General features: G+C 38.3%; 1 protein-coding gene across 9 annotated transcripts; it reads right to left on the bottom strand.

The window, feature by feature from the left end:
* Positions 1-100331: 100331 nt before the first annotated feature.
* On the bottom strand, positions 100332-576248 carry ROBO2 (roundabout guidance receptor 2). Of its 9 annotated transcripts, none has more exons than XM_037377879.1 (30): positions 575462-576248; positions 524735-525061; positions 251692-251849; positions 249930-250050; positions 239810-239948; positions 223979-224106; positions 220640-220651; positions 207561-207685; positions 202812-202983; positions 196290-196495; positions 192112-192193; positions 191245-191410; positions 189405-189571; positions 185363-185484; positions 179341-179572; positions 173479-173603; positions 170555-170726; positions 164369-164551; positions 154425-154467; positions 152755-152882; positions 148201-148482; positions 147696-147821; positions 143117-143273; positions 136856-137116; positions 133359-133573; positions 123066-123248; positions 118167-118337; positions 112943-113203; positions 108247-108447; positions 100332-107212 (listed from the first exon to the last, which is right to left on the bottom strand). In XM_037377879.1, coding segments are annotated over exons 1-30 (4722 nt in total). In that variant the 5' UTR covers positions 575517-576248; the 3' UTR covers positions 100332-107210. The 9 variants fall into 9 exon arrangements, with proteins under 9 accessions (XP_037233776.1, XP_037233777.1, XP_037233780.1 ...); XM_037377880.1 differs by having other exon boundaries at positions 108346-108447; XM_037377883.1 differs by lacking the exon at positions 112943-113203.
* Between the last annotated feature and the right edge of the window lie 468 nt (positions 576249-576716).

Below are 576716 nucleotides of genomic sequence, written 5' to 3'. Positions count from 1 at the left end.
GGCAGCAACCTGCTTCACACCTTTTTTCATCAGCAGCTACCTGTTTTGTTTGCCCTTGTGCCAGCAGATGCCTATGCTTCCCCGCTGCATGCAGCATGGAGTTTATCTGCATGTGGGGGGGGTGAGTGCAGGGGGAGCTCTGCACCTATTCCTGCCTCCAAGAAGGTAGTGGCCTGGTGGAGCAACTTGTGGACCACTTTTGACCTATGGGTGCCCCTCACTAACAGGTAAGTGGGTGACACCACCAGTTTCAAACTGTGTCTTAGTTGTAGCATGCTGAGCAGGCTCCAGATGTGAGCCCAGCATTGACTCCCTAGGAACCACGAATGGTAGTGCTCGATTCTGTCTCTGAAAGGAGATCTAGGCTCATCAGATAGTTCAAGTGAGTCAAAGCATTCTGCATTGGTGCATGAAGATGATAAAATCTCATACACTGAGGGAGTTTAAAGCTTATAACCACCACCATCTATGCATTTGGATGGCTCTGGAAGAAAGGAGCAGACAGAATTAAGCACTTGGATAAACATACTGTGTGTAAGTCTCATTGTAACGGTTCAGCTTGGTTTATGGGACCAGATTACTTGGTATTAATACAAGAAAAAATAACAGACCTGAGAAAATCTGAAATATTTAAAAATAATAATAATAAAATCACATCCAAGGTTATTAATCTATGATAAACCTAATAATGTAAGTGCTTGCTTTCTGTTTTCGTTTTTCCAAAGCTGTCCCATTTTTATGCTCAAAGTCAGGAAGCCTCTGTTGCCTTTCTGTTTCTGGAACAGACATGGCCGATACTTTTCAGAGCATCCTTCATGGCAGGCTACAGGCAAGTCTGACAGGGCCTAACTTGTCACACAGAAGCTATTCTGCCTTTCCTATCCAAGTACAGTAAGTGTTAAATGAAGCAGACAACACCTTACAGCTACACAGGAAAATGAAAAGGCAATATATATGACTATGATCAAAATATCATTCACTTGTAATTAGAAAGCAAAAAGAGTCAACAGTACTTCTTAGGCTATGGTCTACAGATCAGGACCAGGCTGAGAAGGTAAAGGTTATATGTCTAAGACTTTTAGCTAAATAATAAAGACTACACAAAATAGGAACTTTTTTAACACAACAGAATATTCTCAAGGCTGAATTAAAATATAGTTCACCTTTCAGCCTTGTACAAAAGACACTGTTAAAATAAATGGTGCTAATTTAGCATGAGGGTAAAATGGCCTGATTGACAGCTGTGGGAAATTTTATTCAGAAAACAGTGCTAGAGAGGCAAATTTCCCTACGTTGTCATCACCAATTTGCCTTACCTAGAAAGAGCTATCGTAGGGGTAATTACTGCATCAAACCTACTTGTATTTTTTATCTTTTTTTGGTCACGTGGCTTCTGTCTCACTAGGTTTTTGATTGATACTGTTGGGCTTACTCCATGTAGTCCAGCAAGCAGATACCATACCGCATAGGTGACAATACTTTGAGGCGTGTGACAGATCCTGGACCAAATATCAGCATTTGTCACTCTGCAAGTGCATCTGGGCACTAGTGAGACGTGGAGCACAGCAGGCAGAGGATCGGCTGGCGTTGACAGATGTGCTCATGCCCATGTCTGTGCCCATGCCCATGTATGCTGGTTCTCAGACCAGCTCAGCCCTACTCCAGAGCTGTGCCGGGGTTGGTGTGGGCTCAGGGTACCCTGGAGCATCCCTTGCAGGTGAGGCACCAGGGCAAAGAACCTCGTTTGTGTACTCTGAGGTTGTGCCACTGTGTGAACCACAGCATGGTGAACTAGGGTGATCACTAAATTTGCTTCCAAAAAAGTGCACTCCTGTTTCAAGTTAGAAGGCCGACAGTAGCAGCTCCTCCAACCCACTTCAGTTACAGATTTTATTGGCTGAAAGTAATTCTATGTGCAAAAAAACCCAGAAGCCAATTTTTTTAAGAACTAGCCCAGAGGTAAACTTTAAGTATTTTGTTTGAATTTGTATTGACTGTAGCTGTCAAGGAGCGGCCCCTGTGGGGAGCGGCTGGGGCTGCCCTGTGCTGGGCACAGCCGGTTCCAACGGCCCCAGCGCAGGGCACAGCTGGGCCCCGCAGCCGCCATGGCCGTGCCATGGAGTAAATGTATATAAGAAGGGGCAGAAAGTGCCAGACTGAGACAGGACAAGGAGTGAAAAACAGTAACGGCAACGTCAGAGGAGGAGCAGAAGGTACTACCTGGCACCAGACCAGGCATCCACCACAGCCCGTGGCTATTCCCGAGGAGCTGCCACCATGGAGAGCCCACACAGGAGCAGGGAAGAGATGTGAGAAGGAGGGAGCAGCAGAGAGGAACTGCTGCGTGTTGCCTTGACCTTCACTGCTCAGGTGGTGGGGTCTGGGGAGAAGGGGTGAAGTCGACCCTGGGAACGGACACAAAGAGTTGTTTCAATGTTTATCTTTTTGTTTACCAGTACGTGCATCATGAGTTAAGTATTTATTTTAATTGGCAATAAAATAATTTAATTTTCCCCAGTTTGAATCTGTTTTCCCCACAAAGGAACTTGGTAAGCAATCTCCCTGTCCTTACCTCAGCGTGGGAGCTCTCTCTTTCTTCCCAGTTGCTCCCCTCATCCCACTGACAGAGTCGATTAAGAGAACAGCTGGGTGGGGTTTTGGCTATTATCCAAGGCTAACCCACCACAGTTTGGTTTGTTTTTTTTATACATGAAAATTATTTTTAAGTACCTATTTTTCTTTTTTGTTGCTGTTTTTGCTTTTGGGCATTTGTAAAAATTCAAGTAATTCCAGTTGCAAGAAGAGTACTCTTAGTTTGGGATATATTGCATTTGAATAAAAGTATTTCCCAAAAATTGAACCTGAAGGATAAAAGAGACGGTTCTTCAGAGACATCAAGTGAAATTAAGTCACTGAGAATGTTTCGCTAAGCTTTGGATGAGCCCCTTGGGGAAATATCTAAGCAGAGCCTGGGTTCCCTCCGTGTTGTCTACAGGTTAAAAGAAAATTTAGAATTGAAGTTAATACTCTTTGAACCTAAAATCAATACAAACTAGGAATAGCACAGCAGTGAAAAAGTGATTTTAATTCAAAACAGAAAGCAGAATGCATCCCTGGTCATTTTAGATTTAGAAAAAATAATTAACTTTGACACAACTACAAGTGAGCTGGCTCATTGCATGTCTTTCGAAGTCCAAGACAATCATCTTAGCTATCATGCTTAGTATAATTGGAGTAAATGAAGAAATAAATTTTAAAATGTCAGAATCACAATCGATATAATTGACCAGAAAGGGAGGGGAACAGCTTTGTTACTCCCTTATGCAACCAATGAAAGGCTCTATTTTCATGAGACTATCCCAGAGAGGTTTAAATTTAAAATTATAAAGAATATGTTCAGCAGGCTGCAGAAAATGAGATGGAATACCATTCAAATTCTAGAGTTCTCACTGCAGATAGAAGTTTTGATGATAAAATTTGAAAAAAAAATTGGGTTCTTGTCCCAGTGAGACATTAACTTTAAGGTAATTGAGATCAGTTAATCAGTGTTAAGGATGCTGAAAGTTAATAGTTTCTGATGGAGTACCATGGCTTACTTAGACTTCCCCACTACTTGAAAAAAGTGCTTTTTTAAGTTCTTTATCCTGAAGATTAATTTTATAAAAATTCATGCTAGGCTGAGGAATAGAAGTACAGGATGAAAATAAATGAAGAGCTTTGACAGTCATGTAATAAGTTTGAAGCTAGATTAGAAGAAAACTTTCAAAATTAAAATAAAACCCCATTTTTTTTCCTCAGCCCATCACTGAGCTTGTTTGGAGATCTTACTTGTTAACTTTTAAAAAAAATGATGGAAGTGTGATTTATATAGATCAGTTTTTGCTTTCATTTTGAATAGCTCACATTATTCACTTCTGTTTTAGGGACAATCCTTGTGCTCAAATTAAAATTACTGATGTTAACTCTTGAGCTGGACCCCATAATGTCGTTTTTGTTATCAAATGTATTGGTTTCTTTGACAAAATAAAAAAATCTATTTCTTTGACACTGAATGAGTCAAAAAACTCAAAATGAAAATCAAAAGTGGCCAGCAGCACAGAAACAAAAATTCTGTAATATGAACATCCTTTGGTTCTTTTCATATGAGCTCTTCACCAGTGTTTGGTGTCTTTCTACTTGCTGCTTCTGTTAGAAGGCAACATAAATTATTATAACCATGTTTCTTTGAAAGAAATCTCATTTTACAATAATGTACTCAAAAACAGTCTTTCTTGAACAAATCAGAAACCTCACAACAGTGGACTTGTTTTTTGGAGATTTTTTTTTTTATTTTTTTTTTTTTTTTTTAATAGAGGTAGGTTTTCACCAGCACAATATCCAGAAAGATCTGTTTTCCTGGGTTTATTTTGCAGGTGATCCTCTTGACTGTTTGCAGCTGTCTGCATTTGCCATGCTTCTGCTGTGTCTGTGCACACACAGATACCCATTGCCAAGAGAATTGCTTCTTACGTTTATAATGACTGAAGGGCAGCCCGTATGTCCACAAGCTCAATGAGATTTTATCTGTCAGACTAACAGAGAAAAGGGAGAACTGGAACAAAATTCAGTGCAGTTTAAAAATACACTGGGGTGGATGGACAGTGAATGCAGGCACGTGGTTACCCTGGGGAAGAGAGAAACCTGGTATTCTGTATATTGCTTTCTAGTGCATCCCAAAGGAAAACATGGGAAAGCCACACTTTGTCCATGGATTTCAGTGGGTATTTTGTCTCTGTGGAGAATATGAATGGGCACAAGCATAATTTTCCCAAAAAGCCTGGGCATTAATGAAATGAGGACAAAGTTTATGAACAAAGCCATTGAAATAGATATACTGATCAAAAGCCAAGGCATTTGAATCTTTTCTGTTGGTAATGGATATGGGGACAAACACTGAAGGCTTTATTCCATGCTTAACTGAACCAATGAAAGTCGAGAACTACTAGTACGGAAAGGAAGCAAAGCAAAAGCCTCTATAGAGGGATGTCACCTCCCACGAGTTTGCAGAGCTGTTAACCTTAGGTGCTCAGGTGTGCACAGATGCAAGAAGATGGGTTAGGTATAGAACAGCTTTGTGGGGAGCTTTACATGTTACCCTGACATTTCTTAGAGCTGAAAATCAAAAAACCTTAATTTGCTTTCCCCACACCCCCACCTCCCTGCCCCCTCTCATTAGGCCTCCACAGTTTTCTTCACGCCGAAAGATAACAGTGGAGAGGGGCCCATTACCCCCTTCCCTTTCTTTCCTCTCCCTTCCCTTTTTAAACCTTTCCAGAACTGTAAAATACTTTTAATTTCAACGTCATCTAGAACAGAATAAAATTCTTTGATCCCCAAGATCACTCTCGCTGTTTAATCCTTCTGCCCAAGCATGCAGCACTATCATAGACTTTCCTGAACTTCATACAAATTCAGAAACTCCTAAAAGACTAGGAAAAACTATAAAGGTATGGCTACAAAGAGCTAAAGCTCAAAATAAAATATCTGAAGTGGAGGTCTGTTAAATTAGTGGTCTTTCCCGAGTTATTAACCTGAGTCCAGGAAGAAAATTCATAAGGATTTGAAATACTGACTACAAAAGATGAATGCCTCAAATCTACACAGCTGCTGAAACTTTTCAAAGTATAATCCGCAGAGTAATTCAGTACACACCCAATGTCCCTAATGGTAGTGATGACATTTTAATCTTTGGCAAAATTCATGTAGTACACAGACAAACTCTTGTGGTATTTGACTGCCTGACAGCTATTAATCTAACATTTCACAATGTCAACTGAAATTGAATGAAGTAATGCTATAACTTTTTTTCCCCAGCAGAAGTTATAGAGACAGACCTTAAAAATAACAGCAAATGAAGCTTAATGTTTATATTGCAGAATCTTTACATACCGGCTGACATTCTGTAGAAAAGGTACCTTAACATCACTTCCCATCTGGTGAGTTTAGGTGGAGCCTCTTCATTGTAAGCCAGGAAGATCACTAAGGTGTGATTTCCTTCTTTAAATCTGTCCCCTTCACTGACCTTACCCCACAGCTGAACCTGCTAGAGGTTTCCATTCATGATCACTTACACTTTTTACCAGACTTTTTCCCACTGACTACAGGATATAAATCACTGTCTGCCTCCTGGTGCAGTCCAAGTATAATATCATGTGTGAACAGCGATGGTTAATGATGACCAGATGTCTGGTTCTCAAACTATGACATCTTTCTTAAGACAATGTTTGAATACCAACTGCCTCTAATATCATCCCTCTCTTTAACTTTGGGCTAGTCATTTGTTACAAAAAGAAAAAAAGGACCTCCCCCCCCCAAAAAAAAAAAAAAAACCAACCAAAAAAACCACAAAACCCACACCAAAAAACCAAACACAAAACACAAACCATGCATTAATTTTGTCTGTCCAGCTTAGGTTATCTAGAGTTTGAATTTTCAAAACTTAAGTCCTTGCAGAAGCTAAAGGGAAAAGTAAATCTTCAGTATGTTTTATAATCAGTTATAAATATTCAAAGTTGGTGGTGCACCATCTAGGGTTGTGGCATACGAAGGCACAGACCCCAAACGAGATCCTTCATTACATACATAAGTGCTGGTTATATACAACCACTTATCCATGCAAGTTCTGTGTTTATGCGCAGCAAATTACCTTTGCAGCCAGTCCACACTCCACCAAGCTGTTTACTCCCTCCATGCCCATCTCAGGAGGTCCCTTCTTCCCCCACCCATACTTAAGCTGTGGGAGGCTTTGGGCAGCCCCTCATTGCAGACAGGTGTGCACAGAATGGATTTGCAGGTGAGCTCAGAGAGCCAGATTTAGTGTTAGTTGTTTCCTCACTACATTTTCAGGCACTCACCCTGCAACCTGGCACCCAGACAGTGAACAAAGACTTTTCTCAGAAAGGGCCTTTACATTAGGTGTAAAAATGAATTGTTGAAGAGCAACACGGGAAGAAAGCCAGGTTATACACAAAGCATCTTCTGCTCAGGTGCCTAAACCTGATTCCAAGAAATAAGTGGCATCATTATGCATTCCATTTTATTAAGAAAGAGTAACCAAATCTAATACTGTCACTGGTAATAACTTTTGAGAACACTATTAACTGAAAACAATAGTTTGCCATTTATGCATAGTGAAGGACCACCAGTATTTCCTGCTGGTTTTGTTTTGATTTACACATATAAAATGTTTCTGTACCCCTTAATAAAAGTAATTATATCCTATTCAGGTATTTCTAATCATAGAACCAAAAGGTTGCCAGTTCAATTCCTGCTTAATGATTATATTAGATGCCATTTCGTAACTGGTCTGAGGTTTTTCTTTTGTTGTGAAATACTAATTTGAGTTTTCCTCAACATGTGTGTTGACAATATTATTTATAGTTAAATTAAAATTCCTAATAGTAGAAAGCCAGTGAGCATAGCAAAGCTTTCTGTTAATAGATACACAGCCTGCTAGAATGATGGTCTGCTATGTATGTTCATCATGCAATGGAAAAATGGCATCATTGGGAAGCTCTTTCCCAGAGAATCAATCAATTAATTAATTAATTAAGTACTATCAGATCATTGGTGAACACCTTTTATAGTGGCATGTGTAACAGGAACAGGCTATTATTAATATAATTTAAGTAAAAAGTAACTCTCACACTAAAACTAATTGTTTAAGAAGACTTAGTAAATAAAAGGTAATCCAGAAAGAATAAAAGTCCATTGAGAGTTACTCAGGTTTGGCTATTTTCCCCAACCACTGAGTTTCATTGAGAAGGACTTACGTATTTCTCTCCAGCCAGTGAAATCTAAAATAAAGAATGACAAATCAACAAGAATGCAAATGCTTACAAATAGATCATCCCATTTCCAGTCATAACAAGACTCAGAAAGCTGAGTTGTTGTCCTCTCAAGGGGCTGCAACATGGTGAGTATTTTTTACAAGGTGTTAAATGTCCTCTGTATTGAAAGCCAAAGGTTATAAAAGATGTTCATAACTGCAAGGAAGGGTACTTAGACCACCATTAGGAAAAAAGTTTTAGTTTGAAGGACAGGCAATTCCAGAATAACATCCATGGTTTCCTCTGCTGAAAGAAGCAATTTCTATTTGAAGAAAACCATAAATTTGTCATTCAGTTAAAGCAGTGTAGAAAGTACCAAAACCTATGATCAAACCGCTAAGAAGGGAGGTGGTCAGAATACGACCAACTCTGCCAGCTTCCAGTCTTGCACTTTTGTACCGCTTTTGATCCCACAAATATTACATATGCTTTGCAAATGACCATATCCTAACAGAAAGAGCATGACTTGCAGGTTACCATGGGCTTGAGGTCAGCCTGGCGGACAAGCTGTGCAACCAGCACTGGTGGCTGGGCTGACAGCGAACTCCTTGGCTTGGACATTCTGGTCAATAACAGGATAATAGATTTCTGTCCTGCCAGCGAGTTACTTTCAGATTATATGAACTTTCCATATGACTCTGATGTAATTTTTCTTCCATCTGATTTATGAGGTACTTCTGGATGAGACAAAGGTAAAACTGTGCTCTGTGGAGAAGGAATAAAGAACTGAATCATTGCTCACTATGACTTTTGCTATGCCGGTGGTTTTTCTTAAGCAGAAGGAGCTAACAGTAAGGTTATTCATACTGAGGTCCTATGCCTCCCATTTGAAATCTGTCTTGAAACAGGCCTTATAATAATAACTTACGGACAAAATAATCCCAATTTCATGGGAAACTGAACAATTGTAATCACTTAGGTTTTATAAAGAGCTTTTACTAATCAGCTGAGTGAAAAACATTTCAACAAATATTTGTATTTGTTGAAATATAAAGTATTTGTTGAAATAAAAGTATTTGCAAATGCATTTTCTCTTACAGATTAGGCAAATAATTTTTAGCTTATCAGCTATGTAGGAACTCTGCATAAAGCCACTGTTTTGTAAATGGCTCTATGCACAGAAATATACATGCAGCTGATCAGTTGTCACATGCACAAATTAATTTATTTGAACTACAGAACGGATGGAAAAAAGCTCTTAATTCTTATATCCTCACAGATGCTTCTTCTTTCACTATTTTTAAAGAGAAGTTGATATAGTTGTAAGAACTGTCTCCATGAAGCCAAATAAAAAGCTGCTCAGGAGTTCATCCAGTGTGGAGACTTCATGAACCCAAACACATTTAAAAAAGCACCAGTGGTTTTAAACATGTCAAGGAATTACTTGTTTTAGTTAATTTTTTACAGACTTTCTAAAAGATTTAGACTTGCTCTAGTGCCTGCTTTTTATTCCAGAGAAGAAATTTCCAACTAATTTCTTAATATAAAAACTATCTAGAAATTGCTTCATATCAGTTATGTTCCCCTTGTCTGTTAAGTGCAAACAAATACCCAGATCCGTTAGTCTCCTGTGATTTCAGTTGTGTTCTTTGAAATGATGTGCCAAAACTGTGAGTGACATATGCACCCTGTGGTAATTTGTCATTGATAGATTATTCTTTAATTTAAGTTTCAAGATGGATTTTCTTGTAGTCAGGAAACGCTGCCTTTACAATTTTTAGCTGGAGGCATAAGGTAACAGTGCAGATCTCTAAGTAGGTGTCATTTGTCATAAAGATAAATAAATATATATTTTTATATATTGCATTTATATAAACATTTGTAATATATTTATGTTATACACAGAGAGACATTTTAACCCCCAAATTTAAACACCTTTCTAGACTACAAATACTGATGTGAATCGATACACATTTCAGTAGACTTGTGTTGATGCATGTCTGTTCAACATACTGCTGTCTGATCCCATGGCTAGTAAAGTTAATAACAAAATCAATCAAGTGCCACAAAAGTAAGTGGAAAGACTGCTATGGCCAAATATGAAAATAGAATTAAGAACCACAAAACTGATTAACACTGCATAACCTTGAGACCACTTGAACTCCACAATGGCTGTAGTTTTTTATTTAGCGAGAGAAGCATGGAAGTATTTTTGGAGTATGACAGGGTCAAGCTCATCACAAAATGAGATGGCAGGCACACTTGCTTAAAAGGTGGATGCAGTAGGAGATGGAAGACCATTATTTACATCTACCTAGCATACAGAAATTCAAACTCAACTGTCTCAAAATACTGCACTTACCACCAGGTATCAGCTATTTATATTTTCATTCGTGTATTTTCCAATCCTGCTACTGTGCAGGAAAGGATTCAAGACAAAGCCGTTCAGAAAGCAAACAAGAACAAGATATCACAAGTCTGTAGCTGCCAGTTTACCTCACTGAAAGGCCACACTGTAAATACATGCAGGGCTCTGTGCACAAGCCATGAAGTCTTTGAGTGCCTCTCCTAAGCTTAGCAAGTTCTACGTTAAAGGTCTTTAGGATCAATGGGAGCAAAAATCCTATAATTTTGATGGGATTAAGAAGCCTTTTGCTAGTCCCAGTGACTTCTGATTGTTCATGGAATACTGAGACACCATCCCCCTTTACTGAACCTAGCACTTCTTAATTCCAGCTGTGAGCAGGTCTGTCTCAAAAATAACCTCTTGGCTGGGGCACTTTCTGTTGTTGCTGACATGTGTTGCAATAAAGCCTTAGTCAATGTAAGACATCCAAACTGTATATACAATATTTTGTTACTGGATATAGAATTTGAATATACGACACTACTGATCTGATTGATGTACCTTTTTTTCCCCTATAAAACTAATCTTCAGCGAATGATTTCTAAAAGCAAACAAACCAAGCCCTCAATAAAATACCCCTCCCAAGCAAATAAACAAACAAAAATAAAACAAAGAGAAGTGAGACAGAATTTTTCCAAATCAGAGGCTAGGTGACTTAAAAACCAAGAAGATGTTGACTCTTCCAAGTTCTGTAGTTGCCTAGCCATCCCAGCCAAGCACTTCTTAACAAAGGAACATTTTTCCAGTGAATTCATTTCCAAGTAGCAGCCAGCTTGCTTTCTAGTTTTTATTTTTTTCCTTGCCTGTCGCAAGGTGAGGAGTTGGGAGGGAAAGAGCTGACAGATTTTCTCTTCACAGACAGGTGTGATTTAGGGGTATTATTTCTGCTTTTAGGATACTGTGAATCACAGATTTAAAGTGCAAGGACTGCACAACATGTAATGAGCCAAATCCTTAATAAATATTTACACCACTAGTGCAAACCCAAATAAACTATAGGTCCGGAGTACTGTAACCTGTCATAAAAAAAATGCAAACTAGCCCCCACAGGACATGTCAGCTTCTCATACATCATGTGAAATCCAACACAAACATTCAGGAGCAGTAGCATGCTTTGCAGCATTTATTAAACTTGCTCCTTTATCCTCCCTCCTTATGATTCTTCTAATAATGTATTATGTGGCAAAAGATTATTGGGTTTGTGTTGGCTTTTTTAATGAAAAAGTCACAAAATATGTGCTGTGGAGACATGAGAAAATTACAGTTATTAGGAGAGGGTTTGGAACCTATACTGCAACACAGCATAATTATTGTGCAAGTTACCTTCCCTTACTGATTTCTGTCAAAATCCTAAATCATATCTTGTTTCTTTCCAACTTCCTTCTGCAATTTTATATTGCATAGAAAAGGTTCCATTTGTTTATGGTTAATAAATAACTAGAGGCTAATAAATAACTGTAGCATGCTTGTAGTTATTAATAAGTGATTATTAACAGCTTATTGATGTTTAGATTACATAATAATGAACTATTTATTAAAACATATATTCATCTTTCCTTGACCTTTAAATTAAAGTGTGATTAATAAATGATCCCCAAGAAATGACCTATTCCCATTTATGAGGTAGTCTTAACTCTCTAAGGTATTTATGATTTCTAGAATGCTGCAACCACACTCACTCTATTTTGAATATCAGAAATACATTAAACCCATATTCTTTTGTATTTACTGCCTGGCTTCCTCTGGCTGCTCACACTTCTGTTTTTCACCATCCTTTTCTGAACATTCATTGTGCTTCACTTCAGCCAAGGACCCTGCTTTAATTTATACTGGTCACCTCATCCAGAAGTCATTCCATTCTGGTGAGACAATATGTCTTTGCTGGAGACTAAAAAAAGGAAAAAGAAAAAAAAAAAAAGAGAAAAGAAAAGAAGAAAATTTAAAATGTGGTTTAGATTATTGGGCTGTTGCCAGAAGCACAAAATAGCTTGTAACCTGGTCTGATAGCAGTCTGAAAACAGTAGGCTTCAAGCATAATTTTAACATAAGAAATCTGCATGAACACAAATTTATATTCATAAAACATACAGGATTGTGCTCAAGATGTTTTAAATCTTTTGCTTTAACCAGTGAACAGCAATGCCTAAGTTATCCTTTTCTTCATGAAATGTATAATGGTGCTCTTTTAAGGCATGCTGCATTGTAATTACTGCTTTGCTACTGCAGTGTACTTCAGGGAATTGTAACTCACTGAACAAAGGTATCTTGCTTTTAGTTGCTGAACAGGCAATTAGCTTGCCCCAAAATGGCATGTTCATATCCCAGCAGCCCCATGAAACAAGAAAAGAAGTCTATACATCATATCCTGAGCTCTCTCCTGTTTCATAGAGTCTGAAGTTCCTTTCACACATACTGCTGAACTGCGTTTGTCAGTGAAAAATCAGAATAACAAAGCAACATTCCAGTTCCTCTTGTCACTTGTCATATCTTTTCCACCAAAGGAAATTTGCATGGATCAGCTGTAGCAGTTTGGGAATATTCAACATAGAGACTGTGTCCTCTTTCCTGGCTTTTGCAAGGAAGGTACTGGGGTTGTGCATACCTGGGGAGAATTTATCCTGAGTCCTGGCATTTTGATCCTGTAGGTCCCCCAACATTCACATTTTCTGTGAGCAGTGCTCTTGTAAGGTTTTCCTGCAAAACATCACTTCAGTTGAATGTTATCCCCATGAAAAAAAAAAAAAAAAAAAAAAAAAAAAAGAAGAACATTGTAGATTTTTCACCCATGAATAAAATTGAAACTTAGTAATTAAAAAAAAGGGTTTTTTTATGGCAAAGGAAATGGTTAAATTTAGGGGGGAAATGTTGCAAAAATAAAATATAGTCCAAACCAACCCAGCCACCCCCCACCCAAACCCAGGCATCAATCACCTTTCCTTGCTGTCTCCTAAGATTTCTTGACAGTGTGTCTTAGGAGGGAAAAGAGTCCTCCATGCCTGACTCCTACCTTTTAAAACTGACTTCTAAAACTAATGTTGGAAGCTGGCAGCATAGCCGCCTTCACCCTGTCTGCATTGCCTCAGGGAGCATCTACATGTTCTTTTTCCTTTTGCCTATAGTAAAACTTCCCCTCCTATCTTCCTTTTCACCTCATCCTTTTTTTCACTTTTTCACTAATGCAGGTTTTAGTTTTACAGTTACTAATCATCCTTCCTCGTTCTTTCAGATTGGTATCCAAGACACATAATGCAGTTGCAGCGAATGGGATCCTTCATCTTTGTTTAGGGTTTACAGTCCCATAGAATTCCTCATTTTCACATTCTTTATAGTGTTTAAATGACCTTGTTACTGAGTTGAGTGTTTTCAGAACTCTTACTATGGAAGGAACAGGATAGTCCTTTATTTAAGAGGCCCTAGGATTGCCCTGACTTGCCCACACTGTGGACAAAGATTCCCATAAATTAGAGTCAACTTTTGCTTAAATAAGTATTCATCTTGATATAAGAAATAATTTTTTTACAGTGAGAATGATCAATCACTGAAACAACCTCCCCAAGCATGTGCTGGAGTACCCATCACTGGAGGTTTTAAAGATGCAATTGGACAAGGTGCTAGATAATCTCTTGTAGGCTCCCTTTCCCGTGAAAGGCTGGACCAGAGGATCTTTCAAGGTCTCTTCCAACCTGGGCTGTTCTGTGATTCTATGATTTGCAGGTGTCTGTGAGGCTGCAAAGAGCGGGGAGTTAATGGTTTTGTTTTGCCGTTTGAAACATCTACAGCTGTGCACTAGGAGATGACATATATAACAGCTATTACACACATTGGCCAAACAGAATATTAAAGTACTCATTCTCACAGAATAGTCATCTTGACCACATTTATTTTTTTAAAACAAATTGTTTAGTCCCCTCAGCTAACCTTTTTTCTTTCAAAAGGATAACAGTTATTCCCCTTTTATTGTGCTAATGCCATTTAACTATTTCATTTTTATTTCTTCCTCCTTTTGGTATTTAATATTCTCTCTGGGAAATTCTTGCACACATGCTTGCATTTTAAGTCCAGTTTTATCCATTGTGCCTCATATTTACTCAATTAGTCTAAAACACACTACATCAGAATACCTGTTATTCTCACTCCCCACAAAGCCAGGTGTGTATCATACATCATTCCCCATCAGTGACACGCGCCTAACTAAAGCAGTTTCCAGAATTGCCCTACATATTCAAAATGGCATAATTACTCAAAACAAACCAAACCAAAATGAAGGTTTTGAACTCAGCTTCCTGAATTAACAGAAGAGAAGGAGCTATTTTCTATCAGTAATTCAAGGGAATTTTTCAGGGGAAAATTGTGGTTCTTTCTAACAAAAATAATTGTGTCACATTGGCAGAAATTGACCATGTGTGGCTATTTCAGTGTTGCCACAGATTTCTAGGAGGCTGACATGGTAGCAGACAATTGCAACTGCCATCGAGAAAGCAGCAACTCCTTTTAGACTCTCTGCAAAGTGCTGATGTGTCCACCGATTCAGTGAACAAACAACTTGCTTTCTGTACAGCTGAAGCAAGCTGTGCCAACAAGGCAGAATTTGAATTATTACATGCTGCTGTTACATCTATAGAAGCAGAAGAAGGGAGTGCATGATTATGGCCTAGAGCTTGTGGTTAGGAAGGGAGTAATAGTAGCTCTACAGCGTTAGTTGTTGATGGAAAACATCTGCTTCCTTTCCCATCCCCATGAAACAGGCACTTGGGAAATGTCCCCTGATGGTATCTCTCTGAACTGGGTCATTCCTCTCCTTGGAATTCTTATGCAACATTTGGACCCACTGGGAAATCATTAAAAAATCAGAATGGAAAGCAGATAAGAAATCTGGGAAGCCTGCATTTCTGCATCACGTCTGAAATGTGGCATATGGCCTCTAAGTGTATGAAAAGTGATGCCAGCCTCTGTTGCTATAGCGGGGAGCACAACAGTCCGTTATTCTTCCCCGGGGCAGGAGAGGGGGAAATGCAGATTCCTGCACTCCTTACATCAGAACCCACCACAGCCCGAGTTGATCCTATTCATCTTCAGTTGCTGCACACAAAGCTCAGAGGTTAACCAACCCCACAGAACGAGTGGGAGGTGAACACTACACATGTCGGGGGGGAAATATATTTCCTACTGATTATAAATATCCTTTTTTTCCCCCCAGGCACATGCCTTCTTTTCAGGCCTAAAGTTCATTCATGCTTCTCAAGGTAAACCACAGATGTATCACTATGCAAAAAATGTACGGAATGTGATGCAAAGGAATGATGGTTTTGCTTAGCCACCATGTTTTCAAACTTTGTTACCAGCACATTTAATCTACCGTACAAAAAAATGATTCAGGTTGTGAAATGACGATTGAAAGAGAATAAGGGTATTAGAAGAGAGGCAATTTTATATTTTGAATCCAAATTTAGCCAAAAGGGTGTCAGGATTGATTTCATGGTCTTGTGAAGCAGCACTCATGACGGAAGAAATGTGGGTCTTCCATTTAAAGAATGTCTGATTTCAGAAAGCTTCAATACAGGAATGGTTTCCCAGCCTGTCTTCTAATCCTTCAGAGTCTGAAGGGAGATATATTTGTATATATAAACTATATATGAACATGTACGTAGAGAGAGAGTATATATTCTTACAAATAGGAGCATTACTGAGTCTTACAGATAAGCATGCAGAAAGATAACAAGCCTTTCTTTTATGTTCCTTAATTATATACATACAGGAATCTTTTTTTTTATTGTGTGAGTTTATGTGTAATTAGTAGATAAGTGAGGTGAGGGAGATAAGAGTTTTATTTCAAGGTGCCTTTATTTTATGTGTGTAGAATGTATCAGTGTTAAAATACCTGTATATAACAGCATTTCATTCACATTGTGTGTATGTCAGATTGGTTACTGTTAATTGTGTTCAAGTCTCAAAGCAACCTGGTTTAAAACCTTTAAGGACTGTAGTAAAATAAGGCAGGAAAGCAAGTCTTAAAGTTCCCCCACATAATGGTGGACAATGTGATAAAGCATCTCTTCACAGCTAGAGCATCCAGCCATTATGCTTCATAAATCCAAATCTGTATTACTTACATTTATTTACAATATTTTGGGAGAAATCTGGCAGCCGACCAGAAATACAGTTTAAAAAGCAATAAATGTCAGAGAAAAAAAATCCCTTCTGTCATCAAGTGATAAAAGAAGGAGTTTGCTAAATATGTGGTGATGAATTAAAATATTACAACTAAGACAGAGCCTATACATAATCCTGGAAGAGAAATTCTGGAGATTAAGAGATACTGGAGTACAAGCTAGCTATTTTGTAAATAACAAAATAACACACTACAATGAGCCATCTGCTTGCTCTTAACATAGATAATTGGAAATTCTCATACTGCAAGTATTTATTTACTTTAAAAATATGTGATTTCTTTCATTTATCTTTAAGCTTTTAGGAATATTAATTAAAATGTCTAAGGAAGGTACAAAAGGGGAATGGGTTTGAAGTAGCAGATTCTGATTCTTATTCTGTTCCTTGGCCTGTGACAAATCAATTTAAAGATACTATTCTTCCCTGTTACACAGAACGTGATAGCAAAGCCAAGAAATTATTCTCCTAAATGCAGACTCATCTCTCTTGATTCAGGGGGACTATTCTTCACTACTATTGTTCACTAAAGTCTAAATCCACAGTGGTGTTTTCCTGGGCAAAACCCCACAAAAACTGACCAAGATCAAAGCTGGCTTTCCAAAATTTCCTAATGCCTATTCCTGATGTATTCGTAGTCCAAAAGCGACTAAGTGCAAAACTACACAGGCTGGTCTTGTCCCAGCATAATGAGGTTTGGTGATGTGTGGTAGTGAATGCTGGAGCTGCCTTTCAGACTCACTTTCAAATGGGCTGCCACATACTGTCATCTCCTCTTAAGGTATTCTGTGTACCTATAAACTTTGGCTTAAGTAATCACCCAAATTTTAAAGCATTTGTCAGTGAAGGCCTTCCAGGATCCATAAATATGGAATTTCTCTGCCTGTGTTGCCTACGGGGACCAATTCAGTAAAACAATTCCTGCCTTCAAGATCAGACACCATACCAAAACTAGTTGTCCATCAGCATAACAACAGAACATTTATCCATTATCTAGGGGATTTGGATTAAGTTTTCTCCATCCAGCTATTCAAACACCTTTCTATCATTTGAATACATTTTCTACTCTTCCAGTCTAGAAAATAGAGGGAAGAGAATAGGAAAAAGCAGGAACTGATGGGTCTTCCAGTTGGGCTGAAAAAAAATCAGTTTGGTTTCTGTTCCTCATTGCCACAGATTCTAATTAAGGTTGGGGGTCTCTACTTAAGGTTGTGGCACAAAAGTGTCAGCACACCATTACTAGTTATTCCAACCAGGGCACACCAAACTATCCTTGCCATGGACCTGCTGGGGCAAGCATCTCTCCTGCCTGTGTTGCAAGAGGCGATGAGGATCCAAGCAATCACTGCTGCTTTTCAGTTATGTTCTTGGTAACCTACATATTACCACCCCACTCAAGTACTTACCCCTCCCTGCTTGGAGTTTGTGAGTTATATTCTTTACTGTGATTACGTTGACTGCATCCATAGGAACAGATGGTCTCTCATCCTTGGATAGATGAAGCTGAGGTAACATGACTAAATGATAGCGGAGCTTCCCTGGCTTGCTACAAGCATAGTATACTAACCCACCATGTCAGCCTACAGAAAACCCAGATGACGTGCCTTGTCTTTGCAAGCTAAGGGGAAAAAAACCAGAAAAATGTGGATAATATACACTCAGTAGCTGGTCTCAGGACTTCTTTCTGAACATGCTGGCAACCTCAAGCAATATGGCTATCAGGTTTTACAACTCCTGTTTTCTGATGCGGACTGGTTCAGGAGATTGCACGTGTGGCAGTTCCCCTAGCTGAAATTGCTTTAGTGTGCATGAAATAATGGAATCTTCACAGGACACAATAAGAGATCATTAGGAAAGTGTAGTGTAATGGTGAAGAAGTAGCCAAGATTGATATTCCAACGTGTACTAAAACAGTAGCAAACACCTAAAGGAATGCTTTATGGCCACATAGGTTAGAGACACATTTGAAGATGGTAAAACACGTCGTCCCATAATTTCTGCATTCAGAATTAATGCTTTTATTGTTAGACTGACAGGGAAAAAAGCATTCCTTCCCTCTGTATTTTATCAGGAATGGCTGGATTTAGACATCGTAGATGGATGACAAAGCAGAGTCCTGATCCTGAGATGAAGCTCCAAAAGAAAAGGAGTAAGTATAGAACATAACCTTCTCTGCTGCGCTTCCCATTTGCAAACTTATTAGAATGTCTGAGGCCAGTCACATGCTTTGATGCCTGATTTGCCACATGCATGTTTCAGGACTGCACAGGCAGCCTGGGACCAGAAGTCACAGCTGTGAATTCCCCTATATTAACAAAACGACTCAATACTGAAGCTGAATTGCTGAACATTTCAGTGCCTAAGCTTTTGTGTGGCTTCAGCTCTGTGCCACATACAAGGCAAATGACAGAACTATGCAGGACAAAAAAAAAATAATATTATATCGCTATGCTGTTATAAGATGGCAAGTGTACAAATACTTACAGGTGTATGCCTAATATTGTTGCATCCTACAAATAAGAGGACTTACCGCCCAAAGTATCTACAAAATCATGAATATTTTCTGATTGTTTTCTTATGTAAACAGTTTCTGCTGCTGTCACAAGGATATTATTGGTGGAAAAAGGGGAAAAAGTCTGTGTGGTAATGAAGGGAGACCTGGCATTCCTAAGCTCTCACACTCCATTAAGATGAAGGCTACACTGAAAAAAATACGCTTCCCCCCCCCCCCAATATAATATAAATGCCCATAGCCAACAGGATCAAAAATCTGACAGCTTTTACACTGCCATTTCTGATACCATAGACAATGCTGCTTTGACAGGCATTGTCAAAGCCCTGTCCCACAGTAAGGGCAATAGGACAAGGAACTGGTACTTTGAATGCTCAGCCATGAAAAAGCCATTTCATTTCCCTGGAGGTATTGCAGAAAGTCATTAAAGAACATTGGTTACTTGAGCACAATGGAGGCCTGGATGATACTCCAAAAAGCAGACATGGGTTTGGAAAAATAACCTAGCTCACATAATTCCTGCAAGGTACCAGTCAGAGAGTTACTTGAAAAGTCAAAATGGAAAATTATGGCTTTTACCTTATGAAGTGATTTAACATCTCTAGTGTTGATGGGAATAGGACTAGGTGGACAGAAAAAACTACAAAAGTCAAGACTAAAATATACATGTAAATCTTTACATAAGAAAAGATTATGCAAAAATGTGGGTGTAAAAATATTACTGTTATAGAATTGTTTCCAGTGCCTAAATGCCAAAAGAATGTAGCTTTAAAAAAAAAAATAAAGAAAGAAGTAACATTCAAATAGTAGAAAAAGATCTTTGGATTTATGACTGTCAGTGTTTATTCTTCTTTTCTTTTAACAGATCATTAACTTATAATACAACACATTTCTGAGTCTACCTTGGTCTGCACAGATATGAAGCCCATGGGAATATATGAAAACAGTTCTTTCAAACTGTGGCAGGCAAGTGTCTTTTCTTTCTTAATTTCCTTAAATCTACCAAAAACCTGTGGCAGATGCCATTATTCCCCCTCTTTTCCAACAAGTGTAATAGAAAGTCCATCCACAAGTGAACATGAGGGAAATGGCTAGTGGTACCAAGTTCGGTGAGTTGCTACACCTTCAAATGAAAGCATCACGCAGTTGGATATCAAAGCACACTAAATATTAAACTAGCACCACTGAAAGACAATTATGCGTTGCTAGGGATGCCTTTAAAGAGAAAAACTCTTTTCTGATCCTTCTTTATTCACCTGTATAGCAAAAGTTTCTTCCATCAGGAAAAAATCTATCATTCTATCAAATTAACCATGTAATATTCAAATATAAAGAGTTTTGATGGGGTTGTCAAGAATCTTCAGGATCTATTCAAAAGAAAAAGAGAAAAACCACTACGTATCTGTAAAAGTACATAAATATATATATACATATGGATACTTGTGTATACTGAAGGCTTTACAGTTACAGAAGTGTAGCCGAGATGATAATTTTTTTTAACTCCATTTATTTGGTATGTTATGTGTACTTTCAATGCTGTCTTAACAGAGGAAGATTTGGGTTTGTTTGCTGCTTTAAATTGAAAAATCCATTTCTATTTTCCTCCTGGGAAAGATGGCTGGAAAGCATTAATCTTTGAGCAGAGACAAATTATAGGAGAAGTAATAAAAACAAACAAAATAGTAAATAGTATAGAGTGCACATCAAATGCTTCTTTTCACCTTTTCTTCTTAGATGGAGAGAAGGGACAGCTAGTGAAAATGAAATTGAATGGAAAATAGTGAAATTATTGGCATGATTAGAAGAGACGACTGGACCTTTTCTAGACAGCTTCTTCTTGCAGGATTTCTTGCCTCGTTCCCTGAAGCAATTGGTTCTAGACACTGTTCCATACAGGACATCAGGCTCTGGATGATCTACACCACTTGCTTTTCTGTTGGTCTGCTCTAAACAAGTTAATGCAAGGTTTGTTTCTATGAAATTACACATTCAAAGTTTTCTCCTAAATATATCTTACTATTTCCTCTGCTTCCCTAAGTAGACCTACATTCTTTGAGGCGACTCCTATGGCACAGTTAATGTAATACATTAGTCTCAATACATTTTGTCATCTCTTTGGCAGAACTTGAAAAAAATATTAAATTACTATAAGAAAGCTTTTGCTTTATGTGGTCTGAAGATCGATGGCAAATAAAAAAAGACATAGAATATGCCTGTGCTGGAGTTGTAATTTAATGTATTGCTAACATCTGCTTGCTTTGTATGACTAGGCACACTCGCACTTTTGTTTGTTCTTTATTACCAAAATTTTCAGTCCTTTATATGAACTATGTGTTGCTGTCACATCTAATACAGAAATCCTGCATAAAACTGCTCTCACACATGTAAGTTTAATGCTCCCAGCTTCAATTCCTTTCTCTAAAGGGCTATGAACCCACTTCTCTCACCTTCCAGGTGAAGGTTTGAATTAGTGTACTACAGGCTTATGTGAGAGCAGATGCTCTCATGCCCTCCTATTGTGATTGTTCCACTTTAATATTAAATATAATATTTTCATTCCATGTTAAGTAGACCAGAAGGAGAGGGTGAACAAACAGAAAGATGACCATATAAGTTAGCCATAAGGGTACTTACCTAGAAAAAAAACTACTTTTGGTTACTCTCTCTGCTACAATGCATACTTAGATTTAGAATGCTTACATTTTTCTTGGCATTTGAAGAAGAATCTAGGCTTCTTAGGCAAACATCTTTAAGATAATGGGAAGTAAGCTTGCAGGCCACCTTCTCTGGTGCACACCATATGGAACTGTTTCAACAGGATGGATGAAGACTGAAGAGTATCATAAAGATCAGAGCTTAAAGTATTAAGTGGAGGAATTAATTAAAAATATCTGCAAGACCACCAAGAAGAAGGGAGAGATTCAAACCTCTTAATAGTGGAAGTGTATGCTAATAGCTAATCCACAGAGGAAGTGACAGTAAGAAAAGGAGAGTTTTTTTCTCCTGTTTTGCACAAACACAGTCCAGAGGCATCTTCTAAGGATGAGTCTCATCTCAACAGGTGAGAAAAGTGAGGACTGCTTAGTGTCTCAGTTTCAGCAGACTTTAAAGTAAGCTAAGCATGGTCTTACAAGAGTCAGGTAGTTGCAACTCTCAGGGTCTTTATTAGTAGAAATCCAAAACACTTGGTGATGATTAGAGGTTAAGGATTGCAGCTGAGGTTATTTGACTATCTAAACTCTACATTAGGGATAGCTAATGAAAGGTCTGAGCATTTAAGATGAGCAAGGGCATGCTGACAAAGACATATCATGCCATACCTTTGTCCCTATGTTTCAAGCTGGGCCAGCACGATGCTCCGGACCCCTAGATGCAGCACTGTCCCAGGCTCCCAGACCCACTGCCCAGAGGATGTGTTCATGCTCTCAGCTGGTATCAGCTCAAGCTCCATCACAGTGGACACCAAAAGGCGTGGAGAGGTTTTATGGATCTAGGCTAAGTGACAAGAACATAGATATTTCATTCTGAAACCGCAGGTGGGATAAAAAGCAACTCTGGTCACCTCTGCCATCCCAAAAGCTTAAAAGCAGCTGGAAATCTGAATAGAAACTTGAACTATGAGTTCAGATCACAAGAAATGACTGCATAAAATGAAGAAACCTTATGCTGTTTTCCAGTTACCTATTTGCTTCTCCACAAAGAGCCTTGTATTATTTCAGTCAACTTGTGACTAAGCTCTCCAGCATCAACCAAATGCAGGCTGTTTCTTTGATTTGAGTCAGTTAATGTGGAGGTAAAGATTAAGTCAACCATCACCTTTTCAAAAGCTTCTTCACTAACCTCCTTAGACTGTCTACAGCCTTAACTTCTGTACAAAATGAGTGATCAGCATAGCAACAAATTCCTAAAGTAATGAAGAAGTAGCACCTTACATTTAATACAGGTCTAGACAATAGCAACAGTGTTAGTTTCTCAATTACAGCATAACAAACAGGGGCATACACAGGTTAATTAGTAATAAAGTTGAACTATTAAAGTGGATCTCAGTTAATTCATAGGTTTTCAAAGTGTTTTAGGCTAGATGGATTCTAGCCAAGGCTCCAAGCTTATGAAACAGTGAATCATGGTTAATAAGGGCAAATGCCCTAGAGATATGAATATTTGTTGCCCCAACATGCTGACCTTTCCCCAAAGAGTCAGAAATTTAATTATCTCCTTTGAAAAGCACAGTTATAGAAAAAGTCAAAATCTGATTTATACTCAGTTCTGCATTTTTCACAGATAAATAAGTAGGGAGAAAGAGAAACTAAACGAACGTTTCCAATAGACAAAACCAAAATTAGTATACGTGTGTGTGTATTTGGGGCGGCTGGAGAAGATCTCTTCTCCTGCTACTCATTTAAATTTTGCCAGCTCTTTCAGTTTTGGCTCACTGTAGCTCATAAGCCATATGAGCTTACACAACGCTTGCTTTACAGTGAAGTCAAAACTCAGAAAGCCACCTCATCTCTTTCTCACTCTTTGTTTCTCAGCACTGGTTGGCATTACTCTTTTCACTGGTAAGTAACTGGACAGAAGGGTCAGTGACATATCCCAAGTGACAGAGCCAAGCACGTAGCTGCCAGTCCTAGATTCAGCACATTGCCACACTGGCAGGTCTTGCAGGAGCTGTTGCTTTAAGTCTGAATGCAAATGGCAAACAATAAGTGATTGTGGTCAGGGATCAAAAAATTAATTTTTTTAAACTTTATTCAAAGGTATATTTTTCATCTGTTTATCTATGTGTGGAATTATCTGCATTAATTTTGTTTCTTATAGTAAGACTCCTCCAGCGGCTAAAATTATGACACTGTGTAAATGTGCTGATTAAGTCAGTAATTGTCCATGGTTAAAGAATCTGCATTAAAAACCTAATAAAAACCCCCTTCTTAATTATAAATGGAAAACAAGTTGAACGCAAATTAGCTGACACTTTCATCAAGTATACTTCTTTAAGAGGGATCTGAGCTCTGATCTGCTGTACTCACACAGGATCTCTTGGGAATGCATCTCCTGTAAGATCATATCTTAATTTGCTCGGGTAGTATTTTTAGCGATTTGATGTCTTCCTCCCCCCTTTCCCACCAATGAAACAAATCATATTGTGGTCATTAAGTAAACCCATTCATCCAGTTCCATTTGCTATAATTCTGCCTGCTACTGTGTAGCCTAGGGCTATTGATCAAGTATAGCGTTCCCATCCAAGAGTGTGTATGTGAGCATGTGTTTAATTAGAAACTTAATTTATCGTAATGACAGCATGGAAACTTTTAAACACAGGAATTTTTAGCCCCGTTTCCAGCTCTTAAAAACATAGATGCTTTCTTTGATTGCAGACATCTTATTTCATTTATTTAAAAATATTTCCATAATTAAAATTAATTATGAGAATTTTATATGAAAATTTTCATTTAGCTATTTTTCATAGATTTCCTCTAAGAGCTTATGAGTTTCCCAAAGGTAGGAACAAAAGTTATTTGAACCAGTGCAATGTCTCTGCAATCTTACAGAATCATAGGGTTTTTTTACTGGAATACTGAAATTACTGGAAGTCACCTTCAACCCCCTGCTCAGAGCAGGGTCACCTGCAAAAGGTTGCTCAGGACCGTGTCCAGTTGGCTTCTTATTATCTCCAATGATGGAGAGTCCACAGCCCCTATGGACAACCTGTGACAGAGCTTAACCACCCTCACAATAATAAAGTGTTTTCTTCGGGTTAAAAGGGATTTAACTGAGCACCACTGAGAAAAGTCTGACTGTCTTCTTTACTTCCCCAATCAGGTGTTTATATACATTGATAAATGTCAAAAGCCTTCCTGAAGTAAAGATAAACAACATCCACCGCTCCCCCTCGTTCACTGAGCCTATAATTTCATCATAAAAGGCTTTGAGGTCAGTCAGGCCTGATTTCCCCTTTATAAATCGTTGCTGACTACTCCAAATCACCTTCTTCTACTCCATGTTTGGAAATGATTTTGCAGAGACCAATGTGAGGCTGAGTGGCTTGTAGTTCCCTGGATCCTCCTTGAAGATGGAGGTGACATGTGACATTTGCTTTCTTCCAGTCCTCAGAAGCCTCCTTTGACCACCACAAGCTTTCACAAATAACGGAGAGAGGACTCACAGTGCCATGGGTCACTGTATCCTGACAGGTCCCAGGGACTTGTACATGTCCAGATGATTTAAATCTTTCCTCACCAGGTCCTCCTCCACCGAGGGTCAGTTTAGCTTGCTCAAGACTTCCCCTTGGGTCTCAGAGGCCTGGGACTCCCAAGGGCAAATCCTACCAGCAAAGGTGGAGGTGAAGAAAGCACTAAGTACCTCAGTGTTTTCTATGCCTCCTGTCAGCGGGTCCCCTGCTTCATTTTAGCAGCAGGTCTGCATTTTCCCTGGTCTTTCATTAGCTGTTGAAATGTCTGCAGACATCCTTTGTTTTGCCCTTCACATCCCTTGCCAGGTCCAGCTCCTGGTGGGCTTTGGCTTTCCTAACCTTGTCTCTCCACAGCTGGACAGTGTCTCTATATTCGTTGCAGGTTGCCTGCCCCTGCTTCTATGCCTTGTGCGCTTTTTTTTTATTTGAGTTTAATCAGGAGCTACTTGTTCACCCGTCCAGGACTCCTGCCACCTGCACAACCCATGAGGGGTCCAAAGGGATGGTGTGCCTAGCTGGTGTCATGATTTCAGAGCAGGAGCATGTTGCCATTTTCTACCTGAAGCACTGGAGGCTGTCACAATCATTTATTTTGGGCACTCCAAGCCATGTAACTATTGTTTTTCCCCACGGGAAACCACCTCCTAGAGACTGTGAAGCCCAACACTCAGCATGCCTCTTGCAGGGACCTCTCCTCTGAGAATACACGGCAGCAGGCTCCAGGGTTCTGATGGAGGTCACTGTCCCTCCCTCGCAGCCACGGCCTTGCTGGCCACAGGCTGAGCTGCAGGGAACAGCTGCTCTAGTGAGGGGTCCCCACCTCGCCTGCCTGCGTGGGAAGGAGATGGATCCAGGGCACGGCCTCGGGTCACTGCCTGCTGATCAGGTGCAGTGCAGATATGAGCTGAATGACAGTGAGCAAAAGCATCTGTGAAGCAAACAAATGCGATAAAAGATGCTGCAAGGGTGGCTTGAATAATTCTGTAACGAGCGCTGGTTTATCATTGGGGTACTAAAACCTTATAAAATTCACATTCACATAATGTGGAATTTTCCTCATTTCTTGGTCGTAACACAGCAATCCCAAGATGTATTGCACAGCTAAACCTTAAATTGCAAAAGACAAATTGAGTTGCCATAATTTTCATCTGGATTATCAGAATTAAACTGCATAATAAACGACCTTCCTTGCTCTCCTTCAGATAAGACCTTTCTCTGCCTCTGCCTCATTCACTTCAAATCATGCAGACATTACTTATTGGCTTTATTTCCTAGTTCTTTCCTCCTAAAACTACCATTTTTTTCCTGATAGTTGTGTACCGAGCATGACCATGCTAACTGCCAGAACAGAAACAACTCACTACTCTCTTAGAAGGCTTCAGCTGATGTGCTGCTTCTAAGGTTAAGGGAAAAACCACGGTAGGTATGCTTTGATCTGAGCATTATCGAGACGTATCTGTTAAGATGCTAGCACAACTATCCAATACAGTACACACTCCTCTAATTTATTATTCTATTTATTTATTTATTTATTTAATAATTTCCAATATAGACAGTATTGTTTTATCTAACACTTCATTTCCAGTAACCATAAGGTGCTGTCCAAGAAGTTGGCAAAGAAAAAAAGCACAGGTAACCTCAAGATTCATCCTCTTCCCAAGCAATACACCCCTGGCCACAGTAGCTAGAGAAGAGGGAGGAAGAGCTCGTGCTCCTGTCAGGAATATCCTTCAGCTTAATGGTTTTCCCTATATTGGAAATAATTAGGAATTGCACCGGTTCATCCACATCCTAAGCTTTGTCTCTGGACACTATCTTACACTGTGTGGTACTTCAAACAAGGAAAAAGAGAAGGCAGAAAGGAGATGGAGTTTTAAAAATTTTCTGCTGTGTGTCACTTTATGTCCAACATTAATAAACCAACTTAGATGTAGCCAAGAAATGAGAAGTACCTGTGTCCTCTACAATAATTTGACAACACCATCTATTGTCTCAGAACCCTGGAAAATCCACGTTACATAAGTGTTTAATTATCTTTTTTTTTTTTTTTTTTTGTCATCATAGGGCAAAAACCACTCATGCAAAACTTTGCCACCCAATGAAATGCGAAGATATCTTTCTTCAGACACAGAAAGACAGTTTTCTACTACTGAACAGTTTGTGACTGATATCCTGCCAGTAGTTTGATGTTCAATATTTCCCTAAATATATTGCAACTGCTGACTTGTTTGGTTTTTTTGGTTTTTTTTAAGAACATATTGGAAAATACATATACCTCTAATGTTTTTTCTCTTGTGCTTGTTACTGCCAACAACTGGATCAACTGCTCTTCCCTTTTTGGAGGAGAAAGCTATCTTTATCATATGAACCATTTTTTTGTGGTTTTCATCTCCATCTGTCTAAGAACCTCTGTTTAGTCGTGCATATTCCCTCACTGGGATAGACACAGCAGAGAGCCCAGGGTAGTTACACTTTTAAGAATCAGTCGTTCCATATGGTAGTTTGTGGTATTATAAGGAAGTGAAAAGCAATGTTGTAACAAAGGGGTTACCAGGAACAGGACTTTAGGTTCTTGAAAAGGAAAAGGTTAAATTTCTCTTGCGTTTGCTATTTTCTTACTCATTTTACTTATTTTTCTCGCCTCATCCTCCACTCACAGAGGGCAGCTCCATCACAGGGATATTTCCCCCTGAGTTGTCCCTCCAGGGCAGGCAACAGCCACTCATTTTTCCTATTTTATTCTTCAGATGCTCTTTTCTACATTTCCTCTGTTTCATCCAATGACATTGTATCTGTGCCAAAGTTTTCGACTCCATGCGTTTTTGGCTTCTCTGTTGTTACTTGCAATTAACTTAACAACTTATCACTCACCCACAGAGGCTTTAAATAATTTATATTTCATGTTTTACTTTGCAGTATATCCCCACAATCTTTTTGCAAATTATTCTTTTTTTTTGTCCTCAGAGTTCTTTGCTCATAAACACTGCCAATCTATTTTACTTCACACACTTCTGATTGTATTAAATTGGACCATTTACATGTTAATACACCTGTATTTGTATCCAAAATCCATCCCTAATGATCGTGGTACTTACCATATCCATTTTACTTAATAAAATTCAGTCTGAAGTTTTTCCTTGCTGAGTTGCCTGTAACACATACTGATATAAAAATGAGTTCTACATAAAGCTCAAGTTCTCCTTATTAATGACTGAATAAATTATACAAATTAAAATTCCCTAGATACCACTGCAGTCACTAATCTAATGCTCTCAGCTATCTCTGAGTGTGCTTCCCTACCCTGAACCACAGGTGGTAAACACTTTTTTTTCCCCCCTAAGCACTTCAATTTAAACTGCGTCCATATTTCCACATTCTCCTTCATTTTTAATAATTCTCATCACAAGTTCAAAAGAGTTATTAACTCTCAGTGCCACCTTCCCCTACTTCCCCTTACCAAATATTCTGATGCAGAGTGCCCTCAAGATTGCTAATCTAATCACAGACACCAAACACTATGTAGATAATAATTGACCCGGGTTTACCCAAAGTTTTGTAAATAATATTAAAAAAAAAAGAAAAAAGAAATTCTTATAACTGTCAACAGAAAGACTATTGAGACCTTGCGTTAACTTTATGTGCCAGTACGCTGTTATTTGCAGAGCCTAGGAGCCTCAGGAATCAACCTGCAGCCAACAGTATTAAGCACTTCAGAGGACATTTAACAAGCTCACCCAGCAACTCTGCAAGACTGCTGCAACAGCATTATTAACACTGTATTTCAAGATCTACTTTTTGTTTTCTGTGAAAAGCCATATATCTGCCTCACACCGTTCAACTGCCAGCCTAGATAAATGTTTAAATTAGAACTTTCATGAAAAAATGTGTTTACTCTGATTTCTATATAAAGGAAAAAGTATCCCCCCTATATCTATGAACTGATTTAAGATCAGCATTTAAAAGTTGTTGCTGTTTTAATAATAATATTAATTGTCAATAATTATCAATAACAGAATTACCAGCCTTGTCTTTCTCACAGAATATCATCAAACAGCCTTTTCAGAACCTACAGGGCAAAGATTTTGGGCTTCAGAAGGGGACTTTTCTTTCTTCTAGGATGCTATTTAAAAACCCCAGTTTGTGTAGCTAATTCATTGGTATATGCATAATAAAGGGAATATAAAACTGAATAAAAATATCAGCAAGCTGCAGCAGTGTTGGAGACTGATTTCCTTTAGTTTTGCATTCTGTCATCAAAATTATATTTGCTGCTTCCCCTCTGCCACATAGTGCATTGCCTCACAGCTTTTCCTTGTATCCTTGTCAGGATGGACCGGGTGAATGTGGTACAACCTGCTGCTGGGTACTTGTTCATATGTAGCTATGGAGGCACGGGCAAGTTATTCTGGCTTTTCATGAGCTAGAGTTACTGATTTGAGTATGTCTCCTTCAACAGTTGTCAGCTGTCATGAAACTTATACAATTGAAAAGATCTTGGAAAACCTCTGTCTTTCCATTCTGTTTAGTTAAAACTGATCCATGGATTCAAATGTTAATAGAAAACAGAAAGAGAGCAGACATGAGCGGCAGCATGCAAACACAAACTTCCTTTTTTAGGAGACCAGGTTAAAAAGTAGGAAAGTGATTATCCCTGTCCCATGGACACTGCATCGTGTGCCTCAGAGAGAACACCATGCCCATGAAGTCAACCTTTTACATTCCTTCTCTAAATGTATTAGTGTCAAAGGAAATCGTGGGTATGTTCTGATTACCTGCCTGCCAGTGAAAGTTTCCTTACTGCTTCCTGATATGCAATAGGCCAGAAATCTCTATTTTGTGGTACTAAAGGCTTAACTACATGACCAATACTCATGCACCTGACCAATGCTAATGCACTGTAAACTATGCATAATGAAAAATAATATAAAAATCCGGCCTTTCTTCTCCTCATTCACAGAAAATATGTTTCTTTCTGCCAAATACCAGAACAGTATTCTGGACCATGAACTTCAAAAAGAAACTAGATTTCTGCCTATCTGAGGATGACTTGAAACTTCAGGATGCACAAATAAAAAATGAGCACCTGGCAAAGAACACTTCTTAGGCTTATATCTGTACATGGTCTAGTTTGAAGTAACACAACCTGCCAGTTACACTACAGGACAATGCTAGAAGTACAGATGGCTATCCTGAAAATAATTATACAGATAAAAGCAAGTATAGAATAGCCCATAGTCTGTTATTGAGGTTGCTCCTGACCTCGACCTCGAGCTGTAATATAATATACTATAGTATACTATTTACAATCTATACATCAATGAAGTTTATCCAGTAGGTAAATGTGTCCAGCTATGCAACTCAGCAGCAGGCAATGAATCAAGAACACCAGATAAATTAATGTTAGAAAATGGTTTTTCTCATCTAATTTGCCAATCGTGTAGTATTCAGCAAGTCAGACGTTTGGACAGCTACAAAATAGTGTTTGCCTGAAAGTCAAGACTCCTTCTTCACACAGATTTCTCAGTCACCTCAACAGCTGCCCTTCCACACTATCCACTGAGCCACGTGAATGGTTTGCAGAGCAAGTGGTCTCATGGCATAGCTTGTTTGCCTTGATTTATCAGTGGGAGGCAGAAGAGCTGTGTAGCTTGCTTTAGGTGAATACGTTTCATATCAGTAAGACAGACATTTGAAAGCTGTTAAAGAAACCCAAGAAATTTGCCTCAGTCTAACATTGCACTGACTGGCATAAGAATGTGATTCTTCCTCTGAGCCTATCCTCTCATAAACTATTAAAGGGGAAAATGCACAGAGTAAAGATACCTTGCATTTCTTCCAGAACAATTTAAAAACATTTTTTTTTCCCTTTTTTTCTGTGGCAGAGTACATACTTGACAAAAAGCCTCTCAATTATAATTTCTTCCTTTCCCTCATACTGCTTCACCATTTCTTTCAAGGCTGTTTAGGAAGTTAGTAAATCTTTTTTTCTCTTTCTTTCTTTTTTTCTTAATGATAGTTAAGTCTAGAAATCTGATCAAAGTAATGGACCGGTACAAGAATACAAAAACACTTTCTGCACCCTATATTCATTATCAGTCCCTGGCTGCCACTAATTTTTTCTGTATCCTCACTTCTTTTTTAGAATTTGTTCTGATTTTTTTTCTTCTGGCTCTTCTTCTCCTCTTTCTACAGGCTTAAAATACACCAATGTTTTAAAATGATGAATCAAATCCCCTTTTATTCTCTTTTCCCCTCTAAAATTCATCCGACTGATGTACACTCATGACTTTATAATAATTTCTGAACTACATTTTCTTTATTCTGATCCATTTCAAAGCCAGAATGATCTTTTCTGAAGTGCTTTCTGCAGCCACAAGTCTTAAAATTTTTTTCTTCCTAAAATAAATGCTGAAATTTTATCACAGTCATAGGCCTTACACTCATTAGAACTTTAAGAGAAACAAAAGTGTTGCAAAACTCATGGTAAAATGGAGTGAGTAGCACAACTGTTTCCCCTCTCTGTCTTCAATGTGCTAAAAGGGACACAAGAAGGAAAAGGGAAACAACCACAACAGAAAAGCACAGCTTGAAGAAATGGGCCAAATAAATCTCATTCTCTTGTACTGATGTGTTAGAAGCATCCCTCCTGTGAAACAACTGTCTAACATGCAGATGGTCCTTGGCCGACAGCACATCTCCCTTCTAGAAGGCAATTGATTTGGATTAATATACTCATATATTTTGTGTTGGTGCTCAGAACAAATGTACACCCACATATTTATGTACTATCATTGTTTCACTGTGTGAAAAACATATTGTTTGAACTTGCTGGAACTACCAGTGTTAATAAATCATATAATGAAATACATTTGATACATCACTTCTGTCAGTAAGCCATGGGGGGAAAGGAAAAAAAAAAGTTCCTTCATGCGTATGTTTTAGGGACATTTTGTACTTGCCTCTCATTGTCTCACTTTTCCTGACTCCAGTCAGAAGCTCAGCAAATGAGGGCTGACTTGTTTAGCACCCTCCAAATGTGCTGAAATTAGTTTAGTCACAGCCCACACAGACTGCTATTTCTATTTACTGCAGTCCAAATCTGCTTTACAAGTGAGGATCACGGATCAAAGATCAGCCAGCAGGCAGCAGATATTTTATTTCCAAATCTTGCTTGTGGAAGAGGACAAAAAATTTGTCACTTAGCAGGCTTTACGTGAAATACATATAAGCATCATGCAAGTGGGTTTTACATGAAAAACATATAAGGGTCATAAAATGGGTTCAATCAAACAGCAAGATATATTAATCATAAAAGTTTGACAACAAATTTTGACAGCAGCGTGATTGTCCAGCTGTTACAAGCCTTTACTTTGTAGAACATTGTTTCAAGTCCACATTAACTGTTTGCTTTTAGATTATACTATTAAAAATACTATTTGCCTTAAACAGGCCATCCAAAATGCTTTTAAGACATGTTTATGGCATACCTGATGATATAATAAAGTTCTTCTAGTTCTTATAAATATTCTTAAAGGGGTGTTTTATGCAGGTTTTCCTTTTTCCACACCAGGTCACATACTGATATATGATGCCATTAGTAGGCCATCTTTAGCCCAGTTTCTTCACCAGATCCATATATTTTTAATGATTCTTTCCTTGTCAGAGTGAGTGAGATTTTACTGGTTGCTATACTGAAAGTGGCAGGTAGTTGATAAAATGCTCTATGGATCTCTCCTTCCATTCATCAATTTCTTGCAGGTGTACAGTTTTGTTTTTAAACACTATAATTCTATGTCAGATGAGATGTATATAGGCTTATGGGGCCTATTCAATAAACCACAAATTCTGCGGGTGGCTCTTGATATTACTATTGGGGTGCCTTTGCTCTTTTCAGCTCAGAACCCTGCTTTACTTTCTCCACATTCATCTAGAAGCTCATGGTCATAATTAGAAAAAAAAAGACAGAAGCAGAAAGGCAAGCTTTTTTTCTCTGCAAAAAAATGTGTATTCTTCTCTCCAATCCTACATATACACAGCGTGCAGCCCCTACTTGAGGTCGCAGCCATTGTGCCCCACTTGCTTTCTGTCTCTTTATCCTAATTGGGTCAGAGTAAATGTTATATTCCCCTGTGACTGCCAGGGAGGAAAGCATTTTTGAGGAAAGAAAAAAGGGAGACGGAAAGGGGAAATGCAGAAGGAGTAGAGACCAGATGGAGTTTTCCTGGATCCTAGGGAACCTGCCCGATTTGAGAACAGTCAGTTTAGCAACAACCTTAAAATTCTTAAAATAAGGTGCAAGCTCAACATCAAGTACTAGTTAAGATCTTCATGTAGTAGCCCCTATACTTATTCTTCTGTGTATCTCATTTTACAAAGATGTGATTAGCTGAAAGGTGCTATGGATTTTTATTTTGGAACAGCAAAAATTTACACACCCATTTAAATCTCAGCTCCCTGTCTTGACAGATGGCTTTATACATTTGCTCATCTCTTCTGTTTTCAGGCTCAAACATACGAATATGGCTCACAACTAATTGCATTAACAGGTTGGATCCATTTCTATACTGCCTAATATGCTTGTGAAACAAGCTGTCACAGAAGTACTATAGCTATGCTAATGCAGAGCTCTGCTAAGGTGGGTGTCTTTAAGCCAAATAGTTATTTTATTAGGGACTAACATGAAGACATCAGAAATGGAAAATTTGTCACTTATGCATGTGGTTTATTGTATTTGTTAATCGTCTTTGATTCAAAACTCTGTTCTTGTGTGAATTCATACAGCTATAGTTTGCACTTACTGGCTCTGTTTTTTCTCTGTTATATCACAGAGCAGTTAGTACCTAGACATTTTTCCACTGGCAGAGATTATCAATATAATCAAAGTAATCTCTCAACCTGCTTTTCCACAAATTAAACAAGGTGTGCTCTATATGTCTCTCTTGAAATGCATGGCATTTTTTACTCAGTGCTTAGCTTTCTTTTCTCTCCTTTTCTGTATCTTCACTACCTTTTTAATATCTTGTTCTTGTTGGACCAAAGCTGTGATAGATAGCGTCAAGCTAATATCCTTCAGCTCTGGAGATGAAAACTCAGTCCTTTCCCACGCTTGTAGTTCTTTCCGTGTGCAGCAGATACCACCTTAACCACTTCTTGCCACTGCATAGCTCCACTGGAAACCCTGCCTTTTCTGAACTGCTGGCCACTGGTTCTGAAATACTTGCACACTCCAAGCCAGTATTTAAGCACCATCAAGCACCTCTCAAAGTTCTTTTAATTGAAATAAAAATCTCTTTTTGTTTGTTCTAACCCTCTGATTTATCTTATGCAAACAACCTATGTCAGTAAAACACATTCATACAAGTAATGGACATTTAAAGCAGCAAGACAATTTTTTTAAAAAAGAGAATGGACCAGATGCTCTGTACAGACTGAGTGACTTATACATCCAGATATTTTTTTTAGTAATTTCACTGCTAAAATGTTTTGAGGTTAAAATCGAATTATATTGTGTAAAACATTAATTTAATGAAAATTTCGTGTAGGACCTGGATTTTACACTAGGCCAGACTCAGGAAACTTATCTTCCAGTACCAGACTACAGTGCCTCAGCTAGGGGTGCCTTTGTTCTGTTCATGGAGAAACAGACTGCTCAGAAATTCACTCCACCTAAAATCTCCTGTGGTTAAATTTATATCACTGAAAGCATCTACTCCACTGCAGAAGTCTTGGTCCCCATGTGTAGAGACAGACCCATGCCTACCCCACGATGGACCATGTCTCTCTCAGGTAAAAGGTCCATGCCCACAGTGAATAGGATTATTATTCCTTGTAGGGTTTAAGCAAAAAGCTTTGGGTGCAGCATGAGGATACAGAGGAGTAGGTAAGAATGCAGACTGCAGGAATTGCGTTGGAGGTGTGCGGAGAGCTGAGGGAGTCCAACCTGCTGTAGTTGCGTCCATATGGTACAGGGGTGGTTCTAGGACCATTTCCCAGAGTTGCATCATGGTTTCCTCTCAAAAGGAATTAGCCGATTTGCTGTGAAAGACAGCTCAGGAGTGAACTGCCTTATATCATATATAATAAGGAGACAGGAGTCACGACCAAATCAGGTTCCAAGTTATCTGATGGTGTAGATTTAAAGGATTAATATTCTAGCCATTCTAGGCAACATCTACTATGCTTAAAAAAAAATTAAAAATACCAAAAAAGTATTAAAGCGCAAATCTGAACACTGGTCCCCTGATCTCTGAAGGAGATTAAATTCTTGAGGAATTTAAACTTTCATGTCTCTTGCTTTCAAAGGGATTGGTCTCTGGTCCTTTTAAAATTTAGTAAGGTAGTTATATCTCATTTAGTCAGGGTGAATTCAAGCCTATGGATTTTATAGTGATAATAAAATTGCTTCAGTTTTACAGTGATATTTACTATAGACCATTAGTACATGAAAAACCTTCTGTTTGCTTCTGTTGTACAGATTTTTGCAGTGAAGTAGCAATTAATGAAAAATCAATAATCTTGTTCTCTTAAATTATTTGATAAAGCAAATTATTGCATTTACAGTCACAGTATACAACTATATTATTTGTAAACTTTCCCTGTGGAGGTAATGTTTCAGAAGAAAGTGAAACTTTATGTTACAAGCCCATCATTAGATCATCACATGGGTAAAAGTATAAATACAATTTTTCTTTGGCATAATGAGTTAAAAAGGTCATCTTATTGTCAGCAAAGACCAGTTTATTGCAACATGTGGGTAAACATATTTTAATCAATTTTTTTCAGTAAAGATCCTGCTTTCTCTTAGCTAAGTCCTGATATGTCAGATGTCATACTGGAACACACAAACAAAATATAACCTGTGCATTTTTTATTATCTCCGCTTTCTTCTTCCCTTGGAAAAATTAGATAACCACAACTGGGTATGACAGAAATGTGACATCTGCATAGACTGGTCTTGCCATTATCTTTCAATAATCAATTAAATTAGAATAGTATGTAGTTAAACATAACTAAATGATTTTTTTAGACAGACAACTAAGTTCCAATGAAAGCCATTGAGGTTCAGGGTCTTAAGAGCCTAACTCACTTCCGAAAAATTACCTTAAGTTCTTAAAAATCCTCTAGGTGCTTTTGGAAATTCCAGCCAAAATAAGTATTTTCATGTTCTAGAATGACTCTTCATAAACTGCAGCAGAAAAAGTAGCATATTTTTGTATGTGTGTATATATATATATTTCAAAATAGGAATAGTTAGCAAAATAAAGAAACAAGCTATAGCCATATCTGTTGCAATGCACATAAAATATGAAACATGTATATAATATAGTGAGATGCTTGGACTATTTGCTTAGTTGTTTAACACAGAGATACATTACACCCATTAAATACAGAAATTGTGTAATAATAATCCAGTAGGGAGAGCTAGAGCGTAATACTTTTGCCAAGCACTTAATGGCAAAAATTCAGACTGCATAATCAATTAGAGAAGACATTGCTATTACGATATGCATTTCTGAAGGACCTCTCCAAAATGCCTAAGCCCTCCTATTTACATTTTGGCTTGCATTGGCTGCCTCAAGGAAAGAAAGCAATTGTTTCTCCCTTCAGTATGAATCTGCTAACTTGCAAGCCACTTACTTTGCAGCTGCCTTCAGAGACGCACACCCATGCCCTTTCACAGCTGCTCGTCCACCCTGAGCTGAAATCATCCTGCAGCACAATCCAAAGACTATGACACTCTAGAGTCAATACGGTCTCCAGAACAGTGACATCAAGCTGTCAGCTAAGTCAGTACCCCTTGGTACGTAGCACTGGTCCCATTTTTCTAACTTTGAACTTTGCAATAAGATTTGAATGTGGTCCAATCGCTGTGCACCCACTCCTTGGATGCAGCTGTAAATCAGTCTTAATCGTAATGTTCCTATAGGGTTTCATGTCAGCAGAGAGTATAGATTGGCAACTTCCAATAAATAGAATGTTATCTGAAATTTGATGAAACCAAGATACATTGTATAAAAATATTCTAGTTCATTATGGCCCTTATTTGGGTGGATTTTATGTCTTTCTGCATTTTACACAGCTATAACAATTACAACTCTACACAAGATAGATAGATGGAAAGATAGATACCTGTAGAATGGACAAGACTGTACAGGCCAGGATTCTCCAACCCAGGGAAGTGCCTGCAGGGGCTTGACACCGGTATTCCCCTTTCTGTTTTCCTCCCTCTCCATATGATTAAAAATCGTATGTCTGTAATGTGTTAACGGATCTTCCAAATCTTTTCAGCTCTGTTTGTATAGCCATCTAATAAATACAGTTCAGTCATAGCTATAAGACTTGCTTCATGAAAAAAATACACTTCCCTCGAGCTCTTGCAAGTGCCAGTTGGAAGCAGTTATGGTGTGGAGCAGAAATTCACGTGCAGAACTGTGTTACGGAGCACTGAGGGGCAGAACACAAACACTACACAAAGGAAATCTCTAACAAACGCCTTGGCTCCAAGTGATTGCTGAGCAGCCCACGCTAATAACAGCAGGGAAATTACTGAGTAGAGAATGAAGCAATTAAAAGCTGTACTGGGTTTGGCACATTCCTGAGACACAGAGGGCAACAGAATAAATTTAATAATGCTGCACTCTACATTTGTCAACACTAAAAATATCCACTCACAAAATTTATTTCTGTCTAATATTACCCAGTTCTAAGGCACCCAGATATTATCAAATTTTTGTGGATAAAATTGTAGCATAGACATATGGGCAGTAATGAATATCACATAATAGTTATCCAGAAGGTAGAGTAATGTTTGTCTAGAAAGTGTGTTTATCTAGGGAGTTGTCCAGAAGGTGAAGACAGAATACAGTGGTCTACTAACACTTGGAAAAAATGATCAGTGTTCAGAGATTCAATCTTGCAACACTGAGTTGTGTTTGAAAAGTGTTGTAATGTGATAGAGTAAAAATATTGAAATCTGAAAACTAAGGTTCTAATTAAACATACCTTCTACCTGAGATGTTTTGACAGTAATAGAAACTGCACTGTCCATGGGTACCACCGGTATTTCTACCACATTATTGTCTTCCTAGAAAAAAAATAGCCAAATCCTCTGCCAATAGATAATAATATTAAAAAAATGTTGTACACACCAAATAAAAACACAATTTCAAATAACATTTGCATTAAAGACGCCATTTTTTCAGGCAGAAATATATGCAATGTGCAGTGACATACAGATGTATCTGATCACTATTACTCCTGATGGGAGGGTGGGAATTGTGTTCAAGTAACAAAGCACTTGCTGAACAGGAACAAGAAAGTGGATACCAGTTCATATTTTTCACTATAAAATTACAAAATAGAACCAGTATAACAGGCGCTGTCCCCGGCAACCTTTCGTTCAGGAGAAAATGGAAAAAAACCCACGTCTGCACCATTAGAAACTGATGTCAGAGTCATTTGGGGCTAAATAACAACACAAGAGATGAAACACTCGCTGTAATTTGTGATTCCAAGAGCTGCTATTACTTTGGGAAGGCTGTGCTATCGTGTGTGCGATGGGGAGAGATGGCAACTGCAGCTGTGCTGTCATAACAAGGTTAACCCCGCAGTCACGGGAAGTTGTCAATCTAAATGGAGACGTATTGTGGAGGACCAGGCTTGGCTTTCCCTGCCTCCCTGGGGAGGGGAACCGAGGGAGCCAAGTCACGCCGATGGCCCAAGGAGGTCCCAGCAAGACGATTGCCATCACAGGCTGAGCCAGGCTGCGGAGCTTGTGGCCATTTAGTTTGATAAAATTGCAACTAATGGATTTGTTCTTTCACAGCAGCAGCACTGCTGAACTTTTAGAGGATAGCAACAGATTAACAGAAGAGGATTAAGCTTGTTAATTGATATTACTGGTACATTTCACGGAAAATGAAGGTGTCAGGATCTGGGTGTTGAGCTGGCTCTGTACAGAGACGGCTGGGACTAAGTGCTCGTTCTATAGCACAGCAGCTCATGGGTGAGAAGTTCCTCAGCACTGTGTAAACCAGACTACTTGGGACTGAAGAGCACCTAAACAGCCGAGGCTCCTTGTTTCATGAGCGACTGTGGCTCTGATGGGGCTTGGCAGGCCCCCTTCTGCCTTCTGCCCCTTCCTCCACACCTCCGGTCCTGTTGGTAACATCCACATGCAAGTGAAGGTGATGAACATTCTCTCTCTCCCTGGTATTTGCCTCAGCACCTTTCATCAAAAATAAAAGCTGTACCTTTGCTGATGTTTATTTGAAAATTAGCAGCTTCAAGAGATCGCATAGGAAATCAGACCGGCTTTAACTTGCAATGAAAACTGGTTAACATTTATGCTGTTCTTCATTTTTATTATTTATTACAGTCCCTGCCTGAGTATATTGATTTTGTGCCAACCTCTGTTCTTGTTACAGTTTTTGTCACACAAATGAGGTTCCAGAAATGTAATGCCTATATTTTATGAAATACAGTCCTATGGCATTTCAGGATGACCTTTTCAGTATTCTGTATTCTGATGGGTTGGCTGTTTCTGAGGTAGGGGCCTATTTCCATCGACACCTTGTCCCCTCAACAGTTATGTTTTAAAAGTAATTTAAACAGAGGTTGATATATCAATTTCTTCTGTTTATATTGGCATACAGAGTTTATAATCTCTGGAAAATCGGTGAACTCTGGACAGCTCACTCTTCACCGTACGTGCCTCCATGCAGCCTCTATGTAGGAATGAAGTTTTAATTACAGTATTAATTTCAGTATTAGAATGTGTTAAACTGAAGGGATTGTTTTGCTTTTGTTTCCAAGCAATTCCAAATGTAGGTTTAAAATAGCACTATGACACACACTGACGAAACAACAGTTTACTCAAATCCGTAGCCTCGGCTATAGGACTTTGAAGAGGAGTCTGCTCCGAGGCCACAATAACAGACGTACACGTACAGAGCCATCATAGTATCACCATAGGGTGGCTGAACATATGCAAGATGCAGAGAAGAACCTAGCTAACTAGGTCCTACTGTGGCTGGGTAAGTCTTTACAGTGTCTGCAAGTCAGGCATCTTCTGCAAGCAGTATCACAATTGCAGAATATGAATACCATAAATAGCAATTTCTGATAATTCCTTATTAACTTTTCCAGCAGTAGCATAAGAAAACTATGCAGCAGAACTTTCTTTAAAAAGCACACCTGATTCTCTGATTTTTTCCCTTTATGCTCAGCATGGTAAGAGTCCCTTGCAGGCTTTGTGAAGGCATCTGTTCCAGTTAATCACCCCCTATCACACCGAGCACAGGAGCTGCTGACTCTTGATTTCTTTTGTGATAACTTTAGTATGTGGCATTTCCCCCAGTACAGATTAATTTATTTTTTAACCAAATATTTTAGAATATACAACAAAAGACTGTGAAATTCTGTATCCTCATAAAATAATCCAATAGGTAGGATATTTAACCAGAATTCAGGAAGCTGATAATTTTGTAGGTCCCTGCTATGGCTTTGAAATCCTCTGAGCCCCTGAGCCCATGCTCTGTGCCTCTGCTCCCCTGGCAGCACTTTCTATCCATCTATTTAGACCAGTGGTTCCCAGAAGCTCCCCAGAGGGAGCTGACAGCTATCCAGATCTCAACACCACAGTGCATGTGTAGTGACTATGACTCATCTGTGACAGATCATCCATTTTTTGCGTGCACTGTGGAGATAATCTGTATATGCACAGTGAATCCGGTACACCCAGAATATATCTGACTTGCTACACATGCTTTTGTCACCTGTGTAGCTTGTCCAGAAGTTCTGACACATCACAACCACATCAGATTCATAGTGCATGCACACTTTTTGCGTGCATTTCTTTCTGCCTAGAAAATACATCATCTGTGAGAGACTCAAGGATGTGCAATGGAAAAGCAATCCTGACAGATTTTTAACAGCTGAAGTCCATCCAGCAAGCCCCTGCTATGTGTACACAGGGTAGGCAACTTAGACATAGTATTTATTGTTGTAAAACATAGGGACCCCTGAACTTATCAAAAGAAATATTTTACCAGGGGGCAAGGGCAGGGGAGAACAAAGCACTGGATTTTTCCTAGCCTCCTTCAGAAGGAAAGCTGAGCCGTGCAAACTAATAAAGAGCAAGTGGGGAGCTGCGTCATCCACCAGCCGCCCTCTGTGCGGCAACATGCCATGCATGCCACCACTGCTTTGTTATGAACATCAGCATCCTGCTGCTCCTTCTGGGGAGCCTCTGCCTCACACTCAGGTAGCATCAAGGCAAGCAGGAACCTCCCCCAGGAATCTTCCAGGCACTGCAAAGCAGGCCAGCGTGAGCTGATCTACACTATCCTGCTGGAACTGGAAGTTTCTGCTGAACCTAAAATCATCCCACTGTACCTTCCTTCTACAGCACAGGGTGTTACAGAATAGCCTATTCAATATTCACAGAAAATTTACTTTGGATAACATATTTTGGCGATAAAGTAGCAGACAGAACACACAAACCAAGGGGGCATTTACACCACACACATTCTCATGCTGAACTGCAGTTCAGCCAGCAAAAAGGCCTTCCTGCCCTACCTGAGCTGCTTCTTGGAAGAATTAATTAAGTCAGAGGGAAAAAAAAAGCACTCTCCTCCAGCAAACAAGCAAACTTTTAAATAACATGTACTTTAGTCCCTGAGTATGTAGTTAGACCTCTGAGCAGTTAGTTATCTTCACACATTTCGAAGCTATTACTGTCAAAAATGCAAGAAAACACGAGCAAAAAATGAAAGCGTAAATGCGTGTGAGGCAAAACCTTTCCTGCAGAGGAAAGGAACTCAGAAAAGCCACTAGATCAAACAGTTTAAGAAAATAACATTTCCATTTTGGATTCATAAGGTTTTCCTTAGGAGGATTAAACATCATCTTCTTTAGAAAGAGTTCATCTTAAAGGCTGTCACTTGTCATCCACAATGCCCTGGAGGTTTAGCAGAGGTCTAGACAACATTGCAAGTCAGAATTTTATTCAACATTTCCAAGTCAGTCTCATAAAATTCAGGCAAACCTAAATGAACGTTTGGGAAAGACAGATTTGTTGAAAAACATTACTGAGCTGTATAAACAACTACAGCCAAACAGCAGGAGTAGGGTGTGGGATGAGGAAAGGCTATAATAAATGCAAGCAAGAAACTTCGTGAGTAACAATGCAGGGTTATCCTGTTAGCACTAACATGGGTACTAGCAATAGCAAACATTTTCAGAATGGGATACGTTGTAGCTATGGTAAAGCTGTGACACTTCTGATGTAAAAAACAATGCTTTCCTGTCCCAGCTGAGTACCTGGCTCTCGAGCTCTCTTCAGATCTGCCACTGCACGGAAAATAACAACCAGACAGCGCTGGACATCGTACCAGTCAAAACCAAACAGTAATTACTATCTGTAAACTGCACAACATGTGCTAACTACACGAGCCAATATGAATACTTACACTTTCCCTGGAAGGACATCATGGGCTTGCAAGCCTAGAAATGCATGGCCTGAGCTCAGCTGCTAACAGCGTAGGGTCCCAGGGACACCGGCCAACACAGCCGAGTCCTGGTGACCTCTTCAGCCGTTACCATCCAGAGGGTGAGAGGGGCCAGGCCAGGTTGAGCTCACCAAAGCTATGAGGTGGGCGTGAAACAAAAGGTAGCACACAGCCAAGATTCCCAAACCCTGGCATGCAGTGAATTGGCTGATGGCACATTGTCTGATTTGTTGTTCTTATGCCCGGCTGCCAAATCACATTAAAAAGAACTAAAACATTAAACATCTCCTAATATGAAGCTGCCTTGAAACAATGGCTGGAGTTGTCCCAGAGATGCTATATGAGTATGGGAATTGTTCCATGTGATCCTGATGCCTCCACAAAACAATTTCCCTTTTAAACTGTTCCAGTCAGCTGTGTGAAAGGCAAAATAAGCAGATGCTTAGGCCAGTAAAACTAATCTTGAGAAGTGTAATGGGTGCTGCCCTACCACCTAGAGCCAGGCAGGCAGTGGCAGCTGAAGGACAGAGAATCCATGCTTGCAGGGAGGCAAGCCATGGAAGCATCTGGATCGCTGCCTCCAGGGTTCCTCCTTAGTCCCACACCAGTGATAGCAGTGGCAAGGCTCCGTCTCTGAGACCCCATCTTTCCTACATATTCCTCCCTTCATCCCAGATCAGCTTTTCTGTACTCTTCTCCAGCAGCCCACTGCCTATCTTTGACCTGTAAGAAAAATCAGTTTCTGTTCATTCTTGAGAATTGTTTTTGAACTTTAAACTAGTGCTGAAGTTGTGCTCTATATATTGAAGACACTTGCTGGGTGGAAAGAGGCAAAGACATGTCCCTGGTACCATGTTCTTAATTTGTTCTGTTTGTATTTAAGCTAAAATAATCTAAGCTGGGATTCTTCCCTCCAGGCAGTTCTTTTTTGTTCCTGGGAATCAAGGATATTAAAATCAAACCTCAGCTTCCCATATTTAAAATGGGAAAATAAGTGCCTTCCTTGCTGGGGGAAGAAGTGAAATGGAGCCATTTGAAGATGGAAGCATTAAAGATTATGAGGCACCAGGAGCTATATCAGTGGGGTTCCTGTAAATAGCAGAGATCAAAAGAAAGATTTGCATGCTCTATACACACCTATACATTTTTGCAGAAAAAATGGCGTAAAAAAATTTATTGTTATATTCTCCCTGTCTAGACATTAAATACAACAGAGAAGTACAATTTGACAAGACATTTACCTAAACACTTCCTCATAAAAAGTCCCACTCACTCACTTCTTCTAGCTGAACATTATCAGAGGGTGCTTTCCTACTCTGTATGGCTTTAAATGTTGATTTTATAGCTTAGATTCTTCAGAAAAGGGATGCAAACAAAAAGTTTCAGTCAATATGTAAACGCTTCTGTTACAAAGGAGCCTTGTCAGAATTTCATGTAAGTAAAATACGCAATTTTGAAACAGTGGCAGATTTAAAATAGAAACATAGAATGTTTTACACACTTTAAAAGATTTAGAGATATAAAGTGTTCCTCTTTTTTTATTTTCTTTTTTTTTTCACTCATTGGCAATATTGCCCCTTTACCTGGCATCCTGTTGGCCTAGATTTCAGACAAAAGATGTGAAGACAGCATAGAGTTACTCACGCTGTAAAAATCTCTTTTTAGATGTGAATAAAAACCCCTTATTTTCCTGAATGCTTCAGGAACTTCCAGCTGAGACAATAGAAATCCATGCAAAAGGGTCCCTCAAGTTCCTCGGTCCTCCTCTGTGCTTATACCCACACCCGTGATCAGAAGTGGCATAATAACCTGTTTGTTGCTGCTGGTGACAACTTCTACGGTTCAGCCGTTCATGGTGGAAAGAGACATGCAGCAGAAATGCCATATCTTAAAAAATTTAAGATATTTATAGCATTACATAGAAAGAGAATAAATATTAAACAGGTTTGAAGGGCTATTGAGCCAGAAACTAATCACCCCAAATTGTGGTTTGGGTTTAAAATCATCTTTTAAAAACTGAAAATGTTGAGTTCTAGCATTGGGAGCATAAAACTTCACAATTTTAAAGCTTTTTAGAACAACCCGGGAGAGCTGTAAAGGTGCTAAAAAAAGAAAAACAAGGGCTTTGGAGTGTTTCACACAATAACCTGACTCCAGGAGCTGAGATTTTAAGGGGAAAATGAGCATCACAGGGCAACTCATGATAAAGAACACAAGAACACAGAGAACAGAAATCAAGTCCAGAAAGAGCAATAAATATAAACAAGTATTGGGTATGGAACCAGAACATTGAGGTGACAATGATTAAAAGTGAGCGTGAAAACAAAGTAAAGTTAAATATCTCTTGTTTCTTCCAATCCTTTTGTTCTCCCAAGCAAAGGGATTTCCAGAATAAAAAGACTAACTGTGATGAAATTCCCTCTGTTTTGAAAGAGATTATCCTATAGGGATCAGTGTTTTACTCTTCCTTATATTTTTAAAACTTTTTCCTTCTGTACATGGGTTTCAAATGAAGCACATTAGAATTGCTAACGACATGCCTTACTTAGCTAAGAATATGTCAGGTCAGCTCAGCAACAGAACGAGCCCAAGAACAGCAGAGCTGGAACAGAAATAGATGTAATTATTCCATTTTCAGTACAAAGTATATTTGCAAGATACTGCAAAGAAATGAATATTCAAAACAAACACATTTTCAGGAAAAAACCCACAACACTCTTATTAGGCAAAGAAAGGAAATAGAGAGCCATAATCTCTGTAAAACAACAAACAATTTCTGACATCAAGGAACAGGGTGAGGAAATGGAAATATCTACCTTTGACAGCTGAAAGGGAAATGTGATGACTAGTGAATCCAATGAATGACATAAACTGTGTTTTATGGCAGCTTACATCACCCAAACCCAGTCCAGAAGAGCAGTAAAAAAAAAAAAAGTTCAGTGGGGTGTGTGAAATGGCTTTAGGGATTTCTGTTTGGAACTTACACCCATGAATTCATGTTTCCAAAAATAAGTTCTAAATAATTCAGTTGAGAGTAAATATTTTTGGCTCAAAGTCTTCTGATATAAATGAACTGATGGCTTATAGTTTGATCTATCATTTGCAGATGTATAATAAACACACATTGATGGCCACTGTGTGAAAGTCTTGGTCGTTTTACATTAGAATCCCACATGCACTTGCCATCTCTCTGACCACAGGCACCACACTGCATCTAGACTAGCACTTACACAAAGGGTGCCTCTCCTGTCTCATTTTACTAGCTTTTCTTTCATTAATAAGTAACAGACATAACATTCATCACAAAAGTTGATGTGCTTAGTTTTGTTAAATAAAACAACACTCTATTGTTACATACAGCTTTGGAGCGGTAAGTGTTAAGGCGGCACAAGGTCTTATTCTGTGAGTCTGAATATACCTATAGCATTCATCGGCTGGAGCAAATATGTCTGTGTCTCTCTATGATCTATCAACCAGAGTGAATTTGAGGAAAGGTGTAATATATCACAGCTGGTAAAAAGGGATTTACCCACCTAAAGGTTCTAGTCTCACAGTGGAATTTAAAAAAAAAATTACACTGTACATGTAATTTTTACTCATACTCTAGGGAAAAAAGAAATGAATGTCAATTTCATGGTCCTGGTGCTTTGGTAAGCTGTAAGGACCCCCAGAGAACAACACATCCTTTGAGAAAGAAGAAAGTAAATGTTCAGGTAAATATGCTGGCACTTAGCAATTAGTGTTAACAAGATGCACAGGTGATCCCTTGCACCTTAAGCCAAAGCTTCAGTATGGAGGTGTGGTTGTCTTACTCATCCCACCAGGGCCCAGTTCCTCAGCTTCACCCCACAACAAAACAGACTTTAAGGATCAGAGGAGGTGATTTTTGGTCAAGCCTTTGCCAGGTGGATCTAGCTTAAATTAATTCTGATGGCAGGGCACCTCCTTGTAGTGACTCTCCCAAAAGGGGCAGCTGAAAGTTGATGATCTTACAATACGGTGCTGTGAGTGTATTTTGAAATTGATATTCCAAGTAAGTTTACCAAATGGAGAGCAAATTCATTCTACTTTGAAACACTAGAAAGGATATTTCATTGTTCTCTGATTCAATGGTGGCATTAAAACTTGTCAGTTAATTATCAAAGACATTATATGAGCATCTTTGTTTCGCTAACTATAAGGAAAAGGCTTGTTCAAATTTATTTTTACACACAATTTCCATGACAAGACTATGAAAAACAAGGCACTTCTGTCATTAAACTGCAGTTTTATTATTCCTTTGTTCAGCCATTTTGGATATGCCCTGAACATCAAGAGGCAATCTGAAGCATGACTTGGATATCAAGCCTGGTGTAACCTGCCTAGAAGTAAAAGTCTCCCTACCTTCATTCCCAAATCTTTTCGCTCTTTGTAGTTTAGCTCTTGGATCCTCATAAGCAAGTTAATGACTGGAAAACAATATAATTGGAAAAATGCCTTTAAGGCCTTGAAAAATTTGGAAGGCTAAAAAGTATTTTTTAGGTCTACCATTGGAGGGATGCAAGGTGGGAAGGGGGCTGTGAAGCCTGGGAAGGTAGCACGAGGTGATGCTGTAGCTTAAGCCCTTATCTCAGCCTGCAGAATTAAATCAGGTTATGGGTTTGGCAGAAGACAGGAATATATTTAAGTACTTGATCTGCTCATTAAGCTGTTTGGGGTCAGCCTCAGGTAAAATGCTACTTGTAGCCCTTCCATACCCTACAAAAGGTGGCCAGAAGTTTAAAGTGAAAGACCAGAGACATCAGAAGACTCCAGAAGGAAGAGATGCTCAGCAGTACCAAGGAGTGAAAATTAGGTCTAATCATCTCCTTTGTTTTCAGTCATCCTAGTTGGACAGGATACACTGCTGAGATTTTGGGCTCTGCTTTAGTTTATAAGTTAGATTTAAGACTTGATTTTAGGTGCCAAGATATGACTTAGTTTGAGGGCAAAGTTTCAGGTTGTAATAATTTGTAGTGTTTAAAATTAAAAACAGAAGCCTCACTTGGATCTTATTTTATCTGAATAGGAAGAGGAGCTTGCCTGTAACAGTAAGTTGGACTCAGCACCTATACAGCATTATTTTATGATTTACTGGACATTTATTTTAGTGAAGTCTGCATCTGCATTACATTAAATTTGAAAGGAAAGACACAAATGAAACTCAAATTCAGATCCAAGCAACAGTCGAATCAGCTATGGAGTTGCTAACTACATTTGTATTGATTAAATTTACATTCTGGAAATAATGAAACTACTTCTGCTGCATTTACCTTATCATGATCCTAAGAAAGTCAAAAATATTATGTGAAAGAAAACAGTAATGTAAGATAGCAGGTTGAGGGAGAGAGAAAACAAAACAAAACAACGCCAAAACATAACCTAAACACAAAAACCTCTCACTTTTTTCCTCTCCCGCCCCCCAAAGCTACGTAATTTACTCCCAGTCCATAAGGTCCTTAGTTCCAGTGATTGGGATGATGGATGGCTCTACTTCAGCTGCAGCAAGAGAAGATACAGCAATGTATCACTCTGCAGGAAAAAACAATAGAGCAAACGAAGCAGCAGGACAACGTGGAGGGCAGAAAAGCCAGGGGAATTCTCTGCTGGTGGAAAAATAGACAGTTCTTACTCTGGAGTTGTGTAAGGTGCATCATGTTAGTTTTGCACTCATTGTGGCCATGCTTATGTGAAACCTGATAAACAGGAGGTGCCCAACAGAAGGGGAAAGATCTTTTCGGTTTGAGTACTGGTGGTTTTACCAGAGTAGAGTCTACAGTAGATGTGCCAAAGCCTTATTTCTGATGACACACCTAATTGTAAACATTTGGAAAGGGAGTTGGGTCAGTTCACAGTTAATGTCTGTGAAAGCCTGGTGACTCGGCCCTTTACCTGTGAAAACTACTATTGCTTAAATCATTCTACAGCAATCAATTAAAACATTTGTTTTATTGTAAGTCACTGTTCAAACTGAAATCCAATAAATCAACAATCGCTCTGCTAAAACTACACAGTTCCTCTCACAAAACTCAGCAACAAATGTAGTAAAAAAGGGAATACTAGTTGAATATGACACTCTCTTCCACAAGAAGCCAAAGCACTGTTCCTTGGCAAAGACAAGTGATGGCCTGAGGAAATTCTTAAGGCTTAGGTGAAATGCTTAAAACTAACAAGACACACCCAAATTATGTTAACTGTGTATGCTTTCAGCACATAATGTAGTAATAGTTTATTAATTACAGCCTGTAATTTAGATGATTTAGACAGACACAAGGAGAGAAATACAACCACAAACAAATAAATTTACATCATTCACATCAAAAAAGTTCAAGGACACTTTCTAATGCCTACAAGAAACAGAAAATTTTCAAGCTCTTTGTTTTAGATTAGATGCTGCAATAGGGCAGGTTTTCCACATTTTACAGGAAAATGGGTTTATCAGCCAGAAAAAATCATATGAATCTCTAATGATTTGTCATTGTTAAGCATGTTAATACTGCTTACTAGTCAAACTTTCCCTCACTTTCCATTGTAAAACCTATGTGAGTAGCATGTAATTTGCTGAACTTTAAACAATGAAGTTGAGAAGGTTTTTTCCATTTTAGTTCAATTCTTTTAGAAAACACCTCTACCATTTCTACAAGACCAAGGAAATAAACAGGTTATCTTTTACTCACCTGTAAAACTCAGTGACTGTTCTTTGAACAGCAATGACGCCTGCATTTTTTTAGAGCAGTTTTATGAAATCTGGAAGGAGAGGCCACTAAATATTGGATCTCTCTTTTGCTTTTCTTCTACAATTCAACAACAATTTACACAAATCCAAAACTTCTGTAAATGCAAACGTGATTACAGTTAATAAAATATCTGGAAAGTCGAGCCTTGCAGAGCAGGCTGTCTAGTCTGAGAGCCTCACCTGGTCTCACAATGCATCTAAAGTCTTTCTGTAAACCCTTTGCAGGGGAGACAACGGGAATCTTGCATTCAGGGTGGAGAGGAACACCATGTCCAGGATGTGGATGTCCTGCCTGTGCATGCCTCCCAGTTCCTGTGTGTGCTAGGCAAAGAGCTGACCGGGATTAGCAGGACGTTTCTTCCTGGAGGTGGGGCCGATTGACAAAATGGTTGAGCCCTACTGTTGCAACTGAGTTAATGTTTTTCTTGCTTTAACATCTGAAATAACAGTAAGTTCTCTGAAAAGCCAGCTGTAAATATTAAGTTAAGCCCCAAAGTGAGTGTACCCTTTAAACCCCTATCTCTGTGACCCAGGTCCCAACATTCCTCAGTCACTGCACGGGGAAGATACATTCATTAACGTCTCTAAAGCACTGAAGTAGTAAAATGGTGATATGAGAAAATGATAGAATCATTTAGGTTGGAAAAGACCTTTGAGATCATCAAGTCCAACTGTTTACCCAGGACTGCCAAGCCTATCACTAAACCATGTCACCAAGCACCATACATAACAATGTGCATACATTGAACTACCTCCAGGGATGGCAACTCAACCACTTCCATGGGCAGCCTCTTCTAATGCTTGACCACCTTTTCAGTGAAGATTTTCCTAATATCCAATCTAAACCTCCTCTGGGGCAGTTTCAGGCTGTTTCGTCTTGTCCTGTCACTTGTTATTTGAGAGTAGAGACCAACCCCCTCCTGCCTACAGCCCCTGTCAGGCAGTTGTAGAGAGCAATAAGGTCCCCCCTGAGCCTCCTCCTCTCCAGGCTGAACCACCCCAATTTTGTCAGCAGCTCCTCATAAGACTTGTGTTCTGGACCCTTCACCAACTTCATTGCCCATCTCTGGACACACTCCAGCACCTCAATGTCCCTCTTGTAGTGAGGGACCCACAACTGAACACAGTATTCAAGATGCAGCCCCAACAGTGCCAAGCAGGGGGGGACAATCACTGCCCTAGTCCTGCTGGCCACACAGTTTCTGGTAGAGGCCACAATGCTCTTGGCCTTCTTGGCCCCCTGGGCACACTGCTAGCTCATGCCCAGCTGACCGTCAACCAGCACCCCCAGGTCCTTTTCCTCCAGGCAGCTCTCCAGCCACTCTGCCCCAGCCTGTAGCACTGGTGGGATTGGTGTGATCCAAGTGCAGGACCCGGCACTGAGCCTTGTTGAACCTCATACAATTGGCCTTGACCCATCAGTGCAGCCTGTCCAGATCCCTCTGCAAAGCCTCCTGCCCTCCAGCAGATCTACACTCTCACCCAACTTGGTGTCTGAGGATGCACTTGATCCCCTCGTCCAGATCATTATTAAAGATATTAAACAGAACTGGTCCAGCACTGAGCCCTGGGGAACACCACTTGTGACCGGCCACCAGCTGGATATCACTCCATTCACCACCACTCTTTGGATTAGCCAGCCAGCCAGCTTTTTACCCAGCACAGAGTACACCCATCCAAGCCATCAGCAGCCAGTTTCTCCAGGAGAATGCTGTGGGTAACTGTGTCAAAGGCTTTGCTAAGGTCCAGGCAGACAACATCCACAGCCTTTCCCTCATCCACTAGGCGGGTCATCTTGTCATAGAAGGAGACCAGGTTTGTCAAGCAGGACCTGCCTTTCATAAACCCATGCTGGCTGGGCCTGATCCCCCGATTGTCCTGCACATGCTGTGTGATGGTACTGAGGATGATCTGCTCCATAACTTTCCCTGGCACCGAGGTCAGGCTGACAGGCCTGTGGTTCCCTGGATCCTCCTTCCTGCCCTTCTTGTAGATGGGCATTACATTGGCTAACCTCTGATCTTCTGGGACCTCCCCAGCTAGCCAGGACTGTTGGTAAATTATTGGAGAGCAGTTTGGTGAGCTCCCTTGCCAGTTCCCTCTGTACCCTCGGGTGGATCCCATCCAGCACCATAGACCTGGGCATGTCCAAGTGGAGCAGCAGGTCACTGACTGTTTCCTCCTGGACTGTGGGGACTTCATTCTGCTCCTCATCCCTGTCTTCCAGCTCAGGGGGCTGAGTACCCAGGGGAAAACTGGTCTTTCTATTAGACTGAGGCAAAGAAAGCATTAAGTGCCTCAATCGTTTCCTCAGCCTTTGTGACAATGTTCCCCACTGCATCCAATAAAGGATGAAGATTATTCTTGGCCCTCTTTTTGTTTCTAATGTATTTGTAGAAACATTTTTTGTTATGCTTTATGGCAGTGGCCATCCTGAGCTCTAGCTGGGCTTTTGTCTTTCTAAACTTCACCATGCATAACTCTGTGACATCCTTACAGTCCTCCAGAGCTGCCTGCCCCTTCTTCCAAAGGTGGTAAATTCTTCGCATCCCTCCACCCCCCTTCCCGAGCTCCATCCAAAACTCTCAGCAAACCCATTTCTGAAAAGCCCATCAGGAATTTTGAACAGATTGCAGTTAAGTGAAGCCTATAACCTTGTATTGACCATAGAAGATGCAACAAAATATTACATCGGTAAAGGAGTACTATTAATTCTGTACACTGAATAAAGAAAGATTCCTATGGACATACTCTAGATGTTCTTGCAATTAAAGATTAGTGTATTACTAAATGCATAGCAGAGTGAACAAGACATAATCTTCATTTTTGTGTTTCCTGAATTCCAAATACCGGATTTTACAAGTTTAATAATATTCTTCTTTCTTATTCTTCTGTACGTGTTCAAGAGAAATGCTCATATTCAACATGAATATTCAGAATTACAGAGAAATTGATCTTCTGCAGAACTGAAATCTCTCTTCCAGTTGGAACCTACTCATCTCCCTTTTTTTTTTTTTTAACCCCCAAATCTGAATATTTGCTTTTGTTGAATTGGTATGAAATAGCACTTTTAAAATCTCATTATAAAACCTTTTATTATATGTCTCTTCTAGTGAATTGGCATGTTTCTTACAAAAAAGTAATGATCACGCCAGGTAAGTAATAAAATATATGTTATAAAAATATTAGTAAGGCTGTAAAATCAAGCGTTCAAAACAAAAATTTGAAGGATTTACCTTCAAATGATGCCTCATCCCCTCCCCCTACCGTTTATTTGCTGTACTCTAATTAGGAAAGCACTCTGAAAATTCATTCTCTGCAATGGATTGGACTCCCTGTAAGACTGCCTATCTTCCAGCAGAAACTATACCCATGTTTTGACTGCCATGTGCAATCCTGGTCATGCCATTTCAAAGTTTACATTTTAGTATGAGACAAGGTACAGGGAAGAGGCAGAAAGGATGATTATCATGCTTTCTTTTCTATGGGGAATTGAAACCAACTATAACTCCAAAGTTTAGAAATGAGGGAAATGTAAGAACATGCCTTATATAATAAAATTTAACGTGAACTAAAGTAAATAAAATACAATAATAAAATATAATCAAGTAATGGCTACAAAATCATGAATAGCATAGAGAAAGTAAAGAATAAAATGTTCACTGTTCATAATAGGAGACTGAGAGGGCACTCAGTAAAAGAAAGCAACTTGCACTGTAACTAAACAGCGGAACTCGTTGCAGTATTTTTTTACTCTGCTCAACGTATGAATGAGTAAGGAAGAGATGAGATAAAACCATGAAGGAAAGGTCTGTGGATATCTATGAACCATAGATATGTAATTGAAACTTCTGGTTCATCAGATCACAAACGACAGTTTACTTGCTGACTGATGATAGATTGCAGAATTTGGAGACTATATTGGAGAAAGATTACCCTACATCTGCCTGTTTCTTAAGCTCTTTCCAAAGCACTTGTAATTTGCCCCTGTCAGAGGCCAGGTACTGGGTTGGAGGTACCTTTGGTCTGCTCCTAACTGCTATGCTTATTATGTCATAATCCTGGAAAAAAGCTTTAATTTTAATATGCTATCGGCTGGGCTGGCTTCTGAATGAGACAAAGGATATATTCATTTGAAGGTTAAAAAAACATTTCTCCTAACTGAGAAAAAAATAACTGCTATATTCATGAACACATCGGGTTGGGGTGTTGGGGTTTTTTTTGCAATATGTAGTGTTTTCATTTCATACACAAAAGACTATAGATTTTTCTACCCTGCCAAAGATCTCACTTTCCATGTGATACTGAAAGGGTTAGCAACTACAGGGTTAAGGACTAAAACTTTTTGAACACAAGGCATGTATATTTTACTAGGTGATTGGAGAAGGTCATCTTGGCTCCAGCCTGTCTTCCTTTTATTTTCCAACTTATTTATGAGTTTTCATGAAACTGTTTTGATCAAATGTGTTGTGAAGCCAAGTGGGATCAGAGTCCTCTGAAGTGTCCTCAGAGTCAGAAGCCCTGACTCCTGCTCACATTGCTGTCAGGCACCTGCTGTACCTGCTGGCTGCATGCAGACACCTAGGTGGTAAAGCCCTTGGGAAGAAACTGGTTCTCACTCTCTTTTTTTCAGTAGGGTTTGGTTTTTTTTTAATTCCACCAAACAGTGAATGTAAGAGTTTAATTCAAAAAACTCCTAAAGAGCTTTGACATTGGGCAGTGCTCTACACGCGCTCGATCCCACATTAGGCTTAATGTGCTGTGAGAGGTCGCGTGCATCTGACATGACTCCAGAAGAAGAGAGGGGAAGAAAAGAGCTGATTGAAATCATTAGTGGGATTCTGAATCTAGCAGAAATGAAAGCCACACATTCCAACTGTTCTCTGCTGTCACCATGATTATTAATTTCATGATAACAATAAGGTTATAAGCAAATTTGTATCTCAGCTGGGGAAAAGATTGGAACAGGCTACAATTTTTTCTCTCTCAATAAACATTTCAAATACAACTGAGAGGAATTTTAATATTTAAAAAGAGAGGTCCAAAAGCTATTTACTTCTGAGCAGCTTATTCTAACACCACTTCAACTTATTTTTACTCTCATGCATATCTCGTAGGTAAATATATGCTCATGGTTAACACTAGAAATCTTTGCCATTTAATGACTATGGAATTAACTTAGGTCTTTAAACCATTTCCCCTTAAAGCTTCTCTCCTCTCCTCCACTCTGGCCTCCTTTTTCTTCTCCTTCCAGCATTGATAGGATAGACAGACAAGGTTCTTTACTGATATTCATTATTAAAATATAGGATTACCCCCGTTTTGGAAGACACATCACTACTTATTTGGCTGAAAACCATCACCAGGTGTCAGGCTATTCAACTCAAAAGAAACCTATTGTGGCTGAAGGTCACGCTGTTGTTTTACTATATGCCACCGTTGCTTAAGCTGTACCGCAGAAATCCTCCATTTTTCCAGCATGAGCAGGCAGTTTTATGAGCTGACAGAGGATAAGATGGTAACAAGCAGCGCTTCGAGAAGGGACCCGTTCCCTGGTCAGTGAAAGCATACTGGATGACTGATACCAGTGAGACTAAAAGCCTGATGCAAGCAAGAAGGAAGCTCAGAAGACCAGGGTGTGGAGACTTGTTAGGGCTAACAAAGCCACTCATTGTCTTGAGCCAACATATGTAGTGAAGTGGTGAAAAGAAATAAATATGTAACAACCACAAAATTATTAGTTCTAAATCTGTTGCTAATTTTCAACTGAACGGCTTTGTTTAACTAAGGAAATTATTTTATTTATTAAGGATAAAAGCACCTCCAGTAAAGCTCTCATTGAACTTACTAAGCATAATAAGAATAGTTTCTTTTATTTAGCTTCTTTCAAAAAAAATAACAAGTGAGGGAAGAGAAGAAATATTCCCGCTGCCTTTAGTAAGGCCAAGATTATATACAGAATAGTCCTTTAACCATCCTTAGATAATATGGTCACTGTTTCAAAATCCCATTCAATAGTTCAGAAAGAAATCTCTTTACAAGTACTAACTGAATGCTAGTAGTGGTTAAGGGTTACTAGAAGAGTATAACATCATTTTCAAACATATTTCTTCTTTGTATATCATACATATTTTCTCCAACATTTGGCTAGGCAGGTGGCCAGCAGGCACTGTCAAGATAATTTATGTCTCATGTTTATTTGAATAATTAAAACAACAACAACACTGGAACCCTGCAATTTTTGCACACCCCCAGCTTATACAACACTTTCCTGTTCCTTCTACTCTTGGACTCTTCTCCCACAGAAGAAATCTCATGCCTAAGGAGGAGGCTCCTTACGAATCACTAAGGGCCAAGGAAGCAGATCTTTGTAAAAGCAACAAATTTCTGTTCTTTTAACAAAAGAGAGAAGAAAATCCCTGTAGCAGCTTATGAACCTGCCTCCTGCCCTGTTTATCACGAGTGCTCACACTCACCTCGGCATTGCCTCCTTCTCCAGGGAGCTCAGCAGGCACCCAGCTTCACCCAGCTCTGCTATACACGTGCCGCCGGCAGCATTTGGAGACCCACTGCGACCGCACATGCAGCATGTGTAAACAGCTCCGATTCTCCTATTTCTGAAGGACATAAGGACTCAGCCCAAACCCTGTAATTCCAAATTTTAACCAAGGAAAGGAAAGCAATGAGATCTGAATCTCACTTCAACTCTCATCCTATCACAGCTTCTCTGTGGCTGCATTCACCCACATGTGATGCCTCTGATGTCTGTAAGATCCCACCTGAAAGAGAAGGGGCTAAACCATAGCAATTAAATTGTAGCAGCTGATTGTGATTCAGATTGATTCCTCTGACCAGTTAAATCCAAAGCATTCTATTTATTTTGGGCAAAATACTGTTGAGCTAAGCCACATAACATCGCTGACCATAGGACAGCCAGAGTAATTTACAACAGGCCTAGAGTCTTGACTTGCCTCTATGTATTTTCTTTGTCATTACCTTTCTTTTCTAGACAACCCCTATTTTCCCCACATTTCAGGAGATTTTTCTGAAATGCATGTGGTACATGGACATCTCCCTGCACTATAGCAATGCTGCTGGTCTTGAGACACAACACAGCTGCATTTTATGGGTGGTGGGTTGTTTTTTTTTTATATCTCTCCTGCACCTTTTAAAAAACTGTCAAGTGATTTTAAAAGATGAGAAAATAAAGTGATCTAACCTGAGGCTTTTTTTTTTTTTTTTTTTTAAATGTCTGTAAAATAATTAGCAGCCCCAACTCCTGCGCTCACAAGACAGGGGCAAAGACTGAAGCTATATAAATTGCCTCGCTGATGAGCGCATTAGGTAAAAGAGGTCTGTTTTCCTGCTAGGCAGAATTACTTTGTGCCAGTATGGGGCAACCAAACCATTACCGTATTAATCCTTAACACTGGTGGGTGGCATATTAATCCTGGTATTATTGTCTATGTTCTCAGCTGAGTAATGTCCAAGACTCTGAGTTGTAAGGTAGCAAGTTACTTTAGTTAATAAAAGATTTTAAATTATCACGTTCACAAAGTTTCTTCTGGTATGTCTTTTCCTCAGTATGCATATGTTACTATGAATCAATAGGTAGTAGTTAATGTGATACTTGTAACGTGCCAGCTTGTTCCCTTCCTCCCGCAGAAAATAAAGGATATCTAGAGTAGGGTAACAATTTATGGAGTATTACCAGCCACTCAATTTCAAGAGTCAGAATATTCTGCCTATGTTATCGGCTACTTCATCACATAACTGAATGTTTTCCTCTTATAAAAAGGCAATATTTTCAAACCATACATATATTTCTTTGCAAAAGTCCAGAGCAAAATCAGATGTCAGACATAAACAAATGAGATGCTAAAATATGGTAAGCATATCTGACAGTTCAAAATACATTATTTCTTTGTTGTCTGTCTTCGTGGACTTCTGAAAGAGAAAATAATATTACCTGCTTTATTGTAAATTGTGCTGTGAAACAGAAGGGTTTTGTTCTATAGCCCTAGTAATCTTCTTGTATTTCTACTACTAGAAACATTGTCTTTAGTCTGGGACATTTCTTGACTTGAATTCTACTTCTTTCAACATACCAATTCAGCAACAAAAAGCTTTTATTTTGGAGGCTTCTCTGTTTTCAGAATAGTGTGTGCCTTCATCCTGGAAACCCTGACATTATCTAAGTTTATAACTGAATATAACAGTCTTGATGCTAAACTGACCCTTGCTTCAAGAGTACATATTTATTAACTTCTTAGCTAGGTTTGTCTTCTGAAACAAAACAAAACAAACAACAACAAAAATAAAATAAAAAAAAACAAGGAAAGGAGGACTGAGAAGCACTCAGTTCAGACAACTGGAATGACATTTCTGTATGTATTTCTATTTTGGTATTCTGCCTATAGCTCTACAAAACCTATCCTTTTCAAAGCGCTGTTCATAATTAACTATTGCCACTGTTATTTTAAAACAATTACAAGCCCACTTATTCCCTTATAAAGCTGCTACAATTCAAAGTTATTGACATATATATGAATGTATGCATTCATATCTACTGATAAATATATATAAATTCCTGATGGGAAAATGCCTCCAGTTTCAGTAAAAATACACCTTAAGATGTGTAAAAGGAATTTACATACAATTACAAAAAAAAAAACAACAACCCACCTTAAAAATTAACATTTCAAGGAAATCAATGATTTTAAAACTGAGATGTTGCCACAGTAATCTTGTTGATTCAAATAAAGAATTTGTCACGTATTCAAGCAATCTGATAGTTTTGCTAGAAGCAGCATAGCCAGTCTTTGTCAGTCAGGATCCCATTTGGTTATTTCCTTTTATTAAGGCAACAATTACAAGGATTAGAGGCCAAGGCTCAGCTCACTCATTGGAGATGATAGGTATTCAGCCGGTTGGGTTCCCTGGCATTGCTTTAGGGCACGCAGACAGGTTCCCACAGGCCCTGAGCCACCGGCAGGCACCCAAGCAGGTACGTTTTGCTGATGCTGCAACTCCAGATGGGGCATACCACAGGTGATGCTCATTATGGAAGCTATATGGATATAAAGGAGAGCATGGGTTATTGCTGATGGTGCAGTGCCAAAGGTTAGTAAAAAGCTGGATTGTCTGCTGGACCAGGGTAGATAAGAACACAAAAGGGCACAGAAATGGATTTGAATACAACCACTTATCAGTGTGCCTTTTAAACTACATTATGCTGTGTATAATGGTGTGCTGTTAGCACTAACATGGGGAGTCTCCTTTTATGAGTGTACTAATTTATTAACATCAATTTGTGTCACCATTTTAGCAGCTCTGCTACTTGCCTGAGCCAAGGAGTAAGACACAACGTCAGCTAAATTCAGACTGAATCTGAGCGGCTCTAGTTCCTTTCAAACAACTACTGTAATCTGCTCGTGTATCTCTGTTGGCCACTGTATTGTTCTCTCCACAATAAAAGCAAAGAAGCACATATAAAACAAAGATGTTTATGATTTGGAATAAATTGTAGCTTTACTATTCTTTATTACTGGAAACCAGCCAATTACTATGCAAAAGAATAAAAAAGGATCATTTATATACCATACTGTTAAATTTTATATCAAGTGATATGATAAAATAGCCAACTGGGACAGTGGGTGGGGAATGGGAGGAATGCTAGATTTTATTTATGTCATGTTTATAGTTAGCTATGTTTATCCCTTTTTGTCAGTTAAAGGAACATTAAATAGAATTATCTTGGATTTATGGGAAGTAATAAAGCAGATTTTTTTTTCCATGAATGCTCAATTAGATTAAAGTATACAGTCACAAGTGCAAACTATGCACCTATTTATGATTTCTTTCCTGAGGCCATCTTCATGTTCCTCTCCTGAGACTGCAAGAATTTGGAAGACTTTGGACAAAACAGTGCATGTGTTTACTGTAACACATGTGTGAGCATAATGCAAGACTGGGAGGACTGAAATATGGAGTTGGGGGATTGTTAAAGAGAATAGAAAGGTACAAAAAATGTTAACACCTAAAAAACCCCACAACACCCAGTGGGGATTTTTGACAAGAACTAATGTAAATAGATATTGCTTCGAAAGGGCACTAGTGCTGCATGGTATTTGTGGAGGAAGACTCAAACAGTCTTTGTTTAACCTTTGTGCTGCTGTGATTCACTTGTGCCTAAAAGAATGAGAAGCCTAAAAATCCTTGGTAGAATGCACCCAGTGTCTGGCTGTGTATCACTCTGGCACAGAGTGACATTTTACTCAGACAGGGATCTGTCATCTAAAGCCAGGAGACAAATGTATATGTTTTTCTTGGCATGAAATATACTTTAAAATTCTTTTAAGACGTGAAGATACCATTTCAAACCATATCTAGGGTCCTTTTTTCTTATTTTATGTTTGTGTCCTTTTTTAAGAGAACACCCTTGTGAAACAAGGAAAAGGTAAGCAGGATTAAGTTTTACGTTTTTCAACAAGGTTACACCTGCAGTTCAAGGTTTGGAAATGTAGTCCTTGCTATTGTGTGTGCTCATATACAAGATACAGGAAAAAAAAACCAAGCAATTTGAATAAAATTATCTCAAAGCATTCTGTAAGGCTTACACCCAAATACTGGCTCAGTCTGTTGGATGCCGTTTTTGGATTAGCTGACAAAATCTCTAGCCAGTGCTGTCACGAAAAAAGCAAAGACCCAGATTCATTGACATCATTTTGTGCTGCCTCTCATGCCGCCTTCAACATCATTTTAGACTGGGCTTGTTGCATGAGGACTTCCCCACACAGCAGGTTCCTTAGGTAGTACAGTGATTCTTCTCAGGTCCAGCACAGAGATGCTGCCTAAAAGGAGTTATAGCTGGGAAACTGCCAGACCTCCCAGGACATAAGCAAGACAGGTAATTGATGGTGCCAAGGCTGGGAATTCTGAAAACCTGCTGTTTCTCCTCATTTCTCTTTAATCCACAGATGAACATCATTCATGCTAAACTAATAGCAAGGATTATGTTATTACAAGCCATACTTCCAAACAGACTCTTCTTACTAACTAACAAGCGCAGACTTTGAGGCTTCTGCTTCGGTTTTATCCAGCAAATTGTAAAGGCATGAACTTCTCTGCACTTTATTCCTGAACTTTCCATGCCTCTTTTGTCCTTCATGTGTATCTTACAGGTAGATGCAATCAAGTAGCTATTGTTCAAAATTTTATCATTCATATCCTAAATAACTGAAACAGTAGGACAAGTTTTAAAAACCATCTTGCTTCACTTTGGGGAAACTTCTCTGAAAATCCCCATTGCTGCAGATTTTCTTAGTTAATATTTATTACAGAGAGTGAAACCTGTTCTTTTATTATGGCCTAGGATGTAAGTCATTGCAAAAAAGTCATTACAGGTCGATTTTATTTACCTAGTAGAGAAAGGTAATATTTATCACGTACACAAGTGCTACACATTTGTATTATTGTTTAGCTATGAATTACTCACTGGCCTAACCCTATGTGCTTTGATTTTTTACCAGGGCAGAAATACCTTTGAAGCTTGTGAGGCAAGGAGAGTTTTGGTCTTCAAATATCCTTCAAAGCCGAGGAGACTGACAGAAGTCTGCATATGTACCAGCCAAGTACAAACTGCTCAGACACATCAGAAACCGCTCGGCATGTTACACAACAACTTGTTCCAACAGCTTTTGCAGCATCTTTCTCCAACTGGACATAAAACCTACGGAAAAATAAACAGAGACTCCCAGAGAAAATTAAAGCTATAACTGACTCATACCCACTTGTATCTGAAGTACCTACCTCTGCTCTGGGTGTTCTGGGAGCAAACAGCAGCAGGGCTGCCGGCACAGGCAGGTGCTTTAGTTCCGTCTCCCTCCCTGCCAGGATGCAGAGCAGTGCCGGTCAGGGGCAGAGAGGCTGATGCTGAAGCAGCCAGCTTTGTTACAGACCTTGTGCACGGTACAGTGCGTGCCTATTCAGTGTCTGCACGGTCCTTTGCTCTTCTCTGCTGCTCCTCAGTACCAGCAGGTATGATGCTGGGGGATGATACTGGGGGTTACACCAGTGTCTTTTAGGCATCTGTATCATTTGGCTGAGACAAACACCTCTATATCAACTGTAAAGAAAACAGAGGAAATACATTAGAAACCTAGTTTCCTAACACTGGAGATTCCTGTGAATTGTATAAAGAGTGTGCCTCAGGTGGCTTAATACTCTTTGTGCAAAATGCACCCCCTTTCCCAGAGCGGTAGTGCCTGCTGGCTTGCCAGGAGGTCTCAGTGGTTCTGCCATTGAAAGAAGAAAAACGTAGACTGTGGAAAAAAGGTGGGAAAGTTAGTCAGCCAGTGGCATAACGGCCAGTCAATAAACAAGCCCTCTCCTTCAGCAGTGATTAGACTGTCTGTTAGCAAAGACTTGCAGTAACAATGCATTTCCCAAAGAACAATAACCTGCAGTAAACTTACTTTTAGTAGCTCAGGCAGTTTAACTAGAAATCTAAGCCATCGGCAAATCCTCTTTTAAGTTTTAATTTAATTTAATCTTTTCCTCAGGGCATGGAGTATGCACAGGAAGAAATTGTTATTATATTTTTCACGAGAGAGAGAAAAAAAAAAGAAAACTTTTTGGTGAGACTGATGGGGACGTGGAGCAGTACAGAGGCGGGGGCTAGCAGGGAGCTCACTACTGCAGATGCCTTCAGGTGAACCCTTGAGAGAAAATGACTTTTCGGCTGATGACACCAGAGATTGTGGATGGATGAAGACAGATTATGAAAGCCAGATATCAAAAGAGAGATCACAGCAAGCTATTAAAATGTACATTTATATTGCTAAATATTTTTAGGGTTGCTGAATTGAGACAGCTAGCAAACAGCACATCATGAAGAACATTGATTGAAAAGCTCACTGGGTTGGGAAAGAATTTTTCATTTCATAAGTCATTTGCTGTAACCATTCCAAAAAGTCAGCAGATTTTTAAAATTAATGAGAGTCGTTCTGTGATGAAGTCTGGCTTGATGGCCACTTCCTTTCCTGGGTTTTCTCTGGAGAACTGAATCACATCTTTTTTGTACCGTTAGAATTCTTTCAGTCAGTAATGCTAATTCATTTGGCATGTTTACAGCATAAGAAATTATCTTATCCTGTTTATAAAATTCCGTACAGTTATAATGTTTTACAGAGATTCTAAGTCCAACTCCAAAGAGCTCTTTCTAAGGAGCTGATACTACATATTAAATAAACAGTAGAGCAGAAAGTTTGTCATTAGAAGAGGCTACAAACAGCAACAGCTATATTTTTTCCACTTGTGGAGATCTAGATGTCTACTGTTGTGGGGTTTTTTTTTTCTTATTAATAAAGTGTTATTTTTATTTATTTATTTATTTGCTGCTATCTATTTAAGTCTGCAAACAAAGGACAGGATTTCCTTGTCCATATTCCGTTTCTGGAGAGGAGAACAGGCACTGGACAAAAAAAAAAGTCAACATGTCTGTTACTCAAAATGGGCATTTTCATTGTTTTCCATTGGTCCTTTTCCAGTACCAGTTTCAATCTCACAGTAAGATACCTCAATCTATGTACAAGTCAAGCCAAAGGTACTTCAATAAAGACCTACCATGTCTTTGAACTAGTGCAGATATAAAACAAAATCTTCTTTTGTTGGTATACTGCCAAACATTAATTGATTTTAGCAAATTTTAGGAATCTAGACATGCTTTTTTATATACATAGGACGAACATTTGTTTCAAAGTGACACCTAACAGGACTTAATCTCAGCAGTGATTTATTCATTGCAGATAAGAAATGTTGCATAAGCATAGGCCTCCTGCTTGTTAAAAGTTTTTCTCGTAGTAAGATCCTGAAAACACTGCAGGACATAATATATGAAGGTGTGAAAGTCTAACAAATAATAATTAACACCTAATATTTGTCAGGTTGTTAGAAATCATATAGCTACTAATATTCTACTGAGAATAAGCAAGGGTTGTAAGATCCAACCTGCCATCTGCAACCTGAATTGTTGTCCTGCAAGAGCTATTTTCTCTCTGTTGTCTGCAAGAGAAGTCCAGATGACAACACAGTAGATAATGTAAGTCAGATGGAATAAATGTCGTCCCTATTCCCTTGTGCATCAGATGCAATCTCAGTTATGCTGCATTGTCACTGAAATTACTGTTGTCCATAGCCTCATAAGCGCTGAAAATTTCTTTTTCCTTGTGCTTAGTATTACATTACATTAACAATAATAATGTATATTCTGACATCCTGCTACTGTTGGTCTTGCCTTTTCCTTCTTAATGCACCAGGAAAAACAGTGTAGTGATTTGATCAACTAATTTGCATATGCATTTTGCTTTGCAAATTATCTCACTATTCCAGAGCTTTAACCAGTCTGGACCACAATCCTATAACAGTCACAGCAACTGTTGTGTTTTGTCAAATGGATGAGCTTTTTTCAGTTTCTATTTTTGCTTCTTTTACCAAAACAAATGTAATTATGAAGAAACTGAATTTCCATGACAATCATTCAGAGTTGTAGTTAAATTCCTAATGGTTTAATATAAGTTTTAATTTCTAAAATTTATTTTGAATGAAATTTACATGTAAACAGAAATAGAAGTCTTAAAATAAGACAATTTAATTCACAAATGTTCCATTCACAAAAAATAATTCTTTCCAATCCTCTTTGTCGACAGTTTCTTTCACATTTAGACACTGCACAATCAGGAACTGAAATCTAAAAGGTTTTCTTTAGACAGAAAACTTACACGAGGATATACCTAAAGGCAAATGACCTTGGCCAAAATCAGCAAGCCTTCTCTGTGTATTTCTATGTTTCTATTTACTTCCACCTCATACGGTTGTCTTCTTGAAGAACCAGAAAAGAATGAATGCTGAGGAGAACCAGCAAAATATGATTATAGAAATCCAAGGTGAGAAAGATGACAGAAGGAGGATGGGATGGGGTACGGCTATCAGAAGAAAGCTGGTAAGCACAGAAATATAGACAGAACTTGCAGACCTCAGCCAAACAGGATCCTTGGGAGCTGTGCACAGAAACCAGTTGTATATGGCCTTTTGTAGGTTTCCTGGCCGCTGTACTTTTCTGGTTCGTCTCATTGCAGTGTAGGTACTCTTCCTACCTTACTTCAGACTCCTCATTTATACTTTGTGTGCTGCCTGAGTGCCCAGGCTACTCTTATTACTTGGCAGTAAAAGAGATGGAGGACAGGCAATGCTGTAGGGAACAAAAACAACAGGGAAAAAAAAAAAAGAAAAAGAAAAAGAAAAGAGGAGGATCGGAAAGGAATGTAGAACTCGAGGGCTGAGATAAGAACCATTTAATAGGTAAAGCAAAAGCCGCGCATGCAAGCACAGCAGAACAAGCAAAGCAAGGGATTCATTCCCCACTTCCCACGGGCAGGCAGGTGTCCAGCCATCCCCAGGAGAGCAGGGATCCAACACGTGTAATGGCTACTTGGGAAGACAAATGCCACAAAGCTATATATCACCCCCCCTTCCTTCTTCTTCCCCCAGTTTATATACCCAGCATGATGTCCTATGGTATGGAATTTCCCTTTGGCCGGTTCAGGTCACTTGTCCTGGTTGTGTCCCCTCCCAATTCCCTGTGCCCCCCAGCCCTCTGGCTGGCATGGCCCGAGAACCAAGAAGTCCTTGATTTACTATAAACGTCACCCAGTAACAACTAAAACCATCAGTGTGCTATCAACATTGTTCTCACACCAAATCCAAAACACAGCACTGCACCAGCTGCTAAGAAGAAAATTAACTCTGTCCCAGCTGAAACCAGGACACTCACTTTCGGTTGTTGTACCTTCCACTGATGTTCCAACACTTTGTGACTTTTACAGCCATCCTTAAATTTAAGGGGGAAATTTCCCCCTCCCCAGTGCTCACACAAGTTCTGATTGCCACACATCCCACAACAAAATGGCTTGGGTGGGAACACATCATATTTCTGTAGGATTGCAAACACATGAGCTGTTCTGACCAAGATCTAGCTCCTCCTCATGTCAGGGGCCACCCACAGTTTCCTCTTCCTCGTCTATCACACACGGTACCCTGAGTGCATACAACCTTCTTCTGATGCTTTCACACCAGGTGCTCTGGGAGTGACTGCCGTCTCTTCAGGCAGTGGGAACACACTCACCACGAACACCACCTCATGCTGAAACGTGCAGCACAAGGTACATCCATGCCGGTGCCCTGGCATTCCTCAGTCTTTCTCCTCGCCACCCTGTGCCAGCCTCTCCTCCCAGGCCGGGTACCCCACCATCCCCTCCCAGGTGCAGGTCCCTGTGCCAGGCACCCTCCCCCTAGACCCCCCCATCCCCTCTCCTGGCTGTCTTTTATATGTAAAGCAGCTTTCCAGGCCGTGCCCTAAGTTACTGCTCTCATTCTTCCCCCCCTAACAGGCTGTCTCCACCCAGTCTCTCAGACAAAGTCTAATCCCTTACGCTTTGTCTGGGTATAGACTGTAAACTCTTCATATACCATGATGTTGCTGTCACGTATTTGCTCAGTTCTATATGTCATTGCTTTATAAAGGACCAAAATCATTGCTTTGCCTTCAGAACTATTAGTCTATTCAGGTACCAATTCAGACGCTATTTAAATGACAATTGGGTTCACAGAATATGGCTTCCAAGTATTTTAATTTGATTAGGAATCAATCCTTCCTAATTACTTTACAAATAATTCCTATTTTCCGGCTGGAAATAGAGATAAGGTTGTGTGTATATATATTTTGCTCTGAGACTGAAAAAAAAGGTTTAATAATTGTGCATCTGATAAATCAGACAAGAGAAGACAACTTTTAAAGAATTTAAAAGCAGATCTGATTCTGGTAATAATCCCTATATAAAAGCCCTAATCACATTAGCAGAAAATAATCTATAACAAGTAAAGTGAATCAAGGGCATGTCAGAGCAAGGGAGAAGTTTTATGATTTGGGGGATAGATAAGTGATTCACCCAGTGAGATGACTGGGTTTAAAAAATCAGAAAAAGCTCTAAATTCACAGCAGGTGTCAAAACCCAAAGATGATCTTTTTTACTACTTCATAATAAAGATATACACATGGTTAGTTTAAAGGTATTGGTGAGATAGTCAATAATATGCTAAAACCAGGAAACTGAAATAAATTTTACTTTAAAATCTTTATGTCTATACTATTTAAAGCCAGTCATTTGAAAAATTACAAGAAACGTGAAAGTATTATAATGCATGTTCAAGTTCTTTTATGCTAGACACTCTCAAATGTGATATTAAATAACTCTGTGAAGGAGCTATATAAAGAGTAACAGATACAAATGTATTATTACATTTTAACCACCTACAAAAGCTAAGCCAACTATTGCTGTTTTTTTCCAGGCCCGTGGTGGAAATTGTGGGAGCAGCCATGGTGTCACAGAGAACAGCTGTGGTGCATTGTAGCAGAAGAAGGAATGAGACAGGGCATGGCTGCAACCGTACGTATCACAGAAAAATGCTCTCTCTGGGTCCTACTGACTAAAAAAATGATTCTTTAAAGGAATAATAAGCTATCATCAATCTATATAAGACAGGTTTCTTTCGGGTTTTTTTCATTTTGAAATATAAACATAAAATCTTCTAGATGTGTGTAGGCACACGTAGAGAAACAAAAGCAACTTGTGCTCATTTCTTGCTTTTGATGAAAAAAATAATTGAAATTACTCCTGGAGTTACAGGAAAAAGGTTCCTGTGCATCACATACACCAACCTGCTATAGCCTGGAACAGAGATGATGCCCAGTGCTCGCCTGTCGCTGAGGTGGAGGTCCTTTTCCACAGCTGACAAAGCACACGAGTACATCACCTGCTTAGAAAGCGATGTCCCTGTTGCAAGTCTGCTCAAATGCAGCATAAATACAGTTCCAAAAGGAGTCCCAGGCTATGGGCATGACCAGACTGCAGCAACAGTAAGGAGGAATGGCACATGCTCCATGGCTGTTTCAACACCTTCTACTCTCTACAAATCACTGCATTGCCAGTCTCTTCTCTGGTCCCCCAAAGGCAGTCTAATACAGTCCCAGTGCTTCACTGGCTAATATGGGGACAGAATTAAGTAAGCCATGTTTGTGGAGAAGAGAGAAGCAAGATGCCATTCCTATATTTGCACTGTGAGATGATCAAGCAAGTGGAGAGAATGCCACCACAAAGCTGCTCTGAACTGCAGATCCCTTCCAAAGTCAAGCTTTTGAGACCTTTTATGCTTCTCCTTTGCTTCTGCTGGGACTAGAAATTGACTCAGAGTAACTTTTACTACGATTTAAATTAAATGCATCTATTTCAAATTCAATGTCAAATGGGGCAGCTAAAATAAGTAAAATCAGAATAAATAGAAGTTAACATTTGTACTGCCAATGCAAATACACATTTTCTTTTTAACAGTTCAACCATACAAGCTATTCAGCAAAACACTCACTTCCTAAACCTTGTTGAAATGAACAGTATTTAAGTACATATGCCTAAAGTTAGGTATTTGTTGGCTAATATTTACCTAGGTTCAGGTAAGTATTGGGTTTTGCCCAATAGCTCAGCACGTAACATACACATGACATGAAATGAAACTTTAGTTCTCTAATAATTAAGCATCTAGTCCAGGTTATTTCATTTTGTAAAGCTGTGGGATCTTTCCAGATGCATACAGCAGCCATTTTCAGAGGCAGTCAGAACGAGATCCAGGTGCACATCAATACCCCTCTGCATACTAGTTTTGACTGGAGGTTAGTTATGCCCCCCGCAGAGAGCAGAAGACAATTTCTGCAGTCAGTACAGCAAAACGACAAGGCCCACCTCACAGCCCAGCACACCCAGCATCTGCCTCTCCAATTAGATTTGGCTGGAGACACCTATCGTACCTGCGTGCCCCTGTCTCTCTCCATTGTGGACAGATAACAACTCCAATCACAATGGTTATGTACGATGCTTCTCATTCACCGTGTGGGAGAACAGGATTTTAGTGCTGGTTTAAGGAATAAAAGATTTAGAAATCTTCTTCTACAGTTCAGAAAAAAGCTTATTTTAAAACAGGAAGCTATGTGTCGAACTACATCAACTGTGTTGTTGCTGTTTAGATGAAGGGACGCAGGAGCCAAATTTAGACTGGGTTTGGTGGTTTTTTGCTGAACAAGTCCTGACACTGTACAAAAATTGAAGTTAAGACAGATAACCACATATATACACTTACATTTACAACATGTTTGTATTTCATATATAAAGATATATCCAGACAGATTTGGATTTCAGTTTTGCTATATGATATGTTTACAGGTTCGGCACTATTCAGTACAGCAACAAAAGCAAAAATTAGAGTTCATCAAGTCAGTCACTGAATGAAAGTGTGAGCATATAATTTCATTTCTTCTCTTTTCTCTGGCTGGTTTCAGTACACTGAGACAGTTTCACATGTTCTTTGGCCTCCTAAAATGGCTTCGATATAACCTGACACAGACAATTTCAATCTAACAATAAAGAAAATCAAAATCCATAATATGCAGAATCATTCAGAGCTGCTGGGATTTAAAAATCCCATGCCCTTTAAGGAACTTTCAAAATAAATGAAATGCTTTATTAATTCTAACAGCTTAATGTACAGAGCTAATAGAGGTGTAGTCCATTCATCGTAAAAATCTTTGTCTTCCCCTATAATACATTAATTTCTTTATACAGACAGATCGTGTGGCTATGTTTGTATGACACTTTTTTTCCCCACTCAGATCAATCCTAAGACCTCTGAACTAAAGAAAATCATCTTTCTAAATGGAATACTAATTTTAGCTAAGCTGCTTTTGAAGACTATGCTCTTTCAAAAAAAGCCAAAGCTCCGTACAAAAGGTAGGGAGAAGAGGAAGAGTGTAGCTGATGAAATGCAAATGAGGCTTTTCTCAGACAGCTGGCTGCTTTGGGATGACATGTGTGATGAATGGCTCTTAAAACATGAGCAGGCATCAAGCTCCAATTCAGTGTCAGACTGGCAAAAACAGCAGCATTACTGGATGCTTCCTTTAATTAATGCAACACTTCTGCATTAGTCCGGACACTGCCGATAAATGGGAAAGAACTGATATCAGTGGTAATATCAGAAATCTTTCAACCTTGAAGCTGGGATGCATTAGCCAAAAGCTGCGGTATCGTAAAAGGTTTAATTGTATTTGTAATGTACCAGTGCACCATGACAAAAATAGGAGATAGTGTAGGCAGGACAGAGTAAGCCAGTGATAAATGAGTGTGAGTGAGTGATTATAAAGCAAGAAGGAGTGTGAAAACAGACAATAGACAGTGAAGGGGAAGGGGGCAGGGAATGGGGGGTTATGATAGCAACAGCTACTCTAACGTGAGAAGTAGGTAATGAGAGAAACCTGGTTATAGTTTTGAGCAGGGCTACAAGCACAAAGCAGTTTAACATAAATCTCTCCTCCTAAATAGGTTTCATTGACAAAAGTGAGATTTACCACTGCGTCTACTCATAGCAGGACTTCATGGGGAAGGCTTTTCTACCCAGTTATCTACTACAAAGCCTTACAACTCACTAAATCAAAGACACAGCACAAGGTTTTCTATTAATTGCATACCAAAGTAATAGGATACACACAGTGGTCGTCCATTGTGCTTAAAATTATGTTTTCTGCCACAACATACCATAAAACTCCCATGCAATTTTTATGCTGTCACATAGGCACCAAGTATCAGTATGTGGTAGTAATAACAGCTTTCTTGAGATTATTTGAAAATAAAGACTAACCTTTCACTGGAAGTATAAGAGCCTATCACACAGAAAGGCTATAAAGAATTCAGGTACAAAGTATTCATGTTTTGTGATTGCCATCAGTTGCAAACATTTCTAAAGAGTCCCTCTTCTTAGCATGTAGGCTAAGGCACATAATTAAGATTAACAAGTTCTGGTGAGGTTCTTGAAAATGGACTGTGCTTAGTGTTTCTGAGAAAGGTGAAGTATTCCCATAATGTACTCAAAGTGATTTGCTGTTCCTTGATGACACCTTTATTCATGTGGTGGCCTTTTGAAACCATTCCAGTTGTTCTCTCCCTTTCTCATGCACACACAAAACGTATTTACTGTGCACTGAGTATTGACTGTGTGGTTTCATAACTGGGTTTTTTTTCTCTTTTTAATTAAACTTTGTTCTATGAAGCTCCCCCAAAAATAAATCTGTTGCTTTTTAAGATGAACACCAAGATGAATTATTGTCAATGCATATCTACATACTTGCAGAAAGAGCAGGGGAAGAGAGAGGTATTGGAGAAGGCTAAAACATTTTCAGACATCAAAGTCAGATTCTGGAAATACATACTACAATATACAGAGGATTTTATTGACCACAGCACAGGAAAAAAATGTTATTTTTTAGTATTTGTGTGTATGCTTTTCTTATTGTATTAGAACACAGGTGACAGACAGTTTATCAGTTAGGAAAGTACCTGCAGTTAAGAGCAGATATATCTACATATATGTATCTGCTTCCCTGAACTGAGGCTAAAGACATTAGAAAATCCTTTCAAACTTTTTTTCCAACTGTAGCATGCTTTCTTAAACATAAAAGACTCTAGAAAAAAAAAATCAAAATATGGATACTTAAGTGATTCTTCTACTGCTTTCCTGAATCGTTTTCCTTGTTAAAATATTTCTGCATTAAAATTATTATGCACATACATATTTTGATACTAATGCAAATGTCTGAATAGAAGGAAAGCTGGCCAGGGTTACGGCCTAAAAGGTTTGCCCAGAAGAGAAGGGGGATAAGAAGTTAACATTTTTGTTTCTTGCTTGATACATCAGTTGGGCTAAATCTCTTAGGTCCTTTTTTAAATTCTGTGTCTTGTGGGTAAAAGAACAACTACCATGGTTCCAAAATACCAATGTATCTTCAAAAACTAAATTGGAAACCAGCTTGATATTGATTAGTAAAGCAGTCGAACAGGGAATAGGATCAAAAGGGTTGGGACCAAATCATTTTTTTGCTAAGACATCTCCAAATAAATAAATAAAAAACCAAAAAAACCCCACAAACAAACAAACAAACCCCCCAAAAAACCACAAAGCAAAATGACCAAAATGAACCAAACAAAAAAACCCAAACCCACAGACTTCATAAATTAACAGATTTTACACAGATGCTCCTTAGTAGCTATATTTTCAGACTAATAACTTGACATAGAACTGACAACAGTGATGTTAATGTTTACCTCGTGCCTTTTTATTTCTAAGGCCCAGTAGCTATCCCAGCAAAGTGTCTTTATCACATCAGAAACTTTCCCAGTGAGGTAGGCAAGGCATCAGTCTACTTAGCTTCACAATTTTGCAGGAGAAAACTCCATTATAATAGATTGAATTAATTCCAGTGTTTCTGGAATTTTGACAGTAGTGATGAAACAGGGGAAATATAAAGACAGTCTTGACCAAGCTTGTCTCAAAGTTAGCAAGCAGTACTTACTGTAATGCACACCTATTCAGATGGTCTGTTTTCATTCTTAACTCCCCATGCTCCTGTAATTTAGTTTATCTCCTATATTATTTACAAAGTGCTTTACCACAGGGTAAAGAGGCTATGATCCAACCATTCTCTTCAGCCTACAGTCAGGAAGACCATTTACTGCTCCTTTCTCTCCCTCACTTGTCTAATATTTACCGTTCAGGACAAAGCATTCATTTCCACTAAATGAGAGATGCCATCAGATGCGAAAGCTTCATGCTCAACCAGGATCAGATAATGATATGCTTACTCATGCTTACTACATTAAGAAGTTTTAATAGGACTACGTGAGGATCAGGTGCTAATGGCTGGAACAGTATCAGATTGCAGTCCATAATCTGGCTCACTCCCTCTGCAGAGCAGCTATTCAGTGCTGATGACAGAATCCTATCCATCTCTGAAAATTCAGGAAGGCAAAATAGCATAGGAACAGAATTTTACAGGTCCCTGACTGTATGGCTGCACAGCCAGGGGAAAGCTATCAGGTAATTGTCATCGCACTCTGTGGTGGCTGGGGCACTGGCTGTGCAGATAGCTCCTAACAGTCCCCCATTGTGCTCCGCCCTCATGGGATTTCACTTGGACAGCATTTTCCACTAATGGATGCTGGTCATGAACAAAGAGCTATAAATCACTTTGGCCAAGGTAACCCAAAGACATGTGCCAAATTCTAGTGTCAAACTGTCTAACACGCATTTCCTAATAAATAGAAATGGTTTTTAGCGGAAAACAACCAGCAACATCGGTTAGGATGAAATCATCCAACCGCAAAGACAAACCCAGATGGCTCTGGATTTTCTGGTAGAGTCCAGAGCTCCAGTGATCTGCTGCAGTAAGCCCAGATCCAAGGAGCACGGAGGGATACATGCCGTTCTGCTAGAAAAGCCACAGGAGTGTGATCAAGTACAAAAAACTCTGATGAAAGTGAAACATCCTAAAGATGAAGTGTTTATAGCAAAGATTTTGATGTAACAATTCCATGCAGAAACCATATATATATATATATATATATAAAATATATGTTTTAAGTAATAAGTAACTTTTAGACTTTGCTTTCATCATTGACCAATGTCCCTAGTTCCCTGAGATCTCATTGTAAGATGTAAAGATGATCTTTATAACCCAGGTATACGACCTATAATACTCAATACTGGCAAGAGGCCACGAGTCCAACTTAAGTAAGTTTCTAAGAATGTAGAATCTGATAATTGTGAGCTGAAATAATTTTGGGGCAGAAGTTTTGAAGAAAAGCTTCAGAGATTATTATGAAAGCAGATGCTTGAAAACAGACATTTTCCTGTCTTCCTAAGAATTATAAGCCAGGCACCGAATCAAGGAGCTGGCCCTGTTTTCCTTGTACCACTGACTAACACAAGATAAAAAGCAAAAGCAATGTGGTAGTTTTTTAGTTCACAACAGTTTTGGGGTTTTGTGTATTTTATATTTCAGACACAATCGATTTTGGAATCATTGCAAATGGAGCCTGCATTTGGATAGCTGATGACACAGCAAGCTACACTTCAGCTGGAGCTTTGTTATGAACATTTTTCATGGAGTAATGGACACACTAGAAACCTTTTTAGCAAAAAGGAGGCAGAGGGAAGTATAACTGAATGCCTAAAACTCCTTTAGCAGGAATATAGTAATTGATAAATCCTCTGGAGCAGATGGTCTTCTAGCTGATTTAAGAGATATGAGGTCCCTGGGAGCAATTGCTCCTGAAACATCAACAACTAATTCCCATTCTTCACATGTTCCAAACTCTGTATTCTCTGGAATGCTGCTAATTGTTTTACTTTGGCTCTGTCCTCAAGAGAAACCTAAATAATTTTATTTCACAACCAGTTTATTCATAATCACTGGAACAACTGAATTTTGTATCAGAAACTACATTTTCTATGTTCTACTTATTGACCATTTTACATGCTTGGGTAATCACATCGAAATTATTTTGAAGGAAATCAGAGAAATACGCCACGGTTGAATCACTTGTGTAATGCACAGATGATTTCACGCTCCCAGAAGAAATTAGTCAGGGCAGATATGAGGTGTGTACTGCAGAAGGTGATGTGAGTCAGAGGACAGAAATGGAAACCAGAAAGCCTGGTGCTTGGCCTATGGCTACTCAATTCACTTCTTTATAGACATTTTTATTTAGATCGTAAGCTCTATTTTGGACAATGTCTATTTCCTGCCATGTGTTCACTCAATGCTTTCCACAGTGCTGTCCTTAAATCAGATCTCTGGATCCCATTGAAATACAAATAAAAAAGATCATAAAACACAACATCGGTGACAATGTTACCACAATTTATTGTAATTTTCCCTTTCTGCGTGGCTTGAAAATGTCCTATATTAAGATTTGGGCATAAAACCTCCCCACACTTTTGTGAGAGGACAGCATGAAAAAATCAACCCTTTTTACTACAGTTATAGTTTAATCAAACCCAAAAAACTATGGAAATCAACATTCAATTAGATGGGGGTTTTTTTGTTATTTTTTTTTTAGCCATTACCCTAGTCCCTCCTGAGCAAATAAGAGACACAAACCAACAGGCAATCAAATACGATATGGGTAGTTTACTTGGTTTAGTTAACAAAATACCTTTAGCCTTCTAAGAGAATTCTTATCATCAAGATTGCTGCTGTTGTTATTTTTCTTTTACAAACTTATTTTGACATGACATTACCTAACAGGCAGCACTTGCAAAAAAAATTAAAAAAAAATATAAATCATCTTTAACATGATAGTTTCACACCCTGCTTAGCATAAAACCCACTGCGTTATCATAATACTACTCCATCCATTTTAGGACTAATCCATCTGCATTGTACATCACTGCATTATATGCATCATTACACTGTAACTGTAAAGGTGTGATAAGACCTAAACATCTTCATAACAATTTCAAGTTTCTGGATATGTAAGATGTAAGTGTCAATAACACCACATATTCAGTTTAAATAAAAGCCTGGTTTAGGAAAACAACAAACATTGATTGTGCCTACTTTCCAGTTTTTCTTTTGTTTTTGCCTCAGGTCTTGGCTAAGTCCTTATTCCAGTCACAGTTAATTGGAACTAAGTGGAAAAAAATCAGCATTTTTCTGCATTTTTTTCTCCCAGGATTTTTGGAATCCCAAAATTTAAAGGTCAAAGAAATGCGAAAGCTCAGAAGAGAAAATCATTGCTCAGTTGAGATGATCTGCCAATGCACAACGACTTATCTAAGAACAGAATATTTAAAAATTTGTCAGCTTTTAGCAAATGCCTTATTCATTGCAAGACTGAATTACATGGGGTTTTTTATCAATTAAGAGAGAAGCAGTACTCCAAAGAGAAATTCCATTTCCTTTGATTCGTTATCCAAATAATTAAAAATTCAGAAAGTCTGGCCTCTGATTATTTTCTATGGCATATCTGACAGCTGGCTTAGACTGAGAAAATCCTGGGGATGAAGCTTACTCAGTCTTGAGGAAATCTCTAAAGGCTCCAAAACATTCAGCAGCCCTCAACTGTTCTCTCCTTTCCCTTTGCTCAGGGGTGAAGCTGCAGTGGTTGGAGTAGATGCACTGCTGGGGTACATCTACCTCAATTAACTCCTTAGCTGTTATTCTGACCATCTAGCAAGATGGATGAACGTTATACATCACCTCACCACCATCAGTTGTTCACCCCATTAGAGCAGAGCAGACGAATATAGACAAATGATTTATTCATCAAAAAAGAACAGGTTCAGCTGACCCGAAAAATACTCGCAAAACTGGGTCAAATCCATCAAAGGTTTCTACTGGATTTCTCAGACACACACACACAAATTGCCTGTAAAAACTATAAGGCCTGGGACTCACCTTTTGTAAGTACTGCGGTTGGGGCAATCACGGAGGAAATGGGAGCCTTCAAAGGTCATTTTTTTCATCTGCTTGGACCCATATCTGCTGATCCTGGCAGGCCCAAGCCACCATGTTTCATGGTCTCTCACAACAATCCCCTTGCTACAGCTGTCCTACATGGCGTGAGGTTTATTTGGGACAAGAGAAATGAAAATAACTCTCTCAGCAATGATGAGTGACCCCAGAGACAGACGTGCTGAAATGTCAGTGCCCCAAGACTGAAGTCAATGAACTGGTGTCTCCTACTTCTGAACTACCTCAGCTTCAGGCTGCAAAGCTTCCTACAGCTTTGTCAGAGCACCTACATACATGTCTTTACCACTGCTGGTTAGCATTAATTAAGGATTCCCTGTATAGGATCGAAATATTTGCTCTGAGTCAACAGAAAGGGTTTGATTGATCCAGAAAATGTTAAGGAAGAGAGCTGGAAGAGGAAAAGTTCACATCAGTGAGAAAAAAACCAACAATGTCTCTCTTCAAAATGTCCACATGGCAGGTCAGCGGGCAAAACAGTACATCATTAGTTCTCTCCTGTCCCTTACTGACTTGCTCTGGTGAAGGGCAGGTGCCCCCCTTGCACAACAACACCGAGAACACTTCCCATGCACCCTTATTCCCTTGAATGCCAGGTAGATTGGATTCTGATTCAAACTAATTTGTTCACTGGTAATGAGCTGTGATACCATCACCTAAATATAGAAATAAGTGTTCAGTGAAGATTTTAATAAATGCAGGAGTGGAAAAAAGTATCTCTTACCTAGCCATAGCCCTTGTGAAAAACTAGAGATCTAATAATGGAAGTTGTTTCTTCTAATGCTTCTAATGAGATCATATTAATAGCTTTCAATCAAATTAACTGCCTGATGCTGAATAGCCACTGACTCAGATCCCACGGTCATTTTTATTCTTTTTTATTCTTTTTCCAGTAGGACATCTGGTGCATTGACACTTTAAGGACTGCCTTCCTGAAATAAGGCTAGGCTAACAAATCCTATTTAGATTGCCATCACTAAAAAGCAGTAAATTCTCAAGCGTTTTTCACAGGACAAGGACGACTTCAGTTCTTTTGACAAAGTGTTAGAAGTCTACAAAATGCTGTCCTATAGGAAGATCATAACAGGTTCTGCCAGTCATTCCCAAAAGTATGGAAATTGTTCTCTGTGCTATAAAAATAACTGAAAATGTTCACTGTCTTTCTGTGCCTATGAACTTTTTTGCAAAATGTTTCTAAGCTCCACAGTATCATTTGGAAGTAGTCACAAGTTTGGGCAAGTCCGCCTGCATAGGCCATAAAAGACTGGAAGTGAGACATGAAAAATTATGCCGGTGGTGCTAGACTGTCAATGATGAATGACAAAAATAAAGATAAATGATTCATGGTTCATAGCTTGTCTTTTTTCTTCAGCTGAGTCCCAAGTCGTACGTTCATCTGAAATCTGCATATCACTAAAGGCCAGTATTTGAAGTATACGGTGTTCACAGCATTATGAACATGACAAAAAAATTACCAGGTATTTATGTGCTTTTCTGAGTAAGAATGGGCACAAGCATGCAACCTACTGTTCACAAATACTTTGTGAACTTGTATAAAACTTTAAACTGACTTGTCATTCTGCTTCTTGCAGTTCTACAACTTAATATCCAGACAAAACAGCTCATTTGTTTTCTTCATCCATCCAAAGAAGTCTGCCCTGTAATACCTTCTAACATTTTTTATTCACGCTTCCTCCCTTTCATTTTGATGTTGGTTAGGAACTTAACAAGAACCGTAAATCAAGTCATTTCTTACGTGTTTTTACTAGGAAGTTTTAAATCAAGATCAGTGTCTTATTATGATAGACAGTTGCAAAAGGAACTGTACGCCCAAAATGTCACTGATTTATGATACGTTTAAGAGAAATCAAGGAAAACAAAAGGAGTGCTGTAATAGCAATGTTAATTATGCAGTTGCCTCAGCCAGTCAGTTCCAATTTAGCCAGTTTGTTTTTCCCGCCTTGTTTTTCACCAGTTCCTATTCCCTCTCTCTCCAAATATTTCACCACATTTCCTTCTTGATCCCTGTTTTACAGAACAACAAACAAACAAACAAATAAACAAACAAAACCTCACCAAACACCTCTATAGTCTTCTGTAGAGATTTAAAAATTTAGGTAATTTCTAATTCCCTAATAAACCTGGGGAAACCATACTCAGGAGAATAATGGTTTCTTTAATCAAAATGAAAAGGTGGTAATAAAAAAGAAATATTATACACTGAATTCCAGAATGTATAAATTTGAAAAGCAATAGTATTCTTTTTTGCATAAACCCCTCATATTTATAATCTCAAGATTATATTCTTTATAATTTTTATAGCCTTAATTTTGTAAGTCAGATTCTGACAGAATCGAGCTGATTTTGAGAGGAGAAAATTCCTCAGCAAGACTTCTTCTGTAACTTTTAGCTCACAAGATGACTTTTCTCTGGCTGAGGAGACTATATTGGAACAAAACCAAGCTTTTCAGAGTCTTCAAGGCGTATTCACAAAGACACCTAGACAGTGGCAGCTCCGTTCTGTTCCTGCACTCCCTGTTTATCAACAGACCCTGTTGTGTAATATTGTACAAGTTTGTATTTCCATATATATAGGCCCTGATTCTGCAATCAGATCCATTTGGACAAAAGCTCTTTGTCTGTGGAGAATACTCATGATTTCGAAGTATGGCCATCTGTTCTGAGACTTTAAAACTAAGGCTGCATGACAATAACTGTTTTTTTCTGACAACAGAAACGCTGCACAATGCTTATTACTTATTGTACATTGCTATTGTAGAAGTTGCGGCTGAGTTGCATTTTTATTTTGTACAAGAAGTACAGGGTGAGAGACTTGACAAAAAATGTTGCAGGTAGTTGAAGAGTGCAAATGCTCTATACCTAGAAACTACTGATCGCATCTGGTCGTATTGTAGTTACTATGCAGCAGAAGCAGACATAGATGTCGACAGGTTTATGTTATTTCTAGTTCAAACAGTATTCATTACTGCCCTCCTCCCTTCCATATACATATCCATATGCCCTGTTTCTGAGTTTGTGTTTCTTTTTTCTTTTTTTTTTTTTTTTTTTTTGGACAGCTGCATGGTGAATTAACACACATCTAGTGTATGGACATCATGCAGCTCTACTGTTGCATAATCTCCTTCTCCCAGGTGGTATTAATAATCATTAGTGTGTTGTATTGAATAACAAAAGAAAATCCATAAAGAAAATCTGAGAAATTAAGTTTGGGGTTGATTTCCAAGTAAATCATAATCTATACTGAAAATGCTTCATCCAAAAATAATTGGTAATTATTTTTTTTTTAAATTAAGGGAGAAACTGAATGACCACGAACAATAAAAATATTCTCAAGCTTCATCACAAATGGTTAATTTCTGGTCAAGATGAAGGCCTTTATCAGTCAAGCTCTCTGAAGCTCCTGTTTGCATCTGTGTAGCACTAAAAGGAAAGAAGCAGCTTGCACTTTTAAGTGTATTTCTCATTACCCTCCCAAGAGTGTTTTAGCTTTATTTTGTAGCTGTGCTAAATAAGCAAGGGCTGCAAAAGAAATGTAACTTATTGCTTAAAGCAAAAATATGACCAATTTTGCTTCTGCAAGCAACTCCTTTTTTATAACTAACCAAAATAAGGATGTAGCTCATCATTTGTAGAATCTACCACTATGGTCAGAGATTCAGACTTACTGTAAGCAAAAGAATGAGGTTTTTTCCACATTACTTTCAACTGACTGAGCAGCAGAGTCTCTTGGTTCAGCCATGTAGAGAGAAATCATTTTGAAACATAGCGTGGGAGTTTTCACAAATAATGTAAGTCACAGAGGCAAAAGTAAGAAGAATTATTTTGTTTCATTTTTCAAGTGTTGCCATTCAGCAGAAAAGATCTGAGCAAATTATTACCAAAATGATGGGATAACTGATGAATTATTTTTTTCAGATTTCAAAACCTATGTTGGAGAAGCAGGCTCTGATTCACAAGGTTGTGTCAGTAGCTTCAGGTTTTATCATCTGATTTGTTACACTCTCATCAGCAAAGCGCTTTAGCATATGGCTGATTTGAAGGCTTTGTTCAACTCGGCTAGAATCAACAGAACATACCTCATGCGTAAGGATATTAGTGAGGGGAGATGGACTTAAGCATGCACTTAAATGGCCTTACTGAATCAGGGTGTAGACAATTTAATCTGCGCAGGCAGGCCTCAGTAAGCATGAAACCTCCCTGATGTCAATAAGGTTTTCTATGAGCAGACCACAAAATGAGAGCTCCATTTAGCAGGTGGACAAAAGCTTTCAGATTTATGCAGCTTTTAGCTAACAAAGGAAAAAACAACAAAGCACAACAGACATAAAAAAGTGTATCCTTTATGCAGTTATATATATATATATTTAAATACTGTATATAAATGCAAGGAGTGTTACATCTGCTGGCAGAGATGTGACTATTAAAGCCACCCACTAAAAGAACTTAAGCAAAGTTAGGTGATGAATTGCAAGCAGCTGCATCTTTACTGCACAGTCAGGATTTTATAATAAACCTCTAGGTAATGTTTCTTTGCCTAATATTCTTAATCAGCTAAAAAAAAAAAAAAAAAAAAAAAAGGTCTTCTTGGGAGAACCTCAAGAATATACACTAAAGACTAAGTCCTACAGGGAATTAAAGAAGATTTAGGCCTACTTTAGATCCTCTAAACCCATACCTAGCCCTAATAGCACTGCAAACCCATGCAACCCAAACTGTCCAACAGAAGAATCCCCTACGTGCCTTAATATGAGACGGCAGTCTGCCATCTTAACCAGTTGGCCTGATGGTCAGGACATGTACGCACGCTTAAACATAAATTCCGTAAACATAAAATCTGACAGACATCAGAGTAGCTCCAACAAAAGGTAATGGGCGTGTGAAGCCTCAGCCTAGGCTGGCTAGCCTGCAGAGTGCTAATTAGGGCACTCTCCTGGGAAGCCTGGGTTCAGATCCTCTCAGATAAAGGATGCTGAACAGTGTCCTGAGCCTCCTTATCAGCCAGTGCCTGTACAAAAAGCGCACCCATGCTTTTTGTCTTCCACAAAATAGTCTTAAACCCTTATTGGTTTTAAAAAGATGAGACTTTCACTATGGAAGGGATTTTTGAAGGGTATGAAGGAGAAGAAAAGGCTGTGTATTAATTATGTCCTATCCAAGAGCGGTATTTCCTATTAACTTCTGTAGGTGACTCACTCGCTGTCCTGCATTTTACAGCATCCAAAGCTTCTCATGAACAACTTATGAGGCCTATGCACTGTTTTCATATTCTGCAAGACTCTTCCATATTTAACTACCATAACACTCTAATCTTCTTTGTATAGCTGAATTTTTCCCAAAATATTTCTAAATTGTTCCTTTGGCCATATTTCAGGCAAACTGAATAAGTCCAGAGAGTCATCAAAGTATCACAGTCTTTCAGCCTGTTTAAATATTTTAAAATGTACATTACAAAATAACTGTTCAGGGCCATATTAGCACCTCAAATTATTGTATATATATAGAGAGCTTTTATTTTCTAAGTGGTATTTATGTGAAAAATTTAAGTGGCAGAGAGAAAATAAAAAGCAGATAGACTCAAAAAGTGAAACATATTAAGATATTGCACTGTCCCAGGCACTCTTTTGGCAGGTCTATTTGTACAGCTCCAGGATAGGCACAAATATTCTCTGTCCACACTGTGCAGTAGGTGTTGCTCCATCTTAAACCCTGCAGTCCTCGTTCCTGGGTAAGGATCACCAGATCCTGGTTGCATGTCAGAAAGAAACCTGAAAGTGCAGCTTCCCCCTTCATGTCTGGATTTGTTTCAGAATGAAAGATTTGTTTGTTCCAATAGCTACATTGCCCATTTATCAGAGTGCCAGGATAAAGGCACAGATCAGATCTGTTCTTCTGGACATACAGCACCACTGAGTATCCTTTCATCATTCAGTTACTAATTTCATCGAGGTTACATATCTATTTGGACATGTAGCTGTGCAGTCTCACCAAAACGGAGACTAGTTACAGAAAGACATTTTCTCCTGTAGCTATAGGGGAAAGTGTTGCTATGCAAGCAGCATCCAGAGTAGTCCATTTGTCTTCAAGGTACCTAAAACGCAATTAAGGGTACAATGGGAACAGGTAGTTAAGAAAGTGTTCCAGGAGGTTTCTACTTTATTACAATTGCTCTATATGTTGATGACAAAGTTTGCTTGCCTATGAATCCTAAATGCTATGACTATTCTTAAAATACTTGGAAAGGAACTGTTAGGTGGTTTTAAACTGGGCCTTGCTCACATGGTAAAGGATGCTGCTTTTGGGTTTGGACTTAAACTCTTTGGCTGGTAAAATAAAGAAGATAGGCAAGTATCACAGAAATAGATAGGAAAATTCATTACTGAGTTAATTGCTAAGTAGTCACAGAAACCTGACAGTATTTGAGCTCCTCTTTCTGAAAGTGACTCTGAAAAGAAAGTCTTTTAATCCATTTATCACTGTTTCAGACAGGTGCTGCATCCCACCACGCATCAGCAGAAGGGCTGGCTCTGCCCACCTCTCTGCAGTGCTCCTGGCCAGGACTTTCCAGCAAGCCTGGAGGGGTTCATGCCCTCACAGGCATGAGACATTCTATGGGTGTTCTGCCCCAGCTGCCACTAGGCAACTCCTGCCTATTTCTTAAATATGAACCTCCCATGAAAATATCTTTGGGTCCCAGGAAGGACACTGCCCTTTTAAACTACTTCTGCAGCCAAATCTCTCTTGCCCAGTGACTGAAATCACTGCACCCCTTCCAGAAGGGACAGCAAGCACCGCAGAAGCTTCACACGTGCCTAGCCTGGAGGGACACCTCCTCCAGGCAGCCAGGCAGGCCTGCTTTGCTGCTGTGATGCTGAAGAAGGTGCCCAAGGAAACGTACCAGACCGTCTAGCAACAGCGTGTACTTGGTCTGACAATCAGCAATAGGTTTTCTCAGGAGGAATATCCTTTCGGCAGATACTGAGGTCCAAGTTTAATACCAGAAATAACTCACTCAAACTTCTGTTTTCCTAGAGTTGTTTGTTGATGTGAATAACACCAATCCCATCTCCCTTCTGCTACACTACTGCATTTTACCCTTGTGTGAACGGAGCTAAATATCATGTCCCTGACGTGGTAGGCACACCAGTTGCTACCAGCTTCATGTTTCAGTCCCTCCTCTCGCATATAGAAGCACAAGAACTCCACAGTGCAGCTACTATGAAGGAACATATGATGTATGCTACACCGTGAGTGTGGCTGGACTCTTGCATAGCTATTCACTGCACATATTAATCAAGCTGCATAAGGGGAAACTCTAGTTGCCAGTAAGTCAACAAAAGTTAGATCAGATTAAAAGGCCAGAAGAAATAAATTGCATATTTTCAGACTTTTAGGATAGTTGCATATTCTATTTTTTTTCACTTTTGTGTCATTCCTTATTTCTGCAGTCAAAGTAGAGAAGAGTATTTTGTTGACTAAATGATTTCAAAGTCTGTGCTAATAGCCTAAGCTCTTCTTTCCTTCTCTTTCAGGTGGTTGCTTTGGTTTCATGTGGTGCAGTGTGCTGCTGTTGTATTTGTCTAACAGGGCAGCTTCAAATGCCTAATGCTTCCAGTGTGTTAGTCAATTCTTTCTTTGTTTCACTATAACCACAGATACATTGCCAGGGAAATGGAAATTCAAACAAGTCACAGATTTTCTGAAATATAGATGACATAAAAGCAACTTGCTAAAGTAAATCATACCCTGGCAACTTAATGTCTTGCAGTAATGAGAAAATTCAAAGTTATTTCTAGTGACAATTGATCATTCTACTACAGTCTTTATAAGAAACACTAGATAAAATGGAGAAGTGTGTCACGTCCATCAGTAGAGAAAATACCTCTGAAATCAAATATAGCAGAAGATAGCCTAAATAAATTGACTTAACCTTTCAATGGTATAAACCGAGGTCAGATTTGATCCTAGAATTAGGTTATTTATGATACTTGGGGCTTCTGAAAACTTTTAGCTTAAACCCCAAAACATCCAATCTATTCCTCTCCTTTGTTTGCAGACTTGTTCTGCTTGGATATGCCAACATGAAAGAAAAATGGTGTAGAAGGCAGCCACAAACAAAAGAAAAACTTCATACTCTGCAGCATTCTCACTGCTGAAGACAAAAGAAAGGTGCCATGGATAAAGAAAGGAATCAGCAGCTGAATTATTTGCTGCATATAATTTTCAGGCAGCGTATGCTTTCACCTGAAAGCTCTATGGTGTCTTTAACAGTGGTGCTAACTTCATTCTTTTAAATAAGATTTTCAGACTCTCACTGCTCTTTCCTGAAGTGCAGCAACTGAGGAAGAAGAGCAGCACAAAAGGAAGCAAAACTGAACTGCTTTGGGTTTCCACTAATTCCCGCTACTGAAGAGAAACGAATGTAGAGACATAATGCCTGTTTGATGTCAAACAAGCTACCCTCTCCCTTGCTGAATGAGGTTGCTTATGGTTGGATCAAGTTTGCATCTAACTCCGCTGTACTGGCTGGATGTCAGAGCACCAAAGCAAGCAGGAACAGATTTGATCATGGTAATAGAGTAAGTGCACATAGTGAATGTAAACAGATTGTTCCGGTCCACCCTTCAAGTCCATGTCATGTAACCTACATCACATGTAGAGAACATTATTTAATGTTTACATCACTTTAAGGATAGGATAGGACAGGACAGGATACAAAAGTAAGTAGACAAAGCAATGGGCAGATATTTAAAAAACCCTCTCATCTATAGCTAAATCCCACCCTGACTATTTTGTGGAAATCAATGAATATTGTACTTGGTGTTGCAGGACAGGAGGAAGAAGACAAAACCCTGTGGGTCAGACAGTGTCTCAGAAATAGGTCTCCGGTCAGGAGAAACTGCAAGGAGGAGTAACTCAGCAGCAACCACACCCCACGGAGAGAGCACCACTGCCAACCACTTGTACCACTTCTCCCAGCTACATCCCACTGTCACTGCACTTCTCTGGCTATTGCAAAAATTAGTTTCTACTCCTCCTAGCAGCTCTAGCTTTTGCATTCCCATTGCAGTGCTACAGCAGGGATAAAGACTAACAAAAGGTTTCACAGGGGATCAAATGCATAAATGACAGTTATTATTGTTATCATATTTTCGTATGGCAGTCACCAGTCAGGCTTTGGGGCCACTGTAGTATAATATGAATAGACGTAAAGGAAAAGTTGGCCAGGGGCCTTCTGTTGAAAATACAGTTTTGATTAAGACTATTTAATACTTAAAACTTATTTAGAGGCAGGAGAATTGAGTCTAAACCAGAAAGTCTTGCACATGCTCAAGTGAAGTTAAAAACAGAGTTCCCACTGCAAAACCAAAATCTCATGTGACATGTCACACCATGAGACAGCAGAGCAGGAAAACAGACATTTAAAATAATTTTGGGAAAATACATGTCTTTTCATGGAATAGATTATATAAAGAGCGAACCTGAAGACCTGTAATGATTTGTTTTATTTATAGGACTCTCAATGCGGAATCTTAGACCCCTTGATTCAGTAAATCATATCTATAAATTGAAAATCTTTCAGTGTTTTCCTGAATTTTGTTTACATTCACTACATATACGTGCTTTGTTCTTCATAATCTATAATCTCTCTTTTACTGAGATTACAGGAAAATGAAAATACAATCTTGTGCTTTGTGGCACTCACTCTGTTAAGTATAAAAATGTCTGTACTATAAGAAATGTATCTTCATTATGATTTCATCACGAGAGAAAGCATTATAGTGGGAAAGTCTTTCATCTAGAGCTGCCCTGAAACTGTGAAGTTTGTCTTACAATTTCAAACTGAAACCTAATTTCTGTACCTATTATGACTCACTAGATCAGACATCATTTCTAACATGTTATGATCTGGAAACAGTTCATGAGATGCAATAGTGGCAACCACGGACCACTCTTCGTGTGTGTGTGCGGTATGTACGTTGTGTGGTTTTGTGTGTAGTATTTGTGTGTAGATCTGTGCAGTTGTGTGTATTTGCTGAATCATGGCAAGCCTCCTCTTTACTGAGCCGTGGTGTGTGCGTCACTCTGCAGGGTGACGTACCACACCGGGCAGGGCGATTATGCTTTTAGAGCAAAAGAAGCCAGGCTGCTCCTGTGGGCCTCAGCATGCAGTGTAAACATTCAGCAGGGTCATTTGGTCATGCTTGGATGGTTAGCCCATGCTGAAGGCCATCCTGTTGTTTTCATCTCCGTTATAGCTGGCATGCCTGCCCTTCTGATTACAGACCTTACAGTAACTCTTCCATCTGGTAAGCCACGAAAATAGAATACGGTTTACCAAGCCCTTTCTCACTGGAGCAATTTGCACTCTTGCAGGTCTTCCCGCTGAAGCCGTCAGATCTACTCTCATGACTTAAGGTCACACTGAAAGACTGAGGCAACAGGAGTCTTAATATCTGGTGTTTTAGAAAGCACTCAGAACACTGCTTGATCACTGCTAAAATAATGTTTGCAAGGGAGCTGCATGTAGCAGGGAGTAACAAAACCAGCGAAGGAGATAAACACACAGAAGGGAAGACAAAAGTACGTGCCTCCTAAGGCACAATTAGCACTACACAAAGGCAGACAGCAGTGCCTTGAACTTGCGTCCTTGCTAATCAAATGCATTCTATGTGATACAATTGGCTGGCTGCAAATCAGAACACAGTAGATGGTCGCTGCCAAGGTTTGTTGTTTTAATGGAAAAACATTGTAAAGAGATTTCAAATGGTGGCACACTGTACCGTCTCCTCTTGCTTCGTGAACATCTTGCAAAAGATAGCAACACATTTCAGCTTTGAGTCAGAACACTGGGAGAAATGCCAGGCTAGCCCAAACCAAGTTGGTTACCTACATCACTTCCAGCAGATGTCCTAAGAGTGTAGGTGCTGGTAAGATGTATATAAAGAATGGAACATGGTTAGAATACACCTTCGGGAACAGGAAAATGGCCCGTTCCATACATATACATACAAAACTACATTAAAAGAATTGTTCAATGGGCATTACTAGGATTGCTAACCGTATCACTAAACTGACAGCTCTCCTCTTTAAATGGAGTTCGGTGTTCCCTTTGAACATCTCTAGTTTTGTCTGGTCTATCTGCTTTGCCTCCCCCCTCTCCACTGTGGCTTCCAAAACCTAGAGCTGATTCCAGCATTCACTACCCACCACAGCTTCTGTAAGTCTTTTCTTCTGGTGCTTGCCCTGCTCTCCGCCTTCCTCCTCCCACCGCTCTGACAACTCATGGACATCTCAGCCCCAGGTTTCTTTCTTCTGCCCCAGTTCTCCACTGGTTCTTTTGGAAAGTACAGCACTCTACCCCTTCAGAAATCTGTTTAGCTTGTTCACCCTGGCAGTAGCTGAGGCAGCCAGCACACCTCATCGTCCAAGGAAGAGCAAGTGGGTCAGGCTGGTCCTTCTGCCCCTGCCAGCCACTGTGACAGGCAGTATCTAACTAGGTACAGCCTTTGTGATGTTCTCTTGAGGGGCCTAAGAGAAGATCAGGTGTGTCTACTGTGGGCAGTATTTTCAAATTTTTTATAAGACATATGCAGACAAACCTCTCAAGGGGAAATCTGGATGTTTTTTGAGCAGGCTGAAAAAAGAAGCATTGATGACAAAAATGTCACCCTCAGTGTCAAATGGATGAGGGCCCTCACACTGTTGCAGGCATAGGTGGCCAGATTTCATTTTTTGTAGTGGAGAGCAACCCTTTTTTCTACGCCCTCTTCTTTTTGAAATAGCATAACAATTTTGCGATACTCCCCATCGTCTATATCACTTGCATTGTACTATGAACTCACAGCACATATTAATATCACCTGCACTACAGGATCAAGTGCCTTAGCTGGCAAAGCAGCTGTTGTTCTGGCCCATAACAAAGGCATACATAAACGGTTAAGAGTAACTGTGAGGACCCAGATACAGTTAAATTCACCTGTAATTATTCCTCACCTCCAAAAGACTGTGGCACTTCTTTTGAGGAGGCTGTGGCAAAGGGCTGTGGGGAAGCTCTGCAGTGGGAAAGATGCTCTCTTTTCCCACTGCCCTTACGGTGACTTTGGTACCTCCCAGGGGTAAGTAAGGCTGCTGCAGGTCTCCTGGTGAGGGAGTGGGACTGGCTCTGTAGATGGCTTCTTCTCAGTTATTTGACAGGTTGCCAAAATTACCCTAAGGAATCCAAGCAAAATAAGTTGCAATGAAGTACTATAAATGTATAATGGCATAGAGTTTTATCAGGTAAAGACAGGCCATTTTGTATAGCCAAGGGGCTTTCTTCCTCCCAGATTTCAAAGGTCTCCTGTGAACAAAAGCAGTAGCAAGCTGCTTAAAGAAAGGTTATACACATGTAAAATGTAAGCTTAGGAAACTTTGCTATAGGAGTCATTCCTGGCTGCCACTAAGATTCTAAATATACTATTCTTTGTGTGTGAATTTTACATATGTTTTAGTTAAAAGAAAGGTCACACTGTGAGTTTGCTGAATTTTTACATTTCTGGATGTAGTGGATTCCAGAGATGTAAATTCTTCTTTCAAAATACTGCCAACTATCACTTTTTTTTTTTTTTTTTTGCCTGAAGGATCAGCATCCATGGCTGTTTCCAGCTGATAGCTACAGATCACTGCTGTTCGAACATCACTTGATCTACTGAAATGGTACTAAGTGAACACAGTTGATGGTTTTGTGGAGTTCTACTTGTCTGCTCCGGTTGAAAGCTAGTTGTCTGCTTCACTGGAGATATAAGCTGAAACAGCTGATCAAAAATGAGATCTTATTTGAATAGTTAAACACTGTCTTCATCTGAGCATTAACTAATTTGCATGGCAAAATTCCAATTTACCATCTATCACTTAAATGACAGCTTGTGAAACAGTAGTTCAGCATTCTTCATTTGCGGTGTTAGGTTTCTATTCAAATCAGGAGAGGAAACATATGTGGAGTGTGTGTGTTGGGGGCAGGCACTGTAAAACACACAGAATGCATACTTAGCACCAAAAGCATTAGATATAAAATACAGACTATAAACACAGAAATTATTCTGTTCCATTAAAAAATCCCAACCACCACCAAAACCCAACTGTTTGAACTGAACAAAAACAATAAGCACTGTCTTAAAATCTTATCTGAATCCATAGGATCTGAGGAAAATCCAAATTCGCTTCCTTGAGTGTAATGGCTGCATCCCATGGAGTTGTTCCTTAGAAACTACAAATGTGCCACAGAGAAGAGATCTACCCATTTTCCTGGAATGCAAAAAGAATTTTGCTTGTTCCTTGGTTTGGGGTAGTTTAAGCACCAAGGAAGCTGCTCCTGGGTAAAACCCAGATTAAGAGCTAATCCATAATCTGTCATTATGCATTGGCCCATTGATGCTACCAGGTCTGTAGGGCCCAGACACTTGATGAGCTCTCCTATCTGAAAACGCTATCTTTGGGGAGTACGTGTATCCATTACAAAGTCAGCGAGTTTTAAATCTGTAAATTGATGGCTTAAAATAGGAGCAATTTCAGGAAGCGGGAGCACCAGTGGCTGAAGCACTGTTGCATTCAGGCTATTACGGCAGAGCTGCTGGACACCCCTTGGAGGGCTGCTCACAGCCAGGAGGTTAATGCAGCTTTCTGTCTGTCAACACAGGTTTAGAAAAAGACATATTTTGACTTCAGGGAGGTTTTAAATTGTTATTTTTGCTGTAGGGATAATCTAAATATATTGCTACTATGTTCCATTTCAAGGTTAAGCAATACAAACAAAACTCCCTCTGAAACATACCCTCATCACTGTTCCAAGCACTTCTGTTCCCTCCTACATCCCATGGCTCCCATGACGTACCTCAGTTTCACGCTAGAAAGACATTCATGGTATCTCACCGTTCTCATTTTATTTCAGACATTTTAAACTCAAGAAGAAACTTGCAGAAAATATTAAGGTTTCAGCACTGTGGGGATGCCATGGGAAGCCAAGCAGCTCTACAGGAGGCTGGTGCAGAGTGGCACAGACATAACTGCTCTGCATCACTTGATCCCAAGGACAGGGAATCACTGGTCTGCGATGCAGTTACCAGTGCCAATGGACCTAATCCAGATCCCTAGCACAAGCCACTTTGTACACCAAGGCAGCATATCCCCGCTTCTGTATGCAAGTCACAAGCAGAAGCCTCCCAAGAGCCTCTTTTTCCTTGTAGAAATAAATGCAGCCTTTCCCCAAACCAGATCCTAACCATTAAAGCCAGACCTCTTTGGTTACTCTTGTGGGTGATTCTTCAGCGCTAGCAGGTGCTCAGCATCCTGCGGGAGGTGGAAACAAAACCCCCTTTTTTTTTTTTTTTGGAAAAACCAAACAGTTTTGAAAACTTTGACTCGCATTTCCACATAAGAAACCAGACACGCCACTTCTGTATCCCAGCTCCTGCTCTGAGCAGAATGACAGATTTCCACCAATGTGCCCTGTGTGGCAGCCCATCATGTGCTGCTGTGGTTGGGGGGGTCCTTCCCCCAAGGACTCACTGCTGGCCTGAGCACAGCAACCCAGCAGTTCCTGCCCCCAGGGTGATGGTTTAGCCATGCAATGCTAAGCCAGCTTCTCCTGCCTTCCAGCCCTCAGAGACGATAAAGCAATCTCCTCCTGCTGCTGCTCCTAGCTCGGTCTGGCCCAATGGTCTAGCACGGCACGTTGCCCATGGCCACCAACAGTGTGTGTGCAGTGGGCTCCCTTGGGGCTTGTGGCCTGGGGTGGGCAATGGGAGCTACAGGGCCAGGTGGCTCCTTCCTCCGGTCTCCAGCTCCTGGAGGGAGTCTGGACTTGGTCTTTAAACTCTTAAATGTGTGTTTCTTTTAAACAACACCAGGTATAAATAGCAGAGGATGGGTGCAACCAATGTCTTTAATCACACAGGTTTTAAATGCCAGTGACACGTACTGGTGAAACTGGGCTGCCATATGGGAGCACTCCAGAAACTCGTTGCCATGTTCACACATGCTATGGTGTCACTGGTCTTTTAGAAGTGGGGATAAAATGGCCTTTTAGGCATTTTCATAACTAATTAAAGACATGATTTTACAAAACCCACCTCTGCACAAAAAACTAACTTAGAACTGGATGCAAATCACAATCCCAAGTTGAATTTTGTTGAACAACACAGGATGATCAACATTTACCTATTTTGTACGTAAAATACTGAATTTGGCATTGTATTTATTTTGATGTGTCAACCTTCCCCACCTCATCCACACCAGCAGATCATTATGAGGAACATGCAAGTATCTTGTGCCAGCACTACTGCAGTAGGAAAATTCTGCTGCGTGTGCGTGCGTGCTGGAATGTGTCTGCTTCCAGTAAGACATATATTAAAAAAATTAAAAACATGTGTGAGAAAAAAAATCAGTTCTTTAAGTCTGTGGTCACATTTTGGTCTTTTCATTCTTGCGAGACACATTTGGAAAGGAAATTAAAAAAGCAAAGCCACATACACACAGATGAGGGAAAAATTAGTTTAGATGTAAACATATGACCCTCAAAGAGCAGATGGAAAAAAACATACTATCCTTGCATTCGCCTCTGTAAATTTAACCATTACTTACAATTAAACAAGTAATCACAAAAATACACAAAAAGCATGCTATGTTGAGACGCTCTTAATGCATCAGGAAGACACTTGTGTTCTGTAGGCTGTTTGCTTACAAAGAGAAACTGCCGGCTCTTCGGGCTTTTCCCAGAGGAGATGGGCATTTTGCCAGTGTTTCATTTTCAAGTGCCATTGTTCACCTAGGGCTTTAGCAAAAAAGCTTTTGCTTATTTATTACTAATCCTAGCCTAAGTAATGATAATTTTTAATCCTTTTACATTTTAAAACAAATTTATCAGACAATGACACCAAACACAATGTCCCCCAAAGCTCTGGCATTTATTTTTTCATTTAATAGGTAATTCTATAATTCACACATCCATGAATTGCTTTATTGGTTAACGAAACCTGCTTCTATGAACATTCCTTTGATAAATTATAAGTCTTAGTCAGGTTGTGAGGACTCTTTTCAACATGCTTTTGTTAGTTATAGTCTTGAGAACACAGTAACAAGAGAGGAAGAGTGTTTATTGCATACTTTACCCATCTGTCTGTGGATCTTTGTAAAATGCTGGTGTATTCATATATTATTCAGACTTGGTATGTATTAGACAGAATGAATATTTTTTAATAAGTAATACAACCATTTTAATAATGTAGAGTAATGCCACATTTTCCAGCTTGAGACCCAGTATAATCCTTGTTCTCAACACCAATGTCATTGGTCTAATTGTCTGTGCATGGTCACAAAATGCTCAAAACCAAACAAGTATGGATGCCAGATGTCATTTTACACATTATAAAAACTCCTGATCCCTCCATTTTGATGATTAATGTTCTATTATCAGTAAGTGATGCTGTGAATATCAGCTGCCTACTTGTGTAACTTTGCTAGCCTTGCATACAAAGCTGCCAGTCTGTAATCTAGGCTATGAGACAAGTTACAAGCCATTTCACTAGTTTGGTGTCAATAGAAAACACTTGCCAAGCAATTTGGAATATACACGCATGAAGAGTTGTTTGGACTTCTCAGAAGGGTTAGAATGAGAGAATTGGTGTAACAACTAATACCAGCAACAAATTAATCTATTCTTCAACTTCAGCTAGTGCAACTCCCTAGAAAACAAACAGGAACAAAAATCCCTCTACCTACTTACATATAATATTTTGGCAGATTATTTAGACACTTCATAGAAATAGAGATTTCCTTGTGAAACCTCTAAATTCCTAGCTAGCGGTGTCAGAGAACAAGAGCACCCCAGAAACTGACAGTGCAATTTTGTGGTTCCAGTCTATACAGAAACCATAAGCTTATGCTTGAAGATGGAAAATGAGAACATGGCAAGTCTATACCAAAACGTATTTTGTTATCTTTGCACCAGGAAGTAGGCTTACTTTTCAGCATCACAAGCAATGAAAATCAAAAGGTGAAACTTTTCCATAACTCACAGAAATTGAGACAAAAAACCCCATGGAATTAAGAAAAGGTGTCACTGGGGGTAAAAAAAATAATCTGGCATATGGGACAAAGAGAAGGAGATCCAAAGTTTCCTTTTTTCCAAGCCCCTGACAGCCTCTCGGACCCCCAAAAGCCAGTATCTTCTTCCCCTCCTTGTTCCACAGGCTTACCTTGGCTGCCTCTCTGCGAGCAACATGAAGGAAGGGAGAAGTTGCTTTGAGGTATTTCCACCATATCCAGCTTTACAGATACAGGCAAAACACACCAGAGACATTGATGGGGACCTGCAGAAGCTGCTTTTTTCCAGGCAAACCACAGCAGGGTGTAGAATTTAAACAAAACAAACCCAAACCCTAGCATTTACTGTCTCAGTGTCACACAGAACACAGGGAAGTTTGCATTCACTTCCCCCCTCCCCAAGAGGGGCAATCAAGCAGTCAATGTATAGGAGCACACCCAACATCCTGTAGGTTGTCCCCGTAACACCTCCACTCCCTGCATGGCCCTGCTCATAGTCATGGTGCTCTCAGAGACCCAGCTGTCATGTGGTCACCAGCCGAAATAAAAGCAGTGCCCCAAAATGGGGATAATTGGCCTGCTGATTCCGTCAGGAGATGAGAACAACACTTGCAGCTGCACTTGAAATCACCTGGATTAAAAAATGATCCTAATCTTCTCTCCTTTACAGTTAAACCAGTAGACTAAACCATACTGGTAAGGTATATTGTCTTTGCAAAAATTCACTTCCTTTCAATTACATTTAATTTCCACTTCATCCTTCCCTTATATTTATTCCACAAACAAGCCACTCTGTTATTAATGATTCCGAGTTCCCCAAATCCATAAGCTTTATGGATTTTATGTCAAAGTGGACTCATAATACTTTAATGTGGAAAAAGAACACTATTTTACTGTACTCACTTCTTACACTACCCAGCCAATAACACTGTAAGCAGTTCAAAATCTTTCTGTAACAGCACCATGGAGATTACAAAAAAGAAAGAGGCATTGCCAGCTTCCTCTGCCCCCCACCTCTCCAAAGGGTTGATGCTTTCCTGCAAGAACTTCTTAAGGAGCTAGCACGTTAGTAGCAAATTGCTAATTCCTCTCTGATGGTTATACACCTACATACAGGTGTAGAAAATCCTTTAACATTTTGTAACAAGCAGAAATCAGGTAGATGATAAAACAGGGCTATCAATCACTTTAGCAGTCAAGTGAATTTGATTCTCTTCATTTTCCTGTAGACACCTAGTTTGCCATGTGCATGCTCAGAGATTTAGCTATTCACGTATTAGAATGACATATTTAAAGTAGTGAAGTTGGCATTAGCAATGCAGATGGAGGAACAAATGATCTTGGAAAATTAGACAGTGGAAAGGCTGGTATTGGAGAGTAGCAGGAGAGTTGGGAATCCTAGACAAAGCAAAGAAAAAGGGTATTAGAGAGGAGGCAGAATGGGGAAAGCAGAAAGACATAAGTTAGAAAAAGAAGGAAAAACTGTGACAGAAAAGACTGGAAGATGGAGTAAAGAATCTAAGGAAAAGCTAAAGTGAAAAGACTAAGATTAGCAGCTAATAGAAACATTAAAATGTTCAGATAGCAGCATTTCATTGACGCTGATTCATAAGGAATGTGTTATTATGTACAAAGTTGATGCCGTTTTTTCACAGAATAACTTACTGGGGCCATTGTCCCCCCACTTCTCCAGCTGTGCCAGTCACTTGCTGGTGGATTAAGATACCTAAATGCCTGCTCATACCAATCAGTTTAAGCTCTATTATACCCACACAGGCACATGCACAGCAAAGTGCTTCAGTGACTGCCTATGAGATAAGGAAATTTTGTAAAGGAAAGAGTAAGACTGAGGAGGGGGAGAGGAGGGATACGGGGGAAATCTCTGAGAAAAAAGGAGACATATTCAAGAGACATCAGTCTCAAAATTAGAAGCTCATTAATTTTCAGCTTATTTTCAGTCTCTGTGGAGATTTACCATATGTGACAGCTACTCAGCCTTGGAGTCCGATTAGAACCGTTTTCCCGCTACTAGTCTACATTACTACTAGAAAGCCTCATCATTTTCAGCAAAGTTTGATGAACTGGTTACCCTTTAACAGTGATGTTTTGTGCACTAAATTGCAATTGGCCTGCTATTTTTCTCATATCACTGCTGACAGATGAGCCCGATTATCATCCCAGATCCACCTTGCTCATGCTCATTTGGACAACAAAGATAGCAACTGAACTGAAAGAAAATTCCAGGGAAAAGTAATTGAAGACAGATTAAAAATTTCAATAGATTTTCCTGGAAATTTGCCCACAAAGCATATTGTTTACATATCCACCTCTATCCAGAAGTTTGAAAGCATATCCCAGGATGCCTGCTGTTAATGGTTTAGCCCTACCCTGGCCAGGATTCTCACAGAACTCCCAGATGCTCTAGGCCAAGACCAATTTGTCAATGCCAGGTAGTATGATGATTTACGACTACAGCCGTGTGAGGATGCCGGCTCTGTTCTGTCTCTCCCTAACTAGCTGTGTTGAACCGAAGCCATTCCAAATCACTAGCTGGCTACGCAGAGACACGTTCAGAGAGGGCTGAAGTTGTTTATGGAATTCCCAGGTACAACCAACATCAATGACTTTGTAGTTAAAGGACAATTTTGGAAGAGAAAATATGAAATTTTTAAAGCTGCATCACACTTCGGTGAATATAACACATCAACGAGGGAGCTAGGCTTGCCTAGGAGAAGTGAAAAAGCTTCTCAAAATTAAAATTTATTTGGTCAGGATTTTTCATGTCACACAAGGTACCAAAGGAAAGAACATCTGAACAGGACAAGATACACCTGTAAAAGAGGCAACAGCCATCTTAACGTGTACATAAAAGTGGGCAACTTATAAGTGATTCTGCTCGTTGCTCATGCAGGGTGAACATTCAGGCTCTGATTTCCTTTATCCAAAAAGCAAAGAAGTCATGTGCAAGCTGTAGGAGGGGCTGAGAGCATAAAATCATACCTTTAAGAAAAAAAAGAAGGAAAAAAACCAAACCCACCTGAGGCTGAAAATGTTAGGAATAATGAATCTAGTACTAAAATAGGGATACATTGCAAATGTTAAAAGGAAGGTCCAAGTAGTTTGTGTGAGCAGCACGGATAGATGTGCTCTGAGTAATACCACTTGTTTGGGACTGCTGTAGGTAAGATCGTGCTTAATGTATATGAAAGGATAAGGATCAGGTCCTGTCTGGCAGTGACTTAATGCCTGTATCAATCTGTTTCTCTGAAGGAAAGCTTAATTTGTTTTTCTGAATACAAAATTTCTTTTTGGAGAGCTGTGAAGATTGGCAAAAGTTCTATAAAAAGAAAAAGGAAATATAGCTTCTTTTAGCAGCATTGGCCAATTGTTTTTGTTGTTTTGTTTTGCTTCCCCCCGCCCCCAGTGCAGCCCTCCAGGAGTGCTTTATCAGCAGGGTTATGCTGATAGTTGGCTACACCTCAAGTTAGATGAACCTAAGTCTATTGCAATGTGGGCTAGAAAGCAAAAAAAAAAAAAAAAAAAAAAGAAGAGGGACGGGGACAAAAAATATGTTATTAGCATTTCTTCAATATCACAGAATCCACTAACAGGTCAAAGTTGTAATAATTGCATTTCAAAATAATAAAATCAATGCTGAAGAATGATGAAACAACAGCTACCACGGCTGCTTCAGGTGTTATGATACCATTATAGCACAATAGCCTTATTATTCACTGTAGTTCTTTCCTAGCATGTCTTGACCACCTGTGACAAGTATTTCTGAATCTGTGCACAGTCAAAACCTCAAATTAAACCTGACAAACACAGAAAGTGTTTTAAGCTAACTTGTCCTCCCTTTGCAGCTGCTCATTATAAAGCGACCTACTCTTTCCGTGTCCTACACGACTCACATCCCTGTAGATTGTGTTTATTGAAAGCTGATAGTTACAAGTGCTGACATTTGCCAGGTTTTATATACCAGGGAATAAAAATAAGAAGTATCTGACAAACAAAGACATTGTAAATAACATGAGAGACCCTTACTAAACCTGCACACTGTATGAATACAGAGAAAATTAAGTTACCTTACTTTCAGGCTCTTTGTGGTGCTCAGTTCCCATTGTATGAGTGCTATTAGAAGTGCAAGTACATAACTGCACATATAATGTCAAAGCCATCCACATTATAACAAGGTTTCATATGTTCCATAATGAAGACTTCATCAGAGAGTGAAAATTATTGGCTCCCCTGTTGATGACTTTTACAAAAATCTTAAAAGTAGAAGGTTTGCCAGCTGGATTAATCTTCCTGTGCACAGTCATTTATGAAGCTTTGAAATTTTAACCATTGGCAACAATGCTACAGTTGAAAAAACTCCAAGAATATCAGTTCAATGACAAACAATGGTCTGCTAAATAGAGACATGCTGTCCTGACAGCTCTGCTTCAGCTATATGGTATGATATGTGCCAGCAAAAGCAGAGAAGACATTTTGTAGCATCATAAAACTGCTTCCAAAAATGAGCACCCTGCAGCTATTAGAAACTGCGTGAGAATCACCAAATGTCAGCCTCATGCTCAACAACATTCAATTTAATAAATGGATTTAAGAAAGTGAACAGCATAAGATGCTTCAGAACACCCTTAAGACTACCATGATAATATTGAGTGTTTCAGAAAAAAAAGCAACTGTTCACTGAAAAAAAAACACCACCACCCCCCAAAAAAAAAAAAAAAAAAGATGGCGAATTTTGTGTCTCATTTTTGTTCCCTGGGACCAATTAAAAGTATTCTCTCATTATTATTGAGAGCACTAGGAACAGTATACAATTGATAATCAATTGACTGACACATCCTAGTATTGATGGTCAAAGGCTTGCACTGAGGACAGTCCCACATCATTCTGGCAGTTAACATCAGTTTTTTCCTGAAATTTTATTTTCTGAGGCAGGTACTTACATTTATCCAAATCTAAAAAGATGGACCGTGGGCACAAGGAGTATTTCCGTATGCCAGATCCACAATGTGCTACAGAACTGGGTGGGAAAAAAAGTATTCTTTTTTGTCCTGAAAACTGTTGTTGAAACACTGTATGTCTTCTTATTCTCCCCTCCGTTTCCTTTTCTTCTCCTTGCCCTCCATTCCTGTGGCTGCTCCACCTCTGAGCGTGACCAGTGAGGCGAGATGAGCCGAGGACGTCAGCGGGCCCAGACATCCCTCCACCAAACATCTCCTGGCTTATGCCAAACAGAGACCAAAGCAGAGGAAGCCTCAAGTACTCACTGAGTTTACTTAGCTTTTACTAACTTTTTTCTTTTTCCAGCACTGCTGCTACTGCTAGAAAGGCATGTAAGATTTACTTGTCCTACAAAAGTCCACATATTGGTCCAAGCAGGAGTTTCTGATCAGAGCAATTGAGTTTCAAAGAGAAGTTTCTTCACTCAGACAGCTTTACCAGGAGTATTACAAAATGCTGTAATTCTACAATCCAATTAATTAAAGTAGCTGCAGAGGTACTGAAAGCTTTTGCCTTCACCTAAAGTACAAGGGTACTCACTGGATCTCAGACGTCTAGTACTTCTATCGTTGGTTTCCAATGAAGTAATTGACATCAGTTTCTATGAAAATTAGGCCTCCTAAATCCCTCAATAACATCAGAAGTGTAACATGTGAGCAACCCAAAGCTGAAATGGGTACCTGTTCTCTTTCATGGGCCCGCATGAAAGCGTCAAGAATATGAAAATACGGGAAGGGTTGTTTTCTGAATATTCTTAGTCAGCAACAAGTGCTTGTGAAAACACTTGGGATCTGGCTAACTCCCAAAAGATCCCAAAGCTCATATGGACTATGATAGAAGGGGACTCAAAACCCCATGTTTGAAAACAGTTTTTTACACACACAAACATTCACGTACAGAAAATCAGAGTATGCTGGATGTCCTAGGGCTGTAAGGTACACAGAACAGAAAGGCAGTCCCTTTGATGGGCAAAAATCTGCTCCTACGCTACAGACATTACCCTGGAAACTAATAGTTCATCTTGATTAAAGAAAAAGCTAAAATTTTACTGCAGATTTCACCAGACCCAAGATTTACTCACTGGTTGTCACTCTTCAGAGTTACTATTTCAGACGTTTTAAGATACAATCCTGTGCTGCTATTATTAATATGTGCACATTGACGCAGAGAATCACTTATGGCACAGCAGACATGGGTTGTGACCCACAACCCAAATCCTTCTGCAACTGTGATCCTTCACCCTGGGTTTCTCAGGCTCTGCATACAGGGCTGAAACACTGAAATCAAGGCTCATCCATGGCTCTCCCTTAATTTACAAATGCTCTAAAGGCACCCAATGACCTAGTTTAAACTTAAACCTCATAGTCCACATAGATCAAACATAAAAGTGAACTTGTATAAATCTCTAAGTCTGACATGTCTAAGACAGCTTTCTGGGCAAAGAAGGACAAAAATAGAAAAGCCTCATTATATGCCTAACAACAAGGTAGAAAATATGTAGATGAAGTTTATGCCTGATGGGGAAAAAAGAAGAGAAGGCAGAAGGGGGTGGGTAGGCTAAAGCTGGTTGAATCCTGCGACACGAGTAAATAGAAAAGGTTTGTTTATCAGAATCTGCCGTTCACTGGGAGATTTGGGGGACTGGGGAGGAAACAGCAGGGTGAGATTTATTTTAAGCACAAACCGGATTGGGTGCCTGTCATTTTAAGATTGGGAGGGAGGGACACAGGTCTGCAGTAGCTCAGGAGAAGAAAGTGTTTCAGGCAAGTGGTGATTAATTGTGCTCTGCTATGCCACATCTCTTTCTATTAAACCTTAGATAGCCAAATCTGTTTCCTAATTGTTTCTGTGTTTCAGAGTCTTCCTTTTGTCTGGCATTGGAGTAGGCAATTTCTATGCCATCAATACCTCATTAAGGGGCCTGGGATGTGAAATGACTTGTTTTGTTTTTAATTTTGTTTTCCAGGCCTTTTGCTACATTTTATGACATGGCATTTTTTGTTTGCTTGTTGCGCTCCATTTATTCTCTGGCATTCCCTTTCCCCAGGTTATAGCTTTATTTGTTTCTTTGCCCGTTGGCACTTGAGGTGTATGTAAATTATTGTTATATGCTTCACCATCACCACCTATTGCTCTTCATTTCCTCTAATGACATTCTCATCTGAATGCTGGTTGCCTGCTCAGGTTGTACATGTGTAGAAAACAACTTCAACTCATCCGTGAGGTCTTCTTTTTTTTTTTTTTCCTCCCCCTCCCCCCCTTTCCCTATTGCAGTTTGCCTCAGACTTGCATTCCTGAGGCAAGGAATACAGCTGCGTACTTCCTGCCTAGGGCAAAATGCTGCTGCCACTAGTGCAAGTAGCAGCTTAGAGGAAAAAGGAAGGGCATTCACACAAATAGCTAATCAAAGGGGTTTTAATGACACTCATTAGGAAAGAAATTCATTAACAAGCCAGCACATGAACATTCCCTGAAGGGAGAGTGATGTTATTGGTCACATCAAAGTCCCCACCTGACTAACACCTTTATTGCTGTTCATAGTAAGGCCAAGTTAGCAGCAAAATCAGTCGCATTCAGTTCCTGCAAGGAAAAAGTCAGCAAACATGGTCATTGAAACTGGATCAATTCTGTTTTACCAGTAAGAATGGCTTTTCAGCTTTTCACAGGGATGTGTAGTTTAGCACCCACCACTGATGCTTTCGAATTTGTGCAATTTTACATTTCACAACTTTCATTCTCTCCCCTGCTCTTTCTCCTTTTATCTGGATACCTCTGTCCAAACTGGTACCCAAGGTAGTGCTGTAGTCCCACGAGACTGCAAACCTCAGATGGCTGGATGCCAGTCCCCCTTTTTGAAACAGAAGTCTGCAAGAGGCAACCTCATTACGAGGTGCAGTGGGGAGCCATGCTAAACTGTAGGCGGATCACTCACCCAGACAAGGCATCAACCCAGGCACACCAGGGCTTACACCCACTACTCGGGATAGACACAGCCTCTGAGCATCAGAGCCATTTCCAACTTGCAGGCATGTAACTGCCTTTTTCTTTTTCTTTCTTTTTTTTTTTTTTTTTATGCTCACACCATTACTTACCTACAAAAGGGACTCTGTATTTTTCTGCCAACTCATTCCTAGAGATTAGTATTGGTATCTTGGGATGCCCATTTGCTCTGTAAAAATTAGGTTTTTAAATAGACTCAACCAGAAATCTCACTTTTATTGCACTGCCCTGATACAGCAGAGCTCAGTTATTAGAACAAATTGGAGCAAGCCGCTTCCTGGTTGTTATACCCACATAATTACTACAGGCTGGTACCGAAAGCATGCTTCACTCTTATGCTTAGAGGCGACATCTCCATTCTGCAAGGACAGAGCAAGTTCTATTATGCATTTTACTGCCAAAGGAGGTCAATTAAGTTTAATTGGTTCTAATTAGCACTTGCTCAAGCTGTTATATTCTTTACCTGCATCCGAGTGGCTCTCCAAGTGCTGCACAATGGATTCCTGCTTTTGAACACAAAGGAGAATTACTAATGGCATCCTTGAAGGCAAAAGATGCACTGATCAGCATAAATGGGGAACAAATATCAGCACCAATAGTAGCAGGCCTTTGTAGAAAAGAAACAGAAACATTTCATCCCCACCTGGCTTTGATCAATTGAACTGAATGCAACTGTGCACCTTGTTGTTTAAAGTTATAACATGGGAAGTACACATGTAATTATTCTTTACCATAACTTCTTTACAGCTGAAAGATAAGTGCTGGAGAACAGTGCGGGGGGAGCATGGAGGGACAGTGTAGCAGCTCTGAAAAAATAAATTGATAATTTCAATGGTAGCTAACACAAAATACCAAGAAAAAGAAAAAAAAATCCTCAAACGTGCATCTGAAATGTTTTGTTTTCTATGATTGTGGCGGATTGTTATAAAAAGGTTTGTGTTTAAGTGACAAGTTTGCTTTTTTGGTGTTTTTTTGTTTGTTTGTTTTGGGTTTTTTTTTTTTTTTTTCCATTCTGCTGCAGAGAGGAACAACCTCACTTGCCTAAATGTCAGCACAAGCCGTTTCAGTCCTCAGGATGTGGTGAAAAGCTGTCATCGAATTCAGGATGGTCTATGAGAGACTGAATGAGGATCACATACCAGAAGAGATGCAGTGCTGAGATGCGCTCTAGGAACTTGTTTTCTGCTGGGGTCTTCCTGGATGTAGCTACACAAATAAAGGCAGGCTAGAGAGCAACCTAGTCCTCATGCCAATGCTAGAGCTCAGAGCTAGCTCTCCCCAGATCCCCAAGTCCACATTCACAGCACGTAGGCATGGCCCTACATCTCCTCTTGGTCCCATGAGATGTCTTGAAGTCATACCTGTTATTTTGGGTAGAGGAGCAGCTGGCAGGGCAACAAGTCAGTCTGAAACAGGAGCAGGGAATGGACTAGAAACAGCAGAGCAGATGTTAGGGACCACTGCTCTGCTGTGTCCCCTGGTCTCCTCTAAACTGATAGGGCATGTATTCAGCCACTCAATGCATGCAGACCATTACGTGCCCCCCAACACCACTGCACCTCTTCTTTTCTCGCACCCTGCCATGCCAGGCACCCCAAATCCAGGGGACAGTAGCAGCACTGAGTGCACAGACCACAGCAGGACAGCACCGAGACAAGGACTGGGGAGGGTGGTCCCAAAATGTGACCTCTGCCTGCCTAAGTGGTCCCAATGTGAACCACCACAATGCCTAACTCATCAGAGACCTTTCCTGCCATGAAAAACTCCATCCTCAGTGAAGCACCCTGCTTCTACACATGCGATGCCCGACAAGGTGCCTAGCAGAGGGATCCACTGAAACCTGCTAAGCCTGACACCGCGTGAGCTTCCCAGCTGGAGACTGCCAGGGTGCGAGCAGCCAGGGCTGGGGGCTTGTGCACCCTGAGCACACTCTACTCTCACCAACTTGGATTAACCACACATTTAAAATAAACTACCAGATTTAGCATCCTGAGGATCTAAGCCTTCTGTGGGCTTTGGATAATTTGTTTTGGTCTGGAAACCAAAGCAATGAAGCTTACATGCATTATCAACCGTTCAGAATTACATGTGAAACTGTAGTGGACTTGGCTGATTCTAAGCAGTGGATGTGTTCCTTGTTTTAGTATTACTCTTTGCCATCTTTCCTGCTATCTGAATGTACCTCCTAAATGAATTGTCTGTTGCCCACATGACTTTCAAAAATAATTTATTGTTAGCTAATGTGTTCCAGACAGGTGGAACACAAAATGTGTTAAAAAAATAAAAACAAAATTAAAAAAGCCTCCCCTCAGAAAAAAAATGTCCCCCCCAGTCCTTACAAAAGAAGGCCAGATTTTTCCTTCTAGTGCCCCTGCTAAATTTCCACATGGCCATTAATCATAAAAACCCCAAACTGCATAAATCGTAGAAAAGCCAAAGGAGCTGCCTCTATTTTTATTGGGTTTTTTAAGTTCCTGCCAGAATCTCCTCAAACCCAATTACCTTTCCTCTGCCAGTTGTGAGGACTCTTTCTCAGCCTTAGTACACACCTCTTCTCCTGGCTGGCAACGTACAGGCTGAGGCAAGCAGAAACCAGTATATCATTATTTCAAACAGTCATGTCTTCCTTTCACACTGGTGCATAGTTACATCACTATACTTAAAACGCTCCTTGTTCCTTTTCTTTTGTACTTTTCCCAAGGAATGGTGTTTCTGTTGTATTTCAGGTGACAATCGAAAGTTATTCAAAAGGTTTACTGACTTGAATAAGGACTTGAGAAATAATAATTAACAAAAAAGAAATGGCTTTTGTTTGCATCACTGAAATGGCTGCCCATACAGCAATACACCACTGAAGCACATGTAACAATTTATTATTCGGTCCTTCAGCCCTCCCATATTTAAGATTGAGCTGATATTCAAGGCAAAGATTGAGGAAAACTGACCTAGCATCTACCTATCCATTTTCAGGATATTCTGTACTGGGTCGGCAGTAGCTCCACCAGTACAAAACCCCAAGTCCAAGGGTTCAGACCCAGTGAACACAGGTTTTACATGTCCAGTACTTTATGGGCTTGAAGCAAAAGTCAGCTGTGCACTTGCAGTTGTTACTGCACCTTGAGATAGCATGTCTACCAATGGAGGATGCATCACTAGAATAGCTGTAGCAGTGTAATTGCATTGGTACAACTATTCCCAGTAGAGGCAGGACCTTAAACTGAAATCCCTATGGACAGGCAATGTTTACCACTGGCCTATGTATAAGAGAACTCTTAGCTTACTTAAAAAAACAGCGTACAAAATGTTTCTTGTTACCTGTAAGTGGACAGTGATGATTATAGCGCAGTCTATGTTATTATTGCCTGATTTTCCCAGTCTGGGTTTTCACATATTGACTCCTTACTCAAGGTCTTTTAACATAGATTTGAAATGTGAATATGTTTTATTTTTTCCCCAGTAAATATACAATACACACTTCAACAGTACTATTAACCAACTTTTTATGCCAATTAAACTTTGCTGCACTAACAATACCAATGAAACACATTAAGAGGTCATACTTTTTCGTGAACAAACTGTAGCCAATAAACAGGTTTTTTTTAAAAAAACAAATTAAAAAACAATTCTAAGTGCTGCCACAACATCCCTTTTCTTTAAACACATTATTCACAATAAATGTTTCCATTTTTTTTAAAAAAAAGAAGAATACTTCTCTTAAAATAGTAAATTAAATGGCATTTTAAAAAATATGTACTGTGGTTCATTGGAAGTACACTGTATAGAAAAGAGAGAGAGAAAAAAAAAAAGAAGAGACATCACCTGTAAGATAATGGAGACACTTTGCGATACACAACAACACCTTATGTAATATTGTAAGCAAATTATTAATGAACAAAAATGTACAGAAGCAGATGGACAAGTTAGTGGCTATCATGGTACTGCACAGCTTTAATACTGACACACATTTACTTTCCAGTGGAAGAGATAAAACACATATTTGAAAGTAATTGAGATGGCTTTATCAATGTCTAATGATACTGAATTTTGAATAGAATATAGTGAGTAAGGTGTTCCACCAAAGCTCAGCACAAGCTTTCAAATTCAAAAGGGAAAAAAAAAAAATCTACCAGTGACTGAGTTAAACACTTTCCAGAGAATTAAATTTGAATTGTACACTGAATAGTCTTCTCTTCATATGATAATACCAAAATCAGAAACATATGTATGTAAATATGATGTCTTCTTTATCTTGCTTGAACATTTTTGCACATTTTTAAGTAATGGATTTAACTATAATAGTTTAACAAGCAGGAAAACTACATATATTTATTGGTCACATATAGAAATAAATGCACACATTTTTTTCCTCAACTTTTTTGGTTTGCAACCTGCTAAATAACAGTCTTGACCTTAAGGAAGTTAACTAGCATGTTTTTAATATTCAATAGTGCTGAGTTATAGTTGATGGGTGTAGTGTTTTATCTTATCATGGAACAGGTTAATGAAATGAAAAGCAACACATATTTAGCATTGTAATTTACTTTTCTGAAATTCTGCCGTTACTAAAAGTGTTCTTAAAACTGGTGAGCTCCAAGGCAATATATAAAACAACATAGACTGGTTATATGAAAAGGGTATTCAAATGGAAATTTGTGTTCATGGTCAGACAGCTAACAGAAATAAGCTGTAGGATGCAATATTTAAATTAAGCATCAAATGAGTGGGCTATCCACATACAATATTCTAGGAAAAGTTTGACAATTTACTCACTGAAATTTGAGAGGTACAGAAGATTTGGACAAAGTCATGAAAATTAATGAAGAGACAGGATGCTGTCATTAATGTCCACTTACAGAGTCTGGTTTATTCAAAAAGTGTATAAACATGCGTTATTTCCTCATCATATAGGGTTTGAAGCCACTCACTAAAACACAGGTCAAAGATTTTCTTTGCTTATATCCAACTTCTCGGATGTATTCTATTGCGAGAAATGTACTGAATGCAAGCCGAAAATAATTTGACCATTGCTTTCCTTCCAAACACTAAACATTTCACTACAAATTTAGTGGTTCCAACTTCAGCTCTCGTAGACTTCAGGTAACAGAACACAAAGGTTTGTTTAGACTGCATCAAAACAATTAATGTCATGAATTTCAGTGGTGCAGCTTTATCCTCTATTGTACTGTACATGTATTGGAAAGATGAAATAAAATACTCTGACATTTCAATTTTTTGGAAGCAGCCTGAATAGTTCTTAATAATAAATTGCATCCTTAACTAGTTACTAGATATTCCTTGAGTTTATATTGTTTGTTTCTCCTGGGAAATCTCTGTCTTATATTTTGGGTTGGAGAAATTAATGGTAATAAATCTTCTAAAACCGCAATACAAAAACAGCTTTAGTGAAACACCTTAAGTTCTTTTGTTTGTAGCAAGGTTTGTTTTTCTTCCTCTTTACTTAATGGCATGGGATGGCTAAAAACAGATACTAAGGGCATCATTCTAGTGAAAGGGTCTAGGCCATCTCATGCTACCTTTAATTTTCATATTCACTCTTAATCTCACACTTCTGACCCCTTCTTAAATAGGAAGAGCAACTCTGTTGCTTGCTTTTAAAAGATTTAACTCTGTCTCTAATGTCTTTACTGACATCAGTTTTGCCTGTCACTTTCTCATTTCTACACCCCAATGGAAAACCACCTAACATACTCCTTTACATCCAGCATTATCCAAAGTAGCTTACAGTATGTAAACCTTCTTCACACATTCGGTCTCTTTTTTCTTCATGTCATGAGGAGTAGAGTTTTGTGCTTATCACCAAATAAAATTGCAGTGCAAACTTTAAACATAAAAGTTACACAATTAAAAGTTAATATATGGCACCACAGCCTATTAATTCACATATAGTACAACAGACCAGTAAAAACAGACATGAATATGAACATAGCTAAAAAGAAGGTGAGCTTGCATAGCAATGCAACAAAAGAAATTATATACAGAAGGAAATCCTTTTCATCCTGGAGGGTGATTATTTTTTTTTCTTTCTTTTTTATATACTCCTGACAAGGAATAGTTTAAGGTGGATGGTGTATTAAAGAGAAGAACACAAGTAAAGTATCTGTGGGACATGTGTGGCTGTGTGTCTTTACATTGCATTTACAGTTCTTTTAATAGTACATAAATAAAGAAAATGTTCATTGCACTGTTTAGTGTCATCACTTCCATGAGTTCAGACCTGATGGTCCATCAGAGCAGCTTGCAATGTGTCTTCTCAACTACTCTATAGAGAGAAACAGAGAGAAAGAGGTTGTAATAAGGAGAAAAAAACCCACAAAACAAAGCCTATGGCAATATCACTGCATCACAGGATGAATATTCAATAGGTCGGGAGAAAAGAGTTAATTGCTTCTAAGATGAAAAGCAACGGATGCTAAAATTCAGCACTTACCAACACCATATCTAAGACAGCACATTTCCGGGTTAGGGGATCACCATTAGCTCTCTTACAAGCTACTGGGCAATAAGTGTCAGGAGGTACTGAGGCTTTGACTGCAGCAAACAGGAGGCAGACGTGCCAACAGCTACGTCGCTTTTACTAGTAAACATAGCAGCATGCCTAAGTTGGTTGGGATGTTGGTGTACTACATCAAACAATAGTCAAACCTTTGGCATCTGGTACCACCATCACGTACACAGCATTGAGATGGTTTTATACAAGGTTTAACAGATATTGAGTGATAGTAGAAAACAGTTTGGAAACCAATTCCCCTGGCCTGGAAAGCTGAGGAAAGAGTTGGGGTATACAACTGAAAAACTGGGCTACACAGTCAAAAACAGGAGCTTCAACTAAGGTCAAAAAGAACAGAATACTACTCATCAACAACAGAAACTTAAGGAGAAGGCATCACAACCTTGCCACCATGCCCAACAAATTCAGCACCTTTTTTATTCACTCCTCTGAGAAAACTGCCACTGGCATTTCCAAGACAAGCACACTACACTTTGCCAAGAAAATTCTAAATCACTAGAATTTCTTTTCAATTTTCCCAGTGTTTCACTAGCATTACAGACTGGAAGATGTACTATGCAGATAATGTTGGTATGGCTTACGCAGATTTGAACTGGTCCAAATCAAAGAACAGAAGAACTACATTTGTTTGTCGCCACAGGCAAAATACCTCAGAAGGCAAAAAAGATCTGGGTAAAATTTATTCTGACTATCACACTCAACTTTCTCCTCTCTTCACAACAGATTTATAATTTATCTCTTTTTGTCTACTTGAGAGTTTGAACTGTAGCTAGAGATAAACTTACATAATTCACCAGTAAACTGTCCTTGACTGTTTGATCCCACATAGCCTACATCAAGAAGGTCACTGGCATTGCGTTGGTGACCTACTCTCAAGACTTCACCTTTTCTAGGTCCGGTCGATCCTTTAGAAGAAGCTGTTCCTGAAGAGCTGTGGCCGCCAGGGGATGGGAAGTTGGGTTTACTATATGGTACGAGTGCCTCTTCTAGAAAAGCAAAACAAAACAAAATAAATACCAAATATATTCCTATAAATACAAATAAACAAGCTAAACTTATACGGACATCATATTCATTCCTGCCCTCAGATATCTGTCTTTTGTCTTGCTTTATAGCAAGGCAATTTTACTAAGAAAATACACAAGTCAGTGTATTTTGAGTTTAATCTTGCTTTCATGTAAACTCATAAATTAGTTTGTATTAATTATAAAAAGTCTAGATTCATTATGAATAGATCATGAATCATAGATACTTTAATAAGAATAGATGCACACACAATTTGCAAAACAATGCAGCTATGATTAGATTTTTGCTTCAAGCCTACATGAATGTGCTTTTTCCCTTTCTGTAACTTAAATTATGGTAACGTTACCTCAATCAATTTAGATAAAGAACTACAATATCAGCTAATTTAATTAGCTTCCAGCTGCTCAGTAATTTCTAACAATGCAAAGTACTCTGAAGATTCTTTTAACTTGTGAATTACATTGGAAAATATATTATACATAGTATTAGTAGTTGTAATATTTGGGGTGAGTAAATCTTCCTGCAGCTTATTTCATATTCCATTATGAGCAAAAGGCTTGCTTTTTTCTCACTTGGCTTCTTCCTCTGTGAAGACCTGTATTAATGAACTGCTTGCGAGAGCAGGATTAATACCAATAAAGCATAGGACCGTATGTCTTCATATAGCATGAAGTAAAACAAGATATCACATTTGATTAGAGTTGCCAGGAGATACTGTTGTAATAATCCTGACCTAAGAAGCAAAACAGCACCACTGATTTAACACTGAAATAGACGCACTATTTTATTTCTTTGCTGTGTATGATCCATTTTTTGTTGTCTCAGAAGCTGAAGAAAGAGACCTTGCTAAATATATTTTGAGTGAAGAAAGAATATGAGTATATATGCTCAACCTCAAACAGAGGAATTGCCCCTTCTGGAATCGGTGGGATATCTCCTGCTTGAATCTTACATTTTTTTTTTCTTTTTTTAAGTGAATCTGGGCTGAAAGGTGTTTCTTTATTTCGCTTTTCTCATTGTCTTCACTCTTAAATAACCTGATATGGAGAAGCAGACTTTGACAGAGGGCAGGAACACAGAAGGAAAAGTAGGTGGGGACGGTTGGAAAGAAGGAAGAGATAAAAATGCTTTAATTCTCAATATTGAAGCCTTTGCAAAGGCTGCTGCAGAGGCACAATTAACTTAGGAAGATGCTAAATGAGAACAACTTTGTGGAAGAAACCCAGGATTTCATTCTTTGTGCCTGCTGCCACAAGTGAGTAGGACGGGAATTCCTCATGTGATCTGTTATGGAACAGAACCCGTTTGTAAGGTAAATCTGTTGCAGAAGGCGGTAGGCAGCTGACTTCTTTCTCTGCCAAAGTATCTCCCTCTGGCCCTGCCCAAGGGACCAGAATATTTGCGCTGCAGGACATAAGGGCATTATCAGTGTTTTGTGCTATGACCGTGTGTTGTCCTTGCTGAAATATAAAGAAATGCTTAAAAGACATGGTGAAACAGCATTTAACAGCCATAGCCTCCTAAATTATGTTACGTGTTCTTTATATATCAAGCCCTAACAACAGAATCAGATGCAAACCTGATTTCCAAAGGCTGGCTAAAATATGGAACAGCTTGCATTAAGGCAGCAATAAAGCAAGCAGCATAAATCAGTTTAGCAGAAAGCTGGATACATTTTTCAAGGATGGAAAGAAAAGTCACTAGCATTGCAAAAGAGTTTGAAGATGACATATATGGTCAATTGATTTGTTTTTCTTGTTTGTGGGCTCAGGATAAGGCCTCCTTCGGGTTCCATGAAATATTGAGAAAAAAAGACCATGAATAAATATAAAGTGCATTATCATTATAGAGCATATGGTGTATTAAATTATCTGTTGTGCCCTCAGAAATAAATACAATACATAAAATAAGCAATTGTGACATAAAATAAAGGCTAAGTTTTTCACAACATTCTAGCACATGAAAGGCAGTTTTCTCAAGTCCTTATAATGGGCTCACATACATTAAATACTCAAAAAAGCACCCCATGGCCCAGGCCTGCAAAGAATATGAGGAGGCTTTGCTGACACCTTTCTCTTTGAAATGCTGAGCCTTTAATTTGAAGATATAATTCTAGCCCCTCTGAAATCAGGATAAGTGTGTGTAATGATGTTTCTATACCCCATAAGATAACCGAACGGCTTTTCATATTTTCGAAACTATTGTAACTTGATCTAGAAATCATGCTTTTTAAAGAGGTAGCTGAGAATGTCATCTTTGATGCTCTGCAATTGTTGTTCCACAATTAAGCCATTGGCAGAAACTTGGTGATCGTGTTTATACTGAAAGCCACCAGTGGAAACAGAGTTCCAAGAATTAGGTATTTTTATTGTATTCAACTTCAAACCAAAGGTCTTGCTTTCAAAATTTCACTCACAGCTTGCTAATGTCTGAATGAAGCCATGTAAACTGCAAAATAGCTATTTTCTGGAAGCTGATAGCTAATAACTCCTTTTAGAAATCAATTGAAAACTGGGACAGGATAGATTTACAGATATCTTTGTCATTAATAAAGGAAAAGGGAAGAAGTTCAATTAATGTTATTAACCCCCCAAAATTTAGTAACACAAAAAAGCATCGCACGCAAGAGTAGCTTTTTTTCAATACGCCAGAGAAAAGAATAGCAAGAAAAGCAAGAAAGCTGTAATGCAAGAAGCTGTAGTGCAAGAAAACAGACAGATACGAAGATGTGGCCCACCCTGTGCACAAACTTTATGAATCCCTCCCAGATTACCCACCAGGGTAAAACCATAATATCTCCTAGAAGAACCTTTTGTCATGCATAAAGGATATGCAATTGCTCTGGTCATCCTGAATTTGACAAGAAAGAGATAGCTGCAGTCACTTCAGCCCTAAACTCAATGCTTACGTAGGGCACTGGAAGTGTGAAGAACGAGTTCTTTTTATTTAAGGGCAGATAAATGCAAGTCCTGCAGGACAGGAGTTTTACTACTGCATACCCTCTCTATCACTGGGTGACTGACAACTTCTATTTGTACACTTACGAAGCAGAGGAAAAGGAAGGGAATTCTTGCTAACCAGGTCAGAGAAGCATCCTTAATAATAATAATCTTGAAAGAAATGAGATGTATAAAATATATTCAGGCTACTTTCTGTGTGTTTGTACATCTTGCACATTGTAATTAAAATTGCCATTTCACCAAGTGGCATGAATTTCACACACTATTTTTAAACTGCAACTTGATATCATCATTTCACAACACGAACAACCACTCACTTGTTTATACAGCTGAAAGATTTGTGGGGGGTAACAGTACTGTTATTGTTATATTTCAAAATATGGATTGTATTTAAAATACTTACATGTTAAATATGGGTACCAATATTTCCTAGGAGGACTTTATTCAGTAAATCCTGCCCCCATGATAGGCTTGCCTGCATACTACTACTTTCTTTTTTTAGAGTGCCATTGGTATTAGTGCTAGATTAACAAGGAGCATTAATAGTAGAACAGAATCAAGAAAGAGATGGATAATATGAATATCTAAGTGTTACTGTGGGAGCTACATACATACTTGAAGAAACAGTGTAGCCCTACAAAAAGCTCCACGTACCAAGTAATTTTTTTTTTTTTTAAATCTTCTTAATTGTCTTCCTGTATCACTCCAATCAGCACTGGGATAACGTGATTAGTGGGTTAAAGAAAATACCCTAGTATAAGGGTAAAAGCTGAAGCAGTAGCTTTTACTTCAGGTCAGGCTGAGAGAAGGAATCTCTGAATATTGTAGAACTACAGCTCCAGCTCTGCATCGCCTCCTGCACACATTTTTACAGACTTGAAATTCATTTAGGAGATAAAGTCAGCACTCAGCAGTGAACAGGTCCTATACAGAGGTGAAAACCTGTGCTGTCATGTTGCTGGGCCTCAGAGCTGAATGTTACTTTGTCATAGCCTTGAATAAGAAGAAGACAGTGTTTTTAAATACGCTGGAAGGAACATCAGTAACTCAGAAGGATCAGCCCTGTTGCAGGCATGCAAAAACAACCACTGCCAATTTAGAAGCAAGTTGAAAGAACTAGAAAATATGTCCCTATATGTATAAATAATTAAATCAAACTGAAAATACTCTAAAATCCTGTTTCTCCTCCCCTGTCTGCCTGAAACTGTTCGTTTTTTTTCCACCGCTATGCTTGACAACAATATTAATTGCCAAAACACTGTAATGAATGCACCGAGTCAGGTGCTAATGAGATTTCATTGTTGCAGGAGGGAAAACAGTTCGATCACAAGCTCTCGTTTCACTTTGCCTTTTCTTATTTTCCAGCCTGAGCCTCACCAGTGCCGGCACAGAGGGGCGTGAGGTGATCCTAGACTCTTGCCAGGTACAGAAACCCCTAGCTGAGAAGCGTCAAGAAGCCGTCTGCATTGCCTCGGCTGGTGCAGCGCACACACACCTGATCCGAAGGCTTGTTTGTGTTGGGCTTTCCTGAAATCCTCTTGGCGATCTGTAGAGCTTATCCACTCCTGGGTTTGCCGCTGCCACTCTAGTGATGTCCTAGCTTGCCGGTCCAGGGAACTCTTTGTTTCATCTACGTTCGGTGCATGCTGCCTCTCAAGAGAGCTTCCTTTCCTCTCTGCTGAGCCTCCGCGCTGGCCGGGGACTATTTGCTGCCTTAAACCCTGACCAGGGGGCGGGTCGGGTGGTGGTGGAAGATCTAAAAAACGTGAATAAGATTTAGATGAACTAATTTTTTAATTGAAACAGAAGGTCTATTTGATGCTGAAAAGAAAAGTCCCTTGCACATGGCGTGAATCACTTCATTTGCTGATTTCAAAAGGAGGAAATTTGATGTTAATCAGAAATGTGTTTCTACCTTCGGCTAGTTTTTTATTCAGGTTATCGTGTTGCTAGCTCTTTCCAGCTGCCATAAAAATCAATAGACTCTGAGCCCTGACTTACATTTCAAAGCATGGGATTTATTTTCTGTGGGGTATACTACAGCTGGCTTGTTCAGTAAGGGCAAGCAATTAAGAAAGGCAATGAAAAACTGATCTGTGCTAGTTGACAGTTTCACCCCGTCATATTGGGCCTTGCTTCATCCTCCCCATTTTTTTGGCTTCACTTTTAGCTTGAGGTTTAAATTCAAATTCTAAATATTCAACTTATCAAAATGAATAAAATACCACAAAAAAGTTTGGGAAAAATTGTTCAGAAAACCTACTGTCATCGAAAAAGCATAAACACATCTGCGAAAAATGCATGTGTAAATGGAACCGCCAAACTATGGGTGAGCATTTTATTCAAATACTATTTGAAAGCTCAGCCAAGAGCTAGAGTCTTCGCAGACAAGAGGATGGCCACTCTTAAGTTTAGCAGTCTTGCAAATACAACCAACCAAAATACAATTTCAGCTGAATACTGAAAGATGCTTGCCTGGTCTCTAACAACTCCGTCCTTAACAAGCTTATCATGTCGATTACTAAGATGTTTGTAGAAGTCAAGATCAAGCTTCTAGTCACATTTGTGGAGACAAAAGTACATTTTGTTTATTAGCCCTTGACCCAAGGTATTTAGAAAATCTGGATAGCTATAATTCTAAATTTAAGATTTTAATGTAAACTATATGATGGACTTACAATAGTTCAGAAAAAAACTCAGATTATTAAAAAAAAACAACCACCAAACTTCAGGAAAGGGAAAAATCTTTACTATTTTAATGAAAACTTCCCCACATCGTATATGCACTTTATAGGTAGAACACCTGCTAGTATCTCTGGTTTTGGGCAATGCATAGCCCAAATAAACCTGTGCAGCCCAACCAACTTCACTAAACCTATGCTAGTTTACACTAAGTATGGGTCTGTCCTGCCTGTGTTTTGTATCTTACAGTGTTGTGAAGGTTTATCAAGGAACTGAACTTGGCTCAGTAACAGGCATGGAAAACCTCTGCTTTGCCTGCAGGGAAGTGTGATGTTTATAACTCTAGTGAAACTGAAATTCATTTTATAAATCAGTGAGGAGGCCTTTGGAGGGAATTTATTTTGAAGTCTGTAATTTGGCTTTATATATTGCTACACAGACTTTTTTTGTGTCCTTGCTGTTGGAGGTGATACTTACACCTCATATATAGGGCAGAAATGCTTCCAAAGTTGCTGCGATGTCATTCCAGTCAACATTACCTCTTACATATAAATGAGGATGTGTGGGTAATTTGTGTCTACAAGGGAAAGAAGTTACATCTGATGTTGCTGTTGTACCTTTGTTCACAGCTGAAGTGCCATACCCCAGATTAAGATATCTACCTTCTGGCTAGAACAGCCTTATAATAATCTGTCAGTGAGCCTGGTGCATGCTTTATGTTCAGCACTAATTTATTTGAGAAATTTTTAGTTATGAATATAGATGTGACCTTTCATGACAATGACTATACTTGAGTTACTGTAGGTGGAAGCGGGAGGGTATAGAGCTTGCCAGTGTTAAAATTGCTTTATAGTGTTGGCTTCCAAAATGGCATTTCTTATAATTGATTTTATTGCGATCATAACCAGTTAATGTACAGAACCACAACACTGGCATCTGCTTATGCAATCTGAAATAGAGATTACTGAAGCTGTGATTTATAAGCACTTGCTGGAGGTGCACTGAATCTAATAAACAGTCATAACATGACATCTGACAACACAATTTTGCAAGATAAAATATTTACCATTCAATATAAACAAAAAATTTAAGTAGTCGTGTAGAAAAAAAAAGTTTAAATTATTGCAGTATTAAACTTCTTAACATACAGTACCCTTCTTCAGCAATTGCCATCTAGTAGTTGTTATTAATAAGATACTGAGAAGGAAACAAAGTCTGTACTTAAATCATACTGTATGTTCTAGATTAGCTGCAACTCCTGGAACCACTGTAGACTTATGCTACTGATCTACTATTAACCTGATTCTTGCTCTTATCCATCTGCAAAATGGGTATAATGATTGCCTTATGCATAGTAGTGAAATGAAAAACCATGTTTGTAAAGTTCTTTGGGTGTTTTAGACCTGTGGATAAGCTGAAATGGATTAGGGCTCAGAATTGCTTGATCAATCCCAGGTTCTCCTACTTGCTTTTTCTAACCACAGCGTAAGCATAATGGTATTGCCTCTCTTCATAAAGTTCATTGCAATATTTCACACCAAACATCCAGCTACCATTTTTAATTTCTGTATACCAGAGATTCCTAAATTCAGTTAGTTTACATACACACAGGTGACAGCAGCAATCTTTACCTTCCTTTATTGACAAATGTTGTTTTGCAAATTTAGCTATGGCTCAGACTTGCTGTTACACTTTAATGACTCACATTCAGTAAGCGTTGAAGTGGAAGAACTGTACAATTTGTGTTTGTTTGTCCCTGTGGTAAGACAGGATGGGAAAGGATCCTCTATTACTCCAGGACACTGTAGATTTTTGGAACATATAGTAAGCCCTTAAATTAGGTTTATAAGAGACAAATGTTAAGCTAACAGTGTCCAAAAGCTGTTGCAGTTACTGCCTGTGTCTGAGAGGTGGACTGTTGAAGGAAATTGTATATCACTGGTATTCTGACTCAAATATATGAAACCCCAATAAGGCTGGTATTTTATAAAGAATAAATAAAAGACAATAGGATATTCCTCTTTTTAAATAAATCTTAAAATCCGATCTCTTTCACTAATTTGAAACATCACCAGATTTTTACAGTGGAGTCACTCCCTAAGGAGTCACAATTCCCTCTGTCTCATGACCTGAACTGGATTGATATTAATTTTCTGGTACCCATATTATTGTTAAACATTTATATAGCAATAGTACTCAAAAGCAGAAGGATTAAGGTCCCACCATACTAGTGCACTATAAACTCCCATGTACACAGAATTTGTGGCCCACGAGGCTCATAGTTCAGGGTGACAGTATATGTCATGCAAAAGGGTTAAATTAACGTATGCACAGAAAGAGTATTGCCAGCACCGCAAGTGATACCCACAATTTCCAGTTACTATTTGCAAAGACACATCTATTTAATGGATCTGTGTAGCAGGGAGGCCTCCAGAAGAGGAGGGCATTAATGTTTAAACCTACTCAGATCTGTACGAGTAGAGTCTAATGAGTGGAGTCTAAGCTAATTTTAGCTGTTTCCCCAAATAGGGTAGTGAGGATGAGCCATAGAGCGTGAGATGTAACAACAACCCCTTTGGTGAAGACTTTCACTTCTGGAATCTGTTCTCAACCTTTGTGGTGTGACAAACATGTCAGAGCATACTGCAAAATTGTATCTGTACACATGATAACATGACTGAGAGGAGGCTCTGGTGGTTTTAGTGGCCACTGACCACCTTGCAAGCTCTAAATATATCTTACATACGTACAAAGAGTAATAAATAGCACATTATAAATAAATCAAACTAAATATACTAGCAAATCTATTATGTTACCTGTCCAAAGAAGATAATGAAGGGAGTTGGACTTGATGATCCTTATGGGTCCATTCCAACTCAGGATATTCTACAATTCTCAAGTAATTTTTACTGGAATAAGGAGGATATTTATACTAAAATCTTAAGGTTGTTTGTTTTTTTTTTTTTTCATTTTTACACTTTACCCATATACTGGAAGATTTGTCAAGGTGTACTTAAGATGAGGAGATGACTCGCTAGCATCACACCCAGTCCCATGGCCCAGATAGTGTTAGAAGAGCCACTGAGAGAGGTGGGACAGTCTAGATCTCAGAATTGACCCGCATTGAACACTGAAAGAGAGTTCAGCATGGGGAAAGTGATCACATCTCCATCTGCATTTTATTATGGATATCCTTAGTGGTGTTTTTCCATGTAATTTCCACTATAATACTGTTTTTCCATTTGCCTGCTTCTCCCCTCTGATTATTTCAACACCTACAGGTGCCAGGGAGGAGATCAGAAGAAATGAGAGGGAGGTAGCCAGCCAGTCACCTTCCTACCCAGTCCTCCTCAAAAAGTAACAGGTAGCAATTGTGTGTTTTGCCAAACTCAAGAGGAGGCAGACAAAGATAATGGAAGACTGAGCTGATCTTAGGCGTCAGAAGAGCAGAACAGACATGCTTCAAATTTCCAGATGGGAAGCAGCGGCCAGAGAGAAGCAGAGATGTCAAAGAGGAAACAAAGTCACTGAGGTCAGTGGATGTCAGGAATGAAGCAGCACGGACAAGACGTGAGGCAGAATCATGAGAAAAGCGTGGCATGTGTTGCTGTAGCTGTTGGGTGGCTGTCAAAACCAGCACAAACCAAACAGAGCATTGTGAGACTGGCTCTACGCTTCTCCTTAGGAATCCATGCCACACTGCTACCGCTGGCAGCAGCCACTTTCATTAAACGTAAAATTACCCAGAGGCCATTTTTTTTTAATGTCAGCTCATGTGCAATGCAGTCATTTTTGGGTAAGATTTACACTGAGGTCTGAGGAAACCTGAGAGATACTAATACGTTTGGAGCTGAAACAAAGAAAGGGTCCTTGCAGGTTCACTTAGCTAAGCTCCACTGCTAGCATTGCAATACTGCTCACGTGGGGACCTGGGGACCTCACTTCACCAAACAAAGGATTCACCATAACGTGTGTTCTCCCACTCTGCACACCTGCTGGTTGCAGGTTACCACCAGGGAATTCACCACAACACTTACCATCTGTTATTCCCTCCCTACGATGAGGCAAGGAGGGTTGGTCCAACCGTCCTCCCTTGTGTTTTTTAGTGGGCCTCGGCCTCTGACTCTGATTGACAGCGGCACTGGTGTTGCTGTCAGTAGAAAAAGGACTGCTCGGCCGAGGTCTCTGAGAGGAAGGATACGCTTTGCCTAAAAAAAAGAAAGAGAAACCAGATGAAAAAATGTTATTGCCTTGAAATGGGCTGTTCTATCAATGTCTGTTCCAAAACATTAAATCTGGACTAATTCTCTGAGGCAAGCAAGTGTCCCCTTGAGGTACCCACTGATGACAACTGCTTTAAGACACGCCACAACAAGCGAAGTGGGAAACTTGGCATTCTTTTGCCTTTAACTTTTATAGTTAAAAACATTCCATCTGTTGTGATAAAACTACTGTATGCCATGTAACTCCTACCTGCTCTATGTGCTGAACAGATGTGTCATAACAACTCCTCAGCCTTGAGCAGGGAAGGAAAACAGTTCTGCAATCATATCAAATTTATCTCCTCCTGCCTTCCACCTTCATGTTTGCCAAGCCAGATTCTCATTTTAGGGGCTCCCATATGCACTTTATACCTGGAATAACTCCAGTGAGATAAACATAACTGATTTTGCAAGCTATGCAGCAGTATAGTTTTGTATACTTAAGGGCTCTTTTCTCAAGAAATAAAAATGGGGGTATATTTGAATGCTAAAGTTTTCCTGTTAATTTTCAGTATTTTTATATGTTAAAAAAGATGTATTCTGACTGAATTTATTCCTCAGATTATATACACACACACACACACACTAATCAAGCTACACAATTACTCTTAAAAAAATGTCTTTGATGCTGTTCTGTGGAGCAAATCATTAAGAGCATCATGCAGGAACTGCAGGAGCACAGTCCATTTACTACATTCACTTCCTCTTATTTTGATATTTTTATTCAGTTAGCTTAACTAGGCTTAGTGTTTAATAAAAATGGATGAAAATTAAAGATCATGTTTTACGTTCTTTTTTTTCACCTGTATGTCATTCTTGCCAAGTATCTCGGGGATGTTAACATTTTAATTCATTTAGAACTGGTACTTAAAATTCTTACATGTTTTAATCCTATCTGCAGTAGAAAATGCATTAGCCAGTCAAAACTCCTGCTCTTTCAGTGCTGCTGTTGGCCCAGGTGGCGTAAGTGGATGGAGAGTGGCAAAATGGCTGCTTTTTATTTTTCTCAACTGACACCAAGCTGGTAAGAAGTTTTTCATCATCTGGTTAACTTAGACCAGGGTCTGCCCTGCTGTGAGTTATGTTTTCAAGTAAAACTTTTCAAAAGATGTGCTTAATTCCAGGATGCTGTCACATACGGCCCGATCTAGATAAACCTAAACATGAGTAATATGCTACCCACTGTATTATTTGAAATAGTCTCGGTTCAAAGAAGGCAAAGTGAAAAAAGTAGCCATAATCTCTCTAACAGGGTGTTTCACATTAATATATACATTTTAGAATAATGTCTCGGTATTTGACTTCAGAGATTTGCTGACTGTCTCAGGCCTGATCTTCTACCTTCTGACATGACGCTTAGGGACATCATTTAGTGGTAGACTTGGTAGAGTTAGGTTAACAGTTGAACAGGGTGACCTTAAGGGTCTTTTCCAACTCAAATGACTCTGATTCTATGACTGATGTGCACCCTGAGGAGGACACCACTGTAAGGCAGGCTTGTCTCCCAGCTGCATGTCACTGCCAGCTATTGGAGGTTACTGCATTTGAGCCTCTCATGGGGACATTCCCTAACTCTCCTCTATCAGTATAAACCTAATTGAACTTAAACAGTATGAAAAGTATGCCTTTGCTAGCCTGGCTCATTTTAACTGAAATGGGTTACAGAACGTGCACCCAAGCAGTTAATTCTGGAGCTGGGAGAAAGCAGTAATAAGCATTTGGGGGAAGGCTGGAAACATTAACCTCTATAGCTGGCACAGCTGCAGCCAAGGACAAGTGATCAAGCTCTTTTTTCATAGATAAGGATGAGACAGGAGATGAACACAAAAAAAAAAAATTAATTAAAATTTCATTTAGAAATCAGAAAGAAGACCAATAATGCAAAGAAATTCAGATATGAGCCTGAAATTCCATCCTAGCTCACAGCACATTGCACGGATGTTTTGCAAAAACAAACACAGAACATGCAAGTGCAAACAGCGGGTGCTGGATGAAGATTCTTCACACTTAATTCTCTTGACTAAAGAAATGTGATTATTCATTCAGAATGTTGGTTTGAAAAAGAAATAGACGCCAAACATTCTCTTTTAGCCCTCCATGAAAATGAGGGAAAATAAATAGCACTGACCTAAATCAGACATGGGGCAAGCACAAAAGATGTGCAGGCTCCGAAAACACATTTTTCTATGCACCTAATAACCGATTACAGCATCTTGTATTTGTATGCAGCCCTTCCAGTAAGAGCTGCTGAGCAGTGTCAGACTCTGTAGTAGATTTAGTGTGAGTAAACGGAGACAAGGATGAATCCACTAATTCTTGATTTAATTTCCCAAGGGTGTTAAAAAGGAAAACTGTCTGAACTTCATGGCAAATCACACGATGGTTTCTCAAAACTAGAATCAAAGTGTCTGGCAGGGGAGATTCCTTGCATCTGGCTTTACCAGCGCCTCTTATGCCTGGTAATCAAACATACCCACATGAGGCTATCAAGTTGGACTTTATATCGATGAGAATATTGAACGGGTGAAAATAACTGTCCAGACTGCAAAGGAGTAAAGAGTCAGGACCTTCAAACTCCCTCCAGAGGAATGAACAGAAATAATACTGCTGTTTCTCCACTACAAGACACCATTTTGCAGGATGCGAGGTTTGCTGCGGTGTAGCAGGTCCATGATAGGCATGTGTGACTGATCCACGCTACCCTGGGAGGTACCATAGCGTAATGAAACTGCAGTAAGCAATGGGGAGTTATTTACATTAACTGAGGTTTTTGTGGGGAAAAGAGGGGAGGGCTGTTTGCTGACATGTTGGGTTTATTTTCTTTCCATTTTGCCTGCTGGATCAAATAAGAGAGTAAGAAGGTAATAATAAAAAAAATGTCTACCACAACTGTTGGATACTTTGTTGTACCCCAAACTCTAATAGTCTGAGGAATTACATGCAAGTACTCAGTTTAAAAGCATTCGTGACCTAATTAAGCTAGGAAAATGTAACTGACGAGAAGGCTCTCATTCTTTCCTTCTACTTTCAGTTTACGTAGCTACACTGAGATTAAAAGTGTTGATGTGTTTGTGTGTCCATTTACTTTTGTATTGTGTGTGTTTGTGGGAAACTGTACTTCTCAACGGCTGATCTGCTGACATTAAGTCTGGGTGAATCTTCGCATTAGCTTGTACTGAGGTCAAGAACGACACCAAAAAAAAGTTGGGAAGGATTTGCACTCTTCATTCAAGACTGCTTAGAAGATTCTTCAAGCAAAACAGCAGATTTTAAATTACATTTTGACCAAATGCACCCATAGCAGTGAAGGTCGACATCAGGTTTTGGTTTGTTTTGCTTTGTTTTTTTCAAATGATGAGACAGATTTACTTAGCCAACTTTCCACTAGTGTAAGAAGAAAGTGAGGGTTATAACTACTTTTAATGGTGAAATAACTGTCTTTTAAGGATGATTATGTCTGACCAAAATCAATGGCAAAAGTCCCAGTGATATGAAAAAAGCTGTATCAGTTCACCCTGTAGTTTTTTGGCAACACAGGACTTTGCCATTGATTCTTTTCTTCATTCCTAACATTCCTAAAATGCAGTGTTTGCCATGAAGTCATTGCATGCAGAAAGCCTGAGGTTTTCAGCCCTAACATGTGGAGACATCTCTCATAAATGCACACATTTTACTGAAGGATAGACTTCATACCAGACTAACAGTAAAAAACCTGAAATTATAGGAACATTATGGGACCTGTGGGCAGGAATCAGCTGAAATACTATAACAAAAATATGACCCAAGGTCATACTTTGCTATTAGATTTGTGGATTTAAATAATTAATTATTTTTGCTATTTTAATAAGACTAAGCAAATGCAAATACTTTTAGTTTCCCCCCAGAATATTTAAAAATAATTTTTGCTTGTATTTTTGCTAGAAATAAAACATACGGAGCTTTAAAAAGTATGTTTACTAACTTGTATTTACTTTTCTGTTATTTAATTATGTTTACTTTTCATTAATTCATTTTAGTAGATTGGCTGTTTTCAAAAGCAAATAGTCATTTTACCTTTGTTAGATTTAACTTGGCACATTCAGCTGGCATAATTAAAATTAAATTTTACCAAAATATATTAACTTATTGGATTAAACATTTTTGTAAATCAGCTATTAATAAGGACTTTAAACAGTTTGTATTATTAACAATAAAAGCACACCAATTCACCCCATGCTTAGAAAACCTTCACAGAAAAATACACTTTTGCAAGAAGAGATGCAACAGAAGAGCAGGGATGGAGATAATAGTTCAAACATGATGTTCATCACTGCAAATGTGAAAGATTGTGAGGAGATTTTGCAAAAAATGAAATCATCAAAGACTGCATGGCAGAATTAGTGATCTCTTCACCGAAATATTAAACATAGCATATATAAATAAATCTATAGCAGAGCCAGCACAGAAGGAAACTGCAGCAGATTGAAGGTGCAGATTAAAAGCTTGTGCTATTCACTACTTCAAATCACTAAAAATGGAATGTAATCAAGGTTTCATTAAAATATATTGATAAAAATATCTCCATCCACCTTATTCCATGCATGTTAGACAAGTGTGAGACGCAGGTTCACTGAAAAGAAGAGAACAGGCAGAGACACCCTTCATGCAGAAAGCATCAACTTTGAGTCTACAAACCTGTTCTTGTCAGGCTGGTTCCATCCAGCCTAAAACCAGCTTTATCTGCTGCTGCAACCAGTGCTTGTGCAAAACTGCCGCTGGTAAAGATCGAGTCATCTGAGGAGCTACCTACACTAGATCTATGACTAGAAAAGTTACGGTCCTCATCAGACGCAGAACCCCATCCATTTACCATTGAACCTAAAAACAAATGTAGGGGTCTAGTGAGTTGTGCACATTTGATATTTTTTGATCATCTAAAGCTTAAAGACCCACTTAATACGTCCTTTCTCAACAGGAACCCCAAAATTCATTTGACAGAGCTTGGTACAAATGAGCAGTGTTAATCTAAAGCTTAAAGACCAATTTAACATGTCCTTTCACAACAGGAAACCCAAAGTTTATCTGACAAGCCTTGGTAGAAAAGAGCACTATCACAGCTAAGTGGGATCTCATTCATAGCTTACTCCATGTTGCTTTGATCCTGTAAACAAAATTATACATATTTGCTACAAATGTGAAGGTTCCATAATAGGTTCTTTTGAAAGTTAATAGATTTTCCTTGGGGTTGAAGTGGACGTGGTATTTTTTTTTTTTATTTGACTTCTAAATCAGTATCTAGTATGATATTTGCATAATGAAGTCTTAATTTAGCACAGCACAAGTGTAAGTCTCAGTAGATATGGCTGAAATCAGACATGGGCTTCAAGAGCTATCCTGAACAAGATTGGCATTATGTAATTTTCTCAATCAAAACCTTAAAACACATGAGCAATTTAAACAGCTGGAAGAAAGGTGACCTAAAGTAGTTCATTCTAGTGGATTAAAGTTACTTTCTTAAAGGTTAGAAATAATTAACATTCAAGAGCTGAGCAAATACATACTGAAATTCAATACTGAGTCAGTCACTAAGCCAATGCTGGCCTCATGGTACCTTCTAGCTATAGATTACCACCACTACAGCAGAGGAAAGTGATAATAACATCATAAAAATGCAGTCAGAAAACCAGATGCCAGAAAGAGCACATGAAAGAAATATAGAAATCTTGACATAACTAAAATGTAAAGAGCAAATTAGTGATGGAAGGGTTCATTTTATTTGCTTTTCATTTATATTTTATTTTTTTCCAATGCATGAAGCATCAACCAGCTACCCAGCCTGGCAAGTACAATATATTTTCAAAAGCTATAGCTCAGTTCAGATTTTTTTCAAAGTACTGAAGTTCTGTTTCTTTTGTGGCTTCAAATGGAATTGAAGGTGTTCTGTACTCCTAAAAATCATGGGTAAATGTCACAGGGTAATTCTAAACTCTGCAGTGGAGCCAGAAGCAAAGGAAACTTAGCTGGCACCAAGCACCTAGTTTTGCTCCAGGAACTTAGTAGCCATGCTAATTAGTTATCAAGTCCAGCTGAGGTGGAGAACTACCAGACTGCTTTTGGGAGCTACCCTGCTGCATGTGTTTGAGTAGTGTTGTGTAGACATAGTGTATTGTTCTGAAATAGCACAGGCACCTATCTTGAAATACTTGAAATCTTCTTTTAAAAAACAGTGGCATGCATATGTTGAAAAAAAAGTCCAGCAAATGCATGAGAATCTGCAGAGAACTGGTTTTCAAAGACATGAAGACGTGGAGAAATACATCATGGCCCTGACATAACTATTCAGTTAGCACAGCTGAATTTATGTAAATGTACATACAATGTGTAGCAGTGTAAGTCAACTTCTTCAAAGCCTTTTTATAATCCATGTCCAAGAAAGTATTATTGTGTTAAAAATTGTTAACTAGTAAATCGATAATGGCCTGCATATAAGTCCATACTGATAGACTAATTACTAACAATGGTGTCAAATGTTAAATATATGCTGCAAAAAATAAGTCATGTGTACTATAAATGTATACTGGAATTTAGTCAGTAGCACACTGCACCACAAAGCCCAAGAACAATGGATTATTTTGTGATGCTGCAGTGACAAAACCTTTCAATGTCAGCAAACTGGCACACTATAATAACAAAAGTCCAAGCACTCCTAAGATACAAGAAAAGAAAATGAAGTGGTCTATGGAGGTCTGACAGGCAGAAAGTGTGTTAAGTGCAACAGAGAGTAACAGAGTTTGATTCTGCTTGCCAAGAGGACACATAAAATTGTTATTTTCCAAACAGACTCTCGACCTGATGCAGACAGATGTAAGGAAGCCTAGATAACAGCAAGGAAAGGCTAAAACTGAATTTCCTCTGAGAAGACAGTTTCTGAACTAACAATCAAAGTGCGATAGGACATCATAGAGAATGGAGAGTAAAAAGGCTTAGCAACAGTTATTGATGATGTATGAGAAGAGATACTACAGATAAAACACTTCATAAAGATGTAAGACAGTGAAATGATATAGCTGAGGACATTTTCAAACAATCACTTATCGACATATTCTGCAAAATATGTAAGCACAAGCTGAAACATAAAAATACAGCTAGACCCATGGATATCAAAGGACGATACTCAGGTGCTAAAAACTTAACTATGTATCTCGTTAGTTTCAGGGGCAGAGGGTTTTGTATGATACATTCTACTGTCTACATAGAGACATAGAAACATATCCTGTCCAGAACAGGTATGGCTTCCAGTACCAGACGCACAAGACTATGGATGTTTTAAAGGAACTTAGGTTTGAATTTCCATTTGTTCATATTGCTCTGTCCATTTGCTACCCAGTCACTCAGCTGTTACACAACATACAATACACGTGATTATTTTAACGGGACACTTTTAGGGTTTGTCTAGGAACAGCTGCAATTTTTCACCTATTCTTTGGTGGGCTGGACTGAAGTTCATCCAGTCCAAAAAAACCCACCATGTTTTAAGCATGAAATATAACCTACAAAAGCCTGTAATGCACTCTCCAGGATGTGTGTGCACATGTATCACTCTACACACCCATAGACATGCCAGGCTTTCCTAAAAATAGCTAAATTTTAATTATCAGTAGACTGCTGTTATCAGAATGCCAATTTTTCAGGCTAACCCTATAGGAGAGCCCTGCCTGTCTCTGAACCCCTCTGCATTCCCATGAACAGCAAGCACTAGCAAGGCTAGGAACCGTGCACTCTGCCCCTGGATTGCTTCCCTTTCCCCTCTCCTCCAGCAGCGGCGAGGAGGCACCGCCTGTCAGGCCTAAGGCGTAGCTCAGTTCTCGCAGGGACGTGAGCTTTACGGGGACATCCACACAGTTGACAACTAAAGCAAGCGATGACCCCACCTGCAGTACCGCATCCAGTTCTGGGGTGCTCAGCACAGGGCAGACATGGGCCTGTTGGAGTGGGCGCAGAGGAGGGCCATGAAAATGGTCAGAGGGATGGAACACTTCTGTGAAGAAGGGTTGGGACACTTGGGGTTGTTGAGGCTGGAGAAGGCTCCAGGGAGACCTAACTGCGGCCTTTCAATATATAAAGGGGCTTCTAAGAAAGATGGAGAAAGACTTTTTATCAAGGCCTGTAGAGACAGGACAAGGGGCAATGGTTTTAAACCGAAAGAGGATAGGTTTAGATTGGATACAAGGAAGAAATTTGAGGGTGATGGTGGTGAGGCACTGGAACAGGTTGCCCAGAGAAGTTGTGCATGCTCCATCATTGGAAATGTTCAAAGTGAGATTGGACAGGACTTTGAGCAACCTGGTCTCATGAAAAATGTCCCTGCCCACTGCAGGGGTGTTGGATTAGATGACCTTTAAAGGTCCTTTCCAACTCAAACCATTCTATGATTCAAGGATTCTATGATACTTCTGGTTGCTTGAAGCAGAGGCAAAACTTTTTTCTTACTGTTGAAGTCAGCAAGTGACCATGAGACACATACAGCACCCACCAGCGTATGTGACCAGATAACTAAAGGTGAAATCTCTACGTTATCTCTCCTGGTTCCTGAGGTATTCAGTTTTCCTGTCTAAACAATTTTTCCCCAGAAAAACTTGCAGCAGTAAAACCCTGGCTAGATTTGCTGCCCAGAGGTGCGGACACCGCCCAGAAGGCATGAGAGTGCTGGAGCCCAGCCCGGGCACCTCAGGCCACCACACAGCTGCGTTAATGCAGCACACATGGTGTCTGCTTGTTTAAAGGCATCCACTGGCCTCTTGCTTTCCAAATCAGATGCACATTTGTTTTTCTCTGAATAAAAGCAGAATAAGAGATACTGACATCCCTTTCAGATCAGCTGAGTATTTTGAAATGGAATGAAACAGGCTTTTAGTGTCTCCTTTACATGCAGCTCACTATGTGTTTTCCAAAAGCACATTTGAGTTTTCACGCTTTCTGGCAACTGTAAATTTTACTCTTGCTGACAGCAGCAGTAAATGCTTTATGCAGAACAAAATCAACTCTGTGAAAAGTTGAACTCTGTTTTCTTGCTCCATAAAATATCTCTTGGTGTTAACGCAAACAGAAAGCTTTTTTGCTCTCAGGGAAAGGTGAGGGGAATAGAGGTGCTAGCTTCTTGCAGACAGCATTCTACTGCTTTTAGTGGCATTTTGCAGGCAATAAAAATAATATTTTTCTTTGTGAAGTGTACTCTTGATTTACTTTAAAAAAAATCTAATGCATTTGTGAAGTAAAAGCTGCTCACAACAAACCTAACGCTTTTGAAAAATTCCATTAGATACTTTCCTGTACATACCAAACTCTATGTGCTTGCCTAAAGTTAACAAATTATGTCTCTGGGACTTGTATGTGTGTGCTTATGTGCTTTCCTTCACAAGGCCATTAAGTACATGCTAATATTAAACCCCTGCTCCTCTGCAGGTTTTTTGGTGGAAAAGGGCTAGGCTGCTTAGGTTTGTGAAGTATGGATTAAGTCCTTGGGGACTGATGCTACTTCAGCTGAAAACATAGAATCATATAGCAGTTTGGTTGGGACGGGATCTTAAAGATCATCCTGTCCAACCCCCCTGCAATGAGCAGGGCCATCTTCAATTAGATCAAGCTGCCTAGAGCCCCATCCAACCTGACCTTGAATTGCTCCAGGAATGGGGCACCTTCCACCTCTCTGGGCAACCTGTTCCAGTGTTTCACCACCCTCATTGTAAAAAATGTCTTCCTTATATCTAGTCTAAATCCACCTCCCTTTACTTTAAAACCATTACCCCTTGTTCTATCACAATAGGCCATGCTAAAAAGTTTGTCCCCATCTTTCTTGTAGGCCCCCTGAAAGTACTGAAAGGCTGCAATAAGGTCTCCCCAGAGCCTTCTCTTCTCCAGGCTGAACAACCCCAACTCTCTCAGCCTTTCCACATAGCAGAGGTGCTCCACCTCTCTGATCAATTTTGTGGCCCTCCTCTGGACCCACTCCAACAGGCCCCTGTCTTTCCTGTGGTGAGGGCTCCAGAGCTGGAATCAGTTACAGAATTCCTTTAGCCTTTGTGCAGGAGAAAGACATTATCCTCTTTTGGATATGTTTGACTACTGTCATAATTACAAGGAAAGAATGTCCACTGAATTTGGTGGAAGTGATGGAACAAAAGGGGAAATAGTCATTGCACCATTAAAATAAGAAAGAGTAATAGAAGGGGCTGAATGCAGAATATAAATATGCTCACACTTCAAAAATTAGATCTGGTCTTCTACTTTATGTTATGCTTTGCCATAAAAGCCCAAATATTTAAATGTATACACCTGAAATAACCCCTTCAGTTTTAAAATTTGTATTATGGGGCAGGAAACACTAAACAAAAGGAGGTAAAAGTCATATACATACATATATGGCGCTTCTCAGGTCCAACCATAATTAATGTCCTTCAGAAAAATTTAATGAAAAATGAATCTATGTCACTTAGCCAAATTTATTTGTTTGCATTTTCAATCTTTCTAGATTTTTTGGTTTCCATATTGCTGAAAGGCACAAAAAATTCTCAAATTTATTCAAGCTGTTAGAAAAGAAATGCACACAGAACACTAAGTAGTTGCTCAAATGTTGCTGAGCAGTAAAATACTATGATAAAGTGGCATCTTGCTGTGTCTCTATTACTTCTTCAGCACTAAAATTAATTTATGATCAGTCATCAATTCATTTACATGTCGTTTTATGCTAAATCTATCGTTGCTGATGAATGCATATCCCTAGATCCATTAAGCTAGAGTAAAGTCTGTGCTTTATAATATGACCCTGCTAATTGTTGCATTACCATTTTTATGAGATACAAAAAGTAGCAGTTTCCTATTTTCTGAGCACACATTTAATCCATGAAACACATTCTTCCTATTAAATGCAATCTGTCTAACTGCTTATAAAATAGAATTTTTTGCAATAGGTATCCCTAAGCAAATCAATATAAATACTGAACTCTGCCACAGTAAATTACGGCTTGTGAAAATGATTTTGTGTAATTTCCAAGAATTATTCCGTTTGTTCTCAGACACAATGAATGAACAACTTTTACCATACAGACAGTGATCAGTGATTCTTTTAATCAAGACCAAAACATGCCAAATAAGGAATTTTCTTCCTCGCTGGGCTATACAGCCTAGGGAGATGTTTATAATTTCAGATCTATATAATTCTACTGGGGAAAAAAACCCTGTTATCCATTTGCAGTAGTACTGTTTACAAGAATATCTCTTTGCTTATATCAGTTTGTATCAGTTAGGTAGAAAAGGGCTTGTTCCAATTTACATCCTAGTTAATGGGTGTATCTCTTCCCTCAGTCAAAATGCACCAGGATGGAAGATGTACCAACTCTCACTGCTAGCTTCACTGGTGGTGCTGGGGGAGGGGAAGGTAAGGAGAGAGCAAAAAAAAAAACCCAGACCATAATACTTTGATCTGACAAAGCCTAGTGTTGTTGCTAGTGATTTCAGTGAGAAGCAAATTAATTTCTTATATAGTCATCATATGCAATTAATTAAGTCTATTAAAGTAGAATAACATAACAGATTCTTTGTGACCATTCATGCCATAACTGCACAGCAATTCATTATACAGGCAAATATTGAACATAAGCAAAAAAAAAATCCCACCATATTTAAATGTGTGTCTGAAAGCAAAAATAACCCTAAATGTGAAATAAAAGTCACGTGAGAAGAATTTTTACAGTTGCTTTTCAGTTCTTACACCACCACCCCCCCCCAATCAGACTCAGTAACAAACCATGCTGCGAACAAATCAAAACTTTGGTTTTAATTTCATATTCTATCCCACAATCATTCAAATATAAAGCTCCCTCCTTGAGTTTTCTTTGCAATATCTGGAAAATGTTAAGAAATAGTTACTGTGCATTCCTCCTTTCTTTTCACTTTATTATACATGTCAACATTATGTCTCTGCCACCTGCAAAGAGAAAAGCTTAATAGCACAGATAAAATCCTTGTCTGAATCTTCAGTTAGCTGTAACTAAAAGTCGAGGGCCTGGAAGACAACCTGACTTTTAAAGGAGAAACACTGTAGTTTCACAGGAATTTAACGGTCTAAGCTCGGTTTGCACAGCACCAGTGTTTCCCCTCAGAGAATCCCGTATTTGGCATCAGATGAAAACCTTGGTCTCAGCTCAGCCAGAAAGGACAAAGTACCATTTCACTCCGAGAGTGGGTATCTTCAAGCCATCACTGAGGCACGCTAACAGCACAGGGTGAGGAAACTCGCCATGCTCACCGTACAGCAACTCTGAAGGAAGTCTGAACCCAGATTCCTCACAATTTAGATTTCTCACAAACACTGAATTCACAGGATGCACTTCAAAATGAACAGAAATATTGCTTTATCTGGGTTAGCTGTTCTCATTTGTCTCCATTTTTTAATAAAATGTTTAAAGAAGTGAAAGCATGGTATACAAATTCCTAGGGAAATGCTGGTTTAAGTCACCAAAAGCCCTATGAAAAGAAGTAGCCTGTATATTCAAAGTGCAAGAAAGGACAATTTAATTGTTCTACAGTATTCTAAAGACACTCGAATTAGAGAATGAGAAACATCTTAGAAACAATGAATGCAATTTGTTATACGCCCTCCTTAACACCAGTAAATGCAGCTTGGAAGAGTTAACAGAAACAGATACACAAAAATTAAAATTCTCTTTTGAAACAATTTGCACAAGCATAATAAGAAATTTCCTTTCACCTCTTGAAAAAAACAAACACAAAAGAAGTCCTCAGAAAATCGAGGTTTTACCCACATAGTAACTGAGGAAAACAGTAGTTTTGTTATTCAGATAGTTTGTCATTTCACAGACCAGTTAGACTAACATTCTGGATGTATTTTTGTAAGGCTCCACTGCTGTAATTGTTTTAAGTTAATCTAAGTGTTGGCTATACACAGTATAGGGTCAGTCTATCACTTTGCTTCCCTTCCAGCTGCACATTCCCTTCCTGCAGTGCCAGCAAACACCTTGCCATGCGGTGGACCAGAACAAGGAACAGATCCAACTAGTAATTAAACAAGACAAAGAAAAAGCAAAAGAAAACCCTAAATTTCCAGCTGGATGAGGACACATCAAGACAGTGGTGGTGATGAGTGGGAGTGCATTTGGATCACCTTAAGTACACTCCCAGTCTACCAGGTTCTGCCTAACTACTTCCAAGAAAATTTTAACACTAAAATAACTGAACATTTAATGCTCCAATACTTAAACAAGATTTAGAACTATTATAACAAACTTGAATGTTATGCATAAAAGGACAAATTGTAGTAAGCACAGAAGTCTGCAATTTGGAACGGAAATTCAGCTATTCCTTACTTTGCGCTAGGTACGGCAGTCCAAAATATTAGGTGAAGATGCAAATGTGAAAAATATTCATTTTCTGATTTACAGATATATCAACATTGGCATATTAATACATACCAAATGGAAAATATATAGCAACCTGATTCTTTCTTAATTTATTGCTGTATTACCAGTGCAAAACCCTTACTGCATTCCTAATGGAAAGGCTTCTGAGCCATTAGTGAGATATGTAAAAATATGCAGAATTATAGCCTGAAGGAGATTACACTAGAAATTCAAGCGAAGTGACTTAACATACTCATGCACTAATAAGTTAACCTTCTCAATTCAGGGATTTAAACTTTAACTCTACGGTCTTCAGTTGAATCTGGATTTCAAATCACAGCAGCAGAGATACAATTCTTAAATCTTAATTAGATTGGCAAGCAGTCTGGCCCTGGGGTGAAGGAAAACCTGGAAAGTGGGATTAAGCTACACACTATTTAATTCAACAAGGGAAAAGGAAGAAAATTATAGGTATTGATGTTCTACCACTGTCATATTCCTGCAGTGGTTTCAGAATAGCAATGTTTAAGTAAGGGTGGAAAATCCTTGGAATTTCAAAGGTCCAGAACAATGAGATGAAATTCAGAGGCACTATGGTAGTAAATTGTACTGAGCAAGTCTCCCTTAAGGTACAACCAACAATCAGCGTTCTTCAACTGAGGTCAAACACTGAAGAAGCACCTACTAGCTTTTATGAGCTACAGACACTATGTACATTTGGGTCTCCAGTACAGTTGTATGTTATGGATACAGTACGTTATACAGAGGCTCAACTTCAACCTAAAGGGACATATACTGATGCTTACAAAAAATACATTATGTCCATATAAAATCTGTATTTTTCAGAAAAATGTATTTCACTGCCTATGTTTTATCAACAGCAATTTTTTTCATTCTGATTCTGTGCATTAGTTTAGCGTGCCTTTCTAGGTCCCCTTCGATGATCCCTTGTTGTACCTTTCCAAGGCATGCAAAGTGTGAGGAGCAGTGAAGGAAAGAATGTCAGAATAATTAAGTATCTTCACTGAAAGGGAACAATTACTAAATTAAGCAATACAAAGTAGATTCAAAATACACATTTTCCTACATAAATGTTGTATTTACTCTACAAATAAATGCTGTACTGATATAACTACACTTATTCTGAAGTCTTTTAACTTCCCTGTGGTCATATGTGAAAGCATTTACCCAGCAAAATATCTAAAAGTGCTTTAAGATAACATTTTTATGCTGCTCCTGATTTATGAAATATATATTTCTAAGCCAAGGTCTTCCCCCTCCTTTTCATGTAACTGGCTTGCTTCTCCAGTAGAGTGAACTTCTCATGAAAGCTAGGATGTAATTGAGTTTTCTTTCAAGTCTTTAAAGCTTTTTAAAATTCATGAATTTTCTTATCATTTTGCACCAAAGCAAAGTATTTTCAAATCCTTCTTTAACTTTAGCGTTTAATATTAACACATTTTAAATGTTACAGAAATAGAGTGGAATAAATTTTCACTTAGAAAGTGTTTGACTGATGATGTATTTTACTGTTAGGAACAAGTCAGCGTTACTGTTAACTGTGTTTGGTTACCTGTCACAGAGCTGTCTAGATTGTCCATACTGGAGCCTGGAGTATGCTCTAGACCTCTTAGTGGCCTACTGATTTCTACAGTTTCTTCTTCAATATCATCCTCATCATCGTCATCATCTGGAACATCTGTTTCCAAATCTGAAATAAGGTTTCCAGATACATATCCTAGGGGCGGAACTGGAGCCTGAGGAGGTTGTGTATTGGTTTGGATGTGCCTACACAAACAAACAGGAAAACATCATCAGAATTGTTGAGACATGGTACCCCATGGTCAACAGAAGATAGGCCTTTCAATAAGTCCTGAAGTAGATTTACAAAACGTGTTTGTTAGGTTAAACTCCAGAAAAGCCAGTTTAGTTATTCACCATAGCTTCAAATACCAGAGTACCTGCACACTTTTCAATTTTAAATATACTTCTCCTTCTGTAAGATAAGGAAGGTCAAAATTGTCCTTGTACAGATTAGGAATGATGTACACAGAGGCTACATAAATCAGGTAGGAAGTCCATGGAAAACCACAATTCAGAATCCCAACCTAGTATATAGGTGTCTCACCCAATGTTCCACCTTGCAAATCACAAGTTGAGCCAAAATAAAATTTCATTTCTGCTTAAACAGACTCAGTGCCCTTAAGCAGAAGTCACCCTAAAGATGAGGAAATGGCCAATAGGACAGAAGAAATCTTCAAGTCCAATGAACCCATCAGTGAAGCCTTTTTATTTTGCTTTATTCCAAGTAGTTTAATTGATTTAATTGCAGCAGTATTAGGCCATGCATGTGTGAAATTACTGTATGCAGCGATCACAATTAAAAGAAGAAAAACAAAGATAAAAAAAAAAAAACACCCACAGGATAGCTAAATGGCCAAAGGCAAGCACGGAACTTGGAGTTTAATTTGTGTAGTCTCTGAGAGGATAGAGACAAAAGGAACAACCATCACCTTTTGATGCAGCATTCTCCACACCACTACAGGTACACAGCAAGCTGTGCCAGGAGACCCAGGCATGACTGGCCTTGGCATAAGAGCATGTACCATGCTTGAAATTGCTAACTTCAGCACGTGGGAATCCTTGGGTGGCTGTACAGGAGGTGCTGTGACCTGATTCAAATCGGCAGCACTCTGGACAGAAGCCAGGATTCTGCTGGTCTCTTGGTTGGACATCAGCATAATAGAAAAAATTATAACTGTCAGCTGTTTTTGTTTGGTTTCCTAGCTCTAACATATTTTCGATGACAACTTGGTGCTGTATTATTGCCTGAACTTGGTAAGTGCAGTAATTATTTTTATTCGAAGAGCTTTCTTTCTTTCCCCCCCCCCCCCCCCCCCCCCAATATCAATCTATTGGATCTGAGAATAATTGGATTTGAGAATGTCAAGGTAAATGTTATGTACCACTGGAATCTCTCTCCACCTTGGTGTAGGTTTTAACTTCTTCCTTATTCTGAAGCTTATTTGCAGAGCAAATGCTTCCTTTCTGATACACAACCTCCTCCTGATAAGCAGTTCTTGAATACTTTTCTGTCTGGACACCAGGTTCTCAGCTATGCAGTGTTCAAAATACTGCGCTAAAGGGCACTACCCTCAATAACCCTCAATAACCAGTGTGATTAGCTCCCAATCAAGCAAAATACTTAAGTATACGCTTAATGTTAAGCATGTGGTAGAAGAATTGAAGTCAATTTTTCATGTACTTGTAGTTAAGCATATATTTAAGCGATTTGCTGGATCAAGGCCATAATGATTATGTTCTTTTCCAGTAATATCTAATGTGCTCTTTCTTAAATTTCTAGTTGGCTGGTCTCTGTATCTCACTTCTGTTACTCCTACAGTAACCTATCTGACAGGTGTCATCTGGTTTTGTTTCCCCCCTCCACACTGGACAGGTAAACTTTGTGAAAAGAAAACTAAGTCTTCCTTCCCACTTAAGACAATGGAGGACTGACTGAACAGCATGATACATGTCCAGCCAAACAATATCAAAGTGTTAAATAACTCCATGTCACAACTACTACAAAAATCACTTGTATTTGCAGCCGTCAGGTTTTACCCCAATATCTGTCATAAGATCCTATTATGAAAAAAAAAAATGTTCTCCCCTCAATATTTTTTTCAGAGTTTCAGGCTCAATTACTGTGACCTTGCATAAGAGCGACATTAAAATCTGTACAGGCTTAAACACATTAAGACAGTTCCCATTTTTCATTACTCTGAAAACAGAGCCAGACCTTTCCTGTCAGCTTCAAGAGGCTCTGCTGTAGACTCCCACTCCCAGACTGGCACCCATGGTTTGCAGGGCATAGAAAGGGAAACAGCTGCAAAATGCAGCAGCGATTGACTGCACAGACAGGGTATGCATCTGTGTGCTGGCTCAAAATTCAGCTGCCTTCTACCATCCAGGTCTAGCTGCTGCCTGGGATTTGGGTCTGTCCCACAGGCAGGCCGGGGCCTGCGCTTGGCAGCGTGGGGCACTGCAGTGGGACGCAAGTACCCTGTTGATTGAGTGCAGATTGCAGACAAGCCTCCAGGCTTTGACGGTGTCCAGGGAAAACAGCTGGCTTTGATTTGGCACCGCCTGCCTACCTGCCTGATTTATTTATGGTAGCTCAAGCTGAATAACTTTGTGGCTTTATTTAAAAGCGAAGAAAGGCTGCTCCTCTGCTGGCAGCGTGCCATTCGGTAACTAGCTCTGCTCCTCTCCTCCGAGATTCACGGGCTTTGTCTGGATAGAAAAGTTGTAAAAGGACAACTGCCGCTTAGGGAACATCCAGAAAGCAACTGACCTTCACCGTATCCCCAGCCTGGTACAGTTGACAAGTTCTTTTTCAGTCCCTGAAGAGTTTACTTCTGTTTGTTTTGCAGGGGAAATGTTACTGTGGTATTTGCTTGCTCTTCCTTTAAACAGGCATAAAGCACTCTAAAGCACTAGATTCATTTTGTAAATACTAACAACTTCCTTCCTGCTATTTCTGGGTGTTTCCATATGAATCAGAAATTTTCATGGTATTTCAAACTACAGCCAGAGATGCAAATGCTTCATTCTCATGTGACACAGAGTATAATCTGCTACACTGCTATTTCAAGTGACTGGCATTATTTTTAAATGAGAATTTAGCACCTCAATATTTTTGAAAATCCTTACAAATTCATATATTCCACTATACTGAAAAGAGAGTACTCTGAACTGTTTAAAAGTTGTCAGTAGGTGGGTGTCAACTACTTAGTTGAATATATAGAAAACCTCCAGAGGAATATTATTTTTACATGTTTTTATCCAAATTTTAATGTATTACCAAGCATTATTGTTTAAAAAGCACCTAGTAATATTTAAGGCCTCCACACTATAGGTACAGTTTCGCTATTTCTTCTTCTATTTCACTGCTTTGGAAATATTACTGAAACATTATTGAACACAGTTGATATCTATGCCATAAAGGAATAAATTATTATCATTATGCTTTCATTTCCCAGACTGCAGGTGCCCCTTCCAAACATTTACCATGTCTGCTTTGCTATATCAAACTGGTAAGCCCTAGTTAATTCATCAAGGTGGGCTTGAAGCATTGGCTGCATCTCCTCTCGTGGAGAAGGCGTGAGGGTTGCAGTTGACTGTTGCCCAAAGGAGATCGCAGGTGACGAAGCTACTCCTCGGACAGGAGGCGTGGGAACGCGATCATCGTCTTCTTCAAGCTCATCCTCCATGCCCTGATGTAGGTAGGTCTGAACTGGCAAAGGCGGACACCAACCATCACTGTCATATCTAAAATAAAAATCAAGTAAACTTAGCATATATCAAATCTCATCTCTGCTGTGCAGTAGAGGGTGTGTGTACAGGATTTTTGCTACAGTTTGAATGCTTACACACAGCTTGAGCTTTAAAATTTATTGAAAATAGGGTCATAATTGCTTAAATTCTCCTTACTGAGCCTGTTTAATTTCTCTCACAACAGCTAAGCAACTTGAATACGATGTGCCACAACAAAAAATACTGATCCATTATCACATTTGTTAATGGTGATTAGATAATGTTACCCCACAACCATCAACAAAAACTTACTTCCTGGATCATTAACCTTGGAAAATGCATGAAGATTGACCTAGAGATGAAAATAGCAGCATTTTTAAAAGGCAGAGCGAGCTTTACATAGTTGCACTTATGCACTTCCTGACTCCCATCCTCCCCTTTATTTGTCCATAAATCTACTATTTTATTTTGCAGCTTAAACAAAAAGCTACACTTCCCATATAAATTCTGGTCTTTTCATACTGCACATAGGTATCTGCTATGATGTGTAATACATTCCTGTCGCAGCAGCACTGACCCTAAGCATATGCTATGTCACAGCACCAGCTGATAAGATACATTAGCACACACGCTGACAGCTCTGCCAGCACCCCACCTCCTAACTAGTCTTTACTGGGACTTACTTAGACTGCTAAATTTCTAAGCACTTTGAAAAACACCTGCCCAAAGTAAATTAAAATATTAACAACTACCAATATTCTTCAATAGCAAGTTCATCAATCTTCACATATAAGAGGTGTTCTGATAGCTTTCTGTGGTCCAATTTTTAGTTTCATACCAAAGGTGTAAGAGGTGATGCTACATCTAATTGCAGCTAGAAACAGAAGCTTTATATTCTATTACTACTTCTTAAGCAAGTTTTGCCAGCAATTCAGTCCTTTTCTGTCTATGTCTTCATCACAGGACCCTTCAATTGTGTTGTATTACAGTATCATCCCAGGACCCTGTCCTTTAGAGACACCAGCATCACTCAAGACACATAGGCCATAGTTTATGTAGTCATCCCTTTGCATTATCTCCCCAGAGTAACTCCCTAATATGAACACAACGTCAATTGTGCCAACTTTGCTGATGATCACACCACTCAAATCTCAATACTGTCTACTCTTCCCTTCTTCAAAACATCCAGTCAGTCTGCAGTCCCTTGAGTATCTGCACATATTTCTTAACTCCCACTGTATTCCAAAATACCTGAGGATAGATAGCTCTCTTCAAAAGTCAACCAGACAACCAAAAGCTCTCACAGCTCCTTCACTGTCAAACCATCTCACACTTTAAAAGCCATTCCCCAAGCATCATCTAAGTCACTGTATCTTCTTTCCACCTTCAAGAACTGCTGACAAGGTAAAATCTTTTTTTCTGCAATGCAGGCAGGCAATGCATTGCATTATACAGTTAATTTCTCAAACCAGTTTAAAAATATTCCTTTAAAGCTTCTGATTTGGAAGGAAGGAATTACCAATTTCCCAGCGAAAAATGAATCACTGCCAATTTTCTGAAGTGTGAAGCTGGGTTACAAAAAGGCTGGGAACACTGAAACAGAGCAATCACAAAACCTGTATTATGAACAGAACATTTACATTAAGCAAAATCCAAAATTTTCTAAAATTAACTAAGCTACTTTTTTCTTATTCAAAAGTCTGTAGTCTGTACTTGCAACTACAGATTCAGGATGACTAAAACAACCTGACTTAATCATCCAAAAGTCTGTGGAAGACATACCTTGTAATTAAGACTGATATCACTTTAAATCCATACCTAGATATAACCATATATAGATACACAATCGTACGTACATGTACAGAGGTGCAAATAAATGCAGCATCTTAACACTTGGCATTTAGGAGCTTTTGAATGATTTATCATTACCATTTTCATAACACAGAGAACGAAGAAAATGTTATATGATATATATTCAATTCCTTAGGAGACAGATTAAGCTATGTCTAGCTCTAATTTGTCTTTCCTTGCAATACTCACACATGACATTGCCACCCAAGGTTGAAGAGACCATCCTAACTCATGCAGCTAAAAACGTACAGTGCAACAGCTCTGTCACTTGTACTCTTTCAAACTCATGCTTTGGTCTAATGGCTGCTTCTTTAAAAGGGACAAGGCAGAAAGATACTCCCTAGTGACTTTTCAATAATGCATAAATGTGCTTTGGATGTACTCGCCTTTTGACCCTACTTGCTTCAAATCCCCAAACGTTCAGCTTGATAGTAAAAAGATTTCTTAGTAAAAAGATCCTGCACAAGTACCATATCTTTACCCAGATTTTGTTTGAAACGGAAAGGACCCTAAGCCTGAAGTTCAGGCCATTGAGATTCAAGATTTCAGGTACAAGATACAAGAACCATTGTCTTCATAATGTAAGGTGTCCAAAATAGCCACCTGTTCTAAACTGCATTAAAAAAAGAAAAAAAAAACCCCAACAACCAAACAAAAAACCCCACAAAAGCAAAAACCCTGCAAGAAAAAGCTAGCAAATCTAACAGGCTACATAGTAACTACACTTCATATAAAAGACACAGTTATTAAAACTTCTGGAAGGAGCATAGTGAATATTGGTCACATCCATGTTCTTTTTTAGTTTTCCAAGTAAATACAACTCGGTGAAAATGCAACCTTCCTCAAGTACTTCTTATTAACTTCTAAGCACCTTAACTTCACTAGGGACATCTGCTTATAATTTCATGATAATTAAGTCCCTAATAAGCTCTGGCTAACAAGCATGACTCTCTATGTTTCTAATAACTTTTATTCTATTCTCAGCACTTCTATTCTAAAGTATCTTTTGCTATGAAATAGCTTGATTCATTACATTGGTAGATTATTTTTCTTCAAAATAAAAAAAGGGGCACATTCTGCAATTGTGTTTCATTACACACATTGTTGCAACTAAGAAAGCTTCCCTCTCTAGGCCTTGCCAGAAAGGATTTTTTGATGTAAAAGGTATTATCTTCTTTACTTTTACTGAAGACAGAAAATTACTATCAAATATATTGACATCCAGCAGCTAATATTCCATTTTAAGGTATATTCACTAGTATGAAATAAAGAAAATCCATGACAATATGGAGACTGCCTTTACCAGGTTTACCTCAAGATCATGCATATTATCTGTGAAAAGAGCATAAGTAAACGGTAATGAATAAGTAATAAGCGTTTCCTTACTGTCAAATTTACTAGATAAAACCAAGCCAAAGCAGCTTCTCTAAAAGGGGTGGGAAAGGGAACACACTTAATTGGGAGCTACTACAGGAAAAGAGAAACTTCAAAGAGTCTGCAGTATGTACAAGAGAAAATTAAGGAAGACAACAAGGAACAAGCACAGAATTTGTAGAAGACCACAAAAAAGGGGAAAGTTTCACAGGTAATACTTTGCCAGAAAAAAAACAGTATAAACAGACTTTCTGCACAGGATATATAGGAATTTAAGACATCCTAAAAGCTAGCACATGATATAAAATGGCTGCTTGGATTAGCATGTTCACCTCTCCTTATATGTGTTGCAGTTCGTGGAAAAATGAAGGTGAATGAAAACCTCAGTTCTTCTGGGTAGAAAATGGTAGAGAGAACTAAGAGTGTATTTTTTTTCCTTCCTTACCTATGACTGAGTTAGGCGACTTTTTTTTTTCCACTTGCTGCTATTGTGGATTCTCTTTTACATTTTATAAGCCAATAGGATACTAGTGTTCATTTCCAGTAAGCAAAATAAGGTGTCAAAATCTTTGGGACACTCATGCCAATGAAACTCACACTTGAATTCAAGATTTATAGGAAGACATGCACAGAAAAATAAGTTTCTCTTTGGATGCCAGCTTCCTGTTTTATTGCTTTAGATGTTCACCTATAACACATTGTGAGAACTTTAATAAAATCTTCAGATTTTCTTACTGGAAGTTCATTTTTCAATTGTAATTAATAATATAATTACATCTGCACGTAATTAATTCTAAAATTAAAGCACCTTAAACTTGTTACACATAGTACACATCAAAGCAAATTAAAGAAAACTAAACCAGTTTAAAAAAAAGTTTGCTCTTTTTTTTTTTTTTTTTTTTTACCCAATATATCAATATTAAAGGCAACATAAGGAATGCAGCCTATGAAATCAATCCATTTTAGCATGTTGAAAACCACAGAAACAAGATCAGCCCCTGAGTACAGAACACGCATTAGCATCAGATATGTCCTCAGGAAGTATGGGCATTGCAGATTCACTGGCTTCAGCAAAGTTGGTTGCAAATTACTGTAGCTCAAGACTGATATTTAAGTCTAATCTTCAAATTTTTTGTGTGCTTGGTAAAATGCACATGAGAAGGTCTTGTTATAACCACTATTCATAAGATATTACAAAATACAGAGAAGGATAATTCAAAAGATAATCAGAGGAAAAACTGAAGTCTGAATTGTTGGGACCTGGAAGGCCGATGATTATATATCCTTAAATAACGTTACAGTGTCGTCTCAGTGATCAACATCATTCCTTCCAGCTAAATAACAGATACTTTATGAAACTAAGGAGTCAAGGTCCATGTCACAAGGGATTTTCTAGAAGGTGTTTTCATCTACCTTTTATGCTATGTCATTGTCCTGAAAGAAAATCCCAGTTGTTTGTCTTCTATAGCGTAATTATTTTAGTGAAATGGCTGCACATATGTTGTAAGGATATAAAATGATAAAGACAAATATTATATGGTGAAACAATCTTAAATTTATTTTAGCTTTTTATAACAAAATACAGAACAAAATGATTATATGGACTTTTTGCCTTGAGATTTAAACACTTACAATCAGTAAGGTTACTAATTTTCCCTTATACTTTCTTTGAAATTCTAACTCTAATACAGCCTGAATGGACCTTCATTGTAAGATGAACTCTGCTGACTTACTGTTAGTTATTACTCATTTTAAGAGTTGAAGGACTTGGTATAAACTCAAATATTAATATTTAATTATTGTAATTGTCATTCAAAAATTAGTGATGGTCAATTCATGCTTGCAAAAGAGAAAACACTTGAAGTATTTTTTATTCAGTAAAGCTATTACAATTATTTTTAAAACGTATGTTAAATCCTTAGGAAATATTGATTAATCCACGTATTTAAACAGGCAGAAATTTGCTCCTGACAGAACAATAGTTCTCAAAGGCTCTAACAGAGCTGATCACAGTAAACTGTTTTTCCATATACTCTAATTTTCCTCTAGAGTTTGATAACCTGGTATTTCATATAATTTAACTTCATAAAAAGCATTCCATAATTGTTCTCTGTGCAGGAAATGTCTCTTTCCTCTCATTTAGTGCTTTATGTGTGATTTTGTGTCCTTGAGATAAAAGTTAAAGCTATCAAAAAATAAGTGCAAGTTTCCAGAAACTCAAGAGTTGTTTAATTCATTTTAAAAAGGCCTAAAAATAGCATGCCTGCCTCAGTTGTGATTTTTTTTTCTAAAAGATGATGAGAAGATTATAATTTACTGGTTGATCTTGTAAAATTAATCCAATTGTGTGGGGGGTTTTTTGTTCTGCTGGCTCTAATATTTTTAAATATCAAAGCAGTGAAAAAATACAAGCAGCCAGATTATGTCATCCTTACACACTCTGAGTCCCATCATCTGCAAGCAGTCCCAACAGAATTCAATTAAGCTACATGTGAAGCAAGATTCTTCTCAGCATGAGTAAGCAGAGAAGCCCTACATGATCATGAAGCAAGGTCACTTTTATTTCCATCTTCAGTCACTATCAAGAGAAGCTATTTAAACGTTCCTCGTTCACAACCTTGAATAAGTCTATTGGATAAGGCACTCCTCTTTTTGTTTGTTATTAAAACAAAACAGAATATTGCCACTTAGCAATATATATACACACATACATACATATATATATTAAAAAAAAGCCTCATCTCTGCAAACTACAGATTTTCCTTATAAAGAAAAAGAAAAACAGATTACCCTGCTTCTTGCTGATCCACTCCATAGTGCTCCAGCTCTGTGCCTGGAAGCGGCTGCACAGGAGGGGGTGGGAGGGGAACACTGGCCCAGTTAGAACCATTATTTTTCTGGGGCTTGGCAGTATTTTTGGTTTTCTTCTTTTTCCCTCCTTTTCCACCTGCAAATCCAAGAAGAAAAATAAAACGTTAGAGATACAATACGGGAATAAAAGCTAGCTATTTACATTTCTTTGAAAGAATTCTGATTCCAGATGGCATGCCCAAAAAAAGGAGATGTATTTATATCTCAGCAGAATCAGCATCAACGTGATAATGTTGTTACAAGGTTATAAATAATAGTAGAATGGAAAGGAAAAATATTCTGAATAATATCTGAAAATTACTTCTTTTCAAAACTCCATACATTTGCACCACAGTAGTACACAACCAAGGAAAGACATGTTTTGTTGTATCAGAAATATATGTACTGATTTATTCATGTCTCCTTCTTGAATTCACTGTTAGATAAAAATATAATAGACCATAGCAAATTATTTTAACTGTCAGAATCCAACGTGCTTATAACACTGTTTTGCATAATCTCTTCCTGTGGAAAACACAGAGGTTAAGGACACAATCTAAAAAAATTGTCATTTGACTAAATATCTTTCAGCCAGAATGACAGGTGTAAGTTGTCAAAACAAAAAGAAACAGGGTTTTTCTGATAGGAATCTACTAATTTCCATTTAAAAAAAAACATCAGGAAGCCATCTGCAAGGTTTTAGGACTGCCTGTTTCACAGGATTCAAGTATCTTGTGCCACTACGGAGAAAAGTTTCTATTTCTGATGTACAACTCTAATGGAGGCAGCTAGTAGAATTGAAGCGAGCAATGCATTTTCCTTATGCCGCCTTCTCTTATCATGGTCATACCCACTTCTGCAGGTGAGACCCTTCCATTTGTGGGAAAGTGATCTTACAGAGAAAGCTCTCATCCCACTTGTTTCACTCCTTTTATTTTGCCCCGACTACTTTTTCTTGTCAGAAATTAAGAGAAAGAATGACACAAGATGTTGAATCCCTTGAGTGCTTGGAGACCCATCCATTTATTACCATATTGTTGTGGCTTTCAAACTCTAGATGGTTGGGTGGAAGAATGGTTTGTCTTATGCTTTTTCCGTGGGCACCCAGCTGGCAGTCACTCATCCCTTGCCTGTTGCAGGAAGCACAGTCTAATCCATTTTACCCGGTGACATCTCTTGCTGATTTATAAGAATCAGCCAAAAAAATCTATGTAAAAAGCTCTCAACAGCAATGAATCAAAAAAGCCACAACTGACTTGTCAGGCAGGGCAGCACAGTGTGCACAGGCAGGCACCATGCTCTTGCCATGGCTGTAGCTTTAGGCACAGAGACATGCAGAAGGAGGTGCAATTGTAGCAACAGAGACAAGCGTCATGGGACTTTTCATCTGAGAGACAGTGACTTTCTTCTGTTAGCTCCAAATGCCAGCTGGGCCAAACCAGGAAAGAATAGAAAGGGGGGAAAAAAAAAAAAAAAAAAGGTGATTCTGTGTTTCGGAAGTAGCCAAGACCTCTTTTCACCTCTTTGTTGTGGCTGCTAGAGACAAGCAACAAGTCTGGCAAGGTTTCTAATTAGCCTGGCTGGCAGCACATGGCAAACGAGACTTTGTTTCTGCTACTCAATTCCAGACCAGAGTTATTCCTTCCTTGTCTTGGAGTATTTATAGTAAGTCCAGTCAAGATCCTGCCATTCACTATGTGCGAACTGAGCTGATACTGCATCTATTAGGATGCAAGACAGGCTCTTCCCTCCTTTTGTAGCCTGGCAGAGAGGGAAGCTTTCTTGAAAAGGGAAAGAACATTTTGATCAACAGAAAAGAAGCCCCAGTGATGGTGACAATGGAGGAATAAATACATTAACCTTTTGGAGGCAAAAAAAAGGTTTCAAAGCACAGGTATCGTGGAAAGTGGAGCTAGAAATAGGACCACAGAACAGTAAAAAGTACATACATTAATTTTGATTTGTGGAACATGGGGGAATTTTTTGAAAGTCAGCAGGAGTAGGAACCAACAAAAGCTAAGGCAGGAGGATCTGCTTTGGGAAGAAAGCACATGCACAGAAGTGAGTGTGTGTGTGTGTGTGTGTGTGTATGTTGCAGGGGGATTTACACTAGGAATACCCAGAGAAGAGAAAAGCAGAGAACTTTGTCAGCTTAGAAATTAGTTGAGGTGGAGAGGAAGATTTTAGAAGTGTAGCATCTTGGTAATCTTAGGAGACTTGTAAAACGGAGTTGGATGTGTGGGGTGCTAGTATGGAGTCACTTGGATCTGGGAGGTTTTGGAGCAAAAGGGCAAAGATAATGGAGCTATTAGAAAGAGTAAAGCAGAGAGCTGAGGAACTGTTTAAATGAAGAAATAAAAGAAAGGAACTCCAAGGTCATTACTGGTAGAGAAAGCATCCTACACTGTATCGCTGGGCAAGAAATTTCTCTTCTGTCCCCATGGGCATGGTTACTCCACTGTCAGACTAGTGGAACAGATAGCTAATACATAATGTCTGACGTGTGTTTGAAAACTGTTGCACTGAAGCCTTGTTTCCCCATAGCAATGATACTTGATGTTTCAGTGTCTCCTCAAACTGAAATTCAATTATATTGTTTAAATCTCTAGATGAATCAGGTCCTGGAAAAAGAATTTGCTAGTTGGTCTGATGATCATAGCACTGACATAAGCTGGGATCTGTGCAAAGTATAGCCACAGAGTTTCCTTGCCTCACAAAGCAGTTGAGTTTTTTAGCTATTTTCCATTCCACAGTGGGATAGGTTTTCTCATGATATTCATTTGAGAGAGACAGAAAGTTAGTCTGAATAATAAGTAGTACTTAAAATACTAACCAAGGAAGTGTGAGAACAGGTCCCTGCTCACCCTGATGGGGAGGACGTAATCAAAGCTGGTCTCTGACTCCAGTGATGCTCTAATTATCAGACTACTTGAAGGTCTCCCCCAGTTTCTCATGTATTACAGACATAATTAGCATGTATTAAAGACATAATTAGTGGCCAAGGCAGAGCAAAATACTGACTCTGCAGTCCAAAAGTCTGACACTCATCTGATCATTGGGGCATCCAGGTGTGAGCTGCTTTGATCATAACAGGAGTGTCCTGGCCATAGAAAGACCGTCAACCTGAAGTTTCCGTACATCATAAGAAAATTTACTTCAGAGAAACACTACACAAAATAGGTTTCACTTGAAATATTGTTGAAATATTGTTGAAATATTGTTGAAAATTAAAAATTTGGCATTTTCCAACGAGACTTTGTATTTTCTGAGAAAATTCTTAGGCAGTTGTATCTGTCAACACATCTGAAGTGTGATACTGCCCTCTGATAACTGGCACACACGAACCGCAGCATATCAATTTCTGCATTTTCATGCAGCCAGAGGATCAAGCCGATTTCCCAAGCTACTTGCCAAAACATTTCACATACAAGGAACAAGAACCCTTCTTGAAGTATCGCATGAACTTAGCTCCCAGACACCTCTCTGTCAATGCCATAAGCCTATTTTTCAATCTCACTCAAACCAGCTAAGACTCCCCAGGAGAACACAAGGCTTGCAAACACAGTTGGTTATTTGAGTTATGGGCCAATGATTATAGGCTTCTAATCTCAAAATTCAATTTGAATAGGTGTTTAAAATGACAGAAAGAAGCCATTTCTTGGGTTGATCTGTTTCTGTTACAATTGTTCCAACTTACAGTGGAAATTCAAAAGGCTACAGATAAAGTATGAATTTGACATTTAAATCCTTTCAGCTCTCTCATATTTTAGTTAAGTGAACTAGCAGACTTCCATTTTAATTGCCAGCTTTTTAATTTTTGTTTAAAAAAAAAATGTTATACATAAGCAACAAGTAAGCAAAATTAAAGAAATCAAGAAAAAGGTGTATTTAAATATAATACACAACCACATGTATTACAGTTATTTTCATCCAGTGAAAATGTGTCATGTTTCCAACAGAACATGCAGCGCACACATAAACTTTACATTCTGTTTGTACGTAGACTTGGCACCAATGTTGAAACCCCAGTCATCCTGCAGGGCCCTACGTTTGTTTCTGAGCTGCTTCACGAAAAACAGCATTTAGAAAGAGCTCGTGGGAGTGGGGAATCTGTTAACGACTCAACAAAAATATTAATCTCCTCATGAAGTTCACTGCAGGGAGACCTATAAACCGAGGATTGATGCGGAAATACATTTGCTCGGTGAATTGTGCTGTCAGGCAGAGGTTGCGACAAGGCAAGGTTTGCAGTTGCACTGACAAGCACTGATTAGGAGGATTCTCTAATTACCTCCGAAGGTTTTGCACAAGGTTTTTTTTTTATTTATTTCTTTTTTTTCTCTCTCTTTTTTTTGTTTTTTGTTTAGCAGAGGCCAAGGTGACGCTGTTCACTAACATCCCAGTGGGCAGGCACCTACACACCGACCCGCAAAATGGACCTGGGAGTTTTTCCACCTCCTCAGCCAGCTGCTGACCAACACCCCTCCGTCCCTCACCCACCCACAGCGGTGGAACCAACCTGAGAGGCTGCCACTCCTTTCAGAGCTGTTGTGGGAGCTGGTGGTGCTGAAATCCTGTGACTGGTTGTGTGGCAATCTATTAGCCAGTCCCTCAGCCACGCGGTAGTCAGGGATGTAAAGCAAGGCTAAGGGTTAAAGGGCAAAGGTCACAGTGGCATCGTGTGATTAGTTGACAGCACAAGCACATGCAACGCATGCAGTTAGCAAGTCAGCGGCAGATGTGGTGGGGCAGCAAGTTTTAATTTATTAATTTATTTTTTAATGTATGCCTAGCCTAGCCTAAGGGAAGGCAGCGGGCTTGGTGAGTAGCACAGGACAAGGAGGATTAAAAGCACGGAACAGTATGTTTTGAGATTGTGTGAGGTTCAGCACACATGCAAGGTATGTAAGCATTAGTTACCGTAAATATGAACAGTGTCTCATGTACTAAAAGGATTTTTCTAATTCATGCATAGATGATATAGTACGAAGCCAAGGGCTCTGGAAAATAAGAGCCGTCATTACCATTGTTGCCTTTGCCTTGGTCTGGGAGAGAGTAACCAAATCCCATCAGGTCATTCTTTTGCTGAATTGAGCTTTTCCACTGAGGATCAGGTAGGTCGACGGCCAACTCATGGATGCTATTGGAATGCAGTATCTGGGTGGTGGCATATGGTGTAGCTTGCGTTATTTGGCTGGAACTGTTGTAACTAGTTTTTGTGGTGAAGTCAATGCTGCTGTAAATGGCTCCATCAGAAAGCATAGTAGCAGTTTTATCTCCTTGCCCTGGCACTGGTGGCAGCACATCTGTGGTGAACATAGGGGAATGAAACAAATCATTGATGCACAGGAAGCCTGAAAGTATCAAGATTTAAGATGAAAAATAAATGTGTCATTTTGCACGTTTGCATTTCAGCTGAGAGGTCCATGAGCCAATGAAGGGAAGATGATGTACAACCACGGCCAAGCTATCAGCATCTGTGACAGGCCTACCACTTGTCCTTCACGTCTCACTGCCTAAAACTATCTTTTTTTTTTTTTTTTTTTTTTGTATACCTTCAACTGTGAAAGTGAAGTTTGGAATATTTCTCTACTGAAGAATGTTTTCAATTGTTCACTCTATGTCAGAACCAATGAAACTGTCTGGGCTTCAGGGAAATGATGAAAGGAGTGAATCTACAAATTGCAGAGGAAACTTTCCTAGCAAATATGTAGCAAAACTCATAAATGGATGCCAAAGCTCTCAAAGTAATTTTTTTCAAGGGCATCACCTTGACTTCCTTGAAGTTTTATGCATTACCTTACCTAATTTCTTTTTGACATTAGCTAGTACATTTCTCCTTCTATACAAAAGAAAAACCTGACAAAACCAAGTTGTTCCTGATATGTAAAAGAAAATCTGTTATTCTGAAGGGATTAAAGTGATCAGTCTCTTAAGATGGCAAAACAGTGTCGATAATGGAGAACAACTTGTTCATATACTCCAGTACATTTGCCTGAAAAACAGTACAGCATATTTAACTAAATATCTGTTGACTTTTCTACATCTTTTGAATCCTATCACATACTACAATTTGTACCTTTAATCAGTTAGATTGGCAATCTCTCTCCTTACTAAACATTGTAGTGACCTTTGCTGGTGGAATACTAGATTTAGAAGCTGAGACTACTGAAGTGTAAAGAATCTAATGATGACTGGCATGATGTCCCAAGGAGAACTACAGCTCAGCAGATAACCCTCTTCCTGCTGTCTCAAAGGTCAATATATCAAATGGTACTATTTTTACAATTTATTTAGAATCTGAAAAGTTGAATCCATTTGGAATTTACTTGTTAGAAAAATGCATCATTTATATACCATTTGCTTTATATAGCCAGATGGCAGATATGGATTCCAACTGTTAGATGATGTTAGATGTACGTGAGATAATACATATTCCTCTGGTGAGGATGTTCAGATCCCGTTCTAGGTATCAGACATTTTTATGTACATTAAACCACAGAGAGAAAAGATGATTTGTGCACCTAGACAATGGTTTAAGCTCAGTTCCAGGCTCAGATGTCAGATGTGGGTTTTGTGGAACCTCGGGGAATACAGTTGTTCTCTCACTGTCTCAAGACTTTCCCAGCAAGGAGATATGATACCATAGCCTCCTCCCACTGTTTGTTTGCTCATTTGTTTGTTTGATCAGTTTGGCTTTTTTCCCCCTGGGATGAACATTAAGACCAGAGAACTATATTCTACTGCATTCATGTGTGTAAAAGTGAACATTTTAATATGGACCCTAATAACATCTGCAGTCTCAGGGTAACAACGTAATACTAACAATAAGTATGGCAATAACAAGTGCTCAGTAGACAGACTGCAGAAACTGATTAAATTTGGGTCTATCAGAGCATGATCTGTTTTTGCAGACAACAACAACAGGGAAATGGACACAATCAAGTATTTAAAATGCCTTAATTGTATTAACTTATATCTGCAGATAAATGGTAAGTGCAAAAAAATTACAATTAATGCAAACTACAGGTCATATTTCAAAATCAGGTTATTACTATCTTTCTGCACACATCCAATGCGCTTTCTAGGGGAAATACGCAATCACAAAAGCATCTATGTGCAAATACAGGATGAGATTTGAGAGCCAAGTGCAGTCCTATCTTTCCTGTGTTTCATCCACAATATGCAGATTTTTCCTTTCAACAGTTGGTTTCATCAAAGTATAATGGATTGGAGTTTAGTAAATAAATTCTGTTGTTAATATATAAAATGAAGTAAGTCCAGCTCAACCTGTCTGCATTGGATTTGCAGACTCATAGAAGTAAAAGCTAGCAAAATGTTCATCTCTCAAGTACTCAGACATGCATCTATTAGAGCACACTTCTGGTAACTGAAGAGGTATCATCGCTATACAGTCATTTTAAAATACAAACCCACATTTGCACTGGCCTGAAAGGGAAGTTGCATAGCTTCCCACTAGCCAAGAATTTTCAGTCATTCTTACTAATAAGCTGTGGTTCTCCAAACATTCTGGGAATTCTCAGTACAACCACAGACTACTTTTTTTACCTCAAAGAGCTATTAAAGTGCTATTTGACAAAGTGCCATAATCACCTAGTAAAAATCAAGTGCGATTTTCCCACCAAGTTGTTCTAGCAAAAAACCCACATTGTACATTTCAGACCAAAGATGAACACACATTTCCTACTGGATGCTTTCCCAAAAACTCTCCAAGATCTACATTGCTCTGTAACTCTTGAGATAAATGAAATGGTGCTGAAATACTTTCTTATGGAAGCTCTGCCTTGCTGCCTTGGGAGATGCAGTACCACTTTGTGGCCTTACAGGACTCACAACCTCACCTGTGCTTCCCACTCATAGCCTTGCTCCCAAATGCCCATCTAGGACACAATGTGGATTTCACTCTTAAAGACAATGTTAGACCTGCCTGCCTCAGCTTCTGAATTTCCAGAGTGATTGATTGCCACCTTACTGTTTTCAAAATTTTTACAAAGGTCTTATCACAGACCTTTTAACCAGTAAAAGAGGCTCAAGCTCTATCTATACAGTTAATTCATGTTAAAAGACATCTGACTTGTAATCCATCTTTAATGTAGAAGCATCCAAACTCAACTGCTGAAACAGAAAGGGATAAGTGGTCCCAAAACAGCCAGAAAAAAACGGTCAGCACAACTGTAAAGATCATGGGTGGAACCAAGCTGTTGAATTTCAAAATATAACTGTTGCATCTCTTGGACAAATTTGAACCTGTGCCTCATCCACATTGAAGCCAAAAGCTTTAAAACATGCTTCCAGTTTCAGTCATATAGAGCCAAATGCTAAAAGCAAATGGTAATTTTTCTGTATCATGTGAGCTTCTGAAAAGATGGAAAAGTACTGAAGGGTTTTGTTTTCAAGATATTAATGACAAAGCAGCTGGTATATATCCAGTTGCCTTCTAAATATTACCAAAAGTTTTGCTTATTTTATAATATTTTTGTAAAAAAAGACCTTTAGAATATTTTTATATGGAAAATAAATCTAGAGCGTTTTGTTATAATTTTAAGTCACAGTAGTAAAACTACAGGCAAGAAGTTCTGCATGGGAACATATAACCAGTGTACGGGGATGGTCTTCAGAAGCAGATTCTGCTATAGTTCACAACTGAATTCTTTCCACATTTATCAGTTTGATGGGTTTCTAGATGTTTTGCATTTTCATATATTTTTAATATATACAGTTGTCTTGATTTTTATTGGCTTATTTATGTTTTAAAAATATTTTTATACACATTTATATTAGGAAGTTTTGTTCTGAACACCACTATGCAGAACTGTTATAAAATCATAGAAACCAAGAAGTAACAGACAGATGTCAGTATTACTACGACTTCTAAAAATCCCAACCATGTATCTTGAAAGTCCCATTTGAGTAGAATGTTTGAAAGAAAATAACCCCTCTAGAGATTCATCACCATAATTATAAATCATTACCTCATATCCCCAAAGGGGCCCCCTCAACTCAAAATGGAAATAAAACCCTAAAAAACCTAAATAGTTTCCTTTTATGTATTCATTCTGCCAATAAGCACGAACGTTGCGAGGCCTTCTTCGTGGATTGTGGCTGAGACCAAGAGCAGTCCCTCAGCAGGAAGGGGATGGGCAAGATGACAGCAACAGTATTCTTCCGTCCTTCTCCTGCTGAAGGAACATCCTTCCTGCATGCCCCGAGGAGTCCTCTGCTCTTATGACATCCTCTATCCCTGGCTACATTGCCCTGCACAGCAGATTGCTCATCGTCATACAAAAGGGAATAAGCCTGAGCAACAAATACATTTCTCTCGAGATGATAAGCAGATCCTGTCTCACCACTGTGGGGTACGTTACAAACTAGACCTACGTTTTGAAGAAGTAAAAAGAGACAAAGCAAAATGAACATTTTAAAGTCAATTTTAAACCAAAACTTAAGTCAAACATATAAAGAACTATAATGATAAAAATATTACAGTGTTTATCATAGATGTTAACTAACAGAAGCCTATTATATTTTATACACTGACTGAATAAAACGAAACCTACCTCCACGACCAAAATTGCCAAGATCATTGGGTCCACTAGTGCTGTTGTTTACTGGCAGACTTGTGGCAGGCCAAGAGTCTGCAAGCCAAGGATAACTGGGGTCACTTGCATTCAACAGACCTGGTCGGCTGAAGCAGAATAAGAAAAAAAGATATGCACACAAATACATATATATTTACAAAATTAAAATATCTTAGAGAACTAGTGATTGACCCTGTATCGCTGTTCTCCTAACACCATAGGTAACAAATATTTAGGAGACTTCAATTTATTTCAAATTAAAATTGTGTAGCCTTTGATGATTTAAAGACCTTGAGCAGTTAATTAAGGTTATATACAAATCAACTTTGTCAGTAGAACTGGGACTAGGCATCCGTCGTGATTCTGCCAGAATCCAAATGAACTCCGTTGTCTGTGTGAAACAGGGGTTAGGCAGCACCATCATGGGATCCTACACCAGGGCTGCATGATAAATTACCACCTCAAGGGAGCCATCACTCAAACTGATTGCTCCATATCAGCCATTTCCAGGACTTTGGGCTACTATTTCTTCCTTGCCTTGCATCCTAAATGCACGCCTGTCATCTACAGGCTGGTAACTCTTTCTCTGAGCGCTCTTGGATGGTTTAGAGGCAAACAGGTCTGAGTAGGATTAATGGAAAGTCCACAGCTATCTTTATCTGCCACTGCTGCGTGGCTTTTACGTCCCTGTAACTCCCAGCTTTGAGTGCGGTATTAAACAGCGAGTATGTTGAAAGAAGGTACACTCAGGCCAGAAGGCACCGCGTCTCTCTCACCCCAGCATACACAGCCAGAAATTTAGCAAGGCAGGTGGGTTGTTTGTGTTTGTATTTAACAGGAAAAACAAATCATTTCCTAAAGACACCCTTTTCCCCCAAACGAAAACTAAAACCTATCCACCGTTCTGCGGCTTTTCTAGGTTATTAATGTACTCATGAAGTTGGAGCAACATCTCCAATCATTGTATGTTATAGACCCCCGCCTGGTACAATCCCTAAGAGAAACATCGGTTTCTATGGAAACGACAATAAGAAGACCCAGCCGCTTTCTTGCCACATCTACTCGCTCTCATTAGGCTTAATCTCTTTTTGCTAAAATATTGATTAAATGGGAGATTGGAAGTTATTACCAGGGCCTAATTACAATCTCCATATTGGCAAAGAGAAAATAGATGAGGATATATGGGCCCGTTATCAGCTTTTATCAATTTCAATTGAGTAGCCAAAGTTGTGGAATCCAGTCCTATCAATCTACAGCCTATTCATCATCCATGAATCATTTATTTTGTGATCGATTAAGTGTAATTGTTCACTCACAGCAATTTAGGGGGAGCCAATAAGGAGTCTTAAACAACAGCAACTTCATTTGCTAATGTCTAATTAATGCAATAAACATCCTGGTAACAAATGAACACATTCCTTGTGATATTTACTACTCATTTCTTCCAGGGCATCTGGGAGATATGAAACATCTGGGCTTGATTCCTCCAAAGTGCACAACAGATAGGTCATTAAACCTTGTGGTAAGCTACTTAACTCCTCCTAGTGTTGTCAGTCTTCCCAATGATCAGTTATCACCCAAGTGCATTTTTCAGATCCCTAATTTTAGAAATAAATATGATGGAAAGACCTTTATGCAAAGAAACATACCTTCCATTGCTCATTAGTCCTCCATCTCCTCTTTGGAAAGTGACTGTGTTTTGGTTGGAAAAACAAAACAAACAAACATACACACACACACATATATGCACACACATATAAGACAGGGAAAAATCCATTAGTAATAATTAAAAGTAAAATTCAAACTGCTCAGTGTCTGACATTGGAGGCCCCTTGGCATCATCACATAATAAAGTACAGAAATTATAAGAAAAGGATAAAACACATTAGGGTTACAATTTGTTGAGGATTTCACTGCATGTTACTGATTAACATCAATTTGCTCTGTAGCTTGCAAGGCAAACCGGCCGGCCGCCTGGGCAAAAGGCCTGAATTTAGCACAGCCTTCTTCATATGACTTTGCGTTGCAAGCCTGAGCCATGTGATGAAATTGTTTTCTTGGCATGCTTTTGCTTCAGCACATAATGACATTGCACCAGTGAGTTAATAACATCATGTCGTAATGCAGTAATATAATGTCACCACACAAATATGCCATTTCCCAGGACAAATACAAAGAGGTGGCAGCTCTATTAAAGCTGAAGGGGTGAAAAAAAAAGCATACAGCTGTACCATTTCCATTAGAAGTACAGTATAAGAACGAGCACCCACACATAAATGCATACACGCCAGTATCACTGGGAAGAAAAAGCGTTTCCAGTCTTGCCATGGGGGATGCCAAGGACATATTCAGAGGCACACAATTGTTTTTATGGCTCTGTTCATGGGTGTTTGACAAAAACCAGCCTGTTTCTTATCTATCTTAATAACAGGATTACATTTCAGGGCAATATAGGTAAACCCACATTACTGGTGAGATGCTAATAGACAACATTTGATGCTCCTTTTTTAAGCACTGGCAAATATTTTGAATCAAGGCCAACAGACTACTCTGGTTCTCAGTGGCAATATCTCATTATTTATTGCCAGGCATAGATAAGGCAGACTATTAAATTGTATCAATGTCCTGGACACCTGCATCCTCACAGGCCCCTGACAAGATGAAGGTTTGGATTTCAGGGAGAAATGGAAGAGTCTGTGGCCAGTTTAATTTAAAATAGTCCTTGTTTTGGAAATAGTATTTACCTTTGTAAGACAGATATTCCCATCGTTAAATTATAGCTCCCAGAGTATCTGCATGATTTTCCAAATATTGGTCCAAACTACACTAATTCAAGATTAGGCTTCCTATTATACACCATTCTAATGAGACAAAATTACTACAAGCAATAGAAATGCTGTGATCATTAAAAAAAAAAAAAAAAAAAAAAAAAGCAATGACGTAAACTCACTGGGAAAATACTTCTGACAACTTATAGTATCCTTGTCACTTTATTAACTCCTAGGTAATTTCACAGTCTGCATTCAGCAAAGGGGAAAAACTGGCCCCTCTGGAAGCCCTGCTGGAAGAGTGCTTGGGTAGGGTGATTAATTATCCTTCACTGCAGAACAGACTAATATCAATATCAGAAAATCACTGCAGTCATATGTCAAATCAAAATGGTTAATAGCTGAATTTTGAAAGCATGTGATCAAAACAATTAATGAAAAGAAAATAAAAATGCAAGTATGGGAAGTATTAAATAAAAGTCTGTTTTGAGAAACAAGACATTGTAAAACATTGCAGCTAATTAATTTCAGAGCTGAAGCTACTTTCATTCACATTGCTTCTAACAGGCTGTCAACTGACTGTATCACTCGTTACTTAAGAGTGAATAATCTGAAGTGCTGTGGATATCACGTGTGAATATGCAAAGAGGTGGGTACTGCCTGGCTGTGTTTCAAAGCTTGTTGGTCAAAAGTACATTAGATGCTATTTCCTTTCCCCTCCCCCCCTTCAAATTTAATACTCCATTTCTCCAACTTTCCACACGTGTCAAAGTGACAAGAAGTAAGGAAAATGGGAAACAAAGGCACATTCAGTAACAACCCTTATAAATAAAGTTTACAGATTTAAGGGAATTCCAGTAAAACATATTTTCTGAAAACTTCTTGGGATTAATGCTCTTGTTTAGACTATTGTAAAGTAATGTTGTCATCACTTGTACAGCACATACAGGTGTGTGAGATTTTAACTATGCATGTCATATGGGGAAAAAATCTATACCTGTGGTCTTCAAAATATTTATATCCCTTGTGTACCTTTATAAAACAAAGCTAAAATGGGGGAGCTAGTATGAGACTGCAGCAAGGTTTGCCAGGCACATTTTACTTGCTGTGCAGTGAGGTATGGAAGAAACTCCCAGGCATGCTGCGAGAAACATATCAAGACACGACATCAAACCCTCTTCACTAGAGCCATAATTGCTGCAGATTGGCTGTAGCATATACGCTTGTTGAGAAGAGACAGGTATCACAGCATTTACTTTTCTATCTGTGTATCCTGGTGGTAGCAACTGTTTCCTGATTTTTTTTCCCCATGTTAAATAATCTTACACCCTCCCAATACAAACATCGTTTTTAGAAGAAAGGTTCAGAACTTGTCTTGCAGTGATGTTGTTTTTCCTGGGGAAGACTATGCCTGGCTTATGTGATGTGTCCGCAACGGGGAAGGAATACAGGTTCTTTCATTCACCCTCCACCCTATATACCAGTGCACAGATGGTTATCATCTTCATGAGAAAACAAACAAGGAAGTATCTTAGTTACTGTTCTTGGTGGAAAAGGCTCTGGTGTAACAACTAAGCTTGCTAAAATTACTCTTGAAATGTGGACATGTCATCAGGATGTTACAGAAAAAAAAATCATATTCCTGATGGCACCCATAAATGGGCTACCTGAGGCTGGATAGAGAAGGTGCCTTTCTTTTAGCATCAATATTGTGAAAGGAAAGACAGCTAACAACAGAAGATATGGTCAGGCTGCCAACACAAGCACTATGTTTATCATTCCTGCCGTACGTTTTGTCAGCATTTTTGCCAGCAGTTTGATTTCTGCAATTACAAAACAAGTCTAAACGCCTGAATAGGAGCATACTTAATGCAATGCAGGCTTGTAGATGTCACTGTAAAAATAAAACACACAGACAGCTGGCTTTATTCATCCTGTCTCCACTTCAAAAAGAAGCAGAGCAATTTCAAGGGGTAACATAAGAGGAGGAAGGGAAGGATGTCCCTACCACTGACCCACCCATCTCCCTTGCTTTTTATCACTGAGGAAGCAAAAAAGCTCTTTCAGCACTCTTTGCATCTGATATATGTTCTTAAAAAGGCTGAAGACCTGCAGGGATGAGATTGGTTTTCAAAAGGAGATGAAAAAAATATTCTCTGCATAAAAAGCCTTTGAAGGAATCCCCACCAGCTTATACTTCAAGGACTATAAAAATGCAGAAATATAATCCAAAATGCATTTTAAATGCATAAATATTTAAGTAAATTACATTGTATATATTTGTATGAAAAACAGCATATGTTAAGGAGCTTTTCACATGCTTTTTGTTAAATATATAAGGAGGTACCCAAACCATTTACTAATATTGTCTGACAAGGTTAAACTTAATCTTCATGCCTGCTAGAACTGGAAAAATACGAATGTACAGTAAGTTGACATTCTGAGGCAAGAAAGCTTTAGAAAGCTTTCTTTATGACTATCTCTAGTAGGCCACATTTTCCTACTGCAAATGAAAACTTTAATGTTGCCAGTCAAGACTCATTCCTTTTCTGATAAGCTGTTCCTCAAATATGAATGCAGATTAATTCTCTTTTAATAAGCATTAACACAGAACAGATAATCAGAATATAAAAATTCCATCAAATCTTCTGTCTACCTTTGGATGATTCTGTCAAATAATTTATCCTCATTTAACAGTTTCAGGAGTTGCACATAAAATGTGTGGCATTCCATAATTCTCTATCTATTTTTCATTTGGTTTTGTTTACTCAGTTTCATGAAATCTTTAATCCCAAGGAGCACTAATCACTAAATAAGCTTACCTACTCATAAGTGAAAATACATATTTATTTTGATTGCATGACTGATGGTCTAGACACTTGAAAACACCTGAGTATTCAGGTGAGTGGGTACTGGCACAACAATGAGTTTGAGGGCACAGGAAAGATAAGCAGATAAATGAAATTTCTCTTATTTCTACAAATGGGTTCCATGCCTTTGCTGTATAAGTCCTTATATCAATATATGAAAAGAGAATTGTAACTTCCAGTCCAAAATAAACAAATTCCGTTCTGTCACTGTAATATGGGAATGAAATAATTTATCTGTTATATGAGAAGTGGTCAGATATTTCTTCTGTGTGATCTATCTTTTCTTATACCATGTAGAAACTTACAGTGTGTGTTTATATCCAGGCAATCTGAGTAGAGGGTAAGCATAAAAAAAAAATACCAAAACAATGCAGCAGTACTTTAGCTTTCACAGAAACTCACAGAAGTAAGACCAGTCCATCCTTTATTTCATAGAACAGATGACCGAAAAGGGGCAACATTTGTATTTAGTGCCTCTGTGCCAGATTTGCGTTTGCTGATAGTATGTCACGGTCTTGAAAAAGTATACTTCTTGTAGAGCTGCAGATGATGACACTACCACTTACCAGTAGTAATCTAACTAACATAGTTGAAAATCATATATTTCGTAGTACTGGTATTACTGCGAATCAGTGCCTGGGGAGTCATGATGGGGGAAAGGGAAATGGAGGAACAGGGGTGTACAGAATTGTGGCTCAGTAACTTCTGAAATCAGTTCAACTGATAGCAAGTAAAAAGATTTAGCTATGATTTTCAACGTCACTTTATTTGTGACCATCTGAGCAATTGATCAGTGCTTATGAAAATGTTCACAAAGACAGAAAGCTTAACGAATTTAACTCGATCAATTATTCTTCTCTGGTACAAATCTTTACCAATTGCGTGTCATTTGCTGTTTGCTCTTGTGCACAGAGTGCTACAGTAGTTTAGTCACACAGCAGAAATTATACCTCTTAGGTGCCTAATAAAAAAATACAAATAACAAATAGTTCCAGTGAATGACCCATAAGCTGAAAATTACCCAAAAAGAACATTTTTAGCAAGTAATTATATAACTGCAGAATCCAGACTTTTAGATTATTTTTAGTTTTTTAAGTTCTACACATATACAAGTACAACTGAAGAAAACCAAAACAAAACAAATTTAATCAGAAATAACTGAAAAAAATACGTTTTTGTTTTGTGTCTGAAATAGACTAAGTATATGAATGTTCCACTAATACATTCAATTCTCTTTCTACACAGTCAAATCTGCACATTCCGAAACTTTCTGAAGGAAGAATTTAAAGCAGGTATCTAAACAAAAAGTATGCACCTTCTAAAATCTGAGTATACTAGGAAAAATTCATCTTTAGTAAAACTTTATTGACAGCTGTATCTGATGGGATTCTGAAAGCTACATACCACTGTCTAAACATTTAGATCTGAAACGAAACTGTTTATGAATCACAACTTTAAAGGGAACAAACTCACATAACCGGAATGCTGCCGTGGATGGCTGTATGCTTTTTAGGAAAGACAGGCCACCAAGAAGAGGTGGTGGAGTTGTTCTTTATGCAAGGGAGCAACTGGAACGGATTGAGCTCTCCCTGGGGGTGGATGCAGAATGAGTTGAGAGCTTATGGGTAAAGATTAAGGGGCAGGCCAACATGGGGGACACTGTTGTGGGTGTCTGCTACAGGCCACCTGATCAGGGACAAGCCTTCTACAGACTTAAGGGCAAGTGTCAGGAGCATGGGGCCACGCTCTTGTCAGTGGCGCCCAGTGAAAGTACATGGGGCAATGGGTACAAGCTGCAACACAAGAAATTCCATCTGAATATGAGGAAAAATGTTTTTACTCTGAGGGTGACAAAGCCCTGGTACAGGCTGCCCAGGGAGGCTGTGGAGGGTCCTCTGGAGACATTCAGAACCTGCCTGGACGTGACTCTGTGCAACCTGCTGTAGGTGCCCCTGCTTCAGCAGGGGGTGGACTAGATGATCTCCAGAGGTCCCTTCCAACCCTGAATGTTCTGTGATTCTGTGAACATGCGGTTGTGAGTGTCACCAAACCTCCAAAAGCGTAGGTATGTTTGTCGAAGAGATGTTACCAATGGCAAACTCAAATATTAGAAAACTAACAATATTTCTTAGGGAACTCTGGGTATAAAGACAAAAAAGAACTTAAGAACCAAATTTTAAAAAAAACAAAACTAATTATGTATTTTTTGGATTTGACTACTGGATGCCTTAGGTTCTCAGTGCCTCCAGAAATTATTATAGGCCAGGAAACAGCAGTTATAGTTCTATAAAGTCCGTGAGGTGTCAAAACTATTTTTAAAAAAGTAAATTTTTGGCAGTGCCTCTGACATAGCCTAGTCGCCCAGCACATGTGGATCAACTGCACTGAATCATGCACAGTCACCGTGGCTCCAGCACAGCCCTGTGTCGTGCCAATGTATGCTACAAAGGCAATGGAAAAATTCACTACAGTTACAGACAGCTGACCGTGGCATAGGCATAGGAACCAAATGCAAAGACACACTACTTCATTTTGGAAAAAAAAAAAAAAAAAAAAAAAAAAAAAAGACCTGTTTTGCCTCAAAGAAAAGCAAGTAAAGCATTTAGGGTAGGATGTATTGTGCCACAACTGAGACAAACTGAACAAACCTGCCCAGAAGCCAGAAGAGCAATTTCTGAGCCCCCAGAGCTTCTTCATGAGGTGACTTCTCCCTCACAATGTCACAGGGCCCTGGGGCAGACACCACCTTCGTTCATCTGCTCTTTCCGGCTAAACTGAACACTCAAGCTGTGGCTGAAGACAAGCAAGAGTGAGAAAGCACCAAGCGGAGCCTGAGGACCAGTTCAGCAGTAGGAAGACTGGCTCTATCACATGGGTGGCCAAGGGGACACGAGAAGAGCGAGCTTTGGTTAGTGCAACTGAGGGGCCAAGCTACACACAGAAAACTTCTCTGCTGGAAAATGCTGAGATTTATCAGCCTTTTACACTGTAACACTGAGGTATAATTAATTTTGAGGGTTTGAATTTCGAGCTTAGTTATGAGAGCAGAAGCTAATTATTTGTATTAATTATTACTATTAATTGTATACTCTATTTTTTTCTGGCTATCCATATGTTAACTAAGCTGTTTGCAACCTGCTGTTTCAGCCACAGTTCATTTATTCTTTACATATTTTTAATCATCCTTACGATAATGGTCTACCGTATGCTATGTTTATTAAAGATACAAAAACTAGGATACCAGCTTTGAATTGTGTAGGCAGAAAAAAAGCAAATTTTTGAACTTCAAAAACACTATAAAGGCAATGCATGCATAGGTTAATCACTGAATTGCTTGAAGATCTGAACACCTCATGGTAAGGCCAATGTATATACAACTAACAGCTAAAGTGGAAGAAAGTTGCATTTCTCCAGTTATATCTTAAAAAATGTTTGAGATACTTTTTTTGAGCTTTAAAATCAGAATTCAGTTACATAGGGACTAATGCTTGTTTATGTTAAGTTAGTTCAAGCATCTTGCCCTGCAAATTAGTTTCGTAACTGCATTATTTTGAGGAGTTAGATGAGTAAGAAGTATGCAGAATTATAATGACAGAGACATTAATGGAGATACATTTTCTGTTCCCATGGAATCACTAGGAGAATGAATGCTACGTTTTTATCGTAGATAGGCAACAGAGGTATTTCTCCTTATATTTTAATTCTGCATATCTCACATGTTCACAAACACTTATATAGCTAATGTTTGCAATGATGTGTTGGTGAGGTAAGAGACAGACTAATGGACAGTACCTGCAGGGGTGAAGGTGAAGGACTGAACTGCAAAACAAGAAAGCAAACACATTGTGAGTTACACACCCTGATAATAAGCACCGATTGCAGGGCACGAGTTTCCTCTGGAATTTACTCAGTTGTGGTTGAATATCATAAACAGGACATTAACAGTTGAGCTTAAAGCACTAACCAGCCAGCAGCCAATGAGAAATGATGGTTGGAAAGGTGAGCAGTGAATTTTGACAGTCACATTTGAAGTTTTTCTGTGTGGACATGCTGTTCTCTGATTTGTAAACAGGATGAAATCTGAAGCATGATCTGCTATCAACTTTCCTTGCTGAAAGCATACACTATTTCATAATTCTGATGATGGCAATTGTGTGTCATGATGCAATGTTCACATCACACTTAGATGCAGCAAACATCACGAGAAGGAATGAGTTGCAGGAGACACACTGTTTATAATGACTATTATAATTATTTACAGCTACGCATTTTAAAGTATAAAAGACTTTGCTCTTAATCTCTCCCTGCCCCACCCCCAACATGCAAACTCACATACAGGACTAATAATTCTGCTTCTTAAAAAAAGAGTAAACTTAGCTTGTGTCCAAAATTTTATGTATAAGACTGTTTCCTAAGAGGAATAACAGGAAAACAGCTGTCTCTTAATATGACAAATCTTGGGATCTAGACTGATATTTCATATAAACACATGTGTAGGTGTGTGTGATATATATGAGTTTCTCAATTAACACCACCCCACCCCTCAAAGAGTAGAAAGCCATTGCTGTTAAGGGAAAGAAAAAACACTTCTACAAAAAGCTTAACCTATGAATGATACAGGCCACGTGGTGATGCAAGGTGAGGTTCCACAGAAACCTGTCAGTCCAAGAGCCACCGAAAGGGTCTCTCCTCCCTCTGCTTCCACTGCTCATCTGATTTCTTCTTGGGCTGCTCAGTTTCACTAAGCCAGTGAAAAACTAATCCAGGAAGGATTGAAAAACAGCATAGAATAGTTTCCTTCTGGTTTGGTGAGCCCAGTCAGGACACTGAGGAGTCTGATGATGGCTAATGCCAAGAGAAGGGGGCACAGGACTCTTTGGCTATGAGCAGGGAATGAACGTTGAACGAATTTGGTTTTGGCAAGTTATTAGAGATGCTCAGCCACCTAGGGAACCTGTGTCCTTGGGTTCACACGTGATAACTTGTAAATAGAAGAGTGCTAAGTGTAAGTTTAGGGTGATATAATGTTTACGTTCAATATGCTGCATCCACAACTGTGCAAATCTCACTCAAAAAAGAAATGTTTTCTCTTTTTAAATGTTAATAAGCTCTACAAGACAACCTGCCCCAATATTTGAAGAAAAGCTTTTCTATGTAAAATTAGGTTTCAGAGTGCCCCATTTTATGGTAATTCATCTGACTTCCTAAAAATCCATCAGAATCTTGAAGCACAGAATAATACACAGAACATACAGGTTGAGGGAGGAAGAAAATATTTTCATTTGGCAACTGTATTTATTTTTGCAAATGTAGTTTTAAAAACCTAATTTGTAACTGGAGCAACACATTTAGTGAAAGAGGGATCACACTGTGAGGGAATTCCAAGGTGTTCTACCACCAAGATGGAATATTTTATGGCTTCTGCCACAGGTAAAATTTGACCACGCTTCTCTAATACATCACACGCTTCTCCAGCTGTAGATACAGATTCACTAATTAAGCACCTCTGTTCATTTCCCATGCACATGGCTTCGAAGACATGGAAATGCATGGGAATGAAGAAAATGACCAAATACTCTTTCTAACCTTCCTTGTAAGGGTCTAGACTTAATTCACATTTGAGCACATAAATGGAACTGGACCACTAACAGAGTGCCTTCTGAGCAAGGAGCAAGAGGTTATGGTTAATCCTCTTTGCACTTTTTAATGCTAGATGTGCTGGAGATGTGAAAACAAAGACTGTCTTATGATAATGATGAAATGTGGTACTGAGCAATGCATTTAAAGCTTCTCATACACCAGCATTTTCACAGCATACATTTAAAACAAGCATACAAAATTCACCCAGGCCACCTTTGCTGTTAAGTTCAACATGGGTTTTAAGTAGGTTTAACAGGACCTGTTCTCTTCATGATAGAAACTGATGAGATAGTAACAAATAGTTCCTGCTCTTACCAGCGTAATTGCTGAGTCCCTTCCTCTTCTTTCTGCGCCAGTACAGCCAGATGCTGAAACCCATCAGAATTACCCAACACGCACCACCAATGCCAGCTATAAAGGCAGGCTGTTTGACCACATCAGTGATTTGCTCAGTTATGCTGTTATTATTTTCAGTGATGACAACTTCGTTACGACCTCCTGCAGAAAAGAAATTTGAGTGAATGTTATTACAGATTCTGTAATACAAACAGGAACCAAGTACTGCAAATGAAAATAAAAAAAACCCCAAAAAACCACAAATGGTAATACACCTCAAAAGAATTATCTACAGTAGGAAAGCTGTAATGAGTACCAATGCACACCTGAAAACAAATGCTTCTAGAAAGTAAATCCATAATCCATTGTGATTTTGCAAACATATATTTGAAAAGATATCTCTTTAGCACTCTCCCAAGTAATCTAACTGATGATAGTCCAGAGCTTTTTTTTTAAACAATACACGTTTGTTGGTTTGTTTTTATATAAGTATAGACAGAACACAGTGATGAGAAAATGGATCCCAGGAAACCAATTAAGAAATAAATAAGTCAAGCAATCAATAAATAGCTTTTTCCAAATGAGAATTCCACATACAAAATATACCACAAATCAAAAGACAGTTCTTTCTCTCATTGTTGTCAGCATGCCAAAAATTCTTACTTAACTCATTTGTCTTTGGAGCATGCTAGAATTTCCAAACTTAAAGTAAAAAATAAAAATTAAAATATGTATCTTTTCAGAAGTGGCAAAGATGCATTTTCCAGCTATTATTTCAAGGGGAAAACAATCCTCATTGCAACAGCTTTGACACAAAGCAGAAAATCATGTAATTAACTGTAAGTTCTAAACAATCACAGCAACAGATACTGCTTTTTTCACCTAGACTATGCATGAAAAATTCTTAACATCAACCTGTAAGCAATAATTATGAAGAGGAATACCAATTAAAGTGACATGAATCAAAAATTACTATATAGGATCTTAAATTGTATATATTACATTAGAAAATTGTAAATTTCAGTAGATGCTCCCATTGGATTTTCCCACTCTTTCTCTAAAAAGGAACTTTTCTAAAAGGAAAGCTTGATGGCTGGCTTGAAAATGAACATTCAAAAAAATGTGAATGGAAATTCAGGAAATGCTAAAGCATATAGCTCTAGGGCCAGCACTTTTCTACTTCAAACCTTCCCTTGTCAAAAATGGTTAGTTTTAAAATTAGAAAATGCCAAACTTTTTTTCTGCAAAAAAATATGAATAGTGATTATATGTACTTTTGATATAAACTGCCCACATCTGCAGTTTTGAAATTGGTGAAGGAATTATCCATCATTTCTGGTGAAAGCATTTATGTAGCTCAATCCTGGAAATGTTTATGCAGTGTTATCAGATGCCTGTATGCATGCTGAAGAGCTGCAAGAGTAGTGAGACTCTACTGAGACAAAAAAAGATGCAAACACTCTGATTCTCAATTAGGAGAGTCTATCGCACACATATAAAGGTAGTAGAATATGGCAATAAAACACTGAAATGGTCATTCAGAGGAAATTATTAAAAATATTGTAGCATTATGCCTTGCTGTGAAAACGCACACATTCTTCTTCTAGAATTCAGCAACAGCTAAATTTACCACTGGCTTCCTTCAACAGAGCAGCCCCGGTGTCAGCACACTGGCTTCAGCCTAAAGCAAACAAACAAGGTCGTTGGCCAAAGCAGATGTGAGAAGCCTGACACCTCCGGTTCTATTTGCACGGACACCTCTTTGCAGGAGACCGAGAGTTGACACCAGTTGAGTTGCGAGTTGCGAGCGAGGATCCCTCCCAGAGGGCCCACTGGGCTGAGCGTGCCCTGCCTGCCCCAGCCTGCCCCACCAGCGTGGGGACCAGTTCTGCCCCAGTTCTGCCCCAGTGCTGCCCAGTGCTGCCCCAGCCGAGACGCAGCTTCAGGCCCTCAGCTGGGCTCCGACCTGCACCGAGCTACTCAGGAAGAAATGCGATGCACTGCATCACATTGTTATCGCACTGTTAATGATCTTGGTGATTTTATTAAGCTTTCTCTCTTTCAGCACCATGTCAATATTTAGTAATGATGACTGTCTGCTTTTGCAAACAGACTTGTTGAGGCTGTGCTGGAGCTTGGCTTGCTTTCATTCGTTCTGTGCAAGAAACAAAACAGGCCTCCCGCAAACAAAATAGGTCCCACAGAAGGAAGCTGACAGACTACAACTGCTAATATATAAAAAGGCAGTACACCAGTACCGGTATCATGTACCAGTCTACACTGGCCATGCTGGTAAGCTTTACTAACGTCGGAGCCTGGCAGCTGCAGCCATCCTTTCCTGTACTTTTCTATTTTGTGTTGCCACTGCCAAAGCCCAATGGTTTCCAGCCCTGATGCAGTAAGTGAGAATAAAACTCAGTGAGCACCTGTGACAAGAAAAAGAAGGGAGGCAGCGGTGGCTCTTTCATTGGATTTTCCCCTTTTTTTCTGCCCACGGAACCAATCCCAGTGCTGAAAGAGGAAGTGCTGAGAGTAAAATTAATAGAAAAAGGCACTCTATGGCATGCTTTTCCAGGAACACAATTGATTTTCCAGTAGAAATCAGCATGGGAGTTGATGTTGCTCTAATTGCCATTAACTTTCAGTTAATTTCTGTGCCCTTTGGAGGAGAGGTAAAAGCAGCGGTGTGGTGAGCAAACAGGTAACATCACTGCTGCCATGGAGAAAAGTGGGCATGGAAGTGCTTCAGAGACACCAGCTTCGGGAGCGGACACTCCTGGGCTCAAGAAAAGATCAACTGCTTCCTGCTAAGCATCCAAAAAGTCTGAAGATTGTATTTTCTTCTCTGAGGTCAGAAACCAGTCTCCAGAGAACGGAGGACGTGAGAGCAAACTGCAGAGCACCTGGGGAGAGCTTTCAGTGGATTTTATGCTCTCCCTCTGTTCTAGGGGAAGGTGCAATCTATTTCCAAATTACCTTTTAAAGTTTGCAGCCTGGATGTTTGCCCTTACTCATCACTGCCCAACAATTACAACTGCAAAAGTAATAATTTCTTTAAATGTCAAAATAGCATATGCTTTTGAATTCGATGATTGAAAAAAAACTGGATACAGATGAATGTTAACTACTGACATTTAATAAAATTAATATAATCATTGGGGTCTGGGGAAACAAACAGCATTAGTTTTGTATTTCTTTATATAATATTTAAGCAGAAGTAATAAATATGTCATCCAAGGTACCAGTGTACTATTTCATATACTGCAGGTGTTTCTGTAACAATGCTGTCAGTTCAACTAATTAGAACATAGACAAGGGAAGCGTGCGACCTGTAACGGTCCATTGTTCCTGAAGACAAAAACATAATGAAATATAATGTCTTCCTCCCATTGGAGAGTAATGAAGAACAAAACTAATTTGTTGGACCAAAAATTAATTAGACACATCAGATTCGATTGTACCTATTACTGTGAAAGTTTGCAGCTGTTCCTCATATTATTATGCCAATGATGGAATGTAAGAGTGAACAGGCCAACTGATGAAGAGAAATAATAGCTATACCATTAACCAACATTGCTGTTATCTCCAATTTTATTTCTGGTTTTCCAGGTGAAATTTTTTAGCATATCAATAATGATCATAAAAATTTCATTCACAATTCTCTTTGAGTCTTCCATAATTTTTTTCAGTGTCCTGCCTGAAGTATGGGCACAGGATTCCTGTAACAGTGATACAATTTCTAACTGAAGAAATAATATACTTCCTCCTGCTCTACATTCTCCTGGTTTCACTTTCTGGATTGCCATGGGTCTGCTATCTAGAATTGGTGTGGGAAGTCAGCAGTTGATTATCCACCATGAAAATCAGTTATTTTCAGGAAAAAACCCCACCCTTCTTAACAGAAGAACACATCCTATATTTAGGAATAACAACTTTTATACTCTGGACTCTGTATTTCATGACAATGAAAGTCATACTGGTTAGCAACATGGCTTAACTCTTCTGCATCACTGATGTGCTCTCTCCACAATCCACAATTTCTGCAGTTGTTCATTCTGTTTGCAAGGTGTTAAATAGTATAGCTAAGCACCAGGCCATATAGGACTCCATTATAATAACATCACTCAATATTTTTTTCCCATTCATGACAATGTTTTGAGGTTTATTCATCAGTTCATTTTAATCCATGTAAGTACTTTTTTTAAATTTACCTAAAAATTGGTTTTCTTATGGTCTTGATTCTCAGTCAAACATCGAGTGGTACCAACTCAAATTTTCCTGAAATGGTATTAATTGAACACTGTTGCCTTTATGAAGAAAATTTATAGTCTGATAAATAACTGCCAGCAATTCATAAGCAATAGGAAAATGGGACCTAAAGAAAAGGGAGATTCAGACCATACAAGTAATAACCACATCCAGCTTTGGGCTTCCAAAAATGAAAACAGAAATGAGAACAGAAATGTAATCCAAACAGAAAAGACTCCTTCACTTTTCATGCAAAGGACTTAAATGTGCAAGGATGCCACCAGACAAACTTGTTGAAGCAGACATCCTGGGGTCATTTAAAGGAACAAATAAATATCACTGTAAGTCTAACAATGTAAAGCTAAGTCTCCAAATGCCAAATAACGTTTTTCTTTCTTTCCTACTTTATTTGCATCCTAACATCCTTCTCCTCCTTCCTGCAACAATACAGATCTTGCCACATTTAACTCTTGATTATACCAGTCACTTTTGTAAGACAAAAGTCAGGATGAAGGGCTGTACCTAGATGCAGAGCTGAGCAGTCTGGGAATCATCCAGAAAAGCACTTTGGCGCAAGTTTAACCCACAGCATGTTAAGTGACACAAGGCTACTCACGTGCTTAAAATGCAACACACTTAAGTGTTTTGCTGGAACAAGCCCAGTGGGTACACTGCCTAGCTAGATGGACTTCCTAGCAAAACAAGAAAAAGAAGTCCTGCTCAAAGCAAATACAAAGACAGACTAGTCTTACAACACCAGTTATTTATACAGAGGACCAAAATTCAGGCCTATTAGATGACAGCTTTCTTGCATCTTCAAAAATCAATTTTTTGCTTTTAGTTCTAGAAAACTTTTTTTCCCCCTCTTTGGTTTCTGTTGCTGCCTTTTTCAAAAACCAGTGCTACTTTCACCTCCACTCTTATATTTCTTTCTCCAGTGACAATATAGTCAAAGCTGACATGCCCCAATTTGTTTTGATGAATAGGGAACCTCAATATAATTAAATATTTAACCAATGTTTAGGAGATGGCCTTTTCTAAAGGTCTACACATAATAGAATGGTCTGTGTTTGGGTCATTGTGTTGACAACATTTTCTAGAAAGAAAACATTTAATAACATCAGAAGACCCACAAAAAAACAAAAGCCCATTTAAGCCATAACTAAATTAGGTCACACAGATGAATCAACAAAATTCCTGTATTACATACTCAAAAGAGCTGCTGCTCTGCACAGCTCATTTAAGTTTTGCTAAATATAGTTACTTCTCCTACTCTTACCCTTTCCATATTGTTCCAGGCTTTATAGTTTATACTTGAGAAGAATTTCAGAAGAAACATATTCTGTGTTTCCCTCAGGTCAGGAAATTAATTCAGCATGGAAACCACTACTAAGAAACAGTCATTTCAGAGACAGAGATGATAGTACTGCCTTTGCCCTCTATTTGGACTTAAGTCTTTGACAGATGAAGCTCGTTTGCTTGGGATACCTGAGAAACACTGACTTCTAATGTTCAGAAAACCAACTGTAAATAGTGCCTTAGGCACCAACGGTCTGAGTTAGGCAATATTACAGGAATCTGAACAGAAGGAAAAGGGAACTTGAGCTGTTAGTTCCATAAATCCATCAACCTCCACAAGTGGTAAATTATTTTTTTTTTTTTTAAATTAGTTTCACTAGCTAATCTGCATTTTCACAAATGTCTGTGGAACAGATTTCCCTCCATTGGCTGTGAGAAGTCTGCACAAAGAGAAGACCAGTCGTCAGCAGGCAGTGATATGTTAAAGGCTGACTAACGAGCTCTATTCAAACCCTGTCTTTTGCTCCATGGATTTTTATGCTTCCAGAAGTGATTTATGAAAGCATTTCTGCAAGTCAAAACAGGCAAAACAAAACAACAAAACAGACAATCACTTACCAATTATTATGGGTTGTGGCTCACTTTTTACTCCCACACCTGCACTGGTGCTTGCAGCAACTTCCACGCGGTACTGAATACCTGGATATAGGCCACCTATTACTACAGACCGAATGGCTGCATCTACTGTTTTGTTGATATGAAATCGAGTCTCATTACCTAGGCACCAGATCTGGGACAAAAGTTGATGTGTTAAAAAATATGAAATTCTTCATACACATAAACAATTGCACATAGATACGACATATCAAGGTATTGCATGACAATCACTTATTCTGGACCTCCTAACAAGGTTACTTTCCAGGAGTAGCTGGAATTGGGATGATTTAGCTCAGCAAGCTATCCCAGATCAGCACAGGACCAAGGCAGCTGCAAAAACTGCTTGCAAATACCTCTCTGGACCCTACCTCTCCACAAAGTGCAAACTCTCTGGTTACACTTCTTAGAAGCACAGAACAGAATCATCCAAGTGCTAAAGAGGTGTTACACATTAATTGAAATCTTGTTCAGTAATATGATTATCACAAAACCTTTCCTAAAAAAAACGACACTTTTTTTCCATTCTTAATTTCTCACAGAAGAGCAAAAGGACACCAAATAATATAAGCACCTCTTTAAAGTGCCAAAAAGAAACAATCTTCAAAATTATTTTCAACTTCCTTTTACTGCACAACAGGGATATGTGAAATTTCTGAAATGGAACAAGTACAAACTCACTCTTTACTGCTGCTTTTATGATTACTTACATTGTTCAGGAATCCAGATACTAGTTCCTGACTCATTTACTTTCTAATTAAACAGAAAAAACACTCTATAATATCAGTTGGCATTTTGTGATGAGAATGGTCTATAATTTCAGAGTGTTATATCTCTTGCTTGTACTCTCCCACAGGCTTTTCCCAAGAAGTTTCAAAACTAAGACCTTCAGTTAGTGTTATCTACATATACTGCTTCTGTATTATTAAAGAAAGCATTTACTACCATTCAGGAAAATCAATACGTAAAGATATCACATGTACACTACATAATCATAATAGTAGAATAAAGCACCGTTGGTGAAACCACTATCAGCAGCCAACTGACATGTCTAAGCAACAGCAATGTTCTCTTTACTCTTATTTTTGACCCTGCTCAATATTTTACCACACCTTATCTTTTTTTCTGTAAAACAATGAGAAAGACTGGGAAGACAAGAGAAACCCTTTTTCTCCTAAGCTTTAGTAGATCTTCTTTGCAGGCCAGAATCCATTAGGGTAAGAAACTATTGCATTCATTCTTTCACTCCTTGTCTGTCCTGGTCTTATGTTACAACAGCTATGAGATGCCCCTAATTAAAGTAATTTAATTCATAAACGAATTTACAGGCACTCTGATGCTTGAAGTAGAATCAACGGATCTACATTCAATTTGTTAGAAAATGTACTGTGAAACCTCAGCAGATATTTTATACTCAAGGAAGTATTAGACTTCACACTGCATTCACTGTAGCCAGCTCACTACTCAGCCAGCCACCTAATCTAACACAGAAGGGGTATAAATAGGTAGTGACTCCAGCTGTTTTTATAAACAGCCTAGAGGTCTGATCACTCACCTGGAACATGGCTTTTATCAGCCATCAGCCCACTTTATTTCTTATCTACATATTTTGTGGTTTAGGAGTGTGCTTTACTTATTTGCCTGTAAGCCCTTGATGGTTAATATTGACTTACACTGGAGTCAGTAGCAAGATTAATTAAGCCAAGAGATAATTATTAATTGATATGAAAATGAGATTAATAAAATATGGGATTAATAAATCTTGATACTGACTAAAAGCAAAACACAAGAAGTGCAATGCTAAGCATAAATATTTTGAGCATTTATGCATGCCTCTGACCAAGCGATAAGCTGGAAGAGGTTGAACCATTAGTTGATTTAAGAGTCAGGCACCTTCTCCCTTCTTGATTTGGTGTTCTCTCAAGATACAGCAAGGAAAAGAAAAGAAACTACGTCTTTGTGTGTGAAATAGGCTACATCCACCACTTCCACCTTTGGTGAGACTGTCAAGCAAGCTGCCGTGCTCTACTTCAATTAAACATTTCACGGTAGGTATGCAAGCCAGCCACTGCACAGTTATTTAACAAACAGGGTGTTCCATGGTCACAAGCCCGTGGCAACGGGGAACCTGGCCTGATCATTTCCTCCGTACTGCACTTTTTCCATGTCGTGAAAATAACTTGTGCAAAAGTGAGCTTAGAGGGCAATTATAGACAACAACAAAATTTAAGATGATATATAAAGCGTGGTTACTTTGAGTCACCATAGCAACAAAAAAGGAGAAAATACAATCGATGCAGGCGACTGTCATACAACTCTGGATACAGCAGTGGTGTTCAACCTGTTCCTTACAGCAAACAACCTAGCACTTTAAGTCGTGAATCTTGACAGAGATAGTACTCGGAAGAAGTCTTGTATTCTCCCACAGCCACAGTCCTTGACTTTGACCTTGAAGTGCTAGGATTAGCATTTTTGCGGGGGAAAGAAGAGGTATCTTTTCTGCCAAATTGAAGGCACTCTAAGACAGGGGCTTCACTGCCTGTCTTGAGAGTGCAGAAGCCCTCAACAAAAAAACCACACCCTTTTTCTCATTCCACAGCAGGGAAAGGCAAGAAAGAGAAGCACTGTAAAGTAGCTGGCAATTACAGCACTCTTCCAGATCTTGTTCATGTTATTTTTGCTTTTAATATGAGTAGTACTGCTTTAAAAAAACCCCAAACACAGCCCCCCTCCCCCCCCCATAAGCAGTCAGTGCTCTTTTTCCATATAATTATATGGGCAGCTATAAATGCGGTCAGAATCTAAATGCATAAACAGTGTTATTGTTCTGTAATTCAGGCAGGCTTTTCCCTCAAACACACAACCCTCCTATTAGACATCCTCTCTACCTTATACTCCTGGATGACTCCGTTTTGGTGATCTGGAGGGGGAGGATCCCAGGAGATGCTGATGCTTGTGCTGTTGTGGTTTCCAACTGTCAGGACAGTAACGGACTGAGGAGGAGCACTTGGAGCTACACCAATGAGAGGGAACAAACAGAAGCAAGATGTTAGTCCATTTGCTAGAGCACAGATTTTGCTGGAGCAGTGTGAGGGCAGGCAGACAGTGTACAAAGTTCACATTCCCTGCAGGCCCAGGTGTGCACATTTGGTTAGGCACTGACAATTTTGAAAAAGCTTTTCTCAAGAGAAGCACAGCACTGAATGACAATGTGGAGTTTGTGGCAATGGAGAATCAATACAAATCACTCCTCATATGTTCATATTTAGCATTTCTTAAGTTTGTATTGGAATTATTCTCACGTTTGCTTTTCTTTTCCATAATATGTTTGGATACCCATGGATATATCGACTAAGTCATAATGTCAGGCTGTTTCACCTGGCCTGAAAAGTGTTTTGATTCTTCTTTCCCCACATGGTCTAATAATAATGTGAGCAGCAGGCATTTAAGCATTTTGGTTTTTTCCTATTTGTTCTCCAGGAAGACATTAACTTTACAAGCTTAAATGTAAAACCTTGCAACTCCTAGGTAGAAAAGGGTTAAAGTGTTCAGGGCTTTACATCAAATGCCAGTGAACAGGGGAGGTGCTAAGTTAAGGTCTGAGATATACTTAATGTCCTCTTTTTCCTGAGGTAAATTGCTTTCTCTTCAGAAGAGTGCTGTGCAGTTCAACCATTCACAGCTGTTTGGCTGGCCACTGCGTATCAAGGCCAGATCTTTAAGCCAACTCCTTGCCAGCCCTGCTATGCAGGATAGAAGTGTGGGGAAGGAAAAAAATAAAATAAAATTGTAGCTGCTAGTGATCAGAGCTATGCTGGCAAAGCCCCTCTTGCAGCTACGCCAGCAGCAGGGTGCTTTCCTTGGCTCAGGACATGTTTGGGAACTGGCACAGCAGCTCCACTACAGGGAAGTCCCCTCTGTGAGCATCTGCTGCATCCCCACGCGGGGGCCCTCCCACCATAGCTATCGCTGCCAGGGCACAGCACTGTGGCCTAGGGCTGCCTCAGTCACTTAAAATTTCTTGCAGCAGCCCCCTCTCCGCTCCCTTACTCCTAGGCAAGTGTTGAAACTCTACCGCAGTGGCTAGCTAAGTCACCAAAGTAGAGTGTATTATATTAAAGTGCAGTCCCTGTGGGAAAAAAAGAAAAAAAATATTGATAACAAGCTGCACTGAACTGGTCCTAGGATCCATCTAGTTCATTTATCCCAGTCCATCTATCCAGTCTTCAACAAAGCTAAGAGAAAGAGGCTCGGAAAGTGTGAACTAATAAAGTGAGCACATAGTGATACCTCTCTGTGACAATTTTCCAAATCAGCCTGTTGCTTAGACACTTTCTGTTCCAGGGTGGTATCTTTGTGTTCAATAACTCATAACGGAATTTTTCTTCCACCTGTTGTCATCACCTTTGATGCAATCTTAAAACATTTAATGTGAAACATGGAAGATGATTTTGAAGACATAGAGTAGACCTTGTACCAGAACCCAAATATTTATCACTCACGTCTGCCCCAGCTTCAAATCTATACAGCCCTCTGGTTTTGGGCATCTCACGTCCTGTGTCATGGCTCTCTGACTCCTGTCCCCTGGTCTGGAGCATTCTGGTCCAGAAAGGACTCCACTGCTAAGCTCTATGGCCAAAGGACTTATCTCTAACAGATATTCCTGACTGCATAAACATCCTTGGACGATGTTTCTCTGCAAAGCGAAGAGTCACTGGCATCTTTGTATTAAAATCTGGCAGGTTTAAGACAACTAAACAGCCACAGCTATCAGGAGTAGTCAACTCCTGAGTCAATTCAGATTTCCCTTATTGTTCCCCGTGGCCTCTTTGAGACTGGCTATGTTCCCACTTCAGATGCTCCTCAGCACTTGACCTGGCACAGGCTCAAGGACCTGAGCTCAAATCCTTACCCCAATAACCCTGAGGAGTGGGAGTGGCCTGTTGCAGGATTCACACAACTTAAAACTACTTAAAACTAGGGTATCAGAGGTGGGAACAAGGGACTATACAAGGTTGCATCAGAAAAAAATATTTTAGAGGAAAAATGACACATGTATTACTGTCCTGTGAGGCTGCACAGTTTGCAACTACATTTTCAGTTCAGCTGCAAAGCAAACAGTACTTGGTAGAGTCCTTGTGACCTTGCAAGATGCAGAGAAACAGCACACGGGCAGGGAGAAATGCAGCTGTATTGTGGACAATTTGACTCTTAGCCAGCTCAAGTGAAGCACGGAAAGGTGGCCTTGGGCTACTCCTTGCAATTGTGCAAAGCATAAAATTGGGGAAGTTAATAGCTACATTGTGTATTTTATCGCAGCGAAACAATTTGCCACACAGCAAAAAAAAAAACCCCAAAACCAACAAACCAACAAAAAACCAATGCATTTTAAGAGTCTTCAAGTTATTCAATAACAACAAAACCATGAATAAAAGTATGTGTGTGATAATAATTAGAAAAATATTTTACATGAAAATAATAATCATAAAATGGCAAAGCTTAACACTGTATAACTAATTTTTGGTTTTACGTAGAATGGAACAACTTGCTAAAATTTATTTACTTTCATCCTCAAACACAAAGAGCATTCAGAAATACAATTTCTTACATACACATACCTGAAAACAGGGAAAGAGAGAGAGAGAAAGGAGAGTAAACGCTAAAGAAACATAAAATTAATACCATTCTCTAATATTTTAATAAAAGGCATACTGTGTTCATTTGTCTTTGCATTTAAACTGCATAAATATTCTAGTTAATATTCTACCAGTGTGTGTTGGGGCAGGGGTTTAGAGGATATATGGTAAGTCTGAAGTAAAATTAAAATTGCAGCTGATGAACGCAGCTGAAAGTATCATTTTAAGAGCTGCACTAAGGCAAGAAGCAATTGACAGATCAGGGCTGATAAAAACTTACGAGACTTCCATTACCGACCCGTATTTTTTGGTGACAAACAATATAAGGAACAAATATTACTCCACAAAAGATTTAAAACAGTGGATGTAATTGAAAAAAAGATCATCTATCTTTCGAGTAAGTGTGAAAGAAATAGTGAAAATTATAAAATAAACTATTTTATTTGGCTCCTTTTTGTATGTGTATACACACACATGTGTATAACAGTTCTGCCTCCTCTTTCTGATAGAATCACACTGTAACCTGGCACCATGATATAAATTAAGCCACTAGTCTGACACTGCTGCAGTTATTAAATAGACTACACTGAAAAATAACATTTTTTAAACCATTTTCTCATTTCCCTTGCTGCTGGCTTATGGAGAACACCTTGCCTGCTTCTTGACAGGTCAATTATTCCAATGCTCAGCTTCTTACAGATATGAAAGAACCCAAATCGCTGCTCATCTTTTCCAGACACAGCCAAACAGAATTCCATTTGTTACCTTCACAAGGCCAAAGAGGCAGGAGATGGATGGATACTGAACTGTGACAAATGTCTGATCTAGAGGAAAAGTCTAACTGCAGCGAAATTGATTTTTGGAGGTAGACCTCAGCAGTAACATTGCATGTAAAATTCGATCCAGCAGAAAGCTGCCACTGACTTTTGGTTGTAGTTTGCCTTTATCAGGGTTATTTGTTTTGAAGTCACGAAAAACTCTCAACGTGCATATCACTCTTCTGAATTATCTTCTAGAAATAGTATAGCTGACATTTTCTAAAAGTCAAGTCTAAAAAAGATAATTTTCAAATTGGAATCACGAGTGACAAGGCAAGTGGGATACCTTTAAACAGACTGCCATCTTTCCTCACTGGGTGAAAAGCAAACCACTGTCATTAGACGTTTAGTTGATGTTACTTTTGAAATATATGAACACCAATATAAGTACAAAGATAACGTGAGGAATTCAAGGGAATATTTCTAGAACTGCATCTACTGAGTGTCTTAATTTTCTCATGGAAGTACTTAACTATCAGCCAAGCAGTAGGAAGAATTATTTACAGGGGCTGATGTTTGCCTGCTGATACTACTACATGTTATAGGCTGATGGTTTTTTGAGAAATACTTGTAAACAGACTCTCTGAAGGTTATATTAACCTACAAAGCAGATCCTAGGCTGAGAGTTATACATATCTGTAGGAAAAATAAGGGTTTTTTTAAATCTTCACTATATGGAAAGTTATTCCACATGAATAAAGTGGCCTTTAAAGCAGGAAATTACCTGACAGGCTCTTCTGGGAGATGAGGTTTATAAAAGAAAATGTCATTCCTCAAGTATTTTATAGAAATAGACAGGAGGTACAAAACCTTCTCTTTTTCAGTGGTACTTAATTTACCTTTAGCAAGAGATAGTTAGATGAACTAAATAAACAACAAAAATCAATAAAAATTGGAGAAGGAAATCTGCTAGTGAGGGGATAAAATACTACGTTTTAACTCTAGAAATACAACTTCACCTGTAGAAAGATTTTTTTCAATTTTTTTTCTTTAAAGCTTTTTTTCAGACTGTTGCAAAGATATTTTTCACTGACTCATTTAAGCTTTACAGTCTGAACAAAGAAATGGGTACCATAAAGTCCCGAATTCTAAATCAGATTTGAACAATGCCTTCCTACATGCTCCTCTGAGTGCTGCAGGACACCACATTTCCTCATCTATAATGTACAAACGGCAAGCAAGTTTTCTTACTTACTTGTTGGGCAATAGTCATAACAAATCAAAGAGAAAAGTGAGTAATAAGTGAGTCTGTTCTAGAATTAATAAGTACTTGGCAATCAGCACTAAATTAAACCTCAGGAGACCACTGATAAATGATTAAGATGCCTCTTCAATAGGAAGGAAAGAGTGCACTCAATACCCATGGAAATCATATGAGCATTTTGAAACTTCACCAGTATTTCTCTCCCCTGCTTTGAAAGAAATCAATGAAACAAAGATAAACCCTTATTGTTATGATCATCCTTCTACTTTTACAGGAGAGATTCTCCAGACAAAGGTTGCATTAGATAGGTAGAAAGACACGTTTCTTGTACATTTCTAAGAGAAGATTAAAAATTACTTACATCTCACCTCACTCCCTTTACTTTTCAATAAAAAAGCAGTCCTGGAATGCATATGTTTTAGCAAAACTATATACTGCATTACATGCTATAGATAAAAATGCTTGTGCATTTCAGTGGTGTGAACTTTTTAGTTTGTCTGTGCAAGTTTCACAGAGGCTTGAAAGTTACTTAAGGAATCCTGCCAAGGACTAAACAGGGCAGTTTCATGAGCAGTGTGCTAACAGAAGCAATAAAGCGGCATGCCCTTGAGACTGGAATTCCTTCACACTACTTAAATATCTGCTCTTCGCTAGTCCCCATTTCCCAACCAAACCGTTCATCTACATCGGTACCCATTCAGAAAGATGTGCTTAATACCAAACATTCACCTTTAAAAGGTTTCATTTATTGGTTTTATTTTCAAAGCGCAGACCGAAGTCTTTTATTGCAGCATCACTGCTTATAAAAGAACCGCTGAGTGCATACTTTTTGGAACAGCCAAAGCCACCCGTACATTAGAAAAACATAACAGCCAGAAGAATATAGGACTAGCCCAGTGCTTTCTCATGGAATACTTACAGCACAAAACTGAATATGATATTGAATTCTAATGCCAACCTTATATCTACCAAACAGAAATCATGTAGAAGAAATAGAGCTGAACAGACACATAATAACCAAAATGGTCACTCTTGATTTCACCTCCAGTGCTTGGTATGGAAGCCTGCTGCTTTTCTGACCATTTCACTAACCTTCCTCTGTGGTACGAGCAGACTTTGATTCACTGTCCATTCCTTGGAATTCATTGAAATAAGGGCGAACCTTAATTTCATAAGTGACCCCCTTTTTCAAGCTGACAAGGACAGCACTGCGCTCAGTTGGGACTTTGACTTCCAAATTCTGCCACACAGCTGGAGAAGGTAGGCCAGATGTTTGGCGATACATTACTCGGTAGCCCTGAATAAACTGGGATTGGCGGTCAACCTAGAAATGACAGTAAATAACATGTCAATAAACATATTAAAGTAATGAAACTGTATAAAAAGAAAACAAAACATTTCCCTGGAATACTTTTGTCCTCATGAAAAAGAGAAAAATAACAGCTGTTTAAAATGAATGTAAAAATCAAACTACCTTCTTGTAAGTCACGGTTGATTAACTGTCTACAGGTAACATTTTTCTCACATTACTTGTTATAGAACATTTCAGGCTATTTTACTTTTTTAGCATGACAAATACCACCTTAAATCATAAAACAAGGCCCCACCCTGCAACAGATCATGAAAAGAGAACTTTGGCATAATGCTTACTGCATGTAAACTTATTAAGCACGTCTTGGCTACTGATGTGCTGAAATGCAAGAAGGAAAGAAAAACAATTTTTTTTCCAGAAGTCTTTGAAGATACCCTACATGCTTTCAGTTAGTCCATTACTTGGCTCACAGCTCATCTTTTCATAAGATGCTCAGAAAAGTAAAATAAACATAGGACAGATGCAGAGGAAACAACTTCCAAGGAGATGTGCTGTTTCTTGCATTCACAGTCTAAGCGGTCTCATTGCATCCTGGGGTCATGATGCTCTCAGGCCATCAGATGGAGATGGAATGTTGTTTTTGGTTTATATGTTGCTAGGCAAGCACAATTCAAGATTGGACCATACATAGAAGCTTAATGATTCTAACTTATCATAGCTATAAATAGGATTTTTATTTGAAGGAAAAACTTAAAATGTGTTTTATCTTGGAGAGTTTGCATACATTTTGTCTCTTTGGGAGAAAAAAGGCACAAAACAATGATTCAAGCTATTATGATGTTTGCACAAATTTTGCCTGAAAAACAATCAAAACAATTTGATGGATAAAACCAAACCAAACCCAGCTGCTTCCGTAGCCATCAAATAAAGAGCCAAGGAAAGAGCAGCACAAATAACAAGATTACTCAACTAGCTGTTTGGTAAATCTCAGTGTTATAACTAGGATTCAACAAGTAGAACTTCTTATCTGTTCTTGATAATTTGCTAGCTCAAAGATATTTCAGAATTAGAGATACATTTGTTTGATTTCTCTTAAAAATAAATGAATTTAAGGTTGAAAACAGAAACCAGGGTCTATTACGCTTCTCCTATAAACTTATTACAGTTTATTGAGGCATTCAGAGGGGACACAGATTCTTAGACATTAAAAGCAGGGCAAGCAAGAAGAAAGCTTTATTTATGAGAGCAAAGCAGAAATGTCTTTCATCAAAACTGTCACTGTTAAAAACCTTGCAACATATGTTACAACAACATTAAGCTTGCATTTTATAAACTTCTCTACATTCACTTTAAGTGAATTTATGCACTGAAAGAGGGATATAACTCACAATAATAGCTTGTTAATACCGAAAGAATCAAGCTGTGTTTTTAAGAAGAACATTAAGCAGCTGTTTCCAGATGAAGGGAGTCTGTAAATCAGAGTAAATTGTTTTTATCCATGTTTGACTTTGATTAACTAAATGTTTAACGGACATAAAGACTTTATGAACCTCATGTTTACTACAAAATTCAGCAAGAATAATGCTTTTGTGCACTTTGTAATACAGATTCCCAACCTAAATTACAATATAAGGCTATGATGTTTAATAATCACTGAGTTTGATTCCTGTCTAACTTCCAAGTTAGAAGCTATGCTGAAAGATGTCATAACTTTGGTAGAACTTTCCATTCTGTCTTTGCTGTAACTTTTAAGCTCTCCTGACTACTGCCTAGTGGAGAACATCTCAAAATTCAGAACTGACTACGCTGAACAGTAACACTGTGTTGCTACAAAACGGTATGGAAACTGTTTCCTCCATTTGTTATGTGGTAATTACGTGTCATGCCAACAGCAGGCCCCTAAAAATATGCTCGGCACTAAAGAACTGAATTCATCTGTGCTAAGTATCAAACAGCTCCGTAGGTCTAGTACACGTTCACACACAGGCAGAAACATGCACTGTGAATTGATTAAAGAATGTAATAATTTCTAGGTATTCTCCTCTCTCTCTTTTTTTTTTTTTTTTTTTTTTTTTTTTTTTTAAATGGTTGCCACTTCCTCATACAAAGTACTTAGCATTATTACAGAGATCGCAGGAACTCTCTGTGCTGAACACTGGGATCAGAGATTATTCATAGTCTTCCTGTGACACTTAACTACTCTTGATTTTGCACAAGCAGCAGTGACACCCGCTCAACAGAGCTGCAACAGTTGTTGATCTAAAGATACTCTTTCTCTCTCAAAAGACAGAGGGCAGAATATGCAGATGTTCCTTTAAAAGACAGAAGAGAGCAATTACTGGGTAGGTTGTGCTCAGCACTGACCTAATGTTTTAAGGCTACCTGTGAGCATAATTGGTCCTGCATGCTCCTTCTCACCCTCTCTTATGATGAATACATCATGCGGGAGGTATCTGCAACACTGATGACAGCTCTCCATTTCTGCAGAGCAGGAAACTCATTTTCCCTGCATGTTCAAATCTGCATATACCACAGTTGAACATAAGACAGGTTCAATGGCTATTAGATCATTCAGTTAGGCTATTAGGTTGTTAAAAAGTCGTCAAGAAACTCATCATGCAGCTTATGTTGCAAATATAAACTTCTTTCAGGCTAATCTGCGCCCTAAAGACATTTTGCAATATGCTTTTGTAGTATGTAGTTTTCTAGCCCAAAATATCATCAGCAATACTCTACTCCCACATCAATACCCACTGCAATTCTCCATCTGGGCAGAATACCTTGCACACTCTGCTGATCCCACTAGTACAGACTAACAGTAATCTCTGGAAATTCTAACAGCACTAGCATTTATCTATCATACAGGAACAAGACAAAGGGTGACAATACAGTGAAAGAATGTCTAAAGGACTTGGCTATTGAAACTTCCAGTGAAGTACTTGAAATCAATGTCAAATTAAAAGACAGAGGTAAATAAATTATCCTTCCACCTGGTATCCTCCTAGAAAGTGGCCAGGATTTCAAAGCAACAATTGTTTTGCCATATTGAAGAACTGATTTTTATTCCTGCTTGTGCCATGGGGCTCCTTTATAATGCTGGGAAACTTTTTATGTTTGACCACTAACGAAACTCTCAGTTTAATGCCCAGTGAGGCTAGAAGTGCTGAAAAATAGTTCAGGTCAGCTAAAAAAGTGCTTGGAATTTACCATATGATGTTGCAATACAAAATATTTTGATAAAAGTAAAAATTAATCAGGCCCAGGGTTTAAAATGAACTATTTGATAACAGTGGGTATATCTGATTCCATAAGTCTCATCAGCAATAAAATCTCTGCACTCAGCTTTTTGTTTGTAAAGTTAGGGTAATGACAGATTTTTTATTATTGTGATGTTTAATTCAGTATTATTTGTGAAGCATCCAAATGTTATGGCTGAGACCATGACAGATAAGCAAGCACAAGACAAACTAATAATTTTTTATTCAATGCAAGTTTTCAATGGTATAATAAGACCTGGCAGCACACAGTGAATACAGAAGATTAAAAGAAATCTCTAAGAAGAAGAGATCTTATATGTGACCAGATAATTACAGCTACACTTTAACACCTGTGCAAAAGAAGAGTAGGTTTAGGTGACAGTGGAAACTGAACTTTTGACATTCCTCTTCTTTTTTTTTTAACACTGACTTCGTAAGCCTGACCTTCCTTTAAAACAGACAAAATATGTGTGTGATTGTACACGTATTTTAAAATCACCACACAGTAGTGGAGAACTATTTCTGAAATTTTAAACTCAAATTTGAAACTAAAACAATCTAAGAAAGAAGGCAGACTGGTGTTAATTTGCTGGGAGTTAGGATGCCAGAAACTTGGTAATCAAGGACATTCATTGGCATTCACTCTTTGAATTGCAGAAAGTCAACAGAGTCTTAGAACTCTCATGGCACTTCTGTCCTTTTGTATGATAGTTATACTATCTAACCATTTTATATTAATAGTGTGGACTTTATTCTCTGGATAGAATGGCTTTTTTCCTAGAGACTATGGTTAATTAATTGGTTTTGTTCTGGTTGCTGGAAAGTTTCTAATTAGCTGTTTCAAAAGTCTTTTTTTGTGTGTCTTTCTTCCCTCGGGCAATTCTGTAATGTCCCTACAGAGGCCTGTATACTTGTCAGGTGGCATGGGGTCACTGCTTTGAGGGATCTTCCAAATAAACTGATGTGCATAGCATCCCTAACAATTTACCTTTACCTTACCATGCTCTGTTCACTCATTATCTGCTCTGTAGGGGCACCAAGAGACTCCTTCAGATAGATAAGATATGCGCACACCCATAGATAGGTATATATAAACACAGAAACATAAACAAATATATATATTTCCTTCCGATATAATGACATGGATTACATTGCATAAAACTGATTCTCTTTATACTGGGGCTTCCTTTTGCAGTATATGCTAAAGCAAGGGCAAGCCTATGAAACTGTATTTCTGAGAGCTGTCACACCCAAGAAAGGACTTGAAGGAGCATCACACAGGTGTGATCCAGGTTTATAATTACTGGCTGCTAACATCTGAAGTTTCTAAACTAACTGACCCATCTGCTTGGGCAAAAGGGTTTGCTGCAAAAGTTTGTCAGCCTCTCCTAGAGTTACGTAGCTGAAACAGACGGCAATTTTAGAAAGACAGTCATCTATGGCAAAATGCAATGACACATTTCCTAAATAATCTTCTAAGAAAGAGAAATTTATGGGTTCCCCTATTTATTCTAATCTGCCCCCCACCCATTGAAATCTGTCAGAACAAGGATGGTGCATAAGCCCCCGTAAATATGGCTGAGTTGTGCAAACCCAACAGTAATCCTTATAATACACAATTTATCACCACACTTATCTCCTGTTGTATAATCCCCTGTACACATTAACCTCTTAGCAATATTACATGTAGAAGAACCCCCCCTGAATATTGTGACTACCCCTTTAGCAGAATTCATCCTATATAATACAACTCTTTCAGTGATATGCAATGCAGTACTGTTTCTCTCACTCTTCCACCCATGGCTTTCCTTCCTCTGGGGCAGATGCTCTAAACTCTCTCCTCCTACTGTTACAAATCCTTTCCTTCAAGCCTCAGGAAGGGCAACATAGCATTTTGTAAGCCAAACACTATATCAGAAATTCCACCCAGTAGTTTGAGCCCTGAAATAGAAATGTTGTTAAGTACTGCCAAAAAGATTCTGGTCTTCTATAATGAAAGGATATCCACTGATTGTGGGTAAGGCTTATGCTAGAAAACCAGATGCTACAGAGTGGGTCAGGCATCAGGACCACATGCTTCTGACTTCACTACAAGTGCCCTGTAGGAAAGCTATTTTTGCATTTTAGAGTCACCAGATAATAGGGTACTGTCAGAGGTCCCTACGCTTTGGAGTGGGAAGTTCTTTTTTCATACAGAAATGTCATGTTGATATTTAACTTTGATTTTTTTTTTTTTACACGCACCATAATGAGTCCATAGATAAATTATCCTTTAGATTATGGTATTAACCATATTCATTTTTACGATATTTTTCTAGTCAGACAGCTAGCTTGCTCTGAGCTGAACACTGAAGACTTTGAACCTGCCTGACTTGAAAAAGAAAATAAACCAGACCATTTCATTACCACATTTATATGTCTGTATAATGTTTATCAGAGCACTCACATGGGGGTCAAGGCCGGAGCTTTTCAGGGTAGTAAAAAACTGCAGTGATAAATAGGCAAAAATAAAGTACTGTTAAAGTCATAATAACAGAAGCCTTACTGTCCAGGTGACTTGAACTGTCGTGGGTGTCAGCACAACAGGGTTATGTAGTCGTACAATGACATCTCCCAGTTCTTTCTGGACTTGCCTGTGATCCACACCTTGTGCTGGTGGGCTGATATCTGCCAGACCGGGCACACACATAAAAGCGTTATTTTAATGAGAAGAGTAATATAAGGCATCAATAAGAATTACTGAATAGCTTAACAACCTTGTTTAATACCCTTTATAGTACTGTTTCTAAAAGAATACAATATTAAAGTTTAAATATGAGCTCCAAAGCATATCAAGTAACGCAAACAAACCATTCACCTTTAGCTGCTTAGGAAATAATGAAATATAAAAATGTAAAAATGAGTAGTCAGACTCGATAGCAAAGTTTTCTCAGATCTGGTAAGTGATGAGACATATGCAATATTCACTAGTTCAAAAATACTCAGATAATAATAATGTTGCCCAAATGTCTGAAACCAAATTGTTAGTGTAATTGAAGAAAATGAACAGGTGGGTTGCTTTTTTTTCTTTTTTTCTTTTTCTTACAGCATCCATGACATTAAGTCATTATATGTTTCCAAACTTTCACTAAGCTTCCCCTCCCCACATACCATGCACACAAGAAATAAAACACTAAAAATAGCATTTTCTTCTGAAAAGCAGATTTTACCTTTACAAATATAGGTGTTAAAGTCTAGTGCAAATATGAAAAAAAGAGTTAATTTATGAAGCCAAACTGATTCTGATCTAATAAAAGACCAACAGACCACTCTACCATAAACATTTTCTCTTCAAGATTATGTTGAAGATTCCTTCAAATTGTGTTGGGAGATTACTCCTTGCAGTCAAACCTGAAGGAATCTGATCATTTAATATGCATCTATGGAAAACTATGACTCCATCTCCAGCAGCCCATGTGGATCTAGTAACCAGCCCTTAGGGACCACGTTTGGGTTATGCCATTGTGTGAAACTGAATGAAGCTCTATTACCTTTGCTAAACAAGAACTGCAAATACAAAACAGATGTCAGAAAAAGGAGAAGGAGATGTGCAATGTGTCTTTTTCATGGTAGTTCCTGGAAATGATAATCTTCTGTTCCATTGTGCCAAAAGGAGAATGCTGGACTACAGCTGTCACCTAGCTAATATATCACTATAGCACATCCCTTCCGTCCAACTTGGAAATGCAGTTACTTTCCAGGGGCCAGTAAAGTTTGGGTCACTTCAATGGATCCTTCAAAAAGATCTAAGAACGCCAGCCATTATTGGTCAACAGTTACAGATGCCCTGACTATGTCAGTTGTCTATGTGGATTGTGTAATACCTTGTCTAGAAAATTATGCCTATTCAAAGTGACCAAGAAACAGAGACACAAAATAAAAGAAATTGTACAAAAGGAACTCAGACTGGTTTACAGGATGATAATTTATGCTGCTATCCACAAAAAGTTATGAACCTTGGTACACAATACCTACAGCTACCAATGGTGACATTTTAAGTCAAGTTATCCTATGGTATACAACCAACAGAGTACCTGTGTTCACTCAGTAGAAAAGACATTTCTTCATAGTGTGTTTGTACGAACTGCATGTCATCGTTTTAATGGGACATATATCCAGAAGTAAGGGAATAATATAGGCTAATAAATGGCAAGAAATGAGTATCACAAAGTCCATGTGGAATGGTATTTCCTGGTATGTACACTTGGAAACATATGCATATGCGATGCTCACAGTATAGTGTCTTGTAATGTCATTTTCACATTACTGGGAGACATGGTGGAAAAGTAGCTGATCTATGTATAAGGATATTGTCAAGTACTGGAATGATAAAATCACTACTCAAGCAAAACTGGCTCAAGAAGCTATATTCTGATCACAATTAAGTGGTCTCAAAATTAAATTGCTTATATATTTTCTCTAACCTCTCTTTTAAAGCTTCCAGTGAACTTAGTGTTAGTCACTAGTAATTTACATCCCAGGGATAGGATTACATACAGTTTCTTTAAAGTGTTTTATAATATATGGTTTGTTCTGTTAATAATCCAAACAAGAAATCAACTCCTTTCTTAAAGTAATTACAGATTTCTCTGTCCTTATTTGATGTAAGGCACATAAGGTAAATCTTTTGAAAGTACCTGGTTGTCTACTTATAGTCCACTTGTGAAAATATGCATAAAATCCTACTACTTGTATTTGCTATACTTAATACCAGGAAATTAAATGTTTGGCTATTAAAGCCACCACAGACACCTGTTGCAAATTAGTATTATATACCAGTGTTTAGCCGCTTTTTCCTTCCTCCATGGCCACTGTGAATAGGCTTTCTACTGTGTGTCAGCTTCTGTAAGCCTGAATTGAATTCAGGCATAATTAGAAATCACATCAAGACATTATGTTAATTTTCAATTGATTTTATGATTTAATTCTATTAAACTGCAGGCTTGCAAAGAAGCTATAAATCCTGTACATGTCTCAGTGTGCTTGACTGCTAAACAGCTTCTGGAAATGGAAGCTGCAACACATGCTGCAGCTAATTAAAAGACATGTTTTTACTGCAATCAAATTGCTTGTCAGTATGTCAGATACAAAGTCTATACTTGACACTCAAATGCCAAACAAAGTTGTTTTTTTTTAACTAGGTCATAAGTTATGCAGACTAACAGGCTGGTGCAACGAACAGCTTGAGTCACCCTGTAATAATGGGAGAGTAAGAAAGAGAAGAAAACTTGTGATACTCTGGATAGTCAAGCCATGAAATCCCTGCCCAACTCACTCCAGTTTTTCAAAAAGCAGCTCTGTTTCTCCTTTTACAGCAATGATTATGATTTTGAGGGGATCATTATTAGGGACACATTTATTCAGGAATAGATTGGGAAGAGAGAGAGGCTGGATGTGACGGTTATGTGATAAGGAAATATCACCTTACTCTTGTTTCTCTCTTTCCATCTAGGACCAGCAAAGGACCCAAACCAATGACACATGTTAAAGGCTGACACAGTATGCACTCTCCATGCACATTTTTATAACTGCCATAGACAGAGGATCTCATTCTAAATTAACTGTGAGAGGAACTATTACTTCGAAAAATATATTATTTTTTTAAAAAAATTATTAATTCCTGTATTCCAACCTGTTTAACACAGAACTACAATCCTGAATGAAATATTCAAGCAATGGATTGTCAAAGGCAAAAAAAATCCATGCTGTGAAGAGAAATTTGTTTGTGGCAGTTATATGTGGTTTGAGCTTGATGTAATGTCAACAGAATCCAATAGTGAATTCAAGAGCAACGGAGGATCACAGTTATCAATTATATCACCACACTGCAAATGAGGGATTTCACTTCAGCCTTCCCTCTTGGTTTATGTACTGCATTAATAAAAAGAATTCAGAAATCTAGGTATATAAATAGAAGACCCATAGTTTTCTCAGAATAACTTTAAAATATTCTTAGCATGCAGATGCCTTAATTTACATTAATTTTCGGTCTAAATGTTGGACCAGATTAATCAATACACTACAGATATTTTGTGCAATTCTTTTGATTAAAACTAATGCTGAACACTGTCTGTCTGTCATAAGCACTTGTCATTATAGTATATCACTATTATAACAATGGAGTAGAAGTAAGGACACAGAAAAGATACCGATGAGAGCATGGTATTCAGAGCACTTTTCAGAAACTTTCTAAATATTTCTAAATTTAGAAATCTTTAGGATCTTTCTAAAAAGAAAATTATGCAGAAATGGGTAACTCACATTTACATACAATAGAACCCAGGCATCAAGGAGCGCACCAAGTGTAAGTGAACTGCAAACCTAAAGTTCTACAACATACAAAGGACTACAGAGCTAACGTATCTTTCCTAAGCTCCAGACTAATACAGCAAACATTGGACTATTTTTTATCTTTATAGGTTAAGCTGAATTCATGATTCCTTCAGTCAGAGTGTTAAAGCCAAATGGCCAGACTGACCTACTGGTCAACTCTCAGTTTCTTCTTTCTATTTTAGCTCAAGCATGTAAGCTTTAATAATTACTATTACCTTGTGTTCGGACAGGATCTGACATAGGGCTGGGATCACTCAGACCTTGTGAATTGATAGCTCTCACCATAAACAGGTAGATTGTATTGGGGCGCAGTCCCCTCACAGTGTAGAGAGTGGTCTTCACATGGTTAGCCACCGTTTGCCAGCTATTGCTCACAGATTGACTGCAGTGAGAAGAAGATTAAAGATTATAGACCAATGCAAGAGAAAAAGAAGTTAAAAACCCTCTTCTTGTAACCTTACGTCAAGTCTAAGTATAGGAAAAAGTAGTAAAAGCAAGGTAAAAATAAAAATATTTGTTTCAGTTAACTCATCAAGACAGGATAAAAAACCCAACACAGCTGTCAAAAGTATTTCTCCTTTCAACAGAAGTAAGCTTTTGTTATCTATATAAAATAAGTACCTGCAAAAGGAAAGTGTGGGAAGCTGTAAAATTGAATTATATATAGGCCAATCCTGAACATAAACCTCAGAAAAGAAAATCCTGTTAAAAAAATAATTTTCTATACTGCTAAGTAAATTATGTCAATAAATTGTCATTGGAAGGAAGTATTGTCCTTGAACTAAATTCCTACTCAAAGTTACCAAAAATCCCTCTGAAAACATGTAAATGACAGAAGGCATACGAATAGTTTTTCTGTCACTAAATTTTGCACTGGACATCATTATAATTACATTACAATCCACCATATGAAGAGATATTGAGTGATTGTTAAAACAGCTTTTAATGAAAATACCTGGCTTTTGTTACAGATATTGATGGTACGCCATTAAAGCTTATCTAGGGTGAACTATCGTAAAAGTTTAAAGAGAAAATTTTATTGTGCTTTGTTGTATAGCATTGATTTAAAAAATCTTTAAAAATATTAAAAGAAAAAAGAAAATGGAAAGCTATGAGTTTCGTGTTGTTTCAATTGTTTAATTCATGTAATGCCTAAAGCGTAAGTTTCAGACCAAAACCAACAATCTGCACATACAGTAATGTTCTTTGCATATTAACATAGCAGAATGAATCATTATCATTATAACTTCTTAAATTTGCATGCATATGATTTTGACAAATTCTTGCACGAATTTTAATTAAAAGATTAATTAAATTATTTGTCATTTGTTGAGCATCTTGATAAGAAAGATATTTAAGTATTTGTTCATTTTTAAGCCAAACTGATACACGGAAATGGTATGGCCCTTGCTGATTTGGAGCCCAGGAGTTCTTTTGTACCATGTATTAAATGCTGCTGTGCGAAAGGTAGCAGTTGGATTTCTCTTCAGCCTCAGGTTGCAGGTGAAATCTGAAATTATCAACACTAGCCTTTTCAGTTAAAAGTTCTAATCTATCTAAACCAGTAAAAAATAGAAATTCTAAGTGCTTTGACTTCTTAATAGGTGCTGCTTTAACAAAAACCAGGAAATGAACTGCAGAGAGGCTTCAGGATTACCCATTTATTTTCAGATTATTTGTACTATGATAGTCAAACTAATACTGGCCCAAAGGATTTAATCTGCAACATTCCCACAGGAGACTCTCACTGATCACCAATGCTAAGGGAAAAGTAACAAATAATGACTGCATTGTCCTGTTATATTCCTGTTGACCTGAAGAAATAGTTAGATGCTTCTCTAATTAATCACTTAGAAAAAAGTGATAAATTAAAAAAAAAAAAAAATCAATATTAAAAATAAGAAGCAATGCCTGCCACAGCAGCTGAGTCTTTTAATGAACTTCTAATGATACATGTAGAGTCCAAAAGAACACTGCAACACCAGGAGAACAGCTGGTACCAAGGTTTAAGCAAAATTAGAAAAGAAGGAGATTGAACTGGAATAATTCACATACCTAAAAGCCTCAATGATATATGCACTAGCTGGTAGGCTTCCAGGGGTCCCTGGTTGCCAGGACAGGGTGACACTGTTCTTGGTAACATCAGTGACCTGAGGTTTGGATGGTGGCCCAGGAAGGTCATTTATATCGTAATTTTTACTGACTGTTGCTCCACCAGATTCTGCGAGAGGCAAATACAAAACAATTACTTTTTGTAATTTTTTGATTGTATAAATTTGAGCAAAGTAGATTAAAAGGATAAAAGTGCCAAAAATCTGCAAAATCAGCATAACCAAAGTTCTTAATCTGTAAAGAATAAATTGGATTACCACATATTTTGGGATGAAGAGCTGTCATTCTTTAGGTACATACTGAAAGAAAAAAACTGAAAAACTCAAAAGATTATATAGAAATACATTTTAAAAAATAAAAAAGAAAAGAAAGAGCATCAGAAAACCCCAGCTTTGCTGGAATGTACATAAAATACTAAAAATTCAGTTACTAGAAGGTTGAGAAAATTCCTATATCCAGATCAACTGCAGTACTCAGAGAGCACGCTGGGCTTTGATAGGTCTCTGTGTAGGCATCACAGTTTTCTTGCCTAAACCAGTTACTGGATGAATCTGCAGTTTATTACTATTCCTGTTTAGCAGAGTTACGGCATACCGCTGTCACTGGAGACAAATACAGACTGTTGCAACATCAATGGGCATTTGAAGATAGTAGCAATGAAATACAAGGTGTGTGAAGGACCCTCCCACCTAAAATTTCTCCATCTCAATCCCAGAATTCCTAGAACAGATTATTTGACTCAGACTCCTCTAATATAGTCTACATTTTCATTTTGTGCCAACTGAAACAGAGTCCCTGGACATTTCTTACCTGTCACCTCTAGCACAGCACTCCAAGATGTCTCCCCACTGGAACTTGTAGCAACGCACGTGTAAGTCCCAGTATCAGACAGCTAGACATAAAAAAAAAAAACAAACAAAACCAAAAAACACAAAAAAAACAAAACAAAAAAAAACCAAACCCAAAGACCAGTTAAGAGCCATTTTAACAACCTTTTAGAATCAACTGACTGAGTTTACCCTAATTTTATTTTTCTAAATGTTTCTTGGTAAAAAGGACTTAGCCTACATTTTATGCCAGACTAGAGGGCACCAGATGTTTTCAATCAATCATTTAATGGTGGCTTACTTTTAGAGAAGTATAATAAGATTACCTGCTTCTAATACTATTCTAATTCTAATTTTCATATTGTTATTGGTACCAGTACAGCATATAAGTGCTACAGAATGGATGTTTTAGACAGTGCCAATCTTTGTATTGGTTACAACAAATGCAGGTGAAATCATTAACTTCTCAGAGGATAAAAGCTCACGATTCATTATCTCATGATGATCTAGAGATACAGTTCCTAGTGCCACGAAGGCTGTTACATCTTAGACCCTTATGGCAGATGAATTAATTTCATTACAGGCCACTACACATACAAATATTGTTGCTGAGACTTTAACGGTGGTTCTCTCCACACATAAATTCCTCCAAGCAATTTGCAAAGGACAAAATTAAATTGGATCCTACACCATGCTTACCTTTCTTCTGTTTCACATGGGATTTTATTTCAGGCTTGCAAGGCACTTTGGTAGCAAAAAAAATTACGCATTGGTATAAAACTACTGTGATTCACTTGTCAGTTCATATATTTCAAATTTATTTGGGGAAACCATTTTGAATTATATTGTCAATATTAATCTCACTGCTGTATAAACTGTTCTACTGGAAAATTTGCCAAGGGTTTTGGTATTCCTTCCTTAAATTTAAAGTACAGATTTCTGAGACAGGAACTAGTGAGGACTACAGAGGGTAACTTTACAAAGCACAAAGTATATTGAGGAGCCCTTCTACCACTATGTATAAAGCAAGGTAATCTGGAAATGGAAGGAGAAGAGGGAGAGTGCTGACTCGAGTGATAGAGGAGAAGAATTATATTCACCATCAGATGACTTGATGGAAATAGAACTGCATCCAAGAAGCTTTATTGGACTTTAAGGAATTGTAATGGGTTTTCTGCTAAATGCAGATCGGCACTATAGCATATGTGCTTGTACCTCACTCTTCAAGAAGAACATGAAGGCAAATAAGTGAGATGCTCTTTAGATTACTTGTTGATATATTATTTAATTGATTTTCAACTTTGTCATGTTTGAATTTTGTTGGTATTTTCTTCCGATACACTGGGACTGCAGTGTACCATTCTTAGGGGCTGGAAGCAACTGATTAAAACCCCTTCAATTGTCTGAATGACCATAATTTGCATTTCAGGGGATGGTTTTTTCCATGAAACACAAGCAATAATTAAACCTCTCTGACAGTGGCTCAGAGACTCAAAATATCAAGGTACTGCTAATGAAATGAGAAAGACTCCTGAAAGGAGACAGATTTTCCAGAGGACAGAGCTTTATAGCATTCTGAAATAGTGTTTTATTTTTTCTTCTTCTGAGCTTTTATAAAATATACAATTCTTCATTATGTGATAATGGAGAATATTTCTCAAGGCTATGGTTCTCAACTTCATTTGCGTACTACTGTGACAGATGGTGTATGGCTTACTCAATGAAGTATGTGGTATACACAACAGAGTAACTTGCAGAAGGCAAACTCAACATACAAAGCAAGCTGGAGATATGCTGCCTCTTGCAAGTTATGGTGAATTATCTAACTTCCAGACTGTGGAGGGATTAGATACAGACATAGCGTATTGATAATTCAATTATTTATACATTTTTTGTGGTATGAAAAAAGCAATAGGGGAGGTGAATGGAAAATCTTTGCTATTCAGTAAAGGAAACAGTTTTCTTCCTTAGTTAATGCAGGTGTCTAAATCTGGTGGGGTACAATTCTATGGAGCAGAAGGCAGTTTTCTGTCAGTGTTGACCTGTCTGAAAGGGTACTAAGTGATGTATGTGAGTTTTCAGTTGCCTTCCTCAGAGCAACTGGGAAGATTGGCTCCTCAGAAAAATCTCTAGGTTCATGTTTATAACTGTGGCCTGCCGTTCACTGTGACTGCTGCAGACTCCTGAATAATGTGATTTACACACACAAAGAGAATTACAGAGCAGAAGAGGGTGGTCTCAAAGGTTTAAAGAGTAATGGCTTCTCTTTCGCTGCATCTTGAGATCTTTAACGATTGTAACAGTGATTATTATTTGTGAAGGGAAGAAAAGGATGAGGACATGTGGGTGGTAAATATTATTTTGCTTTGAACTTTGGTTTGTAAGTGTACTTGGACATATTTCACGGCCATTTTTTACTTAGGCAGTTGCTAGTCTTTGCTCAGGTAGACTTGAGAGAAAAGTTAAACATTCCAGATTTAAATCCTTATTTGATTGATAAAAATTGCAAGGTACAGGAGAAATCTGGGTTTTATGGTTGTGGTTTTTATTCTTAAGTTTGAGTCAAACAGTGCACATTACTGTAATCAAGGGGTTTATAAAAAATGTCTTTCTAAGCCTTTAAGGAAAATTGGTTACTAGTGAATAAGCCACTTAAGGATCAATAAAAGCTTCATGTCTTTCAAAACCACACTCACTACTAATACTGTTTTCTTCTCCCCTTGCAAGCAATTTTTTTTCTTCCGTTTACAGACCTTGTGCCTCTAACAGCGAGATTAATGCGCTGACACGATTCAGAACCAATTTCATTGTTTGCATAGCTGCATGCAGACAGGTATCCCAGGAGCTTCTGCCTCATGGACACTCCACAGAAGCCCATCATCAATGCCTGAAAGTTTGTTTGAAATCACTAAGCTTCCACCTTTAATTGCTGCTTTCTAAAACTACTGGGGAATCTTGACTATTCAAGCGCACTCTTTAATCCAGCTCTACAGGAAAAATGCATTAACCTTCATGGCCTAAACCTGCCTTCAGCCCAGGGAGGAAGGATAAATTGTTTACTCAAGGAAAGCTAGCATAAATTTTTTAATAAATTCCATTTTGTTCTAAGGAAGTTAACTATTCATCTACGATCACTGATGAGATGGTATCAGGAAACAAAGCTGCTCTTTATGTATTGTCCTCGGTAGCTATGTTTATTGACTTCTTTTGGAAGGCAAAGCTCAGTGCAGAAAATTCTGCTAATGAAATTAGAAGGTTTCTGAAGTAGTCTTTAAGATCTTGACAAATAATTACATTTGCCTTACTATTTTTCCTTATACATGCTTGTCCACTCCACATACACACAAAAAATTATGCATTTTTATCTTTGACAGGGAAAAATTAAAAGGCCAAACAAAGATTGGTGATGCAATGTTTATCAACAAAATCTGACATTATGCTGTTTGGAATATTATAAGAGTTCATTGTACTTTTCAGATCTCACATGTCAAAATGTAAATATTATGAGAGGCATTTCGTTTTGAATAGCAATCCCTCTGCATATAACTGCATGTATGTTACAGTATTAGTTGTCTTCTGCCTGCAGCCTGATGGAACATCTATGGCAAGCGTAACAGTGGAATAAATCAGACAGCTTAAGACGGCCAAGACTCATTGATGAAGAAAGCACACAGCCAAACCCTGTTGAACTCCAGAATCAATTGCTAGCACAATAGCTCCTTGGAAAATTACGACCAGGTGTTGAAAATGAACTGCTCTGAATTCTAACAGAGACAACAGGCCAATGGCTTCATGGTAAGACTGACTGAAGAGATAAGGAAGGCCTGTCCTTTGACAGGTCTATCCATCCCCAACTTATGTTTTATTGCAACATACATAAGAGTTTAAATATCAATTCTCTTTTTAGGAAAGTCAAATAAAAATATCTGATGCTAATTTGGCTCTTCTCTACCCATTCCCCCCCCCTTCCCCCTTCTCTGCACAATCTCTTCTCAAAGAATGAAATAGGAGGTGACCTGGTGAGAATTTCACAGTAAAAGAGACAAGTTAATTTTGAAGACAACAGACATCAAGACAGCAAAGCTGCCTGAGGTGCACACCAACAGCTCCAAGATTAGCCGTGTACCACTTGTAGCACTTGTATTGTTAACTGCTACTCACCCGCAGAGTTTTAATCTGAAGTGTCCCCTGATCCTGTATGGATGTTCGAGGGTCTCTGCCCAGGAAGGTGAATCCTTCTTTTAACCAGCTGATGACAGGAAGGGGGTCACCGGTTGCCTTGCACTTCAGCAAAGCTGTCCCATCCACTGCCAGAGTCTGATTGACGGGCCCCTGGAGGATGATGGGTGGAGGCCTATCTGTCAAGACTAAACAGCAACACAGACATTGGCATCCACACTTCTCACCATCCTCTGCTGCAGCTAACCCTTTCTTTGTCATAGTACCAATTTTAAAAGTCTGGTTTAAGTTAGCCTTTAAAAGGCTAAAAACGTTATTTTTGGAAGACCCATAGATACAGGTTAACGATTAATTGGTATATTTGAAAAGCATTTTTGTAGGAATTTCATTTCACCACTGTGATATAACACTTAGATATAGAAACTTCTTTTAGCAAAGATCATCAGACACATATGATTAAGATAGGATGAAATTAAGACCTTGATCCAGAATAGAATTGAGGTACATCTCTTATTTTTTCTTATTTAGGAAAGCACGTTTAATGTCACGTTTAATCAAGATGTGCTTAATTACTTACCTGATTTGGGGCCTAAAAGAGAAAATCTTTTAAAGTTCAAAGTGAAGCACTGTAGCTATTCTAGCGCGGGTACCAACCACAGTCCCCATTCATGCTCAACTTAAAAGTTTTCATCAGTAAAAGCATCTAACAATGTTTTTTTTTCAGAATCTGAGTGATCTAAATAACTGTACCACTTCTTCCAGTGGAGAAAAGTTCAAATGCAATCAAGCTATTTAACAGCATACTTATCAAATAATTTCACCATCTTTTAAAGCCATGATCTGTCTTAATTATTCTCCCCTAATAACTTACATTTCCATGCTTGAAATACTTCTTAAAGGACCCAGTAACCAGTGAGCAAGTACATGGCTGCATATAAACCTCATTCCATGACCAACGGGATATCTTAAAGATTTGGTAAAATGCTCATGTTTGCTTTTCTTGAAATACCAACTTTTTATAAATAATTCTGCTGTTGAACCTATTCTGTGAGCCATCTGTTAAGCAGCAAAATATAACTCTTTGTTTCTAAAGAATGCATTTATACAAGTGAATGTGAAATACTTGCATATAAACACAGCTATGACTCCTGCATAAAATCAGTATAACAGAACTGAGAGTTCTTTTTTATATGCTTACCTGCCACGCTGCCGCTGTTTTAAATCTTTGAACAATGGAAGAATTACATGACTGGTATTAAATAGTGTAACAGGCAGGATCAGCTCCTAAACCAGTGTAAATTAGCCTGCCTCCACTGATGTCAATTGAATTTGAATCATTTATTCTAGCTGAGAATCTGTTTCATTATAGTCCATACACAACACCTGACTAACAATGCAGGGAAAATAAATTATTGCAAAGCAATATGGTCTCTGTTATATTTGAGCTGTTTAAGATGCAAACTTCTGGACCCTTCAACAGATCCAACATGCTTTCATTATGCTATCTAATAAATAAAAATACTAGGGAGGTGTAAATAATAAAATAATTGTTTCTGAAATTTTAATGTTGCAAATATACGACCTTCTCTTGTTAACAAGATACACAAAGGATAGACTCGTTAGTATTAGTAGCACCTTGGAGTGTGAGTTCATCACATTTATTGAAATTGAAACTGAAAATAGAAAGCAAATACAGATTATTTATTAACATCAGAATGTGAAAGCTGTTTTGGAAATTCTGAAATATCACCCACTGAACTCAGAGATTGGACAGAAACCACTATATTACATGAAAAGAGAAAATCGAATGCATTTTCACCTTGCTATGAAATTTTTTATCTTATTAAGGTTCTTTGTGACTACACAGTTCAGCCATTTGGTGAAATAAAAATTGATCTCAGCTCATACGTACTATCTGCATACCTGCAGCACAAGTATAGTCAAATGAAAACTTAGCTGTGCAAGTTTTCCTTTGGAGTCAATGTAAAACAGCAAATCTCAGTTTTCTAGGTAGCTAAAAATTAAGGAGAAATCATTACTTAAGTTGCTGACCCACTGCAGTTATTTGCTGCATCTAATTGCCTTTCATATGTGTAGCAATGTAGGTATTTTCAAAACCTACTGCATTACAGATATTGTTCTTTGGCATGTAATTAGTTTTTTTACAGCCCAAATGAGAGGCTCATAATCCTTTAAATAGCTCTGATCAATAGTGTAATTGAAAGTCTCCTGGCCAGAAGGAATCTTCATTTTCAAGGGTGTTATGGGTGAAAGACCACTACAGGTTTCCATGACACTGAGGCTAAAGGTTAAATGAACACTTAGGGTTTCCACTGATCTGTGAACGACTGTATTGTCTTCACAACTATGACTTGTAAATCTTCTCTAAAACGTGTATACCTACTACAGGGTTTCCTCATTACTAAGGATCCAAAATTCGGCTAGAAGTTTAAAAAGAGATATCATAAGCATTCTTGGAGGACAGAGAGATAATGAAAAATATCCATAAAAAGGTTGGGGGTTTTGTTATTTTATCTTACAACTTTTTATTTTTTAATCTAAATTTTACATTCTTTTCTCCTAGAAGGAAACATTCCACAGAAATATTTTGTGTGGCTAAAATATATTTGCATAGTAAAAGATAAATTGATTTAAAAATTAATTTAACTTAAAAAAAATGGGTTTTAAACTATTTACCAGGGACCATACATTCACATATTCTGGTAACTGAAAAATTATCAGATCCCTTTTGTGATAAAATGCAGCTTAAATTTTGAGCTGAGTACCAGAAAAGAACAAATTACTTTTGTTAATGAGCAGTTTATTCACTACAAATGCAATTTAGATCAACTGAAACGGTGTTTAAATTTTGGGTGGAATTTGGTCAACTTACAACAGGAAATTAAAATAAGAGAAAGATAACATGAAGCCTTTACTTTGGCACTTCCAAAATCAACGTTCCAGAAGATTTCTGATGAATTAATGGGGAAAATCTGACAGAAGTCACGAAAATCTTGTGATGAACACTAGTACGAGAGGGCAGGGTACTCTTCTGAGAGCTGGAAAAGCAGAGACCAATCCTTCCCCTGCCTTCTTTGTGAAAGCTTCACAGGAGGCTGTGACGTTGTTCTGAACATCCCCTGTTTGAAACTGCCACACTGGCTATAAAACTTGTAATACATATTTGGTAAGGGATAAGAATCATGGTGGCCAGATTTGCAGGTGAGTAAACTGTGATACTAACTTCTTTCAGGAGGATTTGAGAGAGACATACCCCAGAATATTCAATAAACCTATAGCAACAAAGCTACAGAGGAGTTTGGGAAAAATACCTCAAGTGCCTATTCCAAATCAGTGGAGAGGGAGATGCTGAGGTATGCTGCCAATTTGTTATCTCTCTTGTCTTTTTTTTTTTTTTTTAATATAATCTCTTCTAAATTATTCTTATAGGTCCAGCCTTTTGTTTTCATTCAAAAGCTCAGAAACACGGTATTTTAAATTAATTTAATATCCTAAACCAGTTCATTCTTATGTTGCCAGAAAAATCCATGGCAGGAGTTTAAGCTTGTTCCTCCATCCCAATACTCACCCTAAACAGCAACCGGTGGATAAACTGGGCAAAGTAAACTGATCCTACCATTGAACATGCAGTGGTCAAAATTTTTGTTCATAAATATTAATAATGACTAGATAAGGAGAAATTGAGATCTTCTCCATAACATTCTGTGCATGATGGATATATTTATGGAACAAATTACTAATTGTAAACTATTATTTTTATCTTGAGCACAGACACAGTTAGATGGAAGCACTTGGTTTATTTGCATTATCTGTCATTTTAAGACTGTGAGCTGCATATTCACTTTTGAGTTTGAAAGGATCACTAGGATTGTCTCAATTTAAAAAATTATTTTGCTTTTCCAGATGTGCATTAGAGTGGATTATATGATAGCCTTTCAAGAAAATACAAGATTTGAATTTCAAATATACTGAAGGCTCTCAGCACAGTCCATAATCAGCAAAATTATCACTCAACTCAGCACATTTCATCACAGCTAGTAATCTCTTCTCATGTGAACACTTGAGTTAAAAATATTTCCAGTAAAGACTTGTAAGTGCAAAAATGTAACAACTGAAACACTGCTATATATGGTATAATTAAGCACTTGTTTTTCTGTACATGACATATGTTTTCATTCTGTATTGGAACTTCAATTGGATCTAAATTACTCTGGATCAAACAAAAATGTGTTCAAAATGAAAAAGATGGCTCGCCACTATTATTAAATCATTAACCAAACAGAAAAATTCTGGGCTAGGAAGTAAAACTGAAATCACCAGCCAAAAACTAGAACACTAATGCTTAAGTCTATAGCTAGCATGCACAGTGTTTATCTTTTATTATATTTTTAAAACCATTAGATTACATTCCCCTACTGATAAAAAACATTAGCTTCCGTAACTTCTGCTCAGCATCAACCAAAACAGCTTATTCAGACATTTATGGTTAACTTCCTAACTGAAAGCAATTAAAAAAATATCTGTGATCTAATGAGACATTTATTTTTATAATCTCAGTTCCACGATGTTGTTTTGGCACTTTTCTTCTGACCTCACCTGCCCTTTGACTTAAGGATGTAATGTTATTTCTATAAAGCAACCTTGTATTATTTCATAATGATCATGCTGACAGTGGGTTCTGGAAAGCATTTGAAGAACACAGGCCTGGCATCCCTTGAGCAGCCGAGCCATCAGATAACGCTACCTCTAGCAACATGGAATGCGCACCACCTTTAATCAGAATTAATTGTAGACGAGTTTGGGTTTTAGCAGGGACACTTGACTTGTTAAATAAACTAACAAAAATTCCAAAGAGGTCGACTAGGATTTTTTATTTTTTTTACCCACACAAGAAAGAGTTAAAGATGGACCACAGGCCTTGTCTGTCAAAAGGAAGAAATTCTCATCACTGCTATCCTTGAAACTGATTTGATCCACTCAGCCCCTGTTGCAGTAAATCTGTACAGCATCAGCAGGTGCAACCATTAACAGCTCAATGTCCTCTTAGCCAATGTTTGTGTGGGCTATTTATTCCAGTCACAGTCATGGCACTGAATCAGGCAGCACTATGGACAGATATTAAAAAATACTGCCTTTCCATTAATTTTAAATGACCTTTTAATCTACATTTAAATTTGAACTGAATGAAAATGCATCATTTTGTCATAGACCATGAGAGAAAGGACTTAAAAATATTGCAGAGCGAAGGTTAGCCTTTAGTCTCCAGAAACTACTTTACAGAAAAGCAATGTGCTTGTAAAGATGCAAGGATAAGGTAGAAATTATCTCCCCTTGTCATAAAAATATAGACAGCTTTTGGAAAACAAAGAAAAGGCATCAAATTAATGCTCAAACCTCTATAACATGAGCCTGAACCTCTCTACCTGTCACTTGTGATGAATATGCTCTTGTGAAAAACTGGATTATTCAGAATTAGACATCTTTTCAAACTTTCATGGTGCAGGCAGGTCTCTAAGGGAACAGTAAAAGTAGACCTTTGCATATAACAACAGTTTTAATGGCAAAAATTCATCAAAGTCTGTCAGGAGATATTTAGTGTGTCAGTTAAGATAAGGAATAATGATGCTCGGGAATGCCACAATCTCCTAGTATAAGAGGAATTCTGTTGTTTTCTTCACTGACATTAAAGGATGTAAACTGCCTTCTATCCACAATGGGATGAAGAAGGATATCAACAGGATTCCTGACATATGAAAAAGATTCATGTTTGTAGGTAGAGTAAGGTAAACTTCAAGACAGGGTAAATTTCAACCCCAAAATCTTGAAATGGAAAACATAAAGATAGATCATGTAGTGCTCTTCCTTTCCTGAAAACTCTTCTCTACCTACATATTTCCATGGCTCTTTTAACACCAAACCATACTGAGAAATTCTTGGAACATAGCTGCGAGAGGTAGGTGCCTTATTCACAAGAGTGAGTAAAAGGCTACATGTTGTAGCTGTTCTAAACTAACAGTACTCCAGTAAGTTCAAGGCAACTGGTTTGATTCAATTAAGCTAAGGACACATCTCCTAATTAGCTGCCTATGGCAATACTGAGGACTGGTGGGAACTAAGACGCATTTTTCTGCACCCCAGTTCACTGCTTTAATCACAAACCTACACTTTCTTCACAATGTTTTTTTTTGCAGTCCTGTCTTAGCTCTAGTGAACCAAGCAGCATCCTTTCCCACCAAGCCTATTCTAAGCTGGCTTGTCCCTTGCTTGCATTGTTAAGGATCTCCAGAGAGCAAGCAAAAGGCAAACTAGACTTCGATGCCTTTTTGGTACTATAAAGAATTGCACAGAGACCCTTATTCATTGTGTTTTCTGTAGAAACTTGTCCACTTACTTGTATGAATTATGTGACCTCCTATGCCTTTATTTACACTGCTTTTAAAATACTTTTGACAGGAAAAGACAATAGGAATTTCTATAGCTCACCATCAGTAACCTCCAGCTGAGCCTTTGCTAAAATGCTTCCAGCAACCGTCAGTGCTTGACAAATGTAGTAGCCTGCATCGGACCGCTGAATGTTGGTAATAGTGAGGTCTCCGGTTGGTGACACTGAATATCTGCTGTTGGGTTGGAGAGGCTGGTTTGGGAAGAGTAGATTCTGCAAAGACAATTAATCTCACATCAATTCAAACCACAAAAGCACCGCTTTTCCCTCAGCTAGAGACACAACGATTTTTCCTAAAAAGCACTACAAACTAGAAGAAAAAGTAAGTATGGTTATGACTTTACGAACGCATCGAGCTAGCTTTCCGTGCCTTGGGCAACTTGCAGTTTAAATTAGAAACAGCCCTTCGACAGCACACAGTGGTGTGTTCTGGCTGGGGGTAGAGGCGATGAAAATTTTTCCAACAATCACACTTGAGTAATTTATATTTGTGACACATTCATCTTCATTCTGAATGCAATTGTAATAATGTACTTAGTTGCCTATCAAATCAGGAGGACACAATACTACAGTAAACATTAGGAAACTAGCAGAAAGAATTGAAACCTGGAGACTTGAGGGAGCACAGCACTATTGTTTGGCTGGGAATATGTTCTGGGCAAAAGCAAAAGTAAGAGTGCAGCACTGAAGGAAAGCTGGGAGGAAGATACAAACAGGTCATAAAGTAGGAGAAGCTGGCATAGCATGAGAGCTTAAAGGAGAGGGAAAAGGAAATGAAAACAGATATACGAAATGAGGAAAGCAGCACGGAGCCTTGAGGGTGAAAAGAAAGGGTATAAATCTGATGTGGAAATCATCAGAGAGAAAAAATAATTTCATGTAGGATAAGACATCAGTTAGCACAAAACAAGGAGATTAGCTTTTGCCTTCAGGCTGGATTGGAGAAAATAGAGATGTCAATAAGAATAACTGGAATGGATGTAGTAGTCATTGCATATGATGGAGAACTGAATCAATCAATAACACAGAAAAGGACCAAAAAGGTTTTAGTGGTGAGGGCTGTGTTTTCGAGGAAAAACTTATACCATCTTACACAGCTCTTGATCTGAATAAAAAAGGAGCAGGAAAAGGGAGGCAATGTGAACAGAAAGGTCAGGAGCATTGCCCAATGAGACAGAAAGGGGAACAGATTAAACAATAATTAAACAACAGTAATTCCAGGGAAATAGGATCTGGCTTTTATGTCAACTCAACTGTCCTCTACAAAAAAACCAGTTGTTTGCATCAGGAATATCCCAAAACACTGTTACCACGCTGTGATAAGCTTTCAGTCATTACTGCAGCTCTGTATAACTCTGGTGTTCTTTCTAATGAGAACTCCCTACTAACTTTTAGGCTTGTCTATATGGGCTGAAAATAAAATCTAAAAGTAGAGTAAGGTATTAAATGATTTTTTTGTAGATCTGTTTCTTTAGCAGTAGTCCTGAATGGTTTACAAAAAAATTATTTGGAACTGACAAGCAACAAACTTGGATTTTAAAAAATTCTGCTTTGAAGTGAAGCTCTCACCTTTCTCTGGTTTTGGCAACGCAAGGAGAGATATGCTTTAAATGAGATCTGACACTCCAAATATCCTTATAACTGTATTAACCTACTAGGCTACTTGTCACCCTAGGGTGAGTCTTTTCCCTTACCCCCTTTCGATGTCAATGTTCAAGAAACTTTTCACAACATATTTTTCCTCAAAAATCAATATGCACCCAGTAAACATGTCAGATCCAGTAAGAAAAGGAGTGTGAAAATTATGAAGCAATTTCAGGCTACAGGGCTAAGTGGGTCTCAAGAAATTATCCTGTTTTCTGAATTGCTTGAAAACTTGCAGAATAACCTCTGCCTGGCACAGATACCTACTGATTCAGGGTATTACAAAGACTCCACTAAATTTTATGAGAAAGAGAATGCTGATATGTCTGAGCTTGACTCCATTTATCAGTAATTATACAAAGTGTAAAAAGAAACACAACATACAATACAGTGCAAGGATAAAGCTCCTAATTCTTAAGAGGGAAAAGATCCAGCATTCTCTTTATCACTGCATTGGAAAGGGGAGGCTGCCCTTCTGATCTTCAGCATGGGCTTGTTTGTTCTGGAGAGGTACCACATCCCAGTGAATATTCCAAACATCAGGAGGAGTTCATCAGTCTCATTACTCCTCCCTTCAAAGACCAGATAAGTATGAATTATAACTTATCCTAAATTACCGTACAACCCCTTTTTAAATGTTTTTACAATTTCACTGGTTTAAATTAGCTGTCAGGTTGCTCATCTGGGTACAGTGGTGGCCTGCTGGGTTGCAAACAGGGGGACCAGAGTCATCCCTGATATCATACCACTTAATTTCTCCCAAGGAAGAATTCAATCCAGAGTCTAAAGGTTACACACACCCTACCCTGGTGCATTTCATTGGTGGGCGGCTGTTAGGCTCTGGGGAAAAGGCTACCGAGTACAAAGGACCAGCTGTTTATGCACAAGCTAGCACAAAAGATGACTCAGGAGGGAACAGGTCCTCTCCCTTCCAGCTGGTTGTGCTCAGAAACACAGGATTGGGAAATGGGTTCACAATGAAAAATGCCCTACAATTACTGGAGTGGGCTAACGTGACTACATAACCTTACTCTGAACACTAACAGTGGTGCTGCAAACCGTTTCTTGAGCAAAAGCAGAAGCAAGCCTTATAAAGCCAAGCAACAACTCATAGCCAGGCATGTAAAGGTGCAAAGTCACGTAATTTGGCCAAAATACCATGCAGTATGTATGTGGAAATTCACCTATTCCATGGCATCTCATGGCAAAACCTGGCAAGTTGTATACCAAGACAGCAACACTAACCTGTGCTACTTCACTGATGCTCAGTTAAGATTAACATGAGGGTGTAGTGAATCATGTTGAGCTATGTTTCCAGGTTTGATTATAAACCATGTAGGTATCAATTTTTATGTTGCATTTATTTGCCAAAAAAGACCATTCTAACCCTCAGGGATCTGGTTCTCAATATGGCAATTAATTTTCCAGGTTTGTAATTAAACAGCTTCAACATGGTACAATCAGTAGGTAATAACATTCAATTAAAGACACAAGATGCATTTTCACCTTAAAATGTTTTTACCCTTGAAGTGATACCAATGGAAGAGGATAAAATAGAGTATTAACACTTTTCAATTACGCTAAATGACTTTAATCCTGCAAATGATGTCCTACTTTAATTAGAAGCTCTTCTCTTTATTACAGCATGATGGATGTCCACTTTATTAGATTCAAGTGTGACACTATAAGCTCACTTTACATAAACATTACCATGTTATTAAAATGCTCTACAAGGAAGGGTTTTGAAATGTTTGCTAGCACATGAGTACTTCCTACTTTAATTTCAATATGCTATTCTACTTTCCCCGTGGAACAATTTTCACCTTAGTGAGACTCACAATACTGTGCTTTTCTAGGATGTGATCCATGGAGGCTAGATCTAAAGTTCTCCAAATAATTCACTGGAAGAAACAGACCAAAGATTAAGCTTACACTCATAAAGTAATAGTGCTGTGCCTTTGTAAACCACGAATGCAGCAGAGCAGAAAATGCTGTCAGCCTTGGTCCTGTTATTCTGGACCAGTTATCTGACCTCATGAGAAAGTGAAGCAGAAGCAGGTGGGGCAGAGCGAGAGATCGGCGGTTCACTTCTTATCTCACGTTTTAACTGAGCTGGTACATACAATGCGTCCAGATTAGACAAAAGGCACATCTGTGCTGCACAGCACAGTGTGGATATTTGATTTAACTGACAGATCACTGTATGGGAGAAAGTAGCACAGGTCTCTGAAAAGACTAATTTAGCCAATGGAGAAGAGTAGACAGTGCAGATACATAAACAGACGTAGACATGACAGGTTTCATCAGGGAGCTGCAGAAGGCACTGTCCTTGGGCATCCATTCACCCCTTTTAATCTTTTCTCAGGTGCAAAAGAGAATATGGCACACAGTTTACAGTGTTCAAATTTAAAATGCTAACGTGAACTGCATGTGGAAAGTGAGAAGGCCTGACTTCTGCTGTAACGTCATGCCAGTACAGCAACAGCAGCAAAAAAATGTTACAGCATGACATTCAGATATTAACCTATAGAATTTAGTATTGGCTGATGGCAACATTGATGCTACATCAGAAGTTTTGCTTTCAAAAAATGTCAGTAAGGATCAGGGAAATATTTGCAAAATGAGATTTGGAAACTTCCTGAGACAATTTTACTGAAGAAAGCATCTGCATGTTCAAAACCTGTATCTGTATGCACTATGAGAATATGCCGATGCAAATCAGCTTGCTAGATATATATCTGCTTGATCATGTCTAGACAGGTTGTGAACTGTAATTACTGACTCTGATTAGTTAAAAATTGAGTCATACCTTTTTTATCTACTATGTTTGTCTCATCCACCTGTTTGTTGGGGGCTTCAGAATGAAAAGTCTTTAAGATATATACTGTTGTTTTCTATACATTTATACAGTACCTAGCACAAGTTTCACCAGCTTAAATGGCCTCTGAGTTTTTCACCATTTTATATTAAAAAAAACCACAAACCAGCAACAAAAATGTCAATAGAGAATAGTGACAGTTTAAAAGACAAATTCCTGTGAAAGATTAAAAGAATTTGTGAAAGGTAATATAAATAATTCTCTTTAAAAATTAACAATATAACTATTTAGAAAGGCTTGAAAGACTTACAGGATGCTTACAACTTACCTGGCTTCCTTCTTTTTGCCAGAAAACAGCTGGCTGGGGATTTCCTTTAGTTTCACAAGGAAAAGTCACTGTTCGACCCTGGGCTACAATCTGGTCTCGTGGTCTCACCACAAACTGTGGGGGAGCTACAATGTAAGAAAAATCATGGTGTAAATTTAGGATATTTTTCAAGGGGGAGATGAGGAATATTGAAGGAAAAAGACAACATTATGGAGGTTTGTTTTATGCCAGAGGACATAACACCAGAAACATTAATTAGTAGAGACAGAACTAATAGATAAACAAAAACAACAACAGCAACAAAAAGAGCCGCAATATCGGTATGTGATATCCCCAGTTGTAAAAATAATAAAAAACAACAAAGGAAAGAAACATTACAATTATACATGCTAGAGTAAATTCTGATGACAATAAATGCTAAGGAGAAGCAGTCAGGTGTTTATGATGCCGGCTCTGGATGTATCCTACCTTTCTGGGCAGATAACAGCACTCTCACACCCTTTATGCTTCACAGAGCTTGTTGTGCTCTGTGTGTTGTGCTGGAGCTATCGTGCATTGCAAGGTGTGAATTAGGGTATACAGACTGCCTTTTTCAGTCTACCCCTCTAGACTTTTACAAATGATTGAGAAAGGAGAGGAAGGTCTGGATGGCAGAAGGACAGAATTTCAAGAGCTCCCGCACTTCTCTTTGGGGTAGTGTGGTCAAGAATGGAGTGGGAAGGAGAACTTGCTGTAAAAAGAATGGTTGGTAAAACAACACAAACTTGGGAGATCCAGATTTCAGCTTGTATAAAGACAAGAAAGAAGCAAGAGTTGAAGAGGTAGTGGGCAGCGGTGAGTGGTGAGTAAGAAGAAATAGGTATTCCAGGAGATCAGGAAGAGACAAGGAAAAGAAAAAAGAAGAAAGCTGAGTTAAACAAGAAAGAACCAGGACTGGCTATGTTTTCAAGTAGATGGCATTAACAGTGTTCAGACATAGGGGATCAGGATGCACAGTCAGATGGGAAAAAATTCTAAAAGAGAGGTGTAGTTTGACTTGTCTGGGGGTATTGATGGACAATAAGAGTCAATGCTTGGTGGGAACAAGAAGGGAGATTAAAGGTGTCGATGTGCAGAAGGAAAGTGGGGAAGAAGCAGTGCTGGAAGATTTCAGAGAAAAAACTCGACAACAGCAACTATGTTGAGCATGATGTTATAAAGCAAATGACTTTTCTATGCATGACATGCAAACCCTCCAGTCTTGGTTCAATATTGAAATTCACTGGAACTGGATTTATACTATTTGGCATATCTTACAAATGTAAGCAGTATCTCCAAATATTGTCATCAAAAGACTAGCTAACTTTTGGGGCAGGCTGAAGAAGGGGGAAATATAAAAATATACCCTGACATTCATTTTTTTCTATTCCACTATCGGTTTGGTGGTTGTGGAGAGGGATGGTTTAGGAGCACTAAGCTTTTAGGTAAACAGAATTTAAGTGTTTTAGAAAACCACATTTTCACCATTATAATTACAAACTATTTAATTAGGCATGAAGAGCAATCAAGACCCAACTTCCGATTACACCTGCTGACAGCAGAGACGCAAATCTGCTAACTGTACAGAAATGTATGCAGATCTGTTTGTTGTTTTTTTTTTTTTTAATGTCTTTCTTTTGCAAAAAGAGACAAGGAAAAGAGGCAAGAAGTAAGGCTGTAGCTCAGTCTGGATAATCTAAATGGCATGAACTGACCCTGCTGCTCTGTTCTCTCCGTGCCCCACACCAAGTCCTCTCCAGCATTTGTCACGCTAGGTGAACAGAAGATCTGTGGCCTTATAGTTGCTAGTTTCGCCTTTCAAAAGACTCCAGTTAAAAATGATGTATGGTTATGCAAGGATACCTTTTCTAGCTTTTCTCCACAGCCATAATTACTAGAAATTCACTATAAAAAGAAATAAATTAATTGGAGCTTTTATTTAAATATAATTTTTGATCTCACAACCAGCTGGTTTTATTGGTCACTATGTTAATCAAAGCACAAACCCAAGTCCTTCAGCCAGCCTATTTAATATCATAATTTTAAAGAACATGAAAAAAATCACTTTTGAAAAATAAAACCTTGCATGTGTTTTTTTAAATTTATTCAAAGACAGGGTTCTGTAATGAAGGAAACCCCCATTTTTTCCCAGTTTGTTATCAGATTCAGCTATAGCTTTGCTTATGGACAACCTCTGATAAAAATGACATTGTTTACAGCATTCAAACAATGCTTTCACCATATCATTTTATCTGTCAACTTCTTGTTGAATAATGGAAATTGAAAACTGAAAGTAACAGTTAATAATTGCAGGGGTAACTCTTGGTCAAGTGTAAGCACCAGAGCAGAGCAGTAAGGCTGCCATTATCCCCAGAGAATGCAACGTGACCCTGCTCAGGGACAGCAAAGCTTCTTTGACAAAATAAGCACTTGGGCTTTTCAAATTTCCTAAAAAGAGAGCTCATTATCTTCATTTATAGATGCTGTGTATAAAGATAGATAAATATTATCACTCCCATTTTGCAGAAAGGTTAACTGAGATCATGACTTGCTCAAAGCCCAGCTTCAGTGGAATGTTGGACAAAAGCTAATATAAGCCAATATTGCTTCTCTCCAAGCAGGTGAATTTTTTAAACATTCTGAAAAGATACAGTTAAAGGAATAACAGAAGGCTTAATATGCTTCGCTGTTAAAGTTATGTAGTTCTTTAATGCTTAATTCAAACTAAACATTAAGGTCATTAGAAGAATCCATTGAAAAAAGCTGTTATGATGCAGCAAACCGAGTGTTGTGCCTATCAGACTATTACCCTTTACTGTTTCAGATGTAACATTAACTGGATTGGAATAAACAGAGTGGAAAAACTCTTGCTTAATTGACATTTGAAAGTCAAAGACAATGGCTCTAAAAGGAAATATATTGCTTGGATTCCAGGGAACTAGGCAAAAATATGAAAAAAGAACAATTAAGGCCATAGGCCTAGTATACTTCTATAGAAACTTATTTTCTTTTTTCTTTTTCTTTTTTTTTTTTTTTTTTTTAATAAATTTAAATAGTACACAGTAAATTAGATTTGATTTCTGGCAAATTATGCTTTGATACTGCATTCAGCAAGCGCTGGCTTCAATCAATGTCACGCTAAAGCTCTGTTATGCTAATAGCCGCTTGTGAGGCTGAGCGGGATGATATGGAAATCAGATGGTTGAACATGAATAGAAAGCATAGGCCATGTACAAGGGGGCTTTAAGATGAGGGGATGGGGGGACCCTAAGGTTAATCACATCATGTTCAGAACTGGTTTTACAGCACAGAACAGTATTCTACTGCAAGAATTAAAATGGAGATAGAAAAGCATAAGCAGCAGTGAGCATTAGTTATGTTGTTCAAAAACAGAACGCATTCTGTTGCACTCTTTCTAGATGTTGTTTTATGCATGACTGAATGGATCCTCTATTCGATTAATAAATGTATATGAAGGTAGCCTCTGCTCAAGTGCTAAAGAGCTTTTGGTTTTTTTATTAAAAAAAAAAAAGCAGCAGCAGATACCGCAAATTATTTCAAAGGGATTTCTCAAATCTTCTCCAATCTTAATAATTAACAGACTCTCTAATCTGGCTGGATTGCATTCAGTTCTTTCCCTGTAGTGTCACTGAACATTAAAGGTTACGCTGAGTCACCAGGAGCTGATAAAGATGCTGATGTGGAGAAGCTTGACTGAGAAAGTGAGTTCATCCCCTCTAGGTGAACTCTGTCACCTGATAAGAAATGTGGCAGAAGACTCAGTAGGGGAAAATTACCACAGAAAAATGTGGATTTATAGCAAAAAGTAAACTGATCCCGTATCAAATACTAGCAACATTTTCTTCCAGTGACTCAGTTCTCTAAGCTGATCTTGTGAGTTGTGGTTCACATTGAATTCCATGATCCTAAGGGAATTTTATTATCTTGTTCACAGCACCTCCCCCAGCCCAGGGGCCCTGGGGTTCATACATTATATTGTTGTGATTTTAATTAAAAGTAGGTATTGTAGCAAGTTTTAGTTCAGTATTGCTACCACAAGCAGAAATGGAACTGTAAGCACAGCAACTAATATCAGTGGGATTTTTATTGGTGTTACTTGAGGTTTTTCTAAACATCTTCAATTACCTAAGGCAGCAACTATGAGACCAAACTCATTTTACATAATTAAAACAATTTTCAGATAATGAAAATTTTACTAATCTTTTAATTACATGCACTTAGATAAAATGTCCTCCTATACCATAGCATATGAGACTTTATTTAAAGCTCACTGAAGCTGGTAGAAATTCTGCTATTGGCTTATGTGGTCTTTGGATCAAAATAATATATTACAGGGAAAGAGTGACAGCAACAAATTTTAAAGGGCTTAAATTACAGATTTGACAACCTTTAATTACACCTAATTTCAGATGATAGTGAACTGCAAATGAAATTCATTGTGTAGATTACTTAGGCAAGCTAAAGTGATAAAGATTAGTGCTTCATTTTAAACTGGAATTGTTTATTATCCATGAACATATTTTTGTGACTTGTTCAAAGAGGGCAAGGGGAAAGATGCTGATTTGCAAATGTTCTTAGAAAACTCCGATAATGTTCACTGACAGGGGAAAAAGCTTTGAGGAACAAGTAGAAACACACTGGCTGGTAAAGCACCAAGATTCTGTAAGACTCTGTTCTGCTTCTAGCACAGAAGAAACAGTAAACCAAGCTAATATTCCCTCCTACAGTCTTTTTCAGCATTGTGCATTAGCAGTAATAAATTAATTTGATAATAATCCTTTGAACAATCAAAGTTACACCTGGTACAATACTCAGTAGCTTTGCCTGGAAGCAAGAGTCAGGGTGACTTCAAAGACTTGAAACCGGGTATCTCTATGCTCCTCTCAAACCCTTACTGCAGTGACAATATTTATGTGGCCATTTCAGCCCCACCTTTGTGTGCCACTGGTTAAATCAGCCTAGAAGTCCTGGTAGATACTGGACTTTTGGATGCTTTTGTGATACAAATGTAGAAAAAACCTGTAAGGCCCTACTTACATACCTTGCTGTAGCAACATTTGCCCTTTGCATGGCATGAGCTGCCAAAAAGTGCAGACATAAAAGTCTAGGCATTTTGAAAGATGTTTTACAAGGCTACTATTGCTGATGGAGCAGATAGAGGAAAACAGAAAATATGTCCAGCTCATACACTGGAAACCTGGGCTGAGTCAACAGTTCTTTCCTCAGAAGTTCAGATCTTCTTAATGGGGAGTGAAAGTGATGTGTGGTTCTTAGGACACAAAGTTATTAGTGCACTATTAACTATGACTAATGATAAATCAAGGGTGTAGCCTCTGACACAGGAGCCATTAGAGACGTCTGAGAGGATGACAGCTTAGGCCTATTATTAATTCAGATAATTCTTATCAGGAATAAACTAATGGAAGTTACAGATGGTCATTTTCTTTAAAGTGAAAAGACTTCTCAGTCTTACGGTATGGTCCAGTGATTAGGTGTATTCACAGACAGGGAAGGGAGTAACCTTTTAGCACATGAGCTACAACAGAGTTGCCTGGGAAATGAGTCTCCTTTTTGACTCTGCCATGAATATCAGGTTAGCACAGGATCCTGTAACTATTCCCTAATATGTACGAATGCAGTTGGACTTTGAAGCAAGTGCATAGATCTTATTTTGTGGACATTTTGTTTTTCCTTTAACAATGTTCTCTTCTTTGTTCATTTAGAGTGTTCTCTTCCTTCCATGATTTCTTCTTTACATGGAGGGTTCCGCCAATAAAAATGAGGGTAGGTTGTGGGGATCAGTGATTTATGAAGCCCTTCACTAGACCCATGATGTTATATGAAAATGACACAGGTGGAGGTGGCGAAGTAGGTACTTGGTTTGGATTCTTCTGAAAAGCAGCTTCCCATAGCCTAGGGGAATATCAGTAATCCATAGTTTGGATACCATCTTTAACATTGACACTGCTTCAAAATTCTTATACGTCCTGCACCAATAAATCGAATACACAAAATCAGAAGCACAGGAGGCAAGCAGGGAGAACTTTTAGCAGGGTGAATGAAAGGAAGCACTGGGGGAGAGAAGCCAGGCTACAATGGGGCTGAGATAGAGAGCAGGGGGAGGTGAGGTCTCAGCAGGTTTATTAGCAAGACCAGTTCTGCTGTAAATGTCCTTCAGGCTGCTCCCATATCATGGAAAGTGAGACATTCCTTTTGTTTTGTTTTGTTTTGTTTGCTGTTTTCAGATGAGCCATGTAAAAACACAACAGTGTGTAAAGATCACACTGCAACCATTTGAGAATGCTAAGTCTTCCTTCGTACCTAGACTAATTGTTCTAATCTTCAATTTAAATTCAGGTTCTGAATGTCACATATAACAACATTTTGTTCCTTCAGTTGTTCTGAAACACTGAAGCAGATAATCTCTGAAAGCATGGAAGCATAAGCATTTTTTTTCTTTCCTTGCAAGAGGTGAAAGAAATCTAAAGAATCAATAAATAAAAAACACTAACTGTCCTTTATATTTTGACACATAAAAATCTCTCTTTTATCCCTGGATGACCTAAAAGAAAGATGTGGTATAAATCTGCATGTGGAAAAAAGAGATGTGAGGTAAACAATAATGAAAAAGCAGGTTTGACTTATGTTAAAAGTTTGCAATTTCAATTAGCATAACTGCCAAATCTGCATTTATCATTTTTATAATAAAAGTTGAAGCACAAACAGAAGAAAAAAAATACTACCAATGATTTGATCTTCCTTCTTCCCTAGGACTAACGTCAATAAACAAAATCGTGAGAATAATTATAAAAGAATCCTACACAGCAGAAAAGAATGGCATCTCTCCCCCATCCCCATTTCCAGTGCTCTGAGTTCAGCAGCAGCACTCTTCCTGCCCCCCTCCTCCTGTTTGTTTTACAATGCATTTAAATATTAATTTTAAATATCTGGTCTGAATTTCATCTCAGCACTAGACTGTAGCCTGCTCTTGTTTAATCATACATCTCTATGTTATTGTATCTTGTTCATTCACCTGTTTTAAGCGGCTCCTGCACCTTACTGATGTTCTTGGAAAATCCCTTCCAGAAAGTCCTTCACGTAGTTTTGGTGCATCTAAGAATAGGTAGCACTGATTTTGTCTGCCCAATAACTTATATTACTCAGGACTTTCTCTAACCTAGACAAAGGTTGTTGGGTTTTTTTCTTTTCTTTTTCCTCAAGTGTCCGAGATTTAGGGTCTAAGTTTTGCTCAGGCCAGATAGAAAAGATGTGCTTTCCTGAATCCTTAACACTTTAGCTCACTTGCTAATATAAACTGTATCATTAGGGGACGGCTTATGCTACTATGCCATCTTTAAGTTTAGCAAACAAAACAAATCATGCCAACAAAAAGACATGTAACTTGCCATGATTCCTTTTGTCATGGGAGATAGCAGGAGGGTTTGCTGGTAATGTGTTTAAAAGAGAGAAGCATACCCCTGGCTGATACAGTAAGATTTCATCAAAATAATAAGTGTAATCTGGCTATCTCCTTCAAAAAAACCATGAATTCACATGCTGAAGAAAAGAGCTAAGGAGATGATGAGGAAAGAGCCTGGACAGGGTAATAGGCTACATCTACAGTGAGAAAGATGACAAGTTCTTGGTTTGTTTACCCTTGAGAATAAAAAAGGCTGAGAGAAGATAATGTGCTCAGTTTGAGCCACTGTTAAGTGAAGAGAGGAAAAGGAGTGAGAAAAAAAAAATATGCTGACTGACAATGCCAGCATTTAAGGAATGGGGCAGACAATAGTTTCGCTGTTAAATAATACTGAGATCATATCCAAACTGTAATGGGGGTAGCAGTAACTGTGCAAAGAAGGTGAAGGGAAAAGTAAATGGAATAATGTACTTATTTCCACGTTCCTCTTGAAGGAAATGTGATTTCTCCTTTTAGAAAAGGCCTTTCTCATACTGCAGTTTTCAAAGACTTATGGAGAGACTCAGAATCCACTCAAGTAAGAAAAAGTTCCCACTGATTTGAGCATGCTTCAGCAAAATTAAAAAAGTTTTATACATTGCATTTCTTAAAACTTTCCCAAGCTAGAGTTCAGCAATAATAAAAAAAAATATTAAAAAAAAAAGAGGCTTGATCACTTCCTGCACTTGCTATAGCTGGGTTTTCTCTAAGAGAAGCAGTGTGAGTACTGGCACGTACTGGGTGCCATAGTGGAATGAACCAGGATGTCACAGGATGACATACTAAAACTTCAAGTACATATACTGCCATCTTTCACACTTATCATTGAAAAAGAATCCCCTATCAGGTCTTCTGTGTTTCTGTTCTGATCACTATCTGGCATACCCAAGAAGATTTGAAGCAGCTGGAAAGGAAGCCCAGTTTTGTGGACCAGCACTTAAATGCTTGGTGGTTAATGTGCTCTGCGGCCACTTGCAGAGCCATTCTTGTTGGAAATGTTATATTCCTATGATATCTGAAGTCATAGTAGGATTCAAGCTTAAGTTCAGCTAGTGGACTTTCGCCAAAGTAGAAATGGTAAGGACCTGAGGATTTTTAGACTGGTCTTTAAAATACTAAGAAATGTCAGAGCAAGTCTGCTAAATTTTTTAATCTCTTAGTGGTGTAGAAAGAAATCTGAACTTCATTCAATGGCAAGTTTTTCTCTTTAATCTGAAGAAATTACCTATTTTTAAAAAAAAAGAATTTGCATTACTTGTTCACTCAAAGGAAGAAACAAATCCAAAAACCCTAACGTCCACTAGTGTCCTTACACTCGTCTGAAAAGTTCTGTAGGTGGTAGCAGCAAGCACAGACGACACACCATATTTTGATATAGATTTGAGATTTCTGCCACTGAAAGATGGCACCATAGAGCCAAGCATGACCTCATCTCTTCTGTCAAACACCAATTGCCATTACTGATATTTTATAAATCCTCAGTGTCTCAAGTGAAGGTGATATAGTCATGAATACACTAAAAATAAAAGCATTCACTCTATATAGATTTTCCTTGCAAGAGTCAGAGTGGAGAAAAATAAAGAGCTCTTTCTCACTTACCAATCTGAACCATCTGAACAGTATAATTTCTAGTCATAACACCTAATACAACTTTGTTTAAAATACAGCCCTTTCTATTTTATGTTTCATGCTGCACCACTGTTAATAGACCATTAAGTCATGCCAGGCTGATTTATGTCATGAAAACTTCCCAGAGCAGAGTGAAATGCATCATACAGTCACATTGCATTTAAATGTGAATAGATAATATTTAGTTAAGATGAAATTTTGAAAATTCGTGGCAGATGTCTTATCTGTTTCTCTCTTCTCTAACATGGTAGGGAAGTGAAGTTTTTGTAACTTGGTTGTTGTCCCTTTACTTCCTTAGTTAATTTCAGATACTTAATTTCTATACAGGTGGCAAAAGTATCTGTTATTTGCTGCATGTCACTTCTTTCTGGGAAGATGAGTCATAGCATATGACAATAAATTAAGTAAACTTGACTTACTGCAAGGCAACTGATGTGCAAAGAACTGTATTTTCACTTAAATTGAAACTGAGTACTCTGTCATCTGAATGACTTTTTGGATTATTAGTAAAAAAGTAACTGAAACATCAGACAAATCTTCATGGATCTTCTATTTCAACTTTACGTCCTCCATCTCAAAGCAGTACAGCAACTGCTTTTGAAGAGGGGCAGTGTTACTTTCAGTGGGACTATATGAAACTTTTGGGCTTCTCCCAGTTTTAATGCTTATTTTAGAAGCTATTCGCCTGCCCAACTGCCATAAGAAATACAGCAGAATGCAAAAGAGAGAAAATACTAACTTGCTCATCTGGAAAATCTAATGAGTGAAATAACGATAGAAATGGTCTAAATAGGTATAAACATCTTGTTTCCTAAACCCATCTATTGTAAATCCTGTCTGAAATCTTTTCAAAAGGTTATAAATAAGAGAACATCTATTTAGAAATGGGCAACACATTTATTCCTAGCAGCAAATCCAAACACGATGAGTAATCTGGCAAAGAGCTGTTAAATTCACCAGCTGCCATCCTCCTCGAGCGGAACGATACCTCATTTCGTCTATGTAGTATATAACATACGTTAATAACTGCTTGAACCATACATGGTCATTGGTAATCCCACTTTGGAATTTTCCACTCAAGCTGAAATTTAAAGAAAATTTTCACAACTAGCAGAATATAAATATTTGAAACAGGCAAAAACTGAATAGGGAATGAAAATGCGTCCATTTGCAAAAATAACTGAAATCCTTGAACATTAAAAATGCATTCCTCTATTCTTCAGTGAGAAGCCATTGAAAGAAAATGGTTTGGTCTTGTTTAAAACACAGTAAAGACAAAACATGCCTGCTTTGAATTGGAGTGACGAAAGGTAGAGGTATTTAGATAATTCTCAGATGTCACAAAAGAATATAAATTTTTAAAGTGTTTTCCTGAAGTTTAACATATACATAAATATATAAATATTCTTCTGTTAAAACGCCACCCTCCTAGAGAGCTGTGAGCTTAATAATATTAAGTAGCATTTGCTTTAGCTTCCTTTCTGTAAGGAGAGGTATTTTTGTTCTGCATTCCAGCTAAATTCCTGAACAAAAAAATGCTACAAGATTTGACTCACTATTCTTGTCAAATAACAATTTTAACAGAAGATCACTTGGACTTCTTGGAGAGGAACTGATTGTAGGGAATGAAGTTACTTTGTTTTGCCTTACCGGGCTTTAAATTTTCAAAGAACAGGAGAGGTAGCTGCCTGCTTTGCCTACTCTTGAATGAAACAGATATGAGCTGTAGAAATCCCTTTCATTTCAGGTCCTTAAGCAAAAAACAATAAATGTATACACTACCATAAGGACAGCATTGCCTTTTCTACGGGTACAGGATCAGATAAAAGTGATCTAAAGAAACTGATCTGCTTTACACAGCAATCACTACATATACACTTGTATGGGACTTCCGTATGTTAAATATCTTTGGGGTTGGGCAGATTTACTTAACAATCTTTTCACAATTCACAAAGATAATCACTAAAATAAATAATTTGATTATGCCCATATAATAATTATTTTAAGGTCAACCATTCTAATTTATGTTTCCTGAATAAATCATGTAAAGGAAGAATTTTCTTTGCACCAAATGTTCACTTGCAACAAAATAAAATACAGTAGGCAAGGAATACACCAATTCGACCACAGTGTGGTCACACAAGGGGATCATATACCTGGATTAAAAGTAACTTGAGACCAACAGCTTCTGTAGAAGCTTGGACATAGAATTATGGATGACTGAATGGCCTGAAAAGTCTTAAAACAGAATCAAGTGTTCTGAAATGAGACACCATCAGCACTGCTGAAACCTATAATTTTCCTGTGATTCTCCAGTCATGTATTTTATGTGGCTTTCACAGAACCTCAAACAGTCTCTACTTTGTGATTTTTTTCCCTTGCTTTTCTTATAAGAGTGAGCAAAGTGAGAAAAACATCTAGAAGCAAAATTCTTTTAATCTTGTAGCATTTTCTTAGTGAATGAAGAAGCAACCATAAACCTCCACTCTTTCTAACATGAGATTTACATTAGAAGCATACTAAATTCATCATGTATTTTCTAAGCAAAGGAAAAAATTTCTTACAAGTTTACTCCAGTTTACACTGTTACAACTCCTGGGAATTAATTTTGTGAGTACTAGCTTAATGCTAAAGTATTACAGTAGTGGCTGAGGTTGAAAGCTTGCTATCAAAATCCCAAATGGAGAACAGTGAATTTCATTCTGCACAGGGAATTCTCCAGGATAAGCCATGCCATGACTGTGGAGGTACTTGGCTTGGCTCTACACATGCTAGTTTAAGCAAGTTAATAGGCATGGGATCACCTTAGTTCTGGAAACAGATGTCTAACCTGGATTTTATCTTTAAATTATTCCAACCTTTCTTCCTCCAAACTCATAACAGTGAAAAGCTGAGACGTTTAAACTCACAGACTTTAGTCAAACACATACCTAAGAAAAGTTTTGACTAAATAAAGACCAAACCCCTCACCAATCTTCATAAACACCAGTACTTTTTCACACTAATCCAAAAAAAAAATCAGAGTAACTATATTATTATTCTAAAAGATACATCTAAACAGAAACTACCAAAATCAGAGGAGCAATGCAACTGGTTAAATTATTTAGAAAAACCATACAGGCACAGAGTAAACATCCGTGAAAGAAAATGAAATAATATGTTCAGGATACTTCTGAACACCAAAAGTGAATTTCAGCTGCTGACAGTTGCAAATTTTTCATTATGCTTTTTTTATATGCATTTTTATATGTTTGTTTATAAATTTTTAGAAGTAATTTCAAAGGCATAGGAAAAAAAATCAAATTTTCAGTGTGGGAATTAAAAATCCAGAGGTCACGTTCATCTGGACTTGTTACTCAAAACAGTCTGCATCCTATACAGTGCATTCCAAAACGCACTCCATGATGACCCAAGGGCAAAAATCCATGATGAAAACTTTCTTAAGAAGCACGGAAATCTACTCCATCCCCTCTTCAATTTCAGGACTACTTCATTTCAAAACTCTTTGAAAGGTACAAGAAAGACGGGACATGCAAAGCCTGTGCTTTTACTGCTATGCAACAAAAGCATAATGAGCTGATCATTTAGGGCCTGGTAGAAGCTCACCGAAGTCAATGCAATCCTTTCTGTTGATTTCAATGGCTTTTATACCGGGCCCTTAAATAGACTGTTAAAAACATCTGAATGAGTGATTTTGGCTCAGTATCATCACACCCACCCTGTTTTGCTGATTGGTGTTTGTTGGTGATTTGGCAAATGCATTTATACATGACACAGCAGAAAATACAAAGTTCAGAAATAGCACATTGTCAGTCAAAATCACTTGCCTGGTGTTAAACAGTTAAAACTATTAAGCACTGGCTGCTAATTTCAGCCAGTTAATGCTGTTGCAAATGAAAGATGAAGCATTGCATGAAGCCATGCTAAAATGGATAGAAGGATGGTTACTTACCAACAGGGCGAGCTGTTGACATTACAATGGTGTAGTGAGAACATAAAAAGAAATTAAAAAAAGAAAAGAATATCTGTCAGAATGCATGACGTGTAATGTTACCTTCCACTATGGATACTACCATGATTGCTAACCCCTCGAATGACAGCCTAAGTCAAATGTTTACGGTTATTGTTTAGTCATGTGCCACTATTATCACATTTACTTGAGCATAGCATCTGGACAAGCTGACTGGTACCATTCTCTGAAAAACATTTTTATTATCTTCACAAGCCATCATCAAGTATCATTGTTAATGCCTGACAAAAGAAAAATTGCATTGTATTAGCACAAACTTTTAGATCCCAAAGAACACATCAATTTAAGCCACAGACCACCAAATGTCATGCCAGTAGATGCAAGGTGTTTGCTTTCCAAGTCAAATACCAATTGAATTTTAAGCATGACCAGTCAATACAGCAGTATGGGCTACAGAAAGCCCAGGACAGTTTTTCTCATTCAATAACAGGCATGAAAGCTTACAGCACACTGGTTTTTTCCTCACTGACAGTGCTGATGAAAATATAACAAATAGGCTGAAATGGCCACAGGGATTTCAATCCAGAACCTCCCAAATCACTGCTTAGATAACTTCTACATCCTACAAAAAAATTGCTAGTAAATGATTGACAGGTTAACACTGTTTCAGGTTGATATCAAGACCAAAAGACTGCTGCAGCAACTGATTTCTTGATTATCGCAACAGTCCTTCATTATGCTTGTGCTGGCAAAGAGGGCTGACAGTCCTTCTGTTAATAAAATATAGACATCTCCTTTCAGAAGAGCTGAAAAGTTGGACATAAGATTGACTTCAGGTTGCATCTGTGTAGGCGAAACTTCCTTTATTTTATCAGCAGAAGTAGTTACACATTTCTGAGCAACAGCACTTTTTTTTTTTTCCTTTCTTTTTTTCTTTTTACGAAGTTAACCAGCTCTATATGTTCATGTGCAGGCTACGGTCACATGTAAGATATGCAGATTCAGAGGTAACACAGCATGCAAGGACCTTCTTCTATGGCTTTAATCTTAGTTTGGCATACCCACTTCATTTAACTATTTCAAGCCTGCTGCCCTTTCTCACCCACCATCTATTTGAAAACTTTCTGACTTGCAGTGTTATGGTCATATTCCATCTGCAGAGAGATGCCAAATAAGATTGAAATGCATCTTTCCAAGAAAAAGGATGAAAGCTGAGCCACAGAATTCAAATTCTGTTGCTTCTGACAGTGTAATGCAAACTTCCTCAGTACATCCTCCTCCCCTTCTTTGAGAAGCTGGAGCCATGAATGAGGGGGCTAAGGACTGTGCTGCTGTTGCCAGGTTTGCAGCTGTAACTACATGACACCTGCAAAGACCAAGGCATCCTCAAAGTAAATTTTGAAATGCTGTTTTGTTTTGGTTCTCTACATGACAAGTGGTAATAGTAAAACCAGTTTCAGACAAAACTGGCAAAAGTTTAAGAATTCCACATTAAGGCTTCCTTTAATTAGAAAGATTGTTGCTCATGGTCCCCTTAAATGTCAATGGGGGTTTGTCAGCTCCTTTGGATTCAGAAAATTCAGAGTAAAAACCTTCTCCATTGAATTTCTTGCCTTTTCTCAATTTCTCTCATGTCTTGAAAATTTAATATGCTCATAATATCATGGCTTCCTTTGTGTTGAATAAACACTATGTATTTGACTATAAGTGACAAACCCAGGGGAAAAAATACCCAAGATAATGAAAACCTGCTTTTACTGTAGAAAAATCAATTAAATTATATATTTCCTCTGGTTTTTTTCACCTTAATTTCATCAGGTTCAAGCTTCAGTGATTTCAAAAGATTTTTTGCTTGGTTCTAGCTATTGCTTATATCAGAAGTCTGGGTAGCAAATCCGAAAGACTTGCTCCCGTAATGTATACAGTGGACACAGTTCTAGGAATGTTTAAAGGCTATCAAATTGGCTCCCAGTTATTTGATAATGTGATTCTGCCTGTAACAAAGGAACAGAGTGAGCGCATTTCTGGGACTTCACTGTAGTGACTATTCTCATGTTAAAAAATAGAAGAGAAATCTCTTCCACAAGCATGTACCAGGTAAACCTATTTCTTCAGCTTAAAATGGGAAGACCTGCATTATCACTTTTTGTCTAAAGTGAACACTGAGGTAATATTTTAACGGATGTATTATCACAATACTCTCTTTTCTTTGTTATATACTAACATCTCCCCCCCACACACTACAAAGCCACTTGGTGCTTTTTTTTCCCTTTGAATTCAGCAAATTAAACTGAACTGTGTCCATGCATTAAATGGATGGAAATGGAAGCTGGCCTCTTGGGTCAGTTGACCCCAGTTCTAATAAAGCAATCCATTGAGACTTTGAACATTTGATTTAATGTGTATGAAAAGAGGAGAACAGATAAAGCTAAAAATGTTTTTATTAACCTTTCACAGCTCTACTGAAAACCGTCAGCATGCACCACTAAACTGTGAAATAGTGTCTGCATGATATCCATTGAGCCAAATTGCTGCTTATCTTTTGGAATGAAGTAATAACTATTATATTCTATTTACTCATATGGAAATATTAGCCTGCAAACTTTTTCTCTCCCCATAATCTTTAGTATGTCTATATCTACTGTCACAAAAGACATTTTGGCAACTCATTATTCTACCGCTCTTAAAACCTCCTTACCACATCAAACAGCAGCCCATAAACAGAGTGGATGCTAGAGACCAGGAGTATTTTAGGAGAGAATATGTTAGTCTTTGCCTCGTAATACTTACAAAATCTAATTAGGATTTTCTTTTTCCTTTGGCTAGGGTTTATCTTTCAGATAAAGAGTAATGGTAGAGAGTTTAATTATGGCAGAGCTAATCACATAATAATACTACCTGCATTATGTTTAGCATTAACAAACATAGTCACTTACTATACTCATACTTATTAAAGAAAGGAAGGTGAATAAACAGCTTAAACTGATGGCTCACATATTAAAGTCTGTGCCCATGGCTAAGTAGTGCTTGCTTATGTATACATATGCATTAGTTCTTCAATAAAAAAAAAAAAAAAGAATTACCAAAACATTGGAACAGCTCTTTAACTGCAGGGAGATCCTATCCTATTGATGTCAATTAAAATTTTGCCTGAGATATCAGCAGGACAGGGATTTCACTTCTGTGGTAAACCAGTGTAGCACCCGCAAGTGCAAAGGGTGTGTGAAACCCAAACAATGCCAGGTAAGGATGTGGCCCATTTTGTCAGAAAGCAATTTATCCATATAGGACACAGGCCCTCCCCTCCACGGGAACACTCACCTCGCACAGTGAGGGTAGCAGAAGCTTCCACTTTTCCAACTCGATTCTCAGCAATGCATGTGTAGGTTCCTTCATCTGTGCTCATGGCTTTCTTAATGCGCAAAGTGTAGTCATCTTTGATGTCATACCTGCATTACAGAAGAAGAATGAGAACTCTTTCTGTGGAGAATAGAAGTGAATGAAAACTCTCACTTGGAATGTGCCAGTCTGAATCTATCTTGGAGCCAACTCTGGAAGATAAATTATTATCTAGCATTAGATAATTCCACCAAGCATTAATCTTCATGACATTTTTATTGCACTCTGCATTAGTTAAAAACTTTACATAAAATTAGTATTGCTATGTTCACTCAGTATTAGGGCTTTATTAATAATATCATTCACTTTGTCCTTGATCTAGAGCAATAAGAGAAAATTAAGCTATCAGACATCAGTTATGAATACATGACAGCTCAGGTTTATCATGCCTTAACTATGGGAGCTACACATTTTACCTTTTGTTGATTTGGAAATTTCCCTTTATATATAGCTTTTCTCTACAGCAGCAACCCTTTAGGGAAGCTGTGAGCATGTTGGTAGGATCTGACATGACACAATTACAAACAATAAAAAATATATTTCAGCTCTGAAAAGTGACATTTATTGAAGAGACACGTTAAAGGAGATTTATCAATTTCACAGAAATACTACAAAATGATTCATTAACAGTGGACAATAACATTGCCTCTTCTTAAAATAAATTAGAAACTTTGATTACGCTTTGTTTGTTTCTTTGATTCTACAGTTGTGATAATTCTAAAACTATGGGGATGTATAAAACTTGAAATAATACAAAGTACTTCAGCATGCAGTGAACATGCATTCTCAAGGCATTTAGAGTGCTCACACTTAGAAAAATATTTTCAGTTTAATTGTTATTATCCTGCAGAAGTCATGCTTAACAAACTACTTTAGGCTCTGATCCAAAGCTCATTAAAGTCAACAGGAGGCTTTATTTTATATGTAATTTCTTTGGCTCCCAAATCAGGAAAACCCCAGTTTTCAGTGTGGATATTTTACACTTTTTAAAAATTATTTTCAGTACCATCTCTTCTAGATATAATAAGCTCATGATACCTTAAGTCACCTTGAATCTAAAGTTAGCTTCAGATTCTCATGTATCAAATAGTGAAACAGGAACATGAAATTAAAGGAAAGATCGAGACTTCAGGAGATGTCAATACTCTTTGTCACTGTATACACGCTCATGGTGTAACTTCAGAAGAACTAATTTACCTTCTCTTTTTTATACAGTAAAGACTTTGTAGACTTGTTCAGCAAACAGATGGAAATCATATGGAAGAGCACCCTTAAATGTTTTGATGAATAAGACTGTAATGCAATTAATTAAAGGAATGTTGTGAGGCTCTATAAGCATTTTAAAATGCTTTGGGAATCTGAAACATTCATTTCTGTGTACATAATATGTATTGCTAGTGGTTTCTTTCTGTAAAGAGCACACTGTACTAACAGACTTTAAAGCATCTTAACTCAAAGGATCCTCCATGTTGAAACATTTAAAGTTCTGCTGTGTCTAATTAAAGCTTACAACATTAATTAGAGCATTACTGGCAATTCCAAGAATAAAGAGAAATAAAGACGTCTTTTCACAGTCAGCACAACAAAGTACAGCTTCATTCTGACCAAACTGAGGTTAACTATTCTGTCAGAGATAAACATAAAAGCATATAATACCCTTTTTGTTAGGACTTACACTTAATGAGATATATATACAGTACCCCAAGTTTAACTAACAAATGAGAGATATGCCAAGGGGAAGAATAAGATGCCATGGAAAACTTCAGAAACTTTTTGGGACATTTTTTTTGCTAGCATAGTACCGTGAGGAGAGAGGAAAAATACTATGATTCTAGAGAACTTAACATGCAGGTCCTGGAGCAGTACAGACCTATTGTAACTATATTCAAGAGCCCTATGCAGCTGAGGAACATTTCTTCTCAACTGCTCACAAATTATGTCATTTTACATGCTGTGCTGCACTGGTCAATGGCAAATAGAAATCACTGCTTTCATAAGAGAGAAAAGGCAAAATGTCTCCCTTAAAAACTCAAGAATATGACAACAGTATCCCACAACGATGGAGCAGTTATTTGTCTTTGGTCACCACAGAGTTGCAGACGAGAGAAAATGCCTATTTTCTTGACATGAGGCCAGCTCTAGGGAACTAAAAATATAAAGCTGTATTCAGCTCCTGTAAGATGAGAAAACTAAGATCAGTTGTAATATATATATGAGTTGGATATCGGAATCACAGTTATAAAGCTGGACAACAATTAGCCATTTATTTCATTGCTTTTTCATATTTTTTTTTTAGGACAAAAAACGTCCCTGTGGTTTACTTACCACTGCCGAGACAAAACCAGACAGGCAGCAGGACTGCATGTGATTGAGTGTTTGCCTGAACTGGCATGCAGGCAGCCTGGGACAGGGCCCTTCAGTCCACCGTGGGCTGCAGCTGAGTCGCTCTTCTTCATCTCACCGATGCGCCCGTGCCGGCATGCCAACCAGCTGCCTTGGAGGCTTTATGTTTGCACCTGCCAATCATGCAAATTGTGCAAAGGCTGCAGGGTGAAGGAGCCAGCTGCATGGCATGCCAGGGCGCAGGGTAAGGGTACAGCCATCATCTCCCCCACTTGGGTCATGAAACGGAGGGTGGCGTAAACATGTCACTATGACGGTCCAGTTATCAATTACTTCACAGAGAGGTCCAGCTCTCCCAGTGTGCTTCTCCAACAAGGCCATACTGTTTTTTTGGACCACCCTGACAGTACGTGCCATCTAGCAATTAGTTTCATAAACAGATGGACCCATGGGACATCGTAACCACCTGCTGTCCTGAAGTATTGATACGCTGCCCCGCAGTCATCTGTTCCACCCACATTGTCCCCAGAAGTCACCATGGTTCAGTGAAGAGCTTTTACAAATGAAGCAGGCAGGAAGGAGAAAGGAAAAAAACCTGGCTTTTAGCCTGATCCACAGCAGCACAAGGAACTTGTGTCAGAAAGGGACCATGAAGTATCAAGGAGGGAAGCCTGAATATTCTTTCCGTTTGTCAAGGATCTACTTGAGCAGTCTTGAACAGCGTCTTGTCTCCTCTCCATCCCAAAGCATCATGTTCCTATAGCAAGATGTTACCACCTGAGTTTCTGGAGTTCACTCTCATCTGGGTTAGTGCTACCAAACACTTGGGAATTAGGATCAGGCCCTCTCCAGCTGCTAATACCAATTACAGAGAGAGGTTACCAGACTCCTGGATTGATGATGGAATGGTGGAAAACCAAAGCATATTGGTTAAGCTGGCCCGTAACATTGCCAGTGCACCGAGGCAATGCCTTCCATGTATGTGCAGTGTCAAGAAACACCTCCTGACATATTGCCCAAATATTGCTGACTCCTAGCCAATTAATGCCAACACTCAGCTAAAAACACAGGGCGTCAGACATCAGTTTCACATGTTTATGGGCATCTAATTGATTTTAAGTACTTCTCTCTGTTAAACATTTGGAGAAGCTTAACCTTTCGGTTCAGCTTAGGCTTCAGCCATCAGACTGAGCTGGGAGAGGTCTTCTAAACAGCTAGTCAGCCACTTTGGGCACCACATTACATAATTTCTGTTCTAGAAGTAATAGAGCAGGTCTGTCTTTAATTAACTGAGAAGCAAGGGGTGGGCAGCGGACTGGAAAGGAAGAAAGAAACCGAGAAACAACAAGCAGATGAGAAAACACTGCTGGTGAGGAAATTCTAATAGAAATTGGGTGATTTTGAGTGAAATCTGGCAGTCTCTGGCACATATGAATGCATTCATTGTTGCTAGTTTTGATTAATGACAGTTGTACAATAGTGTGCTGACAGTCACTGCCATACAGACACAGTTGGGTTGGGTTTTTTTTTGGTTGTTTTTTTTTTTTTTTTTTTTAATATGAAACACTGCTGAAAATGCAACCCAATCAGATTTGGCCCCTGAACAACATGTGCTATCATCACTGTACCGTGAATTGAGATTGATTGGTAACCAGCTGTGACAAAGTGGGAAAAAGAGCCTTGTCTTTTCCAAGAAAAGAAGAAAAATAAAAAACTGAATTGTGTCAAAACCATTACCATCTGCTCAACCAAATAAGAAATGAAACAAAACACTTTAACTGTTTTTAAGTATCACAAATTAATATACTGAGGTTGGATTCATGCATCGGCTTAAGCATCTAAGAGCAATCTTGAACTGAACTGGTTTTGTCACAGTTATCATTTTTTCACCCCCACATTCAAATATGTATCTGTCCATACTCAGCCACCCATTTTCATGGTTATCAAATTTAAAATAAAAAAGAGAAACCAAATGTACTGAATGTAGAGAGAGTTAGCAATATGCTTTTTTTGTGTTTTATATACATTTTACTGAGTGCTTCAAAGAATCCCTGTATGTCCAGATACTCAAAAATGTGCATGCAGCTATGCGTAAAAATATATGCACTTCTTTGTCTTTCACATGTACAGGTAGCAAAACTGTATCTGCAGCTGGAGTCATTATATTCCTAGATATCCAAGTAGGCCTATATGGTAATACAAGGATGCAGATGCTTCAGCAATGTATTTTAAAGTTGTGAGAATGCATTACTGAATTCAAATCAAAAAGTCATATTTCTTGCTAGAGGGAATTTGCAAACCAAATAGTCACATCTTAACTGTTGCAAACTGATGTCACTGGCCTCAAAACATTTACATATATTTATACCAGGCACCTATTTTCTTCTAAAACATTACCGCAAATAAAAAAGAAATAATATAATAGAATCTTGTACGTAGAATTTGTAGGCTTTCTCTTCTTTCGGAGATGGCACAAAAATTACTTTGCTCTATTTTCTTTTGCCCCTTTGCCAGGCTATTTTGCAAAACATGCACAAAGCTTCAAGATTACTCACAACATCAATGATTAGGGAGGCCAAATAGAGAGATGCTACTAGCCAAAACCGTAGTAAACAGGAGGTAGTTAAGGAGGCTTAAGCTTCTGTCTCCACTTCTCTTTTGTGGTGCTGGCACTTCAGCTCCCAGCACAGTGCCACAGCTTTTCACTGGCTCCCAGACTCTCTGTGCCAGATGGAGGGAGACACAGAGAAGCTGCAGCGAGACACGAGCATGAGCTCATTACCTGCCTCAGCCTAGTGCGATCCAGAAGCAGAATGGAGAGCTCACATGCACATCAGCAATGCAGCCACCCCTATCGCCAGCTCCCTGACAAGAAACGTTGCTTTTTTTCCCCACTTTCATCCCATACATTGATAAGTGGAAGAAGAAAGGAACACAAGATAAAACGGTCTCTGGTTTACTGTCCCTAGCAAAACCTGAATCAGCAACAGAGAGAGCATGAATGTGTATATTTGTGTGCACTGGTCTCAAATCACTCCGTTGTACCCCTGAAATCAAGGCTGCCTGTTGCTGGGTGGCTCTGACACTGCTCACAGCTATAATGAATTGAGCTGCCATGGAGCTATCCCCAGAGTGCTGACAGGACGGCTGCTGTGCACATCTACATGTCCAAATCCCCCCTTATTCTTTGGCTACACCACTCACACCAGAGAAAGGTATAAGGCAATGTGACATTACCCTGAATTTCTTTGTGAGGCATATATGTAGTGGTCATATAAAATGGTTCACTAACCTTATTCTGACAAATCAGGAAAAGAGCTAAGTGATACAGGTTACTATTCACTATTCTGGTTTTCTTAAAATATGCTGGCAGCAGGTTCTGCTTTAGTCCAAAATCTCTTATGGGTTGTGATCAGCAGATTGTTGGTAATTTCTTATAGCAGACACTCTCAATTGCAATAATATAAACCACAAAGCCACACGGCACTGTGCCTTTAAACCAAGGTGTTCAATAAAACGGCCTATATGTCATAAAAGATGTATACAACAGTTACAGTCATTGGGCCAACACTGTGAAACCCTACCTATGTCCAAGGAAATCGTGTGTTCCAACTTCTCTGGAAGTATTACACTACGCTGTACTACTCTTACTTGCAAACATGCATATGTGACTGCAAGTAACTAGTGCCTCACAAAATCAGTACCCACGCACTCAGAAGAGAACCAGGAAAGAAAAACGAGACTGCTTTCTTATTCTCTTTGAAATAATTTGGAAACAAACAGAAGTTAAGAACAAAACATATGCTTGGGAATATGTGACTTGGTAAACTCTATCTAAACTGATGCAGGCTTCATCTTTTACTTCCACATCTCTGCACAGAGAAGTACGCACAGGGAATTACCACATGATAATTACCCAAAATGGGTTCTGATTTGATTTTAGTTCCAGACAAAGCTCCACATTTCAAAAACTGGAATGTCAGTGGAAGTATGAGCTAAGAGACCATGTAATGACTTGGCATGAAGACCTATCCTCCTATCACCAGAAGTAGTCCTTTCCCTCACAGATGAGACACGTTTGTCAGGCACTTGGGGAGATTTGTATTATTAATGCCTATGTCATAAATTTATCCACCAGAAAAGCACTCTTGATTCTCAAGGTTATCTACTCAGCACATGCCACTGAAATTAATTTTAAGGAAAGGCAAAACACTGGTTTTGTCCATTTCTGATTTAAAAATTGAAATGATACTGCAAGGACTGGAACACGATAAGAAGATCTGAGCCCAGAATGGCATCTTGCACTCACTAAATATGGCTTGATGCATTTTCTTTAACATGAGCAAACAGATTATGAGCTGTTTGAAATAAACAGAATTTGTGTCAGCCTGTCTATTATTATTTGCCTTAAGCATGATGAATGATTATGGTAAACTTGTCAGAAAACTAACTGAAATATCTTCTGATCTATATTTCAAATCAGTCACCAACCTTGAAGTGGTAAATACAGATGAAATCACGTTAATGTTTTAATGAAAGTGCCTTCAACATTACAGATGAGCCAGAATTCATATTATTAAAAAGTACATTTTGTTACTGTTAAGTAATTTTCAACACAGGACTTACCAATAGGAACTGGAAAGTAGTTCTTAGGGTTAAAACTTTAACCTTGCAGTGTTTTCACTGACAGTTTTTGTTTGTTTGTTTTTAACTGAGATGACAACTTTTGAATTCCATGCAGGGATGGAATGTGTTAAAGCAAAAGAAATCCCTGCAGGCCAGCTATTCCAGCAGCATCAATGATGCTGTGACCAGAGATCTTGAATCTTACTCCCATTTGAACATAACTACCAGCTTCCCTCTCCCTATTCTCCTGAGGCGTTTACAGAAAAACTGCATAGTTAACTATCTTTACTTTTTCACTCTGTAATTTTAATAGGCAATAAACTGATAATAGTGAGCTTAAACTGTTTTATAGCCTCACTCTTTTCAAGAAAGCAAGCTACCTCAATATTCTGAAACTTATAAATACAATGCATAAACTATGCGATTACTAAGCTTCTACGTAGCATACTCTGCTTTTCTGATACTAAAGAAAGATTCAAGCACCAGAATGAGTATTTTGAGTGAAATTCTACAATAAGTTTTCTTGGGTCGTCTTCATGCAAGACAATTTCATTACTGTAGTCTTCTGTGAGTGGGAAATTCAGAGATATCCATGTTTGAGGCTGCTACTACTGGCATTAAATTTTGTTTCAGAACTCTGCTAGTGACTTCATTAATTCTCTGAAATGTAACAATTTTAGGATGTTAAATAAGAGAGAATAAAAAATCACACATTATCTTGTGACAGTCCTATCTCAAGTGCACTGCCAGTGATCGCTTCATAGATCACCAATGGTTCACATAGCATAAAGAGAAAACATGCAGGCAGGACTGCTACTTGACACAATTCCTTTATGGTTTCTGTCTGTGGAGTTGTAAAGCTATTTTCCCAACCTTGACCCTTATGTAAGCAACTGGAGGCTGTTTTCATGCATCTGCAAACAGACTGCCTGAAACAATAGCTCTTCTTCAGCTCTGTGGTGAGAACTGACACTTAACATGAAGCCAATTTAAATGTCAATGTTATTAACTGTTTCTCTGCTGATCAGTCTAGAAGAGCCACACAACTAACACTTCTGCTCACAGCATTTAATATTTCATACAAACTGAATGGCAGATAACTACTGGGTTAGACTATAGACCTCTGGGGTAACCATGGGATGATGCATTTACAGGACTTTATTCAATGCCATGCCTTGATGGATTTAAAATGTCAAAAAATACTCTAATTTACGCTTTCGCTTGGCCATGTATTCCTCATAAAACTGTAAGGAATATTTTTCCACTTACAAAACAGGAAGGGATTACTGACAGGCAAAATATCAACCATAGAAGAAGGATACCCAAGCTAAAGAACAATAGGAGTGGGTACTCCACCAGCACTGGGGTACACCATCCTGACGCTACATACACATGAAAATTAAGCACTCCCTACCTCCCTTTTACCCCCCATCATCTCTCTCTCTCTAAGTGGTATCTCTGGCTTTATACAGGAGAAGTTTCCTCAAATGATTCACCATAACTGCTGAAAAGATACTTACATTGCCCTTTGCTGAAATCTGCCTGTGGTGTTAGGTTATACGGACTCTCTGCAAGGCACACTGCAGTTTGCCCTGTGCCAGTCATGTGCTGCATTAAACCCAAGATAATGTCCCCAGCAAACTGCCTCCACTCCCTCCAGATGTACATAAGAATACAAATAGCGTATTAAACCTCTTTCTTTCACTGTCTCCTTTTGACAAGCTATTAAGAACGTCCAATCTTCTCCCCTATGCTCCTCATAAAGGGACTTAATCTATCCTTGATGCTTTAGCTTAGGAAACAAAAGATGGTCATGCAAATCATACTGGATCTAACTAGAAGTGATGAATAGTACATGCAATACAGCTAATATGAAAAACATCCTTTTCCCTGACCCTTTATTTAAAACCATTAATTGTTATTAATTGCAACAGAAATTTGCTGATGTAACCAAAGATTATATCCATTACACTACTAAAACACACTCTTTACTCTAATTAATTTTCAATACACATTAGACTGCATTTTGTTACAATCTGCACAGAGATTAACTCAACCAAAGCACACAGCGCCGTAGTGTTATTAACTCGTATTTCATTGAAAGGTCATTCTCCCCTTGGTTGTATCCAGAGGAGGCTGTAGTTAAATACCTCACTATCCCATCCACAGAATATAAATAGAATTATGTAGCACCATGTCTATTCTTAAAAATTACCGTCTCTCTGGCTTACAGGGCCTTACCCTGTGTTCATGGTTGTGTTGACCCTGGCTAGATGTCAGGTGAAAGAAACAACTCTGCAGACACCAAAGTCAGTGAATAAGGAGCGGGAGGAGGTACTTCAGGCACTGAGCGAGCAGAGATTGCCCTGCAGCCCATGGTGAATACCATGGTGAGGAAAACTGTCCCCTTCAGCCCATGGAGGCGCACAGTGGAGCAGATATTCACCTGCAGCCTGTGGAGGACCTCGGGGCAGATGGGAAGGGTCCATCCATCCCCAGGATGGATGCCTGAAGGAGGCTGTGACCCTGTGGGAAGCCCTCACTGAAGAAGTGTGAGAAGGACTGCAGCCTGTGGGAAGGGTTGAAGTTTGCAGAGGACTGTCTCCTGTGGGAACCCCACACTGGAGTAGGGGCAGAGTGTGAGGAGCCTCCCCATGGGGGGCAGGGGCGGCAGGGACAGCTGTGAGGGACTGACCCCAGCCCCGGCCCGGCCCGGCGCTGCTGGGGGGGCCGGAGGTAGAGACACCGGGAGTGGAGCTGAGCCGGGGAGAAGGGACGGGCGGGGGGAAGGGGGTTTCAGATGTAGGTTTTATTTCTCATTATCCTACTCTGATCTGATTGGTACTAAATTAAATTATTTTTCCCCCAAGCTGAGTCTGTTTTGCCTGTGATGGTAATTGCTGAGTGATCTCCCTGTCCTTATCTTGACCCATGAGCCTTTCGTTATATTTTATCTGAGTAGGGGGAGTGGTAGAGTGGCTTTGGTGGGCACGTAGCATCCAGCCAGGGTCAACCCACAACAATACAGATTGTGGTGAAATACAAATGCAGAACATTGCCTCTATCAGGCCCTTCATTTCTGGATCTCTTCTTAAAAAATCTAACTTTTCTGAGTTTATGGGGGTAAGGTTTGCTGTCAGTTGCATTTAAATCCATTTCAAAGATTTGCATCTGGCAGAAAGCAAGACATTTTTTAAATGTTATCATTTACCCTTAGCACTGAGCTCACAAGAAGCCATGGAGGAAAGCACAGAAATTATAGTACTTACTGAGAATGTACACCTATCAGAAACATGACAGTGTTTCTGCCCAGGCTATGCATATGCAACCACTTTTCAGGCACAAAGATGCCTGTTTTAAAAACATAACAAGTCTAACTTCTACACAGACTTTTGTTGTTAGAGCTAACACATATCTTAAAATAAGTTAAATCTATGACTTAAGAATGCATTTTCCCAAATAATTTTTAACAAATATTCCTAACCTTTAGTAAATAAGAAAGCTTACTCTGCTGTTTATGATTGTCACTGCTGTGTGTCACTGCTTTGCTTCATTTAATAACCTACAATCTCTTAACACTTAGCAATATTCTTTGTGTAAACTACACACCATTTTCGTTCTGAAGCAACACTCTTGGTTTTTCTGCCTGCACTCCCATTGCGTGGGTGGTGCATAAAACAAATACCTCTTCCTGCTGGTGCAGTTGCCACTTTTCATCTCTAGTACAATATTCATCTAATCAGACAGTGCCTGTAAATGCAACTTACAAGAGCAGGTTGTAATTTCATTAAAGATGTATTTACTGAGCTAAACCAGCTGTTCTGGGCTGGAATGCAAAAGAAGGCCCATGTGATTGCTACTCAGTCATTTTTAAGGCAACCGAAAAATACATTTGCTGAGCTAACCTCACTCTCCCAAAGAGCTGGCACTGGTAGCTTCTTCTATGTAAAAGGTTTAAACAGTTATTATAATGTGTCATAAATTTTAACTTGTAATTGAAAATCTCTTCACTGCCTAAAAAAAAAATACACCCCCCTCCTGTATTACTTGCTATGTAATTACAGGCTATGCAGCTGCTTTCTTCGGCTTCACTTGAAAATTTGAAGACATGAAACACTGTACAAACCTTATTCAAATTTTATTAAATTGCTAGTCATGGATATGCCACTCTTATACTGGAGGCTCCCAAATAATATAACTTTCTTGCTGTTACCAGGTCTAAAAAGCAGACGAATTAAAAGTTGATACAGGCCATATTGAGTTTCTCACCACACAGGAGATAATCAGCTCCTTAGCAGGAAATTATAATCTCTAATTTCTGCCAAGCAGACATCAAAGGGAAGGCTACCTGAACATGTGGCTGGAAAAAGACTTCGATGTATAAATACAATTTTTATTCAATTTTCAATAGGTCCTGATCATTATGTATGGTCACAATTGTCTGAGTTGCTTTAGTAAAACTTTTGTGCCATTTCCTTGTGTCACTTATAGTGAAATGAAACTCAACCACTGAAATAGTGAAACTAGGATTTCAGTCAAAGGCACAGGACTGGTGACCCCACAATATCCTGTTCACCTGCAGTAGTCTGATATGAGTCACACCTGATTAACTATTCCCTAGCCTTTTTATACTGTGGAAGCTATACCGTGATGCTAAATTTTTAGAGCAATTAAGATAAAGTGTACACCATGCACCTCCACCCTTGATTCACAATTCATTTCGGTCTTGGGTCACCGATTCAAAAATGACAACTTCTGGAAAACGCCTTTAAATACCCCAGAGTTCACATTGAACTTTGTTTCTCCCTGCTGGTGCAATATCAACCTTTTTAATAGCAAGTTATTAATTTGCTGGGATTGGTTTCAGCTTTAAAAAGAACTTTCAAGTCTAAAGAATTTAATTAGTTCATCCTTATAGCAACGTAACAGAACTATGAAAACAGTTAGCATACGTAAGTCACAACATTCTTTCTGCCTGGTCCTTATAGCTTTCTTAATACCTGCCCAGCCGTACCCAGGAGAGCTCCACGATGCATACCACCATCTTGTTATCTCAAGTCAGGTCTACAGGACACTGGACAAGTAACTTCCTTTGACTGCTAGTGAGAGCTATTTTTCCTAGGTATTTTGAAAACTTCCACTATAAGAACCACTTTAAAGTTTTAAAATAAAAATATAGACTATTATAGCTGGTTTAGATGATCAATTCAAAATAGCTAAAATTTGGAATAAAGCTTTACACCTTCAGAATAAACTTATGTCCCTCTGTTCTCAGTTTTGAAGCATGGTTATTCATGAAGTTCTGGGTAATTACATAGACAATTCAAGAAAATGGCCAAATTAAATTTCTTTTACTCATATTTTCAAACATAATGATTTCTTCAGAAGTTGCCTTTTTGTTCTCATTCAATGCAAATGCAACTGGAGATGCTTACAGTTCACCAGGGACCTTTATAATTAAAACTGTAACAGCCTGAAATTATTTTCCAATTATTACTGAACACACTAATCGGTGCAGCAATGCTGTTTATATTTGTCACCAGAAATTACTGGGATTACTTTTCTCTTTCCTCTCACATGTGTCGCTAAAAAAACTAAAAGGAAGTAAGATGGAAAAACAGATTTCTGAAAGACTATGGATCCAGTATCACTGATTCTGGGATTCACCAGGAGCAAATAACAGAAACACAATGGATACAAAAATCCAGTTTATCCCACTTTGCTATCACTGAACTAGACACTTTTGAAGGCTGAATTAACAATAGACACATTTAAAAATTTGCAGTAATTGGTGAAACAGGTACCTATTATAATTGTCTTGTAATCTAGGGATGAAGCCAAAAAAGAAATTATTGAAAGAACAAAAACAGGCAGATGTGCAAAGAACATGGTTAGCTGTAGAAACAGGAAATTGATATTGAAAGCTATAAGACAAATAGCTGCAGAGATCTGCTCAGAACAAGGATTTACACAGGTAGGAAGAATAACAAAGGGAATTCCTTGAGGGTTTCATATTTCATTGTAGATGTTAAAATGCTTAAAATACAGGAGCTCAGAACCTGAAATGTAATTTTGGTTTTACCTCAAAAAGGAAAGAAAAAAAAAATATCTCCCACTTCATCAAGGAGGAAAAACTTGGAAATTCTCTTCTTAATGTATAAGATTGTTATATTATTGTTTTCTTACCCATCCATTCATTAAGACTACACCTGGACAAATTTCTTTCCTTGCATTAAAAAAATCCAGAAAAAAAACCAACAGCTTTTTTTTCAGATGTTTAGGTGTTAGATATTTATATTCCTTGATTAAGCATCATGGTTTGAAATTTTCCTCTTTAGGACAGTAAAGACACTGTTTACATATCTTGCTATACAAATGTTACATTTTAGAAAAGAAAACATAGAGTCCCAATCATCAGAAGTGTTTGCTTTTGAAGTGTAGATGTTGGACTTGATTAGATGACCAGAGTCCATGTGGCTCAGGTGGTGGTAACCCGTTACATGGGCAGCGGAAGTCCTCTATTACCTGAGGTGGACTCCAGCATGAGATTCTGCAACCTTGCCCCTTCTTTACCCACCCCTCTGACGTTCTTGGAAGCAGACATAAATGAAGACATACCCCCATTTTCTGCTTAAAGATGTTAAAACACAGTTAATGAAATGTTAAACAGCAGTGTAAAAACACTGCAAAACATTGTGAGTAGTTTCTGAGCCTGAAGTTGATTATGATCAGAATGTATCTGATGAACCTTCTTTTCCTTAAAAGCCCAGTGAAAACTTTTCCTATGCTTTGTGTTACATTTCTTCTTCCTTAGAAATAAATCATGAATTTACAGAAAAAATTATCAAGCACATAGTACTGTGTTTCTCACAGTAAAATATGAAAGGAACATATTCTTTAAAAAAAACACCTAATAAAAGTGCAACCTAATCAAAGGCACTGTTGGTTCATCTTCTATTACTTCTGCTTACAGAATGTAGATGTGATTTAAAACAACAGAAGTAGCACAACAATAGGAATAAATCACAGAAGCACAATGTATTTACTGTGGACTACTCTACAATGCAAAATAGCAAGCAAAGAGAAAAATTCATCTCACCATCCAAAAGTCTGCTCTTCAAAATACTATTTTATGTATTACATGCATATAATATCTATCAATATAATTAGCAAAACAGCTATGTAATTTTAAAATTTGCTTTAAATTGCAAGGAAATTAATTTTAAAATATAAGTATTTCTATATATATATACACACATATGTATCTGTACTTATTATCTAGAAATATTTTTCTAGATTATGTATCATTACATTAGTATATGTCACTGAGAAATTGTAAGACATCTTACAGTGTTGTGGATGTGGGAACTAAAACAGGTATTCTCCAATTTGAGTTTTGGGATTTCTTTAAAGATTTAGAAATTGAGAAACAAAAGATAATAGCCTAAGACACAAACATGACTAAGTGCTATATGACTGAGGAATTTTGCCACTGGTTTCCATGAAATTGTATGGGACATTAAACACTATATTTAGCAAGTGGATGAAGACCGCCAGATAACAGTCTTACCACATTCTTCACCTTGTTGGATTGAAGATGTAAACCAGGCTGTGATAAAGAAAGCCGGCAGCGACGTCTAACTCGTTTCAGTTAGGCCGAGTTTAGTAGTGTGCTCACGGTGCACTTAATGCACGCTGACACAAACTAGCCACAAAACATCATTGCAGCTCTTCTTTTTTTAAGATCATGACTGGAAGAGCAGAAATAACATTGGTGGCCAGCCTACGTTAAGTCCAGTGTTTAAAGCATTTGTTTAAAGAACAGAACATTTAGATATATATATTATTTTTTTCCCCTTTCAACAAATTCCATTGGCAACATCCCAGGAATAACCAGCACTGATAGAAAAGAACAATCAACTGTGGTGGTGGGGGAAAAATGGAAAAAAAGTTCATGTCTCCTGCTGAATTTAAAAGCACTGTGCAAAAACGAATCAGGACTCACAGGGCCAGAAGGATTCGTTGGGTTGTGGAGACCTAGGTTCTAAGTCCTGTTCCTAGACTTATTTCTGTGTTAAGATCTTTTAATCTAATTATGATTCAGCATCGAAACTAGAAAAAGTTCCAGAAAGTGGGGACCAAACTCTGTTCTGTTTGTTAGCTGAAAGGAACCAAGCTAATTTAATGCCCTTGTATAGGACAGGCTCTCATCCCCTGCTCACTCTGGAATCTTCTACGTTTGATCTGGTCTAAACAAATCTCTCTTGAACACAAGGGGCCTGTTCCAGATTTCAACCTTGTTTTCCAGTTCTGCTAGTTTGATTTTTTTGTTTCCTCAGGAGAAAGGTTTCTCTCCGGGTTTTAACAGGCATGAGCCAAGGAGCCAGCAAAACCCACCACAGCGCTCTGCTTCTAATTCATCCTGCTACTGCAACGGAGCAGCTTGGCAACTCTCCAGCCATGCTTTCTCCTTTCTGGTATCAGCACATTATTATCAAGGCTACTATCACTCATACATCTTTACTTTCTTCAGCAAATTCAGTGAATACTCATGTGCTCACAGCACCTACGCATCATTCTTCGTCTTTCCATGGGAATCCATGACCTGGACAATTCAACCCACAGCTGGCCCTGGAATGGGTGTTGTGGTGCCAAAGACCAGCAATATGGGAAATAAACCTTGGCCACAATGTCAAATAACAAACTGTAAGTAGTAGGGAGGGATTCCAGCATAACTCAACGATTGAAATTTGAAAGTGTGGGGAACATGAATGTTGCTCTCACCTCCCTCTCGGTAAGTCTGCATCATCTTTCTTCCACCGGACTGTGGGTGTGGGATCCCCCTGCACCTGGCATCGGAAATCCACCGCCTCCTCCTCCAGCACCACTTGGTTGATCGGTCGCCTGAGAAACGTGGGCCGTTCTTGAAAGAGACATTAAAATTCCTTAGTGAGTCAGAGGGTTGAAATGAACACTTTTGACTTTTCAGCATCTTTTTGTTTACCGATTCATGGAATGATGAAAGGAGGCTGAGCTCCACAAATTCAGACAAGTGGAACTGATGGTGTACATAAAAAGCCCGGAAGACGACTGCCAGGCTGGAGAGGCAGGGGCAGTTGCATCCAGCCCTCATGCCAGAGCTGAGTGCCACCAGAAGGATGCCTGTGCCAGCACTGGCTGCCCAGCTGCCACGCGAGCGGAGAGAGAGGTCTCCAAGGCTGTGCAAACGTTTTGGCTCAGCACCGCTGCATACACAGAGTGTGATCTAAAAGATGCCGCCTGCTCTATATTGAGCTGCCAGTGGAAGTAGCCTGCCTCTGGCCATAATCAATACCTTGATGCTTCAGAAGAAAATGTAAACTCTGTTCTGCATCTCGGCCGTTGCGGACTATTGTACAAAGGTCAGAGCTTCCCTGATCCTCATTTCTAACTTCACCACAGAAAACTAAATTAAGGTCTGAATAATAAGTCCTGTTTACCCTTGTTATGTTAGCCTGCACAGCTACAAATATTATTAATCATCTTAATGTCGTACAGGCCTGCTTAAACTCCAGATGCAGAGCCACAATCTGATCTCAGTTATACTGGTACAAACTCAAAGTACCGGTAATTTCATTTGAAAGGATGTCATTGGGGTTAGTTTCCAAGTTGCCTTTGGACTGCATAAATTTTGTTGTCCTCTCCTAGTCATAACACACTTTTATTGTCATAAATTATTTATTCTAGAGTCAAACCATTTATAAGACCGGGTTTATATGAAGCAGTATTTCCACTTGAGACAGGAATTTAATATAAAGACATTTAAAACTGGTTACATACTACGTTTCACGTTTCATTCTCAGCAAGTTGAAGGGTATGATGTCATTAAAAAATTATTCAAAATTCACACAGATGTAAGCAATAACAGATTCTGCCTCAGGCAGTTTGTCTTCATAACTATAGAGTTGAGTTTATGGATTGGCTATCCATGTTTATTATATACAAATAATAATAATAATAAAAAAACCACTGAAAGAACATTAATAAAGTTGCAATATCAAGCATGCAGCACCTCAGTACCAGAACTAAGGCTGTCTGTGTGCCCTTTAATCACTCCCTATCTGTTTATGGCTTATGAGACTGGTTGCAATTATATGATCACATACTTTTTTACTTCCCCAAACATCTCCAGATTGTTGGTATTCATTTAATGAGCAGGTGTTTAATATTTTGCTTTAGTTGTACCATTTAGTGGGTGGCCTCCTGATATACTACTCAAACTTCTCTTCAAAGACAGAATTATTAATTTCCCCATAACCTCAATTACACCTTTACTAATGCTTCATAAACAATTGACTTATTTTCATAGCTCCTCTCTGAGATGTAATGGAGATTAAGAAAGTAAAGTAAAAAAAAAATCTGCTACATTTTTTGATGCTCAACCTGAGATACAAAACTGCCAATTTTTTTTTTTTTTGAGAACTAGCATCAATTTTGTGTGTTCAAAGCTCAGCTTCCATTGAATTGTTGTAGCTGATAAAATGTTCACCACTTCTACAAATCAGAATATTAAGTCCGAAAATAAGGAACACAAAACCACCTGTTAATAATTATGTAAATGAGTGATAGCATCACATAGGAATTCCATGATACTAGCAGGGGGACCTATTGGCAGGGGAAAACCTATTTTGTCAGCGGAAGAATAGACATGCTCAAGAATCTATACCATTTTTCCAGATGCTAGAGATAAAAATGTCTAAGGGGCAGACATTCTTCTCCCCATTTTTCCCAGGCCATTGCTTTTGTCCGATTCCTGGTCTTACCCAGGACCTGCAGGTTGCAGCAGTGTTGTGGCAAGTAAATTCAGTTCTAGTCTCTCTCCACAGCTTGAAATCTCAGTCTTTACTCCCCGTTTCAAATCTGTGTACAAGCCATATATAACATTCACTACAGCTCTTTGTCCTGAGTGTGCTTAATCAGATTTTTCCTTCCCTGTGCATGTAGCCTCCTGACCCTTCCCAATCCCCAGCTAGGTTTGATCCTACCCTCACCTGTGTGTCTTTGTCAGCTTGTGACAGTGCCTCAGCTCCCTCTGTGTTCCAGCCCCTGACTGTGCCAGCTCTTTCCAGCCGCCGACTGCTTCCTTAGCCAATTTGTCTCCTCCTAGCCCAGGATATTGCTTTACACAGCTGGAACCCAGCAAGTTCACAAGTCCGATCTTCCTTCCAACTATCCATGCCTCTCACTTCTTCATACCTCACAGCAAACTGACCCTTCTCCGCTGTGTGTTTGAACTACTCTTGAATTGGAGCTTCTTTTCTCTGAGGCACCCAGACACAGCCCATCCACGCTATTAACACAAGAAAAATTGGTTGAAGTAACCAATCATCATTCCAGGAGAGTGACAGCAGCAGGAGTGCATTGAAGTAGCAGGAAAATGCTGTTCAGACCTGCATTCTACCTGGTGTCTCTAGTGTACGAATTCATATATTTATTTCATTTTTTTTAGACAGGTGTATAATTGGCTAAATTTAATGAAAATTCTTTGGACAAGCAAAAAATTACATCTCCAGCATGGTGCAGCTATTTCACATCAAATTTTAAGTCCCTGTTATTCGGTATGAGGGACCTGCATTTCTTAGGACAAAAAGTTTCCTCCATTCCTCTCCTTCAAAACCTTTCCCGTTTCCCTCCACTTACCCCTTTCACATCGCAACTGATCAAAATTCAACATTCTTAGAGATGAATGAATTATTTTGGCAATTTAAAAAAAAAAACCAAACAACCAAACAGTTTTCCAATCAGTTATGGAAAAATTTGGATAAAGCCTTTTAGTTTGACAAAACAATTAAAACTGGACAAAGTAACAAAAACATAACTTGTTATGTTTACTGCTAAGCAATGCACTTGGTTTGTCTGTACTTACGTGGATCTAGAAGGAAATAACTTAATGAAACTTTCTGTAAGTTTGCAATATTATCTTATTCAAAACTTCTCTCCTAAGAAGAGCTCAGACTGACCCTGCTCTGAGCTCATGCACAATACGCTCTACATTTTGGTATTTGGTTTTCAACAGATGATCCTAAACCAAGAAATGTAGATCCAGATCAGCACCTGCATAGGCGGTTTAGAGACACTGGTTCATCCACCACTGAATTTAATAACTCTGCATGTGCCTGTATGTTGGCTTGGTCTGCATATAGAAATTGGTTTAGACCATGTTTATAAAAGCTGCCTGTAAATAGTTAAGAAATGAACTTATGCATATTTATTAAATTGCTACTTGTGGCTTTAAATGCTTCTATACAGGAGATAAGAAAATAAATTTCTATCACATTTTGAGGAGAACCCAGCTGACCAGACAGTAAATGGCCCAAAGGTCATTAGGTAAATCACTTTATTCCACATCAAGTCAATTTAGGAGTACACATACATGTTTGTTTAAGATCAGCTTCTCAAACTGTGTATTTTCCAAAACAGTTAAGAAGTTGCTAGAAAATAAATAGCTATGTAAATACAGATTCCACGTAGCAAGGATGTGCAAATAGCAGTAACTGCTATCTCCATTTTTCCATCATCCCTGCATTTTGCTCGGTGTGAATCAGGAAAGAACAAGTTCTGTCTCATGTTGTTTCCTATACTTGTATCACTCAGACAACCCCTTGAATATGTCCAATAGCTAATTATGCAGCTATAAAGTGATCAGAGTGAATGCCATTGCCAATGCAATTAACATTCTTTATGTGAGATTAACTGGATTTGAGTCACCTGCATAACTTGCTTACAATGTTAATCTCTCAGGAGACAGAGAGCTGCCTGCCCAAGCATGCTAAATAAAGAAGGTTTCGTCAGGCAGCCAGGTCAAATTTAGTTTCAGAGCTAAATTTGAGAAAGAATCTTTTCATTTTTTTCCTTTTGAAATGGTTTGCTCATAAATAAAGCCTTGTGGTATAATTAAACATTGTTACTCTGTCAACAGCATTCAGAACACAATATATTTGAGAAACAACAAGAAAGGGTAATAAATTAAAATCATAGACATATATAAAATTTTTAATATAGCTTTTTTATAAGCTTTCACTGAGTAAATAAAGTACCCACTTCCCAGGCTTTCTCTGATGAATATTAAAAATCTTTGAAGAGAACTATAAAATAGGTCATGGTTATATGTCATGTCAACCAGTCGTGCTATTAGTAGGGTGACCTTTATAACTTCAGAACAAACTTTGCTTGCAGTTATAAAAGGAGATTGTTAATGCAGTCTGAACACACACCTACAATCTGTTGCAGTGCTTGAGGTATGTGCTGCAAGAAAACCTGCAGGATTGATCCTAACCAGAAACATAGGAAAATCCTTTTCTTGCTTTGGGTGCTGACACAAGTTAACCCCAGAACTCAATTATTCCACTATTTAACAATTGGTCTAGAGTATCACAGTCTATTAGAGAGACTGAGATGACCTTGAGATGTATTATTGCCCTTTCTCTGTTCCTCAAAAAGTTGAGACAGCCATACATGGGACCTCAATCTAATTAAAATGATCCTAACTACCTTAATATATTTTCTCTGCTGAGGCAACTGCTAGAGTGAAGGATTTGATGGTCCCCATAATGCAGAGGCTCAATCTGATTTAAAACTGTTTTCTCTGTCTTTGCTGGAGAGAAGGCATATTTTTTTTTAATGTTTTCATGTTCTAGAAAGAAGTATTAAAGCACGAATTAAAAGGCTTTGGGGAGGGGTTTAATAGCAAAAAGTTTAAAAGCTTTTTTCATGTTAGCATTCTGATGTAAAGAAAAAAAAAAAGAAACATTAGGTGGTTGGAATTTTCACTTCAGAATGCTGTCAATAACACAGATATTTCATTAACTGCAACATGATCTGGATAAAGTAAAGCTCTCTGCCAAAAATGAAGATGTGGAAGAAGACAGGATATTAGGATCACACTAAATTTACCTATGCGGGCCACATAAATGAAAATACTACTGCGAAAGCAAATAGTTTGATTTTTAAAGACATTCTTCTACTGCCTCTTTTTAGGCATTTTTCCATTTTTCATTTGAGAAATAAGCACTTGTGTAGATATTGCAAACTTTTACACCCCAAGCAGTACCCCAGATGCAATAAGCTTGCACAGTCAAGGCACAGAGCACTGTTAAGAGGCACAGGCAAATAAAGTAGAATGATTTTTATCAGTTGCTAGTGGCTTTTTTTTCCTTTTATATACACCTACAATCATGTTAATTTCAGTTTTTACCGAGCATTACGTAAAGACTTGGGAGACCACATCAGACCCTTTTTCACAGCATTATCATTATCCTAACACAACTTGTCAGTATGTGTGGATAACAAATACTGCAAAGCCAAACTGGCTGTTTGACAACCGCAACAAGTACACCGCAAGCACCGAATACAAGGATTTGAAGAAAAACAAGAACAGCTTTGCTCTGAAGTTTATGATACACCCTGACAACTTCTCTGCCTTGAACTATGAATGTATACCCACTGTCTTGAACTGTGAATGTATACCTGGCTTTGGTAGATCTTCCATGTGGCTGGGAAAGATTCTGGGGCTAATTCCCAGGACACAATTGGGACAAGACTCTCTGCCAAAGCCTTCCATATAGTCAGAGCTCAGCAAAGTAAAATGAGGCACAACACCTTCATTATGGGATCTTCAGATTTTTTCCCTCTAACATCATGTCATCATAGCATACTTTTTCTGGAACTATGGTATCTCTTTCAGCCTGACAATGTCTAGAGAACATCAAACACAAATACTTCTTCAAGCATCAGACAAAAATACCTCTTCTTCCCACAGGACCTTATTAGCTGAAAAAAGGTTCAGGTACCAAAGCTAAAATCAAAGATTAATCCAAAACAATCTTTAATATGTCTGAATTGACATATCCTTTAAGACATTTTTGTACTCTTCTTAGTTATGCTTTATACTCTTTTGAGGCTTTTCTAAATATAACTTTTTCCACTGCTTGATGCCAGCCTCTTGAAGTTGATATACTAAGGCTTTCATTGATTTCACTGAGCTTCAGAATCAATATACAAGATATACCTTTGTACATTCTCTTCAAACATACCATTTTAAGTCCAAAGGAAAAAAAATAAAAGGAGTCTGAAATAGTTAAAACAACTTGAAAACTTATCAGAGAACAGTGCAGTTGTATGGCAAAATAGTAAAAGGTTAATTTCAAAACTAATTCTTACTTTATTTAATTACTGCTTCTGTATTATATATTTACAAACCAAGATTTCTTACAAATTGGAATGAAACTTTTTCTGGTTTGCATCTTTCTTTAATTCTGTTCATCCAAAGGCTATGAACCCAAACACAAGCAAAGCCTAATTTATACCACTTACACTTCTGATTTTGGCCTTTAGAATAGTCTGTCCATAATAATAAAGTACCGTGCTGCCTTTTTTTAAGAATGTTAGGATTGATGGATTAGTTATCAATTTCCTTTAAAAGCCAATTTAAGACTCTGTGAACCGACCTTGTCTTCTTGCTTTACTCCAAGATTACACCTTGGAGTTTCATAAAGGCAAAAACTAGCAGTAGTGCTTGGAAGAGAAGGCTAAAAAACTGTAATGCATCATTGCCACTACTCAAAACACGAGAATAATGCTGGGAAGCACTGCTTATACGACCTATTTGCTTTACAATATCTTACTGTGAAAGTTTGGCAATTTTCTGCTAGTAGAAGAATCATGACTTGGGAACAAAAGAAATGCAATCTGCACCGACACTAACAGTACACTGTTAGCAGTGCTTAAATGTTGAAAACTAGGTTTCTGATGCAGAGTTGAAAAAAAATAATTACTTGTTTTGTGAAAGTTCTACATGTATTATCCATAACTATCTCTCAGCAAAGGTTATTGAATAGGTGCCCAGCCAAGTGGATACATTCTGCACATGGAAAATGTTAATTTTCTCCTCTTCTTCCCAAGGTTCTTATTGCTTATTTTATTTTATTGTTTTTGAACTCAGGAAAGGTGTAATCTTTTAGGCTAGATTTCCATGCTATTCCTCTAGGGCCACAAGTTACCACCACATTGACTCAGTTTTTCCAGAGGCAATGCCTCAAGCCAAATTTACTGTACAGGGAGCCAGAGGTCTGTCATGAGTCAGTCACACACTGAAATTAACTTCAGGTATTACAAAAAAGAATTGCAAAGCCAAAAGTAACAAGTGGCTGATTCCTGGAAAGGTTTGAGAACTAGTATGAAACAGTTCCTTTTTCTATGGAGTAGCATGTTTACTAAGGCCCCCTTCATGCTATGGAAAAGGTTTGGGAGTTTGTTATTTGGAAAAGGAATAGAGACATTAATAATCAGATAATTAATACACAGTCTTCTCCAGAGTCAGCATCAGCTGTAGGCTTGCCAGCCACTTTATTAAATTCTCTAAGTCTCTTAGCTAAGATATCTTCATTTTAATTATAAAGTCCATTTTCAAATATGTTCAAAACAGTTCAAGTTGGGCCTATTAATAACATACACATATTTTGATATATTTAGCATATTTTCCTCAACATTTGCAGTACTCCCATGTTCCTCAAACCTGTGAGTCATATTAGAGGAAGGCTGTGGACTTATATGGTTTTGCCTGTGTTCAGTAAAGTCAACCTGAACATGCACAACCAATGTGATATTTCCCAGAGTTTCTGGACTTATTTGATTTACTGTGTATGCTTAGACTGATTGGACTGTCCAGGAGATCCATTGCTTCCTGGAAACATCATGGATAATGCTCTCCAGTGCATTGTGTGTTTGCGCCCTCCTGCACATGAGCTCCTGCTTGGAGTTCAGGAATGGAACACAACTAACTATTCTGCCGGTGAAAGGGTAAGCCAAGCCATCTCCTTTTGTATGGAGCAGAGACCTGGACACATCTGTACAGTGAGCCCAGTACACCAAACACAGAGCTTCAGGGCCAGGGGCAGCCAGGAGTGGGCACAGGATAGTTGAATCGTATTGTCAAACAGCAGACCATAACCTGAGCACCTGCTTCTGGCGTGTTATTCTTGTACCATGAAAAGGACAATAGGAAGGGAACATGTAGATAGAAGGGGAATTTTAGACAGCAAAATACCCAGATAGGAAATAATTTTAAATACATTTTTCTTTAGTTAGTCTAACACAATTACGAAGAATTAAAATATCTGATTTCGTCTATTGCTGATTTTGTTCAGTATTCACAACATTGACTTAGATTATATTTTATGAGTTGATTGTTATGATTAAATCCTGGAAAAAAAACCAGAATATTGTAATTGGCTATGTATTATTTTACATATCAAGACAAACCTAATACGTTTCATAGCTCTGCAGGATATGAAATTACATGCATATTTCAGTTTTTATTCCTACAGTTCAATGCTTTTTAACAAATTATTTTCTTAAGGATTTCTTAAGGCTTTGTAGTTTAGAACTGCAATCTGCTTGCTATCCACAGGGAGTATTATCAGGGATTATCAGTACTTAAACTGATGAAGAAGATATGTCATGTCTCTTTTACATCTGTATAAAGGCACAACTTCAACAGATTGGCTGCAAAGGACATAATTTAATAGAGATCCTTTCTGCCATTTTTTTGCAAGGTGTACTTGTTCTGTCTTTAAAGGTCATATGCTTCCATGAATCCGCAACAAACTAAGTGGAGTGGAAGTCTTCACAGTCTCGTAATGCTGGAAAGCAGCAAATCCTTAGTCACTCATGGATCTCGTCTAGCAGAAACTTTTCTATGCCTTTTGTAAATCCCATAATATGCTTTTTGTCAAGTGGACATACATGCAAATACAGATAGTAATATGTGTGACTGGGTTTTCCAGTGCATCATATTAGACAGAAAGTGAAAAAATTAGGAGCATTTGCTTCAGAAAGGGTGTGAGGATTTCTATGAAAAGTCTTACTGGAACTACAAGCAGTTTTGTTCGGAATTTTGGTACTGTATCAAGGACATCAAAGAGGTGTAGCAGGAGGGAACATTTAACACTCTCTTTTTATATGCATATATGTTTTTTCTTTAGCAGTGAGGGTTTTTTTCCTTATTGATTTTCTTTTGTTTGCTCAAGATGTCTCAACTAATCCCTACTAAACCATAGCTAAATGGTAATACAAATGTCATGGCTGCAGGATGTAGCACAGCAGGATTTTGCAGTTTTGCTTCTTATTCAGTTGTTAGTAGGATGGATCCAGCTCTAGGTTCAGTATTACTCTACTCTTGCTCTAGACCCTAACCATAGGGGAAATGTTCCTAACACTTCTTGTCTTGCCTACCAGGTCTGGAAGCTGTTTCACACAGGAAACATTCATTTTGACCCATTCAGCAGCATCAAGAACTTAAATGATGCCCTGGCTTACAGGATGAAAGACTGTTTCATGCCCTTTAAAAAGAAGTGAAAAAAAGTATCTCTATATATTTAAGAAGTTGATCTTGGGATTTTTTCCAATGACTTTTAACTGATGAATTGAGCTCTTTCGTGCTCTCCTACAAAGGTTTGATTTCACAACCCCACAGGAATAAGGAATTATCTAAATAGGCAAAGCTGGTCCAAATCTCTGTTAGGCAGTCATTGTCAACTGTATTAGAAGTAGCTTAATTACGTTTGGCAATTTGGTGAGGGAGAGCATTATATCTTGCATTACTGTCTATGATTGTATGCATACCACTAAGGACCTCCAATTAGACTGAAACTATGCACTTAGAAGGAAAATGTTGAGCCATCACAGCTCCATAATTATAAATTGCAGCCTTTGAAACCTGGTCGTCTTCAGAAACTGTGAACTGCATCTTAAGCAGTACTACGGTGTTTTGTTAACCTTGTTTTGTCTCATATTTTGACGAGTCACCCAGGTCAATTCAGTCTATTACATCTGTAGTGAAAAGCAAAAAAAGGTTGAGTTGCTTTACCAAAAACAGTCAGCTCTGCTGGATCGCTGTCTCGCTCCCCCACCATGTTTGTTCCAACACAAGTGTACATGCCCGCATCACTTTTTCTTGTGTTGGAGATCATCAGCTTCCCACCACGTATCTGTTTCAAAACAAAGAATAAATTTTTAACTTCAGATAAAAAACGATATCAGAAAAAGCTACCCTCTTCGGCAGCAAGTTCCACAACTAAGGCATTTAAAACTTTGTAAATATATGTATAGCTTCAAAATTATAATCCTATATATTTAAATATCTTTAAGCTGTTGTAGAAACACATTTTATCATACTTACCGATTTTAACTGTATTTAAGTTTTTTCTTTGGTTTTCATTAAACGCTTTACATTTCAGAGTTGACATTTCTTTCTGCCTCTTTGGCAACACAGAGCGCTTCTATTTCTTGCATGATGACATATAAAGCACTCTTAACATCTCTCTCAAGAAAAAGACAATTTAACTTAGTTTTATTTAGTTTATTTTATTTTACTGGTGTCTGAACAGTTTCCTTGTTTACTGATTAAGACAGATTTTCTCTTTTCCTTGATGCAAACAGGCTGAATCTAGCCCAAACTGAGAATTCACCTGACTCCCTTAAGACTTAACATTTTCTTGGCTACAAAGGGTGCTTATTAGTGTGTAAGAGCAGGGCAGTTGAGAGAAATAAAGTAACAAATTTGCAGCTCATGAAGTTACAGACAGTGTCAAAAGTTAGACAATAGCGTGCTTCAGACTAAGCTAGGAATATAGCCAAAGAAAATTGAGAGTCAGGGAATGATAACCAGTTCCCTGGCATTTTTCCTTCTACTCAAGCAGAACCTAGCAGAGACAGCCTGGCCCACAAATAGCAACTACTTATAGTTTAGCTTGAAATACTTCCTTAGGCATCCGAAGCCACAAACAAGCTTCCTGATAGTACTTCCATACTGAATGTCAGCACTGAATGAGTCACATATCGTTACATACAACATAAAACTTCATTGAAGGAATATTAATAGTGAAAAGCTAGGCATTTAAAAATTAGGAATTAAATACGTGTCTGCACCCATATTTATCCCATTTACTTGCAAATACTATGACATAGTTCTAATAACTTAGGTATTTCTGCTGAACCCTTTTTCCTTCAGTACAAGGAACAAACTGTCACAGAATTCAACCAGCATTACTCATTTACTCAAAATGTACTCCTACTCAGGAACAACCACTCTTTAGAACATAACTTCAGTCTTCATGTAGAACACACATCCCAATTACTACACTAAATACAACACTACAGTATCATCCTAAGCTGTTGGGTTTTTTTCACATGGAGTATTTGTGTACCTCATAGATATGACTGTATCTTAAAACACCTCTTTGATAAAAGGTCTGATATTCTCCCTTCACTGAACTGAGATCTCATTTCTGTGAACTGAGATCTAGAAAAGGTAAGGCCAAACCGGTCAAAGACATCCACTGAGTCCCCCTTCTAACAGACCACCTTACACAACCAAATCTACAGCTCTAATGGGACCTCTGTTACACTGGTTATACAAACCAAGCCTCAGGAAGTTCAAGTTGGAGACCCAAACCAGAAGGAATAATCAACCTCCCCCCTCATTTGGGAAAGGTCAGAAGGGCAAACTGCCAAGAGTAATGATGAGTCTCTGTGGGAAAGGCTATAAAGCTGTAAAGTTCTGCTGCACGCAGCTGTGGAGCTTCGATGCAGGCCCTATGTCTATAGGCAGCCATCTCGGTTGCACTCACACTGATCCGCTCTTCCTTGTCATCAATACGGACTTTATCTTTCTTCCAGTAGATGGTAGGCTCAGGGTGTCCACGAGGTGGCTGGCACTCCAATATGGCAGGCTCTCCAGCTGCCACCACAACATCTGTAGGGTTTTGGCGGAAGTCATCCCGTAGCACTATTGCAAAAAAATGAGGGAAAGAAGAAATAAATTACTAGAAGTGATCACATTGTAGGTGCGGGGGGAAAAATTACATGCAGATACATACAGTATTAAACAATCAAACAAAAATGTCTCAACCATTATTAGGTGATGACTTTGCCTCTTATATTTACTATGAAAGAACTCATAAAAGAAGTTGCCTAAGGCGTGACCTTTTGTTCAGTGGAGGCAGATTTCACATACATGTTTTTTTTCCCCTTGTTTTTTCTCAATAAGAACATGGCTCTGCATTTAAGTTAGAAAGACCTGTAGCACCCATTACACTTTTTAACCTTGACAAGGTTGCTTCCCATCCTTGCAAAAGTAACACTGCAGGTCTGATGTTGTGTTCATAACAAAAATCAACATGCTGAACATCTGGCTAGCCTGGATCTTCAACTTCAGCATAAGCTAGGTAAAGTGACACAACTGATACCGAATTGCAGTTGCAACTTGATTAAGGGTATTGTTATTATTACTGTTATTATTGTTATTACCAAGTATATGCCAAAGTGATCACCAGTTATGAAAGGTGTCAGAGAAATCAAACTGATTGTAGTGTGGTTCCAGCATGTTTATTTCTTCCTTTTATTTTTTTAGTTTTAATATTTCTGCAACTTTGACCAGTGCTGTCCCATGACATTGAAAGAGCATTTAAATCACCAAACTGAGAACTAAATTAGGCAACACAGGCCAGCTTCATATGTAAATCAAGCTTCTGTAAAGAAGGATTAAGTCCAACTAGCTGGCTTCAGTGTGTTAAAATGACATCCACTTCATCATTATTCTTCTATGTGTGTCCTAGTCTCTAGGTTAATTGACATTCTTATAAACATAAAATTGAAAATAGCTCTAGACGAGCTACTGAAATAGAATTTAGGGCATTTCCCCTCCTTGAATTTCAGCTACGTATGGCTTTCATTACAGCTTTAAAACAGTTCTCGCCCTTAATGGAACCAAGGCCCTCTGAGAAATTAGAAAACACTGTATCCTCATGAAGGGGCAAGTCAGGAAGAGTTCAGCAGAAATTGCTCAGTCTCATTTCATAAGCAGAGATAATTTACTGCTTTCAATGTTAATAAAATGTGCCCCGTTTTAACATTTGGAACTGAATATTTTTCTCTTCTGTAATAAGCCAGAAGAAAATATGATTAATACATACAAGAATTGGTTTCTGAATGGGCTGAGGTGAGTGGGCTGTATATATGTGGCACTCAGAATGACATATGAGGGAACTTTTGGTGTTCCCCAGTTTGGGATATACAGGTAGATCCCAGAGGAAGGAGGGAGTTAATTGGAAGTTAATTCCTTTTCTAACAAAAAAAAAAAAAAAAAGAAAAGAAAAAAAAAGACTGATTATTTAGGTCTTGCTCTTGAATAATAAAATAAAAGTGACAGGACACAGTTGGCAACAAAGCAGCCCTGGCAAGAACCCATAGCTTCTTAAGTGACACACCCAATTGACAACTCTTTTCTAAAAAATAACTTAACAAAAATCTCAGCCCCGAAGTATTTCTCATTAATACAAATCTCTCATACGCTTTTGATTCACAATAATCAAATTGACAGAAATGGAATTTTTAGATCTTCAAGATCAAATGGAAGAAATAAATTATGCAAAGCACAACATAGAAACAGTAAGCTGAAGATCATGGACTGCTGACTATTTGGCATTACAACATTTTGCAAAGCCAAGAAAGCTAATACCACAGCAATTTCAGGGAAAGACCAGAAAAAAAAGTCTTACAATATTACATATTTTGGGAAGCATCTTTATGTGTCTCTGTGATCGCTATGATACATAGGAAGAAAAAATACTTTCAGGCAATGTTATACCGTCTTTCATATAACTGGCAAATGGATAAATGTCAACTTTTTCCATTATTATTACACATAAAATAAATATTATTTTTTATTGTCTTGATCCTTTGTACAATTACAGATCTTCAGTGCAAATGCATTAGTGGAAAATCCCCAGAAAATCAGCAGATCCTACAACATAATGACTTTATACTCCTGACTCCTAACTCCTGACAGCAATATTAAGGAAAGCATTTTCCTTGAACGTTTCACAAGGCTATATGAAGCTGACAAATACAGTTTCTTGGGGTGATACGCAGTAAATTACATTAACTTTCTTTGAATCATCCCAGCAACTGTGTAAGGTTCAAATCAGCCTCAGAATATGAGGCTAAGAGGTGATTTGATTTTATCACATTCCTTTACCCAAGTCTTACTGCAAATCTGGCTTGAATGGAAGACAAAATTGATGCTACAGGGTTTACTTAATCTTGCTGTATACCTCAGCACATATGTGAATCTTGAATAGATATATCTAACCATTTCCATCTAAAGCATTCTGTTTTGGAGAAAAAAAAAACAAAAACCATGGTTGGAGAAAAATGAAATAGGGAGAAAAATAAAGCGTGGACAAAAAACCAAAGATAAGAGAAACATGTGTGGAATATAAATTAAAGAGAGAAAACAATCCAGAGAAGGGGAGAAGTAGCACTGTAAATTACGGAGAGAGAAACAAAAACCAAGTACAGGAAAGAAAAATTAGTAAGAATAAAAGCAAAGAGAAAAACAAGGTTAAGAGCAGAGACTGCATTCCTGTGATTCAGCACTTTTAATGCAATATACAACAATGACAAAGCAGAGATATTAATCTGATAGGTACAGCCACCCCAGCACATCCAAAACATCACCCCCAGAGAGAAGCGGGAAGAGGTAGGCGCGTGTGGAGGAGGACCAGGGCAGGAGCTGGCAAGCTCGTCTGTCCCACTCCATGGGCACAGAAAGCCACAGAAGAAAGGAATGTCACTGGAAGTTGAGTTCACACTTATTAGCACAGTAAATGGAAAAGTCGCAGCACAGCTTAGTGCATTCACCATATCTAATGGCACAATCATCTGTGAAAAGAGAAAAATGGTCGAGAGCTGCAGAATATTCCTCAGCCAATTATCCACAATTGCTGGGTACTTCCAAATAACTAACGGTGTGCCTGAGCAGATAGCTCTGTCCACACACTGGCAAGAGGCTTTTGTCCACTTGAGAAGCCAGCCTCTCAGGGCCCTCTTGGCATGGCACAAATACTAGCAAAATTTAAAATATTCATCGCAAGTGGTGAAACATCAGGCTCCTCTTCCTCATCCCATGTTCTTACTTTGCCTTAGCTGCTCCGCTCTGCCAGCCCAACAGCAGAGCAAACATCCTCATGTTTCGAGAGGCAAAGCCTCTGGAAGGGCAAAATCTTCCAGATGGTTAACCTTGCTGTCGATGTAGGTACCGGGGGACCAAGGATCTGAAAAGGACGGCTAAATCCTGCACACAGCCTACAACAGTGCTGCAGACAATTAAAGTTTGATCGGTCTCTTTGTCGCTCGAACAAGCTGATGCTGCTCAAACAAGATAGATGTCTGTGAGCTGCCACATCGGTCTTTAAGGCATGCAAAGTCCTGTACGGCCATTTACAGGTACCCGCGAGTGTAATCACGGAAAGCAAGCACATCCAGCCCCGGCAGCGCCGAGATAACCGCCGGCAGGCCTCGCACCTGCTGGAGCAGGGGAGGAAGCAGAAGAAAGGAGCCCTGCTACCAAGGCAACCGCTTCCCAGCACCTGCCAGCTTAGGCCCAAATCCAGGCCTCAGTCAGACTGGTGCTCATAAACTCAGGGAATTACATGGAAACCGAATTAATTTCCTCAACTGAGGCTCCAGCAATTTGTTTAAAGGAAGCAGAGATAAAGCCACGACGTTTACGGGGTAGGAGGGAAGGTGGTGGGGTTAAAATTATTCTAGGCTAGATATCCATGCCTTAATCCTTCTTTCCACTACAACAGCTTTCAAGCCCTTAGAAAGAAAACATTTTTATAGGATTTACATTACATGATGATTAAAAATACCATCTGTCTGCTTCCACTTTTTCAATCTGGTCCATGTCCCATGAGCCACAGCTATGGTCAGAGCAGCTAAGCTGGAAGGAAGAAGTGGATGCCCGTCAGGAGGCTTTGGGATAATTGCATTCTTCTCCCACCAGCGCTCAGCTCTCCACCTCCTCCCCCCAGCACACACGGTGAACATCTGAGATTACTGGGAACGGAAGGGAGGGAAAGACTATCTTTTTGCCTTTTTCAATGCATGATAATGTCTTAAAACACAGCTACATCTGTTGTGCTGACTAGAGGGTATAAAGGGATATTGAGTAAATATTAATGTGCTTCTGTAACTTGGGTCCTGGTAGTTTATGTTCCCCCTCCTATTTTGTATTGTGTTTATCTCAGGATAATATTATTATATAAAGATTTTATGCAGCCACATCGGTGGTAGGTTGGTGACCTGCCACGTGCAGGTAGGTCTCCCCTGGTCCAAAGCACTGCCCCACAGGCATTTTCCTAAATCCTCATCTCTCCACTACTGCTTTGGTGCTTCTCTCCTCTGATACATACTGATACACTCAATAAACATGAATTATTATGTCAAATAACTGCCCAGATGTCATGCAGTGGGCAGATTAAAGGATTATTATACTTTAGACAGCGTATGGTGCAGGGGGGTGTTTTAGAACTTGGCTAATGTGTATGATCTGCTGAAATGGTCCCTGAGCAAGCCAGCACTACCTGCTGAAACGGGGTCACTGAAAAATAACAAGGGGTCACAGACAAACTTCCTCATGAATAATAATGACAATACACTTTTTCTGAGGAGGATGCCACCCTACCCCTTTGTTTCAGCAACTGCCTCTTTCACATTCTGTAAGGAAATTTTTTATTAAACCACAACCTAGGCAATAGTTCTAGGCAAGGCTCCCAGGCAGTTTCTGAGCTCCCTTTGGCATGTTTATGCCTGGGAAAAGTTGCCATCTTGTTAAAAAGAAGATGATAAGGAACTACAACTTTTTTTACTCCCATTCTTTTTCCCATCCTTCACCTATCTCCTGATACAGATATTGCCTAGGAGAGATGAATGCTAGCTGATTTACCATGACTCAAAATGTTCTGATTTTACCTTAAAATAAGGCCCCAAACCCACAAGATGCATTTTCAGAGGCGTTAGGATATTTTCAAAGAGTCCAGCAGCTGCAACAATGTTTGATTAGTAGGGTCCCTAGAAATCAAAGTGAGGAAGTGAGCAGCAGGGAGATAACTGCATCAAGAAACAAAAGAAAGAGTATCTTCTTCTTGCAGATTCAGCAACTTTCTTTGGATTCATCCCTTTTTCTCACTCAGTATTTCATGTGTTTCTGAACTCAGTAAGCTACTCAGTACTTACAGTTAAAGGTAGCTTGCTCTTTATTATCAGGCCTCGGCAAAGACCAAAATGTGAAAAACCACTCCATTCTGACACACTTTCTAAAACTTCTAACAGCTCATGTATAAGGATATAGACATTTACAGAATTTGGACTTTGTGATGAGCATTAATGTCTAAACATGAAAGTGGAGACCCTTGCTTCTAAACAACAGAATCTATTAAACCAGGTGAACAAACAATTTCGGTCTTAGAAATCAGGTGCATGAATTGACACTGACAAGTAAGTAGATTCCCAAAAGAGTCAGTTGGAGACAGATGGATTTTTTTCACACCTCTAAATTTCAGTCTGAGGTGTACCCCAGCTAGCTGGCTCCACTAAGGTCAGGAAAGAAGATAGGCTTTCTCCTTCCTTATTTACAGCGCACACTGCAAGATCAGACCTTGAAAACTTTCTTCGACAGTTAACCCAATTAAGGGCACTGTTGACCTATTTTCCCTTTTACACAATTACACAGGTACAAAAGTGAAAGTTAGTGCACACATGAGCTTATGATTTGTTTCTGATTTTTTAAAGGCTGCTATTTGTGCTGAATTAAACATACACACTACAGCCTGAATACACTTACTGAAAAATTTTATAATGTCCTTCCTTTCTTGTGATTTATTGTGATCACTTGAATGCAATCTGACATCTCTGTAATTTTTTATGAAAGATTTTATTTCACTACTAGATAGCATGAAGATTAGAGATTTTTCTAATTTGGAACATAACATATTTATGTTTAAGCTTCCTGATTGAAAATAAAGTTCTATCACCTGTCTTCATTGCAATGAAGCCTCAATAGCCTTCTCTCTTTTTTAAACTCCCGCCTCCTTCCACCAACAAATTCTGAATGTTGCAGCTAACAGTCAGCAATCTCATTACCCATCTGCTGTAAATCTTCAAAAGCATCACTGTGTTTTGACAGTTGAGAAAGGCAAAGGGAAGCAATAAGCATAACCAAGTATTCTTTATGACTGCAAATATCCTTAGGACCACATTTAAGTAATTTCAGAAATCTAAAGCTATACAACTTAATATGTTGAAAAATTTTCTCTAGGATATAGAGCAGATTTCTTTTTTCTCATACTTTAAAACATAATCACTCTTGATGAATGCACTGCACAGATTGCTAATGCTAACAAGAGACACATTACCAAGAGTTTTATTTCATTGAAACTAAAAGCCCTATTGCTTGCTTAAAAGTTCAGAGACTTTCTAGAAGAACTGGTGTCACAATTGCATACAACAAACTTTGAAAAATATGCATGATCTGTTGTAAGTCATACAATTTAACAAGGATCAGACATTTAGCGGTTTACAAGGGCAGTTATTTAATGACCCTTTAAATTCAAGTCTGACGTTAGCTTTTACGTGGTCTTCACATTTAATGGACTACATATTCAGAAAATCATGGGCAAGTAATTTATTTTTTTTCCCAACTAATGTGAATATCAGATATGGAACCAAGGACGACTTCAAAAATCACCATATCACAACTGAACTACTGCACTTCCACTGTTGCTTGTATGTCAGCGTGTCTTCTTTGCAGCAAGAATATGGGACTAGTTTCACCAAAAGCACTAGAGAAGTCTTCAAATCACACTGACTATGTTTCTCTCCCAACAATGCAATACGGAGGACTGTGTTTGGTTAAAAAGGCAATAATACAGAATCCCTTGAAGGCTGCTATCAGAAAAAGGATAGACCAGGCTGGATAGACCTTTGCTCTCCTGCAGTACAGACACTCTTAGGTTTTAATAAGCAAAATTACACACACACCCCCACACACACCCCCCACAACAAACACCCAAACCAAACAAACAAAAGCCAAAAAAAACCCCCACCAAACCACCCCAAACTTAAAGGAATTAGAAATATATAACCAATTTTCAAAAGCAATGGCATCCAAAAAAACTCAAATGTTACCGTCAGAGATATATGAATGAAATTCAGGTGGGAGCTTTTTGAGTGCTTTGGAAGAGCACACAGAAACTCCAATGCACATGCAGAGTACAGCAGAGATTCCCCAGAAAGTACAGATTTAATTACTAAGTGCAGAAACCACAGTATAATAGCATGCAGGTTTACTGTTGTGAGTACAGAAGTAGCGCTACTAGGTACTTGCAGCACTGTGCTCAACCTAACGAATGCTACCTAGAGTCTGACACAGTGTTGAGCAATTGTATTTTTTCTGTTTTCAAACTAAAGCTGGTTCTCCAGCCACCACTTTAGCTGCTTCAGTCCCCTGGGCTTCCAGGTCAAGCCCAGCCAAAACACCTAAAATGTACATGTGCCCTCAGTAAAACAAAGGAGAAAGAACAGATGAGAATCATGAAAACGAATACAAATGAATGAATATTTCTTGTATGAGAAATATAGAATGTTATATGCTTCATTTAATCAATATAATACAGACTGCAATCTCTGAGCTCCACTGAAGTGTGAATAGCCTCTAATAAACTTCTTGTGTACACATGCACAACACATACACAACAGCTGGGATGCTTTCCCATCTTGGCAGGGGGTTACTGACACATTACTGCTATACTTTAGCCACATTAGGCAAAGCATCAAACAAAATAGGCTGTTGCCCAACATAGGAATTCTCTTCCTTCCACACCCCCCCCCGCCCTCTGTTCCTAACCCTGGTCTCTATCAAGCTTTATCTGTTAATTATAAGATAAAACTCATCTATTCAGGTTTTTGTGAGCAGGATCATTTTTTTTGTCAGGGCTTTTGTATTTCTGCCTTCAGAAGTCAGGATTGAAAACAAGATATTTCAGCAGGCATAGCAAGGCACATATTTCTTGATAAGCTTTCATAACTCTATTGCAAGGGGACTGCGCAGCCACACTTCATCAGACATGAAGCCTGAGATGCATCCACAGCTGGTATGCAGAACCAGTGGGAGCCGCCTGCTGCTTCTTGAATACCTCACTTCCCATCCTGCAAACTGTCCTCGTGTCAATAGGCCGTTTTGGGGTGCTTGCCAGATGCCATTTAAACAGGCCTGCTCTACCAGCTTGGCTGGTCTCATGTCCTCTGTCCCATGAACAGGCACATCATTGCACCCAGGCTCGGCAGCATCATATCCTCCTGGACCCTGACCTCAGTGTGCCTTCTTTAATCGTTAACCTTCTGAAGGGCTTAACTGTTTCCATTTTTAGAATTTGTCCCAATATTTTGAGATTGGAAATGCATAAAACATGTTTGCGTGACTGTCACTGAGACATGCCCAGTCATTTGAAGCTAGTGAAAAATAAATGCCACGTGAAAGAAGAACTGTGTATCTAGGTAGTGGGATGGCAGAAGGCTACAAGTCACCAGGTATGTGTACTCACCATTCCAGCTATATTTGGAACCCCTCTCCAAGAATTTAAATCAAAACCCCACCCCCTACAACTCTACAACTCCTCCACCACTTACGATTTCATATCATCTTAATTCAATATTATGTTAATACTCTACAATAAATCAAAAAAGCAAAGACAGTCCAAAGACATTGCTGTTTAAAACTCCAATTTTACCATCTCTGAGGACGGTAAGAAATTTTTTTTTCTTGCAGTGTTCAAGTGTTGGGTTCTTATGAAGTTTCATCATCGGACATTTCCTACATAAAAAGCTCCATTCAGATTTAACAGCTATTAACAATCTAACAAGTGCTAGATGACATTTTTTTCTGGATTATCTTGAACACTACAAATAATTTATCTGTCACTTATCATCACATTATTGTGCATAATTAATTTAAGTTTCCAGAGCTTTAAAGAACTAAAGGAACAACATGATATGTAGACCTTGTATTAAATCTTCAGGACAGAGTCATTTGTGTTCCGTCAACATGCTACCAGCTAGGAAAAAATCCACAAACAACTGAATAAAAGAGTAGTTTTCTATAGTCTAAATATGAGAAGAAAGCCACAGATTTGTGACTTTATGCAAAACAAAGATGAAACTAGTGTAATTTGCAGGAATTCTTTTGTAGTTTTGATCTGCTCAAATAGCATAAGGAATTACTTCCATGCAATATGAAATATAACTCTCACACTCATTTTCAAAAGAGAAGAATAATATAAGAATTCACATTGCTCTCATTATTATTCACTACATTGTGCAAGAGGAAAGAAAAAAATTAAAGAAGCAGGAGCAAAGACCAACCGTAACAGCCTGAAGCAACAATTTTGAAAGAGGAGCTTCAGCACCCAGAGGGAGACTCGAACCTGGAAGTCCAGCTCCACCCTCCAGTCACACTATGCTGTGCCTGAGACTCAAAATGACCTTCAGCTGAGTGGTTACACCAGCTCCCAGACATACTGTTGAAAATACACTAGCATAACATTTTGAATTGTGGTAAAGATGAAACAAACTATTTTTTCTAATACCACTTTCCCAAAGTGCTATTTCATGTACAACAAATTTTGCGTAATAGAAAAATGAACTGTACCATAAAACTAGAATAAAATAAATCCCCCACGTCACACATCCTTCTAAACCCTCGGTGCTGAATATTCCTCTGGCAGTTCAGTACAAGAGAAAACCAGGGTGAACTACGGATCTGCTGATGGCTTTAAAATAAGAGAAAACTGTCAAACAGAACAACTCAAATACTTGCTTATTCCAGACTATAGAGAAGAAACAATCTGAGACACGCCTGTAAAACAGCCTTTAACAGTGTGTTACTTAATAGCTGGAGCAGCCTTTTGGATGAAGGGGTCACGTTCCTTTTAAGTGTCTGAAAGACCTTTGTTATTCCCACAGTTAGAATATGAAATAATTTTTACAATCTTTCATCTTCCTTTTGTTTTTTGTATATAAACTACTAGTGTAAAAAAAAGAGTCCATTCCAGCTCAGGCATATTTAATAACTAAATATTGAAATAGATTTTATTTTAAACAGGAACCTCCTGGCACACGTAAGTAATTTGTTTCACTCCTTAGCACAGAGTTTAACTAACCACATAGTACCTGTATCTCTAGCTCCCACAAAAGATCTAATTCCTGTACATTTATATAGTTACTGTCATTCTTCAATTGCATTAGAAAACAAGGGGATGTACTGACAAGATAAAGTATTCAAGCACCATATGATAGACAAAGTATAATATTGAAACAGGCAGATTAGATTATTAGACTAGACAGGATTGGATGGAGGGAATTTTTAGCCTGCCACAGTATTCACCTGGGATAGATTTTAGGCCAAGTAGTACAAACATTTTCTTCCATTCCAATTAAGGGGGGTGGGGGGGTGGGGGAAGAAAGAAAAGAAAAAAAAATTATCCTGCTTGGAGGATTTTTAACCCATATCACTCTACTGACCCAGTTCACAGCGTGGATCCACAAGCAACTGAGAGAATGACAAGCTATTACAAGTGGAGGAAGTAAGTGGCCAGGAGAGAATAGTACTACTTAAACCAGATTTTCCACCAAGGAAAATGTATTGTTAAACTATGCATTATACTTCCCTATATTTAGAATAAGGAATATATAAAATACAATAGCTCATATAACCAGTGCATGCTGTGGGATTTCTCTGAGACCAGGAGAACTGGAAACATTCTGTAGTTTGCTTGTGCAGCTTCAATTAAGGCAAATTGAATTAAACTCTCCCTTGAGGAGGACCTCTGTAGCTCTGCTCCTCCTTTTCTGAACAATTCCAGATGTAGGTGAGGAACATGTTCAGTTTCTCTCTGAAGACTTCCACATGCCTGGCTGTGCTGCCACATTCATACAAAGAGGTGAGCTTCTGGGGGAGAAAGCATGGGGCACTAAACAATGCTCAGCCAACAGTTGGTTCATGTTTGATTTTTACAATTTTATTCTGTTCATTGGGGCTTTCTTTCTTACTTAGCAACAGATGGACCTGCTAGAAACAACTCAGAAGAGATGGAAAAACTTCTGCTGCTGAACAAATGGAAGTTTAGTACAATGTGGCTCATAATCACACATTCGGTAGCACTTTGCTTTCTCCCTGTCTTATCCAGAATTTATTACCTGCTTAATAGCTGCTCTTTGCACTTCCTTTGAACACCTATTCAATCCAAGGTGCTAACTGGAACTCCTTTTTAAATGCCACCAGTGCCCCTTGACTTCTGTTGTAGGAATCAGTAAGGAATGTAGGCATCATCCTTCCAGTGTAGTTCTGCAGGTTCACCTTAGCATTTTGAGGCTCAGCAATCAGAATAGCCACTCTTGGGGCACACCTTTGGGTCTGGCATATGCAGGAGTGATGGACCTCCAGCAGGTCTTACTGCTGACCACAGCTCATGATTTTCCTTTCTCAGATGTTTGCTAGAATGCTTTCCTCCACAACAGCAGGGTACAGGAGATCAACTCCATTTTACTGAAACTCATGAAAGCTTTCAACCCCCCTGAGGCTTCCCTCACCCCACTGAAAGGCTGTGATACGTATTGGTGGTTCTTTGTTTTTTGTGTTTTATTTGGTTGTTTTTTTTTTTAATAGCAGGTCACAGGGCTATACTATAAACAAGACAGCACTATACTAGTTTAGCGCAACTAATATTTTGTTAAGATTTCAAAATTTTCTTCTTGTTCTTTTCTAAGCAGATATCTTAGGCCACTGAGCTAAGATTTTTCAATACTTTTTCAAAAAATTAAACAGAAATGTCAGCACTGGCAGATGCCAAGCAGTAAATCCAGTGTGTAACTGAATTTGCTGAGCATGAGCAGTTTAATCCTGCATTGTGCAGGGCCTGAACATCAGCATCCATCCCAATGTACAGTGCAGCCAGCACAGAGCTGTTGTCTGGGAATTTACCTGGGATTTCTGGGCATCCAGGAGCCTGGGCTGCAGACATTCAACAGATCACTCTCAGTGGACGTAAGTAGAGCTGGCAGTTTGGATTCAAATCTCTACCAGTCCTTTTTAAAATAATAAATCCAATATATTTATTCATAACTCACCTTCAGGTCCTACTGGCGATGGTAAATCCATTAAACTTTGCTTTCACTGTTCATATGATGTTTATAAAAATTGTAGGTGGAATTACAACCAGTAATACAAAGCTTGGTATTTTTTCGCCTCAGATGTAATAACGAGCTGGATAAGAACAAAGTTGACCCAGGGATTTCAGTACAGAAACTTTCATTGGAAACACGAGCAGTAGTGTGCAAACCCATGTTTTTATGTCAATATAATAACGGCATTTCTACACTTATTACTAAGTATAGATCTACTGCTGGATTCTTGGTTGATGGCACATTCATAAAATGAATTATATTTCTTCTTAAACTATATAATTAACTCTTAATGAACCCTTCCCTTCTCCCAGTAAATTCAATTTTATCTAATCCTTGGGTTTATGGTAATGTTCAGCTCATTAAAATGTTACTTAAAACTCATTAAAATGCACACTGAGAGGTAACAGCTTCATTACAGTAATATGTTGTAAAAGAAAAAAGAATGCTTTATTATCATTTGTTTCCAAAACTGAATACATTTGCATAGTGATGAGGTTCACAGGATATTTTCAGTAGTACTCAATAATTAAGCAGTTCAGTAATTAAAAATGCATTTTCTAAAAATAATTTTATGTTCTTGCTTACTCCCTGTTGTTTTTTTCAATTGGGAGAAGTGTTCATGTTGATACAGTTTACAGAGTCAAGCAACAGTGATACCTGCATTGACATGAAAGATATAGCAGTCTAAGCCCTTGGCAAATTTCTGTTTCAAAATAATAAGTTCAAATTGCTACCAACATATTTTACAGGTCAGACTTTCTACCAAAGTCATAAATATCCCTCCAATCACTTTTTTAACACCAGGGACAACCAGGAGTTATGCAAGGGCCTTTCAAGTGCAAAGCCTTACTATAATTTTCATCATTTATTGTTACTATACACTAGCACATGATAGAATACCTGAGCAGAGGTCAGCTGGGACCTAGACATGGCTTTAGAGGACATCAGAGTAACTGTGAATCTGCCCTAACTCATGTCGCACGGCAGAAACCCTCAAGCTGGGGTACTGACTGTACAGCAGTGTTGTAGTTTTATTCCTGCCTTTCAGCTTTTCCTCTTGCCAGGGGCTGCCCTAGCTCTAGGGCAAAAGGACTCCCCTTGCACAGCCCTGCTAGCCGCGTGCCATCTTCTTGCGTTCCACCGACAGCACAAGGTTGACAGTACCAATAATAAAATTCTGGCCAAATACGTGCATCAGGAGTAGGATTTGTCTGCACCATAAAGGTGGATATTATTATGGTTAGGTATGTGATTAATAGAATTATACTTAACATCCAAGCCTGATCACATTTACTTTAACAACTTCTATTGGAATAAATTGCTGTGCTGGTTTAGAGAAATTAAATGCAAAAGTTAAAAGGTCCAGGCTTGTTTTCAATATCTCTCTCCTCTGAGTAGTAAGTGAAAATGTATTACCAAACAGTCAAAAGCTAGAGATGAAAGTTACATCTTCCCAGTAACCTCAGCACTAAGAGTGTGTAGTGTCCAGTATTTGCCATATGCCATTAGTGCGGAAGTTATTTTGCTAACTTTCATTTTAAGAGCCCAAGAATGGTTACTGGAAAAACTATCATACCTTGCCAGGGTGTGGAGCCTAAAATCTTAGATGGGAGAAACACATCTATGAAGCCTTGAGTCATTCAAGGAACTGTCTAATTTAATACCATTTAAGAGCCCTTGAAGTATTAATTTAATACCAATCACTGCTCTTTTCTATTGCTTTCAAATATTATTTCTACTTCTATAAAATATACTCTTTTTTTGACATACATGCATCAGAATGCACCCAGTATGGATTCTTCCAGCTTGCGAAAGTTGACTAGCATGCTGAAGAGACCAACTTAAAATATGGATGCAGCAGGTTAGACATGTCAATGTAAAGGGAACAGAGAAAAGTGGTCAGCACTCTTTCAACTTCTGTACTATTAGTAGAGAGTAACAGACTAGAACAAAATGTACTAACAGATTCAGCATTTTCAGCAGCTTTGCCTTCCCAAACAAGCGGAAAAAAAAATCACTTATATGTAATAGGATAGCATTCTTGTGGTACCAGGCTGGTACCAAATAAAATCAAGTTATCTGGTTTACCATTGTTTTCCTGGGTGAGTCTGGATGATTAACTGATCTCGGTTCCCATATGTAAACGGATGATCAGACTTTTTTTACTCACTTTTTTTATTATTTATATAAATCAGTCTCACAGATTTTTACAATCTCTTCTATGTACTTTGTGTAGTTACTCAGACAGTAGTTCAAATGACAATTCTATAACACGTATCTTAACAAAATTTATAAAAATAAATCCAAGACACTTACTTAGTGAGACATCAGTGTGGAGGCTGAAAATTGTTGTTTAATACAATAAGTCAGGTCATATTGTTGAATTTTCTTTTGATATTCCTTTAATAAACCAAACCCTTCTGATGGAGATGCACATTACTGTTTCAACTCTAATTTACATGCTATGTTTTCAGCTGTTTCAAAAGAAAGCAATGTGCCTTTTTAGCAAAGTAAACAATCTCTCATTTTATCTTTATTGCACACACTAGCAGATAAGTAATTTCTCTCAAACACTCAGCAAGATGGCTGGAAATAAATAATTCTGAAAATAAGTAACTGCCATAATAAGTATTAATGTTGAAAACCCTCTCCATTGTACTTCCATTTATTGACTAAGTAAAATTAAATGAGATAGCATAAATATGAAATAGAAGATAGATGGTATACTATCTTCTTATAAAAGATTATATATAAAATTATATATATAAAAGATGTATAAAAGATAAACTATCTTCTTATAAAAGATTACCTTTTATATTTACTAGTTCTGCCGTACATAAACACTGTGTAAATTGAACAATCAGCAACAAAGTCTGTAAAAAAAGTTTAACAATATACTAAAGTCTCAGTTTTCAATTGCTGTATATGGGAGGGATGGCCAGTGTATTAAATCAAAAGTTTAGCAGAAATATGTAAGTGTGACTAATATTATTGCCAGATTTGTGAAGTCATGGCTATGCATATCTAAACCTCAAAAGAGGAAGCTCTTCTATTGTGTTAATTTTATGACCACATAAGCAAACAAAATTGATACCGTTTTAATTCAGAACTGATATAATAACTTTAAAAAGAGAAACATGGAGAAACAGTGCTTTCTCGCTGCCCAAGTCATTCTGTTCACTGCATCCCCCTGCTGATATGAGGAGAGAGAAGCCACAGTGAGACGAGATACGCTCACCAGCAGGATAGGACTGGAGCTTTAATGCAAGTGATGTGCTGCTGTGATCTGAAAATGCCTGAAGAATTTAAACTAACCATTTCAGATTATTTTTTAACTTGTAGGAAAATAACTGCCAGATACAAGTGGTGTTTTGTACTCTCTTGTAGCATGATACGATGGTCATTTCAAAATGCATCAAATCTTTTCCCGTTAAAATACTGTATAATGCATTCTCACATAGTGCCTCCCTGCTGAGGTTATATTACATGTTGCTGTTTCCAAACGGATGATGGCTTTTAGCTTAATGAATTTATTTCTCAAAAGGACACCTGAATACCTTGTGGGTCATGTAAGGAAAAAGGAAGACCTGAATAGAGGTTTTAAGGTTTTGTTTTCATTCCTATTTCATGTCAAAACTAAAGACACTTGAGTGCTAGAACCTCCACGACAGGGAAGAACATTTGTCCAAAAATATTGGAAGTCCTTCCACTGCCTGCTTGGAATTAATCTTAACCATAACAATAGTTCCTAGAGTGGAAATATATATCCTGACTCAGTTTAAGACACAGGCTTTCAGTCTTTACTCAAAGCAAAATCTTGGAAGAGGCAAGCTGAACTGTATGCTCCTATAGCCCACTGGAAAATCTGTAAAATAATAATGAAAAAAAAAAAATCACATACAGCAGAAAGAAAAAAAACAAACCCAGATCAAAACAAAAACCAAAACAGCAGAAAGAATCACAAACTGGATCTCTTGCTACGAAAAACTGAATTATTTTTACATTTCTGTTTTCCTAATATTTCTGTTCAATAGCTGTAATATAGGGTTCACTGGTGAGCGACAATACTCGCCCTCAGATTTTATTTCAAAACACATGCAAAAATACGAGCTGTGTTTCAAATCACACCTTATATGAACCTTATTCTATATTTTACATTTCTTTTATGAAACCCTTATACTTACACCTTAGGAGTTAACTGCCGGTGGTATTTAGCATCACCACTGAAATCACACGCTCAAGGCCACACACCAGCTTCACTGGTGCACTCCCCAGCAATATACTCTTTCACAGCTGCCAGAAGCTTATACATGAACACAGGGACAATTACATCACATTCGACTTAATTCTTTAAATATCTTTATATTCCTGAATATTCATAAACTCTCAAGTTTCCCAAGCTGCACAGGACTAAAAATTTCTATAAAAGGGAGAGTGTCCTCAGCTCAGCCCAAATTATGGCAAGAGGGACTGTCCACGATCAGAGTATGTGCTGAGCAATTACTGCCCACGACTTCCTTCCACTTAGAAAACACTAATCTGATTTCTGTTGTCTTTACCATCTGTTCCGATTTCTTTTGTTGAGATTTATAGTTATTGCCTTTTTCAGACTTAGTAAAACGGCATATCTGTTGGAGATTTGTTCCAAAAACAGGGAAGGGAAGGAAAGAGAAAGGAATGAATGCCAAACAAAGGAGAAAGCTAGTCTGGGTAATTTTGCCGTTACTTATTTAAAATACTAAAAAATCACCTGTTCATGCTCCCCATCCTCCACCCCCTAATGAGAGTTGTTAGTAAAAAGAAGCAGTCCAGCCCACCCCCTGACGTCTTTAATTGACTTCATAGGGAGTGTTATCAAGAGCTACTCAAGCAGTGCTAATGGTGCCTGCAGATTGCTCACACATGGCATGGCTGGCATTCCTTGGACCTTAAAAGGCTAATAGGAGAGTGTAATCTCCACTCAGCATGGGAGCAAAGACCACGAGTGATCTGGAAAACGACAAGTAATTAGAAAGTATTCTTCCCCAGATAGAAGGGAGGTGAAGATAAAATGAAGATAACACTAGTACTCAACCATGGAGTCTCCAAACTTTGCTATTATGGGACTTCTAGCACAACAGAGTGATATTTCAAAGAGTGGAAAGGAGTAAGTCTTTCACCTAGAAATGTGGGCTTCTAATTTTTATCTGTCTCTGAATACTTCACAGATAGCTATATAAGGGGAGATATATAGAGAGGCAGTTTTTCATATATATATATATATATATATTACTCTCAGCATTTATCCAGTAACTTCAGTATGATACCTGAATATCATCATATTTTTGACCAACTTATTAGCGATGGTAAAATGAACTTTGGAAATCTAAAATATTTTCATATTTAAGACTCTGAAACACTTCACAAACTCTGAACAAGCCTCACTGATTCCCAGGAAGAAAAAGGAAATATGTAAGAGTTCCTTCACCCCTCCCTAACACAAAATGGTTCAAATTCTGTTTAAGGCACTCAGAAATAGCACTTGATAGTCTAGAATAAGAAATGCAATAATGCTAATATATGTTGCAATGGGAAATTTGATGGTTAGTGTTAAAAACTGCATAATTTGAAGCCTCATAGGGAAATAAAGATCAAGTTGGCAGAGACCCATGCAGTTGCCATGTGGGAGTGATGCAGCCCAAAGGTGCTGCAGCGTTATGCAACACAAAACCTGCCAGTAGCCCTGAGGAGTGCTAGTGCTACAAAGCAGCTGGGCGACATGTCCCTTCTCCTTTCCTGCTCTGGTAAATTCCACCCTCCCTACCATACTGTACCTATAGCAACAATGCATAAGTGGTGCAGGACGAGTGCTTGTGGTCTACACACAATGCAGGAGTGCTGATCAGAGGGATCAGCAGAGAAAAGAACTGTCTTTACATTAATTTTCACTAAGGAAAGTGACAGGCATATTTTCATCCCATAGGTATTTCTAAAATATGTTTAATAATGAAAGTATTTTTTAAAACACTTGAAAACTATTTTCAAAAAAGATTAGGAAAAACAGAAAGTCAGCTGTGATTTCAACTTGATTGCCCCACTATGAAGGTAGTAATTCATGAGTGTTAAAGACAGCATCAAAATAAAAAGACAGGACAGGTGCTGTCACAGTTACCTATATATTTATCTATACATTTAGGGGGAAAAAAAAGCAAAAGAAAAAAAGCAAAACTGTGTTAACTTTTAAGAAAAAGAAACTAAAGACATTGTGGGCATGATGTCTCCATTTAGCTGTAGAGTAGCTTATAGCATACAATTAAGATCAGAACAATGAAGCATTTATATAATACGCATTGATAAAGCTGGACCTCCCAGCATGGAAAATACTTCCTCTGCTTTATTTGAATAGTTGGACATTGTTAATGAAACGGGAAGGATGGGGGGAGAGTTGGTAGATATAACTTACTTGGTTTGACAAAAGCCTGTGATAAGATCCTTGACAAGAAACTATTAAGGAAAATAAATAACCATAGGGTAAGAGGTAAATTCTTGTTGTGGATTAAAAATTAGCTAAGTGATAGGAAACAAAGAGTAGTAATTAATGGCTGCTTCTCCAAGTAGAGAGAAGTTAAGAGTTGCGTACCTCAGGGATCTGAAACAGGACAGATGTTCAATACATATATTAATGAGTTCAAAGCTGAAATACACTGAAAGTAAAGGAAAATCAGTGAACAACACAAAACTGCTTTCCAAAGAAAAAATATGGCTGAGATATGCCACAAGGATCCATTCAAACTGGGATACTGATACTGAAACAGTAGACAACATTTAAATTCATATAAGGATGAAGGTATATACATTTGGGAGGATTATTAAAGGTCATCTCTGTCCTCCAAATAGTTCTGGAATAACAATCTAACTGGTGAGAAAGGGGTGAAAAAGTCAGGAAAGCTAAATGTAATGAGGTTCCAGAAATATGGCTATATGACTTGCAGTCAATTTAGGTTGTTTCTGAACTCCAAAATAGTATTTTAAAATTGACACCCAAACTTTCATTTGTTTTTTTTTTCTATTCAAATACTTGTGCATAAGCAGAACTTTTTAAAGAATTTTTTTCATTACATACAGTTCAACCAGAGCTGTGTTCACCCCTTCCCCTAGCAATGCCAAAAGTACGATACAATTATCAACATCCATTACAAGTACTTTTCAAATTTGATTCCAAAAACATCTACTTCTGCCTTCTGCCCTGAATTAAAATATAAAAAGAATAAAGCACAGCAAAAAGAATCTATCATATACCAGCTGCAATTACAAGGCACAGCTACAGAGTTGCATTAAGAACTAAGGGTAACACATCCTGATGTATTTGCCTAACCTCACCTAGCCTAACCTAGCTGGCCCAGTCAACTAGGCAGTCAAGATGAATGGCATACATTTTAGTGCTCTGTAGCAACTCTGGAGTATTTGCCAGGAATCCTGGGAGAGTTTACATCATGCTGCTACCATAGACTAAAGCTTTTGTCATAGAATCATAGAATCATTCTGGTTGGAAAAGACATTTAAGATCATCAAGTCCAACTGTTAACCCAGGACTGCCAAGTCCATCACTAAACCATGTCACCAAGCACCATACATACATGTTTTTTAAATACCTCCAGGGATGGTGATTCCACCACTTCCCTGGGCAGTTCCAATGTTTGACCACCTTTTCAGTGAATAATTTTTTCCTAATATCCAGTCTAAACCTCCCCTGGTGTAACAGCTTGAGGCCATTTCCTTTTTTTCCTGTCACTTTACATATCTGGGAGAAGAGACCAACACCCACCTGCCTACAGCCCCCTGTCAGGTAGGTGTAGAGAGCGATAAGATGGTCCCTCTGAGTCTCTTCCACACTAAGCCACCCCAGTTCCCTCAGCTGCTCCTTGTAAGACTCGTGCTCTGGACCCTTCCCCAGCTTCATTGCCCTTCTCTGGACACACTCCAGCACCTCAGGGTCTTTCCTGCAGTGAGGGACCCAAAACTGAGCACAGGATTCGAGATGCAGCCTCACCAGTGCTGAGTACAGGGGGACGGTCACTTTCCCAGTCCTGCTGGCCACGCTATTTCAGATACCAGCCAGGCTGCTGTTGGCCTCCTTGGCCCCCTGGGCACACTGCTGGCTCATGCCCAGCCGGCTGTCAACCAGCACCCCCAGGCCCTTTCCCACCAGGCAGCTTCCCAGCCACTCTGCCCCAGCCTGTAGCGCTGCGTGGGGTGGTTGTGACCCCAGTGCAGGACCCGGCACTGAGCCTTGATGAACCTCATACAACTGGCCTCAGCCCATCAGTGCAGCCTGTCCAGATCCCTCTGCAGAGCCTCCCGCCCTCCGGCAGATCGACACTCCCACCCAACTTGGTGTTGTCTGCAAACAGACTGAGGGTGCCCTCAATCCCCTTGTCCAGATTTTGGTAAAGGTATTAAACAGAACTGGCCCCAATACCAAGCCCAGGGAGCACCACTTGTGACCGGTCACCAGCTAGGTGTAACTCCATTTACTGCCAGTTGTTGGGCTCAGCCAGCCAGCCAGCTTTTACCCCAGCACAGAGTACATCCATCCAAGCCATGAGCAGCCAGTTTCTCCATACCCAAAGAGGGTATCTGGACTGAGGCTGATTGTTTAAAAATTAGTGTAGACAGTTAATGTAGTTACAGTACCTAACGCACACAACACATCCAGCTAACAATGTTAATAACTTGTTTGATTAACATTTCAATTGTATGGCTACTTGGAGTGATGACCAATGCTTAAACTGATCAGATTTTTATCTACCCTTCTCCCAAAATACGTTATTGTCTCCAAATTAAATAGCAAGTAATAAAAAAAAAAAGGTACTGCTATTCTTTAAACTATAATATATGAATAATTTCTTAACTACACCTCTTTACAGTCATATAAGTGATCTTGACAATACATCTACCCATTCAGTAATCTTAAAATAAGCATTTGAGAAAACTGAGAAGGGTGTAGAGCTAGGTTGGGTGCACTGATCAGATATGGTAATGCAAGATGGAAAGAAAACTGCTTGCCTAAAGGGCCTAAAGATGTTATCTAAAAAAAGCAGAGTTCTTCCTAAAGCAAGACTGCCAATGCCTTCCAGCTGCCTCCTTCACACAGAGTGCTATTAAAAAAGACTCTGTTTAAGCTATATGCAAAAAATGATTTCTTTTTAATTCATTCCCAAATTCCCATCCAGAAATTAAACACCCAGTTGTACATGTTTCAATGAAAAGAAAAATTCTGCACTTTTCTATCCATTTACGTCACCCTGAATTCCTCTGCTGTTCCTCTAGTAGCACAGTGCTTACACATGCTCTGCCTTCCCGCTGCCCAGTTTGCAAGTATGCCTGATGACATAAATCCACGGTCCAACTGGAACTGCAGTCTAACCCTACAACTCTTCTTCCATCTATAAAATCTGTGCACCCCAAAACCCAGATGAGTGGGCCCCAGTCTCACCCTACCATCAACTTGCATCCTAGGCCAGTAGCTGCTGGCCTGTAGCAAACTCATCGGCTTTCCGCAGGAGGTTAAACCGGCTGTGCTCTTGCTCTGCCATTTGCCTATGCAGGGGTGTGGACATGCCGAAGAAGAGGCAGCCACTGGGTAGAGATTCATGTTCGGGCTTTGATTCTTGTACTGCATCCCCAGGGGCTCAGAGTGGATGCTATACTGTTCATGTAGGCACCACAAAGAAGTAGGTAAGAAAGGAAAAGGAAAACAGAGAGAGACAAGGGTGAGAGGAGAAACAAAGCAGACAAAGGTAGACTCCTCAAAAGGATATGTTCAACCTTTTTTGAAAAGACTGACTCAATGAGCAAGTCATTATGTGAAAGTAGAGAAAACCAATCCTGGTTTTGTCTAGGTTCATGTCTAAATATAGTGAATAGAATTTGCAGCACTGGGGTGATCCCATTACACAGGAATGAAGGATCAGCATGTGTGCTTTTACAGAATATTTTTATTTAGCTAAACACATCACCTTCTTAGTATAAATGTTTTTAAAAGTATTGTAATGAAATATTTTAATACCATTTTTTTCCTGTATGATTTAGCAAATGCTGTTTTTCTGGTTACCAATGGAGCTTGAAATTAATATTTTTTCTTTCTACTATTTAACTCCTTCAATCAAAAGAATGGCTCTGTGGATATTATTTGTTAATTCTTTATTATTCCTGGTCACTTTCAGGAACCACAGAATTGAATTGTTTGTTTTCTTTCAGTAGAAAATTATGAAAGAGTAACACACTTTAACTCAGTATTTAGAGACCAATAACCTGTATCTGTCATGGAAAAATGATGAGTATTCAAGAGTAAACCCTTACCATTTTGTGTCTTATTCTTATTTCACAAGGGCATTTGACCATAGATTACAGACTATCTCTTGTACTAAGTGAGACTTAGAATTTATCCATATTTAGTATAAACATTTAAATATCATAGTATCCATGTTGCCCTTGAAGAAATCTCCTTGGAAATAAATGAAAGGATAAAAAGCTGTCATAGATTTTTGGGGTTGGAAAGAGGTATTTTGACACTTACCAAAACTTGAAACAAAAAGCACAAATCCGCATCTTTTCTTTACATCAATATTTAGATTTTTTTTTTATCTACCTGATACGACTCATTTAATTAACCACTCTGCTGGAAACAAATAGGTTTTTGTACGATAAGCCAGTATTGTGAAATTCACTGTGAGAGGCATTCAGTCTGTACTTTTGAGAAGTCACAAACAGTAGAAAGGAGTTTGTTGAAAAAAAAAATAAAATAAAACTACGAACTGATTAATTTTAGCATTTCATCTTAAGCACCTTGTCATTACTTGAATGATCTTAAGCCTGCCCAAACAGGTAGTCTCAGATGCTTTGTATTAAGCAGCCGAGTCAGCAGTTGCCATGTTCACAAAATATGACAGTACAATTGATTACTGCCTTTTTTTCCCCCTGCTTCCTAGATAACTGTTTTCCTTTGAAGTCAGAGGCCAAGAGATAAAACATCTGTTATCCTCCAAAGCACTCTTTTTAACTGGGGGTGTTTCCCCATGGCCAAGGAAACAGTGGTGTAATTACTATTTTGTTCCTGATAATTATAAAATTGTTAAATAGTTGCTGTAAGTATAGCAAAGTTTTTTGGCACGTACAGATATGAGAATGTAATTGGATTTATTCACTCTTGTGCTCATTTTGTAGTAAAGTACACAAGCATTGAGCTAAAACCTAGCTGTGTTCACCCAACCAAACATAAACCAAAGTGTTGATGCCTATCATTGGAAGGAGCCATCCAGCTAACGAGTCACAGAATCATAGAATGGTTTGGGTTGGAAGAGACCTTAAAGATTACATGGTTCCAACCCCCCCACCAATGGGTAGGGACACTTTTCACTAGACCAGATTGCTCAAAGCCCCATCTGACCTGGCCTTGAACACTTCCAGGGGTGGGGCAGCTACAACTTCTCAGTTTCTCTGGGCATCCTGTTCCAGCATCTCACCACCCTCCCAGTAAAGAATTTCATTCTAATATCTAATCTAAATCCACTCCCTTTCAGTTTAAAGCCATTACCCCTTGTCCTATCACTACATGCACTTACATACTAAAGTCCCTCTCCAGCTTTCTTGTAGGCCCCCTTTAGGTACTAGAAGGCTGCTCTAAGGTCTCCCCTGGGAGCCTTTTCTTCTCCAGACTGAACAACCCCACCTCTCCTGTCTTCATAGGAGAGGTGCTCCAGCCCTCTCCTATTATTAAAGATGATGTAAAATAGACTGACAACATTTTATTTACTGGAAAAGGGACATAATTTTCCTCTTGCTAAAATGAAATACAGTAGTACTGTACTGAAATCAGAGGAGCAACTATTTGTAAAATGGATGCAGGTGCAAAGGAGAATGGGCCGCAGGAGCTTTGCATGTGTGCTTTGTTCTGTTATGTTGTACTACAATACGATTCTGAGAGGAATATTCTGCGTATTAGGCCACATGTGATATGAAGTTCTGTTGTTCATGGAAATAATGTGTAATCTCCACTGTGTAAGAGAACCTGAAAACCTGTCTTCTCTAGTCATCGGTGCACCCAAAAAGAGAACATTAGAGACACAAAACAAATACAAAGGAAAAAAAACCAACCCATTACTGGTTGACCGAACACATCCAGAGAAAAATTAAAAATTTATTCTTTGCCAAATGCCACCCCACTGAGGGATTTGAGATGCTTAAGTTTTCTCCATCTGTATAAAAGATGCTCCCCTGCTCCCACATCCTGATACACTGAGCCTGCAGTGTGTGTGTATGTGCATTTTGTATTCACACCTGCCTGCCTCTTGAAAGGAACTTGAGAAAATTATAAATATAGATTTTCCTTTTATTTTCTTTACTTCTTTCTCCCTTTTTCTCAGTGTTCAGTTCTTCCTACAGATCCTAGGTAGGGTGGAAGCATTGTGCAAACTGCTACTGTGCTCCCTTCAATTCATCACTTCACCTTCTAACTTGGAATTTGGTTGTATCTGGGGACACATAATCGGGGTAAGAAACACTCTGCACTTTGAAAACTATTTCAATCCCTTGTGATTTAGACAATAGAAGATCAAGACAATGCAGGAACAGAAAATGATCAAAAGTGGGAGTGAGGAAGGTGAAAGCTGAAAGAAGAGTAGGTAAGTCCAGTAGCTAAGCAAGTGCATGGCCTATATGTTTGACTTTTTAAATAGCAAAGCTGTGTATGTAGAAGGGGCAAACTACATGTGAATTACTTGATGTGGGATAAAAAGCATATCAAATGTACCTCAGAACCTCTACTACTGCTAGGCCAGACACCAGCCTTCTTATCCACAAAAATTATAATACCTGTAACTAAAGGCACTATCTTGCTAAGAAGAAAGCTATACCATCATTCTTTTCTTCCTCTAAGTAGTACATTTCCTGCTATTACAGTGATTTCAGTTTATTCACAGAATCTTAAGGTTGTGCTTTTTGAGTGTACTCACTAGCATACATCAGTAGACCTAAATTTACCATGTATAGATCCATGTATAGATCTTTATCTACTCTGGAAAATTCATAAAGACTTGAAACTAAAAAAAACCCACAAAACCCAATAACACTGGAAAAAAATATTTTAAGATCCTTTCAATAGTAAAGAACTGCCTTTCATCCAGTTATGTTTTTCTAAAGCTCATCAGTCTTTTTCACTTTTCAAGCACTTAAATCTTTTGCAAGATTATTTTCCTCCATGCCTCTTCCTCCTTCCTGGTTTTTATAATATATATATATTAAAAAAAATCACTGAAACTAGTATGCAAGTCAAGGTAATTAATTTTTAATCCTGTCATTGTGATGAAAAATAATTCCTTATTTCTAATCTTAGATTTGGTTCTTTTTCCTAGCTTGTGCTCCAGGACATTATTTTGTCTTTCACCCCAAGACTATATGCATATTTTAAAAACCTACCACAAAACTCAAATAAAAAATTTCGCCCTGAAACTCAACAGTAGATTAAAGAGGCAGTACCCTCCTCAAGAGAAGTCATGATTATCTGTCATTTACACATGCTTGTTTGGACATTATATTATCTTTCAGTTACTATTTAATTTACGTTCTTAGTACTGAATAAAGGACCATTCATCTCCAAGATTGTTCCAATAACAGTATTACTGACAGTCACAGCATGTCCCATTTTGTTATAAATACAATACCGGTTGTCCTAAAATGCTGCAGAGGCCTCACAGAATGTACCCCAGATATCCCAGGGTATGGCAGCACTTCAGGGAGGTCTGCTTTCCAAGTTCTGAAGCTCAGCCCTTTTTTTTAACTCATCTCTCATCTTAATATCCCTCTTGTAGCTTGCACCTGAAATCCATTCCTGGATGTAAACTAGATGTGCTGGCACATACATATGGTGAATCATTCAGAAATTATAAATACATAATAATTAGAAAGAAGTTATCTTCTAATAACTTTAATGAAAGTCATACTAGTCAACTTCCACCTAATATTTAAGTAATATAGGTAAGAAACAGATAAGGGTTTAATCCATATCTGAATCAGTAACATATCCAACATGGCAAGCATAAAATAACCGGGTTTGCTTCACTTTCATGACTACAAGGGGGAAAAAATCTGCGTATAAAATATTTTCCACTGAAGATAATCTCTTTAAAATAAGAACTCCACTGAGACTTGCTGTTAAGCTATCTATCGCACACCCACAATGAAGAGTTGCAAAGGGGAAACGAGAATTACAGCAAACTGCTAGCTAGGCAATAGCACTTCGGCAGAGAAGCCCCTCCAGATTTTGTGTTGCTCTAAGACGTGAACAGATTTAGCAAACACTGTAGTAGCTATCATTGGAAAGCATGATGTTAAAGAAGAATATACCCAAAGGAGCAGCAGAAAGCTTAACAAAGTATTGAAAATAATGAAAAAAGGAGTGATTTTTTTCAACTGGAAATAAAAAAAAACAAACCACCAACTCTAGTAGCAAAAACATCCAAGAAAATGACATTTAACGGCTTCAAAAACACTGATCAGAAGGGAAACAAGAAGACAGCAGTTATAGCAGTCTTTATGTAAGAAGTAGGGGGGGGCAAGACTGATTTTATGAAAATCACTGCATATATAAGAAAATAAGGGATGGGAAGAATGTAGATTTTTTGTTGTTGTTGTTCTGTTACTTGCAATTTCAAAGTAAATTGCAGTTTTCTTTGTTAAAATATATGCAGTGGAAGTACAAGAAGGAAAACTCTTCCTAGTCTTCCAACTACAATAATTTATTTCATATATGGCTGTTTAAGTTATTAGAAATGCTGCCCCTAACTTCAGCAGGTACTAAATGCCTTGGTTTTTTAGAATTAGAAGTTTACAATCTAAGCCATCCTTAACTTGACCACTGAAGGCAAAGATGCAGCTACTGTAATAGTTAATGCCAATTGTTAGTGGGTGATGATGTGCCTCCTTCGTTCTAAAGTGTGAAGAAATTCACAATATATAGGCATAGATGAAACATTTAATCAGCATCATATTCAACAACATGTTATTAATTTCATATTTAAACTATGAAGTTAATACACATGCACACATTCAGGGCTGGCAGCCAAAAGAGCGCAGCCCCACACAGGCAAGGCGAGGCAGAAGTGCTCCTTGCCCCACCACATCCCGCGCTGTGTCAGCAGGAGCGCAGCCAGCCGGTGGAAGGCACCGATCCTTCCCCTCTGGCACTGGTGAGGCTACAACTGGAGCACCGTGTCCAGTTCTGGGCCCCCCACTGCTCGCACAGGCAGGGATGTACTGCAATGAGTCCAGCAAAGGCCACCGACCCAGTGAGAGGACAGAGCCCAGGAGACAGGAGAGGCTGAGGGAGCTGGGCTTCTTCAGCCTGGAGAAGAGAAGGCTCAGGGGAGACCTCACTGCTGTCTATAACCAGGGGATGCAGAGAAGACAGAGCCAGGCTCTTCTAGGAGGTATACGGCAATAGAACGAGAGGCAACAGTTGCAAGGTAGAACGTGAGAAAATATAAGCTCTAAGGAAAAAATTCTGCCAGTGAGGATGGTCAAGCAGAAGTTGCTCAGAGTGTGTGTGATCTCCATCCTTGGAGGACTTCAAGGTTCAGCTACACATGTCCCTGAGCAACCTGACCTGTTGTGCAGGGGGCTGGACTAGAGAGCTCTGAAGGTCCCCTCTAGCTTCAGGTATGCTGTGCTTCTCCGTTGGAAGGAATACTTGTATGAAGACCAACAAATCAGAATAACCATGTATGATGGACTTCTAGGAGAACATATGTGATAGTAATCAACAGATACTTCAAAGGAATAAGCACCCAGAGTGCTTATATTATGCATCGTCATCCCACAGAGTGTTTAAGAAGAGAACAAATGTAGGAAAGATGGGTGTAGAAGAGCAAGGCCAGCCTAAACACTTTCATTCATTAACACAGTAGTGCCCTCACTGAACGTGGAAGGAATCCATCCTTCTGCTCTTTATTTTGGAAGTCTAAGCCAAGCACTGTATTTCACTTGCCTTAGTGCACCTCATAAACACATCAGGAATTCTTTCGTTTGAAAAGTTTTGACACAGCCAACTCTACAGCAGGTAAAATGAGGAGGAGGAGGAGAGGAAGGACTGATTAAAAAAAGAAGTTTCCTGTGCTTAACTGGGAAATCCGCTTAAACGGGATGTCTCCCAGGGAACTAATTTAAACCCGATGATACTTAATAGCTATGATTGGTGCTTAGTAAGTAGGGTAATTATGTTTAATGGGGATGCCTTAAGGCAATTGAGTGGCACTTAAGTCTTTTGTATGTCTCAATCTCATGGTACTTCTCTCCATTTTCTCCTCTAACAGCTTTCTGACCCTCTGTAACAGCTATAAATGTAGAAAATGTATACATCACCACCTGTTTCTATGAGTTTGTCCCTTCTGTGCTAAATGCAGGGTCACCATACGAGGCATGTATTTGTTGCCTCCTCTGCTCCTATCACCGCATGAGCCACAGTACCTTGCCAAAATATTGGCTTCTCGTATCATTATAGGCTTATCTAATAACATGAGGCTTCATACTGCCACACTGAAGCTAATGGAAGTTTTCCAGAAGCAGAATCAGATTCAAGCTGAGTTTTGCTCAACCCCTTGCAGCAGTGCTGTGTTCTGCAGTAGGACTTCCTTCCAGTGAAATGGAACTGGAATAGTCTACATTGCTGTTAAAAATCGTTCATAAATGTAATGAGGATGTGAAGTTTGTGGACAGCTTTCTCTGGGATTTAAATTAACTACAGCTCTTGCTTTATTGTATGAGGTGGTCTTTAAGATATAATTTGGAATGATGTGTTTGTTATACTACTAAATCTATATGTGTGACTGTAAAAAAAAATAGGGTAGAAAAAGCTATTTAAACTTGGACCTATATTAGGGAGGGGAAAAAAAAAAGTCATTAAGTTGGCCATAAATAAGTTTATGTTGGAGATTAGAAAGCCCCTAACTATTAGACCTATCAGATCCTGAAATTACTTTCTAACAAGCATAGTGGAGGAATAAAACAGATTTTCAGATGGGTCTCGCTCAATAACTTTGTGAAAGAGATGATATAATGTCATGTCCAGAACAGCTGGAGAATAGATTTATTGATCCAGAATGTGGGTCTCAATCCTATTTTCCTAAAATCATTTTCAATACAAGAGTGAAGCCATCAGAGAAAGCAAAATAACACATCTTTAGTTCAACTTACTGTTGCCACTGTCTCAAAGAACCTAACTGCATCTTTTTAATATTAAAAGAGATGGCTACGTTACCAGAAATCTTACTTTTCTGCTCTTAGTCTAGCTAGTCAGTGGTATACAAATATTCTCCACTTTTTTCACAGCAATAACTTTATATAAATAAATTGAAACGTTGCAAGCTAAGCACATGGATGCTGAATTAAACAACTGTAATCATAAGGTATAAGCATTTGAAATTTAAAACCACAAAAAATTTGCAAAGCTGCTAGTGTTAAATGGTACTAGCAAGGTGGTTTTATGAGGCTTCTCACTTCATGTGATAGACGTGATTAAACCACAATTTTAATAAAAGACGCAGGCCTACCGTTAAAGAGAAATTAAAAAAAAATACATACATATTTTATGACTTTCAATGTATCTTTGCCAGATGGCTAAAATACCCAATTCTCCACTCCAAACCTGAATTGTAGCAAGGTCAGTTCCCAGCTGGGAGTAAAAATACCTTTTATAAATCCATTTGCAGACCATACACTGAGCCTACATAGTCAAACTCCCTAGTCAATACATTATTTTTGTTATTATACGTATTTTAGCCATTATAACATATGCATGTTCCTTATCACACTTGTGTCTCTAAAACACATATTAGTAAGAGCCTACAGACATAATTTGTTACTGTCTTCAGTTCTCATTGATTACAACACTCCTAAGGGTTGGATTTTATAAGGATCTCTCAGTTTCCCAGTGCCCCATGCTTCAGAATCAAATGTCCTTTTGGCAAAGTTTTTGTGCTTTTAAAGAATCATTAAAACCCAATAATTATGTTTTGGAATATTTTAAACCCCACAGTTACCAACTTTTACGACATTTAATATGAACAGGACATTAAAGTGTTATATTTCATCCTGAAACTTTAAAAGACTGTTTTAGCAGTAGTCTGTTCGCACAGCTCCTATGGAAATGAGTATAGGCTTGTGCAAATCACTCAGATGATGAGACTTCTTATATTGGATTGCTAGATTTGCCCTGAAGCAATATTGCAAAGTAAACTGATTAAATCAAAATGCAGTCCATTTTTGGACAGAGACTGGTAAAATGGTTACTATTGCTGTTGGCTAATAAAATTAGTAAGTTACATTAATGTTGATATCATTATGAGTATTGTTTTCACAGTGAAGCCCCACTATTTCAACCTTTTCACATCTCTGAGTTCACTCTTAAGACTACTTTTCTATGTAACAAAAGTAGGCTCACTGAAAGATTAACTCACTTGTTGATGGTTGCACAGCACAGGAGTGGCAGATCCATCCTCAGACCCTGAACCCCACCTTCTCATTCTACCAACTCTAATGTTTTCCTCTAGTATGCTTCAAATATACCAAGCAGTCAGAATTCTTGCTTTTCATCTTCAGAAATACTTTCCTTGCAAGCAGTACATTGATTTCAATGAAAATAATGAGTAACATACCATAACATAACATATCAAGCCCTAAGTTAAAATCAAAGTTTAGAATGCTAAAGAAACTATATACTTGAACATTCCTTACTAGAGGCAACCATACGATAATTTTATCCTTTTATTGTTATAACCTTTGCTTCTATGCTTTTAACTCTTCTGGGTCACAGTTTAGATTAAAAAAAATAATTAAAATGTGAATGATGGGAGATGATTTAGCTGAGCAGAAATATAACATAAATTTTAAGCATAAGACTGACTGTTTCTGTGCCTGTGGTTTTGTGGGTTTTTTCTTTTTTTTAAAAAAGATTTTAAGTTTGGATGCACACATACAGTTCATTAGTAATGACTCTATAAGGAAACAAAAGCTGCAGTTACTTGAAGTGCATAATGTAGAGGAAAATGGTATCAGACAGAATTGGATTTGGATGCTGTTACTTGCATCCTCTGTTGTTAAAAAAAAGCTCTCCAGAAGAAATGAAAAAGCCCATCTAGAGCTTCTCAGAAGCATCTATGCATTTAAAAAATGGTGTGCTCTCAGCAAAGTTCAAAGCATGATGAAAACATTGATGACAACTACATGTGAGTATGTGAAATCACTGATATGAAGACACTTTCCTTAAAAACATAAAGTATTAGATATAACCTCGGGGATGAGTTATGTGAATAAGTACTGGCTGTTTCCTCCCTTAATGCACTAAATCATGTGCAAATGTGTGAGTGTGAAGGGATTAGAAAAGAAACACATTCACAAAAGTCAGTGCAACTCTTTTCTTCACTTAAGTCAGAGGTAAATCACGTTATACTGATTGACCCTCAAACCAAACTCCACTCTGAGCTAGGGGTACTCAACAACAGGCTAGTCACACGTTCTGCTGAGTGACAGTTTAATTCATTTTAGGAGCAAAGCAGTTTGTAACTGTCACAATACCTGACTCATTTCCTGGCCAATGCCTTGCCCCTCCCCCCCCCCCCCCAAACAAACAAACAAACACAACAAAAACAACAAAACAACAAACAACAACAACCAACCAACGAAAAAACTACAATATGGGCACAAATGTACCGTAAGGAGAGAAAAATAGATCTACCATTGACTAAAGCTGTTTCCCTCACATCTCCTTCAAAAAAAAGCGTGCTACCACATAAGAAATCAATACTCTAAAGAGAAAGGTAGGTCCTCAATTGAGGCAAATAGCTAGAATTTACCAAAAATATTATGTGTGTTCCTATTCAGAATTTTTCTGGCACTTTCAGCTATGCAGAAGTCGAATGGCATATGAATAAAACCTACAAAAATGTCATTACTAGGCATCTAAAGGAGTGGGGAGAAAAAAAAAAAAAAGTGATGAGCTCCTGACATCCATGCAGTGAACTGGCGTATGATAACACAGAACAACAAATATTTTTAAAGCATCCATAAAGGGGCCCACACTAATAGCCTGGTCACTAGTGACAACAGTGAAGAACTTCACATACATGTTGGTTAAATGGGTGCACTGCTTATTGCTAATCAAACACAACTGAGAGAACCAGCTCCAAAACAGACAGGATTTAAACAGCCTTGTGCTTTAAGATGGAAAATCTACGTTCAGTGCAGTAAATGTAGATTTGTGCACAAAGACTTAATACAGCCAGACCTGAAAAAAATACCAAAGTGATCCAAGAAAGCAAATGATATCTGACTGGCTTGTTTACACATCCTCATTTCCCCAAACCATTTTGCTTCATTTACTACACTTTGTCACTATGTGAGTGTTTGGGGGATTTCAAATGGACTCATTCTGTTCTAGCAGATGTCAAAGAAGAGGTACATTGAGTTTAATGCGTATTTGGGGACATATGGGAATAGTTTTTTCCCTGTGTAAAAAGTCCACAGCAGTCATCCAGCAGGTTCTGCCTCCATTCTTTCCTATATTTCTGTCCTAAATTTCCTCAAAATTATTGAGTCACTGTGTTTACTAATGCACTGCTGCTCATGTATTATTTTCTGAAAGCACTTCAATTGTTGCAATACCAGTCAGATGACGAGAGAGAATCTGCCACAACCTTACAACCCCCACAACTCTGGACAGAGCGTGCCATTTGTCAGCAGCAACCACTTCTGCTTCTGAAGTAAAACAGACAAAACCCCCAAACTAAAACGTATAAACATATGTATGACTTTCCATGTGAAATGATGTTAAGAAACGCTCAGCTACAAATGGAGGTCATTACCATAATTGACCAAAAAGTTAAGACATTTTAAAAGTTGAAACTAATAGGGCATTTTAGGGACAAATTATTAATTGCATTAGTAAATAACATACCCCACTGTTACAGAAACGCATTATACTTTGTGGACATCACATATTCTTAATAGGCTGTCACTTGCATTTTTTCCAAAAAAATGTAAAATTGGTTAAATTTCTAGGCCATAAGCTAAAATTTTCTTTAAATATAAGAATAAATACCACATTAAATGACATAAGCACATAAGACTGCATGGAAGAGATGAATTTGTTTTCAGCTTAGGCTGTTACTGTGAGCTAGTATATATTATACTTCCGCCCTGACAAGCCTTCACCAGAGAAAGCATAAGCCATCAAAACATGCCGTCTGCCAGTTGTATGTCACCACATAATGTTTCTTTCTTTTTTGCGCTTTAGCCGCCACTTTTTTCTTGTCTTCCCAAGAGATTCCTCAGCGCTAAATGCTACTGAGAAATAGCTAGTGGTCTACTGCCAGACACACACAGAAGCAAAAAAATCAATACAATTTTTTTCTCACAATTAGCAAATAATTCAGTGATATTTTTTGGTCTTCAGAAAGAAAGGCTATGATATCTTTCAATTCAAGCAAAGAGCCTTTAGAACCACTTTAATAAAAACTTTGCTCACCAACTTGACTACTCAAGACACACCTGCAAAGATTGTGCCTTGGGGTAACTGAGTTACAGACCTGATTACTCAAAGTCGTACTCAGTAATTCTATAACCTATGTAGACGTTATACTTTTTGGATGGCATCCTCTCTTCTTTGTTATTCCAAAAATGTCCTGATTGTGCAGATTTTATCTGTTTATTGGCAGTGTAATATCAAGCAAGAATAAAAGAGTAGTGCCCAGTTACTTCAGCTCACAAATGAGAGGGAGAAGCTCAGCCTGTGGCCTTCAGCAAACCATTAATTGGAGCAGCATCTTCTGCTGTATTCACTAGGTCTTATTTGCACTCACCAAATCTTTCTGAGATTTCAGTGGCTGCATGCAGAAACTAAAAGGGGCAAGACTGGGTGTGGGCAATCATCTTAAACTGCTTGGCACGTAAGATTACCCAAAAAGCAAGTTATGTGAGGATGAAAGTACCAATTGCTTGCCAACATCCCTTGGCAAGAAGCATGATCATTCAGTTATTTAAGGTGATTAGGAATTCAGTATCCTGTAGAAGGGTACAGGACGCTGTGTTTCCTTAAAACCTTTTTTAACCTAGTTATAAAGTTCTAAACATCATTATGGAGCTGCGGTGGGGAGGAGGAGGAAGGTCAAACTGCAGGCCATACTTCTTTCTTTGTAACGTTGTCTGAAAATTATGGCACTGGCATAAAATGCTACATTTCCTTTGAATGCTACCATTTCATCTTCAGAATTTGTTATGCAACTCATATTTGTAGTCTACTTCTCATTTCTTTTATAACAAATTATTCTGAGCCTTTTTATGATCTTGTAGGAAGTCAAGGTTGAATCAAAGCCATTGTGACTGCCAAAGTGCATGTATAAAATTATACCACTAAGCGTTAACCTTGCTTTGTAGGTTCACTTATACTTTTCAATTAAAAGCTATCTTTAGTATTGAAGCAAAGTGCTTTATAGTTTTTCAGTTAAAAGTCACCTTTAGTATTTAGGCAAAACCACTTTCATGGTAATTCACACTTGCATTCTCAAAAAATTGTTCTGCCTAAAATGGCTGTACAGTGACCTTGTTTCATCCAAAGTTTTAAAAGAACACAGAAGAATTAGTAAGTGACATTTTACTTGTATTTACTTAATCCATTTAGTAAATGTGGGAAAAGGTAAAAATCAATACGTTAAAAAAACCTCCCACCTCCCCAAGGAAATTATATAAACATTGTACGTGTGTGCATGCATGCCTGTGTGTGAATATATACCTGGGTGCATCTGTACATTTTTAAACCCAAATTCAGGAATTACATGGCATTATTTTTTTTCTCTTAATATGACAGTTAACCCATCAGAAATGCCTATATTCCACATGAAGGCTAAAACCACATGTTAATTGTTACAGCTACATTTGCAAAATAAATATTCCCTTAACTACTTTCAAAAAACTGTTGAAGTTGGACACACAAATCACTGTGCAATCACACACAAATTTGTCCAGAAGCCTCAGATAATGAGGATAAATGAGCTTCTCCTGAACTTCTACACAATAAACCTTGAAGTATTCTGTCATAAACATGGAAAACTCTAAAGACCTGTATGCCCCAAAGATTTACGCACATTTAACTATACTTACTGTCAGTACTCCCACTGGAGTCAATAGGAATACTCACAGTGCATAAAGCCACATACATACATAAGACTTCAGCTTCAGGGGCTGATTTTTCAACAGTTACTTTGCTTGAGTAATACCCTGAGGATCTGGCTTTGTAAAGGCTGCCCAGTTCTTCCACTGGTTCTCAATGGCTTCTTTAGACAATAGTTACCAGTCACAGCTCTGCTCTGGGGGTCACCCACTGGCCTACCTCTCTTTTTTGCCTGTAATACTTTCACTGATGTAACACTCGTTTCAGTTAAATTAGCACCCAGAATCACTCCTTGAAACAGTTTACCAACAAGCCTTACTACACAGAAGCAAGTGATACTAGATGATGGAGAAGAGAAACAGTGAAAATTATTAGGCAGGAAAACAAGATACTGTGTGTCTAATACAATATGGGATTTTCATTTACAGAGTAATAGGGATGGTATTAAGACTAAATCACCGCAGTGTCAGAATGTGCATAGTGATGATAAAAAATTATATGCTTTATACATGACTGATGATGACACATTTAGAAAATATCTGCAAGTGAAAAGACAAAGTGATGTCTCATGCAACTCATGAAACTGCAACATTTGCAACATGTCACCCTCAAATTAGTGTACAACAGGAAAAAAATCACCCCTTCAGTATCAATGCCCCCAGCTCTTCTGTTACAATGGACTTGACAAGAAACCCATTTATTTTCTTCAGAGAAATTGTTCTGAGGTGGTTGTTAGGCACAGTGGAGGCTTGACTCCTTAGACCTGGGCTGGATTAGACCGCCCCAATAAGATAAAGCAGGGAACAATGTGGCATGTTTGTCTTATTCACACTCAGGAAGATTATGTCTCTTCTCTGGGAGAGGCATTCCTAATTTAATTTGCATTGTAGGGATTTTGAATCCCAAGACTGTGGCAGAAGTTAGAAATTATGCCAAGACTGATAACATTTTCTTAATACTGTAGTGGGAGTCTCTCACAGGAAGGGCAACCTAATTAAAGAAGTTACAACAAAACAAACATTTTAATACAAGTCACAGCATATAGTAGTTCTCCATGCACAAATAAGTTTAGCTGCCACGTGGTTTCCAGAAAACAGACTTCACATTTATCTTGGAAACCATAATTTGGAAAAGATTCCTCTACTGCTGTTTTTAAAGATCTTTTCTTTAAATAACTAAATAGAAGCATATATATACATATAAATTTTACATCACATGGATTCATTTCACTCACAACTCAGATACTAACTTACAACAGTAGCTTTTTTACAAGATAACTTTCTGCAAAAGGAGGCTTAGATTTTTGATCCATAAAATTACATAAGCCAGGAGTTCAGAGAACAGGACTCTAAACGTAACTGAGCAAATCCACACTCACAACACAATAAATGTTTGACACTTGTATTGCTGACTAGCAGTTTTTAAACTCACCACAACTAAAGGAGATGTTCGAGCTTACTTTTAGGTAACAAGCTGTGAAAACCTTTTATGAATAATGCTGTTTTCTCTTACGCAAGATATAATATAGTCCAGGTCTGTATGCAAAGGTGTCATACTACGTTTGCAGCCTGTCTGCTGCAGATGCTTTTTATACCCTGTCTGGGAGGACACTGTACTGGCCAAACACGTATTGATTGTATTGCTCATGCTGAAGCTGCACAAATTTATTTGTACCAACAGACTTGCATTTGAGAGAGAAGGCAGCAACAGTTCTAGAGGACCTCAGTAGCAAGTGAAAAGGCCAATTTGTGTATCCATCTCCTTTCCCAAGACACCTGGGACATATGACAGCCCTTTATCACATGTTGCCATCTAAAGGAGTCAGCTGCTTTGGGAGGCAGATAAAGGTCCTTGGCAGTTACAGTGGCAAAAACAGTCCTGTCTGCTGAAACTCTAGAAAGAAAGTTAATTGCTTGTTAATGATTTGCAATATTTGCCTAATTTGTCATTATTAAAGTAAATGGTTCGCAGCCAGCTGTAAACAGTGTAAGGTATTCTTCTTCATTTGCACATAATGGCTGTATGGGATGATGTTCCTAAATGTCTTTTTCTACCCAAACCACTTGAGAACATTCTCAGAGGGAGTAATGACAACACCCAAAGTAATGCCTTGAGAATATTGGTCTTTTTTGGTAAAAAGTATCATATGATCTGATAAATTTCATCAAGATAATATGAGGGCTTGGGAATTTGCTCATCAGTATCTTCCCCAGTTTCAGCAAGGCACTGTTTAGGATTAACTGTTCCTGCGCTGTCTGCTTCTGCAGATTTCTTTGCAGAGACTGGGCTCCTTCTCTCCGTCTTTAGAGGAGTGTACCTTCTCAATCTGGACATCGACTCAAAAAGGAAAATTAATACTATGAATTTTTTTCTACCTCTGTCAAATTTAACTGAAATGATGAGGATCAGAAAGCAAAAAGGTCAGTAGGCAGACACACAGAGTGACTAACATTGATCACACAAGCCTCATTTCCATCAGAAACCAAGATCAAAACACTCACCTAATATTTTTTCTTATTTTTTTGAATACAGTGGCCTGTCATGAAAAGGTACTGAATACGCAAAAGAGACCAGCTTCATTAAGAACATTACCTCATTTTAGGTATAAAGGGACACATTTAGTAATCCTGAAGAGTATCAAGATGAATACATCTGTATTGTTAATATTTATTAATAAGAAAACCCTTCCAGTAAAGACTATGGAATTATTTGCAAAGTCGCTTTGTTTCCTGAAGCCAGGAAGAGTTGGCTTTAACCCACTTGTACTTTATATATGTAAGTAAATGCTTAGGGAAATTTGGTATTTTGAATTTGGATCCTCAAAAAAATCTCAGAAACCTTTTCTGTGGCACAGAAGTCTGAGACCTACACAAACATCAGTGCAGCATGAAGCTCAAAGCTGTATAGGAACATTTATGCCACCAGACTATGTTCATCCAACATAGCTACCAGACCATGTTCACAATGCAGACCTGTTAGTACCTCCACTGCGCATTCACAGTGAAGCCAAGCCCCTGTTTCCTTACTCTGACAGTCTTGGAAAATTGCTGTGAGAAACTGCAGAATAATTGCTTTCACCTCACAGGAAGAGACAGAAATATTATTTTAAATAGATTTCTGTTATTTTGCACAGATCAGATTTCTTGAGTCCTCCATCAGAAAGCATATAAAAAAATGCAGTCCTATTTTTGTGCTATTTAGTCAACTTGCTCTTGATTTCAGTGGATTAAAATGTGGAAGTTACCAAGTCTTCCTGTGAAATGAGTAAAACCACTGACTCCTAAGAAAGGCAGTGATTTTTTGGAGGGTCAGCACCTTGTAAAATGGAATTTAGTTAATATTGTCATTTATGACTGCAACAAAATGAAAGAGGAAATTGCAAATGAAAACACAGAAATTTTGACTGTGATGTTTTAAATCAAAATCTTCTTAATGGTGATGAAAACTTCCCAGTAACTTCACACACTGAACACTTAATGTGCCATAGTTTCATTAATCATTTAACTCAGTATGTATAAATCCAAACCCCTGGGGAGACAGATTTTGAAATGATCATTTCAGACAGTGTGTACCTCTAATGAATGCATTATTTGGGATATTTCCAACATGGTTAATAAGGTAACATTCATAAAAGAGACAAATGAATGGATATTTCTGGCCTACCTTATATGCTTTGACAAATTGTGATGAACACCATGCATACAAATGACAAAGGATTAATCATACAAAAAACCTGAAATTCACTGTTTATTCCAAAGGCAAATAGATGACATCAGTAAAACAAAGAATAGACACTATGTCTGACTTTGCGTAGGCAGTGAACTTCAAAATTGACCAAGAGTCAAAGCAGGGACTTTAGCATCTTTATCTCCTTTTTTGAAAACATCTGCAGGATTTTGAAAGAATGCAAATTGATTTTCCCATTATGACTAGGTGGAAAACTGCAAAACAGAACTAACAGCTCTTTTGGAGAACTCACCTATTGTTCCCGTATTATTTCTTTAAGACAGAGGTAGGATACATTTTAGGAACTGGAATTTTTTCCATAAATGCCTGTATTTTATTAAGTAATTTTTAATTCAGCTATATCGTCACTGTTGGTATCTAGCACTGTCCCAGAAAATATTTTTCATTAAAACTTAAATTTTCCCTTTACATTGTCTTGACAGATCACATCTGACCATCTTAAAGACCTGAAGTCCCTAAGGTATTCTATTGTGAATAATTCATATTATAACTGATTTTATTCTTAAAAACAGTTGTACTAAATGCTGATGTAGCACATCTTCCATAAAAAAGTATCTTGTCCCAGAAGACAAAAAAGGGGGATTGAGATAAAAGATGCAGACTGCTTGCTGCAAAGCCACTCTGAACCAAGCCAGCTCATATGCTTTAAAGAGATACAGTGACTATGCATCTATAACTCTAAACTGTGCTAAATCTGATTCCTTAGAGAGGCTAAAGTGGCAGTGTGATGAATTGTTCCTCTGTGATTATGTTAGAAGAACATGTACCCCCAACCCTTCATCACCCAGTGTTAGACACTTAACTACAAAATATGGTAAAACCTAAGGAAATCATAGCATTGATGTAAAAATGTGGATTAGAAAGCTCTGGAAGCAATTTTTTTGAACGACACCTATTCAGCCGCTCTTAAAACAAGGCAGCAGTGCAGATTAAACATTAATTTTGGGGATTAAGACCTAAATTATAATACTTGTGTGAAGCAGACATCCCCCTCATCATAAAAGTTAAATTTGTAAACCAGAATGAGGAAGGATTTAGAAGGCATGAAAGCTGTAAGGGATTAATCATATTATAGTAGTGTTCCTCCTTATTTAAAATATAAAGCTCTTGCTCTCAGAGGACAACAAGGACACAAGAAATACAGGAATGAATAACACACTGTTGTACAAGTACACTTCAGTGCTGTTGTTGAATTAAACCAGCGCATATCTACTTTTTCAATGTGAAAAGTGAAACGTAATAGAACTAGAACCTCTGTGCAGGTTGCAGTTGCAAAACCAGCAATTATAACCATCAACATAAGGGGCTGAAGTTTTTAAGGGATTAAGAATTTCTGAGTATTTGAATTTTAAAATGTTCTATTATGTTGAACAAGGACTAACATCTCTCAGAAGTGTTGCTTTTTACAGATACATAGTTTTTAATAATAAATAAGCAGTTTATTATTTCAGTCTTGTAAGACTCCTCAGAGCCAGCAAGTTACTGAGCAGATATTGAATCCTCCTTAACTCTCTTAAACAAATAGCAGCTAAAGCTAATTGTAAAATAGAATATATTCTTCCAATCTTACATGATAAAACCTGTTACTGGTGGATTCCTTCACAAATACCAATCAGGTCTACTTTATGATATGTTCATTTCATTGTCTCTAATAATCTGGGACACCCTGTTCTTTTACTGACCTTTGGTGACCCTGTCTCATTCTTCTGGTCTATACCGCACATCTACATTGATCTCTGGACAAAGCACTGTCAGATGGAATCAATACATCATTCCTTCAGCAACAAGGCTGGATTTTGCTTAGTTTACTTTCATTTTTTTAACAGATCAATAGCACTAAACTGATGTATTGTAAATTGGGGTGTAATTAGTACCTGTCTGCAGGCCTGTTAGCAAGCTGCTAAAATACTATGCAGACTTTTTTGTTAAACAGAAGATTTCAAACTTTCTTCAACTGTGAGTAGGTGGCTATTTTATATAAATTCAGGGGACAACACACTCTCACACCCCCAATGGTTATGTAGAAAGTTTTCACTTTGTCTTGGTAATGAAAAGACACAGTGATTAAAATGAAACATAAAATTAAATCATCAATCCTGAATGTCACCAAGGAATACAGCTAAACCCCTCCTCTCCTTCAACATAGGTTAAGATCATGATTTTGAGAAATACTTTATTTCTTGCTAAGATTTCATATATGGTTAAGACCATACAATAACTTAAGTTTCTGAAGGCATCACCACTTAGCTATTTTTAATCAGATATGTTTAATACCATCCAGTGCAAAATTTTAATTGCAATAAGGTAATTATAACTTGGTCAAAATGAAATTAAGATGACCTACCAATACAGTAATTTATAGCAAAGTAGATCTGCTAATACCTATCAGCATCACTATGTCATGGACAGAGAAGTTGCTGAGAAGCAGTATTTTTGCATTTTTAAAAAAGAACAGCAGAAAAGCAACAAAACCTATGTTTTCTTTCTGGAGTATTACTTTTTCAGATCAAGTTCCTCATTGAAACAGCAGAGAATCAGCACAACCGTAAGCCCTTCGCCACTCATCGTGCACAACAGCTCTCTGTTACGAGCATCATGTCCAAAACCTTTAGGCCTGTTGTGGGTTAATGCAGGTTATTGTTACAAAACTTTTATTCAGGCAAAACCTGCTCTGAGTTCAATGAGACAGACTTCTGTTTGGGCATGGCATTATTCTCCGGTTCTTCCTCCCCCCTACCCTGGCTTTGCTTCGTTTTGTATTTCCCCCTCTCACTTGGTTGAAGCTATTCTGCTGACTGCTTCCCTGGTGTCCTGCTCCTATATGTACCCAGGAGCAAACCTTAAATATCACCTGAAACCTCTGATTTCCTTACCCATTACTATGTCGTTCCTTCACGCTGTTCTTTCCCAGGTTCCTTTTCATAAGCCCATGGCCTGGCTCTCCAGAAACTCTTGGTTTGAGGAGCCCAGCTTGAGACAGTTTATGGAGAGAGGCCAGGCTCAGCAGCTCGAACACACATTGGGTCTCCAGAAGAAATGCACCCCATCACCGTTCACTATTGAAATTCACAAGCAAACTTATTTTCTAGTTCAGTATGAGTGCACAGCTGACCCAAGAGATGTCTTAAATGGATTGTCTTTGTCCTTTCCTACCACCCATCATTATGAACTCATCTTTTTTAGTATCGCATTAATTCAGGTCCCAAGCCCACAATGTTTACTCAAGTCTGAGAAAGGCTGCATAAGAGGCATAGGGAATATACTAAAATGCTAATCCGTGAGTCATGTAATTACATCAGACTCTCCACTCACATTGAAAGGCATAACTCTTTAATAACTGTTGAGGAAGGAACTAAAACATAAGCTTCATGTTATTAAAAAGAAGTGCCTGCTTGAGTCTGAAGACAACCTGAATAAAGAGGAGATAAAAGTCCTGGAGAAAAGGAAAAAAAACCCCACCCACAGATAGAACAGTGATTCCACTTTTTTTTTCTTTTCTTCCCTTTTAATAAAACATTACAAGTTGAAGGGAAGACTTAAAAAAAGAAAAGTGCCTCTTTCCATCAGTTAAAGGGTATGTGTAAGAGAGGTAGTTGCACACTGATTTTTCATCTAGATTCAATCTCACAAACTCCGAGTGAACGGCATCTTACTTCATGAGTATTCCTACTAGCTTTGAGAGAAACCAGCCGTGTGGCAAGGCTGTCTGTGGTGGAACAAGGATATCCAGCTCCTGGGTAGGAAGTAACAGATGTCTGGAGGTGAGCAGTCAGCAGCGGCACGGCTGCAGGTCCCGCTGTGCTGCATGCTGCTCTGGATAGCATATGCTGCTCTCATGCAGATGGCGAGGGCCAGTAGCCTCGGGAGCAGCCGAGCTGCAAATCACCGTCCCTCCATGGGGCCTCGGGGCCTACGACGGGGTCCACACCTGGACGTTTGCAGAAGTTAGCTCCCGTACCAGAAACAGTCCAACTGCATTGGCCCTTGGAGGCAGCTGATCAGCCCAAGGAGTCAGAACATCACTCCTTACCACCACAGCTATGCCAGTTTTGAAATTTCAAGCAGCTTGTTCAAGTCTACCTATGCTTCTTTATCAAGATCGGTTCTTGCCCAGACCTCCCAATGCTCTTTCATCGAGGCCCTTGGAGACTTCATTCATTGGGGTGGGAAAACGTCCAAGCTCCATTACTCTGTAAGATTTTGGTTTGAGGCTGTTCTTTTCTGAGAGAGTTTGTGGGGGACAAGAGCATGCACACCTACTGTAATTTCAAGTAATCTTGTCTGTGCAAGCTCCAGGGGGAGACAGTGAAAGCAAGAGGATACTTAGGGAGAGTAAAAGAGAGATCAGCAGAACAAACGAAAGCACATTTTAGTTGAGTAATAAACAATCTAAAAAATGTAAGTATCCTACCAAGCCTTTTCCACTCTGGAAACTTATAAAAATGAGTTTACCTTTATAGTTTCAATGTATTTCCACGGCTTTAAAATTATTAATTAAAAAAATCTCCTCTACAGCATGATATGGATTTTACAAATCCTTAGTTTTCACAGCATTAGCCCAAAATGACAGATTTCTCAGTATTATTCTTCCCTCTCCCTTTGGTTACAGACAGTCCATGCACTGCAACAATAGATCAAATATAGACAACCTGCCTTTTATCATTCAGTGTTATGCTTTGAAAGTTCCATGCATCAGTAGAAATGACCCCATTGATTTTAGCTCTAATGTTTTTTTGGGGGGAGGGGAAAAAAACCCACCAAACCCCCAAAAAGATAAGACTCTAAAACTGTATGCAATTGTGGATCAAAAAAATGTACCTGGACCTTGAAAGATAAACTGAATTTTTTATTTTGTATCTCTGTCCAGAAGCACTCTTATCGCCTTGTACAATAATCTGAAACATATTTTGTTTTTCTACTAATAACTTCCTATCAGAAACTGCAAAGGATGATTTTATATTTTCAGTTTTACTTCAATGTAGATTTGGAAATAATAGACATGAAATATGATCCTTAAACATGCCACATGTGAAATACTCTTGGTTTCTTTTAAACCTACTTGGGTGCTACTTTTCATGCTGCCAGAGAACTTGAAAGACACCAAACTAGACACCTTTGGAAGTGGTTCATTTTTAATTCTCCCCTGAGAAAATGATAGTCTGTAGGAGCATGTACCCACACGTATGTGTGAGGTCCTATATTTAACAAAAGGCAGGCAGCACACTACAGCAATTCTTTCATTTCATTCTAAATTCAAAAAGTATGACTCTGCGAATGTAAGAATATTTATTTCCTGTATAATCCCATCTTTTCTCATCCTCTCTCTGTGTCTAATCAACATTCAGCTTCACTCATCAACATCCAGGACTGTAACATCAGCTCCAAAGCTTCTAGCTACAGAGAAAGAAAATCTGAACTGCATATGCTACTTCACGTTACATATATGCACATCTACAGCACAGTTCTCCTGTGAAGCATTCTTAACCCTAATCTAGTCAAATGCATCACGTATTTTTAGGGAAATAAAAAAAACAAGCCTCCATCAGTGCCTGCTGTTCCCTGATACTGATCGCATCCTTCTCTACCTTCAGCAGTCACCCTGCTCACTTGGGAGGGACCATGGTCTGAGGCAAGGGCAGCTCCAACCAACACCCTCCCTCACGTCAGTGTTCGGTGGCTAGTGTGCACAGCAGTACACATCTGAGCAACTAACATGCTCTTTCCACTCTCCCTCTCCTCTCTTTGCATTTCCTCCCCTGTATTTAATGCCATTTAGTCCTGAATAGTTGGGTGCAGTTGTGGCACAGAGCTGCCTAAATAATCACAAGGTGATTTTGGCCAACCACAGTCAGTAAAATGGCACAGCACAATAGTCCAGTTTGCCATATGGTGTATTTGAGGGCAGATTCTGTACCTTCTCCGTCCTCAACAGGGATGAGCATATAGGCATTGTCTTTGGTTCGGTAAAAGCAATGGGTAACGGAGTACATGTATGCATGCAATTTTGTCTTCACTAGTCCTCCTCTTATTACGTTTATTCCCCCTGGAGTGACCTCTAATATTACCAGATTCTGAAAAGATTCAAGCCTTTGCCCATTAAAAGCAAATGTAAAAACAAATTTAAAAAAAAATATCAAAAGAAAAAGCCGATAAACGTTTCCTTCTTAAACCTTTTGCATTATTTTCCTCCTTTATGTTTTAGTCTCTGTTACACAAGAAGACAATACGGATATGGATCTTCTGATGTTATGAGACTATTCAGTGCAGCTATGGACAATAATCATCCTTGAGACATATAAAGCATAAACAGCAAAGAGAATAGCTTAAGCAACTTCTTTTTTTTTTCTTTTTTAATATTTAAAAAAACTACCTAAAGGAGTTAAAGGTGCTAAGACCTTCTGCCGTCTGACAAAACCGCTGATGACCAACAAATAGATAAAATCTGGATTTAACATCTTTACGTTTGTTAAATAGAGAAAGCAAAGTAATTTCTTTTGCCTATTAAAACTATGGATTTGGTGCAGAACACGGATTCGGGAAAAGGATTTCACATTATGTGTTAAAACTGAAAACTTAAAACAGACACAAGCTGGCTGGTTGATTCAGGTGAAATGAGTCAAGAGAACACCAGATGCAGAGACTACAAGTGTGACAGTTGGGAAGCAAATGTTTTATGGATCCAAAAACCTGCTGTGCTTTTTTGTGTATTCTTCTTTTTGCCAGTACTTGCCATCCAGCTTTTATCTGCAGGAAATGTCCACAGTCTCAGCCTTGGGTAGCTCCTTTCCCTCACGTGCAGCCAACCGTCAACAAGCAACATTTCCTCCAGCTGGGAGGATGCTACATGCAACATATTTCATGACTGTCAGCACTGGGGTTTCATTAATCAGCCTGTAGGAGGTGCTGAGATAGGCAGAAAGGAGAATAGCAGAAGCCTGAGTTGAACATTTAGAGTAATCCAAGGGTCTCTCACCAGAAAGTAATCTCAGTAGTTTTGGGTTAACGTATCAGCTAAAGCTGAAATACCTTGGTGTTATTTCCAGGCTTAGACTTCAAAAGAACTTTATGACAACATTGCTGACCTGTGCCGTGCTTCCAAAAATGCTTTCTCCCCTAAAATGAATTCTGGATGTTCGGAAAAGGCTATTTGGAACCAGAGGCAATCCCAAAGAAATACTCCAAAAGTATTATTATGAAATTAATAAATATGAATTACTGCCAAAAGGCTTAACTGCTTAGTTACTAAAAAGGATGTACCTACAGGTATTGCAAAAATGTTAAGTGTTCTGCAGTATGGTTGAGACATACTGGTTGAAATATTAACCTGTTTTAGTACTACTCCATGATGACTGTTACCGTGCAGGATAGGCAGGATTTGAAAAGGCCGAGTTACCTCCATGTACGTATGTTAGCAGTATAGCTTAATCATTTCACTTCTACCACATTTTGCTTGGGTTTGTGCACTGAAGTCAGAGCAGAACTTTGTTCCAGCATTCAAGAACACTCTGGGCTTGTTTCAGCTACATAATCCCCAAAGCAACCTTCCTCCAGCACAGTGACACTGACAGCTTCTGCCTGTGTTACTAATTTAACCAGGCCCAAGGAATATTGCTAAGCACTGGCAACCAACAGTCTATACTGCTACGTTTTTTGAACGGTTCACAAACTTCTGCCTTCTAGTTTTCACAGTAGCTCAACTCAGACTTCTAATTCTTTAAGGCATCTTGGTTTTATTTGAATAAAATGGAACAGTCTTGCTCAAATCTAAAGTTTTCTGAGAAAACTACTGTTTAAAAATCTCTAAATTCATGCATTCATTCACTTCTCAAATTTTTGACTCTGGTGTATTCAAAGTCAATCATGCCGATTATTTTTTAAAGCACCACTGATACATCCACTTCACCAAATTAACATTCCCATCCTCACCGAAGGATTAAAAAGCAAAAATAAATATAATAAAACTACTTTCTTTTTTTCTTCTATTTTTAAAGTTAAGGAACAGGTGATTTATTCCATACATTACCAGAAATTATGAGTGACAGCAAAGTCAAAACCTTAATTAGAGATAATATAAACATAAGATTCTGTTATTAGCCACAACTCAGCACAGCTTCATTATGCTCCTTTTTTATATACATTTTTTTTCATCAGGTATTAATAAAAGCTCTGTCATAGTGCAGATACATATATGGCCCTACAAATTAAAGCTTCAGATAATCAAGATTGTAAAAGACTGAAAAAGAAACAAGAAGATAAGCTGCAGCAGATGTTACCGTTGTCTCATTTAGTTTACTAATAGACACGAAGGAAATACTACAACAGGTTGCATCTGGAAAAACAGCTTCAGAGTCCACCCAGACTCACATACTGGCACGGGCATTTTTTCAGGAGCACTGTGAGACATTTGTGCATTAACGATGCCAAAGAACTTTGAGATCCTCCAATACCTGGTGAAGTATAAAATATTCTTCATATATTTTACCTTTTTGTACATAGCAGGAGGAAATGGGTAGGCTGTGAATGAGGAGCTGTGGACGTTAGCTTGTTTCTCACCTGCATACTGGGCAATGGAGATATTTATTTACCGGTGCTTCAGATTTCCTATTACTATAATAGAAAAAAGAGACTAACTTCTTGAAAACTGGAGTGTCACTGTTTGGAAACAATTACATTCTCATACAGCACTTTCATAATACAAATGGAAGGAATACCTTGTTAAAGAAATACACAGACTTTGGTCACAATTTAATCTGCATAGTAACCAGCTGTTACTTTTATTTTGAAAATTTAACATTCTTGTTTAAAGACAGATTAAAATACTCTCAAACAGAGTTCCTAATGTACAAGGCAGCTGGCTGGCTCGAAACAGATCACATTTTCTCTGTATAACAATTGCTAATAATGAATAATCCTCTCCTCTGCTTCCCGCAGCTCATCTTACTAGGGGGTTTGTTTTGCTGAAGGCTGGTGGTGAGAAAGAGGTGGAGCAGTCACGGCGTGGAATAATAAAGGCAACACGCTGCAAATTTCTGACTAATTAAGTGATATCTCCACAGGAGCATTCGCTATACAAGAGGAATACTTTAACAGAAGAACGAACAAGATACATTTGCCTTCAAATTCACAATAATAAAAATATCTCTTTACTATCACTTCGTTGCCAGACATAATTTCATTTTACCCATGTTCTTTGTGAAACTGTTATTTCTGAGACTAAAGGGCAACCTAAAGTGGCCATAAAAAGCAGAAAGAAAAGCTGGTTTGCCTGCAATAAGGAAGCACGTTACCTGTTCATGAAAAACCATCCACAGTAGTAATATTAACACCTACAAGTCACTCAGATAACGTGACCTCTCCAAGGATCACATGGGGGCTCTGACTTGGATAATCAATTCTAGAAAAGAGTCTATCTCCCTGTCTTTTCTTATTTATGCTACAGCACCTCCTGGGATCATCACAAAGGTGGTGACTGCATCAGTGTCTTCAGAAAAAAGTTTGGGCGCACTTGTATTCCAGTAACAAGATAGATCCTACTTGTTGAAGGCTTCGTTTTCTAATGACCTTGATGCTGAACCGAATTTAAGCAGATAACCTTAGACAGAAGTTAAAGACTACTAGAGTAACCTGTTTTCTCCTTACTTTGCTTTTGATATTCCAAATAATTTTTATTATAAATAGTACAGCCAAGCTTGGGAGCAACTCTACTTAAGAAAAAACCTGTGATTCACCTTATGTATCCCTCTCTAGCATTTGTTCTCATGGCTACTAATTTCTGTCTTACTCCATGCATATTCAGTGATAATGACGAAAAGGAATGTGAATTTAGATTCATTCTTTTATTCTGGAAGCACTGCAGGTACCTCCTATTTAAATATGTATGCTCATGGTGAGGCCAATATAGGATTTCCCACAGAAATAGATGCCCTTTTTATTTTGTTATTAGTTATGTTACAGAGTATCCATTCACACTTTTACACAGGCTTCTATAAAGCCTTTTTGTACTCAATATCTCAATTTTTAATATTAAAGTACCCCAGAGTTTTGCTCTAGTATCAGAGAACCTAGAGATTATACAAAATAGGAAACAGTATTACAGCTCTATGCCAGCAAGCTAAGTAGTTGGCACCTCTAAACACATTGTGTAAAGTACATTTGCTCTGGAGTTCCTATTTTTCGGGAATGAATAGCTACTCCAAGCAGACATAGCCTAGGCTGTACAAAATAAAATAATGTACACTGTTCTTTGTGTACCTAGAGGCCTAGCACAAACAGTAGCTTACTGGTGTCAGGCATACAGAATAAATAAATAACTGTCCCAAAATACTGTGGCATTACCAGCAAACAAAAATAACAGATATCACCCTTAGGTTAAAAAAAATAAAATAAAAAATTAATGCCATCATGCTAATATGAATGCCTCCCTGATGAACAAATCTCGCTGTAAGTGTAAAGACTCAAAGCCAGTATATTCACACATACATCACACGCACAGAGGACTCAAAGTAAAAACAGAGACACTTTTAGGCTTCACATTTTCTTAACCTGAGCATTAAAACTCAGCATTTTTTTTCATGGATTATTATTAAAAACACAACTACCGTAGTGGTGAATTCCTGCACCAAAGCATGAGCCTTACTTATGGGATGCTTCAGCTGATTAACTGACTATAATAACAGGATGTAAAGAATAAAATGTTGTAAGAACAACTTAAAGAATTAGAATATAATCAATTGGCTTTGAAGATGACCAAGAACACAAGTTAAAAATGTTTAAACCTAGAAAAGTTTTACTGGGTCTTTATGGCTTGGGTCACTGTTTTATATTTAACCAGGAAAGTACCTTCAGCTGCATCAGTGTGTCACTGTGTCAGTGAAATACTACAAAATTATTTTCAGGCTACCAGGTGGAAGTGCTACGTACTGAAGTTGAGTCTTTTTCTGCTTAAACTTGACTTGATGCAATTAATCTGAATTATGATTTATTCTTCTAACACTTTCCCACACCCCACTAATGAAATGCATCCCAAGCCTCACTTATGTAATATTAACAAAACACTAAAACATTTGGAGCTGTAAAGTGGGAAACAGCCTGGATCAATGCAAGTGCATGAACATTTTCAGATGCCACTTGAAAGTATTAACAATGCACAGTCATTTACTGACGATACGTCGATTCCTTCTCCAACGAAAATTACAGGCCATAAATCAGGCAAACATTTACAGGAATCTGCAAATGAAACAGCTAAATCCATGATGACAGGGAGCCTCATAAAAGCAGCCCATTTATTCCCTTGGAGCACTCATCCCCACCAGAGGGATCAATAGCAAACCTCATACAATATACTTCTAAATGTCATGCTGCAAATCCTCTTTGCATTTATGCAGAAGGAAAAGACCCTCCTCCAGTTTTAGAAGCTGAAAACAAGTAAAAAGCATATTAAATATCTAAAACACAATAAATCTAAGAAAGAACCTTTTATTCTTAGGCCTGTAATTTTAATATCTATTGTTCTATACTGTAAGGATTATGACAGTCAGAAAAATAAAGATTCCAACTAGAAAAACAAAATGGATGACAAGGAATTGAAGACACTTATCCATCCACTCTCTGGCACTTGTGAGAAAACAGTGGTCAGGGAAGTGACACCGAACTGAAGACTGACAGTCTCAGTTTCCACTACTTCTGAAAAGTGAGGCAGGCAGTATTAAAGAGCCAACTAACCAAGTTGTTAATACAGTGTCAAAGAGGGCAGCTCTCCAACTCATTAAAGGGACTATCAGACACTTGAAACTGTATGGCAGAGCTGAGCAATATACTACTCTTGGCAAAACTGGGATGAATGACCAAAGTGTAATCATCGCCTATGTCAGCTTTAGAAATGGGTAGACAAATACATGTCAACTGAGAGCAAAAATACCCGTCCATAACTTTTGAATGTTATGTTTTGAATAAGTCCCCCAATTTTTTCCTATTCTTCCCTTTTTGGGGGGTTTGGTTTGGTTTTTTTTTTTTTTGGGGGGGGGAGTGGTTTGGGGGGAGGTTTGCATGGAACCAAGCTTATTGAACATGACTCCAGTACAGGAGTACAGGGACCTCAACTCTTCCCTGTTCCCAGGGAACTCAGGAACACTGGGTCAGCTTACTGCACTCAGGGCGTTCAAAAGAAACAAGGGTCATCGACTGACAGTATATCCATAATAACTTGCAGCTAATTAGAAAAGCGCCATTTTGTCTGATGTGTGACTCAAGATCATACAGCTAAGCTAAAAATTTAAAAGCCTAATAAAATGCCTTCTGGGACGAATACTTTATTATTGGTTTAAAATAAATCTGTTGTATCTTCTATTAAAAGAGTGAGCCTTTCTGTGTAGTTAGACATACCTAATGAGGAGTTAAACCCATTCTTTCAATAATAAAATAGTCTCTAGCATTTGAAATATTCCTCATGCAAATGGAATATGTATCCTGAAGGTCAGGGATCAGACATAACTCTGCAGGGCCTCTCCACTGCTTCATGAAGGCCAAACTGTTCTTAAGAAAAAACTCCCCTATGTCGTTCTGAGGCAGCTTTTCCAGGTACTATCATACATCTTTTATTTTATAACACACTGCCACATCTGTGCACAAACTCATCTTCTAGGAGTGCACATCCCTTTCCGATGTTGACAAATGTAAAGCATTACAAAAAAAAAAAAAAAAAGCTTCACATAAGCAGTTGGAAACAAGTGCAGAGTACAAATTTAATCCCCCTAATCCCTTGTCAATTACAAGCAATGTTCTAGCGTAAAGTTGTATCAACAGTGCAGTTTTCAAACCCATAGAAAAACAAATGAAGCCATCGTTTCCCTCTTTCCACTTGGAATGTATTCACTGTAGCTCCCTTAAAGGATTAGGAACACTGTCTGTAATAAACATAGGCATCAATTTTTAAAATCTGCTCTGAAAATGGCAACATTTCACAAGCTGTGAAAATGCTTTGGTTTAGGGCATGGCCTGAGAGGCAATAGGCCAGCAGGATAGCACTGGGATTAGCCCTAATTACCTCATGTTTCACCTTAATTAACTACTGATACAGAAGGTAAACTCTGCAGGATCTGTGGCGAGACCTTAGGCCAGTAGGCAAGATATCTAAGCCATCATTGTTTACACACGATAATCTCTCTTTCGAATTTGCTTTAATTGCTCAAAAAGATTAGCTGAAGGATATGCATTACATATTGATTAGCAATGCTAACTAGATACTATATAATTTTCATGTGTGCTCCACACATGCAGTCTAACAGTTTTAGAGGCACATTTTTCATTAGCCAGTTGTCAAAGGATCAACATTTAACTTTGGTTATGGCAACTTCAATCATGAAGAAGAAAAAAAAAAAAAAAACAAACACAACCAACCCAAAATGCCAGCCTTTGGTAACATGAATGGAGGGGGACAAATACAAAAAAGGATCTTCACTCTATTCTAGCAGACACCATTGTGCTCCTCCATTGTGAGAGGTAATCCCCTCCTGCATGTGTCCCTGATCAGACCACAGGCAAATTGGGAGCAGCAATAAAGCAGACAGAATATAATATATATTTTAAAAATAGATCACAAGGTTGTCTTATTTCTTGTCCCATACACTCTTCATTATTCAGACTCTGTTTTCTTTTTCTTTTATCAGTTCTCATCTGCTTTTGGCAGGCCTTGAAGATTACCGGATCATCAGATATTGTACAAATGTAAGCGCAAGCTGATTACAGAATCTGTAGAAAATATAATAGTCAAACCAATGAAAAAAGTTCTTTGCCATGTGCTACTGCTCTGCTAGCAGAGAAACCAATTAAATATACACCTTTTCAGTTGTTCTGTGCTTTATTACTAAAAGCAAAACAAAATATGATCTTTCAAAGCTTCTCTGACCTGAAACACATTTGAAAAATTACGAATATATTTCCTTAGGTAGGTAACCTTGATTTAATGTAATGCATAAACTGGTGAAAACAAAAACTTAGCAACAAATTATAGTGCAGCACAAAGGATTAGCAAATATTTATGGCAAAACCCTGGAATCTTAAATCAAATGCATCCACTGAGGTCTTAACCCAGCTTTAAAGTTCAAGACCTGAGATTTTATTTGTACTGCAAGTGTCAATTAAATGTATGAAATAAAGTTGTTAGTGTAAGAGTTTTATTGTAACCTTAAGGACGGAAGGGTATATAGTAAAAAATAAAGTTTCTGTGGAACTGCTTTTGTCATGGACTTTTTTCTACACAGCATTTTACAATACTTGCATCCCTAAGTAACATCCAGGGTTGCCCTACCTTCTTGAGAGACATCCCAGAGAGTTTTCGTAATTCTTAACGCTTTTTTTAAACTTACTTATTTATTTATTTATTTGCTGCTTCATTTAAGGTTAACAATGGCAAGGAAGTGCACACTGCGTTTTGAAAAGGCTCACAGACCACTTGCTGCTCATCGGAGGTGGCTGAAGAAGTGAGAACTTTCCCTGCAATCTCACTTTTTGCACGGATGAAAAAGCTGCCATTCAGGGCAGGGCAGTGCAGCTTCACTGGTGACTGGTGCCTATTCCAGATCACTGCTTTATTTCACCTGTAGTGTCATCTTATGCTCTAAGCAAACATTTGTAACTGCTTAGTTGATTGATAAGGTTTTGGAAAGCATTTACATAAAAAAAGTGAATAAATAATGGAAGTTGGTCAAAGGCTGTTTGACAAACCCCTCCTATTTGCAGAAGGCTAACGTTGAGATAAAGGTTGCAAATGGTTGTTTTTCTGTCGTTGTTTTAAAAATATATTTAAGCTGTAATTGCTCTGAGGGACTTTCAGGACTCTGGACATATTTGTGATTGCTGGTCAGAGACAGCAGTGGAAGAAAAAAAACAGAAGTTGCATCTATTCACATAGGGTGTGCTCCTGTAATCGATTTTATAATCAAACCATGAAGTCTGAGTCTCAAAAAAATAGTATTGCAAGGCATGCAGTGAAAGGAAAACAAGTCATACTTTTTTACTGTAAATGAACACTGTGGAAGATTTTGCTTTCCTCAAATGACAACCTCAAGGAGTTTTCAATCTATATGTTAAAATTTCATGCATATCTCTATAAAATACTGCATTTTTCCTACGTTATTTGGTTTGTTTGTTCACGTGTTAAAAAATGCGAAGTATTCTGTTTATCTGAATGCAGGTATCATATTTTGTATAAAAGGGCAGAAAGGCGGTAGTTTTATTATATATATTTATGCACAGCCTAATCAGGCCTTTATGATGGACTGCTCTTTGAATATTTATTACTAGACTAATTATTGAGCTTAATTATAACTCTGCATGCTTTTAACACATTAAAATCCTGTTTGAAAATGTTAAAGCAAAGTTTCATCAGCTAGTAGGGAAAAGTAAGTGTGTTTTCAAATAAAACAACCTTCTTTTGTAAATACATCTTGACAGTGAACTGATTGCTTACATACCTATAAGGTGAAACCTTGCCTTCATTGGATTTAGAGAAGTCAGGCTTTCTTCCAGCGACCTATATAGCTGGGTTATTTATCTTCTTACAGAATATTTGGCCTGCAGTTATCTGATATCAAGCTGTGATCTCATCAGCTCTCACACACTCAGCAGGGAGGGGCTAAGAAAATACTTCAATGTGAAATCTCTCAAAGCACCCTCAGGGCACCACAGCTATGGAAAGCGGTGTTTTAGCTGCTGAATATTTTCCTTTGGCAGTGATACCGACCCAGTGCCCCACAATGATGCCCATATGCCACTGGAGGGTCATCTGTACAAATGAAAGATAAACTAATGATCTCACTATGTGGATTTGGAGAAATTAAGTATTTCCTACATTGAATGTCCTTTCATTTTTTGTGTTCTTGCAGAGATTTGAGGTAACCGCTTTGTCAGAAATCTCTGCAGTTCTAATCTTTTCTGAGACAAGCAGAGCTGTATATTTTGTGGGTCAACGACTATTTGCAAAAGGTGATATGTGTAATAAAATAAAACACTTGATAATTCAGCATATGCATATACCAAGTCAAAGGACACACCTTAGAAACAGAATTGTGTTTTCTGATAGACCACAGAGTTCGTGTATCATTATTTTTCGTTCTTTTCCCCAACACACCACTTTGCTATTTAAGTGAAAATATTTTAACAAAGGGGAAGAAAAAGACCCCAACAAAACAAAACAATCCACATATATTTAAAATGCTGCTTTACTAAAAGGTGCCTGCTGACTGTTCTACCTAAAGCTGACTGATAAGCTGCCTGCCTAGGTTTCTCAGTCACCTGGAAACAAGTGCAACATTTATGAAATATCTAGCAGTTCTCAATGGAACATTTTTAATGAATCCAGGATCTTCACATAGCACAATGACATTTGGAAAGGATCAGCTCAGAGTTAAAAAACAAAATAAGGAAATTCACAAAGGAAAAAAGTTATTTTCATTAACCAAAGGATAGAAATTCACCTTTAAGTGTGAAACTAAGAATGCCTTTCACACAATGAATTATATTCTCTACACTGTACAGTTAGTGACACAGATGTGTACATTAATAGACCCCAGAAAATAACACCTGACTTTTACCAGTACACTTGTGAAGAAATGGTCAGAACCAAAAAAAAAAAAAAAAAACAAACCCCAACCAAATAGCACTACCAAAATTGAATCAAGCTATTTAAAATCTAAGGCTTTTATAATCCTCTAGTGAATTCAAATTAAGGTTTTATGGTCTTTTTTACTCCTACTGAAGTCAATGGCAAAACCCTACAAGGAACCTTTATTGTGCCTTTCAGCTTTGGTATTCTGGTCTCACTTTGAGTGATGCCACTTTGCTGTTACTGACAGAAAACTAGGGGAAAATAAACAAGAGGGATGAAATAGCAGTAAGACATAGGTTTCCTTCCAGATGCTATATTGGAGATTTTTCCTAAAATGAGCTGGTTTTGTACAAATAATGTTTTCTGGAGGACCCGCATGAAAACACTGGCAAGATGGGACAGATACTGGGTATTTTGTTACTTTCTGTTCAATCTTTGCAAGTGTTTTTCTTTGCTAGTAACTTGGCTTGTAAGGAAAGCAGAATTTGTATCTCAGTTCAAAACACAAATTAGTCCTCTATGCACAATTAGGCTTGTTCCTCCATCAGATTAAGTTTACATGGTGCACCACTGAAAATACATTTTCCTCCTGTCTAAGGCATCCAAGCACGGAGTTTTCATCACCTCATTGGCCATACGCGTGCCCACAGGGCTCTCCTCTCCTACAGCAATAGCTAGCTAAAGAAGAAGTGTAAATAGGTTCAAGGAAATATTTAGATGGTGGGAAAATACTAACCATAGAGGAATATAACCAGCCTCAATTATTTTTGCCAGTTCTTCCTTCTTGACATGAAATTAGGCTTAGGAAAGTAAAATCTTGGATTTCCGCTTGCATGGCTAGGAGATGTAATATTTAAGTATGTCTCATCTCCACAAACAACTTCATGCTTATTGAAATTTTGCTTTGCTGGCTATTAACTGATGCAAAACCTGCAGTGCTGAGATTGTCAGCATCTTGAATGTGTATGCAGCAGTGGATATTTGGAAATAGGACAGGATTTGCAGCACGCAATATCCAGCCAATATTCAAATCTTGTTGTTATGTGCATCAGATAAGCAAAAAGAAGATGTATGACTTCAGTTTCTGGAGTAGAAATCCCCTAATATTACCAACAGGGTAATATTACTACCACTATACATATTCAAATGGATGAAGCAAGAGAAATCATGGAAATCAAGTTCTGTTGCTCAATTTCAAATCACAGTACACAAAACTTGAAGTAACAGCTAAACTCACACTGTGACTTTCTTAAGGACCAAAAAAAGAGTAAATAGGATTTCTCTTATATTGATAAATAAAAGGGCTTGCTTACTGATAACCTCAGTTTGGTGACTGGGTTAAGAATTAATACAACCACTTTGCTGTTACTTCAATTGCTGGAAATGCTTTATAAAACACACTCTTTCTAGTGCCTGCATTATTACATAAGTGATTTTAAATGCCCTTCCATTAAAAAAAATACTTAATTCAACAATAAGATTCTTAATTTTTCCCAATTCCTTTAACAGCAAAGAAAGGGAAGCACAGAAATAATAAACTCTTTGGAAGCTTGGCTTCGTCACTTAGGATAGAAGAAATAGTACCACCAATAAATATTTCCTAGAAATGCAAGAAAAAAACCCACTCAGTTTTAATATTGAACAACATACTGCAGTGGAAATAATCTAAAATAAGTAGGCATAAGGGGATGAAAAATCATCAAAACTACATGAATACAGAAAAAATAGCTGTACATTTGAAGAAATGTCCACAGAAAGTCTAATACAGTTTATGTTACACTAAGACCTGCCAAATGACAAAACTAGATTGTTACAAATCCTCTCCATACTGCTGCGTGCTGGGGCAACACTAAAAAATCTACCTTATTTTCTGAGCAATTTGTAGCAAAAAACCATACTGATAAACTTGGTAACTAAGACAAAGATTGGTTGGGGCCTGTAAACGTTTTAAAAATATTTCTTAAATCCTGATTTAGAAGCTGCAAATACAAATGAAACTCTTAAAGATACGCTATAAATAGAAAAGCTCATCTGTTCATTATAAAACGTGTTCAAATAGTAATTACCTTTATTATAACATAACCAAATGTAACAGGGAAACAAAAAGGAAGGAAAAAAAAAAAAAAAAAGTCTTAAGAAGAAAGAAGACCGATCAAAATTCCTGACAGGAAGATACATTAGACCAGTCTCTCCAGGGATCTAGTAGAAACTCAGGCCCTGCAACTTTTAAGAGCAGAACAGACAAACCACTAGAAAATATACAATAGGGAACAATCCTTCACAGGTAATGAGATGGGGAGCAAACCAACGGAGGTTTTTTTCTTCTGCCCTTACTTCCTATCATTGATTCCATACCACTTAGTGTTGTCCCCAGAAATTGATCTAAATCACTGCTTAGTTAGGAATGCTGGAGAGGGTAGGGGGAGATATCAGAAAGATTACAGTTATGTGGAAGTGCTTACCTGCACAGGGATTAGATGGGGTTTGCATCTGTGGCAAGATTTTACTTGCACATCTCTCCACAGAGACAACATTTTTATCTTTGGTCAATGATCTCTTTCTAAAGATCAATACAGGTCAGATGCCTGTGAGTTTATGAGAGCGATCAGTTTCTGATGCAGATACTCATGAGCTATTGCTGACTCACGTGGGAGAGAAGGGGCAGTTTCAGCCGTGAAATAGCTTCTCCGCTCTCTACTCTGCTCTACTCTAGTCCCTCTCACAGGGCCTCTTGATACAGCATCCCAACAGACCCATCCAGGTTTAAAGGAGACAGCTAAGGGTGAGAAGAGTGCAGATTAACAACACATTAAACTTACAGATAACAAGTCCACCTTCCTTTTTGGCAGCTCCGATATATAGAGAGTCCTCTAAATCCATAGTAAGTGGCAAATCAAAGACTTCACGCTACATAGAAATGTAACTCCAGAGTCCAGAATTGCCTCAAGAGGGTATTGGCAGACTTTACCAGTAATTAGCTAAGAAACACATGTGAATGGAACAAATTTGAAGCCCAGAAAACAGAGAACAGATGTTGTTTGATAATGGTAGCAGGAAACTTAGGCTTGCTGTAGTTTAAAATGCTATCTTCATCTGCTCTTTGCAAAGAAACTTTAGCTTTCCTTCCGTGATAGTTTAATCAACGCAAATTCAAATTTCTGTCACCTCAAATACTCTTTGCTGCAGTGCAGTCTTTTCAAAATCGCTCTTAAATTTCATTCAGAAGCTTCAGATCATGAACAAGACTGTGGACAAAAACTGCTAAAAACTGGTGAGGGCCTATTGCATCCACAGGTGAGCTGCTTTTTTTTTTGAATCTGTCTTCAAACAAGCATCTCATTTGCTTCTGGGATGGATGCCAAAATAATTATAAAACAATTTAAGGCCAGCATAATTTATAGATTTTTTCCATAGATATTTTCACTGGGGAACTAGACAACTCTTTTGTCTGAAGAGTTAAACACGATATTTTTTCCAAAACATCTAAAAAAATCAGCCTGCAGAAAGTATACACAAATGCTTTCTTAGCTACCTATGGCTAAGTATACCAACCCAGAAATGACCAAGTTCAAATCTCTATGTTGCTGAACAGGATATAATCCATGTACCAGTGAACAAAATACAATCTATGTGATTAACACCAATGTTATGAAAAAAGTAGAACACACAAACCCCAGGGAGCCTTTCTCAAACTATGCAAATAACACCGAGTTATGATTTTTCCTGTTTACCATTTCTAGAATGCATTTAGGTGAAAACGATTGACCTACAAACTTGTTTCTTGTTTTTGTCACTTTAAAGCTTGATGACTGAGATCTGCCATCATTATGCTGAACTAATTATCACTCATAGACCAGAGAAGAAAATCTACATCCTTTAGCTCCCACAGCATTCTAACATGGCTTTGACCAGAGAAGTGCTTCCATTTGCCTTGGTTGCCTCACAACATAAAATTAAGTTGGCAAGATGAAGACAAATGGCACAATAGGTTACTGCTGATTGGCTAAAGTATTTTGTATATGTTGGAAAACGCAGGACATCCATCCTAATTGGCGGCGGACAGAACACTTTAGCAACTGTGACTGTGCAAGACAGCAATCTATCCATTGTGGGGTCAAAGGGTGAGGTCAACAGGATGGGATAGTGATGTTATTATCTGACATATGGGTTATCTTCTATACACTCTGTCTATAAGACATATGACATGTGGTGAGCTCTGAGACAGATATTAAAATCCAGAACTCAACATGCTGAGTGGGTTGAACAAGCGAGCAAAGTTACTTACAGCGTAATTAAATGCCTGTGTAGTAAAATAATTGATGTGAACATAGTAATAGAGAGGGAATTAGTAACACCAGAATCAAGGTTTGATATCAAAGTATATATAGATAGCAGGCAACAGATAAAAAAAGGAAAAAAAAAATATCAGAACTTTTAATGTCTATGTGAACTTCCCTTTTAATAAAAAGTCCATTAAAATCACACTACAGACACACAGACATTTTGGCATCCTTTGGAATTTCTAAATTACATTGTCTTAAACATCCTTTAAATTGCACTACACTTAAAGAATTGCTGGTATAAATCTAAAAGCAGTAATTCACACTTGTTGCTTCTAAGCTCCTCAGTTATGTACCGCTGAGAAAAGGTACAGTGATGTTAAAAATGTTTAAGGAAGGTTGAATCATTTCAGGAACCATTCAACATGGGAGCATAACTACACAGCAATGAGGAAATACATGTAATTATCTACAAACACACAGAGAGGAAAAACAAATGTATGTATAGGAACAGAATATGTTTTGTCACTTTGTGTGAAAGATTCCTTATATTAATCAAATCATTGTGCATAGCCAAGAATGATTTACAGCTATTGCAGTGAAAATTCAGTTGAAGAACTATTACTAAAATAATTTTGAACATTCTGGTTATTTGAGTTAGGCAAGCAAGCCCTCTCTAGTAACCAGCACTTCACCGCCAACGTCAGCATTCCGAAATCATGAAACTCATGCCAAAAATCACAGAATTTGCTTGTAAACTGTGAAATTAGACGCTATATATAAAAGTGGCATACATGAAACAGATAAGAATTAATAAAGCATTGTATTTATTAAGCTTCTGAGTTCACATTTTCAAGCTTTTCTTCCCAGTTCTGGGTGTTTGGAATTTTGCTTGTTTCTTTTTTTTTTTTTTTTTTTAAGACTCAGCATTAAACAATAAAAGGAGGTCATACTGCTTTAAAGGCGCTAAATTCATTACTCCAGGAGCTGTCCTAATAGACAAACAGAAAAATACGGTTTCTAGCTAGCTAGTAGAGAGACGAAAAAGGTATTTAAATAAAGGCAAAGGTTATCATAAATACCTTTTCTTCAAAGATCTGAGGAAGTAATCAGAAAAAATAATCTCTTCGTAATAGCAATACATTTCAGCGTGTTTCTGGAATGCTGTTAATAAATAGATTATAGATATTGGGCTAACTTGCCACCATGCTATTTGTGGCATTCAAAATGAGTGTGAGATATCTGCAGATGCAGAAAAATATAATTTGAAAACTTGGACAAAATTTGCTGGAACAAACCTGGAATTGCAGTAACTTTGCTCTCAGCAGACTGCTCCTGAATGTAGAAGCTATCTTTAGCTTCTCATTTTTTCCAGCTGCTGAACAGCTTCTTCACCTTTCCCTGATCTTACTTCTAACGTTTCACAGAGCAGGCAGAGGTTCATACTTGCTTCCTGTATATAAAGTGAACAGCTCTATATTTAACTAATGAAACAAAAATATTTAATTTTCCTGCCATGTTAACACCACCTCTACTATAAAAATGCTGCTCCTTTGCTTGCAAAGGTATGAAATATATAATGAACAAATTTTTAATCCTAATACTGCACGGAGCAACACACATTTTCAGTTCAAAGGCTTCGCAAGGAAGTTTTTACCATCCATCCAAAGTACCATTGTAGTTATTTCCCACAAGTCACATCTCAAATGCCAAAAGAAGATAATTGATGGCAAGAGGCCTATAGTGAATTTTCCCTTACTGGCGACAAAGGCTAAGGGTAGGGCTGTCACAGCCTGATTTCTTATTGTAAGATCTGGAGAAGGATGCCTGTTCCCCCAACCCTCCTGTCTCTGACAACTCGTCACACACAGCCGGTTCCCCCGGGGCTACGGCAGCATCTGGCACTTCTGCTCTCTGGTGGCAGCTGCAATCATTTTCAGGATAATCTCCTAAAGGCGGCGTCTTTATTCAGATACAGATGTCTTCATCTTAGGTCCTGTTGGATTCCTCAGGCCTAACGTTGCCTCTGCATTGTGGTTTTACCCCTTTGGGTTGGTTTTTCAGTCATACCCTTATCTGAAAGGTACTGACAAGCATTCAAAGGATGCTGGGGAAGAATTTTTCTTACGGACACTCATCTGTTGGTTTCCAGTTTTGTTTCAACACTACAAATAAAACCTTGAAAAATGACCTAAAGATCCAATGTTTAAGTGGATTTCTAAGCACAAAGCAATAGCAGAGTTTTTCTGTTTTAGAGAGTGCTCTCTTGTTTGTTTTCTACTTGCCACAACAATCTAATTGGTTTCTCGGGCTTCTTTCTTGATACAGTTATTACTTTGTTCTGCACAGACTCAGACAGATTATTTATGAGGAACCCCAGTGGCAGGAAAGGAGAATATTCATATTTCATGTAGTTATAAATGGCTTAACATAAATCACTTTTTCAAAAGTTACTTATTTCTGATCTCTTCCACGTGCACTGCTGTAGATCCAGTCTTGCATATTTAGAGGTGATTGGGGAGGAAATCATACATCAAAACTAGCTTTCTCAGGAACATGAATATAAGTAATTTCATAATCCAGAAAATGCTGGTACCTGCATGAAGGCCTGCTGTACTATTGAAAAAACAAACAAACAAACAAACAAACAAAAAACCAACAACAAAAAAGGCTTTCTAGATCTTTAATATCTTAAAAGAAAACAGATACTACCCGACTGAAACTGGCTGCCTTACAATGGAGTTACCCTATTGCAAAACACCGAAAGTACTGTATTTGGCACAGGAATCCACTCATCAAGATGGAAAAATAACAGGTATTTTGTTTTGGATAAGGAACAGCATTATGGCTGAAAGTTCGGGTTTTTTTCTTTTGTCTTAGATATCAGATAAAAAGGATCTGTTAGAGGTATGTATTCTGAATTATTTTGCTGATGGTTTCCCTACCATAAAACTGCTTTTTATACCACCTTGTTCTCTGATAGCTTAAGCATACGCTCTTCATAAGCACTCCTCCTCCTCCCTCCTTTGTTGGTAACAGGCAGTGGAAAACCAGTCAATTTTTTTCCAAACAATGTATATTTTATTTTCATTAAATTGATTTCCTTGTGTTAAAAGAAAATTTGGGCTTAATTTAAAAGTCTATGAGGAGTGACATTCAGTAACTAATACTTTTTGTTATTAAAAGCAAGTATTATTTCTACAAGTATTGTTTTTTTCATTAACATCATTCTGATGTTATCCTGATGCTGTCTTTGTCATAAATAGACACGCCTTTTGAAGATTTTTGTTTATCATTATTATTATTATTTTTGGCTAGGACCTCCATCCGTCACCCTTCTTTAACTGACATTTTTACCCTGTTATTATCCCTAATATATTCCACTGAGGGTTTTCTCTCGCTGCAAAGAGGGGGAGGAAATCAGCCAAAGGCATACCCCCAACAACTACTGCCTTCTAAGCCTGCTCACTACTCAGAAGTGGGTCAAATGGTCCTCACATGAAAGCATCTAACAAGGTCCCAAAGGAGGCTTCCCTTTAGTGGCAGCAGGGAAAAACACTATTTCTTTTCAGAGAAGATGGATACCATCTTCCTGCGCACAACTGAGGTACTGATACTTGCCACTTTGAACTTGTTATATTCATAGATGCTTTCTGAAATGCTTATAGCATTTGGGGAATTAAGTCACGGACACCGGGGACTCCGAGCAGTTGAAAAGGATCTCTTCAGAAACTAAAAATTCTGAAAACAATGGAGTGAAGCTCAGAAGTTTGGCACTGATTTCCAGAAAAGCATCAAGGACAGCTTCAAATTACACATATTAAAATTAATAAATCATGCAGGTTTTTAACCACATTCTGTGTTTGCTGGATTTTATATCCACCCCCATCCCCTTCTTTTAAAGCTACTTTAGTTTGGATTCAGATGTTAGAAGAGACTTTTTATAGTAATAAAACATGAGGGAGTCTGAGGTGAAGCAAAACTAAACTGATAAAAGATAAAGGAGTGAAACAAATTATTTGACTCCTGTAGGGTGGATGGATGACAGGTTTTAGTAATTAGGGTCACATGTTTTCATGGTTTAACCCCAGCCAGCAAATAAGCACAACCCACCCACCCCCACCCCACCCCCCGGGTGGGATGGGGGAGCGAATTGGACCAGTGAGAAACCTCGTGGGTTGAGATAAAGACAGTTTAATAAGTAAAGCAAAAGCCACGCAAAGCAAAGCAAAACAAGGGATTCATGGCAGTACTTCCCATCGGCAGGCTGCTGTTCAGCCACCGCCAGGAAAGCAGGCCTCCAGCACGCCTAACGCTCACTTGGGAAGACAAAATGCCCTGAATCTGAATGTCCCTGCTTCCTCCTTCCTCCCAGCTTTGTATGCTGAGCATGACACTATACAGTGTGGGACATCCCTTTGGTCAGCTGGGGGCAGCTGTCCCGGCTGTGTCCCCCTCCCTTTCCTGTGCACCCCCAGCCCGCGCTGGCGGGGCCGGGTGAGGGGCAGGAGCCCCTGGGGCTGTGCGAGCCCCGCTCCGCAACAGCTGAAACGTCCCCGTGTTATCAACAGCGTTTTCAGCACACATCCAAAACACAGCACCGTACTGGCTACTATGAAGAAAACTAACTTTATCCCTGAGAAAAATAGCACATATGTAAAGAACGAGGAGGATCAGATCAATTAAAGAAATAAACTGTGACAAAATTGCATCAAACCACCGATCCGCAGCTGAGCCAGAGGCTTCAGTGAACAGAGCCCTTCACACAAAAGGGAAAATCTGACACTAATCATGGGATAAACTTCACACACACATGTGCGTTAACACAGCACACAAGTCCTGCATTAGCTTATGCACTTTTATTCGCTACAACACTCACAGGTTCACTTATTAGCTATACGACTTAGGCTCAGTAGTAAAGCTTTCTGCACCACAGGTCGACTTTCATCAGTGGTGCAGACAGTCACATAAATAAGGTAGACTTAAGTAAGCAATAGCCTTGCTTTTGAACAATTTTTTTCAAATTACTCTGTTTTCGTTTATTTTTGTCATCACAAAATCGTAGCATTCAAATATATGTTTGCATATAAGAAAATAGAAAAATCTGAAAGAAAAGGTCACAGGAAAAAAAAAAAAAGAGATGCCTCCTCCTCCTCCACACACACACACTTTAAATCCCATGAAATGAATGTTTAGCTCAAGGATTTGCTGTTCATCTCAGTGCCCCTCAAGCCTGAGGCAGGATTAGGCCAGACTCATGTTTGAACAACTGGAGAAAATCAATGGATTGCATCTTATTAATAATTAAAAGACTAATTCTGACTTTCAAGTGATTAAAACTGTGTACAAAATGTATGAATTATTGTAACTGGAAATGCACATGTGCCAAAGGTGCTCTGAAACAAGCAACATACTAAAGGAAAAGAATAATTTTCAGGGTATACTGCAGTAGTTAGAAGAGAAATAAACCATTTAGCATAGTGCTAATTAGGTATTTACATGTAGCTAAACAAATACTTTACATGAACTTTAATGGAAACCTTAACTAATTCCTAGGTGATGTTACAACATGCAGGGTAATTGAAAGTTGAATCACATTCTCTCAACAGCCTATCTATTAATAGCCTCTTCTATCATTAAACAGACCAAAGAAAGCATAGGAGAGGAAAATTACAATTTGCTGGACTAACGAAAATCTTTTAATTGTAGTTAGCCATTGGATAAGTCTTAAGGTAACTACTGTATTCCTTCTTCTCCCCCTACGCACAGGAGCAGCAATAGCCAAAGCTTTTGCACGGTAAGAATCTTGCCTATTCAGACACTATTAGAACATAGCAGGATGCACTATGACATCTGAAAACTATGTCGAAACTTTGAGAAAGCCATCCAGTTTTTTCACTGAAATAAATAGCTGCCCTACTTGCGGTCTCAATAAGAAAGCTATGGAACTACAACTTTGAAAGTTCAAATATCCTGGTTTGATTTAATTTTTATTTCATTGATACTTTGCCAGTATCATCTTTATGTGACTATGAAAAGGACTTCTGCTATGCCATTTAGTTTGGCCTTCTTTATATTGCAGGACAAGGAAAAAAACTCCTATATGCAGAGACTTACAAATGTTACCTAAAATATTTCAGCCATTGAAGCATTTGAAGTGTGTATTACAGACAGACAGCAGAAGGATAGAGTACATGGGTACTTGAAAAGCCAGTAAACTTACTAGTTGAAATGTACCTTGACGAGCCCATGAAAGCAAGCTGATGTTCACACTGTCAGGGGAAACAGAAACTTGCCTTTTGTTGTAGGAAAAATTCCTTTCAAACTCCAAGCATGAGAACAAGACAGAAAGTCAGCACTGAGAGGTTTCATTGTACCCTTTCAGAATAAATTTTCATTGTGCATCATGCACACAACTGTAATAAAACATGTGGAAGGAACAGCAGACTGAAAGTGAGAAGTATGGGCTTCATATATATATATCTATATATACACTACAAATATATATATACAAACACACACATTTATGTAAGTAAATCTATGAACTACAAAAGCTGGAAGTGTTAACACAATTTACCGTACAAATTGTACGCTTGCTCTGCAAGATCAAATGATGCTTGCTCACAAAGTTTCCATTCGGTCAAGCTTTGTGCCATAGATCTAGCCCATATAATTCACCATGATATATGAAGTCAAACGATCCTATCAAGCAAGCTGCCAAAAGGAGGACAAACGTTTCATGGAGCAGGAAGCGCTGTTCCAAGTTTTGCACTCAAGCCCTCTGCCTGTGCTAGCTGAACCGGCAGTTTGTCTGCCTGTATCTCATTAGATGAGGATGTTTGAGCAGCTGCTTGAAAAGTTTTTAGAAACATGGTTTTGGCTTGATAAAATCCAAATCTGCTTCCCCTGTCAGCGTCCCACATTGCTCTGAACGGAATCTATACTCACTACATTGAGGTCAGGCTTAGCCCTTCTGCTCTTTTTCACCAGAAAGCCACGCTTGTCAGTCGTCTTTCTGGCAAGAGTTAACGAGCCACTCCTGCCATAATGAATCAGCAGGAATCAGTAAGCATCTCCACAGAGAAGTATAACACTTGCTAACAAGACAGATCTACAGAAGAAACCTTTGCCCTGCTATACAGTGGATTTTTTATTTATTATTCCAATTTAATTTGGAGTGCACAGCTGACAAGAATCTAAGAAAATGGGAAGACTTAAGAGTCTTCATATCCCTCAGGAAAAGCTAGACCTCCTTATTTTCTTCCTCTCATACACATCACTGGTGTATTTTTAGCTGTACTATATCACGTTAAAAAAACAACACATAAGGATTCACGTATTTGAATTAAAGCGAAATTAAAGGCATAGCAGCTTCCTCTCACATTTCCTCTCTCCATTTCCCTGCCAATCCCAACAGCATTTTCCAAATCCTTTCTCACTATGCATATTACCTGTTTCTCCTGCCTCCCCCAAAGTATTACCATCTAGCCCATAGTTACTCATCTGGAAGTATAAAAACAATTGTGTTGTAGGGAAAATTCTATCAGACAGCCAAGTGAAATCAAAGTCGGCAATTTACAGTATACATGTAGAAATTACATCTGAGATGCTTCAAAACTGCTCACTTGACAAAAAGAAGGAAAACTGGAAAATCAGTATGAAAGAAATGAAATGAGTCACTGAGGGGATTTGACAGTGAGAAAGCCCAAGTTAATGACAAACGCAGACGAGATCATCGGGTAGTGGACTAAATAGCGCAAGGCATAATTCTGCCAATAGCCAAAACTTCGGCAGCTTTTGAAATATGGCAGTACCAAACAACATGCAATTCTGTCATTTTAATGCTGACCTAAAACTGCTAAACCCCCCTTCCATTTAAGAATTACTTTTCATGAAGATTTTTAGTTTCCATTTGGTATACTGGGAGAGGTATTTTCTGTTTTACAGTCACTATAATGTAAAAGGCTGGCTGTAAAAAGACAGAAACTGAAGAGTTGTGATAACATCCCAGCTCAAACTGGTATTTAGCATTTATCCTCAGCACAGTAAGAAAAATGTTATCCCTAGACATGTATCTTCCACAAAACTGAAAGAAAACCAGCTTTCCTCCTGCGGTTTTGCAAAACTGCCCTAATTTTTCCTTATAAAATATAAAGCATAGGGAAAACCTGTGCGGGAGACAGTTACCTTGTTGCTTTGAATTGGTTTATCCTATTGCTGTCTTCACTGGCTGGCTACCAGAAAATAATATAATTTAGGAAATAAAATGAATCTTCAGTACATACAAAGAGCTGCAGAATGATTACACTTGATCTTCACAAGTATTAAAATATTTAAGTAGTGGAAGCTTATTTTTGTACCGAAAGGGAGTCTAAACATACCGTAGGTCATTAGAAACAGTAGAAACCTGACTCTACTGAATTACATACCTGAACTTCCACTGACTCCAGCAGAGTTGGATTTAATCCACCTTAAGTGAACAGTATTTCTTATTCCTTTAACCTTCCATGTTTAAAAGGGCTCTACCTACCTGTGAAGCCTATTGTAGCGTAAGACAATTAAACAGAAAGACATAAATATTTAACAGTGTTTTGACACTATTTAATTATGATTATACTATTCCTGTTCTGTGTCTTCCTTACTGTTTTTCAAGTTATGGTTTTACCTGAACAGCCAGCCCTGGCCTTAATTTTGCTTCGGCTTTGATTTCATTTGCTACAGTGCAAATCAGGATTGATTCTAGCGAAGAACAGGATAACTCTTTTTCATAAATGGTAGGCATGTGAAAAACAGTTACTGCTTGAACAGTATTTAGTGCAAAAGGACATCACTTAGCAGCAAAACCTCTCATCTGACAAAATCCGTGACTGCTACTCAGCACATTTCCCGAAGCACACCAGCAAACTGTTGCATGAACTTCAGAGGTTTCCTGCCAAATATTGGGTCCTACTCAGTGCCGTGATGCCTTGTTTTTAACAGCAAGTACAGTGTTATCTCGGTGAAGTGTTAGCAACGAGGCTCAGATGAAGAAGTTAACTAACAGTTCTTAGAAACAATGGGAATCAATTCAGGGAATATAGGGAGAACTTAACAACACAGTTGTTTTCTGTCCCAAAAACTTTCAGAAAGGGAGCTGAGCAGGGGAAAAAAAAAAGTTAAAAACTTCATATATAGATACGATCAGATTTCAGATCACTTCCATACCATATGGACGCAGCATGCTACACAGGCAGCAAGAGAAGTGTCCAAAACACATCAAGAAGAAGCTGTCAGGGGCTGACGGCACAGCCGGCCCCCACCCCAGCGGCCAGGGCTGCAGGTGCCAGCCCCTGCGAGCTGCAGCAGCCCTGACCCTGCTGCCCACCAGGACCAGCCCCGGGCACGGGCCCTGGCACAGCAGAAGGAAAGAGGCAAGCGGGTGGGAGCAGAAGATGGAAGAAGTGGGAATCTGAAGTTTTCTCTTTGCAGGTCTGTGCTTGCACATACAACCAGATCTCACGCCAAAAGGCAGTGAACAGTGAGCCTGGCAATCTGCTGCACCTGAAGCTTACAAGGATTTTGGACATACTGTAGAATACGCAATTCTAACTGCTGAAGGCCATCCTGACACCAAAGTACCAAACATCCTCATTTCAGTCTAACAGCAACAGAGCCTGTGCAACAACTGCTGCTTCCCTCTCATTCCCGCTCTCATCTTGCTACCACAGTTGTGCCAGCGCAGCAGTTTGTGGGACCACACCACGACGCAGCACAGGCAACCTAATCTGCCAAATCTCCTCTTGTGTCCTTCCTAAAAAATGTGCTGAGTGACTGCTCACTGGAACCGAACCATGGTTCACAGTGTGGGGCCATGAACACGTCTGCCAGCACACCTGAGGGAGCTGGTGTGCCATAGCCTGGCAAGAAACGATGGCTGCAGCAATATTTTCAGAGGGTACTGCTGCCAAACATGGAAACTTGCTTATAATTACAGGCTGTCTAGCATAGCTTTTCCATATTTCATGACAAACCGCCTTTGTCATAGCTCCTTCTCTAGTACCACTGACCCCAACCGTAATTTGCCTCCTCTTTCAGAAGTCAAATCTCCATTCTCTAGTTCTACAGCCAGAGAATCTAATCGTCTCTTTACTACACTGCAGTTTCCTGCATTATTTTATTTGCTATGTTTTATCCTTCTTTTAAATTTTAAACAAACATTTTAAATGAAATAAACAGAACAATTACATTAGCGCACAGAAACTATATCATGCTTCAGCACTGCATAACAATCAAGCAACTTTCTGGTTGCTCAACTTACAGCTCATGAGGGAATGCCTGAAATATATATGCTACAGAAAAGGATTCTTAAAATGAAAACCTTTCAGTGATTACATTCAAAGGTGGCAAGTAAAAAAAAAAAAAAAAAAAAAAAGGCATCAGCATTACAGTAAAGGTCTGAAGTTCGCTATATTCTCTTGGCCCAGGAGGTTTATCCTATTAAGCTGTGCTGCTTTGTTACGCCAAACTAGTCAGCCATGGTTTCTGACTTGTCTGCCCTCAGGTCTGAAGCCTGGTTCCACCAAAGAAAATAGCCCAAGTGCTGCCTTAAAAATGACCATGTTCTGCCTTCATGCATGGCAAGAGAGCAGAGCTGTCAGGTGCACCCATCAGCAGTCCCATCAGCCAGTTGAGAAAAATGTTAAGACAGGTGGGCTTAAAAGAAGCTGTGTAAAACAAAAATGGGGAAATGGGACTGTCAGAAAGACAGTCTTTATGTAAAGTGGTTATACAGCTGCCTTCCCTCTGATGCTATCTCAGCACACTAACTACAAGAACACTTTCTTCAGGTTTTTTTCTTTAAAAAGACTTTGCTTTAAGTAGTGACAGGTCCAAGCTTGTGATTATCTAGCTGTGGGTGTTGTATAGGCTGTAGTACTTGCCTCAAGGGAATGACAAATGTCAGTAAGATCCATAAATAGACCCAGTGTGAAATCAAAGGAATACGGGAAGTTTAGAAGGCATCATTTAAGAGCTCCTCATGCAGAGTTGCTCAACCTAAAACAGCTATGCAATATACCTCAGAAGATCTAAGCGAGACACAAGAGACTGAAAATCTGATAATGGCTTGAAGGGCTAGCAGGGCACCCTGGGATACTTTAAACCTCCTATAGATTCCACGGAAACAGGAAATGTAAGGACACGGTCTTAAGTATTTTAAGAGTCTGATTTATGAAGAATTCAGGAGAAAACACGGGTGTCTTGTTAGGGAAAAAAATTACCCTGTGCTCTTTGAGTCGAATAGAAAAAAGGGGCATCAAAAGACCAGGGTTTATCACACTTGCCATTTGGGACTGTGCTAATCAGCAGAGGGAAACAGAAGCACATTCATCTTTGCACAGACTCGCCACTGAAATAATCTCTGCAACACCCACTGCTCTGATAAAAAGGACACTTTAGCCTAACACAGCTTTAAGGCCAAGCAGTACAAGAAAACAAAGCACGGTTATTTCTGTTACTTCTTTGGTTCCCTCAAAATCCCCATCTGCTGGTTTTCTTTATCATTTTTTTTCTTTCAACTCTTGTCTCCTTTGTGTTCCTTTATTTTTCAGTTCCTCAATTTTATGCATTACTGAAACCATTTTCCTTTGCTTTTCTCTTTACTTCTGCAGCTCTGATCACCAAAACGATACTTCTTCCTCCTCTAAAAGAATCCAAATCCAAACATCTCAGTGCAATGACATACATAATTAACTTTTTTCCTGCTAGAATGAAACAGTCAAGAAAACTTCAAGGACACAGATTCAAATCAGGACTTCGGCAGTTCATGCCCACTGGAAAACTAACCTCAGAAATTTTTTTAGGGGCATGAATATCATGATAAAATGATAACAGACCTGGAAAAGACTCCTAAAAAAAGGGAAAAAAAGTCCAAGCTTGTTAAGAAAACTTTTCATAACGGAAATGCAAAGAAAAGAATATATGTATTTTGTCTTAGTTAGACAACAAGGCCTACTATCATTTACTTTGGCATTACCAAAATGCAAACTTTCCCATACACTTCTGTCCTACCGTGACCCACTCAATTTACATCCATGTATATAATAAACCAGAACTCTTTTTTTTTTTTTTATCCATTTAATTTCTGTCCACAATCCCAGAAGATAAGCACAGATATCATTATTATTTCAAACAATATCAAGAAGTTCAACATAAATGTTGATTTTTGCATATTAGTAACACAAAAGTTCAGCAAAACTTTAAAGTAAATTGGCAAAAAAAATCATTGAGAAGCTTCATGAAAAATGAAACCTCACAGTTGTTCTATCTATTAACATGGCTTTTCCAGTTTTGAAATACAAAATACTGCCTCTCAATTGCTTCAGAAAACATTTAACCACTTTCATTGCTTCAGCCTATAAGAGTAACATAAATGAAGAGATTATTTTTGCCTAAATCTTTGGGTATGGAAAAATTAGTAAGAGGCTCTTGTGCAAACTCATGACATCCTTATTTTGAATATTTTTTTTTTTTTTTTTTTGTATACAGAAAGCAAAATGGTACCCATTTTACTCAAACTGGACACCTGACTCCCATGAGTAGTGCAGTATGGCTGACAACCTAACTTCTCCACATCAATTCCCCTCCCCTAGTTTGTCACCATGCAATCCCACCTGAAATAAAACGTGAAAACTGTGTCAAACTGGTTTTCGTTATGCTTTCTGTCATATTTTCTAGACTCAAAGGTCAGCAACAACATTTTTTTGGAACCAAAGCCTCCTGCTAACCAGGAAGCTAAGGTGAACTATAAAATCCTACGTTAAATGCTGCGAAGTTTTGACGAAATGCAAAATATGCTGTTATTTCATCAGAACTGTTATATTAAGTCAAGTCAACTTTACAGTTATCCAGGAGTTTCAAATTATTCAGATTTCTTTTTTTTTTTTTTTTTTTTGTGAGGGGTGGATGGGTCGGGTTGGATGGGGAGGTGTTCTACACAAAGTACTGGAAATGGTATCACACAAACCTAAGATGACCACACAATTCAAAGTAGTAAAACTGAACGTAGCATAGCTACAAATGAACTGAAGAGACTGTACACGTTACAATTTAATATGCTCCTGTGGTCCATGGCCATGTCACTATCTATCCCCGTCCAGGACCTATTCATGTACGAGACGTACTGGCACCTACCTGCATGATTCTCTGATCACACAAAGGGATTCAAGGCAAGGGTCACAGTTATTTCTGCACGTGTACCCCGTGAGCGGGGAAAGGCCACAGAGCAGACAGAACATGTCATGCTATTACAGTCTGTCCTTTTATCCAGAGATACTTATGTTGAATTCATGTCAGCTGCCGCTCCTGAAAATTAATCTGGAACTGAAAATGAAGCATACACTAAAGTTTCTTTTCACCTGAGTTTTCTTCGAGAAAAAAATAATCTCCATCCTAAAGTAATTACCCATACACCCACTTCACTATATCTGAATGGCCTTAACAAGCATTCTCAGCTAGGATGGCTGAATCGGGAATATCTGGTTAGCATTTCTGTAGAAAACTTCATCAGGTCCTAAGGAGCTTGTTAACACCATGCAACGAACAGTTGCAGCAAGCAGAGCTGGCGGGTGGCAGCAGCCAGGTGAAGTATTAGCTCGCAGGGAGCTGACACAGATGGGAGCACATGCTGCCCTGTTTACGGCTGCAGTCAGTGGTGGTCAGTGGCACACTGACAAAACTGGGTTAAACAGGGCACTGATCTGATCTGTTCTGACAGTGACTGCAGCCTTAAGATAAAGCGTTAAAGGGACAGCCTCAAATCCAAATTGGTCCCAAATACATCTTTTGAAAAGGCAAAATCTTTGCAAAAGCAATAGGAGGAATTCTCCAAAAACACCCCTCAACTCTACACGCATCTAAATTCATCAGCACCAAAACGAGCATAACTGCCTAAAATAAAAAAAAATTATTTAAAATTATTATTGCTTTGTAAACACAATTTTATTATCTTTTATTCAAAATAATTTTTTATTTGATAGTGGCAGAATTTGAACAACAGAGAGTATCACTCCACAACTTCAAAAATGCTGCTGCAGTTTTAGGTCCTACCTAGTTTGGTTTAGTTCCTGACAGCATGCTCTGCTACCCGTCTGACTAAATAATTGAATAAATACTTGATGCTTGTATTTTTGTTGCCAAATTATGGCAATGTGAATGGGAAAAGGCTAGTGAGAGAAGCATGACGTGTTAAAAGTGAAATCTCTTTGTTTCTGTTTTGAAGAAGGATATGCAAACATGAATCATACATCTTGCTTCTGCTACAGTAACTCAATATCCTCTGCTTGGTTAAATAACAGACACTTGGCACGTACAAAATTGACATTCTTGCCAAGAACTGAAATTCGCAGCAACTCTGAGCTCTGTTGAAACCCCACTGTTGATACTTAAATTGTACACAGCACTCCACCAGGATCAGCTGTAACATGTTAAATGAGTATTCAGCATCAGAATGACTATTTAAATCTCTCTCCATCTCTGAAACAGTCATACTAAAGCTGAATGAAGGCTTTTGAAAAGATCTTCAGGAGAACAGAAGGTTCTTTATGCATTGTACTGCATTAAAAAACACCATGAAGGTATAAAGAAATACCAGAACCCATGCAAGTTCAGATAATTTGTCTAATAGTTGCATCAACACAAAATCAATCCTCACATGGTGCTCCAGAAAAAGGTGAAAAGTCAGAGGCGCTACAAGTAAGTTTTAAAAGAAAAATAAACAAAAGGTTTGTCTTGTTTGTCTTGTACTTTTTAATCAACCTAGCTCGATGAAAGCAAAATATATGAAGAACGTCTAGACATCTAACCCTGTCTCTGTCAAGTTGTTACAGGAGTCCAGAGAGTTGGCAGCAGTTTCTTTCTGAGTGCTACCAGAATCTGATTTCCAAATTCGTATTACCCATTGAGGAGGGGGAAAACAAGCCTTCATGTCACTCATTCAGCGCTCATATACTTCCTTGTTCTTGTTTAGCTCCAACAGAGCTGACGGAAATGACTTTAAGACCCCTTTTTACCTGTCTATTCACTGTGCATAAATACATTTGTAGCCTCATTTGAACATAGTGTGAGATTAAAGCTTCATCCTCCCCGCAGAATTAAGTCCCTGCATATATAGGGCAATTCACGATGTTTCCATACATGTGCAAACATTTGCCTGATTCTTTACTGGGAGGGTGGTGAGACACTGGAAGAGGTTGCCTAGATGAGTTGTAGATGCCTCATTCCTGGCAGTGTTCAAGGCCAGGCTGGATGGGGCTTTAAGCAACCTGGTCTAGTGGAAGATGTCCCTGCCCATGCCAGGGGGTTGGAACTAGATGAGCTTTAAGGTCCCTTCCAGCCCAAACCATTAGATGCTTCTGTGATTCTATGATTTGTATTTCTTTATAGCTATGAACTGCACGTATGTACTGGCCAGGGCTGCATGTAATAGTGACATACTGACTATTGCCCGTTTTGAGGCAGAACCAGCATTGCCTCTACTTTGAAATATGGAACCATCCACATGAAGACAAAAGCAGGAGTAGCATACCGTTTGAGACAGCCACCACTTGGAGAGGGAAATCTACTATAATTTTTCCTGTTGTCCTGATTGTAACATTTTATGATTTAACCTAGGATTAGGTGTCTTTGTTTGAGATGTCTTTGTTTGAGAAAATATGATTACAACCTTCTCATTGCTGATTTAAGAATGTTGGAGGACAATCCAGGTAGCCAATGCTGCGCTGGTTTCTCAGTCGCTTGTTCTCTAACCATGCAGATTAAGAAACGTGCCTTGGAGCACCTCGAGATAAAAGAGTTAATATTTCCTACGATATATTTTCTTTATTAATCTGGACTACTTTAGTAACAATACATTAGTGCTCCTTCAAATGCATGTACCTACAACTTAACTTATCTGTCTTATATGTATGGACGTTAGCTTTTACTCTGCTACTACTTCTTTGCAACTACTGGTAAAAGAATAAGGCTGGTGTACGATTCCCTACAATATGGGTGCCTAGCACCATTTTAAACGCCTGTGGGTATCTAAGACATCTGCATAAGGCCGGCAGATATAATTTGATGGAAACCCACTCCTGGGTAGGTGGAAGTTGTGGAAGAGGTGAATATGCAATAGGTTCTAAAATAGAACTACTAATAAATAATAGCCTATGCTAAGGCAACTGAATTCTGCTGTTAAAAGTCAGCTGATGGGATTCAGCGCAAAATGTAAGACAGCTGAAGGCTGAGCTCAGCGCCTAAGCTCCCATGACAATTAACTGAGATCTAGTCCATATAGTTAAAGCAGACCAGAAAGATTCAGTAAGCCAGCCTGAAGATGTCTGCTTTAAGATGTTTTCTTGGCTCCATTGGCTTTATTGACTGTAAAGGAAATTTAGATACGTGGCTCACCTTAGTCAGAGCTTCCCCCAACTGCCTCTCTGCACAGAGACCATGCAAGTGCATGAGAAAGCATAACCAAGCCTTTGACTTGATTAAATGTACACTTTCCCTCCTCGCTGTAAAACCCATAAGGACATTCTCATTACACAGGCAGAAGGTAATAGCAATGGCAATACCCGTGGCTGTTCTAGAGCTGCTCCCTGCCCTGGCTGCTGAGGCTCCATCTGGTACGCGCTGGCCCCTTCTGGAGACTGGCCTCGCTGGTGCCCTGAAGAATGAGTTCCCCTGGCTATAGGAGAATCAGGTCACCTGGGCTTCCTCCCTGGCTGCCAGTTTTTACCTGCAGTGACACTGCTCAAAGCTAGAATTTCCACAGCTTACAGCATCAAAATACACATCCCTCAGCTACTCCCTTCCTCCAGGTGCAGCTGAACAGGAAAGATATAATCCATTTGCTAAATACCCTTTGTAATTCCCTGCAATTTTGCTCTTAAAGCTGTCAATAAATTAACTGTCGCTGCTTAATATCTATTAAACTATAGGTCTAATCAAGAATTCTGTAACTGAATTATAAAGTTCCATAATGATGATGTCCCACACTATTATTATTTCTGTTGCAAGAGAAGCAATTTCTAGAATGGAAAAGTGTAAAATGAAGGGTTAAAAAAATAAGTCAGTAGTTTGTGAATTTAAAAAAAAACAAAAACAAACCCCAAACTGGTAAAAGACCATTGGAAAGGTCTAATTAAGAGTTTGTGTTCAGTTCTTTCTTCTTATAATTAAGAAGAACTGTGGATTATTTTTTTTTCCACTGAAAAAGTTCTAGGCTTATTACACATTGCAATTTAATTATGCACTTACTGCAGTGAAATGCCACATCTGACTTACAGTTAAGAAAATGTACAATAAATATATAGAATTACTGCAGAAAAATCTCCATCAAAGCTAAAGATCATGGAGGTGTAACAAAGTCTTTCTTAATTCAGTCAGTTTCTAAATATATGTGGTATTTATTAAAGACACTAAAGTGAACTTACAGAGCTTTCACCCCTTTTGAAATAAATTTCTTTGTCAGTTGAACTATGGAAAATCTAGTGAGACACCTTGCCTTACTTTTAATCTTTGAAGAAAAATACACCCAGGCCTTCCTCGCCATCATTTCTTCCCCTTCTTTTCTCAGAATACTACCACAAATTAGAAACTCCTACAAGAGGTTGGGGCTCTGTTATTTGGGTTGTTTTTTTGTTGTTGTTTTTTTTTTTGAAGGGATCTTTCCTTCATGGGACAAAAAGTACAAAAAATATTCACTTAGCTGGCTACAGGAAAAGAAAAATGTAGCTGAAGACTCCTTAAAGCAAAGTCCTCAACTCCAGGACAGAAGGAAGCAGCAAAATTACAAACTGCTTTTACATTTGGAAATTTTAAATTAATCTACAAAAAATACTCTTCTGCATTTAGGATTATTGACTAAATGTTGTGCCTTGTCTTTCTCATCTCTAAACCCCAAGGCAGGCAGGATCAGTAACAAAGGCTGGTCACATACCCTATCTGGGGTTGAAAAATCAGTAGTTAAGGAGGGCATAATTCTTTATTGCCATTGTGATGTTAACAAGCATTTTCAACTGTGAAAAGTGACTGTGAAATTGTTATAGGGTGACATTGTCTTTTTCTTATGCATTTCATGGAGGAGAATCTGAAGCAGAAGAGAATCCAAACACAAACAAAGAATTTAATTAATTTAGAGCAGTACTTCCAACAATGGAATCAAATACCCCAAAGGAAGGAAAATTATTGCTACTGTCCTTACAATAATGAGTAAACCAGACCAGGAACTGGTTAAAGTCTTTGCTTTAAAGACTCCACTGCTACTTTTCTTTCTATCTCCCTATGTCTGCTGCAGTTTCTGTTCTTAACTTACTCATAACCAATTTAAGTAAAAAGCCTTCACTAAAGGAACAACAAAATCAGAATCACTTAACTGAGGAGACCATGATTTTGCAATTCTCACAAGTGTGTCCTTAGGTAAGATTGCCTCAAGCAACCAGCCTCAGGGAAACTGACCTACAAGCATACATTTTAGTTGAGTTTAATGAGATTTGGATGAGGCTCTAAAAATAAGGAGTGTAATTCAGATGTATTTGTAATCCTTGAGAGCTGGCAATAATACATTTCTGTAATTTCACAGCCAATACACCTTCCAAAATGTTTACAGAGGAAAGTGCTCCAATCATAAAATATTGTCCTAGTAACTTCACCTTAAAAATGCGTGATGCTAAAAACTGCAAGTTCTTTCTAACCACATTTCAGGAAAGAAAGAGAATTGGAAAGGAAACATACAGAAGTAATAGGGAAAGAGTGCAGGACACAAAGTAGCATGAGTTGAGGACATATGTAATACATTTGTCTCAAAATTAAACAATTTTTTCATATTTTAGATAAGTCACTACTGGAATATGTCCTTTGCAAGACATATCACACAAAGCAGGCAAAGCCACTAAGAAGATATGCCTAGTAAATAGATCACCGCCTTAATGCCCTTTCTATGTTCTTGATGTCACCCCTGCAGGATTCCTGCTTTTCTTTCAACATGGGAGGTTAAAATTTGTGTGTTACTATTAGAAATAGTTTGGGTAGAGAAAGAAGAATCACAGCTGGAGTATTATTATATGAAATTCATATGAACCTTTAACATGTGTACACACAAGTAGTATACTACTCATTAATGATTTAATAGTCTCTTTAACAAAATGTTGGGGAGGAGAACGATTAACACATACAAGAAGGCTTTTCTGCGTTGCAAGTTCTTCATTACATTACCATTCAACTTTACAGATATGAAGCATTTCTCCCTCTCCATACCTGCTCTCAGAAAAATCCTGCAGAGATACATATATACACAGAAATACACAGATGATACATCACAAATAACTGTCAAGCACTGGTGAACTCTGGTACTCCGATGGTTAACTGGAACATAGCATTCCTTTGAGAGGATAAAAGGAATAAAGTTCTGGAAGCCAGAGGTAATATTTCAGCCTCAGATTTTATTAGACACAGTTTCGTTCCTAAGCATAGTATGTCCCATAGAGCTAGAGAAATTACTATCTCTGGTTCTCAAAGACTGGAATCCTTCATCTCTCTCATAATCCCTCAGTAAGAAACAGAAAATCACTTTCAACATCTCCATAACACCTTTAATTTTTCATGTTGAATGTTCTTTTTATTGCTCATCTAAGACAGGTGCCAAAGTCTCAGTTATTACTTATTAGTCCATACCAGTTTATTACTTCTTTTAACATATGGCACTTCAATTCTCCAACTATTTGCTTTACACACTGCTATATATATCAGCCCATCACTCTTTTCTTTCAAAAAATGTTCAGAGAAGGAGCTGAAAGAGGCTTGTGCCACAGGATACCATCAATCCGAGAGCCTATATATGTACCTAATTTGGTGTGATTGAATGGAATGCAAATGTCAAGTCCCCCTTCTAAAAAAACAGTGAGATGAAAACATGCACTTAAAAGACTAATTACATTCTTAGTAACTCCCATAGATGGCAAAAGATATTATTAATATTAAAAGAAATTATTAATAGGAAAAATATTGAGGGAAAATGGAAGGAAGATGTTAATATGAGTGTTCAATTCCCACAGAGTGAGAAAAACCCCTAAAAGCTAATCATTTTACTTACAGAAAAATAACAACTATAAAATATATTATTTTATGGAATAATGTATTCCATAGAATCCCCCGGAGTGCTAGGGCTACCAGATCCCTGTATCCACATCAAGAAGTTCAGAAGCCCAGACTTCCCCACATTTTAAATGGTTCAGGGCAGGTCAAGAAAAATAACTAATTTAGCTGCAAGATGATACGTAGCAGACACAAGTAAGGCAGAACTGTTGTTCTGCCATGCTACAGCATCTATTGATGAGCACTGTTATGCCTAGAAGTATTATCTTGGTATGCTTACGCATGCTGTATGAAACCAGTGGTTCCTCTCCTTACCAACCTCCCTTTCACCAAAGAAATCAAATGGCTTATTCTTCAGCTGTCTACAAAGTGTCTATAAAAACAGTACATGCACATTTTCTACAGAGAAAAAAAAAATTCAACGCAAAGATCATCTTCTAAAGCACTTACCACCAGTACAATGTGTATGCAGTCCATGCCGCAATGGTCTCATACTGTACATTTCCAGAGCACTTCCAATGGTGTCTTTGAAAAGTATACATTTTTTATTAGGATGCCAGTACAAACTCATTTCCTGCTATTGCTGTTTTTTGGCTTTATGAAAGTCTTTGTCCTCTAAAGTTCTCTATGCCCTTCTTTGACCACAATAAAATAGTTCTCAAAAAAGTGACATGCAGATGCATTTCTCCTTCAAATTCACATTTTGAGTCAGTCAAAACTTTCCAGATTTTGTTGTCGTTGTTGTTGTTCTCTATTATTTTCTTTGAACAGAATGGAAATTTCAAACAAAGAAATGACTAAAATTAATTCTGTTTATATATTTTCATAAAAAAGAATCACAGAATTATTTAGGTCAGAAAAGACCTTTGAGATTATCAAGTCCAACCCTTAACCCAGGATTGCCAAGTCCATCACTAAACCATGTCTCTAAGCACCGCATCTACATGCTTTTGAAACACCTCCAGGAATGGTGAATCTACCACCTCCCTGGGCAGCCTGGTCCAATGCTTGACCACCCTTTCAGTGAATTTTTTCTTAATATCCAGTCTAAACCTCCCCTGGCATAACTTGAGTCCGTTTCCTCTTGTGCTGTCTCTTGTTATCTGGGAGAAGAGACCCCACGTGCCTACAGCCTCCTTTCAGGTAGCTGTAGAGAGCAATAAGGTCCCCCTTTAACCTCCTTTTCTACAAACTAAACCACCCCAGTTCCCCATAAGACTTTTGCTCCAGACCCTTCCCCAGTTACGTTGTCCTTCTCTGGACACGCTGCAGCACCTCAGCATCCTTCCTGTAGTCAGGAGACTGAACACAGGATTCCAGGTGCAGCCTCAAAAGTGCCAAGTACAGGGGGACAATCCCTTCCCCAGTCCTGCTGGCCACACTGTTTTGGATACCAGCCAGGCTGCTGTTGGCCTCCTTGGCCCCCTGGGCACACTGCTGGCTCATGCCCAGCCGGCTGTCAACCAGCACCCCCAGGCCCTTTCCCACCAGGCAGCTTCCCAGCCACTCTGCCCCCAGCCTGTAGCGCTGCGTGGGGTGGTTGTGACCCCAGTGCAGGACCCGGCACTGAGCCTTGTTGAACCTCATACAACTGGCCTCAGCCCATCAGTGCAGCCTGTCCAGACCCCTCTGCAGAGCCTCCTGCCCTCCGGCAGATCAACACTCCCCAACAACTTGGTGTCATCTGCAAACTGACTGAGGGTGCACTTGATCCCCTTGTCCAGATTGTCAATAAAAGATATTTAGCAGAACTGGCCCTAGCACTGAGCCCTGGGGAACACCACTTGTGACCAGCCACCAGCTGGATATCACTCCATTCACCACCACTCTTTGGGCTCAACCATCCAGCCAGCTTTTTACCCAGCACAGAGTACACCCATCCAAGCCATCAGCAGCCAGTTTCTCCAGGAGAATGCTGTGGGAAACTGTGTCAAAGGCTTTGCTAAGGTCCAGGCAGACAACATCCACAGACTTTCCCTCATCCACTAGGGGGGTCATCTTGTCATAGAAGGAGACCAGGTTTGTCAAGCAGGACCTGCCTTTCATAAACCCATGCTGGCTGGGGCTGATTCCCCAATTGTCCTGCACATGCTGTATGATGGTACTGAGGATGATCTGCTCCATAACCTTTCCCAGCACCGAGGTCAGGCTGACAGGCCTGTGGTTCCCTGGATCCTCCTTCCTGCCCTTCTTGTAGATGGGCATCACATTGGCTAACGTCCAATCTTCTGAGACTTCCCCAGTTAACCAGGACTGTTGATAAATGATGGGGAGTGGCTTGGTGAGCTCCTCTACCAGCTCCCTCAGTACCCTCGTGTGGATCCCATCTGGCCCCGTAGACTTGTGTGTGTCCAAGTGGAGCAGCAGGTCACTGACTGTTTCCTCCTGAACTGTGGGGACTTCATTCTGCTCCTCATCCCTGTCTTCCAGCTCAGGTGGTGGACTACCATGAAGGTAACTGGCCTTACTACTAAAGACTGTGTTAAAAAAAAGCATTAGGTACACCTCAGCCTTTCCTCATCGTTTGTGGCAATGTCTGTCCCCCCAGTAAGGGATGGAGATTACCCTTGGCCCTACTTATGTTCCTTATGTATTTGTGAAAACATTTTTTGTTATCTTTTACAGCAGTGGCCAGCATGAGCTCTAGCTGGGCTTTTTTCTCTCTAATCTTCACCCTGCGTAACCTCACAACATCCTTACAGTCCTCCAGAGCTGCCTGCCCCTTCTTCCAAAGGCAGTAAATTCTCCTTTTTTCCCTGAGTTCCAGCCAAATCTCTCTGTTCAGCCAGGCCAGCCTTCTCCCCCGCTGGCTTGCCTTTGAGCACATGGGGATGGCCTGCTCCTGCACCTTTAAGACTTCCTTCTTGATGAATGCCCAGCTTTGCTTGGACCCCTTGGCCCTTCAGGACTGCCTCCCAAGGGACCCTCTCAGCCAGCTCTTGAACAGGTCAAAGTCAGCCCTCCAGAAGTCCAAGGTAGCAGTTCTGCTGACCACCCCCCCCCTCCCCCCCTCCTTGCTCCTCCAGGAAGTGAGAACTCTATCATCTTGTGATCACTCTGCCCAATACGTCCTCCGACCACCACATCACCCACCAGTCCTTCCCTGTTTGTACACAGCAGGTCCAGCAGGGCTTATTCCTTGGCTGGCTCACCGACCAGCTGTGTCAAGAACTTTTGAGACACCCTAGTTTTGCTTGTCATTTCTTATTATTTTACTGTGTAGATGCTTCAATATTTTCCTAAATTTCACCTCACCTAATACTAAGAAAATAATTTCATTTAATTTTAAAGGAAGTATTTCAGAAAAGTCAGTTTTGCATATGACAATTTTTACCAGACATTTAAGTCCAGTGTAAAAGCTTATGTTTGATAAACTCCCTGAGCTCTAATTAATTTGCTTTTAAAAATACACACTGTTCAAAAGAAACAGAATTAAGTGCAATACAAAGAGGGTAAAACAACAGCAACATCATCTGCATCTTCAATTCTATTTTAGACCAACATAAGTTAGTAGCTTAGTTTTAATGGCACTGAGCTGCTTTACATTGATGGCCTGCTGTTACTGATCCTGAAGGCATAATGAAGAGCATTAAGTGTTTAAATATAGATGTCAGTAAAATGCACAACAAATAATGGCAGATAGTGAGAGTTCGCAGAGATCTACTATGCTGATATAGGTTGTAATAGACCATTAATGAGAAACAGACCAGAGAAAACCCTGATAGGAGACATTGATCAAAATAATTCATAAAGGCCCTCCATTTCTGATAAAGGTCATTTGTAAATGAAGGCTCTACAGCCCAGAAGGCTTGTCTGTGAATTTACAACACAGTAGCGACTCCACACTGATTCCATTTGCTGCACATGCTACACTCAGGCCGGTGAAAACAAGTAAGCTTCCTCAGGCCTTGTGTCATGTGTTGAGGGTCACGGGTAGATATTTCTGTGGATTAGGTGGAATGCTAGAAATGCTAGTTCAGCTAATTGAAAACCAATATCTCCTTAATTAGAAATTGAAGTCTTTACAGCACTTGTGGTAGCTTTTCCTATGATCAATAGAAATGTGCCTACAGACATGATAGGAGGGAAATGGTTGGAAAGTATCTTTATGTAGAATGCACACATATATCAAAACCTGAAGACTAATCCATTATTTACCATTTCTCCTGTTCCTCTAACTTTCCAGATAAAACTGATGTATATAAATTGCTGATCTAAGTGAAACCCCTCATATTGAACACAGTGTCAGTATCGTGACTTCTCTGGGGGCAGGAAATGTTCTTTACAGTCTTCACAAGATACAACATTGCCCAAACTTTTTCAGACCTGACGTTTATCATTCAAGTGGATTATGACATGTTCCCCACTAAATGTTCATGGTGTTAATCATGTGTGGCTCTGGAAAGAAATGGTATTTGAGACCACTGCAGGAAGCCAATGGGTTTCAATGCTCTTACTTTTAACTATTTTATAATTTATCTCATATATTATTTATTAAAACTACACTACCAAGCAGCAGGCAGCGAGTCTGCTAGGTAGTAACCTACCTAAAACACTATTTGGAAGACAAAGTAAAATGATGTGTGCAGGAAGAAAAAGAAAGAGGGGGTAAGAACGACAGGTGATTGCTCGGTATTCAATGTTACATGATTCTTAATGTTTCAGTGTCTCTCTCCAACACATCTCTGACATAAAGTATAATATATTTTGCAACTAAAGCAAACATATATATGTGCACACACACATCTATACACATATATAAATACAAGTAATGAATTACAGAAATTCCAATGTGTAAAACCGCATCCCGTAGAACTTCAAGCCACAGGAAAGCTGAGGAATAACCAGAAAGAAATGGTATCTCATCTGATGTTTAATGACCCAGGAATCAAAAAGCAGCACATGACTACCAAGTTCTGCTCCAGCTACAAAGTTGTTATGCGATTGAATTACTGGGCCTTGACACTAGCTAAAATGCACTATGAGGAGAAATACATTCTTGGACTGCTCTTACTTGTATTAGTAGTAGTAATAATAACAATAAATTGTTTAATTTGTGTTGTATACTAAATGGAAGGAAACAGGAAGAATACAGAAGTTAGAAATGTTTGCTTGAAAAGATTTGTGTCAATAAACATCAATATTTTGAACACTTCCCCAGCTTACTTCAGTAAAAGCTTCAACTGCCTCCACAAACTCTACATGAGATCAATCTTAACATCACTTCTGACTTGCTGTCTGACTGTTCAACCAATTTTCCAAAACAAATGGTCCTTTTGTGACATTCGAAAGATAAATAACCTATGAAGACCTTGACTAATTTATGAATTCTACATTTTTTCCCCAATTTTGCTGTTCTCTCCTATTCTTACTTTCTCAGAATGATGGCTCTGATCTCCACAATGAACCAATAATGGTTCTTTTTGCAAGTAACCGTTCCACTGCAAATTCCCTTTTGAGCAAATTACTTCTTTCAACACCTTTTTATGCAGTCTTCTAAAGCTAACCCTCAATTTTCTTTGCCTAACCGGTCTTCACAATCCCACATTTTCTGCAAAAAGCATCCCAGATCTTAAATATGATTCTAAAATAGATAACACTTCCCTATTCTTGCCAACAGTTTCTGTAGTTGCGTGCCTAATTTGCTCTGTTGATAGGAACTGTATACAATTTGGAAGCTACCTTATTTAACATACTCTCACTGAACATTTTGAACACTGATGGAAGTCACTGATTTCTCCTGAAATACTCACATTACCATGTACCTGTTTTCAATCTTGACATAGCAATATGTGTATCTTGCACAAAACCCACAGTTAGTCTGACTGCTTTCTACTTTGTAATGTGTAGTCTTTCAGAACTACTAGACTCAAAAGAGGATCGCATCAATTCTCTCTCTCTTTTTATTAACGCACCTACCCCAGCAAACCTCGTGGTGATGGTGGAACTGTGCAACTTGAGACCTGTAATGTGCATTGCAATCTAGAAGATGTGAAAATGCAAAAATGCAAACCAACAAACCCAGGCACATCTCTCTTTTAGCTCCTTAGTTCAAAGCACATATTTTTTCTGATTCAATTTTTTTGTTACTATTAATTCAGTGCATAGAAGAGAAGATATTCAGATGTACATACAAAAGATTTTTTCCACAATTGCCTACTTTCCTTTTTCAGTGCCCTCCAGAAGTACAATACCCAAGACAATAGTACTGAACATAGTTTAAATAGAAAGATACTAGAAACTTCATGCAAAAAATCTGAAGTGCGGAAAACAGTCTGTTTTTGTTTGCTAAGTAGCCTCACACTTAGTTTTTGATACAGGTATTGTGGGAATGGAACTGACACATACTACACTTCCAAGATTTTAATGATGCCCAGAGCTTTCATTTTCTTTTACACTCTGACAATGGGAAACATGGCCTCCTTATGTACGACATAAAATCTAATAAAGAAGCCAGCTGTTCTTTCCCTGGTGAACCCTGCAACTCCAGTATGAGGTAGAGTAGTGTCAAGTTTTCCGAGTAAAAAACATGGAGTAATTGTACTGTAACTGGGGAAGTACAATACACTCAACTCTTCTTTCTTACCGAGTACATATATCAAATAAACAAAAAAGAAGTTGCACATCTGACTGGTACAAACCAGCAAAATAATCTATCTGCTTAACAGCTAACAGGTTTTACACAGTTTCTTGGTTTTCCCTGTCACAGTATTCTAAAGCATATCCTTTCCTTTCCCACATTTCTCATACAAGTCTACTGTAATAATAACATATCTGTTCTACCAAATACTGGCTGCCTAGTGAAAACAGGCGAAGCAAATACGCATTAAGTGTGCTAATTGAGAGACCCTGGCAATATCGCAGGCCAGAGTTTGCTCTTGGTAACAACAACACTGATATTGTTGAGACCACAGTCTCAACAAGACAGATCATTGCTCAGTTTTCCCATCTTTGTCCTTGCTGTAGTCTAAAAATTTCAAAAGATTGTTAAAATATCTTTATCACACAGCATTACATTGCAGCTGATTGTGTTGCTCTGCCATCAGGGGGACACATCTATGCTCCATGTCTGGAGAATATAAAATGAGGGAACCTGCAGAGCTATCGCTCCTGTATTTGAATTCCAATCCCTCATCTCACCTATGAAGTGGCAGTAACAGCAAAGAAGTGTTAAAGAAACACAATTTTAACTATTCATTTAACTCAGTTGTAACTAAACATGCACATGCTCTTCTTGCAGGTCACCCTTCCAGTGCCTGCCAGGATCCTCTCCTGATCCTTCCTGCCAGGTCACTCAGGTTCTACATGGCAAGGCTCGGACGTAGCCTGGGCCTGAGGGTGAGGATGTCAGTGCGAATTCAGGTTCAAATGCCAACTTAAATCTACAAATAGCCCCAGCACTCTTTCCCTTCATCTCTAAGAGGCAAAATAAAACTACACAAATACACAGAGAGTCCGTATTTACAAAACCAAAACAAACAAAAAAAACCCAAACAACTTTTCCAGATTGATAGGAGATATAACACTAAATAACCATAGTTTAAAATCTTTCATTGGTTGGTTGTGGTATGAAGTACAGCATTTATTATTTTTTTTTAAATATATATATTCTCATAATTCTGTTATACATGCAGGAAAGACTACTTCAGGAATTGTCTGAACATGGAGTAATCTTAGCAAGTGTCTACATCCTCAGGAAGATCATTTTTCTATTACCTATATTGTGTATTTACTACTATAAGGTAGTGCTCTGTAGACATTGTACCTATGGTATCCAACAGACACTTACCCACCAGATAGAGTGATTTCAGAAAAGAGTTTTTAACATTCATGCTAATGTTATTAGCATTGCTTTTCTGCCCTTCCTCAATTATTTTCAGTATTAAGAGCTTCCTGGCTCAATATACGTAAACACCATTGATAGCACAAAACCCCATCAGTTTAGTGGCTGAAGAGAGTTTCTTTTCTTACCCTTTTTCTTCCCATTCCTTGAGTATGGAATATACTCTCAAAGACAAAGAATTCCTTTTCCATTGTAACTCTTTCTTAAGCTTTAACCATGAAGATTAAATAAATGCTACAATGCAATAGGTGAGGAGGTGCTAAATTTATCCTGACACTGAGGCAAAAATATGGCAAGATACATTTTCCCTAGGAAAAGGAAGAATTAGGCTGATTCCACATCCACCAACCCAGTCTGCTGTTTGCTGGACTTAATATGAAACATGTCACTGCTGTTTTTCAAATTAATTTAACTTCTTTTACATTCTAAATTTCAAATAAATACGTTGCAGCAAAAGTGCTGCAGTAATTTGGTATTATTCACTTACCTATTGAAGTTATATCAAAGCCAAGACATTTGCACAGCAGTTCAGATACCCACATTAGGAATCCATCACCACGTTGAAAGGACATGAAAGAAAAGAAAGAAAAAAGAAAACAGTAAGCCATCTTGCTTGCTTCCTCAAATAAAAAGAAAGCATTAAAACAAACCTATAAATAACAATCAATGTTGTGTTCTGCCATGAACATGGCATATATTTGTTTCAGCAGGTAACTTCTAATGCTCTTTTTCTTTTTTTCCTGTTACCATTCATTATAGTGAGATGGTTGTTAAAGCAGCTGTTAAAAGAAAATGGTGAATAGTGTTTACATTACACATAAATAAAAATCGAATAATCCTGTTATGTTTGATAGCGGGCTACATTCAAACAGTTTCACAGCATTTTTGTAAATGACTTGAATGCACTCTTTATCTGAATATCAGCAGGCAGAAAGCCAAGATGGAAATTATGCAATGAGAAGGAAATTGAACAATTCAGATATGTTTATGGAAAGCTCACAAATCAGGGCATCTCATTTGGCACCAAATAAAGCTGTTATTCATGATGTGCAGCTACAAAAAGGTAAGCTGTTCTCTGCTATAAAGTGTAACCACAGTAGTATGAGCTAAAAGAAATTGTTTCTTAATGGAAGAAGTAAAGGGTGACACTGACATCAAAAGATCACTCTGTGATCATGTATACTCACACTAGGTCATGTATACTCAGATGAAATCAAAACAACAAGAACCTATACTGGCACACCTTTTCCTTTAACACCATCTCTTAGATATGGCATAATGATCCTAAGCAACAAACTTCATCTCTAAATCATCCTTTTCTATGCCTACATAAATATTTTAGTTCCACATCGAATTTGGAAATTATACAAGTTTGGAATGAGCATCTCTTCAGAAGATTTTCTCAAGTCATTTGCTGGGCTGCTAGAAAGCTATAGTGACTACACCAGTTCCCGTACCTGGATTCTGATCTGTTCCAAGATGTGGCCTGCTCTGTAGATTTGTCAAATTAGATTTTCTGTCCTAAACAAACATGCTAAAAAGCCATTTTATGTGGTAGAGCTGTTAAAAAAGAACCCAAATCTTGAATCAGCTTTGGCATTTATCAAATAGCTGACTTTGCCAGAATCATGTCAAGCCTATATACGAAAGAGAAAGCACCTGCTTTGTTGTCTTTCTGCCTATAGTAAGTGATTTTTAAAAGACGGCAAAATCACCATTAAATAAACTTTTATTATTCATTTGCACAAGTCAAAATTTATTCATAAAACTGAGGGAATATATAAATCCTCAAATACTGGAAAGTGAGATGAACACACTATCTGAGTTTATTCTGCATGTAAATACGGTCCTTAAAACAGCACCTGTGATAAGAACTTACTTCACTTCTCAAAGGTGCTTTTTGCATGACAGCATTTTAACTCCTTTGCAGCTTATGTATTTCAGACACTTGGCCTACCCAGAGGCCTTGAAAGCCTAGACGTGTGGCAATCTTTTTAGATGTGTCACACAGATATAGGGCACTTCAATTCTTTTAATTGGGAAAATCAAGGGAGAGCACTTGTATTGATATCGTTGCACTGTTTGTGTTCAGCTCAGTCTTTACTAACATGGCCAATACAAACAGAAGGCGTTACTAAGTGAAACGTGGTTTACACTTCCATGCCTATTAATGTGCTAAATATGAGCACACAATCTTGAAGCTGAGGGGTCAACATTATCTGGAAGGGCCAGGGAAAGAGAATTTCCTTTGCTAATCTCATAATTCAGGGATGGTACTAAAGCAGAGATGGGGAAATGCTATATTCTATTTGTTTTATCAATTGTGGGTTTTACTGTCCCGTTCTAATCTATGCATGCCATGATTCATCAATGCATATACTCAGGTCCTTTACAAAAAGTGAAGAACTGCTACGCTAACATGCTGATGCTCGAAAAATAGCTTTAATAAACTCCCTTTTTAAAAAAAGAAAATAAACAGGCCAACAAAACATGCTTTCATAACCTTCTACTTCTCCAAAAAATAGAAAAAACCTTTACTAACACCACCTCTATTTACAATGACATAAACAGGAAAGCACTGTCATTACATAACAATCTCCCCCCCCCTCCCCCCCCCCAAAAAAAATATTAAAAAAGAATAAGAAAACCCTTACCTCCCACAAAAAGTATTAACACTTATTGTTCCCTATCTCCCATGGTTTAAGTGATATTTCTGGTTATTCTTTCTATGAAGTCCTGTGCCACTCTAAATAAGTAAATAAATGTACCTTTTCCCTAAAATCCTTTGGCAGTATTTTTTCCTCTCTCTTCCCACAATGTTCACAAGTAGCTTAAAACCCACCATATTTTGTGCACTTTTGATTTTCTTGGCAGTCACAGGCCAGTTCCTCGATTTGTGTAAAAAGATACACCTCAGCTGAAGTCAGCGGTGAGGCTTCAGCCTCCCTCGAGTCATGTACCTGATACTGGAACTGTTTTTTATGGAAGTTATTCTTCCTATCACAGCCCAGATATTCATAAAACTGTGGGTGCTTTACCGAGGACTGGAAGATATATGAAACTGCCAGCTTGCTGGCTATTGTGTGCGCATTTAAAGTACATAAAGGGCATTCACTGCCAAAGAACACTGTATTTGTACATCCATTTCTCTGATAACCTGTATTATAACTCAGTGAGGATTAGGTAGCACGGAGAGATGCGCAGAGAAACCAATGGTGCTGTCATTTTTTTTTGCAGGCAGAAATTACCTTATCTTTTTTTAATTTTTGGACAGACAATTACTGTCTTTAATATCTTTGCAAGTTTATCTGCTTTAAAGGGGGTCATTCAGAGGTCTCTGCTGTTCTCATGACAGTTGACTGAACCCTTGATCTTTGACCTGGGTAGAAATTAACCCTCCACAGTCCACCATCTAAGCTGAGACAATATTCCTAATAATGAGGAGTTATCAAAATCTTAAAAGTTCAGTGGAGCATTCCAAGGACAGTGGTATTAGACTTCAGCAAATACCTACAGATTTATTGCATAATGCAAATCATTTGATTTGTTGGGATGTACGCTCCAAGGCTAGGGCTCAGCCAGCCTTTGCTGGCAGGGAAACAGCCACTTGACTAATTTAACTTGATTTGTGCTACAAGAGAGGGAGAAATCCTTGTTTTGGTTATGGGCAGCTATAAATTAAACCTTTTACCTCTTTCCACCCTTGCCCTTAACTTTGCAGTGGAAGGAATATTATTTGTTAAACAAATTTAAAATCTTTAGAGAGAATGACAGCTTAACAATCAGTGCATCACACTGTCACTGATGTATTACACACAGGAACTGAGCTGCTACTGGGGCCAAAATTATCGAGCATGACAGTGATACAGCTGCACTGGGAACTGATAGCTGTGGTGCCCCAAGTGCTATGCCAGGTACAGGAGTATATGGAAGGAAGGAGCTAATTCACTAGATTCATCTCAAAGCCATTGCATCGCTTTTTGTGCCTTATTAATTTAAGCTTTTAGTTCTGGCCAGCATTTCTATTCCACTCAACTGTAATTCCCAGGTAGGTCAATATCTACCTATATATTTACCATGCAGTACCATACTGATTAAAGTTATTCCATTGATAGGGCAGCATCAGCACTTGAGATTTCCACCAGGAAAGGTTATCTGCTTCTGTCTGACCTCACCAGACTCAGTAAGGTTTGGGATTAAAAAGATTATTAGGAACAAAAGGAATTACAGAAAGAGAACAAGTTGGGTCCTGGGTGAAAAGGAAATGAAAGTAAACCAAAACTAAACCAAAAATTATCGTGCAGGGAGAAAAGGTAGAAAAGTGTGGAAATTGCAGGATCCTCTAGAATGTGAGGCTATGAGACCAGAGGGACTGGCAAATCTGCTTGTGGAGGGAACCAGCAAAACGTACTGCAATTATTATTTTGAGGTCCTGCAATCTTAAACAAAATCGGGAGCAATAATCTATAAAAAACCACACCAAATTACCACTTCTGATTAACACTTACTGAAAAGGGGTTTGATGAAGTACCCCATCTTCCAATCAGAAAATTCATACTTTTACAGAGCTCGGAGATCTGGAAATGCAGCTGATGCAATACATGGCGTTTATGAGTGCTGCTGTTTTTATTAGCTGCTTCATTTGTGTGAAGGTGCTGGCAAAATTCATTGGCAGGTTCCCTTCAAAATATGTTAGTATCAGATAAATGATATCGCATCCCAGTGCAACATAAAGAGAAATATAAACATTTTGATTCTTTCCTTCCTTTCTTTCTTATATATTTATGGAATTCATAGGCAAATTACAATATGTACCTCTTTCTTTTAAACCTATTACTCTACATTCAGTTATGATATGAAGGCTATACTAAACCTCCTCATAACAGCTCCTCATTAATGCAGTTCTGATATCATATATTTATGATGTACTTTTACATTCTGTATCTAACTGAAACCCCAGCTCCCCACCTCACCACCATAGGCTGCTGATCTGCAACACAGCTGTTTCCAAAATATCAGACTTAATGAAAGAGAGAAACTCTCAGAATGGAAATGGGGCCAGTATATCCGCCAATAGTCTCTATAACTTTGGCAAGATTTTCTGGTTTAATGACTGCACTAAGCTGAAAGAAGAAAGTAATGCCTCCTCTGCACTGGGTGCTGCTATTTTTCTTCCAGTGGCACCAGGGCACCGTCTTGCAAAGAGCAGCTCCTGAAGAAGAGCACAAACCCCGTGGCAGCTGCCAGCTACTGAAACCCTGTTGTGACACTGAACATTACCGGGGGGTTGCAGGCACATGTGCAGAATACACAAGACAAAATATTAACAAATACTGTAGGGCTAATTAAACAAAATTTGCAATGCAACACTCAGTTTGTCCTGTCAATCCTAACTAATTCATCATCTGTTAAGTTGGAAAAACAAGGGTGGAAGTGTACCAGGATTTGTGAAACCGTTACAGAGAACATCATTCCAGCAGTCAGCTTCCTGTGTACAGCGATTGACTCAGTCAGCCACGGGCTTTGGCTAAGGTACATTAGCAAATTTCTGAAAGAAACCATTGTTACTAGTATGAGTACACTTTTTTTTCTTTAAATCACTTTATAATTTAATGGGGGATTTTATTTTTATTTTATTTAATTTTTTTCAGACCAGACATTCGTGGTTTGGGCAGCAGAATATTTACACCTGTCTGATCAATAACAACACATACCTAGGAACTGTGAAAGTTAACAGAGGTACATTTTGATATCTATTTGTAACCTTTATCAACGGAAATAGATTTTGGCCAAGTATTCAATGACTGTATTGAATGGATTCTACATTAATCTCATTTCTGGTGATTAAGCGTCACTGCTGTGACCGTGTCAGACAAAGCTGGAAAGTGTCCTTCACTAGTTGCCTATTGCCACCATCAATTCTTGATCACACCAAGACCAGAAGGACAATTTAGGTTTCATTCTCCTTTTCTACCCATCACAAAGAAAAAAATATTCTTTGGAATAGATACTGGTAAGCCTGCTGTAATAGAAGCGCAAGTGGGAGGCAGCTCTGAAGTTATATGTAAAGTAACACAATACAAAAAAGTCTTAAATGATCAGGACTGTCCAAATAGTCTTTGAACATATCACACAATGTAGCAGGTGTGATATGACTCAAATGAGATTACAGAGCTCATTTATGCACTATCTGTCAGAATGTTTGCTGTACTTCAGTTAAAACTGTATCTACAGATAATTTAGTATAAATATATTACGCTGTGAAGATTCACGTATAGAAAATTATGTCGATTTGCGTACACACACATACTTGCACAGGTATTTCAGCTGTATTCCTGGTTCTTCTTTACAGAGATAAAGCATTCCTTTTCAAAGACCGAGACACACAAATGACATTACTGAGAACCAAGTCCTGAGGAAACCCAGACTAGCTGAGAATACCAGAGCACCCCTCCAAAGCAGCTGGGATTCTTGTTCCTTAAATAAGCAAACAAGCCAAGTTCAAGAGCTTTGCCTGTACTCTCCAGGCATTCACTGACCTGAGGGTTGAGTGCATTTAGGATTACTTGGAGCTCCACGTTAGGACCACTGCACACGTGACACTATGATTTTCTAATACATAAGTAAAAGTACATATATATGTGTATATACAAATAATATAACGGTAATTTAGGAACATTCATATGTCTTAAAGATCAGAAGAAATTAAGTAAGGGATATAAATAGGGATAAAATAAAATCATAAAATAAAAATTAATATCAATATTATCAATAATAAAATATTATTTTATTTATTAAAATGAACTTCTTCCATTAGGTTACTACCAGTTTGCTGTCACATAACTAACGCTATTCTCCTTAAGAAAAGCAAGGGGTTTTCTTACCTTCAGGGAGAATAATGTACAGTAGCCTGCTGAAACAGGCTTACAACTTGGAGGGCACATAAACCACATCCAGAAAAATACCCTAGTTTTATTGTTCTTTGTTCTACGAACAGTGTGTGTCCTCAAAATGTCATCTGCGATAAACTGTAAAAGGCATCACACCAAGTCATTAAAAGACACTCCCTAAGGCAAAAGACCACAAACTGAAATTGCCTACTATCTTATTTACACATTTGGCCCACCTAGGTATGGTAGCTTCACAGTCTCTTTATTAAAGATATATTTCCATACAAGTGTATTTAATTACTAGCCAGTCGAGAACAACGGGGGGAAATGATGTTTATTTAATCATTGAGTTAGTTTTCTCAGTGCTGAGCGAGCACCCTTGGCACACTGATTGGCGGGCTGCTCCTGCTGAAGCCCCCAGGGCCCTTCACCTGTCACTTCTGCCGGCAAGGGCTGCTGTGATGGCCCACGCCACTCACGTTTGACAATGAGAGACAGTGACCCAGTCTCAGAGCATACCTGACATGGTCATTGCTCCTTTCTTTCAAAGAGATGGCGTGCTATCTACTGGAACCTCTAGGCTGCGCAAAACAGTTAAGAAAGCAAAATCGTTACCTAACTACAAACCACTAGGCAAACAAAGGACAGCTTCTAAACAATAACCTAAAATCTGCTCCTGCTTTCTCTGGGGTAAATGAGAATAAGAGCCATCAGAAATAACAGAGCTACAGCAAGCTGCCAAAAAGATGTTGAGAAGGAAAAAAAATTACAATTTTTGAAAGGAAACAATGGCATCACAAGTCTTTTTTTATTTTTTTTTAAATAAAAATTCTCATTTTAGAAGTGTCTAATAGTTCCATTGGTTTTAGGTTTTTTTTTAGAATATGTTTATATCTCAAAAATAAACAGAAGCAACTGTAAATAGAAACTTCAGGTTACCTAGTGAATTGAGAAGTGATCATGGAGTAGATTTAGCTGTCAATGTTAAGCCAATTCGCTGCACCAAGTCAACAAGGTAGCCTTCTAGGTATGGGAATATCATATTGCACTGTTACCTCCTAATACAACCCTATAAATAAAAGCCAGTGCCGTCCCAGGCCTTACCACAGCCTCTGATCCAAAGCAAGTAATATCTCTGATTTTGACACTTCAAACGCACACGTGAATGTTCCATGGGAGGATGTACTTGCCACTGGAAATGCCATCAATCTGAGATCTGATGTTACTTGATGAAGCACTGGTTGTTTTATAATTGTATATATATAACAGATCTATTACCTATATATTTATATTTTCATATAATAGATTTATATATTACATATATATTTATATTACATTTATATGACTATATTTATTTTTGTGAAGCCTTTGGACACCATCACCAAGTTATCACATGTTGTGAACTGCAATGCTGAAGATTATTTCTATGCTTCCAAAGGGACCACATCTTAGTGTATACTACCTTTATTTCATTGCTGTTCTTTGTTAATGCACATGCTTAACTAGTCCATTTCATGTATATGTTTAACTAGTCCACTATAACTTGGCCAAAAATCCAGAAAGGTAGATTAAATATAGATCACAAGACACAAGATCAACATTTGGAAGGTGATCTTTGCAAAGATTTCAAAATCTGTGCAAAATCATCAGCCACTGTAAATTCTCTTTCCTGCAGTCAATACAAGTAAACCTGATGATGTACATCAGTTGATGTCCTAACCCAAGAAACACTACATCTTGAGTCCAATGAGGGGAGAAAAAGGAAGACTGTCTTTAACTGATTCTTTACAAAAGCAGTATCTTTCTCCTTTCTTTCTCTCTAACATCTTTTTCTCAGAAGTTCCCAAGCACAGGTTTGGGATAATGTTACCAACCTATAAATCCATCAAAACCAGAGAAATTGTCACAGAGTTCTGGTTTTGTTTAAAAATGTTCTTCAAGTCAAACAGATAAATGGAATGGGATAGACAACAACAGCACAAAGTAAAATATTCAGTAAGAAGAGCATTTCCAATTAATTCAGTCCCATTTCATTTGTGTGAGTTATCTATTAATCAAAGAACATAGGTAGGCACCGTAACCCTAGGGCTGGGCAACTGCCTAATCCTTGTTTAGAAAACAGTTCTCTGATCTAAAAAAACATGATTATTGCCATTTTACAAGGACGGCAAGATATAAAAGAAACACAACACTCACAGCTTAACGATGGATCATCCTTTCTCAACATTCCTTTCTTTGAAATTAATGTTTAGATCATGCCTGTGTGAATGTGTGTAAGTTCCACAGATTTTTCAAATTGACTATATCTCTGGCAGTTTTTTTCAACCTTTTTAATTCACTGCTTGTGGTATATATTTATATATACAAGTCACACAGTATATTTTAGGGTCTCTACTTGAAGAAGTTTCAAATCCATAAGGCTTCCTATATGAATGTTTCCATTTTGAACAGCTATGCAAATATACACATGCATGTGTGTTTCCAACATTTTTTTCTTTCCATTGATATTTTGTGACTATTCTTTTTTCATCATTACATGGAAGTTAAAAGAAGAAGGGCAAAGTGTCTTTCAAGACTTTCACCTCGCAAACCACCCAGAGAGCCACCTCTTATCCCGGCTACCAGCCAGAAACAGTAAGGTATCTGCAGCTTCCAGAGAAAGTTTAGGTTTAGAAATTCTGGAGAGATCTGTCAGGTCCTGTTTTGTTGGAGGATGATTATTAAGTGAAACCATCAGAGATAACCTGCTTTAGGGGATAAAATTCCCCGTTTCCTACCAGCCGCAAAAGCAAACGATAAAGATTTTGTTGACTTCAGTGGACTCGAGGTTTGAGAATATGAAGTGACTCCTGCAAGCGACTTTCAAGTCATTTCATCTAAAATGAGAGAAGGGAGGTAACAGTGCAAGGCATCCCACATCAGCTCTTCAATAATACAAAAGCCAAAGCATGGCACGCCCAGCACGAACAGAGAGCAGAACACTGAAGTCTCCTCATGATCATCATTACAGAAATTGAAATCCAGCATGCCAATGTGACATTGCAGAAAACAGTATTTATGCCTAAAGCAAAAGAAAAATTATTGAAGAACATTTTATGCAGGTGAAAATATGGTTTATGTAATCCTGCCAAGGTCACTAATGCACAGGCTGTTCTGTTGCTGAACTGCTGCCACGAAAGTTACAGCTGCCCAAGGGCTTCAGCTACTTATGCAGTTATTAAAAGATTTCAAAGAAAAGTGAAGAAAAACATCAGCACTGTATGACAGTCTGCACTGTTCACTGCTCCTCTTCTACAGATTTCTCCTTCCCCCTTTAGGATATGCACAGCATGTGGTATTGTCCCCAACACGTTTCCGTGAATGTACCCTAATATCCTGGAGGGAAATGAAAGAGCCCTATCATGCTGCTTTTTCATTTAAATTAGAGAAACTTCTGTATACTGAGTGATCAGAATATTATCCTTAATATGTAGAGCAATGAACTGGCTGCCAGTAAAGGCAAGATTCCTGATTTCATGGACCAATGGTCTAATCTACTAAGGCAAATTCTTCTTCCTACATATGACAACTGTGAGCTTTAGCCATAACATTCAAAACAAAACAATAAGATCATGAAAATTCATTTTTTGAGAGACAGATGGATGATATCCATTATTAATGGAACTCCGAACAGAACCTTTCCCTAAACAATGCACGTAAAGCCTTTATCAAGATCTGTCAGACAAGAAACTTGACACAATAAAAATTATAATCAAAAAGTTCAGGTTTACAAGGGTAGATATTACAGGTGAATGCATGTAATATTACAGTCCACTTATTAGCAAAAATTCAATGAGCTTGTTCATTCAAAAATTCATTCAAAAATTCAATGTTGGTAACAATGAGCTAATGGTATTCAATACATTCAACTAATTAAACTCTCACAGCTATAATTCTCTTTTCATGTATCACATTAAAAAAACTGTGGTGATGGAAGAGAGGGGTCCCTTCCTTTCTGTTTCATAAATACGCCCATCAAAACAAAATGCCAACTAAGAAAACTAAGGAGATGATATAACCGCATCTCAGTACAGACATCTAAACAAAATTATTGTCTTCCAGAAGCCCTATTTCAATCAGTCTAAAAAGAGAGGCGCTGGGAGAGGCTGATTCAGAGCAGCTCCCCATCACCTGTGTTCTAAAATATTCTGGGAAAATATGTTGAAAGCCTAAAGTTGGCTAATTTCAACCTACGGTACTTCATCACAGAGCAGATGTGTGAACTCTTAAAAACAAAAGAAACCCAACCACTCTGCCTGCCCCCCTCAATCAAACTGACTTTGTTCAGGTATCCCATGGGACTAAGAACAGTACCAGATTCCTCCTCCACAGTCAAGGGTTCTTAGCTTGGAGATAGCAGTGTAAATTTCCTAGGTGCATCATGTGAAAATTAGTGACTTCTCATCTCTCTCTCATCTTCCTGTAGTCTTAAAATGATAAAAACAACTGGACAGGAAATTTATTACTTCAGTCCCCAAGCTGAGACAAATGAGAAGGATTCCATCTCTCAAGAAAAACCCACAATCAATATTCTTGGTTTTCTAACTTTTAGACAATCTGGATTTGCATGAAGAGAGAACATATTGGCAAGAAAAAGAAACTTTTGTAAGGTAACCTTATTTTCCCTTAGACTTTGGAAGTGTTCTTGGTTGTTGAAGATGAATGGTCCATGTGTATGGAATTAATTCCTTGCCCATTCAAACAGGCTCTGAAATCAGCATGGTTAGGCCAAGAATAGAAAATTTTTAGGCAGCCTGGCAGACTGATTACAAAAAAAAAAAAAAAAAAAAAAAAAAAAAAAAGCACAAGTACATTAGTATTTTGGTATTAAAACAAGTATGACACTTTTCAAAGCCCAAGGATAGAAATGAAACTGTCATACACGGAGTTACATGTGTTACTGTTTCATGCCGAGACAAGTGCTGTCCTCTTTTGTCTGTCCATTCCCTTCAGTCCCACCAGTATCTCCTCTCCTGCTCCATGCACCTATTCACCTGGCCTGTGATAATCTTGCTGTCAAATTCCAATGTGTGTTAATTTACTGTCCCTTTGAAACAGTGACCATCATCAGTCAAACTTGGAAAGTCCTGGTTAATTCCAACTGAAAAGTAATTCCATTCTGTAATGGCCCTACAATACACCAAAGACAAAGACAGGGAATTGGTACTGCTTTTTAAGTGAAAAAGATGGAAATGGTTTAAAGCAGCCATCCCCTCATTCCTTTCTCACAGCTAGTTCAGCCATTTAATGGGAATGTGGTTACATGATAAGTGCTACAGCAAAGGTACTTCTGCCTTTCAAAGGATCATTTTCCTTCCTTTATTAGTTTTTCCTCTCACTTTTTTTTTTTGCAAAACCAAGAAGTACAGAAATTTGTACTGAGTCAGAGCTGACTTCAAGTTCAGAAAAAATTGGCAGGAATAACAAATGTTTCCTATGTCTGAATCTTGAAGAGCCAAGTTGGCTAAAGTGGCTACAACTGCTCTGCTGCTTCTAGCTTCCCATGTCACTGGAAGAAAAAAAAAAAAAATTTGGTCTCAGATCTGATTCTTCCGTTTCCTATTGCAAAAGGAGATTGGTATCGGTTACATCTCAACATCTCCTTCCTGCTTGGCAAAATTTCATTTTCCATAAGTGACAGCAGATTGGAGCCATCTTTGTTCTAGGGTATACTCTCCAGGAAAATAGATCCAGTAGATCAGCCCCAGTTCAAAATCGAGTGTCACTGATATATTTAGTTACAACTGCAGGTGGTATGAATTGGCAAGTTATGCTTCAGATGAACAGTGCACTTAACACATGACTGGAACCCCTTCAATTAGTATAGCAGATTGCTTTTACTCAGGCACATCAAAGTCTGTTCACTTTCAGTTAATGCAATTTTTAAAGCTAATCCCTTATTTTTCCACTGTTGGTGAGCAACAGCAAACTGTAGCAGAATTCGCCTTTCCACTAATGCGTTAGTTTTTCTTCTGTATAAAGACTGAGGTGGGTGGCACTCGGCCAAGCTATTTACAATCTCCCACATGTGCAAGTTGTCCCAGAGTCGGCAACCAGCTCTCTGCTGTAAGGCTGGGGACTGGGCTGAACTAACACAACGTATGAACACGTGCCAACTGGGCATGTGCCAAGCATCTCTTCAAACTTCAGCTTGCAATTTCTCTCCAATCCAAATTTAGCATGGCAAAGGAGTTCCTATTACACACGATGCAGAGATCAAGATCCATTGCAAGTATTTTTGCCATAGCAAATTATTGTAAAATATATAAAAGTATTTATCACAACGGTTGTTTTTTAGTCAAAAACCTGGGTATGTTGAAAAAACGTTAATATTGTCACCTTGTTTCCCCTTTCACAGTTACATGCCCCCCTAGTCTAAGTCATGCCCCTGTTAGTAAGAACTGTAGTATTATCAGGAGTAAATCTGTAGAGTAAAAGGCTTGGCACCAAGAATGCAATATCCACACCGTAAATGATTTTGGTAGAGCCATTTTAAACTAGACCTAGTCCGCTACCATACTTTAAGTGTCCACAGGCTGCCGAAACACATTAGAGTTTTTCCTAAAACACACATTTTGACTTAATTCCTTCTGAACGGAGCATAGCTCCCGTGCCCCAACATCCCTCTGTAACAGGAGCCAAACAACAGCAACGGGGATAATCACCAGATCCACTTTTGAAGAGCAGCACACTCCTGATCTACACTGACACGCTGAAGTAGAGGGATCCTTTCATTCCTCCTCAGTTTTCGCCTCCAATGACAGACTGACTTTCTGCACCTGCCTCAGAATAAAAACCTGCCAGGTAAGATATCCAAAGACCAGCGTCCTTGTTTCTACCAGTGTTTACATGGCAAGACTGCAATCAAATGAAAGTAAAAGCAGAGAAATCAGTGCACATGGGTCTTAAAAAAAAAAAAAAAAAAAAGGTGTGAAATCAAATAATCAAAAATAAAAATTAATCATGATCTTATAAGAAATTTTGAGAAGACCAGAAGGAAGCAACTACTTCATTGCTTTTTAGGACTGTGCTCCACTGACCACAGCATTCAGCAAAGACTGAATTTGGTTCACGTACATCGTATCTCATATTCCCAAACATTTTAACCCTGAGCCTGTCCTCCACAGCGAACAGCAGAGGACAGCAATGGCATCACTTTCTACTGCAGCCTCATGGCTAACACGTGACCGGCATAATCAGTTGTGGATCCTGGAGAGATGTGGCAAAAAAACCTCAACCAACCAAAACCCTTCCAATAATCGAAAGATGAAATGAAAAATTTCAGATAGCTTAATATCCACAGAGGTTATAGAATTTAAGGTTTAGGCCCCCTTATATAATGGTTAAAACACATTTGAGGAAAGGAATTTCCATATAAATAAATAACGACTTCTACAATCTCAACTGAAAATACTTTACTGGAAAAAGCTGTCAACATTACGACATTCTTAACTCCAGCTGCACTTACAAGGCCTCAGATTCAAAATCTTGGCTACCATTCTAATGTCACTTGGAAAAAGTGCGAAGTATGAAACATGAGGCCAGGCAGTGGGGCTTGGAGAGCATGCACTGTCTAACCAAACCATTCCGTTGCTGAAAGTGAAGCATAGGATTGCCCGTGCTTTGCATATCATCAACCTTCCTCCGCAGGTCATAACTCGATGCATCACTGCTTCCATCAGAAGCATCTTTGCTCTGATTTCTAACACAGAAATATTCAATTTATTGCAGAGTTTAAAGAATTCTACACTGTACAATTCTATGCTTTAAGACTGCTAAAACTTACTTAAAATTCAGTTCTTAAACAAAAAAAATTCTAATGAGATCTGGTAAACAATGTATGCGGTGTGCCTAATGCATCACATGGGAGATGCTGCAGGAATTAGCTTGTGTTGAGTTAGTTCATGTCCCCAAAGAGCTGTGTTTGAGCTTTTTGAAGCTGCTCACTCAGAGGGATTATCTCATTCAATCTGCTTTAATCACAACTAAATACTTTCAATTGGTATATACTGGGACAGAATTAGAGAATCAGAAGCTCCCTAAATCCATGTGATGGGCTTAGGGCGGCAGGATAGAAAACAAAAAAAGAAACACTGCAGAAGTAACAACAACAAAAAAAATCTCTTCATAGTCCACAAGTGAAGCTTACAAGTTTGATTCACTGTATGGTAATGGAGTTACACCAGAATAAATCTGAAAAAAATGAACGGGGACATGGGTAAAGCAAATGATACAGCTTTTGGGGCCGGAATGCAGTATGCTTCATAAATATTCAGTGAGCCTAACAGCCCACTATTATCTTCCTCCTTCAAGATCCTTTCCTCAAGACAAAATTTTCAAGAAGAGTGTTAGTGAAGACAGATGTAAATGCAATTCTATGTACAATGTAAGAGGAGAATGTTACCATTACCAAATTTTCCAAATAAAAGTTCAGTGGGAACACTATGGAAATTGCAATGGAGTATTCACCTAGAAAACCTGCTAAGCAGTAACAGCAGCACTTATAGTAGGATATTAAAAGATAGAATCATACACATGGGTTTCAGAGCGAAAACACAGGGTGGGCTACGGTTACATGTTCTACCCATGACAGGCATGTGCACGCACACCGTTCAGTTGTCAATTTTCTCCCAATTGAGGGGTTCAACAACTTGATTTCTAGCTTATTGCTGTCAATAGATTCATACTTTACTCATGATTTAGAGCTATCAAATAATTTTATGCTGACATCAGTTGCCTCCCTGACAGCTCGAAAATATGAAATAACAAGCAGTTGGTGTCAGCACTCTTAAATCAAGCCCAAGGGCCCCCATGGCGCCATACTATGGCAGCTTGTTACCGTTAAGGAAATGTCAGTCCAGTCAATGTGTGTAGGAGGTTGTCAACTCCCTGGTTGCATCTGTCCTAATAACTAGTCCCCTGTAAGGTGAAATTCATAAAGCTACCATCCTATTGCCTGAAACCTAAGGTGACAGAGGCTAGAACGGATAACATTGCTTTCCAAGTTCAAGGAATGGTTGCCAGTCTGAGAAACCAGGCTCTATAGCTCTGCCTTAGCAAGGTTATGATTCTTCTGCTGTTTTTGCTAGGAAGCACAGAGAATACACAGCTATTAATATGCAGAGATATGTTATTTTTTAATCCTAAATTTTCTGTATTCCTGTGTTAACAGCATGCTACTTTTAACAGTGCAATCTAGCCAGGGGCGTAGTTAGGAATTTGGAAAGTATACACACACATTGGCCTCCCTGTTGGTCCCCTGCTCTCACCATACCCATGGTCTCCCAAGGTAGACATACCATTCTACGTATCCCCATCACTAGCACAGCAGGTGCAATTAAGGCAGGGGATCTAGCAGCATGTTCATAAAAGGCCTGGCAAAGAACAAAAAAACCATTGCCCCCCATGAAATTAAAATTGTATGCTGTGGTGTATGCAGCACATGCCTGCTTCCACTTGAATAACTTTTGAAACATCTTGCAACACAAAACAAATCAGAAAATCTATCACAGAAAAAAGGAGACAGACTTGAGTTTGGTCATGCCACAGCAAAATTTTGTTTTCCAGTCTTTCTAGTACACAAAACAAGACTTTAAGACCCTAAGAATTACAATGGATGTTTCTTTTTATTTAGTTTGAATAAAGGGGTATATCCGCAGCAGAAGGCAGGATTTTCTTTATATTTAAGTATATGAAAATAGATATCACAATCTTATTTTGCATACACTCAGTAACACTTTAAATTCCAAGGTTATACAAAGCAAGAAGATGACAGAGAGCACTGTATTTTCTGGTAGATACCTACAATTTAGTATTTGTAATTTACCTTCTATCATATAGGTTTTTTACATGAAATAATCACTATAATGAATTTGTGATTATCCACCATAGTAGTGTATACTGATCAAAATAGTTTTGGTTCAGGATATTGCCTCCTAAAAATGAAGGAGACCGCAAAAGCAGGCTTTATTTCCCAACTTAAAAAAAGAGAACACCAAAACAGGCAGAGTGCTGACCCTGAAACCACAGAAAGATTCCCATTTTTCCAAGATCTCCTCCAGAATACAGGCAGCTCACGATTACAGTTAATCCAATAATATTCCGTGAGCAATGGAGAATGTGCAAGCTGTACCCTTTCACACAGTGAATTTCACAAATACACAGGGAAATCTAGTTTAGGCTCTCCCTTGCATGACTGCAGCGATGACAGACAGCTAAGGAGAAGGATCAAAGGCAGAATTCTTTGAAGGCAAAATGCACATGGGTTTGAAGAGGCAATTAATCTTTGCAAAGACACAGAGAAGAGGAGCAAGATGCCTGTCACCTCGACAAGACTGGAGACAATACAGTACTCTCTGCATTACATTTTTATTTTTAAAACAGAAAAGGAAATCTGGCCTTTCGTACTAGGTAGGCTAGAAAGACAGACATGTGTTTAGGTTTAAAATTATAAATGGCACAAACACTTGTGACATTGTACTGTAAGGTTTTCTGCACTATATTCCTGATATGTCGAAGTGGTTTTTCCAACATGTATTTGAATTTACATAAATATTAGCGGGTGCCATTCCCATGCTAAGTCTTGGGATTCTGTTCTCTTTACAATGTTTTGAGAGAATCTCACACATCATGACTGGCTGAAAACCTCAAGTTTTACCTTACCCATCAGGAGAAAGAAAAGGGACATAAATAATAAACCTGAACATTTCTTCTATTTCTTACTTGCTTGCCACCATCTTGATATTTTTTTTCCTCTTTCTTCCTTTTTTCCCAGCTGAACATTTCTCTGAGTTTTGCTTTTCTTCTTCAAGGCAAAACACTATTTTTCTGCAGCTTAGATGATAGTGCCATGCCTTTCTCCCAATATGGAGAATATATTGATCATACAAATTGGGAGAATATTGCTGTAAGTAATCTTGGCTCTTTAGAGGCCAGAATTAGAACCACTTTTCTCCATCAGAGAGTGTCTAATTACAAATAACTCCAGAAAAGCAGCTGAAGAATGCCTGGGCTCAACTGTAATGTGCTTTTGTACAAAGATTGGTCTTTAGACTCCAAAACTCTCCATGCATTACCCCTTACAAGAAGAAAAAGAGAAATTCAATTGTAAAAAAAATAAAAATAAAAACATAATTGATTTCTATTTGACAAAGAGAAGCATGAGAGTTTATTCTTACAAGTACTCTGTGAAGTGCTGCATAAGTAACTACTGCAATTTGTGTCTCTCCAGGGGCAAATGCATGGGAATCCAACATCAGCACTGAAATGAGAGGAAAGAAGGCAAGCGAGAGACAGAGACAGAGCGAGAAGCAGCATCCCAGAGCAATTCTGTTCCTCTACCATCTGTCACAATCACTGCCATTCCCAAAAGACCTAGTTTAGAAAGGCCACTACAACTAATGAGCACTGGAGAAAGGTGGAATCCTGAATCAAGCTACATATAAACATCAAAAAGCCAAATAAAATGGGCAAAGCTCTTAATAAACCCTCAATACAGCAGGACAAAGGTCCAAAACTATTGGTCCCAGTGGTAGCTTGTTGGAGCTCATACTAAATCCTTAAGAGATGCACATACAGTTAAGAAGAAAGGCCATCATACTGGGGTTTGATTAATCTTAATTTTTTTTTTTACACCTTCTTTTGGGTTTTGCTGAGTAAAGTATGTTATACCCTGTAGCACTGAAAAAAATAAGCCACAGCATAGCAACAGAAATATAATACTTTTAGTCCTGCAACATCAATTTATTTAGTTTTAGTTACTTATTTATACTTATTTAGTTACTTATTTATTTAGTTACTTAAAATATCAGTATTTTAAGATTACTTTTTTTTTTTTAATAGAAATTTCAGCATTCCCAAGTTCAGAACATAAACTTATGGATTTCTTTTGTCCCTGCTTGTAAGAGGAAAATCAGCAAATATGAGGCAGTTGGTTTGCTCTGTTTGAGCAAAAATGAAATGCTATTTTAGGACCAGTACCAAAAGGTTATGAAAATTAGCATTATAATCAAAATAGAACATGATGCTTGAATCTTAATATAGGGAGATTTAGTTCAGCTGTAAATCTTGAAGAGGAATCTTGCCAGAGAGCTCTCTCTTATCTTTCAAGAACGGAATGACTTTCTGCAATCACGAATATCTGTAACTATGAAAACCTGATCTAAAGTTCACTAAATGTGAGAGAAAGACCCAGACTGACTTTGTCTCATCCATGGACCTTATCCTGGATTCCTAGGTTGAAAGGAACTTCAAGCGAACATGATATTTTTAATCTCAAGCACTATAACTCAGGCTCATTTTCCTAGTGTACTTGTCCATGACATTGAGATTAAATTAGTCCAGCGAACTCCTGAGAAAACTCATTAACCTCACGCAGACCTTCCTACCAAAGAGAGGCTCTCAAAAATCTGCCACAACTCGCAGCCAACAAAGCCCTAAGAAGGAAGCTGCAGCTGCCTGAAAACAAAGTGTCATCCAAGAAAAGCTCTGAATTCCAATAAGAGCAAGTCTTTGGATACAAGCAGATGCCTTGGGACTTCTCTGCTGGTATCAACTGCACATGAAAAGTCATTAAGATACTATTGTGGTGGACTGCAGTTTGAAATCAACAGACGGTCAGCAGAAAATTAAAGATTCGAAAGAAATGGCAAGGAGAAAGGAAAGCTTACATTTTAAATGCTGACAGAAGGCTCAAGCCAACTTCATTTCAGAGCTGTATCTTTCTTGCTTATAGTTCCATATGGCTGTATAACGTCTAATTAGAGTATATGGCAGTGTCTCTCCTGTAAAGAATTCGTCCCCTGAATCCTCCTCCTCCTCAAGTGGCTCCTATCTTATTCCAAGCCAGCAACTCACGCTCAGCAATGCTGTTCTGACCAGCATAAACATAAGCTCAGGGTCAAAAAAGACACATGCTTCATGGGTCTTGGGGAAAGCGTGCAGAAATGCCACAAGTCAGCAAGCTTCTGACAGCTGAACAAGTGAGAAACTCCACAGGAACAGTGTGTATGAGCCCCAGGGACAGGGACAGGAGGAGACGGGAGGCTGGCTGTACAGCAATGGCCACCACCTCTCCCCCGTCCCATGCTTCCCAGGGTCTGTAAAACCCCGAGCGAATATATCTATGAAAGGTTGGCTTGGCAAACTGAAGTTGTAACTTCGGTAATGCACTGCTTCCCACAACAATTTTAGTTGGAAACCAGCAGAACAGTGAATACCGCACACAGCAAACAACTAGATTTATAAATACCCTATATATCACATATATGTGTATGCATATGTACATGCTTACATATATGTGTATATGTACACATAAAACCACCTCTAAACACACACATTATAATCATCATTATTGTTATTATTGATATTATTATTATTATATTTAGAATAATAATAGATACTGAAACAACTTTAAGGACCTGAAAAATTTTGTAATCTGAAAAATGGCTCCATGCACAATATATTGATTAAGAGTATTTTACTATTTTTTTAAAAAAATCACCTTTTACTCTAAGTAATCTGCACTATCTCCTTTGGTTAGATGAGCATAGGCATTTCATAAAACATGTCAGCTTAAAGCACCACTCTATTTCTATTCTTTACATTTTTCAACTTAATTTTAATGCCTGAAGGAGAAACTGAGAATTTTACCCTAACAAACATAGGGTAGGTCATGGACAGCCACAGAGCAGCTTCTCCCTTCTATCTGTCCCAGTTTTCTATCCCCAAAAAAGGTAACTGCTTCAATGTCATAACCCTAATGACTATTGTGAGATGAAATGCTCTGTATCCTCTGTCAGATTTGTATGTCTGGAGAGGCCTCAGATAAACATGTAGAGTTTAAATCAGAATTAAGTTCTGACATGGTTACAAATGAATACAGGCAGTGGGAGACAAACTCATGCCTTAACTCCTGATAAAAGACATAAACATAAGTGCCTATATCCCTTCTAATATATCTTCAAAGAGTGTTGGGTTCCAAATATGATATATAAAATAAGCATAAAAGTAGATTCAGACCTGTATGTTGTCCAATAAAAGTTCATTAAACTCACTCAAAAAAATTCCTTGGCAACATGAATGCACCCTAGGGAATACACTCAACAAACAGTCTAACCTATCATGTGACCATTCTACTGTAAAAATGTGCAATTTCTTTACATGAACACTTGTTTTTGCATTTCTGTAATGACTCAGCTCATGATGCTTGGCCTCTGCAATTTGCTTAGAAAGAGACCAATTGGTATGTCGATACGTTTTGGTACCCAAATAAAACTGGCCATCTCAGACCGCTACCACGATGCCACGTTCCAAAAGTATTTCAGCAGAAACGACACCTACCATACACTTGCATATGTCCAAAAATTTAAAATCACTTATTTGTTAAATATACTCCTTCTTAGAATTTCATTATATGATTATTATTATTAATAATAATAATTATCTGATACTACTATTTCAGTAATAAAGATCTGTTTAAATATATTAATAATAACAAGAATTTGAACACTGATATTGCTTACAAGTAAAATTCTTTGTCCCCAAGAGACATAATACACGTGGCAATTGTGCTGTCCTTCCCTGACTTGGAAAAATCACTTTGTTGTTATCTTTAGAAGTGGCTTAACATACATAGTGGTTGCTTCCTTAACACTACATTCTTCTCTTTTGAAGTTCAGCAAGCATTTTGGCCAGCTAACACACATAAAATTCACAGTACCATTTAAGGAAACCTCATATCCTTCCACTGAAGCTCTATACATAGAAATTGCAGATGGTTATTTAAATGAAAAAGTACTTCCCAGTGGACTGAGTAAAAGATCTGCTTTTGTCCAGTAATAAGTAGTTACGGACTTCAGGTATTATGATCCTACAATAGTCACTTTTTCAAGTTAAAAAATTTTCCACCTCACTCTTCTGCTTCAGTAAATAGGATTATCATCTAAACAGAAGAAATGTTCTTTCTTTCCTTTTGGTTTGATGAGTAAAGGGTAGGATGTGCTGCTTGTGAAAAAAAAAAAATATTACAGCAAATCTGAGGTAGTGTCAAACCACCAGTCACAAACAAACACCGTCTTAGGGCAGTATTTTGCGTACCTTCTGATCAAGGAAAAGCATTTCCATACAGTCTGACTCCCTCCCGATCAGTCTGTTCCAACACAGACATGCTCATGCATAAACCAAGCATAGATGTTGATCTTTACAATTCTTCCTTAGTTCAATAGTCCCCTTAGTTCTCAACTGTCCACAACAAACCGTGACACACAGATCAGGGCGTCAGTTAATCCTGTCTCTCTGCTCTCCTTTGTCAACATCTATGAAAACCACACATAAAACGTGACTTATTCTATATTTGTAATAAGTCTTGCTAGGCTAGAATAGTTATGTTCAAAAGAGGAAGCCAGTGCAACACTTTCTAACAAGGGAAATAATTATTTTATGTACAACTGAGATCTGGGTATTATTCTTTGATTCCTAGTGTGGAATTAAAATTTGCAGGTCTTTCTACTTTCTCCATGATGATTTATTAACAAACAATGCTCCACTTTCTACTCCTGCTCCAGCTGCCTTAGACCCACCACTTAGCACCTTAATGACCAATTGCACTTCTTCCTTTACAACTCATCTGTCAACACCACCTCAGAGATGTCACATATATTATGACTTCCGAAATTCTGGCTTGGATGAGCTCTCCTATCAAGCCGGCCTGTGCCGCTGCTTTTTTTCTGGCAACCTGCTGAGACACGGGCAAGCACTCCATCATTATAAACAGTGAAGTATTTCACTACTGCTTTCCTATCCAGCGGGCAGAAAAGCTAGGAGGGGGACACAGAGAGGAGCCTGCAGTGCGGTGCAGACCTAGAATCTTCCTAACTGTTCTCTTTAACCTTCAGCTGACACTATTTACAACTGGTTGATGAAGTTTCACAAGCTAAAGCTTGGTTGACTTTATCTTTCACTGGATATAGTTTAAAGGCATATTTTGAAAGTTCAGCATCTAAAAGAAGCTTGTAAAATATAAAAAGGCACTTGTTTAATTTTTGTCCAAAGCTGAAATTTCATCTAAAAGAGTTTATGCAGTAAGACTGCCTAATTCTGCCCTTACAATACACACCACCTGCACATACAGTGAGAAACCATGACCATTTTCCACACAGTTTAGGTGGTCAAGTATCATAGCTCAGCTCTCTATGAATTTTATCTTCTTTGAGCTAAAGGAAACCATAGGTTTTTTACAGCTTTCCTTCACCCTGCTGTTTCTCTTTGCCAGTAAGGCCTATTTAAAAACCCCCTTGTTGCAAATAACAGAAGGAACAGAACCTGTTGTTAGGCTGTGCCAAAAGCTGGATTTTTTTTCTTCCATTTTCTTTGTCAATTCAAGCACGTACTGTACTTTATAAAAGTGTTTCCTTGGGCCCATTATGGACAAATTTGGTATTTTGCTATCTTGCCCTACTCATGACTTGAGAAAAGAGTTAAAACAAAATATTTCATAACAGTTTGAAAACTTTCAAATACACACACAAATAATCTGTAATTAGAGCATATTTATATATTTACTGGTTTAGGTACTGATGTATTAAAATATGTTTAAGATAGGTATGAATGCCATTAGGTTGCATCATGGGGCCTGATTTCTTTAGCTGGAAAACATGAGGTGATAACATCAATGCACTGACTACAAACAGAAAATGAGGTAATTACGAGAGCTTGCTGGAACTTTCCAAATGTAACTCAGCCAAGATTGCCAAAAGATTTGAAGCCCCGTGCATGTGTTCAGCAAATCTAGGGCAGAAAAAGAGACCACATGGGGAGCTATGTAAGGCGACTGAAATCTTATGGGTTTAGCAGCTGTGCAACTCAGATTCTACTGTTATTTGCTTGGTTCCAGAGATGAGTTTACTGCTATGCAGAAAAAAACTTAACCGTTCTTAGGATCTTATACTACTCTGAGTGGTGTAAAAAATTACTAAATGAACCAAACAGACCGTGTTTGTCATTCTGATTTTGGTAATTTTTGATAATTTTGGTAATTTTGGCATATTTCACACTCTCTGCCTCCTAATGCAGCACTACCACTCCTGCATTCCTCTGAATTTATTGTCTTCGTAAAGCCCTGCGTGCTGGAGTTCAGCATTTAGGGAAAAATGTTTAGTGCAGGTAACAGGTGAATCACAGCAAGTTAACAAATTACTGTTGATCTGCTGACAGTTTTAAACTGTGTCCCCTGTCATTCCGCCACATGCACAACACAAAACATGCTACCCTCTGACCTCTTCCAACCTTTCAGGCATTTTTTGTGAGCTCTAATTTGATACTGATACATAAAAAACATCATGGAAAGAGGTACAGAGGCAGGAAAAGGAAAAAGCGACAAGTGAGGCATTGAAGTTTATAGAAGTGGAGGAACAGATAAATAAGAAGGGGTATAAAAGCTAAAGGTATCATTTTCTAAGTAACTTTGGCACCCATTCCTTCCTATTAAAAGGTCTTTACGAACTAAAGTCCAAGCGGTCAGATGTTCAAGGTCAGGATCTAGGCTAGAGATGCACAAGTACTGAATGTAAAACTGGGAAGATTGAAGTGTTTCATATTAGGGGTGACAGAAAGTCAGTGAATGTACTATAAAAGAAAGCGAACATGGGAAAATGGCAGTCATCTTTTCTGGCAGCCTGGATGTGAAAAGATGAGCTTTAAGTAGGGGAGGGGAACATTAAAGAAATCAGGACATAAGAAGCGTATGATTTAACTTGTCCATTTATTCTCTATTCTTGTAGGTATTTTACTTCCAGTTCCTCCAGGCTAATTACTCTCTCCTTTTTGGCATCATACACTGTTAATAAAGACAACTATGAGATCCCTCTTAGTTATCACTTCATCAAGCTCTGTATATTTAACACATTCTTAGCAAATTAGACCCTTTAGCCCTCTCATCTGTGCTATTCTTAGCTGAACTCTCTCTAATACGTTGGCAATGTTATGGAATTACATGGAGTTTTCCATCAATAGTCGCTGCAAAGCCAAAATATTTTCTCTGGACCATTGTGAAATATTTCCTGTACATATCTAACTGTACAAACCATCAGGCTTCCACTATAACATCAATATGCACACTCTGTAATCCTTTTATCATGTTTACAATTCCAAACAAACTCTAAAACCTAAGCTGAACTAAAGGCTGCATACAAACATGCCAGCACAAATTCCATATTAGTATTTACCTCTCTGCCTGACAGTCTCAGTTCAGAAGACAGTGCATTGACTCCTAATGAATATTTCTTCAAATTCCTGTCGAGGTCTGAAAGTCATCCTTGTAGTTTTCATTTTCTTATATCACCACTCATACAACAAACATTCAAGGTGTCCTAAAACTGTTGAGATTCCCTGGTACAGCTGTGTGATTTCCTTTCTGCCCAAAGGGATGGCAATAAAGTAATTAATGGCGTTCAGCTTCCCATTATGGACACCTAAAGATAGGCGTGGTGCTTAAATGCAGGCAGCAACATGTGAGATAGGTGCCTAAGCTCTAATTACAAGGCACTGAAGAAATGGATAATAAAATCTGTTAAATTAATTAATTTAATTTATAATTATATTAATTTTAAATCCTGATAAAAATTCATCAGGAGAATGACAGGACAGGTGTAGTAATTTCCAAGTCCATTAACCACGTTGACCAGGTCTTCATTGTTTAACATGGGCACTCAGACACCTAGCTACCCATTGCCACCTGCAGTCAGGCACCAAAACATATGGGTCCAAAACCTCGAGTTTCGCCCTAAACCAATGGTGGGACTCAGTTTCCTGGTTATCTGAGGCATTTCTAGATGACAGGGCTGGCTGAAAAGAAGAGGATTTGCAACAGACACCGGTGCTGCTACATCAGCAACTGGAAAATATCATCTTGGGATGTCTAGTTGCCTCCATTTAGGTGACTGAACCCCACTCTATGTGTCTTTTTAGAGATGAAGAAATGCACTAAGGTATAATGTAGCCCTATAGTAGGAAGCTAGGGAAATACCCACAAAACTCATTACACGGTCATCTCCTACATAGATGCCTAATCCTATTTAAATAACAGAGACGTTAGGCATCTAAAACTCTCAAAAGTCTAACCTCTCCTCATCTGTCCTGCTGCTTACAAGGATTCTTGAAATACAACAATTGCTTTTTTGTTTTAAAGGCAACTTATAAACATTTTAATGAACTGGTTTACTGCACTGACCATTAAACAAATGCTGTGGTACTACAGAAACCAGGGACCTGGGTTCATGGGGCAAAAAGTCTCCGTAACCATCCTCACCACAGAAGCTGGCATGGTGGAGATTCATGATGAGGAGTAAAACACGAAGCTCAGCTGGAGCTGGTGGGAGTTCTGTGATTTATTTCAGTGGAATCAAGGTCTGTTCACAGGTTTTTCTTAAAAATACTCATAACAGGACACATTACTGATGTAAAAATAAATAAACAAAAACCCCAGTGAGTCAGCACAGATCAATAAATATAAGCAAGCATGAAACTGGATTTATAAAAGAATATTAACTGATCGCAAGTAACTGCTGTCTTATAAGTAATAGTTCAAAGCAGCCCTGCAAGGAAGGACATTCCCCAGCTATAACTTACCACCTTCCCAGTTGCTTCCACTGACTTCACAGTCTCCTTCCCCCTAACATAAGAAAATTCCTGATGACAAACTAATTTGGAGAAACAGAGTTGTAAATGTATGGGAAGCAGTAAACAGAATATACAGATACCATAATATTTTTGTTCTTTGACTTTATACAAACAAATTGCTAGAACCAGAACACACAAACAGTAAAGTTTGGTTTTATTTGCCGAAGTGTATGCTAAAGCAAAAATGCCAAGTAATGAATGTTACTAGTCTTCCTTGAAGAATCTATCCCTTGAAGCTATTGACCATACAGAATCCCCTAACTACACCATTTCTGAAGTCTATTCCAGCTAAAAGGGGTTGACAGATCCAATTAAAAACAAAGGGAAACCTGACAAACAAATTCCTCGTTACCATTTCTGTTACAGCAGTACCCAAGGGTTTCAACAGGGATCAGACTCCAGCATCATGCAACAAACTGCTACAATCCAGTCACATTAAGCATTCATATAAAAGGACAGGCTGCAGAAAACAGAAACCAAACATTTTTCAAAAAATGTAGCAAATTAATTCTGTCTGTTGGATCCTTTTCCATATCGCAGAGCTTGTACCAGACTGTTGTCTCACTACTGCTCTACTCTCCTTTGCATTATCACCACTTCATAGAAAAATTCACAAGGTTCCTTCTTCCTCCCAAACACCAAATACATAGTAGAAACCTATCAGATAGCCGCCAATTCAGTGAAACCATCTGAAATGCGACAAGTTCCATCATGCCATATGCTTGTTCTTAATTTTGTTATTTCTCCTTTCAGAGGAATCGCACACAAAGGTTATCCCGAGAGGGCTCGGGGAGCCGCTGCACAGTCTGCATCACTACCACTGAGACAACCCTAGTGCTCACTCCCTTAGTCTGGGAGAATGATTTGGTATTTCTCCCAAGCTTCTCTGGGAATACGAAGGAAGTACAAATTAACATATAATATTTTTTTTTTTTTGACTCAGGTTGAATAAATTATTTCATTTTTTTCTATCAACAAGCAAGTTCTCATTAAACATAGTTGCCCTGTTAAAAAATTAAAATTTTTCCTCACTTCAAACCAGTATGAACTAATTTTATAAGCCAGGTGGTTTTTTCTGTGTTCTTTTCCCAGAGAAAAATTCGCAAGAGATCTTTTGGCCATCTGAGAATATTTAAATTGTTTAATTTAGTGTTTTTGCTTGAAACAACAAGATGATTAACAACAGTGTGAGAAATACATCCACTTATAAGTTGGCAAACCTAAACAATACTAGAAGTCAATTTTTCTGAAAAATGCTTTCCTTTATGCTTAGACGTAATGCCTACCTTGGAGTCACGTAGGGGCCCTATGTTGTTAAAAGACAGTTATAACCTAAATAATTTCTAATGTTTCAGCAGGATGCTGAGGATCAGGATTCCCGGGTTCTTTCTTAGTTTCTGCCACAAAACACAATTGGCACTTTCCTCCTTTGTCTTGCCATCGCAGTTCCTAAAGCTGAGATCTTACAAGCTGATAAAGTTCATGTGACTATGTTTACAATGTGCTTTGAAATACTTACACAAAAAAGTGATATACAAGTGCAAACCTATCATTATTATTCAACTACTTATGTCTTCCACACCTGAGCAAAATGAAGCAGGCAATTTATATATTGCAAGCAATCTTTTAAATAGGTTTCCATGTTTATGCTACTTGAATTCAATATCAATGGAGCAGGATAAAATAGAGCACTTAGCTCATTCCTGTGGTCCTAATTTATTTTCATCTAGCTGGTTGGGTTTTTTTTTTGTTTTCTTATCAAGTTCTAACAAGAATGAAGTACATGCATTTTTCCAGCTGATTGACACTATAATGTAAAACATTTTGTTGATAGAGAAAACATACTTATCTCCAGAGGTCTGAAATAATAATTTAAAAATTTCAAACAGAGTTTTTATAACTGTTGTAGGAAAATGGTGATAGGAAAGATCAATTGTTACTTTTTCTTAAGCTACTTCTATGGGTAATTTGGTGATTTTTCTTATTTCTTTCAAGATTGCTTCCTTTGTAACTTAGGCATTTTGCCTGCTGAAACATGAAGATTCTCAAACTTCCAGTGACAGATGAAGATAACAGACATACTGATTTTGGAACAATTTAGTGCTGCTTTTAATTCTGAGATTCAACAGTAAGCTTTTTCCAACAGTTTTAATTTTAACTTGACAGATACCTACCTCTGTGAATTCAGAATATTAAATTTAATGCTTTAGGACTACGACAAAAGGAAAAGACGACCTATATTTTCTGAATATTAAAGAGTAAAACCTACTACCCCAAACTCCAGCAAATGCCATCATTCTTTACAAGCTCCAATATACTGCTGTACTTAGAATCAGCCAAAGATTAGAAGTTAGCAATATTAGATTTTACAGATTTATACAGATAAATACAAACTCCCATTCACTATGGAATGGGGGTGATTTGTACATGTGGAAAGCAAGTCTGGAAAAATCATTACAATTTTAGAGAAGCTGAAATAAGATGCCTCATAAGGAGAAAGGAGAAAACGGTTTCCTTTTAGATATCTACATGACACAAATCAGCTTTTGATCCATATTGCAATGGATTCTAGGTGGGTAAAAAATTGAAGTAAGGATGCATTGCATTGTGTAATTTAGCAACTCTGCTGGAAGCCATAGAATAACTAGGTACAAAACAGCCAGTACTTAATAAGTTTCAATTTTAATTCTGATTGGGTAGCAAAGTATGATACTAGGGTACCTAGTACTAAAGCAGCTGCTTAAAATTGATGTCTTGCTATAAAATACAATTAAACACACACCCCAACAGAGGTCTCTGTTAAGCTAGAAAAAAATAACCCAGGGGTATAAAATGAAAAAAATCTATTTCTTCCTCTCAGGTTTGTTTTAAAGATCAGTTACAATAAATTCTTCATGTAATTTACTAAACTAAAGACAAAGGTATTTAAGTTTCTGTATTTAAAGAGCCATACTGCTTTACAGTATATTGCGAAAGCAAAAGTTGCTTTTAAAACTTTTAAGACTTGAAACTCTGGTTTCACAGTAATTATCGATATGGGCCCTTTTTGACATATTACAGAAATACAACCAATCTCAAAGACAAGTCTTCAAATTCTCAATACCTGACTTACATGCAATATTTATCATACTGTTATGTGATGAGAGGAGATAAATTTTCTAATATAAATAAAGTGAAAAAGGTTGGGTTTTTTTCCATCTTGAGGACCTTAAAACACTTACTAAAAATAAAAACAGGTATTTGGCTATATTGGACTTTGCAAGATGCAGTATGTGCAACAGAATGAAATAGAAATTTCAGTGATAGAAAATCATCCTCTTTCTCTGTTGATAGTATAATAACCTTTTAAATCATGTTTGACATTTGTAAGTTGAGTGAGCTGGCAGCCCTGTAAAATCTATGTGGTAATATATGTAGTAAACCCTTTCTGGAGCAGTAATCTCATTGCTTTGTCTAATGGCTCTCACTTCATGTGGCCTACTTGTCCCCAAGAGACTTATTTGACTCTGCCTTTCCTGAGCCACTGGTTGCTAAGGTTCCTTATTACCAAGAAAGCAGGAAAGTGCCCGAAGGCAATGACTACTCTGCTAGTGGTACAACCACCAGCAACCTTCTGCTGAGGCCTTTTTTCCTCCCGTTCTTCCTAAAAAAAAAAAAAATCACCATAAAATATGCACATGTGTTATAAAGGGATTGCTTTGTGTCTCAAGGAAAAAAAAAGGGAAAGGAAAAGGAAAACAACCCAATATGACAGTGCTCTTTACGCTGCTCCGATTGCTAATCTGACAAGCTCCATCTGGTAGGCAGACCTTTTATCTTCTCATCACCCTAAATCTCTGAAGGAAAGTGGACACTAGTGGCATATGTGCATTGTTGGTTCCTATGCTTAATGAGGTACACAATTCATAGGTCTAACTAGGGAAACATTATTTAAACTTGGATAAGGAAGGAGTATGAGTGCATAATGCAGGCACTGTATATTTTTCCCCCTCTTTCAGCAATCACTCAGCTGGACAAATACTGTATCGTAAGGAAGACCAAACTGTATTATACATACATCTATACCTGACTTAGATAAGGAGATTAAAGCAGATTTATCAAAATGTTTTCTTGGCAGTGACCCAACTATCTGCCTTAACTAGCTGACCATTTCATACATTTATTAATCGTTCTGTGCAGTGAACTATGGAGGCTTTTTTTTTTTTTTTTTTAACTTTAAGCTTGAGGTCTAAAGATACAAACTATTTTAAGCTTGAGGTCTAAAGATACAAACTATTTCCCACATTGAATAACATCACAAGAAGGCTGTAAGATACACTACTGTAAACTTTGTCGTGTACTTAAGGTTAGATGTTTATATTACTACATATCAAGAGATAGCATTTAAATTCAATTCAAATAAGGTTTCCTTCATTTGGGGCAAAAGCCTATCAGGTAGGAGTTAAATACATGTGCTCCCAGTTGTCTCATATTTTGCAGATACTGTGTGACATCTTTCAGATTTGGTCTTTTGATACCTAAAAGAAATTTCTTTCTGATCATCAATATTATTTTTTTTAATGTACTACTACGTATCTAACTGAAATGATAAAGTCAATTTTCTATATAAAATTGTTATCAGAACTGGTTGACCATTCCCTGTATGCTTAGTCTTATGCTTCACAGATGCTTGAGTTAAAGCACACCTGAATATTTTTGACTATCCACACTTATTCCCCCAAAATTTAATATATTTGAAGAGCTAAAATTATGTTTCTGAAGCTCCTCCTTTTTAACTGGTATAAAATTCAGTTATCAAAGCACACGGTTTCAAAACACCACACACCCTAATGTCCAGCAAGTGCAAATTATTGTTTACCTCATAACACAGAAGGATATTTCAGTTTTTAAAAAAGTGTTTGCAGCTACCCAATGCTAGGATCTTGCTCCAGTCTGCTATGTCAGGTGCATGTGGCAAGGAGGAGCTGGGCACACCAGGTCTCCAAAAAACCTGGAAAGGAGACTGCCTTGCAGTTCTAATAAACTGATGAAGTTTCAACTTCAAGAATATTTCTCATTACAGTAATACTAATTGCACAGCTTCTGTCCTTCCATGACACCTCCCCTATATCCCTCCTATGATGTCTGTTACATTCATCGTCACTTTTAGCCAATGAATATCATAAAATTATTATTCTAAATTGCAAACTATTATTTAAGCATTTTCTCCACTACTAAGCAGCAATGCCCTCTGCACAAAGACCTGAGGGGAATCCAGCCGGATCCTAAGCCCTGTGAAATCAGCAGATGGATTACACTGGATTGCTCTCTAAAGATATAAAAATCATACTGCAAATCAGTCCCTACAGTTCTTGCAGCAGCAAAGTCCTCCGCAGCCTCCCAAGGCCCCCGGTGAGCCCTCTCCTCCCAGAGGTCACAGGCTTCCTGCCTCCGCATCCTGCTTCACCAAAGCCTGTGGAAATCTCCCCTCTTTGCAGTCACAGACCAAAAGAAAAAAAAAAAGTAAAAAAAAAAAGAGGCTTTAATTACTCATTAAAGACAGAAGGAATAGGCTTCTTAGTACACTTGTAATTTCCCTTAATATTCCCCCCCTTGCTTTTTTGTTTCATTTCCTCCTTCTTTATATTCTCTCCTACACTACATTTAGCTCTCTACTGCTCTTTGGTTTTTTTTCTTGCTCTCTGAGTTTCCTCTGCTTATCCTTTCCTTAACCTCTATCTTCTACCTTGCAGTCTCCTTTATGCTTACTCTCTCCTTCCTCTGCTGTCTCCCGTGCCAGAACAGCATAGGCTATTCCAGAATTCTCTGCACCATTGTAGTTTCTCATCCATGTCATTCTTTTAAATCTTCTCTCTGCTGTCACTTGTGTTGTTTTCCTCTCAAACACTTGGTATTTTTCACTTTCTTATATTTCGTTTCCTCTGCAGATAGCCCTATGCAATTCCCAAATTATCTAATGTTGATAATTTTTCATACAAAGCACCTAATACCAGTGTCCCAGAAAAAAGGGGTTGGACAGTGATGCCAAGGCCACTTCCAGGGTAGGGAAACAACTAACAGTTAGCAGCCATTGCTCACGTTCATTTCCCCCAGAAATTGTGAAGAATCTGGAAAGATCATCCAAAAGCATGAAGGATATTTCTCAAAGTGCCTCAAGGGTCACAAGAAGACCACAAAATCCAGTAACACAGCTAGCACAGCACAAACATAAAATGCAAGGCAGAGGTCATCTTCTTTCTCTAGAAGTTTTAACATTTTAATGTACTATTGGTATTAAATCAAAATATTTTGTTTTTCCAAAAGGAAGCTGGTGATGTTTCTGCTCCCAGAGACTCGGGGAACGCATTCCCATTGCTCTCTCCACCTCCAAACGTCAGCCCACCAGGTCAAGACTCCAGAAACACAGACTGCACCCAGTTCAAGCCTGGATTTTGAAAAGTGTGAGCTCTCTGCTGCAAACTGTGAGCCTCCATAGTGCCTGTCACAAGGCCCTCAAGGCTTCCAGGCCTTGTGACAGCCATAGAAGATGCTGACTTGTTGATATGCAAGCAAGCAGTGCAGCAGATACCTCGGGGCCACGGACACGGTGATTTTGGTACCCCAGCAGCCCCCAGGCAAAGAGGCACAGAACTAGGACAGACTCTCACTGAAGTAAGAGTTTCTTGAAATCAAAGAAAAACTTCTGCCAGAATATTCCCAACTAACTCTACTTCCAATTTAAGAAGTCAGAGGGAAGGTGGCAGAGGAAAAAAGTGTCGTCACATTTTACATAGTCCCTGCTTTCTGCATTACTTTGCCAGGATAGCAAATGCATTAAAGAATTCCTTCTCCTCCCTAATTACACACCCAATAAACTACTTCAGATTTCACATGCCAAAGATACTGCACTCTGGATGATCCATGACTCTTCCCACTAAAGCTGTTTCAAAGGATAACATCCTCATACTCAGGTTGTTTCTCATACGCTATTCATAATACCGTCCTTTGGCAGAGATCTGGCACTTAGCAACTGAACAAAATGTAAAATAAAGATAGGTAACTTCCACCTCAACATATTTGTCTCTAATGCAAACATGAATAATGAAGAAAGGCAATATATGAGGCAAATAAGATCCTAATATAATGGGTCTTTTGTTCTCTGTCAGAACCATTCAATACCTTTTGCCTTTGCAGGAACACAAATGAAAATGTGTTTTCAAGACCTAATGTATTCAATTTGATACTGGCTATAAAACTGCCAAACGATCTGTCATGACCAACAGGCTGTGCGTTACCCTGCCTGGGAAATGCCTCACATATCCGAGAGCTTCTGCCCCTGGCCATCAGCACAATGAGGTAATTGTCCACCATCTGACTGTATCCTGACTGAGCCATGCCACCTGTCCCTTCCTTGGTCTCTGGCCGCAGTAAACACTGCATTCCACCAAACTCCTGGAGGAAAAAACCCAAATTCAACTTGAATTTTTTTTTTTTTTTTTTTTTTTTTACCAAAACCCAGCCCTATTTCATTAAATGTATAAAAACGTAACACCTGAGAATAAACTATTCAAACTTTGTCCATCTACCTGCTCTGTTCGTTCATCTCGGTTTTGTCTCTGAAGCCTCGTACACTGTCTTCTTCCAGACCTTTACAAGATGCCAAAGCGTTATGTTGCCAGGGGTTTGTTAGAGAAGAGCTGAGGCACAGTCTGAGCATAGTCACAGTGCTTGTGGGACACTTACGACTTTCAAGGTCCCCATTCTTAACTGGAAGCAACAAATCCCAAAACAGGAGGGGCAGCTGCTTTTTGGTTTATTTGAGGCCAAGCATTTAATTTAACAGCACTTTTCTTCTGGTCTGAAGAGGAAACTGGAGAGTCTGTGACTCTGCAAGCTTGCTTAGCGCACCAAGCCATAAACAACTCTGGTTTACAGCCTGATCGCTATAACTTGCCTTTGTAGGCAGAAATGCAGCAAATTTTATGGGCATGAACAAGTTCAAGATCATTCTCTTCTAGTCCTCCTACGTATTTACTATTTTTCTTTCACAGGAACTTCTATGGAAGTTCAGTCTTGCTTACACTGTCTGCAAGAAGATAGGATCACATCTGTTTGAATGCATTTTGTAGAAATTCTACCGCAGCTAGCAATTCCTCTGCTGATTATTCACAGAGGCCATCAGGCCTGTGGCTGTCACACGGTCAAACATGGAAAACAACGCAACAGAAACGTTAATTAGTATAGGATAAGCACCGTCATAATGAACTCTAATTGCTTGTCAGTGGCAGTTGCCATAAGGTGCAAGATCTACACCAGTCCTTGCACCTGTGGCTGTGGCTACAGGTATTGCCAAAGCTAAATATGGGCACCGATTAGACAGTGTTTATTAATATTATCAGTTTATCAAGCAAGCATAGCCTAAATTTGGATGTGTTATCTTTGTGGTTTAATGCTCTTACATTTCTGAGCATCACTTAAAAAAAAAATCTTGACAGTTCTCCTAATTTTGCTGCCATTTGAACCATCTCCTGCAATGCTGAGAAACAATTTCGTGCTTGGCCAGTTTTTTAGTCACATATTTGATCTCAATATTATAAAGGGAAAAAAAATCAGCACAAGAAACAAACTAAAAGGGGTTTTATGCATTAAAACATAAATGAATTCAACAGAATGTAATGGTTTGTCACAAAATGTAGCCACCAACCCCCAAAATATTAATAGTACTTTTAATCTCATTCTGATAAACTGTTGAAATGACAATACCTTCCCCAAAAACCTAACATTCTTGCAAGAAAGACTTTGAAATAAATGCAAAATAAAAAGATCACACGTTACTTAAACAGATTCCATTACATTTATGATATCACCCAGACTCTTCTAAACAGTGAATATAAATTATGCTGATTAACATCACAGTCTGAGGTGATCTGAGGAGGAAAATGGATTATGATCTGCAAGGGATGAACAGAGACATCAAAGCACTTAGTTACCACATCTGAACTGCAGTTGTCTTTTAGAATGACACTCCAAAGTACTAACAGGATAGTGAAATCTGGGCAAGTTGCTATTTGAACGACTGCAAATCCCTCTTTCTCAAGAGGAAAATAACACACTTCCCCTGTATTTTTTCCCTTCTGACCTCTCCAATCATATCTGCGTTCACAAAGGGACTGTGTTGTTGTTTAGAATCTTAAATTTCCTCCAGTTGCATAGAGGCATTTTTTAATTTGTATTGTTACTTCAGACGCTAAGAATCAGGGGAAAACAGAAGTGTTACCCTATTTAGAGATGGGTATTTCACCAAATTCTGTGTATGCCCGGCATTTAAAAGACACACACCCTCTTAGCATCTACTTTGACATACACTGGATAACACTAATGAAACCTAGCCAAATGCAAATGACAAATTTTACCCATTATAAAAACAATCAGCTACCCAGTAATTACATCTCAATCACTTTTCATATAAAGGAAGATGGAAAGGCAGTAATACTTCACTAAAGATTATTTTATCTTGTCCTTAGGCGAAGGAGGAAAAACAGAATGGGAGATTGTAGCTTATAGAAAGCTCTAAATTGTAAAATGGCAAATATTTCCCATTAAAGTAGAAACACAAACTTTTACTACAGTTAGCACTCCACCTAGTATCCTAGAAGGTATGAGTAGTTCATACAAGCAAAAAGGCATCACTTCTGAGGGTACAGTTATGTCACAGGCTGCTGTAGCCAGGGTGTGCCTAAACACCAGGTACAAGCACTGTGTTGTAAATCCATAGTGTAACCGTCCCACCAGTCTCTCAAGGACAAGGATGCCTCTGAACAGTGATGTCTTACAAACAGCGCTGTGTTTAATGAAGGGAATGGGTTTTGATCTTTCTGATTTGTATATGCCTTCATTTTCTTTTCCAGTGAAGGTGGAAATCCCTGCGTAGGTAATGTTACCCTAATGAAACTAGTGTGCTTTTTTCTGTGTTTAAAGATCTCTTTAAGCTATTAAAGTTTTCTTCCTTATTTAATTTTCCCCCTCTCCCCTTTCAAATACAGTGATAAAATGTACAACAAAAAAAAAAAAAACCCAAACAATTAAAAACAAAGAACATTTTATGTAACACTTCCTACACTGTTAAGTATTTCATATACACTGTCAGTATTTAGTGCACTATTTCTTCTTTTTTGGTATTCCTATTCTTTGGTATTGCAAGAAAAAAAAAAGCAGCATTGTTCAAATACTCATCATTGAAGACTTCAGTAAATATTTAGTCTATTATACTGAGAGTTCCACGTACGAAGGTCAAATGAAACCACTTGGAAGGACACAGTGAAATCATACATTTTAAACTTTGGAGCACTCAAATCTGACACAGCACAGCTGTATTTCCATTTTCCTCATCTTCTTTGAATCTTTGTCTTTCATTTTTCTCTTTTTTCCTAAAGCAAGAAAGTGACTCAGTCTGTAGACTAAATTGCTCTGCTATCCACAGACATGTCAATCCTTTCACATCTTAATGTTCTTTACCAAAGTGGAGATCTAGATGAGCATACCACTACCTGATTGCAAAAAAGAAAGACCGATTGATGTTCTTAATGCATCTCACACTAAATATTAAAAAAGATTTAAATTTCAGAGCTGGGTTTTTCATGCCCCTTCTCCACTGTTTTCTTTTGATTTCCACTTTCAAATGTTCCAAGCATTTGCACAGAAAATGTTTTAAATAAAAATGATGAGAATTAGGGTCTTGCCTAATTTCCTTTTCAATTTTTTGTTCTTTCTAGTAGATACAGATAATCTTCACTGTTTTTTTTACATTCTGATATATTTCACAATGAAGAAATAAGCGTACCTCTACTTTCTTTTAACTGAAGTTGAGATATTCATTCACTCTCCCTCTATAAGGAAAGGACTTTGTGAAGCAATCAACATCTAATCAAGCTGCAGAATTAGAAATTATTTTTTGAAAGTAAGAATGTGCATCTCAGTTCTTCTCTTAGAACTCATCTAGCAGGCACCATAACATGGTACTAAAATAGATTAAAAAAATTAGCAGTTTTTCTGTTTATAATGGTTTTAGGAAATGAAGATGATGAAAGTGAAATTTACACTGAAAGTCGGTCCAGAAGTAACTTAATAGCAAGTTTCTGCTATAACCCCTGTTTAACCATGGAAGGAAGTTTTGATGAGTCAATCTGCTCTAGAAGAACATGTAGCAATGTCAACACTCTAAAGAGGGGAAACTATTTCTGTTTGTTCAACTCATCAGATTCATCAGAGACAAAAAGAGGGCTACTATTTCTCCTCTGCTACCTCCCCAATATCTGATACTTAGTTCTGAACAAAAACATCTCCCCCACCCCATAAAAATAATAATACTTTTTATTGGAATGACTGGACTTTGGATGTCAATCATAACTCTGCAATAAGGTTACTTTAGTTCAAGACTTCAGTTTCCTGGGCCCTCCGATGAACAAGACCATACTAACCATAAAGCCACTTAATGCAGCATAGATTTTCATCCTTTCTGTTGAATAGTGAATAAAATTAAGATTTTTGTAAAATTGTCAGTGTAGATTATTATTACATTAGCTATGCTCATACAGCATCTTGCCACACTACTCAGTCTAGTCAAGAGGACTAATTCAGCACCTCCATGAGCTCCAGGCCCACAGAGTGAAATTAAAAAAACACTAACACTCCACTCCTGCCCTCGGTTATTAGACATGCATGAAACATAAGGCATTGTAAATCTTCTGATGACATGAAGATTGTTTCAAATGTACTGCAGTCACTGCTTATGAAAACGTCATCTCTGAATCCTGCTCCCAAAGACAAGGATATGTTTTTAAAAGTATGCAGGATACAAGAAAAAAAGAGCAGTGACATTTTTGTAAATTGTATGCTTTGATTGTCAATGACTTAGAAAGCAGTTTATTTTTAAAACAAACATTCTCAAAACCTTTGATGGCATATTCATCAATCCATCTGCTTCACTGTAAATTCTTTGAAATGCAGGTGGCTTGTAACGTCATGTTACAGCAATTAATGAAGTTTTTGAATCTCTCTTGCTCTTTCATTCTCTGCTGAATGGTGAAAAGGGGTTATCATCTTTAATTTTCCATCCAAACAGTATACACAATTAGATATTTTCATACATTTTCATATTTCTTTCAATAAATACATGCATTACGGATTTTAATATAAAGCTACTGAATGCAATCCAACTATATCTTGGAATGATCGGGGTGATGATTCAAAAGAAATATAAGATCAAAATGTAGATGCTGCTGTGCTCCAGAAATAAAAAAAATGACTAAACAAATAAGAAAAAACCCATGACCCTAACTATATAACAGATAAACCACAAAACTCAGTAAGTTCCTGAAATAAGCCTTATGTTTCACACTGTTCTATAATAAGCTGGCTATTGGATATGTGTTTGACTCCTCTCCCAGCTGGAATTAGACCTGCCTGACTCTTTCTCACAGGTTTTACGCAACTAATCAAGATTTTCCAACATCTCAGATAACAGTTATTTTTTGAAGAGCAGGTTCAGAGCTCTGTCTGATGCAGCGATGGTCCTAGAACACGGCATCCCCAAAAGTGTGAAACATTTGTGACTGTACATACGTTGCATGAGTAACTCTATACCTTCATCCTGACAGTATTTGATCAGCAGGTTAGGATTTTTGTAAAATATGTGCTGGGGCATCTTACCACAATCAAAATTAAATTTTATAACTCAAAGGAGAGGCCAAGAATAAGTGACAAAGTTTTAGAAAGTTCTGAATGCCTGCATTTGTGCTCTGTGCAGATTTAAGACAACTGAATGAGTAGTCCACAGTGAAACTATTGTCTTTGATTTGGTGGTGGGGAGGGGAAGGGTGAAGAGGCTGAGAAGAATAGCATCTCTGAATTCTTCTCACTGCCAATTCCATAGCAACTCCTCTTTAAAAATAACTGGAAATCCCAGGGTGGTCTAGTGGAAAGCAAGCAAATGGGAACATGCTCTTTAGTGTGACAGTTGTGCAAACCAAATTCTAGACAGATGGACTTTAAGTCTCTAATTTACAAAGAATAAACCTGCTGTTCATAGTTGCCTTGTAATGCTGGTACATTTTAAGTTTTAAAATATGATTTCACTGCTTTAGTCTCTTGGTTCTTGTGTCTTCCTTAACCTCTACTATTTTTCAGCTATGACTGGATATAGAAGACAACTTCAATGCGCAAAAGTACACTGTCTAAACACACCCTTAATCCAAACCAGTATAATATAAATGACCAATACAGGACACTAAAATGAATAAAGATATTCTTAAATGTGTTATTATTTGTTCTGTGAGAGGGCTTTGAATATTCCGCCATCCTCTGTTACACATTCACGGATGAAACTGTGAAACAGCTACTCATTTTGCTAAGTGCTAGGAAATTAAAGCTAACCTGAAAGTGGCCGTGCTCCTCCCGTCCCAGATTTAACTTCCCTACATCAGGAGAGGATGACTAGCAGTCATGCCTCAACACCCACATCACTCTACCTTGTGTGCAAGATTCCCTCAACAGAACCTGTTACTCTGCTTACACTTGCCCAGGTACGCTGGAAGCTTATTTTGTGGTTCTGGGTTTTTTTTCCCCCCCCAGTTAACTGCGGGAATACAACTGCTATACCTTCAGGCCAGTCTGTGGTAAGACACTGAAAGACGATCAGTTCTCCAGCAATGTCTGCTGCTTCACTGCCTTCATACGCTGGATTAAACCAGAACCCAGGCAAACTTAATATCTGCAGTTTACTCAGCAAATGCAGGCTCCTCACTACCTTTAAGCCCTTGCCAGGAAACTCTCCTGTCTAGATGGAGACTGGAGCTACTGCATTCCCACCAGCTCTGGCAAGCTTCAGGACTCCTGCCCTCGTGGAGACCACGCAATCGACCACAATCCATACCCTCGACTCTTCCTGGATTCTCAAGGCTCCTTGGTTCATGCACTCCCTAGTGAAGAAACTAGCCAGGGCACTGACTGCCCTCACCAAATTTGGGGTTCTTTTGTGGAAGACAGCAGTCAAAAACTGAACCTTTCCTCCATTAATACAGCTCCTCTGTAATGTGCTCAGGTGCAGTCAGACTCCATAGGAAATAAGATAACAAAGCCCTCAAAGATTCCCTATTATTCTTACATCGGGAATTATATGGCCAGAAGATACATAACTATTTCCAAACAGAGGGAACTCAGGAAAGTCTCACTGGATCATAGCATATCACATGGGGTTAAAGCCATTTGCCAAAGGTGATCATGGACATCTCTTTGTAAAATCAACCTCTTTGCTCAAGGGTGGAAGGTAAGTAAATTCCACCCACATCATCAAAGGTTCAAAGTAGGACATCAATGCCAGGAGAAGATGGGAATGAGGAATACAATGAAGACTGGAAACCAGGGTTTACATGGCAATACTTCTAAACCATGTACTGATACTGATTAGTTAAATTTACAGGCATTTAAGGAGGTTTTAGGCAGTTGGGTTGAATACATACTTTTTACATTCTACAGTCTTTTCCCATAACACAACACTCACCTTTTACCAGATTCAAAGTCTACAACCAGTGAGAAAGTGGCAGGCAAAGACAATAGAATTTTGCAGCTCGGAAAACTGTATTTTTATCCAAATAGAAAATTTAATTTACAGAATTGAATCCTTGTATTAATCTCTTCCACAGTCATAACAATCTCTTCCTCATGCTTGTGGAATCTGATTTACAACTTACGCAAGAACCAAATACCAGTTTTGTCAGCATCAGAGTGTTTGAATTATTGGATTAAGAATGAGTAAAGTAATTTAATCATAGTGCATCTTGATTTACAAGAATTGTTGGCATACATGGTGTGGTTCAACCAGAGAACAGAGCCAAGTGTTACCTTTCCTATACATATATGGCTTGTAAGAATATGGTGTATTGAATATTAAATCTGGTTACATGTAGTGATTGTATGTATGAATTATCTGTTTTATAAACTTACACTTAATCATGCATATCCTGTTTGGACTCCAGTTTTCTTAAAAAGGTCATTAAAAATGGTAATGCAGAAAAAATTGAAAGTAAAGCAAAGAAAACAAGCCCCAGGAAGCCACCAGTATGATAATCCCAGGGAGAGCAAGAAGGGGGGTGGGGTGGGGGGTCAGGAAACAAGAAAAAAAAAACAAAAAACACCAGAAAAGAAGCACTGTACACTGCCAACAATAATAAAATATTTTCTTTTCACAGGCAATGAATATTTTGTACACTCTTTATTTGACTTACCCAATATTTTTTTTCCAGTTTTTTTTTTTTTTCCAAAAATATTTTGTGGTTTTGTCTTGCAGTGGACTGCGTATTAACTTTCAAATAAGTTTTTGTTTGTTTGTTTGCTTTTTAAACAGAAGAAGATACTGTCTTTTGTGTACTCAGAAAATGGAAAGCTTAAGTATGTTTAGTATGGACCAGTTGGTGGATGTCATTCTTCCTGGTTGAGCATTGTCTCCTTTCCCAACCCAGTATTATTGTATATTAAACTTCCTAGTTCGTTCTTTTTGTTTTACAGTTCCAGAATAAAATCCCACTCTACCAAAACAGGTTTTTTCCCTTCCATTTCCTTCAGCTATCCTTGAGGTTACTCTCACAGCAAGATCCTTACCCCTCTGATTTCAGGCAGGCTCAGAACTATAAAGCGAGTTTTCAAATCAGGAACAGTGTATAACATACAGAGTGACATTGCTGATCAGTACTACTGCAAAAAATTACACCATAACACATCCGGACACAGAAACCACTTCTGCTAACCCACCACACAACTCAACAGATACCATTTCTGTATATTTCCCTCAGAGCCCAAACCAAAATCAGTGTTTCTCTAAAGCCTCTTGGTAGCTCTCCAAGCAGTCTCAAAGGATCTAACTTCATTTTTATCAGCCTATATAGCTGTGTGGATGGGTCTCCTTTTTTCTATTCAATTTTATCTCCTTTTTTGCAATTGCAGGGCTTTATTGTGTGTTTTAGCTTGTTCAGCTACCCATGTTTTTCTTCACTAAGCAATTGCAAAAGATATTCTAAGACACACTATGAGAAACAAGTACACATTAAAATGGCTGCTCTAAACAAATAAAAAAATCACAAAATATCTGGAAAAGCAATTGAATTATTTTTTGCAACATTTTAACCAACATTGCAGAGTACTATTTATTTGGTTTTCAAACAATTTAAACTAAAACATGTAATTACTATGAAATCTTAGAACAATATTTGATCTGTATGTTAAAACTCAAAAGAAGAAGAGAAGCAAACTTCCATTTCTTCAAAAAATAAGATGAAAAATATTTCCAAGATATTTATTTATTTTTATTTTTTTTTACTTTTGAAATTCCATACCTCAGAAGTTCGTCCACATACAGGTAAAATCTGTGGTTTGATACATACTCTTTAAACCGTCCAACATGAGGATAGAATTTACTAAACGTGGGCAGAACTGGCCACTTTGTTTGGCACCACCCAGCTAGAAGTTAAAATAATAATAATAAAAAAATGTTGTTACGTCTTTTATCTTAAGAGAACAAAATACTTGACAAGATGCCAAAAGTGGATGAAAGCTAAACTTAACTTTTTTCATTCGGTGTTATGTATATTTTGGTATACTCTAAGCTCTTTGCACTACGTATGCAAGGCCTTAACTCCAAAGAAATATTTTGCAAATGAACTTGATAGCAGTTTGCACCTGATCAGTTATATTAGAAATGGAAAAAGATCTCAAGTTTTTATGTATCAAACAATAGACTTCCTAAGGCAGTCACAATCGCTTTCACACCGAACACATCAACTCTATTTCATTTAGGTGCTCTACCTACCATTAACTCTGCTCAACATCTTAAGTGAAAGAAAGCAAGAATCTCAGCCATCAGTCACGACACACATTTCTAATAGTTATAGTAAGACAGCTGACGCATCTTTCTTCTTTGGCTGATTTGTCCATGTTTCTGCACCTTCATTAACAGAAGCCTGCACTGGAAGTCAGAAGAACCAACTCTGCAGCTAACTGCTGTTAGGAGGTTGTATGAGATGTATATGACTTTGGTTTTTTGCAAAATGATGCAACAAAATGTGTTCCACATTTTAGCCATTTGTCCTGTAATCCGACTGTTTCCCTTACGTGCTGGTATGCTCAGGATTAGGAATTGATTATATGTCTGCAGCAGGAATTGTCAGACTTTCACAGGCTACAGGTCAACACAACTCTGCAACCATGAAAAGTGCCACAGTTGTGATGGCTTTGCACTAAGTAGTCCGCATACACCCCCATAAAATAATCCAAATAGACCGCAAAACAAGGTGTATTTCTTCCTAGAAGTCAATAAAAGAGCATGCTCCATCATGAACGTGCAGAAACATTTTCAGGAGCAACAGAAAGTAGGCACTGCACTCTGTGTGATCTTCTTTCCCAAAGAGGTCTATTTACTTCCAGGACTGGACTTTATTCACCAGGTCGCTCACCCTAACAGTTCATCTTTTCAGGGGCCATGAATCACACTGCCTGATTCACCCTCAACACACCGTACCCATGATCTCTCCATTGCCCTGGCTTCCTATCAGGAACTGTCACACTTACCACCAGATCTGTTAAGCCCAAAAATCTTGGTGAAGAGCACTTGGCAGCGATAAAACACATTACCTTTTATTCAGAGGGTTGCATATTCCTGTGTGTCTAGAAAAGGGAATAAGTGGACTGCTATTACATGGCTTTTGACTGATGGTTATTATTCACAAAATGAAAGCTTCACTGATTCGCTCTCCCCTGAAATCTCGCAACTTAACCAGGTAAGTTTTGCCAGTTATTCCTTACTACATTTTAGGAAGTTTAAAATATATTCTTACTCTATGGGCTTGACAACATCTTTTAAAACACAAAATTCAATCAGTTAAATCAACAAGGTAAGCAAAACAATTATGTAGCCTTACTAAGTTTACATTATTCATAAAATGGCTGTGTAGCTAAAGTTCAATAGTTTGCATAGTTTGCCTAGCTTAGCATAAAAATGTTTTTATCTCTTCATTATAAACACTTTATAGTATGCATATGCTAAAGTCTGGAAAATACAGACAGATGCTTTGAAATTAATTACTGTCTCCAAAATAAAATACCCTACTGGCAAAAGTAAAGTATTTTCAGGCTAAATAACTAAAATGTAGCTTCTCAAAGAATCCTAAGGCATACATTCATTCTGTATGAAATTGCACTTTTGCCATCTTCACTGCAGGAGCTGTTATCACACTCATACTCATGAAATAGAAGACACAATTTATTTGGAAAGAGGGAAGAGATTTTACAGTTATATGCACTGTAAAATTGGCTCACATTAAGGCATAATGTGGCTTCCATTAAAAATTTGCCATTTACAAAGTGTTATGACATAATTGATATTCATGATACCATGGTATTTCTCTTTTTTTAGGATACTGGATGAAATATTTGATATATATTTGATATAATTGGGCAGTATTGTTACTGAAGAGCAACCACTGTAAACTGCTTTACTTAGAGTAAGGAACTACTTGCCATTTTCAGAGAAGACATGACAAATTGGGTCCATAGCATTGGGAACCTGTTATTAAACAGCACATTCAGCAATAGAGTGTTGTAATCTGGAAAGAGTCATAAAGGAATATGCAGAATTGCAATGCCACAATAGGCATGTAATTTGATTTTCAATTCATGTGACTGATGAAAAATTCAGAATCAATGCTCTTCTTGGACTCAGATGCCCTCCTGCTTTCCCTAATGGTACTTTCGTCTCTCACTCCTTTCCAGGAAGCCTGCTTTAATTTAGCTCCTTTGATCCAGGCCTGCAATGGAATCTTCATGAGCCTCTTGAATGGACTGATTCTGGGATGGTTAGTGAATCAATCGCCCTTTTCTGATTCTGCTTTCTCAGCTGAACCGCCATCTGAAGCAGCTGTTTGTCACCATCTTTTTCCTCTGTTGCTGTTTTAGCTTCCTTATGAGATGCTAAAGTGTATCTCATTTCCACTGGTTCAGTACAATCTCAGACACAGTCTCACTCTTTTCTTTGTTCACCAAAGACTAGTTAGATGGCTGAGGTACAAGAATTAACAGACTTGCAAGAATGAACCATTCACATAATTTACACTTTTGGTTAATTATGAAGTATAAAGTCTTAAACATCAAGTGGCAGTGAGGTGCTTACAACATCAATGGCACATAGACAGAATTGAGGGAGCACCTCCTGGGCTACAACGGAGACAGGAGGCTGAGCTGCTCAGTTTTGAAATTATGAGGGACAACTTAGCAGGGGTTGTTTTCTGGCCAAGTACTCTGGAAAATACTTTTTTTTTTTTTTCTTTGTGAGGAAGGCCAATTTTTTGCTTTCACTATTAATCCTGTTGGTTAGTAAGACCATTTGTACTCCATTAATATCAACACAAAAATAACGTACTGTTCCCTATGGCTTATCCTAAATATAAACAATATTTTTTTGCAGCTCCACAGAAGATGAAAGAATTCCGGTTTTAGTGCCCATTTAGAAATAAATGTCTTCAGCTAAAATAAAAGCTTTAAGGCTATACTAACATGGCAATTATAAAATTCTGTTTTAACGTCTCAACAACTCCCACATAAAATCCGGTTGAGACAGGGAGAAAAGAGTGATTCTACGCAGCACGATAGTCAGCTCATTTTGAATGTAAATGAAATCAGAAATACCCACAGAGAAGTTTATTATTCTGAGATTTCCAACTTAATCTCAAAACTAAACAGTTTTGCATATGTGCTTAGGTAAGCAAACAGACTTGGAAACTGATGAATGAGTACTTTGGAACTTTTTTCATTTTGGTAAACTAAAAACGGTTGCTTTAAGTACAGCAAGTGAACAGTCACCAATGAAACAACTTCTCTGAATCACTTTACTATACACAATCTGCATGGTCAGTCTTAATATTCAGATTGAAAAAGCTTTAATTTTTCATTCAATGTGGCCTATCCAATGGCTTACACAGAAAAGGCAGAGGATGAAGATTCCCCATTCCTAATTATTTTTTAAGGGTTACCCCCTGCCTTGAAAAACAAGCAGGTGAATTTCTTTGTGCATCAGTTTACCCATATGTAGAAAGGGAATTTATTAAAATCTGGAAATGTGTTCCTTTGTTATTTCAAGAGAGAGAAGACACACAAACTCAGCATCACTTCAGCACCTTAAAGCATAACTTTCATAGCTTCCTCAAGGTCACTTAAAGCATGATATCCAGAATGGACCCATCCTCTATCAGCCAAGCCATCAGGCAAACAACAGCACTGGCAAGGGAATGTTCTTTTTCATTTTATCGTGAGGTCGTATGTTGCCTCTAGCTACGACTTTCAAATGGTTTTACAGGTCACTCTTTTGAGGTGTTGAAAACACAGCAAAATAAAAATAATTGCAGAATCACAACTGAAACCTTCACATCTTTTCTCAAAGCACAGATTATCTGGATACCAACCCAAGAGAAACATTAAGCAGTTTTCCTACTTTTCCTTTCATCATTTCTACACATTAGAAGAGACAATGCACCCTGTTCTTTATCCTAACACTTTATTCCTCTGAAGAAAATTTCTCAATATTGCAGAGGAGGGGAAAAAAAGAGAAATAATCTTTCATCAACAGTTGTCCTTCCTTTCCTGCCCCCAGCCTAAAGAGTTATTTAAAAGTGTTTAGATGATAGCGTAACTTGATAGTGCAGGAAGAGTTTGCAGAAATGGAACATTTTTCACTCAGAGTGAAATCATAGTCACCTCTTCCTTCTCCTATATCGGTGTTATTATTAACCACATAAATGCTAAAAGTTAAATACTCCCTTGAGCTATCTGCAGGGAAAAGTATGAGTTTACTAAATGAGAAAAAAAAAAATCCAACAAACCGAACTAAAACACAAAACTACAGACTAAGGAAGGTCATAGAAAATAACACTGCAATGTTGCATTATGTTACCTCATAAAGGCATTCAAAAGGCAAAAAATGTCCCCCCAAACCTGGGTAGAAGATTGCATGAATATATTCATTCTATGAAGAAACAATGAGAAATTGTACTGGGAAAGTAATGGAGAAACAACATTTTTGCTATGACATTATCCTGTATTCCTGAGCTTCCACTACTTGACATAGAAACTGCCCAAGTCCATGAAACAGCTTTTGACATATAGATAATGAATTCTCGATTCTGCTTTTCAGTTGTGTTGGTTTCCACTATTTATTAAAGTCGTCCGATTTTCACATGAACACTAAAATCAGACTAACACAAAAATTACAAAGATAATGGGTAGATTTCTGTGGCAAAAAACCTGTCTAAGAATAGCACATCAAGCAGCTTTAATCATACAGCATACCTTTGTTTGCTTTACACAGCTCTGCTGTTCCCTTAATTCTTCAGCTGCTTCTTATAAATACTTTTCTGGGTAATGCCTGACACATTAATTTCTATCAAGGGATAAGGCTCTGTTTTGAAACCAGCACACAAACAAACATACGTAGGACCCTTCTTTCATATTTCACCCAAGAAAAATATACTGGGAGCTGACTTAATCAGGAAGGAAAACAATTTTCTCCTTATTTATACTGACAAGCATTGCAGTACTGATGAGTATAGCAGTAGGTGGTTTATGTGCTTTCAGTATTTAAACCAAAAAGCTAGCTGTATCACAGGTTAAAGTATATGCAGCTATAACAACTTTGCAGAATCTGCTCAGTCCCCCTGAGCTTCCCTGATTCCACTGAGACTGCTCTGACTGTTGTGAATAAAATTGCAGATTAAAATCTCTGCTCTAATCAACAATAAAGGAACTCTGAAATCAGAGAAAGAGATGATGATGGGTCTCAGTCATATTCCTCTCGAAATAACGGCAAGCAGGATCAGGCTGTGTGTACTGAATTAAAATAAAGCCTGTACACAAAAGGACTAACAACTGCCCTGCCCCCACCCCAGCTAATGCCCTCACCGTGGTCATGTTGCCGCCTCCCTGACATCCACCCCATTAAGTGCACTTAATAGCTCATGAGTCAGCAAATACAACACACAGGTGATGGCACTGGTAATTTGTCTATATATGTGAAGATGACTTTTTCAGAAAGAAATCACGTACTATCATTGCTGGAGTTAGAATAACCTCAAACAATCCTTATCATCTCTTTAGTAAATGAAGTACTAGGTTTTCTTAGCTCTCATTAGCAATACACAAGTCTTATTCTCATTACGTGTATCTCCAGTGAACTAAATTGCGTGTCCAAAATTTCCTGGAGCAAGAGAAAACACAATACGATAAAGTGCTTCAGGTTATAATGGTAAAAGACTCTGATTTATTTGGTATTACTTAGCTATTCTGCCTGTATCATAAACAAAGATTATGGTGTAATAAATTAATCTGGAAGGAAGTAGATGAAATTTACTATTTGTGTCTTTGGAGCCTTTGGTCACAGTGAAAATGCATCTGAAATATATTGAGACATAACCTGTCCTTTTTATTATTTATGTGTGTCAACTTTCTCCTCAACACTAATTCAATTACTGTTTCTTCAGAAGAAAAGCTTGCTGTGAATAAACTATAATGGGAGATGAAGAAGAACAAAAATAAATCATAGTTCTGTAAGACAGATCTTTCTGCTATTCTGGCTGTACCACTTTTACTAAAAAACATTTTCATACAAAAATTTTCTGCTCAGACTGAAAAAGTCCATTAAACAAAAGGGCCTGGTGCAGCCTTTGATTTTATGATGTTTTCTAGAGCTCCAAAGTCTGTTCACAAGGTCCTTTTCCCTTAAAACTCATAAAATTTGATGATAGCTACTTCAGCTTTTAGAAGGCACAACTCCAAGGGCATCAATGAAATTAAAAGTAAAATGGCATAACTGAAACCTCTCTAATTTGGCAGAAAGTTTTTTTGTGTTTTTTTTTTTTTTTTAATTTCTTTTTTTTTATTGTTCAGCTGATCTGACTGTAAAAGCGGTTCAGGCTGTGGGACAGAACCGTTTGAGCTAATCTCCTTACCTTTCCCAAAGACAAAAAAACTCAAAACCTCTCAAAACTTTTAAGTTAAACTTTATCAGGTAACAAAAAAAAAATTACCTGCATCAGATTTATGATGTTTCAAGATATTCCCAGCAATAAACTCAATTTCTAGACTTACACTTTACTGTTTTGAAATTACATGGTGACTTTCTGTTCACTTCTATATCTGGTTAAGAGATGGGAGGCAGGTAACAGACTCCAATAAACTATGATATTAAAAATTTCAGACATGCCCAAGAGCAGCTAATTCTCGCAATTATATAGCATACTGTGGCACAAGTAGGAAGAGAATTCAGAATTCCCAGCACCTGATTTATCTCCCTGAGATCAGTGAGTGGCACAATTTCAGACTGTGGCTCAAACCACTGGTGTGTATCAAATCAAACGCTGCATACAACACCTCATCTGGAAAAGCTGCGCAGTAGCCATCGCAAGCTGCACTGCCTTGAACTAGAATTCATTTCAGCTTCTTCATTCTCTTAATTTCCACTCACCTGGGAAAAGCATGCAATAAAACCAGCTATCTTAAATCAAACTTCTAAATTAAAAAAAAAAAATAATAATTAGTAAACCCACAGTAATTTTCAGCCAGTATTTCTAATGCCTAACCTGAGAAACCTCAGAAAACCAAACAGCAGTTGATAGAAATGCGGCTGACACAAAAGATAATCTGCAGTTGCCTCTCAAAACCCCAAACTCATCAAGGACAGTGTATTTCGCTACATGTAGCCTGGCAGTGATAATATACTGACACCTGGAACCCAAGAGGGTAATAACTTTCAGCACTGTGCCCACTCACTCACACAGTTTCTTCCAGGCAGATTTCTACAACTTCTTTTACGATCAGTGGGAACAAATGTCCGGCTCTGCCTTCTGATATTTCACATCAGCCTGTTCCAGACTTATTGTTGACACTGGCATTTTTCAGAAATGCCACTGTGATGCGATAGAGGATCTATCTGCATGATACTGGAAAACTTCCCTCTGGTTTTTTTCCAGTTTGTTTTAGCTGGGAAACACTTAATAAGGTCCTTATATTGTTCCACCCTGCTCGCGTGTTTTGAAGGGTACTCAATGATTTCAGTGGCTAATGCTAAGGAAATAAACCCTATTCGGTCTGAACAAAGGTGGTCACTGCAGAAACATAACTAGATGCAGTGTGCAATTGCACCTGGGATACTTGAGCTGAAATGCAGGTCAAATTCTGACCAAAGATATACAACATGCACATTAAATTATAAACCAGCCCAAGTCATTCAGAACACATAGTGAAACCCATATACAGAGCTTCTATAGGAACTAATGCATGTAGGAAATCTGAAAACTGATGTTTTCAGCTGCTTCTGGTGTTCTAGACAACATTAAAGACCTCTGCCCTTGTAAATCCCACTGCCATCGATGTTTTCAATATCATCACTTTAATTGTGGAATAATAGCCTCAGAAGGGAACACTTACCAGTGGCTTCTGGTTACATGGAATACTTCAAGCCTGAAGACTTGTGATAAAATAATGGCGCAGAGTGTGCAGAAGAAGGATCCATATGAATAAAACCACCAAACCTACAGGACTTAATACAGATGACTGAAAATAAAATGTACATGATTAATGCCAATGATTTGTGCTGGAATAACCTCGCTTTCTGACTACATCACAAACTGCTAAAGAAGCAGTTTTAAGAGAGGAAGTTATGAATTTATTAATTTGCTTCAAGCTCACCATGAGCTCACTTTTTTTCATACCATAATAACTGGTTCAGATTCACTGAAGAACTCCAGATTGCTGGGGTTTTTTTTATTTATTTTCTACCTCCGAAGAATCATGCACAAAAGAAAAGCATCACCTGTACACAGACTTTACACTACAGAACGATGACTACCTAAGTGAATTAAAGTTTTCATACCTTTTCTTAGCATAAAAATATATACAAACTTAATTGAGCACTGCCATAGTGCTTATTCATACAAAATCCCATTATTAATTGCTCTTTTCCCAGAATAAACTTGGGAGAATTAGAAAAAGCTTCTCACATGAAACTACTGCACAAGGCTTCACCAGTGTAAAAAAAAAGTGTCCCTTTACCTACAAATGCCTCAGCTCTCTCTAGGTAAAGTCATGACCTTGCAGTCAGTGCTAAAACTCCCACTGACTTCCACCCAGCTAAACTGTCACCTCGCACTACTTTGTGGAGGAAGAGGAATAGTCATTATCTACCTGGATATTTTTTTTCCTCCACGTTTTGAACTTCCTGAAAAATTTCAGCCTCTCTAGTTTCAAGTCAACGTCTTAAATGTTGAATCCCTGTAACAACGTTAGCTAGGTGTATGGGGTTACTCCTTAATATTTAAAAGAGCTATATCAGTACTAACCTCATATAGACTTTGCTACCATGTCTTGCTTTTTGTAGCTTGTTCGGCTTCTTACATAAAAATCGCTTAACAGCAACAAACAACTTTCTTACAGGAAGGCGTTGCCATATAGCAGCCTACAGCTCCTGCTGCAGACAGCAATGCAGAACCCCACTTACCTATCTTGCTGAGGAGCAACTTGCAGCATGGTACAGTTTAAGGACAGTACATGAAATAAATTGCAGCTGTGATGTTACTGCACATGAATACAGTAACTATTCTTAAGGAAACTGTATGAGATAAAAACATTGATACGTTTAATAGATTATAGGAAGACTGTCTACTGGGATAGCTGTCTGTCAAATCTCTATGTAACTGAAGATGTATGCCTAGGTCATGAAGAACTTAATATTAACCCTATTAGAATATAAAATGAGTAGCAGACAAAATAAGACGGTAAATCACAAACATTATGTACTCCGCTATATTTCACTAGTGTTATTTCAAAAATGCAACTGAACAGTAACGTAGAACCAAGTGTGCATGTAGGACACAGATCTCAACACCACCACATACACGTTAAAGTTTGAGAATGCTCCAAGTGAATTTGGTTTATGCAGACAATGACAAGCCTGCAGGTGGTCATATTTTACGACATCTTGGCCCTTGATAACTTGCTAGGTCATGTAATATTTATTTCAATTTGTGTGAAAAATTCAATTCAAAATTATGTGCTCTTTTGTATGTAAAGAGTTAAGTTATAGCCTTTGTGAGCTATTAGTTGGAGATTTATTGGGGGAGTTAGTAAGTCTATAGTTCAATATGTGGTGATTGAACAAGGACCATAGGTGCAGAGACAGAGAGAGGAAGAGAACTCAGTCAAATGATGCCTCTGGGGCTTTGCAACATATGGCCCATCAGTCAAGGGTCAAGCCCCCTCACAAATTGCATGCACTTTACATAGCCATCTGCATCAATAAATTACTAGTCTTCTGTAGCGCAAGCCCTAATGCATGAGCTGAAGGGACCACCCCACTTACAAAGAAACAGCTGTATTATTATTATTATTATTATTATTATTATTATTATTATTATTATTATTTTCTTCCACGCACACTGACCCAGTCCTTCCCACAATGAGATTTTGTTGCAGACAAATGTACTAACAAGCACACCTCAGCTTGTTCTGCCTGCCCTATTTCCTTCCTAAGCGAATACAATCTCCTACCAGGTACAAAGGATGAGATGTATCAAGACAGAAGTTGAAAACATGTGAGTTTCAGAACTGGGCTTTAATACTCTTATTTTTCATTTCTGCATTTTTACACATGCCCAGTGCATCATCCTGTATTATCAGCTAGCAATGTTGCAACTACTGTCTGCAGAAGGTATGTTTTGCTGAAGAGCAGACTTTGACAATTTTAACTTTCACGCTTCCACTTACATCACAGCCCAACTTTGTTTATGCTAGATGACAACACCTGTAGACTCTGACAACATCAGTAGACTTTTCGGTGTCACCAGCTGTCCAGAAGATCTTATGTTGAATCATCACAATTATCCCTTTTCTGCTGTTACGCCACTTTCTCAACTACCTATAGGTCAAAGACAGTTAAAAGTACCTAACAGGCATAGTGTAACCGTTACTCTTAAGCCAGACTATAGATAATGCTTAAAATAAATGTTGTGCCTCTTCAGATTTACTAATTTGCTTCAGCTTTTTTGAGCCATATTGGATCAAAATGTAGCACGTATTTGTGATTTCATATTTTTAGATAATTTGATTTCATATTAGCACAAAGAGAGATGGGTTGCAGCACTGAACATAGAGGTATTAACTTTTACATCTTTGTATCTAACTGCATTATATAAGCAAAGCTTTTAATAACTCCTGCTTGGTGAACTATATGATGTAAGTCACTATTTTAAGTCAGATTCTCAGTAAGCAGCTTTCTACAGGACAAAAGTATCCCCAAGATACCTAGTATTAATTACACACTATACCAAGAAGAATACTAAAGAATGAACGAACCCACAAAATAACCTTGGGGGCAGTTTGAGACTATACTAAACCAACACCAAGAATTAGCAAAATACTTAACTTCCCTATAGTAAAACCTTAATCAGAAAGAAAATGAAATTACTTCAACCGTTTACTAAATAAAGTAGAAATTAAAATACTTTACAATAGGCCTACTCAAAGGCTGCACTTTTAGGTCCTCTCGCTGCAAGCATTTTTTCTGTCTTTCCTTTGCTCCAGTTCCTGCCCCAAACGCAGAAGACAGTGGAAAAGTAGGTGTGCTATCCTAACACAGTGGTTTCCAGCATTCATTTATTGTCATCTAACTTTTCCCTCTGAAACAGGAAGACCCATTGCAGACTGCTCCTTAGCAAATATACACCTATCGACAACAGACTGCACCTTCTTAGTTTCCTTAAAACAGTCACGTGAACACTGTTTAAACATTGCTGCTATGCTATATACAGTCTTCAAAGAACAAGCATTATAATTTGCACCTTAACTGCAGAGGTGTGACAGTGCACCACATAATAAAAAAATGGGAAGTCACTTACTCTTCTGTAGTTAAGACAGCAAATATGTGTATGTGAATTGAAAGATGTGAGTGAAAACTGACAGATGTGAAGAAAAAAAAAAAAAGACAATCAAGTGCTATCATCAATTCAAGTATTATTTTTTTCCTGCCAAATATTTGTCTGCTGGGATAGGCAATATTTCTAAAACAGAGATGAACTTCAGCTCCACCAGTGAAGTGACAACGAGGAGCTGGGAAGTAGACCTTTGAGCTATTACTACCTTCACCCCTCCAGGTGACAGGTTCATTTTTCTTGGTGGAAGACTCACCACGTTATACAAGTTGCTAGCATCTTGCAAGGTCCAGTCATAAACCCATACAGAACTGGGGCCAATGACTTCAAAATACCACCAGGATGAAGAAGACAAGAGAAGAGAGGTGATGAGCAGTTATATGGTAGAGGCCTGGACATGAAGAAGAGCATTTTGTGGAAGCACAGTGCAGGGAACACTTGTGTATCCCAGTGAATACAAGAGGGAAGCAAATTATGCGGCAGCCAGTCACACGCCGACCATTTGAAGCATCTGGATTTGTGACTCTCTTTTTATTAGGATTAAGGATGTAAATTCCAATATCCTAATGCCCCTATCTATAGATGGAAACATATACATGCGCATAAACAGAGAATGCTTTCTGGATGTTAGTACATCCTCCACAGGATGTTCCCTTTGAGTCCTCAACACAGGTACTATGAAAGGCTGGAGCAGTCATGAAAAGGTAATCTGTTTGCTGTGACTCTTACCAGTGAAAGATTTCTTCGCATGACAGAGGTCCTGGATGCTTTACAAAAGTTAGTGAACATAACCGTAACACTTTTTCAAGATCCATACTTTTCCAGCTACAGGCAGACCGTACGAAACTGAAGCAGTGCAAAGTACTGCACCGGCAGCCTCAAGGCATTACATTTCAGAGGGGCCGAGATGAAGCCAGTCAGAGAAATGGTATTTTACCGAATAACAGTAAACTCTTTGCAAATCTTACTCATATACAAGATGAAGTCTGAAATGTGTTCTTTGGCATCAGAACAACTTAAAGGAGCTGCTACGGTTTATGGGGTTTCCCATAGATGAGGTAATATGTACTTATTACTTTTTTTCTGTGTGGTTGCCAAGTTCCAAGAAAAACTGTGTTTTCACTGTTTCTACTTAATCTACGTTGCTGTAGAGGCTAAAAGAAGTCTGATGATCCAGTTCCTTTTACTCATTATTTGAGAAAATAGGCAGCTTTGTGATGACGTACTACTTTCTTCTGTCAAGGATCCTTTTGAAAAAAGAACACCTTCAGAATGTTTCAAAGATTTCACAAAATGTTTTGAAATCTGAAATGCAAAGATTTCAGGAAAAAAAATCTTTCTCATCAGGACTCGGGCACCTTTTTATACATCAGACTTTCCATTTCTTCGGACAGGAAATGATAAAGTAATTCCAGCTTTGAGAAGGGAGACAGTAAAGAAGCCCCTCCACAGCAGCCTCCTAAACATAAGCCAGCCAGGCTTTGTCTAAGGGCAGGAGAGTGGTTCATCTTACAGCCTTTGCCCTCTCTTCTGAGTGTGAAGATAGTTTCAGATATTTTAATTGTACTTTCGATCCGTCAGTAGGATCTGAACTGAATTAACAGGCTCAGCTCGCACTTCACAAAATATGTTCAAAAGTTTTTAACTAAAGTGTTTCCTCATGCTTTACTGGGGCTCTTACAGGATTCCCAGTTTCTTCCTTAATCTAGCCCATTGTCACATCATCAGATAATGAGCATGCCCTGGCTAGACCAGACCTTGAGCACTATGCTGATGTACATCACATAGATATAATGCTAATAAGCAGAGAAATGTAAAGAAAAATAAGTACCAACATGTGATAGGGAAAATGGAAAAAAAAATAAAACTAATCACCCAGAAAGAAAAAAAGTCGCTGCCCTCCTTTTTAATTTTTTGTTTCCATGTGGAAGGAGAGGGTTGTCTGGGTTCAGCTCCTAGCAGCCAGCTGTTCACATCCCAAACCCTACCAATACAGCTGCCACTAATTGGCACCCTCAGCAGTCACAGCACAGGAGTTGTGGACTGAATGGCTTGTTGAGTTTGCAAAATGAACTGACCTCTTTTTCACCCCAAGGAAGTGTCCTGCGGGTCAGAGTGGAAGCAGGGTGTGGAGAGGCTTGCTCAGCTGCTCTCTCTGTCAGTACAAAGCACAGTTGCCTTCATCCCCACCCCTGCAAAATGTGGCTTCTGCCTTTCTATCCCTGGGATTCAGTGCAGGGTCCGAGCAAGACCCGTGTTGCTACTCACTTCAGCTTTGGCATTTTTTTATAGTGCAGTATTAAGTTTATACGAGGGCCTTGATCTGGGTAGCTCACCGATACATAACTTTGTATTACCTTACATTATACAGGCAGTTTTCCAGTACTTTAAAACAGAGCTCTCCTCTGAGAAAAGTTCTCAATCACTTTTAATTGTCAATTTGGTCCAACACTCCCAATTACGTCTTGTCTTGACAGAGAACACTTGCACTGTAACACTGAGGTTTTGGATATTTTACAATTCCATGTCATAGAAGCCTATTTAATTTTGAAGTGATCTATTTGCATTGCAACTACATTCGCCAACATAGTGGGGGAAAACAGAAAGCAATTAAACCCACAGAAAAACCTTATTTACCTCTGTTGGTTTTGGTGGGGGTTTTTTTGGTTTGTTTTGGTTTTGTTGTTTGGGTTTTTTTTTAAACCATATCAATGAGCAAACTGATGAGTATTTCTTTTTATTATGTTAGAAGACCATTTTTAAACGCTACTTTTCATTAACAATCCAATAGACCTTTATTTTTTTGATCAAACACTACCACCTGCTCTGGGAAAAGCTTCAGAGATACTATCAAATCATAAAGAGATAAAATAATACAATTATGTGAAGTGCTTTGAGAAAAGAGGATAGCGATTTTATTTCTGACCTATAAATGTTCTTCAGAGCAAAAAACCTACAGCTGATCATGTTTATGTAATATTTAACACACCCAGTGGCCTTCCCGAATTTCAAGACCAACTGTTCTGTTTCTTTCCAATGATGCATAAATGGAGTTTGAATCACTCTTAATTGAAAGCGATTCAATGCAAATGGCATCAAGGATGACAAGGGACTATCATAAATGGTTTGACCCAGCAAACATCCCACGGGCTGTTTCACTGTCCAGCAAAGCCGGAAGTGAAGATAGCTAAGACACAATAAATGAAAATGTACAAAGACCCAGATGGCACAGCTGTACAAACACATTCCCAACACCAGCACCTGGATTTTGCAGCCACCAGCTGCCACCCCCCATGTGGCTGTAAGTGCTGGCTCTGGAATGGTCAGAGGCAGAGGTCAAACAGGAGTCCCTTTGCCACTCAAAAGAGTGATGCGAAAGTTAAGCGCAGAGTAACAGATTTCCTGAAGACAGTGCTGTCCAATTTATTAACATTGGATATATAAATTCACCTGCTCACACACCCAAGATCATATTTTTGCAAAGTAAGTACCATTACAAAAAAAAACAACAAAAAAAAAAAAAAAAGAAAAAAAAAACCCAAAAAACCAACAACCAAATTACACTTAATGTTTTGCATGTGCATTCAAAGCAGAAAGTCCCATCCCCTAGCTTCTTAAAGAAATTACAGTATTTTACTGCTTTGGCCTGTCAATATCCATGCATGTACGAGCAAGTGGGCCAGTGATTCCTTCTTGATCTGAAAAATACACCTTACCCCAAGTCTTGTGGCTTTCATCTAAGTCACAGAGGAAAATGTACAGAAAGAGGGAAAGATCACACACGACACGACTGAACAGGTGACAAGCCACACCAGAGTGCTGTTCAACAGCACAACTGCGGTAGGCAAAGCCAAAGAGGAGGAAACCAAAGATTTAGTCTTTTTGGCATGAAACTTCATGGTTTTTGATATGTAAAACCACACGCACAATCCATATATCTAGGTGTACATTTCTATTTGCTATGCATAAAGGACAGCAGCGAGTTTATCAGACAAAAGAGTTGCAAAACTTAGAAGCTGTAAATCAGGTTCCTTCTTTTTAAAGAAGGGAAATACTGGGACATCTCCAACTTTCTCTAAGTTCAGAATATTTCCAGTTTTACCTCAACATCTCCACTTTTCCTCTCAGTTACAGTCCAGAATTTACTGGCACCTGTCCTTGTGTATGAAAAGTGGAAAGGTAACAGAAAACAGAAGGAAAATACATAGATGTTTATAATTTGATAGATATAACAAATAGCTATTTCAAAATCGTTTACAGAAAAATAGAAAAAATGCTAATTCATTCATTAGATCATGTTCAGTATTTGAAATTACACTAGTACTGCAAGATTAAATGACTGTAAATTGAATTTAACTTCAATTTGACACTTTGCTTTATTATAGTGTTCCTCCAGAGTAATTCTGCCTCAAAAAATAAAACAAAAAAAACCCAAAACCCCAAAAAAATCACAGAACAGAAAGTTCAGTAGGGGCCACAGCTGCCTCTGGGGAAGTTCAGGCTCCTGGAGATTTCAGTCTACTCTCACTACAATACTACATTTGTTTGTGATTGAAGCTATGTCTACTGAAACTGCATCCCATTTAAAAATCAAACTAAAAGAAAATTTGAAGACCATGTCAACTGGAGTCAACTGATAGACTTCAAAAGGCTGGAATCATGTTGTGCAGACTGAAATATCTGCGGCTTCCAGCAGATCCTCCCATTCCAGTACAGTCACATATACAATGCTCAGGAAATTGGAGGAATGCTTTAGTGGATCTTATCTTCTCAGTCAACTACATTTACGCCTTCTGGCGATATATGCATTATTACTCTCCTGCTCTGAGAAATTACGGGATAAATTTAATCTGTTGACAATCCAGTGTGACCTTTAAGGAGAAGAAGAATAAGACACTCAAGGCAGGTATGCATCCTGAAACTGGGCAAATGAGAAAGGCAAGCAATCCTCGTACAGAATAAAAGACCTCTCACTTATTACTTTAGGTAATTTATTATGCCTTTTAGTCTGAAATTCTAAGTTTAATAAAAACTCAGCTTAGGAAGCTTATTTCCTATGGGAGTCAAGACTCCCTAGTTGATTGGTATATTTATTAGTTGCTTATGAATTTTAGTAAGATCAGGATGCTATTACATAAGTGCCCTCACATTAAATATATTAAACTTTGTGAATTTTTTTAATTGATGTAGGTAAATCATTGTCATGCCAGAAAATTGCCAGTTGAAAACTGGCTTAACAATTGGAAACAGCTCCTTATTAGGAGTTGCAGAAAATCGTACTTTAAAAAGGGCAGAATATTTTTTTAATTCTACTCAGGATTGTAACAATCAATAATCATGGGGCAGGAATTCTACACAGGACAGTGTTTTCATATGGCATATAGTACAAAAGAGACAATAAAACATTTACAAGATTGTATACATTTGTGCCTTATAGTTGCTCATCCTGATGCATTTATAAGAGTATAACGTAAACCCGGCATAACTAAGGTGGTTCCTTCTTCCAATTTAATTGGAAAGGCAGCAAAAGACATTAACATTTGAGGTGTTATGAAAACCTTTGATTTTTTTTATCCCCTAACTTTAGTTCTAATGTAGAAAACACTCCCGAAAGTTGTTACATTGACACACATTCATGGCAAAAAAGGTCATGAACTCATCAGAGGTGCTGTCCCTTATATCATTCAGGTCTCTCAGTCCACAGAGTCTAACTGGGAAGGTTTCCTGTGTAGAGAAGGGAATGTTGAGGGGCCAGTGTAACTTCGGCTCCTTTGCTGCCAATGCCAAGAAGATGCTACTTATGTCAACATGTTCTCTGTTCATGCTGTTAGGAGACAGCTGTGACCTAACAACTTCTTTCATACTAAAACGCAATTGGGTTATCTTCTCAAATATTTGCCTGTTCAGACCCTTTCCCTTTATTTCCTATCCCTTTATTGAAAGGGAAAGGATGTGGTTCGATTTGTGGATCAATAAAGTTACACAACCAGAATTAAGAAGCAACAGCAGTAAATGAAACTGGGGGGGAAGGAGAAAAGGATACATGTCACTAGAATCGCTATCCCTCAAGAATTAGAACTTTCAGCACCCAGAGAAAAGAAAACAAGCAAATTATTGGCCAGCAGCATCTGATAAGCGCAGCTGGTTAGTCCGCCTGCTTCACCTAGAGAGAAGCCTCATTTCAGCAGGGAAATTACAATTTTTTATACAGCTTTCTTAGCATCTAACCCAGTCTTTATTTATTCAGTGCACTGTTTCCAGTACTACTATAGATTTACTATGTGGCTTAGTAATTTCTGCTAGTAAACAACTATTCTTTTGCATCCTACGAGAAAGAAGGAGGGAATCAGAAAGTACTTAGTCATTGAAGTCAAACACTGTTGCTTTTTGAGTAATACACACAAGACAGTTCTTTCTACAGTGTCCATGCACGAACTATTTATATAGATGCTTCCAACTCCATATATTCTGGATGCTTTGTCCCACAAATTGTAGGAGCAACCATGGCAAGCTTTAAAGCCTGCATCATGTCCTTGCCATGCTAATAAAATCTTTATTCTTGTGCAATTCCTCTACTTCAGGCAAGTTGTTTCCACTATGAAGCAGACAGCTTCAATTCTTCTGGAACGTCCTGCTCCACAAGCATTTAAGGGCACTCTTCCCCTTCTCCTGTAATCCCTTTACAATGACATACTTAGCTTTGGAGGGAAGCAGGACATTTTTCTGCTTTGCACCCTATGTTATCGTTAGAATGGCCTAACAAGTAGAGGATACAAAACCTGAGCAGCAGAGCTAATGGTTTGTTGATTTTGTGTTGCACTAGTTTTAAGGTTCTCACAAGATTTCTTTAGAAGTTCAAGATCATAAGAGAAAGATGGTTGGAAGGGGAAGGAAGCATTCTTCACTTCAACAGCTGAAAATGCTGGAAACATAGACACGCACAAACACATAGTCCTGACCTGATGAAAATAATTCTAAAACCTCTTATTTTATTTCATATGCTTATTCTATGACTGTAACACCACTGCTTCAACAATTAAAATCGTAAAATCCTTAATTCTTGCATTAGCTTGCTGATGTCCATAGCAGACTTTCTGCAACCTCAGGTATGCTCTCTTCTGATCAAAGGGAAATGTATTTCCACTTTTATTTCTCTGGCCCTTTCTTCTCCTCAGAATCCCTGTTCTTTTGAACATCTGACCTCAGCCAGCTGCTGGTGCTGTATACTCACAGAGAAAATAAGGAGAGGAAAAAAGAGGGAATGGGGGGAGAGGAAGTGGAAGGCATCCCCTTTACACTTTTTCCCTTCAGGAAAGTAATTTTCCTCTTGCCCCTGATTCCAATTGCAGACCACTAGGGATGCACCTAATCTACCTTTCTGTTGCTACAAGTACGAAATGATTACAGAAGTGTGGCTGAAATGAACAGCAATGAATTACCATTTTGTCAAAAAGGCTTAGGATGTCCAGAACCAACTACTTCTTTCACAAGGAAGGAGAATAAAAGGACAGAAATAATTCCATCAGCAGAGGTGGGGGTTTATTCCTTCCCTTTAAATGAAAGACCCAGGCAAACAAGACATATTCTGTGTCATGGTTTGTCACTCATGACCAGCAGCTGGTGATTAAAAAAACCTTATGGCTTTAAACCTGCTTCTCTGTAAAGCATGATGACATTCACCGCAATGTGCTGCAAACCTGAAACAATCAGACAGAACCTTGAGAGGTGGGCGAGTAAATGGATGTGCAATAGCTGAAAATAAACATTTGGGGAAAAAAAAGAAATCTCAGGTTTTCTTAGACTTTATACTAATATTTAAATTAAGGTCCCTGCTGTGATGGTCATCTATTGTTTTGCTGTTTTTCATGCTGCTTCTGGCAGACTCATGTTTAGGCCCCACAGATCTCTCCTTATGTGGGAAAACAAGCAAGAAACAAAAAGCAAGCAACAAAAACATTTCCACGACTCTCCAGCCACAGGGTAATTTGTGCTTAGAAGAGAAAGAGACTGTCTCCCAAGGCTGAGCAGCACAACCATCTGCTCAGGTTGTGAGTGATGAGCTAACTGAGCTCAGCAGCAGGCAGCCATACGGTTATTTAACTTTGCCTTGACCACCAGCAGGAGGTCCAGCACACTACAGAGGGTCAGAGGTGACAGGAGGACTAACACCTGGACAAGGCAGTCAGCTGGAAACACTTCCACTTGAGAAGGGCAGAAAAAGGAGGGTTTAGAAATCAGATCCCTCTGAAGGAGGAAACTGAGCGAGCCCCTTCCGCCTTTCTGCGTTTTCCCTTAGGCTGGCACTCACTTTAGAGGGAGGGGCTCATGCCACAGACGGGAGAGGGAGATCGTACAGCAGCCAGGGGCATATCAAGCGGATGCTTACCAGGGGTCCCCAGTTAGAAAAGCTGCTTGAAGACCTGACCCAGATGACCTCTGTAGGGTAGGTCAGCAGGCAGGTACACGTTAAGGTGATGGACGCTCATGGTACTCGCCTGCTATGACAATGCTCCCTAAACAGACCTTTCTCAAAAGGTCACAACCTTTCTTTTTCCATGATTCCCATTAAGTGAGTATCATTTTTCCATCTCTTACTAGTGTATTACTCCCAAGCCAGGTGTAGCCTATCACCAGTTCTACAGCAAATCATTTGCTGAGTCAAATATACTTGTAAGTATTCATGTTACTAAACCAGACAATGAAGAAATATTCCTGTGTCACAGAAGGAAGGAGAAACACTGCAGAATGTCAGAGAATTAATCCACTTTCCCCTCAAAAGGTCAACAAACCTGTCTGAAAACTACTTTTAATTTTTTTGTAAAAATGCTAAGAACATTTATAGTTTGTTTTTAAATAATAATCCTCTCTGACAATGACAAAACCCAAGAGACGAGTTAAAAAAAAAAAAAAAGTCATAATACTTTAAACAGAATGTTTGTCATCCAAAATTATCTGACTAGGTGGCTAATCAAATCATCTCCAGAGACATTAACGGGTAATTCACCTGGTTTATGTTAAGCTGTTCTTAAGTGTTTTGATGATCAGCAGCTAGCACTATGCAATCTGCCCAATGTATTTTCTCAATCCACAAAAAAATGCAGTTGTTCCTTCAGCTGCCTTGTTTAGATATTATATTCCAAATTGTTTGAGGTGATATTGTCATATTCCATGATACAGTAAACCTGGCCTTAGTAGGTTTCATGCTGGAGGAAGCATCATCTTTTCTAGTTAGCTGCATAAACTTGGCACAAACCCCTTATCATGTGCTAAAATAAATTCAGTCAAATTTATACTCAGCCTTGATTCAAACCAAATAGGCACCGCAAAATAATTTCGCTTACAGAGAGGAGTATCAATGAACACTGAACCATAACCCCACTGACTATGTTTTATTAAGCCTTTACTCTTTCTACCAAGACTGTCAGTGGAACTGCCACCACCTTCCAGGGTGCTCTTGTAGAGGCGTGAAAAGCTTCGGTAAGACTGCTTGTTCCTTCCAGGTCACCTGAAAGCCGTTATGGAGTGGAGAAGGATACACGCAGATCTAACATGTTGAAGAACATGAAAAGATACTAGATTAAATGCCAGACTTAATTAAGGGATGCTGCTTCTTAAGGAATTTGCATTCATTTCTTAGACAAGATTATTTTTTTTTCCCTGATGGTAAGCTAATGAGAAATAAAGTTAACCAAGATGAATGAATGTTACAACAAATACTGCAAAAGAAGACTTTTAATTTATATCAATATCAGGCATCCACAGAGTCCCCAGTTCAGGCAATGCCCAGACCTCAAAATCCCGCCTTGCTGAATAGAAATCTTTTTTCTACCATCGGACTGAAGAGGTTGACAGAATATTTGACTAGATCTCCCTTTGGGAGGTTTGGGGTTTTTTTTAATGTTTGCCTAAGCTGTAGCAGTTCCACTACTACTGTATATTACTCACTGTTCTGGTGAAAATCCAGGGAATGCCACCATCAGACTGCACTACACAAAGGCTGCTGATCCCACGGCCGTCCAACCACCGAGCCACTGAGATGAGTTTGCTTATTACTTGGAAGAGCTACTAATCATCGCATAGACATAGATCTTCAGAGATTTAAGCTAAGTGAGTCAGTGTGTTAATTGTATGCTAAGGGAGAACACACAAGAAATGGAAAGTAGTAGTTTATTGCTTTCCCAAGTTTCTCAGGTAATTAGAGCAGCTTCTGGAGATACATGGCACTGTACCAGAATCTATCATCACAATGGGCTTCACTATAAAATGCACAGAATTAATTTTTTAATGAAAACCCTCTACTGAGTGTCAGAGCCAAATTCACCTGATAAATGTCACTGAGCAACGTCATTACTGGCTCATCAACACAGGGTGTTTAAAGCAGATGGTAGAGCAATGCATCTTCAGCACTACAGCCTGTTAATATCAACCACCTCCCATAAAAAAATTAAAATTGGCCCCCTGTCAGTCAAACATGACAGTACTTTGGATTTCTCCCTCATGATATTCTTTAGCCTTGAGGCAGATATGACAGGCGCCTTATTAAATTCCAAAAATAAAATGTAGCACAAGAAGGCAGTGCATTCCAATGAGACAGCAGACTTGTTAAAATGCAACATGCATAAAACTTACTTCATTTCATTTTAGCTATCATCAGTTTCATCTTTTAAAAAACCCAAATAGCAACTTCAGAAATGTGGTGTTTGTTGTATATAAATTAAAACAATGTGTCATGCTTTATATTTCAAAGTTGTTAAAAGTCTTTATAGGGGTTGCACAGATATTTTTTGTTATTTTTATGAAAATAAAAGCTGGGGTTTCTATTAACTGTTCTATGTTCAGTGCCTGTGTTGCATCATTATTGATCTCAATCTGCACAGAAGTCACAGAAGCTAACTATCCTGTTACACAGGAGCATCACTAAGTCAGGAAGATTTTTGTTCAAGTGTGGGAACTGGTCCATACCTACAAAGTTCTCCTACTATACAAAAGGGGGGTGGGTGGGTGGGTGCGGGGACACGGACACGGGGACACGGACAGGAAGCTAATCTCATTTAAAAATCTTCCTAATTGAATGGAAAGACTGTTGAGAAAACACAGTTAAAGAACTCACCAGTAAAGACTACACTTAACATAATACTTTCAAATTTAACTGCCACTCATAATAACACACATTCCGATACGGGTTAGGATTATCAAGGCGTATTAGGGCAGCTGCCACTGAACCATACTAAAATTCAGACCTGTAAATCACAGAGGTTGTTCTGAAATTCCCTAACATAAGTTGGAATCCAGAGTTGCCATAAAATCAATCAGATTTTGCCCCCAAGGTCAACAAAACCAGCATTTGCCTTATAGTCTTACATATGCTTCTTAAATAACATGAGAGTATAAGGACCGCTCCTACCATCTCAGGTACAATGTATACTGCCTGAATGCTCATCATAAACACACGAGCAGTGGGACAATTCCACTAGAAATTTACCACACTTTCAAGTAGCTCAAGCCATGCATTTTTTGAAATGCTGGTAGGATTCAGGCTGAAGCTGTATATAGCTGGGCCATCCTCACCTGGGAGATTTTGTTTCCTTCCCAGGGCTCATTAAAGGTTACCACATTCCTCTGCAAATATCCAGAGAAAGCTCATACATGCCTAACTAAACGTCCCGTACCATCATTTTCTGTATCTCAATATCCCACATCCTTCAAATTCAAAAAAAGGCTCGATATTCACACCAATGTCACATCTTGCCTCCTTCTTCAAAACTGTGTACAAATAAGATACCTGTAGTGAACAGTCCTAGTTTGTGCCACACTTGATTTTTAAAGTCAAGTGAGGTTTAGATGGTCATGAACTTAGTGACAAAAGACTCTATTCATTCTCAGGCCTTTGCATGTACTGTACAAACAGCTTCCTCATGTCTGCAACACAATTTACCCCCCTTTCTCTGCTGCTTTGCCTCCTAGACATTAACTCCTATGGCTTTGCAAAATACATGCCAAAATCTTCTTTCACTTTTGAAATAAAACGGGACTGATTTAAAACAAATGCTTTCATTTTGACAACACATTTGCACAAACAAACTGTGTCAATGTTGATGTGGCAATAACAGAGCAAGACAACTGAGTTCTGCACTTTTCAGGAACTGCCCTCAAAATGTCAGTGATCACAACTCTTGCCAACACACTCTGCAAATGAAACGGCATTGGGTTCATCTTTTTCAGCACAAGTCTTTTATGCCTGCCTTCCATGTACAGCGGTTGGTTTCAAATGCTGAGTGTACCCTCATCTGAATCCTATTTCAGGAACTGTAACCGAAGTGTTACATGATGCATAGAATGACATTTTCTATTGCCAAAAGCATGCTCTAGAAGCAAAACAGAGCAGGAGGAGGGGTAAAGGGAATCTATTCCCACAAGGCCTAAATGTTGTTATCTCTGACTGCCAAATACATGACATCTTGCTGCCACTTCAAAGCATTTCTTTAGTCCCTTGTCTGATGTTTATTTTTTCCTGAAGCAAACGCCACTTCTTCCAAATTCTACTTAACCTGTGTATGTTTAACATCCTGAGAGGCTGTGCCAAAAGCAAACCATAATGCTATACATGCTCCATCACTAAAATATATATACACACACATATATATACATCTCCTAGAATCACAGACACATTTCTGGAGATGAGCTGGTGAGACCCTCTTCTCAAAGCAGGGGTAACTTCAAAGCAGGAGACATTTTGCTCATGACCTTTTCCAGATGGGTTTTGACTACCCCGGGAATGGAGATTCCACCACCCCTCTGGGCATCAGTGCCCATGCCACAAATCACCATTCTCACTGTGAACGATTTTTTACCTTATCTAGTTGAAACGTTCTTTGCTGCAACCTGTGGCCATTACCTCCAGCCCTTTTGCTGCACACCTCAAAGGAGAGCTGGACTGTATTCTCTGCAGCCATCCACCAGCCAGTCAAAGACAATAATTAGATTCCCCCTTAGTCTTCTGCTCTCAAGGATGATCAGGATTGGGTAATAATCGTCTCCCTCAGCTTTTTCACTATACTCTTGCTCTGAAGCCTAGCATGTGCTTAAGCTTCACTGAAACTTAAGGAGCCCAGCACGTGTACACACACACACTCATAAAGCAAAAGTGTTGAAAGGATCAATAAAAAACTTAAATGAAAAGGCTTATGTTTAAAACATTAAGTAAAACAACTCTACAAATTACTCCACAGTATATGACAGGGTTTTGTAAAATATCTATGTTTATCATAAGATCTCCTGGTAGTAAAAGAAGGTAGCTTAGCAGTATGTGAAGGCTTTAGATGAATAGAACCATACTTAAAAACATATTGTTACAATCTGCATTCACATCAAAGCAAATAAGCAATCTAAATGTACGGTATCTTCCCAATAGTACTTTTGCTTGACTATCATATCAACATATGTATTAGGGCCAAAGGAACCTTTAAATATAAATTAGATATCGCCATCCATATGCAAACATGAATGATACTACAGTCATGCAATGAGGCTAAACAGTAGTTTGAAGGACATAGCCAGCTGCTTAGGTTGAAAGATCATCTGCAAAGGAATTTGGGGATCTGACTGATTTAAAATACTCCCTTCTGTTGGTATCTAGTACTGTAAGCTGAAAAGTCACCTATAGTCGCTTTGTGACTATAGCAGATCTCCCAGCACCAAGGCAACAATGGCTTGTCATCTGGGAACCATAATAATACAGCTTTCCTCCAGGAAATCATTCATATTCCTTTGTATTCCATAAATCTTTTGAGCTGTCCATTGAACAAGCCTTCAGCAATTCTGTTTTGCCTTCACTACACTTTGGTTTTCAGTAACTTTAAAGATTTTTGTTTGTTTCTCAGTATTAAAGTACCTGTTTTTAATTAGCTGTCACACCAGCATTGTCTTTGCATCCTTTTATGCACCCACATCACAATAAAAAAAAAAAAAATCCTATATAATGTAGATAATGATAAGTGGGATGGATTTGCCTAATGGGGAAAAAAGAAAGGCACAAATCTGACATAAATTGTCACAGAAATCATTTGCCATTCACCCTTTTCAGAGGAAAACGATAAAACCTAATATCATTAGTCTCCTGTATGTGCGGGTACAAGCAAAGAACATTTTAAATGTAAAGATATGCTGCTACTCAGGGAGTGAAATACTAATGAGATGCTGTAACTTAAGTGTGAAACTATCAGTACCCAAAAGCTGTTAAACCTCTGACTGGACTCAAAACTACAATTACCACCATCCTGAACAGACAGATACGTGAGCTGAGAGATGAAGCTGGGAAGTTTCTTATTTCCTTTCTCTCTTCAATTGGCTAAACTAGTTTAAAATAGCAGACAAGCTGCATGTAATCTTTGCTTGCTTCATCTTTCTAGAACATAAGGAAAATCCTATTGTAGAACCTGAAGTCTACGTGGATGGGGACCATATGGTTTATACCAATGTTCATGCCCACCAGGTAGAGAAGGCAGAAATCCCCTCTTCATAAACAGAGGTGCAGAGAAGGGGACTTACCCCTAGTTCATGTCAAAACTAAGAATTAAAATTAGACCTCTTGAAAATACCCCAGTATCTTAACTTCAAGATTCTTTTTCTTCTCTAAACAAATTCTCAGGCTACTAAACATTCCAGCAGCTAACTGGATTACCACATCAGCAATCAATCACATTTATAAGGTATTAAAATCACCTGGAAACTTGATGGCTGACTTCAGTCTAGAGGGACAAGGATCAAATTAAAATTCCTACTACATTGTGTGGAGCATTGTATTTTGTTTTTTGTAGCAAATTGCATTTGATTTCTTGTTTTGACATGTTACTTGGCATATTAGTAAAATAGAAACATTATGCTGTTTAAAGTCATGATCTCATTTTCCCCAAGTTTGTCTTGAAACACTTTTTGAGAAGAAAATAAGGTATTCTTGTCCACTTACTGATTTTGATACTTGGTTATTTCCTATTTGAGTGGAATTTACTGCAATAAGTCACCAGACAAAAAACACAGCAGTTTGCATTCCTATCTCTTATTTCAGTTTGTAATCTCAAATGCCACCACGGGTTAATACCGCAGTTCCGTTTCAGAACTGACAAGGGTTACATGCAATTAACCACAAGCTTGTTTAAGATAAGGAGGCCAACATTTCAATTGCACATCAAAACTAAATATGAATAAGTAATGAGAAATTAAGCAGAGGGGTATATTGGGGAGCCACCACCAGAAAACCAGGCATTTGAATTGAACAACCTGATGTTTGATAGCTTAGTAGAAGTCCAACAGCTAGTAAGACCAAGTCCTGTGACCACAGAGTTTCTAGCATTGAAGGTGAGAGCTGCCCTGACCTCCAGAAAAACTGCTGCAGTAGATTCAGCACACCACTGGGAACATCCCTTCCAACCCTCCACTAGCATCTACCCAGATTTCTGAGTCTCTGTGAAAAGGTTATGCCCTTACAAAAGGCTCTTCAGCCAGGTGATTTTGGACCTTGGGCCTATTTCCACTGAATGTATCACTCCATGTCAACTGTCAGTGCTAATCACCAGTTACTGAAGACATTACAAAAGGTTATCTGAAACCAGCAGGATTTAGATACCTAAGCAGCTTGCACTAGCGATACTGAGTTTTAGTACACCATAAAATGATTTTCACTGAAGGACAAAACAAAGATTTCACCTTCTAGAGCAATTGCTGTGGGTGTTTCTGAATTAATTAACTTTTTTCTTGTTGCTGTTAAAGATGCATCATACAAAACAGATAAAATTTTCAACCATGGGAAAAATATGTGATGTCTAAGAAGTTTAAATCTTCAAACAGGTCATTACACCTGTCCTGAAACAAAAAGGGTAGGGCAATAAGAGTAGATGGACGATGCACAAGTGAATGCCCACAGAGCCTTGTTCCTGAAATGGTCAAAAACCTCTGGGGACACAAGCTGAAGAACCTGTGAGACTAAGAGAAGCTGTAGCCTATGCTTCTAGTCTCCAGTTTTTGCTGGTGAGCACAGAAGCCAGCAGGGCCCTTGGCTGCACTCTGGTTACTCCCAAAGGGCACAACTCAGTCTTGTGGCACAACTTCCACACTCGGCCCTTGTGGTACCTCTACCACCACAGTCTTCCATTGTACTGAAAATATTAAAGGGAAGAAAATCTTCTTGCAACTTTCAGCTACTGTTTCCAGCCCTGGATAAGGACACACTACAGCCCTTCCTCTCTTATTTCCAGTAAAGAATAAGGCAAACCCTTCAAAAGAAATATTATCCTTCCACTATTAAACACTGACATAATTTTACAGGAAACACGTCCCAATAAACTAGTGAAACAAACACAGAAAAAGAAGGTTTCTAACAATGTAGATGTGTATAATACATGAATATAACAGGAAACCCAAACAACCTAACAGCTTTAAAATATTCCCACCCTCTTAAACAACATTACCACTCATCACACAGTAACTCAGGGGTACCTGAACTTATCTGAAACCACAGACACGCACAGCGTCCACATGCAATCACACAACATTATCTCCTTGTTTCCTACAAGTGCCTTATATCATATAAAGTACTTGTTAAAACCTCATTATGAGCTTTGAGAAAATGCTATCATTGTATCCATGCGTACTCCTTTAGTGCTACAGGAAAAGTGTTCTTTCATATTTGCTTTATGCAATGCAGAAGCTGATGCCTTCACCTATCTTAGTTTCACCAATTAAGTTCAATCAATAACATCATTCTTACAGAACAAAACTGTAAGAAGCGTTTTGCTTTGTTGCTGGTGGTTGGGTTTTTTTGTCCTTTAATTCCAAAACAAATGTTCACATACTTATTGAATGAATACAATCGCATTTTTCAACTACCAAACCAAGAAAAAGTTAAAAAACCAGGTATTTTATTTAACCACTTACAACAAGATCTCATAAAATGTATGCATCTGTCTCCAAAGATATGTAACCTGTACCGTTAAAATCACTGAACAAGACTTTAACAAGACAAAACAGCTAAAAACTGGGATGACTGTGGTGTTTATATCAATGCTGATATTACACAACTAAACATTTGGATAGCCTGTTCAAACTGTTCTCAATTTAAAGCCCTACAGTTTACAAGGTATGCTCAGTGTTGACATGGATTGAATCTCAACCAGGTTATGTGCAAGTTGTCCAGCGGCTATGCATCTTTTGAAATAAATTCACTATATTTAATCCCAGGAAGGATACTTTATGGGCAAAATAGTCAGGTAGGTCACCATAAAAGTTAGAGAAAGATAAAAAGATAGCAAAAAATCTAATTTAAAACATAATATTAAAACCACACACATCCTGTCTGTTCCCATGTCACAACACCTCATATTCTTCCAGGAAGAAACACAACGTTAATTGGCAAGATAAACACTATGTATTTGCATTGTTCATTTCAAGCAAAGCTTTTAAGAAAAATGCTTCCTATATATTTAGTCCAACCGACTCGCCTACTATATGCGTTTTAATCTTATACACATTATGTTATGCTGCAGTAATTTGCGCAAGAAGGATCTCACCACCAGCAAACGAATATAAGGCATGCTTTTCTACATTACTACTTAGGATATCAGACTGCTTTCTACCAGGGTGCTAATTTCACCTCATTTTATCATGACCAACCCCAGGGGGTCCTGAGATGGTAACACTAACAGAGCCCCTGAGGGCAGAAAGGGAATGAGAGGGTCAGGTTTGATTTCAGCTGGCGACATTAGATGTTGCTTCCCAATGAATCCTGACATGGTACCCAAATGAAGGATGAATGCTCCTCAAAGTAAGCACAGACAAAGCAATATTAAATATTTAATTTCCAGAGGCAGAGGGTGAAGTCCCAGAGCTCCAGGGAAGCTAATGGACCTCAAGCTAGATAAGCTGATTTTAAGTAGCAAATACCCACGCAGAATCTACAGCAAACTCAAAGGTTTTATTGGGGGGTGTGGGGAAGATACTTTGCCATGCAATTCTATCCATGTACAGATATTCAAGATTATATGAAATTAAGAAATATGAAAATCAGTCCTAATTCTCCACTGACACAGTCCTTTAGTCTCTCAAATCAGGGTGGATTAACAGTTAGCACTAAGCTTACAGGAGTAATTTCAGTACACTCTGGAGTATTATGCTATTTCCATTCATTTCAAATAGGAGCAAAGATTTTACATTTATTTCACAATTTTAAGAAAACCAGAGATAGCCTGATAGCTTTATTCAAAACCATCCGCAGGAAAAGTAAAAGAAGAACTGAAGTTCTTTATCCTATCTTTATCAGTGAATTTCCCTCAGGTTTGGTGGCAGTTCACCTGTTTTTCTCCCGTTTAACACACACAGATCTTAATTTTCTCCTTTTTGTTAACAAATGAATAGCCATAAGGATTAATATTTTGGGGTATTGCTGGGGTAGTGGTGGCACCATCATCTGTCAGGGATTCAGTTCAACAGAAACACGTAACGTGCATTGCACAGTGACTAACACCCACCAACAGCTTAGGAGTTTTGAGTCAGATTTGGGCAGTTTGGTCAGGTCACATCTCTGAATGAAACCGGAGGTTCAGAGTATCTGTATGGGTGACCCAACGGTGAACGGGAAGCAAGCTCTGCAATTCAAGAGGGCTAGCAGAAACTCTGCCTTAAGATGTACAGTAGAAATTCTGAGAAGAATAAAACAAGTTTGTTTAGATGCACTTTCTACAAACAAAACTGTAAGAGCAAGCTGAATACTTTCAACCAATGCTACATTTTCACCTCACCCCTATCCCTATTTCTCACTTTTACTTAAATAACATCTGCATGAAAGCTCTGATTCAGAGACAGAGCTCATGGATAAAGAGACGGCTTCAGGCTCTTCTTGCCTCCACTGCTTCATGGGACTGGCTGCCTGGCCAGGCTTGCCCAGTGGAGACAGCACAGCTGAGAAAGTGCCGCGCTGTCTCCAGATTAATCATGTGTGATATTCAGAAAGCGAAGGCAGATGCTACTTTTATCCAGCTGAGGATTGCTGAGGTAACCATTATCTATCATGTTTTGATATTTATACTTTATCCAATAATTATTTTCCTGTTATGACAGGAGCTAACTTATCATTTTCCATATGGCCAGAAAAGTGTAAGACCTTCGCTAATTATAGTTAAAGCTATATTAATGGCTGCTAAGCAACAATATCATCTGTGATGCTGAACAGCAGCCTATAAGCCATGAAGTCTTCCTTCCCATAGCAGGTGGATAAATAGAAGCTTTCAATAAACAAGTCCCTGTGCGCTAGAATACTGAAATTTGTTGAGAGAGTGAGAATGCTCTTGTTCCTGGTTCACAGAGCTGATATTACATGTTTATTTTATGCCTATAAAGCTTGTATGTTTGTCCCAGTCATATTAGGTAGTCACTTTACAAAACTTTCTTCTATCCTACACCATCACAGCTAAAACAGCACTTCTGCGCATTCTTGTAGCAATAAAGACGATGTTACAGCTGGCCTGCAACATTAATGCCTGATCACCATTTGCATCAGAAGAAATACTGAAGCATAAATATTAAGATGACCTTTTCATACATACACAAAAAGGACACACAGCTGCTGAGAGAGGAAGTCTGTTTGCATTTTTGCATAAGCCTTAACAAGAGCGCTTTTCCAGGCCTTTTCCATCTTCCTCTCCATTTCTTCCTTACAGGCTCCGTCCTGTGATCACAGCCCTTACTGTCAGAGCCCAGAAAAGTATTTCTCCAAAGCTCACTAATTCTCCTCCTTAGCAGGACTGAAGACCCAACATTGTATGAGATGAGACCCCCACCTTCTCCAGGAACCCCAGGCACCAACAACCGCTGTGCTCACCCTGCTCGCCTGGCCACTGGAACTGAGGGGACATGCCACATGATGGGAACCACTGAGAGCTACAGGCTTTGCTTTAAATCATCCTCAGACAACAGCTGCCTAGTAGAGTAGCAATTGACGGCATTGCTAATAGGATGATCCAGTTTCTGAAAGTAACTGGTTTGCCAGATAACTGGCAAAACACAATGTAACTAGCACACTCTTATACTGATGCCCACTCTGCCAGACACAGTAGCTACCACTAAGGTCTTCAGGCAAATAAAAAGGAGAATGGCATTAAAAGAAAAGAGTTTTCACTACTTATTCTTCGTGCTGCAGGCTGCTCCCACCAAACACTGCTCAGTTCCTCTGTGTGCGGCAAGGGCTGTGGCACCAGCTAACAACTGAAAATTCTGAACTCTGTTACATTCTGGGAATTGATCCAGAATTTCCTCAACGTTTACCTTGCCAAAAGATTTAAAATGTTGTCCATACTGAGATTTGGGAAGTTATTATTTCTGGATGTTTACCTCGACCTGCACAACAGACTTCAAGATTTTCTTCACATCAACAGTAACTCGGGCAAACAGACCTCTGCGTTGGGTGTCACATGAGTGCTAAGTGGCCGTGCCTTCTTCCATGTGCCTGGATCAATGCACCAGAGAGAGGGAGCTCTGAGTAGTTGGGCTCCCTTTCACTCAGTGGGTAGATGCACGTATAGTAGTGGGAGATAGGGAGAGACACAGCTTTTCTCTAAATTGGACTTGTCTTATGCATCACCAGCCGATCAGCAGAGGAGCCAGGTCAGCTCTTCTGACACAGAGGCAGAAACCATCAATGCAAAAATTATTTCCCCAAAGCCTAATTATTTCCCAAATGTTTAATCTCAACTGCCATTTCTAGGCCTGGTTTTATTGTCTGTAAAGCAGTGGTATCATCTGAATGGCTCTTTTGTCTTCACTCACCTCTGACTTACAATCATTAGCCCTAAAGAAGCTACACTGGCTCCCATGCAGTCACATCAGTGCATGATTTTTTTCTTACTTAGAGCAGTATGAAATTAGTCTTCTCTTCCAAAAATTGAGAATGAACAGGGGTTCCAGAAGTACTAAATATTTTTCATTATTAAATTCTCTAGCTGTTATCTTTGAGCTCAAATATAATACCAAATTTACAGAAAGTATCAATTTTATATGGTATACTGCAGAAACAACTGTTCCTCTTGCTATCAAAACATTTTCCATTATAGTTTCAAAGTAAATGTTTTTATTGATATTTTCTATTCAGAATTATTTTAATGAAACTTTTTTTTTTTTTTAATGGTACTCACGCACAGTGTAACGAGGTGTAGATTTTTGGGCACCTTTATGTAACAGGAACCCCACAGTTCTATAGCACTCAAAGCTCCTGTAGTAAAATGAAGCACCAAATATTCACCGCTAATAGATCAGATGCAAGATGCAATGCAACTGAGCTCAAGTTGCATCATTGCAAATGAATGAGATGTTCATAAAATAGATACTGATGTGCTCACTGCTTCCCACCAGTACTCTATCCTAACGTCCCTCCAGATGTGTACATTTATTCCACTGCAGCCGCAAATATACATCCAGATTGCACCCCATTTAGCTGTAATGAAAGCAGCAGCTTCCCTGCTGAATACAATGGTTTTCTAGGCATGAAGTGCATTTCAACGTTTACATACATAATTTTGATGTATGTACAATAATAAAGAAAAATCCAGCTGTGCCTTTGGGCATTCCTGGTTGGTCCATGTTAAAAACTACAGGTCACTTCAGGAAAGTGAGTTTCTCATTGCACCAAAACTCCTGCTTCTTTCCATTTTGTTCACTGGACATGCATAGTTGGCCAGCCACAGTCCTGCTCATGTATTAACCTAAAACAATACATAAAAATGTATAAGCCTGCTCTATGTTGACATTTACGCTTTTCTTTTTCCGTGATCAGTTCTTCCTCTTCTGACTATAACTCTATTGTTCTAACCCAAAAACCCATTAGCTCAAATTTCTATCAGGTAGGGAAAAGAAGTAGTATTCAAGTATTTAAAAGTCTGTTAGGATTTGCCTCAAGGAGTCTCAGAGAAACGTAAACTAATATAAAATTCATACACCCCGATCTGCACCTTTCAGCTTTGTACAGTCCCATGCACCCAATTCTATCTCTAATATCCTTTTAATATCATTTCCCTCTCTGCCTTTGGCAAGCCCTATAGCATTCACCTTTGTCCTCAGAGAAATCTAGGTTAACATTACATTTGTGTAGCAGGTTCTACATTTTTTATTTTATTGGAAAAGCAGTCTAGCATGAAAGAATGAAGGCACAACCTTAGAATTACCTGAATCAGTGGAGAGAGATACTTCCAATCACCAGGGGAAAAATCACTTAATACAGTTCAGTCCTCTTATGAGACAATCTCTTTGCCAGACAAAGCAATTATTTCATTTGGATAGCCTCTGTGTTGCACTATAAAGCTACAGGCTGCAGCGAGGTTAAACATTCACACATTTTTTTTTTAGTTGGGTAGTTGGTAGTTGGGTAGTAACAAACCTACTGAAATCTGTCATAACTTTTCTTATAGGGAAAAAACCCCAATGTATAAATGACTAACATACAAAACTTAAATTATTTTTTAAAAAGGTCCTGTAAATTTATAAAAAGATTAAACCATGTCACACTTATCATAAAATGGCAGAAAACCAACCTGAAACATTAACATACTTTTCCACAGTACGAAGCTTTTGCTAGACTTATATTCCTCTTTACATAAATTTCTTCCAATCCTAAGAAAATATAGCAAAACCCATTTACCTCTAGATGCACATCCAGTGTCAATCTATATTTCAAATGGAGCATCAGCCGTAATGGTACTTGTAGAATGGAATTTTTCTTTAAAAGCAGAACATCTAAAGCCATATATGTTTCTCTTTGGTTTAGAAATTAACACTAATGAATTTATGCTTCAACTGACTGTTTCAGAGAACTGAAGGGCTAAGTTTCTTCAGAGATGAGAAATAAATCAGTCTTCATGACAGCTCATGCCTATGTCCCTCACGGGTGTAACAAAAGTGCTTAGGTAATTCTCACAGGTTTTTCCAAACATCTTACATAACCCGAATTACACACACACTTTCAAAACAATAAATTCAGGCAGACTCTAAAGGCTGAAAGAATTGTTCATGTACATCTGGATACCCTAGTGTGAACACTAGACACCATAAAACTTTACGCAAGATGCTCCCTACCTGCTTTCCAAGTCACAAAAGATTATCATCTATTGCTTGTGCATCTTCGCCTAATATTTTATAAATGTACAAGCTCAGTTCTTGCACTGGCAGTGACCACAGACCAGTGTCGACAAGAAAAGCTGCACTGTTTTAAACCAATCTGCTTCAGATACAAACAGCTGCCTGTTATAGGTTTATACACTTAAGTACACGTGTGTGCGCGTGCACATGTGCAGAGAGGTGTTCATTTAAAGAACCAAGTTAATACACAAAGGAAGCAAATACAGTTCATAAAGATGACAAAAGGACTCAACACCAGCCCCCAATATCTATACTCCATGAAAGAAAACAGAATATAACTTTTTAAAAACTCTCAAACTCTGCAGATTACATTGTTTGGTATGTTTCCTGTAGAACTTCTCATTTCATCTTGGTATATTGGAAACACAGAAGCAAGTGCAAGTGTAAGTAAAACTGAAACAAAAGCTATAGTTTCAGTTCCTTTTCAATCTATCCCATAAAAATTAATTAGCTGAATTTGAAGTAAGCAAATTCCACTAAAGACAGTATTAGTCCCAGCAGAGCAATGCTCTAGAGGAACAGAACTCCACTGCATCCCTTGTCTCAGTGCTACCATGGCAGTACCAGAATGCAAGTCTGCTGCTTGTGAATTCAGTACATTGATGCATCCAGCTCACCTAACACCATGGCAATTCTTTGCAGGCAGCCCCTAGCAAGAACTGAGAGCTTGTGCAATACCTGGGGGAAAGGAAGAAAGCCACTCTCAGACAACAAGGTCTGTGCCAAGCTGCAAAAATGGGCGCAGCCTTTCTTTCCAGCTCAGCAAAACCAGACAGCAGGTTTAATTGCACCCTGCCTCTCCTCCTCCTCAAGGAAAAGGGGGGTAAGAGGCTTTGCGTGGGGGAGGAACTTAAGATGTGCCCCAGTACAATCTCAGCGTACAGCTGGGAGGCAGGAAGGTTTTGACCCTGAGGATAAGGACTGTGGATATTCTGCCACAAGGGCTAGCAGATGTTTTACAGGACCAACCAATGCACTCAGACTGAAACACTTTCTCTAAGCGGGTTTTGTAAAAAATTAGCAATAAATATTATATGTTTTGTATATGCATGTGTGTATACATGCACAAATACATGTACATACAGAAACTAATTTTCAGTTTAAAGTGAACTTCACTTTTACAGTCCAATGGTACTACTTTATTCTTGTAATTATGAGCTTATAAATATAAGTGCTGACCCAATCTTACCTTTAGTATGGTGAACATCCTGCTATGATAATGAAACGAGCACAACATAAAGACTTATCTGGATATTACAATTCTAGGTGTACACACTTAGCCTGCAACGAGGGATTGAATTTAAATGTTTATAGCTTTCCAAACACTATTATGCGCTTGCAAATGTTAATTCAGTTTCAATGAAGGAGTCAATTTTTTTTAACAATATAGAATGCATTTTAATACACTGTTACACACAATAGGCTGACAGTGAATGGACTCATAATTGATTTAGAAGCACGTTCTACCATCCTGCTACCTCTATCTCTTTAGTAAATCATTTTTTAATCGGGCTAGTCTAAGATGACCCATACAGAGCTTTATTTAATTTATTACGGAATTTATATGTAAGGTTGACTAGTAATGCATGGCTACAGCAGCATTAAACAAATTGTACGGTGAATAACAACGAGGAAAAAGAGAACAAGAATTCAAATAGCCTAAGTATATTGCTAAGGTTAAGACAGGTTCCAAATGAGCAATGTTATTCAAGTGTTTCAGAATGGGAAAGAGGAAACGGCCTCTGACACCATTACAGTTTGTTCAAAAAAAAAAAGAAAAAGAAAAAAAGGCCAAGTTTGAGTCAATTACTAAAGGAAAGATAAGGCACAGAAAACTCTCACAAAATGCATTAGTTGGCTCTTATTCCTACTAACGTAAAGGAGGATAATAATACTACTAAAATACTACAAGAGAGGCTGAATAATCACTCCAAAGTTCTCTTTTTCTGTGTGCCTATGAAACTCACTGAAAATATTAACAAGGACGAGGGACTGAATCAATGCTATGAGACTTTCTCTGTCATCTAATAGTTGTAGGATAAAGCCTAGCAAAAACTCAGAATAGGGACTACCAATCTACAGTGAGCATTTCATAAACTGTTTGCAGAATATTTTAACTCAAGATGTCTAAATATGTGTATCTATTTAGAACACACATACACGCACACATACATACAGATGCATATCAACATACATATATTATTTTCCCCAGTTTAAAAAGGAAAAATTATAAAGATCTGCCATCTTTTCCTTGGAGGAGATGGAGAGTATCTGCTTGGGTGTCATTCAGTTTGTACACAACCTGCTACTGACCATTGCCCCACGCACAAGGACAGGGGAAAGTGCACCCACAGACGCTCACTGTTTGCATGCAGTTCAGCAAGAAAACAAACAGGCTGGTGCAACTGCCACAGCTAAATACAGTTCTCTTCCTGTGATTTTTGTACAGGCATGCTAAATGTGCAGACTCCTGATGTAAACACAACCCCTACAGGTTTTTGTCTCTTTTTTTTTTTTTTTTTTTTATGATATGTAAAATCATTGCTTTGAAGACCTTATGAAAATGAACACAGAATATGGACGAAAGAAAGTACCCCCTAACAATGAAGAGCACCTGCTCTGCAAGCTAGGCGGCTCAAAAGATCTGTAATAGGATGGGAGCCCTTCCCCAGTGACCACTGGCTTGAAACCACCTCAGGTCATTATTGAGTTGCCATCACTCACAACTGGTTTGGTAGTCAACTTGAAATGAGCTGGTACTCTCAGCCCAAGGTCCGCATCATAAATTGGCAACACTGATAAGAGTCTTGGCAGCGAGGTCAAGGATTGAATGGGCACGGAGACGAATCTCTAAAGGTGATCTCTCTAGGTCAGGGTTCAGACGTATTTGTAAGAGAAGCATGCCCTGCCACTGTCTCCTGCTGCAGAAAAATAAAAGAATTCATCTTCAACTGCTGTCACAATCCAGCACCTTTCACAAGGATTAAGTGCCTATTAAAAAAATACATTCATCAGCAGGAAGACAAGCCTGTACCTTTTAAATCACACCTGTCATTATAGCAACTCTTCCCACTGTAAAGTTAAGAACAAACAAAAAAACACCACAATGAGTATAGTCAATCTTATTTCAGCCTTAGAAAACCAAACTGCAGAGCTTATACAAAATTCTAGTTTTACGGATTCTGCAAGGGGTCTCCCTCCCATAATTATGGCAGAGAAATCCATAAACATACCAAGACCAGGTAAGGCCAATTCTACTAACACAAAATACCTGCAGAGATGGCAAATGATTGATTTCAGAAGACCCTTTAGAAACCACTTTCCACTTTAGTTTGTCCGCAAGAAACAAAATGGATCAAATCAAAAGACATTATTAATTTTATTTGACACAGGCTGTAATTTCCACTGAAAGCGATGTTAACATGGCAGGTAAGCTGCCACAGCTTGACTGAAACCCAGAGCCTTTTTTGCATGAAATACAAATTGTGTGCAATGCTATTCTGTTCCAAGAGAGTCCAGCAGCAACTCAATCACTGAAGTACTTTAGCTGGCTGACAGAGGATTATCTCAGAGCATGGCACAGCTGGCAGCGCTAGCCCCTTGCCACGTACTTGCAGGCCCTCTTGGCTGAGAAAGTATGTGAGTGAAGTGCTGCTCTGACTACCGCTGTCAAAATGATCTCAAGGTGCCTCTGAAGGCATGGTGATGCTAAGCCTGCTTCCTCCAACAATGGATGCCAAACTACATCTACAGAGACTTCAGGTTCTTGCAGCCCTCCAGGCTGAGGTTCAGGAAGGGGTGCAGGCCCTTCCCTCATGGTGTGCCTTGCACAAGCTGCACCGTAAGGCTTGTGGCTTGCCAAGTTACCTCATTACATTCTCTTATCCCTAAGCCCAAGATTGTGCCATACAAGATTAATGTCATATCCTGCTTAGGGCCAAATAAATAAAATGTATGAATAAATGAAGCTACCTAATACAAATATTACAGCCTTATAATCTTCACACTTCCAAAGACTTGAATATATAAAAAGTGCAACACAATCAATGTAGTTGCAAGTATAAGTAGACTTCTCTGATAATCTGCAATATGCAAAAAAGGTCAGCAATATATTACACTTGATGTTATTATGATAGGGTGGATTACCTAAACAACAGTTCATGCATATTTAAACAGAAATAACAGAATTGTCTGGGATCTGTAGCTTCAAGTGGCCAAAATGCCAGGTGTCTGCCGTGCAACGGACCTTCCTATTCAGAAAAAGAAAATAAATTGGGACCCAAACGACTTATCGATGAGATCAGTGCCAATTCTACAACAGATTAAGTTTTGATTGTACTACATTGAGTTCTGCAATACCCAACTACATAAAGAATGAAAAGGAAAAAAAAAAAAAAAAAGAAAATCTTGACAATAAAAAGATAATACTGATGAACTATGTTACAGAAATAGATGAAAAATCCATATTACCTTTTTCTTTAACAAAACTTTTCCAAACCACACGAACAAACCCTGAGCCACATAAAATTGGTGTGCAGAAAGAGAACAGTCTGAGACCAAGGACCTCAGCAAAAGGGGCAAAATACAGACAACCAACTACATAATCCAAATCATGTGAATCCCTTCACACCTAATCCAATACCCTGTGTAATCCCCCAGATCCCTTGTCACCAAGAATATTAGAAGAGAAAAGCCGATCCAGGCAGGCCCTGCTAGCTTTCCCCAGCTCACAGAGAAATTCAATGAATGTTTCTACAGAATCTGCAGGAAGAACTTACTACTACTGTGGCAACAGCTTGGAGGCATCCATCAAGGATCAAGATCCCTCATGCAAGTGACTACACACATGCATAAAACATAAAGCTCACTCTGGCTCCAATCTCTTTACATTTACTCAGCTATGACATCTTGAAGATACATGAATATCTCTGAAGAGTGTAATCCCTTAACAGCATCCCTGGTAGCAAAATGACGGTAGAAAGTGTGCTATTTAGAAGCCAGAGATAGGAAAAGGTCCAAAGTGAAGAGGCCTTTGACAAACACATTTCATTTTGGGTATAGCAGTTCAGCATTTTATGACAGGGCAGCAGCAGATACAAAACCAGATAAAAACCAGGAGAAGTGAGTGAAACTCGTCAAAGGATAACTTAAAAGTATTTGTCCTTGCTCCCTTTCCGGCGAGCCAGAAGCAGAGGTAGTCTGTTGCTCTGAATGTGACTCGAGACATTCATTAATCAAAATATGTTAAGAACTTCCTCATCATTCGAAATATGTTAAGAACCTCCTCATCACTCAAGCTGCAGAGTTATTTATACTTCAACCAGATTATACCTTTTAGCCATTTAAAATAAAAATGCTGGTGTTTAAACAAGTATTCTCATTATAGATATAATAAAATTCTGGAGCATTATTGAAAGTTATGCAATAATTTGTCTCTTCGGAAAGATGAATGGCTAAGTTGGGTGCCCAGGACTTAAAATTCATTAATATCTTTATAGTCAAACAGATATTAATCTCTCTTCATTAGCTCACCAAAATTAGCCAAGGCAAGTTCAAAAATGTTCTGAGACATTAGTTGATTTCACATGAATATGCCTGAAGTATAACTCTTCCAAAAACCTATTATAAACAACAGGGAAAGGGGAAAACAATTTGAAAAATTACTTTGACATCATCCTTTAATCATGTATCGTATCCAGGAAAAATTATTCTAATGCACCCCGTACATGAATAAGTGGTTGCAGTATATAAATAGCATACACTCCAGAATACTATGCAGAATATCTGATGATACAATGCATTATACAATAACTGAATTATATATGTAAAAGACAAGATGATGGAGTGAGATGCTTTTAAAAAACAATATATTTAAAGAAAACCCCCCATAGGATTAGAATATTCTCTATAGCAAGTTAAAATACTATCCCATTTAGAGAATGGTTATGTTAAAAAGATCTCTAAACTATCATTTTATTATTGTTTACTAATTCAAATGGTTTTTTTCTACTTATTCAGCTTTTACTGTGATGTCTGAAGGGAACAGAAATGAAAATTTTAGTCCTTTGTCAGAATTATAAACACCTCCTGAAAAAAACCTGCAGAATTTTAAGAAGTTTGAAGATGTACTCAAATTATCAAACACCCTAAGCACAACGAATTACAATTATTACAATAAATTCTATTTTTGTATGTAATAAAAGAATACAGAATAAAAGAATTCTTCTACATTAAGACAAATCTGGGATTTCATGGCCACTAAAAAATCCTCATTCTTTCCTTCTATTAGACTGCATGGGATTGAAAAACAGTTTATGTTCTCTAGTGCTTGGATTGCGAAAGCGCTGCATGATGGGAATTTCAGGCAGTGGAGAGTCCACTTCCATTGGCATTTATAAGCTGAGGAAATCTAATTTCTCTTCTTCGTATGAAATGTAAAAATAATGATTAGAACTCAATGGTGTGCACACCAGATATTGCTTACACAATTGTTATCAGTTAGGAATTGGTTGTGACATTCCGGTCATGACATTGACCAGAATGACAAAATAGCATAATTTATTTATTTTCTTGACTCACTGCTGCATGGCTTCTCAGTTCTCCTGTTCTCATTCAAAACTAAATATTTTATTATTAAGCCACTGTATCAGGCACTAACCACAAGACTTCAGGTCTGAAGAGGGTCTCAAGTGACTCTCTCAAATGAAAAGATGAAGACAACCGCTACAAGATGGCCCCACCACCTCAAGGTATTGCATCTTGACAACTTTGTTGTCAAACTTTAGAAGTGTGAGATTTGGAAAAATTGATTTGCTTTTTGACCCTGCTGTACAAGTATAGCTGGTATTTCTTTTCAATGCTGTTATGAACTTCTACATAGTGCTAAAATTATGTGCAGGCAAACATGGCAGGTGTTTATTATTTTTAAGTATAACAATAACTCCAGATGACTGAAGATACTGACATAGGGCAGGGAACAAAGCAGTGAGGCCTTCACCATTCACAAGCAAATGTAAGATTGATTGCCCATTTAAACCTGAATTATAAGTAGCTTCAGTCCATTAATATTAATTAGGTCAAGACTAATAGGCTCTCATGAGTGGACTGTTTAGCAGGTCAGAGGCAATGAAAAGGTGGTAAACAATTCACCGTATATTGAAGTTTGCAGGCACATGGCACATGTCTCTACCACTAGTAACCATGCACCTCACTCAAAGTCAGATTGCTAAAAAGTGATCAGACTATATTATTCAGATAATATGTGAGAAACCAAAATAACTATTTAAATAAAATAGTTTTAATTAAAAAGCTTCAAATGCTGTCCAGAGAGGAGTTTCAGTGCCTGTGAGAAGGTCAGGCTGGGTGCATTGGGGCAGGAGAAGCTGGGGAGTGTAGGTGTGACCTTGCAGGTCCCTGCAGCCCGTTCAGGCAGAACGCTCCAGCTTGCCCTGCTAAGTGCCTCCTCAGGGGAAGGACACTCACAGCTCACTCTTCACATGGATTCATTCATTGCTTGGCCTGTCGTCTGTTACCACGCTAGATGTTCCTAGGGCAGTACAGCTTGGAAGGTGGACATGTTTCCAATTAAGGACAACAGTTATTGCACAAAGATCAAGTTCATTTTTTTTTCTAATTTAATGACACATTCTGATCAAGAGAAAACAGGTATTTTTTTTGCTGTAAATTTAAAGAGCAGTCATACAAAGAGTGTGGAGTTCATTTGTAAGCAAATATCTTGACACAAGATTGCAATAATGTTGGTGTGCATTAAAAATCATGTTATTACTGCTTTGCTTTATTCTCATAAGTGGAGAGAATTTAAACCTCCCATTTAATCACTTTCATCACTGGGCATTTGCACATGTCTGAACATGACAGTATTTGGAAGAGCACTCTGCATTCATATTTCTTTTCTTATTTGTATTGCTCACAAAAGACAACACAGGCTCCTTCCATGGACTAAATATCTATTATTGTGCTATGTCATGAAACTCTTCCTGTTGCTACTATTCAACTCAAAACTGCAGAGAAGAACTGCTCAATGCATCCCTGCCACTTAAGTTCCACTTGAAATCTCAAAATAGCATTCAAGTGGAAGGAAAGTACAACAAAGGCCAAGGGTGGGCTTTTTACAGAGGGATCAACTTCAACTGTTAGCAAGAATAACAGGATTTCATCTGTAAGAGTATTGTTCATATTGGGAATCTTTTTTTATTTTTAATTTACCTGTGATTTTGATTGGTTTTACTTCAGGATTCCCAACCTGCTATTCTCCCCTTTTTCTCTAGGGGGATAATTTTCCAGAAGTACTGTTCATCTCCCTGTTGCAAACCAAATACTTAAGAGATGCCTCAATCCAGAGATGCAAAAATTTAGGTTCCTCTAAAAGATCAGACAATTCTTAAAACTTTGCCTGCATGGTTTTACTTCAAGCTGTTTGTGGTTTTTTGGTTGGTTTTTTTTTCTCTCATAATGTGTTAATTCAGCCTGGAGACTTAATGTAAAGGTAGCTGCAAAATAAGGATACTTCCTCTTTAAAAAAAAAAAGAAAAAAAAAAAAAAGAAAGAAAATAAAAACAAATTGTCTGGTCTGAGACAGAACAGTCATTATGCTAGTAACACAGAAAAGAGGGGAAAACCCCTTTTATTTAAAGTATGTACAGAGCTGGTGAAGGAAACATTTTCTTATTGTCTACACAGAACTGGCTAAATTCTACCTTCCACCCTGCACCATGGCTTGCCTGCCTTCAAGCTACCTATCAACGCTTGGCACAGGTCAAGACCAGAAAGGATGTGCAGGTGAAGGTGCAGGTGTTGGTCCTCAGGCTCACGTGCATGAAACGAGTTCATCCCTGGAACACGGTACATTTAAGCCAGCTGAACAATGCAGAGGCAGAAAAATCGAAAAATCTAATCTCTACCCAGAGGTGAGGGGCAAGGCAACACAAAGACTAAAGATGTAGATCTTGCAAGACACTGAGGCACTGTATTTCCTTAGGCCTTCCAAGTAAGCATGGTCATAAATCAAAACCACAGTGTAAGAACAATCACTCAAAAAGGGCAGCTTGTGTGGCGCACAACTTTCCGCAGTCCTGGTGTGTTCCTGCTCAATACCAAAACTGAACAGACAGCACAGGGAAGTCTTCTAGCAAGCTGGTGGGAAGCTGTACCACCCTTCCACCTCACAGGTTTGCATGCTGCGGGCAGCAGGACTCCGCAGTTCTACACCTGCAAAATGCACTGTTTGTCACACAGCCTGAACGTACCACTGCCCCACGCATTTTCTTTCTCAGCATGACCATCTTAAAAAAATTTTCTTCTGTAGCACTGACAATTTGGTTCCAGCAGCCACACTGTATGCGTACTGAAAAGCTGTGTGTATTGACCTTTCATTCTTCACAGCCATGTCAAGACACACGTAAACTTTACAAGATGCATGGCCTTGGGCCTACATCCAGCTACTGAGTGCTATGGTCATGTAAAGGCACAGCTTGAAAGATAGCGGCTTTAACACAACCGATATCTACCTACTGAACATCTAAAAACATAATTAAAACATCTGTTATGACACAATGTTTGCTGACACAATGGAAAATTACTATACCCTATCACTCACTGTGCTAGAAATCGCTGCATTCCATTACCAGCTTCTGTTGTTCTACTGCAAACACACCAGAATAGATTAAAAAACAAATTTGCATGACATATTAACGTGTTATGCACAAATGGGACTCCACAAAATCCAGACATCAGCATGTTGATGATACAGGGGACAAAAGGTAATTATTTTCTTCTGTTTCTTTGGTATTAAATTGCCTAAGTCACTGAAAAGCAACTTTTTGAGGAAATCTATCTGTTCCAAATATCATATATTATGATGTATGTGTACAGCCAGAAAGAAATCTGACAATTCCTCTAGTGTCACTGTCTCTAATACAGCCACAGAGCATCTCTCTGTCTACACCCCACAGACAGGAGAAGTGCTTCTTCTAATCATGCAGATTATGAAGCTGGTTTAAGACCACATGAGGCAACAACTGCTGGCACGAGGTCCTGGCACATCCCCACCTTCATGCCCATTGCTCTGAGTAATTAGGCTACCTAGATGTTACATTTTCTCTTCTGGGAAGGTGGTTTCAACTGAATGCTGTGGCTGATGATGTCCTCAGCACTTTGCAACACTCACGATTAGGCTGAAGTGCTGCTTATGCAAAGGAAAGAAAGTTATGGATCCAGCAGGCAAAAAAAAATCCCACACATAACAAGAGCTACACCCTTGCTATACTATAGGAAAAAGGTTATTCTTTTCACCACAAAATAGCTGTTTTAGAAGAAAAGAATGCAAAAAAAAGTTCTCTCTGTGTCCAACACTTCCAATGTGCTGAACAGCACTTACGGATGACTTCAGGGTTGTGTGGCATTCTTTCCTGACAACGGCTCTGTCGGCCAAAACACACAGTTGTGATGAACTAGCACCTCACGGTACAGCTCCGATATTCTGATTATAGCAGTACAGACTGTGTCATGGTTCCATACGAGATTTCAGTCAAGTCAGCCTAGCAAAGACTAAACTGTTCAAGATAAGGCAGCTCATTTTGCCTCCAACAGGTTTGCACATGGTCACAGAATCAGTTCCACCAGGAGATCCAAGCTAATGGAGGAGGTACCGTGGAGCACTTGGGGCAATCTGTGGTGCCCCCCCCCCCAGCCCCCCAGCAGCAAGGAGTGTGCAGGCGAAGCCCCAGAACCTGCCTCAGCCTCTAAGCATCACTGGGGGACTGGAAAATCACACCTCACTCCTCAAGAAAAGAACGGTCAACCAGCGTCACAGAACCAGACAAAACTGCTTTATACAAGCACACAAGAGTATCAAGGTGTTTGCACAACCTCTCTTTAACCATGCAAAAAAACCCAACAAAAAACCAAACAAACGAGTGCAGAACACTACAGAGGGCCGAGGGCCAAGGGGGGACCCGCTGTCTGTTGTAGAACTGGAAAGGAGGCACAGAAAGCTAAGGCTTGCTTAAAGAGGTTATAATACATCAAATCAAATATCATTTAACCCAACTAACCTTATAAATTTGATCTTAACATGCTCCAAAACAAACACTGTAGTCATCAGTTCTTTACTGTTTCAAGCAGCAACACATACAAAGCAACTCAATACAGGCTCCATACCAGCAAAATATTTCAGCACATACTTAATTTAAAATGTATCGCAGTACAATTTGACCTTGTATTTTCTCTGCTCGCAGTGCCAGACCCCAAAGTTCCCAGTTTCACCTTCTGCCAGCAATGCCCTCCTGTCACCCACGCTGCAGTTTCCTGGCTTCCCCAGTTTCACCAGTGGAACTGTTTGGGGACACGATGAAGCAGTGCTCTGAACTGCCAAAATAATCCAGCAGAAAAGTAATAACCAGCCAATCAACCAAGACCCATGTTACACTCTTAGCCGTCAGCAACGGGGTCTTTTTAAAGCAGCTTTACCACTAAAGAAACAGTGCAGTCTCTATATGCAATCAATGCAGCTTCCAGCCTACAAAATGTTAACCTCCTCTTGACGGAAGCATTGTGGGTTTTTTTCTTAAGGGCCATGCTAGACTGAGACCACAGCACAAGATCTCACCCATTTTATTATAAACATGCCACTCTCACTCTAAAATTAACCTTGAAGTATTTGTTGTCACAGGGTCACAGATATTTTGATAAACTTTCCTTTCATCATATACATAGTCATTCACCCTTCGCATATGTAATATAGGGCAGCCAAAAACTGCCACAAGCATGATGACAGATCAGTCTTCAGGCTCCCTTATTTATAACTTCCTAAAGCCCAACTCCTTTAAGACAGGCTTAGCTCTGCTTATCTGATCAACTAGCAGGAGTGCAGAATTTGTTAGATGACTGAGCTCATTCCTTCCCAACCAGCAACTGAAGTCAAGGTTTAACACATGCAGTTTGCTTCTGAACACTCAACAAAAGATCATTTCATTTCATTACACAGTACCGTAAGTGCAAAAGAATTATTACACATCAGTTATTTTGTAGTCCCTATCTGTATTAAAACACTATGAAGAAAGGCTATTTCCACTTTTAGAAGGGAAATCTTTCCTCAGAGTACTTCTCTTCAGGACAAATGCACATTAACAAGGCTTTTCCCCTTACCTGCCCCATACAACCTCTTCTGAAGGTTCACAAGAAATGTGTTATAAACTGACCAGTACACTACTTCTGCTCTAGTAAGATGGACACACAATCAACAGAAGCAAATTGGTGTAAACTACTATGAGGTAGAAGTGCTGTATACTGCAGAAAATGCATTTATTCCAGTTCACTATATGCAGTCAAAACTAGAGGGAAAATCCAGATGATCAGTAATTTCACAGCTGGCTGACTTCTTTCCTTTTTGATATTATTTGTAAAATCTTTTCTTAGCCTCTGGATGTGTGAGCAAAGTAGTATTTCATTCATTTACTTGTGGGTAGGAGAAATTAAAACAGCTCACTTTATTGAAGATGCTGAATAGACAAGAAATATACATAATATTCTCTGAAGTGAATTACCAAAATGTCATAAAGTATGTTAAAAAGTATTCACCCATCTACAATGCCAGAACAATATAAACAAGGAGTAACCCCTAAAAGAGTGGTTTAATAAACCCAACAGTGTAGAACATGAATAGTCTTTTATCTGAGCTAGCAATATCTGGATTTGACAGAGGAAAATGAAATAAAATCCTGGAAAAAAACTCTCTATATAGTTTATATATATGAGAAATTCTATATATAGTTTATCAGGATACCTGTTATGCAAACAACAATAATTTCCATAAAAGGTATTTCTGGGATTCTGAAAAAAAATTGTAGTGGTTTAACCCCAGCCAGCAACTAAGTACCACGCAGCTGCCCACTCACTCCCCACCCGCCTCCCCAGACTGGGGAGCAGCATCGGTAAAAAAGTAAAACTAGTAGGCTGAGATAAGAATAATGTAATAATTGAAATAGAATATAATAATAGTAACAACAACAATTGCGATGAAAAGGAGAGGAAAAGAGGAATAAATTCCAAAAGGAAAAAACCCCAAACAAGCGATGCACAACACAATTGCTCACCACCTGCTGACCCTTCGAAGCCCTGCTAGTCCCCGAGCAGTGATCGGCAGGCCCCAGCCAACACACCTCGCCCCCTGCCCCCCCCCCCCCCCCCCCCCCCCCCCCCAGTTTATATACTCAGCATGACGTCATATGGTATGGAATATCCTTCCGGCCAGTTCAGTCAGCCGTCCTGGCTGTGTCCCCTCCCTGTTTCTTTTGCCCCTCCAGCCGTCTCGCTGGCAGGGCCCGAGATACTGAAAAGTCCTTGGCTTAGTATATAAACATTACTTGGCAACGACTAAAAATGTCACTGTGTTGTCAACATTATTGTCATTGTACCAGCTGCTAAAAATAAAATTAAACTCCATTCCAGCCCAAACCAGGACAGAAATGCGTTGCTTACGTTGATACCTAACAGCCAAGTATTCTTACCTTCTTTATACTAATGCAGGGTTCCCTGAATGGTCATGACACAAAGCTAAACAATCCAAAGTACAGAAGAATGTACTTTCACTTTTAGAAATGTGAATAGTCCCATATGTAACTGAATTATGGTTCTCCTGGGCAAAATCCACAATTGTAGTAAAGCCTTCATGGAGGGCTTTTCATCCTATACAGCTTCAGATCTGTGGAGACAGTTGCCACAGTGGCAACACAGGTAAACGCACTGAAACTTACGGGTTAGCAGAAAAAGTTTGCAGCCTGAATGAGTTCAGCAGAAGCTGATTATCCAAGTCCATCTTATCCTTACAAAAATCTGACCGTTAGGTTGCATCTATATTCATGTTTTCCCTTAGAGCAGTAGGGCACTTGTGAAGCAAATTCCCTGACGGTTCCTCTCCAGCATGCACTAATGCTGGTCACAGAGGTGGTTTGGTGCTCCTCAATTAGCTTGTTTTCGGCTAAGAAAGTGCAGCAGGGAATTGCTTCTCACCCCTCAATTCCAACCAACAGCTGTCCCAGCTTTTGAGGAAACCAGCCTTGTGTTTTGTTTTGTTTTGTTTTGTGTTGGTGGTTTTTTGGGGGGCTCTTTTTTTGTTTGGGTGCTTTCTAGTGAACCACTTCATTGCATTATGCCTAAATGAATGGCCAAGACTGGCACTCTCAGCACTTCTTCCCAATAGAAAGTGGTTACTCCTGTAGCATAAACAGCTTTCTAAGAAAACATGACCTGGAAGTTGAACTTGCTTACAACAGGACTAAATCAACGCTCAAAAAGAGCAATAGCTTCATGTTCTGAAAAGTTGCCACTAGGCTTCATTTGCACATCTTGTAATAAAAACAAAGTAGAACACTGCCTGATGTATTTACGAACCTTTTATTGGGGGCAAGGCATTTAACAATGAGAGCACTTTATGAGCTGCCAATTAAACATACTGACTTGCTCCAACACAAACTCTTGAGTAGAAGAACCCCAGAAAACAATCCCAGGAGGGATGGGCGCCCCCCCCCCCCCCCCCAGCAGTGTGCAGACATTTGGAAAGCTTCCTGCCAACAATGGATACAGTCTTGAAAAGGGCTCTTTTCCAGCAGTGTTAAATTCCTCCAAGAACCTACAGTGATGTGATCTTTTAGAACAGGGATATGCTCAGTGAGGTGAAGAAGAAAAACCGTGGGGGGGGAAAACCTCAGTGCTTTGCAGTAGGGACAAGTTGCTTACAAACACACTAACTCTGTAATTTCTATAATGTCTGTAAAATCTATAATTTCACTTAAGGCTATGATTTACACAGATCATCAGCCTTTACTTCTCAGCTGGACTTATTCCGTACATACAAACTATAACTATTCAAAGACAAAGATTGAATAAGGCATCAAGCTGGGCCTATGTCTTAATTTTAAACAAAAGAAATGAAGCCTTCCGCTAAACAGATAAATAAGTAGCTAAATAAAAAGAAAGGCAGGCAGATGATTTCAATAGGCAGACAAAGATCTCCGCAGAGGGAATTATTTTCTCCTTGTAGCACGATCATTTAGCCTGATCTTGACTTTACAGGATGGGTGTTACATTATGGCTCCAAATTCACCCCTCTTTTTGCCTTTTTTTTATTGCAAAACAACCAGGGGGAAAAAATTGCAAAAAGAGACAAGAATTTCTCATAACAGCGTTTGACTCAATAATAGCTGTAATAACATGCCATGCTGTCAAAGGAAACCATCGCATTCCTATACAAAGCCACGCAGTGCCTGAAGGGATCTGCCCACGTGTCTGCTGCTTTCCTATTAGTGCCCTAGAGCAATCCAAGCAAGCTGCCAGCAAAGGCTCTAACTGTATTTGATTAGTTTCAGGCCTTCATTTTTAGCGAGTCATCACCCTCTTAACGGCAGATGATGCCCTCTAGTTGGAATCAATGTGAGTGACCAGCTCACAATAGGCCGGATTAATGATGAAAAATGTGTAGTCAGCCTGGAGGGCTTTGGACATTTATCACCCACTGGGTCTGCCAAGCGGTGGGCTGCCCCTGACTCATCAGGACAACACCCACCCTGCCTTAAAGAGTGGGCACTAGCGCTGCAGTCCTGGCTTAGTGAGCCTTGGGTGAGAGATGAAGCTGGAGCACCTTTCCATCAGGCAGTTAAATGCAGTCTGAAATGTCTTTCCTTCTTGCCATCTATCTTGCAGACAGTGTACAGCAACTACGGTGAATCTTCCCAACAACAAAGTATTCCTACATAAAGTCTCAGTTGGAAAGTGGAAAATTTCTTATTCAGATAGAAACCCCAGATAATAAACTGTGTTCAAAACTGCTGCAAATTTTCTCTTTGCTAATTCATCCAAAGGAAGCAACTTTTTGACACGTGAGTGAAAACTTGTTGCAATTTCATCAACATAATGAAAGGTGGGCAAGTAGATTTTTGTGTCTGGTTCATAAATATTCACGTAAATTTTATATACCAGAGGAGTAACGCCTCACTAAAACAACAGAATCTGCATCACAGCTTATAAATATCCTTCTCTAAATTTCTGATGTTATGAAGGGCTGTTTAACTCAGATTAAAATAGAAATGTGCACTGAAGCTCCAGTCACCAGGTGAATGCTGCCCCAAAAGTTATCCTTTCAGTTGTCATACAAAGGGTGGCGAGATTTATGAGCGCAGTAGGCAGAAACCATAGAGGTGCTGGCAAAACACGTGCATTTTCAGAAACATAGCATCACAGGGAAATGAAACACTGCCAAAATATATACATCAGAAGCTTCAGCTAGAGACCCAATTAGGAAGAATAACCATATGCTGAACTTTAAAAGATTAAATCATAGACCTGAAATAAAGCAGGAGGTGGATGAGATATGTTCTAGCATGTAAAAACAGACTTAATCATATGGTTAAAAGCTTTACAGTCGAGGCCTGATACCTCTCTATCTATTCTGCATTGATATATTTTCACAATCTTCAGAGAATACTCTGTCAACAAAAAAAAAGAAAAAAGAAAAGACTTAACAAAATGGACTTGTTAGCACAACTAACAGGCTTGCTCAGGGCTCATCTCATTTTTACAAGGAAGTAATGGCTCCATCCTCCATTACGAAAATTTAAGTACAACCATAAGGAGTTTCTTTGAAAATTCATAACTTTAAGGGAGCACACAGCCTCGGGAAAACAAAGCAAGTTTTCATTGTAAGGAATTTACCATCCATTCAGTTTTCAGTGCTTGACAGGAAAACAAATTATTATCTCAATTGACTTATTAATAAAAAAGGTATATTTAAAAATGATACAAAAGCCTGCACATTAAATATGAAATGTCTGTAATCTTGCTTTCCATAGCAATCAGATCTGATGAAGTGCTTTGGTTTGGCAAATGTCCTAAAGACCCTAGAAACATAGTCATTATGTTTTGAACATTTCAAGAAGATCTCTTCATATTTAATTATTTTCTCTGCTACTATGAGAGATACAGTAAATTCCTAAATCATAAATTAAGGATGAAATCGCTAATCGTGCTTATTTAAAAAAAAGTGACCTGCAAGATTAGTAACATTATCACATTACAAAAGAGCTCGTTCAACCTAACAACATAAAAATCTTTAATAGCTACCTTACACCTCCTCTACTATTCACAGCAGTCTTTCTCATGACAGCCATTCTAAATGCAAAAATGAGAGGCATGCCCATTGTTTGGGTTTAAATTGCAGCCTTACCTCATGCCAAACAAGGAGCAAATCCCCCCACGCTGCAATGGGATCAGACCTGGGATCAGATCAGGCTCTTTCAACAATCGCTCTCTGTTGGCCTCCCCTTCCCGGGCAGCCACACATTGACATGCAAATACAGGAAGGGTCGTGTGGTACAGAAAACACATGCTGTGTGAAAACACTTCGGTAAGATTCGATGTATTAGAGTATAATCCTTTACAAACTGTTACATCATCTCCAATCCAGTGGTCCTAGTAAATCATCCTTTTTTGTTTTGCTCACTGCACATTTTAAAATGAAGAATAATCATCTTCAAAATTAGTGCAGCCATCAATTCCACATGGAACCTATAAGCTAAAATATTTTTAAATTACTTCCTAAAAGAGGGAAAAAGAAAAAAAATTGCTGGAAAATAAAACGGATCATTTACAATTTTCTCTCCTCTGACCATTTCTGATTGAGTTTAGTGTTCATTTTGTACTATTTGGTCTCAAATAAATGTTACATAATTCAGTTTGCTAACTTTGCTAAACCATCTTGTCATCTGTGAAAATTCCTCTTTTTATCTTTTTTTTTTTTTTTCAATTCACTGCTAAGTTCATTAGCATCACCTCCATTTAAGCACAGATCTGTGTCGCTTCCATGCCTTTGCTTGAATCATCAAGTCATCATCTTTCAAAAAGTGAAATCTCATTTGAAACTTCTACTGTCTCTGCTTAGCACATTTTACCAGTCACTTTTATTGATACCACGCTGCAAGACATTTCAAAATCCATTATAATTCCTATTATCAGGAACAAGGATTCTTTAAAACCATGTTTTCTTTTTGTTTCAAAACTTAGTATTAAACCCTCATAGACGGAATTTTTGGGTTTTATCAGGTGTTTTCTTTTTGTTTGTTAAATGTAAAAGTAACTGGTCATTGTCTGGAACTCCTGAGATTCATCTGAGTACATGGAATTGTCAGAAACATGCAAAAGTCACGTGTTTCTGCAACAAAGCTTTATAAATTCTCTTTATTCCCTGTTTTAGCTTTTTTGGTCCACATTTTCTTGTTACTCTGTATTTAGACACATCTAATATTAAAAGACACAAAGCTCTGATAATCCTGGATTTTACTGAGGACAAGATCATGACGGGGAGATGGTCGTAGTAAGGCTGCGTATTAGCCTTTCATCTCTGGAGGCCAATGTTCATGTCTGTCTGAGGTCATGAGTTAAGAGATTTGTGATCTTGCCTTAATCCCTAGTGGACATTTAGCCACATCATGAACCAACTACACAATTAGCAATTTCCACCAAAGTTGAGAGGAAGGACTGAAATGTGGTAGTTTACAAGTCAGCATTAAGGTGCATGAGCTGAGGCATTTTTCAGTAGTTTAGTGCTCTTCCATCATGTAAATTTTTTAGGCTTGTTGCATGCATGTGTAAAGGAAAGAAGTAAACAATGTGCTTCCTTAACAAAAACCTCTTCCAAAGGTGTGAAACTGTATTACACCTCTATTTCTTATCTAGAAATCAACATGGTAAAGTTGCATTACAAAGGCTCTCATTTTCTGGAACGCCTTCTTTTTTTTTTTTTTTTTTCTTTCCCAAGCACTGTTGGTTAAAATTCTGGCACTACTGAAATTAGTAAACGTTACATCTTCATTCAGCGTACACTTTACAGTAAAAGAAAAAAGAATTTATTATTATTTTTTTTTAATAGCAAAATATGAAGTGGCATGCACAATGCTGAAGATGGGGCATTTTCACCTGAAAAGCACAATTTAGCTTTATGACAAAGTACAATGGTTCTGATCAAAAAAACTGTTTTTCAATCTTAGCTGTTACAATTCACAGTGATTAAGTTTATTCCACTGTAAACTTGCTTACCTCTTCCCAGCAAAAAAAATGCTTTTGTCAGCATTCTCATCCTCTGTCAAATGGCAATATATCCGGGTATTACCTTTTTTTTCTCCAGTAAAACTCCATGTATATTAGGGGTTAGTAGCACTATGTATTAGTAGCACTATGTAAAGGACACCCTTATTTAACATTATGACTCCAGAAAGAGTGTTAAGCGAAGTCTTGAATCTAAAACGAAACGTATCATAGCTTTGGATTTACCAGCTCTGGTGAAAGAACGTAGCAAGAGTCCTGGGAAAGCACCAACTTGGTTATGTAGTTTTTCTTCACAAACGGACCTCTTAGCTCTCTGTCGTGGTTTAACCCGGGCCGGCAACCCAGCCCCACGCAGCCGCTGGCTCACTCCCCCTCACCCAGAGGGATGGGGAGGAGAATCGGAAAGGGATGTAAAACTCGAGGGTTGAGATAAGAACAATTTAATAGGTAAAGCAAAAGCCGCGCATGCAAACAAAGCAAAGCAAAGGGATTCATTCACCCCTTCCCATGGGCAGGCAGGTGCCCAGCCATCCCCAGGAATGCTGGGCTTTGTCACATGTAACGGTCACTCAGGAAGACAAACGCCATAATGCCAAATGTCCCCCCCCCCCCTTCTTCTTCCCTCAATTTATATACTCAGCATGACATCCCACGGTATGGAGTATCCCTTTGGCCAGTTGGGGTCAGCTGTCCTGGCTGTGTCCCCTCCCAATTCCCTGTGACCACCCAGCCCTCTCGCTGGCAGGGCCCAAGAAACCGAAAAGTCCTTGATTTAGTGTAAATATCAACGCACTGGTTTTAGTTGTTGCTGGGTATCAACATTGTTCTCACATCAGAGCCAATCCAGCACTGACTAACTACTAAGAAGAAAATTAACTCTATCCCAGCTGAAACCAGGGCACACTCCAGCAGAGCCTCAGCCTGCAACAAGACTGGACTCAACGAACTAGAAGATGCATGATGGCCAGATGGGGCAGAACCTGAGTGTACAAGTCAGTTCCATCAAGGGACTTGAAAATGAGTTGTGGCCACAGAAATAAAGAGGAGATGCTGAGAGAGCAAAGGAGCAATAAAGGAAAGCCTATGCTCTTTCAAGGATGAAGGATATTGTTTCCTCTGATACTAGAAAGAAAAAAAAAATCTTATCTGGTTTAGTACATGGGATCGTGAATCCAGATATGTCCCACACTATTGCTTTTGTTCTAATTCTTTCTTTTCCTTTGTTTTTTCTTCATAAATATTCAAATTATTAAGGTTACAACGTTATGAACAGTGTCAAGCTGACATGCACAAAAAAGAACACCATGCTTCCTAGAAAGGAACGCTGAAGGTTAACTAATGCTTGTAACTCCGCACCTAACCTATACTTGTTCCAAACACAAAAATGAAATATATTCCTCATCTCACCCACACCTGCCAATGAGGTAAGGGACAAGCACTGCAGTTACCTCTATAAAGAATATATCCTTAGATTCCAACTTTAAACAGAATCTTTATTCAGAATTCCTTTTTTTCTTTTTCTTTCTTCTCTTACTGCCCTTCAAAAAGGGACTGAAATGTTTCTATAATTAACTTTACCCTGGAGCAGGCAAAGAGGACAGCTATCTTTTCCAGGATATCAATATATCTGAGGAACAAAGCGTTACTTTTTTTTTTTTTTTTTTTTGATAATAAATACCATACCCCTCTAGGCAGGACCACCTTACAGCTTTCAAATCCTTTGCAGAAGGACAGGTATTCCAGGAACGGTGGCAAAATAAAATCATTTGCTTCTTGTCAGTTCTGTCTTACCCCTCCTCAACTTACCCCTGCAGCACAGTGCCTACATAATGGCTGAAACCAGACATCACCATTTCTGTCTCTCTTTTCCATGACTCCTTCCAATAGGTTTCAGGCAGGTCAAAGACCAAAGCAGGTTTGACAATAATGCTCTTTCTTTCTATTCAGATTTGTGCCCTTTGTGGATGGCCTTGTGTGCTATAGCAAGCATAGCCGTGTATACCTGCTGCACTCTGAGTAGAAAATATGACAGTCTGAGAAGCAGATAGAATTCTCCACCCCACCCCACCCCCCACCTCCCGTCCACTCCCACATGAATTGTGAGATAAAAGCTTAAAGAAAAAAAGAGGCTAGTAGGTCAGGTTTTGTGTACTTTGCTTTCAGAATGATTATCCTTGTCTTAAGAAATTTCTGGTTGAATAAGCTACAAATCACAGCTCTTTAAGGGAAGCATTGTATGGCTGGATAGTCACGCTCCTTAGTATGGAACTTCACCTGCTGCAAATGAAACATAAAAGTAGCTTTCAGAGCTGTACAACGACATACTTCTCCAGTTTCTAGGATACTTCATCTCATTTAAAGTTTATCGTAAAAGTGCATCCGTGTTAAGTTACTAAACTTTTGCATTTATACTACTTCTCTAGAAATGTGTAAAGTGTTTTCTGTAATATAAATGAAAGATAACAGCTTGGAGCTCCTTTAAGCAAGCTTTGTATTACATGGTCTGATTTTGTTTCAGAACCATTGTGGAAAGATTGTGAGGAACAGTCAGCAAACTGGACAAGTCAATTATAACTTCAAACCTGCGTTATTACATTCAAAATACTAGGAGTCACCGGTCCTTGAAAACATGTCATGCTAACATGGAAAACATATTTGAACTATTATTTTCAGCTATTTTACTACAAAGTAGTAAATCAATCAAGAAATGGAGAAGCAAAAGCCTGAAAAATTCACACTGCACAGATGAATTCTGCACTTGCTTATGACAGTTATTGGCGTTCTGAAACAATTTGCACATCCAGGAAGAAATAATAGTGACAAGCAGCCCTGAAGCCTTGCAGTAAGAGAAGGAAGCAGCCTGTGAGCAACCTTTTTCTGTGTATAAGGTCACTTGCTGATCTAATAGCAAAGACCACGGAATTACTTGCAGCAACAGTAATATTGGTACCTCTTTTTGCTGCTGGTCTACAGGATCTAAAATAATATTTTGTTACAAGGAAGAGAGGAAAATGCCTATAGCTAAGATGGATTTCTAAAGACATGGAAAGTACAAAACCCAAAGCCTAAGGCTTGCAATACAGCCACACCTCCCTTTTCACAGCTCCTCAAAAAAAAAAAGTAACATGAATTGTGTGTGCACGATTATTTTATTATTTCTTTAATATACTCTTAATAAGATCAATTATGTGAAAAGCTCTCTTGCAACGGGGCACTGTGCCTGCCAGGACTCTGAAGACCTGCCTGTATTTATATTTTTTTCTGACAGAAAATTCCATGAAAACGCCAAGTGGGCTTGTAAAACCAAAATCCAAGTTTCATTGGATTTGCTACCACAACAGGTAATTTTAAAAAACAAACAGAAACTTGATGATAAAGTAAGCAGGCTAGACATAAAATGAGGCTTCAAACAGTGTCCCCTATCAAAAATGTCATTTTTGTTTAGCATTGCCCTGCGTGATCCACAGCTCAATGACTGCCTCAGTTCCAGCAAAGCCTACACCTAGCAGTAGGGCAAACCCTTTTTAGATAGCCTTTAGCTGTTCGTGACTCCTGAGCTCTGGCCTTAGGCCAGCTCCCAGAGTGAGCTCCTGCGCTTTCATTCAGTGCCAACCAGGCACTCGGCATCCTTCTCCCCGTCTGCCCTCAGACCTCCTGCAGCAAAAGGAGCAACAACCCCTTTATCTAGGAAGCTGCCACACAGGCAAAGGCATAACAGCCAGGACAAAGCAAATGAAGAAGCTTCCTCCACACCACTCACTCACCAACTATTAAAACTCATCGTATCTGCTACAGCTTTGTTCAGAAGGCTTTAGATTTTCATGGGGACACTGGCCAAAGTACATTATGACACTGATCACCCCAATCAAGAGCCCCCATGGAGGGACTGCACATGGAGTTTGAGCACAAGGTCACACTCTGTGAGGACAGCAGCTCCCAACCAGATGCTTGAGTGCCCACGAGGGTGGCAGTGCTGGCAAGAGAGGTGTCCTGGCAGGTCAGTGTTGGTGATGCAGGTGCTGCCAGCTGTATCATTTTCAGTCAGTTGTCTCTATCTGCACAGCTTTAGCCTGGGGAAAACAAAAGTAAGGGCACTTGTGGCTAAATTGTCTTTTCAGAAGACTAAGTGTCCTGAATAGGAAAGGTGAAAGATCTTTTTCACCAAAGGAAGAAACCTTGTCACATCAGGTGCAAGGGCCCAACAACAGAACGTGAAACCCAAGCTCTGCTGAAATCACTGGCAACAAATCCTACATACCTCAGTTGAGCCAAGATTTTGCCTAGAGACAAAAATTAGTAATAGTAAAACCGATGATGATGATGATGATAATAATAGATTTTAACAATAAATTTTTCATGGTCAAAGATAAAAACAACCAGCAGTGTTCAAATACTGCAGAGCAAGAGACGTTCATTACTGCCACCCAATTGGAGATGTTTAAAATCCAGACTGTTAAACTTTATCTTTTCTTTTTTCTTCTTAATTTTCTTTCCTTTTTCAACTGAAGTATCCACAGGTATGATAATTAGGCTCAGTTAAAAGCTCGTGTGGAGACACTTAAATTACTTTGAACAAAGTTTATTTGGACTTGACAGAAGTGATTACACATAAATTAATCTAAATCTTCACATGAGAACTGTGCCTCCAAAGGATCCACATTTGAGATGCACCAGTTTGAATTAAAATCACTGAAAAATGTTGTGAGCAGACAAGGTTATATGGCTCGGACACAAAAGAATTTGATAAATTTATATGTTATATTACTTTAGCAAGCGTTCTTAAGCCATTAATTATGATTTTAAACTTTTGCAACAGTGAAGTAATTTACATTCTTTTAACTTCAGATAACCTGATATCTTCTTATACTGAAAATTCTTTAAAATATCTACAGTGTCTTCTTGTCACCTATGACAAGAGTAATCTCATAGCTGAGCTCGAGGGGGGAATGAAAATTGGGTAAAATTTTGACAATCTTCAGTTGGCTTTTGGTCTTCCCAGTAAACTGTAAAATAATACAATTTCAATTTTAGTCCTTTGTGTAGTCATTACAGCTAGAAACAAATGCCATGCCAGAGGCTTTCTTATTTGAAGTACATATTTATTTGTTAATTAAAGAAAACACTATTAAAATTGTAAATACAAAGTCACTCCATCTGCAGGCTCACTTCATAATGATAAGAGACTGCTGTACAGGGACTTTCAGGTGCACTTTTTTCCAGGTGAACCATCTAGCTCAGTACTAAACACACATTGCAAAAAATTATAGAACTCTTAATTTATAGATCGTATTCTCAAATGGATTTTAAGGAGTTAATGTGCTCCTAATTTTGTATTCATAATAATATGTGATACTACTTTTCTGCACCAAAAAACCCCCAAATCATTATATAAACTTCTTTATTAAAACAGGTCCCTGGCAGCATTAAGAAAAAGAGAACTCTTAGAAATATTGTATAACTATGATTTAGTACTGTAACCAATATTATAAGCATTTCTGATGCTTATATATTTGTATGTATATATTTATGTATATATGATATTTTTGTCCTCTTCCACATTAGAATTCCCACAATATATTCATACTGGAGATGGCAATGACACAAGTCACTTTACCCCTATCTGTATCAAAAGGCTTCACTGGTGAAGAAAATACAACATTTCAGCATTTATTGACAAGACATTTCAAATTAATACAGTGTAAAATCCAATGGATATTGAAAAAAATCTGCCATCTGGTATGAACTATGCAAAGTCATCACCAAAAAAATACTATAGGGTGGATCCAGGACAAGAACAAACTAGTATCCCCAGCAAAATTCTACACTTAAGCAGCATTAGAGTGCACACTGAGGGATGTGGTTTTGTTTTTTGGGTTTGGGTTTGGGGTTTTTTTGTTTGTTTGTTTGTTTTTAGGGGGGAGCAGGGGGAGAGGGGTTAGATCTTTAAGGAAAGTAAAAATAAAATCTTCACAGTTTCCAGCCTACAAACCACTGAAAGAAAGCTAAATTGCTTGCTTATTTTAGATTTTGCAAAGTAGGGCGATGTAAGCTGTGCAGGGTGAAAGAAATACACACTTTACAATTAATGCCATTGCCTCTTGAGATGCAAGTGTGTTGTCCAGCAACATTGTTGCCTCTAGAGTAATTATTCTTTACACCAGTCTTAACAAACAGGATCCTAATTACCTATAGGCATTCTGGGCACAGGGTTGTTTACAAAGATTTAATACAGATCACGATTAAAAGGTCAGAAAAAGTAGCCCTGTAGAACTGCAGTTATCTTTGTATCATGAGTAAAGCCACAGCCATAAGAGATTAAAAGAAAACTGACAGCACCTTCACTACAGATTGATATTCAGCAGCCACCTTTATGGTAATTAGATTTCAAAGTTTGGCTTATATGAATCAGAAAATTTATCAAGGTTTCTTACCCTGCAATTACTTGTAGAAGTTAACTAATCCTACTAATGTTTATTTACGCGAGATAGCACAAAAAAAAATCTCCAGTGCTTCACAGGTACCAATTTACAGGGGAAGGTAAAGGGAGGGAAGTACAAAGGTTGCACTTTCTGGTACCACTGTCAATCGCGTCCAGTCTGCAAGCTTCTAGTTTTGCAACCCAAGGGGCATGAACACAGTTGTGCATCCTTTCCCCTAACCACAGTGCAGCTGCACCCAACCCAGTATCACTCAAGTTCTTTCCTCGTCTGTGGTTTTCTTCACAGCCATCAACTCTGGAGGACTGATGAATTTTCCCACAGGAAATCCCACTGCACAGCCATTGCATTGTGGCCAGTTCTGTTCAGCTCCTGCTGCTGGAGCCGTTCTGCCCTGGGCTTTGATCTTCTCAGATCTCACAGGTTTGAGCAAGAACGTGCCTCCTTGGTTTGGATGGGAGTCCTCCAAGGAAAACACAGGTGCACCAGGAAGTGGTTTGATGATTCAAAGCTGACAATTCCCTCCCAGGGACAGATCCAAAGCTCGTTAAACAAGGGGATTTCTTTCCCCCATGAACTTCAATAGAGACTGAATTGGAGACAATGTGGTATTCAATCTACACCTCAGGGCTGAAGCTGAGGCAGCGCTGCATTTCTAGGAGACGTAATATTTTTTTTTTTTTTTTTAAGTCCTCTTGTTATTTAATACCTTGTAGCATTTATTCTCAGGATCCAGACCAAATTCCAATTTACCTAATTACATTCTGCCCACCTAAAAAATCTCCTATAGCTTCATTTTATTAAGTATACATATTTACTTCCTGTACAGGTGCAATTACAGAGTTGTCTTTCACCTTGAAGACAGCTGTATGTCAGTACCAAGTGAATTTTAGTGACTAGTAAGAGTATTTCATAAAGTAAATGTTGTGGAAAATGTAAAAAAAAAAAAGGCATATGATCTAATAACAAAGCTGTCTAGTTATACATTTCTTGCCTGGTATACACGTTATTTACCGACCACACCTTCAGATGAACTAGCAGGTTTTATTTAGTGTGCACATCCCTTGATAAGTAAGTATTCGTTGAAACACAAGCAGGCATACAACTTAAATGTAAAACACAGTTGAAGTTTCTTCCAGAAAAAAGCAGGATACTAACCAGAGCACACTATGGCAATATGGTGAGGGTACCTACTTTTAATCAAAAAGCATGCACGATTTCTTCCAACTTCCCAGGAAAATCATTAAAAATCAAGAAACACAAAACAGCAAAAGTAGAATGTGTCAGAAGCAGCATAAGGACACTGAGTTCAAAATGTTTGTGGCAAACCCTGAACTGCAATCCATTACGAGAAAAATAAGGTTTTCTTCAGTACTTGAACTCTTTTCTTGCCTATAGGCCCTAACAAGACAGAGTTGATCAACTGTGCATGTAATTTATGATTAGCCATTCAATGAAGTCTTATTAGAAGCATCAACTGCTGTGAAGTACACAAAAATGACCCATTTGATAACATGAAAAATCTTATACCAGCAAAGTAAAGCAAGCCAGAAGAAATATCTTCATCTAAACTGATGTTTCAGTCTGTGACTTTGGAGTCTCAAGAAAATACAATGGTCCGTCATACATCACTCATGCTGGCAGTGGCCTGAAAAGGTTAACAAAGACCAGTCATCCCTGCCCACCCTCAGTGGCACTTTATCAGGTGACATTGCCATCCTTAGCTCTGAGTGTACTACAGCAAATGTTCCCTTACTTTTCCTCAGACCGCAGACAGAGGCTTCTGGATAAAACTTTATGTATCATTTTCTCACAAGAAAACTCAGCCTGGGCAGGCTATCCACCCCCCCGTGTGGTGCCACATGTCTTCATGTACACTCCGATATTATCATTCATTACAGCAATCTTGGCCTAGAAGCCTGCCTCTAAATTCAGTACCCTATTACATGCACCCAGCAGCCAATTCAGTGAACTCCACCTCAGCCACTTCAGGACTTTTGTACAGTGCCCAGATTTGCACGGAGGATGATCACAGCAGGACAAAATTTCCCGCATGCAAGACAAAATCTGGGGAGACATACTGTTTTGATTCTTCCTTTAAACCTACTTTGATAAATTATTCAGTGCTCAAGTACTGTTCTGGCTTAATTCATTTAATTAAATCATTACACTGAGCATCTATAAAATCTTGAATACATCTGCATGACTTTAATATTCCCCACACTAGCTTGGGGATATTCTGTTTTGAGCAAAACATTGCCCTCCAGCAAAATGGAGAACAGTATCACTGTTAACCTCACCAGCAGCATAGCAGTGCTGTTTTAGTCCATGGTTTCTCTGGCGTATCGCTGTGCATAGGCCCTCTCTTAATTAGAGTTAGCCATCAACAGAAATAATCTCATTCAAACCACCCACCAAGTTACCAGAACAGTAGTGATGATATCCAAATTTAGATGAGCTTCTACATTAAATGGTGAAATTAAACACACTTTTTCTCAGAAGTCATCTCTGGATGGGCTTTGTAAGGGCCAGTTTGTACCTTACAGCAGACTCAGAGATACAGATAATGTAAACCCCCCTATAGTTCTTGCCTTTACATAAGGAAATATGCCCAGAAGACGACAAAATAAGACTTGTATATATTTCCTTAAATTAACTTCCTTTCTTGTTCCCATGAAACATTCTTTTTCCTACATCAGTGTCTCCAGAATAATCCAACATCTTTGTTCTCAAGTTTCTGGATTTAAAAATCTGTCCTTTCCAGTTCTCCACCTCTGATTAGCGTTCCTAGGTTTACAACCTAAACAAGCCTTTGACATCATGTCATTTTGATCTTGATATTCTGCTCCACTCAGAGCTTCTGGGAGCCTCTCCTGGTTTACACGTCTTCCAGAGCAATTCTGGAAAGCCCATGTTAGTAACAATTCACCAAAAACATAAACATCATGCTTCACGAAACATGACTATCACTGTGTTTGACTGGTTTCAGCATACACACAAATTACAAACTAAAGGCTCACATTACACAAGCTTTCTCTTTTTTCAAGTTTTAGATAAATACAGGAACTGTCATTAAGAAGTTATCCTGGTGAACTAGACAGAGGATAACTTTTCCTATGCTGAAAGGGCTTGCCACATTTTTAAAGGCAGGCAGAGGCTATCAGTAGACTTATAGGAGGTCTAAGAAAACCGATCTCCTCATGAACAACGTCAATTAGTGGATAGGGTAGTTTAAGCCTAAACAGAAACCCTAAAGTGGCTATATAATGTTACAAATATTTGGAAATCCAGATTGCCTTTAGCTAAAGCAGTATCAAACACAAGGTTTTCCTTAAGGGTGAAGCCCAAACGCAAAACTTGGCCAACCTTCTGACACCTTGCTGCCAAGGGTGACAGAAATTTCTGTCACAAAAGTCATCTAAACTATATATTAATTATTCTCATCTCTAAACCCAGTCATGTGTCAGTAAGTGTCAGTAATATTTGGATTATACAAAATAATTCCTTTTCCTTTTTTTGGAGAGGTCAGTGATAACACACAACAAAGGTGTCCATAAGGCTCGAGACTGTTCCCAGAATTTGAATCCTGCATTCAAGTGTACCCAAGACTTCCAGTAAAATTTATGGAGAAGGTGCAAGCAAGAGCTATTTTTATTATCACTTGTGTCAGTTCTTTTGGCATGCATCAAGCCTACGGAGAATGTTTGAACTTCAAGGACTCCCGACAAAACTCCAATAATCTCTTTTCTAACAGCTTAGTCTGTCTTTCAAAACTTTTTATTGCACCAAATTCTCTTCCTACACATATTGTTCTCCTGAACTTCATCTAATTGACTGCCCCAAGCTGGTTTCACTCTAATACACCAGTCTTGAACTGAAACAACTGATAAGCGTGCTAGCTCTCCCACCATTGTCAGCAGTGCAAGATATGCAACCACAAAGCAGCCTGACCAAATCACATAGCACTAATGAATCTGTGCGGTTAATCAGAATTCACAGGTTGTACAGATTCCTCAACTTTCCCATGGAACAAGAGTAGAAATGATTCATTTGTATGCAACAGAAATTACAGTATGGGAAAAAGCACTTCCTTATATGCCTAAACCTAAATAACTTAAGGGAGGCAGGTGAACTGTAATGAAAATGACCTCTTCTGAAGCATTTAAACCACATTAGGGTTAGTGATGATTTGGGGGACAAATGTTTGCTTTGTCTGTGGTATTGCTCTTTCCTACTGTAATTACTTACAGTTTGAATATTTCCTTGCACAGAAGATCCAAATCACCACTGGACATAAAAAAAAAAAAATAGTATTTACATGAACGCATGAAAGGCCAATAAATATAAAACTTTATATCCCCTACCTTCTAAGCTAGCCTAATGTTTGTAACAAATCTCTTCTATGTATTTAGTTCCACTGGCCATAGAATAGGATGGGATTTCTTTTTTAGGCACTTGAACTTTCTTTCATATTTGCTGGTTTACACTTGAAGCTGTATTTGAGCTAAACGTTGTTAGCCTATAGTCCTGATATAAGGCAAATCATATAGCAACACGAATGCGCCCAATAAGTTTCTAGGAGAAAAAAAAAAAAAGTATTTCTTCAAATTAAATCACTGCATGAATGAATCTAAAAACCAAACAGCATTGATAAAGCACCGTCGATAAGAAATCTGTCAAAACAAAGAGAAGGATGCTGGCAGAAGAGCTCTGGTCCTGCAAACTACTTGCCATCGGCACACAACTGTAGCCATGTGGACTTCCAGCAGTGAGACTATACAAGCAAATAGGTGTCCCTGTTCATCTAGAGCACTTTGAAGAACTGAGATGTTGCTGTAATTTGGAAAAGTAATATCATTTTTTAGTCACAAGGTAAACATTATATATACCTTTAAAAACAAAAAAGAAGGTGACCCATCAAAGGTTTAAGAGATTGCCTTGAACTACAGCTTACACAATGAATAATCTTTATCAAGTTGTAGCTTTGAACTGGGTTACAGCTAAAACAAAGCTTTACTGCTGGAAAACCATCAAAGAGTTATGCTTTTGTGGTGCTGCATCCTCCTTACAAGTGGTTTGCTAGTAAACATAAGATTAAATGTTCGCTCTAGATCTCATCAACACTAAACACAAGGCTGAAATGTCTGTGGCTCATTTCCAGGTGGCAAATTAGAGAGTAATCTGCAGTGTTACTCCAAACAAGGCCTGATGCTTTTATCGACTGCATCACCATCTCATGCAAAACCTAATGTTCGGTCAATAGCTCTCCTTGGAGGGGAGCCACTAACTCACTGTTCCTGTCAGTATTCCTTATCTAATTACAAATGGACTGCAGCTAGAGCAAGTCCATCTCCTTAGCATGGTCAGCCTCAGCTGCAACTTTTACCACAGTGACCCACACATACTGCTGTTATGCAGCTTTCAGGGCCTGCTCCTTCTAAAAATTCCCTTCTACTACACTTTTGGCAATCTCTGATTATGTGCAAAATATACAGTAATTCAAGCCCACAACTTCAGTAACAGCAAGGGAAAAAAAATGGTTTCAGAACCTCTGGAAACACCCCACATATGGGCAGTCCATACAAATTATAAGGAAAGGAGATACCATTCTGGTTTACAGAAGTTGAAATAGGGCAAACTAGAGAGGTATATATTTTGGTCTACTTTACAAATACTCTACGGTATGGATAAAGCCAGCAGGCAGAATTACCTTATATAAAATGACGTATTTTTAGCTGCCTTCCAGTCAAGGAAGCATGTCTCAAATTCTATAGCCTAAATCCAATTTCAAATAAGGCTGAAATTAGAAGACGGAAAGATGTATCACAGCACTGAGCGCTCCTTTGACTAAGGTTTGAAAAACTGATCCCCCTCTCCAGGTAGAAGCTATTGCCCTGCTTAGGGGAAAGTCTGCCTTCAGACTAAGTGAAGACAAACAAGAATCAGAATGGATGGGAGAAAGCCTCTATAAGCCCAAAGCTGTTTAAAACAACCTTTTGTCCACTCTCCACGTAACTTTTTTGGGTTGTTGTTCTTTTTGTTTTACCACTACTGGGATCTATTTCCCTCCACTCAGGAGACAACACACTGAACTCCCTTCACAAAGGCAGGCACTTCAAATCTTGTCTTTCAACAAATAAACAGGAGTTGCAAATTCCTTTCAAAACACAACCAGCAAGAGAAACAAACATGTTTACAAAAGTGAGATGAGTAACTCAACCCAGCTTAAGCCAAGCAAGCTCTGTGTCTGGAGTTTTCACAGGGGAGACAAGACTCAATCTGTTTGCAGTGCCCCTGATGAGACATTTCAAACCTACAGCAGAGCTGCAGTGGGAATGTAAGAACTCGCCTCACTGCTCACCAGCTAGGTCAGACCCTCACCTAGCACAGCGGATAGATCTTCGTTCTTGTGGTGGTTGACCTCGTCTGGATGCCAAGTACCCACCAAAGCTGCTCTGTTACTCTCCTCCTCAGCTGGGCAGGGGAGAGAAGATACAACAAAAGGCTCCTGGGTCAAGATAAGGGCAGGGGGAGATCACAGGCAAGAGAGCCTCGACTTGGGGAAAACTAATTAGATTTATCAAATCAGAGTAGGATAATGAGAAATAAAACCTACATCTGAAACCCCCTTCCCCCCGCCCGTCCCTTCTCCCCGGCTCAGCTCCACTCCCGGTGTCTCTACCTCCGGCCCCCCCAGCAGCGCCGGGCCGGGCCGGGGCTGGGGTCAGTCCCTCACAGCTGTCCCTGCCGCCCCTGCCCCCCATGGGGAGGCTCCTCGCCCCCTGCCCCTGCCCCAGCCCGGGGCCCTGCCAGGGCGCAGCCCCCCAGGCCCAGCCGGCCCCAGGGGGGTCCCCGCGGGGTCCCCAGCCCGGGCTCCTCTCCCCGCGGGGCCACGGGCCCTGCCAGGAGCTGCCCCAGCGCCGCTGCCCGCGGGTCACAGCCCCCTGCGGGCACCCCCTGCCCCGGGGGGGTCCTGCCCGGGCTGCGGGGGGGAGCTGCTCCCCCGGGGGCTCCATGGGCTGGGGGCACGGCCCGCCTGGCCGGGGGCTTCTCCAGGGGCTGCCGGGGGGTCTCTGCTGCGGCGCCTGGAGCCCCCCGGCCTCCTCCTGCCCCGGCCTGGGGGGCTGCGGGGCTGGGGCTCTCGCACGCTCTCAGGCCTCTCTGGCTGCTCTCGCTCTGGGTTTTGGGGTCCCCCCCCCTTAAACCCCCCCCGAGGCGCTGCCCCCGCGGCTGCCGGGCTCGGCCTCGGCCAGCGGCGGGTCCGTCCCAGAGCCGCTGCCACGGGCCCTGTGGGACATGGGGGCAGCTGCTGGCAGCTTCTCACAGGGGCCGCCCCTGCAGCCCCGCACCAGCACCTTGCCACCCAAACCCAGTACCACTCCAGTTCCTTATTTTTCCCTTCAACACACCACAGTCTTTGGATGAGTCCTTAATGTAAAGGGGAAAGACCAAAAAATAGCGATAAAGCTAAAGAATTTTTCCATAGCAAATCCAAGGGTGGTTAAAAGGCTAAACATTTCAAAAGCGTTAAAGATGTCTGGAGAGTTTTAATTGAAATGTGTAATCAAACAACACTGAGAATTAAAATGTAATTCAGCAACTAACAAGCTTTACTGACCTTTTTCTACATGCAATAGTGACAAGTACAAAGGAAAATGCTCATACTGGATCACCCGAGTGAAAAAGCAGACACAAGAGAGATAAAACAAAAGCAGAAAAAGAGGAATCTCTTCCAATCGATACATATGTTTTCTACTAATCTTACTGGGGTTTATGAAAACTCACTGCTGGGAAAGTGAATTTGCGGTGAATCATCAGAGAATCTTAAATGCCACTGAGTCGTACAGAGCCCTTGTTAGCAACACGTACCATTATACCATGTTACTGGCTCATCAAGAAAAAAGCAAGCCAAAAAAAAAAAATTTAAAAAAGCCATCTGAGTTAGTGTGGAAAGTTCTATACTATCTTTTGTCTACATTTTTAAACACTACTAAAACTTACAGATTAGGTGATCAAAAGGCAAAATAGAAATGACTGCCTAAATATTATAAGCCAGTGTTTTAACAAACTAAAAAAAGAAAGCAGTATCGGCTGTGGAGGTTTCCTAATAAAATAAGTAAACCTGGGAAGTGAAGTTCATTTTCTGAATTATGATGTCAACAAATTCAGGCTACCATAACTTTGACCTTTCTTCTCTTAAAGCTGACCGGAAATAAAAAAAGGCAGAACACCACCGACATTGATCAATTAATACAGAAAGCACAGTAGCCTCAACTTCTGCCTTTCTCCAATGTTACTGTGCTGTCAGGTCAGCTTTCTAGGTAAATGTAATAACCCCAAAAGATGCGTTCTGTGCCACTATACTAGCAACTTGAATAAGAAAAAAGGAAGATAAACTTAGCAGACGTTCAACTCACCAGGATATTTATTTAGGAAAAAAAAAAAAAAAAAAAGAAAAAAGTTTAGAGCAGAGACAAAATCAAAGGTAAATCACAGATGGCAAAAGAAGGTACAGATTCTAAGCTTCCAGAAATGCAATACATCCACAGGTAGGCTGAACAGACTTTACAAGGTACTGTCAGTCTCACACAGAGATCAATATGGGAAAGAAGATAGTACCCGTTTACACCATGGTATTAAAAATTTTGTGATACTGATAGCAAAGTAACTATAATTTACCTGCCTACATTTATACTATTGTTTTCTACTTTAACAGCTAGTACATCACATCAGATCAGTGTCAGCCCAGTTCCCCTGCTGCTTGGACAACCAAGACTTAATAAAAGTATATTCTTCATTATCATATTTCTCCCCTATTTCCCAGCAAAATTGTTGACAGAATACAAAATGAGAGAGATGTTTTCTTCTTTCTCACCTTATTTCAGAGCACCATGCATACTAACATAGTCCCTTTCCTCTACTCATTAGATAGGGGAAGATTATAATCATTTATTTTTTTATTATAATTGTTTACCATTATGGACTCAGAATATAAGCCTGGCAAAGTCAAAGCCCAAGAATTACCAAATGGTCTGAAAGAAATTATAAAGAACTGAAATTCAAACTATCTGAAATGCATAAGCTAGTGATCCTGACACACCAAGACCGGTGCAAGTTATCTTGAAAGCAAGAAAGACTCATGTATCCTTGAGAACCTAAGAAAAACATTTCCTCCAAGACTTTTATTGAAAATACACAAACTAAGGCTAAACCTATTTTACTGCATTATGTACATACTGGTTTTGTCATACTGTTATAGTATCAAAAATCTTGCTTTTCCATTTAGTGACAAAATCTGTGATCTGCAAAGCCTTAAAAGATCTTTCTATAAAGGACAAGACTAAGTGCAATCAAGACTTCTCTGACATAAACCTCTATTAAACTTTGCTTATCAACTGAACAATGGAAAAGCTAAAGGACATTTTTAGAAACCTACCCAAGTCAGTCACAAATACATGGCAAGTTATCTGTGTATGAATACACTTCACTGTTCTGTTGAGTATATGGGTTTGCAGAAAGCTAAGCACAAGGCTGCTGCAGTTAATTTAAGAAGGATTTCAAAATTCAGCTTCACATTCTGAAGCTTTGTTATGAATATGGCCAGCCCATAGAAAATTGAAATCTGAAGGGTCACCATTGATTTTGGAATCATACAGCTGACAAAGAATTAACAGTGTGTTATTATATTATAAATTACTGTTGAGATTTGCTGTGATCACAAGAGATAAGAGAAAACATCTACATTTGAGAACAATTCCTCTCCCTTTCTCTGTGGATTTTTTTTCTATATAGAGGCAGATAAAAAAGAAAAAAACACCAAACAAACAAACCAACCAAAAAACAAAGAGAAAGATCTTCTGTGACCTACAAAAACCAACAAGAGAACTCAAGGCATGTACATTATTAAAAAAACAGTTAACTAAAAATAACATAAAAAAGCACCTTCTATAACTATCCCAGATGATATGGGTGGAAAAACTTTTTTATTGAATTTTTGTTCCCTTGGTTTTCTTCTATCTAAACCCCTCAAATTTACTTTTACTGTATATGCACAGGTTAGCAACCTTTCTTGCTCAGAGAGTTCTTTCTCATAAAGTCTCTATTTCCAATTTTCAAGAGAATTGGAACTGTAGGAATAAAAATCTTTCTCCTGCTGAGACATTCACCTGCAGCACAATTTCCAGCAGCAGTAAAATGACGCTCCCTAATACACTAGACAGGTTACAAAATAAGCCTTTGAGAGACAAAGATGATCTTGGGCTGTTAACGCAATTGAGGAAGATACCTTTCTACAGGGTTGGAGGTTTTTGTTGTTTTTTTTAAAGTATCTCATTACTTTTCAAACCAAATAAAATCATGCAGATTTTTTTTGCAGTCTGCTACATGACTGCCAGGAAAAAAAAAAGAAGAAAAGGAAATGCTGTCTCAAACAGGAATAATGAAAACAAGGTACACTTCTTAACCAAAGCCTCCTCAGGTAACCTGCATGGGCAATGAATAAGCAACAAACAAGCAATCATGTAATCATTTACTTTCAAATTATTGTTTTTATGAGAAAGCAACTACTCTTGTACAGTAGCTTTACCATTTCTCTTAAAGTACCTGAGTCCTGCTAACTGAACAAGTGTTAATTCAAAATTAATGATTTAAGAATTTCAAGAGCCAAGGCGAGCATTGAGATGAAAAATTCACAGCTGATCTTAGAAACCAAAGATGTTCCTTTGAGAGCCTGGAAATTTGTTTCTAGGAGCGATACTGTTCTTGAATGAGTGGAGATGAAAATGAAAGATCTTGAATGTTCTGATTACTTTAAAAACTTGCAACTGTACTTTTAATCTATCTCAGAAAAAAATGCATTCAAGAAAAAAAGGTGCAGATCAGTGTTTCAAACGAACTGTGTTTTGTGACAACTGAAGGCTAAAAGCATGTCCAATGTGGAGATCATACCATGTGACTAAACATGTGATGTACAATTTGTAAGGATAGAAATTCTGCCTGTCAGTTAAGAACAAAAATATTACAAGCCTCATTTCAGTTTGGGAAATCTTACAGAACGCCTACATATTTTACTTTTCAAATTTATTTATAAGCTTTGCTTACACCATATGAAGAAAACCTAATTTGGACTAAATCAGTCTGAGACACCCGTTGGCCAATTGTCTGTAGTTTGACCATCTGAAGTTCCCTAGACTATTTAGTAATTGTAGAATGATGCTCAAATTAAGCACCCACAAATGGCAATTACAAAACTCTGCCATTATTTTCAGTTCTGTTTTTAAGTATGGTCATTAAAGCCTGCCCAATGTTTAATAAAATTGCCTGGAAAAAAACAGAGTGGAGTTTCCCCACTGTTTTCCCAATATATTTTGGGAAAAATATTTATTTACACTGTAAATGCTGTAAAAAAAGTCTACTTAATGTAACAGAAATTAATATTTAAGAAACACTGTCAATCAGAAATCTGAACTTTCACCTGAAGATGTATTGAGATCATTAAATCTGAACAAACGTATGCCTTGAATAATTTGGTAATAATAGGTCATTCCATACTGTTTCTTCTAAATTATCTTTTTTCTGTATCACATGTTGCCATGCACTGGAATAGTGCCACAGATCTAATGGAGGTGAAAGACTGCATAATACTACAATTTTGGAAACTAGTAACTGCTGGTTGCCTCATATCTTCAGTCTTGTTTTACTTTAACCTTGAAAGTCTCCTGAAAACGCAGCACAAAAGCTTTGAAAACTGCTAACAGCCATTTCCACATGGCTCAGTCCACAATGTCAGTTTACTCTGTCTCTCTACCTGACATCTTCACTCTATTCAGGGTTCATCAAACACAGCTACTCTCCTGATTAATGGCTAATTTATTATTTGCCTTGCAAATGTTTATCTGCTGGGAGATGAGGTAAATATACTTCAGCTCTGACAAGCACCATGACCACTCTCCCCCTGCCTGATGGAATGGTCAGTTGATGGTGTCCCAGAGGAGTTGTGCCCTGCCTTAGGTTTCCCAGACAGCCCTCTGAAAAACAAGGTATATATTTTTAATGAGCACATTGCAAAATCAATTAGCTGGTGGCTTAGAAAAAGAAATTAATAATCACATTTATTTGGCATTTTCATGAGACACATAAAAAATAACCTTCCATATTAATCACATGCATTGGTATTTTTCTGCAGTCTGAAGAACCACTTTTTTTTTTTTGAAATAAAAGTAGAAAAAAATCCCTATATTGCGATATCATAGTCTTTCATATCACCAATCTGAAAAATACTATAACGTAGCCAAAAAAAAAAGCACTCAAGGAAAATACAATTTCAGAAAGAACAGAAAAAGACAAGATAAGTGTCTGATGTAATTCTCTAATGCCATTCAGCTGGGAGACAGCCAACTTCATATGTCATATTGATACTGGAGGAATTTTACCAGTATGATTAACTGTAAGTGTTGCAACTGTGTAACCATGACATGGTGGAGTTGCACAGCAGTGTATTAAGTAGTTTAGCTACTAGTATAATGCTGCATTGTATAGTTTAGCTACTAAGTAGATAAGAATGGGTCGGAAACCAAGACATGAGCCAAGAATGCTGAAAGAGGGCCAGAAGAAAAGGTCATGAAAAGGGCGAGAAGAGGAGGAGGATGATGAAGAAGAGGACGAAGAAAGGATGAAGATGTCCCGAATGACCACCAGAGGACCCCGACCCATCAGGCCACACGTGTAGTAGGAGCGTAGATAGAATAAGTTATGCCACTGTAATGAATATGCTAATAGTTTCTCAGAAATGTCATCAATATGTATAGATGGGCCATATAAAAATAAACAGTGAACAAAGTCGGTAGGCACATTGGACCGAACTGACGCCCCCTGCGTCCTGCACCGAAAATAAAGAATGTTTGCTTTCTGAAATTCCCAAATCAAGTATTAGAGTTTTGTCTCCAATTTTTCAGTATCAATGTTATTATCTCTTTACTGCAGCAGGCAATTCTTTCCAAAGTGCAATTTGTTATGAAATTTTCCTTGTACCTGCAAACTAATAGGTCTAATGAATATTCTCCTAAGCCAACCAGTACAACCTTATCTTGGTGGGAGGAACACTAGATATTCAAGAACCAAGAAAATATGAGAAACCTGAACTTCCACAAACAGGAGTGTCATTAGATACACTAAAGTAACAACAGCCGGCAAGAAAAGTTCAGGTAGCAAGCAAATTAAGTTTAATATAAACTCATTGTATCAGAAAGGTGAAAACTACATCTCCTTTAATATGCCAGAGAGCAGCCGTGCTGGGTTGATTATTTGACCTCACAATGTTGCCACTATACCTGTGGGCTGTCAGTGGAGGGCAGCTTTAAAATCTTACTGTAACAGTCCCCATGGCTCAACAGTCTCAATCACGAGCTGTCAGCAGCAGAAACAAAATCCTCTGTTGGGAATTGTTCCACTGAGATCCAGAATGCACACCAGAAACAGTCATGCTCCGTACCAGCATCTCCTAACCGCTGTTTGGCCTGCTTACATTAGGGGCCTAGAACGTAAGGGATGAAACATGCCTGACAGGACAAGCAAAATCATTTTGCTAAAGTTTGCACTCTGTTGTTTGAGAGATTTAATTGCATAAGGGATTCTTAAGCATACATAAAATCTCTAATTTTCACTGTACAGTGAAAACTAGGAAGAACATGCAGGTATATAAAATATGTAGGAAGAAAGTGAAAATGCAGATGTGGAAGAACAGAAAAGAGAAAGGAACTAACATACTAAAGCAAGTTTGTTAACACACAAAAAGAGATTACACGAAAAGGTAAAACAAGGAGAAAAGGGAACTAAACTCAGGAAAATGAACATGTGTGGCCTTCATACCATAGACTACTCACAACATAAAAGTATGTTGTACAAGATAGAGACAATAACCAGCACTTAGCATCTCAGTAGATGTGGAAGCTATCCAAATGCTACTGCAATGGATTTCATGGAGCTGTCCTACTTAGCCTGAAAAGCATTCAGACTATCAATTCCTCATTGCAAACGCTCTACCATTTTTCCACTGATGATAGGTCTGAAATGCAACATTCACATTCCGTTAGTGTATTTATATATTTGTCTTTGGAGAGGCACAGTTTTGTTGAACCACTGACCACTACTTCATTTTTTTTCTCAATCCATTATAAGCAGGATCAAAGATACAGGCCTGTGGTAAAGAACATGATCATTCCTAAAACCACTGCCTCCGTTATCTCTCCATGCTTCAGAGTAAGCGGCTTGCAGAAAGCAGAGTGCTCTGCCCTCTCCTGTGCTTGCTGCAGGAGATCTTGAGAAGCAAACCCAAGAGAAGTCTCAGCAGGATGTATATTTCAGATAAAAGTTTGAAATAAATGTAAGTGGACTGTCAAAACAGTAATTGACGTTTTAAGAGAGGCATATCTGAAATACCCTTCGAAAATTTCTGCTCAATCTAGAGCTTCTGGGATGAGCGGCAAGAAAAGCAGCAAAAAGGAGAATACAGTTGATTGGAGATAAGCCAGAGGTATTTTGCACCATAAATCTAACACTTATGTCTGTGTCTAAGTCATTCTTTGGGTCTCTTTTTTTTTTTTTTTTTTTTTTTCTTATATCTTCATTGTCATCTCAGCTTCCACAAGCAAGAGGAAGTGACAGCTGTTAGTGTAATGCACATCTGGATTCATTGGTCCTCATTAAGCACCACTGAAATCAAAGAAGTTTTACCTGTGATTTCACAGAAGCAGGACAAAGTCTTTTGCATAACAACCTGTAATTATTACAAGATACTAATTCATGAGAAATACATATGTACACCTAGTATATATTTATGCAGTGGAAAATAAGGCTTTCAAGATGCAGAGTTTAGCCTGGACTGGCAGGTTAAATACCTAACACAAACACAACGTACACACCCACAGTTTGCCGTCTGATTAACTGTTGGGGTAGCATTCAAAAGAAATTCTAACAGAGGACTCCTGAAGAAGATAGGCACACACTTCAACTGACTTTTTAGCTTATAAATTTGGCATGTAACTCCACTGTTCTGAAGTTCTGCAGAAAAGCTCTCATTTTAAGGGAAAGCCACATGAAAACGCAGTCCCTTGAAGCTTAATTCCCAGTTAGATTACCAGTGACTTCTAGCAACAGTCAATGACTTTCCCAGGGTTAATTTTTATGTGGGTTGAAGGAATACACAGTACAGTATATGTCAGTGTCTGAGACAGGACACCCTGGCCTTGTTATTCAGACATCATATATGTAACTAGTCCTGACAACTGCTGATTATATCTTTTTTAAAGCGTTGCTGCCTTTTTTTGTTTGCCAGTTATCCTCTGGTGTATATGCCAATGCAGACAATGTCCCATCACTGTAATTGTCACTCAGCTGTCTGTCAGTGATGAGAAGAAAAGGGTGACAGCCTTGACATCCCACCAATCATCCCTCTGGAAAATTGATATCGTCCTACCCAGTAAACAACAGCTAAAGAATCGACCAGCCTTGCTAGTACGTCCCTGAACAATCAGCTTCCATTAAGGGTAGGAGCCACACATTTATCCCACTGTACTCCAATCAATAGGACGCTGACTTGTTCTGCGTTCAAGCCTGCTGCTGCTCAAGGCCTGCATTTAGCACACGCTACCTTTCAAACACTTTCCAGGTCTTTCAGACTTAAATGTAGGAAGCAGCTTTTGGGATCTCTGTAAACTCCTCTATTTTCATATAAAAATATCTTACCTCCATCAATTTGACATATTTATTTTGGTTCACAGGAGGTTCAGCAGATTTATTTTCTTGATTAAACGTTACTTTCTTTAACAGTGAAATTAAGTCATAGTATGTAAAAAATATCACTACTTTTCTTACTCCGTATCCCTTGTAGACTTGCATTTACACATAACCGTGCTTTAGAGGAAATTTATGCATATTGTTTTAAAATGGGCCTTATTTAAAACAAACTACAATGTGTTTACATACTTAAAATGCTGTCCAGTGATCAGAACAGTTTGTTAAACACAAAGTCCACAACCATTTATACATCACCCAGTAACCTAAAATTGTAGACAATTAGCTTGGTAAAACAGTAAAATGCTTGCAAGCTGGCACTTAGAATTTTTCAAGATAAGAAAACTTGTTATTCACAACTCATGGGACATGAACCTTCTGAGACAAAATTCTTCAACACAGGAGAAAGAAAGTACTGGTCAGGAGGCTCACTTCACAAGCTGCAAAAAAATTGCAAATCTGCAACTGCAGTTGCAGGTTAGTACTTCACTCTATTACTTGGCATGAGGTGCTAAGTCAGCAGCTGTTACTGTCACATTCATAAACATCTCGTATATACACAAGTAATCTAGAAATAAGTTAGGGCTATTACAGTACTAAAACTCTTAGACTGCAGGAGGTGTGACTATGCTGCCCACTAAAGTCAGAGGCCCTCCGTTTCTAATTTTGTAGCTCGGCTCTCACTTGTAACCTCGTGTCTTTTCATCAGCACACACCCCGAGGACACTGCGGTAGTGCTTTTCCTACCATCCCAAGTATACTCTTTCTCCTCGCAGCCTTGCGCTGGCAGATTCTGACCGCTATCATAATTTCTTGTGGCTGACAGGGATGCTTCAGTCACTCTCTGCCTCTTGATTTTTAGCCTGCAAGTCCAGCAGAAGGCACCTTCCCCACTCCCCTCAAGTCTTTTACCTTAGAGTTTTAGCACACCACCACAGACAGCATACCAGAGATGAGTCACAGATCCAGTGCACAGGTTCCCATCACATTTGTGCATGCAAAGCTTAGCCACCAACCAACGTGCAAGACCTGCCCCTGATATATATGCTCTTACCACCACTACCAGTATCATAAGTGGGAATACCCACTGGGGAATTTGAGCAGGTGCCCACATATTTTCTGTGAGAAAAGTGCTTGCGGAAACCACCTGGTGCATGGCAGAGGACACTTGTCCAAGGACACACTTCTCTTCTCAGGCAGCCACTAGGAACAGGTCTCCCCTTCTCCCTATCTGTCCCTCTTTTTTACTCCTTGGTTTGGTTTTGGGTTTTTTTTTTGTTTGTTTTTTTGTTTTTTTTTGTTTTGTTTTGTTTTGTTGTGTGTATTTGTTTGTTTTCCCCTTAAGATAACTTTGAAGTTGATGAATGTCATCAGCTACAGACCTCACTAATAAAGCTTTGTGCATATAAGCATTCCTGAACATCCTTTGTGCACCATCACTAGCTACTGACAGCAGATAAAACAACAATTGTTGCTAACCAATGCAGAAATAACATTTTCTGAAAGTACAAGAAACAGAATTTGAATTTCCAAATTATCATCATGATCACAACATTATGTCTCCAGATAAACCTGTTACTATGAAACTACAGCAATCATTTATCTGATGGGAGACCTTCGTTATTATTTGTATTGCTGAGACCATCCACCATTATTTGAACTTGGGAATGTTACATTCTGCATAAATATAGATAAACACAAAAGGCTGCTTATTCTGTCTGCAAGAGCTTTTGGCTTTCTAAAGAAGCAGATTAGCACTAACAGCTACATTCTTAAATTCATTTTTCTTAAGGAAATTTAAGGCTTATCATAATAGGTTTCATTTGTTTGGGGGTCTAGACACTACTGGTGTAATGTGTAAACCATTAGGGAGTTCACTGTCCCCTTCACTTTGCTAAATGGACACAATCAATACCTTAATGGGAATGTTTGGAAGCATCTATAGGCAAACCAAATTGGCACATTACAACACTTTTTCCAGCCTGTGCATTAAGTTCATTAACTTTTCTCATTTGAATTACAAATTTCATTTCTCTGATCAAGATGAAGACATGGCTCTCATTTACAAGCTCAGTTTTTTGCTGTGTTAATGTTTTACAGGGAACGATAAAGTTAATGCAGCGGAGAGACATCATGTCACCCCTATTGGTAGACAATTATAGATAAGGTTCCAAATTCCAATAATCCTGATGGGATGCACACAGGAACTTCCACAGAAGAATGACAAAAATATTAAGCAGAGAGGCCAAAAGGCTAATCAACCCTCTTAGAAACATATTCACGCTTGTCACAACAAGAGCACACTCTACAAAACCAAAATGTATTATTTAATTTCATTTAATGAGCAAACACAACCCCATTCTCCTTCACATTGGTCATTAAATTGCTAATTAAAACCTTTTAGAAAGGTTTAAAGTTTAAGCGAAACACTTCTCTAATTTTATGTTATTGTACTTAGGAAAGTTTAATAAAGCTTTGGAAGAGAATTGTGTCTTACCAAAAGGTCCTTCTAACTTCATCAGTTCAGATAAAGCATAGGGTTATACACTAAGGCACAGTACACCTCTTCCAAGAAAGTTTAAAACAGTCTTTTGAGAATGTATTAACATTTTTCAGTTAAGAAATATTAACAAATTTTAGTTAAGAACCAACCTGGGTATCTTTCACCTTGAATTCACTTATTCGAGAAATTAAACTGGGCAAACTCCATGCTTTTTTATGAATTTAGGAGTTACTAAAAGAAGAACAGGTACAAAAATCTTACTCAGTTTGTCAGTGAAATAGAAGTAATGACAGAAGTGATATCCGGCCACTTGACTTGGAGGTAACTCTTACGTTTTGTGTTTTCCTTCAGAAGCAGTAAATCCAAAATGCTGTTAAATTCCAGCGTTCATTTCTCATTTCTGTAAGCATACACTTCTTCAAGGCCATGCCATAACGAGATGACATTCAGTTATGTTAAACTCATGGCAGCTGCAACAATACCTCCCCAAATACCTCAGTAATTTGCTAGCTCCTTCAGTACTGCCACTGAGACTACAATTCTGTAACCGCTACTAGCAGGTGCACGTTTCTGCTCACAGTACGCATTTGCTCCAGACCAACACGGACACAGACAGATTACTAACTCCACTACAGCCCATAAACTGAAGTCTGTGCCTGCCATGAGCTTTCATGCCAGCGGTGGGAAGGCTGAAAAAATGGCATAATGCCTGCTGCTGTCACGTTTACCTATAAAAAATGTTTGGATCAATCTAAATTAGCAGCATAACCTTATACTTGAGCTACACTGTTCTGTCATGTGGCACCAGAGTTTTTTAACTAGTAAGAGGGACCCTCTTACAATTGAACTCATCGCTTGCTCTTGGTGCCTCGTACATCCAAAGAGCCTACGCAAAACCCCTTTCCCAAACACCGATGGAGAATCTGCTAGTGTCTTCTCCTGAGGTTTAACACTGGGACCTTCAGTCAGCCTGTGCGGAGGGCTGACAGGAAACGGATCCTTTTCACATATGTCCACGTGCATCAAAAATCTGTCACAACCTAGTCTGGTGTGAGTAACTACCAAACACTGCATATAGCAGTTTCAAAGAAGGTTAATTTGTTCAGAAAAATCACACTTGGCTGGTCTCTCACACTCTTTTTCAAAATCAAGGGTACTAATTTTGAATTTAATTTTAACTTCAAAGTTGTTAGACTGGCCCATTTAAATTCGAAGCAAGAGGTATTTAAGATCATCTCCTACTGTGACTAATAAACTTTGGCTCCCTTAACACAGATGCATGGAGGCATAGGGGAAGAGACAAATGTCAGTGGAAATTAATGTGCATGGGACTGCATACTGTTCAAAATCAGAATTTCAGTAAGATTAAATGACCTCTGTTAATTGATTATAGATTTTTTTAAAATATATGGCATTATAAAATGCAGAGCATAGAGCATGATGTTGCCCTCCACTCCACTGTTATACTTTCTGTCTATTTTAAGTTGGTGGACTAATAATCCTCTGCCCCAGACCCCGGATGATTTTATTATGTTTTCTGACTAGTGAGAATGGTCAATTCTCACGCATATAATATTCATGGGTGCTTGATTTTTAATGGGGAGTTACATTTGCAGGCTTTTGTGCAGGTTCATTCCCAGAGAATAGGTTTGAAGACAGAGAAAATGGCTCGATACCTTTAAAACAACTAAGGTAAAGCTAACATATATGACACAAAGGGAATGGGGAGGTGAAGAATTAAAAGGATATTCACTGTAAGCTTGAGTAGTTACTTACCTATAACATTACCTAATGATCTCTTAACCATACATAGCTACGCATATGCATTTAAGCAGGACTGGTTAGGGGAGCGGCTTTCTTTTCAAATGGAAGAATACAAAATACCAGAGACACACTCGCATCAAAATTATAATTAGCAAGATGTGGAAGTAGTATTTCCACTTTGCCTTTGCAAAGCTTCCTCCTCCTTTCCATTAGATGCACTAAAAATTATCACCTTCACTAAACAAAGTCTAAATTAATACAATTACTAATGGAAATGTTTACAGCTACAGCATCATATGAAGGATTTGTTTGACCAAAATAAATCACTGAAAGTCCTTCATGATAAAGAACATGCATCAAACTTTCTTTCTCTTTTATTTTTTTTTTCCCCCAACACATTCAGAAAAGATTTAAGTCTCAAGAGAAAAACTATAGGAACTGACCTAGGGGTTTTGTTGTGTTCTCTATCTAGAATCCATCAGAAAAATAATCTACAACAAAACCAACATGAGCAAAATATTGTATGAAGATGCATTCAGGATAAATTTCAGAAATAAGGGAGTACTTCCCTGTTTTGAAGGTATTGTATTTTTTTCTTTACACAACACTACCCCACACCAGAAACAATACTTTTGAATTGCTTGTGACTTTTTTGTGAAATACACATAAACTTTTTACACTGTTGCTCCCAGTTCCTTTTGAAAAGGCCAAAGCCTTCAGCAATAAATCTCTTTAGTAATTATCAGTTAAGTTAGAAACATTATGAAGGAAAAAAAATCATGTTAGCATGTAACCTATTCAACAAGTGGTTCCAACAAAGGTGTATGATCCTCATTTTACTGCCCGATATACTGAGGTGTGCAGTAGCAATTGGAGTTACATGGCAAAACACATAGGCTTTTTTTTTTTTTGGCCCCCTTGATGCTTTAAAACATAGTTCAGGGCCAGGACTGGACATGATCCCAGATATCTTCTTGCACTCAACTTCCTCTGGAGAAAAGAGGAAAATACTGGTCTTAAAACATCCCAAAATGATCAGATATTTGTGTTATGTCCGTTGAGATCAGAGGAGGTAAACTATGAATTTTCTATGTAAGACTGCATTCATAAGCTTAACTTATTTGATAAATTAACTATAATAGCATTCCCTGTCAATTGTGTGTCTATATTTAAGTAGTTTTACATTGCTCCATTAGCAAATGAAACACAAAATTATACTGGCTTTCCACTTTCATGCAAGGAACAACTCTGTGACACAGGTACAAAAATCCCATTCAAAATACATAATTATTATGACCATCATATATTGTGGTTTGGTGCTTTTTTTTTTTTTTTTTTTTTTCCCTCAGATCCTAAATAAACAGCTCAAAGCCTCTGGGACTTGCATGCCCTGGACAGTCATACTTCACTGGCCTTCTGAAGCCAACCTCTTTCAAAGACCACGTTACAATGCTACCTGAAGTAGACTTGTAATTACCAGACTCCCCCAGTCCAGAGTACTCTTTTACTCATGTAATCATGCTTTAATACTATTTTTTAATAATATTTTTCATAGCTATCATTTTTTAAGAAACTGAGAAACCCATACATTTCATCATCTTCCGAGAAAACAAAGTATGCACTGTAGTGATTTCAGCCCAGGGTTATGTCTAACTTGCACATTTTAGTTAGCCATTGCTAACATGTTACTGCTGTGCCACCACATGATAAATATCTGTGAAGGGTATTCATTTCACATTTCTGAAAGTGTGTTATTCTCTATGCATTCATTTCTTAGAATTTCTGCCCTTGATTCCCCTTGAATGGGAATACTGGAAATCATGGGGTTTTTTCAAAGTCTCACATGGAAATTCTCATGAATTTATGTTGAGTACGCACAACATGCAACTATCTACAACCCAGAGTTGTAGTTTGAAAGACAAAGGATCCCACGTTTAATTTTCAATATACACCTGCTAGTCTCTAACCAGAAAGCCACTTTCTCTGCATCCTGTGATTGCCCACCTAGCAGCCCCAACCTTCCTCCGTATTACCTGTTTCTCTCAGTATTGGGAAAATTACTAAAGCATTGACTTTGACCCTTTTTCTACTAAAGACAATGATAAAGATGCCTGATGAGATCAGCAATGCAAGAGTAAACCCTCTTTAAATATACTGGAGTTTAGTTTCTCATGCTCACAGACACATCCATTAATTCTGTTCATGAACTGATAAATCATTATCTTAAATGTAGTGACATTTTCTGGCCCACTACTCTTATTAGAAGGACGCTCCAGAGCAGAACACTGCTGGGGATTATGATAAAACCATGACAAAATATAACAGAAAACTATCAGGAAGTTTTTCATGAAAGCAGTTACTAAAGCCACATTGAAAAGCATATCAGAATTCCCGGCATTTCTCCAACTGATATGTAAATGAGCTCTTAGGTGGAAAAGAATGGAAAAACTCCTGACCACACTTAACCAGACACATGAAAAATTACCCTGCTGTGACAATGTATGAGTAATGTATACTCAGGGGGTGGGGTGGGGGTGCATGTCTACACGTGTTGGTACATACAAACGTAACATATGCATGTAAATCATGATTACACACATGTATGTGTGTATAATTGTTTTAAAAACTAATTAATAATGGTCTTGTGTTGGTTATACTCATACTAATTTATACAGCTCTAGAGAGAGAGTCCTGATGAATACTATCATCTTTGTCACACAAGATTTCAATCACTGAGCAGGTTTTTTTTGATGTTTCTCCTGTGATTTGGCTGAAGAAAGTAGCAGGACGTTGTGGAAAACTGTCATCCAAATAATCTTTAGTCAGGTGGACTGAAGGACTGGAATATGAAGAACAAAACAGTCATCATTATGCCAATTAAATTCTATTAAACTGTACTTTACAGGCTTTTTATCCTTGAAGACCATGTAAGGACTGCTCCCTAGAACAACATCAGAGAGGGCTAGCTACTGTGGACTACAAGGGATCCAAAAGGAATTCCTTTTTTGCCTATCCTTCCTGGACCCTGAGAAATACATTTCATGCTGAAGAACTTGCCAGAATCTCTTGAACTCACAGTGCGAAACAGAATTTTAAATGGAAAATTAAACTTCACCCCAAATAGTGAGCTACGAATTTATATTTTCTATTGTTCAAAAACTCACACACAAAGCCAGGGTTTAAAATTTGCATGTAAACTACAATATTACCCTTTCCTCTTTAGGCAGATTTTAGGGGAACCTAAAACTGATTATATAGTCTCCTGGTGTTAGCCTATTCATTCAGGCCCCCAAAGTCAGACAGTGTGAACCCTTCACAATATTTCCCATTAGAAAATCGGCCCAACTCCCATAACCCTGGTCAACATCTACTTTTCAAGAGAGAAGTCTATGATGGGCCAGGCTTTTTACTTGGCTTTCCTTATGCCTGCCTTCCCTCTCCCCCCTCCCTTTTCTACTCATTTCACCTCAAATCCTAAACTGTCAAAGACACACAATACTTAAAGCTAATCCTTCACAGATATTTTAAAACAGCCAAACACCACTGTCCCAAGGTGGGAGCTAAAACACATACAAGATCTGGATTTCCACCCAGGTCATATTACGACAGCTGGAAATGCACAGAACTTCTTGAGTACTCATGTTTTGTTAGTGCCAATACCCTTTGGAACAAGAAACATTTATTTTATTACCATATCATTTACATGCTATAGGTGATAGGTGCTATGTGAGCGAATTAGATTTGGATTACTTTTGAACTTTGAGTTATCAAAGACTTACTAAACTGATCTTCACCACATCCCACCCCCCTTAGAATGAATGCAATTTGTTAAAAATGCAGAATTTAAAACTAAGAGAAAAGGCTGCATCGATGGCACTTCAGGGTTGGGTGGGGTGGTGGTGGAAAACTCCCATAGCAGGAAGAATGTGAATGCATAGTTCTCTTTTCTGAATCATTAACTCATTAATATTTCTATTTTGTAAGTCCTGCACCTGCAAAGCAGTCACGCGACTTGCAAAATACTGAACACATACTTGGATGAACATACCCCAAAATCTCTGACACCTTGAGTAGCTTCAGAGTAGGTTGGAGATTAAGAAAACTGTTCAGTGCATTGCTGCAAGTTATTTATTCCCATTCTGATACTGCATGCATGAACTGCCACTGTTTGATGAATCACTGAGGAAAATGGGATCTGACAAGCAGCTCCTCTTTCAGCAGCTGTGTACTATGACAGCATCAATAGAAAAACACATCATTGGTTCTAAAATGCCACATTTTTACCATTTACATTGAATAAGACATGAAACTCTTTAAGGGAAGTGGCACTATGTTATCATTAAGGCCTGTTGACACTATGGAGGGTGTGCTTTGAACTCTATTCTGTCATCACTCTTAATCTGCAACTAATCGCATTCCACTCTAAATAGAGGGAAAGGCCTTCTGCATGTTGACAACAGTGCCAGTGATGAAGTATTACACCCTTTAAAATCTCATTTACAGATTGGTTTCATTACCACCCTCAACTGGCTTGGATCTGTGAGGGAACACACCTGCTCTCATTAGGACCACGTGATGTCTGCTGTTAACAGTATTTCCATGCAAATAGGGCAACACAAAGATGAAAGCACTGCACACTATCTTTATCTATCTCCTGATTGGCTTTTCTACTTTCATTTTGGGAGGTAACACATACACAATCTGTTGATTATTCTTATACAAACTATCAGTAAAGCTTATCAGCTATGGACTTTACTGTATGCCTTGGCTTCCCTCTTCCATTATGCAGAATTTCCAATCTTCTAATGGACAAATCTTTATTCTTTTCTACTGCAGGCGAGTCCCTTATGCTAGGCACTCTTCAAAAACTACTGGCTTAAAAACTCAATCCCAAACTCAGAGTATTTAGATTTATAGAGAACAATTCTTTTCCCTATGGAATTGTTAGCATTTAGCATTATGGAACCATAATATCAAAACAGGGATTTTTTTTTTTTCTATACATCTATAGCAGTCAGAACATGTGTTGAAGGCCCATTAATAATAGTAAATAAATTCAGCACACTTAACAGGTTTACTGACATTACACGCATTCAGATACCGAGGGTCAAACCATGGCTGGCCTTACAGAGTAGCTACCATAACCTACTGTTTAGGTAGAAGATGGATGGAGTATAAAATATCCTGAATTTCATGTTCCAGGGGAATTAAAATAACTATGTGATCATAGCAAAACCCAGGGTCTGGAGTGTTTATTCAAGCATTGGTTAGAGAGACCTTCACTTGATTGCAGCTTGACGAGTGGTAATACTTAGCAGTAAGAAAAAAAAATGTTATCAAAACCCATTATTTTCCACTCTGAGAACCACCATTACACAGCAAGCAAATATAGAGCAGTAAGTTTGGTCATAATTTGAGGGAATTATTACAAATTCATGTAAAAAGTACAATTAAGATAGGAAATTCAATATCCTTTACCTCAGAGCAACCCAGATATAGCTTTACTAATCATCTCCCAGAACCCTTCTTTTATAACATTTATCATCCATCTTGTAAAGGGATATCAAAACTATAACGTGTCCTGGTTTCAGCTGAGATAGAGTTAATTTTCTTCTCAGTAGCTGGTAAAGTGCTGTGTTTCAGATTTGGTATGAGAATACTGTTGATAACACACTGATGCTTTAGTTATTGCTGCATAGTGCTTACCCTAAATCAAGGAAACTTTTCAGTTTCCCGTGCTCTGGCCAGTGAGCAGGTGCACAAGAAGCTGGGAGGGGACACAGCCAGGACAGGTGACCCCAGCCAGCCACAGGGATATTCCATAGCATAGAACATCATGCTCAGTATGTAAATAGGGGGGAGCTGGCCAGGAACCACCGATGCTGTTCGGGGACTGGCTGGGCATCGGTCAGTGGGTAGTGAGCAAGTCTATTGTGCATCACTATGTTGGGTTTGGTTTTTTTTTTTTTTTCCCTTAGGTTTTATTCTTCTCTCTCTTCCCTTTTCATTACAATTGTTATTATGGTAATATTTTCTTTCAATATCTCAACCCACAAGTGTTACCTTTTTTCCAGTTCTCCTCCCCATCCCTCTAGGGGGGTGGGAATAAGCATGTGAGTGAGCAGCTGCGTGGTATTTAGTTACCAGCTGGGGTTAAACCATGACACACACTATATGAAATACCATTTCATCAGTAAAATATACCAGGGATGCAAATAAAAACATATACAAATGGAGGTGCTTCCAGCCTAGAGACTCCATAACCAAAGTCTCTCCAATTGTAAGACCATAGCATGCTGTTCTAATTATAGACTCAGCTTTCCACTTTGAATTCATATAAAAAACTATGTACATAACAGCACAAATATAAATACCGAATTCCACCTTATAAAGGAAACCTGCACATCATCATTTGCAAACTGGATTTGTATTTCAGCTTATGTATTTATGTGTTTGCATGTATGTGCATGTGAGCACCTAGTTTAAAGCTGGTTTCCTGTGTAATACTTAACCCTCTTTGGCAAAATCAAGAATAGCATAAATGTTAAGATTTATGTATTTGAAGTGGTGGCACTCCTTTTTTCCCTGAAATAACATGGTGCCCTTTTTGTATTACTTCAACACATGAAAGAACACATTTGTCATTTCAGTTAAAGGGGCTTAGTGTGGGTTTTTTTAGTCTACTAGACATCAAGATTAAAAAAAAAATAATTCTTAAATCTAAACAGGAATATCTCTTTAGCTTAAATTACTTTTAAAACTGCTTTAAGTTGAATCAATAAAACTTAGCTACATATGCAAGACCTATATGAGTGCATATAAATCAATATCTGTAATAGGAAAAAGAGGTAAAGGGTAAGACATAATAGAAAAGAGTCAACATTAAGAAAGTCAACTTCTCTGGCACTTTGAGTTTAATATTCTACAAGTGTTAGTTAATCCTTGAAAAGGTTTATGCTCATTGTCTAGTTGAATTAACTGAGATTTTTTTTTACAAAAAAATCTGCTTTTCTTTAGATTTGTTTATTAAACAAATAAAAAGCTGAAAATCATATCCCTACCCTATTGGAACTCCCACAGATTTCCTAAAAAACTTCACCCAGGTTTCCACCCAGTCAGCTGTGCTAAAATCCAATCAAGAAAGTTACTTTGCGTATTAAACCACTGTAACATTCCCTTTGAATAGACTGAGGTAAAGACAACCCAGGAATAAAAATAATAATAAAAAAATAATCCACCTCCTCCCTCCAACTCCAATCTTTCAGAAGTAAACTTGCAGCTGTACCATGAAATGACAGAATTTTAGAAATTCTGAGCGGATATGCAAGTTTCTCCGCTTTAACCAGCTCAGCCCTTGGGTATGATGATGCATTTTACTGGACTCTAATACGGCTTGCAGTGAAACAGCAAAAGGATTAAGAGCAAGCTAACACATTATCTATGGTACAGTGCTGTAGAGAACCACGGCTCAGGAAGAGGTGTTGCTAAACAGACAAAGGTATGGCATCTGTCTCCATCATCTGTTCTCTTAACAATACCCTTGGCTTATGCATAAACTCTTCTAAAACCGTACCATTAAAAAAGTCACATGACCTTTAAACGATGATCAACTTTTTCAAAAGTTAAATTTTCACGCAGGAAACATTCCTGATCCTTAATTAGTTCTTAGCCAAGATAGGCAACACTGATATCATGGCCAGAATCTCCCTTTCATTGCAGGCAATGAAGTGGAACATTCTAAGTGTAGATAAGTTACAGCAATACCATCCTACTTTATCAATCCTTATGAGAAGGGTCATTTTTAAAGCATATTTCTGCCACGGCATTTAAACACTGACACTGAATAAATAAATAGAATATTGTTATTAATAACAATAATACAGCAGACAGTTTTATGGGAAATCATAGACATTTTTATCTAACTATATGTAATTCAAAGATGATTTTATTGGTTTGTTCTGTGAAGTTTTTTCTAAGAGAATGTAAAAAACTTATTCTCCCACCAAAACAGATAAAAGAAGTCTATAAAACCATCAGAATATAAGCTGATGCAATAGAGTTGGATAAACTTTAGTGTTAGTAGTATGTGTGGAGCTTCTGGGGTTTATTTTTGTAGTAAAATGATTCTTCAGATACAGGAAAAGTAACTTCATTTGGTTTTGTCAGAAACATGCACACATAAGTATGTGACTCAAAAAAAAAAAAAAAAAAAGAAAAGAATAGGTAAAGTAGGGCTCTCTACTTCAAGAGGTTGATGCTTGTCACTCAGAAGAACCAGAAAACACATATACTTCCCAACTAATCAACTCTAGAAGGTACCCAAGTCTCCAGATTCGCATCTCCCCCCTCCCCTGCTGCCACTCACACCTTGGCTCCCACGCAGTAGGAAAGACAAGTCAGTATCCACTCCGTACTGGATGGCACCAAGTAAAAATCAGCTCACTGCAAAACTTGTTTTAAACCAACATTGAAAAACAAGAGCTTAGAAGGAAGAAAATGCTGCATGCATTTTTTGCCTCTTTTTCAGGTACGTTTCTGTTACATGAGGAAGACCCTTAGACATATTGAGTAAGAGTACTGCTAAATTACGTGCAAAACCTTCCATAAGTACTTGTTTACACAGCGATACTCAGTCAGACCTGCTGCACACATCACGCGATTTGTCAGAGCAAATCCTTTGCTTTTTTGACAGAGTACCATGTTGCGCTGTATGTAACCACAAGGTGCAAAGCATCATAGAACATCATAGACCAAGCATAAATCAGAAAAAAGTTAATGTCCCTGCCCAGATTTACAAAAACCATCAGTCTGACCCTATCATTTATTCGGTTCTTTAAGTAGCTGAGTTTCTGTAGCCACTTGCTGCAAAGACACAGCAAGCACTTAGTACCTACAAGAGCATTCTCAATGCAACCTAGTGTGGCTAAGAAATGGGTCACATACAGGCCTCTTCTGCTGATGAACAATTATGAAATGGCAGGTTTTGATATATTCTTGTTCCTTCCCTAGCTCCTTTGGTGGACCTTATGCAGTCCCAATACGGTGGATTACAGAGCACCTTTTCTTTCTGCATCCCCCTTCTTTCCATATGAGGAAAACAAGACTCTTCAGCCCTCTGTGTTTAAAACTAGATATTTCTAAGACCTCAAAAGCCTTAGCACCCAGCTTCCATTTTGCAATGAAGATCCCCCCTATTTCCCCTAAGCTGCTCTAAAAATCCCACTTCTGGAATGTGTGTGTGTGCGCGCGTGTGTTAATTCTAATTAATTTTTTGGCAGCAGATGAAACAGTTCTAGGCATAGGGTTATAAAATGCAGCTCTCTTTCCAAGAGAAGTAAAACAGACAGTCTCATTCACACTTTTGCCCTTTGCAAGTCACACAACTTTCAATCATTTATACGTCTTTCGCTCACCGCTTCTGTGAAATATAAACAGATGGGTTCTAAATGATTTTTCACAGAAATGGAACTTCCATTTTCAGAGCTGACTACCTGCAATATATCCTTTAGAATGCTGCTTCTGAGAGCTTAAAAGAAAAGGAGCTTGTTATATTCCCCAGTTCATTTCTGCCCAACCACTTGCTTTTTCTTATTCAAATCCTCCCTTAAAATCATCTGCTTTCATTAGTTCTACATTAGGCCCTCTCCAGTGATATCTAAAACAGTCCTTTTCTGTAATGAGCTTTTTAAATTATATAAATATCGTAAATTATATTGTATTATATATTGCATAATACAATAATTTACTGCAAAATATCATATGAGCCTTTTTATGTTTTGTTCAGCATTATTTATATTTATAATGCTATCGATTTTTAACAGCACCTGTAATACAGCCAATGTGTGGATGTTTTGAAGGGAATAATTATTGTAAGATTCAAAAGAAATGAGGAATACTGTAATATTAGGGACTCGAGTGCACATTTTGTGTAGTGCTCTCTGTTGGAACAGTACACAGGAGGTTATGTTCTTGGAGGTATTGTAGACCCATAGCTGTTACTACAACATAAAACAAAGATGAAGAATAACATTAAAAGGTAGATTTATTACATATCAACACAAACATTATTGCAGAACATATTCCTGCAAGTGCTAAGAACAGCAGTCTCAAGAAAAACTGGCATAATTATTCTGTACGATCTCACTTGACATCAGGATACCTTATTTTGGTATCTAAGCAACTACATCTATAAATTCCTGCTTACCAATACGTGACTTCATCACCAACGGACAGGCTAAGACTTCAGTGTCAGCAGTTGGAAGAATGCCCCCCCCCCCCATCTGCCAACAGCCCAGGTGATGACAGGGCTGACCAGCACTTCCACAATACAGTCATTATAGCAATAGTGACTACTAAGAGCAATTAATAGCAAAAGTATCAGGAAGCAGAAGGAAATTCAAACAGATGAAAGAAAACATAAAGATGAGTGGGAAGGAAAGAAGAAAGGGCTTTCCTAACCAAAGCCCCGTGTAATACCTACTGCCATTCTCTGGCATTTAAAAGGCTTAACAGGGAAGTTGATGAATTCTTGACATTTATAGAACCCGACAAAAGGTAAGCTGTGAATAAGCAGCAGGTGGAAAACAGTGATGAACCAGCACTAAACCTTTGATAAGGTATATAAATAATTTGTAATGTATTTCAGAAGGTCATTCTTCCCCCTCCCAAACATACAGTTCATCCATAACAAACTAATTACTTTATCTTCTTTTATTATATTGAATATTGTATTTAACATTACAACATCCTTTGTGTGTTCATCTCTTAGGAAAAACTGGACACCTTTTTATGCTAAGAAATGCCTTTCTGAGTTCCTTTGCACATATCTGCCTACAGGCAGGTTTTTATCAACATTCGAGTTGAATTTACGGCCAAATGCAAGTCTTGTTCACCTCAGTTCTAGCCGAGTTTCTCTGCCCCACATAATTCCCTCTCTTGGACCAATACAAGCGCTTCTGTGATCTGTTCAGAACCAACCTGGAAAGTAATCCAGTTTAAAAGTGATCTGGCCAAACTTCTAAATTTGGCTAAAAACACATATGCACTCACCAGCTAAAGAGGTTTCTTTAACCTAGATGAGTTCCCCAGTCTGGAGTAACTCTCTTGCTCTGCAGTTGTTGTGACATTAGAGGGGATCAGTGTAGGTCTCGGGCGATATGACAGGGAATGAGGTGGAGACAATGGGACACCTCTGGCTGTTTATGTTTGTTGGGAAAAATAAGGCTTAAATCTCTACACCAAAATAGTTTGGAAGGTATCAAGTGTTACGTACCAATAAGAGTTTCAAAATTAGCACAGTTATACCAGTGAGGCCCATCCCAGCGACTACAAGATTTCAGTTTCCACCTTCCTCATAATTTCCACAAATCCTCCCTTTGGGAACCAGTCTGGCTTGTTATTATAATCTTAATCAGTATGTTGAGATTTTTACAGCAAGTTCCAGTAGCAGCTCCATAATAGGAGTACATTTGGGCACAAAATCATGAAGCAAGACATAGATAACAGTTACCCAACATTAGTGCTGAACCAGTAACAACTTATTAAATTGATACCATCTGCCTCCCCCAAAACAGCACAGAGCTCTCATCTTATACTGTGAATACAGATCCAGTAATAATAAATGCAAACCCATGGCCTCAAGGCATCTCATCTACAAACGCTCAGGAATAATACACTAAGTGCATCATCCTTCTGGAAAATACCTCAAAGGCCTGGGAGAATTTTCCCCATGAGGTGGAAAACCGGCCTCCCTTAACTCATTCTGCAGTGTGGAACCTCCTAGTATAGCGTTGTGCCAAAATTACAGCAGGAGAGGGGAAAACAGACTGTGGAATTAAAAAAATGCACGGAAGAGTTATTTCAGGTTCCTGGATGGGTTCAATGAAAGCAGCTACAAGTTCCACAAACTACAGTGTAACATTATTAGGGACTCCACTGTGATCTGTGGGGTACATGCTCCATGCCCAGCTCCTCCAAGACCTTTAAAACATGGAACTCAGAATCAAGGCATTAGCATTTATTTTCTGACAAAGCAGTAACTGCTGAAAAAATTAATAAAAATAAGAGCAAATTACTATTAGTATTTGTAACAGAGTACATCTTCACCAGTTTGAAAAATCATGTTGTTCCACCAACTGTATATAGTTAATTTGCATATAGACCTGACAGAGGATGGTTACAAAGCAGGAGAGGGATGTGTGTGTAAGAAAGGGCAAAAAATGCTGCCTAGCAGTGAGGAGTAAAGTGTGTGGAACAGCCCTGCCAGCACAGAGGTAAGAGGAAGAGGAGGGGGAGAAGGTGCTTCAGGAGCTGGAGCAAAGACTCCCCTGCAGCCCATGGAGGGGTTCATGGTAAAGCAGGTGGCTATGCCCTGAGCTACCTGCAGCTGGTGGAGAGCCCACGCAGGAGCAGGTTGATCCCGAAGGACCGCAGCCCATGGGAAGGACCCACGCTGGAGCAGAGGGGGAAGCAGCAGCAGAGAGGAGTGCTTGTGGACTGACCACAGCTCCCCATCCCCCATATCCCCTGCACTGCAGAAGGGGGAAGGTAGAGGAGCTGGGAATGGAACAAGGTTGAACGTGGAAAGGGAGGTTGGGGAAGGTGATATTTTAATGTTTTGCCTCTTTTTCTCAGTACCTAAATCAGTTTTAATTGGCATAAATTAAATTTTCCTCAGGCTGAGTCTGGTCTGCCCATGATATCAATCGGTAAGCAGTCTTCTAGTCTTTGTCTTGATCCTTGAGTTTTTCCATACTATTTGTCTCTCCCTGTCCTGGAGGGGATTGAGGAGGGAGATTGAGAGAGGGGCTGGGTGGGCATCTGGCCCTTTAGCTAAGGTTAACTCACCACAGTGGGTCTTTTACAGAGATCTAAATAACCAATGACAACGTATGACATAACTGCTATACACCTTCTGTGGCAGTAAGACACAGATGATGAACTTCTATAGGATGAATTAAGCCACTACCTCTACAGCTATACATTACAAAGAAAGAACTTACGGAAACAAGAGGAACTATCACAGGCCGCTAGCTTCAGTAGGAGAGATTTTTTGAACCTAACAGAATGACTGCAAAGGGAACACAATCTGTTTGATCAATAATCCACAACTAAAAATGTTATTAAGTGATTTTGAATTAATAATACATATTTTTGTATGTCCTTAAAGTCACTGTGATATAATCCAGGTTTGTTGGTTTTTTTCTTCTCAGTCTGCTTCAAGACTGACAAAACATTTGACTCTCTGGAAAAACAGAAGAAATTTGCTGCAAACATCTATAGGAATAAGATTCAGCTTTTATATAAGAGTGTATAAATAAGCATATTGTCTTTCTTTCGGAGTGGTAATGGGCCATCATCATAAGGAGAAAATGAAGAGGAGCATGGGAGAGAATTTACCATTTCATGAAGCCACTTTGGGCTCATCTCTCTGCACACTACTCAATAACTTAATATGAAGCCATAAAAAAATTAAACACAAAACCCACTCACTGCTATCAATGATGTTTTTCTTAAAACTAACAGAAACAGGAATAAATTTATTTAGATTATTGGAATACTGATGTTAGGGGCTCAGAATCTGTTTTGGAACTGAATAAATACAATGAACTGATTTAAGGCTACAAAAGTACAGCTGTCACACATCAAGTTTCTGCTAATTTGCCTTCTCCCAGCAGTGTATTAGTAAGTATAGCATGCTATTGTGTATATCCTCCCTCGCAGCCAGACAGGTCAGTCAAATATTTGTTTAACACTGGTACTTCTATGTCATCAAATTGATATTCCACTAACGCTTTTCCAGCATATGCCAGTACTAACAACAATCTGGACAGTTAGTACAAGTGCTATTTATCCCCAAATATTTTTTTTATAACAATAACTTATTTTTTTTAACTTCTTAACACTTAAACAATTGAAGTTTAATCTCCATAAACCAGAATTATCACAAAGGCTATTCCTTTTGAAAGGAAAAGTAGCCACCAGACACATTTGTGCCAAGTAAGATTTTACTAAAGTGTTAAAGCACTGTTTGGTGGTGTTTACAGGTAATGGGAGTTCATTAAAACACACACATTGTATCAATGTCAAACAACCTTGGAAACACAAATTTCATTCTTTTCAATTTCTTTAATTGTCTTTAAATGAAATTCTCCTTACACTGACAAACAAGCAGCCAGTATCTTAAAGCTGTCAGGAGATGGTATCAACAAATACATTCAGAACTCCATAACAAAAAGCAGAAATTGTCACAGAGCACAAAAACTCTCAGCACTAAACACAAGCTCCACTTTCCCTAATGAGTGCCAATATTTCAACATCCAGAACATTCTAATAGAAGAAGTTCTTATTTGTATCTATAATAATCCAACAGTCAACTGCAAAGATTAATGGCATCTGCTTACATGGCTTACTGGTGGGTTGCATCCCAGTTAAGAGGGTAACAGTTAAATACCAGAGAAGAACCTGCCTATCTCCCAAATTGTGAAGTTGAGATTCAGTTCAAGACTGTCAGTGAGGCTTACGGCATGACAAAGTTTACAGTAGGAACAAGCCAGGAACTGCTCCAAGTTACATGAAGAGCTGAATGTCAGAATCCAAAAGCCATAACAAATATGATTTCTAAAAGCATCTGCTCTGCCTTTCATGCTGCGCCACACATTAATATTGCCTCTATTCTTGTTTTGTAAGCAGCTGGATGATGATTAAGTCCCTGTACTTCAGTTCTCTATTAATAAAATTGAGCACAACTAAAAAGCACAACTGCAAGTTACCCTCAGATAACTGAAAACTTAACAAATGTTATAAAATAAGTTTATGCAAATGTCCCAACTCAACAGGACACATAAAAAGGAAATCATGAGAGTGAATATAATGTATTCACTCCTATGATCATAATAATATTAATGTTCTGTGAATGGTGCTTGATAAAATTATAGGTTTATGTCACATGTAACTTCAGAACTTTTTGCCCTTATATTTTATTTCCATTTTTAGTAAAGAAGTATAAGGCTAGCAGTTGAAGGCTCACTACACTTTGCAACTGAAATCTATTACTTTGAACCCCCCCAAAACCAAGAAACATAAGACCAAAATTTACTTTGTCAAATTTTTCACCTTATGGGACAAGTGAAATATTGGAATATAACAAAAAACATAATCAAAATTTTAAACCTTCTATAATGAAGGATGAATACCTGACAACTCATTCAATGACTATAAAGCCATCTGTGCCTCTGTACTACAATTAAAGTATTTTATTGCCCAAAACTAAAAGCTTGAATAAACTTTGCAAGTATTTCATTCATGGGATTACTCACTTGATAAATATTCAATAATACACAGAATTTTGTTTGCAGTCTCTCACAAATACCTTCACAACTAATGCTTTTGGCAAATTAAATGCCAAAGAAAATAAATGGAAAAGTCACTCTAGATTTTTCCAAAATTACATCCAGGCTTCCACAGTTTCTCACTGTGACATGACAATCATTTCAGTTACCAAAATTGAAATCAGAGGTGTTGTACCCCACAAACAGAAGAATCAAATTTATAGGTGTCTTTAAACCAGAAGATTTAGTGAAGATTTTTTTTTGTTTAAAAAAAAAAAGTATATATCTTGAACAGTTATCTTTTGATCTGTTGTTTGTTTGGTAGTTTTTTTTGCCAAAATAAACATTCTTCTGATAAGCACAAGTCTTTCTTGCAGGGCAGCCATCACTGAATCCATTTCTTTCCATGGGATCTTTTGACACCACCCTCAATTCACATTTCACACCTTCACATGGAATGGATAAGGATCAGTGTCTGGGTTAAAAAAACCTTGTAAGTCCATAGTAATATAAAATGTAACTTAGAAATACCTTGGGCTGCAAAACAAAGTTGCTAAATAATTAAAGATTAGCCTGCTGTCATTGAGATGAAAAGAAAGACTTATTAACTTCCAAACCAGAGTAAATAGACTAGGTGAGTGATCTAGAACATCCATCTCTTCCTTAACTTTCTGATTTTTTACAAGATTAATCCAGTGAAAAGGGAAATAGCAGCAGCATGACACTTGTAACAAAATAATCTGTCACCTGAGAAACAAACAAAAAATAGATCTAAAAGCATTACGTGCAGAAGGATGTTTCATATTTTCCTTGTTATCACCAAGCCAAATAGCAAATTCACTCTCAAGTTAACTGTTAAAAATTCCAAGAAATTCTTCATACCTGAAATGACTTTGATAAAGGAACACTGAATTATAGGCACTTCATCATTTCACTTTACTGTCTTCTACTTATCATAATTTCAACACATTTCTAGCTGAGATGTGCATGTAGGCCAACGTTACAGATCATAATGTTTCCCATGGTCTCCAGTAAGTTAAAAATAGAGTTACTGTGGAGAAAATAGTATATATGCTTCCTGATAGGTTATTGTGCAGATTTGTATTGGGGGGGGGGTGTGCATGCGTGTGTGCGTGAGGAAATCAAGACTGGTATGAATGAAATGTTAAATGAAATTCTTTGTGTGTTAGCACCAAAATAAAAGCAGAAAAAATATTTTAAAGAATCCTATATTGATAGTGAAGGACGTTATTCCCAGGACACTGCTCCCAGGAATAAGGTTGGAGAATGTGATGTTTATGTTAAGATCAAAGATCTGTCCACAGAGTAGTTTGTTGTTGTCAGTCAGAAGGAACTGGCATCCTTTGTCTCATGTGTCACACACAAGTGATCACCATCAGACTACAATAGTCACGTCTTGGTTCATTTGAGTATGTAGCTTTGAAGTGTGAGTACATACAAACAGCTTGCTTAGAGATTTGGTAAATAAATAATCACCCTCCCCTTACATAACATCTTGTACTGAGTTTAACCATGTTATTTTTTCTACATTATCTTGATATGTATTTTACAAGTACATTTGAAGCCACGTGTGAAAGTAAAAGGATCTCCACAACACCCCAAATCCAGCCCCTAAAGGTAAGTGACTTTGGTAATTAAGCTACGAGTTAAAATAAAATAGATTAAAGGCCTGTATTGTTTTAGTTGGTTTAGACTCCAGCCAATCACTAAGGGGAAACAGAATTGTGAAAATTCCTAATTCAGCCTGATACAGCATTGACACTGTCCACACTCACCTCCTGAGGAGCTGGCTCACCTTCATCTTCTACTAGCCATGACTTCTTTTTCATGTAGGCAGTTGTCTCTGAAAATAGTCATCTTCATGCAGGCCCGGTGACCTATATGTGTTCAAACGTGCTACAGAGATCTTAAAAGCACTGCATTTTAATTTCTTTTCAATACCCTAACCTTACAAATCTGTTAGACCTATACATAATGAAGTAACAGAAAGTATGTAATAAGGTAGAGCTTGCTACAAAACCCTAGAATGAGGCTGGGGGAGGGTGAGGTTTTACTTAGACCAAATAAAAGTTTAAACGATTGACATGAATTCTGTATTTCAGAATCATGTTGTATTTTAGTACTCAGTCACAAATAAAAGGAGATCTGTCTACAGGGAATAAAACCATATGAATGGTTAAGAACAACTTCTCTTCCCCCACCCCGCCTCAAGTCATCCTAGCTTAGAGGTTTTTAAATGATGACTTTGTTAGAACCAGGCAAAGAAATTATTACCTCTATATACTTCTATATAGAAGTTAATTCTGTATGTTAGTATACCTTCCAGGCTCCATCGTATCAGACAAGCACAATACAGGCTGGTCAGCCTGAACTAGGAGTCCCACAAGAACAAGTGGAAAAGATTCAGCATCCCAAAGGAAGTCACCTGTTGCTAACCAGCAAATTCACTACATTCCAGCAAACGCCTCAGCCTTCCTGAAGCCACCAGAACCGTGACAAGCACCCTGTATTCCTTTTTAGAATAGTTGTGTTGCCTCTCTTTTTTTTTTGTCTAATTTTTTGTTTTAATTTGTTTACAGAAGATACCATGGCAGGACCTGTTGCATTTTTTTTGGAGGTGGAATCCAAGTACAAGTGCATGTAACAGCTGAAGCAGCATTGTTGTCTTCAACAGGTATATGTGTCTTTGTAAGAGTCTGTCTAAAGAGAACGATATTGTCTCAACATTGCTAACAGAGACCTGGAGATGGAATGTGGTCCTCATGGACACCGAGACGCAGAGACCCTGGGAAGGAGAACTGCAAGACACGAGAAGCACTATGCCGCTCCCTGATACCCGGCGATGGAAGGAACAACTACGATAAGGCCGCATAACAGCTGTCCAGAAGATGGATCACAACTGTGGTCATAACAATGAACCAGAAAACATAAACTTCAGGTGAACTTTCTTGATTATAATGTCATTATAATATAAAAACACACCTCCTGGTCTGAAGCTACCGGCCTCTAAGGCAAAGCACGCCTTGGGGACTCCTCTTTGGACACATGTGATAACCTGGCTTGAGAAGGCGGTGACTGGCAACAATCCATGGACCAGAGAAGGAGCAAGCTGTGTTGCTTGGCATAAAAGATGGGTCCTTAACAACCAGACTTTGGAGATCTTCCCCACCAAGGATCACGACGATCGGAAGGACCGGCGGGATGCTGCCTGGACCTGGGACCATAGGGACACCTTGGACCTGTGGCAGTAGCTATAATCCTCTTTCCTTTTCTTTTTACTTTATCTTTTCTTCACTTTCTGTCTTTCTACCTATCACACACCGCTTTATGGGCAAACAATAAAATTGTGCTGCTTGATTGAAGCATAACCCCTTGGCGTGGTCGCCTTGATTTTTGTGCTTCGAGATCATAGTAAACGAACCATCATGAGTCCACTGAGTGGACCTTGACAGTCTTAAAGGTCTTTAAATGGTAATTTTGATCTTGATAAAGACTAACTCACTTGAAAGTATCATCATTTGGATTTTAAATATATCAAATAATCATACAAAATAATTGTTAGTGTTTTAAATAACCCTATCCTGGGGAGAGAGAAATATACTAGTTACTCCTTAACCAGACACAGTTTGGAAAGCCACACAAACAGATCTCTCCTCTGTGGGCAATACCCATTCTCCTCAAATATGAATATATTCCCTAGCAAGGTAACATGATAAACACAGTAAGTAAGAATGACTTTACATAACGAAGCAATCAAACTCTTTTAAGTAGAGATATTTTATGCATACAAGACTTATTCTGGTGTAATTTACTCCATATATTTTATTTCATACTCTTTCTTCACTATTTCGATTACTGAGACAGGAACATGAAGCTGTGAGATAATTGTAGATACCTTTCCTGGATTCCAGACCTCAGTTATCTCAAGATATAAAACAGAAAACTCTGAGCTCTCAGACACAAACCTATAGAAATCACCTTTGTTTTTTTCTCCAGAAAGGCTGTGTACTGTCCATAAAGCTGTACATTAACTGTATTCATATTATAACTCAAAAAAGCAGTTAATATTTAGTGTCTATGCGATGCTGGGAAAAGTTAATGTCTTCATCTTACAGATTGGTTACTGAAGAACAAAAAGGCTACAGAAGCCTTGCTGAAGGTCAGGGAGACAGCTGACAGCACAGAACTGACATTACATCCATTTGCAAACTAGTATCTACCCAAATTGGGACACGACAGACTTTCATGAAGACACTGAGAAAACGTGAAAATGTTTAGCTTTAGAAAAGGAGTTGATGTACACTTTGATACATGCCTGCACTGGATATCACAATAAAGAAAAACCCAATAGCCTATAAAATGTTTGCTTGTTTTAAATTAAAATAAATGAAGCAAATCATCTTTTTACTAAGTCTCTCTAGAAAACAGCTTCTACTTGCTCAGATCAACTTTTTAAACATTATAAACATTAATTTCAAAGAAAACACTAAGAAGAGGTATAAAAAAACCTGCCGAGCAAACATATACAGACACATCACTGTAATAAGGTTTTTGTGCTATTAGCTACCCTTGTTAAAATGTTAATGAGTAGCTTGCCATAGGCTTGCTGAATTGCAGTTTTATTTCTGAACAGGTCAGCATTTTGCAGTCCCTACTCCTCTGACCCTGTTTTAGAGTACTTTGTTCAATAGTTGAAACTCTTTTAATGAATACTGCTTCTTTTAAGTGAAATACTATATTGAAGCATGCTGCACAAGGACGTATTTTAAAGTGTCACAACTGGAAACAAAAACCCCATTTTTTTAGACTGGGTATTGAAATTATGATGTTGAGGATTAATTTACACACATTCTCACGTAAAAAGATACCAAAAGTAGCCAGCCCAGATGCCCAATTAGTTATGAAATTTCAGCCATTAACCTTTTGGTAGAATTCCCTCTGTAACAGCGGTTGGGAGTACGTCTTATTTTGCAACCAAGTGTTACCAGAAAGATATTCCAGTGCCCATACTCCTACCCTCCCACAGCATTAAGAACAGTAAGTTCCAGATGCGGCCTTGAACGTCATTGAGATACACAGTAAGATGTGCATCCGAATAACAAAATTATGATGATACAATTTGATTATAGTGAGGAAAAATAAGAATAATACTGAAGTACAATTACCTGGGCAGCTCTAACTGGGAGCTACTATGACTGGGTAGCGTATGCTCCTAAATAATAAATTTTAAAAAAACAACAACCAACTGTGGTAAACTGACCAAGATTTCTTGAAGCATTTTCTTTGCAGGTAATTTCTTTTCTTAAAGGTCCATTCCTGTTGCTATTTATTTCTATTGCAGTGTTTCACAATGGACTGCATCCTTGTATGATCCTCGAATAAATTCCACTCACATTAGATCTGTACATCTGCTCAGTCTGACAACACACCAAAGAAGCCAAAAATGTCTTTCAAAAGACAAAGACTTCTAAAATGCAGTGTTTGTACATTTATAACACACACCTCTGCTTTTATTGTCAATTATGCACAGAAAAAAAGGAAACACTAGGTTTCATGGATACAATTCAAACAAGTCTACAGTTGTTTTTGAATTCTTCTTTAAAAAGAAAACTCAAAAATCTTCATCAAATTACTCCCCATCACCCACAAGGTCTTTTAAGCTACCTTTTTCATACATACATGTGTATATATATATACAGGTTTACACATAGAGGTTGTTAATTTATTTTTTTCTTCTTTTCTATATTGTAATTTCTAAATTTTCTTTTGTTCTCAATGCAAATGGTCATTGGTTCATCTTCTCTTACCCAGGACAGTTATGTCACATCACTTGACTAATATGCATGCATTTGCCACTAAAAGACATTTTAACTGAGAGCTGTCACATCCGTCATCTCCACTCAGGCTGGTTAAAATTTTTATCTGCCTTCTTGAATTAATTTCAGCTTGCATGAGCCCAGCAGGGGACTTTAGAGTGGTTTAGTTAAATTCTTCATTTTGAAAAAGCATTTAGAGTCCTTCTATTTAGATTTTTCTCTTGCATCTAATTTTTGTTTCACATTACTGAAACAATGAGGTAATTATACACCCAGTGAAGGGGGGGGGGGAGCAGACAAGAGTGAGAGAAAAGAAATTATCCAATTTTGACATTTTCCTGGGAAAGCATTTTCCCCTTGCTTTCCTGCTTTTTATGTGGTTCCCTGTTATTTTACAAATTATCTATAACCATAGTTAGATGTGATTAAGCCAAAAAGAAAATATGCAGAATGTAAAGAAAAAAATTATAAAAGAGAACACTAATTGGCTGGCCAAACAAGAAAAAGGAAGAGATAAACTAGAAATGAATGATTCTGTCACCAAAATATCTTATACAGTTCATGTCTGTGACAAAGCTGAATGTAACCAAGCCAATAATTTATTTTTAAAGCACTCCAACATTTTGCTGTTTAGGCAGCAAGCACATGTATTGGTAGATGAGGAAGTTCCAACTTAATTGAGTGGGAGGGATGCTGGAGGCTGAGCAATGGTACTAGAGGACCTAAATCCATTGAAAGGTGTATAAAACAAGAGCGACCTGTGACCAGTACTGGACTCTTGATAAATGCATTGTCTTACACTGGGGATCATCAGTGCATCTGTGTGTATTCTAAACATGTTAATAGACACTACAAAAGCTCACAGGAAAGGCAATCCACAAAGACGCTACAGCAACCCTACAACAAATACTACTATCTACACAAAAATGAGCAGATAGGACAGGGATATAATGACTCTTCCCCAAACGTGAAGCTTACTGATCTCTGTTCAGACTAGTGGAGCCTCATTGATACCTTCATAGATGAACTGTCTGCAAAAGGTCCCCCAGTCCGTGCAGCACTGTAATAGGGTAGGGGTGCCACAGAGGACAAACACATGGCCCTCTGAGGCATATTGCCTACATTTGAAAAAGTTGTAAAGATGGCAAAAGTTAGCTCTGGAAATTTTAAAGGCTGCCAGGATTTAAATGCTTCATGAAATCCCACAGGGAAGTAACTGGTTTTGTATATAGCGGTTCCACTGGGAAAGGGTCATAATAGGGATATATCCCCGCTGAATTCTAAGAGAGTTCTACATCCATGCCTTTGCGTTGAGTTGTTGTATTGCTGCTCCTCAAGTATACAGTCAATCTGATCAAAATACCTGTTAAAAAAAAAATACCACAACAAAACCAAAAAAAAACCCCAACGAAAACTCAACAAAAAATCACTATCCTACTAAAAGACAACTATTACAGTAAATGGGTTAGTATGAGGAAACGAAAAAAAAAAAAAAACTGTGGTAAATACTGATTGGAAAAAAATATCTAAATGTGTTCATGCGAAGGAAGACAGGCAAATAAGAAAATCTATGTATTTTTAAGCTTAAAGGCCTTAAAACTTACAGACCTAACCATCTGGCAACTTTACAGATATTATTATAAATTCTTATTTAAATGGCAGTAAAATCCACTGCTGACATGAAATTAGTCATGCAAGGGCCTGCAGATGTACTACCTTCTGCCCAGGCACTGCAACTCTGTATGCAAAATTTGACTGTGTTCATTTGTTCAGACTGGGGAGGGTACAGAAAGACAACAGCTCTAAGACTTTGTTGGGCAACAAAAGAGGTGGAGTCTTCCTGGAATTCATTATATATATATTCAATTGCAAATGCTATTCTACTTACTACAGGACTGACCACATTTTTTTCTACCATATGTGAATGTGCAAAATAGACCACAGGAATGTGTCCTGTTCTTTCTTTTTATTTCTGCTTTTGTCAGATACAGCTACGAGGCAAAGGACTAGAGGTGAAACACACTGGAAGAAGTTTATTAGAAAAACCGGCTCATTCTAACTAGAAAAAAGCACAGGAACTTCTCTGGTGCAATAATGAATTACATAAAATAAATCCACTTTAATATGCTGAAATCACATTTTATAGCATGAAAATCTTACCTTATGAAAAGGTTTTACAGGAATACTTGCAGTAACGATATGAGTTTATTAACAGGAGTTCATTTTGGAAGTCACATTTAAGGACCCTTCTCCATATAAAAGCAGCAAACATTCCTATTTCATAGGAACATAAAACTTCCCATCATCTTAAATTTGTGTTCATTCTCATCAAGATACAAAGATAGCACTAAAAAAAGAATGGGGGGGAGAATGGAGTGATCAGTGTAGTGCTTGAAATTAGATACATATTTAGTAGAAAATTCCACTGACAAGGCAAATAAGATTTATAGCAGCTTTAAGTTCAAGGAATTTGGCAACTTTCAATTTCACCTATATTCTTCTAGTTCTGTGTATCTAAGAGTCCTTTGAGCAATATTGCAAGAGTATCCCTGGATCCCAAAACTCACTTTCAAAGGAAACAATCATGTAGGGCCTATGTTCTCAAAGCTATTTAGATGTCTATCTGTCTCTGAGGGACTGCACGTGAAAGACCCAAGCTTTAGGAATTCTAGTTGGCATTAACAAAGTCTATATATGCACAGGAAATGCATCACCTGGGAACCAAAATTGTTCAGGCATTTTCTGAATTACAGCAAAGATTACTTGACATATCCACTGTACAAGGCCATGTATTAGCTAATATAGCTAATAAGTAGTTGTTAAAGAGCCTTATTCCACAGCACTGATTTAACTCTAGAATGGGGATTACGTTCCTATCACTTGCAGAGAATCACCCCCACCTCACTAAAGCTGTATCATGAGCAACAGTAGCCAAATTACACATCACCTACACACAGTGCTTTGAGACAAAGCATGATTTTTAAAACACAGCTGGAAGCAAGGAGGAAAGAAATGTGTGGAAGAAGCACCAAAAATGTTGCACGTGACAGAAGGTATTTGACGTCTGTGCTTAGGGGAGCACAGTCTGTTCTCTCAGAGCAGCTACAAATGAGAAAGCAAGAACATAGCCCTGCACCTACTCTTACTGAGCTGAACTGGAATAAGCTTTTCCTGTACTTTTCTCAGGACACTGAAACAAGAAATATACAGTAGCATGTGGAATCTGTTTTCTTGTGCTTCTGCTCCCACACATTCATATAAGAGATTCTGTATGAGAAACACGTAACAAAAAAATTAAAAAGCATGTGGTGAACAAGGTTAAATGTGACTCCTACTCATAACAGGGAAAAAACAAGAGGACCTTCCTCTGTAACAATTGCAAACATATGCCAGCAAGACCCAGCAGACTGGATAGATTAGATCTGTTAGCAGATAACAGGCTGGATTCTGTCATCCTTATTCATGCTGAATAGCACTTTTATCAACTTATAAGGTTCTGTTTGAGAAAAGTACAGATTGTCCCACCATCCACAAAATACACAATCTTTTCTTGTCAGAGATCAAAGCTGAGAATTAAAGCAAGTAGAAAAATCAGATGCCTTGCCTCAGATATTTTAGTTACTGACGTGCCACGATCATCTGTCTACATCTATTAAAACTCCCAGTTTTATAGTACACTGGTGGACTCTGCCAACGCTGCTTTTGCCTGCACAGCATCATTGTGCCTTGGCTCCTCCAAGCAGCGTAATGAAAAGTGCCTGACTGAGACTTCCCTCCCTCCCTCCCCCCCTTTGCTTTCCCTCTCCGTCAGCTATTTGGATTCAAACATGCACAGCTCATGCATAAGCAAACAGGTGCAAGGGACCGGGGTCTGCCAAACCCCAAGCAAGCACGAGGTACACATGTAGCTTGCTGATTGTGGCATGCTACTGATAGAAGGCGACAAGGCCAGACAATAGGTAGGGTCAGTAGGTGGCTCTTTGATTTTCCTGGCTCTCTACAGAACAGCAGCATGGGAGTTTGCCTATGGGGGACAAGCGCTGCCTTGCCACGCAGAACATGAAAGCACTGGGGCTAGAAAACCAACCAGCATCTGGAACACCGACTCTGGACTCTGTTTCTTATCAGGAAAATTGCTAATGCAAATCAGGACGTATTCACCCACAAGCCTTGTTGTTGCTTACAAAAAGATGATTAACTGTGAAAACTTTGTAATAAAAAAAATAGATCTGTGTGTATTATTAGTTTTCCACATAAAATGAGATCCTCCAGGAACAAAATATCTGATGGAGAAGAGCTGGTTTATAAAGAGATTTTAACTACAATCTTCCCTTATCGCCACATGCTGTTACTCCTTTTCAAAAGCTTATTTTTTTAATTTTTGCTTTTCCGCATCCTACTAGACTTGTAGTTAAGACATTTCAAAACACGTCAACAAACATTTGGGGTTCTGCTCTCTCAGAGGCCCCGATTACATGTAGATGCTGCTGGTCAGTGAGCCAGCATTATCTCCATCTCAAAGCACACGCCCACTTTCAGATTTGGGATGTAGTAAGATGGCAATTTCCTTCAGACTTCAGAAAAACCACCAAAACCAAAACCACCAAAACAATTGGTGTGGTAACAAGGAAAAATAGCTAAAACGCCTGAATTAAAGTCTCTACAGAAACTGCACCAAGCTCACCAGTTTCGGTGCAACAGTATCAGTTTACAACAGAGAGGAGTTTTACTTTGTTTCGTTTCATTTTGCACATCTGTTTGTTTTTCACCTAATCTGTTTTGTTTGGGTTTTGGGGTTTGGTTGTTGAGGTTTTTTTATCCACATATTCAGGAGGTAACCACCACTGTTAACTCATTGTTCTGAATTACTTTGAAATATTTACCAAAGTTTAAATGGTATCATATCACATATTCCAGTTATATTTGGAAACATCAGTTTAAAAAAGAACAGCAGAGATGCAGTGTTGACCTAACTAGGCAGAGAAGGACATTCCGTGACCACTACACTCAATGAGTTCAAACTGTCCAGTCTCAGAAACGGTAAAAACCAGGACCACTTCATTCAAATATTTAAAACACAAAATAAACATGTGTACCTCACATGACAAAAAGCCTGAATGTTTGGTACATATCACGATGCAAAAGCACTCAGATTGCTCAAGGCTCAGAATTAGTGATTTTAGCAGCAAAGAATTTCTGAAAATCAAGTAGATCAGACCTTGATGTTTAAATGCTGAACCTTATTTAAGTGACTGTATTTGACAATTCTGCCTTTAGAAGGCAGAACACTTCTTCACATGTTGAAGAGTTCTCACCACACCTGTAACGTGAACCTTAAATTACCTGCTGTATGGCCTGAAACAGCAAGGAAACATGATTAAAAAGTGCATCCAGTGGGGTTGATGTTGATTCTAGGAACATTTTTAGCCCTGTCTCTCACATGCAGTTTGCCTCTCTGTTGAATTCCTAAGTGCAAAGAGTCAAATGCTGATCGATTCAAGGACATTTGTGCTGACAAGTTACACAAACAGTAGAAAACTCCTCCCTTTTGAACCTTTCTCTAAAACACTTCTACTAGATTAACCAAATGTGGCATTTCACTTTGAAAACTTACCTGCCAAATTTAATTTGTCAAATTATTAAAGCAAAGAATATTTCATTTTCTATCTGCTTTTAAGTATCTTCATTAGGCAGACTATTAAGATTTAAATGACAACTATGCACTATAACCTCTGACAGTTTCTTACCATGACCCATTTTCTACATGTTTCAAGACAGATTAAGGTAAAACAAAAAAAAACTATCAGAGGTAATGACAGCTCATTTCTATCAGCATGCTCCAATAAACCAAGGCATTAATAAATAATTACATCCCCCTCTCAGAAATACTGCTAGTACTAAGGGATCTGATTTAAACATGTCTGTCACAAGATTAAGCATCAAACTTCAAACCAGGTTTTTTATCCTATATGGTTAAATTTATAAACAAATAAAACTACACATCCTTGTTACAACTCCAGTAACCTCTATGATACTCACATAGTTACCTGGAACCCTATTTACACCCATAACTTCTTTCCCCCTTCACCTCCATTTTACTCCAAAAGATAAATGTAATGACCATTTCAATTCTCCACCATGCAGTCTGGAGGCTTCAGAGCGCTTAGCTTACAAAGTTTTAAAAACCAGGTTATTCATTGTCAGCTTTACTGACAGTGACAAATATTTCTCCCTTCAGTTTGATGATCTCAGATGTCATACAGAAAAGCAAGCATTTCTTATAAGGCAAAAAGTGACTTCAAACTCTTAAATGTTTTTATCACAGTGCAAAAACTGTTACTAAGAACAATATTAAAAACAGCCCTTAAGCGCTGTATGTATAAAACCTGAAAAATCCATGGAACTTGAGAAACAAAGGTTTCCATTGCTTTCTGCCACTGCCCTATATTGTCAAAATTTGTCCACAAATATTATGTAAATATAATAACACAGATATAAAAAGACAACTAAAATATACCACAAATTTAATCCAGAAACAAAAGGTGTCTTACAATACAGGAAGCATCTGGTGACTCTTCTGGATAATTGTCAAGTTAACCAAACTATCAAATTTTTATTTTATTTTATTATATTTTATTGAACCTTTGATATAAATTTGCGACTTTTTTTAGAAGTTTTCATTTCTAGTGCATTCCTACATTACCTTAGGCTTCTAAGCATGCACACAGAACAAAGTCTGTAACTCAACTTCATAGTTGTCTTATTTTCAAAGGGAAAAACAAAAAAAAAAAAAAAAAAAGGATGTATGCCGAGTCAAGCTGATCAATTTTAGTTTCAGTTTGTAAGATATTTTATCAGACACTGGATGAAGCTGATCACTTTTCAAGAAGTAGTTCAATTAGAGCAGAAAGCCATCAGAAGGAGCAAGCAGAAGCAGGCTATTACCAAGTAGCTGAATGAAGACAACAAATACGTGACTCTCCTGGCACATGAAAGGACGGTATCATTCAGATGTGTAACGCTCAGCAGGAATTCCTGAGTGTCTTCTGAAACTTTCCTAGCTGTATGATTTTGTAGCATGCATAATCAGTAAACACTGAATTTGGAACACAGGGAAAACATGGTGCCATTGGCGCTACTCATGGGATTTTACCCAAGGATGCAGCAGAAATGAGCAATCATTCAGCAAGCCTGCTTGGCCTACCTCTAATTTATCACGGCTTACATCTCATGCCTGCCAGCAGAGCTGAATTCATATGTTATTGTCCCAAACCTGTCACTTTCTGGACTGCTTTTTAATCTTCCTCCTAGAATTGCATTCAGAAAGGTCACTGCTATCCAATTAGAACCTTATCAAAGATGCACATGCAGGCTGGATTCACGCTTATCGAGAATGGGTCATAAATCCAGAAATTGCACATCACAAAGTACCATTACCATAATGAATAACTCACAAGGAAAAAAGTGTCAAAAAATACCTGTGTATTGCCAGGCAAGTGCTCAACTGTATTTCTCCATATATTACAGCAGGTGAATGACTGAAAGGGTTATTTATAATTACAAGAATGATGGAAATCTAAGACCACCTAATCCAATAACGCCTTGTAATTTATACAAAACCTGATATCATACACATTTCTACAAACAGAGGCTTCCCTGCTTTTTTTCCCCTTAAGTCTCCAAACGTGTATCTCCAAAATGATCTGTGAGGATTGCTATCATTAATATACCGACATCTACTGCCTGATCTTCTATTTCAGTGTCTTTGAAACTTACTGAGAATTACACATGTTGTCTTTTATCAATTCTCAGAACTTGAAAGAAAGAGGAATTTGTTTTCAGCCTTCTGATTCAGGTGCATCAACCCATAGGTACAACCCATACACACATCCATACATTTCCAATACTAAACTCTGTAAAAGAAGGTTTTTTTCCATATGTCACTGATAACTTGAAAAATACCATAGTGTATGATCCAGCTGAAAGGCAACTGATTTAGTAAATACAGCCTAGGAACATTAAGACTGAAAGGCATTCAATACAGACCACATCTTTACATTGTTTGTGCTTCTAAGATTTCATTCAGTTCCCTATTTTGACAGAGTCCATTTTCAGCGTTGCCCGCTCCAGATTCGGAAAGCAGCACATCTTTGTTACTAAAGCCTCTACTTATTAAATAATCACCTAGAAACACCAAGCATTCCAAGTCCCTTGAGAGTTTTGCACAGGGACCACACTGATTTACATACAGGACCAAAGCAGTGCTCTCTAGAGGATAAGCAGAGGAGAGGACTGAGTATGTTTAAGAATTCCTGTACAAACCCTCCACTCCTCCTCCCACCACACTGCCAGCTTCGTTGGTCAACATCTGAGAGGGATCCAAGCAGAAGAAGAGGACTACGGAGCTAAGTCTCAAGTCTCCACAAAGCAATGCGAAGTCTTACTGTTTTGCTGCCTTCCAGAATATCTATATTACAGCTTCAACATTTAACCAGAAGTGAAAACTTAAACTTACAATCACTTAGGCTTTTTCCTCTTTTTCCCACTCATCAATTTATTCTTTCTCTCCTTCATTTGGTTGAGGTTTTTTTCTCTAAGTTATTATGCAACTATTCAGGATTCCAGATGATCAAATCAATGTATCAATGAAAGCAAAGTTTTAATCTAGTGAATCTGGAGAAAAGCCACCAAAGCAAGGTTAGAGATACACTGACAGACTTAGTCCAGACAAGCTGCTTTTCCAATATGACATCCACCACAGTATTTCAAAATTAGTAACAGCCATAACTGTCTTTTCACAGCAATCCTAATTAATCCCATTTTTTCACTACAGAACATATATTGCCTAGAGTTATTGAGCAAGCCCATTCAGTAGATAGCATGGATATTTTTGCACAATAGTGCATCACATAAAGACCTCAATATTCTTCAACGTGGATTTACTGCTGGCTCAAGATGTGTATCAGTAGCTCATAAAGAAAAATAGACATGGTATTTAACAGCAAAACAGCAGACTTAAATAAAACTGTAGCCTCTTAGCTTTTTTAAAAATAAATACTGCATGTTTTGAGGTCTGATATTATATTTATACAGCAACAACACAACAGTACTTATTCCTCACTTACAATGAAAACTATGAAGCAGATAACTACCATTAGTGATTTTTCCCTATGTCTTCCAAATTGTTTTATATGTTGGTTTTGGGGTTTTTTGTTTGGGTTTGTTTGTGTTTTAGGTTTTTTTTGTTGTTGTTGTTGTTTGGGGTTTTTATTTTGTTTTTGTTTTTTTTTTTTTAAATCAAAACTAGCTTCTGAATTAGGTATACATTTTATTTAACAACATTCAAGCAAAGACCTCTACAAGGACTTGTTTTAACCGGGGCACTTGCACTCTTCTAGAACACAAAATGTACTGAAAGTGCATGTTTAATAGCCTGGATATCACTGTTCATTCCTGGAACTTAACCTGAGAAATATTTCACACCATAATACATATGTTGCTGACAAAGGCAATGTATTGGAACCAATCCTGCCTTCCCAATTGTTTCTGTTTGGTTTGGACTTCCATGTGGTCACAAGTAAAGATGTACTCTGGATTTTTATTTTTGTTTTTTCAGTGTTGACAAGCATATCAACTGTAGCTTTATTCATTGACATAAGAAGCTATCAAATCTGTCTTGACTGGAAAGTAATCGAACTATGTTCATAGTTCTAAAAAAGCAGGGGAAGAAAAGTGACTTGAGAAAGGCTGCTGCTATCAAACTTCATGATGAAGTAAGAAAACTGCAAAAATTTTTTAAACTCACAAGAGCAAGAAGAATGCCTAAGAATGCTTTGCCCTGTGGTTGCACATGGAGACTATTCAGCTACAGATTTTTGTATTTACATTATATTAGTGACTTGACGTGCAGTAATAATTTAAACTGAAATGCGATTAAAACCTACTTTAAAAAGGGGGGGGGGGGGGGGGGGGGGAAATCATAAAACCTAACCATGGCATCCAAGTGTTATTAGCAAACCATTCAACCCACGATAACCTGAGTGCCTAACGAGGAAGTCTGATTGACAGTCACCTGTAAAGTGCCAGTGTCCACAGCACAAGAGTTCAAATCTAAGTTCTGAGGCAGAGATGGTCTTTTTGCTGTGCCTTTGCATTGTTTACAACATTGGGAAGCCATTTCTCTAGGCCTTAGTATAATCTAAATTATAGTTAATAAAATCAAACTTTCAGCAGAGAGTAATGGACATCCTCATCGGTAATCATACAGAAAGGTCAGGAATTACAGGGTATGGAGCAAGAATTACCCAATCATACCCAGAGATGTCTCCTCCGGGTCAAGGTTAGGGTGCACTGGAACCACTGCAGCATTTATTTTTTTCTGTCAGCAATGTCCTGCTCCTGTGATAAATTAAGGACTCAAGGCTCCAGGTCACTTTTTGAACCCTTCATCAGTTACAAATTCTCCTTAATAATAAGCAGAACTCTGTTAGCAAACATAATGGTTTACAGTAATGAGGATGCTTGAACCATTTTTCCAGAATATACTGTCAGTTTATTTTATAATAGCTAGTATTTACAGAGCACTTTACTGACATAAACTAATTAATTATGTCCTCAACTGTTTCTAGTCAAAATTCTAATGATGTAGTAGTATCCAAAACAATCATCAAACATCCACTGAGACTTCTAAGCTTGACTTACAATATCAGATGAGCTCATAGAAAGCAGCCAGCAAACATAGCAGTCCAAAAAGATCTTTGTTGATTTCTACCATCTAGTTATGTTCTTCAACCATTCCTTCAAATCCTTTTTTATTCTGTTAAGCATGTGACTTACGTTAACAGTAATATTTTTTACAGTAGACTGGAGAGTACATTACCACTCTGAACTCATTGTTCAAGGGTTTGTAACTGAGCCACAGTGTTTTGCTTAGGACTATCAAGTGGCAAAGAAATTCTCAACCTTGATACACAGTAGACTCAAGGAAAAAAAGAAGATAACAAAACAGGAAAAAATCCCAGACACAGAAAAACCCAAAGAGTCAAGGATATGCTAGAGCTACTGCTTATTGTAATCTATACTGATTATAATTTTTAGCATTCATATGTGTGAAATTGTTTTCCAAAATAAATACAGCTTTCAACAAAGGAATTTTTGCATGTGTACCATAAATGGAGGCATTCACTATTCTTCAGCATACCCTAGAGCTCTAGGGGGTTAGGGCATTCTCTTGCTAAAAGCAAAATCAGTGCCTCCCAGCTATGTCTCCTGTGATGCTTACAGACACTGTTGTCCTCCTAGTGAAAATTCCAAGAGGAGGGGGAGGAATATTAACTGTTGATGCTCATTCCAGTTGGCTACTGGATTTCTGAACTAAGGATGGGGGGAATTACCAGTGAACCATTAGACACTATAAGACCTACAATATAAAACCAGAACCAAGTATTAAGACAGAAACTGAAGACCAATACTACCAAAACACATTATAATTTTCACTTTGAGATGAGGCTTACATTTTTAGGTAACATTTTCAGAAAAAAAAAGTGTTATTTAAGTAAGGTAATGCAATCATCTCTATACCATCAAGTGCTTTTAGCCATTCATTATTTCAGAAATTCTAGCAAGTAAACCATATGCTAATTCTCTTTATATCAGAAAACATTAAGATTCCAGTGATGATAAGACGAGAAATATACTGCATGAAGACTGTAATATATAAAAAGTAGGTGACAATTGAGGTCATACACTGTTATAGGCAGATTTCCTAGATGGAAAATAGTTTGGCCCAGGGACATTCCGTTTCCTCTAAGTACTCTTCAGAGAGACAGTCAACCTAGGACAGAACAAGAGCCCTCTCTATGTTACTCTATGAGTAGGTTCCCAAGGGCCCTAACCACATTCTAACACCTCCAAATTGCCTGAGCCAAAACAACGTACAGAGAACCTGAACAAGATCATTTTATAGGTCTTACAGAGAAAGGAGCCATCCATAAGAAGGTTTTGTTTAAGTAGGTAATTTTAGGGTCAAAATAGTAATTGAAATATAAAATCTTTATTTCCAGCTACTATTGCAACTAAAGTAACACAACAAATCAATCTGATAAAGCCACAAGAAAGGAAGTTTCTGAATAATTTCATTTTTTTTTTTAAATTGGGAAATCTCTTAGCCTCATAGGTGATTATCCCACTTTCTAGTCCACAATAACCAGGTTTTCCATGCAGTTAAGCCAGCCTTATAACACAAACGGCATGGGTAAACTTCAGCAAACCGCCTTGCTTCTCTCACAGCATAAGCAGCACCGCACGCCCCAAAGCAACACCAACAGGGAGCACCTTTCAAGCCAAAGTTGCACTACACAGCCAAGACTGCTTCTACAAAAAAGAAACCAAATCGTCCAATAATCCAGAATAAAAACTTTGAACCTGCTGTTCAGGAGGCTGATGACTATATCACATCTCACTATTTTATGATCAACATGCTTTCATAAAAAAGAGGTTACATAGGCAGTGAAACATCTGACCACACCATATTTGCATAAGAAATTAGCACCATACAAATTAAACCTGGCACATACTAAGTGGATTTGAAACTGGTAATTGATAAATCCAGAAAAAGAGATATCACTGGGGAATCATTGATGAAAAAGCAAGTTCCTAGTGGAGTCATGCTGACATTGGTTCACACCCTCAAAACAATTCAATATCTGTCAGTAATCGAGAAGAAAATATAAGGTCACTACTAATCCAATTTTCAGACAGCACACATTACTGGATAATGAAGTGGTAAGCAATCTATACAAATAAACATTGCTTGGTAAACCAGGCACAGTTCGAGATTTATGGTAAGATCATATTTCAAATCAAACAAAAAACCCCACAACGACAGAATGGAAGATTATATTCTAGAGGAAAAGGGAAATAACCAAGGAAACATAAGTTGCTGATTTAACAACACAGCTAAAACTTACTAAGATGATCTCTGGATGGAAGGAAATAGCAGCAAAGATGTTCATCCAGTGTGTAACTGCCAATGATTAGGCTATTCCTGTGATATTCTGCCCAATATTGCTGTCCACTTCTGACGTGCACTAAGAAATCTGACAGTTTTCACAAAAGGGACGCAAGAATAATTTGAAGATCACAATTTAGAATGTGGTGATAAAAACTTAAAAACTTCAAGGTGGTAAGACAAGGCATAGGTAGTAAGTAGTTAAGCAAATTGCAAGTTGTCAAGGACTTTTTCTTAGGGTGATGTTCCCACTATAGGATTTCAGTACTTCATGGCTAGAAGTTGTATCTAGGAAAATTCAAATTGCAAATAAAGCTAATGCAGGGAATAAACTACTGAAATGGAAGTAACTGGCACTTTTATTTTTTTCCATGTACGTTAAGGAAGTAGAGTTTCTCAAAATATTCTGAAACCTGAAAAAATTTAATCTATCTTGCTTCCCTCAAAACTGTCTCTGGATTTCAGGCGGTAGATTTCAGGCACTCCAAAACCATCAAACTGCAATCTAACAGTGCTTGAAAGCTGTGCTTACGCAGGATGAGATAGCACCTGGTGATTTGAATCCCATTTTCCCACCATTCCACATAGCTACACAGGGAAAGTAAAATGCCAACTGTATGAAACAGCTGCAATATTTAAAAGACATATGTCTCTGAAATACTGCATGGTGCAGGCATCAAACTTTTTTCCTTTGCAGAATACTCTCTTTGTATAAATTTAAAAAGAAACATGAACTGAAACCTAACCAGAACAGAACAAATAAAATTCATGAAGTAGTACTTTTACCTTTGAGTCATGTCAATATTAAAACAGCTTAGAGGGGATACAATTTCACTCACTTGAAATCCTTTTAACTCTTCACAGGGATTTGACTTTTATTCAGAATAACATGGAACAACTTCAGCCCCTAAAACAAGAGCATCTGTCTTTCCAGCCACAAATTATTGATCCTGCTACAGAAGTTGTGGCTTGGGTTATGCGCCGATGTCAAACTACATGATCATACCGATTTTGAAAACTTTGTCTAATTTACTCAGATTATATAATTCAACACTGAAATGATCACTTAGTTATCCTTGCTCAACAACAAGGTAATTAAGAAGCTTTATTTTCAAAACTACTTAGGTAGATGCCCAGATATAGGTTAAGCAATACTTCTGGGGAAAAAAAACCAAAACCCAAACAATCCAAAACAAACAAAAAAAACCAAAACAAAAAAAAAAAACCCACAACACACCAAACACCAAAAACAACAGAAAAAAGTCTGCCATGTTTTTACTTAATTTTTACTGCTATATTAACAGATAAAAATAAACAGGGAAGAGCTGAACCATGCAACTGTCTCACTTCTTCCCAAAATTCACCTGTACCTGCTATGTCATCTACAGTTTCAGAGCATCAGAAGAAAAGCTGTCTGGGTATATGCTGATCTTCCCATGATGGAGAAAGAAAACTTTCCAGACAGATTTTTTTTTTTTTTGCTCTTTGACTATGCTCACGATAGCCCAGACAGTCAAGCATGTATAAATGGACATTTATGTACCTTTATGTGACCATTCCCAAAACTATCTTGAACATCACTGACATTTACCTAATTCTCCTCTCTACCCCTTACATCTCCCTCCCCAAAAGTTACATTAATTCAAGTAAATTATTTTTTTTAGTGCCAATAAGCTTAGAAAAAGCAAACAAATAGGTAACCTTGTTCAAGAAACGTTTCCAAATAATTCAAGAGGTCAACATTGCTTTACTTTTGAAACATGGCAGCTTGACAGCTCTTCTTTCCCCTTCTCCCATCTGCTTTAATGTTGTCTAACCTCTAAACTGTAGCCCTTGTACTGCCACCACGCCACCACCGACTGCAAGTTGCTCTCCTAGTTGCAATTACAAATTACTGTCCCATCATTTTCCTGCATTTAAGGCTGTCAGTAGAGTTGTCACAAGTACGTAATTGCTGTACGAGACCCTCACAACTGGCTTCTGCTCTGATCTATGGAACCACTCAATTCCACAGCTGTCAGAGTGCTGACACCAACTGCAGTTAATGACACCGCATCATCTCTCTGCCTCGTTTACCTGCCGACCCCGCAAACAAATGGACGCTAGCAGGGAAGATAGGGAAGCGAGCAGCAGCTCCGAATTTGTCATAATCACTATGATCCACTGAAGAAGAAAATCAATTCCTCTTAATCGAATAGAGTGACTTATTAAGGGTTATAAGTCCTGCCTGGAGAGCTGTACTGATTTGATTATGCAGGGAGAGAAATTAGCAAAGAGCTCTTGAATTGTTTTTCCTTTTGTCTTCTGGCTCAGAGTTGCTGTGAAATGACTATCTTATGAAAATCTGAGTAAGCAAGTCATTCTTTGATCAGTGAGACCAGTAGGAAAAAGGGTATCAAAAAGGTTCCTGAAGTGTTAACAGGGAGGGATGTGAACAAACACAATATGTGCATCACAGCATTTCTGATTCTTGATTGAAGCAGCACAGCCATGGCACGTACCCAAGACAAACACCTGAGACTTTCCAGAACAGCCACCTTCAGCTCAGCAGCACCACAGCCACTGGGCAGGGTGACAAGGAATGGCTTGGATTGGGACATAATGCAACTACAATTGAAAACTGACCCAACATCCAGCCTGCGACTACAACCCGTCTTCACTTAAGAAATGTTTTCTAGAGTTTAGAATCAGTGATTCCAACATGAACCTTCACAAACACTACTCAAGAGATTAGAAAGCAAGGGAGTAGAATAAAGATAGAGATGGAAAAAACATTTAAGATGAGAACTGGCAAAACAGAGTTTCTCTCTTCAGTTAAAACAGCACATAGCAATCGTGCATTTAGAGTGTACCACTGGCTTTTAAGCATTAGATTCAGAATAAGATTTAACCAACCCTAACAGGGAACCTGAGACGGGGTTTTTTGTGTGTTCAAACTGGAGAAAAACATGCATAGAATAGATGTTTGGTTTGACCTTTCAAAGCAAGAATCACTGTAATTAATGGAAGTTCTGTACCAGCATGTTCCAGGACCACCTTGACTTCTACAGATGCAATAAAGCTGTGCCATAGCTTTTATTGGCAACAGTAGGCTGGGCCGTCCGAGATGGAGGCATACAGGCAAAATTTAAGTGAAGTAAATGTTAGAGTTCACACATATCAGCTAAATGACCTTGTTCACTAATCTTAAAACTATTTCAACAGCCTTCTCAACACACCAAGACCAAAGAATTTTAAAGACTAGGTATTTATTCCATATTATCATAATTCTGTTCTTCACTACAAATTCCAAAGTGAAGCAGCCTTGGAAAATATCAAATTTAATTACTACAGTTCTTAATACAGTCTATGTGGAGTTCTAAGTTTTGTGCAAGGATCATATTCAAGCTGAATAAAAGTTAACTGGGTCTTCTTTTGTTCCCATACCACAATATTTTGTGGTTAACACTGGTATTGCTAGGTAGTAGAAAATCAGTTCTAATATTTTACACAAAGCTGTACTCATAGTTTTAATCACGATGATTTTGCTACTTACAATTAAAGTAGTATTTAAAAATAAGGACTCGCAGATTAAAATAGAGATTCTGTCAGTTTCTAAAATATGCTTATGCTAGTCCCCTAGAAACCCCAGAGACACAGCAGTAATATCCGTGTGATGAATTACATTTATCATGCGCCTTTGACCACCTCAACTGCTCTTTGCATGCTAATTCATCACTTTGGGAATTATTCAACCATTCCAGGCCCTTGAGCTTCAATTGCACACCATTAGAAGTTACAGAAATTACAGCTGCTGGGTATATCTTGTTCACCTGGGTTTAAACACACATAATGCTGATGAAATCTTCAGGATTAGGAAATCTAACTGCTTAGGATCTCAGAATCTGTTAATTCACACCTGTAAACAGTGATTTCCTGAGTGGATATTGATGGCAAAGTGAAAGGGAAGTTTCTGATATATAGGTCCCTGGTCTTAAGTATCTGGATTCCATAACCTGTTCCAAAATCCTTCCAGAGTTGAGGAAGGATATTGGCAGGAAGCATTCAGAGGATCTTGGTTCATAAAACCCTGAAGTTTAGGAAGGGTCCTATTTCTTTCCTTTGCTTTCCCCATCACAGCACTCTCAAGAGGTCATCCTGAAGGCAGAGTCAAATATGGCCTCTTCAAATGAAATGATCGCAACGCGGTAAGGTGATAAGCAAAAGAAAGTAGCCTTGGGAAAAACAGCAGACAACCTTAAGATGACACTAATAATCTGGAATATAATAAATATGTACCCACACAAAGCTACACATTTTTACAGAAATATATTAATACAGACAAGCATTTCACAATTCTTGTTCGGTATTTCCTACTATTTTAATACACTTACTAGTCAATACTAACAGGAAATTAATCAGTACTGCAAGTTGCCAAGTAAATCTCCCTACTCTACATAAACACTGAATTTAATAATCCATTCATTGATCAGATTTACAGTTCACACTGTTTTCGGATGTTCTGGTAAATTAGTATTTCCTCCTATAAGCATTAGAGAAAGAGTTTACTAAAGAAATGCCAGCAAGTATATACTATGCTATATGGTTAGACCTATAAGCATCATTTAATTCTCAATACAAAAGCAGCTCTACCAAAATAGTCCCCTTTGACAGCTTTAACTACAACATCTATTTTTATTATGATTTTGAATATAATAAAAATGGACACATTACAGGAAAGGACCTGTATTAATCAGAAAGCCCAATACCAGCACTTGCCAATAACCTGAACTTGGATCACTGTATTGCTTTATTGTGCCAAAACATTCAAGTGCACTGAAGTTAGGACTAGGAACTGCTTTGCAATACATATTACTACAGCATTATTCTAAAACTTGATATATTCTTTTCCCGATTGTACAAAACTGTATCATTTCACCAATTAATCCTGTTTATGATAAACAGGTCAAACAAATCAAATACAAAACAATTAATTCTCACTTTTTGAATGATTTGAAAGGTGTTGCTACAAGAATATATATAGCTTTAAAAAAATATGAGAATGACGACAATTTTTTAGGTATTAAAACTAGGAACATGTACCAGAGAACAGCTAGCTTCCTTTTTGCAGCATACATGAAACTTATTTGGTTCCAATAAAACTAAGCTCCTCCAACCACAGTTATACAGCTATATGTGAATAACAGCACTGCTTTTAAATTTTTTAAGGGTATGTCCATATAGGTAGGATATTTTCATAAAGTTTATTCATCAAACCCAAAGGAATAAACTCTTTAATGGCATTTCTGTTATTAAATGACTTTTAAGACTATTTTTCCTATCATGAGATATTAAATATAAAATGAATGGAAAAAATTACTTTATATTAATTTTTTTTTTTAATAGAATGTATTCTAAATCCATCTGCAAAGTTGAGCTACAAATTAAAACTTCGGTAAAGAAAGATCCGCCAGTCATTTTAGCACTTTCTTTGGGCCAACCTATCTGAGGCGGCTGCAAACCTACATTTAAAGGTCATATATTTTCTTTTAAACCAGCTTCCAAATGCATCTCAGAGAATGGGCTATGAGACTGGTTTAAAGCTTTATTCCCCTCTGCAGTTACAAGTCATCACAATGCTGACTCTAATCAGGTTACTCTGCATCTGTCCATCACAAATAACCTAGTAACAACTAAATGGATTGCCATAAATCTTTCAATTAGAATTTATAACTTTATTAGCACAATATTTTTTGAACTGATTGCATTACTTTGAAGAGCAGCTTTCATTTATTTTGTCATTTGGGGGTCAAATGTGTACAATGGCTGGAAGCTGCACATACAATAGGAAGCCTTACATCAACTTCATGGTGGTCTCCAGAATTTCTCTTCTTCAGAGACTGTAGCCAAACTTTTAAAGGAATACATTGCTTGCTGTGTTGAGGTTGAAATAATGGTATGCCACTTGGCTAAATGTGACCAAGTTTCTTCATGACACACAAGGGTCATACTGCCACTTTTATGGCCCTGATAAAGCTTCATAAAAGAGTAATTTGTCATTAGGCAAGTTTTTCAAAGGGTTTTATGTCCTTTTTTGGTTTTGCTTTAGGGCAGCTGAAATGCATGCCAAGGATCAAATCTCTACACAGGGGATGAGTATCAAGTGATATTCAGTGATCTTAACAAATGTGGCTTCATACATCTGTATCTTGATCCATCAGGCAGGAAAAAGCTTTATTTTCCTAAAAACTATGAAGTATTTGTTTCGTTATTACACAAGTACTGTGCATGTTCTTTACTGAATTGTAACAATTCAAAACACACACATTATGGTTAAGAAAAGGAAATAACCCGAGCAGCTGATTTAGATGAATATACTTCAGCATTTTAAATTAAATACACTGGAATACAAACATAAATGCATTCCTGTTAAATACACTGGCGCGCACACACTTACACCCCCAGAATCAAGGGAGTTTTTGTTTTAAGGAACTAAATTTTCCAACATTTTAAACATAAAATGTGAAATGGGGGAAAAAGGTTAAAGATAAAATTCAACAACAGCAGCTATTTTAAAGAAGCTGAAACTAAAGCCACTTTCTTATCTGAAGACTGGAAAAGTTTAGTTCAAGTGAAAACAGGAACCTTCACAAGATGAAGGCTCAGGAATATCTATGCATTCATTTTGTGTTTCGCTTATTATTAAATGGGAGTTCCCAAAGTTCTGCAAGGCTGTTAACAGACATTAGAATCTCTGGTGAGGTCTACGGATAACTTACCAGCATCACTGAGGGCGTGTGTGTGAATGTAAACTGAGATACAAATAACAATTTACTACTGTTTGCACTTAAAGAGGTAGGTGAAAGGTGCATAACAGGTGAAAAGTACATGTACAAGGAGACCATGGTCTAACAAAGTACTTGAGCCTCATACTTACATGCTATAGAAAAAAAAAAAAAAATTAACCTTCTTGCTAAAAAGCTATGGAGTCACTAGTTTTGATTTTTGTTTCTTCCTTAAAAACACCTAAGATTTTGCTCAAAAAGAGAAAGAAACCTTGCTAAGTAAATTATAGAAAGCAACTGGTTTTTTACTGCTTGTATTATTTCTTCATATAATTTTACCACAACACAACCTCACCCAGTGGTGACCATCTACTTATTTCCTACAGGGCCTTCAGCCTCCTAGAATCTGTTGCAAAGGCCCTTTCAAATGAATGAAATTTAATGACCTGTCCCTCTGGTCCAGGCCACTACTCAGAGAATTTGACAGTCAGAGCTGTGACAGAACTCGTTAGCTCTTCAAATACTACTATTCCCCTTCTTCAGTCTTAGATCGATACATTAAATGATCACAACATCACGCCACACTTCCTCTGTTTCCTGGACAAGCCACAAGTCACATGAGAGTCAGGGAAGGACGAATACTTCTGTAGTCTGAAAGACCCAAGCTCTACGTTTGCCGTGGCCTATTTGGCCAGGACTGTTGAAGTCACAAACTAGATCTGTCTTTGTTCTCTGTGTGCAAAATATTTCTAGCGCTACTTCTAGTACTCAAGCACTACAAACTTTAGAAAGGAAAAAATACCACCCCGCTTCATTCAAAACTTCAGCAATACACAGCAACTGAAGTACGAGCAAAACTTTGAACAAGCAAGGTACAAAAAATAACTAAGCATCATCCATTTGGGGCACTGACTCAGACTGCGGTCCACCAGAAAATGGTGTATGTGGTCAGGTAATTACACACCACTCCAATAAAGCAGAATTAATGTTTGACAGGACACCTTTTATCTACATATAATTCTCATTTTATATGTAAAGTTAAATATAAAACACATGCCACCACCCCGACATAACTGTGCTTTACTTTGTATTGTCCAAAATAAATGCATTACACAGGCAAACGTGCCGCTGCCATACCTGAATTCAGAAAAGAACAGGTCTACGTTGTTACATAACAAATCTGCCCTGCTTCTAATTGTGCTAACCTAGGCCATTTGAATAGTGGCTTGCAACCTAATATTCGGCACCCAAGCATACTTAAGCACCCCAGCAAACAAGTCAGGACTTGATATTTCTATGCACAGCCTAGGTCTGGCACGACAGGAACCATGAGTGTCTCTCAAGCACACATGCTAACTAAGAGTCAGAAACACCCAGAAACAGAAAATCAGAAGCACAAATCACCCTCCTTCCTGCTTTCATGCACTTCTAAAGTTTTCTTTAACTGAACTTTTACTTGAAAGTAAATTTGTTAGATAGTCCAAGATTCCTAGGCTAGTTCATTTCGAAGATGCTATGGGAAGAAGCGTCAGCTGTTAGAAATCACACTGTATTAGTTTTTAAACATACATTCCCCAAATGAGGCAAAATAACTTCTGGTTTATCTTTACACACCTGCCTCTTACTGTAGTGAAGTTTTAGGAAAGAGTCCTTAAAAATGTTAAATAGCTTACAATAAACCAACAGTGTATTATTCCATAATAAATAAAAATGCAATAATTTAAGCAGCAATATGATTATCTTCTATACTAGAACCCTATTAAAGCTCTAAAGAAAACAGGAAAGAAATATTAGGAAAATATAATTAATACTCATGTATTGTCTAAAACCTACAATTTCTTCTGTGCAAAAGCATCTTCACAGAGACTCATAAGGAAGTAGAACGGTTACGTTGCAAAGATAGGCCAGTTTATTCACTGTTCATAGTTTATGTTTAGGAGACAGGGTTTGAATCTCTGTTGCTGATTCCCCTTCAAATTTAATTATATTACAAAAATCACACCATTTTTGAGTACAGTTTCCTGTGGCTCCTGACTGGCAACGACCACAAGGTCCACATTTGTCTGTGGTGCTCATACAGAACACAAGCAATGCAAGCTTATACCAGCCTGAGGACCAGTAAGATGGTGAAGAAATACAAAAAAGGAAATACAAGCCATCCATATCAAACTTTAAATCCATCAGACATGTTGGTCACATTATTCACCAGATTGTTGTGCTGTCAGGATGAGAGATCACAAGATTATATATATATATATACACACACATTAATGCTTGTAATATTAGTAAAACACACTATACTGAAAAAAGCCTTGTGTTAGACTATAATATAAAAAAAATTCACAGTCCTGGCATAAATTTGAGAAGGCTTTGTTTTTGCAGCTCTGAATCTAATAATCTAAGCACTGCACTCATTTTTAGGAAGCTTTCTTATTTTTTCTCTCAGCATTTAGGTGACAAAATACATTAATATATCTAGATATTAGAGCAAAAAGCATCATCTACCCCAACATCTGCTAAAAATGGTTCTCTTTTGTAACAACAGTTTTCATTCTTAAGCCTATCTAAGGCCACCTAAAAACTTGGTCATAACAAACTCTATAAATTTATAAAGATGTAAACACTATTTCTCAATACAAAGATAGCATGTTCAGTTTTAACAAAATCAGACAAAACTTCTGTACTTAATTTCCTTCCTGATTAAATTCCCCTTTAATTTAAAACTACAAGTTTTTATCAGTTATGACTATATGTTTTAAGAAGCTTATTTTTAACTCAAGACCATACAGCTGTAAAAGCAAGAAGTACTTAGTGTACTTAAAACCTCATTAGATTGATCTGTATTATACTTAACCACTGAAATGGAAAACTAAGAATATTAATATGGCAGCTTTGACATTACAACAATTGATGCAAATTCTAGGGTCTAACCTGATAATTCCTGCATGCTTCCCCCAGTGAAAGAGCAAACTATTGTCATATTATAAGCATATATGCAGTTTAACCTTACTTCATTTTTGTAACAGGGAATTGTGACAAAGAACCGGAATTCATTTTCTAAAATAATACATCTTATGTGTCAATAAAAAGAAACAAGAGAAGTCGCAAGAATTAATGAGGTTGATTATAAGTCAGAGACCTCAAAAGGATATTATCAACTCTAAAGCAAGTCAAATGTCAAACTTAGGTTAAAAGTCACTTCAAGTACTGCATTATTCTTCCACACTTTGGGACAAGCCCCTCCAGATTCATGCCTTCTTATAATTTTTCCCATCTCGATATATTCAAAACACTTATCAAAAGAAAAATCAAGTAGGCAGCTGAAAAGGCACCTTTGCAGACACATAATAAACACCTATATGCATGTGAAGTCTCTCTGGGCTAAAAGAACAACTTGTGTACAAAGCTGCCCATGTGGTTAAACCCTGATCATATCCACTGAGTAAACAGTGCTCTTGTATCAACAGGAACAGAATGTCTCACAGCTACCTGCCATACAAGCATTATTTTAGCATTTCACATCAGCAATATACTTAGCCTCAAACACTCTTGAGATAAAGTAGTATTGATTAATATTTTTTAAAATAGGGGTGGTAATACCTAAAAGTCTGTAGCAGAAGAAAGTGAAACCGTAGTGCTTTCTTATCCGTTCTAATCAAAATCTAGAAGGAATAGGGAATATTAGCTAAAAGGAGGAAATCAAAATCTATACTAGCAAACACTGTATACAATGGACATTATAAACTGAATAAAAAGGAAGACATTTTCTTTCTTCAATCTGTTTCTACAAAAATTTAACCCACCATTACTTTCATAGTGAACCCGTGAAAATCGTTTTGAACCCATGAAAGAACTTAAGAGCTTGAACAAGATCCATTCATTCGCTAACTGATGCAAGCACTGACTGTAAGGTTTGCTTCCGACTTATTTTAGTACTAGTAATAAAAACTGTACTTTAATCTTCTGGGGGTTGGGGGGGGTGAAGAAAAGAAGAAAACTCAATCATTTTACCTCCTCTCAAAGCATTTTTCCCCTTTGGCTGCACATGACAATAAAGGTTTCAAATGTCGTACTTGTAAACTAACTGGAATTAAAAGGTGTCTCTGTGGAATTGCTATATTAAATGGATACTAAAGTTGCTCCTGATTTAAAAGAAAGATATGAATTAGGTACTTGAAAGACCTGAAAAAGTGGAAAATAAATAGGCTCTGAAGCCTCCCAGAAATAAACCCCTCTAGATTAAGGGCTCGAAGAACTAAGCATTACAACTCTAACATTAAACATGACTATTAGCCCACTACAGTAAGTAAAACAATTTTGCTTCTATAAAGATATTTGTTACCAGCTGGTATAATGCCCACATAGAAGCTTTATTGCACTTTAAATGATGCAAGTAATCGTTCTCTAAAAACTCCCTCCTTGTCTTTTATGAAGTCCAGTGGGTTACAGATTAAAACTCATATTTACTCAAAGGCACATACGATGAAACCCCATTCTGCTTGTGTTGTCTGGAGCCCTTTGCAAGATGAAGAATAATGACAAGAAACAAACTTGAAATTTCTCCACCAATGCTAGATTTCACTTCACTGCTACACACATCATTACACTCAATTCCATCTTTGAGGTCAATACGTCAAAAAAGTATTAGATAAGTTTATTTGCTTCAGAAGTTACTTACAACACAGGAAACAGGAGTGCCATGGGGGAAAACACCCTAAAAAAACCCAAACACACTGAAAGCCCCCACTATTTGACACTTGTTCTTTGGTCATTTATTTTTTTCCCCTGTTAATTTTCACAGTTTTCCTGAAGATCCAGCCATCTAGAACTAACATTTGTCTGACTTTTTTCTGAAGCAATTATGTCCATTATTCCCTTTATACTTGTTTAGAGTACATGATGTGTATGTGATATTTGAGCTAAGAAGCAGGTGTTATTTCTATTATTTATAAATATTATTTTATTTCCTTTAATAAAGTTTTTACTGAAATTAGACTGAAGTCACTTGCACATTTTCACCTGCTTTACATCTGCCTGATGGAGTGGGCTTTGTCTGTCACTTTCTGACACCAAGATTATTCTTCGTAGGTACACACAGCTTTATGAAAATAAAAGCCTTAGGAGCACCAACAACTCATCAACCTATAAATAAGTGGACTTAAGGTGCAATACGAACTTTTCAGATGTTTTAATGATGTTTCTCTGCAAGTCACCTATGGCATGTCAAATATGCCATTTGGAAGTATATCTCCCCCAAATGCTGTATTTGAGATTGCAACAGTAGGATAGCACACTCATATTACACCCCTTTGTTCAGCTGTTAGATACCTGCTGTGTCACTGTTTTCCACTTCAGGAGCAGTAACTTTAGCCCAAGCTTATGTCCAGTTCCACCGCGGAGATCACTGCACATCTCAACATATTCTGAAAAGCTGTATTTCTTATCCTTTCATTATCAAGATTACAAAATGTGCCTTAAGGAAGGGATAACTATTCAAACCCTGTAAGTGACATTTAAGCATCTCTTAATGTTCATGAAGTATATAGTATCAGGGTAAGCTAGTAAACTCGGAGTTAAAGGATAGCAGCATTCTTAAATTAAGGTAAATAAACGCAACTACATTGCAAGTGCCTCTCCAGTGAACTATGATACATAACAAATAAGAAGAACATAGCATATGTTCTATAAATGCTATCTTCCAATATAGCTCCACACATTAAGCTATTAAAATAATGGGAGGGTATCTCCCCTTCATGCAGGGCCTCTAAGCTTGTTCTGTATCTTCAGTGTTTACTGAAAACAAGGATATGCCATCAGGAGAAAATAACTAAAGTTGTGTTTATCTCTAAAAGTATATAAAAAAAAAAACCCAACCAATCATAAGATGTTCCAATAAAGCTAGAAAAAGAAGAATTTACCATAGGGCCTTGACTGCTGAAGGACAAAACATTTTTCTTGAAAAATCTTTTCCCTTTCTTTTTCATTCAAGTCATTTACCATTCTCTCTCCCCTCATCTTCCTCCTCGCTTATTACTTTTATACAACATTTGCACATCTAGTAGAAAAATCACTCCCTTTGTGAGGTGTGTAACTCAAATGAGAAACACAAGAATTACTCAGTAACATCACAGGCTGAAGTGCAGGGAGTTGTTTTACTATCCATTCCCACATTGTAGCAAAATTTTGCTGTGGAAGAATTAACAGATAAAAGAACTGTTGGCTATCTGGTAATCGAATATACATGCAATCTCAAACTATGTTTATGTTTAACACCCTATGCTCCACGCTTGAAAAGGATTTGTAGAAATATGGTGGGAAGATGCTATGGGGATAGACGATGCTACAAGAAAGCGTGGCTAAGTAAGTAGAAGAAATAGCAATTCATATTCTGAAGATCAGAATGCAGAAGGAATGAGTGCTCCCTGAACCTCTTTGAAGACAATGGTGTTTGAGCAATCTTCTGCTCAGTGATCCAGTAGACAAACCAGCAGAGTAATAGTCCCATAAAAGGAGGAGTGGAAATCTCTATATTTTAGTGATAAATAAAAATTACAAGAACAACAACAGAAACAACTGAGGAGATGATCTCTAATATTAGAGGAATTTCTTGAGGAATAACTTCCCCACCATGACAGCCACTGTTCCTTTGGTAACTTTGACAATGCTCAGGTGTCTAAACTGGTCCTTCCTCGTCATTCACTAGATCTCTTGAGCATCCTTCTGTTTTGTCACAAGTTTAAATGTAAGTCGTCTCTGATTTTTATAACCTAGAAGTACAGTACTGTGCCATCTCCAGCTGGGCTTACTGACTATAATTTCATGATTGGACTCTAGAAAAAAATCCTAACCTTAGATAGGCTGCCAGTCAGCAATAATAAGATTCACTGTGTAACAGGAACAAAATGAAGAAGTCTCTAAAAAGATACTTGTTTCAGTGTGAATTTGCTAGTTTTAGACTTCAAAAAACATTACATAAGCATCCAGTTACTCAAAGCCAAAGCCCCTTCAATTATTTAAAGTAGCTTTATTTCCTGAAACACTCCAGGAAAAGACAAATACTGGTGAATTACAGCTTTGTAACTTACTAAGCTTGCTACTGACCCTAGCACACACTTAAGCAGTTGGTACTAATGAGCGGTTTTATCACCAGAAAAGACTATGCCCTTCCAATTCCTGTGGCATCTGTCCTATCAATTCTGAAACCAACATTCCCAGTACCTAGATCCACAATCACACAGGTAGCTGTGCATGTTATTGCTCAGGCAAATGCATTATGAATGCTCAGATGATGAACTATGCTAAAGCCAGGTGTCAGAGGTGATGAAACTGATAATCCATCAGTAATTTTCTACCTACCATAACAGCTCTGACCCATTGAACTAAATGAATGTATTTAATCACCGACTAGTCAACAGATCAGAAAATGCCACAGGGTAAAGAGTGTGTCTTGACAAAGAGGAGACAGCCACTACCTAAACCACTGTCACAAACAGAAAAGTGTATCTTATCTCAGCATCTCACCCACAGAGACAGATTCAACCTGAAACCATATTATACAGCAAAAAGAGTTTATGACAAAGTACAAAACTCCTCTTGTAAGATTTTCTTTAAGAGAATAATTTTGGTAATACAGCTCAGACTGTTTTTCCTTGTAAACAGATTAGGTTAAAACCACAAAAACCCCCTCCTCCAATCACTTCTGATGAAACATAGCCCAAATAACACGAGACAAGCAAAGGTTGCTGCGTTTATAGCAGGTTTTTCAGCACTTTCTCAATGATACGTTCTAGCTCTGGTCTGACTGCTGCCAGATTCATGACTAAGAAGAATGGCAGGCCAAATCTTGCACCCTTCACAGAACTCAAACTTTTCCTGGCATGTAAAAAGCTGATGACATAGAAAGTGGTACTTTCCCCAGGTGTTCCTATGGCAAAACAACATGCCTCCCCAGCACTGGGTTATTAATGTCTCATTTTCCTGATGTTCTGTGTTGGCAGCCATGACAGAAAGCTTTGAACTTCTTTATTCACACTTGTTTAATCCTGTCTCCACACAGCACATCACAGCCTGTGGGGCTAGGAAGATGGATGAGTGCAACCAAGGCCACGAGGGGGTCAGGGTCATGGTGTCACTGGATCTCAATAACTCCATCACTCACTGTAGCAGGCACTTCAGAGGTCACCTCAACTGATGAGTTTGAGATAGGCAAAGGAAAAAACGGCTGGCACAAGTGTACACATATTCCCAGCAGCTGACGCTACATATGGAAACAAGAACAGATCCTTATGTACACTGCCCCTTGAGTTCCTAGGGTTGTTTTCAGTCTAATTAGGAGGGGGGGGGGGGAAAGGGGTTTCTTTACAAATATCTGATTGGCATCATGGCTGAAGCACAGAGGCTAAAGAGAGGACCGCTAAAAGTCAGAAAAAAATTATTTCTTCTGTAACAATTTGAATATGTATTGGACTAATGGAAAGGGAGCAAAAAGTACACAATGTCATAGACTGGCTCTATTATACAGTGAGAGTGGACGGAAATACACACGTTTCCTACCACAGCTGTATTGTGCACACTATGCGCCTAACAAAGAAGTTTCTTTGAAGCACAGACAGCAACAAACTCCTACACCATCCATTACTTACGAATTTTAATATGCATCAATGATAGAGCCTACTTCTTAAAAGATAAGTATTTACCATATATATGTATTTCACACAAACACATATAGATAATATATATAAAATTATATGGTAGTTAAATAGCTGTATCTGTACAGTTCCTAAAGAATATTGCCAATATTTCATTATAATTTAAGAGTTCATATTTATTGATACATTGCACACTGTATCCTGTTTGTTCACCAGTTCTGCATGTCACTGATAGGAACCTTGATGACATGCTGATACAATATGGTTCCTTTCTCATAGCTTTTAACTTCTACATTTTACATCCATTCCTCATAATAAACCATTCTGCAAAAGTTAAATTATTTCCAAGAGAGCTGAAAATTAGCATTGTTAAACTATCTTTAAGCACATCTGTAGCACTGGAATAAAACAACTGTGAGAGGGGCTTGGTACAACAGAAAACAAGTTCTCATTTGTTCAGTGTGCAGGTGTATAATGAGAAAAGTGACATATAAATCTAGATCTGCACACATGCACAGTGTATTTATGATAACCAGTCAAAATATTTTGATGAATGACAAAATTAGCAAGCAAATTACATAAAGAATAGTAAAAGACAAGCTTTTTATTCTAGTAAATGAAAACAAGTCCTTACAATCTGACCAAGTTATTTGATAAGAAAATCCAGATTTAAAAAATCCTGGGCTCTGTCCCAAACTCCCCATTTCCAATTTCACAACAAATTTAAAATCATAGATTTCAGCGGAAATACTGTTTAGACTATCGACACTGGTAGGGAAAGAAGCAATTCTAAACAATTTGCAAATCAAATTGTACCACCACCTTCTGCTTTTTTGGGGGGTTTGCTTTTTGCTAGGGGGAGGTGGGGTTGGGGGTGGTGGTGGTGGTTTGGGTTTCTTTTGTTTGGTCAATTTTCTTTGGGGTTTTTGTTTGGTTTTGGTTTTGTTTTTTGGTTTTTTTGTTTGGGTGTTTTTTTTTTTTTCAAAATATCAATTTCTTAGAGACAAAGGAAAGCTTTTTGTTTTAATTTCTGCAATTTCTCTCCTTATGGCCCACCTTCTGAAAAGTTTCTTTATATTAAGTGCTGCCAGGACTTGGGGTGTTTCCACATCTTTCAATAGACAGATAGAATCAAGGTTTACATAATGCATATAAGATCTATTAAGTCCCAAATTTACAGGAACTAATACTTTCAGAATCAGATGTTGCTCAAATGGGAACGTAATCTGAACAAAAGCATGAAGAAAGTCACCTGGTTTCTATAGTAGGCACAGAGAGGCAAACAAAATAAAGAATAGCCTTCATATTCTTAAGATATACTACCAATCAAAATCTTTGGCTTCTGCTCTTGGTTCTGCAATCAACATGACACATGACTTTGAACAGATGGCTCTGAATCTACAGAAAACATGACTGATGTACACTATTGCCACCGCTGACTTTTAGCCATGATATCCAAGAGTGGACTTTACAGGGTTGCGTCAGGTAATTTAATTGCTTCTACAGTACAATAAGAATTGTATATATGCTAATTAAATGAACAGGGGCTCCAACATATGTGTCTTTAGCACTTAGAATGGCTTAAATCGTGTTTCCCAGATGAATGTCCAAACTGCAGGCTACTTATCTCCCCTTCAACAATCCAAAGAGCGAACATAATTTAATCAACCCATGAATTAGACTGCTTGAGGAAGACAGGATTTCTACTTGCAGGTCCTAAACTTGAAATATAAAAGAAATGCATAAAAATGAGAAGACAGTTAGAGTTAGAGTTAGAAACAACATAGATGGAACACAAAATCGAATTCATTAAAAAAAAAAGTTAAATTTTATTGCCATTTCCTCTTTAGTAATGAAGATGCTTTTCTAGAAAAGTTCATTTAACCTTCCAGTTTGCATCAGTAGCTTCTAATTTTTACCCAAACCGTGCTCTCATACGGGCTTTGTTATCAATTTAAAACCATTATACATCAAGAAAAAAGCAAGGTGCAGAGAAAGAAAGAAAACTCCTCTTATGTACACATCTTTACTGCAAGATTGTCCGTACAAAAGATAAGAAATACCTCGGTGACTAAGGTGACAGTGTTTCACCCATACCAGAAACTTTCAAATACTACGGGCTTTCCACTGCCTGTGCCTTTTTCAGATTCTAACCAAGGAAAACAATTGTACTTCCCCAGAATCCATGAGGAAAATGAGCCACTTAAAGTGTTCAAGCTGACGTGTTCTCCTAAACATTGTCTGTCTCTCTCACTAGCCAAGACAGACCGCTGTGCCTGACGAACCGACTGGTGTAACCTAGCAGGGCGTTATGCCACTACCTCCCACGTAAAAAAGGAAAGTTATCCTGGAAACTGAGGTCACAGTCCCAGCTTTCAAACCCAAGAAATAATAAAAGTGTTTCACTCAAAATCACTGTGTAACCATATTCCAACAAAAATGTCTCCTCATACTAACAGCTGATAATCTGCATATTCCAAGGGCTATATGTGCATGTAAAACCTATGAAGAATTTCTCTTCAGGACAGTAATTTCTTTCGTCATCATCAATTTCTTTCTTCCTTATAAAATAAAAACTAAGAAATTTTATATAAACTATCTCAAAAGTTTATATAAACTCAAAAGTGCTCTTCTGGACAAAACATAGGAATTCTTACATTCTAACCACACCTAAAGTTCCATTTAATATCTGTCTGCTAATATACAAAGTGATCATGCTATTGTCTGCAAGGTTTAGGAGTTTACAATACTGTCAGTCACCAAGTGCAGTACATATAGCACTGAATAATTAATTTAAAAGGTTGAAGTCAGAGAGTTGCAATGAATTCTTTTGTTGTTTTTCCACACCTACGTTCTCCTAAATTATACTAGAGTGTGTGCCCATACACAGCAGATGGGGAACTTTTAGCATACATTATGATCTAAAAAATAATTCAAAGGATTAGCCAATGTAAATTTTTCTGCAAGATTGCTGCTGATCTTAACTGCCTAAATAGGGGATATTTTTCCTCAGATTCCCTTGTAGGGGTTGGTGGGTTTAGATTGTAACCCAAGCAGAGTGAGAGCCAGTGAAACTGTTTCCTTCCCACAAGCAACCTTCACAAGGCTCAGCCTTGCTGGGCTGGTATGCTGCTCATAGGCTGACAGAAACCTGTTTCTGTCCCATTCATTTCATCAAATGATATTGCATAAGGGGTGGGCAAGAGGCAGGCTGAAGTCCAATTAGTAGAAGCAAAGTCCTCCAGCAAGATGCAGGTGGATTAAGAAACTGCCAATTTTGAAAGCCAAGGCCACCTTCTACTTCTGTATACCAGATTAGGCAACAAGCCCAGCAGGGCCCAACAGGAGGATCACATTAAACAGGAAGAACTGGATGACATTGAAAAATAGTGTAGGTGATACTAGATGAAGTGGAATAACAGAAAGTGCAAGGTCATATGTTTACAAACTGATCACAGGGAACTTTACTGTAAAGTAGAAGCTTGTCTGTTACGAATTAGAGAGGAAGAGAAAGATCTGTATCGGATGACTATAGAATGACTGAGCTACCAAATGCTTAAAAAACAGCGAAACAGATCAAAGGACTGATAGATAAGAGAACAGTGAAGGTGGTTATTAACATTAGTTCATCACGCACAGCATGCAACTCTTGAAATACTACACGCAATCTACCCACCCATGACTAGAACAGGTGAAGAATGACTACTAGGATCAAGCAAATATTTTCCAAGACAACACGAGCTTTTCTTGTTTAATTTAGCAACAGCAGAAAGGAGGAGTGATACCACTGTGGTACATAAATACAAAAGAAAAAAAAAACCACACAACTGAACTAAAGGAAAATCAGATCACAAGAACAATCATAAATAAAGCATGTTTATGTTTTCATTGGAAACATCAGAACTATTTTTCTTACCATTCGAAGACCTAAGTTCCAAGACAGGCTTTCAACAGAAATAGGGAGTGGAGTGAGCTCAGGCATGAAGGGGAAAGCAATCAAACTGCTTTTGAAAGCGCAGTTTGAAGTGTTTCTGAACAGAATTACAAAATATAGCTGTGCAGAATGCAGGGGACTCCGTGAGCCAGGGCTCCCAGTTCTCTACATCTCTATATCCCCTTTGTACAGTGGCAGAGAGTTCTACAAGACAGCAAAAAGTGACTGTGTATGCCTCCCTCTTCTAACATAATAATTTCCAAAGTATCAATATACATTCACATCATTGCCACTTGAAAAAATTCATTCAAGAGGAGTGGAACCATACCACCACTTAATTTCCTACATAATTTCCAAATAGGAGAAACTTACTCAAAATCTAACAACAGTGGGAGCACTGAAATGAAAGTACCACCAAAGCCATGATTAAATTTTAGTCCTCTAAAAACAGGAACAGGGGGAATAACCTCTCTGAACAAGGACAATGAATTTAAAAAAAAAAAACAAAACACACAAAAAACCCCAACAAAACCCACCAAAAAAGAAGGATAAGGTTCTTACACACATATATGTATGTCTATAGGTTTTTTATTATGATTTTGTCTGTTTGTATATATAAAGCACCCACCAATCACCCCAATAATTACTGTTAATTACCACAGTAATGAACTTCATTAGAATTGAGATCATGCAACATTTGCAAAGAATGGTCTGAAGTACCACTTCAAATGAGCACATTTTTTTTTAAGCCTGACATCACTGAATAGTACATGTCTGAAACATATGCCAACAATAGCTAATATTTCAATTAACATTCAAATAATGCTTATAGGCTCCTGAGCAAAGGGAACAGAGTTGTAAAAATGTAGTGTTATCTTGTTCTCCTTCATTTCCCAGAAGGACTAAAAATCAGAGAAATTTCAACCAGAAAAAAAAAAATAAAAAAAAATAATCGGTACACGATGATGCACACGCTAACAGATCAGCCGATAGCTGATCTCTTTCAAGGTTCCTGTGAAGTCATCAGTAGTTCCTTAGCTGTCAACATTTTATCAGGTCAAGCATTCAAAGATACATAAACAGCAGGATTTAATTTAAAAATATAAAATAAAAATCAAAGGCAAGGGGAAAAAAGGAAGCTGATAAAAATCAAATGAGAAAACATGCAAGTATTTTTTAGAAGCAGAATCAGATCGAGCACACTGCAAATAGCTTCTAAAAATGTAATAATAAAACTTCTTTTTTAGGTGGGTAAAGAAGCAGGAAGAATTCAGGGAATAAATCAGAGATCCTACAAAAAGCTTCTCAAACCATTTCTGGATGTGAGAAACTATTTCTCCTACCAGAACACTGATGATCCTAGACTGCAATGCAGCACATTGCAAAGACATACTAACTTGTTCTGAAGGAATTAATTCACATTAATTCACATAGAGAACCAACTTTCAGCTGTTAAGGAAAATTTTCGCTGGGCTGGTGTACCCTTCTCAGCATACATAACCAGCTGAGCTTAAGCGCTCACAACCAATGCTCTTCTGGCACCCAAGTCTGCTCGTTTTGTGCAAACCTGCCTATCTCTCTTTAGAGAGGTTTAGAGGCGCTGTGAACACCTACCAAACCAAAAACCAAACAAAAGAAATCTTGTAAGATTACCACAGTATGAAAAAGAGTGAGAAAAAGAAAATCGAGTAAGAACAAGGTCTGGAGAAACCTACAGGAACTGTACAGCTTGATATTATGACTGAAATCATGTAAAATACCTTTGGATCTACCCTCAGTATGATAGTTCTTAAATGTGAGGAGTCATTAGCATTTTTAGCCTTGAACTGAATGTTTAAATATGCATGTCCAGGTGGAGATCAAAGGATTGAAATGAAGATGTGATAATGCAGTCACCTGTCTAAATCCTAGTGGGTGACGATGGGAAGTAATGGTTCTATCCATGTTGAAGGCATCAATGCTGAAGCATAGTCTTAAAGAGTTTGTGAGAAATGTATTAATGACAGGAGATACAGTTTAGTTTATCCTGATAAAGAGCATCTCAATCATAAAAATTCTAGTTCATTCTGGCTAGTGGTACAAAAATCACACCCTCTCAAATATCAAAATTCCAAGTGATTCCAGAAGCAGTAGAAACACATACTCAGCTAAAAGCTCTAAAAGCTAAACCAATAAAGTAAATAATCAGAACTACTTTTTTGGCTCAAAAATAAATTTTGCAATGAGACATCAGTCAGGTCTTGATTCATCTGATACGGGTTCACTCATTGGTATTTATTAACCTCTAATTTCTAATAGTGACTGTAAGAATTAAATTATGTCCTATACAGAAATGTGGTATATTAGGTAATTGTTTTTAACAATAGTATTCCCAATGGCTTCATTCCAATCCACACAAATAGCTTATTGCAAGCTTCAGAAGTACAAAGTTTGAAGCGTTCGCCCTTACCTTAGGAAATCTCCCTTTCCCTTAATTATATAATCAGATATATTTTTATTTATTTTCTTCTACAAGGGGAACTTTATTTTCATTGTGTGTTGTGATAATAGCTGCAGTTCATTATATTTCTTCATAGAGAAACAGAGTAAGAAAAAGTATGATGCTTTTAAATGTCCTGATATGGCTCATCCACACGACTACAGTCTCCCGCATTTCAATTTCTACAGTAATTACATCTGTCTTGATGAAAGCAAAAGACTGCCAGCTCAGACAGGAAGCTTTTCACACTCTGTTTAGAAGGATGAGGGTGAGAGGGGTGGAAGTAAATGAACAGGATGTACTCTCTACATGTGAAAGAAACCCCAAAGCAAATCAGACTTTCAAATTACCAGAAACAGAATTTATAACAATTTTTATATTTAAGTCATATGTTGAACTGAAACTAGATGAAAAAAATCATCCACCCATTTTACAGTCACATACTTTGTGGTTTTTTAATCCTATTTTACAGGAGGTCTTAAACCCCAAATATCTCAAGTGATATTGTTAATTCCAGTATTATGAACACATTGCAGCCTTTTGCACATGCTCCAGCAAGTAGTCATTAGTATTATGATACAGAGATGAATGCATAGCATATAGTTTATATCTCTCAGCCTTTATTCACTGGATATTAAAACATACGCGTTTTATTCCTCAAATTACTGTTTCTCATGTTTAAAGTCTGGCTTATGCTTGCTTTGGAATACACCTATGACTCTTCACATTAAACTCTGTGTACTACTACAACCTCTCTTGTTACAGATAAAAACATAATTCAGTTTTGGATCTAACATAAACAGATTCATTATGTTTGGAGAGTGTTCCAAAGCCTGCTATTCAAGCAATCTGTGACATATAAATAATGCAAGACCTCTTCTTTCTCCAAATGACTTCAGTTCAAGCACAGACTCAGAAAGATGGAAGCCCAAATTTATACTGCCATTACAAAATTCAATCTATTTTTGGTTCTCCAATTGAATTATGACTCAGTCTTCCACTGTTTTCTATTAGCACCAACCCACATACTCCTACCCTTTGCCAATCCATGCAGAAAAGAATCTTATTTGTGAATATTCCTCTGCTTTATTCTTATACTAAAATGGCAGCAAATGCCAGCTAATCTGAAAAGCCTCAGGTTTTCTTTTAAAGGAAAGTAAGGTAGAAAATTGGTCTTTTTTTCCCCTCCCTTGACCTCTGACCTTTGAACCACAATCTTCTTGCCACTAAAGCATTCAACACCTCATTTAATCTCTCCTCGCTGCACTGGCACAGCACTGGAAAAGGAAAAGGGAAAAAAATAATCTGGAGACTTCATCAATTTTTCATGAATTTTCATTTAGGCCAAAGCCCCCTCTTACAGTGGTCGATAGATCAAGCTGCTGTCACATATTTAACACCTGGGGCTACAGCTGCTATCTCCAGGGGCTGCCGCTGACTCCAGCTAGATCAGAGGCAGCCCGAGTCCGTGCAGGGACCATCATGCTCTCTCTCTTGCTTACATGTGGCACCCCAGTGCTTGCCACTGAAATCCGAGCTACAGTCGCTACTGCAAATGTGTCTCCTGATATTCCCAAGGGAAAACTCCGCCACATAGGTTCAATCGTGTCATTTCATACGTTGTGAAAAAAACCTGTGGTTTTATTCTAAAACTTCTGGCTTTCAAATATGAAAGGAGTTTCATGAAAGACCAAACTATTTTGAGCCTACTTCCCTTTCTAAAATCCTCCGAAGAAAACCTGAGCATCAACATATTTCTAATAATGCCAACCCTTGTTCAGTTTCAATAAAAGAATTCTAATGCACAAGATCAAAAGAAAGACATTTCACTCTTTTGAATACAATTCTTTGTAGTTGTGTTATGACTAGAACATTTGCTTGTAATGATTTAACCTTATAATGTATAAAAACTCCATCAGAATTTGCCACATATGCAGTGGAAGAATGTTTTTGCTGCTAGAATTACCATTGTTTTTTCCTTCTGAGGAAACTCTTGCTGGAAAAAATAAGCCAGACAAAGCACACCACGGATTAATGCATTAAAAAAGGATGGAACAGAATAGGTCATATCAATCCTAAACTGTGCCTTCAAATACAAACTCCTATTTCTTCCTAAAAGTCTTACGGAATAAAGATTTTCTAAATTAAAGGCAAAAAAAAATTCTAAAAGCTCATTCTTTATGTTAATGATGTTTTTAAAGTAACTTGCCATATCACGGTTCTTTGCAGTTTCACTGGCACAGAGAAGTTTTTCTGAAGACATCAGCACAGAAGTAACTGCCCTTGATTGTATGCATGTCTGAATAGGCATGGATTTAAAAGGGTATTTAAATGCTTTGGATGGGCTGGCGCCTAAATTCAGCATGTTTGGGAAAGGTGTCAAGTGCTACTCCATCAAAAAGAGCTTAGGGCCCTCAGCAACTTGCAAAAAATCACTCCAAAAAACGAAGGGGTAAAACAATAGCATTCAAGATGGGCCACACTATGCTCTGAGTCACTGTATGCCCCAACTGAATCTCACTTAAGAGTGTTTCTTCTATTTTTACACATAAATGTGGATACATCAGAAGATTTTCAATCCCACTGCTTTTGTGGCAGGTGCCATGGAGGAGTGGAAATTAAAAAAAAAGGAAATGGAAGAGGACGAACCGCAATTAACACTGCTTATCATCCAAATGCATAAGCATGAACACTCTTAACTACATAAAACTAATAAATATTTCTTCATAAATCATTCAAGAGTTGCAAGTACATATTATTGGTGACTGACAATTTAATAAGCAAAGCAAAACAATTTCTGATTCTTCCACTAAAACAGCAGACTCAAGCATTTTAAGCCTGTAAAAAGCAGCAGTCTGCCTAATGGCACAATTTGAGGCCACCTACAGTCAGATCACAATCCAGACCCCTGTTGTCAGCAAAGGACAACCATCCTCTTTCTGGTGATGAAAACAGCTTGGTTTAGTGTGGAAAGAGCAGTTTTCAACACCATTACAGCGAGCACAAGTAAGACGCGATGGCATGCAGCTGGTCCTTGTAGCCCCTGGACAGGGCTGCAGTATCAGGCAACAACCGTTTTCAGCAGCAGTTGAGAACAGGTGAATGAGGATGTGGTGCTGACAACAGCCTGTCAGCAGCAACTCATTTCCCCAGTGTGCAAGTGGGCTGCTACAGACCTGCCAGTCTCCTTCAGCCCAGAAATGCTGACATTCGAAAAACAGTTAAAAGTCTTTAAATAATTCTCTGAAAGTCACTTGAAAACTTGATTTAGAAGCAAAAGTCCTATTTTAAAGGGTATCAAAGCCAAGGGAAACCAGGTAGTTTTGCTCTCATCCTCCAAAGGATGCCTTTTGATACATGCCAAGCACTGCCATGTGCTTTTAAAGCCAGTAAACATAAACCCAGTAGAATCTCCAAAATTAAATAAACAAGCAACATACATTTTTTTTTTTCTTTGATGAAGATCATCCTGTAATCACAGCCATGGTATGGCTTAAAGAAAGACAACACACTGCTGAAGTGGAACAGGAGTGCCTGCTTTAGGCTGCTAAACCATTTAACTGGGGAATTCAGTCAGTCAAATTTCAAAGCCATGAAAACAGTTAAATAATCTGGTGTCAGGTGCACGTTGCTATTCCAAAAACTATGGCTACGGTTTCAGATGTCCATTTAGCATTCTATGATCATGCTCTAAAATACCTCTGACTATGAAACGCAGGTTTATTATTTTTAAAGTCTTGTACTATCTCACATACGGTTCATGCGTGACCTGCCACCAGCTACAGTGGTTAAAACAGTAACTCCAGAGATGGGGATACTGTAGCAAGAGTCTCTCAACAGTCAATGAAGTAGAGATCAGTGAAAACCGACAAAATCTAGAGCCCTTTTAAACTTCAAAATAATCAGTCACTTTAATTTGATGACTCAAGGTATAACTTGAACACTCTTCTGAACTTCCACAGCAGATGTCTGAATCTCAACAGGATTGAAATAAAGACTTCAAAGTGTTTATGCCTCTCTTTTAGGATTTCTCAACAGACAGTATTAAAACCACATATACAGAAATAATCCAGTAAATTTGTCTAGTCATACTCACCCAGATTTCAGCCTTCCTTAAACTGATGGTCTTCTTAATTCCTAAATACCTACCAAAACTGAATAACATTCTGCAATGCCTTTATTGGCAAATAAACATTCAAGGCAGGGATAAGTGTGTATCAAAACTGTTCTCTTTCTTTTTTTTTTTTTTTTTTTTTTAAACAGTTCTGAATCTAGTTATGACAAGTGAAAGGTAGTGAACAAGCCTGTGCTACTTGGCTTACACCATCACCTACGTATTTAAAACATGGCATTTTCTGCAGTTTCTGAAAAGGCTGGAGCCTCAAGATCACCCTACATTAGCTACAGAAGTCTGCAGACTGCATCAGAAAAAAATTTCTCTTTTCCCCTCTCTTTCAAACGAACATACCTTCTAAAGTGTACTTAAATCCATTCTTTATCAACTAAGCAATACAAGTTTGTGCTAAAATTCTACTTCAGTCAAACACATTTTAGTGCAACTACCACCAGATGAAGCACTGGGATGGAAAAATTGAAGTCTAGCAAGGAGAGATTGTTCATAAATCTGCTAGAGCGCACCTGTGTGTAAAGACACACAGCTATCCTTGGCTGATATTCTGAATAAAAGGATTAGTGTTTGTTCAACCCATATAACCAAACAGCAAAAGGTAATATGCAATGCATTGTATTTTATGTATGATGAGCTTGTTTGCTATGTGAATAATGAATGTCTCTGCTTACTCTACTGGAAGCAGATCATGCATGCCAGGTGGTCTCCGAAAGAGCAATGACGACTGCTCTGTTAAGACAAAGAGAATCGATAAAGAATAAGACTGCTCAGGATGATATGAGAAATGGCCAACAATTTCACTTGCCATTCACATAATGAATGAGGCCTGCATCAAACTTATGATAGAGGGAGCATATATTGAAGTTTCCAGCACTATGGAACATGAGTCACCGAGAAGCTGTCTGCTTCTGTTGAGGTAACAGATGACTAGATAGAGAGAAACAGACAGTATGCGTTACATTAAATGAGGGGTAATTTTCCACATTAGTTCAGGAGAACCAACTTTAGTCATAATTTAAAAATCAGATTATTCTTCAGAGGAAGGTTAGCCCTTGTCCATGTTTATGCCAATCATGATTATACACTGGCTAGAACCTTGCTACCGTATAAATCATGTGTTCTGTACGGTCACTGCTACTGTATAAACGCATGTAAAAATGCCTTGAATACGAGCTATAGCTAATGACAAAGCCCCATACTTACCTACATTTGTTATCTCCCAGACTGCTAAGCGTGTGCAAGTGCTGGATGACAGCACAGAAACTACTACAAAGTTTTACACAGTGCTAATCATACAAAACTACTCACATGCCACTTCCAGAGATGCATTGCGACTCACAGCTTCTCCAAGATAGTTCCTTGCTACGCAAACATAACTTCCTTCATCAGGTTTACTCCTGCGTCCATGCACAATACGTAAGAAAAATAAAGATCCGCTGGGCAGCAGCATGCGGTGAGAACGCGGATCATCCTTGTCCGTTTCCACTCGCTCTCCATCCTTGTACCACTCAATAGTGGGAGTTGGCCGTCCTTCAGCTTTACAGTTCAGAGTGGTTGGCTCTCCTTTAGAGACTATCACATCTGAAGGATGCTCAACAATCCGTGGTGGAAAGTCCTCCTGGCGGAGACGGGATCCTAAAGAAAAAGGAGAAGATGAAAAAAGGATTTTTTTTTTTACTTCAGGCTTCACACAAAATACTCTTTTAATGCCACAAAAATTAAAAAAAAAAAAAAAAAAAAAAAAGAAAATGCAAAAACCTGCACACATCTGGTATTTTGTCAGGTATCAAGAGACAGTATCAGACATTTTCTAAGCTAAAAACCTGAGCTGGACTACAGATACACACCTCTAAGGTATTATCAAATTCCTACCACATGCAGGCTTAAAGGAAAATATCTAACAGAGACATGCATGATGATCTTCTTGTTCCGATAGTTTTTCTGTTTACATTTGCTGCTAGATCCTTATGTGCTTTTGGATCCCACTGATGGCTACTGCTCTCCCACTCTTATCTTCCAGAGTCAATAGATGGACATCCAAAAACACTAAAAACACTGTTTTACCACCCATTGGTTAACAGTTCTTTGTAGTTTTGTATCCCTTTTCCACAAACAGCCCAAGTATGGAAGCAGAAGAAAAATCTACAAACGCTCCCCAAACAAACAAAAACACGCAAGTGAAATTCCTTTCTTCATAAACTTTTGGTATAACAACTGGCAACTTTATCTATGCAAAGTGTCCAAAACATTCATGAGCTTTACTATAATTTGGAAATCTCAGATGCGAACTGCACTTTAGAAATTTTCAATGGATTGCATGCATATACATACAAACGTAACACAGACATACATGTGCCTCTAAGTGCATTGAAAACACCAGTGTCTTGGAAATAATTTATACTGATTATAAGGGTCCGTTACCCTTTTTCTTCTCTACACATTCATTCTTTCCTTCACTTTGCTTTTCAGTGTTCATCATCTTTTATCTGCAAATGTACTAACACATTTGCAGTATCCCTAAATTACTACCAATACTGCATCACAACCCTGGTTACATGGTTACTGAGAGTTGAACACGTCCAGCATTTCTGAATCTGGAACCCTGGATTATCCTGGAGTGTGCTCCAGGGGCTCAGTCTGAGTGCAGCATACCTTGGAAAGCATGGTTATACTTTTTCCACTTCCCCGCCCCGCCCCCCCTCTCCCTCAGTACTAAGGATTATGTAAAGAAATTAATCTCTATATCACTGGAAAGTAATACAACCCCAAACACTTTCTTCTTTCAACTGGCCACCAGAATACTATTTTTCCCTTTATAATACTGATGATGAATATGCCATCATTAAGCCTTCTCAGCTATTAGGACTACTAGGTATTGATACTACCAAGGTACTACAGTACTAATTTTGTGCCCTCTACCACATCAACTTTCTGCCTTGCCCTGTACTTCTCTGTGCAGCCACTTCAACCCTCTGCTCTTCTGCCTTTATGTATTTCCTTTTTTCCTTTACATTCAGTTGCCTTCCCACTGCCTGGGGCAGGGTAGCAGCAGAGCTTGAAAGTTTTGCTCCACCTTCTCCAACAGAGCCTTACCCTGTCACTCAAGCCTGGAATAAGGAAGAGAGGTGCTGGCAGAGGGGAAACCCTATAGAAGTAAGGTATGTAGAAGAGATTTGTGCTGCATTCACTGCCCTGGAGAAAGTTCCAGTGCCACTCTTCCATTACAGCCTTCACCATGTAGTGCAATTTCACTAAGAAAAGTCACAGCACCCCAAATCTCCACTGAACTCTTGTCAAAAATAATTCAATGGTATCACAACACTAGCCAAATTTTGCAAGACCCTTCTTCTGAAAAAAATAATAATACTTTCACAATTCTTATGCTCCTCATTATTGCTATTAACAAATTGCAGAGATGAGTAAATCATAGAATCGTTTAGGCTGGAAAAGACCTTTGAGATCATCAAGTTCAACCTTTAACCCAGGTTAACTGCCAAGTCCATCACTAAACCATGTCCACCACATCTATATGATTCTTAAAAAATTCCAGGGATAGTGATTCTACCACCTCCCTGGGCAGCCTGGTCCAATGCTCGACTACCCTTTCAGAAGATGTTCTTCCTAATATCCAATCTAAAACTCCTTTGGCACAACTTCAGGCTGTTTCCTCTTGTCCTGTCACTTGTTATCCGGGAGAAGAGACCAACCCCACCTGCCTAGAGCCCCTTTCAGGCAGCTGTAGAGAGCAATAAGGTCCCCCCCTTGAGCCTCCTCCTCTCCAGGCTGTACAACCCCAGTTCCCTCAGCTGCTCTTCATAAGACTTTTGCTCCAGACCCTTCCCCAGCTTCGTTGCCCTTCTCTGGACACGCTCCAGCACCTCGCTGTCCCTCTTGTAGTCAGGGGCCCAAAACTCAACACAGTAGTTGAGGTGCAGCCTCACCAGAGCTGAGTACAGGGGGACAATCCCTTCCCCAGTCCTGCTGGCCACACTGTTTTGGATACCAGCCAGGCTGCTGTTGGCCTCCTTGGCCCCCTGGGCACACTGCTGGCTCATGCCCAGCCGACTGTCAACCAGCACCCCCAGCTCCTTTTACTCCGGGCAGCTTCCCAGCCACTCTGCCCCAGCCTGTAGCGTTGTGGGGGGGGTTGTGACCCAAGTGCAGGACTCAGCACTTCTTGTTGAACCAAAATGAAATGCAAGAACAGTGTCACCCAACAGAAAAATCAAAGCCCAGAACTCCTAATTTCAGCATCAATCATTCAGGTATTCTTCATTACTGAATATTTAATTAATTTATATTACCCTGACAGTTTTTCTGCAATGTCACAGTAGCTCGTGTCTCTACAGTGCTTCTCATAAAAATAAAGTCAGCTCTCCTAATTGCTAGAGAAATCATCTTCTCTAGCATGGATCCTAAAAATCCTTTGAGTGGAGTTGCCATGCTAGCACAATTGCACTGCACTTCTTAAATACAAGGTGTATCAGCTTCTGTAGGTTAGTGAAACATTTGTCTCAATTTTCTGATCAGCAGTTTTGCTGAGTCATAGAAAAGTGATTTAACATCAGTATCAGGCACTACATATTTCAAAATACCATCAGCGCTTCATTCACTCCAAAAGGTATGAGGAAAGGAATAAGGATCCATTCTACAGAGTGAATCCACCTTCGGACTTCTGTTATACTAACACTCAGGTTATTTGTACACAATTCCATAGCAATGAAGTGTTACATTACTGCACAAATGGACTTTTCCAGTGGCTATCAGATTCTATTACCAGTACAGCAAAGGTATCCATAATCTGTACTGCCAGCACACAAAAAACACCCCACAATTTACACTTAAGCACAGATAAACTTAGAGAACATTTATAAAAGAAAGATGTGTTTTATTCTCCCTTCTGTTGACTAAAGACTTTTAAAAGGTAACAGGAGAATTTGTAGTTAAGTATCTCTAGACCATGACCCCATACACAACATCGAAAAAGACTGAAATCACCATTAAAGTAAAAGATTAAAAATTTCACAGTACTTGGGACTAAAAAGCAAACTTCATACATTAGCTAGAGACATATAAATATATGCCCCACACAAGTTTACCAACTTTGTTGCTCATTCTCAAAAGAAACAAACAAAAGCTCACTAGTTGCGTAGAGTAATTTGTACTAACAGTATCAGGAAGAACAAAAAAAAAAAGCTGAGATGTTTCTGAAACTTTAGAGGGACTTACGTTGGAGAAGAAAACAGATGCAACTAAATTTTGATAAGTAGTTAGCAGGGTCTAACAACGTTAGTAGCAAACAATTTAAATGCAAACCCAAAATATCAGTTCTCTTACACACAAAGGCTTCTTGACAATGTTCAAAGCTCAGAGTAGTGCATACTACAGAGAATTACAGTCCACACTGAATCCTTTGAAAAGCGCTTGCTCCTTAAAGAGTTAAACCTTCCACCTCGCACAGCTCAATGCAAAACCCCTCCTCAGGTCATAACAGGACTGATTCTTCTTCCTTCAGTACTGATGTTAATCACAAAACTGATGTCTTCCTCACTCTATCCTAATTAAGCAATTTGTACACAAGGGAGGGTTGATACTGGTCAGCAGAGACCATGCCAATCAGACAGGAGAAAGGCTTAGGTGATGCTCTGAGGGGGGGGGGGGTGGTGTCACACCATGCATTCTTGTGGTGGCTGGGTCGTGCCTTCAGCTATCTAGTGCTGCAAGTTATTTCCTGCAACATGCACCTATAGAGGAGGGAAGAAACACACACAAGAAATCAGAGCGCACAGCAGACTCCCTCCTTCAAAACCAAACTGAGCACAAACAGCTATACCAAAAGAATGCCCTGATTTAGAAAGGAGGAAAACCAAAAATTTGATTCCATTGCCTCTCTTGCGGACACAGATGCCACCCATGTGCCAGAAAGTGACACCCCTAAATGGTGTTTTCCTAGTTGAGTTTTGATTCTTCCGCTGTGGCTTCCCCCTAACACACAGACCTCCCAGTACTCTTGCAAATGTAACTTGCTTTAGAAAGAACAGAAGAATTAGTAACCCCCTGAACTAACTGGGCAGAAGATTATACTTTTCCTTTTAGTGGAGGATGAGATGGAACCATGATCTACTCGAGATGATAGGCAGTTGCACTGGAACAGGCAGCTGATGTTGTATTCTGAACTACCCGTGCAGCTTCCTTCTCTGTTCTTCCCTCAAGGATTTCCAGTTACAGGAATACCTCATGCATGTATAGAGCATGTGAGTAACCCCTGAGTTTAAGAGCCCCTAAGTAGTCGTTACTATGATGGACAGCAATGACTTGAAATGAGCTGTTAGATGGTGTCGAGCAAAAGCGCGCCTTTGGAAAAAATACCCTGCAGTATCATGAGTAACTGAAAGCTGCCATGAAGCTGCATCTATGAAAAGGAGAGCATTAACCCTTACCTGAATGCATACTTGGAGTACTCTAATACTTACTGTACATTAAAGTTCACATGTAATAACCAGTCATCTGCAATAGCTATATCTTGAAGATCAGTTTCATATATACCACACCAACTAAGTCACAGAGTTTTAGGCTCATCTTTTTGCTTATTACTTCACAGAATAATTAAAATCACTGTTCAAAACTAAAAAATACCCCAAAACATACATAAAAAAGAGGTAATGTCCAAGTCCATTATAGCATGCTACCCTTGATACTAATGTTTCCTTGTTCATACTGCAGCATTAAACAAAAAGTTACTTAGGTTACTCCAACGAAATTCAAGACATAAGCCATCACTGATCAGCTTACCTCTCTATATTTTTATCTTTGTGTATCTTTAAAACCTTGTCTTGTGTTTCACAAATATTCCTGCCACAGTGTAATTCACAATTTCAATTCATTACTGAACATAATTCAGCAGTAAAAAAGATTATGTCATACAAAATCAAAAAAAAGAGCAGTGATTCTATCACACTTCTAATATCTGCCACAACATGATATACTCCTACATTAGTACTAATACAAAAACAAGGGAGAAAAAACCAGGTGAAATTATAAAAGGATTAGGTATGATGACATTCTATCTTGATGCTATCAGGCAGAGCATAAAAAGCACAGAAAATAAGTACAGCATTCAACATAACCTCAGTGTCACCCAGAACACAGCTCATCACAGATCACAGCCATATGCGTGTGATTGTTAGTTTTGTGTGTGAGAATCTAAGCTAGAAAAAGATGGATGGGGATGGTTTTCACGATGTGGGGGAGGTATATAAAAAAAAATTTATACTCTTTGGGTTTCAATATGGGGGGGATGGGGTGGCGCGGGGGGACAGGTCCAAATACATCAAAACTTAAAAAGTAATTCTGCCTTAATGCTGTTAAATTTCCAAATAAAGTTTTCCTAAGACCATGCTATAGCCAAAACCACCACATCTGTCTACTACACAGCTCAGTGTTCTCTCCTTCAAACAGGTTGTTGTTTGTTTTTGTTTTGTCTTGTTTTTTAATGGGGATAAGGCAAAGAAGGAACAACGCAGCATCTGCAAGGCAGCATCTGATATCTACTGATTAGAAAACTATTAGAAATAGTTTTAGACTATTAACATAATAGTAAGTAATAGAAATAGTAAACTTAAAACTATTAGAAATAATTCAGACTCTTCCAGAAAATATGGCTTTGGAACAGATGTGAACTGATGTAAATGTCACAGTACAGCAGATGGTAACAGAGCTAGAACACCTAACATGGGTGAGGTGCTCAGACAGTATTTCGTTAGTAACATAAGTTACTATGTTTCATAGTCCTCAGTGGGTAAACCAGAACTACTGCCAAGTAGCAGGAGACAACTGATGGAATTGTATTAATGCACCACTTAATCCCACATCTTAATTTTTCATTTTAACAGATTAAACTGTTTTCACTACTTTTTTTCCCCAGGTAAACAGCAAAGTAAGACTATACTGCTAATTGTTTGCCATTGTTCACCTTCATCCTGTTTTCTATTGTTCAAATTCACAAGCCAGCACTGAGTTAAGAGAAAAAGATTTGAAAACTAAATATTAAAAAGTCATATTCAAAAGCTACTTAGCTAATAACAACATTTAATTCAGTGAAAAGCTCCATGAAATTTTCCAGTCACTGTATGGAGTAAATAAACAGTAGAACACTGAATCAGCTAAGTCTAGCTTTTACATTATTTCATTTTTGCTTCTACTGGTAGATACTAGTACTTCTACTGAAATGTAGAATTGTTCCATATTTCATCAAGAATATATCCGAAATTCCTATGGTAAAATATAAGTTACAGTCTACAGTTAATGAAAACTAAAACGTGGGTCATGAAATCCTGTATTAAGTTGTTCATTAAGTGTTAATGCTATTCTGTTGCATGTTTACTTGTGAATAAAGTCATCATTTTAAAGTGTATATCAAATTATCAGCTTTCATTGTCTAAGATACTGTAAGACAATGCCCTGTCACTCTAAGACACAAAGCTTTCATTTTCAGATACCAAAGCATGGTAACTACTGATAATTGCCGACTTGATAAACGTTGACTAATGGGAAATGCTGTAGTTCTTGTAACAATAATAGGTGACTTCACAGATTTGTGATAAACTGTCACTTCACAGGTAACTAACACTTTTGCATTCTTATCTACCTTTATGTGAATCATTTCTGCATCAGTCATTGTTAGTGGCTGTAGATGTCAGGACACTGAACATGTGGAGACCAGCCTCATACCAGACCCAAGCAAGTGGAAGCTGCTGGAGGAAACACTTTGCCACAAAAAGGCAAGAGGAAGCTCCAGTTATTTAGATGTCCAGATGCAGTACATGCATTGAAATATACTTGCCACCTGTTCCTATACTGCCCTGTCTCATGAATTTGTGTACTTACATACTTCCTCAAAGTAGTGAAAGAAAGTAAAAAGTCAGCAAAATTGACAGAAGTAGAAAAAACTTCTTGACTGCATATTGTACTCCAGGTGTCCGAAGACACTTGCTCTTCCACTTCCCCTGTTACAATTCAAATCAGATGCGTTGGACAAGATATTCCCCGAGAATCACCTTCAAGATGGAAAGTGTGAAAGATGACCGTCAATTATTCATTTGGACCAGCCCAGGACCATCAGTGTTCTAAGTCAGACTGTTCTCATGATTACCAACAAGCCTCATGGATTTGCTGTAATATGCTCAGACTTCCTCATAAGTTTCCTCAGGGATCCAAGGTACCACATAGTTACAGTTACACTGATAGCACATAAACGCAATAGCTATTATTTTCAATTTAGCCTGGTTGATCCTATAGCCAAATAACCCTTAAAAATATTAATTGGATACAAGATTTTTTTATTGATCAAAAAACCAGATTTGCTATAGAGACATAGCAGCAAGAAGAAATGGGAAGTAAAACAAAGAGTCAATATTCTATCCTTATTCACTAAATTTCCACAAAGCCACTACGCAATCCCTACCCTACCAGTAATGCGTTCTGTACATGTGTGTAATATATACACATATCTTCACAGACAAAGCCATGTGGCAATTCACTTCTACTCCTGCTAGGCCACCATCTTCCAAATTTCAAGGAACAGACTTCCTCCTCCTTCATGCTCCTCTAATTTTACTTTATTAGCTTCATATCAAGAACAAAAGTTGATTTCATCAATTAAGTCTACTCTTTATAAAAGCAGCTACAAAGTCAATGGTCATTCATACAAGAAAAGCAACTGTACAGACTAAATTCATAGCCATTTCATTCTTTTCTGAAGGCACCAAAATGTTCATGGCTATGGGGCTAGTGGTAGTCAATAAAAGATTAGTGATTTTATTATAAGTACTGAGCAATTTAAAAGAAAAAAAACACAATATTGTATCAGTTTAAATGTCAATACTGTGATATGTTATTTCATAATACAGACCTTGGAATTGCCTTCAAGGAACCTCCTCAACACTCTCTTCTGACCTTATATCCACCTGTCACCACTTGCTACCAGTGATTCAGCTGTCTGACATCCCATTTATTTGCATTTCTTTACCTCTTCTCCAGATTTTTTCTACCTGATTTTCTACACGCAGAAAAGTTCTTCCTGAATTGATCTCTGAGACTATCAACTCCTTCTACGTCCTTTCTAAAGGCTCACATTTTGATTTCTTCATCATTTCAAAGACATAGCTTTAATATACTTGGATTAAAAAAACCCCACACAACTGGGACTTGATTTTCAGTAAAAGAGCTAACAGCCATTTAACACTATGCATACCAGACATCAATCCTACTACAGAGCTGCCACTTGCTATTCTATCCTACTATTCTCATTTTATTGCTATAAAAGGGAAGTTTAAAATACAATGCAATGTATTCCACTGTGTCATACATGTGAAACATTTTCAGTTCAATAGTTCTGACAGGTCATGCTTAACAGGTGTGTTATATATTTAGTTCAGAAAAAAGTAATGCCTGAAAGATAACCAAACTTGAAAGAAAAGTTCATAATATAAGCTTTACTATAAAACAGTAGAATAAAGAAACATCAACCTTAAAAAACTTATACTGACATTTCAAAGCTTATGCATGCTACAAGTGAAAGCAATCAATATCGTGTCTGAGAGATTAGCTTGTTCTGTTCATTTGGTAGGGTTTTGAATGCATTCCTTGTAAGAGTTTTCCCAACACCACATGTTCTCTTTCAAAAGGCCTGTTTATCAGGAAAAGAAATAGCAAAACTGTAATAGGAAAAAAAATATATCCTCCAACAGAAAATAATAGATGCTGGAAAGAAAAGGCCTGAATGTATTTGATTTTACTTAGAAGACATCTCCAAAGATATATTTTAAGGCCAAAGAACCTTCTTTCACACTACAATCCTGCCTATTTTCACTGCACAAAATAAGAAAAACAATTCTGAAATTAAGGCTTTAAAATCACAACTAAAAGAACAATGTGCTTTAAGGACAGGATGGTTAACTACACAAGGCTCCGCAGAATCTTTTCTGCTATGTAGGATCTGTCACATGGCCAGGCTTGGGTTCTTTTTCCCCCTTATGTAGACGCTAACACTTCTGAATGAGATAACATTAAGCTTGAAAAAAAAGGCACTCTAGCTACTTAGTTAAATCTACTGAAAGACAGTCACAGCTACTGTTCATTTTCCTGCTTCTTCATATGCCTTGTTCCACTTAGGAAGTACTTATCAGAAACACTTATTACACATATCTGTTAGATATAATGAATAAGTGTGTTGCTTTCACTATCCTTTTAACCAAGGAATTGACTGAAAGCAAGCAGAGATCTCAAATAGAGATCCAGTCAGTCACATCCTAGTTTGAACAAAAGATAATGTACAAAAAATTCAAGATAATGAGAAAACTCAACTGGAGTACAGGCTGATGTACTGGCATCAGGCTGATTATCCTAGACGCATTCCTCTAGGCAAAGTGACATGGCAAAGATTACATTTCAAAAATTTATACTTTACATTGTCTCCTCCTCCCATGAGATTTGGCAGATGGGAACAGACTCCAGTAATATAACTGTTGCCAAGGTAAGGTTTTTATTCAAAGCTACATCAGCTATGACAAGGTCCTCTGAAAGCTTTTCCTTGAGCAAAATTAATCCATTAAGCAACACATCCTAACTTCCCCAGGACGTGTATCTGCAGATAAGCCACCTTTCCCATTGTGCACGTCTGCCAAGAAGGGATAGCGGGCAACACTGACAAGAAAGATCAATAACTGTCGTTAAAAACATTTGACCAAATCTTATTGGAAAGTTGATTCTATTAAGTTTCACTTGTATAAAACTGTGACTTTGCTAAGCAAGGTGTAATCAACTTTAATCATAAACGCTGCAAAGTTCTGATTTTTTCTTTTAGTATGTGGACAATAATCCAGTGCCACAGCATAAACACCATATCCCTTGTATGACATTATTTCAGGGGAAGCATTTCAAAATTGCCGTAAAGACTTAATGGGGATTTATTGTAATTCACTTCATTATTTTCTCTTTTCCTCAAACACCAACATACAAGTGTCACACTTCAGTTTGGGCATAGGGGTGGGGAGCAGAATAAAAAAAAAAAAAAACCAAACCAAACTGCATTACAGACCAAAGATCAGACTATTCAGCACAGAGCAGAACTGTTCTGTGCTGGTTTTAATAGTGTAAATTGCATCTTGATTAAGAAGTTTGCTAATGGATCATTTCTCACATAACATGAAACAACAAAATCTACTTCCCTTCCTTTTTGTAACACACTTCTTAGAAGTTCATTAGGACCATCCATATTGCAAATAGGTTAGCTGCATTCTTTCACCTCACATCTCAATGCTTGTGCTCTCTTTGCTTTGTCACATTTTTTTTTTTTTTTTTGCAGTCTTACCACTCCTCAAAAATTGTTGCATTCCAGCATACTGCTTTGGGCGGAACAGAACATATTAGGGATGTATTTGAGAGGAGTGAGTAGCAGCACGATAACCCTGAAAACTGGTATATAGATTCACAAGCAAATTATTTTTTCTCAGGTGAAAAGTGATGTTGTATTATACAAGTCACTTCAGTGAGAAAGTTACATTGATTTGTTTGTTGCAGAGCAGTATGGTTTAGAGTTCAGTCAAGTAGTAAAATATCTACCATAGGTATGCTCCCTGGAAGCAGGTAGCAGACAACTATTTACTTAATAACACACCAACACTTAATAATACACCACCACCCCACCCCCACACAAAACACCAAAACCCAAAAAACGCAAGCCACCCTTACTCAGAGCTTTTCTTTATCAAAAAAGCTCTGGCTTTTGACATTAAAAATGCTGTTCTAATTCAAGTGTGGGATTCATTAATGTTCATTGACTTTAAACAATGAGATGATAAAAATCACCTAAGAAACAAAAATAATAGGGAGAGAAGAGGATCACTTTCAGCTATGAAAAGCAGAACAAATTAAAAGGTTTATGTATGTATACGCCTTTGTATTTATATGCTGTGTGTAGACACATACCACATCTATCCTTTATATAAAACATACACACATACAATGTATACACATACACATGTGCCAGATGACCTCCAGAGGTCCTTTCTAATCAAAATTGTTCTATGATACATACACAGCATGTAACAAAAGCATCAAAGAGAGCAGGAAGGTTTTTTTCTCTCTTTTCATCCAATAGAGCTCAAGCACAACAGGTCTTCTCTTGGGAGCCTTTCAAAAGCACTCTGGAATTTAGCAAAGAGAAGCGTAAATGTATGCCTGGCTCTACCAAACGTCTTTCAGCCCTTTTTTCAGGTCAAGGATGGAAGGAAAAACAGACCTTGTTTAGAGGCAGGACAATAACTTATTATACAACCAGCATATTATCATCATAGCACTGGGGAACTAATGACAGCTTTTCAGCCAGTAAAGGGTAGCTTTTCACCTTCCCACATACCACACTGTAAAAACCAGTAGCTAATTAGAAGCAAGTAAATTTTATACTTTTACATGGAAGGGTTGAAAACCACAGACTCTTCAGTCTAAAACTTCCTATTGATAGATGATAATGACCATCCAAGACCTTGTTAAAAAATAAATTATTTAAAAGCTTTAAAAATGACTACACATGAAAATACGTTGATTTTAACGGTATTAAACCAATACAACAGCTATAAAAAAAGCTTTCAAATGACAATCTGGTCTAGATCCCTTCAAGAACCACACATCGAATAGCTATCAGATTAGCATAAAATTGTCACAATCTGTGAGATCAGACTAATTTTGTAAATGAAGTATTATATAAACTCCACAAAATCAAAGAAGCTGATTCTCCAATTAAGAACTTTCAACCTGTACTCAAAAAGCCTTTTCAAATAATCTTAAAATTATCTGGCCTTTAACTTCCATATAAATGTTTTGATATAAAAATATTCAGTGTTGTGCCATTAGAAACAATTATGAATCTTGTCTACATTTTAGTTCTGATTAATAATTTAATTTTTACACCACAACATAACTGTAGTATAAATCTTGACAATATTTTGAGGTAAGCTTGGCAGTTCTGACACCCTAACTTTTACAGAAGACCATACATACAGCTACCTCAGCCAAGGAAAGTTTCTTATCTCTTCCTTTGTCTTCACACTCAGGAAAATCTCTCCGGTGTCACTAACAATCCAATATCCTAAAACCTGAAAACACAAAGTCTGATATCTCACAGCAGACAAAAACATTGACATGGCAAATATACAGACATACCTCAAGGCAGTTTAGGTAATAACAAGTTTTGCAAATCAGAAGCAATACAATTTGGTCTGCTCAGATTTCAACAACACTAGGATAGTGTTGTTGAAATGTCATCATACACTACCCTAGTGTATGACTAGTGCAACCTAGAAAAATTCTAGTCATTAGTAGGTGTGAGCAATTACACGTTTTGTATGCCATGGGAATCAGGTCTATGATTCTTGGCATTACAAAAAGAACATTAGGCAGTGACAGAAACTAATATAATTTCACCCATTTGAAGCAGACTTGAAATAATATTTTGAGGGAGGTGGGGGATTCCTACTGTAAGCACAGCAGGCTTTTAACTTTGGTGTTCTAAATTACACCCTGCAGCCACTGTGTTCGCTGCTGACACTGGTAACAGACTCCCACCCCGCTCCTCTGAACCACCCCACTTGTGAATGTCTAGGGAATCCCAAGCAGACATATTAATGCTTTATATAAAATTTGACCCAAACATCCCAAAATAAACTCCTCTGAAGTTCTAAGTAACTATTAGCCAATCAATTCAGCAGCAAAGCCCAAAATAAAGTTGAAAGTAATACGGCTAAAATCAAAAGCTCATTGTAATCTCTTGGTTTAGAAATCTGTAGATTACACCTTGGCCATTTGTCAAATAGTTTCCCTTTGGATGTTTCAAGTAGTTATAGAAAAATTTTCCAAAAAAATCCAAGAAGGAAAACACAGCTCAAACTCTATGAAGAAAGCTTTTAATCCTACTTTTTCTAATGCCATATTGAGTAAATACACCTTCATATGCTCAAAAGTAGAAGACTTGGAAGCAGTATAAACTCTCACAACTGTATCTCCGCTACATGCATCAGTACGTACATACAACAATCAGGTGAGTAAGTGCAAGCAATACAAGATTTACGGGGACATTTGCAAATGCCCTTTCATTTCACCTTTTGCTAGCTTGCATTTTAAAAACCTCATTCAGGCACCCAATTTTGAAAACAAACAACTTTCAAAGAAAATTCAGCCACATGCTATTTCTGCCTATGTAAGTGTAAGTCATGTTTATAAAACACCTTATATTCCAAATACAAAAGATCACAACAATTTTTATACTGGTGCTTTGTGGCATACATTTGTCCCTATATGTATTTAAAGGCTTTGTGTTTGGGGGTGTTTTGTTTGGTTTTGGGTTTTTTTTTTTCTTCAAGTTTTAAAAATAAATATTTTACTGCAAATAATGCATCTTTTTTGTTTATTACATGGTTTGATCACCAAAATGGTACAAGTGTCTCAATGGTTAGTACACTGATATCCAAGGTCGTAATATCGACGTTCTTCATAGCTGTAAGGAACTTTTCACCACTAATAATTAGAAACTTGACATATCATTTATCTTTGTATGCAAATATCTATTGTCTTAACTCTAGTTTCTCTTGATGCATTTTAGCACAATCTATCAGTATCTTTTGTTAAAAGAATATTAGTTCCTCTGCCCACAACATCCTCTTCCATGTCTGTTCTCTGCCCCCCAAAGAAACAAGCCACCATTAATTTCCTTGTGACCTTTCCTTTTTGTTCTCTGTGCATGTTTCACAAATGCCTTCTATACCTCATTGTGCACATTTTAATTGGTCACCTTTCTACTTTGCTACTATTATACCTACAGCTAATAAAATTATTTTTCTTTATTCAAAACAGTCCATCAACTATTTATAAACTGAATAAGAGAAGGAAAAGCAATTCATAAGTCATCTAGTTATCTGTCCCATTAGCTTATAAAATACAGTTCTGCAACTTCCACAGCCAAAACTGGACTTGATGTTCTTGGGCCCAGTGACAGAGCACAAATGTTCACAGTAACCCTGCCAACTCTTGGATGCTTTTTTAAGCAGCCCTCACCGATTTTTGTCTCACCACTTCTGTCTCATGTATTTACACCCAAAACTGGCACACAGCAAAAGAAGTCTCTCTTCGTACTTCAGATGAAGACATCAGTCCAGTGAGAAGCTTTCTTGGACCAATTTCTAACCAAGCCATACACAGACAATTCTGCTGTTGCTAGTAGCAATCCCAGCTAGGAAGAAGCTTGCTTTCCAAGGGATACATATTTCACAGTATCTTTCTGCAGCATTATTCTACCCTTTATATATTAAAGAGAGGGAGATTTTCTGAAACAGTAAAGATGAAGACACCGACTCAGAAATCTTTGTTGTCCACCCTATCTTTATAGGGATCTCTGTTGATGAATGAATCTCTAACGAAGCACTTCTAAGAGATGTGGAAAGGCAAGCTTACTGCTGTGACGAAACCTTCTAAAAGCTGCTTTCTAATGTACAATTCGTTTAGTCCATGTTGTTCTAGAGCAAACATCACTGTGCAAAGGCACAGAACTAAGACTCTCTGATACCACAAGAGATGAAACACAAAAGAAACTTGTAGGCAGTTCTCAAAGTGTTTACTGTAAGCAAGTAAATCCGTGAAAATAGTAGCAGGGGAAGTTAATAGATAATATAGAGGAAGTAGATTACACCATCTCATGTTGTAAACTTTAATTTTTAAATCACTATCTTAAGTAAATATAATGAATGCCATCTAGACAAACTAACAAAATTCCATCTTTTAACAGTTGTGTGTTGACCCCGTCAATAGCCAAACACCCACCCAGCTGCTCATTCATCACCCTCTCCCATGGGATGGGGAGAAAGTAGAAGGAAGGCAAGACACTCATGGATTGAGATAATGCAGCTAAGAGGGAAAGAAAAAGCTGCACGTATAAGCAAGTGGAGGAAATAGAGCAAACGAGAAAAATTCGTTCACTACTTCCCATAAGCAAGCAATGTCCAGCCACTTCCTGGCAAGCAGCAGACCACAGCATGCTTAACTGTTGCTTGAGAACACAAGTGCCATAACCATGAATGTCCCCCCCTTTCTCTTCTTTCTATGAGTTTTCATTGCTGACCATGATGTTATATGGCACAAAATATCCTTTGATCAATCTGAGTCAGCTGTCCCAGCTATGTTCCCTCCCAACCTCTTGCATGCCCATGCCCACTCTATTCTTTGTTTAGAGCTAAAAATCATATTTTTTTCAGGAGGCAGGTTTTTTTATGACTGTTTTTCAACAGATAAAAAAAATCCCTCAAAATCCTTCAAAAGAATCTTTTCTTCTGCACAGCTATTTTGCAATGAACCTGCTTCCTCCAGAACAGATGGGTATAACGTGAGACACTCTTGTAGATATCTATGACATTTTAGGTTCCATCATTAAAGCAGCAACATACTTTTATACCTAATACTTTTCTGATTAATAACTATAGGACTGCAGCTGTATTAGCTTTTGATGTGAAGTGGAATCAAAGCTTCCTTGCCATCTAGGAAAACAAAACAAATATTTATAGAAAAATATAAAGAAAAGTTTAAGATTGACAACACAACAATGCTCGCATGAAGACTGACATTTGCCAATGTTTCCACTCCATGTGAATATCTTAATACATTCTTACTGCACCATGCCTATGTGTGTACTTGGGGGAGGAAAGAGAAAAGTCAGTTCTACCTTTTTTTATTTTTACTAAGCATGCTTCTGATTTATCATCTCACTTTCGTTTCCAGAAGACTGTGGCTAGAAAAAGAATTAAACTCAGTGCCTTCACAGTCTGGTTTATATGGTAACTTTTTTTTTTCCTTTTGTGATTTTCCCCATCTAATGAGAAAACTCCAATTATGATGTCATGTCACTTACAGAGTTTAAACCCCCCCAAAAATTTATCTTCTAGTGTACAGCATATGTAAGAAACACACTTAGAAGCCAACAGTTCTGTCATCAGCCAGTTTTGCAGACCTGAGGACAAGCCCCACATCAAGTGTTTCAGGTACAGCACTTTTCTTCCACACTTTTTCTAGCAGAGGTCTTACACATGCACATACATTGCAAACTTTCTTTGTTTTCTCCCAAAGACGACCTGCCTCTCACTATTAACATCACAGCTATATCTTGGTCATAAAAAGAAATGCTATGCAGCTACATAAAACGGAATATATAGTACCTTATTAAAACTGTGAGAAGGAGGCTTATTACTGGTAGCTTGGGATTGGTGTGCTGTAGGGATCAAGACAGGACTTCAAAAAACTGCTGCTGGATTTATGAAGATAAGTTTATTGCAAAACAAAGCCCAATAAATTTAATTTACACCAAAAGCAGCAGCAAGCTTGAGGAAAATGACACAGGTCTTGTGTAACAGTCAACTGTAACTAGCTCAGCTAAAGGGAGATTTCCATTTCTTGGCACCGCAACAAATCCTCAAGCAGAGAGGGGCTAGGGGTGAGATTTTTTCCTCTGTAAGTAACTTAATGAATGAAGTACTAATTAACATTATGGCATTGATAAATGGAGAGAGAGATTAGGGATGTACTCGATATTCAGGCCTTCCCAGATGGACGTCAAAGCCACATTAATTCCTATCTCATTGGAGCATCTGCTTCTCCCATAATCCATTGCCCCTTGGTACAAACAACACAAACTGTTGTGACTCAATTCGATTTATATCAATCTAATTTCTTTTAATCCAATTTGTATTCCAATCTACTACCTTCTAATCACTTAAATCTTCAGCCTCCATCTGGTAAATTTTCTCTCAAAATTAACCAAGCAGATGCCTCTGCAATTGTCTTCCACAGTCAGGCTAATCATGCCCTCGCGGTGGCCTACCGAGCACGCTGAATGGGTACGTGACTTACAGCATTGCCCTTCTTATTACAAACATGGCGATGCAGGAAGGCCATTTTGTCTGTCATTAATTGGTTGATTTGCATAACACTGCCAGGGAAAGATACCTAGGAAACAAAAGCCAAGAGCAGAAAGCTTCAAGAAGGCAGCACGATGTGCTCATCATTTGTCACATGGCCATTACACTTTGAACTATCTATTGTTTGAGGTACCAAATACAGAACTGGATTACAGCTAAATGCATAACAAGCATCTATGTACGTTACCGCATTGCTGCCACTGAGCTTGCAGCGAGCAAGGGGGCCACCCAAACAAAATTCCGAGAAAAGTACATAATACTGAGACATTGTTTAGCCAGACCCCAAACCTACAAACCCTCTCTCAAGTAAATTAACTTTTACACAGCTACAACTGCAGATAGAGCCAGGCTGTGACTACCAAAAGCTAGAATCCCCCAGGTTTCCCCCAAACAGTACCCTAGACAGTAAGCTCCACAGGCTATCCAATACATCATTAGCAGGATGAGGAAAAAGAAAGAAAAAAAAAAAAAATGAAACTGACCTTCACAGCCAAGAACACTTAAAAATTCTGAACCTAAAGTAAAGACAGAAGGAGTAGGGCCACTCCTTTGAAACTGGTTGCCTCATTAAGAATACAATGATGATCTTTCCCACTGATCAATGCTACACTATCTCCAGAAAGCTGAAGGCAGGCTCAGCATAAAGTATGTATCATTATTCAAGTGTTTACATATCATGGACTGCCAAAGGTGTAGACAAAGTTTTTTCAAACCTGTTATTTATTTCTGTCCTCCCAGGACTATAGAAGTATTAAATGTGCCGCTTATGTTTCCCAAGCAATGTTACCTGAAAAGAAATGATAAAACCAAGTACTTAGGAAATACTAAAGAAAGTACAAGCAAAAACAGGCTGGCCCAGCGGAGGAGGCAGAAGAGCAGCCTCTCTATCATAAGCAGGAAAGAAAATTTCTACTTGACCCTCAGTGCCTTGCACCGTGAGCTACATTCTTGTTGGCTCACAACCACTTACGGAAGATCAGCTATTAAACAACGGTCTAGGATGAGAAGGAAGCATAGTGACCTTTTGCTATTACAGCTTCTATATAAAATACACAGTTCCATCTTTGCCAAAAGAATACAAATGAGACTAACATGGAAAGGTCAGCCTCCAATCTTAACTTAAAAATAAAAATAAAAAAATACTCGTGTCATCCAAATTTTCAGTAGCTGGAAGATGAGCTTACCAGGATGATTTGCCTTGAGTTTGCTACCGCTTCCTCCCCTCCTCTCAGTCTTTCACATCTACCCCTGATTAAGAGGTTTCGCTTTTCAGCTAATAGGTACCTAGTAAATTTTTCATGACCTGAGGATCGCAAACAGTATAAATACAATGGATCCAAGCCAGAGGATGTTGGAGAAATACAGGGAGGGTGTGCTTGGTTAAGGAGGGGGTGGAGTGGGCACTCTTTCTTCCCCTCCCACAAGCTGTCAAGGCCTTCTGTGCACACCCCCTCCCTCATCCCTGCTAAAAACCTTCTTCTCTGTGCCTGCCATGACAGGTGGTCCAGATTTTCACTTAGAAAATCTGGCCACCCTATGTTTGCAACACCTCCCCGCTTAGTATCATCTGTGAATTTAATTAGCAAGCAGTTTACCCACTCGTTCAGATTATTAACGAAGATGTTAAACAAGACACAACCCAAATAAAAAAAAAAAAAAAAAAGATCCCTGTGGCAAACCAATTGATGCCTTTCTTTAAATCAGTTTATTGCTATCTGTTGTAACCCTTTCTTTGCAGATGTCAACAAATGGTTCATCTACATGACAGCATGGATATGCAAGCAAATTTGCTTCCCGCCCCCCACCCCCAGCTAGAAGGTTGTGATATACCATATACAGTAGAATTACACTAGACTGTCCCCATCTCCAAAGTCCTAGGTCTCATCTATTGCACGTGTTGTTTCATCACATTAGAATACCTAGCCTCTTGTTTCTCCTGTTTCACCTGCTTCTCATCAGTAACATACACAGAATCATTGTTATATGCTGGTCAGGAAAAAAAAAACAAAACAAAACAAAAAAACAAAAACCACACACACCATTTGTGAATCTTTCTACCGTCATAACCTAAAACCAGTCCATAAAAATATGGCAGAGGGAAACAAGGTCATTAGAAAAAGCAAGACTGAGATAGATTTAATGTATTTAACAGTTTTATAAATTGGGTTTGAAATGAGGGATTAGTAGCAGTGGGAACTAGGCAAGGAATATGTAGGAGGGAAAAAACATTTAATTTTTATTCATTAAAAGTAATGAGAGCACTAATGCTCTGAATTAGTAACTTCAGTAAGGGCATTGTAGTTTTAATCATCAAATAAGCAAAATTACAATGCAGTGCCTGTGTATTGATCTTTAGGTTTTGAAATAAAATTATTTTTATATTAATATTTATTTTTACTAAACTTTAAATTTAAAAAATTATTAAATTCAATAAATTAAAATTAATAATTGATTAATGCAGTTTCATCAATAAAGCATATCATGTTTGGGGAAAAGACAAACAAGAATGCTATAAGAGAACCCTCTATACAGAGAAGACTTACAATCTGAGCAAATGTTAGTGAACTTATCACAATATTTTCACACAGATATAAATGTATATATTTATATATAATACAGACATATATGCCCACACCTCTTTATTCATAAACTAAATACAACTTGTAGCTCAAAATGTAAAGCTGAGTCCCGTTCCCTTTGCAAAAGTACCGTAATATAAGAAACACATGAACATTTGAACGTCCAAAGCCAAATGCAAATCCTGTCTAAAACAGGTGGTGACACATATCACATTAGCAAAAGCTTTCTCTGAGCTTATCTATGGAGTGTTTATTTTTCTTCTAGTCCTTTCTTTAGAAAACTGCTGAGTAGTTGCAAAAAATTATCTCAAAACAGATCCAGTGAACTTAATGAACACTTCAGAGCCTCCCTATGACTGTTTCAAACAACAAACAGGACAGCTCTGGACCTCCCATTCTGACCTCACTGTAGTACGCAGCAAGACATCCTGATCTTCCCAGGTAATGCCACAATACGAGTGAAGGAAATCATAAAAGCAGCACAACAGATTTCTCCCCGTAATCAAAGGCATATTCTGACAGAGTGAAAAAAGCCTAAGCAGGGCATAGACTAAAGTAAACGTAAGTCTTTAAATTTACACTGAAGTAAAACTGAAACTCAGCTCTTAAGCAGAAGTATGCAACCACCTCTTCCTGCCCAGTGGCACTCTCCCCCCACTTCTTCACAGCTCTTAAACATAACACTCCATACCATGCTATCATACTATATGCTTTTACAGACAGATGAACAGGAACATCATTTACTTGAAAGACATTTTCAAGTGATATAGTAGTAAACAGATACCTAGGAGAGGTGAAAGTAAATAGCACTGACAACGCTTAGGAAAATAATGGAAAAAGTAGTTCCTCCATGCAAATATAATTCTCAAATCCATTTGTTTACGGATAGATCTACACTAAATACCATTGCTTCTCTATATAATTGTAAAACTTCCATTTAGATTTTATAAAGCAAAGTTCAATTTCATAATAAAAGGCACCTGTAAACTCTTGGCTGAACAAAACAGTATTTTTTTCCTTTACCCACTTAGAAAGCACAAGACCACATATTTACACTCAAGACCTGCATTATCAGCAATAAGTGAACACAAGAATGAGTTTAATAGTATCCTGCCTGACTCAAGATTTGGTAGAAAAAAAATATATATGTATTTTATTCTTCTCCTGAACAGCTTTTTCTCAAAAACCCTTTACTTCTGAAATGAGGTCTTAAACAAAGGTCTCAGTTCAGCTCTTTACCGTACACATACAGGCTTGTTTGATAGCAAATGGAGAAAGAATTCAGCTCCAGAGATTCATACCATCCTAACATAGTTTTTAAGGTAGCAGGAATAGGATGAATCGTTAGCAAAAGCCTGTTCGATGACTACAGAAGGAACCCAACTGACAACCTTAGATTAGACACCTAATTTTACATGGCCTGTCTCAGGGGGATTGAATCCACTCTACAATCAGTAAGGTTCAAGCAGAAATTTTAATTCTTTCAGATTCCTCAAACAATGCAAAACTGTCACTTATTTTCAGAACTCAAGTGCACATGATCTATTTGAAAACTGAAACAAGCATATATAACTTCCACCAAGTGAAACTTAGCATATTTTTAAGCAGTTTGTGTTTTACAATAAACATGGGAAAAAACCAACAGCCAGATGCCAGTGACTCTGCCACACTAAGAGACTTCTACTCTCCAGAACAGGCATCTCTACACAGTAGCTAACCCAGATCAATCTGGAGATATTGCAAATATTCACAAAAAGAAGAGGGGTGGTATATCTAACCATTAGCAGGAGTCTAAGAACCCACAAAGCACCAATGCCGCATCTGCTAGCTCCTCTACACGAAAGAAACAGTTGGTGTTAACGCACGATTAAGAGCTGAGAGGAATGCAACAAAAGTGCATGCAGGTGGCAGAGGTCACTGCAGGATATCATAAAGGAAAGAGAGGGTCAAATTATTATCTGGAATGCATCCACAGGGCACAGCCATCTTTTAAATCAGTTTTTATAATAGCCATGCCTGTATTGATTTAATAATACCTTTACGTTACAGATTTACTCAGCACACCAAGAACTACATCAAAGACAGTTGTGAAACCAGGCCTTGTGTCTTTTCCTTACACAAGGTAAGGAAAGACTGAAGGCTTTCAAGACAGAACATTAGGTGCTTTATTAGTCTTGTTTCATATGAAAAGGCAAACATCTGCCTCCCAAATATCGAGTCCTTCAGTTACAAGTCTTTGGGTAAAATAACATGGACATCATAAAAATGAAACTCAACTTAAATCAAAGTGAGTAATATGCCTCTGCATACATGACAACTAACATACTAGGTCTTCTACCTTTAAGCCTAGATTAGCATATACGTAAAGCTGAAATGGAATGGAGAGAGATTATCCATGTTAAAGCATGATTACACCACACTGGGCAGTACAATAGAGTATTGGGCATCTAAAGACAGTTTTCAAGAGTATTTATTGTAAGTCACAGAAGCAGGACAAATGAAATATTGATAGGCACTCTTGTAAACATACTGAGAAAAACAGCCAAGGCTGAATTAACACCCTTAACTTCACTGAGGCTAATGTCTTACTTGAAGGCGAGATCAGGATCACACTGCCCATAGGCAACTGTTCCCAAGTCCAGCCTCTTTGCCACTTGCAAAGCAGTTGACAAAAACCTGTTCCTGGTATATCAGCACTTGCCACTAACTGCTTGTTCCACCATTTGCCTCCCTCCTCCAGAATGATAAGAGTAAGAACTATAGTTCAAAGGGGCAGAAACGAACAATAAGGGTCATTTTAAGTGCTAAGGTCACACTGTATGTTTCAGGAGAGGAGAGCCTGAAGTAAAACAGTTACAAGTTCCCAGTGACCCTGGGAAGGAAGTTACTGAATATTCATGTTGACAGAAAAGAAGAGAGGATTAATCATGTGGAATTAGCATTTTCATTGAGGAGCTTGGCTGAGTCTTGTGTTCTACTTTGAGAGAAAGATGGCTGCTTCACACTAGCATTTTATATCTCTCATTTATCGAAACATTGCAGCTTGCTCCTAACTGTCATTAACTGATGAATAATGAAAGACTTCTTTACTTTTACCTCAGATTAATCATGCAGCTCCCTTGGTCTTTCCATGTCTGAATGTGTGTTCTGAACCTTTTCTTTTCTTTTTTTTTTTTTTTTTTTTTTAAACTCACACGGGATAAAGAAATCTGTTTAATTAGATTTCAATTCTACTGGGGGAAAATGGTCTCTATTGAAAGGGCATTACCTAGTATTTTCACCTCAGCTACAGTGTTGCAGTGCCTTAAATTGTGCCACATGTATGTTAATTTCAATCCAGCTCTTATGTTACACAAATTAATAGTTAAAAAAAAAATAAATCACCACTCCAGTTTCCAAGCACAGAGAAAAAGGGTGTAAAAATAGAAACAATTACAATATGCAGATTTTATAATTACTATCATAAAGTAAAAATACAAATCATTGTGTACTAGTAATATATTACCGCCTTGATGCACTTTCAGAATCATTTGCAGATTTTTTATAAAAGCCCTTATTTTACCCTGACTCTTCCCTTTCTGTGCCCTCCTCCAAACTTCTTCTTCCATACATTATGAAGTACTAGCATTGCCTTTTAAATTACAGATATAAAACAAATAATATAAAAAAAGCTGTTTTCCACCATAGTGAGTGACACATTAAATAGTACAACATATAGAACCACTTAACGGAGTCAGATAATTTCAAATTTTTAGCCCTGTAAAACTTGCCTCGCCACATCAGACCCTAAATACATCACCTACTTTATGATCATGCTTGAAGAGAGTGGAACAAACCAAACCTGCTGCAGTTGTACAAAGCTGAAGGTGAGCAAAAAACTTCCCTCAAAAACAGCTGCAGGTGATCAGGTTACACCTTGAAGTACACACTTTAAGCATTCCACATTTTCTTTGTGTAGCTACAGCTGGTCTTTATGGTTAGAAAATCACCCAGTCTTATTGCGGGGGAGAGAAGGGAGGAAAAAACCAAACAAAATAACCCCACTCCCTTCCCTCTTCTCTCTCAAAATAATCAGAGCCAACCTAACTGATGCTTTGCAAACCTCTTCCTCTTTCTCGTGCCTTGAGCAGCCCTTTTCATGATCTGCATCTTGCTTAGTCTATCAGCCTAATAATTATTACAGTACACCACGATGTTGTTCTCTGCATTTAAATGCCTAAAACATCATGAATAAAATATTTTAAGATACTGTGGATTTGTCTGTATATAACCATTTGAGGATGATTACAAACCCCAGCATGTTTTCTTTTACTATCTATTAAGCATTTTCATTCAACAGCTATAGAGTGATCTACAGATTTTTGGTCCACTTTAAAATTACTTAAATGGCAGGTACTTTTCCATTATCTTACCAGAAAGAGGGTTCCACACCAAATACAAGAGTAAAATGTCATGTGCATAACACCAGTGCGTTATACCCAGTTGAGCCCCATTCTGTTATGCTTTTGAGACTTCTAATCTTTATAGCTCCCCATTTTAACATTTAACTATGCATTTCCATGCCTATGTTGACTCCAGTTTTAAATTTCAGGGTTGAGTTATATTAGTTGCAACACTACATCATCTCTTTGTATGACACATAGTTTAAATTTTAACTCTCACCTTAAGTATTTTGTCTGAGAAGATGATGAAACATGTAAAAGATGAGGAAAGAACCATATACAATTTCACAACAGTAACAGTCCACCTAATTCATATTTTATATCCTTCGGCATATTCCCTTTCACTTGCTCATAAAACTTCTTCCAAGTCCTCACTAATCTCTTGTCATCACCTTTGAGTTTTCTCTAGTTGCCAACATGTTTTTAAATTGAGAGACTTAGAACCACATTTTAGAAAGCTAAATTCCCCCATCCGCAGAAGGCTGGTATGAAGTTAATATTCAACTGAAGTTTCAGCTTCACTGTTCCTTGCAAAGCTGATGTAATAGCTTGTTATTCCTGCAAATGCTCTGTGAAGCCACACCACCAATCTCTCATGTTGTGAGTATTCTGTCTCGCAGTGGCTTACTTAACATACGTATCCTAAAATGATGTAGGGTGCACTGTATTAAAGGTGAGTATGAAAATGCCTTTCAGAGCTGTCTGGCAACCATCCTATTCCTTGATGCATATGATTTCATTATTGAATTTTTCTGGATTACAACCCATTTTCTTTCTTAACCATATTAAAAACTTCCTGAGGTCACTTTGTAGTAACAACTGTGCAACTTCATTCACTTCAGATATGAAAGCTTAAATCATTATTTTCTTCTCTATTTTAGTATAAAATTCTCCATTTAAGATTATCTTTAACAAGAACATTTTCATCTGGACTAAATTCACACATACCTAACATTAGTCTTTACTTCTTCCTGCTGCTGCTATCTAAAGAAAGTGGTATTATCACAGCCTGCAGAATGTGCTCTTTCAAAGCAAAACTGATAACTCTGATTTTCAAAGGCACCATTAAAATGTAACAGAACAGGTAAAATCATGGCCTAAAAATGCACATGTGATTCTTTCCCTAACAAAAAAAAACCCCCACCAACCACCCAAAAGCAACAACAACAACAACAAGCAGCAGCAGTTTGAGGAACAAACTGGATCTTCATTTTTCAGCTGTTATAGAAAGTATTACTTCCTTGAACATCATATATACATTATTTTGCTTTCAAGCTCTCCCCAGAAGTATTTTCAGACTTAAAGTGGCATTGGATAACGTTTTCATTGATTTTATTTTTGTTCAAGTAAGCTTGACCTTTCCTCACAAAAAGCGTTGAAATGGAATAGCACCAAATGTTGATGTTTGTTACATAGCACCATATATGCAGATTTGTGATCCATTGGCTCAAAGAAACAAGAAATTCTGTCACTTGGAGACAGAGTATCATATATAAGGACAGCTAAATACAGTGGGATCTACAAAAGAGCGTTCTCCATTTCTGTCACCCCTTTGTCCTCCCTGCGGATGGCACGACGTTTATTTGCTTGGATTCTATGCTAGTCAAATACTTTCCAAGCAAAATTAATTTTGTCAGGGTACATATGCCACTCCAGCACCCACGTACAGTCATGTGTGCTCCTGAACACACGAGTTCAACTCCAAACTCTATTATCAGTATGTTACATGGCAATTATTTCACTCATCCTTTACCCCAATTTTCTATTTTTAAAGCGTAGATGCTGGCACAACTTCTTCGTGAAACGTTTTGAGATTGACTGATGAAAAACCCATGTAACAAATAGTATTGTCAGCTTACTAAGGTGTCTTCCTGACATACAGCCTGCATGCACAGATGGCTTACAATAACATGTGGCCGACACCACTTTTCTCCTGCTATGTCACTGTGGAGTCATAAGTAAAACTTACCTGCGAGTTCTTGATCTGCTGTGTTTGAGCTTTACCCTCTGTCCTTTTGGAACACCTAAAAACTCCAGGTTTCTAGAGTCATTAAGAGGCAATTTTGCTTTGCCAGGCTTTACATTTCTAATGTTACGTTAGTCACAAAATGAAACTTTCATAATTTCAAACTAATTTTCCATGCATTACATGAAAATTCCCAGAGTAGTAGTTTTTATTGCTACAATACCTTAACCAATTTATACCTCTGGAGATGCAAAAAGTCCATATAAGAACTATATCTATTCATTATTTTTATTTTCTGTATTATATATACACATATAAACCCACACAAATTTCCTTACTGGATTAGCAGGATTTTCTGTTTTCTAAAATGCCAAAAGAAAAACAGTTTATTTTCTTTAAAAGAATTCATTATTGCATAATAAGTCTGGAAGAATATTGTCTTCTGCATCAATATTAACAAAGGCATGTAGGCTGATAATCAGAAATTAAGATCCCTGATGTTCAAAGCAGAGTTTATACCCCAAATCAATTTAGTGTTCCATCAGGATTTGTGTATTATACATCCATACCCCCCCCAGTCTATAGGGATAACTCAACAATCTTTGTTACTTAGAATAACCAAGACACTGACAGCATCACTAGTTATTTTATTTACCGATACAGTTACTCTGGACAGACTTGCCCTGTTCTTGAATCAATTTATAGGTTTTACAACCCATTTCAGTAGGACAGCATTACTATACAATGTTACTTCACTTTGGTAATTTTTTACCAGGCTACAACACAGTCTAAGATGCTTTCCACACTTTGTCAGAGAAGGCTTAACTTCAGACAAGACCTCCGCTGTGTGTTGTAAACACACTTGTAGTGTCCCACACCACATTATTTCAGACTGTAGGAAGTACTAAGAACGATCAACAGCACTACTGATAATTGATGTATTTATGGAAACTGTAATTTATATTTACTTTGAAGACTACACATTGTGTTCCTATCATCTTTTTATGAAAAGCTGAATGTTCCTTTACTGCCTGCATGCTATTTCTCATATATATATATATATATATATAAGTCTTCTAACTAAATTTCAAGCCCCCTTGACATTAAACAAGTTGATTAAAAAAAGACAAATAGAACCTGCTGTCATCAGAAATGACCCTTTAAAGGCAAATAAAGCCTAGCAAATACCATGCACTGAAAGACTGCTTTCCCAACCAGTGTTTTTCCAGCACTCTTCCTAACAGAGTGCAAGTCCTAGTACAAAGTCTCCCAGGCACTTGGTAACTCTAACCCTCAAGAGTATAAATAACTAATTTTTCCCCATCTCTGTACTTTTTTTCTGGTTTTAGCCCTTCTCTTATAACTTCTGTATTATTCTACTACACCCCACAGAAGTTTAAGGAAAGCACTGCTTACTTGATGAAGCCCTTCTTAATAACACAGTGAAGATAACCATTTGGCAGAATGTTATAGACAACAGAAAGCTGGGATAGTAGCTCAAACGCATTGGAAGTAAGACCTATTTTTCACCAAAACTCAGGATTAGATTTTTGAAAAAAAATGAACTGTCACCAACTCTAAGACTAGATAATAAAGTCAATGATGGAAGAAGGCTCACACCCACAGTCATATCAAGCTCTGCATTTAACACATTACAAACTAGTGTCTCATCCCGCACTCCCTCCCTCCCCCCCACCACAGACCTTCTGTGCTCCTCAGCAGTTCTACAGCTCCCAGTCTGTTCCCCCACATCAGCATCAAGCTTTTCTTTGACGCCTGCTCAACAGGCAAGATGTCTTGACTACAAAAGCATAGGGTGATTTTTCTAACTTCCATACAAATTACCTACTGCCTTAATAGCTTTTGTGCATCTGAGATGCGACCTCATTAGTAGGCAGAAGTAGTACGTAAAGCCTGTCCTGAACCCCACTCCATTAGTATTAATCAATATTAATTTATAATTGGATAAAGGTGGCTTTTCAACTAGAAATTATTTCAACCCCTTCCCACTCACCGCCCCCTCCCCCCCCCAAAAAAAAACCCACCACAAACCCAAACACCAACCACAAAAAAACCCCAAAACACAACAGCTTTCATTATATTTGAGATATCAGGACACAGTGTCTCTATACAAAAGTAATCTGCAAATTATCTTCACAGCCAGAATGACTTACCAAGTAGAAGTGATCCTACAGAGAACAGCCTGGTAAATCCAGGGTTTGGCTTCTTGCCTCAGAAGCGTTAAGTGAGAAATATATCTAAGCATGAGGAATAAACTGCTTTTGAGAATCAACAAACAAGGACTAGAAAAAAGCGATTGTTGTAATAATGGTCAGGTGGGAACAATTAGCTTGCAGTTAAGTGTGAGTTTCAACCAGTTTCATTCACTGATTGCCTCAAGGAACTTCAGCTGCTGCTGCACCTACAAGATCAATGCTGCTAATTGTGAGGAAAATTATTCAGGACAGCACAGAGCCCCGTATTAATGATGCCTGCCAGAAGAAAGTCAGTTTATCAGCTGTCCTAAAGGTTAACATCAATATCAGATGCGACAACTTCAAATTATTATATCACTAACCTTGCAGGCAAAATCACTACAGTGGTGCAGAAAACTTCAGAATTGCCTGCATTTTAAAGCTTATTTTGGTTCTCTGCTCAACAGGTGCCAAGCTTATATTTGTTATTTAATATTCTATCATTTGACTGTACCAAGAAAAAAAACCACCTATAACAATTCTTTCAGTTCTATCAATACTGACTAAGAGAACTCATCTATGGATAGATATCAGCTAATACTAGAGGAAATGGTTTGCTGGAATGATTTTGTTATGTCTACTCAGAAAGACCTCAAAAAGAAAAAGAGAAAATAAGTGTTGGATTAAAAAAATAAACAATCACACCACAGAAACAGCCAGCTGGCTAAATTCACAGAAGTTTACCACAAAGTCAGCACCCCAGAAGTCAATAAGCCTCAAACGCTTCGAAGCCGAGAGTGATTCACAAAGTGCTTGCCCCATTTTTTCATTTCCAAAAATGTATTGTTTATCTACATGAGACAAAAGACAAGGTGATAGCTTGGTGTGACCCAGCCACACCTTGAAGTTTTTTAAAAAAATAATTATATATAGTAATGGATAAGAACTTTCATTAATTTGAAGTAATAGCAATAATATAGAAGAAAAATATTTTATAGTAATAATCTATAAAAGAAATGCATGTGACATACTTTTCTATATATGTTGTATAAGAACATAATACAGTGCATATACTGGAAAGCTAGAATAAGCTTTCTTTTTCGTGACATACACTCTTACTAGTTCCTAGTAGCTTACACAGTATCAAAGGTCATACTCTTGCCAGAGCAATAGCTTTACTGTTCCTTATTTGAAAACTATTTCTTAAATGACACTTCACTTTTCTGTTGGATCCAGTTAAAACAGCATTCTTTGTTGCAAACACCTTTATAGTTCCATATGAGTAAAATAGAACGCCTATATTAAAACGCCTCATTTAATAGTTACAATTATACATGTAGATGTGCATACGTATAAACATGTATTAAAACAAGTATCAACAGCTCTATATTTTAAAGAGCACAAAAAGTTACCTCTTACTCTGTTAGCCAAAACCTGGACTGCTCCGCTTGGGATGGCATGTCTAAAATACCTTTAAATCTGCTTCAACCCTTTGTGGCAAAGATGCACGTGAAATACAGATCAAGGTGGTCTGCCTCACTACGGAACCTGCAGTTGATGTGATAAGAAGGCAAGGGAAGGAATCTGAGGCAAGAGGGCTGTTTCTTAACTTTTTGATACCTGTATGATCTCTGCCTAGAAAGTTAATGTGTTCTGACAAGATCACAAATTTTCAGAGAGAAACCCCATTTTAAAGCGGGTTACCCAGCCATGTGCACCTCCTCCTGCTCTTCCCAGCTAATAATTACATGTCAGCATTCACAGACTGACCATGAAGCCAGCTGTCACCATGTCTTCCTATGTTTCAGTGGAGAAACTTCTTTTTCTTACTTGGGTTTTGGTTTTTCTTCACTTTTTAAACCCTGTTGTTGCTCACCTGGCCTTCAGCTATGAAGCTAACTGGTTGCTTACAGAACAGAAGCCAAAGGAGGTGAGTATTCAATGAAAAAGAAAAGAATTGGTTTTGCTTGTTTATGTTTTGTTTTTTTAAACAAATCCCAGAGAATATGCATCATCCCTCCAACAAACAGTTACTTATTGGCTCAAGTAGCAGGATCTACCCTTAAGCAAATGAAAATGAAGTATCAGACTACACAGGTTGCCATCACAGCCTACAGTTTTGACTGTCATGTCTATCTGTCAATAGATTGTATCTTACTCTGACTGCCAGTTACTGTGAAATTACTATAAAAGCATGAAGATAAAATATGAGAATACTATCTAATTACATTTAAAAAACATGCTACATTTATAAGTTGCATAAAAAAAAAAGGAAAACTTTTAGGATAACTAGATAGAATGATTTCTTGATCAACAATTCACTTTCCTTGTGTGTGTCTAAGTGCAATGTCTTCATTACTAAATCTTCTGTGTAAAGTTAATCCCTTTTAGCTACTTAAGGTTTAGAACAGCTCACATCTCACATTCCTGCCAGTAAATTCTGCTCACAATACAGCAAAAGACTACATGAGATGTGTATTTTATTAAAACTACTCATCTAAAAGTTTACCAAAAAAATCATACCCATCTACTATCACTAGACATCACAGTAACTAGCTAGCATGAATCGTATAACATAGTTTGTTCCATGGTGTTTTGGAGAGTATGATAATCGAAGATAAGGGGTTTTTCTTCCAGCTCCTCTCTCCTCCCCTCCCATTCACCCAGATGTGTTATTGAAACAAAAGGTACACACTTTCAAACATATAATTAAATTTGACCTAATATATAGCCCAGTCATTACTCAGATTTAATACATAGATGTCATAAAATTCTGCTGTGGACAGGTATGAGGCAGTTTCTCCGATTCCTTTATAAATGCATGTCTGTACACTTTAGAAAAATGAGCTAAACACTGCTATGTAAAGTACTGTTCAATGTCTTCATATAACACTATATCTGATAAACTAGAGATTTTTTTTTAGAGATTGTTTTCCAAAACCTATTATTTTTTATAAACAAAACAAGTAAGATTTGTGTTCTGCTTTCAAACAGGAACATAAGCAAATCAGCATGAAAAAAATGCTGTAATTCCTCTGATTTTAAGAAAATTGTTCCCTAATTAGCTAAAAGATGTGCATAAATATATGCTATTTGACAGTATTCCATTTTGAAGTTGCTTCTCTTCCTGATACCAGAAGAGAACAAACAGAACTCAATCATTATGATGCACTGTCTTCCTGGACATTTTTCCCCAATTTCTGTTCTACATAAATACTTGTCTAAACCTAAAGATTTTGGGAAAGCGTGTCCTCCACCTGTGCTAAGACAGCATTTGCAGACTAAGCCCTCACCCAGAACACTGCGTTGAATAATACCAAACAGAATATGTTGGTCAAAATGCAGACAGAGCTTCCTTCATGGCCTCCCAGCTCTTCAGTTCATGTTAGGGGCTAAAGCCGAGGCACTGGTTAAAAGCTGTGTATTCAGTCCTTCACTCCTCCAGAGCTTCTGCTGGCTAAAAAAAGCTCCAAAACTTCAGTCCTAACACCTAACATTAAGAGCAGGAAGACAAACAAACAAACAAAAACTCTCCAGCCAACAGCAGTATGATACATATTGCTGTTCCCTTGAAGGAAGGGTAGAATCACAGAATCATTTAGGTAGGAAAAGACCTTTAAGATCATTGAGTCTAACTGTAAACCTAAGAATGCCGAGTCTACCACTAAACCACATCCCTAAGCGTGACATCTATGTGTCACAGGATTACAGAGCAGTTTGACTTGGAAGGGAATTTAAAGATCATCTAGTTCCACCCGACCCCCCACCCCCAACATGGCCAGACGGTTTCCACAAGATCAAGTTGCTCAGAACCTTGTCTAACCCGGCCTTGATCACTTTCAGGGATGGGGCAGCCACAGCTTCTCTGGGCAACCTGTTCCTGTGTGTCATCACCTTCACAATAAAAGAGAAGGAATTGCAGTTCCTGGAGATCCTCCAGGGAAGGTGAAGAAGGAAAGCCACATCCTTTCCTTCACTCAAGTTCAACCTTAGTAAATAATAACGTATTCTACAATAACTTAAATTTCTTTCCACTTGTTCATCCTTCATAAAGTTCAAAAGACCATCACTGAAGTGTTAGGCTGTCATGAGTAAATGACAAGTTAGGCAGTTTGAACACCTGAGCATTTGAATTCCTACCAGATGTAAGAAAATAAGGACCCTGTCTCATACTGATTTACATTCTTTACTCTGAAATTGGAGTTTGTGGGGTTTTGGGGGGGTATTTTGGGGGTTTGTTTTTATTTACTTAGAAGAACAGCTATGGCACTTAAAACATTTTTGGCAAATCTTTTAGCTATGGATTATTAGCAGAGGCAGGAGCAGATTTCCTTCACAGACCCAACAATGACATTTACCCTGACCTAGAGGGAACACCTTCCTAAGCAATAAGAAATAGCTCACTTTCAATGCCAATTCAGTCCTAAGAGAATGCCAATTATGCCAAGTTTGCAAAAACAGATGTATGGTGATTTTGTAATACAGACTAGTTTACACCAGGGACAAAGCTAAAACCATTTATCTCAATTAACTAAGGATCTAGGGATTAATTTAAACTGTTGCCTTGGAGGTGAAAGGTCACCACTTCATCCAACAATCCACCCACACCTCTTATTTACAATAAATATAAACCTCCCTCTCATGGTTCAATTATATCTTTTGGAGTACATTTCTACCTCCAGAACTGTATGCCTTCCATGTCGTGTATTAAAAAAAAATAAGAAAAGGTTAGTGCCATTTTATCAGTAGCTATGTTTCAACAGTCCTATTTACAGTTTCAAAAGATGGCCAATTGTCCTAAAATAACAAAACCTAATCAATAGAAGGCATGATGATAATTGACTGAAAACCCTCAAATTAGGAGATCACTTCTAACTTACAAATAACACTAATAAACGACACCAGATTTCCAATTGCTCAAGTGCTGCTTGAATTGAAAGGCATTTTGAAACATACACATTAGAGTAAAATAATAAACAAAGGAACGCAGGCTGGTGAACGAAGGAGTTACAATAATTCCTCAAAAGAATATTCCAACAGACTTATCTGTAACTTAAAGGTTCAAAAATCTCCCTACATTTATGAAACCAGCATTTGTGCTGTCACAACCCCACCAACGTCTCATTCTGCCTTCAGGCAAACACCATGCCCAGTATGCCTGTTTAGAGCCCAGAGCATTCCTCATGGCTTTGACCATGCGCTACTAATTAACAAGAATGCAAGAGGGGCCAAAGTCTGACACATCATGTGTCATGCAGCAGTTAAACTTATTTTGATGCAAAGTGGACAATTGCCGCCTTCATGTATGGCATCCTCTCAAGATACAAGAGCTGGTGTAATTCACTGTCTATCAATCTTTGTACAAAGCAAATTAATGTGACAGGTTACGTCTAGAGCAGTACTGGCCTATTAAATCTCAAGCTATGTCATCAATGTATGGACCATAACAAACCAACTTAAGTAGACTTACCAGTATTTCATCACAACTGGAAACCTAACACTTTATGGAGAATACAGATTAATGTCATCTAGTAGTCACCTATACCTTTATCCTCAAAGGCCTTTCAATGAATTGAGTGCAAGCAGAGTCAAGGTTTATCTTCTTTTATTTGATTATTTTCAGTGCTGGTTTTGAGATATAACACTGATTCTTTTTTGGTTTTAACATTACTGTATATTGGCACCCGGCAAGTGAACAGGCTACATTCATGTGCCTAGGCACATCAGCCTACTTTTGCTACAAAATGTCAAGTCTTGCACCCTCTAGTATTCTCTTAAAAAAAAAGAAAAAGGTTGGGAATTTTCATTTTTGTGTTGTTCAAGTGCCTAGTTGATTTTGGCCCCCGAAAATCTTTGTCTTGTGGCTATGTAATAGCTCTCAATTGCAGTTAAGATTTATTATACATAAAATCCATTCCATTCACTAAGTTTTTTAACAAAATCAGAGATCCATTACTTGTAAATATCAAATGCTCACAATATCTTTTTAAAGGGATTTTGAAATCTCTTCTCTGTCTAAGGAGGTTTATTTGTTTTGCTTGTATCCTTATTTGGATTTTAAGTATGAAGTTGCACCTTAAACTGTAAAATCTGTGTTGGAAATAAATAGCTTCTTTGCTTGAAAGTAGAAGCTTGATATACCAAGTTGTACCCAGGCTGAAATGAAACTTAGCAGAATGATTTTTTCATTAATCCTTCCTACTATCTAGTTTGCTAGTATTCTGCAGCTACTATTGCAAGGCTAGTCCAACTGCTCCAAACACTTGAAAGACTAAAAATAAATATTGATTTTAAGGTACACTATGAGTCTCTTCGCTTATGCAACCAAAAGTTAAAACTATAGCACAAGAAATCAGCAACTCTTCTGCCCTCCCCTTACTGCTTTCATTAACTAAATAAAGAAATCTCACCAAGCCTCAATATTCTGAATTCTGTCATACTGAACTTCTTAAGAAGCTCTTCTCACTTACCTCCAAAGCATCCCACTGAAGTGAACAAGAAGTGCCAGATGGCAGGAATATTATGTTTTAACAATATTTCTCTAAAAGTTCCAAATATTTAGTTTATCAAAGAAACAGGCATGCTGCCAGACAGTTAGCCAGATCCATCATCATTGTCTATCTCATTTTGTCAAAGGAAGTATTCTGAAGCATATGTATTGATTTTCCCCCATGAGGAGGAAGGGGAACAGGAGCCAGTGATATTTACATTACGTTAGGTATATATTCCATGAACTGATCTCGTATCCTATTTTTGCCATATTTACTGGCAGTGAGCAAAGCCTGCAAAAATCCTTACAAAGCAAAAGCTCTTCCATTACTGGAAAAGAAAAACAAAGCCAGCAAGACCTACTTTTAAAGAAGATGTTACTGAAACTACAGCAATATTTTTGCTGATTTTGACGTATTTAGAAAGGAGCAACAGAAGGTAATGATATATCTGTGTGATGGGGATTTATTTTTCTACTTTGTTTCTTTTACTTCTTCAGGTTGGTTTAGTTCAATCAATACTTACCAAAACTGCTATTCTGGGGTTTGGGGTTTGTTTTTGTTCTTTTTCCTCTTTCCCCCTCTTGGATCCATCTTTTTTCCATAAAAAGGTTACTCACAGTAAAGGAGAAGTGCTTATAAACCCCCTACATAATTTCTTTCTTAAAGACATGACAGAAAAAATTGTCAGTACAAATGACTAAATGTTATCTATTTGTTCCAACATTCAGACACTATTAACAATTATTTTAACAAGGACGTTCGTTCTTTTCCTCAGAATAATCTAAGTAAATATCCTCCAAGTGATTTTAAGGTCTGTTAACAATAGTTTTATTTGCCATTTAAAGCAAAAGTAAATGCAAGCAAAAAGTAATATCTATTTATAGCTCTCCAAGACAGTTGTACCAAGAATATATGCAATAGAATCATTGGCTGATAGATTTCTTTGGCTTACAACATCCAGTTCTGTTTTATTTGTATCACATGCATATGCAACCAATTCATACCAAGTTATAAAAAAGCTTTAATATATGCAAGCAAACTACAGTCTGAAAAGCCTTCTGAACATTCAGCACAGAATATTAAGGTGTCTATTTCTTCACCAGGCACTCAGTGTACAGGCTGAACATTTTCACCCTTGCATAGTACTATTCTATATTTCAATTTCTCCACTGAAGTCTCTATTCCAAAGAAACTTGTTCAAAATGCTCCATCTTGGCTAGTCCAACTCGAAACCAATCTTCTTTCTAAAGTAGGTGTAAGAATTATGACCCAGTGAGGCTCATAAGTGAAGGAAGCTGGACAAGAATCATATTTGGACAGGAGACCACTAGCATTCATAACACTGCAGGATGTGGTATTAGTGATTCATTAGGTAGCATGCCTCCAGCCAAGTCCATATTAAAACTAACCTACTCTACATTTTCTCTCCCCAGCTTAATATATCACACTTACTAGATGTGAGAATGCTGCCTGTCTCCTCAAAGTGTTAAACAAAATTCTGGAGCACTAGGAAATTAATTTCCAGAGGCACTGGGGGAAATATATATCTTTTGCATCTATGACTGCAGGGATATCTGTCTTCAGAAGTTTCAAACTCTCAGGAATCCATCTTCCTCTAAAAATGACCTTAGCATTCTTCCCCGCAACACCCCAAATCCTGAATTGGCATAAGAGTATTCTGGACACCTGGGAAAACCAACATGCTTTATTCTAGTTGTTGCCAAAATATTCCCCATCTACAGTTTCTGCAGTAGCAAATGTTTCACAGTGCAACTAATACACAAGAAGCATACTAAGCCATGGCTCCAACTTTGCTTCTCAATACTCCACCCTTTTCCCTCTATATGCTTACCCGGGCATGATAGCAAAACATCTCGGATGGCCAGAAATTATTCCTTCACTACAAATAGAAGACAAGCCCAAGAGGCACTGCCCCATTTTCAGGAAGCTTACTTGGTGATTTCCCATAGGACAAACATATCTGCATACTGCATCAACAGGAATACCATGGGATTAACATGATGTAGCCTTTAACAAAACCTGGCCTAGACTTTGATGATAACATATATGGCAAAATGCAGATTTAGGCCTTTAAAGTACATGCTGACACCATCTCAAAAGATGCCAAAAGTACCACTGCAGATAGCAGCGACCAAGCCTTGCATACAGTTATTCTCCATCCCCTTCAAATGACTCAAAACTCTTGTATCATTCTTCATCCAAAGAGTGCCAGAATTTATTTCATCCTCATCACTGCTCTGGAAATATCAACCAGCTCAGTTAGACACCTGGGCACAAATGCTAAGAGGTATGGAAGAAATTTGTTGCCAAATAATGTATCTGCTTTTCTACTTTGCAAATTTATTACAAATTGGTTTAAAATAGATTTGTGGCTTCCCTAATAGTGAAAGTTCTAGTTCTCAGGGCTGATACAGCCAAAGGTGCACCCCTAAGTCAACAGTCAGCATTCAATTAAAGATGAAATAACGTAGTTCTCATGGTGTTACAGACTTCTTTCTCAAGCTGCTGACGATACTGCTTACTACTGGATGTGTTGTGCCTCATTATCATGGCTTCCCACTAGTTGTCAAACTGAGAACAGGTGAAGCTTCTTGCATCTGTTAACCTCTTGATTACAGCTTTAAGTCAATCTCTAAGTTTTGTGTAATTGGGAGGGAAAAAACCCACATTTTTTCCTCCTACCTTTATTTTTTTTTTTTTTACTTTACCTTTCCTACCTACCTAAAATCCCAAATCTCTGCATTAGCCTCCCATTTTGCCAATACTCCAAAACCACAACTGTGGCCCCATTGATACTGATGAAAAAATTCCCAGCATCTTCTGCTGAATCAGCATTTATAATATAAATTACAAGTCATACCCACTACAAAAATATAACATTTCTTTTTCAATACTACAAAGATCAACTGTGAATTAGAAAAAAACCAAACCAAAAATAACTTAAACTTCCACCAGAAAGTTTTTCAGCCAGCTTAGCTAGAAAGAGTTCTCTTACAAAATATATTGTATAGGGTATACCATATTATGTATATTGTATACATATAACATGTATAAATTAAATACACATAACAAATTAAGTCCTTAAGTAATATCAATTATTTAAACAGTAATATCAGCACAAGAATTTCCTTGAATAATGTTACTTTCAGTTTATGCCTATATAGTATCTTTTGCCTTTTAATGTTAACTGTTTACAACTTTGTAGAACACTAAAAAAAAAATCAGCTTAGATATTAAAAGTCAATTGCCCACCTATAGTTTATAAACTGATAAAGTTCAATGATTTTTTTAGAATAGGAAACCTAACAAATCAGTTATAAACAGAGTTATGCTCTTTCTAGACTGAAGGAGAAGATTCTCCATAACAGACTGAAGACTTATGTGCTTTTAAAACTGAAAGGTAGTCTTGAGACACAGTTAAGTGTTCAGAAAGGTACCTCTTTCCAACTTCACACAAAATTTGGCTTATACCTGTAAACTTTTTTTTTTAATTTACTCAAATTTGTTATGGCGGACAGAATCTTCTGCCCCCACAGAACATTAACTATGCACACAGAATTCACCAAGTAATCCTGCCAAGGAACCAAATTTCATATGATCATTCCTCCATCACCAACACTGCCTTCCCCACCAACTTTTCCTATTATTTCAGTCCTTTCATTCTTCACATTCAAGCAACATGGTTAGAAAAGAGCAAGCTAAACCAAACAGAGAAGAATGAGAATAACAGGAAAAAGCTGGAAAGGAAACTAAATCAATTGACAAGAAAACAAGACGAAAGTCTTCAACTATGAAATATAAGGAGGCAAACTACACGAATGAAACATGGACAGAAGTAGCAGACAAACAGCACAGGGAATGAAAACCTGTAAACACCAGAGCATATTTTTCTCCCTGTCCTAGAATAAATATAGAAGCTTCAACTCCAGTGATTTCTGTGTGGTAAGCTAAGGCATTTCTCATTTTCTGGCCTATGCAGAGGAAAACATTCTAGAATTACAAACGCAAAGCATCAACAGTGAGATTTCGTATTTGAAACTTGCCAAGCAAGCTACACATATCTTTCATTCTAGCAAAAATCCAGGAAACAGATTTAACAGGAGGGGAGAAAAAAAGAATAAGAAACGGTGATAGATTTGTTCTGTATCACATGACCAGAAAAGTGTACATATACCTGCCTTCATTCCTTACCGCTCCACCTCAATATTGTACTTATTACTTATTGTCCTTACTTAACATACTACTTAATCCTAAAGAAGTCTATTCTACAAATGAATCAGGTTCCGAGGGACAGATGAGTTTTCTGAAGACATGATGCTTCATTTTGCATGTGTAGTTGAATGAAGGGGGGAAATGCAAGAACAAGAAGGACAGCTGAATGTCACCATGCAACAATACGTTTCCTCCAATTTCACACAGGTTCAGGTCCAGAGCTACCACTTCTTTCCTGACTCCTTCCTTAGCATATTTAGACTCCCAAAAACACATAGCTGAGGACAGAGGGAAAAGATGAGGACGGACAGGCATAGCTCAGTGTTTCACTGCATCAGTATCTGCTCCCCGCTAGCTCCTGTCCCAAATCTGGCAGTGCTGAATCACCCTCTACCTCTTTTCTCTTTCATAATGCTGTGTGGTGGGTCTATCAAGTAACAGGAAGGAAAACTGTTTTTCCAGATTCACAATCCACAATTCTACCTATCTCACTCCTGGATATCAAAAGTCACTTTGCTTTAAATGCCAGGTAAAGAGATGCAGCAGCAAAATCAGTTCAAGGTAGCCCTTCCTTCACCATTAACACTAGCACACCTCTCCTACCATCTGCTGTGGTCTTAGAGACCAGATCTCATCCTCCCTTCTACCGCAGAGTTCCTGAGTAGTACTGGGCACATCTTTCATATTAAGATATTGTTTTTCTGATTTTGCTAACCAATATCCACATGCAGTGACAAAAACTTGTCTGTTTTCCCATTCAGTTCTCAGCCTTAAGAAGGACAACAGCACTTCTAGGCTAACTCTGGAGAACGAATGAGGAAACATCTGCTGTAATATATGAGGGAAAATCCTTGGTCTCAGCAGTTGCAACTTCTGTGGAAGTAACTGAAAACTTGCTTGTGCTTTAGATAGTATTTAAATTACTCAAAAATTCTGTGTGGATCGGGAAGAAAAAAAAAAAAAAAAAGCGCCACACACAAAAGACCCACACGCACACTCCCACCCCCATCAGCAGGCTGTAAGATAGAGCCAGCTCCCTATAATTTAGCTTACAGCAATTCCATCTTGATCTTTCCCCGGGGGCAAATTCAGCTCTGACCTAAACAGATACAAATTCCATTAAATTACACTGGGACTGAATCCAGTACCGCCAGGTCACCCAATACCCTCAGAAATATGGGTGAAACCTATTTAGTTCAAATGGGAATAACAAATTGGTACAAGTTGTTGCACTGTTTCTCCAAGTACATCATCATTGAATTTCTCCATTATCTGCATGTCGCTAAATTGAGTCAACAAGATATTCTAAATGGGTAATGAGACCCTTAACCATTCACCACTTATTCCTGTTAAGGAATGATACAGAGCCCTGTTCTGTTCGCAGGCAGTCATCTGCTTCTGCAGCAAAGATCGCAGTTCTCTTCAGTCACATGTGCTATGTCCTCATTCATAGGACTCATACACATGATCCCTTCAGCAATTTTTCTTGGGAGATGTAACCATATTTTAAGACTGCTCTTAAGCCCAGGTTTCATTAAGCACATAAGGAAAAAAATATATTGTCTATACATTCATCCTGCAATCAATTTCAAGTGAAATCTGCCATAACTCTTACGATTTTGATAGTCTACTAATATAGACAATACTGTCTAATCACTTAAACATGTATAATACCTAACTACATAAAACCGTTTTAACTGCGAAGGTTTAAAAGTAGCCAATTACATTTGTTCAAGTACACTTTTAGATCTTTATAGGAGGTGACGGTCAAGTCATCCCTGCCACAGTATACAGTTAATTCAAAAAGCATGATTTAGGTAGTGAATGAAGTGTTTCACAAACTAGTGCAAAAGTACCATGATTATTAACAACTCTTTCCAGTTTTAACAAATGTGTGCACATAACTATTTGAATTCTGCATATACTGAAGTCTGAAGATAGTTTGTAAACAACTTCAATATCTTCCATTAAAACTGGCAGGACCACTATGAAGACTTTCCATGTACTTTCTAGCCTAGCAGAAAACAGAAGGTATCAATCACCCAGTTTAACAGCAGCTGACTAGAACTATTCATCGAGTTGCACATTGCTACCACTGTGGCCCCACGAATGCCTTAAAGTCTCCCTCTCCTTTTTTTGTTCCTCTGAGTAGACTCTTAACAGCACAATTATTTTTTTTCCACTCTGAATGGCTTTGAGAGACCAGCTGAGAAGAAACACCATTAGTAAAAACAAAAGTTTTCAAAGAAAAAAGGGGAACAAAGTGGACGTATTAGAGACAACTTGTGAATCATGGCCTATACCGTGCTTTGCCCCTCTCTTTACCTCAATACACTCTTGGTTTCACGGCTGGTTGAGAGCAGGGCAGACTACTGCACTTCTCCTAGCAACCAAAAATCACTTAGGGAAAAAAGGCATGTTGTCTGCTGAAAGGCAGAACAGAGAAATTTGGGGTCATACAAAGCCAGACATATGTTCTTTTGCATTTCATCCTAAATTGAGCAGTTCTCAAAAAGGATTCAGTAAATAATAATAAACAGTTTTGTTTTACATTGATTCATATTTAATTAAATATCTGTTTGTCTACTTGTCAAACATTTAATTTTCTTTTATTTCTGTGTTCTAACAGTTCCTACTACTGTTTACAGTTTTGCCTTCAGGGACAGAAATTCTATTCCTCACTTTTTCTGAAGTTATTTTCTTTGAAGTGCGTATAGATATAATTAGATATCCACATAGATAAAACCTTTTTTTTTTTTATCTAGATTTAGACACACAGAGAACTATTTTTAGAGGTTTAAAGACAACAGTACTAAGAAACAATTTTATCACAGGATCCCTCTATTCCAAATGCTGGGATTTTACCCCACAGGACTTAATCTTACAGAACAAACTGTCTGGTCTCATTAGGTAGACACCACATTGCACAGTTTAAGACAACAAATCAAATGCATGCAAAAGCAAAAAAACCCCACAAACCCCAGAAGTTTATAATTCAGACATACATCTGAATAGATACATCACATTGATTGGCTTAAAATCAAAGCATATTTTAAAATCCAGTTTGGTAACAGAACAGATGTAATAGATCAAGGGTAAAATGCAGCCTGCGGTATTTCTGATAGTTAATTTTTTCCACTGGAAGTCCTTTGTTTAATAGCTGTTGCCTTGACGTAAACCAACTATTTTAGTTAGGCCACTGAATTTCCCTTACAGATCATAAAAATATATACACACAAAAACAAAACCACCTCAGCCAATCTATCACAGCACTTCTGCAGTGCATCAAGTTAAAGTCAGCAAAGACCTTAGTTCACTGCATCAAATTACAACAGCATTTTCTTGCAGCCACTCCAAACAAATCTGAACTCAAACAATTTAACAGAAAGGCTTATTCACTTCATAGATAAGTGATGCACAAATGACATAGCAATGATAAAAAGCTTAAATATATGGTGTATAAAACAACCCCGAAGTTATTAGGCATCAGCACTGTCATGTCAAGCTTGACAGTAGTGTTTTGCTCCCCTTTTCACTCCCTGTGCTGCCTAACCCAGCCACATGCTCTGTAGCCCAGCTCCTCTGCTAGTCTCTCTCCCCTCATTTTCTGCTTCAAAATGGGGTAGGTCCTTTAATCCATCAAGCCACAGACCTGGAATCAGGCTACTATCCCACTCCTCGTCCCAGCTTACAATGTCATTTCTCTCTCCAGAAAACTGTCAGAGCAGGATAGTGGTACTATACATGCAGGACCAATAAGCATTTCCAGGTCTCGAAGGTCACATAATGCATTGAGCAAAAGTTTTCATCTCTGAAAAGTGAGAAGGATGAGCCCACAGCCCATTTATCTGCAGCCTTCAATATGGTGTGACAATCCCAAAGAGAACATCAAGTTTACTAGGGAAAAGAAATCCAGGTGAAAAAAACCAGGCTTTTCCCAACTAGCTCTTGGTCCAACAGCATTGCTATGCCATTTGAATTTTTTATAATATTGACACAAAAGAAATATCATCCATCCTTTAGTTACAGAGTTCTCTTTAGGCTACAAAACAAACTGTTAAAATTGACCACTCCTTTTGTCAGGATGAAGTCATCTCAGCTGCAGGACATGTGGACTTTGAAAACTGCACAGAATGACAGCTTCAGAACCCACAATTATAGGGCTCATGCAGTATTAAAATACTTCTCATAACAGATTCTTAACCCTTGACATTTTCACAGCAGTAAAAAAGTACCCCTGGTACCCTGGCATGAACAGTTCCTCCATCATTCACTATGGATAAAAACCAAGCTGACTGGTTTTAGTTACCTGACATTTTGGTTTTAAAAGGTTAAATTTTTTCCACTCAGTTTCCTTGCAATCAATGGCAAGTGATTAATAGAAGTGAACTACGGTTTACTGTGTTTTACAGCTTGCTACTGGCCATTTCTTCTTTACGTTTTTGTCCAATCTGCATTTATGACAGACATATTAAAGATACACTCTTCTCTCTTTGGCATACAACACTATGTAGGCAATGCATAAATACAACCTAAAAGACCATATGCTGCAACGGACATTGTGGCATAATTATCTAGGTAAATGGTAATGAGTAAGATCACACTTTAACTCCTGGCATCCCTATTCATCCTACCAATTCATTTCCATATATCAGACCAAATAAACTGTTCTCCCAATTAATCTAAGAAAACGTGATGAGAGAAAATAAAAGTAAATTACAACAAAGCATGAAATCATACAATGGCAGGCCACTGTCCAACACTGTAGTCAGACTGATGAATTCTGCTGGAACTGAAGGAGTACAATGAAGACTCACTGACAAGAAAGGGTAGTTCTGCAAGCAGATACCACATAAAGTTAAAGTTGCTCCAAATCAAACTTAGAATGGTGTCTTATGATATGAGCACCTGAAAATTACGAGGAATGCATTTGAAAACGCTTTATGTTCTTCCAGTTATTATTCACATAGGTAGGTAGAGCTGAATAAGTATCTCCACAAGCAGGACAAACAGCGTAAAAAGTTCACAATAGAACCTGGGCACGCACAGTCTCAATGGGTTCCAAAATACACACTGGAATCACTAGAAGATCAGTAGCCTTCAGTTATCAGCAAGCCAAAGATGCATTGTTTCCTAGTATCAAGACAAATAAGGAATTTTATAATTAAGCCAAGTGAAGTTGTGTGGTTTCTACTGACATGGTTTTACAGTGCAGCTAAGCTCAAAGAGAAATTACACACAGGAAAGGATGTTTGCAAATCTGTCTAGAACATATCCAGAAAGCTCAAAGCTCAGTTAAATGGATGTGTTACCTCAGAGATGTGCAGATAATAATCATTATTTAGTGAGTTTACTAACAATTCGCTTAGCCAAAAAAAATAGTAGCTGGGGGACAGTGGTAAATACTGCAAGTTCAATGCATGCTACTTCTGCCAGAACGTTGTTGAAATTAATATCTTCACATCGCATTTGTCTGTAATATGAAGATGAATCTCAATTAGGCTTGGCCACTAGAGCACAGCGGCTCAATATAGGTATCAGCAGGTTATTACATGGCTACTACTGGTTAGTCTGTCTACTGTTGCTCATGTATTTATTGATGAAGGTTATTATTTTAATAAAATTAAGAGCACATCTTGGATCTCTTCCATGGCAGCAATGCCAAGAGAAGCTGCAGAGATGGAATTAAAAAGCTATTTCTTACTTCATGAACTTTTGGCTTGAAAAAAAAGTAGTAAGAATGTATATCATTGCATCCACAATGCAGCACAAGTAGTTTTCTGATTACAAAAGGATACTCTGCACTAGTAAAGAGAGCACAGTAGGGATGAGTAAGGAGTGAGCAGAAATGAAGCATCAGCATGCACTTGTACCCTCTAGTACTTGGAAGCTCTCTCTATGGAAAAATGTAGCAACAAGCCAACTTCATTTTGTAAGAGGATTACATTACATGAATTAAGATGCAAGCCTTACAGTAAGTCAAGATGCCATCACCTGGTTTCAAGGTCTTTTGCACAAAGGACTCAGTAGTAAAATTGTTACAGATTTCAGTGGCGCAGATGCAGTTCCTAAATTAATGGGGCCTTGTTTAATTATCCAAAATAGCAAAAACATACACTATTAAACACAGGTGATTAACAGTTACTTTGTTAAGGAGAGGGTTTGAGGTGTGAACAACACTGACAATCTTATTTCTAGAGACATCACTTCAAGGGCAGAGAGTCCACAGTTTGCATTGTACAGTACAAGCTAGGTGTGACATTAAAGATAGTGAAAGTATAATCTACATCCAGAAATCTTTATTTTGGTTCAATTATTTTTCATTCAAAGATCTCATAACTACCTGTCCACATGACTACTTCTGCATAAAAGGTATCCTCAAGTTTCTGTCTGAAATAGTGATTTAAGAACAGATTCTGTACCCTTACATATACCAAATTTTAAAGGTATTTTTTAGAATTTACAGGGCACGCGTACTATAAAAATATCAGTGTGAGAAAGCTTGGATAACCATAAATTTTCTGTAACAATTCAGTAGTTACATGTAAAAATTGTCTGTTCAGTCAGAACCAAAAAAACCCATCACATTTATTTGGCAAGAGTGGATACTTGCTTTCTTCTGCACACAAAGAGATTTCTATAGAAATGTAGAAAAGAGCACCCGAAACCTAGCCTCTTGGCAAGAAACAGCAGCAATCTGATTACTAAGTATCCTCCACAAGGTTGGTATGAGAGGTTGTGAGCCAGATGGCAGCCACAGGAAGAGCAACCTCTGCCATGCCAGCTGAGATAACAGATAAAACCTGACAGCAGTGTTCCTCTTCGGTGGCTGAAACAGAATGTACAGAACCTGTTAGCAATCTATTTAGCCGGGATCAATATTTGAATAGCGATTCAAGGGTAGCAAATGGCTAAAAAGCCATCGCATACTCTTCAGTAATTTCCACTAAATGGTTCAGCAGCGGACAGAGCATGTATTGAATTTAGTGCTATGAGCCTACATTGCTATACAAAAGCAAATCCTGGAAACTGAGCTGACTGGACAGACTAGCCAAAGCCTCCATTTCCTCTCACTGAATTTTTTGGCGCATCTCCTTGATGATGCACTTAAATCCTTTTGTCTACCTTTAAGGCTACGTATCTTTAGCCTGCATTGCTTATATTTATTTTCCTTGAGCAACATCAATCTCAATTTCAGAAAGTTCCTAATGGAAGGACTGTTACAGTAAGCGTAACTCACAGAAAAGATTAAAAAAGCCTATCCTAACTTTCCTGAACAAATTGTGGGGTATCAGACCTTTTGCAGCATAACAAATAAGCAAAGGCACAAAACAAAGTATTCTTTTCAAACATATCCATCCCTGGAAGTGGAACAACAGAATTTCCTCATTGCCTATCATATCGCAACAACATATATTTATGTGCAAAACAACTTACCAAACAGGAAATAAAGCAAAATATTAAGACTCGTTCAGCAAAACATCTCATTGTGGGCATAAATTCATCCCTACTCAGCAAAGTTTGAAAGCATATGATTAACTTGGAACACATGTTTAAATTCTTAACTTCAGTGAGATTCTGGATAAGAGATGGAAGCATGCACTTAAATGCTCTGCAGAATTGGGTCCTGTGGAAGAACAAGCTAAAGGAAACAAAACTGCAAACTCTCCACTTCAGGATCTTACTCTTAATGCATTAAAATGCACACATTCCACAGAAGCAAAGGTTATCCATCAACAGCAAAACTCACATGAGAGATCAAGACCCTGTCAGCTTAAATACGCACTGGAAGAATATACTTTAGCTTTATATGTAAGCCATGTTCTCCGATAGGCAACAGAGACCTGCACAAGGCCACAGACGTGTAGCTCGCTGGTGTGAAGAAATAAAATGAATTAAAAAAAAATAAGGAAAAGAAACAAAGAACACTTGAGCCACCCACTATTTCAGATACATGCATTTCATTAAGAAAATAAGTGCCTTTGAAATATATGGAGATAAAATGCTGCTTTTACAGAATTGTTCTCATATATCTTTAATGCCATCACACCCTCAAGAGCATCAAACTTGCAGTTTTCAAGGGACAATGGCTAAAAGCCAGCCCTGACATAAAAGGTTGTCATTTTCATTGAAAGCACAAGTTCTAGCAGGGCAGAGTTGGCCCACTAAAATTAGCATCTGTGGTAATATCCACATACCTGTGTCCACACCATCTGTGAACTTTTCTGTTAGTATCTGTTCTTTCAAGCTTTAGTAATGATTGGAAAAAAGATAACAAAAAGCACATAACAATGAAAGAAAAATCAATTGAACACTATAAAAAAACCCAACACACATAATCAGCTGTTTTAACTCCAATAGCTACTGTTTTATTTAATGGTACAGACTCTGCCTAGTGTAGTGTTTTGTTGTCAGAGTATAGGGGGAAGGTGTTTGATTTTTTTTTTGATTGTTCATTTTTTCAAGAACAGTAACCAAAACTGATAGCTAAAGAAAAAGAGTATTGCAGTTGTTCCCTGAACAGACTGTAAGAATATGGACAGAGCTACAGGAAAATCATAAGCACAATAATAAAAAAATAAAAATAAAATATTCATATGTATGTATCACATGCTTCCTGCCATTTTCATTGTTTTGCAATTCTCAGGTGTCATAAAAGTATGAATAGAGAAAATAACTTTAGATGAAAAATTTATCATTTTGATCTACACCATTATGCACTGTGTAATACCACTTTCAAATCACTAAACAAAAATAATGTCACAAGGAAAAGGACAGCTAATATGTCTCAAATGTTGCAATGCCTCTCTCTGGACCTGATGCCATGAGAACAAAAAAATCCCACCCCAAACCCAACAAAAAAAACCCCCCTCAAGAACAGAAACACACTAAGAGGTAACTCTCATAAAGAAAACAAATCAAGGACCTATTAAACAAGTAGTCTATTGAGTTTTGCCTTTTTTCTTAAAGCATTACAAATAGTGCAAATGTTGATATATATATTTTCAAAGCAACTGGTGGTATGTGTCACCTCAAGGTGTAATCATAATTGCTGTGCTTCTAAAGAGACTTAAGTACCCCGTGCCAAGCTTGCATGCCAATATTTCTTCAAAGCTACTTGTTAGTCATTTTGACAATAACAGCTTATCTCTACTTCGTCATGATGTGCTATCCACAAGGCCTTTTATTTATTTATTTGAGTTGTTAATGTAGGCAAGCTTGACAGTCTGCAATATCTTCCCACAAAAGGGGAGGATCACATCTATTCTGGGCAGTTTCTTGGATTTTTTTTCTAATGGTCCAGCTCTAAATTAGCTACGTGCTTCACCTGCACCCCCTACCCCCATCTTATAAAGCTAAACCAGAACAAAGGTTCTACTTGTGCTCCTCGTGACAAAACTAGAATAAATTATGTCTTGCCTCTGTCGTACCAGCAAGCTGGTTAATTGCATTTGTTTCATATATCTCAAACAGCCTGGTACGTTAATTACATTCTGTAACACCAAGCTCCTCTGATTCACTCTGTCACTTCCACTGAGCACTTTAATTGTATTCCTTCTAGCTACATACGATTTTAAACACTTACTAATAATTACATTTCTACAGCCTGATGTTTTCAGTTTGTATACAAAGGTATCTCCAGTACTGGTGGTCTGAAAGTTAAGGATCAGAATGTGTTACTGTAGGAAAAAATAAAGCAAACAGAAAACAAAATCCCTGCAAAACTATGACCACGCTGACAATAGACACCAATGTTCTATTAAATCTTTTCACAATTTCAGCTTCTTACTGTTCATCATGTACATGTATCATGCAGAAATTTTCTTATCGGTAGATCAGACAGAATATTAAACTGCATAGGATATTATGCAACCGATGCAAAACTGTGCTTGAATGTCTCCCTCTTCTCATCTTTTTCGCTTCCTTTCTTGCTAGGGGGTGGGGGCTGATGAGAGGAGGGGGAAGAAATGCTCAAAGCAGCCTGTGACTGCAAACAATAAACCTGGAGTCCTTGCTTCAGAACTAACAGTAAATGCAGTAAGCATCTTCCTGGAGCAAAGTTTGCTGTAACAGACAAGCAAAACCAGCCAGGGTCCCAGATATTAAATTCACCTCAAGTCTAAAAGACTGTTTAGAGATCCAAATACCCAGTACTAGGAGGACTGCCGCGCATCTGGTCCCAGCACACACTTGTGCAGGACTGTGTGCTTTACGGATGCCCGCTTCCTAGCTGTATGCTTGAAGTACTGTAAGGCATCTAGCGTCTGTACTGCAGCACAGCGCCAGCCCCTACTTTGAAAGACAATTTACCCTTGCACTGAAGTTCTCGCCCTGCTAAAGCGTACTTCCCCGAGATGCTAATTTATAGTTCCCCATCCATTACTTAACATTACTTAAACTTGAAAACAGCAAGAAGTGCTGTGGAGCAGACCCAGAGGGGGAAGCAGACCCGGGGGAGACGCGGGGCGCGGGGGGAAATCCGCCCTTTCCCCCAAACGTTGCTTAGCTTCGTGACAACACTCCCTCGAAAAGCCCGTAATGAGGGGGTGGGGGTGCCAGCAAGCCCCCGCCGCCAGCACCTGCCTGGCCCCGCGGCGGGGGCGGAGGTGAGGGGGGGCTGGAGCCGCGCACCCCCCGCCCGCCAGCGCCAAGGGAGGCGTCCGGGGACTCTGGAAATTCGCCAGCTCGCCTCACCTGGAGCCCAGCAGAGCGAACCGATTTATTTCATCAGCTGCCTCTCCCGGTGGAAAGTTTAACAATAGAAGGAGGCAAAGTACTATCAGCTACAACAGCTTTCTGCCTTGCCTTCCTCCTTTCCCCCCGCCCCCCCCCCCCCAAATAAAAAATTTAGCACGGTAATTTTTACTCTTTCCTCGCTAACGTTCTTCCATTCATAAGCTGCTTTTCCATTAAATTAGCAGACGGGAAGGACTGCTTATTGGAAACATATATACTTCCCCCCAACCCCCGCCCCCCAAATACCATTTATATACCAGAAAAACTTAAGGCTCTGTAACGTTAAAGCTTATAATGCCGTCCATGTGCTGTCCCAAACCAGATTCAGATGAAGGGGATTTCTGCACAGAAATGGCATATCTAAAATAAGCGAACTTACCATAGACTTGAAAAAATGAAAATCCAAAGAGCAGGAGTGGCGTCAGCAGACCCATTTTGACATATTAAATGCAATCCCGATCACTTGCGAGCCCAATTCCACAGAGATCCAAAAAAAAAAAAAAAAAAAAAAGTATCCAAAGCCAGTAAGAGGTAGGTCCAAAAGTTTTCAGTTTCCTAGCAGCTACTTAAAGTGGAAGAGGAAATCTTGAAATCAAAAGCTGCAGATGGAAAGGTCTTGAATGTGACACTTTTAGATCCATACAGATTAGAGCAGCGAGCGAGCTCCGGAGGCTTCTGTGTTGCACACACGCTCCTTTCTAAATTCCCACCAATCCAGCCCAAGCAGAGGAATTATTCAAGTGTGCCTAAGACTCTCTTTAGGATCCATGGCAATCCAACCCAAACTCTTTCTTCGGAAGACAAGGAGAGACTCTGAGAAAGGACGCGAGTCCTAGAAAGTGCTCCACAAACTTCCCGGCACTTTGCAGGCAAATCATTGGGTTGGTTTGGCTATCTGGCTCTCCTCTCGCCCTCCCCCTACCCCCTTCGTTCTCTACCAAATCAGTTCAAGCTGCAGAGTTTCTCACTTAACTTCCATAATAGGAACGCCCAGGCAACGTGCTACAGGAGGGCAGCAGCTCTCTCGGCATCCCCTCGGAATAAAACCCTGTCCCCTGCACCGCCCTCCCGACGGAAACCCGGGCGGCGCTGCCGGCGGGCAGTAACTCCGGCGCGGAGCCGCGGCGGGCGGGAGCGGCGGGCTGCGTGCGACAGGGGGTGCGGGGACCTCCCGCCGCCGCCCCTCTCCCGGGCGGCCCCGGCGTCCGCCGCCCCGCGCCGCGCCGCTCCGCTCGCCTCCTCTCCCCTCCCGCCGCCTCCGCCTCCCGCCGCCGCGGACACACCGGCTGGCAGGGAGAAGGAGAGGGAGGAGAATGAGCGCGGCTCCCGCGGCTGCCTGGGGAAGGGAGGCTGCGGGGTGTGGACTAAACCACTGCGCTCCACACCCACGCGTCCCTCTCCGCCCGGGGTAGGGAGATGGGGACGGCGATATAAGGCAGCCGCGGGGCTGCGAACGGGGCTTGTTGCGGGCGGGGCCCCCGCCTCCCCGCTACAGTTGGCTATAGGTAGGATGTGCGTGACTGCTCCACACCGCTTCCCGTTTCACGGGCGGCTAATTTTTCGGTAAGTGATTTCGTGGAACTGTGCGTTCCCCCTCTCGCCCATACACAGACCCCCGCAAGGCGCTTCCCCAG

This window comes from Falco rusticolus, chromosome 2, assembly GCF_015220075.1.
Source record: "Falco rusticolus isolate bFalRus1 chromosome 2, bFalRus1.pri, whole genome shotgun sequence".
NCBI classification, from domain to species: Eukaryota; Metazoa; Chordata; class Aves; order Falconiformes; family Falconidae; genus Falco; species Falco rusticolus.
The sequence above is the reverse complement of the archived record's forward strand: the minus strand, read 5'-3'. Positions and strand labels throughout refer to the sequence as shown.

Coding starts and splice junctions, on each gene's coding strand:
- ROBO2 (XM_037377879.1), bottom strand. CDS start 575,516: ATGGGTCTGCTGACGCCACTCCTGCTCTTTGGATTTTCATTTTTTCAA. Junction 251,850..524,734: donor TGCATCTCTGGAAGTGGCAT/GTGAGTAGTTTT, acceptor TTTTTGCAATAG/TGCTACGGGATGACTTCCGC. Junction 185,485..189,404: donor AGATCCTGTCCGAACACAAG/GTAATAGTAATT, acceptor CCGGTCTGGCAG/ATATCAGCCCACCAGCACAA.